Source organism: Eretmochelys imbricata, chromosome 4, assembly GCF_965152235.1.
Source record: "Eretmochelys imbricata isolate rEreImb1 chromosome 4, rEreImb1.hap1, whole genome shotgun sequence".
Classification (NCBI taxonomy): domain Eukaryota; kingdom Metazoa; phylum Chordata; order Testudines; family Cheloniidae; genus Eretmochelys; species Eretmochelys imbricata.
In genome coordinates, this window is record NC_135575.1 from 126,584,078 (window position 1) to 127,100,210 (window position 516,133).

General features: G+C 42.8%; 4 protein-coding genes and 1 long non-coding RNA gene across 10 annotated transcripts; 3 read left to right on the forward strand and 2 right to left on the reverse strand.

Annotated features, from left to right (window-relative positions):
* The first annotated feature begins 19,821 nt into the window (after positions 1-19,821).
* Positions 19,822-76,141, forward strand: MXD4 (MAX dimerization protein 4). Of its 3 annotated transcripts, none has more exons than XM_077815927.1 (6): positions 19,822-20,003; positions 20,544-20,640; positions 39,907-39,936; positions 62,848-62,962; positions 67,912-68,071; positions 70,629-76,141. In XM_077815927.1, the coding sequence occupies exons 1-6, from the start codon at positions 19,940-19,942 to the stop codon at positions 70,775-70,777; spliced, it is 615 nt and encodes a 204-aa protein (XP_077672053.1). In that variant the 5' UTR covers positions 19,822-19,939; the 3' UTR covers positions 70,778-76,141. The 3 variants fall into 3 exon arrangements, with proteins under 3 accessions (XP_077672053.1, XP_077672052.1, XP_077672055.1); XM_077815926.1 differs by having other exon boundaries at positions 19,823-20,003; positions 20,541-20,640; XM_077815929.1 differs by having other exon boundaries at positions 19,856-20,003; positions 20,474-20,640.
* LOC144264295 (uncharacterized) lies at positions 68,366-81,183 on the reverse strand. 2 transcript variants are annotated; one of them, XR_013346018.1, is made up of 4 exons: positions 81,150-81,183; positions 80,209-80,754; positions 73,236-73,354; positions 68,366-69,580 (listed from the first exon to the last, which is right to left on the reverse strand). It is a non-coding gene; the product is annotated as an uncharacterized LOC144264295 (long non-coding RNA). The 2 variants fall into 2 exon arrangements; XR_013346017.1 differs by lacking the exon at positions 81,150-81,183 and having other exon boundaries at positions 80,209-81,052.
* A 263-nt stretch (positions 81,184-81,446) lies between these two features.
* On the forward strand, positions 81,447-95,860 carry HAUS3 (HAUS augmin like complex subunit 3). 3 transcript variants are annotated; one of them, XM_077815930.1, is made up of 6 exons: positions 81,447-81,582; positions 83,479-83,585; positions 84,144-85,146; positions 88,549-88,991; positions 92,260-92,488; positions 94,100-95,860. In XM_077815930.1, the coding sequence occupies exons 3-6, from the start codon at positions 84,235-84,237 to the stop codon at positions 94,331-94,333; spliced, it is 1,818 nt and encodes a 605-aa protein (XP_077672056.1). In that variant the 5' UTR covers positions 81,447-81,582; positions 83,479-83,585; positions 84,144-84,234; the 3' UTR covers positions 94,334-95,860. The 3 variants fall into 3 exon arrangements, with proteins under 3 accessions (XP_077672056.1, XP_077672057.1, XP_077672058.1); XM_077815931.1 differs by having other exon boundaries at positions 84,147-85,146; XM_077815932.1 differs by having other exon boundaries at positions 81,461-81,596.
* A 1,487-nt stretch (positions 95,861-97,347) lies between these two features.
* On the forward strand, positions 97,348-290,309 carry POLN (DNA polymerase nu). Its single transcript, XM_077816181.1, has 21 exons — positions 97,348-97,480; positions 112,985-113,049; positions 117,052-117,567; positions 122,598-122,794; positions 131,870-131,976; positions 141,858-142,015; positions 148,462-148,530; positions 164,649-164,709; positions 165,261-165,325; positions 183,999-184,082; positions 185,004-185,093; positions 195,119-195,175; positions 196,002-196,055; positions 196,302-196,367; positions 237,180-237,237; positions 239,408-239,485; positions 240,359-240,473; positions 270,099-270,181; positions 275,218-275,349; positions 287,404-287,514; positions 290,137-290,309. Exons 1-21 carry the CDS (start codon positions 97,348-97,350, stop codon positions 290,307-290,309), a joined length of 2,472 nt encoding a protein of 823 aa, XP_077672307.1.
* A 79,714-nt stretch (positions 290,310-370,023) lies between these two features.
* NAT8L (N-acetyltransferase 8 like) lies at positions 370,024-420,071 on the reverse strand. The gene is made up of 3 exons (XM_077814671.1): positions 419,738-420,071; positions 417,058-417,222; positions 370,024-370,391 (listed from the first exon to the last, which is right to left on the reverse strand). The coding sequence occupies exons 1-3, from the start codon at positions 420,069-420,071 to the stop codon at positions 370,024-370,026; spliced, it is 867 nt and encodes a 288-aa protein (XP_077670797.1).
* Between the last annotated feature and the right edge of the window lie 96,062 nt (positions 420,072-516,133).

Genomic DNA, 516,133 nt, shown 5'->3' on the forward strand with positions numbered 1-516,133 from the left:
AAGTTCCCTTATCACTGCACAGAACTGAATAGAAATAGAGACACATCATTCTGAAGAGGTAAATCATGAAGGTACTGAAAAAGTTGCTAAAAAGTGTGGGAGCAAGGCAATAAGGAGTGATGTAGAGACCGAGAAAGGAGCAAATCCTGTGGTTGGCCTGGTGGTAAGGCCAGCCCTAGCACTGAGAAAAAAGCCAGCTCCAGTTCTAGACGAGCAATGTGGTTCAGTGGCCTGATGAGGCGCGGTGAGCCCTTGAGTTCCACTCCCATTCTCACACTTACTTTTGTGTTCTTGGACAAGTTACTTATGGTCAGATTTTCAGAAGCGGCCAGCATCCAGCAGCTTCCATTGATCTCAATAGGAGCTGTTGGGTGCTTAACTCTTTTAAAAGTCTGGCCCTTAATGTGTCTCAGTTTGCCCTTCTGTAAACTGGGGACAATTTACCTGGCTCAGGGGGTATAGAGAGGATTAATTAGTTAACATTTCCACACTATTTGGAAGCTGCTAAGTATTATTTTGTGTAGGTCACGAAAGTGCAAGCCATGCTTTCAATTCCTTTAATTTCTGTGAGTCCACCACTAGCTTTAGGAGGTGGGCCACCAGGAGTTCTATGTGGCTTATTGCTAGTCAGAAGAGAGTTCCTATGGCTTGCCAAATAGGCGTGCACTGTGATTTTTCTCCATTCAGTCACCTGTGTGTCAGGTCTCCATGGATCCTAGAAGCAGGATGGAAGTCAGAGCTTTCCAACAGGCTTTTTGGGGTATTTAACAGAACAGGCTTTCCCAGCTTGCAGGAGACTGTACAGCTGGACTCATGCTGCAGGTTCAAAGTTTATTTCCCACCACAGAGACGGAGTTAGCTTTTAAGGAAAACAGCTACAAGTTTTACAGCTTGTTTTTTAAACAGACAAAATGAATACATGGGGGTTGCAGATGGTGTAATTCCAGGCAGAATTTTTGGCTTTGTGTGCAGACAGGCCAAGTACTTGAAACATGGAATAGAATTGGAGGGGAATGCTAAATAAAGCAGTCGTGTCTCTGAGCCTAGCCCTGCCTGTGCTCTGCCTGTGGAGCTCTCAGTGACGTCTGTGGGAGGGCCGGAGTGTGGGCTGTTTGCAGGAGCAGGCCCTCCATTTAGAATTCTCTTACATCGCAAGCAGATTTTCAGAATGCTCTCCCAGGATGTGCTCTGTCTAGCAATATCATTGTTATTGTCACCTCCCATTTTCTTTTTTCTTTGTGCATCTGTTGACATTCATTGACACTGGATGGAAAGATGGCATGCTGAGCCAATGGGGGAGTACAAATTGTGACAGATAACTTTGATTTATAGCCACTCAATTCCATCGTACAGGAAAGTGAAAATACTGTGCCACAACACAACCACGTGCTTGCTTTCCTTGTTGTTTTACAGAACTGGAGCACCTCAGGGACTGGTATAGCTCTGTCCACCCCAGTGCACAGAAAATTCTACCAGTCCTTTATTTAGAATGATTTTGACAACGTACATAAAAGGTTTGTATACACCCAGAGGACATCAACAGCAAAATTATCTGCGACACAAGCTGAGGCAGATTGTTGAGAGGGCAGGGCAAAGGATTGGGATTCAAGAAATCAGAGTGCTGGCCCTGACTCTGCCACTGACTTCCTTTTTGATCGTGGCCAGATCCTTTCCCCTCTTGGTGCCTGGATTGCCCCAGGTTATAAGAAGGGTACTAATGCTAGCCTGCCCACCCACCTTTGCACAATACTTGGCAATCTCTGGATGAAATGTGGTGGTATTATTCACTGCCCTTTCATTCTGCAGAACGGTGATTTATTTCTTCAGTAAAAAACCCAACCCTGAATCCCATTGGCCCATCAGTCACTGGGTGATACAAGTGCTAAAGCAGGGCAGTTATAAACCTTTGTTTTCAAAGTGGTGCAGCGTAAGCTTTCTCCCCAGGACAGCACACAGTACTTCTCCCGCCCCTCACCCTAGGCCAGCTGCCAGTGCTGAGGGGCTGAAGCAGTGCTCCACAACCGCACCCCCTAGGGAGTGAAGGAGAGGCAGTAGAACAGAACCCTGCGCTTAGTGCTCAGAAGGCTCAGCTGCTGAGAGCCTGGCAATGGAGTCACCTGCTGCCCAAGCTCAGGCACAGAAGGGGAATCTGAACGATGTGGCTCCCCTGTGGGAATTCGGGAGCCGCCTGGAAAAACATTCAGAATCTAGGAATGCATGAAAAATTGTGTCTGTGGAGAGTTCTGCTTGGCTCACTCAGTTCCTGCACATGGTAGGGAGGTTCCTGTGCACTTGGGGTGATATTTGTCTCCATTAGAGAGGGCCCACTCAAGGCCTATGCACCATTTAAGTCCCAGTAAAGCCCACAAAATGGAGCTGAAGAGGATCTTAAGTGGTGCCTGGGTCTTCCGCACATGGGATGAGTCTCACCATTTGTAGTGAATGTGTGCACAAGGGAGTCCTGCTCTGAGACCGCTTAGACTCACCTAAGGTGCATTGTGATAATGTTCAGCCAAACAATCTAGCTGATGTCATTTATGGATGCTATGTCTCATTTTTTTTGTAAACTAGCAGATCTTCCAAGTCCTGACCCATGCAGCTTGTGTAGCAGGAACTCTGCCTTTTTGTGTGTATGGACTGCAGCATGAGGTCATTAAATACTGTCTCGTGCTGCACAAACACCAGGGGACAGAAAGAAGATTGCACAGACAACCTTAATTTTGTTGTTTGCTTACTTTTGAGTGTAAACTGTGTAACATCAGTGGCCATTGTGAAATCTGTTTTCATTGCACAATGCTTAGTTCACAGTCACAAATAAGATGCACTCAGGATATTTCACATAAAAACAGGAAAACACTTCAATTTTAGGGTATGAGAATGGCATGAGACCTAGTAAAGCTAATTTCCCATTAACTTTACTTCAGATTTCCTTTTTTTTTTAAATTTATTTACTGACAAAAGCTCAAATCAGATGCAGCCTCTAGATTTCAGTAATTGTTTACCCAATTTTACTGCAGGGCTAAGTCTAAACAGGGCTCGAGGGAGGCTGACAATTGAGAGAGCCAGTGCTAAGCTCAAAGGACAGCCTAGTGCTCTCCTTTGCTTTCATTACAACTGTTTCTTCCTTCCATTGCCTGGAAACATATCCAATGATACCTTAAACAGACCAGTGCTCCTTGGTTCACTGCCCCTTCTTCCTATGCCCCTGAATATTCATTTGAATAATTTGAATGGATCCAAATGAAAGTTGCAAATTAAATGATATTCCAAGTGCCATGTAATAACTGGAGCAGAAAGACTACAATTTCTGTTAAACAGGCGTGTGTGTGGTGTTGTGCTATGCATCATATGGATTCATTGAGCATCTATAATCAGGCTGAGTGTCAGTGCTGAAAGTTTTAATGATACAGAATCTTAACCAGAGAATTGCGAGTGCTTATAGATCTGCCATCAGAAAACTGTTATGGGCATGATTCCTTTATTATTATTGCTACTGTTGTTTTATAAATGGCACTGATTATCCTGCAAGGGAGATCAATGGAAAACCTGTTGGGAATTAGCCAAATCACAGGTTAAAGAGAACGCTCTACCTGTATAATTTTAAAAAGCAGACTCAGAGAACAGACATCATTGAAGAGAATGCTCAAACATAGACCAAACCTTGCAGTAGTATCCCCTGGCTTTGAACACCTCCACTGTTGAATGTTCACCTTAAGACACCCTGTGCCTGATTTTCAGAAGTGCCAAACACCCTCCTCTCCCATTGACTTTTGCCTGGAGTTGTGAGCGTCAGCACTTAAGGAAGATCAAGATGCTTATGCAGCTGCCTGCATGTAAATTTACGTAACTAATTGTAGACACTCAGGTGGGATTTCCCAAAGGACATAAGTGTCTTGGGAGCACAAGTTCCATTGAGTTAAGTGCTTTTGAAAATCCCATTCTCAAGTTTGAAATTTTTGGCCTGAGACGCTGAGAAGTTCAGACTGGGATTTTGATAGGACGTAGGTGTCCTTAGGCTCCTTTGAAAATTCCCGTCGAAGAGTCTAACTATGTAGGATCAGGGCCTAAATGATTTGTCCAAAGTCACAGAGCAGGTCAGGAACAGAACCTTGATTCCTATTAATGGGTGGCGGGTATAATAGGCCAGGGGAGGCTAAGCTTCTCCAAACCCAGGATGTGGCCCTGCCCATGCTTCACTCCAAGGCCCCGCCCTTACTCCGCCTCTCCCCCAAAGCCGGCGGGGGCTCAGCTCCGGGCTGCCTGGGGCCAGCTGGTGGCCCAGGGCAGCTCAGGCTGGCCTGGGTGGCTTGGCCCGCAGTGAGGGTCTCAGGACTACTCTGGCTCTGGCAGGCAAGGGGAGGGCGCGATGAGTCCTTGGACAGGGTAGGGGGCTAGCCTCCCTGAACAGGGTCTTCACCCACCCCCCATGCTCCTATTCCCCAGCTCCAAACATGGGGCTTCATTGTCAATGTGGGTTTACAGAACAAAACACCACTGCAATTGACATAATATTGGTGCTTTCAATACCCACCTACCAGCATAGCCTACTTATTCAGGATAAAGTGGAGGTGTTTATATGGTAAACTCTTATTAGCAAACTGGAAAAAAAATGGTTCTCAAACTGTCATTCTTGGAAAACAGGAAGGGAAACTGCATGCCACTCGACATCCAAAGTTTGGAGCAAAGCCCTTATCTAGTCTTAGAATCTAGCCTTAGAAAGCCTCTTTACAACAAGGATCATGTTTTCCTCCATGCTTAGTCTAGCACCAAGTAAACTGATAGTGCTCAATAAATAATCCTCAGACTCTGCTAGGCAGGAAGCAGTCCCTGACATATTCTCACTGCAGCTACTTTTAAAATGCCAGTGCAACTTGTTGCTTGTTTGTTTTGCCAGTGAGAGAGAACTGGCAGCACTGAGCCATGTACACGGACTGAGAAGAAGCTTCCAATTATTTCTCTACCCATCCCAGGCATCATCTGGAAAGGTGTGGCCCCCAACAACCTACAACGTTGGAAATCTCTTCCTGTCAGCATCCACGAGTGTCCAGCTGAGGTGTCCTTCTGGGAAAGACCTTTTGGTTCCCTGTGGATTGGCTGGTTTTTGCAGGTGGGCTGCTGAGGGTTTAGCTCAGGTGCCCCCCCCGTGGGATATTCTTTCCCCGGAGAATTATGTTAGCTGCAGCACTGTAAATTATGATTTTAGTTACTTCATGTTAAGATGCCTGAAGGCCTCCAGGCACGGTCACCTAAAACCGGAAATGTATTATTTTATTGTCCCAGTGGGCAAGTATATCCTCGCTGTCTTAATACATACCATTCTCATTTCGTCTCTTAAAATGGCCTTTATATCGGTCTCCACCTATGCTGCTAATAGCATAGAATATCTTTGTATATTTTAAGACTTTTTTATATTTTCTTTATTAATACAATACAGAGTTACATTTTTAAGCAATTTCCACCCCTTGGGAATTTCCTCTGAACTGAGGAAACATAAACTGACTGCTGGCATTCACTGATTTCCATACCCTACAACTTAAGTGCTCTTGGATGAAAGATGTGATTAATATTAAGACATCAAATACATATATAATGTTTCAGAATAGATAAAACCATACTGAGGAATGTGTAGTGTACTGGTCATCAAAGGTGCAAGATTGGAAATTCTGGAGAATTAAGTCCTGTTTATTGGCAGAACAGATGTTGCACAGAGAGTGGATCCAAAACTGCAATTCTTACTTCTTTGAGTAATCCTAATTCACACAGGAGTCAGTTTTGCCACCTTCACTCACACTGCGTGGTGCTTTGCCGTGCGAGCAGTTGCACTGACATGAGCAGAACTACTTGTGTAATAACTTATCATTCAGAATGACTAAGGATGACAGAATCTGGCCCAGAGGAAGTGCTCCTGGAGACAATGGAACGATCACCTGAGTAAGTCTTACTGACTGGAGTCATGAGTAGGATCATGCCTCATGGCAAAGCAAGCTTCCTTACACCATCCTCACCACAGAGCCTCTGCCCTGACCTGGTGGCTCCATCACTAGGAGTGAGAGGGGGCAGCCAAGGCTCCATTTAGTTATTGGCCTCTCAGCTGAAGTGGTTGGTTTGGAGCACTGCTGAATTTGTAATGAAAGAGGCGCCAGGGCTCAAGTAATTAGATGCTGGGGCTCAACAAATGTTTTTTACATTCATAACTCACGCAGCAAGCCCAGAGGTGCCAGGGGTATGAACTGCCAAGCCTAAAAGTGCTGGGATCAGCCCTGGCACAAATTAAGCACTGGTTTAGAGCTGCAGACGTCTGACCAGTAGTTAGGAACTGGACTGAAATCACTAAACTCACTTCACAGTGATGGCTACAGAATCTCTTCCCTGCTACCCAAGCTGCTTCCTCTCCTGTAGCTTGATGCCCATAGTGGCAAGGGGAAGTGAGGGAATAGAGGGGAAATGCTAGTGCAAACATCCCCAGAATGACACCCATTGGAGTTAGCCATACCATAGGACAGTGGCATTTTCACATCTTTCTGTCAGACTCTACCCCAGAACTGGAGACAATGCTCATTCTGTCCTTTAAGGGACCACTAATTATTCAAACCCTGATCTAGTAAAGCACTGCAGCATACGAGTAGCCGCACTGAGCAGTTCCATTCACTGCCCAAGTTGAGAGCATTGAAAATAAGTAAACAGTCTATCTGGAATTCTAAAATGCTTTTGTTATTACTAATCTATGGCCTGATCCAAAGTCCATTAGACTCAATGGAAAGCCGCCTTCAACAGGCTTTGGCTCAAGCCTCTAAAGCATTAATAATACAAGTTTTGAAAATATGGGGTCTGATTCACCACTCCAGTTTCATGCCAGTGTAACACCAATAAGTCCAGATTCCCAGCCCACTGCTCTAATCGCTAACTAGCCCACAACACCATCCATGAAAATAGCACAGTAATATTTAGGAAATGTGACCTACCTTTGTTAATTCAGGATTACAAAGTGTAAGGCAGATTCATTCAGGTTGTACGTAGAACAGATCTCAGAATCACTCTACAATCAGTAAGGTTTGATCTCGCTCTCCATGCAGTAGCCTACTACCAAAATAGCAGGGCTGCTGTCAGAACTGCAACGTATTTTCCACACAACTCAAGGGATGGCCGCACAACACCTTCTTGTGTTACATCATATCTCGTTAAAGTCTCTCATTTCCAGAACCTTTTTGTTAGGAGAGAAATATTTAAAAAAATAAACAGTTGATGGTATATATACTATTTGGGGGGCGGGGGGTCAGAGTCGGGAGGGGGCGGGACGACAAAGAGAAATAGGACACTTTAAATTTGAAGTGTGCACTGTTCAAATTTCTGCTAAAGAGAATACAATATACAGGCTACAAGTAAAAATAGGAAAATTCTGAAGAAGCCCAATGAATTACTGGTGTATTGGAGTGTCACTCTCAAAGAATAAACTCTGGAAGGTTAGCACTCCCCTTGCCCCCACAGACACACATACTAAAAATCTTTCATATTAGTCTAACATTGCAATTTATTTCTAGCTCTTACAATAATCCAGAACAAGCATGATGACTTCAGTCTATATGACATTTTGCATTAACTAAGATGACCTGTAATGGTTCCAGTTTTGCTATGTATGTGCCAGATGAGCGGAATGCAATGCTTCAATGTAACATCATCCAGTATGTTGGTTACTGATCATCCAAGTAGCAATAGTAGATTTTTTTAAAAATATACAACTGTAGCAAAGAAGTGTGGGTTCCCTCAGAGATGGACAGCGAGGCAGGGCCAGATGCTCCCTGGTGGGCAGACCCAGGAGGGCCTTGGCCACCATCCTGAGAGCAGAAGGGCAGGACAGGAACAGGAAGTATAAGAGGAGGGCCCTGTAGCTTAGTTGATCTGTCACCGAGGGAGACAGATGTTTCCAACCCCTGCTGACCCAAAGCCTGCAGAAAACTTCTGCTGTCCCAAGGACTTACTTGAGCTACCAGAACTGCTAGATACACCCAACACTGAGGAGCTGCTGGCAGTGTACTCCGGGAAGATGGAAGGAGACCCCAGGATTCAGGTACACCCCAAGGGGATGGAAGGAAGTAGCCCGGGGGCAGCCGCCTACTGTCCGGATACGTTGCTGGCAGACTCTAGGTCAGCGTGTTGTGGCTGGATCCCTGCTGACCCAGTGGCGGAACACTCCGCTACTGTTAGGGCCATGGGCTGGGACCTGGGGAGTCAGGTGGGCCCGGGTCCCCTTGCCACCTCACCCCAGGCCAGGAGGCCTGTGTTGGTCTACTGTCCGCTGAGCTAGGATGCTAGGCTGTTTGGTGCTCACCCTGTCTGAGTCCTAGACTGTTTGGTGCTCTACCCTGCCTGAGGGCTGGTGCCTTAGACTGCTCAGTGCCCAGCCCTGCCTGAGGGCCTGGGCCCCTGAACTATTTACTGCTCCACCCTGCCTGAGGGTTGGAGCCCTAAAGCTGCTAACTTCCCCTTTTCTAGACTGCTGTTCCAGGGGCATGCCTCCCTTGGAGATTGACAGCGAGGGAGGGCCACACACACCTACACTCTCACAACAACATACTTAGTATTTATATAGCACTCTCCTGCTATAGCTCTCAAATCAATGGATCAGCATTGATATTCCATTTTACGGATTGGGAAACAAAAATACACAGAGGTTATGTGATTTGGCCATGTTCCACACCAAACCATTGGAAGATCTGGGAACAGAACTCATGCCTTCTGACTCCTCAGTCTGTCCTCTGGATGGATATTTGAAATTACAATTTGGTTCAATGAGCCAAGTGTCATCTCTGGTGTAACACCTCAGTAGAGTTGCATCAGTGAGGGAGTGAGAGCACCTAGGTTCTAATGCTGGTTCTGGCGGGGACATGCTATGTAACTTTGGACACGTCATTTAACCTCAGTTTCTCCATCTTTAAAAGAGGGTCAATAACATTAACCTAGAGTACCTTTAGGTTTGCTCATTGGCTCAAAATGTAACAGCTCTCTTTCCTGTACAGCAACACGGGACCACTGAGGGTACATTCACATTGGGATAAAAGACCAGCAGCATTGCTGTGGCTGGCCCCAATCATCCGACTCGGGCTCACGGGGCTGAGGCTACCGGGCTAAAAATTGCAGTGGAGACATTTAGACTTGAGCTGGAGTTTGGTCTCTGAGGATCTCAGAGCCCATGCTCAGGCCTGAGCCCAAACACTGCAATTTTTAGCCCCGCAGCCAGAGCTCCACCAAGCCCAAGTCAGCTGACCCAGGCTCTGCGACTCGGTGCTGTGGGGTTTTTATCACAGTGTAGACATACCCTGAGAGAACATCATGCCAGTGCTCTGCTCCCAGCACTGGCTCCCATGGAACAAAAAATCAAAGCCAGGGTTTGGTCCTAGCATACAAAGCTTTCCACAGCTCTGGCCCACTTAACCCAATGAAACTCCCAGCTTCTGTGTGGCCTTGGCAGCCCACAAATGTTCAAGTGGATCTGTTAGCTAAATGGGTGAGACTTGTGAGTGTGGTTGACATAGGTTTCTTGGCAGCTTGCCCAAGGCTGTGGAACTCACTTCCAGAACACATCAGAATGACCACGAATCTTGCTGTCTTCACTATAAAATGCACAGCTCGTGTATTTGACTTAACTTTCCCACAATAAAGAAAAAAAGCCGATGGAGAAGGAGAGAAATCTAGGTTAACACACATGTAGGGCATGGTGAAAACCTAGAGGCATAATGTAAATAATGTTTTCAATGGGCTAAAGAAGTTCAAAGTTTAAGTAATGCCTGCTAACGACATAGGTAGGAATAGAACTCATATTAGGAGTTCCTGGCTCCCAGCCCTGAGCACAAGCCACTCGCCACATATTTCTTTCATTTTGTATAAACAATTTTTCAGTCTTCCACAAATTCCACAAAAAATTTAAATTCTGGTGGGGCTAAATCACATACAATGAATGAACTGAATGATTTGAATGAATTTTTCTTACACAAAAAAATTGCCATTAGTCCCCACCTATAACTGACTGGAGGCCACATACTCCCAATCTGTGGAAATGTGAAAAGAAGGAATAGAAAGACAAGGTGGGTCAGGTTGTATCTTTTATTGGACCAACTTCTGTTGCTGAAAGAGACAAGCTTTCGAGCTACACAGAGCTCATCTTCAGGTCTGGGAAAGGTATTCAGATTGTCACAGCTAAACACAAGGTGGAACACATTGTTTAGCATAAGTAGTTAGCAGTAGTTAGTGGTTAAAGGGACCATTCAAGGTGAAGTAGCTAGTTAATACCTCTCCACTCACAGAACAAAAAAGGGGGCAGAGGGTTAATGGGCTTTAGATTGTTGTAATAAGCCATATATTTTTATTAAGTCCATGATTTTTAGTGTCTAGCAAAGTTATGAATGTAAGCTTCCAGGCTCATGTTTTAACGGTGTTGTGCCGGTTTCTTTGAGACAAGGACTGATGGGTCAGATATAAAGTGATCGCTTTGTGAAAAGTGTTCACCCACAGGTGATGTGGTGTGTTTGTCTTTTACCATTTTTCTGCGTGAGTTCATTTGAGAGCGTGGTGATTGTCTGGTTTCACCCATACAGTTGTTATTGGGGGATTTAGTGCACTGGATGAGGTACACATGTTGTGATAGGTATGTGTAGTACCCATGCTTCTTGAAAGGTGTGTTGTGTGAGGTGTTGATCATCGTAGCAGTGGAGATATGTCTGCAAGTTTTGCATCTGTTGTTATGGCATGGTCTAGTGCCATTTTGAGTTGGTATGGCATGGTCTGTGGGGAGCTTGCTTCTGATGATGAGCTTGGTGAGGGCGGGTGGCTGTTTGAAAGTCAGAAGAGAGGGTTTGGGAAAGATTTATTTCAGGATGTGGTTCCCATTGGGAATGGGCTGTAATTGTTTAATGATCCTCCCCCCCCCTTATGGGTTCCATTGTGGGGTGATAGGTGATAACTCAGGTTGTGTGGTATTTGGGTGGCCCGTTCCATGATGTGATCTATTTCTCTGGTCGCATATCCTTGTTTGGTGAAAGTAGTTTTAAGTGTATTAAGATATGTATTCCAGACTTTCTCCTCAGAGCATATTCTCTGGTACCTGAGTGCCTGGCTATAGGTAGCAGATATCTTTGTGAGTTTGAGGTGGTTATTGGATCCGTGAAAGTAAGTATGGCGATTGGTGGATTTCTTGTATTTAGCTGTCTGTAGCATTCCATTGTTAAACCTGATTGTGGTATCTAGGATGTTGATGCTGGTGTGGGAATGTTCCAATCTAGAGAGAGTTTGATGGATGGTTGTTGAAGTTGTGGTAGTAATCTATGAGGGAGTTTAGGTCATCTGTCCACAGGAAGAAAATATCATTGATGAATTTCAGGTACATCATTGGTTTTGTGGTGCATTTTTCCAGAAATTCTTCATCGGGTTGGCGTCCCGAGGAGCCGTTTTAGTACGCATGGCTGTTTCCATGGTTTGGATAAAGTATTTGTTGTTGAATGTTATGTTGTTATGGTTGAGGATGAAATGGAGCTTGTTGATGTGTTTTGAGTGGCCATGTGAGTGTTATCCATTGTCTTTTAGATAATTGAGGCAGGCAGCAATGCTGTCATTGTGAGGGATATGGGTGTATAGGGACATGACAGCCATGGTGGCAAGGATGGTGTTCTGAGGGAGATAGTTAATGTTGTGGAGTTTCTGGAGGCAATCGGTGGTGTCCTGGAGGAAGCTGGCCTTCTGTATGGAGAGTGGTTTGAGGATGGTTTCTATGAGTCCTAATATTCCTCCAGTAAGAGTGTCAAGGCCAGATAGATTTGGGTCTGCCTGTGTTCCCTTATCTGTGTATCTTGGGAAGCATGTAGAAGGTCCCTTGGGATGGGTTCATGGGGGATGAGGTTGTAGAGTTTCTCTTGAAGTTGTTTGGGGAAGGATTTGATGATACCCTTACGTTCCTGGATGAATTGTGGTGTGGGGTTTTCTTTGAGTTCTTTATTGTGAGTGGTGTCAGAGAGAGTTGTCAATTGGCCTTATTAATGTAGTCATCATGGTTGAGGACTATGGTGGCACACCCTTTCTCTGCTGGTTTAATCACTATCTAGTGCTTGGATTTCAGGGACTGTATAGGTGTCCTCTAGGTGGTGGTGAGATTGTGGTGGATATGATGTATAAGGATTTCACAGTAATTTTTTTCCCTAAATCAAACAATGTAATGATTAAGTATGTGGTTTTATCCAGTGGGGTCTTCTGTCGAATGATTCTTTTTTCTTATAGCTGTTGGTGGGGATATGGTAACTGTGAGTAGCGTTGCCATTGTGAAAACTTTCCCACTCCACCTCAAAGAATTCTAAGACAAATAAGTGAATTGTGCATTTTATACTGAAAACAGCAAGTTTCGTGGTCATTCTGACATGGACTGGGAGTGACTTCCACAGCCTGGGGCCAGCTGCCAAGAAACCTATGTCAACCACAAATCTCAGCCATTTAGCTAGCCGTTCCACTAGACATAATCTCTCTACTAAAATGTGGACAACTTAAGGGACAGGTTTAATTGGTGTGCTAGTTCTCCCATCTATAGTAGAGTAATACTGACCTAACTCACAGGAGTCTTGTGCAGCTTAGGACTGATTCTGAGTCCCTCTGTCAGTTAAGCAGTGTCTTACTTGCTGACATGAAGGTAACGTGACGTGGGTAAAGGCAAATCTGACCTTTAACAAAAATTGGTCAAGCACTCTGAAATGCTTGAGGGAGAGCACTATTAGAGTGCATAGCACTGTAACTATTGTTATTTAATTTTTCAGGTTATAAGAGTATTCCATTGCATGTTTACTGGGCCAAATTCACTGCTGGCATAAGCAAGCAGGCACAGTTCTGTTGACTTCAATGGAGTTGCATCTGTCATAAATATTTACACTGGTCATAAAAATTCCACATTGGAGGGGGTAAGACTTGTAAGAGTACACTTACATTCTGCAGCCACACAGCTATGCCTGTAAATGTATTATAGATCTTTTTTTTTTGTTTTTTTGTTTTTGAGGAACAAAACTTGCTTATATATTAAATGTGGCTGTTGTCAGAAAAATTACTGTGTAAAAATGACATTGCAAGGTTCCACCTCTATTTTTTGCTCTCGCTGCGAGTTTACAAGCCAAAAGATGGTTGTCCAGATGGTCAGTGCTGAAAACTCCCTGTAAGATCTGTAAGTCAAGCTGTGTTCTCTTTGCCTCTTATTTCCTCATCAGTAATAAATATTCTGCAGTCTGATGTTTGTTGTTGATGTACGAGACATAATAGAATCAAGCTTGCTCTTCCATACCTATACTAACTTTTCAGTGCTGACAGTAATACAAAAATATTTTTCCAGTAAATGCAGAAGATATGACTCACAGCCACACAGGATGCAGATATAATGGGTAAGAAAATGGTTTTACGCTTTCTAACTACAACAGCACTTTACATCTTTTTATTACAGGTTGATCAAAAACCCCACACTCACCTCCCTTTTCTATTAAAATGGAACGTTCCATTTGCCAGTGCTGAACTGGATTCACCTCTGGGGTTTTTTATTTGTGCCCAGCCTGGCTAAGAATTGTTGGAATCTTTTATTTCACTAAGAAATGTCCCTAACTGCAACAGTTGTGTAACTGTAAAAGCAACTTATAACAACTGCTTGTTAGAAAATGTGCTTACTCCTCTAAAGGATGCTCTTTGTTGCAATCAGGGACATGCCTTAACAAAATTAAAGATAACCTAACAAGAAGGCCTGATCTCAGATGTGACTGATTAAGAGCTAAGTAATTGCTTCTAATTCTTCAGCTTGCTCAAACAGTAGTTATTACAGAAACACACACACACAGTTGGTCTTATTCTCAGTTACTCTAAGTCCAGGAGCATTACATTATACTTTTAGAGGGGCCTTAAAGTGGGTGTAAGTATGATTTAATGCTTAACTTTTAACTTAACTTAACTTAATGATTAACTTTTCAATGCTAGAGTAGTCTAAGGGGAAGGGGGGCATAGAGTAACAGAGAATCAGGCCCAGTCTGCCATAACACGCATTCCTGTAATAGTGTGCCTTAGTAGACAGAGCAGTGGTGGGGGCTCAGGAAGCTTGGGTTCTAGTCCTGGCTCTGCCACTGGCCTGCTGTGTGAACTTGGGCAAGTCTCTGTGCCTCAGTTCCCCATCTGTAAAATGGGAATAATGATACTGGCCTCTGGTGTAAAGTGCTTTCAGGTCTACTCCTGAAAAGCACTAAATAAGAGGTAGGTATTATTACTAGTAACAGTCCTAAGCCTTCTCTAAGACAGCAATGAGTGAAAACAGGGCTCTGGAACTCAAATATTTTAAGTACTAAAATTTTCAGGTTTAATTTTCAAGTGTAAAATTATCAAAAGCATTTTATAGACATTAACTATTTTATCCCCCCATCAGCCCTGTTAGAGAAGTAAATGTTGTCATTCCTATTATCATAGTATATCAGGGTTGGAAGGGACCTCAGGAGGTCATCTAGTCCAACCCTCTGCTCAAAGCAGGACCAATCCCCAATTTTTGCCCCAGATCCCTAAATGGCCCCCTCAAGGATTGAACTCACAACCCTGAGATATAGAGAGAGGGAGCACACAGACTAGAGAAGTGTGCATGACTTGAGCAGGCCAAGCATCAAGTCAGTGGAAGAGCAGCTCAAGTTCATGCAGTAAGCTAGCCTCACACTGTCAGTTGCACAGTCCATTGAAGGCAGTGGAAAGGTTCCCACAGACCCCAGTGTGTGTTGGCTCAGGCACATAGGACTAGATCCTGCATCATGAACATTAATAGGAGTTTTTCCATTGACTTGAATAAGAGCACCATAATGGGGATTAGAACTCGGGTCTTGACTCCAAATCCTGGGCCTGTCTGACTCACCAACAATGTCCCCCCTTACCCCGGCAAGCCATAGAGGCCTATGTTTTTGAAAGTGGCCACTAATTTGGGGTTGCCAAACCTGAGACACCTTGGGCCTGATTTTCTGAGGCAGTTAACTCACTGGGAGCTGTGGGTGCTCAGCACCACTGAAAATCAGACCAAGCATGTCTCAGATTTGACACTTAGAATCAATGGCCACTGCTGAAATTGTTGCCTTCCTTAATCTCTCTGTGTCTTGGTTTCCCCATCTGTAAAACTAAGGTAACAATTGTACCATAAGTGAAACATGAAATTAAACAGAGTTTAAGACATCCATGGCCACATACAGGGAGAAAACTGTCTTCTGTCCCTGTGTGTAGACCCCTCTTCCTATGTGGAAAGAGAACTGTACTGCTTCATTAGAGAATTAAGCCTCAGAACACCTTAAACCAAAAAACCAGAGGGACTGACCCAAAGTCAGAGTGAAGCTCAGGTGTTGACATAGTGAAATGCCAGGGAAGGAAAAAAACAAAAATAGATAAATAACAAATAGCTACAATGCAACAAATCCTGAAACTTGGGCAAGGACTGAGTATAAAAGGATGCAGATGGTGAATTGTGAATGGAAGAGTTCCAGAGTTAAAGACCTCACCTCTATGGTCCTTCAAAGGCTATAACTCAGGACTGTCAGTACTACTAACCATACTATCTCAAATGATATATCAGGACATAGGGCAACTGAAGTCCCCTTGAGAAGAATGGGGCTATGTTATTTAAGACTTTAAATACTACCAATAAGACGATGGATCATACTCGATAGAAAAGAGGCAGGCAGGGCACGTGGTGGAGTGTGGCTATCACCAGCTCTCGTGGGCATAAACTCTACTTTCTGCTTCTAAGTAAAAAGTTGTTTAAACCATACCATGAGGTAAACAAGATGGATCAGATTCTGCAACCCTCACTTATGCTGAATAGCTCTTATTCATAAGGGGTCTGGAACACATGACTTATGAGGAGAGGCTGAGGGAACTGGGATTGTTTAGTCTGCAGAAGAGAAGAATGGGGGGGGGGGGATTTGATAGCTGCTTTCAACTACCTGAGAGGTGATTCCAGAGAGGATGTTTCTAGACTATTCTCAGTGGTAGAATAGGACAGGACAAGGAGTAATGGTCTCAAGTTGCAGTGTGGGAGGTTTAGGTTGGATATTAGGAAAAACTTTTTCACTAGGAGGGTGGTGAAACACTGGAATGCGTTACCTAGGGAGGTGGTGGAATCTCCTTCCTTAGAAGTTTTTAAGGTCAGGCTTGACAAAGCCCTGGCTGGGATGATTTAATTGGGGATTGGTCCTGCTTTTGAGCAGGGGGTTGGACTAGATGACCTCCTGAGGTCCCTTCCAACCCTGATATTCTATGATTCTATGATATAGTTCCACTGAAGTCAATGAGACTACTCATGTAAGTGCTATTCAACAGATGCAGCATTTGGCCTTATTAGACTAAAGAAGCGAGCAAGTCAGGTGATGGCTTGATTTTTGTTACTATGTCCTGCTCTCGTTAAGGTGAATGGATCACCAGTCTTCAAGCAGCAGCAGCTGTGCAGCCGTCACCAGCATTCTGGGCTAAAAGCGCAAACTAAACTACAGTAGTGCAAAGAGTATGGACGTCAGAAGGGAGGTGCTGAGCACCTTCATAACCAGTCTAGATTGGTATGTAAGGTTGCTCCTGTGCACAGCATATCCAGATAAGAAAGGGAACTGGATATGCTGGTGGCATGCAGAGAGCTGTGACTACGTTCCTGGAGCCCTTCAGGTGTTTTTACAATTCAGGTTAGAGAAGATTTTGAGCTGTGCCTGTTTTGGTCTTTTTTTAAATGTTAGTGCATATTTGTGCACCACTGCAATTTTTTAAACCTCTGGTCACTGTATGGAATCACATTTTGCAAACTATAGGATCATAGGATCAAGTCTTTATACAGATCCTAGACAGCCAGGTGCATTATCTCTTTTTTTCCAGTTCATCTCATTGACATATTATCTACTGTGAGATCTTGTTATTGTTGGGTTTTTTACATATGATATTTCTGCATACAATTTTAAATTCTTCCTGGTCCATCTCACTGATGGTTAGCAGAAGATGTATAATACAATATTAAAATCTTGAAATGTAGGTATCACTAGGGCTCTAGCTGAAGGTAAACTGGAAGTTAGGGGAAATGATACATAGTATATTTGTTTATGGCCCCAATTCTGCACTGAGAGCTATGAAGGCAGACCCCTGCACCTGAGAGCCTAAATGACATTGAAGGGTCTCTGGACAGAGCCATTTCCCTATATGGAGTCCCACTAACATATGGGATTCTGCATGAGCCAACACCTGTCCCAGGGCAACCTGCAGCACAAGGCTGTGCCTACAGGGTTATCAGTGCAGGATCAGGGCCCACCTGAAGATAGGAAAGTTTCACTAATTAAATGTTTATTAATGAAGCATTTTTCCGCCTTGTGCTCCTTCATGTTAAGTAACAGGTAACAGTTCTAGGGAGATACCATTTTATCTCATGAACAGAAACAGTAGGTAACTATGCCCTAGTCTATCCATGGCAGGTTACTTTTCAGATGTGTATTCCTTAATTCCTTCAATAAAGAACTAGACTGAAAAAATCTGCTGCAATATTTAGATCTCAAGCCAAAATTATCTGGTTTTCTGTGCATCCTAAAATGCTCTTGGCTTAAGAAGAAATTTTCCATATGGGCAGGCTATTCTCCAACTGCCTTCTGCAGGGTTTCTTGCACCTTCCTCTGAAGCAGCTGGTACTGGCCACTGTCAGAGACAGAATACTGCACAAACTGGATCACTGGTCAAGTAGTGCAGTTCCTATCTTCCTCAAAGGATTAGGGGGAGGGAGCGAGAATACTTTTGTAGTCAGCCTGGGAAAGAAAATTTGTTAAAGTCTCCTGACCCACCTCAGCCTCCACAGGGAGCTGGCAGAGAGCAAGTAAACGAGTTGAGGGCATTTGCCTCCTGCTGTCCTACATACAGGAGGCCCATCTGGTTGCAATGCATAAAACATACATACATGCATAAACCACACACTGCAATACCTCCTATCATTCTAAGCAGAAGCAGGATGGAGCATCAGTTGCATAAATGAATTGCAAAGTCATGTTTTCCCGTAAACAGCTCCACAATATTGGTTTCTTTTTTGGTAAACTAGATATGTACAATATGCTATAAGCACAGCATAAAACTTCTGCATTTGCTGTTTCTAGTGCTCTGCTTTTGCTTGCTGCAGGATGTGTTTTTACTTTCCTTTTAGCAACACCCCTATGACAGCAACAGCCATCCAGTCAGGGGATGGCTACAAATATGTGTATTGTATATAACTGTAAAACAGAATTTTGAAAATATATTTGCTTATTATATTTATATCAATTATTATATACTGCTGAAACTGTTATTAAATCTATAAAGCCCGTTGGAATGAAAGATGCTATACGATAGTTTATTACCTGAAGAGTTTGGACAAAGCATAACCAACAAAACAAAGCCTGTTTGATTTAGTGGAATAAGCATCAGCTCTGAAAAACAATGGGCTCAGTTTTCACATATGGGTGCATTAAAAGGTTGTCATGTTTGAAATTGAGACTCCCTGGACTCATAAGTTCACATCCCATCAAGTCTGGTTCAGATCTTTCTGGGGCAGAGTGACTGTGTGGGTCTTTGGAGTAAGACTTTAAAAGCTGTTTGTGTGTTCTCTGTCAGAACTCTTAAAGTCAATATATTCAAAGCTCACTCATTTTGGGTTCTAAACTTTAGATAGCTTACGCCTGATTTTTCAGAGGTGCTAAAACCCCACAGCTCCCATTATTTTCAGCTGGAGTTGTGATATGGTGACCAGATAGCAAGTATGAAAAATTAGGACAGGAGAAAGGGTACTATGCCGGGGTGTGTGTGTGTGTGTGCGTGTGGGGGGGAAATAAGGTCCCATATAAAATGAATCCCCTAATATCGGGATGGTGCTGATGATATCAGGACATCTGGTGACCCTAAGTTCTGAGAATCCAGCACCTCGGAAAATCAAGTCCAACATATTTCAAGTTGGTCACTCACAAATCAAAGCACCAAAATTGGAACATTTTTGGCTTCAAGATCCCATGGCCCTTTGTTGTAAGAACAGAAAGTTTACCTTGGTATCTTAAAAGCAAAATCTCCTGTGCCGAATGTATTTGCCTTACTTGCTGCAGCCCTACCACCCAGAGGTGGCTGCATTTGGTGCTGCTGTATATCTATACTACATAGTTTCGGTACTTTACCATTCTTTGTCATGCAAGGCAGTCTCTATATAACATTCCCTGGATGGTGGATACATTTGTTTTATTTAGCAGTTTTATAGCTCATGCATCTGACTGCAGCGAGGGAAGGAGAGAACCATGGGGGCTGCTATTCTAACACCCTAGCATTTATCCCCAGTCCCTAACTGAGCTGCAGCCCAGACTTCTCTTCCTCACAGCAACAATAATTCCACCAGCACCATGGGTGGATGGGCCCCGCCTCCTTCACTTGCCTGAGCCCCTCCCCCTTCACTTGCTTGCAACAAGACACACCTCTCCAAAACTATTGGCTAGTTTTTCTCTGCTTATTTGCATAGCCTCCTCATCTCCAATCAGCAGCTGCTGACTGCTTAAAATGCATAAAGCCGGCCACTCAGTGAGGCTGGGGGCTGGGCCACCACGTGCTGTTGCTAAGCTTCGGCTTCTAAATTGTTACTGTAGTGGCTGACCTATCAGGGAGAAGATTCAGATCTGTCAACATTCTGTCTCCTAACCAGAGGGCGCTTGTCTGCCCTGATTGGCTCTACCTTCGGACTAAAGCCCGCCTCTGCCTAGAAATTCTGCCCATGATTGGCTATGCCAGTCGCCTGTGTGTCAAATGTAGGTTGAGAGAGGTGGTTTATATAGGGGACTTGGAAGTCCCCAGCCTGTGAACTCCGTGCAGTTTTAATGCTCATTGCCTTCCTCAGCTGTTTGAAAGGCAGACATAGAGTTTGGGGGTAACTCAAAGAACACACATAAAAATGGAGCTGAACTCTCTGTTAATTCTCCTGGAAGCAGCTGAGTATTTGGAAAGAAGAGACAGAGGTATTCAGAGAAATGACTAGCAGGCACTTCTAAACATTTCACTCTCTTTGTTGCGTGGGTATTCGGACGCCCTTTTCTGAATCCATATTTCCTTCACCTGCAAAGGTGCCATGGGATTTAAACATGTTTTTGTCAGATGCATTGCGGGGGGGGACGACAAATGCTATTTTCTTGCAAAATCTTTGAACAAACGAGCCGTGGCTCGAGTCTGTTTGGAGCGTATGTATGTTGCAGCATTCAGTGTAGCATTACATTGTTGTGCATGTTGCCGTTTGTGATTGCATTGCAGTTTCCCTTCCCCCTTGTCACAATGTTTCAAGATGTGCATGATCTAGCCAAATTTTTTTTTTTTTTTACTATTTACTCGGATGATCCTCCTATTTTGGCACTTTTTGTTTTGTTGTCTTTCTTTTAAAAATCCCGGAATGAAATCCAAACAAATCAACCAAAATTTTTGTTTTTTACCCTAGCGTTCCTGCAAAGGAGGAAAAAATGCATGGGAAAATATATTGCCACTAATGCTGACTTTGTCCCTAGAAGCAGAACATGGCTATGCATCAGTCTTACCCTTCGATAGTGACTATTCCAGAAAGAAAACAAAGGCAGGCACGCTGGCCAGAAAATCCCAGAATAACAGGTAATAGATGTACCGTCATTTTCCACAGTGAACTGGCAACCTTTCCTATATGTCTAGCTTTGTGTGTAGCGTATAGATGCATAAAAATAATAACTAATCCTGTGTCTCAGTTCCCAGTAGTCGCCATTTTCCCCCTGTATGGGCTTGGCTCTGTTTTGATCTCTCATATAAACACTGCCACGCGTACACCATCGCCTTAGCACTCACTGCCTTTCTAAACCATCTGCACTCACGCTTCTTCCCCCGGTTTGTTAATGGGTGTGGGCGCCTTGTTTTCCTATGTATTTTTAAAATAATAATCAAAATCCTGACTTCCCTTGCAAATTCCCTCCCAGTCCTTATTTACAATCTCTTTATTGCTGCAAGATCAAATGCAGCCTCCAGCTGCAGTGTAACGCCGGGATCTTGATGGCGGGGGAAGAGTGGAGGGGAAGGAGAATGGAGGGAACATTTATCTCCTAGTGAACTTGGATTTATGTATGTATTTTCAAGTGTTTGAGTGAACTTGACCTTTCCGGAGGGTCTGCTGCACCATTGCTCTGGTCTGTGCATCGCCTGCACGAGCGAGTCCCTCTGCATGCAGTTGAATTACAGTGCATGGTTACATTATTATCAGCTGCCTTGTTTGTTTGTTTGTTTGTTTTTTTTTTCTTGCAGCCACTACCTGTTCTGTGATCACCCTTAGCTCAAGCTTTTCTGCGCAGCCTCCCTGCAGCTTTGTTTGCCTGACCGGGCAGTGCTCAGAGTGCACTGTCTACGTGCAGAAGGCTGTCTTAAAGAGACAGCGCCTCCTCTTTACGTAGGAATTCCTTCTTTTCTTGCGCTTTATGTTCTTACACACACACACACACACACAATATGCCCAGATGGTTCCCTCCTTCTCCAAAGCATTGGTGCTCTCCTCTTTACAAAACGACTCCTTTAAAAAAATTGTTTGATTATGATGAGCCCTGCAGAATAGCCTAAAATGAACAAAACTTGCACATGACTTATTTTCCAAATGAGAGGAAAGTTAGTCTGATCGGGCCAGTTGTTTGAGTTCAGTTAGTCCAGCATAAATCCTGCACAACCCCAGTGTGGTCAATGGGATTACTGGCAAAATGGGAAAGCAGAAAACAGCCCAGTTACGGATATTAAATTTTGAAAATATGAGCTAAACAAAAATCCAACATCTCCCTTAGAAACATACAAGATCACAATGAGCTATGCTTGCAGTAACCGCTGCAGGGCAATGTGCTTGAACACAACTGAGGAAATACAGGGTGTAAATCCTTCTCTCCCCATCCCTTACTCCAAACAGTGCTGATGTTTCTGGGGCTATAAATTCGAGAGGAGGGGGTAATAGTTAAATTGGTGTACAAAGATACAAGATCCGTTCATTTTAAAGGGGTCTGATCAGGCATCACAGGGGTACCTAGATCTGGAGACATTTTTCATCTCTGTACATTTCTCCATATTGTACAAAGGCAGTTAATTTAAACAGAATTCTTAGGGTTTCTAGTTCTAGAGTTCATGGTCTTGTTCTGATCCTTGTTTCTTGTATACAAGAGACAGAAATCTGTATTACTTGTGGAAGCATTATTCCATCATTTCCTTTCTTGGGTTTCTCGCTGTCCACAGCAAAACAATCATTTATTTGAACTGTAAGCTGCTTTTAGGAATTTTTAGCAGAAGATATGTAATCTATCTATTTCAGCAGAATTGAAAAAACAATTGTTACAGGTTTGGTAGCATTATTTATTAAAGCCAGAACACACATCACTATTGACAGATACCATTGTCTGTCAGATATTTCTCACAGTTTTTTTTCTCACTCTGATTCTTGTCGTGCACACCCAAACACTTTTTAAAAAAATGCATAATGATATTTTTATCATTTTCGTGCCAGCTTTATCGTTTATAGATAGAAAGGGCTCATTCATACTGGGGTAAGGCAACACCTTTGGAGAAGTAGGGCCACAGATTCAGTCTTTGTGTTTAGTTCACCATGGATATTTGTTCACACCCTAAGGAAAACAACAACCACCTCTGCTGGGCATACCTGACAATCTTTCTATAACACACACCTCTGGCTGGAAATAGCAGGATCTTGTGATAAGGTACATTGGCAGTCCTGCGTTGTGCTTGCCTACAACATGCACTTGTGTTTCAAATTTAAGTAACAGGTCGAGATGCCTGTTTTTACCTATGAGCTTATGATCCCAAATTCAAATCACACCACTGCTGTTATTCGTATTGGGAGCACAGGTGCCGGAATTAGGGGTGTTGGGGGTCTGCTGCACCCCCGGGCTTGAAGTGGTTTTCATTAAATGCAGGCTTTATAGTTTGGTTCAATGGCTCGCAGCACTCCTACTATAAACATTGTTCCAGCACCCCTGATTGGGAGTTAATTTAATGGTTATTTAGATGTTGGGTCACAGCCTCAGAGTGCATAGGATTTGAATGTAGTGTTCAATTTGATCATGCAATCAAATCTTTATAAGCAATTCAGGAATTAAGAGGGGTAGACATCTGGCCAGAGTTCGGAGGATCCTGGGGTGGGGGCAATTGCATAGTGCAAAATTGCACCAATGTTATTTTTCAGTAATTTGGTTATTTCTAAATCCGATTTCTTCCAGCAGTCTCAGCAGGTATGAAAACTAACCTTTGCATATGTCATTTGAGCACAAATAAAAGCGCACAAACAATTGTTTTTAAAGCCTGAAAAGCATCTCTTTCGTGCACGGATAACTCAAAAATCGGGCTCAGAATTGTATCAAACTTAAAAAAATTAAATTAGCCTTTGGACTGAGAACAAGTATGAAAAATTTCCTCTCCCCAAACAAGTTACAGGCAACTGGACACACGTGCATATCGGGGAAAGTGTTTCTTCAGCCGTAGCTCTGGCCATTACCAGAAAGCTATAATTAGGCAGTCCATTGAAAGAGTTCATAATTTTTACATTTTTTTTGTTTGTTGATGTGTTTGTTTAAAATATTACTTGTCAATTTTTAATTTTATGTTGATAGAAGAAACATTTTCATGTTATTGTGCAGATGGTAGAAAATGCTGCTTGATGCCATTTTTTTGCCCCATCTTTGTATAATATATATTAAATTTATTTATGATGAATTGATCTATAAATTTCCTTTTATGATTTGTAGTTTCTTGCCCTTGAGTCAGGAGCACGCTCTCTCTCATATATATATATATATAAAATGTTCCCACTTTACACAAAACAGATTTGAAAGGTTTTTTTTATGTAAAACTTCTTTGTTTATATAGCGTTCTCTCCTGAGATTTGGAAGTGTTCCCCTCAGATGATTATGACGAAAATCCCCTAGTAGATGAAATTGGATTTTTGTTTTCCAATCTGAATGGATGATTTGAGAAAGGCGCAAGTTTGTAATTGATTTTCCAGGGTAGGGGAGGTAAACCCAGGTCAGCTCTTCTTGTAATGGTGATAACTAGACAGTATTTGGCTGTAGTGCAGAAAATGTCTCCTCTTGATAGAATAATAACTGTAGTTCCTAAAAGCAATACAGTGGAGCTCATTAACATGCTTGCTAATATGCTGTTGGAATAAAATCAGGCTAGAAAAAATGTCATATTTAGTAGAGTTGTGCCTTGGAGGTTGAAATGTTAAACTTTCAAATGTCTTTCCATTGAGTACAGTGGGTGTAATGAAATGGATGTATTGTAGATGTCTGCAATTTGTTCAGAGGGAATATTTCACAGAAGCAGAAAGTCAATGAAGTTCAGAAGCTTACTTGGTTGCAGAAAGTTATTTGTTAATAGGAATTCACTGTAGCTTTCAGATAATTGGAGCTTTCTTGTTTTGTTTCCTGTTTGTGATGCCGACTTAAGAGAGATAAGCCTATACATTTTTGTTTATATAAGGGGGAAAACTGGTAGCCTGAACTGACCCCCTTGTGGACAGTGGCCCACATCGCACCACCAGCACATGTAACAACTAGACAGGCCTGATTTTCCACTGCCTTGTACTTTGTGCAGTCTCTTATCACTGTGTATAGTGGGTAGCGTGACCAGAAAGCAAGTGTGAAAAATCAGGATGGTGATGGGGGTAATAAGCACTTATATAAGACAAAGCCACAAATATCGGGACTGTCCCTATAAAATCGGGACATCTGGTCACCCTAATAGTGGGTGTAAAATGCCCATTGTACCTTTATGTGAGTGTAAAAGACTGCACAGAGCAGCAGACCATCAGGCCCAATGTGTGTTCTGTGCCCATGAAAAGATCAGAAGTTAAATTAATATGCAGAGTAAAACCTTAGTGCTCAATGCCTGTCTATTGGGTCACAGTTAAATTTACTGCCAGAGCAGGAAATGGAAGTCTGTGAAGTAGCCTGCTTGGCCTGTTAATTTAGGAGCTGATAAAAAGGAGGGAAAATGAAAGCAAAACTTGGGCTTATAAATATCCCCACTGCATCTGTTGAAACTAATCAATATTTGATAATGTTTTTGTATCAATAAATAGAGTTGTGTACAATGTACTCTGCTCTGATGAAGGGATATATGTGCAAAAGAAGGTGTTGGGTCAAAACGGTCTGATATTTCAAATGAAAACATTATTTAATGTCTCCATTCTTTTGTTAATATTGCACGTCTGTCACTGCAAACCAGTCTCTGGCCCATATCTGGCAAGCTGCTCTTTGCAGACTAGAGGTGTGTGAAATTGTTCAGCCAAAACTTTCTTAGCCAAAAAATGCAGATTTGGGTCAACTGAAACATTTTGTGAATTCATGTTGACTTTGGTGAATTGTTTCGGTTGCAGTGGAAATAAGAAAAAACTCCAGAAATGTCAAAAGGAACTATTTTTGACATTTCTGAAATGTCTCATTTTGATTTTTTCCAGGCTAGATTCATATAGCAAAACTGGTGAATGTGCCCCTCTTATAACCATTAGCCCAATACTTAGGGCACTCACCTGGGTTGTGGGAGTCCCAAGTCTGAATCTCCACTCTGGAGCAGGGACTTGAATCCTAACCACTGGACTATCGAGTCACTCTGTCTCTGGCCCAATGACTATTAAAGTATTTCATTTAAAGTAGCACACCTTCAGCAGGAGAGGCTGAGAGATCCACTCCAGAATAGCCTGTGTGGTAGGGCACTCATCTGGGATGGGGAAGATCTGGTTCACGTCCCTGCTCCAAATCAGGCAGAGGAGGGATTTTGAACTTGAGTTTCCTACAGTCAAGGGTGGTGCCCTAACCACTGGGCTAAAGATTATAAGAAGAGCACCACTTCCCTCTCCTCTGGCTGTGAATCTAGCCCTTTCTTTCTTTTCATTTTATTAAAAATACCCAAAAAATTTAGTTCAACCCAAAACAACATTTTTCTAACTTTTTTGATTCACTGAAAATTCTGAAAGTTTGGATTTGGTTCAACCTGAACTGAAAGCTTATTTTGATTTCCTGCCCTCCCCCCTGAACTGTCAAGAGAACTGACAATTCAGTTATGTGCCAAGCTCCAATGCAGATAGACCTCTACATCCGAGGAAGCAGCTTAGGGATCAGCGCCTATTTTCCTTCATTTTTAAAATGAAAGGCAGAGAATAAAATACCATAACATCCAGACTGTGGAAACAAAACAATCTGCTTTGCACTCTCTAAACTCAGTGTATCCTTCTTGTTATTTTCCCCCCAGGAAAATGAGGCATGAAGGAAAATGGTCTATTACAGAATGCATTAAAAAAATTAAATAATGCTACTGGTACACTAATAAAATACATCTTGTAAATTGGTCTATTACCAGTGAGGAACTATAGTATATACCAGAGTAGCAGTCTTTATGTGGTTTTGTTTTTGTTTTTTTTAAGAAAGTTACCAAATGAGAAGCAATATCAGGCCTTGCTCTTACACCGAGATTTATCATACTCACTAGAGTCAAGGCTCTGCATAAGGAACTACACCGATGTATCTATTTGCAGAATCCCAGCCCTCATCCATAATACTGACAAAATTCTGCTGTGAGGTGGAACTAAAAGAGAAATATTTTTAAGAGATACTATGTGGTCAGTTTTTTTTTAAAAAAGGGTGGGGTTGGGAGTCAGAATAAATGAATGCAGAACTGAGTGAGGTGGTGCTCTAACCACTCAAATATCAGGTAGTTCCAAAGTTAGGCCCTGATCCTGCAATATACAGCCCCGCTGCAGATTGGTGTGCTGGCACCAAGTTCAAGTAAAGCCGATGGAAACCTTCAACTTGAAAATACAACCCTATCTCTGCCTCACGCATGTCTATTACATTGCAGACTCTTATTAGATGATCACATGCTGTGTCTTGAATAATGCATTGTCATGTTTATTTGTTTCAGAGTAGCAGCCATGTTAGTCTGTATCCACAAAAAGAAAAGGAGTACTTGTGGCACTTTAGAGACTAACAAATTTATTTAAATATGTTTATTTGTGTGTTTTTCCTCCAGCGTGGATATATGTACATAGCATCTTGTGGAACTTACCATTCTTTGTTCTTGTGTTTTGGTCTGGGCTAATATTTCTAATATATTTTCAATGCTGACAGTACACCAGTAATGCTAGATGTCGCTCACCATCATTTTAAGCACACTTTCTACAATGCTGCTCTAATAGACGTGGGGCTTAAAATAATGGTGGCAGCCAGTAACTTATCTATGGCTCCCAGTGTTTGAACTGCAGTAGTGCCTGGAGCGCACAGACTAGGTTTGACATGACAGAAGAGGAAGATGAGACAGATGGGTGGGGGAAGGGGAGAGGAAGATGAGTTAACAGGAAAGCAGTCAAACTATAGAACATTGTGCAGAGGTCTCTGCTCCCCACCTTCACAGCCAGTGTCAGCTGGTAGGCAGGGTCCTGGCCTTTTGACCTTAATTTTGATATTTCTGTACATCTGAGCATTTTAACATGTAGTCTTAACATTGCACTAACACGATATCTGAAAGGTAACTTCCTAAGGGTACCTTTTTTTAAAAAAAAAAATAGGAATAAAGATGAGGAGGAGAAAGAGAGCTTTTGTCTTCACTATTAAGAAACTGCTGGTTTGTAAAATATTGCAATTAGAGCATGTAAATGCCATAATCTGTAATTACTTGGCTAGAGACTCTTTAGGTGCTGCCATCCCTGACTCCAGCTACAGAAGAAAACATGCCCCTTAATCCTATTTGATAATTTGCATTTTAAAAGAATCAGAGCTTAGAATTTCACACCCTGGTTAATCACCATTTAACTCCTTGGTACTAGATAATGAATGCTAATGCTGTCTCACCTATATCCAGTTGGGATCCAGGAAGTGGGCAGACTGCTAAAGGACCTCCCCTCATCTAAGGGGCGGATCCACAGGTCCGGGATTCCAAATCATTGCAGGGGACAACTAAAGATATAACGGGAATGGGAGTGAGGTCACAGAGTTAAACGAAGGGAACAGGACAGGGACGCTGAGCAGAGAACCCCAGACAGCGCCCACTGCTTCTTGAAGGTGTCAAGGGAGCCAGCGGTCGCTGCCCTGAGGAACTCTGCCAAGATATGTGAATGAACTGAGAAGCAGAAATAGGCCTCACGGCCGTAGGAAACCCCATCAGCCAACCTCCTCTCCCTGGTTTTGTAGATGGCCATTTTGGCCAGGGCTAGGAGGAGGTTGACAAGGAGGTCCCGTGACTTTGTGGGGCCATGGATAGGGAGTGCATAGATGAGAAGGTGAGGGGAAAAGTGCAACCAAAAATGTAATAATATATCTAGGAGGAATCGGAATAGGGGCTGCAACCTGGCTGACTCCAGATATACGTGCGCCAGGGTCTCCCTCAAGCCGCAAAAGGGGCAGGTGTCTGGGAGGGGAGTGAACCATGCCAAGTACACGCCTATGCTCACGGCTCCGTGAAGGAGGTGATGTCCCCGGTGGGCCGTGGGACCAGGGTGGAATATAGGCTGGCCCACCGGGGTGCCTCACCCTCCAGAGGTGGCGGGGGGGTCCTGCCACTTTGTGTCGGGGCGGGATGCGAGGGTGAGGACATGAAGAGTGTGGAGCATGAGGATGTACAGATGTTTCCTTGGCATGGTCCGGAACTGAACCAGCTGCAATTCATGCAGCCAGCTCGCGGTAAAGGGGTGGGATAGCTGGGTAGGTCCACCGGGCAGGGACCCGATGAAAAGGTCCTGAGGGCCTGTGGTGTAGGGTGGGCAGGGCACGCCCTCTCTCAGGACCTGGTCGAGGAACCCCGAGCAGTGGGCGGTAAAGCGGCCCTCACCTCCTGAAGTATGCGCCGGGGAGTATGAGGCCTGGAGAGCCCCAGGCGTTGAGCGAGTGTCAGGGGATCCAGCCAGTCTCCCTGGTCGTAGTCCAGGAGGTCTCAGACTCTAGTGACTTCGGCCAGGACCAGCCTCTGGTGCACCAAGGGGGACTCTGCCACCTGCATATGGAGCTGGGGGTTGTGTAGCAGGGGCTCCTTGAGGAGATCCACCTCCTCGGTGGCTGCCACGGACCTGGTCGCCAAGAGCAGTTTCCAGGTCCGGAGGAGGTCCTGGTAGAAGACTGGCAGCCCAGAGAGGTCTTTTGGATGGAGCTAAAGGAGCTGCTGGTCGTATTGGAGCCCTCGAAAGCGGCGCAGGAAGGCATGTGCCAGTACACTCCACGCTGGGCCACCTGCACCATAAAGGAGCCTCTTCAGGGCCTGGAGGCGGAAGACATGGACCTGAGCGTGCAGGCACTTCAGGCCCTGTCCTCCCTCCTCCAGGGGCAGGTGGAGGACCCCTGCAGAGAACCAGTGCAGTCCTGGCCAGAAGAATTCCAGAACGCCTAGATAGTAGCCATTACTATTTGCAACAGCTGCTTTGCATCTTAAAGTAGGACAAAGTAGCCAGAGTTTCTGTGGATCTGGCCTCTCTTCTTTCTCCACAGGAAATGTTTGTGGCAAACATTCCCCTACCCAGTCCCTTCTATTCTTCCTCTGCTTCTGGCTCGCCAAACACAGTTTTGTGCTGAAATAACAAAAGATATGGATTAAAATCACTTATTTATTTTGGTGCAGGTATGTGTGTAAATCTGCCCTTAGATTTCTTCCCATCTGCCCTCTGGGTTGTGTGAAGAGCAGAGGATATAGGATGAGGGGTCGCAGAAATATTGGTTCTCCCTGGGGCAGTGCTCTGTGCTTCTCAGAACTGACTGGGTGAAAAATAGTAATTACTTATATCGAGCTTTATCCTCTCAAAGAACTATACAACCTTTCCTGATGAACCCTCATCGTGTGGGGAGGTAGATATTGTAGAACTATTAACTCCCATTTTACAACTGGGAAACTGGCAGGTTATGTCAGATCTCAGATTTTTTTCAACGCCTAAACCACTAGCAGGGGTGCTATAACAATTTTTGTAGTGGGGGTGCTGAAAGTAGAAGCCAAGTATTTGGTTGTTGTTACTACTTCAAGCCACAGGGTGCTGCAGGTCTCGGTTTGCTCCCTTCCACACCAGTCTCATGTTGGGGGTGTAACACATGGCTAGAAAGGGTTAAACATCCTGCAAAATAAATAACCCTCAAAAGAAATGTGGAGAGAGAATGTTTGTGTTTTTGTGAATTTACATCTGTATGAGTAGGGTCCACAATGTAATCAACAGTCCCTGTCTGTGCTGTATTCTGATAATTCAGAGATCAAAAGAACATTCTACCATTTAAATGAATTGTAAACACGGGATATCTCAGTATTCATCTCTTTGAAATGCATTGTGAATGGTGGAGGAACAAACAAATTGCCTTATGCTAAGTACCGGTGATGGACCTTCAAAGTCATGCTAATTACCTTTTGAACGCCAGCTTGTCAGAAGACAGGAAATTGTATAAAAGATCCTTGGGTCCTGATTCTGTTCTCTCAGATATGCTTAGGCTTCATCAGGGGAAGTTTGAGTCACAAGACTGAGGTCCTAGTTTTGCTGGTACATCCTGAGTATGATATTTGGATATTGGACTATAATCTGTGAACTATTTTGAAAGAACTCTTTGCAACTACAAAGCTCACCATCTATGCTATGAATCTGAACCTCAATGAATTGAACTCATATCTGTATGTATATTGATCTTTTAACCGTTCTCTCTCTCTTGCTCTCTTGTTTTTTAATAAATTTTAGTTTAGTTAATAAGAATTTGGGTAAGATCTGGAATATTCAATAACCTGGGAGGTAATGTGTCCGATCCTTTGGGACTGGTAGAACCTTTTCTTTTATATGATGAAATAAGATTTTCAGAAATCATCATATTTGACTTAGGCACCTGGATGGAGGCCTGAGGCTGGATCACTTTAAGGGAGCTGTGTTGTTTGGACTTCTGAGTAACCAGTGAGATAGTAAAGAAGCTGTTTTATGCTGGTTTGGTAAATCTAAGTATTGGAATATCCACCAGCTTTCTGGGGATTGTCTGCCCCATTCTTTGCAGTGCACCCTAATGGAGTGACCACACCTGGCTCCCCACTAGGCCCCGGTCACAGTGGTGTGGTCATGCTTGGATACACATTACCACAGGTTTTTGGATCAGAACCACACGCTTGTGAAAAATTAATTTTGATATTGGAGAGCTTAAGGGTTAAAAATCAGTTACAGTGAGTGACTCATGATCAAGATTCTGACAGAAAAAGCCTGGAAGAATTGTGCTTAAAGAGGGAGTTGTCATTTAAGAAAAAGGAACTGAAAAATCTGTTACTAGTTTACTAGTAATTACTAGTGATAAAGAAGCAGACCCAGTGAAGATGCTTGCAGTGAGAAACCAGCAGCTAGCACTTGAACAAAAGCAAAAAATAGCTGATCTGGAAGGAAAAGTTGCTGAAAGAAAACAACTGTGTTTTGACCGTGAACAAAGAACGGCACATATTTGATTGCAAGAACTCGAAGTTAAGGCAAAAGTGAAAAACTTAAGCTCCAACTCAACAGAATAAAGGAACAACAGGAACTGTATCATCCTGAAAAGCCAGCTCCTCTCAACAGCAAAGGTGGGGATAGAATCTATCCAGTTGGTAACAATGTTGATATGTTGTTTGACTCTAAGCAGTTGTCTGTGTGTAACCAAATATACCCCAACACTGTCACCTTCTATGTAAATGCTTTTACTGTGAGCGCAGGTGGAGGTAACCCCATAACTTGTGCAGAGAATGTAAAAGTCAATGGAAAATGCTGTTTAGGGCAAATTACAGCTTCTAACATCACTCTTGTTAAAGCAGATCTTGTCAAAGAGGAAGATTACTTACCAAATAGGAGTGTGAATGTTGTAATCCTCTGTGAGGTTTACTGTAAGTGTGCCTTTAGCCAGAATCCATCTTGAATGGAATGGTGTTAAACATGAAGTTATAGCTGGTGTAAGGAAGCTTATTGCCTAAGGATCTTTTGATTGGGGATGATATTAAAGCTTTGTTCGGTCAGGTTGACATAAATCAGTCACAGGAAAGAAATAATCCTGAACCTGTGTCTGCTAGGGGCAAGGATTTGCCTATGTAGGGTTTCTCTAAATGTTTGTCTGAGGAAAATAGCTGTTTGTGCAAAAAAGCAGTGCATCTGTGGAAGAAATTTCTGAGTGTCTGTCTGGTACCTCACAAGTGAACCTGGCATTAGATAAGGCTCAGGAAGATGTTTCTCTAGAGCAAATTAAAGTTGGTGACCAGGTTAAAGCCCTAACTGAGGAAGGAAGGGGTACATTCTTGGTGAGTGATTAAATTGTTGGCTGGTAAAGCTTGGGAAAGTAAGCCTGACCATGTAAAAGTGATGTGCTTAAAGAAGCTCAGTGTAATACGACACTATTTGTGGAAAACAGCAGTTAATCTGTTAAGGGAGGGAAAGGCAAAGAAAGTTTAGATGAGCGTAGGCAGCCTTCTGAGTTGATGGCTTTGTCTAATCAGCGGTTTGGGAAGGCAAGGTTAGTGGAACATGAGTATCCCCATATCTTACCTATTATCACTGTGGAGAATTGTGATGGTGAAGGAAATGTTCCTGTGTCTGTTAGGGGTAATGACTTGCCCATAAAGGGAGCTACACCAATCTCCAAGCAGTTGTCTATGAATAGCCATGTATGCTGGGACAAAGGAAAGGATAACCCAAGCTGTTTGTCTGTTAAAGGGGAATGTTTCTCCAGCTCTTTTCTGTCTGTAAAGCAGACAGAAGAAGCCTGTCAGCCTACGATGGTTGAAAATTTATCAGTTGACCCAAAGTTGATTCTGGATACAACTAAGCCCAAGAAGGAAGTGTTCCTAAGTTTGTAGCTGCTAGGGATGATGACACTGCAACTACGTTACCATCCAGTTGATGTCCTAAATAGCTCCCAGAGACCAAGCGATTCTTGTGCTTCTATTTTGCCTGTTGCTAGTGTGTTGCTGGGTAAAGATATGACAACCTTGTCTGATCAGGGTGATGTGATATACCCAGGGCACAAGGAAAGCATGAAGGTAATTTGACTGTTACCTACTGACAGTGTGGAAACATGGAACAAGGCAGAGAATACTTCTAATCTTGTGACTATGAAGTCCAGCAGGTTACCTGAAAGGGGGTTGTGTGAAAATCCTCCTGATGGGCCAGAGGTGATTCTGGATGTGAGTGAAATTCAGAAAAAGTTTGGTGATTTGTCTGTTGTGCCAAAGTTGGTTCTAGACATAAATAAAGCTCAGAAGAAATCTGTTGCAGTGCATGATATTGCAAAAGAAAAGGAATTTCGTAGTGAAGTCTTTGAAGTCTGTGAAAAGGAATTGTTTCCAGTGACTCTTAATGGGCCATTGTTGATAGTAAACAGTCTCTCTTCTGAGGAAAGTGTGATGGTGCCTAATGGCCAGAGTCTTTCAAATGTGTATGAATCCAATGGGCTTGCTTTAGAAAGACCCAGTGTGGATAGCTTTGAAAAGATTTCAGATGTAATAAAAAATGTTAGGGAGTTTAAACAGCCCTATAAGCTTAATCAGCTTGTTGGGGAGATGTTGTTGGAACATGAATGTCTCCATGTTGATTCTGTAAATAAGCATTCTGTGACTCAGGTACTGAGAAAAGATCGGGTTACTGGTTTTTCAGCGCATAACAGCCTTATAACTGAACCTATAAGGATGCAGAGGAGAGCAAGTAAACTCTCATCTCTAGACAATTTGAATATGATTTCTAATCTCTCAGTGGACTTGACATCTGTTTCCATGTGGAAGCAGAGGTTGGTAATGGAAGGACAAAAGAACCTTGTGTCTAACATGCTAGTGAAAATGGATGGTATCTCTTTTTAAGACCGAGTCCAGCCTTGGAATCAGTAAATCTTGAGGATCTGAAAACTAGTAAACAGGCTAGTGTCTGTGTTGATGCAAATTACCTGACTGACTAGGGGGAGAAAGACTTGCCCATAGCCCTTAGCAAAGAGGATGTACCCAGCCAGCCAATGGATTCTGTTATTCAAGAGTTCAGATTTTGACCCTACTGGATAGGGAGGAAGGGAAGGATTAAACATTGCAAATAAAAGCCACAGGTTAACCATAAAACACCAGAACCCCAAGGAAGTGGTTAAACTAAAAGCCTATGTTAAGGAAGACCCTGAGGGTCAAGAAAAAGCTACAAAGGTTCAAAAGGGATATTGAACAACCTGACCTAAAGAATGATTTGCCTAAACAAAAGACTTGGCATAACAAAAACTGATTGTAAATATACACTTGTAATAAATTTGATGTTAATGCTAATATTAATGTTTGTGGCTGTGGTGCTGATGCCGAGAACTGTAAAAATGTAGAATGTGCAGGGTCTATTGGGAAAAACCTTGAACATGTTGGGAGTAATACATAAGAACTCATGTTGTAAAAGCCTTCATGGTTATACTGTTTCATTGACAACACACTTTATGTTGAAAGGCCTGTTGATATTGATATTTTAGTTAGTGCCTGTATCTAATCTTGAAACTGTACACAGCAGAAAAACCACCACAAGCTTGAACTGCTGTGCAAAAGGGGAAACTGAGGTACAACTCCTAACAGCCTTCATGGCTGAATGCCAGAGTAAATGCTCTCTAAAGAACATTAATGGCTATGTTAAGTCAACGTATAAACCAAACCTTGGAATCACTGAAGTGTTTCACAGAGTGTGGACTAAGTTTTTAACTTGGGCCAAAGCGTGCCTCAGTCATTTGCCTTACAAAGAATTCAGTGTAAACACAAATGATATCAATGTTGGAAGGTCTTAAAGGTGTATCCAGGAGCTCTATTTGCTCCCTTCCACACATTGGGGGTATGACGCATGGCTAGAAAGGGTTAAACATCCTGCAAAATAAATAACTCTCAAAAGACATGTGGCGAGAGAATGTTTGTGTTTTCGTGTGTTTACATCTGTATGAGTAGGGTCCACAATGTAATCAACAGTCCCTGTCTGTGCTGTATTCTGATAATTCAGAGATCAAAAGAACATCCTAGCATTTAAATGAATTGTAAACACGGGATATCTCAGTATTCATCTCTCTTTGAAATGTATTGTGAATGGTGGAGGAACAAAACAAATTGCCTTATGCTAAGTACCGGTGATGGACCTTCAAAGTCATGCTAATTACCTTTTGAATGCCAACTTGTCAGAAGACAGGAAATTGTATAAAAGATCCTTGGGTCCTGATTCTGTTCTCTCAGATATGCTTAACTTTCATCAGGGGAAGTTTGAGTCGCAAGACTGAGGTCCCAGTTATGCTGGTACGTCCTGAGTATGATATTTGGATATTGGACTATAGTCTGTGAACTGTTTCTGAAAGAACTCCTTGCAACTACAAAGCTCACCATCTATGCTATGAATCTGAACCTCAATGAATTGAACTCATGTCTGTATGTATATTGATCTTTCAACCATACCCCCCCCTTGTGTTTTTTAATAAATTTTAGTTTAGTTAATAAGAATTGGCTGTAGCATGTATTTGGGTAAGATCTGGAATATTCAATAACCTGGGAGGTAACGTGTCCGATCCTTTGGGACTGGTAGAACCTTTTCTTTTATATGATGAAAAAAGATTTTCAGAAATCATCATATTTGACTTAGGCACCTGGATGGAGGCCTGAGGCTGGATTACTTTAAGGGAACTGTTTGGACTTCTGAGTAACCAATAAGGTAACAAAGAAGCTGTTTTATGCTGGTTTGGTAAATCTAAGTATTGGAATATCCACCAGATTTCTGGGGATTGTCTGCCCCATTCTTTGCAGTTCACCTTAATGGAGTGACCACAGCTGGTGCCCCACTAGGACCCTGGTTACAGGGGGGCCTAGGAATTTTACTACAGAGCTCACTTAGCTACATTCATATGTACAGTGCAGTCTGGAGTCACATCATAGCTTAGTGCAGCAACGTTGTAACTTCACTTGTACCCAGGCAGACTTTCAAACATGTGTAAGACTTATAACAATTTTTTCTTTAACTTAGCAAAGCAAACCTGCACATCAAGGATTCAGTCTATGCAAAAATTCTTGTTTAAGGATTCCGCTGCTTTTGCTGTTCTGCTACAGTATACGGGTTGTTACCTTTGTCTGCTCCAATAATCCAAGTGTGATGTACGCTGTACAGTCTGTCTTATAGCAGGCTGATTTCTGGAGCGACGTTGGAGCTGATTGGCTGTGTGTAACAGGTCAGATTCATCCTAGGTTCACCTCTAGTGACTTCCATAAAGTTACTGTGCAGTAGGGATAATTTAGCCCAACACCTGTTTCATCTGCTATGTAAAATGCTTTGTGAGCAATTTTCTCATAATTTAAGCGGGTATGCTCATGAGAGCTTTGGAAATCTTTTCCTGCTGAAAGATTATTTCCCTGTATGTGTGTCTTTACTGTACAGTTAACACGGGCTCTTACTGGGGTTTAGCCCAACCCCCCTACCATCCACACAAAAACTTTTTATCCAAGTTTGGAGGATGCTTTAAACACAGGCCAGTTTTGTGTAGAGTTTGCTTTAAGCTGTTCTAAGGCCAAAAATCACAGGCCAATGTCCTTCTCCTCTGCCAGTGCCACCTCCTCACCCTGCAGAGGGGCACCAACAACCTGCAGCTTCACCCTCCATCATGGCCTGGTGCGGAGGTGAGGCCCTGGATGGAAAGAGGGGGTTGGAGAGTGAGCCCGCCCCACACTCACCTCATAGTGGCAGCTCCTGTCTTCTCCGAGCCTGTCTCCCTGCTCTGAGCATTGCAACCTGGCACAAGGAGTTCCAATGCCACTCAGGTTGGCCCAGCCACCCCTCCTTCGTGATGGGGGGGGGGGGGGGGGGCGGGGACGAAAGGGAAGGGTGGCTGGGCCAAACTTGACTGAGCAGCTCTGTGACCTCGTGTGCTGGGTCACAACACCAGGAGCAGAGCTGGGCCCAGCCCCAGGAACAGAAACCACTACTATGGGATAAGCGTAGGGAGGGCTCCCTTTCCAATACCCTTCTTCTCCTCTGGGCCTCCTCTCCACACTGGGCCTGTGACTCACCTAGAACCTTTTCACAACCCTCCATTCAGGAAACACTGGGTTAGAATCCAGGCTCAGCTTTAACTTGGGTTGGAACCTGCCCACTTTGCTGCTAGGATGCCGGCAAAATCACTGGAGAACTAATAGTGCCTCAGTGCCCTTTCCACAGTTCTCCCTGAACAACCAATAGATTTTCCTGCAGTTGACTGGGAAAAAATCCTAGAGCATTTCAGCACAAAGAAGCATGGAATATGCCCACAGACACACAGGGGCAAGTTCAGAAATTATGCACACACAGTTATATGGAGAGGTTTTTCAGTAGGGATGCCACACTGGTTGGTTTGTTGCAGGGTTGCTTTTTTTTTCTGGGAGCTAAATTCTGTCTTTGTTTTGGGGGTCTGTGTATGTAACACAACTACATAATCTTAAGTGATAAACTGATAAAAAGGCAGATCACATTTTTGGTCTACCACTGTTGCTCTGATTATGTTTAAATAGTTTTCACGTGATTAATTTGAGCAGGAAATAATGTGTATATGTATTCCCATTGTTTCACTTTGTGATATGGTGCACTTAGTTTAAGATTTAAAATATAAAGACACTTTTTTTCCCCAAAAAGATACCAACTCGTATATGATCTGTTCAACTCTCACTAAAATCAATGGGGAGGTTTCCACAGAAGCCTGGATTGGGCTCAGAGGCCCTGATCCTTCAAAAATTTACACATTCCGACCCTTATGTGAGTAGTCCCATTTAAGTCAGTGCATAAATGTTTGCAGGATTCGGGCCATAGTGGGTAGACTTGGACGTGGAAAAAAACATTTCAGGGTCTGATCATGAGTGATTACTAGGACACTACCAAATTCACGGGCCATTTTGGTCATTTCACAGTCATAGGATTTTAAAAATAGTAAACTTCATGATTTCAGCAATTTAAATATGAAATGTCACGGTGTTGTAATTGTAGGGCTCCTGACCCAAAAAGGAGCTGTGTGTGTGTGTGTGGGGCGGCAGGCGGTCGCAAGGCTATTGTAGGGGCGGTTGAGGTACTGCTACCCTTACTTCTGCGCTGCTGGGCGGTGGCGCTGCCTTCAGAGCTGGGCGGCTGGAGAGCGGCGGCTGCTGGCCGGGAGCCCAGCTCTGAAGGCAGAGCCGCCGCCAGCAGCAGCACAGAAGTAAGGACGGCCTGGTATGGTACTGCCACCCTCACTTCTGCGCTGCTGCCTGCGGAACTGGGCCCTCAGTCAGCAGCCACCACTCTCCGGCCACTCAGCTCCGAAGGCAGCAGCAGCGCAGAAGTCAGGGTGGCATGATACGGTGTTATCACCCTGACTTCTGCGCTGCTGCTGGTGGGGCACCGCTGCTTTCCGACCACCCAGCTCTGAAGGCAGTGCAGAAGTCCAGGGTGGCAATACTGCGACCTCTCACCCCTGCAACTCCCTTGTGGGTAAGGTCCCCCAATTTGAAAAATGCTGGTTTCCCTGTGAAATCTTTATAGTAGGGTAAAAGCACAGAAGACCGGATTTCATGGGGGAAGACCAGATTTCACGGTCCGTGACGTGTTTTTCATGGTCATGAATTTGGTGATTACACGATCCTAGCTTTGCTTTCCCTGTGCAGCCAGATGGGTACATTGGTTGCAGTGTTCACATCAATAAGAAATTTCAAGTATGCTGCAACATCTATGTGGGCGGTTTGCTTAAGAGCCAGCCACATGCTTCTGTAAGAACGATCGATGACCCTGTGCTGCACCTGGTAACTACACATGTCTTAGAATGGACTGTGCTCTTTACACCTAAGGCATGAACAAAGCAACCTCTGTCAGCACACAGTGCACGGAAGCTGGTTCGGTTTCTAGCATACTGTTGGAAAACTGATTCAACAAAATCTGCTTGCATGGATCTTGATGCTGCAGTGTGTTGCACCCTAAAAGCTGCTGCTGCTGCCGCCTTCATATTCATGATCTTCACACACTGGAATAATAAACATCTATTTCCATTCTCAGAGAACTAGAACTACTAGTCCAGGAAATGACTGGTTTTGTAACAGTGACAATAATTTCATCGGAGAAATGTTTTTAATTTCAGTTGTATAAATAAATGTAATTAGTGTTTCTGTCTGAATCTGGTGGGTTTTTGTTTGTTTTTTTTTAAACGGAGTTTTCGATAGTAGATTCATGTTTTCTAGAATGGGAAATGGTCCTAATTTCTTGGAAGTTTTATTTTTTATTTTTTTTAAAGTTCTAGGTTTCTCATCCATACACAGGTTTAGCAAAAGAAAAGAGACATCTTTTCTGCATTAAGACTGATATTCACAATTACTCCAGCTATTAAATGGTGATTTTTTTTTTTTAAATGCTTCCCTCAGGGTCTCCCAGAAACTAAGTTTTGAGTCTGTTCTTTTGGGATTTCGTCCCTCTCATTCTTACAGTTCTTATCTTTTACCAATTAAATCTTGCAACTGTTTTGTTTGTTTGATCTTTTTTCCCTTTTCTCCATGGCTGAAAATGTTGTGTGGTTTGTTTCTCGTACCACTTGGGTCAGATTAAGAGGCAGAAGTGTGCTTAGTGCCTGAAGACCATTTAAGAAACTTTTCTGTACAAATTGTAGTCTGTGCAAAAAGATTTACCCATGCAAATGGAGTAGTTAGATATTCTAGGGAAACAACTAAAAAAATGTTGACACCTTGAAGTCTTTCGAAAGCTATGTTAAAAGCAACCAATTAAAAACATATATTGCATTAAAATCCATGTGAAGTCTAGGCTTTAGTTTAGTTTATAATCTGTTTTAAATTGCAGGCTTTTAACATCTCTTTTGAAAGCCATATAGGTGACATTTTTAGCTATTCTAAAATCCAGTACTCATCATTCTAAAATATTTTTTTTTCTATTTTTAATAGGTCATCACACAACGAACTAGAAAAACATAGGTAAGTCATGAAAAGAAAGTGAAATTATCTAGAAAAAGCATCATAGATGTTAGGACGACCATGTATAGACAGGGATATGGTGTTAGAATGGTGTCCTGAATGAACCATCTAAACTTATAGTTGATTAATACTGTACTTATAGAAGTATAACTTTAATATTAATGATGTTGTTAAAGAAATTGATTGATTCCCCTAGTTGTTTGCTAGCAAACCTTTAGAGTTATTAATACAATAGAAATTGAGTTATCATGATTAAGCTGCATGAATTTGGGGCTAGGGGAGAAGTATGAAATGCAGAATTACTTTACTGTTTAACAACACTTAAAGTAAACTTATGTGTCACAGAGGAAGGATTTAGTCTTGCAACTCCCACTCTATATAAACTGGTGCAAACAAATTTCCCATTAACTCAGCTTCCTTGTAGAGACAGCAGGGTCCATCCAGAGGATTATGTTCAGGGCTGGAAACCAGGGCTAGAAGTGTCTGCAACACTTTGAAAAACTATTACACCTCTACCCCGATATAATGCGGTCCTCGGGAGACAAAAAATCTCACTGCGTTATAGGTGAGACTGCGTTATATCGAACTTGCTTTGGCCCCCCCATTCCTTGTTCCCTGACTGCCCCCTCCAGAGACCCCCCCGTCCCTAATCACCACCAGGACCCCACCCCCTACCCTACCCCCCGCTACCTGTTCCTTGACTGCTCGGACCCCTATCCACACCCTCCGCCCCCTGACAGGCACTCACTGGCAGCAGCGGGAAGCGGAGCAACGTGCTCCACTATGCCACCTCCCAGCCGCAGCGCTCCGCTTCCCCCCGCTGGTGAGTGCGGGGAGGTTGGGGAAAGGATGCCCCCCGTACTCAGCTGTAGCTGGAAGCGGAGCAACACAGCTGGGAGCTGGCGGAGTGGAGTGGTCTGGGGCCGGGCTGCTCTGCTTCCACCGCTGCCGGTGAGTGCGGAGGGGATCCCTTCCCCCAAGCCCCCTCCCCCGAGCAGCGCGGCTGGGACTGGGCAAGGGGAGCGGGCTGCTCCCGGCCCCCCGCTAATCCCCCGGGCCACTCTGGGACTGCGGAGCCCCCCAAAGTGCCCCCCACACAGCTCCTGCCTCCCAGACCCTGCGGGGGGAGCCCCTGACCGCCCCTGAGACCCTCTGCCCCTTATCCAACCCCCGGCCCATACCCTTAACATGCTGCTCAGAGCAGCATGTTGGAGCTTTACTGCGTTGTATGCAAACCCGCGTTATATCTGATCGTGTTATATCGGGGTAGAGGTGTATTTATTAATTAAAGAAGTTCACAAAACCCTTTAGGCCCAGAATTTTAAATAGACTCTTCATAACTATAGTAACAACTACACAAGTGCGCAATTTTGGGGTTTGGACTCTATAGAAAAGAGGCCATAGATCCTAAGGCAGTTACTGGAGCTGAGGACAATGTATGCAAACAAACTATGGCAGTATAGAATAGGTGTCAAGTATGGCTCATGAAATTATGCACACAGATTTGATGCATTCTTCAGACTACGTGAAGGGTGATTGATAGTTACTCTTACTGTGTTGCATCCAAAGGGAAGGGTGATATTTGTAATGTTGACATTTTCTTCCTGTCCTATCCAAAAATAGGACAAAGTACCTTAATCACAATTTCTTTATTAAAGTTCCTGTCCCCGTGCTTTCACCTTGTTGTTTTTTTCCTCCTTCTTGTCTTTTGATCTTCCATTCAATCTCTTAGTACCCTTCCTTGCTCTATCACTACCAATCTGTCCATCTTTACTGAGTATCCGTTTTCCCCCATTCCTCTTTTATTATCTCAGCATGTAGTTTCCTATTTCTCCCTCTGTTCTAGTCCTGAGCACATTTAAGCAGCACGGGCTGGGGGAGGCATTAGCACTGCATGCAGGTGCAGGAAAGGAGTGATGGTTTTTTTTATATGTATATAATCACATTTCAGTTTCTCACTTTGAGTTCTGCAATGTGTCTTTTCACATGCATGTCAATAGTACTTGCCACTGTGGCATTTTCTCTCTGCAGTTTACTTATTTTCACATTGGAACTTGAAGATATAGCTTCTAATTGCATTCAGTTAAGAATATTTAATTGTAGTTACATACTGCAGGTTCTAAAGTTAAACTGTAGTTAAAGCCAAATTTTCAGATAGCCTTAATCCAGCCTGCAAACATGAATGTGTAAAATTAAGAACATAAGAATGGCCATACTGGGTCAGAATCAATAGTCCATCTAGCCCAGTAACTTGTCTTCTCACAGTGACCAATGCCAGATGCTTCTGGCAGTTGGAGATTTAGGGACACCCAGAACATGGGGTTGCACGCCTGACCATTTTGGCTATCTGCCATGAATTTATCTAATTTTTTTTTTAACCCAGTTATACTTTTGGCCTTTACATCATCTCCATGGTAACAGGTTCTGTGGGTTGACTCTGTGTTGTGTGAAGAAGTACCTACTTATGTTTGTTTTAAACCTACTGCCTGTTAATTTTGTCAGGTGACCCCTAGTTCTTGTGTTATGTGAAGGGATAAAATAATGTTTCCCTATTCACTTTTTTTACACCATTCATGATTTTATCCCCCAGTCATCTCTTTTTCTACAACGAACAGTTCCAATCTTGTTAATCTCTTTTTATGTGAAAGCTATTCCTTCCCCCTAATAATTTGTTGCCCTTCTCTAAACATTTTCCAATTCTAATATATATATATATTTTTAGATGTGGCAAAAGGCGTGGGCATCCCATGGATTTATATACTGGCCTTATGATATTTTCTGTCTTATTATCTATCCCTTTCCTAATGGTTCTTAACATTGTTAGCTTTTTTGACTGCCCCTGCATGTTGAGTGGATGTTTCCAAGGAACTAACCACGAAGACTCCAAGATCTCTTTCTTGAGTGGTAAATCTAATGATTAATGACCCAATAATTTTGTGTGTATATTTGGGATTTTATTTCCAGTGTACATTACTTTGCATTTATTAACAATGAATTTCATCTGCCGTTTTGTCACCAGTCACATAGTTTAGTGAGATCCCTTTGTAACTCTTCACAGTCAGTTTTGGAGTTAACTGTCTTGAGTAATTTTGTATCATGTGCAAACTTTGCCATCTCTAGGTACCTAAACTCACTCAGTGCTTACATTTTAGGGGAAATAAACGTTTACTCAATGCCTATGTTCCTGCTTCTGGACATGAGCACCGCTGCCTCGCTCTAGGTGACTGGGTGCCTATTTGCCGCCTAAGCCCCAGAGCGATTCATGAAAGGGGATAGACGTGCTCAGAGGCTGCCTACTGGATTGGGTCCCATTCAGAATCTGGCCGGAGGAGGAAGTGGCGGTGCTCACCTTAAAACTTCTAGTCCAGTGAGTAGAACATTCGCTGGGATGTGGGCGGCATCTCTTTTTGGCCCAGTGATTGTTTTTATCCACAGTAACTGGGCTGGAGAGAGCTAAAGAGGGAATGACTCTGTAGCCCAGTGGTTATGGCACCCACCTGGGAGGTGGGAGACCCAGGATCCCCTGCCCCAATCACGCTTTCATTGTTTATCCACAGTGGAACAGCTTCAACAGGAGAGACCTAGCAAAGCCCACATCAGAATATCCCATAACCCAGTGGTTAGAGCCCTGCTTCTGAGAGGTGTGGGAGACCCCTGTTCAAATTCCTTCTCACCCACCAGCAAAGAGGGGAACTGAGTCTCTAAAAGTTATAAGGTGGGCACCCCCCTCCTCCTCTGCCATTTCATCCTTCAAGAAATGTCTTCGGCACGTAAGCGTGTAGGCAGCAGGTTCCTGTTTGTAGAACACTAACAAGAGATAGGCGCCTCCCTGCAGCCCTGACTTAAGTTCTAGTCTCTGAGAGAGGGGCAGGGCTTTGCAACACCCTGACTGTAAGAATCTCCCATTGGCTAGCTTAGGCGGCTCCCGACCTTCTGTGCTGACTTCTGTTGATTGCATTCTAAGGTGCCCGTCTCTCTCCATTCATTGTATAGGGAGCCTGGGTGCCTGACTCGGCTTTGTGGATCACAGTGTTGTTCCTGTGTTTTTTCCACTTGCCTAAAAGTTCCGTGTTACAATGTCTAAGTCCCTTTGTGAATCCAGGCCCTAGAAATCTGGAGTAGAGTCTAGTCTTGTACATAATCAACAGAACTGTTTATTAAATTGCAGTCAGTTACAGCTTTGGAAACCTACAAAGAGCAACGGGTTTACCTAGGTGTCAGGTGTCATGCGGGGCATCATTTGAAGATCATGAGCGTTCACAAGTATAACAAAAGGTCTAATTTGGCCTGCGAATCCTTAATAGTGATAATGGCATGAGAAATCTAGAACCCAGGTTGAGTTTTCAGGGCTGACCATTAGAAATGCTTCTTTTTTTTAAATTGTATACTGAGCACAGAATCCATGATGGACAATAAACATGGAATTCCATAGTGCCTTTTCTTACAGTCTGCTTTCAGTTGTATCCAAAGGGATCAACATAAGTTTCAACCTTCAGTTTATTGTAGATTGAACTGGGGCCTCAATTGCAGGAGTAATAATCCTTTTCTGAACAGTGAGGCTTTACCTTCAAACTTTTTTTTGGTGTAGAAAGACTGGAAGGATGGCCTTCTTCCCAAATTAAGCTCTCTACTTACTAAGCATTGTACAGTGTATATGTCCCTGTTGCAGCTTGTGAAATATTACCCTTTTTCATTCTCGTTGGCTGGGACTTGTGCATAAAAATCTGTGTCTTAAATTTATTGCACAAAATTCTTTCGGGGTCAATTAATTTTTAATCTGCTTTTTCCCCCCCGAAGCAGATATGGTGGTTTAGCTTGTTGCAGACTGGTTATCCAAATCTGCTCTCAGTTTTAGGGAATTCAATGGGAGTTAGGTATGCCATCTGAGAGCAGAATTGGGCCTGCTGTGTTGTGAAATATGCAGTTCGGGTTCCAGAAATAGTGCTAAATGTGAACATTTAACCTAGCAGATAATAAACAATGCTAGTGAAAAGCATAATGCTATCTCTTCATAGCAGTCTAAATTGGATCAGTTCTTTCAATGCTTTTGATCCAGGTAAAGCATCATTTTTTGGCAAGTTGTATTTTTTTTCAAAAAGAAAAGGAGTACTTGTGGCACCTTAGAGACTAACCAATTTATTTGAGCATGAGCTTTCGTGAGCTACAGCTCACATTTTGTTTTGTTTTTTAATAGATTAAACTGAACTTTGTAGGTATATATATTTTATAGCTGGAGACCAAGCCCTATAGACAGCAATAGAAGGCTTCTAGGGAGTTCGTTGGTTTTTTTTTTAGTGTTAAATAGTTACTTTTCCCCTACGCTTACATACATATCACTGTAGCCCACAGCCTGCCGCTCTGGAGACCAAACAATGACAATTATATCATACACAGGAGTGCAACCCAGAAATATATCCTACAATCAATGGCCACAATTATTAAAAAGGGATGTGCAAGAGGGTACTGGCCCTTGGGATGCATATATATATATATGTCCTAGTTTGTCCGCTCTGGCCCTTGGACCTCTTAAAGCTGGGAGCTGAGTTGCAGATCACATGCTTGCTTTCCTAGATGGGATATAATTGCTCACTGTAAATTCCATTGGGAGGGTGGGGGTAAACACCAGGGAGGGAGAAGAGCTATTTAAATTAAAGGATGATGGTTGCACAAAAACAAATGGGTATAAAAGGCCCAGGAATAAATTTTAAGTTGGAAACTAGAAGGTTTCTAACCATCAGAGGGGTGGAATAACCCCCCCCCCCCCATAGGAATGATGGGGGCAAACAATCTTAACTAGTTTTAAAATGGAGCTTGATAAGTTTATGATCCAGATTATATGATGGGGGTGCCTGGGGATTTCAGGGGACTCAATGATCCAGGCGGTTCCTTTCAGTCCTTTGTCCCTATGTAGTCATGTGCTGCATAGGAAATCACATATTAAGCTTCCTGCCTCTTCGGCAGAGAAGGGAGATCCTAAGGTCAGGGAAACAACTGGGAGGGGGCTCTCTGAACCTGCTCGGCAAAAAGCCTAAGAGGGAGGCATGCAGGAAGCAGGAACTGGCTAGGGGGAAGCCTTGGCTGGGGATGGCTGTGAGTTCCTGGAAGGACTTTAAGAACTGTGAATAGTGATTGGGAAGAGCTACTACAGGGGAAGGGTGTGTCCTTTCCCATCCTAGATGGGGGAAACTAGGCTACCCTAAGGGGAAGGGTATGTTCTTTCCCCTCCTGGCTGGCCAAAGCCTCCGGGGGGTTAGTGCCCAGTGTGTTTCAGTTGCTTTTGTTTTGTGACCATTTTGTGGGTGGTCCAAGTTATGCTCTGTGACATACCCAGGGTACAGTCCAGACTAATGAGTAGCTGTGTCACCTCTGCCCTCTAACCTGGGGTGCCCTTTATGCTGCTTTGCTGCTATCGCCTCCCGTCTGGACAGCTCACAAACAGCCTCCAGCATGCAAGTCGCTCCCAGCGATGTCTGGATGCGTGCTGCAGCCAACCAGCCACACCTTGGCTCTTACTAGCCTTGGTTATATTGCATGGTGACTCCATGAACCCAGCATACTCCAGAAATGTATGTCCTTTACTGCCCAGGCCTCTGCTGGACAATACAAGTTTATACAAAATCGGTCATTTTATGAAAGAACAAGGAGCAATGGTCTCAAGTTGCAGTGTGGGAGATCTATGTTGGATATTAGGAAACACTATTTCCCTAGGAGAGTGGTGAAGGACTGGAATGGGTTACCTAGGGAGGTGGTGGAATCTCTATCCTTAGAGGTTTTTAAGCCCTGGCTGGGATGATTTAGTTAGTGTTGGTTCGGCCTTGAGCAGGGGGTTGGACTCGATGACCTCCTGAGGTCTCTTCCAACCCTAATCTTCTATGATTCTATGAATAGAAATGTGATATGCATAGCTAGTTACCCCAAATGGAGTTTCCCAAACACTTCAATTCAAACCCACCAGATTAGATATAACAATAAAACAAGTTTATTAACTACAAAGACAGATTTTGAGTTCAAGAAATGAGGCACAAAGGCCAGAAATGGTTACAGTAAAAATAAAGATAAACTGCAACTGTTAAATTCAAAGCAAAGTTTTTCTCACCACACACTCTAAGCAGTCTGACTAAACTTCTTAGGTCAGGACCCCTTCAATAGTTACTTCCTTTGTTCCTTCTGATGCAGTAAATCAATAGGTAGAGAGAGAGAGAGGAGGGTGTCCTTTGGGGTGTCTGCCACTTCTTTTTGTAGTCCTGCCCCCACTCTGAAAAGCATTTCCCCCTGGGAGCAACGAGACAGGCAGTTTGTATGGAAGGGAACTCCATGCTGTATCTTTGCTAAGATTACTCCTGGGGGAATTCTGCGCCACTGCACACATGCAGAATTCATGTCCCCCGTGGATTTCTTTGCTTCCCTGCAGAAAAATGACTCCTGACGGGGAAGTGAAGGGAAGCTGCAAAAGTGGTCATCCACCCCTCCCCAGCAGTGTAGTCATGTCATTTTGGGTACCCAGAGCAGCTGGTGGAGAGGTAAATCACTGGGGTAAGGGGGGGCTGGGGATGCCCTGATTAGTGGCTCCTACCCTGCGGTGGGCTCAGCTGCTAGTCCCAGTCCCATGTTGTGACTTCCTATTTCCCTGCAAGAAAGGGCTGGGTCCAGGGTCAGGGCCAACCCCACAAACCTCCCCTAGCTGCAGGGAGCTTCACCCCCCCCCCATTTCCTGCCCACATTGCTCCTCAGCCACAGGGGAAGGGATCACTGTATTAATTAATTGCGATTGGTTAATCTCACTGTTAAACAATAGAATACCAATTGAAATTTATTAAATATTTTGGATGTTTTTCTACATTTTCAAATGTATTGATTTCTGTTACAACACAGAATACAAAGTGTATACTGCTCACTTTTTATATTATTTTATTACAAATATTTGCAATCTAAAAATAAAAAATAGTATTTTTCAATTCACCTCATACAAGTACTGTAGTGCAATCTCGTTATTGTGAAAGTGTAATTTACAAAGGTAGATTTTTTTTTAAATAACTGCATTCAAAAACAAAACAATGTAAAACTTTAGAGCCTACAAGTCCACTCAGTTCTACTTCTTGTTCAGCCAATTGCTAAGATAAACAAGTTTGTTTTCATATACAGGAGATACTGCTGCCTGCTTCTTATTTACGTCACCTGAAATTGAGAACAGGCTTTCACATGGCACTTTTGTAGCAGTGTTGCAAGGTATTTACATGCCAGATATGCTAAACATTTGTTTGCCCCTTCATGTTTCCATGCTGATGATGCTCGTTAAAAAAACCCAACCCATTAATCTATGTCTCCTGTTCTGTTTACCCATATTCTGCCATATATTTCATGTTATAGCAGTCTTGGATGATGACCTAGCACATGTTTGTTTTAAGAACACTTTTTCACAGCAGATTTCACAAAATGCAAAGAAGGAACCAGTGTGAGATTTCTAAAAACAGCTACATCACTCGACCCAAGGTTTAAGAATCTGAAGTGCCATCTAAAATCTGAGAGGGACAAGGTGTGGAGCATGCTTTCAGAAGTCTTAAAAGAGAAAAACTCAGATGTGGAAACTATAGAACCCGAACCACCAAAAAAAATCAACCTTCTACTGGTGGCATCTGACTCAGATGATGAAAATGAACATGCGTTGGTCTGTTCTGCTTTGGATTGTTATCGAGCAGAACCCATCATCAGCATGTACCCATGTTGTCTGGAATGGTGGTTGAAGCATGAAGGCACATATGAATCTTTAGCACATCTGGCACGTAAATATCTTGCGACACCAGCTACAACAGTGCCATGCAAATGACTGTTCTCACTTTAAGGTGACATTGTAAACAAGAAGCTGGCAGCATTATCTCCTACAAATGTAAACAAACTTGTTTGTCTGAGCTATTGGCTGAGTGGACTTTGTTTTATTTTTGAATGCAGTTATTTTTTGTACATAATTGTACATTTGTAAGTTCAACTTGCATGATAAAGAGATTGCCCTGGCAGTACTTGTAAAAAACAAAAATAGTGTTTTTCAGTTCACTAATACAATGCAAATATTTGTAATCAAAAATATATATATAAAGTGAGCGCTGTACACTTTGTATTCTGTATTGTAATTGAAATCAATATGTTTGAAAATGTAGAAAACATCCAAAAATATTTAAATGGTATTCTATTGTTTAACAACACAATTAATAGTGATTAATTTTTTTAATTTTTTTAATCGCTTAACAACCCTACTTTTTATACATATTATTAATATTCCTAAATGTAAAGGTAACATAGTCTATCATAGCAGAACTCAAAAAGCTGATCTAATGCTACTGGAAGTGCTTTGGTGTTGGTCTCTTACACCAAGCAGCATAGATAGAGTAAGTCAAGCATGGTTTTAATCCATTTCTATTGGGAAATCTAAACTCAATATGTTTTATTTGTTGGCTGGAAGCAGGCAGTGGGTTAGCTTTTATTTTTTTTTATTTTTAATTTTTTTTTAATTTTTTGCATTTAGCAGTGAAACCAATATTCAATCTTAGGTGCTAATGTGTGACACTTAAAACAGACTTTCAGGTGCTTGGCTGTAGGTTTAGCTGCCTAACTTTCAGTGCTCAAGTTTAAAATTTGGACTCGTAACTAGTTCTGTCCTGCTATCACCAGATGTTTCTCAGGATATTTATGAAGCAAGACAATTTTTTTTTTGGCGGGGGGGCGAGAAAAGATTGTAAAAGCTGTTCCCTACCTTACCACTCCAGAATGATGACTCCAATCTTCTACCTGACCAAATCCTGTCTAGCACAAAGAAATACCAGTTTCATGCTGTTAAATGTAAAGGGCAATAGAATGGAACTGCCTTTATATCAAGGCCCTACACACTCTGTGGCAAGGTAAATCTAAATTCTGTCACAAAGCCCTTTTTAATTTGCCGTGCTCCAGGTTGGGAGACAGGGAATTCTGCAGCAGTTTGGGGGAAGTATTAAACAAATGAAAGTTTACAGTTTTTTATTTCATTACATTTGAAAATGAATAATAGAATCAGTAGAGTCCTTTGTGCTTATATATATATATAAAATGTTCACTTTATTTTACTCTTGCCCCCCTACATTTTCAGTTTTCTTTGTGCTGGGGATTGCTATATTAACACCTAATTATGTTGCAGAAGCTAAAGGTTTTGATAGATGGGGTTTAAGCAGTGTAGGAGAGGCTTGGGACATAGATATGTTCACATCACTGAGGAGGGTTTTTAGCTTCTCTGTTCTTGCTCAGGGCATTACTCAATCATTGCTTTGCAGAGAGATCTACCAAATGGTGTTCATTCCAGGGGAGCAACACAACTACCCTGTTCTGACATCAGCATTATAAATATTAACGACTTCCACAGCTCTAAACACAGGCAGAAAGCTAGAGCTGCTTTAGCATTCACTCTGCTTGTATACACTCAGGTTCCCGCTATTTAGGGTGACCATATAGAAAGTGAAAAATCAGGACAGAAGGTTGGGGGAGCGGGTAATAGGCGCCAATATAAGAAAAAGTCCCGAATATTGGGACTGTCCCTATAAACTCGGGACATCTGCTCACCCTACTGTCATTACATATGCACACCCTATGTGCTCAGACCCTGTGACGGCTAAAACTTCAGGGGCTGAGAAGGGATTATCACGAGCAGGATGGCTCCAGCAGAGAGAGAAGCTCATCTGGGCATATACAGAAATGTCGTTGAATAAAACTTCTGTTTTTTGATATTTAAAAACTTTTCCCCCAAATATGATTTGTTTCTAGTAACTAACATTTTAGTTATATAAACTGAGTCAGAGGCCTAATCTTCATGTGTGGGTACCTAGAAGCAGTCATCTGATTAAAAGTTACCTGATTTTCAGAGATGCTGGGCACATACACCTCCCACAAAAGCCAGGGAGAGTTAAAGGCACTTGTTACCTCACAAAATCAGATGTTTAGTTAGGTGCCTCACTATAGAATTAAATTTGGGTACCCAGCTTTGAAAACAAGGTTCTGAGCTACAATAGCAGCATAGGTGTATCCTGCCCTCGCTCCCTGGAGGAATTCCTGTTTGTCTGTGACATTTGCCTGGTATATGGATAGCTCTTAGAAGTCAATAGCTGGCACCTAAATATTTAACTTGCAATAATAAGGATATTCTACCTTGCCATGGTAACAGTAAAAACACACATGCATCTATCTTATCTATTCTCTAGTTAACTGTGGGTGGGAGAAGGGATTTAATGTGGATATATATTGCTTTCACCCACTGATCACTGTTTCTTCTGGGTGATTAGCAAAGCAGGGTGTGTACCTCCCACCAACTTTGTGTTTTGTCATAAAGCAAAGAGGATATTGTTTTCAGCATTTATGGATACTGTCCCTAATTAATCTCCATATCTAACTTGGCCTGTCTTGCCATCAACTCAGTACCACCTGCTAAGGGAAACTGAGTGTTTCAAAAATGCCTTTTCTTTTTAGTAAAAAAACCCCAAGAAATCCTCTATCATTCTTAGACTAAAGACTTGCTGAGAGCCCAGTACTGTGCATTGTTGATTTAGTCTGTGTTGCAGCTCAGATTTGCTAGCATTACACTTTTTTTTTCTAGATCCCTTCCTCTTGGCCACAGTCCAGAGACACAATGTCCTTGTTTAGCATTTTGATGTGGGGAAACACTGATAATTAAAGCAGGTTTCAAGCCATGAGCTGATTTGTAAGCAGCAACTTGCTCCAGGATGTGTGTTGTCAGTCGATAAATACCCAGTTGGTGTGTGCTGAGCGACAGTGTGTCTTGTGCCTGATTATGCACAGTGTGTGTGCGTACATGTTGATTGAACCCACACCCTAGGGGGAGTATTGTTTAAATTAATAAAGTAAATATATAGAAGACTGGCAATGCCATTCTCTCTTACGCTGGTATAAAACCAGTTTAACCACACACTGACTTTAGTGGAGTTTCTCCTTATTTACAGTTGTATAATTTAGGGCAGAATCAGGCCCTGGAATATTAAGACATATGTCCAGGATGGGTGTATATATAAAGTAATGGAATTAAACCTATAATGTACCAGCATCTGAATAAATAGGTCGTGCAATGGAAATCTCATTGCCCTCAAGGGTTTGTTGGACTGGGCCTTCAGTTTCCTTAGGCACCAGACTGACTTATGAAGATTTGGGATTTTCTATTTTGCAGAGTTAACAAATAAATAAAACCAAAATTAAAACAGATGGATTTGTGGAGCTGTGTTACATGGGGAAAAGAGTTCCAGCATGTTAGTGTGCAAAATGAGTGAGTGAAAGGCTATGATATGGCGGTAAGCCTTTTAAAAAAAAAACAACTTCGAAGACATGAACCCAGTAAAAGTCTTATTTTTGTAAATGCTGTTTCCAGCCCTCTGTACGCTTATGCATGTATATTTGTGTGTGTATTTCCAAGAGTTTGCATAGTTCTCCAAGAGTCGTTGCTGTTCATCTACCTAAATTATATAGGTGCCATGGGATGTAGGCATGCCATTGGATTTTTTAGTATACTGAAGAGGAAATAATCTAAGCAAATCCTGTATGAATTCACCTTTTTCATTCAGATGTATTTTTTCATTGTACAAGATGTCATTGGAGTTATTGCTCAATTTCTTATACTTAAGAGGTATATACGAGGATTGGCCTCTTTCCTACTTCTGTTCACCATTTCAGTAGAGCCACTCATAGCCATATCAAACAGTATGGGGGCGGAGGAGGAGTAAAAGGGATAAAAACAGGGAATATCTTTAAATAGAATTTCCTTTTATGCAGGTGATAAATTTAATATACCATCTCAAACCTTCAAAATTAATGTCAGTTATTCACAACAACAAAAGAATGGTGCTTTGTTTCCAGCTGTAAGATAAATGGACATGCAACAAAAGATCTAGGCCCACTTCACACTCTTCTGCAAAAAAAAAGTCACAAAGGGTGAAAACTTACTGGTTTGTACAACCAGCAACAGAACCAGCATTGTCAGACCTTGCAGATTCTCAACCAGGTATGTGCAGTTAACTATGTGAAAACAGATTTATACATATACATTTATATAAGTTGATTCTTAGCTGCTGCCCAGATGGGCAAAACCACAAATGGAATGAGTTGCCCTATAGTTCAAATTGGAGCCTAACATTCTGCGTATAATCAAGATGGTACCATGTACTAGTGTTAGTAGGATAAAGGTGCAGCGCTGAGATGGTGGGACAAAGATACCTTCAAGCCATTTTTATGCCTTCCATACTCTAGGTTGCTGTGAAAGTCATTGCAGTGCTCAGAGCCTGCTTTAATTTACCACAGTCTTAGCAACTGCCTCTAACTTATGGCAGTACTCGACATTCCTGCTTGTGTCTGACATGCCTCTATACCCCTAGTTTACACCTACTACCCCCCCTTTGAAACCCATACAGGGTGTCATCAAACAACTACAACCCATATAATCAGTGGGGACCCCATCCTGAAAGAAGTCTTTCCTGCATTCCCTCTTTTGGCTTCAAACAATCCCCCAGCCTCTCCAAGTTCATCATCAGAAGCAAGCTCCCTGCAGACCAGGACATACCAACTCAAAGCAGCACCAGACCCTGCCAAAACAGATGCAAAACCTGAAGACATATTTCTACTGCTACAATGATCAACACTGCCCACAACACACCTTTCGAGATTCATGGGTCCTACACATGCTTATCACAACATGTGGTGTATACCTCATCCAATGCATTAAATCCCCCAACACCAATTATGTGGATGAACCCAATCACTATTCTCTCAACAGGAAAATGATAAAAGATAAAAACACCAGATGACCTGTGGTGTGAACACTTTTCACAAAGCAGTCACTCTATATCTGACCTCTCAGTCCTCATCCTTAAAGGAAACCTGCACAACACTTTCAAAATACGAGTGTGTGAGCTTAAATTCATAACTCTGCTTGACAGTAAAAATTATGGTCTTAATAAAAACACTGGCTTTATGGCTTATTACAGCAATCTGTAAATGCACTAACCCCCTTTTTTTTGTCCTATGACTACAGGGGTTTTAACGAGCCACTTCACCTTGAATGGTCCCTTAGCACATATTCTAACTACTTATACTAAACCATCTGTTCATTCTTCTATTTAGCTGTGATACTCTGAATACCTTTCCCAGGCCTGAAGAAGAGCTCTGTGTAGCTCGAAAGCTTGTCTCTCTCACGAACAGAAGTTGGTCCAATAAAAGCTTATCTCTCTAATATGCCTCTATTCTGGCATATACAGTCAGGTGTTGTCCCTGTGCTAGGGAATTCTCTGGGGCTGCTCTGCCTCTTTTATCATATTGCTCCAATTCTTTTTCTCCTAGTTTGCTGATGTGTCAGCACTTCACTGTTATTTAGGAAACATGGTGGTGTGACTATCCCTTTTTGTCTCTAAAGGGCAGCCATCAGTGGTACTCATCTGTGAACTGATTGTGAGAAAAACGCTGTAGAGACTTTCTGCCAGGCACTCTCTTTCTAATGAGTCAAGTACATCCCTGACACAATGCAGTCTGTGTTCACCTGTCCCCAACTTGCTCCAAGCCCATCTTTCTGGATGCTGCTGCCAACTTGCAGAGCTGGGCAAGAATTTATACATTTGTGGTATTACAGATATTTCCCCGTATTTATGTTTGCTAAAAGATGTAGGAATAGTTTCTGGTGTGTCACAAATATTCTTCTATAGCATGGACAAGCTTCAGACTTCAAAGGAAAAAGGCCCAAGTCAAAGTTTTGAACCTGGGCTCAGGATAAGTAGTATTTAATGTAGTCCCATTTTTTAAGAGCTGAAGTATGCACTGAATACTATGGAATATAAATTTGTGTACAGTGATCTAAACCAGATATCACCATTCTTAAAAAGGATAAATACACAGGAGACTGAATGTAATAGGTAGTCAGTCTTTTCCTTGTCTTCTGCAGGAGGTTTTTGTAGTACAGGTCTAGGTTCCCAAGTCATCAATCTTCTTGTTTTACTTCATAGCCGGTAGGCAAACTTTGACAATAACGTAATTTAATTAGGTGGTTGGAGAATGAGGTTCCATTACAACCAACCAATCAACTGGATGATATATATGGTGGCTCTTGTTTATTCAGGGTCATGTTTTAGGGCTTGAAAAAAATACCAGTTGCCTACTTTTTAGAAAACTAAACCTATTAAAGCTAATAAAAATGACAGGGTTTCACCAATGTGGTCCCTGGTAAGAATTCAGAGAATGGATAAGGTTCTACACTGTCCCTTCCTATGGTTTCCATTTTTGAGTCATCCTCCTACATGGTTAGCTCCAGTGACCCATCTCTACTTTTGCTCTAAGCTTTCTTTCCACTGTATCCACCCCTTGCTGCAGAATTGTGCTCCAAGCAAAAAGCTTTTGTTTTTAAGAAAAACAAATTTCTAATTGTCTGGTTGTGAAGAAAAGCTTGAAAATGTGAACCAAGCATGAACTGATGTAGGGTTGTGTTCCTCAGTCTGTAGACAGCCTGAAACGTTAGCTCAAGAGACGTGAACAGCACCACTCATTTCAGTGGGGTCTATACACTGAAGCTAAAAGATCATTTTAATGTCAACATTGTTAAGTTTTTCATTGTTGATCGTTTTACAAGATTTATCCAGCCAATGTGCTTATGCCTCAAACCCAAGCCACCTCCTATACCTTTCCAAATAAAAAGCCCCAACTCATCCTTATCAAGCTGCAAAAAACGTTCACCTTCTTTCCAGATACCTTCAGCCATGCAGATGCATGGACAATATAGAAATCTGCTGTAGAACACTGAAAATGTAGGGAGAGAATGAAATTAATGCTACTATTAAAGTAAATAACACAGGGGCTACTGCACGGATTGTATGACTGACTTTCAGAGTTATTTCACTACAGTCCACCTCTTTAAATTAAATTAAGCAGCTACAGTTTTTCTTGTGTGCTGTGCCAGAGTAACACACACTCCACAGACCTTGCTGCAGAATTTAGGTCCAGGGGCCCACATGAGGTCTTGTGTGTGTATTTAAGGCCTGATCCGAAGTCCTTTGAAATCAATGGAAAGACCCCTTCTGATTTCCAGGGACTTCGACTTATACTCCATGCACACGGAACAACTTGCAGAATTGAGGCCTTAGTGAGCAAAAAGGTACATCTACCATAAAATGTGCTACATATATATATATCTTTTTGTTGTTGTTGTTGCTTGCACAATAGAAGCACGGAGATCTGCTATAGATAGAGAACACTACTGAATGTTCAGTTTTTAGCTCTAAGGCACGAGACTGTCAGCAACTATTTCACATATCTCATAGCTATCAGAACGTTCAAGTGCAGCACACTGGGTGCCTTGCCATGGTACAGTGCCTTAGTACTAAGAGTTTCTCTTCCCTCTTCATTAAAGCGAAATTGCTATATAGCTGAAGCATATTGTGAAATTTGAATTCGACTTGGGATTCACTGTAAAATATTTGTTGGAAATATTTATAGGGAAGGCAAAAAAAAATAAAAATAATCAGGACTCTTTCTGACTGGGGCCTGGACTCTTTGTGGCTGAATAAATATGGAAAAAGTAGAATGTCATGCTTTGAAAAGCAAAGTTCATACTGTCTTACATTGCAATTAAACTTTTTTTAAATTGTGTCTAGGCCACAACTGAGTTGGTTTCTCTAGAAACATTTCTTATTAGCATTGATTGATGCTTGGGTTTCTCTAGAAACATTTCTTATTAGCATTGATTGATGCTTTCCTTTTACTTACAGAATACTTTAAACAAAGATCATTTTATATTTTCATAGGTACAAAATAACTTTAATTTAATAAAAATTAGCCTGTAAAAATATTATTAGAACCATAAATAGGATATATTTGATACCTCTCCTTTAAGAAAAAGTCTTATAGAATTTAATAGGGATTAAGGCCCTCATTCATCAATGCCCTTGAGCACAAGCCTATCGTTGGGCAGATAGTAAAACACACACACAGAGAAAGAGTAAGGCAATTTACAGCGAAACCCTTAGCACAATACATACAGTGTGCCCAGGTGTAGAATATCAGTTGCTATACAGAACGATAACTGTATTGATTAAAAAGATGTTAACTGCAGGAGCAGGCACAGTGGTTCAGTGAAGAAAAGGCCTGATCCTGCAACATGTAAAACTCCTACTGACTTAACTCTTTAGGATTGGCCCGTAAGTCATTACAGGGTAAACATTCCATGAATGATTTCTAACGGTGACCTGTATTTTAAAAAAATTATATGAAGTTACATTTAACAAGGAATGAAAATACTACGTATTTTCAATGTGACCAAGTTCACATTGCTGTAACACTTCCAAACTCAGTCCCTCTTCGTGAATCTCATTTCATTATATATGTAAGCGGGGGAATAGTTCTGCTATTGTAGGGAACTTTCCTGGCTTCTGCACTACCCCGGTGAAGTGGGCTAGCGAAAGGATCTGAGTCCTTGCTCCCACTTCCTTTCCCAGTGGCCTCCCTGCCCTTGAGGACTCCCCTTCCACTCTCCTGTCTGGCAGAGTCTTTGTAACCCCAACAATGCTGGGCCCAGGATTCCTGGGGGGCTCAACCCCCAACTCTCCTGTGGTCACTCAGGACAGGGGCTAGGGTGTCCCCACTCCGGGGTATTCTCTCTGCACTGGGCACTTCTCTGACCCACTGACCATTACATACAATTTAAAGCAAATGCAAGTTATTTAATCAACAATTAATTTTAAAAAGAATAAGGGAAAATGAGAAAGGTTAAAGGAAACACTCAACCCGCTCTGTGGCAGGGAACATCCCAAACAGCGTCTCTGGAATGTCAGGGCAGTTCACAGTCTGTTCCTTGTAAGTCCCAGGCCGCCTTCTCAGGCCCTGGCTGCGCAGCAGGGATGCTGTGGGTTGGACACTTGCTGTGCCGGTGGCCACACGCTCTAGGTGGCATGGCCCTTCTTCCCAGTGTTGCCCCTGCCCTGTCAGGGTTACCAATCCCCCTTCGAGTCTGGCCTGCAGAGCCTCTTGGCTGAGGCGTCTCCCTGTGTTGGGCCCGCTGTCCAGGGTCCCCCCTTGCTCTCCCCAGCTGCTCATGACACCCAGCTCCACTCTGTCTTAGCTCCAGCTCCACTCTGCCTCAGCACGGCTGCTGCTCTGCCTCCAGCTCCCTGGGCTGCTTCTTTGGCCCCTCTGGCTCTGGTTGCTGCAGCTCTGCTCCCAGGGCAAGTCTGCTGTCTCTGGGCTGTGCCTCTGGCTTTGGGGCTGCAGCTCTGCTCCCCAGCTCAGCTTGGGCCCCTGCTTTCTCCTTAGCTCGGCCCCACCCGGTCTGACCCAGGCAATTCCAGCTCACACGGAGGATGGTACCTCCCCAGCCTCCTGACTCCCTGATTAGCCTGCCCGCCCTGTCATTCAGGCTGACCTGGGGCTTTGGCCTCTCCTCATTGTTCCGAGGGACTGTCAGTCTCAGGTTCCTGATTCCCCATCGACCCTTCCCCCTTTTAGTACTGGGAGCTAGCAACTACAACACCCCCACTGAATGTTAGCAAGGGGCAACCGTCCCCTTACATATAGCATTATGTAGGATTGCGGTAGGCTTTACGTGTGGAAAAAATAGTTTAATACCTAAGAGGTGGGACTGGAATTAGCTTGACAAATACAGTACTATTATCCAGAGTTCAATAGTTGTATAGTATTGTTTCCCAGAGCTACATTTTGAGTTCTTTGTTGATCCACATTCTATGCAGTAACTCCATCCTCTGTAAACCAAACTTTTCGATACCAAAAGATATGGGTGCTTAACATGCAAATAAGGGCAGAATTTGGTCCTTTGAATACACTCTAAGGCTCTGTCTGGACTAGAAAATTGAACCAGTTGGTTAGGACTGGTTTAAGCACAAAAGGTTCATTGTGTCCAATCTTTAATTTAAAACCCATTGCAAATTGGTGTCTCTTGCCCTCATTAGTGCTCCTCTAAACCATTTTGTTTGCAATGCATTCTGATTCCTCTGATTCAGTCCCACAGGTATCTCGCAGTTCCCAGAAGCTTTCCCAGAAGCAGTAGATTTTGGGACATTTCAAAGGTCCCTGTTGTATGTTGAGATAGTGGGAGGACTAGTTGAACCATTTCAGCTAGTCCACATCCACGCTGGCACTAAAATGGATGAGACTGAAACAGTTGGAACTACAGTAGTTCTTAAACCTGCTCAAGAATGCATGTAAACTAGTCAGAGTACTTTTGTGTGTGAACCTGAAGTGTTTTACCAGTATTCCAGTGATAAAAACAAGTTCTTGGAATCATAGATTTCTCTAACATACACAAGACTTTTCTGCTTAGTCTAATATCCCACTGCTTGATGTGCTAAAAAGATGTTTTTAAGATTTTGGGCCCATGTACACTGGGAGAATTTACTAAACACTTACAAAACTTGTTCAGTTAAACCAATTTTAAAATTGGTTAGAGTCAAGGTGTAGACCCAGCCTAAAGGGGCCTGGCCCATTTTGTCAGAACCAGTTTCAAGAGTTGAAGTGGTCTTGAAAGCAGTTTAGTAAAAACAGCTCAGGCCACCACAAACTACCTAAAACCACGTGTACACTGTTGCTCCAACCTGATTTTGAAGTTGATTTAGCTGAGCCAGTTTTTTAAAAGATTTGAAAATTTTCCCAGTAATGCTGTCACTCAGTGCATATAAATAACCAAATTGATGGCTGAATAGTGTTTGGAGTTCTTTGTGTTGTTTTTTTACAAAACCTGGGATTTAATTTAATAATTGTTTTTTCAGTTCTGACACTTTAAAAAGAATAATCTGTTTCATTACAATTATCTAAACCTACGTTTGCATGAACCTTGTTCACATGACAATATGTAGTTTATTTGTCCTTCGTCATATGCACACACAGTGTGTACTCAAATTTTGATGTGAAACATTTATGGCTGAATTACATGAAAAGCCATCCATAATATGGATTTACAGAATTCTTCAACTGATGTTCCTTGACCAGTAGATTGGAAAGGTACAGCTGTTCATAACATAGATATTGAAAAGCCATGTACACTTGGCCTTTTCAGATTTGGGGTCATTGCTTTACCTTTGTTTTATGTAAACATGTATGTACATTTGTCAGAATAGTTTAACCTTTTAGCATCAGGAATACGTATATATTGAATACATTAGAAAACAGTTTAAGGAGATCCCAACTTCCAGGCATTAAGTTGGTTTCCAACCAGTTAGAATCTCATTTATGTGGAGCTGGCTCTGAACGTATCCATGCTTTGGAATACTTAAATCAAGATTATTAAAAGTGAAGACATTTTAAAAATGTAATATACTTATCGCTGTTAAGGTCATTTGTCGTTTTATATTTTTCTCACTGATCAGTGAAAAGAGTCTAGTCAGTTTCTGTTAGTTTTTCTTTCTGGTTAGTATGCACAAATGCTGCAATCTCTGAGTTGCACATAATACAGAGGAATAGATGCTTTACAAATAAATAAATAGAAAAAACTATTTCCACTGGAATTAGTGTGTGTTCACTCAGAGAGCAAGTAAGCTTAGTAAAAAGGTTCCATTTTTATATGAGTTTTTCTGGATTAACAATACAAATCCCATTTATTAACAGTCCTGTATATTTCTACATAATTTAGCTACTCTTAATCTATTGATTGCTAAAGTACAGTTTATTTAACTTTTTACTGCACCACTTTGTATTCTAGTCTCATCTGCTTCATTGCTGCTTCTTCCTTAATCTCCACTTTCCTGATGTATGTGCAAAAATCCTGCTGGTGCATCTAAAGTCTGCTACTTGCACACACAAATGATTGTGTGCAAAGTTAGAAAATTTCCCTTTTGAAAATGTTTCCCCTAGTTTCACCCAAGAAGCAAATTGTTAATTCAAAAAAACAAAACAACCCCAGACACCTTTTAGAGGTTACAGATGTATAGACGATAAATCTCCCGGGTTGAAAGTGTCTGCATTTGTAGAAGTAGACTCTAATAATGTTATTTAACCTTTCTGATTGGTTTAAAGATCAGAATCCGGGCCCTGACTCTGCAAGCTGCTTAAGTATTCGTGTGCAATGGGCTGCTCATGTTTAGAGTTAGGCATGTGCTTGAGCAGGTTGTTGAATTTGGTCCTATTCATGGGATCTTTTCCCATTTTTAAAGTTTAGATTACGAAAGTAAAGCCTTGTGTTTAAACACAAGATCCCATGCACAGACAGGAAGTCTTGTGGTGATCTTTCTCCAAAGACATCACATTTTTCTACAGCGTTCTCCTTTCCTGATTGGCTGAAGGAGGAAAAATTATCTCACATTAGCACTTTTTACAGTTATGCCATTTTAATTCACACTTATTGTATTAATTATTCATATATGTTATATGTTAATCTTTGTGCAATCAATAAAAAGTAACTAATAAGTGTGTGTATCTAGTCAGACATGCAGTACTATAGACGTCATAAGTTTTGCAATTATCTGTATTTTAATAGTTCATCTGTCATAAAAAGTTAAAAAAATTTTTTTCTACGTTTGTCTTCTGTCTTTGTTCATGCAAATTACATGGCCTTTTATGCATTAATAAATTGTGTTAGACTCTGTTAAATGTTGATGTTGAATACTTATTCTAAATAGTAATAAAAAAAAAGCAAAGTGTAAGCAATTTTTGTTCAGAAGCATATAATTACCGTGCTAAGATGGTTGGATGTACTGCAGCATGTAGCAGAATTTAAATGAAAAGTTATATCTTTGCAGAAAATGATTATTTATGGCATATTTGTAATTTTCATTAGTAATTAATTATTATTATTATTATTACTGCTTCTGGTGGTCTTAGGCAGCTTTAGGATCATCAGTCTATTAAGACTTTAATCTTCTCTGATGTTAAAAAGGCCCATTCATGCTAACAGATGTGAAGAATGCTGATTTTAATTTCTCACTGAGATAAGATTGACAGAAAAGGGCACAAGATTACAAACATTGCTTAAGTAGTTACTTGGATATCCACGTCATTGTAAAGATACATGGGAACTTCATATTGCTTCTTGTTCAATTGTATGCACAAAAAAGTAGGAAGTATTTATTTTTTTAAATGCAGAAATATACTCTTGGAATGTTTTGTTTTATCACTTGCTTTGTTTTAGGGTTCTAAAGTAAAAATATTGAACAAACTGTTTTACTGCCAGCCAGTTGGTGAAAGAAAACACAGAATGCTTTAAAAACACACACAGAATACCAGCTTATAGATGTTTATCATCTTTCTTTTTACTGATGAACTGGGTGGTGTTTAATGTAGGAGGCAGATTGTTGTAGCTAGAAGTGTTACTTATGAAGGAATATTGTAGTAAACATGACAGAATATGCCATAGTTGTAACTCCTCATTTTCCCCTTTTGTTTTTAGTGCAAACACCATTCTTGATGTATGGTGAAAGATAGAACATATATATATATATTTGGAGGGGTATATTTTCCCAGGAGATAGGGCACAGGAATGGGAGTCAGGAGACATAGTGCTCGATCCAATTCCCGTTTAAGTCAATTGAAAAACTCACTCTGACATGAATAGCAGTTGGATTGAGCCTGTTTTCTCTTCCTGGCTCTGCCACTGATTCACTTTGTGGCCTTGGCCAAGTTAATCCACATCTCTGTTTTTGTTTCCCCCTCTCTAAAATGGGGATAATGATTCATACTCACACTTGCAAACTGCTTTGAGATCTAGATATGAAAAGCACTACAGAAGTGCCAGCTATTATTTCAAGTGACCTGAAGCTTTGGGGCCTGAAGCTTTGACAAAGGGAGAGAAAAGGAAGCCATTGTTGTTGAATCAACTTCTATACAGAAATCCAGGCAAGCAGATGGTGTTTGAAAACAGGATATGCTATCACAGAGTAACTTTTCTACAACATTCTTCATTTTTAATAATTTCAGACGGGCTAAACTCCGGCTATATTTGGAGCAGCTAAAACAGCTTGTGCCTCTTGGGCCAGATAGCACCAGACACACCACTCTAAGTCTGTTGAAAAGAGCCAAGATGCATATCAAGGTAAAAACAAAAATATCCATCCATACTTTGTTTTCTTTAAAATAGAACCTTCAGGAATACGTATTGGTTGAAAAGGAACTTTTTTTTTTTTTTAGTTTTTTACAATAAATCCACATGTAGTATTTCTGATCTTCCCTATGTCCATGTCTTTATTAAACACTGTGGTCAGATGTTTGGCTGTGTGTGTTCTTTCAGTATGCTGTCCCAGCTCTGCACAGATAGCGGAGACAGCAGACTTTGACTGAACTGCCCAATAACCACAGACTCAGTTCGTAGTGAAGGAACTCGGTCAGGTTTATTGTTGACGAAGCACGGGATTGGTGTCTTATACTTGCTACAAGTACACTCAATGCATGTATGCCTGTGACAATAGATGCAGCTCAGTTAATGATGGGACTTTCCGCTGTCCCCCTCGGCTGGCCAAAGACACTCCCTCTGAGATAACCTCTTTATACACCAATACAAACAAGTTATGTATTCCTTCTGTGGCGTATCTAGGTGTCACCCTCTGACATATTTGGGTACCACACATTGCCTTGTACCTATTGGTTTAATCAAAACATATTTATCCATCATGCTGTCATCCTGACCTCATCTTTAAGATGGGTCAGCGTGTTCCTGTTATCTTTGAGGAATGTACTAGTATCGCGTTTTCTGGTACCACCCTTTTGGAATGTGTTTGTGTGTATATTCTTGTACCTAGCACTACTTAGGAATATATGTTTCTGCAATATCAGTTCTGTTCTTGCCAGATTCTGTGAGCAGGGCCTGCCTCTTGTTCACAACTTAACTTTGCTTTATACCTATGGTTGCAAGGCATCTGGTTTAGACTGGAATGCCTGGTCAAAAAGGGTCCCTGGTGGCTCCAGTCAGCACTGCTGACCGGGCCATTAAAACCGGGTCGGTGGCGCAGCGGGGCTAAGGGAAACTCCCTGCCTGCCTTGCCTCTGCGCAGCTCCCAGAAGTGGCTGGCATGTCCCTGCAGCCCGTAGGTGCAGGGGTGGCCAGGGAGGCTCCACACGCTGCCCCTGCCTCAAGCGCCGGCTCTGCAGCTCCCATTGACCGGGCACTGCGGCCAGTGGGAGCTGCAGGGGCAGTGCTTGCAGGTGTGAGCAGCGCGTTCTGCACAGAACCACCTGGCCACACCTCCGCCTAGGGGCCGGACATGCTGGCCACTTCCAGGAGAAGCGCAGAGCCAGGGCAGGCAGGGAGCGTACCTTAGCCCCACTGCACTGCCAACCAGGAGCTGCCTGAGGTAAGCACCGCCTGGCAGGAGCCCACACCGTGAACTCCCTGCCCCAGGTCAGAACCCCCTCCTGCACCCTAACTCCTTCCCAGACCCCAACTCCCTGCCCCAGCCCTGAACCTCTTTCCAGACCCCACATCCCCTCCTGTAGCCCAACCCCTGACCCCAGCCCTGTGCCCCCTCCCACACCCAAACTCCCTCCTGGAGCCCGCACCCCAGGCCTGTGCCCCCTCCTGCACACATACTACTTCCCAGACCCTGCCCCAGCACCCCAGTCCCCTGCCCCAGCCCTGAGCCCCTTCCCTGACCCCAGCCCTGAGCTCCCTCCCACACCCAAACTCTCTCCCGGAGCCCGTACCCCAACCCCCTGCCCCAGCCCTGAGCCTCCTCCCACGCTCGAAACCCCTTGGTCCTGGTCCCAGTCCAGAACCAACACTCCCAGCTGGAGCCAGCACCTGCTCCCGCACTCCAACCCCCTGCTGCAGCCCAGAGCCCCCTCCCATACCCTGAACCCCTCATTTCTGGTCTCACCCCAGAGACCGCACCCCCCAGCCAGAGCACTCACCCCCTCGCATACCCTAACCCCCTTTCCGAGCCCAGTGAAGGTTGGGGAGAGTGAGCAATGGATGGAGGGTGACTGGAGTGAGTTGCAGGCGGGGCTTCAGCAAAGGGGCGGGGCAAGGGTGTTCGGTTTTGTGCAGTTGGAAAGTTGGCACCCCTATTTATAGCAGCAAAGCTTTTACTCCTACTTTAGCCCAGGCCTCGGACCAGGCCTTAGATGCAAGGCCTTATGTCTCAAGCCCTCTAGATCAAGTATTGTTTCATCTGAAGTAACATTTTAAAAATGATCTTGCAGTCCCAAGCATATAAAATGTTGATTTCTGCTCAGTCTCTGCTGGTTTATACTCTGCCTTATAACCATAATGCACAAGACAATAATGGCTGTTCTCTGATTTTTTGAAAGGCTGGGGGCAGGCAGGTATGCTACTGCACTGCTGTTAATGTAAAAGACAACCCTATTCACGGCTGAAATAACTGATGGAGTGGAAAAGCTTATTACTATTAGTAACATTATGTGCCCTGTACCTTGATGGTCATTAAGAAGAAACTGAAAGATGGCTCCTGCTTTCAAAATATTTTTTTATCTGCTGTACTAATTGAGTATAACAAAAGTTACTTAAAAAAAAATTCTGCTTTTATGTCCAGTATTGTAGTCATTCAGTTGGTTCATTCTAAAGTTACAGCAAAGTTCACTGTGTAATGAAAAGAGTGTTAAAGGGAATATAATACTTTTTCGTAAAAATGTTGAAATATGATGGAAGAAGCCTGCTGTCATACAGCATTGTATTAATTATGCAGCTAACAGGAGTGGAACATATAGTTCTTGTCAAATATTGTAGATGAAGTTAAGCAAAGCCATCCTTGTTAGTAATAAATATATTAGGGAGATCCTCAGCTGGTGTAAATCATTGTAACTCCCATTTCCTTCAACAAGGCTACACAAATTTATACCAGCTGAGAACCAGGCCTCTCATAGTTTAGATTAAAGTGAATGAAGGGCCGTGAATGCTCTTTTTGTTCTGGTCTGCAAGTGATACTACCTGTATTGAGCCTTTGTACTACAGAATTCAGAACTACAATTTGCTTTGAAAAGTGACAAGTTTGTGCGATTAACCAAAGAAACATCATTCAGATGCCAGTAAAGCTAGGAATAAATGCCCTTTGATTGCTTTGTTCCTTGACCACACTGAACATTATGATTAATCTCCAAATTTTTGGAAAGTGAATAGTTTTTCTTTTTAAAGAGTTAGACTGAACCTATTCCTCTTGAATGGCCACTGGATTGCTTCTCTCCAGCAGGTGTAGAGGCTTTTCAGATTGTCAGCACTACTTTTCTTAATACTGGCTGGAACTGTTCTTGTAGCTGTAATGACAGTCACACTAGTGCTTGTCTTCCTTCACTATTGCTAAAATGGCAGAATCACTTTAACAGATTTTGAACATTCCCTTCCCTTCCCCCAACAGACCTGTATTTTCACTGAAGTACTGGATAGAGTTTTCAGTCTGACTGTGAATCAAGAGTTAAAGTCAAAGTGTTCCTAAGAGCTCAAGTTTGTGGCAGATAAGTAGCAGCTGGAGAATAAGGAAATCTGATCAGCTGGGCTCAGGTAGTTTGATAAATCAACAAGTGTAGGTGGATTAATCTCTCTTCCAATTGGTATGTTGTGTGTATCTATGTATAATATATATATATATATATATATATACACAAATGGTACCTGGCCTTGGACAAGTCTTAATATGAGGCAAATGTCCAAGATCAACAGTGCACATTATTCCTTCCTTCAAAAGGTCAATACGTCTATTTTATGATGGCTACTCTGAAACAGCAGGATCTTTGAAATCATTCAGGATGGCAACCTGCTGTTTGCTCTACACTTTCACGAAGCACTCTCCTCTAGAAAATCAGGGATAAACAAATTCATATGGTGAGCGAAGAGTCCTTCCAGCACCCATGGTCCTTCGTAATAAGTCTCTTGAATTTTGGTAATCATGTGAAGGCATGTAAAGTGGGAGTTTTCTATACATACCCTTACTGCTAATTCCTGCATCATTCTGGACCAACTAGCAAAAAGAATGACATATTTTTGATTGTTAATGGAGTTGGTCTCTGAGGAAAATATATTACATGTACACGTGAAAGGTCTTGATTTGTGGATATTTTTTGCATATGATTCCAAATTTCTTTATATTTACTTCCATGTTAGTGTAGTATCTTCTTCTGTTGTTTCCTCCATAAATGACCTTATGTGACTAGGCAAAAAGGCTCAAGACAAAATCGCAGAAAATAATTGACATGAATAATGCAGCCATCTATATAAGCAACACGGTACAAAATGTTGGGGCTGTTTTTCTTTTGAGTATTAACTGATCAGTAACTTCTCTTATTAAAACTAGAAGGGAAATTTTGGGTAGACAATATAATTATATTATTGGCTTTTTGTCTACGACATTTGGCTTTACACCTCTATTTCATAACAAATGTATGAACAGTACATACCAAGGAGAAATTTGGGGGAAAGCAAATAGACGATACAAGTAGAAAATTCACCATTAACAAACCATTTCCAATGTAATGATATTGCAGTATTGCCTAACTAATGAGAACCTTAAATAGTAAAACTTCTCTGACCTGTGTTACGCAGGTCAGACAGTGATCAGAATGGTCCCTTCTGGCATTAAAGTCTATGATTAAAACCCCTTTTACACCTAAGCAACCATTACATTGTGACTGAAAACTGGTTCTTGCTTGTTATTTTATTCTGTATTAATCTAATATGGTCTGTTTTTCATTTCTTTTGTTAATGATTGGTACAGTGATTTAAGTATTTCCCAGCACTAATGTAACAATAATTGGGTCTTAGTCTGAGAAAGCCTTGACAGTTGCTCAGCTATTTCTAAGGGATATTTTCAAAGCATAGGTGTTCTATTATGGGCCAAACTCACTGCTGGCTTCTGCAGTTGAAACTACTGAAGTCAGTGGAACTAAAGAAAAGATTTTGGCCCACCATATATGTTTGTTTTTTTTAAAAAATATTACATGTATATGAGAAACATAGATTGAAATATTTTGAAACAAGTTACTTACATTTTAAAATTGGTGTATGTTAATGTTTTAATTATTTATTTTTCACCCCCAAAGAAATTGGAAGAACAGGACCGAAAAGCTCTAAATATTAAAGAACAATTACAGCGGGAGCACCGCTACCTCAAACGCAGATTGGAGCAGCTATCCGTGCAGGGCATGGAACGTATCCGCACTGACAGTATGGGATCAACAATATCCACTGATTCTGAACAAGGTAATCTAACAAGAGAGGTCTCCTGGTTCATTAAAACTTTGGACCAGCTTCTTCCACCCTTACTCAAATTTAGTAGTGTCTTATGCTGCGTGCTGTCCCATTGGAATCTGTTCTATTCTGAGTAAATTCTTATGTCATCAGTGGGACTAATTACATAGTAGGGTTACTACTTCACATGAGTAATGCAAAATCTAGCCGAGTGTATTTATGATAAATCAGTAATCAATGCAAGTATTAAAAATGAAATTTACTCCAATATAATGGATTATCGTTAAGAACTTTTATTGTCTTCTGTATTGCACATTATAATTTTGTATTAAAAATTAGATTGTAAATATGTTTATTCTAATATATATTGGTAACATATTAGAAAATGTATTACAGAGTGGATGTATTGTAGTTAATATAATCCATGACTACAGCACATTTTCCAAATGCTGTTGCCCATCATACTTGAGACTAAGGGCAAGATCCTCAGCTGCTGTAAATCTTTGTGAGTTTATTGAAGTCAATGGACCTATCCTGATTTTCACCAGTTGATGATCCAGCACATAATCTAGTAGCTCATTTATCAGTTTCTACAAGGGGATGTGAGCAGCACTGTAACAAGGCAGGATTGTAAAGGCAGTAAACCATATAGAAATGTAAGAGTTAGAGTATTGGCAACTATCTTACTGAGTGAATAACAACATAAATTCCTCTATGCCATGATTTTAATAATACATTATGGGGACTATTCTCTCCTGATTAGTGAGATGAGTTCCTACTAACATTAATGGGAATTTTACACCTGCATCAAGGATAATATTCTCTGGTAGATATTTATCTTCTCTGTTACTTCTTGTATTACATTTTTTATTTTGGCTTGAAGTTATAATGAAGGATATAGTGAGTGTTTATTTTCTTAAGAGGTAATTATGTCCTTTTTGAAGACAGGTCCCAGTCTTGCCAGCTGTGACTTAAGGGTGGCATGTCAAATTTAGCTTTTTTATTTCCTGGTTTTGATTACTTGCTGTCACAAGTTAAATTTATTACTTCAATAACAGTTTTTGTTTATAAGTAACTGCAGTGCAATTTTCTTTATGTCGTATGCATGTACCATACTGGTGCCTTGGACTTGATCCTGCACCTTTCTAAGTCACTGGTAGTATTGCCATTGACTTCACTGGGATTAGTGTTGAGCTCTTGGAATTAGATGTAGATATCCTCGGTCAGGATGATAAGACTTCAGTCCAAAAGTGGTCCCACTGGAATGAATGGGACTGTTTGTGAAACAAGGTGCTACTTGTTGTGAGCAAGAATGTCAGAATCTGACTCTTCATTAGGACATTTCTTCAGATGGCTGCTAAGTCTCTAGTACTGCTTGTCTCCTGGTTGTTTCATGTTCTTCCTTCTCTGGATAATAAGCAGAGCTAGTTGAGATTTTTCAAACAAAAATACTTTAACTGAAAAACAGCCTTTTCTAAATCAGAAATCATCAGAAAAATGTTTTCAGTTTTTCCACGGAAGCTGAAAGACAAAAAATTTAGTTCATTTTTTCATTCATCAGTTTATCGTCCCCTCCCATAACCCTTTTTTTCAGTGGCAAAATCAAAAAAGGAAAAAGGGAGAAGGAAAATCAAAAAAATGATTTTCTTTTAATAAAAAATTGAAACTTCAAATAAACAAAACATTGTTCCACTTTGAACCCCGTGGAATGAAAATTTCTGAAAATTACTAAAATTTTGGCAAAAATGTCTGGTTTTGACCAGCTGTAATAATACATTCAGAGTTTTGTACTGCCACTTAGCATTTGTATTGCATGCATTTTTGTCAGTTTTTTTAAAATTTAGCATTACATGGTTAGAGTTGTTTTTGTGAAGGATTGGTAAAATGGGCATATCTTCCCTTAAATTATATTGCTTAATAGACTGTTTTATTTCTGTGTAAAGCATTAGTCAGACCAGAAAATGCTTGAAAATTTTGTCCAGGATGATATTTACCACCAAAAGTTTGGGCTGTGTGATTCAAAGTATTAGTCATAAAATATGGATCTTTCAACTCTATGGTACCCTCCCTTGTTAGTTGTTATTACTTAAACTTGTTACCAAATGATGGATTTTCAGTGGCTTGTGTGAAATGAGTTGTTGGTATCAGTCCAATTCTAAGGGGACAGATATACCATAGCTGTCACTAGCTGTCACCTTTGTTGGTAGTGTCAGCAGAGACAGCTAGTATTAAATTGTCTTGGGAGCTAAACTATTATTTTTCAGCCCTAGAGATGATCTTTCCACATCGTGAGATGGTCTCTTCATACCAGGGTTCGGGACAGTATGAGAAAGCCTTTAGTGCTGATGTCATGTTGTATTTGTTATGTGGATAAATATGTAGAGGATTTAATTCCTAGGGCTGTCGGTCTGGTACTTTTCACTAAGACTGAATTTAAAAATATTATTTGGGAAAACTAAGTGTGGTTTGAGTTTCACATTAGGCTTTTAATAACATGTTCAATATCAGCCCATGGTAACTGACTGTATTCTCTACGTTTCTGAAAATCTGCCTTTTGTATTTCATTTAGAAGTAGACATTGAAGGAATGGAATTTACACCAGGTGAAATGGACAGTATTGGAAGTGCCAGTGATGTTGAAGACCACTACAGTTTGCAAAGCAGTTCAAGTGATGGTGGCTATACACATTCCCGCAGACTTAATGCCAGGCTCTCATAGTGCCTGAGTTACCAATTCAGCTCAGGACCATCTAACTGAAGCACTTATAGAAGAAAATTCCAGAGGTGTCAACTGCCACTCTTCCGGGAAACCCCAACCACAGCACTCTGAAATGGAAGTTTCGTACCCACGGTTCCCTGCACTGTAACCACAATATTCGATATTGTAAATCATGGTTTTGCTGCAGAGAACTGTGGTTAGGTACAGTTGTGACTTAAAGCTAGCTTGATGTAGCCATTCTGCAAATTTTAAAAAATCATATCATTCCATGCAAGAAGTATTAAATTCAAACTGTTGGAAGCATATGATGGCATAGTTTAATAAGAAAATCATTTTGATTTTGCAGAAACCATTTTCAAATATTGAAGAATAAATGGAATCTATGATGTGTTAGTGATTCAAATCTATAAAAATTCAACTACTTTTTTTTCTTTTTCTTCATGAAAAATTATTAATGCTTTATAGCAGGCTGTAGAGTATAAATTCTTTTACTAGTTGTGTTTGAGAGAGGCAGACAGAAAAAAATCTCCAAATCTCAGATGATCTTTAGAAAAAAGATCATATTAACAAGTCACTACTGTACTTCAAAATGGAGAGGAAAAAAGCCAGCTCTAATAATGACTTCATGTGGGATTATCTCAACTTTCTTTTGCTTTTTGCATTCAGCATCCAACCAGCAGCAAATCATTCTCACTGTGATAACAGAGCTAGCACAAAGCAACATTGCAGTGTTAACCTGTTATCATGGAAGAGATGACTTTTGAAACATTTCGGTATTTTTTGTAAAGAATACAGAGCTCAAATGAGCCAGATTTTGATAATTTAAACCTCTCCTTACAAGGAATGTTTGCTAATGTTTCTTTTTTCCTATTTATAGCTACCAATACATTTTTATGGAAGGCATGGCTTATAATTACAGTATTCAGCTAGAGGATAATTAATCATTTTTTCTTCTTTTGCACGCTATAATTGCATTTTCTTTTGTTACATAAAGTGCAAAAAAATAAAGTGTATGCTGTAAAACAGCAAAGTTTTATTTAGTACTCATCAAGCTGTTCAGAACATATTTACCCAAATTGTAGCAATACTACGAAGCTGTATTTTAATACAACTTTGGCTTAGTGAAGTCATTAGAGCTTGGCTTGCTGGGTAAGAAAAATGGACCAGTCTTTGCATTATCTGTATAAAGAAGGTCTTTTAAAAAAAAAAGAAAAAAAAAGAAAAGAAAAAAGAAAAAAAGCTACAAACACTTCTAGAGAAGTGATTTTAGCAAGTGTAGTCTATATTTCCTGTAAGAGATTTTGTATTATATTTTCCTAAATGTTCTCATTTACTTGTATAGGGAGGGGAATGGTACAGACCCAAACCAGAGTCTCAGGGACTCTTCACCCTTGTCATATTGTGCCTTGGTGACCATTTATGTATGTCTCTCCTTTTTCATTGTTTAAAGGCAACTAAGCTTTGTTTCTTTCAAGACCCTCTGTTTGAATGGTCAGTTGTCCATCTTATTACAAATGAAGCACGGAGAGCTATAAATTCTCTCACATCCAATCAGTGTGTCTTTTTAGTACAATTATAAAATTAGGTTTTGGTGAGAGGGTTAACCATTAATTACGTTATACTTCATAGAGGCCCTCCCTTTGATTCTTCAGCACACAGATCTACATTTTGTTAGCTTTTTGAACCAGGGTCTCTGTGAGACCAATATTAAATGGCTATGGAGACAAATGTATTGTATAATGCTATAGGATGTCTAACTGTGGTACCATTTTAATATTCAAATATAAAAAACTCATGACATACTGACCATAATGATCAAAACAAAGATTCAGTTGTTCTTTCAACATTAGACATATGTGCCCTCCCTTTGGCTTTTACAACAGAGAGTAGAAATATGAATACATTTTGTGGCAGCTTACAATCCTTGTTTGCACTCTCGCTTACTGCTTGGAACTTGCCAACAAGGAAAATGTATACTTTAAAGTTACATAACCTAATTTATGGCCATCCGTACTTTGGCTTTGGGGAGGGGGCCTAAGGTTATAAACTCTGGCAGCTGAATAATAAAAAACAACAATTAACCTTTTCTGTAATGCAGGTTTTGGTATTATGTTATACACCTTTGCATATTACTAAAATCCTCATTGTTGGGGAAAACACACAGCAATATACTCATTGTGTGTAGCTGACAAGCAGCAAAAATTACTAGCTCCTTTGGTGCATATGTAACTAATTTCCAAATCTGGAAAAATTAAGTGTTTACTTTAACACACGACTGTTAACAGGGGGGGAAAAGGCTAGTATATTGTTGCTGTTCATTTATTATATAATGAACACATTCATAAATTGTAAAGTGTTTCCTTTTGTGACAAGCAGCTCTTGCACAGAACCTCCTAATAAAAAGAGATTTGAAACTCACAGAAGGGGAGTAGAGATTTTAAATCCAACATTGTTGTACCTTATGTTGATCTGAAGTTCTCCTTTTAAAGATGAATGTGCTAATTTAATGAGTTCTTCCACGCTGGGTATCCATGGCTTTGTAGATCTTATATTTTCAATAAAAATTACTCCAATAATCTGAATGGAAATAAAAAGGGTTTTATTTGTTTTTACTCTTTTGCATATTATCATGGTAACCATTATCAAGACAAAGAAATATGGTATCATTTTCATGGAGTGTTTGTCTTAATTAAAGCCTGATGTAATATGACACTTTCAGACATGGGACCCATTCCTGCAAATCCTTCCTCATAGAAGTAGTTCTATTGAAGTCAATGGCACAACTGATGTACTATTTGCATGAGTAAGGGTGTGCAGGATCAGACCAATAGCCCAAACAGTGTCATTCCCATAGCAAAGTACTAACAGCTCTCTCCATCTCCCTTTGATTTCTGTGGCGATGGATGGATTCCTATGATTCTGTTCCAAAACATTATTCTCCATCCTATTCAACAGTGTTATGACATTACCTTATGGCATGGCAACTAGGGATGAATACAGTTTCCTGTTTTGCTTTGTTTTTTAAATAATTTTAAGGTGGATGTTTGTCATTCGTTTTGTGTGTAATTATTAGGGTTGTGATCAAAATAGTACAGCAAAAAAGGGAGGAGGGATGGGAGAGAGACATTTAATCATTTTCTTGGAGTAACTGCATCTAATCCAATCATCCTGCCATGCTGTGTTATATTGTTTTCAAAATTGAGAATATCACATTTCTAAGTTTCTTTCTTTTGCACTTTCTAAATGTGGAAAGTTGTGAGGTCTACAGGCGCATGGGGTTGGAGCTTCTCTCCCATGGAAGAAGGCCTGGAGGAAATTGCCATGAAATTTTCTTTGCAGAATTTTCTCAGATTGTTCCATAAGGAGATGAGGAGGTTTGACTGCTCTCCTACCCATGGAATAAGGAGGAAATTCTGCATTCAGAACCTACAGGTCCCAGGGTATCTGCAAGAGGCCAGGGCCCGGCCAGGATCTGTGCCTCTACACTTGTTCTGGTGCCTATTGTTCATCACCTCCTCAGCTCTACTTGGGTCACGTTGTGAGTATTTTCTGTACCACTGCCTGGGTGGGGCAATGAAAAAGTCAAAGCAGCTTAAGGCAGCATTTATTGTTTTCAGATTCCCCACAAGACTTAGGGGGACAATGGATGTCCCATCCTACCCTCCCCAGGTGTGTTTCCACAAATTAATGGATGGCTAACCAACCTACCCTCCCCTTTTTAGAAGAGTAAGATCTGTGCAAGAACTGGATACTGTATTTCCTTATGCAAAGCTCCTACTGACTTCAATGTGAGTTTTGCCAGAGTGAAGAATGCAGGAATGGGCCAAAAAAAATTAAATCTGTGATGTGCTCTCCCCGCCCCCCCCAGAAAAAAAAAAGAGTGATAGGGCTAAAGTTCATGTCTGGTATTTACAAAGATACTAAATGTTAATTTCTTATTGTAAAACTTTCTTCAGATTTGGAAGTATTGTCTGCTAGGGCCTGGTACAACTCACATTTAAATTAAAGAAAAGACTCTCACTGACTTGAATGGGTATTGGATCAGGCATATCAACTGCAACTTAATTTTTTTTGCAAGGAGGTAGTTTATAACAATCTGGAGAGTAATATGACAAATGGAGAATTTTTTGTTTGATAAATATTTACGTGGTTTTTGTTTTCTTTTTACCACAAGTTCTATCAAACCAATGTTATTTTAGTATTTTCACTTAAAATGATAAAGTAATTAATCACAATGTTTTAAAAAACAGTAAGATTGTGTACATGTGAGTTTGGTCTACAAGTGTGCTCTTGTCCACTACACCAATGCTTGCTCAACTGTGGAATACAGTCCCCAGTTCTTTTGCAGTTGTATAAAACAGTATATACGGATAGGACGAGTGATCATTTGACCCTTTTATCTATGTTAAATCAATTATTAATCCATTTAATTGTCACTGTTTTTTTCCTCAAAGGTCATTTCCATGTGCAAAATAAAATGGTTCTCAATTATGAACCCAGTCAGCACAATCGCTGAACAAAGGATATTAATTTTATATACTTGTTTTGTGAAGTCATTACCTTATTAATGTTTAAAAACCAAATTTCAGAATCCTTCTTAATTATATTTATTTACTGCTAGAGGCCAGCGCCTTGTGTTTAAAAAAAATTGTGACAAAACATTCAATCCATCAATAATGTCCTTTCCAAAATTGAATGAATGAGGTTTCACCAACAATGAATGTGTGTTAGTGTGGTTAGTGAATGAAAGGCAATATTCCTAACTGATAGCTACAAAAGAAATATCCAAGTTATGTGTACTATGTAACTGCTTAAAATGAAGGAAAAGTATAAGGTGGGACCTACTAGAAAGCATTTGGTCATTTGGGCCTGTCATTATCCTAAATTCTAGAAATGAATCCCAACGAAGATTCCTGGTGACCCAAGTACACCTATAGAAAACTTGGTAGTGAATCATAGTGAAGGCAGTCTAACTTCAGAACTTCAGCCTTCAACTTTGCGTAGGTAATGTGGGTATAAAATATGGTAACATTCAATTTATGTGGTTTAAAGGGTCTGTGCAATAAGTCTTAATGGGTGATATTTCACTACATGTGAAGTACAGGGTAGGCATTGAAAAAGAGCCTCCTGCTGTGGAGGTTTATGTTTCTGGTGAAATTCTAGAGGTGTACTGGGTGCGTTCTGTGCCAGAGCCATTGGAATATATATCTGAAAAGGAACGCTTCATAGCTTCTAAGATGTATTATATTGTAAAGATTCATTTGTACACACACACATGGTGCATGCTACGCTGTGTAGCACACACTGAAAGAATTGTGTTATATTATTCTTTCCTTGTAATATAAATACAATTTTTATACCTGAGATTTGTGGTGGTTTTCAGTTCTAATTTTTTCTTCTTTCATCATTTGTTTTGTGTGTGTACTTTTCCTGTTCCTTGCAATTCATTTCACACAGGGTTAACAAACATTTTATAAAAAGCTCATTGGTAAAAGACCCTTGCAAGTCTTCATGGTGGTGCTATAGCTAGTTTGGAGCTACCAGTCAAAAGTTCTCTGCTAAATATACTGGCCCAAATAAAAATGCTACCTAATTCCACTTTAGTCAACGGCATTACACCAGGAATTAATTAGGCCCATTATTTTAAAAGAGTTGGGTTTTTTTTTCTTAACATGTATGCCCAGAACTACCCTAGAACATGCATACCAATACTGTATTTGTGTGAAACCAAACCAAACTAAAAAAACGAGACGTTAATTTCTGCTCTAAATATGAAGAAAATATAACTTCACTTAAAATCATTCCATCTGTATACAAGGTATAACCAAAATGAGGTGTTAACACAGCATAGAAAGCTGTATGTTTGACTAAAATGTGTTTTACTCAACTGAGCATAGAGCTCACACCAAAAGTGGTAGATATCCTGATTAAAGACTGAGTTTTTGGCCTGCTAATGTGAGAATAAAAAATAAATACAGCAATTTAACATGCAAAAGCACATTGGTTATATCATTTCATATTGAATTGGTATTCAGCAATATGATCTCACTTGTCTTTGTTCCATAGTGAGTGCTTCTTCCCTGTATTTCTTGTGCAGGTTTAAGACAGATTTATTTCAATACATAATAATTTAGGTTTTAACTTGTAATGAATCACAAGAAATTTGTCAAATTGCAATTAGCCTTGATTCAGATCAGTTGTATATCAGACTTAGCGTCTTTGTTCTTCTGTAGAATCACTAAAGATTCTTGCACAAAACCTAACTGAACCTTCACAAACTATTCTTTCAGTAGAGCTTTCAAAATGCAGGTGGTGCAGAATGCGTACAAATGGCAATTTAGCAAATTACTAGATTATAAATAAATAAATATTTTTTAATAGAAAAAAGGATTTAATCATCTTAATTTGTTATTTTGACCTCTGCATATTTTGGGGCAGTACTAAGGTTAGGTGAGTAGTGCAGGACAGCTGCGGTAATAATGAGTAATGAAAGATAATGTGACAGTACTTTCATAAACAGCATGTAGTTTGTGGATTGTACAGGCCTAATCTTTTAATGTATTTATAATTTGTTTTCTTTACAGTTAGGGTACGTTTGATCTCCCAATTAATGGTGGGCTGTTTCGCTGGTTAAATATTAAAGTGCCTACAACTTTGAAGTATTTATTAATTGGGCAAACAAACATTTTATACCACTGTGCAACTCAATTTAAATTTGAGAAAGAGCCATAGCTGGTAGATTAGTCTCATGATGATGTAGCCAACAATTTCTTTTAGAATAACCAGTTTACAGGCGTTTTAGTGCAATGTTTCAACTGATTTGCTCCAAATTCTATGCTACCTATAGCTTTTGTAATAACCCTCTCAATTCCACAATTCTTTTCAGTTTCAAAGGATACTGGTCCAGGGACTCCTCTGCCCCCAGGTGATTATGGGTTGATGGGTGATCTAGGGATGGGGGCTGATACTAAGGTGGGTAAGCAGGCTGGGTCTGGGTCAATGGGGTAGGGGCTTCTTCCCTCTCATCCATGAAAGGCTCAGCTCCAAGGCAGAGTAAGTGGCACTGCAAGAGGCTAGAAAGCCATCTCCACAGCTTTTTGCAATGCCACTTCCCTCATCCCCCTCACTGTGAGGGTGGGGAACAGCTACTCTGCAATTTGATGCAAGCAGAGCCAAGGAAGCAGAAACCGAAGGGAAGGGGCAAGAGAGCAAGTTACTCTTCCCGTTCTTTGCCCTGGCTCCTAGTGTGTGTACAGAAAACATGTCAACTTGTAATGAACAAAAAGAAAAGGAGTACTTGTGGCACCTTAGAGACTAACCAATTTATTTGAGCATAAGCTTTCGTGAGCTACAGCTCACTTCATTGGATGCATAAAGCCACAAGTACTCCTTTTCTTTTTGCGAATACAGACTAACAGGGCTGCTACTCTGAAACCTGTAATGAACAAAGACCACTTAGTGATAATTAAAATGATTTTTTATTAGCCCAGCTAATAAAACAGGGTCCAAGAGAATAACCCTCCAAGCACGCCAACTTCGTGCATCATATATGGTAATTACACTAGCTAAACCAGTATCACTGGTGGTAGTAAGAGATAGACAGGGTAAATAGGGACCTGAAGAAGAAACAGAATAATGTAAATGATGCCATAACACCTCTCCCTTTTTCTATTTACTCGTTTTTAGAGCCAAATTTTGCTCTCTTACATACCAGTATAAATCAAGAAATTACCTCCAGATTTACACTAGAGTCTGGCTTTCTCAGTTTTTTTAGTTTCTCACTACCATTCTCAATGATATTGGTAAATATCTGTTACACAAAAAAAGTTTGTTTAATCCAACTGCACTAACATTTCAGGTTGGAAATCAGCAAACCCAATATAAAATATTGGCACATATATTCTGTATATGAAAATCTGTATCCAACAGCACGCAAGGAAAATAATAAGCACTGTGATTTTTTAGCATCACCAGAGTCTCAGCATTGAATCTCTATTGTTCCTATAGATTTTGCTTACGGTTTGGTTGCTAAACTGTTTTACATAGTAAATGTATCATTATAGAATTGTTAGAGACCTCTTAGAAATGCTACATTTATAATGAAAATGAATCCACATAACAATGACGTGTTCTGCACACCACATTACCAGATAATGGCTAATACAGCAAGGATCTGCTTCAAGAATTCCTTAACTACTGCTGTTTGCCTGAAGTTACAAGCTGATGTGGCTTTGAGCAAGAGTGATGACACTTCTGTTTGAAAAGGACTGCTGGGACAAATGCAAAAAAATAGGTTGCTAAATAGTTACAAATAAGTTCAAAATGTTTATTTCAATGCTTTCATTTCAGTTGGTATTAACCATTCGTTTGCATAGTAAACATTTGAAAGCAACAAAAAGCCAAAGCCTTCCATGAGACAATGTAAGAAACAGCAATTGCTCTCACCTAGCACTGAACAAAGCACTTTATTAGAATAAAGAAAAGTATTATTCCTAAACCTACTTTCTCTTTCCAATGCAGAGCATCTACCTTAGACTTTCCCCATCCCGTTGCCTGCTTAGTTTCCTTCTGCAAGTTAAATGAAAACAATACATGTGCCTTGCCTTCATATCTGCTACCCATTTTTATTTACTCACCCTTTTTTCAAAGGCAATAATGATTGACAATTTTTCTTTACAAACTTCGGTGAAGTTCATTTATGAGACTTGGAATGGAAATAAGGACACATAGTGGTTTTGCAATTGTATCCTATTAGTCTGGGAGTTTAATGAAGAAAAATCTCACTCCACATGCAAGTTAGTGACAGAACGGTAAGGAAGGTGTCATTTGGTTCATAAAAATCTACAGAACCATAATTTCAATGGTGTGGGAATTTGCCCAGCCCCCTCCTTCCAGCTCCAAGATCCTCTAGTTGGTGGAAATTCTGATAATACAATATCATTGGAAATGGGTCAAGGGGGGTATCAACTTTCTCACACAAACACAATGGTAACAAACATGGAAAACCTAGAACTATTATGTGGATATATATTTGAGAAAATGTTTAGAAGTCAATTGTTTTAAATTGTACTTTAACACATAGCTGCACCATATTTTATGTAGAGTTGCCGTTGCCATTCTAAGCACTGGTCTATGATGTTTTGTAGAGTGAAGATCTGGTCTCTGCATCCCCACCCTTTCCAAAAATCAGATTGCTCTTTTCTGAGAACGCTATCGATTGCCTCTGATATACACTGGACTATGATCTTACACAATACTTTGCTTGGCACAGATAAAAGTGTGATACCATGTCAGTTACTACAATCACTAAGAGTTCCTTTCATTGGTATCTTCACTATAACCCCATTGGTCCACTTATCTGGTACTTTTTCCCTTTCCCAGACTGATGTAAATAGAGAGTCCAGGATAGACGCTGCTAATTTAGGATTTACCTTGAACAATTCTGCATTCAAATTATCCTTGCCAGGAGCTTTCCCATTTTTTAAGGATATGATGGCTTGAATGATCTCTTCCTTAGTTGGGACGTCTGTGTTGATATGAGGATCTTCTTCTGCCTCCTGGATGTTTGCTTCCTCTTTAGGTGGCTCCCTGTTCAGCAATTCTTTGAAATACTCTGTCTAGTGCATTTCTCGTTCTTTCTCAGTTGTTAGTGGGTGGCTTTGTTTGTTCCTGATGAGAGTGTTTATTGGTGTCTGCCATTTACCACTGATAAGCCACATCATTTTGTAGATGGTTCCTTGTTCATGGGCTTTGGATGGAAACTAATTCCATCACCAGAGTAGCAATAAGATGTACAACTGAAGGCAAGAAAAACAAGGCCATCCAAAAACAACATGGCAAAGAGCTGTGGAAGCCAAGCTGAAAAATCTGGGGCACAGCTGGAGAACCACTGAAAGACTTGCCAGAAACAGACAGGAGCGGAGGAGCTTTGTATACCAGGGGCATAACAGGACCATGATGATGACACAGATGCACTCCTTACATAAAAATTAAAAAAAGACCTTAATCTCTGATAATCTTAGGGAATTTAGCCTTGACATTTAGGACTGAAAACCTTTAGTTGTGCCTACACGTCCCTCATGCCTTACAGCTATGGAACCAAGTGAGCTAGGATTAAAAGTTCAGGTTGCTGCTCTACTCTCCCCTCAGGTGTTCTCAGAACTAAGGGCATTGAGGTGTTTTGTTCCGATGGGAGTTAAGCACCGGCAGCCTCGGCTCCCTTCTAGCAAACTTCTCCCATTTCAACGTGGAACCTAAAAATGACCCCAGTGGATTCCTTATGCTTTGTCACCCCTCCCCCCCACCCGCCAGGCTCCTAAGGCGGAGAGCCCTAAATCAGTCAGCGGCCCCCCCTTCGCGAGACGGAACGCACCCTGGGAAACGCCGTTTCTCTGCCATATCAGGCTGACGGGGAAACCTTGCATGCTGGGTAGTTTAGTCGATGCAGGCCGAGGCGTTCTCCGGCGAGCGTTGCATTCTGGGTAGTGTAGTCTTCTCCCCCCCCCGCTCAGTGTGCCGGAGAAATTGTGGCGTACGGCGCTTGCGCCGGCCGGCTGCCAGAGGCCCCGAATAACTCCGCCCAGTGCTTCCCCCTCAGAGCGAATCCGAGGCGGGCATCGTGCTCCGCTCCGCCCCCCGTCCCTTCGGGGTGGGGCAGTTTTCACCGCGTGGCAGGAGTTTGAATCGCTCTCGCGGGTGCCGCGCTAACGGTTTCCCGTCGCCACAGCGCGGCCGTTGGCCCGGCCTTTCCCTCGGGCACGGCGAAGTCACGGTGCCCTTTTGGGCGGTCCTGTTTCCGAACCGGGGTGAGCCGTGTGGTGTGAGTACCTGGCAGAGGGGTGGCCGGGCTGGCGTCTGCGGCGGCCTCTCGACATCCAGGCCGGCAGGGACCTCCGGTCCCGCGCGGCGCGAGGGGGCGGTGGCTAGCCGGCCGCGAGTCCCTCCCCGGCTGCCGGCCAAGCAGGGAGCGCCCGCGCGCGGTAGCCGCGTCGCTCGCGGCCGGAGTGGGGGGCAGGTCGTACTCAGCGTCGCTGCCTTCGGGCCTGGCGCGGTTATGACTCCCACCCCCCTTTCCCCTCCTGCCCTGCCAGGCCTGCCCCGTCGGCTGAGCTGCCCGTGCCTGTGGTGGCGGCCGCTGCGGCTGTTGTCGGGGGTGGGTTGCTTGGCTGAGTGAAAGCGCCCTTTAGACTGACTAATAGGAGTGGGTTTGTCGCTTGTTCTTTTAGGTGGGTCATGAAGTCCTGAAGGAGTTTATAATCCCGGATTTTTTAAAGTGATTCCTTGCTTGTTTCAGAGTCAGTCTGTATTCGCAAAAAGAAAAGGAGTACTTGGGGCCCCTTAGAGACTAACAAATTTATTTGAGCATAAGCTTCCGTGAGCTACAGCTCACTTCATCGGATGCATACTGTGGAAAATACAGAAGATGTTTGTTTTTATACACACAAATCATGAAAAAATGGGTGTTTACCACTACAAAAGGCTTTCTCTCCCCCCCCCCACCCAACTCTCCTGTTGGTAATAGCTAATGTAAAGTGATCACTCTCCTTACAATGTGTATGATAATCAAGATGGGCCATTTCCAGCACAGATCCAGGTTTTCTCCCCCCCACGCCCCCCCCAAAGAAACCCACTCTCCTGTTGGTAATAGCTTATCTAAAGTGATCACTCTCCTCACAATCAGCAGGAGAGTGGGGTGGGGGGAGAGAAAACCTTTTGTAGTGATAAACACCCATTTTTTCATGATTTGTGTGTATAAAAACAAACATCTTCTGTATTTTCCACAGTATGCATCCGATGAAGTGAGCTGTAGCTCACGGAAGCTTATGCTCAATAAATTGGTTAGTCTCTAAGGGGCCACAAGTTCTCCATTTCTCCTTGCTTGTTCTTACCCCAGAATTTCTAATGGATCTGGAAGGTAGAAATAGGGTGATGACATCACAGTTAGTAACTATCCCTTCTCACCACCTTTCCCCCCCATGCTGTAGTTAATTAGGTGTTAAAAAGACGATTTCTGGGTGTTCAGCACCTTTCTCTCCCCCTGCCCCAAACAAGTAGTCCAGCAAAAGTAGTGAAGGCCCATATTTGACATTCTTGGTACTCTTAAGGTAATAAACAGAAAAAATAAAAACAGAACCGTTTTGGGCTTTATATGCCCTAAACAAGCAAAGGGGTACAATCCATAGTGGTGCAGCTTCAGGGCACCAGAGAAATTAGCAGTGTTTCTCATGGTGGAGTGTGCTCTCCTTAGTTGCTGCTGATTATTCAGGCCCCTTCTTTAATTTAAAAAAAAAAAAGGTTGGAGACTTTGTATTGTAATAGAGCTTGGCACACCAGAGTATATACACTGGATACAGTTAATTCATATTCCACATTTAACAATTAATAGGTTTTATTATAATATTTAGAGGTGTGTGTGTAACAGCAAGATCAAACCTGGGACATCTGGAGCTTAGTGCATGAGCCCCTACAGCATGAGCTAAAAGCCAACGGCCTGTTAGGTAAGGCTTTAGAGCAGACTCATTTTTTCTCTCTCTCTCTAAGTGGTCCCAGTGTCACTAGATGGAACAGAACACCATACCCAGGAGACGTGTGGGTTATACGTGCACCTACCCCCCTACCCCCACCACACAATTGACAGCTCTTGTTATTCTTAATCATTCAAAGTGGCTTTACTGAAATACTTCTTCCCTGTCCCCAAACAGGAAATAATTGATGAACATTGGAGTATTAAGAGAAAAATAAAAAGGTTTTAAAGGACACATTTCTAGGGGCTGAAGGAATAATCTTAAGTAATACTTCGAAGTGAAAGGTAACTGACTTTTTTGTGTTTTATCACTTTATATAATATTGGTAGATTTTACACTTTATTGGATATCTGTTCTTAAATACCATGTTTTAAAATGTTGCTGTGATTCTAGGATATCTAGTTGTAGGTCTGGATTGTAGGGAAAACTTTTAATGTAAATCAAGCAGTTTTGCATAAAAGTGCACTACTTTCTTAGGCTGTAATCCTGCAAATACTTACTTGCTTAACTTGACTAACACTGAGTAGTCCCACTAAAATCAGTGGGACTACTCACAGTAGTGAAGTTAAGCAAATGTTGGGACTTCACTTGGCATCAAAATTGCAAAGCAACTGAAAATATTTTTGTTAAATGGTTATATTTAGAAAGCAATTATAATTCAGGGATGGCTAGTTCAGTTTTGTAAATGTGGGAGAATTGATATACACTGTGCAAATCGTATTAGCATGGTATTTCCTTATTTGTGATCTGACACTTGCTTTTTTCTGTGCAGTGCCTTTCTTATTAAAATCACTGTATACATATTTTAAACAACTTCTTTTTTTTATTTATCATTGGGCTAGCAGACAGACTCCAGATTTTCCTTGTGTTTGGATATTTTTTTAAGACTGCTTGTAGATCTTTATATTCATAGCAAAAGTGTTGCTTATAATCATGAACAGTGGAAATCAATTTGTGGAAACTCTGAAGAAAGTTGGTTATCCAAAAGCTGCTCAACTTAATGGAGAAGACTTTGACTGGTTGTTTGAAACTGTGGAAGATAAATCATTTTTGGTGTGGTTTTGTGGAAATGTGAATGAGCAGCATGTGTTAGCTGAAAAAGAACTGCAAGCTTTTGATGCTCTTCTTAAATCTGGCAAGCCCATTTTAGAAGAAGAGGCTTTGGATGAAGTTCTTAAAACTTGCAAAACCTTTGATTCAAAATCAAGTAGCATGGAAGAAGGAGAACTTCAGAAGCTAGAGGAAGAGTTTCAAGCTCTTCAGAAAATTAAAAACCTAAAAATTCATCGTCGTAATAAGCTTCAAATGATGGCCTCAACAAACAGCCATATGTCACTGAAGTTAAATGATAAAGCAGAAGAAGCAGCTAAAATTCTGAAAGAGGGACAAGGAATTTTCACTGCTGTAAATACTAAGATAAATAATGAACTTCACTCTCTTACTGAAGGAGTTAAGAAGTTGACCTTTTTCTTCACCTTTTCTGACTCAGAACAAGGGTTAGGTCCTCATCCAGTATATTTATCCCAACTTGCCTTGGATAAATATTTGTGTCAGGAAGAGAAAAGCACTGCAGCACTTACTTCATACACAAAAAAACAGTTTTTTCAAGGTATATCAGAATTGGTTGAAAGCTCAAATGAAGAAAATTTCCAACTTGTAGATATAAGCAAACCATTAATTTGTGATGAGAACAATGAAGTCTGCAAGGAGAGACTTGAGATGGCTAGGCTGCAGATGGCATATATTTGTGCTCAACATCAGCTGATTCAACTGAAAGCTAAAGATATAAGCATAAACTCAGCTGTACAATGGGCAGAGAATAATCTTCAATCCTTAAAGAACAAGGTAAGCTGTTAAAGAGAATTATGTAATCTAGTGGAAGTCTAAAAACCTAGACTTGTTCTGGATTTAACAAAAGAATAACTGACGATTACTCACTTTTTAACTTGAATTGTATTTCTTTAGTAGTAATAACAAATTTTAATAGTTATGAAATAGCACCAGATTCTGGTGCATTTAGCAAAATATAATTTCTTAGGTATCCAATGGTGGTAATACCACATTTGCTAGCTTTCTATAAATGTAGTAATTCTAGAAATATTTTTAAATAGCTGGTTGGTCCTTTGATTATGTACTGTTGATTTCATTTGATCGATACTATATGACAGAATATACATGCAGAAGGCTCTCCATAATATATGAATACAAGTAGAGGTTGAGTTTAAAATTTTTGTTGCGTGTTGGGCAAAAATTAAAATAGGAAACATTTTCCTGCCCCTTTTTCTTGTTTAGCATAACTTTTTAATACTTGCCACACCCCATCTTCCTTTTGTGTGAAGAATTTTTAAAGTTACAAATTACTGTTTTGAATCTGGCTAATCACAAATAGGATTCCGTTTGACTAAAAAGATTTTATCTTCCTTTATTGATCAGACCATTCAGGATTTTCTGTTTGTTTACTTTTTGGAATGGTAGTTCTAGATGTCCCTTGACTTTCACAGAGGAGCCATCATTCCTTGGGAGAAAGAAGTCTGGTGGCTGGGAAAGTGGGGGGAAACAAGGATCAGAGGTGTCTGCAAAAGTTTGGCTGACTGAAGGAAACATTTTGTTTGGGAGGTTTGGCATGGGGAGCTAATTTGTAAGGCAAGAGTTGCGTGCAAGGGAGCTGGGTTGGCCTGAGGGAATCAGATTGGAGGCCATGTCACACTACTAATGGAAAACGCTACATACAGAACCAAGAGGAAAGGGTGGGTTAGATAAGACTGGTATCTCAAAAAATTTCCAAAATAAAACTCCAGTCATTTTGGAATCACCTTATAAAAGTGTGGTGGTGGTTTCCCTCCCCACCATACAACTTTAAAACCTTGGTTATTTATCTGGTACCATAAGAATTGTTTGCATATGGCATAATGGTTCAGGCTACGTTTTAGTCACGGGTATTTTTAGTAAAAGTCATGGACAGGTCATGGGCAGAAAACAAAAGTTCACAGGAACCTTAGTCAATGGGAGCTGTGGGGCCATGCCTGGCTGCCGGCACAGGCAGCATGTGGAGCTACAGGAGCTGAGGGAGAGGAGCCCCCACCCAGGTAGGCAGCGGCTCCAAGCCCTGAGCCCCCTCACACTCCAACTCCTGCTGCTGGAGTTGGGAGGTGGGACAGAGACTGCCCCAGCAGCAGTCAGTGCGACTGACCCCGGGGCTGCCCGAGCTGCTCAGGCAGCTCCTGGGCCAGCCACACGGTGCTCCTGCAGATGTCTTGGAGATCCTGGAAAGTTGCAGAATCTGTGACCTCTGTGACAAACACGGAGCCTTAGTAATGATTGATGAGTAGGACTGTGGTTCTGGTAAGAGAGACTGCAAAACATGTTTGTTAAAAGTTTTGTTCTCTTGGATAAGAACATGTCTGCCTGTTCCTACTCCTTTCCTCAGCAGCACAGAGATAGCTAGCATTGTTGTGAACGAGGTCATCAGGCACTACCTTCGGTGGTTGTGATTTTCATTGTCCTGAAAAACTTAGGTATTAAAGAAAAGTGTTTAACGTATATACATTGTGATTCACTTTTAATTGTATTTACTTCTCAGACATAAAAAGGCTCACATTGTCTAAGATGAAAAGCTGCCAATTCTAAGTAAAATACAAACACAATAACTGAGCTGACAAATGACCATTTTTAATCTAGCCTTAGAGACTGATATGCTAATGTTTTAGCTTCAGCACCTAGTTTATTATGAAATATTTAGAAAACCAATCTGAAAATGTGGTAAAATACGCTGCATGGTGTGCTGTCTGGACATCAGAGCAGGTATTAATTAACAAAACTCTGAACTCAACTGTTCTGTCCTCTGATTTTACTTCCATAATTTTCTACCACTTTGATTCAACAAATGGTGGCAGATTTAGGGTAGAAATCTGGATCTTCAATTTTATGCAGTTTATGGTGTAGGATTATGTTGCAGCCTATTCATGTTACAGAAGTCATAGGGTTTTGAACCTGAATTTGGAATCAGTCGTGTTAACTAAATAATGGAAAAGTTCTATAATTTCTTTGAATTATTTTTGATTCCAGTCTCGCTTGTTCCAAGTTTTTTTGTAATTATTAGATTATGCCAGATTTCCATGTGACCGTAGAGTCATCAGCCTGTAATCTTTCTGTGTAGTCTCCTCCACTTGATTTTGGAAGTTTAGTTTCTTTAGAGTTTCTTGTTGTGTAAAACATGAGCTATTGTTTTGATCAGTCCTTCTTGTGCTTACTGAAAACAGCATACTTTAAGATAGTTGTACGCAAATATAAAGACAAAGGTTTTCTTGACTGTTCCATCTAGTGTTACTGGAAAATAGAGGATCCAGTCCCCATACAACCAGCTGTGAGGCTGATGGTGGTTGCAGAAGAATTTCTGAATTTCCAGAACGTATTTTTGGCACCTCAGGTGTATTTTCAAAAGCTCAGACACTGCATCTCTTGAGATTAAATCATCATTATTTGTTTTATAATAGGATTGGGGCACTGTACAGACAAATAAGACATTTATTGTTCAGAGAATTATAATCTACATGTCACATTACTACAAGACACACAAACAAACTGGTTGGGGGCAAGTATAGATGGTGAGAGCCATAACATTAAAATTTAGCTGAAAAGAGAATCTCAAATCACCCACCATTTGCCCAGTCAATACCAGAGAGAAGTGACTTGTAGCCATCACGTTAATTCATGTACAGTATTTCTATTTATGGATGAGTAACTGAGATGAACCTGATAAGTCTTCATAAAAAGACAGAGCTTCTGCTATCAGCAGTGTTGTGAACCCATTGTAAACTAGCTTCCATCAGCTGAGCATGTTAGTTGTCGTATTTGTACATGAAGGATTTTCACTATGCAAAATTTAATATATATTTTGTTCAGCACACCTTTCTCATTAACTGCCAGCAGCAAATGGTTTAAATTATAACACTTTAATGTTCTAAGATGGAATCCATTAGTAGGTATTGAAATATTCATATTTGAATCTATTTTTTATCTCTGTAATAAAATATCTGATTACTTTCCACAGTCCTATGGAAATATTTCTTTGGGTCTTTCCTTAATCTTACATCTCCTCAGCTATTTTCCATTTGACTTGTTAATTGTATGATCCTTAATATGGAGTTAAAACTAAATTCTTTAGGGAAAATGGGAAATGCATGGAACATGAATAAAAATGTTAGTCGTCTTTGAATATGTTCTTACAAGTACTTTTGCTTTTTATAGACTTTTGGAAAAGAACACCACCTTGAGGCTAGAATCTGTAGCTTAAACAGTGAAATTTCAAAAACAAAAAAACAGCTAACTCAAATAAATAATGAAATACTGCCTTCCCTGGTGAAGGAGAATGCACAGCTATTGAACATGCCTGTGGTGAAAGGAGATTTTGATTTGCAGATTGCTAGACAGGACTACTATACATCAAGACAAGATCAAGTATGCAATCAGTTGCTAAAACAGAAAGCATCATTTGAACTTCTTCAGCTAGCTTATGAAATTGAATTGAGGAAACATCGGGATATCCATCGTCAACTCGAAAACATAATACAAGATCTGAAACAGAGCAGCAAGGCCCTAGAACAGAGACTGGAGGTGATGTCTGACCCACTTATATCTCAGCATGCAGTACCAAGGAACACTATTGATTCAAGGGATGATGTCTCTCATAGGTAAATGTTGTACAGTGGTTGTCAAACTTTTATATGAAGTATTATGTGGGAGCTAGTAGATCTCCGTATAAGTTGCCTACCATTTGCCATTATAATCTTCTTGCTATCTCTTACTGAGACGCTCTAATTAACTGCAAGAGGCCTTTAAAATTCCTACCAGGGACAAATCCGTGTGGCTAGAGACTTGCTTTTACTTGTCCTGTGAAATTCTGTTTGGATTTGGCTGAAATAGTTCAAATTGCCATTTCCCTCCTTTCCATGGTATTGCTCCGGAAAACTTTAGCAGCATGCCAGAATAACTGAGTGTGACTGTTCTAAGGCCAGGCCCATGCTACAGTTGGGGCAGTAGAACACACTGAACTGGGAATACCTAGTACCAGCTAGAGCAGGGTAAAGAGGGCGAGTACCAGGCTGGAATGAACTGCCCCTTGGATCAAGGATGAGGCCCCATCAGCCCAATCCCACCCTTTAGGTTACCATCGGGGGCAGGATCCTTTCCATCTCTGAAGGGAGTACAGAGCTGGGTTTGGCTCCCCCCCAAATACTCCCAGGCCCAACATAGCCCCAGAGACCACCGCCCTACATTGGAATAATAGGATTCTCCTGCTTTTAGCTAATATAGCTATCTAGTCCTGTAGCTCAAGTGGTCGGAATGTGGTGGGGTGCTGTAGGTTCAGGATTCAAACCCGGCTGATGAGACACATTGGGGGCTTTTGTTCCAATTGTATATTTATAGATTTATTTTTACCTTTAAAAAAAAACCTATTAAAATACATAGCAAAATAACTATATTAAAATAACACTTTGATTATGGTGAAGCTCTCAGAAGATAAGAAAAGTTGGATTTATGGTTCCCTGTACAATTTTAATTCTGCTCCCTTGGTAAAACTGCATGTATATTCATAACTTGAGTCTCATGGTATTTGGGTTTTACTTAAAGCCTCAACTTTTTGAATCCGAGTATTACATAAAAATCTCACTTTTCATTTAAAAACAACAATGAAGTCCTCATGGTTGTGCAGAAAAGCTTGAAAACAAGAATAGAGTGCACCCTAAAGGCTCAGAAACCAAAAGGCACATGAAAAGAACCTTTGGCTTAAAAATTAGACATATTTGTAAAACACATATCTTATGATTTTGGGGGGCACAACTCATGAGTTCTGAATGTTTGCAGTTAGCAGTAACTATGATACGGTAGAACAGTGATTCTCAACCTGAGGCCCAATCAGCACAGAGCTCTGGCCCATGTGACATCCTCAAGGGCCATACAAGTAGTATTGGATGCAGTCCACAATAGTAAATAAGTTGAGAAACCACTACAGTAGAACCTCAGAGTTACGAACTCACCAGTCAACCACATGTCTCATTTGGAACTAGAAGTATGCAATCAGGTAGCAGCAGAGATGAAAAACTAAAAAAAATTGTTTAACACAGTACTGAGCTGTACTTTTGAGTTTTTTTAAGTAATTTGACAGAGTAAGGGAACTGTTTCTGTGCTTGCTTCACTTAAATCAATGGTTCTCAAATTTTTCTACTCGTGACCCCTTTCACACAGAAAGCTGCTGAGTGTGACTCCCCCCTTTAAATATATAAAAACATTTTTATATGTTTAACACCATTATAAATGCTGGATGCAAAGCGGGGTTTGGGGAGAAGGCTGACACGTTGCGACCCCCCACGTAATAACCTCGTGACTCCCTGAGAGGCCCCGATCCCCAGTTTGAGAACCCCTGATTTAAATTAAGATGCTTAAAAGCAGCTTTTTTCTTCTGCATAGTAAACTTCCAAAGCTGTATTAAGTCAATGTTCACTTGTAAAACTTTTGAAGGAACAGCTATAATGTTTTGTTCAGAGTTAGTCTTCGTTCCTGAGGTGCTCATAACTCTCAGGGTCTACTGTACAATCTTTAATAACATGATTACATTTTTTTTCCCACCTAATGCTATAAGAATGCAACACAATATTATTTGCTGAGTAACTGCTATCCCCTCGATGCAGTCAATTAAAATATTACCTTTGGCCTAGTTCCCTCTTCATATTTAGTCATAAATGCCATGTTGAAAATTTAATGAAGATTAGTATGGATTCATGGCAGGTATGTCAAGGTCCAAAAGTAGATTGATTTACAGAGAAACTGAGAGTCTCCCATTTCCACTGAAGTGAGTGTGAACTACAGTTGCACAGCACTCTTGAAAAATTAAGTCGTATTTTATTTGGTGTCAAAATAGGGACTGAGATTTAGGCACCCCAATTTGAAAATGTAGGCCATAATGTACAAAACTGGCTTTGTTTTGATTCAGATTAGCAGGTACAGCAGTGTGAGTGGGTTGGGATGCTAGAGAAGTGCAAGGTAATGTTATTCTACAGATCTATAAACTACTAAGTGATAAAGATTTTCTTTTTAATACTGTTAATTATATTCAATTTTTGATTGTATTGCTAAAATAGTAGAATTTATGGCAACATAGAGCAGTAACAGTGTACTTTTGGGACACTGATGCGTCTGAATTTGGTAAAGAATACCATTTTAAATAGGTTAGCGGTTGAGTATCTAGAGTTCTACCATTTACAGGAAGGAACATATGTTACAAATTCACAAGTACTCTATATTTGTAGGGATACTTAAAAATTACTGCCATTAGAGAGTTATCTTAAAATTCACTCCTGTCAGAATCAGTTTTACCATCTATTAAACGAGTAATTCCTAAGATTACTGCAACTGAATAGAGGACAAACATTTTTCTGATTTTTTTTTTTTCAGTTTTTTTAATGTATTTGAAAGTACTTTGTGGCTAGTTTCACTGCTTACCTTTTTATACAGTCTTTTTTTCTTGTTTGTGTAGGTTTTTTTTCTCAGGGAGAATTATTTTTCAAATATAAGAAAATGCTTGCTGAAGCACAAAAATTGGCAGTGGGACTTGGGTAGGTGTATTGTCCTCAGACTACTTTTAAACTAATTGTTTTTAATAGACTAGATTTCAAGATGACAGTGTCCCTTTAATTGTAGCTTGAAATATTTCCGTCTCCTACCAACCAAGGCTTAAACCAAAAAATTAGGGTGGTCTTAGAAGTGACCAGGAGCAGCTCAGAAGTTAGCAACACGCATCACTCTGACATTGTTGGGCAGGACTGTACTTGCCTTTTCATCAGAATGACTTCCCAGAGATGAATGTGCAAAAGCTCTGCCTTACCTAATCAACTGATGGCATAAATATGTACTGAATTTTTTAAAAGATGAATGCTGCATCTCAAATTTTTGTCACTGTAGGCTATACCAGCTTTTGGAAGGAGAAAATCTGAAACAACAATTGTTCAGAACACATGAAGGCATTGAACAAATGGCTCAGAAATTAAAGCAAGACATTACTTCAGTGCAAGATCAGCTAGCAGTATCTTCTCAAGAACAATTTCTCTTTTTGTCTAAGCTGGATAGTGATTTAGATGCACTTTGTGACTCTCTGTATTGGGGAGGAAATCAGATCTTGCTTAGTAACCAGGTAAGTCCTTATTGTAGAATTACAGCTATTGCTACATTAGTAAGCATATTTTGCAAATGATTAGTTATACAGACAAAAGGGTCTGAACATGTAATGTAATATATTTTTATCTATTTCATGAATTAATACTTCCTTTTGTATTGAAGTAAAAGTAGCTTTTTTCCAAATGTGTAATGATTCATCATTAGCCATGGCAGTTTAACAACTGATGTATACCTCTTTGTAGGGTATATGTTTCATCAGAGTATATTATGTCATAAATTGCATCTATGAATTTCTAATAGAAAAACTTAAGATGTTTCTTTCCTGCTACTGTGGTATGGTTCGATAGAAATCTTTGGGCTGAAATATAATGTTACACTACCACTTTAACAATCTATAGTAATATTTTTTCCTGGTAGCAACTCTTTCTAAGAATGTCTTTGTTCTGTGGTTCATATAGTGCAGGGGAGGGCAAACTATGGCTCGCCGGCTGGATCCGGCCCATCATGGCTTTCAGTCCGGCCCACAGGATTGCCAGCCCTGTGGTGCAGAGAGGTTAAGGCAGGCTCCCTGCTTGCCCTGGCCCTGCGCCGCTCCCAGAAGCAGCAAGCACCATGTCCCTGCGGCCACTGGCGGGCTCGGGGTCAGAGGGCTCCGTGCGCTGTCCTCACCTGCAGGCACCGCCCCCACTGGCCAGGATCTGGGAACCGTGGTCAATGGGAGCTTCGGGGGTGGTACCCACAGGTGAGGGCAGCGTGCAGCGGAGCCTCCAGCCTCCGCTCTGCTGGAGCCGCTGCCAGACATGCTGACCGCTTCTGGGAGCGGCATGGGGCCAGGGCAGGCAGGGAGCCTGCCTGAGCCCTGCTGCGCGCTACTGCCGTTCCAGAGCCGCTTGAGGTAAGTGGTGCCAGGCCAGAGCCCGCACCCCTCAGACACCCCAATCCCCTGCCCTGAGCCCCTTGCCACACCCTGCACCCCAACCCCTTGCCATGAGCCCTCTCCTGCACAACACACCCCCTCCTAATGTAATGTGGTCCTGGCCAGTGACTAGGCTCCATGATAATACAAATAGTAATAACAAGACATTTGCATTGAGTGCTTATAACATAATAAAATGAATAGCCTACCTGCGCTGCAAAAAATGAAGATTAATTCAAGCTATGAAGCAGTGAAAGATGAAAAAATACAGGTGCCAATAATCTGGTTCCAGTTTAAATCTACAAAGTATTATTTTTGTCTAAGTGCGAGGAGTAGTTTGTAGAATTGTAACCACTTTTAATGTGAGTAAAATTGTTCTACCATCTTGATCCAATACAAAACAGATGCATAGATTCTGATACCCTTGTTCACATTAAGTACTAGCTGTCTCTCTTTGTAATCTCACTTAGTTGAGTGGGACTATTTGTAAAGTAAGATACTACTCAGTGTGAGTAAGGGTATTACAGTCTGGCCAGATGAGCTCTATAAATCAAATGAGATTCATTACCTTGTACTTTTGCTTCCTTTCATTAGGCATATCCTGTGTGCTGTGCAAACCTGCCTCCAAAACTTAATTTGTTTTATATTTTAGTTGAATTAATGTATCAGCAATGCAAATGTAATAAACTTTCCTTTTTTTCTTTCTGTTAGGAACTAACAGAGCAACTTTATCAACTAGAAGTGAACTTAAATAAACTAAATCAGCTTATTATGGATCTTCTTGCTGATGTAAAGGCCAAAAGAAAGGTTTTAGAGACACATACACTGCATCAGATGGAAAGAAAATTGTATGTGTATTTTTTCAAAGATGAGGACTATTTGAAAGCTATTGTGGAGAAGCTAGAGCATCAGTCTCAGGCTCAAACCATTGGACTAGAGGATTAAACATTAAATGCATCTTTGTTCTACTGTTAAGATGTGGAAATATTTAGTGTAGACTTTTTATGATTCAATGGGAAAACAAACTGTTTTGATAAGGCTAATAATGATATATTAGTTTATCAAGAACAGACTGTAAGCCCCTTTTTATAGCTTTTGGCATACAGAGACTTTGGGCTCATACTTCAGTTTTGAGGGTTTGCTTTACAAGAGAGAGGGAATGCATTAAGTATCTAGATACTGCTAGACTACATATTATCCTCTATTACTTAATGTGCAGAGTAAATGCAGATTCCTGCTTCCATGATGTGCTTTTCCTTTGTCTTCAGATGTTATGAAATCCTCTTCATGTGTGATCTGCAAAGTTAGTGCAGAGAGGGCATTTTAGGGGTTGGAACAGCTTTTAAATATAGTATGCTTCCTTCTGAAGCGGATGGTTTTCCTAATAGTAAAATTTTACAGTAATTTCTGTCCTGCGATCCTTTGAGAGGACGTAAGGTGCAGTTGTGCAAAAGTGACAGCATGTTTGGTTATAGACCAAGTGTGTCTGCATTTTTTTTCTACAAACTGTCCAAAAATCCTTTGGATTAATTGATTGCCCTTCTTTCCCCTTCATGCTACTCTTCCTAGAATCTTGAAGCTCTAAGAGCAAGAGTTTTGAACTTGCCTTTTTTAGCAGGGTGTCCCAAGGATGTTTGTGTTCAGCAGATAATTAATCTGCTATGGTCTGTTTCTTTTTTTGGCTCACTCTAGAATTTGTAGTAACACAAATTTCAGAATGTTTTAATAACTCTGCCAGAATTATTGAATTTTTAATAAGAAAGATTTTTTGGCTCATCAACTGCAACCCCAAGATATGTGTAGCAAACTATGTAGGAAACTTACTACAGATTAAAGAAAATTTAATGTGATTGCACACAATTATGATGCCTTTTCTCTACCGTGTCCATTGGATCTGGATCCTGATGGGAGCAGCAGTTCTTGCTTTCAGGTCATATACAGATATGTTTATAATATGTATTTGATAAAGGGAAGCAAATTAAGACTGACTATTTTTATAACTTCAGGTAAAATTATTTTTAGCGTATAAATAACATTTTAAATTTGTTTTTAACTGTAAAATTGTATTTGATTACCTTTCATGTTTAAATGAATAAGAGCATAACCTCTGTTAAAAGTATTAAGTACTTTAAAATATTTGACGTTTGTAAGTCTGCACTGTCTTTTTTGAACCCTGTTAAATGTTTAATCATCTTGACTATAAACATTAATAAATCATATCAAGGGTAAAAACACTACAAGTTAATGGAATGTGTCCTCCTACACCCTTTATTAAAAAGAAAAAACACAATATGTGCATTTATATCCTTAATATTAAGTGATTTAAATCCACAAACATAAGAATGTTTCAGATTAATGGTGGGATTTGGTTGTGAAATGCATAACATTTCTATATATTCTGATCCATGGTATATTGTACCTTTTTGCCTGCCAAATTCTAAATCTGATCTAGGTTTGCCACCTGAGGTAAGACTGACCCCTCCCACAAGAGAAAAAGGTTTTTTACATTTAAAAAACCTCTTCCTTTAGGGAGAAGCTACAGACCTAAGGAACAATCTCTTGGCTGTTTTTCTATCCAAGGTAGGAAAAGAGGCTTGGTCATGACTATATGACCATTCTTGACCTGAGACACATACTGGACAGAGATGACCATAGGCATTGCAAATGTTTCTCCTGAGCTAAGATGAGTGGTTCCCTTTAAAGAGGGAGAAAATACTGTCTGATAGAATTTGATTTGAAAATGTACTAGTCATGTGAAGGGAGTCAAGATTGGCCAGTGAATAGTCAAGACCTCTGTATGGGAATAAGTTATTTAACCACTACTGAACTGCCAGTTGTATCCACCAACACTATGGAGTTTGAACCCCAGTTGAGAACTTGACCCCCTAGAAATACTGTAAGGCATGCTATGTAAATATTTGTAATATGTTGTAAATGGTTCAAAATGTTATCCCTATTGTCTGAGTCTCCATGTTATAATTTACACTGATAGTCTTCTCTACTGACATGAACGATTTTGCTTCTCATGCTCCCCAGTGGCCCATGTGATTACATTCTGTACTTACGTTGCATCTAGATATTATAGAATGTGATTAAATGCAGGTCAATTGAAATATAAGATTCCAGACCAGTAGTAATATATGTGGAGGTTTAAACATCAGAGAACAATTGAAAATGCTGAACTTTGTGTCTAAATAATCAGCTCTTCTTTCCATCTTTTAATGATGTTTCAGCCTTCTGAGGTTTTTTTGCTTTTAGCCTTAAGACTTGAAAACTGTTTAGAAGTTTGTGCTTTGCTGTAAGGATAGAAAGTAATGAATATCTGCATGCATTAATTTTTAGATCTTCATTAGAAAACAATGTGGGAGACTTTTCAAAGACACATGACATTGATTTGGAGTTCTTGTCAGACTGATTCTTAAAGGCACTGTGTGTTGCTGAATACACCTCTTAAAGGCTGTGACTACCTCTTTTTGAAAATCTGTTGGTAGCGTGTATCAAACTGTTTCAATCATGCTTCAGTGCTTATTTCTCTCAAATTGGCAGCTGCCAGTACTCATAAGAAACTGTTTGACAAACCAATGTGGATACATGGTAGTAAGGGAAAAAAATCAGTTTGTATATATTAAAGTCTCTAGGTCAGTGGTTCTCAACCTATTAACCATTGTGGACCGCATATACAGTTCTCTGTTATGTGGGCCCTGTCCACACAACATATATATATATTACCTGTATGGCTCTGAGGATGTTACATGAGCCACAGCTGTGTGCTGATTCAGCTGCAAGCAGGTCACAGGTTGAGAACCGCTGCTCTAGGTAGAGGGTGGATATACTAGATATTATGTATGCATTATCCATTCCATCTTCAGCCTTATGTAATAGATGCTAATTATTTCATGATCTTAATGTCTCCTGTATAATACACATGTGATATTTTGTATTCAGGGTTGATGAGAAAAATGGAGAGTTACAAGGAGTACATAGGACATGACCTTTGTAAAGTGCCGCTATCAAATATTGCTCAAAGGATTATGTCAGCTATGCAGTCTGTTCCTTTAGAGGAAGCTCAGAATAGCAGAGAAGGTGAACAGAGTGAGTAACTTGTTCAGTTTTTAACTTTGTACTATATTATGTATTTTTGGAAATGGATCATGAAAATGGAAAGACTTAAGGAAAAATTATCTTTCTAAACACTCACTTTGGCATCTTGAGGGGTAAAAGTAGAGTTTCAATAGTTTTACATAGAAATATCTCCAACACTAAGGCCTTGTCTAAACTACACAGTTTTGTCAACAAAAGTCAACTTTCATCAACAAACCAGTGGAGGTGTGCACACTGAAATGCTCCTTCCACTGATGTAACTCCCCTGTTATGCCGACATAGTACAGCCACCTCAACGAGAGGCATAGAACTGTTTGGGATGTAGTTAGTGATACAGCATTAGTGTGGACACTGCGCTTGCTTATGTTGCCGTAATTGGCCTTCAGGGGTGTCCCACAATGCCCATTCTGACCGCTCTGGTTAGCGCTTTGGAGTCTGCTGCGCTGCAGGTACACAGACATGTACCCCATCTCTGTTTAAAGGCCTGGGAACTTTTGAAATTCCTCTTCCTCTTTGCTCAGTGTGTACTGTTCACACAGCATCTTCCCAGCTGACTATGCCGGCTTTCCACAACAGATGCACTCCTGCCTGGAGTATGCCAGAGCTGTTGGATCTGCTAGGTCTGTGGGGAGAGGAGGCTGAGCAGTCTTGGCTTCACTCAAGCTGTAGGAACTTTGATATCTACGAGCACAATGCTCGTGGCATGCAGGAGAACGGACTTGAAAGGGACATGCAGCAGTGCTGTGCTAAGATCAAGGAGCTGAGGCAGATGTACCAGAAGGCAAGGGAGGCCAACTGTTGCTCTGGTGCATTGCCGAAGACATGCCACTTCAAGGAGCTGCGCGCTATCCTCGGCTGTGACCCACTGCCAAGAGCCCTGTGCAACAGGGTTCTCCGGTGTGATGGCAAGTTAGCAGGGAGTTGGAGCAATCAAATTTTTGAATTGCTCTGCTCCGGCACAAATAGTGACTGCTCCAACTTCGCTCCGTACTCTGACTCAAATTAATTTTTAAGTAAATAAAAAAGTGCACACTGTAATTTTGAAAAAACATTATTTTTACTCACTTTTAAAACAATTTAAATGTCATCAACAATGATACAAACTAGAATAATTCATAATTCATTCTGTAAAAAAATTATTGCAGCAATCAAGTAGTCTTTCATAGCCTGCCGCAAATCATTTAAAAAACTTTAAAGCCGAAAACTGTTGCTCTACACAAGTTTGAGTTGTTGGCGTGCTCGAAGCAATTCTACAGGCAGCCTGAATGCGGTGTGGGTAGTCTCAAAAACAGACTTAACTTTTAGCTTACCAATAGACTCCATCGCCTCACAATCTTCCCGAAAGTTTCTCTTGAATAATGCTTCATTACCATTATGAATTGCAGAAACTCGCCGGTGTCTTTCTTGTTTATCCAATTAGTTTTTGAAGGCATCATCTTCTGAAGAATTGGTGCTTGAATTATCTCCGTTTTCCTGTAATGGTTGAAGACATCTCAGGGACTGATGCTTGAACAAGTTCAGAGTGGAGACAAAGTTTGAGAACAGCCTGCTATTTCTGAAGGATGTGAACTTTCCGAAACCGCAAATTCGATTGACTCCTTTTTGTTTTGTTTTCTTCATCCTCTTTTGCAGAGTTCAAATGTAGCAATAGATTTTGGGTTTTGAGTCATCGAGCAGTATCCAGGAGCCCTTCCTTTGCCTTTGGTATTTCCCTTGAGGTAAAAAGAATCCGATACTGTGGGTCAACATAAACCCCAGCAAGAAAATGAATATTGTTAAAAATATTGTTCACATTTCTGCATGGAGGATAGAATTCCTTCTGCAATTTGTTCACCATTTTCTTGCAAGAATTTTGACAGTTTTCACTATCCCTTCATTAAAACTCCTGGAATTACATCAACAGCTTGAAGATTCACGGTTGTTTGGTTTGGCTTTGCCAAGAGGTCTCGCAAGTTCTTCACTTCGTCCCATTCAGCTTTTGTTAACTTGAGTTCTCTTGTTCCAGCAGCAGCCACTTGTTCACAGTAAGATTGAAAAACGAAGCCGATCAATCATCGCAAATGTTGAACCCCAGCAAGTTACAGTATCCAATGATTGAGTTACCCCAGGTAGATCAAGCAGAACACTTTGAATACTTGGGGTTCGTAGTCTGACAACGACTTGTCGAATTTTTGCCAGTAATTTCTTCGCATTTTCTTTGTTCAGTCCATCCCAGATTCACAGCTGAAGAGTGTGAATACCACCCCTCATTAATTGGACTTTTGAGTCGTCCTCCTGAAGCCATGTTGGAAATATGAGGCTAGGGTCATTAACCCATTGCGCAGCAGCATCCATGTTGAGTTTAATTCATCCATTCCTTTAGTTCCTTCATCAGGCAAAATAGCTTCAGTTCTGTCCACATCCCTGTTCTCAGAGGTAGAAATGGTTTCATTGTCCTCGCTGAAATTTTTGATGGCACATATGTTTGCTGCATTGTCAATGCAGATGCTCAGCACTTGCGTTTGACCCCAGATTTTTCTAAAATAGCTTTTACTTGACTTTTCACATATGAAGAATTGTGACGTCCTTCTGTGTCGATTACTTCCAAGATTTTTACCACAGCTTTCTTTTCCTTCTTTGTAGTATTGAGCATTGATTGCAAGGAAATTTCTGTCTCCACAGATCGCCACATCCATTTTCAGGTAGCACAGTTTTTGCTCCGAAGCTTTCTTGAGCTCTTTGCAACCAGACTCAGCTGTGTTGACAACTAAATGACAAACCGCATTGTGCCCCATCGAAATACAAAGCTGCCGACCCATTTCACCTGCAGTTTTTTGGAATCCTTTGTTCCTTAGCCTGAATGTAGTGAGCAGTGTTGAACTCAAGCAAACGATTTCCATCAGCCCTTCATGGAAAGTACTGGCATCCATGGTGACTGTAACCTTTGAGGACTTCAAATATGAGTCAAGTTTTGTTTGCTCAGTTATGGGCTTCTTCTCGGATGAAGCTCCACGAAAAATCTTTTCTCCAGGAGTTTTCAAAGAGCCAGATGAATGTCATTTAGCCGTGTCAGCTTTCTGTTTTTGCTTCATCTTCCTGGTCCTTTTTTGTAACCAGAGTCGCATAAGTTTTCAGGATGGTTACGTGTTACATGCTGCCAAAAGTTGTAACTTTTTGCGCACTTGCTTCACTTGTCTTGAAGCTACATGGTTTGAGCTCGCCATTCACTTTTCCACTTTGCACGTTGCTGATTTCTTCTTTGCTTTTCCCAAAAGCTCAAATTTGGGCTTTTTTCAAATTCAAAAGTAAAGACGTTGTTTAGATCCTTTTTCCGTAAATCGGCTATAAGCCATGGCCAAATCTTCTTATACTGCTACTGCAGCCAAATGTTTCTTGTAATGCTTTTGTTCATTGCTTTTTGAAGATCATAACATTTTTTTTATAATGTACCTGCTTGTGATATCTTAACCACTGAGGTACTTCAAATTTATTTTGGATTTTCTGGGCAAAAATGATCACATTTCTTTTTACACAATTACTAAAGTATATTTTAATATTTTAACATGTTTCTTGCAGTTTACAATACAAGTATCTTTAATATACCTTTTTTTATAAATTGCAAGTTTTTAATATCTCAAACTCTTTAATATAGATATATCAATGAAATTTGGTATGCGCTGTAGCATTAGTACATGCTATCGCTGTTCTACAACATTAATTGTTGAAGTAACGAGGCTACACGTTACAAGGTTGAAAATAAACTTTAACGGGAAAGTGGATTCAAATTGCAAGCACAGTCCTTTTAGTAAAGAGAACAAATTTTCAGAAATATGTTTTTGCTTCATCAGCCTGATTAGATTATACAAGATAGAGCAAATAACAGGTTCTGTCTTGTATAATGTTTCCAGCCTGATGAAGGAAAAAGATTTCTGAAAATTTGCTCTCTTTACTAAAAGGACTGCTTGCAATTTGAATCTGCTTTCCCATTAAAGTTTATTTCGAACATTCTATCATACAACATCATTAAAAAATATATATATATTTAAACTACAGGCATCGTGAACTGTGGGGGGACTGGGCCAATTTTATTATTTTTTAAATCTTCGCCTGTTTAACAGGTACAACCATGGAATGTGGTTTAATGCTAAAACACGCATTAAAATGGTACTCTTAATTTATTTTGTATAATTAACCATTTCCGAGAACTGTTTAAAAATTTTAAACTGCTTAGATGCTTAGAATGATACAATTTTACTTATTTTTAAAATTTGTGGTTCCAAAGTTTAAATGTAGTATTAAATAACCAAAAATTATTAACTTATTATGGAACATATTACCGCTCGTAGCCAGGGGCAGTCAACGACAAGCCTTTCAAAGTGTTTTTGAGATATTAATCAGCAATTAACTTTTCATCATCTCCTTGAAGGGACTGTAGCTCCCTTAAGAAGAATTTTAGGACACGTGTTCACAAATGTTTTTTCTTAAAATGACCTAAAGATTCACCCCCAAAGTTGTGTTGGACATTTTCCAATCATTCTGGATATATCAGAAAAATCACTCCTAATTTATGCAAAAGTTTACTGTATATTTATATGCCTGCTGTACGTGACTTTTTCAGTAAATGTAAAATTACAAACAACGCTACCAAAAGACAGTTGAACAGATGACCTATAAAATAAGTCTGCCAGAGTGATATGGGAGCAGGTACAAATGAACAAATGTACTGGAAACGGAAGCCCGTGTGAGAAATGAGCTTAAGTGGTTAATATGTCTTGCAATATTTTAATATATCAGTAAACATATTTTTTTCAATATACCTGTTTGTGATATCTAAAATGTTGCATCTTGCGTCACACTTTTCCATAATTGCAGCGCTTATAGCGTGTCGTTGATCAACCCTTACAAAAGAAGTATCAACACATACTAATCTAACTATCTAATTAATCTACGCGAGTACGTACTCGCCTAACGTTGGCGCAAGGGTGGGAGCAGTCTGCAGTGTTGTCGGATGTCTGATAATTATCAGATTCTTTAATAAAACATATCTCCAAAAAACTTGGTAATTTTGTATCTGTACATTAAATCTTGATTTTGGCCAAAGTGAGAATAACTGTGACATATTATATAAAGTAGATGTTAATATCAATTGTTATACAAGCTGAAACTTTTGGGCACCTTTAGGACTTCCTTGCTAAATATCATTCATTTTGGATTGAAAATGGAGGGAAAAAAAAAAAAACTGGAACAGTCAAGATTTTCTGTGCTCCGGCTCCGCTCCAGGTCCGGGCAAAAACCTGCAGCTCCACTGCTCCGTGCTCCAGCTCCAGGCTCCGCTCCAAAGCCCTGCAAGCTAGGACCTATTTTTGACTCCAGAGGGGTCTATCCAGTCCCAGTACTCAGGCTCTGGCACACATGAAGCAGGATAGGCAAGCTCTGGTAAGCACCCATTTTGCTCTCATACTGCACGGTGACTGAGGTCTCATTTACTTATTTTCTATCCCTTATCCCTCTTCTACTATATAACAAACAATAAAGCCTATGCAGCTAGGTAGTGGGGGCTTGGTGAAAAAAGTTTGTTAATGTACACTGTCCAAGAGATCTCCATAGAGATCTCTAGGAAACTTTCATGTGGGTACTCTGAAATCCTGTGCTGAAGATTCCTTGGCAGAGCTGCCTTGTTTCTCCCCTTGGTGTAGGAAACTTTATCATGCCAACGGGCAATTGTTTCTGCAGGGACCACAGTGGCACATAGGTAAGTAGCATATGGACCTGGTCTGAAGGCATATGCATGCAGGAGATGGACCCTTGCAGCCGGGTTACCCTATGGAATGAGATATCAGGTTTGATTGTCCCAGCCTGTGGAAAAGGGTGCCAATATTCAGAATATCTCCCTAGGCATGTCTAGTGACCCTCTTTGCAAATCACCCATACCCTTTGTCTCTTCTTAGCCATTCCCTCTTCACAACCCGCCCTGCCTCACCGAACTCCCCATATTTGGGACTCTCACCAAGCTGTGTGTTAGCAAAGGGACAGTGAGAAAGAGGTGTATGTGGCTTTTGTGATTCATGTCTGAGAGTGCAGTCACAATGCTGTGTCTGTTCATTGTTTCTTTGGCTTCTGCAGATGTGCCCTTGAGGACCAATTCCAACACATCAGCAGAGTTCCTCCGTCAGATTAAGGAAGCAAACCAGGAGGAGTAAGAAGGATATGTTTCTCAAAGTACTGCAGTCAATAGATACAGCAGATAGCAAAAAGAGTGTGGAGGAAGACCGTTAATGAAAAACTCAGGCTGGATAGCCTGGAACAGAGACAGGGGCAGGAGGTGATGATAGATGGACAGGAATGGATGATAAAGCCACTGGAGGGCCAGACAGAGATGCTCAAGTCCCTCACAGAGCTGCAGTCTGAGCACATCCGTGCTCACAGAACGCTGTTCCATGACTTCCCCAAACTCCCTCAACACATTCCTCTCATGTTTCTGTTGTGTCGCAGTACTCCTTGCACTCCACCCCCAGAGACTGGTTTCATGATGAAAGTTGGAGTTACACACAGCTGTGAGAGCCTTGACCGTGAGACTATTCCTCATTGCCATTCCTCTGTTTGTGCAAAAAAAAAAAAAAATTATCCTTTTAATTAAAGTGTAGTTTTTGAAACAAAATGAGTATTTGTGTCATGCACACAGTAGTTGCTGCTAATATTCACAGTGGCTACAGGCAAGAACATTTGCTCATCACAGTTAATGTTGAGGAAGGAAGCATTACAGGGGTCATTCAAGGCAGTAAGTAAACATTGCCTAGCTGAATGCATCACATAAAGACACATTACTGGGGCACATTATCAAAATGCTCCTTCAAATAGCCTCCTGCTGAGCCCCTCTAATTGCCCTAGTATCTGGCTGCTCCAAATCAGCAGCCAGCTGATCCACATCAGCACTTGAACCCTGGGGAAACTTCTCCCTTCACTTTGCAAATGTTATGCAGAGCACAGCTGCCTGCCCTGACCATAGGAATATTTTCCTCATTGAGGTTTAACCTGCCAAAAAGGCAGTCCCAGCAACTTTTTAATCTGCCAAACAGGCACATTCAGTCTCATTTGGCACCTGCTGAGCCTGTTGTTGAAGTGTTCCTTGCTGCTGTCTAGGTTCCTGGTGTAAGGCTTCATGAGCCATGGGAGCAAGGGGTGGGTGGGTTCTTCCAGGATCACTATGGGCATTTGCACATCCCCCACTGGAATCTTCTGGTCTAGAAAGAAAGTCCAAACATGCAGTTTTCTGTACAACCCAGTGTTCCTAATGATGCATGCATTTTGAACCTTCCCGTGACCAGCCCTGCACTGATGTCAGTGAAACGGCCCTGGTAATTCACCAGTGTCTGCAAGACCATGGGGAAGTAGCCCTTTCAGTTGATGTATTCTGTCTCAAGATTGTCTGGGGCCAAAATTGAGGTATGCATGGTGTCTATCAAACCGCCACAGTTAGGGAATAGCGTTGTCACAAAGCCATCAAGTATTTCCTGCACATTACAAAGAGTCACAGTCCTTCATAGTAGGAAGCGATTAATGTCCCTGCACACTTGCATCACCATAATCCCCATGGTGGACTTTCTAACTCCAGACTGATTAGCAACTGACAGGTAGCAGTCTGGAGTTGCCAGCTTCCACACAGTGATCACCACTCACCTTTCCATTGTGAGCACAGCTCTCATTCTGGTGTCCTTATGCCCCGGGGCAGAGGCGAGCTTGTTGAAGAAACTTGTTGATGTTGAAGGTACCTAGTGCATGGCACAGCAATATAGAGTATTCCCATGTAATGTAATGTGGCTTCAGTCTTAACCAATTTAGTTTGAAAGCTCCATGGTAGGATCTATTGGACAAAGAAAGCAGTTGGTGTGGTGCCTTTCTGGTGTGCAAGTTCATGGTGACTTGAACAATATGGTCCAATTCTGTACACTTGTTCAACCTCAACAGTTTCACTGAGGAGTTGCATCAGTATTACAGAATAGAATTTGTACCCATATGTGCAAGTCATCTTGGAAGTCAGTGTACAAGTCAAACATGTTAAATTTGTGTAGTTCCATTGCTGCAAGTCAGAGTTGATAATGTGTGCACTGACCACTTTCACTAGCAAGACTGCACTTGTTTCAGGATATTTACAAATTTCATGGCATTACTGCAAGAGTTGTTGAGTAAATGACTCAGTTAACCATTTAAAATTGGATATCTTAATCCCATGTAAGAATATTGTTAAAGCATAGAATTATAGAATTGTTGGGCTGGAAGGGACCTTGAGAAATCAAGTCCAGCCCCATGTGCTGAGGCAGGACCAAGTAAACTTAGACCATTCCTGACAGGTGTTCGTTCAGTCTGTTCTTAAAAAACCTCTAATGATTGGGATTCCACAGCCTCTCTGGAAGCCTATTCCAGAGCTTGACTACCCTTGTAATTAGGTTCTCCTAATATCTATCATAATGACAGGTTTCAGAGTAGCAGCCGTGTTAGTCTGTATTCGCAAAAAGAAAAGGAGTACTAGTGGCACCTTAGAGACTAACCAATTTATCTGAACATAAGCTTTCGTGAGCTACAGCTCACTTCATCGGATGCATTCAGTGGAAAATACAGTGAGGAGATTTATATACACACAGAACATGAAAAAAATGGGTGTTATCATACACCTTGTAAGGAGAGTGATCGCTTAAGATGAGCTATTACAGCAGGAGAGCGGGAGGGGGGGAGAAAACCTTTTGTAGCGATAATCAAGGTGGGCCATTTCCAGCAGTCAACAGGAACGTCCGAGGAGCAGTGGGGGGTGTTCCTCGGACGTTCCTGTTGACTGCTGGAAAAGGCCCACCTTGATTATCGCTACAAAAGGTTTTCTCCCCCCCTCCCGCTCTCCTGCTGGTAATAGCTCATCTTAAGCGATCACTCTCCTTACAAGTTGTATGATAACACCCATTTTTTTCATGTTCTGTGTGTATATAAATCTCCTCACTGTATTTTCCACTGAATGCATCCGATGAAGTGAGCTGTAGCTCACGAAAGCTTATGTTCAGATAAGTTGGTTAGTCTCTAAGGTGCCACTAGTACTCCTTTTCTTTTTGCTAATATCTAGCCTAATATTTCCCTGGCAGCAGATTAAGCCTGTTATTTCTTGTTTTACCGTCGATGGACATGGAGAACAATTGGTCACCATTTTCTTTATATCAGCCCTTAACATACTTGAAGACTATTATTAGGTTCCCCCTCAGTCTTCTTTTCTCAAGACTAAACATACATAGGTTGTTTTTTTTAATAGGTCAGATTTTCTAAATCTTTTATAATTTTTGTTGCTCTCCTATGGACCATCTCCAATTTGTCCAGGTCTTTCCTAAAGCTTGGTGCTCAGAATTGGATACTCTATTCCAGCTGAGGCCTCACCAATGCTGAGTAGAGCGCAACAGTTACCGCCTTTGTCTTACATACATACAAAAGCAGTCAGGTATAGTATATACATGTACTCTTGCTTGTAGGTGGTTGGTCTTGAACTTTTTTTTAAAATGGAGTTAGTTGGGCACTGTTCTAAAGACCAACCAAACCAATAAAAAGTTCTTACTCAAAGGAACATAAAACATTAGGAACTATACCACAGTCAAATATACCTAAACATGACACAAACGTCATCTAAATGTTACATTGCCATGAGGTGGACTGACAGAGAACATATTACTTATTCCAGGCCAACAGCTGGTAGTGTAGATCTGCTTTTTGACCCCCACATTTCCAGTTTTTAACTTCTTTTTTTTTTTTTTAAAGTATCTTGCCTAAGTAGATTTTCCTTTCCGTAGTCCATTGAGGCAGTAACCCCTGTAATGTGTTCAGACATGCCATGCTTGAACCAAACTCTTCCATTTCTTTATTTGCTTCTTGGGTAGGTGACTGATCCATCTGAGAAAAAGAACAGCAATGCTTCAGGAATAATTAAAGCAATATGGAAACCTGTGTTTGGAAAAAAATTGTGATTTGTCAGCAGCAATATCTCTTGATCCATGCTTCAAAAACTTGATAAAAACCATTGGGCTACTTGCTAAATCGTATCTTATGTTTGACGCAGTAGTAGCTGGAAAGTTCATTTTTTATCTAGGACGTACTTTTTAATTCTAGAATGGTAGTGATTTGTCCCTAAGCATTACATCTCAACAAGAACCTAAACTGTCCTCAGTTAGGCTAATGAAGTCATGCTTTTCATGTTATTGCTCGTTATAACTTATATATACCTTTCAGTACTCTTAAACTGTCAGAACTATAAAAACATAATTAAGAAAAAGCTACAATAGTAGATTTAGTCATAGCTGTAAATTTATGTAATACAATTTACACAAACTAGATGACAATCTAAAGATTTCCAGTTTGAGAAACATTAACAAAAATAGTCCCTGGGCAAAGGTGGCAGTTCTGACTTGGTCTGTTATTACATCCTGACAACCCCAAACATACCTACCAAATAAAAGTATACAAATACATATGCAACAATATCCATAACACTTTTTAATCTGTCTTGCCCTCCAAGATCCCGGCCCTCCTCTCAAAGGGATAAGCTTGCTGCCTCTATTCTGTTCTCAAGCCCCTACTGCCTTGGAAACGAGGGACTGAGTTCTAGTGTAGGTCCATTTTTCTGTGTGATATTATGTTGCTCTGCTGCTAGATCTTTGTGATCTCCTCTTCATATTTAAAATGAGAAATTAAAGGTATTACTTTTATAAAAGAAAATGTAGACAATTCACAGAACTCTTTTGTAGGTGGAAAAGAGAAAGTAGATATAAAAACAGTAATTTGTAAACTTGAGGAAAAACAAAAAATAGAGTACTTACTTCTAAATAGAATTGTCCTACTTACCTAAAACTGGATACTTTTAAAAACAAACTTACAGAAAATACAACATTTTTGTGAAACCACTTTCAACCTAGTAAACAAGGTCTTGATTATTCCTATTCTATACTTTTAAAAATAAGTTTACAATTTGTGCTCTATTCTGAGAATTTCCTAGGTTTAAGCCTGTTAATTTGTATGATAGATGGAAAAAGAAGTCAATTCTCAAGAACAGGTAGACTCAAAATGGAGAGGAATCACAATTTTCTGTTTTAACTGTTTCTCTTGTAAGACACACACAATTCAACTTCTGAGATAAGCCTTTTAGAACCCCCTCTATGGAGACACTTTTAGACCGTATTTTATTGTAATACATGGAGAATTGAATGTGATTTTGCTAATCTCTTGGAAGTGCCTGTTGGAAAGTTTGTATGTCTCTATTTCATCCAAAAATTATGGGCTTTATGAAGGAATTTACTGAGTGAAACTCTATGGCCTCTGGTATGAGACTAGATGATCACAATTGTCTTTCTTCTAGCCTTTAAAATCTTTGAAAGCAAAGATAGGTTTATATTGCCATCTAGTGTAATTTTTTTCAGCCTGCAGGAAAAAATATACAAAACAGAACTAAGGTTAGTTGGATATTAAGATACAGGTGAGAGCCACTGAGCAGTGCATGGTGAGGAAGGTATAAGTGGGCATAACTAGAGATTCCCTTGGAATAAAATCTAGAACGTTAATGGATTATTTTTTTAATTGCATTAAATGAGGTCCTTAGCAGAATTAATAAAAAGAAAAGGAGTACTTGTGGCACCTTAGAGACTAACCAATTTATTTGAGCATAAGCTTTCGTGAGCTACAGCTCACTTCATTGGATGTGTAGCTCACGAAAGCTTATGCTCAAATAAATTGGTTAGTCTCTAAGGTGCCACAAGTACTCCTTTTCTTTTTGCGAATACAGACTAACACGGCTGTTACTCTGAAACCTAGCAGAATTAATGTTTTACAATTTTTTCTCATTTAATATTGTCCACTGATCTTCATCCTATAATGCAACAGTGTAGTATAATTTATTTGATGTTTATTAGCTTTATGTTTTTAGTGTCTGGCCTTACTGAAGGAAAGGTCCCACTTACTACAATAAGAGTTTTACCTGAATAAATACTTCAGAATTTGGCCAACTTGTTGCTTTTAAATAAATAATAGAACTTACCTATTGGTTGCCTGTTTCATTGTAATAGCAGTTTAATATTCAAGATATAAATAAATATAATTTGTTTTATAAATATACATACTCTGTATATATTATGGTTGAGCTGTAGTGATACCATAGTTAAGGTTGTGGCAACATTTATATTTTGACAAAACTGTGAAATGTAAAAGTATGTGTGGAGCAGGGAAATGCCATTGAAATTAAAATTCATTGTATTTGAATTTTTATGTTGGTTTGGTGCAGATCAATTTAATACATTTGGATACATTACATGTTGATGTAAAAATGATCAATCAATTTTTTTTAATAGGATAAGGACTATTTTGGGTGCCTTTTGTTAAAAACGTATAAGTTCCAAGGGGTCTGAGTTTTGCCTCGCACATTACATCTGCTAAGTAGGACAATATTAACTAGAAGTAGGTACTCCTATTTTTTGTTTTTTGTTTTTACGTTACTATTTTTTAATTTTGTCTGCATGAAGCAGACATATTAAGCACTCTCAACACTATCATCGGCATGTGACAAGTGTTGTCTGCATTGTAGGACTTTTCTGTAATATAATATATTATATAATATTGGTCTATGGGAAAGTTCCCTGAGCTGCAAAATAGGAGACCATGAGGTGAAATCTTCTCTACTGAGGGTGCTTTATATTTCCTTACATTCACCACCCTTATTACCAAACAAGGCTGTGATCCTAACCCTGGAAGGTAGGTAAGTATGAGCTGCTGCTTCTCTGCCGCCCCCCTGGCCCACATTGGTTCCAGTTTTACAAATATGTTAACAGCAAAATTACATAAGGTCATTCTGATATTTGGGAATATAGAACCCAGTTCTGTAATGTGGTAGATCCAAACCTTACCCACTTAATCCACTTTTATATGCTTTGGTTATCTCCTCAAAATCTATTATAGTGGGAATAGAATCCAGGATTCCTCATCTCTGGTTTTCTACAGTTGTCTAGCAAAGAGTGGTGTAATCCAATGGGAAATTGCCAAGTCTCCCCCCCTCCCCTCCCCGCCCCTTACTGTCTGGTCCACAGAAAGGCTAGCTCAAGTCTTAAGGGCATAAATCCTATGGCTCTAGCTCAGGGTCTCGGGATTCTACAGGGCCAGGTTTCAAACCCTTGCTGATGATCCACGTTGGGGGAGAGCAGGGGGAAGCTATTGTGAATGAATGTGATACTAGAGGGTTGCACGTTTCATTGTTTCTGTAGCCCAAGCTCATTGTGCAGACCAGGGATGTAAGTTACATACCTCCATGTGCCATCCCCACTGTGGCTCATGCAGGCTGAGGTATGTGTATTGTTTAACTCTTTAAGTGCAAATGGCTTTTGAGAGGAAAAAACATGCAGTGAGAATCCGTGGAATGTATGGCTAGATTAGAGCCTATAGCCATTTTACAGTGTACTGCCACAGAACTTAAATTCAATTGTCATTTAAGCTGCTCGTCTTTTTCTTATATATATATAAATGTTAGTTATTGAACCCAGGGTCAAACATAATTCCCTCAAATGTTTGGGCCCATGCTATGATAAATCATAACATTCAAAAACATAACATAATACACCTACATATGACATAAATATAAGTGGTGAATTTAAATTAAGTACCTCCAAACAGCCATAAGAAGGAGTGTTGAATAATCCAAATATCTAAAGCAGGAGTATTTTCAGTTCATCTTGCACTCACCCCACCTCATGCCAGGGGTTGTGCATCTCCCCTCCACCTCTCCACCCATGCCAGAGTCTCTATGTGTCTCCAAAGTAAATTTAGTCTCCCACTGGATTGGAAGGGATGGGCAGATAGCTGGTGCCCTCCCCCACATGGAATTGGCTTTGGGGAAGCAAAGTACTAAGAGGGAGGAAGGAATAAAACCTCTTTCATTCTCCTCTCCCTCTGGCTCCCCCTGATATTTCTTTTCTTTCTGTCTGGGAGATAAATCTTACAGGATATCAACATTTTAAACTCTATTGGGATATGGGCAGAGCTGAGATGGAGGTTGGGGTTAGGGGTTGGAAGGTCAGTTACTGAGCTGGTTAAAACAGCTAAGTGAGCTACGCAGATGCAAAGGGGCTCTGTGTGACCCTCATTTCCACTTTCCTGTTTGCTGATTCTCTCCGGTCCCAAAAAGTCAATAGGGTTCTGCCCAGAACTTTCCTTGAAATTTTGGAATCGATCAAATATGGTGCTCCAAAGTTATTGGGTTACTTACAGACAAACTGAGAAATTCCATCAAGTTGAGTAAAGGGCCTTGTTCACTCTGCCAATAATTTTTTGAAACAATTTAATTCAGCAAACTGGAAAAAAAATAATTCCATCATGTGGAATGGTGCTGATCCCCACATGGGTCATTAGCAGGGTTAGGATATTTAGATACACGGCACAGACCTCTATCACTTGAGCTAACTGGTAGCTGGTAACGGTAGTAAGTTGTTATCCTCTGGGCCATCAACTAAAAGGGGCTGGCGTGCACTTTGCCAGTGGGTTTTATGTCTATTTGCTAGACAGCAGAAAAATGCTGAGACTTTGGAATACCAGTTTCAATTCCAGGTTCTGGAGGGAGATGTTCTCTAGAAGTTATATACCCTTCTGTCCTTGTTCACCCTTCTGCTCCTGTTCTGTTGGCATCTATCCTTGTTCTCCTTGGTTCCTATCTTCCTATCAACTACCCTGGCTCCTGTCCCTGTTTCCCCTCTGTTTTAACCTCTCCCAGCCTACCCCTGCTTCTCATCCCTTTGCATTTGATGCAGATTGTTCTTGTTCCTCCATCTGTCTTGAGCTCTGGTAAGCTCAAGAGGAAAGTATTTCCTTGCTCTCAGTTCTTGTGCCTGGCACCAGAGTGCATCACCTGCTGCCAGAAGGGTCAGTTGTAAATAAAATCCTGCTCAGCCCTAGCAGTTCTTCTGGGATAAGGCATGCTCAGGCACTCTGTGGGGATGAAACATGCGCAGTCTGGTTGACACACAGGATTTGTGTGCACGAATGGAGCCTCTTGGTGAAGGAGGACTCTTTGGAGAATAAAGCTGCCAGCCTCTAAGGGTTAGAATTGTATATGAATTGCGATTTTTCAGATGCTTATAACTTGCCCAAATGTGAATGAATGGCTTTTTCACAGGAATGGGAAAACGCACATCCTTAACACCAGAGACTGACCTCTGCCAAATGTCAAGCCCTTGCAACAGCACACAGAGGTATTAATGCATCTCAGCGAAGTTGTGCAGGTTTTTTCAACATGGGAAAAATGTATTTTTCCTTATAATTATTCTAGAAAACAGCTGAATCACTTTAACACAATCTTTTTTAAAAAATTTCAGCCTGAAGCATATAAATGGCAGGGAAAATTTCAGTGCAAAAGCTTAAAGTTTGGTGAAGTTAAAAGCAACTGAAAATAGGGCCTTTTAAAGGAAAGGTTTTGGAGATCTTAGCCATAGGTATTGATGCCACTTTTTTTTTTTTTTTAAGGTAATAGTGAGAAGATGAATGAGTATAAATTCAGGGGAAAGAAAATCACTTTGGAAAATGAAGAGGCAAGTATATTGTAAAACTAAGGAAAAAGTTCAAAAAATGTACTTTTTATGTTGTTTTATTTTCCATCGTAAATTTTATAAACAAACTCTGTGTGTATGATTAGTCACCCATTCAGACAATATGCATCCTTCTTCTAGCTTTCTGTCTTACCTCTGTCATCCAGTTAGCAGCAGGAGTCTTGGTTCCAGTTCTGCCTTCTTTGTCAGCTCACTCTAATGACTGCCAAGTTGTCTCTAGCTGTTTCTCCAGGAAGAAGCTGGTATTACTTTTGAGGTGCCATTTCTTTCCACCACTAGTATAATATGGGGACTATGTTTACCTTGCTTCTTTGTGGCTCCTGGGGACATAGCTGTAATCAGCCATAGGAGGTGAGTGGAAAGGGTATATTGTGCATGCGGAGTCAACCCCGTCCCACCCCAAAAATAAACACACTCAGAGGCGTATATTGTAACTAGCAGAAAAAGAATTCTAGTGAGCAGAGGAGGAAAGAAGACATGCCCAAATTTCTGCTTCCTGTTTCCAGCAAGAACATTTTTTACCCTAGGAGCCATAGCCTGGAACAGTCAGGATTACAGTATTGCCAGCCCCAAGTGTTGAAAATTCATGAGTCAAACCTTTCCTTCCTCCCAAAATGACATTTTGAAATAGAGTAAATTAATCATTTTGTTTGTCTGCTCTGCCTTTGAGCCTTTACAGGAGAACTGTCACCCACAGTTTTATGTGTAATACTTCCAGTGTCATAATTCAATTTTACATGCACACAAAGTGAACACAAAAAATGTAGGTTTCAGAGTAACAGCCGTGTTAGTCTGTATTCGCAAAAAGAAAAGGAGTACTTGTGGCACCTTAGAGACTAACCAATTTATTTGAGCATGAGCTTTCGTGAGCTACAGCTCACTTCATTGGATGCATACCGTGGAAACTGCAGAAGACATTATATACACACAGAGACCATGAAACAATACCTCCTCCCACCCCACTGTCCTGCTGGTAATAGCTTATCTAAAGTGATCATCAAGTTGGGCCATTTCCAGCACAAATCCAGGTTTTCTCACCCTCCGCCCCCCCCCCCCAAACTCACTCTCCTGCTGGTAATAGCCCATCCAAAGTGACCACTCTCTTCACAATGTGTATGATAATCAAGGTGGGCCATTTCCGGCACAAATCCAGGTTCTCTCATTCCCTCACCCCCCTCCAAAAACGACACACACAAACTCACTCTCCTGCTGGTAATAGCTTATCCAAAGTGACCACTCTCCTTACAATGTGCATGATAATCAAGGTGGGCCATTTCCAGCACAAATCCAGGTTTTCTCACCCCCCCACCCCCATACACACAGAAACTCACTCTCATGCTGGTAATAGCTCATCCAAAGTGACCACTCTCCCTACAATGTGCATGGTAATCAAGGTGGGCCATTTCCAGCACAAATCCAGGCTTTCTCACCCCCCCCCCCGAAACACACACACACACACACACAAACTCACTCTCCTGCTGGCAATAGCTCATCCAAACTGACCACTCTCCAAGTTTAAATCCAAGTTTAACCAGAACGTCTGGGGGGGGGGGGGTAGGAAAAACCAAGGGGAAATAGGCTACCTTGCATAATGACTTAGCCACTCCCAGTCTCTATTTAAGCCTAAATTAATAGTATCCAATTTGCAAATGAATTCCAATTCAGCAGTTTCTCGCTGGAGTCTGGATTTGAAATTTTTTTGTTGTAAGATAGCGACCTTCATGTCTGTGATTGCGTGACCAGAGAGATTGAAGTGTTCTCCGACTGGTTTATGAATGTTATAATTCTTGACATCTGATTTGTGTCCATTTATTCTTTTACGTAGAGACTGTCCAGTCTGACCAATGTAAATGGCAGAAGGGCATTGCTGGCACATGATGGCATATATCACATTGGTGGATGTGCAGGTGAACGAGCCTCTAATAGTGTGGCTGATGTTATTAGGCCCTTTGATGGTGTCCCCTGAATAGATATGTGGGCACAGTTGGCAACGGGCTTTGTTGCAAGGATAAGTTCCTAGGTTAGTGGTTCTGTTGTGTGGTATGTGGTTGTTGGTGAGTATTTGCTTCAGGTTGCAGGGCTGTCTGTAGGCAAGGACTGGCCTGTCTCCCAAGATTTGTGAGAGTGTTGGGTTATCCTTCAGGATAGGTTGTAGATCCTTAATAATGCGTTGGAGGGGTTGTAGTTGGGGGCTGAAGGTGACGGCTAGTGGCGTTCTGTTAGTTTCTTTGTTAGGCCTGTCCTGTAGTAGGTGACTTCTGGGAACTCTTCTGGCTCTATCAATCTGTTTCTTCACTTCCGCAGGTGGGTATTATAGTTGTAAGAAAGCTTGACAGAGATCTTTAGGTGTTTGTCTCTGCCTGAGGGGTTAGAGCAAATGCGGTTGTATCGCAGAGCTTGGCTGTAGACGATGGATCGTGTGGTGTGGTCAGGGTGAAAGCTGGAGGCATGACCATTGTGAAGAGAGTGGTCACTTTGGATGGGCTATTACCAGCAGGAGAGTGAGTTTGGTGTCGGGGGGAGGGCGGAGGGTGAGAAAACCTGGATTTGTGCTGGAAATGGCCCAACTTGATGATCACTTTAGATAAGCTATTACCAGCAGGACAGTGGGGTGGGAGGAGGTATTGTTTCATGGTCTCTGTGTGTATATAATGTCTTCTGCAGTTTCCACGGTATGCATCCGATGAAGTGAGCTGTAGCTCACGAAAGCTCATGCTCAAATAAATTGGTTAGTCTCTAAGGTGCCACAAGTACTCCTTTTCTTTTTACAAAAAATGTAGAACTCGCTGCTTGCTATTTGGCAGTAGAATTCACTCCACTGCATCAGCTGATAGAATGTTTGGGTGTCATGCTAAGGATATTCCCTCTCTTTCAGCCTTAATGGTGTGCTATTGGGAACAGGGGCTCTGGAACAATTTTTATAGTGGGAGTGCTGAGAGCTATTGAACCAAACTGTAAAGCCTTCATATAATGGAAACCACTTCAAGCCAGGGGGGGTTCCAGCACATGTGATTGGGAATGCTGGTTGGGGCAAACTCTTTTTAGTGCCCCCCACTCTGTTCACTTCAGATTCATCCAGTTTGTCTTCTTCCCTAACCAGATACTATCAGTCTAGGGTGACTAGACAGCAAATGTGAAAAATCGGGACGGGGGTGGGGGGTAATAGGAGCCTATATAAGAAAAAGACCCAAAAATCGGGACTGTCCCTATAAAATCGGGATATCTGGTCACCCTATATCAGTCAGAACCATTAGCTACGTTGATGGCAGACAAGCCACGTACAAGAAGACAGATTTTTCTGTTAATTGTGTTTGGTTATCAACTTGTTCCCAGAGTGTGTAGTCTCAGGCTAGAGAATTGGTTTCATAACTTTGAAGCTAGGGAGCATGAGGAATAAGCTGAGGAAGGGGAAATTAATGTCACATTTTTGGTACCCTGCTTGATAAATGAGGCGAAAGAGTGAATGGGCATGGAAAATAAACTTCCATTTGGCCTCTGAAGACTGTCTTTCCAGGTCATGGATGAAGCACTTTAATATGAATGATAGAGAAGCTTGTACAGCAGCTGCTAATACCAGTTTTGCAGTCAGTTGGCTGTTAACTTTGCACTTTCCATGAGCCCTTTAATTCACTTAAATATGACCCCAACAGCGACAATTGAAAAATAATAGTAATTTTTATTACAAATAATATAAAGGAGTAGAGTGATTTTTTGAAAGGGATGCATATTTAGTCTTTATAGTGTTTTCTCTTTGTTATATAGTCTTGTTAAACTGAATCTTTCTATCTTAATAGAACTCATAAAATGCATCAGGCAGATTTATTTTAAAATGAAAGTAAGACAATATCAACATATTTGAGTTTTTTCTGCATAAACCATTTTGAAAAGCTTTTCAGGAAATGTTAAATTTATATTTGCTTAATTTTCTGACCTATAATATTAAGGTGAATAATGTATCCACTAAAAAGTTTTTGGTTCTTCCAGGAGATCCATGATTCTATGGCTGTATCATTAAATATGAATACCAACACTGCAAAAAGCAGTAGTCTGTTAGCTAGTACAGAACTTACGGACAAAATGTTCTGTAATCAAAACACTAAAATAGTGAGCTCAGTATTGCTCACTTCTAGTATGAGCACTTCTATAAATTACCAGGATGTAGACCTACCAAAATGGGACTATACAGAGAGAAACTCGTCAGCACAAAGAAAGAAAAATAAGAATAGTGAAAATAATAAAATCACCAGTCTTAAAAGGAAGCAGGATATATCTACTTATTGCTCATACAAGATGGAACAGTGGTTACCAATGAAAGAAGATGTTAATTCACATAAAACAAAGCATGATTGGGCTGCTGAACAAGCAGAAAAAACATTTTGTGACATCAGAAATTTAGGACATGAGGAAAAAAGCCAGTTAATCACAACTATAAAAGAGGCAGTAGCTCTGGTAGTTACTATGGTATTTCAAGATGGTTCTTCACAGCTGAGCTCAGATCAGGTTAGTGAATAACAATCTTTTTTGTTCTATGAATTTAAGAAAATGTTCATACTAGAGCTGTGAAAAATGTGTGAAACTTGCCTGATTTTGAGTTTTGTTAAGCTCTGACAAGGATCAATAAATGGTTTGAGAGAACTTGGCCAATTTGTGGAGTTTTGAAAAATATTGATGCAAAACCAGGTGAAACATAGAGGTTCCAGGTGAATTTTCTTTTTAGATTCAAAGCAAAACTCATGGAATGTAGAACCATATGGGTGAATGTGTTGATGGGTATACAGATCGACTCACTCAAGGAAAGAGGCTTTATTGGGGCTGATTGTACAGAGAAGCCTGGAGTCAACATGGAATGGTGTTTGAGGACTTCAGAAATCTGCATAGGTGATGATTCTTTTGGATTAATCAAGAATTTTATGATTGTCATGCCAACAATTGGTCTGTCTCAGGTGGTTATAGAGTCTTCTAAGGCTGGATACACACTAAATCTAATGTTTGGGTTGAGAGTGCAGTATGGAGGGTTGGATATTACCCGTGTCAGATACTTATGGTTTCCTTTGGTTTGAGGTTGGGGTACATGTATTCCAACTGGAGAGGGACTTGATCTGATGATCCTCCTTGAATGGTGGTTGGAACCAGGATGTTTTCAGGTATCCTTAAGGGACATGGTTGATTCCCAAATGACTACTCACAATGGTTAGGAGTTTTTTGTCTTCCACTACTGGTACAATAGCTCTTAATAGCCACCCCCCTTTGCTGGCTTTTCTCTCACAGATCAGTCATCTAGGTAGGGGTATACCTGCACCTGCCTCCTCTAGAGGAAGTCTGCTACAACCGACATGCATTTGGTGAATACTTGGGGGCTGTTGACAGATTGAATGCGAGGACCGTGAACTGATAGTGTTTGAGCGCAAACTGGAGAAAATGTCTGTGTGCAGGTCAAATGGTTATATGAAAGTATGCGTCTTTCATGTTGAGTGCGGCGTACCAGTCTCCCGGATCTAGGGAAGGTACAATAGTGCTCAGGGAGACCACGCGGAACGTCAACTTCACCATGAACTGGTTGAGTCCTCTCAGGTCTAAAAGGGGTCTGAGACCCCCTTTTGCCTGGGGGATTAGGAAATAATGGGAGTAGAAGCCCTTTCCCCTTAGCTCCTGAGGAATCTCCTCCACTCCCCCTATGGCGAGGAGCGATTGCACCTCCTGGATAAGGAGTTGCTCATGAGAGGGGTCCCTGAAAGGGGGTGGGGAGAGGAGGAAGGAACAGAATTGGAGAGAGTATCCCACTTCTACCATGCAAAGAACCCAGTGATCCTATGTTATTTGGGACCAAGCATGGTAGAAGTGGGATAGATGATTCAGAAAACATGGTAGCGTGGTGGGTGCGCCATCCTTGGGCACATCTTCAAAAGGCCTGTTTAGAGCCTGTTTAGACTGGCCATGACCTTGCCCGAAGGGGGGTTGGAAGGTTTCTGCCTGCCGTTCCTGCCCCTTCGTCTATAAAAATCCTGCCTCTGCCGAGGAGGATATAAGCACTGTTGTTGTGGTTGAGACTAAAGTGCTTGCATTGGGTTGCCGGCGTATGCATTCCCAACGACTTAATGGTCGCCCTGGAGTCTTTCAAGCTGTGCAGCTTGGAGTCTGTCTGCTCTGAAAAAATCCCCACGCCCTCGAAGGAAAGGTTCTGTAGGGTTTGCTGCACTTCCGGGTATAACAATTAAAACATGTTAATTCGCAACTACATATACTATAATATACATATATGCTAAATATTATACATAAATCTTTACTAAATTTGGTGGTTCTCTTTGCTAACCAGGAGGAAACACTATATCTGTAAATATTTTATTTAAGCATTTATATAGCTCAATCTAAATGTATTCAGATTTTAAATTTTTACATTTTTATTGTGTTAGAATATGAAAATTTATCATTGATTCTGAAGCCATAAGGGACCATTGTGATAATCTAATCCATGCGTTCTCAAACTTCATTGCACTGGAACCCCCCTTCTGACAATAATGTTACTACATGATCCGTGGAGGGGGGGAGGCGTGGAGCCCAAGCCCTGGGGAGTGGGAGAGAGGGCTTCAGCCCTGGGTCCAAACAAGTCTAATGCTGGCCCTGGCGACCCCATTAAAATGGGGTCCTGACTCACTTTGAGGTCCCGACCCACAGTTTGAGAACTCCTGATCTAATCTGATGTCCTGTATAGCACAGCCTATAGAATTTACTCAAAATAATTCCTAGAGTATAGCTTTTGGAAAAACAGCCAATCTTGATTTAGAAATTGTCACTGATTCATTTCTTATTGTACTAGATGCTTAATTTTGTATTCATGAGTTGTATCAAGCTGCATTTGAATTGAAATTGAAATTCAATTAAAAATACACAGAACTAGCACTTAATTTTTTTTTAATTAAACATGGCTACCTTAAATGTGTTGGATACATAAGGAAAAAAAAAGTAAATATATCAAAACATATTTTGCATTTAAAACTGATTTATTAAGCAAAGTATTAACTGTAGTTAATGAATTCACAGATTGTTTCTGGTTTCCATGGGCCAGATTATCAGAGGTATTTAGGTACCTAGTAGGATTTTCAAAAGTCCCTAAGCAGGTTAGGTGCCTAACTCCCATTGAAATCTGTATTTTTAGCTGTCTAGCTGCATCTTCTGGTGCCTAAATACCTTTGAAAATCTAGCCCCATGCCCTTCAAGTTTTTTAGAATTAGTAGAGCTCATTGTCTCTCATCTGGTTTTTGTTTTCCAATCTATAAATAATCTTTTCTGCTTTTTCATCTCCCGCTCTGTTTCTCAACTTTGAATGAAATATTCCCAATGAAGAAAATATTATCTCTGCACCTCTTAACTGAAACCAAAAATAACCAATGCAAAAGCTTTTCTGCACAACAGAAACTGAAAATACTTATATTTGGAAAAATGTAAATATCAGCATCCACTCTATTATGAAGACCACAAGTATTGTAGATACTTATTGTAGTACATGGTTTTGTGGCATATTTATAAAGCTTGTATTGATCTTAAAAAGTTAGTCCCCCTCTCCCATTTCTGTATATACTTTAAAAAACAGCATCCTCTAACTCACTAAAATTTGAGAAGGGTGCATTTTGATGCAGGGTGGTTTTTTTTTTTTTTTTTTTTGCTTATTTAAAAGATGTTAATACACTATAGTAATGTTAGGTCATACTGCAGTTGTGAACAGGTAAGGTGCTTGAGCAGAAGCTCCCTCAACACAAACTCAGAGAGTCACTGGCAGGTATTTATTGAGATTTCCCTAACTTTGAAATTCACTGCTCTACCTTGGTCCACCAGAAACTTCTGGACAATAAGGCAAAGACCATCTTTTTCCTCCAGGTTTTTGAGAAAGTGTGTGCCGAGAGTTGGAAGGGTTAATTTATTCTGCTATTCTCATATTAGTAGTTGGATGTGTATGTATTTATATGTCAGGATGTTATGACTAGTCTTTAATATTATATAGTATTTTATACTGTGTTTGTTTTTAAATGGGATGAGTATTCAGGGTTAATGACTTAAATTATAAACTCTTGGGTCAGGGACCATCTTTTTTATTTGTGTTTGTACAGCGCCTACGACAATGAGGTTTGGTGCATGACTGGGGCTTATAGGTGCTACCATAATAGAAATATGTAATAATATGTAAGACTGTCAAGCTATTAAAAATGAATTGTGATTAATCGTGTGATTAATAGCACTGTTAAACAATAATATAATGCCATTTATTTAAATATTTTTGGATGTTTTCTACATTTTCAGATATATTGATTTCAGTTACAACACAGAATACGAAGTGTACGGTGCTCACTTTCTATTTTTGAATACATTGCACTGTAAAAAAACAAAACAAATAGTATATTTCAATTCATCAAATACAAGTACTGTAGTGCAATAGTACTGTAGTCTCTTTATCATGAAAGTTGAACTTACAAGTGTCGAATTATGTACAGAAAAATAACTGCATTCAAAAATAAAACAATGTAAAACTTTAGAGCCTACAAGTCCACTCAGTCCTACTCCAGCCAATTGTTTAGACAAACAAGTTTGGTTACATTTGCCAGAGATAATCATGCCTGCTTCTTGTTTACAAGTGAGAACAGGTGTTCGCATGGCACTGTTGTAAGCAGTGTCGCAAGATATTTATGTGCCAGATGTGCTAAAGATTCTTATGTCCCTTCATGCTTCAACCACCATTCCTGAAGATATGCATCCATGCTGATGACTGTTTCTGCTTGATAACAGTCCAAAGCAGACTGGACCAGTGCATGTTCGTTTTCGTCATCTGAGTCAGATGCCACCAACAGAAGGTTGGTTTTCTTATAACGCCAGCTACAACAGTGCCATGTGAATGCCTGTTGTCACTTTCAGGTGACAATGTAAATAAGAAGTGGGCAGCATTATTTCCTGTAAGTGTAAAGAAACTTGTTTGTTTTAGCAATTGGCTGAACAAGAAGTAGGACTGAGTGGACTTGTAGGCTCTAAAGTTTTACATTGTTTTGTTTTTGTTACGTTAAAAAAAATCTACATTTGTAAGTTGCACTTTCACAATAAAGAGATTGCACTACAGTAATTGTATTAGGTGAATTGAAAAATACTATTTCTTTTATCTTTTTTACAGTGCAAATATTTCTAATAAAAATAATATAAAGCCCTGTGCACTTTGTATTGTGTGCTGTAATTGAAATCAATATATTTGAAAATGTCGAAAAACAGCCAAAAGTATTTATAATAAATGTAAATTGTTATTCTATTATTGTTTTACAGTTTGATTAAAACTACGATTAATCGGAACTAATTTTTTAAGCTAGTTAATTTGTTTTGCATTAATTGTTTCCATTAATTGCCATTAATTGACGGCCCTAAAATATGTTTGTTTTTTAAATAAATGTACTGTACGTAACACACTGCATCTAGGGAAATGTGGAAATTTCTATATAGAATTGCATAAAGGTGTTCAGTAGAAAAATATTACTCATCTTAATCAATTGTACTTATAGGGCGTAGTCTCATCAGTAAGAGGAATTGTTATGTTAATAAAGAGACAGACAGACCAACTTTGTCCTTCCAATGGCTCTTCAATTGTTAATCCAATTGTTTGGGATGCCTGTACCAGAAATGATAAGTTTATTTATTTAAAAATAGAGCACTCTTCTGTTTGGGAGCAACAGGAACAGACTCATAAGAAGTACATCAGGTGAGGGAACAGACAGTAATCTTTGTTCTGTATGTGTGTAAATAGTAGTGATGTTGATTGTCACTGTTGTCTAATACTACAACAAATGTCTAAGTAATTCTTCTTTGAGTGCTTATTTGCATGTGTTCCATTTCTGGTGGCGTGAATATGCCCCATGTGTAGGGTGACCATATTTCCCAAAGGGAAAACGGGACACTGTGTGGGGCCCGCTCATCCAAGCCATGCCCCCTCCCCCTCTGCACCTGGGGCTGTCTGTTCCCTACCCTCTTCCCCCCCTGCACATGGGGCTGGCCTGTGCTCTGCCTCCTCTCCCCACAAGCACAGGGCTGACCTGAGTTCCTGGCCCCAGCCCTGCCACCACCATGCACAGGGTTCTCACCTGAGCCCAGCCTGCTCCCCATGTGGGGCTGGTGTCATTCTTCGCCTGATCCCTGCTGCCTCCCACAAGGCTAGTGTCGCTGCTTGCCTGAACCCTGCCTCTCCTCATGCGGCTGGCATCACTGTTTGTCCATATCCTGCCTGCCCCCTCTCCCCTGGCTCGCATTGCTGCTCGCCGGAGCCCTATTCACCCCCCCTCCCTCGCCCACACACACACACACATTCCTCTCTGCCTCTCTGGGGGTGCACTCTGAACTTTTGCCAAAAAAGTCAGGACGGCTGGGACAGGGCTTAAAAAAGGGAGTCTCCTGGCCAAAACGGGACATATGGTCACCCTACCCACGTGCTAGAGATCAGAATGCTTTAGCCAGCAATGTTGTTTGGTTGCATCTGCTCCGCTGGTGGCCTCAAAGGTATAAAGCGGGGGGGGGGGGCAAAGTGCCCAACTGGCCCTCAGTTCCTTTCAGCTGCTCCTGGATGTGAGACTGAGCCAGCCAACAATGTCCACTCTTTTTCCAGTTGCATATTTTATTCTGACTTTGTAAATAGTTAATTATTTAGACTACATATTTAGTATAGTGATGAGTGTAGGTTTCAGCTTTCTCTAGGTTCATTTTTTACCCTGTACGGAAGGTGGGGATGGGTGGGTCTGGCATGATGTTGGGACAGAAAAACCCAGGCTTTAAAGTGAAGGATATGTAAAAGAAAAGTTTAAGAATTGTAAAATCCTTACAAGAGGACAACTAAATCTAGGGACATCAAGATGAAGTTCCTTTTAGAGAAAGCTATAAGGCTGGTCTCTGACTGGATGGGAGACAGGATCCGTCTAGTCTGGGATTGTCCTCAGGGAAAAGTGTCCCAGTAACTGCCTTTATTTCTGGGGCTCTGCCTGCTCCTACCTCTGTGGCTGCGAGCAGGGATAGGCATCACACCTCTCAGGAGCACAGAGGAAGATCTCTCAAGAATCCCTTAAAAGAAAGAGGATTGGGTCACTTCTTTATGTCTTCAGGAAGAAGAAAGCTCTGAAAGCAGCCCCTCCCTTCTCTTTCCAGCAGGAGGCATCCTGGAAGGCTTCTCTGGTGTCCATGTTATTGGACAATTGGTTGGTGAGAGGATCATCTCCAGAGCAGGTGATAAGCAGTGTTCAGTACATCATACTTCTGTTGTCCAGATTGGGACTGAGAATGAACATGGAAGTCTCATTTAATTCCAACACAAAAGATAGTTTATTGGGACTCTAATCGATACCATGATGGCTCGAGCGTACCTACTGCAGGGAAGATTCAACAGTAGGTCAGAGTTGATAAATGAACTGCAAAACAAATCTACTTCAAGGACATGTCTCTGGTTTTAAGGTCACATGGCTTCAGGTACTCTGGTGACCCCAATTATAGATTTTTTTTCTTTCACAGATTCATAGATTCCAACACTAGAAGGGACCATTGTGACAGTCTAGCCTATCTATATAACACAGGTCTACTAGTGCATATCTTTTAGAAAACCATCTAATCTTGATTTAAAATTTCCAGTGATGGAGAATCCACCATGACCCTTGGTAAATTGTTCCAGTGATTAATTATTCTCACTGTTTAAAAAAAATTACACTTTATTTCCAGTCTGAGTTTTTGTCTATGTTCAACTTCCAGTCATTGTATCGTGTTGTACCTTTCTCTGCTAGATTGAAGAGCTCATTATCAAATATTTGTTCCCTGTGTAGGTACTTATAAACTGTAATGAAGTCACCTCTTAACCTTATATTTTGCTCAGCTAAATAGATTGAGCACCTTGAATCTGTCACTGTAGGGTATGTCTTCCAATTCTTCCAATCGTCATGCTTGTGACTCTTCTCTGGACTTGTCCAGTTTATTAACATCCTTCTTGAATTGTGGACACTAGAACTGGACACAGTATTCTTGTAGAGCCAAATACAGAGGTTAAAATAACCACTCTACTCCTATTCGAGATTCCTCTGTTTATGCATCCAAGGATAGCATTATCCTATTTGGGCAGTGTCATTCTGGGAGATCATGTTCAGCTGCTGATACACTAGACCGTGTCTCTGTTGTCGTAAGGGGTGGTAATGGATGGCTTATCACCCTGATGGCCACAATGTAGATATGAGGGTACACATACCTCAAGAAGTTTTGAACTCCTTCAACTGGTGGAAAGATCCATATTAGGTCTGCAAGGGATTTCTGTTCTCCTCAGAATTTCCCACTAAGTCAGTAGTGACAGATGTGTCGTTGCTGGAGTGTACAGTACAGGGTCAATGGTCTCAAAGAGATGCTTGGGTTCATATCAGTGTCCTGGAGCTCAGAGCAATATGGCTTGCCTGCATGGCCTTTCTACCTCATTTCAAATATCAGAGTGTACAGATGAGAATCAACCATACCACCACAATGTTTTATGTAAACAAACGTGGGAACTAGATCAACAATGTTATGCAGGGAAGCAGTTGATCTATGGAATTGATGTATCCTGCACAACAACTGTATATCACCTTCCAGGACTATACGACAGGCTGGCAGACAATCTAAGCAGACCTATTGCTCCGAATCATAAATGGTCCTTAAAGGATTTGGTCATCAAGTCCATTTTCAATCAGTAGTGTCTGTTTGCAGCTGACCAGAACAAGAAATACAAAGTATTTTGTTCCAAGGGAGGACAAAGTCTGAGTTCTCAAGAAGATGCCTTCCTAATCCCCTGGGTTCAGGCCATATTGTATGTTTATTCCCCCAGTTCCTCTGACCCTACGTGTGTTAAGGAAGGTCAAACCGGACAAGCCTCAGTCATCCTAATAGCCCTAGACTGGCCCAGGCAATACTGGTTCAAGGAAATCAGAAATCTCTCTGACACCTCCAGTATCTACCAGACTTAATTACTCAGAACAATGGGACAACATTTCATCTAGATTTGTTGTTCCTAAACCTCACAGCATGGAAACTCTCTGGCTAACAATTCTGTTGATATATACAGCATATTGATTCAGAGCAGAAAGGAGTCTCTGAGGACTGAAAAATGGAAATGTTTTTCATCCATTCAGTAAATTCCTGCCCATGAGAGACATCAGTCCCTCATATCGAGTATCTATTATTCTTAAAAACCTTTGGTTTGTTGCTAAGCTCATTACGTGTGTGTTTGGCTGCTATCTCTGCACATCATCCACCAATTCACGACCATCTCATCCTTCAGTTAAAAAGTTTGTGAAAGGTCTTCTGAGAGTTTTTCCTTCAATAACTTATTTTACGATACTTACTTTTATCTTGGAATCTTAATGTGGTACTTATCTACTTGGAGGGACCTCCATTTGAGCTATTAGCCTTGTGCTCATTACTCCATTTGTCTATGAAGATGGCATTTTTTGTTGCAGTTATATTGGTAGGCCCTACCAGTTTTATGGCCATGAAAAACATGTCACAGGCTGTGAAATAAGCCTTTCCACGAGAAATGTGATCTCTCCCATGTTCTGGGGAGCACCCCAGCTGGGGGCTCCTAATTGCTAGTCCAGGCTTGGCTGGCAAGACACAGGACTTGTTCTTCCACAGCACAGCCACTCTCGGGGGGAGATCAGACCCACCTCTGCATACCTCCCGCTGCTGCAGGAAGTTCTGGGGCTGGGCAGCATCCCCGAAGCTTTCTGCAGCCAGAAGAGGCTTCTGGAGGTGGTGGTCCAATCTTCCATGTACTGTTGGGAGCACCTCAGCCAGGTGCTCCTAGCTGCTAACCTGGGTTGGGTGGGGAGATGAGATCTACCTCCAGTGGCAGCGCAGAAGTGAGGGAGCACAGGGAGATCAGTCTCACCTCCATCTGAAATCGTGATATTGACCAATTTTAAAATCCTGGGGCCTTGAAATCGACCAAAATGGACTGTGAATTTGGTAGGGCCCTATAGATCGGCATGCAGGGTCTGGGAATCATAGAATATTAGGGTTGGAAGGGACCTCAGGAGGTCATCTAGTCCAACCCCCTGCTCAAAGCAGGACCAATTCCCAATTTTTGCCCCAGATTCCTAAATGGCCCCCTCAAGGATTGAACTCACAACCCTGGGTTTAGCAGGCCGATGCTCAAACCACTGAGCTATCCCTCCCCCCAATCCATGTTTTCCACAGTCCAGGCTAGTGCTCTAACCACTGGACCATCCTTCCTCAGATAATTGCAAGCTCTATGGTGAAACCCCCCATATATAATTTTTCACAGGGTTAAAGTTACACTCTGGTCACAACCTAAATTTCTTCCCAAAGTAATCTCTGACACTTATTTAAATCAGTCCATTCACTTACCTATTTTTTCCCAAAGCCTCATTCAGCTAAGTGTGAGGCTGCATTACATACTCTGATGTTTTCCAAGCTCTGTCTTGTAGGGTTGCCAACTTTTTAATTGCAGAAAACTGGCAATTGGCCCCGCCCCCTGCCCGCCCCCCTTCTCCAAGGCCCCGCCGGCCGCTCACTCCATCCCTCCTCCCTCCATCGCTTACTTTCCCCCACTCTCGCTCACTTGCTCATTTTCACTGGGCTGGGGCAGGGAATGGGGTGTGAAAGGGGGTGAGAGCTCCAGCTGAGGTTGTGGGCTCTCAGGTGGGGCCGGGGATGAAGGGTTTGGGGGTAAAGGAGGGGGCTGCAGGCTGGGACCGAGAGGTTCAGAGTGCAGGAGGGAGCTCAGAGCTGGGGCAGAGGGTTGGGGTGCAGGAGGGGGTGCGGGCTCCAGGTGGCTCTGACTTCAGGTGGCCCCAGCATTTCTTGGGGACTGAGGAAGACCGCATGGCTCCCAGGAAGTGATGGCATGCGCCTCCGGCTTCTAGGCGGAGCGGCGGCCAGGTGGCTTCTGCAAGCTGCTCCTGCCCACAGGCACTGAACGCTGCCCAGAGGTGCTGTCCCAAGCGCTGGCTCCACAGCTCCCATTGGCTGCAGCCACGGCGTTCCCAGCCAGTGGGAGCTGTGGAGCTGGTGCTCTGGGCAGTGCCTGCACGCAGAGCCTCTATGGCTGCCCCTCTGCCTAGGAGCTGGAGGGACATGCCGCCATTTCCTGGGAGCCATACAGAGCTGCTGGGCACAGAGCCTGCCTGCCCACCTTAGGCCAACCAGACTTTTAGCGGTCCTGTCAGCTGTGCTGACTGGAGCTGCCAGGGTCCATTTTCAACTGGGTGTTCTAGTCAAAAACTGGATGCCTGGCAACCCTATCATTTTGTCTAGAACAAAACCATTCAGAGAGCCTCCTAGGCTAGGGAAGTAGAGCCTGAGCCCAGGCTGCCTCCCGATGAAGGATTAGCCGGGGGTGGGGAAGGAGAGCCCAGGCAGGAGGGGGTCTGGCAGTAAGCCCCAGGCAGTGGGAGGTCTGACTGTCCCCTTTATCCCCTCCATCCCACCTCCCGGGTGTGCCCAGCTCTTCTGCAAGAGCTTCAGCCACCAGGGGCTGACAGCTGGAGCTCTTCCAAAAAAAAAAGGGGGGGGGGAGCAGCAGCACAAAACTTGCGCCTCCCGTGACACATTCCCATGCCTTCCTTGGAAGGTGCGCCCCATAGTTTGAGAACCGCTGTACTAGAGCACAGGCCACTTCCGCAGCCTCTTAGAGGGATAACTGTAGCTGATATATAGGGCTACTACTTATAGTAGTATACATACTTTCACTAGCCAAAGCCATTATACTTTAGTTCAGGAATCTCATTCAGATGCCCAGTTTGGGAAGGCTGTGTTGCATTCTCTATTTAATTAGACTTGCAGTACTCTGCTCCATCTATTACTTACTGCATGGGAGCACATGTAAACAAGCATTCAAAATGGAAAGTAAAGTTACGTTTAGTAACTGGAGTTCTTAGAGATGAATTGTTTACATGTGTTGCATAACCCACTCTCCTTTTCCCCACTACTGTTCAGACCAATAGCCTGGAGTTGATAGTGGTGCTGGGACTGAGGATGGTTGGTCACCCTTTTATATCACATAGTGAGAAGGCCTCAAGGTCATCGGAGAGCAGGTGTGACTAACAGACACTGCTGGCTAAAGCCTTCCAATCTCCAGTGCATGGGGCATATGCATACAACTCGAAGTGGAATACATGTAAACAACACATCTTGAATAGCTCTAGTTACTAAAGGTAAATAACTTTCCTTTCCAATTTTATTTTTCTTTCTTGCCTATGGATGTTGTACTTCATTTCTGGGAGATTTTTGATGGGCGTTTGTAAAGAGACCATATGAACAGGATTACAGCACAGCTTTTTGAACTGTATTCATAATTTTTTAAAACTTTTGAATAGAGTAGATTTTTTAAAAATAGCATTTAACATTCCTGAGGATATTTCTTAGCAGCCAGTAGCAATTTGTATAACATTATAGATCAAAAGTTCAGTCTAAATTATAAGATAGTGTTGTTTAAAGTATAAATCTCTCTTTGCTATTGCCACTTAATTTTAAAGATTGCATTTATTTCTTTTAAATATCCATTTTTTTAAATTTAATCAAATTCCATTGTTAGTTTATTTAAAAATTTAATATATTATTATATGTCAGACTTTGGGAGACACAGGACTTAGAATTCTAAAGGGACCAGAATGTAATGTTAGTCAATTTTTTAAAATTTATTAGAATTTAGCTAATTTACCCTAATGACTGGGAGGTCTATTGTGAATTACTGAATTTTTTAAATGAGCAAAAAGTAAAAAACAAAACAACAACAACAAAATCAGATTATAAAGTATAATTAATTTTGACAAAGTATAAGATGGGGGACAGGGACTTCGGTTCTGTCACAGTTCTTGAGTTAACTATATCAAAGGGCAAGTCACTTTATTTTTTTATGTCTCTCTCTCTCTCCATCTATAAAATTGTAAATATAAAGGTGCTAGTTATTACTATTCATATTCTGCTAGTAATTTTAATGTAAATTATTATTGTTTAATACTTACACTGGGCACTGTGCTGTGCAATTCAGAAAAATAGAATAATCCCTTCCTTAAAGCACTTTTAAAAGTGAAGTTTCAGTAATATGAAATCCCAGCATTAGTTTTTCTTTCAGATTATAAATTGTGCAACTCATCAGTGTACTACTGTATACAATAGTTCACCTCTATAAAACCAGCATATCATTTTAATGTGGAATCATTAGCATTTAGACAAAACCTATATCTATTAGTCCACTGTTATTTAAAGCTTTGTTTACTATTAAACACAATCTTTTTTGTCCATGAGAACTCCTTTTAGTGACATCCTAGTTTTGATTCATAGCAAAGTCTACATAAATCTCTCTTCTTTTTATAACTGTGCATCATAAATTATTAAATACAGCACAGGCAAAGAAACTGTAACTAGTTTGAGAAGGACGAAAAGTAGTGTGATGTGCTTATGCTTTCCCAAGGGATCTTAGAGCAACAAGCAGGTTATATTTAAATATCACTTTGTACAGTGTTAAAATATTGACAATTTGTTTGTAGCTTTCAGTAACTGTTTAAATCATGGTTTCACTAATGTGCCTGCATAAACTGCTGATTGAATTTATTTTAGCACCATTAGCATGGTTAAGTTTGTTATGGAGATGCCAGTTGTGGCTTGATAAGAATATTGAGTTGAGTTTTGCACTTAAAGTAGGGATTTTTAACCCCTTTGCTATATAGGAAGAATACATCATATCCTTCCTAAAATTACACCTCTTTGAATATAGAATTTTTCTGAGAATTTATAAGTGAATCTGTTAATTAGTCTAGGAATGGTTAAGAAACAGGCCTTAAAATCTAACACCGGGTGCTATTTTTTTTTTTTTAATTTGGACTCAGATTCTCTTAATAACAGAAAAATGCACAGGTCTGCTCGAGCCGTGTCAACAACCTGTGGCATTCCTGCACAATGTATCCATTCCGGATATTTGCAAAGCCGCCACATGGGCCTCAGACCATACCTTTGCCAAGCACTATGCCAATACACACGACCCCAGGACGGATGCCATAGTAGGCTTTACTGTCCTTTCTGCTGCTACCATGCACATAACTCCAAAGTCCCCCCAACCATAGTGGGTACTGCTCTACTTTCACCTTGAGTGGAGCACCCACAGAGACAGCACTTGAAGAAGAAGAGAGGGTTACTCACCTTGTGCAGTAACTGAGGTTCTTCGAGATGTGTGTCCCTGTCTATGCTCCACTACCCCTCCCCTCTACTCTGGAAAAAAGAGGACTCTACAGTAGAGAAGGAACTGAGGGGGTCATGCTGTGTGCGCACTGAACAGACTCCAGCGATGCCACGAGACAGCAGCTGCGCATGCGTGGCCTGGCTAGGCACTGCTACTGAAGATGTCTAATCAATGGCGCTGGGACGCACCATCACCTAGAGTGCAGCACCCACAGGGACACACATCTCAAAGAACCTCAGTTACTGCACAAGGTGAGTAACCTTCTCTTATGAAAGCATATCAACTAAGTGGTTGTTATTTGAAAAACATAATTTAGGGGAAAAAAGTTAACTTAGTAAAATGAAAATACAATCCTGTTTTCCTATTCATTGCTCAGCAGAAGCAATGGGGAGGGAGAGGAAAACCACATTTATTTCTAATCCCCGATAGCCTATTTGTACAAGAAGTAAGAATCCTTATTTGTTTTAACTAAATAAGTGATATTAATTCATGTTCAACAGAAATGTACATAATGTAAATTTTGCATTCAGTAATATGAAAAAATGAAATGCTCAGTTAGTGAATTTATTTTTATATCTTATGTAGGGAAATACTATTTCAAATACTACACCGTACTGTTGTTTGCTTCAATGCAAAGGATTTTTTGAGAACACTGCTTCATGTTTATGGTGATGATATTAACTGGAAACAAGGTAAGATGTTTTGTGCCTAATTATGCCATCTTTGCATTGGCAAAACTTCCATTGAAATCAGTGTATAATTGATAATAAATATACTTTATTAAAACAATTATACAGTGACATTAATCGTTTTACATGTAATTTTAAAGACAGAATCATATCAGAACTGACCCTTACCCACTCTGTCTGGACCGGGGCTCAGAGACTTTTGCGTTGCTCTGCCCAGATCATGGGCCAGAACCTCTAACTGTTTGCTGCTCTGTTCTGACTATAGGCAGGAGTCAGAGACTGGTTGGTGCCTCGCTCTGCTTGAGGATCTGGGGCCCAGAGACTCATTTGCTGCTCTGCCTGGACTGCAGGCCAGAGCCATAGGCTGTGCAGTGATCTGCTAATTCCCTGACAGTGAGCAACGCACAGTGAGTGGCCTCCCACTGACCCCGAGAGGGAGGGACTACTGCTAACCCACTACGCAACCATAAATCTCTGACTGCCAGAGGCTGGGAGGGGAAAATACGGGTGGATCTCTCCAAAATTGTCCTGTTCTGTATATTCCCTTTGAAGTTCTGGTATCTGCCATTTTTAGAGACAGGATACTGGGCTATATGGACCATTGGTCTGACCCAGTATGGCAGTTCTTATCATTTTGGAAGTCTCCAGGATTCTTTGAGTAGTGTCCTGATGGGTGCTCCACTGTCGGTGTGTCTGCATCCCTGCACTGCTGATCGGAGAATTTTGGTAATAGTATCCATTCCGTTTGCACATGCGCTACTCCTCGCCTGGCACAAAATTAGCCAACGTGCCTGGGCGAGTCCTCCTCAGTGCCTTCTCAACCATCCCTGGTTAGAGATGGAGTTGGAGCTGTTCGTTTGCAGATTAACTCTTTTAGAATTGCTATTTTTTATCTTCCCTTGAAGCCTTTTTTCTTTCCCAACTTCGTTTGCATTTTATTTTGGCCTTGCTTTAAAAAACAAACAGTCTTCTGCCAACACCCTGGACAAGGGTATGCCCGGCTCCCCGGGCTTCAAAAAGTGCCTCAGTTGCAAGGAATCTATCCCAGCGACTGACAGACGCTCGCAGTGTGTTCACTGCCTGGGAGAGAAACACATTCCACAGAAAGAAAAGGAGTACTTGTGGCACCTTGGAGACTAACCAATTTATTTGAGCATAAGCTTTCGTGAGCTACAGCTCACTTCTGAAACCTGACATTCCACAGAAGTGTTTCTTGTGTCAGCGACTGAAGCCCATATCCAGGAAAGAGAACTGAGACTCAAACTTCTACTCATGGAGTCAGGCCTTCAACCTCTGGAGTCCTGGCAGGAGCCCTCACCGCAACCCTCTCCTTTGAAGGGAGGTGAGTCCAGGGAGACACCTGCGAACCACTCACATAAGGCCTCTAAGAAAAGGTTTGTGAGGCCGCATAGTGAGCCCCAATCAAGCCCAAAACAATCTCAGGCTCAATCAGTATCATTGGTACCAACGGCACCAAAGCCATCTATATCTGGTACCATGGGCATGGTGGTACCGAGTTGACAGAGCAATTTGGGCTGCCTAAAGACCCAATGGGCACAAGCAAAGAAGCACCGGTACTGCGGGGGCATGAAAAACATAGGCGTGCACAGCACAAAGGTGGATAGTCTCAGCCACAAATTCCCACATGACCACGAATGGGAAATAGATTCAGTGTTCCTCCATGACTTATTCCAACAATGGGGGACACTGACAGTAGACCTATTAGCTACTTACAAGAACAAGAAATGTCCACAGTACTGCTCTAGAGTGGGGATCGGACAACACTCCATGGGAGATGCTCTCCTCCTTTTCTGAGACAAGGGTCTTCTTTACACCTTTCTCCCATTCCTTCTAATACTGAAAGTCCTGTTGAAAGTGAAAAGAGAAAAAACAAACATCATATGAATTTCTCCCACCTGGACCAGACAGAAATGGTACCGTTACCTGACACAGTTGACACTGTGCACCTATGACTCTTCCAGTCCCTCCTTACCTGCTATCCATCCCAACCTGCGGATTCTTTGACTCAAAGCCTGCCTCCTTCATGGTTCCAGCACATAGAGACATCTTGCTCTGAGGAGGTACAGGAGGTGTTATTACACATTAGGAAAGGAGGTACTCATTGTACCTACCTACAAAAGGAAAAGATTTCAAATCTGGTGTCGGCCCAAAGGTGTCATCCCAAATGCAGCCACCCTACCAGTAGTCCTGTACTACCTGTTGACTCTCAAGAAATCGGGTCTCTCTCTATTAGCTCACTAAAGATTCACCTAGCAGCAATTGAAACCTTCCACCAGGAGGTAGAAGGGTACTCAGTCTTTTTCTATCCAATTACAAAGAGGTTTCTCAAAGGCATAGCAGACCTCTTTCTCTAACCCAGACTTCCCAGTCCTCAGTGGGTCTCAACCTAATGTTAAAAGGACTGACTAGACCTCCATTTGAACCCATGAACACTTGTTCATTAACTCACCTTTCAATGAAGACAGCATTCCTGATCACCATTACCTCAGCAAGAAGGATAGGGGAGATAGTGGCTCTAATGGCGCATCCCCGTTCACTGTGTTCTTCTCTGACAAAGTCACTCTTAGACCACATCCGAAGTTCATTCCCAAGGTGACTTCAACATTTCATATAAATCAGCTTATTCGGCTTCCAACCTTTTATCCCAGACCTCATCAGGATAATAGGGAAGGCATCCTCCATACACTAGATGTGAGGAGAGCCTTGGCCTTCTGTTTGGACAGAACAAGAGCTTTCAGAAAGTCTCTGAGACTCTTCCTCTCCATTGCAGATAGGTTAAAAGGTACAGCGATTTCACCTCAAAGACTCTTCAAATGGGTCTCGAACTATATTAAGCTCTGTTACCAGATGCGTAATGTAACACTCCTGTCTTCAATATGCATGCATTCTATGAGATCGGTTTCCTCTTCCATCACCTTCTCCAAGGATATTAGAAAATCTGTATCAGAAATCTGCAGAGCAGCTACCTGAACATCTTGCACATACCTTTGCAGAACATTATGCCATCCTGGGGGACTCGGCTGCAGATGCCAGATTTAGTGCCATGGAGCCAGCATCTATAACAGTCTCGACTCTGAAGCCCCAGTCACTAGTGGTGGGCACTTCTCGGGAGTCACCTACAGTGTAGAACCCATAGGGACACTACTCAAAGAAGAAGTTACTCACCTTTGTCCAGTAACGATGGTTCATCGAGATGTGTCTCTCTGTGGGTGGTCCACAACCCACCCTCTTCCCCTCTGCTTCAGAGTTCTTGTCATTAACTCCGTGGTAGAGAAGGAATCAAGGAGGGTTTTCCTGTGCATGCTGGCTAACCTCGTGGTAGGCGAGAAACAGCTCAGGCAGAATGTACAGTGATACCAAAGTTTTCCAATCAGCAGCACAAGGATGCAGACACATCTACAGTGGAGCATCCATAGGGGGACACACTTCAAAGAGCCATCATTACTGCACAAGGTGAGTGACTTCTTTCCCTAGGTTCTTTGTTCCCTTTTCCTTTGTTCTATGACTGGAAAATTTATGGATTCATGGAAAACTCTCCTCATATGTTTTAGTCTCTAAGCATAGGAATCCAGTTAATATGGCTTCTTTAGAGAAAGGCTAACCTGTAATTGTGCTTCTTGGAAGATATCTTCTGACCGGATTCTTACTCATCCACCTGTGTCCCCTCACTATTGAGGAGGAGGCAATAATTTTTCAAAAGCTGATTCTTTTTTTCTGATGGACTCCTCCTACCTTATAAATATTCGTTGACTGTTAGTTACACTTTGAATTTAGGGATAACTCCACTTCCTTCTCTTGAAGAAACTACAGTAGAATGATCCAGGGAGTACTGAGGCATTGGTAATTGGTCTCAGAATAGGGCTAAACTACCTGGGCTTCAAAAACCCCAACTCTTTGAGATTTAGGGGGTTCCGACTTTCTTTGCACTAGCGAGTGGAAGTAGAAAAGTAGGAATCTGGTAAAACAATACAGTCAGACAAGTAGTATTACAAGTAAATAATTATCCCTTCACTGTAGAAACTCAACTTTGAACTACTGGTATCACCCAGTTTATTCCTCAAATTTAAATTCTCTACCTTTTAAAAACATCTCTTCCCAGGCACTCAACAAAAGTATGAGTCATAGAGTATTGACTGTAATTTAGATCTTAGTTGTATTGTCATAGGAATGTGTCTTCAAAAAAGATGGGAAAGTGCTACTTTGCAAAACCTTTTTTTTTAGTCTTTTGCTATAATGTAAATAAATTTGAAATATTCTTCTTTGAGTGCTTTCTTATGTCCATTCCATGTTAGGTGTGTGCACTGTTGCCAGCGATTTTTCCCTCAGTGGTATCCATTGGGCTGGCTCTGGCACCCTCTGTTGCTGCGTGCTTATGCACCGGTAAAAGGGGCACCACCGGCCACAAACATTCTCAGTTCCTTCTTACCGCCCATGACAGTTGCTTGAATGACCCTTCTTGCTTTGGCAAGGCTTCTCCCCAGTAGTTTTTGGACTATAACTCTTAGTTTATCATTGTTTAGAGTATATAGTTATTGTGATTAATGTTAGTGTACATAGTTACTGTAAATAGTCCCTATCATCAAGGGACATGCCTCTGTGCCCGGGCTTCAAACCTTGTGCCTCCTGTGGCAAACCTATGCCCATGAGCAATCTGCACTCCAGCTGGTTGAAGTGCTTGGGGGAAACTCATGTGAAGGACAAATGCCAGATCTATTGGGACTTCAGACCCCATACTAAAAAAGACAGACACATCAGGTTGATGACTATCATCATGGAAGCTCCCCTCACACCTGCCTCAGAGGTGAGTTGCTCTGATTTGGCACCGAGCACTTCGGAGTCAGTGCAAAGTGCTCCTCCAGAACCAAGCTCTTCCTGGTACCGTTTGACATCTCTGGTGCTATGGAAAAAGCACAAAAAATAGAGCCCCATAGAGGGCGCTCACTGTTGCAGAAGAAGGACAAGCCGGGTTGGGGGGGGAGGAGGAGGGAAGGAATCACGGTGAGATCTGTGCCACACTTCCACTCCTGGCTCCGTGATGGCACCATCAACTATGCCCAGAGCATTGAGTCCTGTGTGGTATTCTCCGCTCACACCCGGAAGCCACCGTGGCACCAGCAATCTGACTGTCCCATCAACAGAGATTTACTATCTCTTCTGGTCCCCCTGCCCAATTCTGATGGGATATCTGCCAGCTCTGATTACTGGAAGGAGCAAGGAGCATCGAGCTCCTTCCCGGCACTGGGCCCTCCAGCACTCTCTAGAGGCAAGCTGTCCCTGACCCTGATGTCCCAACCATCTCTAGTTTGCCACAGGTCCCTGGACCCCTGGCACCACATGGAGGCAGAGGCAGGTACCACTGTGCCATGGTCTCTAAGAGAGGACTTCTCTTCCAAGTCTGAAAGGGAACCCTGTGTGCAACCTCAGGGTCACCACCAGTACCCAGTCAACATGCCACTGGACTTTGGTACTGGTCCCCCAGATGGCACCTGGCCAGCAGGTCGCTGACTGATACAGTGGCCTTACAGAACCCCTGGGGCTTTCCGCTCATACCGGGTCTTCCCTTCCATTGCCTCTCCTACTCAGATTTCCAAGAGGCAGGCTTCTGCTTCTTCCTGCCCGGCACCAGACCCCAACTTCTACAACCAAAAGTTCCTTTATTGAGCCCCTCTCTGCTTCCTCATCATACCCCACTCACAGTGGTTGTTGGTCAGTGAGGACCCAGGGTTCAGAGGTGCATCTGTGTGAGTTCACTTCCCACCTGGGGAAGAAGGCACCTTGTTCCGCCATCTGAGCACTTGGTCTGGCTGGCCGCCTCGCTGGCCGCCGCTTCTCTCCACTGGCCTCCTCACCAGCTGCTGTTCCTCTCACCAGTCACTGTCTGCTACCTGCCTCTCTGCTGTGACCTCTATAAGTCAGTCTCTTGAGAGTCCACCCAACCCTTAGTGACTTTCGGTTCTTAGTGAGCAATTAACATAACAAAAGACTCCTAATGGAGCCTATTTAGCTCTATCTTTGAACTGTGGGGAGGAACAGGTTAAACCAGACTGGCGACCCTTAGGGAGAGTCCACACCTCCTGGCTGGGACACCTGTCTCCACCCCTCTTACTTTCACAGGGGTCTGACGTTTGAGCCCTTGGCTTAGTGAGGTCCTTTCAGCTGAAGGTGACTCCCTCATTTAGGACAGTTAAGCACAGTTCTTCAAGTGCTGTCCCTGTGGGTGCTCCACTTCAGGTGTTGGTGCATCCCGGCACTGCTGATCAGAGATTTTTGGTAGCAGTGCCTGGTTGGGACGCACATGTGCAGTAGCTGTCTCGTGGTGTCATTGACGCTTCATCTAGCACTCGTGCGGCCCGACCCCCTCAGTTCCTTCTCAACTATCCTCGGCTGCAGACAGCGCTCCAATGGTAGTGTCAGAAAATAACTTACAAGGTGCGTTTACTTATCCCCTTTACTCATACAATAAAGAGAACAACATTGATAACAACATTTCACTGCCCCTGCTTTCAGTACTAAAGTGATTTGTAACCCAAAACCAGCTAAAGTTGATCACTTTGAGCAACACAGCTCTATCTGCTGGATATCTAGGCAGAATAGGTGTGTTCATGTAAATACAATTTGCTCCTGAAGTCTCTCCCCCTTTCCAACTAGCTGTTGGGAGAGTTCATTCAGACTTTGCTTATAATTATACCCCCCGATTGTGTCAGCAGCCAATGAGAGAGACAGGCAGGGCCAGCTGAGTGCTACCCCCAAACAAAAAGATGCCAAGAAACTGGGTCTTTTTGGAAGAAAGGGTTATTCGATGGGTAGCCTCCAACTACGTATCTCTGACCAGCAAGCTTTGCTGAGGAGATACAACTATTATCTGTGGGACTCCTTGGGTAAATTTAAGGACTCCCTGCCTCAAAATTAAAGGCAGAAGGTCATTGCCCTCTTGGAGGGTAAGAATGGGCTGGGACCTCTCTCCAGGCAGCTCTGGATGCAGCCAACTTGGCAGCCAGGATAATGGACTCCATGAGGTGGTGATCTTGGCTCCTGTCCTTGGGACTTCCTCACAAAGTCCAACCATCCACGGCCACTCCTCGTTATTCTTGGAGCAGATGGACACAAGACTTCACAGCCTGAAGGACTCAAGGGCCACCCTCCAGTCTTTAGGCCTTTACGCTCCGACGGCTTCCAGGAAGTTATTCAGGCCCCAGCAGCCTCCTCATTCTCAGCGTCAGAAGTTATCAACTGTGCCAACCGCTCCTGTCCACCTCAACCTCCCAGCCAGGGTCTCGGAGGTACTCTGAGGGGCCCAAGCGGACCTTTTGAAGGTGTGCTGTCACTGCTTCAGATCCAACTTCCCTTTTATGTTTGGACTGTCTGTCCCATTTCAGCCTAGTGTGGTCCCACACAACCACGGACCATTGGGTACAAAGTACAGTGACAGTCAGCTATACCCTTCAGTTTTTGTCTACCCTCCCTATCACCCACCATCCCCGTCCCTCTTCAGGGACCCTTCTCATGAGCAATACTTCGTCCAGGAGGTGCAATCCCCCTTAAGAATGGGGCCATGGAGGAGGTTCTGCAAGACTTGAGAGGGAAGGGGTTTTACTCCCAGTATTTCCTTATCCCAAAGGCCGGGAGGGGCCTCCAGCCCATTCTGGACCTGTATTGCCTCAACAGATATCCCAAGAAACTGAGCTTCTGCATGGTCTCCCTGGCCTCTATCATTCCCACTCTGGATCCAGGGGATTGGTATGGCATCCTCGACTTAAAGGACACATATTTTCACATTTGTATCTTCCATGGCCACAGAAGATTTCTCAGATTTATTGTGAATCAACACCACTACCAATTCACCACCCTACCGTTCAGCCTCTCTGCATCCCCTTGTGTTTTCATGAAGTATATGGCAGTAGTAGTGGCCTTACTTAGACGGCGAGGCATCCAGGTCTACCCATAACTCGACAACTGGCTGACCAAGGTTCGGTCAGAGGCTCAAGTACAGAACGGCATCAGCACTGTCCAAGCCACCTGCAGAGCACTGGGTCTGCTGATAAACAAAAGCCAACTCTTGTCCCAGTTCAGAGAATAGAATTTATTAGGGCAGTGCTTGACTTGACCTAAGCCATGGCCTTCCTGCCGGAGACCCGATTCCAGACCATATTGGACCTGATATCCGATGTCATGGTCCACCCAATTACGACAGCTCGGGTTTGCCTCAGGCTAGTGGGGCACATGGCTGCAAATACTTACATGGTTCAACACGCAAGATTGTGCCTCAGACCCCTCCAGATGTGGCTAGCTTCAGTGTTCTCCCCGAGGAGACAACACTTGGACTCAGTGCTAACAATTCCTCCCCTGGTCCTTGCCTCCCTAGACTGGTGGAAAGAGTCAAGATCAGAAATGATGGGGGTGCCCTTTGTTCCCCCACAACCGTCAGTGTCTTTGGTCTCAGATGTGTCAGACCTAGAGTGCGGGCCCACCTCAACAACTTCAGGACTCGGCCTTTGGTCCCAAGAACTCTCCCTGCACATAAATGTAAGGGAGTTCAGGGCGATTCACTTAGTATGCCAAATGTTCCTTCCCCAGATCTCAGGCGAGGTGGTGCTAGTCCTGACAAACAATACTGCAGCCATGTTCTATATCAACAAGCAGGGAGGGGCTCAGTCCTTGACCCTGTGTGGACATGAGCCAGCACCCACGCAGAAAAATTAGCAGGTGCTTAGCACCCTCTGGCAGCCAAGCTACCCTCCCACCTCCCCACTCCTGCCCATTGGCAGCCCTCACCGATCAGCTCCTTCCCCTTCCTCCCAGTGTCTCCTGAACACTGTAGAACAACTGTTCAGTGGCATGCAGGAGGTGCTGGAAGGGAGGGGGAGGAGTGAGGACGGGGCACACTCAGGGGAGTGGGTGGGAAGAGGCCGGACAGGGGTGGAGCAGGGGCAGGGTCTGGAGCTGAGTTGGGGTAATGAGCACCATGGGGTAAATTAGAAGCTGGCGCCTGTGGTCTGAAATCAAGGCCCTTATGTTGGAACTACTTTACACAGTGTTCTTCAAGGACAAGGTCCAACTGTACTCCCACCCGGCCTTCCTGCAAAAGGTGGTGTCACAATTCCATAGCAACCAGGCCAACTCTTCGTAGCGATAGAAGAAAGGAGGAGAGGGCTACCTGTGTCAGCCCAGAGGATCTCGTCCTGGATAACTGCCTGTATTCAGGCTTGCTACAAGCAGGCAAATGTCCTGCCTTCAGCCATCTTAACTGCTCACTCCACAAAAGCTCGGACTTTGTCAGCAGCATTCCTTGCACAGGTCCCAGTCCAGGACATGAGCAAGGCCACAACCTGGTCATCAGTACATACCTTCACATCTCACTTTGACATCACTCATCAGGCCAGAGACAATGCCAGATTAAAGAGAGTGATGTTGCAGTCAACATGTCCATGAACTCTGAGCCTATCTCCTGGGGTACTACTTGTGAGTCACCTAACGTGGAATGGACATGAGCAAGCACTTGAAGAAGAAGAAAAGGTTACTAACCTTTTGTAACTGTTGTTCTTTGAAATGTGTTGCTCATGTCCATTCCATGACTCTCCCTCCCACCCCCCTGTTGGAGTAAACCGGCAAGAAAGAACTGAGAGGTTGTGTGGCTGGCGGGGTATCTTATATCAGCGCATAAGCGCGTGGCTGCAAAGGGCACTAGTTGGCCCGACAGATACCACTGAGGGAAAAATCTCTGGCAATGGTGCATGCTGTGTGCACACATCTAATGTGGAATGGATGTGAGCAACACATCTCGAAGAACAACAGTTATTAAAGGTCAGTAACCGTTTTTTATTAAATCAGCAATGAATGATTAAAATAGTTTTTTATTTTTGTAGTGGCTGATTGTGTTGTGTTAGATCCAAGGATTGCTGCATGGCTGATAAACCCCAGTGACACTGTCCCCTCTTTTGAATATTTGATACATAAGCATTTTGAAAAGCCTGTCTCAGAGAGAACAGTGAATATGAATGCAGATTCCTTGAGAAATACATTGGTAAGTAGTTTTTAGAGACTCATAGTCAGATAAACCAAACGGTGAAATAGTAAAGATATTTAGATACTTTGTAAGGTACAATAGAGAAAAATATACCGGAAAAATACATGCAGGATTTTCTTCTGAGAGCAAAGGGTTATCTTGGTTAGCAATATATGCTAGATAATTGGTATAGATTAATCAGGGCTTGTTGTATTCTGTGGGCCAGTGGAACCAAATTCCCTATGAGTAGCTCCTAAATCCTGCAGAACAAACCCTAAATTCCATGGCAATATTAATTAGTGTTATCAACATGAAATCTCCTTTGTTCTCTTCCTCCCACTCCCTGGCTGCAAGCTGGATTGCAACTCTCATTCCCAGCATCTCCAATGCCCTGCTGCCTCGTTGCATGGAATAGTACAGGGTGCATGCATCATAATCTAATTAATTCTCCTTTGTGAGGTAAATTTGAAAAGAGAGATGCATTTGCAGGCAGAGTGCTGGTAGGGTGACAAAATACAAAATGTTGAGCACTTGGCTGCAGCAAAATGGTGAATTCCATGCCAGAAATGCTGAATTTCATGGCATCTTGGGAAAATGTCAAATTACATAGCCATGGAATCATGGGGAACTTTATGTACAACTACACAACATGCACACAGAAAATCTGTGAATTTGTCACAGTCAGTATGATAGAAATTTTGTTTAGTTGCTGCTCTGATGACTAGAAGATTGCTGAGCAATGTTTGGTTGCCGAGTTGATGGCATTTGTTGTGAATTCTCACTTAACAGAGTGAGAAGGCTGTCATCTTACACTCTGGAAGAAATATATGGCATGAGGCAATGGTAATTGCCATTCCAAAGCGTGAAAAGCCCCCTGATGAAGCTGGAAGCTATAGGCCAATTTCTCTACTATGTATGACCTATAAACTTCTTGAACATATCCCCCTTTTTTATATATACATAAATGGGATACCTCCAACTAAATCACGAAAATTTGGATATACAGATGATCTTGCCATGACAATCCAAGGTAACTGCAAAGATAAAAATGAGAGCCAACATAATCCTGAAACTAGCAGGTACAACCTGGAGTGCATCAGCATCAGTGTTGCGAATATCTGCAGTAGCACTTGTATATTCAGTAACTGAATATTGTGCACCAGTATGGAGCAGATGCAGCCGCACATGACTTGTGGATACACAGCTAAATACAGTGCATCACGGGAACCCTTAAGTCAACTCCAACACCGTGGCTACCTGTTCTGTCTAACATTGCTCCCTCCTGGCTTGGAAAGTAGATTGGGCTAAACAAGACTTAAAAAATAAGCACCATGTGCCAGATCCCACGCAGAAGGTTCCTGGTTTGACCTTCCACGCTCATCTTGGTCAATTCTGAACTGAATTTGAACCAACCATGGTAGATGCAGATATCTAATGCACAAATGGAAAATCAAGGACTCCCCAGTGCGTGAGTGTGGCTCCCCACGACAGACCATCAAACATATCACTACCTACTACCCAATTTATAAATATGAAGGAGGCATTACTGCAATAAATTCTGCTATTACTGATGTAGTCATTTGACTCGATCAACTTCAGGTGAAATTGTAGTTGCTGTTCTACACTAGTCATATGAAAGAAGAAGAATAGAAATGTTTTGTCTATTTAATGAAGCTTTTTAAAAAAATAGAATTCTTAATTGTTAGCCCTGCTGCAATAGAAATGTTCCACAGAAATCACCATTCTGCTGGCAAAACTTTTTCATGAACAATGTTATGTAGCCAAGGGTTTGGGGTCATATTTTTGGCCACAACAGTGTAGTCTGAGCAAAAATTTGAGACCCAGTTTGGAGAGACAAGGCTTCACAGGATGTGTTATTTATTCTGGGAGTTTAGAGAGTTAGGGAGAACTATTCAGATCTCAATCTGTGTCCAGTAGTCTAAATGAAGTGTTACTTTTGATATCACTAAAACAGTCTTGTCTCTTGTATACCCTATAAGAATGCTTTAAAAAATTCCAAAACATCTAGCTTATCTGAGGAATTTTATTGACTGATGCTGTAGAAATCCTTCACTGAAATTACGTTTCAGAGTAGCAGCCGTGTTAGTCTGTATTCACAAAAAGAAAAGGAGTACTTGTGGCACCTTAGAGACTAACAAATTTATTTGAGCATAAGCTTTCGTGAGCTACAGCTCACTTCATCGGATGCATTCAGTGGAAAATACAGTGGGGAGATTTATATACACAGAGAACATGAAACGATGGGTGTTACCATACACACTGTAAGGAGAGTGATCACTTTCTCCTTACAGTGTGTATAACAACACCCATTGTTTCATGTTCTCTGTGTATATAAATCTCCCCACTGTATTTTCCACTGAATGCATCTGATGAAGTGAGCTGTAGCTTACGAAAGCTAATGCTCAAATAAATTCGTTAGTCTCTAAGGTGCCACAAGTACTCCTTTTCTTTTCACTGAAATTAGAAGAACATTTAGATTGAATGTGCAGTAATAGACATGTCTTGAAGTTCTTATTAGGTATCCTAAAACACTTATGTTTAAAAAGTATATTTTTGTATTGCAAGGTGCATGCAATACTCAGACATAATGGGAGTTTTCCTCTACTTCCTCCCATTTATTTTGTAGCTGTCTTGTTGCCTTCTGAGGGTTTCCACCTTCTGGCTACTACATTACTTACTCTTCTTTGTCTTCTGTGCCAATCCCCTCCCTTGCTTGTGACTGCTTCTGTACTACATCATTCTATGTGAACCACAGCTGCATTTCACTCTCCATCCCATGGCGCACACAGAAGGGAATGAAGCGGTGTAGCGTAAGCAAAGGGAGGAATGAAATAATCAAGTAGTGTGTCATAGGAGGAAAAAGTGGGCAGGTTAGTAAAAGATAGAGGAATCCAGCAAGTAGACGAGAGAACATCCAGGAAGAAGAAGGGCAATAAGAAATTGGGGGAGTATGGTGAGTTAATAATATGGAGAGAACACTGGGCATGGGAATGGGATGTACAGAATGAGAATATCATTTAAGAAAGAGAGCGGAGTATAAGAAAAGAGGAGAGATAATTGAAAATGGAAAATACTCCCAGGAAGCAGGAAAGAGAAATGGGCAAGGGATTCTACTCTTTTCACAAAAAGAAGAAAAATGTTAAAATTTTAGTGAAAAATATAGAGAGATAGAGAGAGAGAAGACAGAGTAGAGCCAAGCAAGAGAAGGAAATAAGAAATTAAAAAAATTAAAAAGGTAAATGAGATAAGTACATCTTGTTGCATTTCCCACACCTCTCTTATTTTGGTGGTTAGGAGTAGGAAGTGATAATAGATTGTTAATTTTACCCTACCCTACCTAATTTTATTTAACCTTAAGTTTAGTCTAGTCAAGCAGTCAACAGAAGGGAAACATTTTACAACCAACTAGATTAACTGAGAAGCGTTTTCATAAATTCCATGCCAGAGTGGCAAGTAATTTTCTCCTCTTCACCCAAGACCACTCACACAGCCTCTCAAAATTTAAAGCTCTGCAATGTAATCTGATGATCAGCACTATTGGGTTTAATGGAAATGAACTGTATAGATTGCCTAATTAAAAATATTGGACACTTCTGCAAGAGATGAGGTGACATCAGTTACCTTGAACTACTTTTCATGGTTAAAAATTTTTTGTTTGTGAAGGCTCATTCACAGAATGAAGATCTTCATTTTAAGGAGGAAAGATCAGTCTAGTTAAAAAAAAAAAAATAAAGGATGATGCTGTAGAAGAGATGAAAGACACTAAGTCTGTCTGTACACTTGGAGCTAGGAGTGTGATTCCCAGCTCATGTAAACATACTCATGCTAGCTCTGCCTCAAGCTAATGTGCTAAAAATAATAGTGTAGATACAGTAGCATGAGCAGTGTTGAGTGGTTGCATGGACTAGCCTCCTTGAATATATACCAACTGGTTCCAAGTATATTTGTACTCGGGGAGGCTAGCCAATGCAGAAACTACGGAACCCAAACCACCAAAAAAGAAAAACAACCTTCTATTGGTGGCCTCTGACTCAGATGATGAAAATGAACGTGCATCAGTCTGCACTGCTTTGGATTGTTATCGAGCAGAACCCATCATCAGCATGGAAGCATGTCCTCTGGAATAATGGCCGAAGCATGAAGGGCATATGAATGCTTAGCATACCTGGCACATAAATACCTTGCAATGCTGGCTACAACAGTGCCATGTGAACACCTGTTCTCACTTTCAGGTGACATTGTAAATAAGAAGCAGGTAGCATTATCTCCCATAAATGTAAACAAACTTGTTTGTTTTAGCGATTGGCTGAACAGGAAGTAGGACTGAGTGGATTGCTAGGTTCTAAGGTTTTACATTGCTTTATTTTTGAGTGCAGTTATGTAAAAAAGATTCTACGTTTGTAGGTGGCACTTGCATGATAGAGATTGCACTACAGTACTTGTATGAGGTAAACTGAAAAATACTATTTTATCTTCTTTACAGTTCAAATATTTGTAATAATAATAATATAAAGTGAGCACTGTACATTTCATATTCGGAGTTGTAATGGAAATCAATATGATTGCATGGCTATTGAGAGGGAAGCATAAGCAGTCATTTTATTCTCCAAGATGGTCAGCACTCTGCTGGTCTCCAGACAGACTTTAGCACTAAAGGCCTACTCCTCCATATGGGCATGGTTAAACTCCTGGAGACAAACGGAAATCCCAAATACCCTGGAATTCCAGCTATTCTGGATTTTCTTCAGGACAGTATAGACAAGGGACTACAGTTATGCCTTTGTTTTTTATCTATCAAAACATGCTTCTTGGTCACTATTATGTTAGCTTGACAAGTCTGAGTTGGCAGCTCTATCCATGCAGCAACACGCTGTTCCATGATGACAAGTTGGTTCTAAGGACTCCAGAATCTTTCTTACCAAAGGTGAGATTTCTCTTTCCATACCACACAGGAAGAGATCCTTCCATTATTCTGTCCAAAGACCCAGCATCCTACAGAAAAGCTGTGGCATATTCTGGATGTATGTAAAGCACTTAAGAACTACTTCAAGTGCAATGAATTGATGAGAAGATCAAGCTCCTTGTTTGTATTCTTTCACCCAAAGTGCCAAAGCCTTTTGGCATTCTACCAATCACTGGCCAGATGGATGAAGTTATGTGTAATGGAGACACATGGCATCAAGTTCACCTATTCCTGAAGACCTCTGAGATCTCTACCAATATCATCTAGCAGAAAGGATGTATGCCTCAACTGAGGAAATCTGAAGGTCTCCAACCTGGTCTTCTGTCAACAGCTTTATCAAACATTGTAAGATGGATTTTCTATCCCCTGCAGAGGCCTCTTTTGGAATGAAGGTTCTGCATGTGGTGATACAAAAATAACTTGCCATGTACTTTCAAACAGAGAGTTCTCTATTTCAGTCTGTTTTTTTGGTCCTTTCTTTCTTATAATTCATTGCTCGTTACTTCCCAAGCATCGTATAATTGAGACGCTGGGTTACAGAATGTCGTGCCTTACCTGGTGATCTCCTTTTTGCTAGCAGCATCTCCCACAATTCTACCAGTCCCTGATGAGATTCCAGTAGCCAAAGGACAACATTTATTTTATGTCTACAATTTGTGGGCCAGATAGCCTACTGTACGTAGTTCACTGACTGGCACTATTGTTACTAATCATATTGTAAGAGTTTCTACACAGCTTTGGAATGACTCTTCTGGCGTGCAGCTGGAGAAGGGAACATAGCCAGCATGAGCTATGCTGCAACTTTGAACTGCCTTCATTTTTTCAGAGAGGAGGGGAACAGCCCAAAGTCACAGAATTGTGGCAGATACTGCTAGCAGAATGGAAATGATCAGGTAAGAAACTTTCCATTGTGTAGACATGATGGTAGAACTTTTGAAAAGGGACTGCTCAGTGCAACAAAGATAAGTCTATTCGCAGGACTTCAGGCTGGGGACTTGCTGTATATCTAACTGCATCGCAACAGAGTGGGGAGAACACTCCCATGGACTAAAACAGGAAGTAAGGCATGGGAGAGGAGCATGGCTCCATCCCATAATGCTCTCGATAACCCAGTTAACCCTATCATGATCACTTTACTACAAGAACTTTAACTCTAGTATCAAAAGCCCAATGTTACAATATTATCTCTTAAAAGTAAGTACACCTCTTCAATCTTCATGCTCCGATTGTGTTCCCAGGTGCGGTATGTAAAATAAGGAATACATTAAGTTCTAAATATTCCAGATCATTACTTCCCCAGGAGCTCTTGAAATGTGATTATCAGTGGCCTAAGAATATTACTAGATATGCAAGAGTTAGCATCAGTAGATGCACAAGGAAAAATGCTTTCATGTTGGTTAATCACTTAGTATTGAAGTAATAATCTTACCAGTTTTATATTAGTAATTGAGTATTCTTGATTTATTTATTTTTAAATCAGCACCAGAACTTGGTTCTAAACTTGAAGATACTTTACAGCATAATGATGGATCTGGCTGATGAATTACAGGTAAGATTTTCATAGCAAAATATACCAAAAAATTGTACCTACATAGTGATATGGTGAATGAAAAAAAACATTTGTGATTTACCTTTAATTAAAAGTAAAGTCAGAGTCTATATATGGAAAAAGACAAGAAGGCCTCATATGTTAAATATTATTAGACACTGAATCCACCAGTGGTGCTGTTTTCAGTAATAGAGGCACTCCCATGATTTAGGGCCATGTGTGCTAAGTGGGGTTCACACAGATTTTGAAGAAGTGAGAGCTAATGAAGGCTGTTTCCAAATCATAGTGTATATTTACACTGCAGTTGCCTCCCACCTGGTTAAACAGACTAGCATTAGTTCTGTTTGAGATAGCGCTCTTAAAATAGCAGTGAGGAAGTTGTGGCATGGGTGGTGACTCAGGCTAGCTATCTGAGCCCAAACCCGCCTGACCTTGTGTCTGAGCTCAGATGGCTAGTCCAAGCTGCTGCTAGTGCTATAACATCCTCACTGCTATTTTTAGCTCTGTGGCTAGGGTGAGTCTCTCCATCTCTGCTGGGAGGGATGCTCCCAGCTGCTGTGTAGACATAACCATAGAATTTAAGGCCAGAAGGGATCACCAGATCATATAGTCTGACTTCCTGTATATCACAGGCCATCAACACCATCCAGCCACCAGCACACCCCAAGCCCAAGAACTGAAATTAGACCAAATTATCAGGAATCTAAACTACTATGTGCCAGAGGCAGAGAATAGGAGGGACCAAGGTGCACCAATGCCTGAGGCCCCTGTAATGGCCTGTGGTTGGCATCAGAAGATTATGCCAAAAGTGTTCTCAAGATGATTTTGTTTAATTTATAAGACCACAAGAGGCACCTATTTCATCTCTCAGTGCCACTAACATTTAAGTACATGCACAGTCAATATAAATCAAAGGGAAATAAATAAATAAACCTCTAGCCAAATAAAATGAAAAGAAATATTACACACTCCTTAAATGTAACCTCCTTAAGCAAGCTTTCTCTCCCCAAAAGGTATCTTAAAAAGATGAGCCTTGCAGTATATGTCTTGAATATCAATAAATACAGACTATTTTGGTCCAAGGAGGAAAAATTCCAAAAGAACGGAGCTCTCACAGAAATGGCCTGCCAGAAGCCCTCTCTCTCATACTTAGGAATGTAGGAATTGCCATACTAGAACAGACCCATTTTATATTTAGTTCAGTATCCTATCTCTGACAGTGTCAAGCACTAGATGCATAAGAGTAAGATGCAAAAAACACTAGTAGTACACAGTTTTGGGATAATCTGTGCCCTGTGAAAATAATAGTTGTTAGAGATTGGTTTAAACCCAGAGTCATGAGGTTTTATATCCCTTCCAATATTCTTTGTTAGTCTTTATTATTATAACTGAATATTCTAATTATGCACATAAATGTCAAAACTTTCTTTAAATCTTTCGGAGTTGTAGGCCTTGTGGCAATGAGTTCCATGGTCTAATTTTACAAGATGAAATTCAATAAAGACAAGTATAAAGTACTACACTTAGGAAGGAAAAAACAAATCCCCAAATAGAAAATGGGAAATAAGTGACTAGTCCGTGATACTGCTAAAGTGGATCTGGAGGTTGTAGTGGATCACAAATTGAATATGAATCAGCAGTGTGGAGCTGACAAATATACTGGGTATACTAACAGGAGTGTCATGTGGAAGACATGGGATGTTCTGCTCTACATTGTGCTGGTGAGGCCTCAGCTGGCGTATTGTCCAATTTTAGATGCCACACTTAAAGATGTGGACGAATTGGAGAGAGTCCGGAGGATAGCTACAAAAATGATACAAGGTTTAGAAAACCTAAGCTATGAGTAAAGATTTAAAAAAAAGTGTATATTTAGTCTTGAGAAAAGAATACTGAGGGTGGGGGTAACGTGATGGCAGTCTTCAATTACGCTGAGGGCTGTTTTGAAAAGGATGGTGATCAATTGTTCTGTATGTTCTGTATGAAGCACAGGACAAGAAGTAATGGGCTTAATCTGCAGCAAGGGAGATTTAGATTAGATATTAGGAAAAACTTTCTAATTATGGCTACATCTATACTTGCACGCATGCTCAGGTACGCTTCCACGTGTACCCCATACCTGTACTGAGTGTCCATGTATGCTGTACATGTGTATACCACCATCCACACTGCCGGTGTTTGGTACGTGATGTTAGCACTACCATTTCAGGGGCATATCCCAGGTTTCTGTGCATCAAAGGAGAAGCTCTAGGAACTGCCTTGCTATTTGGTATTGGTGCTGTCCTCCACCTTCATATATTTGCCGATGGCAGTTCCTGTTCACCTCTCCCTTCTGCCAAACTAGGTGGAAGATGTGGAGCAAGTGAATGATGATGTGGTTCTGCTCCTGCTCCGTCTTGGGGACATAGTTTTCTCCAGTGCAATAGGCAATGTGACGGGGCAAGGCCAGATGGCTATAGAAAAGTAGTGGGAGACAGCTATATTAGCTCCAGGCTAAACAAATCTCTGGTACCAGGATAAGTGAAATGGCAGCTGCTCCAGGTCAATTAAGACACCTGGGGCCAATTAAGAACTTTCCAGAAGGCAGGGAGAACGCTAGGTTGATTGGGACACCTGAAGCCAATCAGGGGCTGGCTGAAACTAGTTAAAAGCCTCCCAGTTAGTCAGGTGAGTGTGCATGTCAGGAAGGAAGTTGTGCTGTTGGAGAGACTGAGCAGTACACACCATATCAGGCATAAGGAAGGAGGCCCTGAGGTAAGGGTGAAGTGGAGCTTGAGGAAGTGAGGGCTGCTGTGGGGGAAGTAGCCCAGGGAATTGTACATGTCATGTTTCTAAAAGGTCAGATACCATAGCTGATACTATTAGAGTCCCTCAGCTGGAGCCCGGAGTAGAGGGTGGGCCCGGGCTCCCCCCCCGCTTTTGCCCCCTGATTAATCACTGAGACTGGGAGACAACAGAGACTGTGCAATGAAGGATAACTTCTCCTCCTTTCCCTCGCTGGCTTATGATGAAAATGGCTCAGTAGACTGTGACCCTTCTCTCTAGAGAGAGAAGGGTTATGTGGAGGGTCACAGTGAGCCTCTGAGGCTACCGAAATCTGCCAGGAAATGCAGGACCCACGGAGGCAAGGACAGAGCTTTGTCACAGCAGTCAGTGAGAGATACCGGATGGAATTGTGCTAGAACTTTTTGAAAAGCCAAAGACAGCTGACCAAGCAGGTGACTGACAATCCACTATGGTCCCATGGAACAGATATGGTGTCTGCTGCTATTGCCATGGTATGCCCATGAGTAGACTGCCGCTACTGGTCCAGGAGAATGAGCACGATGTGGTAAGATCACGTGGTTTTGGAAACCTGGGATTAGGAGCAGTGGGTTCAGAACTTCCGAACGAGGAAGCAGACCTTGATGGAGATGTGAGAGAGCTTGCTCCAACCCTTCAGTGCCAGAGCACTTGATTTTGGAAAGCCATACCAATACAGAAGTACATGGCTTTTGCCTTGTGGAACCTGGTAACACCAGCTGGCTTCTGGTCAGTTGCAAACCAGTATGGATTTGGGAAGTCTACTGTCAGGGTCATGGTTGTACAGATTTGTGAGACAAATAGTACTGTCACCTACCCACGAGTGGTTGCCATAATCCGAGTACTGGACATTATAGCTGGATTTCAGAGAATAGGGTTTCCGAACTCTGCATGGGCCACTGATGGCATCCATTTCCCAATACTTTGCCCACCAAAAGGAGCGAGTGAGTATGTGAGCCGAAAAGGTTACTACTCAATCATTCTTCAGGGCTTAGTGGACCACAGAGTTCATGAACACTGTTGGAAACACAGTAAAGATTCATGACACCAGGGTGCTGAGGAGATTGGGATTGTACTTTGGGGGAAGAAGGGACTTCATTCCCTAGAAACTAAGCAGTACTCTACAGTGGGTTTGTGCCAACAGTTATTTTGGAAGACCCTGCATACCCACTCTTAGCTTCGCTCATGAAACCATACCCCTGACATCAATGACCCTGGAAAAAGGGAACTCAACTACAAATTGCATAGATAGCGAATGGTCATGAAGTTCAAGTCTGGGTGGCTGAAAGTTCGATGATGCTTACATACCAGTCTGGATGCCAGTGTGGCCAATGCTGTTCTCATAATTGTGGCCTGCTGTGCCCTTCACAGCGTATGTGAGGGTAAAGGCGGGTACTTCCATATAGTGTGGGCACAAGAGAGGACTTGTTTGCAAAGCGTTTAGACAGCCAGATCCTGCCTGCTTGCATGGTGGTCTGGTTCTTGGAGGGCAAGAAAAATCTGGGATACCTGATGTGCATGCATTCTGGAACAGTGGGATGCAGTGGGTGACTTCTGCATTTTTGAGGGACAATATCACACCCTATGGAGCTGCTGGAGTTGCACAGGAGTGACCATAGGCACATATTTGGGTGTGAGTGTACCTTTGTGGAGGATAGGTCCATCAATGGCTATTGTCCAAGATGGTCAGGGATGCAACCGCATGCTCTGGGTGTCCCTAAACCTCTGACTGCCAGAAGCTGGGACTGGATGACGGGATGGAAGATTTGATAAATTGCTCTGTTTATTTCCTCTGAAGCACCTGGCACCAGCCACTTTCACAAGACAGGATACTGAGCTTGATGGACCAGTGGTCTGACTCAGTATGGCTGTTCTTATGTTTGTGAGGGTTTAGTTCCCTGTAACTGTGTAATTAGCCATTCATTTCTGTAACTATTGACTCTCTATGGACAGTTGTGGCAGGGCACAGCATTAACACTATGGGGCTTGAGTTTTTGCTGTGGAGTGTGTTTACTCAGTTCTGTTGCCATCATTATAAAATGCTTTGGTGTTAATGTTAACATCTGTTTTGAAGACTATACTAAGGGGAGCACTCAGTCAGTTTCAATGACCTTCAAAACAATTCTTTAAGGGTTTGGGAGGGGCTTCAGAAATTCTTTTAGCATTTGACTGAGTGCAGAGATAACAGCACTTGTCAGCTATTATGCATGAGTACACCCAAGGTTGAAAACTGGCCTTGATTTCCTGAGAGTGGGGGAAGAGGGTCATTTCATCACTGTTCAGCATCTGTTGGCTTTACTGTCACTTTAATTGTGTTTCCTCCTTGTTCTATGTATGAACCAAGCAATAAAGAAGTTTACTTAACCTGTTTTGTGTCTTCTGTTAAAACTATTAGTGTGTTCTGGGCATAACTTTAGCTATCCCTCTGGTGTATTCTTTGGAATTCTTATATTTATGGAACTGAGGTGGCGGTGGTGAAGGGGCATGGGAGGGACAAAGAATTCTTTGCAGTCTGATGGCACCACTGAGTTACACAAATCAAAAATGTACTATGTATCATGGGGCCCTAACTTGAACCTGAATAAAAAGTTCCCGTTTGTCAGGAAGGAGGATCCACACATAAGAACATAAGAATGGCCATACTGGGTCAGACCAAAGGTCCATCAAGCCCAGTATCCTGTCTACCGAAAGTGGCCAATGCCAGGTGCCCCAGAGGAAGTGAACCTAACAGGTAATGATCTAGTGATCTCTCTCCTGCCATCCATCTCCACCCTCTGACAAACAGAGGCTAGGGACACCATTCCTTACCCATCCTGGCTAATAGCCATTAATGGACTTAACTTCCATGAATTTAGCCAGTTCTCTTTTAAACCCTGTTATAGTCCAGGCCTTCACAGCCTCCTCAGGCAAGGAGTTCCACAGGTTGACTGTGCGCTGAGTGAAGAAGAATTTCCTTTTATTTGTTTAAAACCTGCTGCCCATTAATTTCATTTGGTGGCCCCTAGTTCTTATATTATGGGAACAAGTAAATAACTTTTCCTTATTCACTTTCTCCACACCACTCATGATTTTATATACCTCTATCATATCCCCCCTTAGTCTCCTCTTGTCCAAGCTGAAAAGTCCTAGCCTCTTTAATCTCTCCTCATATGGGACCCGTTCCATACCCCTAATCATTTTAGTCGCCCTTTTCTGAACCTTTTCTAATGCCAGTATATCTTTTTTGAGATGAGGGGACCACATCTGTACGCAGTATTCAAGATGTGGGCGTACCATGGATTTATATAAGGGCAATAAGATATTCTCTGTCTTATTCTCTATCCCTTTTTTAATGATTCCTAACATCCAGTTTGCTTTTTTGACTGCCGCTGCACACTGCCTGGACGTCTTCAGAGAACTATCCACGATGACTCCAAGATCTTTTTCCTGATTAGTTGTAGGTAAATTAGCCCCCATCATATTGTATATATAGTTGGGGTTATTTTTTCCAGTGTGCATTAGTTTACATTTATCCACATTAAATTTCATTTGCCATTTTTGTTGCCCAATCACTTAGTTTTGTGAGATCTTTTTGAAGTTCTTCACAGTATGCTTTGGTCTTAACTATCCTGGGCAGTTTAGTATCATCTGCAAACTTTGCCACCTTACTGTTTACCCCTTTCTCCAGATCATTGGGTTGATTAAATTGGGGTCCACTAAGGAAGCATGGATAGCTGACACTTGTGCTCCGGTGTCCCTCCACGCGGTGACCTTCTTCCCGCCCACACTCACAGTTTCCCTCCGCTCCAAGGGTATCTGGGAGGTATCTGGGCCTGCGGACCTCTGGTGCGATTCCGGTGCAATGAACTGTAATCTGTTGGGGTTCTTGGGGCAGCTGGCCTTTACATGCCCCAGCTCGTTACATTTAAAACATTGTCCAGCTGACGGCTCACTGGGGTGAGGAGGGTTGCTGGAGAATGGGTTGGTGGGACGATAAGGGGTCTGGAGGGTTCTTTGGGAGGTAGGTGGGGCTTTGGGAGGCCCCCGGTAATAGGGTGTGGTCTGGGGTTGTCCCTTCTGGTCTCCGCTCTAACTGCGACCAGTTTTCTTCTTCTCTGCCACCTCCACCCATCTGGCTCCAATCTCTCCTGCCTCGATTACAGTTTTGGGCTTCCCATCTAGGATGTATCTTTCTATTTCCTCAGGAACACCCTCTAAGAATTGTTCCATTTGCATTAGGAAGGGCAAATTTACTGGAGATTCAACACTTGCTCCTGATATCCAGGCATCCCAATGTTTCACAGTGTGGTAGGCATGTCGGGTAAATGACACGTCTGGTTTCCACCTTAGGGCTCTGAACCTCCGACGAGACTGCTCGGGTGTTATCCCCATTCTGACTCTCGCCTTGGATTTAAACAGTTCATACTTGTTCATGTGTTCTTTAGGCATTTCAGCTGCCACCTCAGCTAAGGGTCCACTGAGCTGCAGCCTCAGCTCTACCATGTATTGGTCAGTAGAGATGTTGTACCCAAGGCAGGCCCTTTCAAAGTTTTCTAGGAAGGCCTCAGTATCATCGCTTGCCTTGTAGGTGGGGAACTTTCTGGGATGGGGAGTGGTACTTGGAGAAGGATTGCTAGGGTTTGTTGGTATATTCTGCTGAGCCTTTACCTTCTCCATCTCCAGTGCATGCTTCCTCTCTTTTTCCCTCTCCTCCTCCTTCAGTCGCATGAGTTCTATCTGTCTTTCATGTTCCCTTTGTTTTTCCTCAGCTGAAATCTGGCTAATTCCAGCTTTCGTCGAGCCGTGGATTTTGTCATCCTAACCTCTCTGTTTTTAACTAACTTTACACCCAAGGTTTAGAAATAAACAAACAAAACTTGGCTGTAAAATTTTGCTGTGCTGGAATAGAATACCTATTCTCTGATAGTGAGCAGTTTCAGCTGCTTTCTGGACCTCCTTTCCAGCAACCCCAAAGGAAAAAAAAATTCCTTTTTAAAATCTGTATTTCTGGTTCAAAAAATCTCAAATTGATCTCAAAATGATTTCAGGTTAATCCCACCACTCTGCCACCATGTCAAGGTTCCTCCCCCACTCTGAACTCTAGGGTACAGATGTGGGGACCTGCATGAAAACCTCCTAAGCTTACTTTTACCAGCTTAGGTTAAAACTTCCCCAAGGTACAAATTAATTTTATCCTTTGTCCTTGGAATATCCACTGCCACCACCAAACTCTAACTGGGTTTACTGGGAAATGCAGTTTGGATACGTCTTTCCCCCCAAAATCCTCCCAACCCTTGCACCCCACTTCCTGGGAAAGGTTTGGTAAAAATCCTCACCAATTTGCATAGGTGACCACAGACCCAAACCCTTGGATCTGAGAACAATGAAAAAGCATTCAGTTTTCTTACAAGAAGACTTTTAATAGAAATAGAAGTAAGTAGAAGTAAAGGAACCACCTCTGTAAAATCAGGATGGTAGATACCTTACAGGGTAATTAGATTCAAAACATAGAGAATCCCTCTAGGCAAAACCTTAAGTTACAAAAAAGACACACAGACAGAAATAGTCATTCTATTCAGCACAATTCTTTTCTCAGCCATTTAAAGAAATCATAATCTAACACATACCTAGCTAGATTACTTACTAAAAGTTCTAAAAAGAAAAGGAGTACTTGAGGCACCTTAGAGACTAACCAATTTATTTGAGCATAAGCTTCCGATGAAGTGAGCTGTAGCTCACAAAAGCTTATGCTCAAATAAATTGGTTAGTCTCTAAGGTGCCACAAGTACTCCTTTTCTTTTTGCGAATACAGACTAACACGGCTGTTACTCTGAAACCTGTAAAAGTTCTAAGACTCCATTCCTGGTCTATCCCCGGCAAAAGAAGCATATAGACAGACCCAGACCCTTTGTTTCTCTCCCTCCTCCCAGCTTTTGAAAGTATCTTGTCTCCTCATTGGTCATTTTGGTCAGGTGCCAGCGAGGTTACCTTTAGCTTTTTAACCCTTTACAGGTGAGAGGATTTTTCCTCTGGCCAGGAGGGATTTTAAAGGGGTTTACCCTTCCCTTTATATTTATGACATGACCCCTCTACATATTGCTGCTTGGAGGGGTTTGGTCAGCTATGAAGTTGGACCAAGTACATTTGTGCTGCTGTTGAACTTCAAAACAAGCTGGTATTTCTGCTAAACCAGACATTTGCTGAAATGAGCTTACAGGCAGGGCCGGCTCCAGGCACCAGTGAAGGAAGCAGGTGCCTGGGGCAGCCAATAGAAAGGAGCAGCACACCATCAGTTATTGGGGAGGCACGTCTGGGTCTTCGGCGGCGAGTCCTTCATTCCCTCCCTTCCACCTCAGCAGCAGCTCAATTGGGATTTTTTTTTTCCCCGCCGCTTGGGGCAGCAAAAAAGCTGGAGCCGGCCCTGCTTACAGGATTGGGAAGGCAATTTGACAGGAAACTGATGATATTCTAAGCCTGCAGATGGAGCTTCCATGGAACAGGAGAAGCAAACCCCTCCCCCCGCAATTCCCGCCCCCCGCAGCATCAGAATATCCAATCCCGGTGTCCCCTGAACAGTGGTGAAAGGCTCAGGGAAAGAAAGACACACACCACAACTTCTTTTTGTTCCTTGAAGCTTCCAATCAACACTGCAAGCCACTCACCTGTCCATTGCAAAAGGACATGGCATTGTGTTAGTGCTACCTCCAGAGTGCATCTCTCATCCACCCACATTTCTCATGGCTTCTGCATCATTGGAACAGTTTAAAAAAAAAAAAGTAATCTTCAAAGAGAGTGAGGACTGCTGTGATGTTCCTCAGACAACCAAAGGATTCCCTTTCCCTTCCTGTACCTAACACACGTGCACCTTTGTGCCGCGTGGCTCCCAGTTGTAAGGTGACAGGAAGACTGAGGTGGGGCAGGGTTAACTCAGGTAAATCACTTAAACTCTTTTGTAATCTTCAAAGGAGCCAAAGACCGCTGTAACTTTGGACAACAATCAGGTTTCTACAACTGTCCTATCCTCAACTGGGCTCTTTCCAAACCTGCCCTCTCCCTTTTCCCTGGTCCACAGGGCCCCAGGACTATCACTGACAGCATGCTGGCTGAGAAATGTACAGGCACAAGGGTAGTTTAAAAGTCTTTTTTATAGCCTCTGCCAATATGTAATAGTGGTTCATACAAATTCTATAAAATCATTGCTTTATAGCTGCCTTTGCTTGGGGACCATTTTGGGGTGATGCAGAGCCAGGCGCTGGGCTTAAAATCAGGTATATCGCATTAGAGCAAGAGGGGATACTGGCAGGGAAGGTGCGGGGGGAGGGGGGTCTACTGTAATTTACCAGTCTTGGGTGCTCATTCCTGCCATGCCTCAGGGTCCTCCTCAGGCTAATTGTGGGGCTTGCTCAACTGGCTTCTCTGGGTAGAGGTGCAAAATGACACGCTCCTCTTCATCTGGGTCTTTCAGGTATTCCTCTATGGTCCCTTCCTTCCTCCTTGCCTTGCCCTGGCCCTCATCAGCATCCTGTCAGATGATGAGGTTGGCAGGGTTGAGGAGGGGGTTGACCCACTTCAGGCTCTGTACTGTGAGCCCTGGAGAGCACCTTGTCCAGTTCATCATAGAAAAGGCACGTATGACGATCCCATCTGGAGTGAATGTTGGAGTCTTTTTGCTCTACGGTACAGAGCCTCAGGTGCTTCATGTGTTCCTAGCATTGGGCTGGAGTCCAGAGAATGACCACTTTCTCCAGCCTCTGTAACATTTCCTGGTACAGGAGAAGACGTAGAGGATGGTATTCTCTGACCACACATGTATCAAGACTGCTGTGTGCTTGGCAGAGCAAGTGGCTGCTCTCCAAACATTATCCATGGTCACCTGTACTGATCAAAGGAGTGCAGTGAAAAATCATTCTCAAGTGGTCAGCACAACTTGCTACTAGTGGTGACAGCAGGGCAACAGGGACCTTTTATAGATGTGGGTAAAGGTTAGGCAGAAAAGGGTTCACTGCATTGTGGGAATGGGGCTGGAGGACCACCGACAATTTTTCTTCTTCTAGTGCTTGTTCATGTCCATTGCATTGTAGGTGTGTGTGCTCGCCACATGCACTGGTACCAGAAGTTTTTCCCTCAGTGGTATCCATAGGGGACCGGCTCAGGTGCTCTCTGGAGTGGCGCACGTATGCACCGGTATAAGGGACGCCAGCGGCTCCCCCTCCCTCAGTTCCTTCTTACCACCAGTAATGGTGCTGGAATGTCTCCTTGCCTTGGCAAGCTTACTCCTCTCAACTGTGCCTAGTTGTGAACTTTTTGTATATTGTTGTTAAAAACTTTGTTGTTAAAGTTTTATAGTTCCCTTAGTGTAGAGTTAGTGATAGTTTGTTAGTTCCAAATGGGACTTAGCCTAGGGACGGGCATACCCCAGTGACTGTTGCAAGAAGCCCATGCTAGTCAGTGATCACCATAGAAGCTGTCTGAAGTGTTTAGGGGAAATCCAAGTTAGCGACAAGTGTTGCATCTGCAAGAGCATCTTCCACGGACCAAAAAGGAGTGGGACATTAGTCTCTGAGCACTACTTATGGAGTCGGCCCTTGCACCGGCCTCAGAGCCGACTGGATCAGATAATGCTCCTAGCACCAATGCTCAGTGTGGAGTGCGCTGCTGACACCACCCTGGCATGGCCTTGCCAGCATTGGTTTGGCACGCTCATGGACCTGGCAGTGGCAGCCCCATGGCCACTTCCCAGCCGCCCAGACCTACTCTTGCGGGATTACGGTCAGCTCCTGCATCCAAACCTTGCCTCTCTCCACCTCACAGCTTGGACGCTGGGTGGCTGAATCCAGAGGAACAGGCTTGCTCTAGTCAGGTATAGCAGGTTCTCTTGGAAAGCAGAAAGCCCTCCACTAGAGTGATTTACCTGGCAAAGTGGAAGCATTTCTCCTGCTGAGTGTCAGAGTGCAACATCTCCCTGACCCAGTCATCTCTGCAGTCCGTCCTGGATTACCTGTTCTACATAAAGCACCAGGGCCTCGCCTTCTCTTCGATCAAGGAGCACCTGGTAGCCATACCGGCCTTCCATCCTCACATCCAGGGTAAATCGGTATTCTCGCATGAGATGCCGATCAGGTTCCTGAAGGGCCTTGAAAGGCTCTTTCCGCCAATCTGGGACCAGGTTCCCCAATAGGACCTTAACCTTGTCCTCTCCAGGCTCACGGGGTCCGCCATGGCTTCTTGTTCCCTTTCCGACCTGTTATGGAAGGTCACATTCCTTGTAGCGCTTACCTCGGCAAGGCGTGTCTCCAAGATTAAAACCCTCACTTCAGAGTCCCCGTACATGGTATTTTACAAAGACGAGGTCCAGCTGCGGCCCCATCCAGCTTTTCTGCGTAAGGTAGTGTCTCACTTTCATGTCAACCAGGATATCTTCCTCCCAGTGTTCTGCCTGAAGCCTCATTCGACCAAAGAGGAGAGGTGGTTGCACACTCTGGATGTCAAGCATGTCCTGGCATTCTACCTGGAGCACACCAAGCCCTTCTGCAGATCGACCCAGCTCTTTATCGTGATAGCTGACAGGATGAAGGGCCTTCCGGTGTCCTCTCAGAGAATTTCGAATTGGATTATCATAGAATCATAGAATATCAGGGTTGGGAGGGACCTCAGGAGGTCATCTAGTCCAACCCCTTGCTCAAAGCAGGACCAATCCCCAATTAAATCATCCCAGCCGGGGCTTTGTCAAGCCTGACCTTAAAAACTTCTAAGGAAGGAGATTCTACCACCTCCCTAGGTAACGCATTCCAGTGTTTCACCACCCTCTTAGTGAAAAAGTTTTTCCTAATATCCAACCTAAACCTCCCCCACTGCAACTTGAGACCATTACTCCTTGTCCTGTCCTCTTCTACCACTGAGAATAGTCTAGAACCATCCCCTCTGGAACCACCTCTCAGGTAGTTGAAAGCAGCTATCAAATCCCCCCTCATTCTTCTCTTCTGCAGACTAAACAATCCCAGTTCCCTCAGTCTCTCCTCATAACTCATGTGTTCCAGACCCCTAATCATTTTTGTTGCTCTTCGCTGGACTCTCTCCAATTTATCCACATCCTTCTTGTAGTGTGGGGCCCAAAACTGGACACAGTACTCCAGATGAGGCCTCACCAATGTCGAATAGAGGGGGACGATCACATCCCTCGATCTGCTGGCAATGCCCCTCCTTATACACCCCAAAATGCCATTGGCCTTCTTGGCAACAAGGGCACACTGCTGACTCATATCCAGCTTCTTGTCCACTGTCACCCCTAGGTCCTTTTCTGCAGAACTGCTGCCTAGCCATTCGGTCCCTAGTCTGTAGCGGTGCATTGGGTTCTTCCGTCCTAAGTGCAGGACCCTGCACTTATCCTTATTGAACCTCATCAGATTTCTTTTGGCCCAATCCTCCAATTTGTCTAGGTCCCTCTGTATCCTATCCCTGCCCTCCAGCATATCTACCACTCCTCCTAGTTTAGTATCATCCGCAAATTTGCTGAGAGTGCAATCCACACCATCCTCCAGATCATTTATGAAGATATTGAACAAAACCGGCCCCAGGACCGACCCCTGGGGCACTCCACTTGACACCGGCTGCCAACTAGACATGGAGCTATTGATCACTACCCGTTGAGCCCGACAATCTAGCCAACTTTCTACCCACCTTATAATGCATTCATCCAGCCCATACTTCTTTAACTTGCTGACAAGAATACTGTGGGAGACCGTGTCAAAAGTTTTGCTAAAGTCAAGAAACAATACATCCACTGCTTTTCCTTCATCCACAAAACCAGTAATCTCATCATAGAAGGCGATTAGATTAGTCAGGCATGACCTTCCCTTGGTGAATCCATGCTGACTGTTCCTGATCACTTTCCTCCCATGTAAGTGCTTCAGGATTGATTCTTTGAGGACCTGCTCCATGATTTTTCCGGGGACTGAGGTGAGGTTGACTGGCCTGTAGTTCCCAGGATCCTCCTCCTTCCCTTTTTTAAAGATTGGCACTACATTAGCCTTTTTCCAGTCATCTGGGACTTCCCCCGTTCGCCACGAGTTTTCAAAGATAATGGCCAATGGCTCTGCAATCACAGCCGCCAATTCCTTTAGCACTCTCGGATGCAACTCGTCCGGCCCCATGGACTTGTGCACGTCCAGCTTTTCTAAATAGTCCCTAACCACCTCTTTCTCCACAGAGGGCTGGCCATCTACTCCCCATGCTGTGATGCCCAGCGCAGCAGTCTGGGAGCTGACCTTGTTAGTGAAGATAGAGGCAAAAAAAAAACATTGAGTACATTAGCTTTTTCCACATCCTCTGTCACTAGGTTGCCTCCCTCATTCACTAAGGGATCCACACTTTCCTTGGCTTTCTTCTTGTTGCCAACATATCTGAAGAAACCCTTCTTGTTACTCTTGACATCTCTTGCTAGCTGCAGCTCCAGGTGCGATTTGGCCCTCCTGATTTCATTCCTACATGCCCGAGCAATATTTTTATACTCTTCCCTGGTCATCTGTCCAATCTTCCACTTCTTGTAAGCTTCTTTTTTATGTTTAAGATCCGCTAGGATTTCACCGTTAAGCCAAGCTGGTCGCCTGCCATATTTACTATTCTTTCGACACATCGGGATGGTTTGTCCCTGTAACCTCAACAGGGATTCCTTGGATTACCACCTGCATCCATACTTGTTACGAGTTGGCTCAGGCTGTGCCTCCACTGATTGTGAATGCCCATTTGACTAGGGTGCAGGCATCTTCGGCTGTCTTCCTGGTGCATGTCTCTATCCAGGATATATGCCGGGCCATGACGTGGTCTTCACTACACACATTCACGATGCATTATGAAAAGGCGTCCTTGTGGCACCTTAGAGACTAACCAATTTATTTGAGCATGAGCTTTCGTGAGCTACAGCTCACTTCATTAGATGCATTATGCCATCACTCAGCAGGCCAGAGATTATGCTGGCTTCAGCAGAGCTGCTTGCAATCAACACATCCATGAACTCCTACCCGCTTCCAGTGGTACTGCTTGGGAATCACCTACAATGGAATGGTCATGAGCAAGCACTTGAAGAAGAAAAGAGTTACCTTTTCGTAACCGTTGTTCTTCGAGATGTGGTGTTCATGTCCATTCCATGACCCACCCTCCTTCCCCACTATCAGAGTTTCTGGCAAGAAAGAACTGAGGGGGCGGGGAGCTGGCGGCGTCCCTTATACTGGTGCATACATGCACCACTCCAGTGGGCACTAGAGCTCATCCTCATCCACTGCAGGAAAACTTCTGGCACCAGTGCATGTGACGAGCACACTCACCTACAATGGAATGGACATAAGCAACACATCTAGAAGAGCAACAGTTACAAAAAGGTAACTCTCTTTTCTCCCTCCTCCTTCTAACAACCTTTTATGTACTTGAAAACAGTTACCATATCCCCTCTCACTCTTCTCTTCTCCAGACTAAACAAATCAAGTTTTTTCAATCTTCCCTCAAAGGTACTGTTTTCTAGACCTTTAATAATTGTGTAGCTCTTCTTTGGACTTTCTCCAATTTGTCCACATCTTTCCTGAAATGTGGCACCCAGAACTGGACACAATACTCCAGTTGAGGCTTAATCAGCGTGGAATAGAGTAGAAAAATTACTTTTTGTGTCTTGCTTACAACACTCCTGCTAATACATCCCAAAATGATGTTTTCTCCCCCCGCCCGCCCCCCGTGTTGTACTATTGACTCATATTTAGCTTGTTATCCAGTATGACCCCCAGATCCCTTTCTGCAGCACTCCTTCCTAGGCAGTCATTTCCCATTTTGTATGTGTGCAACTGATTGATTGTTCCTTCCTAAGTGGAGTACTTTGCATTTGTCCTTATTGAATTTCATCCTATATACTTCAGACCATTTCTCCAGTTTGTCCAGATCATTTTGAATTTTAATGCTATCCTCCAAAGCGTTTGCAACTCCTCCCAGTTTGGTATCATCCACAAACTTTCAGTGTACTCTCTATGCTATTATCTGTGCATATAAATGTCTCAGCATGCCTATGAATTTACATTACAATGAGTATTTCTCTTTATATATCACTTCGAAGAATGAGACACATGTGCTCATCATTAGCATAATTGTACCTCTTCCAGGAAGACTACATGTTTATGGGCCAGATTGTGATCCTGTTATTCACACAGAGTAGTAGTTCACTCCACATTCGGTCCCATTTACTTAATAGTACTACTTGTGGATTCACGTAGTACTCATGGTGAATAACAGTATCTCACCCTGGCCCAATTTCATAATTAAAATAAGCTTATATTGGAAAGATTTTGTGTTCTGCCTTACAGGTTCAAGGCTTGTGGAAACTCTTTTGCACTTTGGAGCTTCCCTTGATAAAAATTTTGGCAGGTAAGAAAATGTGAGTAAAATATAAGATTGTTCAACAATTTTTTCAGACAGCATTTTCTAGTATGATTTATAATGCTTAATAGTTAAATAGAACATTGCACCTTTAAAGTGCTATATAATCATCATATCATCCTCACAACACTTCTCTAATGCTATTTTCCTCATTTTACAGATGGAGAAACAGAGCTTCAGACCAAAACTGTCAAATTTGGGTGCCTAAAGATAGGCACTCAAATCCATATTTAGGTATCTAGAAAAGCATACCTCTGAAAATCAAGCCATTTTTCTAGGTACTTAAATATGGACATATGTGCCTAATTCTGAACTTTGCACCCAAGTTTAAAAAATTTGTCCTTTGTGACTTACTCAGGGTCACATTGCAAGTCAGTGGCAAAACTGGGAGTAGAACCCAGGAATTCCTGGTTCCCAAGGTGGTGCTTAGTTCATTATACAACACTATTCTTTAATATTATGGCTTGAATATAGAATTGATGCCTCTAAGGTTTTTTCAAAATTGTATTTTGTTCTCAGTTATATACTTGTATTTACAGTGATGGAAACCCATAAAATACATGTGAATAAAGAAGAACTAAAAAGAACATCAGAGATTCTAGGGGTAAACTATTGTATTTCCTTTTTTGAAATTGTGCTACATATAGTGTGAGGACCACTCCCCCATTGACTGGGAGAGGACAAGATTATAGTTAGAAAATTATTTTAACATTCGTTTCCATTTTGACTTTGTAATATGTTCTCCAGTTAACAGTCTTGTAACCCGTAGGCTTTTGTTGTATGAAAGTTCAAATATAGGTGTGGGTCCTCTAATGTATTGTAGCTAATGATGAGTTAACTTAAAGTTGAGATAACTTTAAATTTATTTATAAAAGCAAGACATAGATCTATTTGCCAAAACCCCTTATACGGCAGACAGTTTATTGTTTTATGGGTAAATTGGTTTTCTGATTTGAGTGTCCATTCACCAAACCTCTTTGTTCCTATCTTTGTTCTTATCTGTTAGTATTCCTGCTTTTGGAGTAATACTTTGGGAAGAAGGTATAACAAAGCCTTCTAGGGTCAGATTTGACGACCAAAACAAGTATTTTCATAGGTTTGCCTCCACATAGGAATTGCCATGCTGCAGTATTGCCATCTCCAAAATTAAAAAAAAAAATCGTGAGTCAACCCCCCTGCCTTCCAACATCATGAGATTTAAAAGTAAATATTGTGTTTTAGTCTTTGATTTTTTGAATTCCCCTTGCCTAACCTTACTGTATGTGTGTGACAATTAGTGTTGGCAACTCTCCCAAATTTATGAATTACAGTGATTTTAGCTCCTGTTGCCTGAGGGTGCGGAGTTTCCGCTTCTCCCTAAAACCACAAAATTCTGATCTATTAAATCTCCCACCCTCACATCTGCTCATCCCCTGCAGATGAGCAATTAATTCTGCCCCTCATTCCCCACTATCAGTTCTGCTCCCTGACCTCCCCTCGGGTTTTTCAGCACCCTCTCTCAAGGCTGGAGTGTGTGTGTCTACTGGGGCTTTTCCACCCTCTTATTCCCCTCTTACTAGGCTTGGTGTTGCAAGGAAGGTGAGGATGGGGGAATATTAGGAAGTAGACTGACCCAGAGTTCGCAGAAGGGGCAAGGGGAAGAGGGAGCAGAACCATCCTGAGCTGCCAGGATGTTTCTCCTGTTCCTCCCCACTGCCTCTCCTATGAGAATGGTCTCAGCTGCTCCCTCTCCTCTACCCCTCCATTCTTCTGGCACCTGAGAGAAGGGGAAAGAGAGATATGGCTAACTCTTGCAATAGCTCTGATTGGAGGATGGGGAAGTTGGGGATGGCAGCCAGTCAGAGGGTGTTTTCCTCCCAGTAAGGAATTAAATTTGCTAAAGGGGTGGCACATCTTGCATCATAGTGAGACTGACTCCAGTCTCAGCCAAAAGCAGGTTACTTGTGAGAAAATCGCAAGAGTTGGTAGACCTTATACTAGATCAGACCTGAGATCCAGCTGGTCCAGTATCCTGTCTGACAGTGGCCAGTACCAGATATTTCAGAGAAAGGTGTAAAATCCCTGCAATGGGCAGATGTGTGATATTCTGTCATATAGCTTCTCTTCACATTCATCACAAATGGGTAATGCCTCTCACCTGTGGAATCCGGAGGTGGTTCAACATTGATGCTGCAGGTTCCAGGACTAAGCCCTACCCTTCAACTCAAGCCACAAGAGTTTCTGCCTTTGGCAGTGGAACAAGTTGGCGGTTCAATTTCTCATCACCACTTTGTTGTATAATTGTAATTTTTACTTGTTTTAATGCAGTGGTTACTACCTTTCAATTTCTGCCTTTGCTTTCTCTCTCAAGAATTGAGGAATCACTAGGGTTTTGAGTTTCTAGCCCTCTAGTTTCTCCAGTACAACCACCTCTCTTGTGGGTTCCCTCTGCCTCCCACCATAGCAGCAGTAAAGCCCTGCAAGCATCAGGCTAAGTCTAAGAGTTTCTATAGGCAGCTTTGAGGAGCCTCAGAGATCAAGTTATGTCTTCCTGCTGCAAGCTCCTGACCCTTCCTTTGCCAGCACAATGGGCTCTGAGTCATTTAGGCATGCAGAGGCCTAGACCACCACCCAAAGCAATGACTCCACTGTAGGAAAGCTTGCTGAGTTGTATGAGGATCCCCAAGGAGAGGAAAACTCCTCACAGCTTTCTGGAGTGTGCAAAACTTGCCCACAAGAGACCAAGTTCCAAAAAGCAAGTATCCCCTTCATAAGGCAGCAACGCATATTGTTAACAAGCAAGTGATGTAAAAAAAAGGGTATAAAGTCTTCCTCTTTTGCCTTCCCACCCTGAAGGAGTGTTTGCTGGGGCGTTTCTCATACACAGAAGCTCTCACTGTGCTCTCTATCAGGCTCACTGCTCCCAGCTCCCCCTGTCCCACCGCCCAATATCTGGGTATACAGAGAAGTCTGTTACATTGTAGTCTGATGCAGAACTTCACAGGAGTAACAGGAATTATGTCTGTCTGGTTTTCAGCCCATGTAAGCTGATAGACTCTGAGCCCTTTTCCCTACCTATGAGGTGAACATAAGAATGGCCTCACTGGGTCAGACCAAAGGTCCATCTAACCCAGTATCCTGTCTTCTGACAGTGGCCAATGCCAGGTGCCCCAGAGGGAATGAACGAAACAGGTAATCATCAAGTGATCCATCCTCTCACCCATTCCTAGCTTCTGACAAACAGAGGCTAGAGATGCCATCCCTGTCCACTGGCTAATAGCCATTGATGGACCTATCCTCAATGAATTTATCTAGTTTTTTTTGGAACCCTGTTATAGTCTTGGCCTTCACAACATCCTCTGGCAAAGAGTTCCACATGTTGACTGTGTGTTGAATGAAGAAATACTTCCTTTTGTTTGTTTTAAATCTGCTGCCTATTAATTTCATTTGGTGACACCTAGTTCTTGTGTTATGAGAAGGAGTAAATAACACCACCTTATTTACTTTCTCCACACCAGTCATGATTTTATAGACCTCAGTCATATCCCCCCTTAGCTGTCTCTTTTCCAAGCTGAAAAGTCCCAGTCTTATTTATCTCTCCTCATATGGAAGCCGTTCCATGCCCATAATCATTTTTGTTGCCCTTTTCTGAACCTTTCCAATATATCTTTTTTGAGATGGGATGACCATATCTGCACGCAGTATTCAAGGTGTGGGCATACCATGGATTTGTATAGAGGCAATATGATATTTTCTGTCTTATTATCTATCCCTTTCTTAGTGATTCCTAACATTCTGTTAGCTTTTTTGAGTGGATGTTTTCAGAGAACAATCCACAATGACTCCAAGATCTCTTTCTTGAGTGGTAACAGCTAATTTAGACCCCATCATTGTATATGTATTGTTGGGATTATGTTTTCCAATCCTCATTACTTTGCATTTATCAACATTGAATTTCATCTGCCATTTTGTTGCCCAGTCACCCAGTTTTGAGAGATCCTTTTGTAGCTCTTTGCAGTCTGCCTGGGACTTAACTATCTTGAATATTTTTGTATCATCTGCCAATTTTGCCACCTCACTTTTTACCCCTTTTTCCAGATCATTTATGAATATATTGAATAGGACCGGTCCCAGTACAGTCCCCTGGGGGACACCATTAATTACCTCTCTCCATTCTGAAAACTGACCATTTATTCCTATCCTCTGTATCCTATTTTTTAACCAGTTACCAATCCATGAGAGGACCTTCACTCTTATCCCAGGACAGCTTACTTTGCTTAAGAGCCTTTGGTGAGGGACCTTGTCAAAGGCTTTCTGAAAATCTAAGTACACTATAGCCACTGGATCCCCCTTGTCCACATGCTTGTTGACCCCCTCAAAGAATTGTAGTCGGTGGGAGGGGGTCTTTCTCATCCCTCCTTCTCAACATATACTGTCTCCACATTAAAGCATACGGAGTACTTCAAGCAGTCTGTGCCCAGAACAGAGTCATATAATGTATCATGCAGCTGCACTACTGCAAGATAACAAAGAGGTAAGAGAGAAATCCCTTCCCATATTCAAAATATCTCCTGATTACTGAGTAAAGCCCCAAATGGTAGAAGGTTTCTCAAATGGTTGCTAGGGAGTCTAATAGTCTTCAGAGTTCTGGGTGGCCTAGTGGGTAGTGTACCCAGTTTCCAGTCTCACCAGGCTTTTATTCCAGTTCTTAACCCTTGTATATGGCTTAGCTTCATCTCAGGGATTTCAACATCCTTACCTTCTCCTTACTAGAAGGGGAGTGGGGTGGAAATGAGGCTTATGCCCCTCCTGCAACAAGGGAAGTTGGTAGGGGAGCCCAGGCCCTCCTAGTCCACTGGGCTCTGACCCAGGGCCCTATAACAGAGTTGCCTCCTGGCTCACTTTCTGTCATTTGCCTACCTCTCATCTCCAAATCTAATATAGGATAGCAAAAGAAAAGCACTAAACCTTCATTTCCAACCTGGCTCAGCAGGCAGTCTTCTTCCTCACAGGGAGTCTTCTTTGGCACCTTTATTCAGGAGCCCTTAGGATAGGTCTGTCTTACTCTCCAACCTTCCTTTTTGGAGCTGATTTACTCCCTTTTAAGCTTCCTCTCCAGTTGGAACATGCTCTTCAGGTCTGGAGGGCATGTGGGGCCTACCACGGACCAGTACTGTCATATTGTCAGGGGCACCAATTAGGGAGGGCCGGGGGACTCCTGCCACCCCCGAGTTTCATACATGAGGTGTACTACCAGGCAGAGCTCTTAACTGCACAAAATTAGTGTGGAATGTGAGTTCTGCAGAAAGGTGCTTCTCCCAGCTTGTGCCCCGGGGCAGGGAGTCAGTGTTTTGTTTACAAGCAGAGGGAGGGTGTTTAAGATAAGAAAGAGCTGGTAATTAAATTAAGGCTCTGGAAGTGAAGTGGTTAGATGAATCCCTGCAGGGGTAATTGAAGAGAGAACGCAGGGGACTCAGAAGAAATACAGCTAAGCCCTCTGAGCCAAGTTTACATTCAGAAAAGAGGGAGATGTGAGGGAAGTAGACGAAAAGAAGGGGCCAAAACTCAGGGAAGGGATAGCAGTGGTACAGAGAAGTTCCCACTCTACTGTGGTACTTATGTGGCCCCATCACCATAGTATCTGAGCGCCTCACATCACAGCCACTCGGTGAGGTAGAGCAGTGCTGTTATTCCCATTGCACTGAGAGACACAGACTAAAGACCAGATTTTCAAAGGTATTGAGGCACCTAGTGGGGTTTTCAAAAGTGCCTAGAAGGTTAGGTGCTTTGTAAATCCCACTAGATGCCTAGCTGTATCTTTGGGTATCTAAAAACCTTTGAAACTCTGTCCCTAAGGCACTGACCTGTGATCATACAGGAAGTCCATGGGGGTCGGGAAGTAGAACCCTGGTCTCACTGGACCAGCCTTTCTCTCTGCTGCAAGCTGCAAAAAAGAAGACTCAGATGGGAGCAAAACCAAGAAGTCCAGTTCTCAGACTCCAGCAATTGGTCCCAGGCGATTGGGAAGGATGTCATGGTTGACGGTATGAAAAGCAGCACAGAGGTCAGGAATGATGAAGAGAGAAAGAAACAGAAAGAAAGAATCAGAGTCAGATGAGAGGAGAGAACTAAACCTCCAATGGGTAGCATGTTCTGCCCCGGGCTGAGTTGTACAGCAATGGCTGCTGTGCAATTTTAGATTTTAACTGAAAACCATTTTGTTTTGTCATTTTTTGTTCTGAGTTTAAGAAAAGAAAGGAATGAGAAAGTTTCATATGAGTATCAAATGTAATTCTACCTCAAATTCTTAGGGTTTCAGCTGTATTCAGGCCAATTCCAGAACAAAGAACAGAAATTGCATCCACAGAGTCCATAAAGTCGATGATTATTGTCATGGTTTGTATTATTCACTGGGCACCATCTGTGTGCTCACCACAGTTCAGAATATGCCAGAAACTGTAGTCCCTGAGCCAATGCACATAAAATGTGTAACTCTGGATAAGATGACTCAGATATTTAAGTACAAAGTATATAGTTATTGAGCACATGTTAATATCTATGAATGGAGATGCTGACAGCAATAGAAGTTTTACTGGATTAAGGACTAGAAGATTTGACCCTTCAACTTTCTTTCAAGAGGAAGAGCTACGCAGAGCTTCTGTGCCTGTTTATTTTCCTTTCCTTTCCTTCCTGCTGTGGCCCTGATATACCTCAGAAATCTTAATTTTTTTCCTCAACTTTAAAACATGGAATTTTCTTGGTGTTTCGTTTAAAACATTCTCCTGTGAAAACTGCAACTCAATCACTGTAGTGTTGTGTTTAAGACACTTCCAGAAAGTAACTAGCCTTTAAACAGAAGTGAAAGCAGCGTTGCCAACTCTCATGGTTTTGTAATGAGTCTCATGACAATTATTGTTTTCCTTAAAGTCCCAGCTCCTGGAGTCAAGTGATATGTGATGATTTCAGCCTTCATTCTTAAAGAAAAATGAAGTTTCTAGCCTTTGTGGCTGTGGAGAAAGCTTCAAAATATGTCCCCAGTGCACCCTAAAGTCTCAGAAAGCAGAATGTAAATAAAAAGGACATCAAATCTATTATTTTTACATAATCTCATTATTTTAAAGCCAATCTCATATTGTTTGGTGAGCCTGATTCATGATTTTTGAACATTTGGGGTTGGCAATACTATGAAAGTGACTTGGAAATGTCAGTTTCACTCCTATTTTAAGTCAGTTTCTAGTCTATTATTTGTAGTGGGGTAACACCCCTAGAGTCCCAGGCAGGTTCAGAATAATCTCAAGGGGCCTTGTCCTAATAGGATGTTTCCGAAAGTTAAAGGATCTGTTCTAAGCTTAATGAACTGCAAAAACTACAGAGACACTCCTGGAAAAAGAAAGGGTTACTTACCTTGTGCATTAACTTAGGTTCTTCCAGATGGGTGTCCCTGTGGGTGTGTCGCTACCAGCTCTCCTTCCCTCTACTTCGGAGTTCATATATACACTCTGTGGTGGAGAAGGAACTGAGGACGGTTTGATAGCACCGCAGTATGTAGCTCCCAGGAGTGGCACAAGTCTGGGAGAACACGTGTGACCCAAGCAGGCACTGCTACTGAAATTCTCTGATCACAGGCAAAGGAACACACATTCACCTAAAGTTGGGCATCCACAGGGACACCCATCCTGAAGAACCTCAATTACTACACAAAGTGAGTAACTCTCTCTTAATAAAGAAAACCTAGTTGTTGACCAGCAAGTGGCTCATCATCTAGAGATCTGATTTGAGTGTAATAAGTCTTGGGTTCATATTCTGGTCAAATCCTTAATGTGATTTGTGACAAGAACAATGGCTCTAACTCTGTAGCTATAACAAAGGCATGTTACACCCATGAATAGCAGTCAATCATCGTAAGCAGATACCCTGTGTATCCAAATTAACAGGTATGCAGTTGTTTGGGAATGTTAGAAAAATTGCTAGCTGAGAATGCAGAGGGGCCTTGTCCCTTACTGGCAAAGCCAGCACAGCAGTTCGTAAGTCACTGCCAAAACCAGTGGTGTTGAAGAAGGGACTGTTAGCCAAGCAGAGGGGAAAATCTGGAGCAGAGGCTCCCAAGGAAACCTATAAACATTATTTTTTCCAAACCAAGAGAATTCTCAACATGACTAAGACAAAATGTTTGCAGTGTTGTAGCCATGTTGGTCCCAGGATATAGAAGAGACAAGGTGGGTGTTGTAGTAAAACACAACTTTGTCTTCCAAACCACCATCGAAATGGCCAGAAGGGCGTGGAGGCAGTGCATGGTAGTGTGGCTCGACCTGGCTAACGCCTTTGGGTCCATGTCCCACCACCACATCTTTGCCACACTCCAGGAGTTTGGGATGCCAGAGAACTTCCTTCGTGTGATCCGAGAGGTGTACGAGGGATGCAGCACCACCATTCGCTCGGTCGAAGGGGAGACCGCCGAGATCCCAATCCGGAGCAGAGTTAAGCAGGGCTGTCCCCTCAGCCCCATCATCTTTAACCTTGCCATGGAGCCGTTGCTGCGAGCAATCTCCAATGGCACAGATGGCTTCAACCTCCACGGTGAGAGGGTGAGCGTCCTGGCTTATGCGGATGACCCAGAGAACCTCCAACGTATGCTAGATGCCACCAGTCGAGCTGCCGATTGGATAGGGCTCTGCTTCAATGCAAAGAAGTACGCAACTCTCCACATCGACAGCAGCAAAAGGGACTCGGTGCAGACAACAGGGTTCCAGATCCAGGGCAAGCCCATCATCCCCCTGGCAGAGGGGCAGGCGTACCAGCACCTCGGCACGCTGACGGGTTTCCGTGTCCGGCAGACACTCAAGGACACCATCCAGAAGATCTTGCAGGATGCCGCCAAGATGGATGCCTCCCTGCTAGCACCGTGGCAGAAGATAAATGCCCTGAACACCTTCCTGATCCCCCGCATCTCATTCATCCTAAGGGGATCCACCATGGCGAAGGTACCCCTCAACAAGGCAGACAAGATCGTCCGGCAGCTGGCGAAGAAGTGGCTGTTCCTTCCCCAGAGAGCCAGCAACGAGCTGGTCTGCATCGCCCACAGGCATGGCAGTGCCAATGTCCTCCACATGGGCGACCTGTGTGATATCACGGTAATCACCCAAGCCTTCCGTCTGCTGCCGTGTCCTGACTCCATGGTAAGAAACATCGCAGCAAACGCCCTCCATGACGCAACAAAGAAGCGGATTGGCAGAGCCCCCTCCAACCAAGACACCACCACCTTCCTGAGCGGTTCCCTGGATGGCGAATTCGGACGGGACGGGCGTGACATCGCTTCACTGTGGTCCCGGGCTCGCAATGCCACGCGTCGCCTGGGGAAGCACATCGGCTGCCGCTGGGAGTGGTGCGAGGAGCGCCAGGAGCTGGGAGTCCTGGTGCTGCAGATCAGGTCCGACGACAACACCATCGTCACCCCGAGCGCCCAGGGCATGCTGGAGAGGACCCTGAAGGCAGCCATCCACTCACTGTACATGGAAACCCTGAAGCGTAAACTGGACCAGGGTAGAGCCTTCGAACTGACCAGCAAGTGGGACACCAGCAACCACTTCCTCGCTGGGGGCAGCTTCACCCGTTTCGCCGACTGGCAGTTCATCCACCGTGCCCGGCTCAACTGTGTCCCTCTCAACGGAGCCGTCCGCCACGGGAACTGAGACAAGCGTTGCAGGAAGTGCGGCTACGCCAACGAGACCCTGCCCCATGTCTTGTGCAGCTGCAAGCCCCACTCCAGAGCCTGGCAGCTGCGCCACAACGCCATCCAGAACCGCCTGGTGAAAGCCATCGCACCGTGCCTGGGGGAGGTCGCCGTGAACTGCGCCATCCCTGGTACTGACAGCCAGTTGTTCTCTTTGAGAACAGGACCCCGGCCTTCCGTGAAGCCCAGGCTCGTAAGCTGGAAAAATATGCCCCCCTGGCCGACACCCTGAGAGCAAAGGGCTACGAGGTGCAGATGGATGCCCTGATCATCGGAGCCCTGGGCGCTTGGGACCCCTGCAATGAGCGTGTGCCGCAGACCTGTGGGATCGGTCGACGCTACGCATGGCTCATGCGGCGCCTCATGGTCTCGTACTCCATCCGATGGTCCAGGGACATCTACATCGAACACATCACTGGCCACTGACAGTACCAGGAAGTGTGAGCCTGTATGACATCGTGCATCAACTATGGGAAAGGGACTGAGAGACTTTTTCCATTGGACCATATGAACTGGAACCATAAACTCACCAAACATTTAAATTGGAAAAAATTTTGAAGGAGAAGGTAGTTAAGGTAGTTAAGGACATTGAAGTCAATAGTAAATGGGACAAAATACAACATGGTTTTACAAAAGGTAGATTGTGCCAAACCAACCTGATCTCCTTCTTTGAGAAAGTAATAGATTTTTTAGACAAAGGAAACGCAGTGGATCTAATTTACCTAGATTTTAGTAAGGCATTTGATACTGTGCTATATGGGGAATTATTAGTTAAATTGGATAAGATGGGGATCAATAAGAAAATTGAAAGGTGGATAAGTAATTGGTTAAAGGGGAGACTACAACGGATCCTACTGAAAGGTGAACTGTCAGGCTGGAGGGAGGTTACCCGTGGAGTTCCTCAAGGATCGGTTTTGGGACCAATCTTATTTAATCTTTTTATTACTGACCTTGGCACAAAATGTGGGAGTGTGCTAGTAAAGTTTGCGGATGATACAAAGCTGGGAGGTATTGCCAATTTAGAGAAGGACAGGGATATCCTACAGGAGGATCTGGATGACCTTTTAAACTGGAGTAATAGTAATAGGATGAAATTTAATAGTGAGAAGTGTATGGTCATGCATTTAGGGATTAATAACAAGAATTTTAGTTATAAGCTAGGGACGCATCAATTAGAAGTAACGGAGGAGGAAGAGGACCTTGGAGTGTTGGTTGATCATAGGATGACTATGAGCTGCCAATGTGATATGGCCGTGAAAAAAGCTAATGTGGTCTTGGGAGGCATCAGGAGAGGTATTTCCAGTAGGGATAAGGAGGTTTTAGTACCGTTATACAAGGCACTGGTGAGACCTCACCTGGAATACTGTGTGCAGTTCTGGTCTCCCATGTTTAAGAAGGATGAATTCAAACTGGAACAGGTACAGAGAAGGGCTACTAGGATGATCCGAGGAATGGAAAATTTGTCTTATGAAAGGAGACTCAAGGAGCTTGGCTTGTTTAGCCTAACTAAAAGAAGGTTGAGGGGAGATATGATTGCTCTCTATAAATATATAAGAGGGATAAATACCGGAGAGGGAGAGGAATTATTTAAGCTCAGTACCAATGTGGACACAAGAACAAATGGATATAAACTGGCCACCAGGAAATTTAGACTAGAAAATAGACAAAGGTTTCTAACCTTCAGAGGAGTGAAGTTTTGGAATAGCCTTCCAAGGGAAGCAGTGGGGGCAAAAGATCTATCTGGCTTTAAGATTAAACTCGATAAGTTTATGGAGGAGATGGTATGATGGGATAACATGGTTTTGGTAATTAAATATTCATGGTAAATAGGCCCAATGGCCTGTGATGGAATATTAGATGGGGTGGGATCTGAGTTACCCAGGAAAGAATTTTCTGTAGTATCTGGCTGATGAATCTTGCCCATATGATCAGGGTTTAGCTGATTGCCATATTTGGGGTCGGGAAGGAATTTTCCTCCAGGGCAGATTGGAAGAGGCCCTGGAGGTTTTTCGCCTTCCTCTGTAGCATGGGGCACGGGTCACTTGCTGGAGGATTCTCTGCTCCTTGAAGTCTTTAAACTATGATTTGAGGACTTCAGTAGCACAGATATAGGTGTGAGGTTTTTTGCAGGAGTGGTGGGTGAAATTCTGTGGCCTGCGTTGTGCAGGAGGTCAGACTAGATGATCATAATGGTCCCTTCTGACCTAAATATCTATGAAAAACATACCCCCATATCTCAAATGTGTACTTTGACCCCTTAAACTTTTACCCCCAATCGGGGAGATTGCAGATTATGTATTCCTTACGCCATCCATTCCTAAACCGAATTTTGCACCCCTTGATAATCTGTACCTTATTCCCTGATAACCAGAAACTTCTATGCTTAAACTCTGTACCATTTTCTTTTTACTTCAACATCATCTTAATAAAATTATTAAATCTTTTATTGGACCAACTTCTGTTGGTTTTGAATCTGAAGAAGAGCTCTGTGTAGCTCAAAAGCTAGTCTCTTCCACCAACAGAAGTTGGTTCAATAAAAGATATTACCTCATCCACCTTATCTCTCTCAAAGACAAAGTGAACATTTGTGCATGAGTTATTACAATTCCTGTACAGTCTTGATCTTCTTTTTGATCTACCCTTTGCACCTAGAGTCTTACATGGCTGGTAGTAGCCATAGCATGGCTCATGTCGCAAGCTACACATCTATTTCCATTCATGGACAACTTACCTGTCAGTGCCCTGTCCAGAAAAACATACCCACTCGTAATTCACCAGCTGCTGAAAAGGATTCAAACCCACGAGGTGTTTAAAATCAAGAAGAATTTTTTAAATCCATTACAGAGAACTGATCATGCAGGGGTAAAAACAGGCATGACTCTGGCCATAATTTTATCACCACAGTAAAGATTTGCAAAGAGCCAAAACTTTATTGTATCAGTCATTTCCTGTCGGTGGTCATTCATAGACAGTTATTGCCAGTGGCTAGGATTGTTGGTGCCATGCATGAAATTTGACAAAATGTGCCTCCAGAAATTCCTTCTGAGGATATGGAATCACTCGCATGATGCAATGCAAAATTAGGCATCTGTAACAGGGTCAGTCGTCTCCTGAGCCCCGCTCATGGCTGAGGATGCCTCAGTGGTTCCCTGCATCAGTTTTTGCTCTCAAGTAGTGCAGTAACTTCATATGCAATCTCTTCTCTATCAAGAATACCGCTCCTTGGGGCTAATTTATTATAAAAAGAACCTTCATGAAAACCGGTCCATAGCAAAAGTCCTAACACAAAATCAATTTCTCACTTCCAGTGCAAATAGTCATTAAGTTCATCTGACATCTCAGCCTTTTATGCCCCACATCCATACACCAGTACCTTTGGCCATATCTGGACTGTCAGCCTTCTTCTGTCCCTCTGGCCTTGGGCAGCCCCCCCCAGCCTCTAAGCTAGACTGCAACCCTGCTCTTCCCCACAGGAACCCCCACAGCCTCCCTGCTGGGACACTTCCACAGCCCTCTCACTGTTCCTCTAGGTTCAGCTGTCTGGCCCTGGAGATGTCAGCGGGTAAACCCTTCTGCTGCTCCCCTGCCTTCAGCCTTCTCTGGCCCTTGGCTCCAGCTTAGAGCGAGTGGGCAGCTCCTTGTGCTGCTCCCTGGCCCTTCAGCCCAGGCTCTCTGGGATGGAGACACCAGACAGCAAACTCCTCTTGCTGCTCTTCTGCATTCAGTCTCCACCCAGTAACAACATACAGTCTCTACCAGTGCTCATTTCCTACTCAGTCTCCTCCTTCCAGGCAGCTCTGACTCACTAGGTCTTCTTTTCTAGAGCCCTATTTTAAGTCCAATTGGCCAAACTGGAGCGTGCAGGTAAGGCATGAGGCCCTGTTCCCTTTTAAAGGGTCAATATCACCCCATGACAGCATAATTCCCAGGTCATATCCAAATGTCCCTTTGTGAGCAGTAGTTACAAACATGATGAAAGACCATCGGTTTTCACTCTAGACTCTTGCAGGGACAAGCCTTGCAGGCTGGGCAGCACGCCTGCAAGACAAACTTCCAAAATCTTAGAGTACACATCCTTTTAATTCACGTAATTCTATCAGTGTTGTGTCTGATCAAAAACGTACGAATGGCCATACAGGATTGGACCAATGATCCATTGAGTCCGGTATCCTGCCTATGACACTGGTCAGTACCAGATGCAAGAAACCCTACAGAAGGAAGTTAGAGAATATCCCAGAGGGGAAATTTAGTCCAATAAGAGGTTTGCTTATGATCTGAAGCATGAGTATTTATATTCCTTCCAAAACCAGGGAATAATCAGGAGTCAAAGCTTCTCTGTATGGAAATAATGTTCTGGGCAGAAAAAAATCTGCTTTTCCCTCTTTTCGGTATCTGTGTCTTTAAAAAAGAGAGAGCTGAAGTCGTTCTCCTAGTTCTACATTGGCTCACAAGGCACTTGTTTGGACTTGATAGCCCAGGAACCTCCATTGCATCCGCAGAGGTCAGACGTCTTAAAGCAGACTCCTTCATCTGGATCTGGGCCACCTACTGTTACAGCCTGGACATTGGAAGAGAAGTGTTGTTCAATGGGGATTCTCCATTATCCTCATTGCCACATTTTGGTATCCAGTCAACTCAACCAAGAAATTTCATTCATCTGCTCAGATTACATTTCTGATGTGAAGGGAAAATATCTGGGGGCAAGAACTGTGTTTTGTACAGTTCCCAGCACAATGCTGCCCAGCCCTGACCTCTAGGTGCTGTTGGGGGCTTATTCCTTCACCCACTTACTTCCCTGATCCTTCTCGCATGAACAGAGAGCAACAATACCCGAAGTCCAAAGGTGCAAACAATTCGATGTTTATTGGGGTGAACTTCCAGCAAGCATGATTTCAGTTTCCTTCCTTAGTATCCTCCTTCCCAGCTCTGACACCACAGAGCCTGACACCTGTGTCCCTGTTCCCATTCCTACCCTTAGCCAAACATGATTCCAACTTCCTTACTCCCATTCCCTGTTCCCATTTCCCCCTTTAGCAAAACATGATTCCAATTTTCTTACCCCCATTCCCTGTTCCCATCTCCCCCACCCACCCACTTCCTGATTGACTGCAGACTATATAGTAAAACTTCAGTTCTGCTTAGCTATACTTTCACCAATCATTTTCCTGAAATTTAACTAACCAATCCTAACATATTGTAACATGATTATTTAACCAATTATGTCCACCACCTTAATTAGTTTACACCCAGCAAAATTCATTATACAGCAGACACGAACAATCACAGAACCAGACAGAGATTATACAGACAAACAATAGCAAAGTGGGAACTATAATGACAAAACAATACAGAAGTGAGGATTTCACATCCCAGCTATTGATAAGTGAGTTCTTGCCAGACAGGATGCTATCAAACTAAGTTTTCTTTTACATCTTTTAGGCACTTCCCTTTCTCTGGAGGTGATGGGCGCTATCAGGACAGGATTGTATTCCTAACAGCCCAATAGCACCTTATTTCAATGTGACTAGTTTGGAATGTGAGGAGGTGACTGGTCGCTTCCCAGCTTATGGCTGCCTCTGTTGCTTAGCCAAAGGCCTTAGCCTAAGAACAGGGCCTCAGACTGTCACAGTAAGAGAAAGACCTTACACCGGCAGACAGTGATTTTGATTCTCTCTTTTATATCTCTCTAACTAGCCAAGTGATAAGAATACACCTAAATTCTTAGCGTACAGGCCTTTACAGACAGGCCTGAATATCTGTATCCTAACAGATGCTATCATAATAGAAAGAAATAATAACAATAAAGTTCTGGAAATCTTATCTACAGTAGAGTTGCTCCAAGATGATTGCTTGGAGTCCTAAAACCAAGTATCACAGAAAAGTGGGTAACAGCCTTAGGAGCATTCTTTAGTTAGGCATTGAATTGAGTATAATTAAATGTCAAGATTAATCAGAATGACAAATTAAATAAAACTGTGGCTGATTTCTCTAGTTACCATTGCCTTCAAAAGACAGGTTTTGGCATTAGTTCTGCTGTCTATAAAAGAAATACATTGCTGCTGTTGTGAGGAAAAAGTTGTTATAGCTCCAGAAATCATTCTGCCCATGGTAAATTCTTTTTCTGCAATTTCTGGGAAATAGTTCTTCCACCATTTTGCTCTAATTCCCAAACTTAATTTGTTCACTTACAACCTTCTTAAAATATGGTTGTGAAGTGATTTGATGGAACATCAAACCCATGTTTCACCAGAGATAATTGTATCAGTTTAGGGAACTGTTTTCTTTTCCTTGGCCTTCCTTTGGAAGGCTGTGGCATAAATGGACATTCCGAGACCTCTAAAGATACATCTCATGCATACAGAGTACACATACCAATTGTATCCTGTTTGTCTCATTCACTCCAAAGTAGAAAGGTGTTAAGACCTCAAGGTTGCTGCAGGCAAGATGTTAAAAGATATGTGAAACCATATACCAAGGGACTCAGGATGACTTCTTCAAGGCTCCTGGTATCACTGTCAGAAGAAAGAGGCTAAGCCACATCTGAGGAAGATTGGCAAAGTAGATTTCCATTCCTCTGCAGCAGCATCCTTTGGTAGGAAGGTGCTGCTGGCTTGGTTCTCAAATAATTATTTAAATTATGAAGCATTTACTATATGGGAGGGGGAACTTTTATTCCTATTGTTCTACTGTTTAATAATAATTAAAATTCTGCTTTATCCTTTCCTCTCCTACTTCTGTGAATCACTGCTCTTTACTTTCCATATGTGATGAACTAGTAGCTGAAGGCCCGTGCTGTCACACAGGTGTAATTCGTAAGTTGTATGTGTGGGGGAAAAAAGCCAAAAGTGGCTGAAAACTTAAAAGATGGACACCGAATCACAGTGATGATTGAACCTGGTGATATTCTAAACAAAAGAAACTTGCCATGCTTGCAGCTGTTTCCAACAGAAATTCTAGGCTTCAGAGTGATGTTTGGGGTTACTGTATGTGCTGGTTGTATATGGATAGTTATGTTGATTTGGCTGAGTAACAGTTGGGCACGTGGATGAGGCAGTTGGCCAAGTAATCCACTATCTGTGCAGTCTCCCTCATACAATGAAATTGTTGCATGCTAATTGGCTGTAGAGTTAGAATGGTGATTGGTTGAGTTACCTGTATATCACAATGGTTTGGGACTCTTGGAATGGCATAGATACATCCCTTACTATAGCTGTACACTGCACAAGTGTAATATGTAAAGTCAAAATGGCTGAGAACTTAAAAATTGCTTGGTAACAGACTGTGAAACCCAGTGATGATTGAACCTGGTGATATCTGAACAAAAAGTGCCCTCAACGATGCTTGACAAACAGTGACAATCCTAGAATCTTGTTATATGGATAAGGACAGAAGCTGTGCAGCAGAAACAAAAAATTCTTTTCTGATAATTGTCTTTCTGTTTGCAGCTTTTCTCCTCATTCAACCCACCTGGATAGTCTAAATGACTGGAATACAAATTAGAATTTTTCTCCAAAGGGGGACTGTGATGGGGTGATCCACTCACTGTCAAGAAGGCAGCGTCTCCTGATTGTTCTGGGGAATAGCTCACCAAGTCAATGTCCCTTCCTGCAATTGCATGCCATCTCTCCACGGGTCTGCAGCCCCTCTCTAATCCCACTAGCTGCTGCAGCATCTTTGTGATTCAGCCTTCTGGCCAGGTCACTAAGTTGGTTCCCCTTGCAGGGTATCAAAGTCTTTCCCTGCTAGCAGTGCTAGGCAGTCTTCCCATTCACTACCTCGGTGCCACTTCCTCAGTGGCTAGCAGGGAAACCCCAGGCCCGCCCTCTACTCTGGTTTCCGGCTCAGTGACCCTCTAGCCAGCAGTCAAGGCCTGTTCCCTTCTAGACTTTATGGCATTTCCCTGAGCCCTGTCCTACCTTCCTGGTTTCCCTCCTCTGGGTTTGCCAGCCCAAATGCACCTCCCTTCTCCCAGGGAGTGACTGTAGACATTCCCAGCAGTGCCCCTCTGCTGCCAATTTCCTGTCTTTATTATCCCTGCCCAGCTCGTTTCCCCTCAGCTGGGCTTCCTCATTGGGTCAGGGGATTGCTTAGCCACCTGATTTCTCCTAGCTATGGCCTGTTGGGTTAAATAGCTCCCTTCTCAGTCTGCATTAACCCTTTCAAGGCAAATGTGGGGTGAACACCTCATCACAGAGACTTAAACATTTTTTTTTTTTTGGCCTTAAGGTTAGGCAATATAATTTAAAGTTGTTGTTTTAATGCTAGTAATTGGTGGTTGAAGAGTTTTTACAGCTTTGTAAGAACTTTCTGTGGCCTGAGTTGAAGGGTGGAGATTAGTCCTGAAGCCTTCAGAAACAACATAAAATCACCTCCAAAGTCCACAGGCATTACTCCCTTGTGATGAATCAGAAGAGAAAGTGATAATTTTGTTTCTGTTACCAGGTAAACTATTTTTCAGTTTGCTTCCATATTAGGGTTCATCCTGTTCTATAGAGATTAGCTTAAGACCTGCAGCATGAGATTCAATATCACTTACAATTTTTCATCAGTAATTATATCTCTGGATATTCTTATTATCCATATAAATATCCAGTCCCTTTTTGAATGTTGCTAATTTTTTGACATCAGCAATGTCCTGTGGCAATGAGTTCCACAGTCTTATTGCATAAAGTATGAAAAAAGTATTTTTATCAATTTTGAATTTTCTGCACTTTTAATTTAATACAATGTCCCTTGTTCTTGTGTTGTGAGACAGAGAAGAGAAGTTCCTGATCTACCTTCTTTATACTATTCATTATTTCATATACTTTTGTCTCATCCCCTCCCATTTGTCTTCTTTTTAGGTAAACAATTGCAGGTTTTTTTCAGTTTCTTCATATGAGAGTTTTTGCACGCCATTTATCATTCTTATTGCCCTTCTGTGAGCATGTTCCAATTCTGTAATATCTTTTTTGAGATGAGGTGGTAAGTGCTGCAACAGAGTATTGTGGATTCGGCCACACCATTGATTCATATAATGGAATTGTAATATTTTCTGTATTATTCTCCATCTTATTTCTTATGCATCCAAAAATCTTATTTGCTTTTTTGACTGCAACTGCTCATTCAGCAGAGGTCTTCACTGAGCAGTCCACATAATAATGCCTAGGTCCCTTTCCTGAGCTGATACAATTAATTTAGAAATTTGTAAAGTGCATGAGTAGTTTTAATTTTGCCCTCCAATTTGCATTCCTTTGCATTTATCAACACTGAACTTAACTTGCTATCATGTTGCCCATTCACCTAGATGGTGTAGATCTCTAACGTTCTTCACAGTCCTTTCTGGTCCTGACTAACCTAAATAACTTGGTCCACTGCAAAGTTTTCTAGTCACTACTTATTACTCAGCCCCTTTCCAAATCATTAATAAATTACGTTCTCAAACTAAACATAGCCAAAAATGGTGACACATACAGTGATCAAATTGCAAGTAAGTAAAAATAGTCCTGAATGCTTGTTAAATTAGACTGTAACTCTAAATAGAACAAAGTAGTGCAAGTGGAATAATTATGATGTACCAATTTTATAGTTGCGATTGAAAGAGCTTGAGCAGGAAGCCCATCGAGCTGCTGGACAACAATTCCTATTGACCAGCAGTAGTCAGCTGAGAGAGGTACTGTTTAGATTGCTACCTTTCTTTAAATTATTAACGCTATAAAATATTCATGGAGAGGGATTATAAAGCAGTAATGCTCACAACTTTGGAAATCTTGTCCTTATTATACTAGTTATGTCATTTTATGATGATGATGGAGGATATGTCATCAGCTTTCTCACAAACATAGCGTTGCCCCTTTTTGACTTGAGCAAAGTTTGGGGTCCTGGGGATGTTCCAACTGGAAGAAGAAATTGATGGAGACTGGTATTTTCTTTGATGAAGTCTTGTTTATTTCTTAAAAGGAATGTACAAAGTCCTGTGACTCTGAATGCAGAAGGAACCAAGAACAAAAGGAGCAATTTCTTAGCTTAAGTCCCTAAGCCTCATTAGCCAACACCAGATCAAAAGCTTTTTCACTAGCTTTTTCCAGCGTCACACCATGCTTCCAACCTCCAAACTGGCTTTTTTGTCTGTCCCTCTCTCTCTGTTCTTGTCTGTTCTCTGTTTCTGTGTGATCTGCCCTTCACACACAACCACACATCCCAAAAAAATATTTAGCTGAAAGTTCCTATGCAGGGTCACCACACACCATTTGTCTTAGATGGGTCATGTTAATTGAAGGGTGAGTTCATATCTGTCAATCTCAATGGGGTTTTAACTCAATCCATAAAAGGTTTCACCCAAGTCATAGCAATAGCAATGTATTTGACTCATCTGTTTTAGGCATTTTTAAAATTAAAGATCTGTTTGATGTTGATAAATACAACAATTTTACAAATATCTAACAATTTTTACCCATTTTGTTCCCTCTTTGCTACAGAATGCTTTTTGTTTTCTATAGAGTTTAAGGCCAGATGCACAACAGTAACGCTCCATTATGTTTCAATTTTCAAACATTTTCATCACCTTGAAATATATATATTTTTGTTAATATAGGTATTGTTCGAAAAACTAAAGCTCCATATGCTGTGTGAGAAAGTTCCCAGAACTGAGATGCAGCATCTTCAATCCACTTCTGAAGTTGTGGTGAGAACTGAAAGGTTTTTTAAACATATACCTAGTTTAGAATTTGCTAGCATAACAAAACTCATAAATATTTATTTGTTGTTTTTTAAGTTTTAAACTTGATTCAAATTTACGGTCCAGTTTACTTAGTTCAGAAATTGTCAAACTTTTTCATATGATGGAGAGAGATGTCTTATGGATGAACTTACTGCTATTCATGATCACATTACATCCCTGTGGCTTCTACAGCAATAATGTAAGGAAAATAATATTAAGAAAGTGTTTAGTGTATTTCTAGCTGTCTTTTGATGCAATTTAACATCTGGAAACCAGGAGGAGAGCTGGCATCCAGCTTTCCAGGCAGCTTTCTGCTGACCAGCAGTAAGTATTCTTGGGAGTTGCCTCTGGACATTGGGGTCCTTTGTCTTAGTTTAGTTCTATGGCTCTCATGTGCCTGGAACATTTGACTAACTGTATGCATGAAAGGCTGGGAAGGTGAGAAAAATTGATTGCATAACTTGGAAAAATGACATAGTAGAAAGACATTTAATGGAATGAAGTTGGAAAGGCAAAAATATAGACAGGCTTGGAAGGATTAGATTTTAATCAGTAAATGTTGGTAAACATCAATTTTACCAACCACACACAAACGAAAAAATATTTCCATTGATAATAGAAATTTACATCTAGGCAAAGTAAGAAAAATGCCTCTTGTGAACTTAGAGTTTGATATAAGGATATTTACTTTGTATATTTTGACATCTGATATTAACAATTTGTGTTGTAATAGTTATGAAGCTTTAACTTTTTGAATCTCAAAGTCTATTGTTATTAAACAATCCTGATCTTCCCTTTTCTGATCTCTCCATAATTTCCTGCAACTGTGAAAATTTATGTTGATAAAAGAAAAATGCTTAAAATAACCATAGATATTATCCGTTGAAACTATTAAAAAAAAATCAAATGATGGAGGCTCAGATAGAGCACACAGTGAGTGCAGTGCAAGAAAGAGAAAGTAAGAAAAGAAGAAACACAACTGTAAACTATGCAGGAAAAATTACATCAAAATCTATTGTAGGAAGGATAAGAAAAAGTGAACTCAGGAACAGAAAAAAGGCATAGCAAAAGTGAGAAACACAGTAAATTACATTTTACAATTATTAAGTAGAAAATTGATTGACAGTTTATTACAAATAAATATTGTACTTAAGAAACCATGCATACCTGTTTAATGATCTCATTTTACAGGAGTATAACCTTGGGGGTCTGTTATTACATTCGTGGTTTTCATCCTTGTTATTTTCAGTAATAATAGTGAGAGTTTATAGGAATACAATTTATTTATTATTGCATCAGTAGACTTGTCATTTGCTTAAAAATTTTCCTTCACTTTCTGAATTGTCATAATCTCATTTTAGTTTTCTTGTGCCAAAAATTGAAAAGAATTTTTGTCCAACGTAGGTACTGTTTATCAATAATAAAAAGGCTAGTGAAGAACTCAGTTGCTCCTGATATTTGCAGGCTTAATATAGAAAAGATTCTGATTATAATTCTATTTAGCTACTACAAGGCTTTTCAGGGATAATGGAGTACTCTCTAGCTTTTTGGCTATAAAGTTCTTAAAATTCCCCAGAACCTTACCTTGGTATTGCCGGGAAGATACACCTAATGGCAGGTATTTTTTCGCCTGTAGAAGGGACTCTCTTGAACTTGGCAGTGGGCTGCCTAGGTATATTTTAACTTTCAGGATTCCTTCCTTGGTTTTTAAAAATATTTATTCACAGGCACAGGCACTGGAACAGACTACTAGGTAACAATACTCACAGGCACTCATGGAGGCAGTTCACTGGAGAGATTTTGGCACCAAAGTGCTCCCTATAGATCGATAGCTTGGAACTCTGCCAAAAGTCCAATGTTTTGCCTCCATTTGGTAGAAGCACCTCACTCTGCTGTCTCTGCCTGGTTTGTTGAGAGAACCATCAGACTCAGATCTTGGAGACAGTCTATTTCCTGCTTTTTCTGTCATCTCTCTTCACCCTTCCACCTCGGAGGACACAGACTGATCTACCTCAATGGTGGACCAGTTAGGAGTAGGTAAATGCAACTTGTCTGCCAGTGTCTTCCTCCAGCTGCAAGATATACCGGCTGAACTATTAGCATGGGCTATCTCATTAGTGGGTGCAGCAGCTTTTGTTGGTCCCTCTCTGGAGATGGCACAAACGTTCAGCCCTGCTAAGTGAACAGCTCTGTGGGATGACATTTGATGCCTGTGGCTGGAATAGGAATCACCCTTTTTTTTTATGTACAGCCTTCTTTACATGAGGCCTTTTCACTAGGGCTGTCAATTAATCACAGTTAACTCACACGATTAACTAAAAAAAATTAATTGTGATTTAAAAAAAATTAATCACGATTAATCAGTTTTAATCGCAGTGTTAAACAATAGAATATCAATAGAAATTTAATAAATATTTTTGATGTTTTTCTACATTTTCAAATATATTGATTTCAATTACAACAGAATACAAAGAGTACAGTACTCACTTTGTATTTTTTTATTACAGATATTTGCACTGTAAAAATGATAAACGAGAAATTGTATTTTTCAGTTCATGTCGTACAAGTACTGTACTGCAATCTCTTTATCATGAAAGTGTAACTTACAAATATAGATTTTTTGTTTCTTACATAACTGCACTCAAAAACAAAACAATGTAAAACTTGAGCCAGAAGTCCACTCAGTCCGACGTCTTGTTCAGCCAATTGCTAAGACAAACAAGTTTGTTTACATTTACGGGAGATAATGCTGCCCCGCTTCTTATTTACAATGTCGCCTGAAAGTGAGAACAGGCATCCACATGGCACTTTTGTAGCCAGTGTTGCAAGGTATTTACATGCCAGATATGCTAAACATTCGTATGCCCCTTCATACTTTGACCACCATTCCAGAGGACATGCTTCCATACTGATGATGCTCATTAAAAAAAATGCATTAATTAAATTTGTGACTGACTGAACTCCTTCGGGGAGAACTGTATGTCTCCTGCTCTTTTACCCGCATTCTGCCATATATTTCATGTTATAGCAGTCTCAAATGATGACTCAGCATATGTTGTTCATTTTAAGAACACTTTCACTGCAGATTTGACAAAATGCAAAGAAGGTACCAATGTGAGATTTCTAAAGATAGCTACAGCACTCAACCCAAGGTTTAAGAATCTGAAGTACCTTCCAAAATCTGAGAGGGATGAGGTGTGGACCATGCTTTCAGAAGTCTTAAAAGAGCAACACTTCAGTGTGGAAACTACAGAACCCAAACCACCAAAAAAGAAAATCCTCCTTCTACTGGTGGCATCTGACTCAGATGGTGAAAATGAATGTCTGTCAGTCCGCAGTGTTTTGGATTATTATCGAGCAGAACCCATCATCAGCACATCCTCTGAAATGGTAGTTGAAACATGAAGGGACATATGAATCTTTAGCGCTTCTTGCAACGCCAGCTACAACAGTTACATGTGAATGCCTATTCTCACTTTCAGGTGACGTTGTAAACAAGACACGGATAGCATTATCTCCTGCAAATGTGTAAACAAACTTGTTTGTCTTAGCAATTGGCTGAACAAGAAGTTGGACTGAGTGGACTTGTAGGTCTAAAGTTTTACATTGTTTTATTTTTTGTTGCAGTTTTTATATACATAATTCTACATTTGTAAGTTCAACTTTAATGATAAAGAGATTTCACTAGAGTACTTGTATTAGGTGAATTGAAAAATACTATTTATTTTGTTTTTTACAATGCAAATATTTGTAATAAAAAATAAATATAAAGAGAACACTGTACACTTTGTATTCTGTGTGGTAATTGAAATCAATATATTTGAAAATGTAGAAAGCATCCAAACATCTTTAAATGGTATTCTATTATTATTTCACAGTGCGATTAATTGTGATTAATTTTTTTAATCTTTTGACAGCCCTACTTTTCACCTGTTTCTTTGGCCTTTCATCAGCTCCAAGAATCTTCTTCAACCTTTTTGTGGTATGATTATTGCCTCCTTCAAAGATGAGGTATCTGCATTTTTCACTACTTGTATGATCTCTCCATCGGATTTCAGTGCAGACAGAAGATGATTTTGGGCTCACAGAGAGAGAGGTTCTTAAACAACATGAGTTTGTGAACAATTAGGACAAGATTCTTTTATCCCATTCACAAGATTTGACACCTTGTGCCAGGCTCTGTTCACTCTCAGAGTGTCTTACTTCTCTTAGAGCAACAAACATCAAGCAGCTACTTCAGACCCTACTGAGATCCAACTACAACAATTTGGTAGGCCCTTGGTCTCCTAGGATTCAGATACAGTTTGACTCCTGTTTAGATATAGTTAAGTGAGTGATTATTTAAATGAGGCCTTTTCACCTGTTTCTTTTATCAGTGTGAGTTCACTTGACCTATTCAGTCCTTCAGTTCATGATATGGAGCAGATATAGAAACCTGACCAAAGGGAAATCTTTGTCTGAAATTCCTGAATTCAGGATCACTATGAAAGCCTGCCTGGCCAATTTGTGGGTGCACATGGGTACACTTTCCTGTTGGGAAAAATGGTTCCTCTCTAGAATACAAGAGGAGCACTGTGGATAACGGATAAGACATAAGATGCCTCGTGACCCCCGCAACTGCCCCTGCCACTCTGAGTTAGTTTCTCAGACCTGAAGAAGAGCTCTGTGTAAGCACAAAAGCTTGTCCTTCACCAAAAGAAGTTGGTCCAATGAAAGATACTACCTTATCCACTTTGTCTCTCCGCTCTGAGTGACAGTTGCATGGCTGTAGCTTATGTAACAAAGTAGCACCCTCAACTGTCAGTTGAGAATGGAAGTCTTTTGGACTGACTTAATTGAGTGAAAAGTTGGAGTGCGGTACTTTCAGCTTTTCAATATATTCATGCGGAAACTCGACATTCAGAACTGTCTCCAAGGAAATGAGAACTGAACAACAATTTGCAGCAGTCTATATTCCAAGATAGGGGATACCACAGACAGAGTTTTCTGTATCAGTCAACAACAAAAATGTGGACTACTTCTGATTCAGTGGCTGGGAGACAAAGTCATGGAAAAACCTGTCTTCTGTGTCATAGGAACATAGGAATTATCATACTGGATTAGATGCATGGTTCATCTAGTCCAGTATTCTGCCTCCAACAGTTGCCAGCACAGGATACGTAAGAGGAATGTGTGATAAACCTCACAATATGCAAGTATGAGGCAATCAGCCCCCCTGCAGGTGTAATCTAATCCATAATAGTTAGAAATGTGCGTAAACCCTAAAACATGAAGTTTCATCTCCTTTACTAACATACTCTTTTAGTTAGCATTAACTATAATAAATCTGGATGTTCTTGTCTGTATAAATGTCCCAGTTCCTCTTTGAATCTTGTTTAGTTCTTGCCCTCAGCAACAAGTCCTTGGTAATGAGTTCCACGGTCTACTTAAGTGTTGTGTGAGATACTATTTCCTTTGATTAATTTTGGATTTGCCACCTTTCAATTTCATTGGATATTTCTTTAGTCATATATTATGAGACATGGAGAACAGATTCTTCTTTGAGTGGTTGCACATGTGAATTCTGCTCTTGGTGTCTCTGTGCCCAGCGCACGGTCATAGGAAACTTTTTCCCTCATCAGTATCTCTTGGGTAGCTCAAGCACCCTCTGCTGCCGCACACCACTACATGCAGGTATAAAGAGCAGAACCACCTCTGGTCCCCGATAGTTTTTTTTCTTACCACCCGTAACAGTCATTGGAATGCCTGTCAATTGCTAGTGCAGTTTTCTCTCAGCCTTTATGTACATAGTCTAGTTATCGTTAGTTGTTACTGTCGTTAGTAAGTTTTAGTAGTTTAAACGTTTTGCTTTTATTGTTTTTCCCCATTTTGGGGTTCTGTTGCCAGTACCGAGTCGTGCCCTGATCACTAGGCTTCAAACCATGTGCTTTCTGTCAAAGCCTATGCCTGTGAGGAACCTGCACAACAGTTGTTTCAAGTGCTTGGGCAAGGCATATATGAAGGACTGATGCCAGATTTGACCAGAGGAAGATCTCCACCCCCACAAACTCTGTAAAGCAGGGGGAAAGGGAGTCGACTAGAGTGCAAGAGAGAACCAAGCATTCCTCCTCCAAATTAGTGCCTAAGACAGCACCACTAATTGACCGTAGTGCAAGAATGGGCACCGTTGAGTCCCGTTCCAGAAACTACACTGTCAACTTCAGCATCATCGCATCAACCAAATATGATCTCAGTGCCAACTATGCCAGAGTGTGATGTTCCCCTAAGGTATTATCTGGACCAGTGATCTCCTAGGTCACTCCAATCTTTGACTTTGGGAGCCAGCCTTACCCTGCTCTGAGAACCCCCACTCCTGGGCTGTTCACACAGAGCCTCTAGCATGTAAGCTGCTCCTTGGATTCTGCAACTGTATGACACTAGCCAATATCTCCGGTCCCAGACACAACCCTGGGAATCTCCGCCTTGCAGTGTCAAGTTATGCCTGTTGGATGCTGCAAGCTTATATGAGTTTGTCAGTTTAACAAAGAAATTGATATGGACCAGGCTTGTTATCCCAAGGGGAGTCTCTGACACACTTCAAACCAAACACACTGCTTCACGTAGAATAAACAAACAGATTTATTAACTACAAAGATAGATTTTAAGTGATAAGTCAAAACATAACAAGTAAGATTTGGTCAAATGAAATAAAAGCAAAACGCATTCTAAGCTGATCTTAACACTTTCAGTACTCTTACAAACTTAGATGCTTCTCACCAGAGACTGGCTGGTTGCCCTTCAGCCAGGCTCTCCCCTTTGATCCACTAGCGCTTCAATCACTTGCTGTTGGTTGTGTCTGTAGATGTAGGTGGAAGAGGGAGGAAGAGCATGGCAAACATCTCTCCCTTTTATCACGTTCTTTCTTCCCTCTTGGCTTTGCCCCCTCCCCGTCAGAGTCAGGTGATCATTACCTCATCGCAGTCCCAAACTGACCAAAGGAAGGGGGGTGACTCACTTGAGTCCAACAAATCCTTTTGTTGCTGCTGAGGCCAGCGTCCTTTGTTTCTGTGAGGTTGGGCTGAGTTTGTCCAATACATGCCTAGATGAGGTGCTGTTAGAGAGTTTTTGCCTGGACTTATTTTAAGCCATGAAGACACATTTTCAACCTCATAACTATATACATGAAATTACAACCTATAACATTACTGTAACAACAATTACTATAACATCACTATAACAACAATGTTCAGTGCATCAGGAGCCTTCTGAAGACACCTGACATGACAAACTTTTGCAAGGGATACCACACAATCATTTAAGAAGAATGAACATGGGGGTATGCTGGGTGTTTCCCCGAGGTACAGAGCGTCATACACAGGCATTCACAGCAGTGAAGAATTTACTCTGCTTCTTGGTGCCAGACAATCCAGGAAGTTTTTGGAAAGTGTAGGGGACAATTTCCTGGTGCAAATGCTGGAGGAACCAACTAGGGGCAGAGCTGCTCTTGACCTGCTGCTCACAAACAGGGAAGAATTAGTAGGAGAAGCAAAAGTGGATGGGAACCTGGGGGGCAGTGACCATGAGATGGTCAAGTTTAGGATCCTGACACAAGGAAGAAAGGAGAGCAGCAGAATATGGACCCTGGACTTCAGAAAAGCAGACTTTGACAAACTCAGGGAACTGATGGGCAGGATCCCTTGGGAGAATAACATGAGGGGGGAAAGGAGTCCAGGAGAGCTGGCTGTATTTTAAAGAATCCTTGAGGTTACAGGGACAAACCATCCCGATGTGTAGAAAGAATAGTAAATATGGCAGGCGACCAGCTTGGTTTAACAGTGAAATCCTTGCTGATCTTAAACACAAAAAAGAAGCTTACAAGAAGTGAAGATTGGACAAATGATCAGGGAAGAGTATAAAAATATTGCTCGGGCATGCAGGAGTGAAATCAGGAAGGCCAAATCACACCTAGATGTTGCAGCTAGCAAGAGATGTTAAGAGTAACAAGAAAGGTTTCTTCAGGTATATTAGCAACAAGAAGAAAGTCAAGGAAAGTGTGGGCCCCTTACTGAATGAGGGAGGCAACCTAGTGACAGAGGATGTGGAAAAAGCTAATGTACTCAATGCTTTTTTTGCCTCTGTCTTCACGAACAAGGTCAGCTCCCAGACTACTGCACTGGGCAGCACAGCATGGGGAGGAGGCGACCAGCCCTCTGTGGAGAAAGAAGTGGTTCGGGACTTTTTAGAAAAGCTGGACGAGCACAAGTCCATGGGGCCGGATGTGCTGCATCCTGGAGTGCTAAAGGAGTTGGCGGATGTGATTGCAGAGCTATTGGCCATTATCTTTGAAAACTCATGGCGATCGGGAGAGGTCCTGGACCATTGGAAAAAGGCTAATGTGGTGCCCATCTTTAAAAAAGGGAAGAGGGAGGATCCGGGGAACTACAGGCCAGTCAGCCTCCCCTAAGTCCCTGGAAAAATCATGGAGCAGGTCCTCAAGGAATCAATTCTGAAGCACTTAGAGGAGAGGAAAGTGATCAGGAACAGTCAGCATGGATTCACCAAAGGCAAGTCATGCCTGACTAATCTAATTGCCTTCTATGATGAGATAACTGGCTCTGTGGATGAGGGGAAAGCGGTGGACGTGTTATACCTTGACTTTAGCAAAGCTTTTGACACGGTCTCCCACAGTATTCTTGCCAGAAAGTTAAAGAAGTATGGGCTGGATGAATGGACTATAAGGTGGATAGAAAGCTGGCTAGAGTGTCGGGCTCAACGGGTAGTGATCAATGGCTCCATGTCTAGTTGGCAGCCAGTATCAAGTGGAGTGCCCCAATGGTTGGTCCTGGGGCCGGTTTTGTTCAATATCTTCATAAATGATCTGGAGGATGGTGTGGATTGCTCCCTCAGCAAGTTTGCAGATGACACTAAACTGGGAGGAGAGGTAGATATGCTGGAGGGTAGGGATATGATACAGAGGGCCCTAGACAAATTAGAGGATTGGGCCAAAATAAATCTGATGAGGTTCAACAAGGACAAGTGCAGAGTCCTGCACTTACGACGGAAGAATCCCATGAACCGCTACAGACTAGGGACCGAATGGCTTGGCAGCAGTTCTGCAGAAAAGGACCTAGGGGTTACAGTGGATGAGAAGCTGGATATGTGTCAGCAGTGTGCCCTTGTTGCCAAGAAGGCCAATGGCATTTTGGGATGTATAAGTACGGGCATTGCCAGCAGATCAAAGGACGTGATCGTTCCCCTCTATTCGACATTGGTGAGGCCTCATCTGGAGCACTGTGTCCAGTTTTGGACCCCACACTACAAGAAGGATGTGGAAAAATTGGAAAACATCCAGTTGAGGGCAACAAAAATGATTAGGGGACTGGAATACATGACTTATGGGAAGAGGCTGAGGGAACTGGGATTGTTTAGTCTGTGGAAGAGAAGAATGAGGGGGGATTTGATAGCTACTTTCAACTACCTCAAAGGGGGTTCCAAAGAGGATGGATCTAGACTGTTCTCAGTGGTAGCAGATGGCAGAACAAGGAGTACTGGTCTGAAGTTGCAGTGGGGGAGGTTTAGGTTGGATATTAGGAAAAACTTTTTCACTGGGAGGGTGGTGAAGCACTGGAATGCTTTACCTAGGGAGCTGGTGGTATCTCCTTCCTTTGAAGTTTTTAAGGTCAGGCTTGACAAAGTCCTGGCTGGGATGATTTAGCTGGGAATTGGCCCTGCTTTGAGCAGGGGGTTGGACTAGATGACCTCCTGAGGTCCCTTCCAACCCTGATATTCTATGAAAAGTCCCCTCCTGTCCCACTTCTCAGCTTCTAGAAATTCTGCTTGACCTTTAACACTACTGATGCTGCTCCTAACTACTAAAAGAGGTAGTATTCAGGTTTCAGCCATCTAGAAATCAGTCAGTATTCTAAATGCTAAATTAAGCTTGTTAACATAACAAAATTTAATTAAATAACTAGCACACTACTAAGTCAAATTCTTTATTTATTCTCCAGTTACATAAACTGCAAGATCTTCATCCATTGCCTAAGATAATTTTAGAATACCGACAGGTGAGTTCATTTTTCATAAAGAACATATTTGCATTGAAAGCAAGAATTAACTGAACAAAAATATAGCTTTACTACACCACTTGTCTGAGAATCTTTTGGCTAGCATATGATTTCACGTATTTCTTTAAATAATCTTCATATTTCTAGAGCAGTAGGTAAATTCTTAGTATGAGTTCAAAAATAGGTTTGGTTTGCATGACATTTTTTGCAGTTAACAGCTGAAGCCACATTTTTTGCTAAATGTTTGTTGCACAAACAATTTTAGAAAACTTCACTAACAAAATTGGTTTGGTGATACAGTGCACTGCCAATGAGAAAATCTGGAACAAGAACAGAGCTCGAGATTGTAAGGGGCTACATCAGTGGACTTTTTGATATGTTGCTATTTCTTATTTTTACAATAGTCTGCTGACAATCCATCACAACATTAGGTTAGTATGCCCATTTCATTTAACAGTTGGGTTTTCAATGGATGTGTTTCCAGAGTAAAACTAAAAAATCAGTCTTTGGCTTTCTTGTGTCATCCTTTGTTTCTGCATCTCTGAGCGACAAACTCTAAAACTTTCACACTGCAACACCTGCATAGCCAAATATTTAGACTAGAGCCAAATATTCAGCACCATTAAAGTCAGTGTATTGAACCATTATTGAATATGTCTGTCATCCTCTCTATTGAAAATGTTTTGCAGTATCTACACATTTTCTATAGTTGTCAATGGGTTGAAGAGTATGAGTTTCCACTTGAAAACCTCTTACAATTTACATAACTATATATATAGAGAGAGAGAGAGAGAGAGAGAGGTACTAAACTCTTTTTCTAATTTAGGTTCACAAGATAAAGTCAACCTATGTGGATGGACTACTTTCATGCATGAAAAAGGTAAGAATGTAAAAAAGCTCCCCCTGTAAATTTGAGTATTCTAAATAAGATGCTTTGAAATAATTCTGATGTTTTTTAAAATTATAACATTTTTATTAAAAATATAATCCTTGTTTCTACTTATATGGAAATATTGATAACATAGTATATATAAGCTTTAGAGTAAAATTTCATTTTCACATATTGACTTCTGCAACAATTTACAACATGCTTTTATATTTGGATTTTTTTTTTACTTGACTAAAGGGATTTATTTCATCTACATGGAATCAGACAGGAACTGTGACTGGCAGACTTTCAGCCAAGCATCCTGTAAGTGAGTGTTTTAGAAGCCTTCTTCATTCAAAGAAAGTGTGGTGAAAATGCATTTCATTGTCAGCCATGTCCAAGAGAGGGCTCCAGGTTAGCTAAATGGAAATATACACTCCCTTTACATAATTTTTCTTCATGCTCTTTAATATGCATGAAAAATTCCAAACTAGTATTCCTTTGGCTATCAGAGGGATCAAAGAACTAGTAATTTCAATATTGTATGTAGATGGGAGAGAGGAACAAAATATATAGTTAAGTGGGTATTGCACTTTAGACAGAGATTACATTAAATAATATTGACAACTATTTTTAGAACAGAGTATAATATTCATTGCTTAGCATTTAGGTTACCTAAAAGAGACAGGGATATTACAAATCCTCAGTTCTGAGCCATGTAGCCTCTGGTTCCTGATATTGTTAGAGCAATTAGTGAAAACTTTTGACCTGAGGTACAACCATTGTGCTCTGCAAGGACAGCAAATCACACCCACACTTTGTAACATAACCCTTCATGCCTTTAAACCCAATACATAAGATGATACTTTTTCTTTGAATTTCTGTCTCATTACCTTTGTTTCATTTCAGTGTCTGTATATTTATTCTATTTATTTTTTCTTTTCTTTTTAATTTTCTACCTTAATTCTTTACTCCTTGTAGCTAGAGCTGTAATGAGTGCCAGATCACACCCATTATTTAAACTCCTGTTTTCAGTTGCTCCTAATTTTCCAAAACTTTCATCTTTTTGGATTGAAATTCTGAGGCCTGGTCTCTGCTTCAAGGTGACTTTTTTATTTAAAAGGCTTAAGTAAAACTCATGTGCCATTTGTTTAGATTGCAGAGAGTGACTGGATTTGACTTTTGAGTCTGACATGTATTTAGTTTGTGACATTGGTCAAGTTACATAATTTCCCTTTTCCATTTGTGAAATGGCAGTATTAAGGGGAGTTGGGATCTTTCTACTGAATAGGTCAGCCTGCCATTGAGCTAGTATCTGCATCCTTCTGGGGCTTGCACGTCTTAGGTCATGTCAACTTCACTGGGTCAAAAAATGATAAACCAAAAAATAAATATGTATCAGATCTTATCAGTATGAATGTTTAAAATTAATGACATTTTGCTATTTCTGACATTGTAGTGTACATGTACAGTAAAAAGGAGAAAAGGCTAAACCTGGTTAAATGTATTTAAAATAATGTGCCACAATTATTGCTAATAGTTTTGGGGAATGTAAAGATTAAAGAATGAGGGAACTAAAGCAGAAACCTAAAGAGAGATCAGTGCTTAACACATATATTTAAGATGTGCTAATTGTTCTTACCTTTCTTATGTTAATGCAAGTGGGTCTATATTTCATTTTACATTGAAACCTAACTGGTTTGCTAACCTAATTCTGGATATCTTGAATTACTAAATCATATTAAATGTGATTACTTCTTATGACATTGATGGGACCCCATAACTACCTAGATAGACAGAAACTTTCAAGAGGCATTTATACAAAACAAATACCTTAGTTCTAATAGTACTGACATGTCTTTTAATAAATAAAACTAATTTGATTTCTGTTCATGCCTTTTTTGAGGCAGGGGAACATGTTTGCTTATAAGTGCACTGTGTATATGAAGTTTTTAAAATGTTTCAGTATGACTTCTCTGACATCACAAAGTATCTTGTGCATGTTTCTTGCACAAGATTGTATTTTTAGACATTTTCATTGTCAGCATTAGGTAACATGCCATATAAATTGGCTGTGGGTATGTGGAAACAGAAGAAGGTTATGCATTTTTAACCTGAGCTCTTCAAAGTGTATAAATGGAGGGACAGGAGGAGAAAATAGTGTTTTTACACTCCAGCATTCAAAATTATCGTCATTTTACGTTATTTACATTATACTTTTCATGATTTTGGTTTATAAATGTTTGTGAAAAAGCACTTATGTCTGACATACTACAGTCCGACAAATGAACTAGCAGAATGCTAAAAGGTTGATGATTATTCTGTCTGTAACGCAGTATAGTTCAACTAAACATAACATTTTTCTTTTGTATTTCACAGTAAACTGATACTTGCATCGTAGTATGTATTAACACTATGACCAGAATTTCCAGAAGTGGGGCCAGAATTTAAAAAACACTCTGCTGCCCTTTAGGCACCTAAATAACAGTCAGCACTCTTCAACTCTTATTGAAAATATTGAAATTATGGTCCCAGTTGTTGGTGCTGAGCACTTTTGAAAATCTAGCCAATATCTTCCCTCCTGTTTCAAATAAACAAAACAAATTTTTTCTTATAGTTTTCATAAATATACAACTAAATATTTTTGCAAGGATCGTCAGCTTCTGTTTTCACTATTATGCAAAAATATTGAAGGGACGACTATACAGGGTCTAATTTTGACCAGGATCTCACAATGTGCTCCCTTCTGTGAGGTTAGTCTTACTGCACTACCACCATGTTCTTATCAGCTGCGCAAATTGCACCATTACTTATACTGGCAAACTGTGCATTTAAAGAAGGTTGAGTTTTAAAAATCTGATCCATTTGTGTTTTCTGTGTGAAGAGTATAAGGCATAAAAGAAACTGATGGGCATTTTGTGTCTCATGTTCACATCTCCCATCATGAGCATGCTTGAGATCATCACAAGACATTAGTCAGGACTTCATGGCAGCTTTAATACTTCAACAAGGAACAGAGATATACTCCTTTGTTTTTCAGGCCAAGTCTAGCAGTCCCCCAAAAAAATCCCCAAACCCCAACACCCCACTAAAAAAGTAAGGAGTAACAATTTAATGAAGAATTTACTTGCCTGCATTGTCTCTTCCTATGGTTTGTGGTTGGTCAGACACACTACCAGTTCGTGGTGGTCCCATTTGGCCTAGTGACAGCACCAAGAGTGTTTACAAAGTTCATGGCAGTAGTCGCAACCTCCCTCAGATGTCAAGGTATCCAGATCTATCCCTGACTCAACGACTGGCTCATCAAGGGCCGCTTCAAAGAGCAGGTGCAGCTCAGTGTCACAATGTTGCGAGTCACTTGTCAAGCTCTGGGCCTGCTGATGAACAAAAATCAACATTGGTCCCTGTTCAGAGGATAGAGTTCATAAGAGCTGTCCTTGACTCCACACAGGCCAGAGCATTTTTACCACAGGCCAGGGTCAGGGCAATATCAGATCTGATCCAAGTCACCGCACACTTGCTCACCACAGCTCAGGTCTGCCTCAGATTCCTAGGACTCATGGCTGCATGCACCTATGTCGTCCAGCATGCAAGGCTGCAGCTAAGGCCCCTTCAAATGTGGCTGTCATCGATCTATTCCCCATCCAGACACCCTTTGGACAGGCTCTTCACGATCCTGCCCCAGGTACTCACCTCCCTTCAATGGTGGTCCAAACCAGATCCAGTGTTGGAAGATGTTCCATTTGCAACTCCTCGACCCACAGTTTCTCTGGTGTCAGATGAGTCTGACCTCAGTTGGGGTGTGCACCTCGGAGCTCCCAAGATTTAGGGCCTACGGTTGCAAGAGTTGTCGCTTCACAGAAATGTCAGAGAGCTCAAGGCCATCCACCTGGCTTGCGAGGTATTCCTTCCCTATCTGTCTGGTCGCGTGATTCAGGTGCTGACAGACAACATGGCCTCCATGTTCTATGTCAGCAGACGGGGGAACCCACCCATCAGCCCTTTGTCAGGAAGCCCTTTGCCTGTGGGACTTCTGCATCCAGTATGCGATCTACCTGGAAACCTCCCGCCTCCCCGGTGTTTGGAAGACACTGGCGGATTACCTCAGCATGTCCTTCTTTCACCACAAGTGGTCATCAGGATGCTCTTCTAGAGGTGGGGAGCTCCCCAAGTGGGCCTGTTCGCTACCAGGCAGAACAGAAAATGCCACCAGTTTCACTCTCTGCAAGGCCTTGACAGTGGCCCACTATCCAATGCCTTTCTCCTGTCGTGGTCGGGCACTCTGATGTATGCCTTCCCGCCAATCCCTTTGATCAGCAGGGTCCTTTCCAAGATCAAGAAGGATAAAGCTCGGGTCATTAGGATCGCCCCGGCCTGACCTCATCAGCATTGGTTCAGCACGCTCGTGGACTTGACCGTAGCAACACTATGGCCTCTTCTCAACCGTCCAGACTTGCTCTCTCAGGATCACGGGCAGTTGCTGCACCCGAATCTCACCCCTCTCCATTTCACGGCATGGATGCTGGGCAGCTGAACTCTGAGAAGCAGGCCTGCTCCAGTCAAGTCCAGCAGGTTCTTCTGGAAAGCAGCAAGCCCTCCACTAGGGCTACCTACCTCGTAAAGTGGACGCGCTTCTCCTGCTGGGCGTCAGAGCGGAACATCTTTCCGTCAGCATGTCTCTGCAGTCCATCCTGGATTACCTCCTGCATTTAAAGCATCAAGACCTTACCTTTTCATTGATCAAAGTGCACTTGACGGCCATATTGGCCTTCCACCCTGACGTCCACGGTAGATTGGTATTCTCACATAAGAGGATGATCAGGCTCCTGAAGGGCCTCGAGAGACTGTTTCCTCCAGTCCAGGATCCAGTTCCCCAATGGGATCTCTACCTGGTCCTTTCCAGGCTCACCGGTCCTCCTTTTGAGCCTTGGGCCTCTTGCGCCCTCTCTCGCACCTGTTATGGAAGGTCGCATTCCTTGTAGCGATTACCTCGGTGAGGCAAGACTCTGAGATTAAGGCTCTTACATTGGAGCCCCTGTACACGGTGTTCTACAAGGATAAAGTCCAACGGCGTCCCCATCTTGCTTTCCTGCCAAAGGTGGTGTTGCACTTCCATGTCAACCAGGACATCTTCCTCCCAATTTTCTGTCCAAAGCCCCATGCGTCCAACAAGGAAAGGCGTCTACACACCCTAGGCATCCAGCGTGCCCTGGCTTTCTACCTTGCGCGTACTAAGCCCTTCTGCAGATTGACTCAACACTTTGTTGCAATGGCTGACAGAATGAAGGGCCTCCCAGTGTTGGCTCAGAGGATTTCATCCTGGATCATTACCTGCATCCGTACCTATTATGAATTGGCATGGCTGGTGCCTCCACCATTAATAACTGCTCACTCCATGAGGGCTTATGCATCATTGGCCTCATTTCTGGCCCATATCCCCATTCAGGACATCTGTAGAGCTGCAACATCGTCGTCGGTGCACACCTTCACAACGCATTATGCTATCATCCAGCAAGCCAGGGATGATGCTGGATTTGGTAGAGCTGTGTTGCGATCGACTTGTCTGTGAACTCCTACCTGCCTCTGAAGGTACTGCTTGGAAGTCACCTAAAATGGAATGGACATGAGCAAGCATTCATAACTGTTGTTCTTTGAGATGTTGCTTATATCCATTCCATGACCCACCTTCCTTCCCCTCTGTTGGAGTTCCAGAAGAAGGAACTGAGGGAAGGAGGGGGCCGGCAGCACCTCTTATACCAGCGCATATACGCACCACTCCAGAGAGCACCAGAGGCAGTCCCCTATGGATACAACTGAGGGAAACACTTCAGGCGAGCACACACCCCTACAATGGAATGGACATGAGCAACACATCTCGAAGAACAATAGTCATGAAAGGTGAGAAACTGTTTTTTCTTTTGTGTTACAGTAAGCTGAGCTGCTCTATGATTCTTGCCCAGTGAATTGTGAGATAACTTGTCTGTCCCTCTGGACACATGGGATGGAATTTTGGGAAGGCATTGGAAGACTATCAGCACTCAGATGATTTAGTCTGCATCCTGAGTGCATGGCAGGTTACTCTCCAGAGTGAAAGTGGAAACAATGCTAATCCACACCCCACCTGTGCCAGCTAACCCATTTAAAAATCACCACTTAACTTGGGTGAGAGGCTTTTGTGTGTGGATGGGAGAAGGAGTTAGGGACAGCACCCAAGTAAGAGCCAGAAATATCCCCTGTGTAATATGGTTGATATTCAGGCAGTTAAGAAATTTTAATGGGGCCATTGAGCCCAAAGATGGCATTTGCATGGCTAAACTCTGTCACTGAATTCACTCAGAGAGTAGAGATGTAATCCATCATGCTGACAATTATTTCCTTCCAAACGTCCACAAACACTGGTCTGGGAAATCAGAAGGAGAGATCTGTCCTTCTGTGGGGAAGGATCACAGACTTTAAAGCATAATATTAGTGAGTATCCATAATTCCTCATATAGTGCTAATACATACATTTCACAATGATATTAATCACCAATGTGTCACCAGTTCACATATGATACCTTATGTGACCCATTTTAGATACAGATTATGACAATAATGAGTTAGCATACACTGGGCTGGTCAAGCCAGCTGAAACTCACAGCTACATACTAGGAAGTCCCTTGCCATCTGGCAGTGAGATACTCTTAAGGTTACACCTCCCCTCTTACAAAACTGGAGGAGGGTTAGCCACTGGCTGACCTGGAGGCAGCAGGTCAGAATCATCTTTCCTAGACAGGGCATCGGCCACCATGTTTTCTTTCCCTTTTATATGGCAAATCCCGTTTTGTCCCCTTGTCTGCTCATAGTATCCAAGACATCATATAAGAATAGCCATACTGGGTCAGACCAATGGTCCATGTAGCCCAGTGCCAGATGACAGACATAATATCAGTGTCCCCGTAATTTCACCTACAGTGTTGTTCCAAACATTTCACAGTGAAATCAATGAGCAAACTATATATTACATGCCACCTTCTAAATAAATACGACACCAGGATGTGAGGTGTAGTGAGTATGTCAGTATTGATAAGAGTGGCCAAATACAGTGTTGTTGTAGGCATGTTCCAGGATATTAGAGAGACAAGGTGGGCAAGGTAACATCTTTTATTCGACCAGCTTCAGTTGGTGAGAGAGACAAACTTTGGAGCTACACAGAGCTCTTCCTTAGGTTTGGGAAAGGTACTCAGAGTATCAAAGCTAAATACAAGGTAGAGCAGATAGTTTAGCATAAGTAGTAGTTAACACACATTCTGAGGGACCATTCAAGGTGATGTGGCCCATTAACATTCTTGTAGGGTTACAGATTGTTGTAATAAGCCATAAATCCAGTGTCTTTATTAAGACCATGATTTTTAGTGTCTAGCAAGGTTATGAATTCAAGCTCCAGGCTCATCCTTTGAAAGTGTTGTGCAGGTTTCCTTTGAGGATGAGGACTGATAGGTCAGATATAGAGTGATCGCTTTGTGAAAAGTGTTCACCCACAGGTGATATGGTGTTTTTGTCTTTTATCATTTTCCTGTGTGAGTTCATTTGAGAGCATAGTGGTTTTCTGGTTTCACCCTTATAGTTGTTTGTTGGGGCATTTAGTCACTGAGTGAGGTACACCACGTGTTATGATAAGCAAGTGTAGGACCCATGAATCTTAAAAGATGTGTTGGGGGGGGGCATTGATCGTTGTAGCCAGGGCCAGAGTTACACCTTATGAACCCCAAGGCACAGCATCTGCAGCACCGCTGCTTCCCGCCTATGGCTGACCTTCGTGTTGCACACAGTTTTAGAGAGGTAAGGTACCCCTAGAATGCCGGCGCCCCAACACACATGCCTACTGTGCCTAATTGGAAATCTAGCCCTTGTTGTGGAAGTTTTGTGTTTGTTGTTTCTAGCAGGATCTGGTGCTGCTTTGAGTTGGTGTGTCCTGGTCTGTGGGGAACTTGCTTCTGATGATGAGGTAGGAGTAGTTGGGTAGTTTGAAGGCCAGAAGAGGGGGTTCAGGAAAGATTTTTTTTTCAGGATGGGGTCCCCATCGAGTATGGGTTGTAGCTGTTTGATGATACACTGTATGGGTTCAAGTGTGGGGTGGTAGGTGACAATTAAGGGTGTGTGGTTGGAGTGGGTTTTATTTCTATATTGAAGCAGGTTCTCTTGGGGTATTTGGGTGGTCCGTTCCATGATGCAATCTACTTCTCTGGTGGAGTGTCCTTGTTTGGTGATGGTGCTTTCGAGTGTGTTAAGGTGTATATCCCAGACTTTCTCCTCAGGGCATATTCTGTGGTATCTGAGTGCCTGGCTAAAGATAACAGATTTCTTTGTTTTGGGGTAGTTACTAGCTCTATGAAGGTAGATGTGGTTATCCGTGGGTTTCTTGTACATAGTTGTCTGTAGGATTCCATAGTGAAGTAAGAGCAAAGAGCAAAAAGAATGATAAAAGGTTTAGAGAACATGGCCCCTGAGGACAGGTTAAAAACCTGGGCATGTTTAGTCTTGAGAAGAGTGAAGTGGGGACCTGATCAGTCTTCAAATATGTTTAGGACCATTATAAAGAGAACAGTGATTAGTTGTTCTTTGTGTCCATTGAAGATAGGACAAGAAGTAATTGGCTTGATCTTCAGCAAGAGAGATTTTTCTGTCTATAAGAAATAAGGCTATCAAGGGCAAACACTCATCGGGGATGGTCTAGGTATACTTGGCCCTGTTTCACTGTGAGGCGGGAGATGGACTAGATGATCTCTCAAGGTCCCTTTTCAAGCCCTACATTTCTGTGATTTTGTGACTTATAGTAACTTTCCACTAGCCTGTCCCCCAGCAGCTCCACAACTCTCAAATATTTCTTTTTGGCTTTCAGTGAACTAGACTTTACCCTGAATAGATCAGCATGCTCGACAGTCAGTGCATGTGACTTTTTGATGTTGTTTTTTGTTTTGTTTTTTTGTTGTTTCATGCAGTAGTGTTCACATTATCTCCCCCTCCCCCCATGACCCAGTTTAGTTTAACTTTGTTTCTTCTATTTTTCCTCAACGCTGGTGTGTCTGGAGTTTGATTTCTTCACCTGCATTATAAATATACAGTGCATAGCTGATTCATTTCTCACTAGCAACAGAAAGCGATGTATAGTAATATAGCACATCCTTAAACAAGAGTGCATTTTGGAACTGTGATCTTTCTGTAGGCATTATAAATGTTTATTTACCACTAGATGACTGAATACATTTTGTATTTGTGAAAAGCTAAAAATAAAACACTTTAACTCTTCAGTTAAATTCCTTTATTACAGTACCATACCATTCCTAGTTATCCTCTTTTCATTCTGATGCAGATAATCTGTGTTTATTATAAATAGAGCTAATGGGGGTCCCTTTTCTGAGTATATTTTTATAACTAAATAAATTCTTTTCTTGAATGAATACATATGTTAGAATCTTACCTTCCATTTCTTCATGCTGCTGTTTTTAGTTATTTTGCTGCTAATCTTATTAAATGTACTGACTACATTCCTCAATTAACAGTGAAATAAAAATTCACTTGCTATTTTCTCCATCTATCATAAGATGTGACTTTCAGCCTAAGAACATTTATAGCAAAAGAAAGTCATAACAGATGTTAGGAAGATTTCAGTATGGAATGGTATATTAATTGAAAAAGGGATATACAAGTACCTTGCCTTTTATTAAGATGATAGATGCTATTCTATCATATATCACTATTGCAGTGATTCTGTAAAACAGATGCAGCTTTGATAACTACTCATGAAAGGTTGTATGATTAGTTTTTCTATGTTCCCTTGTTTTTTTTCTTTTTCTCGTGTCTTCTCTCATGTTCAGGATGGAGAACATGGCAATGTTCTGAAAATCTACAAATATATTTCAAATTGTTTACTGTTTTTAATAAAATCACATCTCCAAACAATATTTCAGAACTAATGTAAATGAGTGAACAAGCTGAAATTTAGCCAAGCATACATACTGTTCGACAAGTGCATACTCTATGATTAAAAGATCCTGTGGTCCTTGCTATGGAAGATACCTGCTACAGGTTGCATCTGCCCTGGGTACGTATGCAATGAAAGACCTGATAATAGCATAAAAGAGTGTAGAAAATATTTGCCTTATGGTAGTGGTGTTATGTGCATTTAGAATTTTTGTAAATTTATAGCCAGTTGATTTGCTGATTTTCATTTAGTGAAAGGAGAATTCTCACTTCCTTTTTCTCCCTCTTTTCGTATTGTCTTTTATCCTGTATACTTGGGCTAGTCATGTGGCTCCACTGAGCATAGAAAATAAGATTTCCCTAATCACTGGGAATCCAAGTACAAACCCTGTTCAATCCAGATTAATGTGGCTGTCTTAGACTCAGGAGCCACAGAGGGGGTGAATTTTGCCTAGTGAATTTTGGAAGGGCTGATCTATTGGAATTTGATAAAGAGTTTATTAAAGATGCCAATGTAAATGGCAAGATATGCCAAGGGTGCAGGGATACTAATGCCCAGATTTCTCTGGTCAGAAAATATATGGTTTTGGAAGCTGATTTCCACCTAGGGGAAAATGTAATACTTCTTGAATTAGGAAAATTTGAAGCCACTGTGCCTTTAGCCTAAATAGAATTGGAGTGGGAAAGTTTAAAAGGTACTTCAAATATTAGTATAAAGGATACCATTCTGGTGGATATGTTAAAGGGTAATAATAAAGGTCTTTGCGTAAAGCTGCTAAAATTATAACTCTCAGTAAGAAAGAGTATAATTGTGACTCCCCAAACACTGACCTTGTAGAAGGAGGAGAAACCTCTGTAACCTTAGTGGCAGGAAGTAGCAGCTGGTCTTCAGAGCAGGGAGTTGAGAAATCAGCCTCTTTGTGTAAGACAGCTTTGGGTATAAACAAAAACACAGCAAAGTTTGCCACAGAGCAAGATGCTGATCTTCTCTAGAAAGTATAAGGGAGGCTATCTGCACTGATGCCCCAACAGAGAGAACAGGGGTAGGCTCTTTTTGTAGGAGGGCAGAGTTTACACAGAAGCCACAGTCGGGAAGAATTGATGTCCTGGGGAGCCCTTGAGTCAATTTATAGTTCCCCAAAGGCATCATGCAGAGCTGCTACAATTAATGCACAATTGCCCATTTGCAGGTCACTTGGGAATACAGAGAACTTATGAGGCTTAAGAAAAATTTCTGTTGGCCCCATATTCAGGAGTTAAGAAGTATTGTAAAACTTGTGACCGAGAAGTGGAAGAAACCAACAGCTTGCCACAAAGCTCTGTTGCAGCCTTTATCTGTGATTAAAGAATTACACTTTACAGGGTCATCATGGATATCATTTCCTAGGCCATCCAAAACTGGGAAAAGATACATATTAGTTGTCAATTTTGCTGCCAGAGATCCAGAGGGCAGTCACCTGGCAAATGTGGAAGTTGAGACAGTTGCAGATATACTGTTCTCTATATTCTGCAGGGTGGGCTTTCCAAAGGGAATCCTATCAGATAGAGGGTCAAATTTTATGTCCCTGAATATTGAGTGAATTGTGGAAGAACTGCGGGATAAAACAGTTAGTCTGCCCCTTACTACCCAGAAACAAAGAGGTTCAATGGAATTCTTAAGTCCATGCTAAGAATGTATGTGGACAAAAAAGTTGGAGATTTCAGAAAGTGAAATTGGAGGTTCTTATGGCTGACCCTGCTATAGTACCTTTCATAAGGGATTAAATGTGTTTTAAATCTCATCTGAAATTTTTGCTAAGGATGGTAACAGATTTTTTTTACGATAATTAAAACAGTATAACTCTCCCTATATTTTTTCCTAGGCCTCACAGTCTTTAGGGGAAATGAGATTGCACAGACTAGATATTAAAAGGATATAATTAGTATTTGGAAAGAACTAAGCCATACTGTAACTTTGTTGTTTAACTGTTGCTTATGGAGAGAAGTCCAAAGGCCAAAGCCCTCTTAGTTCATTGTCTCTATGTCTGTTATGAGCAGGGGGTGAAACAGAAAGATTAAGAAATCATTCTGAGAGGAATGCCTACATCAGCTGCTTGTCTGCATAATATTTCTATTCTTAAAATTTTATCAAGTGGGCATCTAGACATTTTTTCATTTTAGAACTGAATTATAGTCGTTGTTTGGGAGGGCAGTGGCTCTATCCTTGTTTGAGTTCTTCAGTCCTGCTGAATCATGATACTGCTGACTTAGTTTAATTCAGTATTGATCTAAAGAGGCAGTTCACGAAGGAGGAAAGAAGGTTACTTACTCTGCAGATCCACATGACTCTTCATTCTCTCTTCTGTAGAGACTTTTTTGGGATGCCTTGAGCCAGAAAGGAACTGAATAGGGATACAGGGGGAACATTTTATAGATTGAGGCCATAAATTATCTAGATACTTGCATGTGGAGAAGTGCCCCCTACTGGCTTCATTGTTATCAATGATTCTGTAGCTTATGAGCATGGTGTATGACTCCAACAGTGTGACTCTGAAGAAGCAATATATAAGAACTAACTGGTAAGTACTTTTTCTTGCCTTTAGGAAACACAGTAATCCATATATTTAAAATATCTTGCCAAGAAAGTCTCATTGAAAGGAAACATATCCTTTTTAATACTGCTTCTTTTGGAGCAGAAAAGAGAGGGGTAGAAATACACATCCATAGCATCACAACAGTTGTACAGTTAAAAGACTGTAGCACATTTTAGAAACTCCTCATATAATAAAAGTTTTAGTTAGGAACAGATGCATGATTTCTATGCACAGTTGGAAAGAATTCTAGAACACTCAAGCGCAATAGTTAGTATTTACTTAAATTTAGGCATAGACATTCATCAAACAGTGATCAATGGTTGATCTAAAGGTATTAAATTTTTCTGTTGTTTCAGCTACAGGAACCAGTAGGCTATGACTCTCTCTTCTTTTAAATTCTAAAAGTTCAAAGATACATTGTACATTTGCACAATTATCTGAAAGAAAGAATACACTTTGTATGAAGATAAGAGTACTGTTATGCAAGGCCTTCATGTAGTTAGACACACACGTTGCTTATCCAATATTGACATTGTGAAATGGGCAAGTAATGTTACAGTATAGCCATTAAACTTTGTGCTGTACCTGTTTTAGTATGTCTTGATTAATAAAGAAAAAAATGGGGTCTTTATTGAAAAACACCATGGAAATTGGCACGTAAGTGACACTTCTACCATGTTCATTTGAGGCATCTAGTTGAAAGGCTTCTTTTAACATTATCTAGAGTTAGCAACAAGCATTTTTCAGATAAGTATGCTGTGACATCAGCTTCACTAAAATAATGGTAGATTGTCTTAACAGGGATGAGAAATTGGACTGACTTTGTCTAGGCATATTCTTAGACCTTTGGATCAAAGCATTTCAGTGTCATATTTTTTAGCTGATACAAAACAATGCATCACTCAGATGTGCTGACATGTTGATAGAGAAAGTCAGGACACACATGCCATTTATTATAGTAGATCTCTGTTCTTTGAGTATTCCTTGCATTCAAAGCATATTTTAATTTTGGATCATGTTCCTTTTTATTTATTTGTCCCAATACTATGTAGTCACAAGATGACTATGACTGCATTAGTACTGCCAAAAGAGTCTTGGAGTTTTTTATGTACATGTTGTCAAGTTCTAATGTGTTTACAGTTCTTTTTGCTGTTTTAAACTTTAAAAGTATTTGAATTAAGGTTTTAGTGCTTGTGAAAGGAGCTGGATTTACATTCTTGGAGACTAAAATGCTCTATCCACCTTCTTTTGTTATTGTTGGTGTTTGTTTTAAAGTGAATCATAGAATCATAGAAATTTAGGGCTGTCAGGGACCTCAAGAGGTCATCTAGTCCAGCTCCCATCTGCTGAGGCAGGACCAGATAAACCTTGACCATCCCTGACAGGTGTTAGCGTAACCCAGGGGTCAGCAACCTTTCAAAGAAGAAGAGCCATTTTTTTGTTTTTGTCTTTGACCAAAGTATTTTGAGAGCCGCATCACACACAAAGCTACTTGTAGAGTTAGAATTTATCAACTAATAATAATTGAACATATTAAAGTTATTACTACTCACCAATAGTTTCAATGCGACTAGAATCTAGGTGCTTCAACAAGGACTGTACCAGTCTGTCCACAGCCTGGGTATGTAGCCACAGTGTTAGACCATGGTGGGTCCATGCCGCCGCATCTGCCACTGCTATCTTTAGCCAGGGTAGCTGGATTAAAGCTAGCAGAGCTGCAGTCATGCTTCTGATGGCAATGTAGGCACACCCCCTGTGTGTGTACAGCACCTAGCACAATGGAGACCTGATCTCAGTTGGGTCTACTGAAAAGTTACTGACATACAAATAAGTTTGGACCTCTCTCTCCTGCAAATACTTGCATTCAGATTTGGGTATGTTAAAATGCATTTGCTACAGGGTGTGCAGTGATGTGACAATCCCTCAAATGAGGCTCTGAATTAGGCCAGTATCCTGGCAGGGGGTCACAGTAAAATGTGATGTGACTGTACAATGTGTGTGCTCCCTGGGGGCTGAGTGGTCTCTGCCCTTCTGAATCACGGGGTGCCAGGAGCATTGTGTACCTGAGATGACACAATAACTACGCCCATGCTGCAGTGGATTATATGCTTATGAGAACCTCACCCTGGCTTTGTATCGGACTCTGAAACCCCTGCATGCAAACCTCCCACCTCTTCTGCTGGGTGCCAGTCTTCCTTGATTAAAAAGCAGGGGATTGGGGTGCAGGAGGGGGTGCGGGGTCTTAGTTTGGGTGCAGGAGGGGGTTCTGACCTGGGGCAGGGCATTGGGGTGCGGGAGAGTGTGTGAGGTGCAGGCTCTGGCTGGGAGGTGCTTATTGCAGGCGGCTTCCAGCCGGAGGCGCAGCAGGGCTCAGCAGGCTGCCTGCCTGCCGTGGCCCCAGGCCGCTCCCAGAAGTGGCTGGCTGCTGTCATGGCTCTGTGTGCCTCTGGCGGGGGGGAGGTGGCTCCACGCACTGCTCCCACCCCCAACACCGTGCTTATAGCTCCCATTGGCTGGGAACTGGACAATGGGAGCTGCGGGGGCGGTGCTTGCAGGCATGGGAAGCACAAGGGGACCCGCTGCTCCCCTTCTCCCAAGGGGGATGTAGAGACATGCCAGCAGCCAGCCACTTCTGGGAGTGGCGTGGGGCCAGGGCCGGCAGGCAGCCTGCTGAGCCCTGCTGTGCCGCTGGCTGGAAGCCGCCTGTGGTAAGCACCTCCCTGCCAGAGCCTCCACCTCGCATCCCTTCAAAAAATGGCTGCCCACAAGGGGACAGCCAAAGAGCCGCATGTGGCTCCGGAGCTGCAGGTTGCCAACCCCTGGTCTAACCTGTTCATAAAGAAACCCAATGACAGGGATTCTACAACCTCCTTAGGTAACTTGTTCCAATGCTTAACTATTCTTTATAGTTAGAAAGTTTTTCCTAATATCTAACTTGAATCTCCCTTGCTACAAACTAAACCAACTATTTCTTATCCTATCCTTGGTGAATATGAAGAACAATTGATCACCATTTTCTTTAGAACAGCCTTTAACATATTTGAAGACTGTAATTGGGTCCCCCCCACAGTCGTCTTTTCTCAAGACTAAATATGCCCAGTTTTTTTAACCTTTCCTCATAAGTTAGGTTTTCTAAACCTTTTATCATTTTTGTTGCTCTCCTCTGTGCTCTCTTCAATTTGTCCACATCTTTCTTAAAGTGTAGCACCCAGAATTGGACTCACTCCTCCACAGTGAATGAGCATACTGACAAGAATGTAATGAGAATTTACATAATTAAAGCAATTGAACAAATGAAGCATTGAGAATTCTATGGTAATTATAACCAAATTATTAAAGGTTGTTATTTATTATTACCACCATAGCACCTAGGAGCCCTAGTCAAAGACGAGGACCCCATTGTGCTAGGCACTGAACGAACAACAAAGCAAAAAGACAGCCCCTGCCTCAGAGCTTAATTATGTGAGAATTGCCTTTATGGATACCCACTGTAAGTTCTGTGCATACCCTTGGCAATTTTGGAAAGCAGTGTGCATAATTAAGGCTAAGATTATATCACGGAGGTCATGGAATCCATTATTTCCAGAGACCTCCATGACATTTTCTGCTTCAGGCCCTGCAGTTTCCAGCTGCCACGGGGAGGAAGCGCGGGGGGACAGGACTCCAGGACTCTCAGCTGCTGCGAGTGGCAGGAGGACCCCAGAGGCACAGCTAGGGTGACCAAATAGCAAATGTGAAAAATCGGGACAGGGGGTGGGGGGTAATAGGTGCCTGTATAAGGAAAAAGTCCCAAATAAAGGAATGTCCCTGTAAAATCAGGACATCTGGTCACCCTAGCCACAGCAGTGGTGGATGCTGGACTCCCCCTCCCCATTTTGTCAGTCATTTTTAGTAAAAGTCAGGGGCAGTCATGGGCTTCTGTGAATTTTTGTTTATTGCCTGTGACCTGTCTGTGACTTTTACTAAAAATAACTGACAAAAATCTTAACCTTATGCATAATCTATGTAACATAGCAAACTGCATAATTAATATAGCGGTGTGGTCTGTGTGGAAACTACAAATCCTTGCATACTTTGTTGCATCTTGAGCTCAAAAGCTTGGAGCATCATGTGATGGGATCTGTAACACTGAAATAATAAGATCAGGGCAGAAACACAGTTAAAACCTATTTATGTATTTGGGATGATCTTTTATATATAGTTACGTAGTTTGGGGTTGTAGTTGGAGATAAATAGTGCAAAGCTTACAAAACCTACTGTCATACAGAAATCAGTACAGAGGAAAACATTTTTATTTGTAAAAAAACAGACTGGTAGGCCCCATCACAAATTTTGGAAGCACAATACGTTTTAATCAGTCTTCTAGCCAACAGCCCAAAACTTCAACCGAAAAGAAAAATGTAATGTTTAAATAGCTCATTCATACTTGGCAAAATTTTCCAAGGGCACCAATCTTACCTCTAAAATTAAGGAAGTCATTTTTCTGCTACAGAATTTTTGAGTGTACACAAACTGAATAAGTGTGCATATAAAATGTATATGCATAATTTTAGGGGCTATTTTTAAAAAAAAATTCATACTCCATTTATTTTGCTACTATTTCTTCTTAACATACTACAAGGATAACATATGAACAATAGTTTAGAACAATTAAAATTAGTAGCTCAGAAATGATTTTTCACACAATCCAAGATAATATGAACTAAAATATATTTTTAGAACATAATAAAATATTTACTTGTGGCCAAATTCACCGGTGGCCTTTTGCTAATGCACATCCTGACAGATAGCTCCTCAGGGAAGTTTAGCCTTTTGAAGGGAGATTTATACTATTGTAAAGTACCTGTAAACCTTTTCTGTTCAGAGAGAGACAGGTGACCAGCACAGTCGCAAATGTGAGCTATTTTGACTGCTGTGTAGGTTTTGTTAAGCTAGCTGGGGATGTGCTGCTTCACTTTGTTTCCTAGACCAATGGTTTTCAACCATTGTTCCATGAACCCCTGAGGGTCCGCAGACTAAGATTTCCATAGGGGTCCATATCTCCATTTGAAATTTTTTGGGGGTCCGCAAATGAAAAAAGGTTGAAAACCACTGTCTTAGACATCCTCTGCTGGTGGTGCTACTTTGGAGCTCTGGTGCAAACTAAAACTGCCCACTCAGTCCCTTATGGAAATCCTACTTGGTGGTACAACCACTTGCCCTCTCCCAAGTGAATGCCCCTGGAGCACAGCAGCAAAGGTTGATATAAGCAAGTGTAGTTTGCATCTTCGTGTCAACAGGATGAATCTGGATTTGTAAATGCCTTTGAAATTATATTGCACACATCTATAATGTGGCATAATAGAATTTCATTAATATCTTCCCTTTGAGGGCGCTAGATCTTTTCAGTGTGAAAACTGATGAGATACTTCACTCATTGAAAGATTCCTGGGCCATACGCTCACTTGCTTCAAATAGAGACCATCACCTGATTCCTTTTTCCATCAAAGAATCTTGGAGCCCCCAGGAAAGAGGCAGTGCGTGCAGAAATGGAGACCTCCTGCCTGTGCTACTATTTTATCCCATTTTATCCCATATTTTATCTGCTTCCAAACAACCATTTTGATGGGTTGGTCAGGAGTTGCACAATGACCAGAGGTTAATAGATTTGTAACCCTTCTGCCAGTCAGAGTTGGCAGCAAAAAGGGCCGGGTTCAGTATCTAGGGGTTCCTTTTCAACAATACGACACAAAACCAGCTCGAGCTTCCACCCTGTGACCTGGGACAATGACACACCACCGCCTTGGTGCCTCTAACAAGCTTCCCTCTTACAAGCTCAGAGTCTGAGAGTAGCAAAAAAACTTTTAATAAAACGAGGGAAGTAACTGGGCATTAATTTGGGAAAACACCGCACAAAGGGTTCATAAACATAAACCGTTAGCAAAAGGCCCATCCCCAAGTAAGTTGTGCAGTGCCTTTTCCCTCAGATTCTTAAATCCAGCAACCAAAAGTCCCTTTAATATGCCCGTCCTTTCTCTGCACCCCACTCACAGTTGTTCTCCTTGGCCAGTGCAGACCCAGAGTTCAGAGGTACATTTGCAGAGTTCACTCCCACCGTGAGTGGAGGAGGGATAAGAAGCACCTTACTCGATCCACTGCCTTGGCACTTGCTCGCTGCTCCTCTTCATTGGCTGCCCTGCTGGCCAATCACCATGCCTCTCTGCCGGGCTCCGCTCCTCTCCGCCAGCCGCCCTGCTGGCTGATTGCCACGGCGCTCTGTGGGGCTCTGTTCCTCTCTGCTGGCTGCCTTGCCAGCTGATTGCCGCACCTCTCCACTGGCTGCCCTGCCAGCTGATTGCTGATCCACCAGGATGTCTTCAGGTCCCACCACTTAACACAGCTCTCAGTGATTTCAGCTGTTAGTGGGGGAGCCTCACTGCTGGTGCACACTGGACAGTCTCTTGTACCAGAGAGACTGTACCAAAGCAGGTCTAATGCTTAGACCTAAGTATCAGTGATTTCAGCTCTGGGATGTGTAACAAGATTCTCAATTGAGTCTAAATTAACTCTTGTATTACACAGTGAAGAGCAAAAGGGTCAAACAGTGTCTAAGACCCTTAAGCAGGGCTTACATCACCATGTACAAAATGGTCCCCACCTCCGCTCAACTCACTGGGCTTTGGAACCCATGTCCCCTGCCCAGTGAGTGCCATTTAGTTGAGGGAGAGTCCCTCAGTCAGGGTATGCCAAGTACAGTTCTGGTGCCCTTGATTCACACAACAAGGATGTGAACTCTTGAAGGCTAGACAGGTTTTTCCACCCCATTATGGTTAAACTTCTTAAGGACCTAATTTGTGTTTTGCCACTAGTAAGGGAACTACCTTCCCCATGGGAACTTAATGTGGTTTTGGCAGGTTTAATGAAATCGCTCCCGCCCCCCCACCATTTGAACCCATGGGAAGCTGCTCCTTATTGCACTTATCTATAAAAACACTTTTTTGGTAGCAATTATATCTTCTAGAAAAATTGGAGAGGTATGGTAAGAGACCACCCTGGCTTAACCAGAAGATCTTCGATGATCTAAAATTCAATAAAAAAGAGTCTTACAAAAAGTGGAAACTCGGTCAAATTACAAAGGATGAATATAAACAAGCAACAAGTATGTAGGGACAAAATAAGAAAAGCCAAGGCATAAAATGAGATCAAACTAGCTAGGGACATAAAAGGAAACAAGAAAACATTCTACAAATACATTAGAAGCAAGAGGAAGACCAAGGACAGAGTAAGCCCTTTACTCAATGAGGGGGGAAAGACAATAACAGAAAATGTGAAAATGGCAGAGGTGCTTAATGACTTTGTTTCAGTTTTCACCAAGAAGGTTGGTGGCAATTGGACGTCTAACATAGTGAATGTTAGTGAAAATGAGGTAGGATCAGAGTCTAAACTGGGGAAAGAATAAGTCAAAAATTACTTAGACAAGTTAAATGTCTTCAAATCACCAGGGCCTGAGGATATGCATACTAGCATACTCAAGGAGCTGACTGAGGAGATATGAGACATTAGCAATTATCTTTGAAAAGTCGTGGAAGACGGGAGAGATTCCAGAAGTCTGGAAAAGGGAAAATATAGTGCCCATCTTAAAAAGGGAAATAAGGACAACCTGGGGAATTACAGACCAGTCAGCTTAACTTCTGTACCTGGAAAGATAATGGAGCAAATAATTAAGCAATAAATTTGCAAACACCTAAAAGGTGTTATTTATCACCTATAATAAGGTGATAAATAACAGTCAGCATGGATTTGTCAAGAACAAATCGTGTCAAACCAACCTGATAGCTTTCTTTGACAGGGTAACAAGCCTTGTGGATGGGGGGAAATCGATAGATGTGGTATATCTTGACTTTAGTAAGGCTTTTGTTATGGTCTCACATGACCTTCTCATAATCAAACTAGGGAAATACAACCTAGATGGAGCAACTATATAGTGGGTGCATAACTGGTTGGAAAATCGTTCCCAGAGAGTAGTTACCAGTGATTCACAGTCATGCTGGAAGGGCATAACGAGTAGGGTCCTGCAGGGATCGGTTCTGGGTCCGGTTCTGTTCAATATCTTTATCAATGATTTAGATATAGGCATATAGAGTACACTTATTATGTTCGCAGACAATACAAGCTGCAAGTTCTTTGGAGGATAGGATTAAAATTCAAAATGATCTGGACAAACTGGAGAAATGGTCTGAAGTAAACAGGATGAAATTCAGTAAGGATAAATGCAAAGTACTCCACTTAGGAAGGAACAATCAGTTGCACACTGTAATACAGGAGGGCCAGGGAGCAGTGGGAGAGTGCTAGAGGGGAAATATATAAACTCAAGGCTAATTAAGGTGGGATTCCCCGTAGACTAGGGAAGGTGGCTGCAGGTTAATTGGAGCACCTGCAGTCAATTAAGGCCCTGTTAAGAACCTAATAAAACCCCCTGCTTCAGGCAGACCGAGGAGGAGGAAGGAGAGAGGACTGGAGCTTGGAGGTGTGCTGTGAGACTTGGAAAATCAGAGAACCGAAGTAAGGGGACCCTGCCCCAGTAGCGGAGGGAGACTCCCTTCCCCAGCATCTAAGGACTGCAGGTACCCCACCCAAGGGGGAAGAGGGTAAGAACCCACAGGAGTTGACAGGGGCTGGGGCTCAGAGTGAGGAGCAAACCCAGACCCCTCCCCCACTTCCCTCCTTTACCACCTTCCTAGGACTCTAGTGGGGCCATCGATGCCCCAAGGACAGGGGCAAGTAGTGGCATCTTAGCTCCCCACCAAGAAAAGTGCAGGACTCACCAGACTAACATTGGCCATCTTGTCACACACACATACAAAATGGGAAATGACTGCCTCTGAAGAAGTACTGCAGAAAGGGATCTGGGGGTCATAGTGGATCACAAGCTAAATATGAGTCAACAGTGTAACGTTGCTGCAAAAAAAGCAAACATCATTCTGGGATGTATTAGCAGGAGTGTTGTAAGCAAGACATGAGATGAAATTCTTCTGCTGATTAGGCCTCAACTGGAGTATTGTGCCCAGTTCTGGGTGCCACATTTCAAGAAGGATGTGAACAAATTGGAGAAAGTCCAGAGAAGAGCAACAAAAATGATTAAAGGTCTAGAAAACATGACCTATGAGGGAAGATCGAAAAAACTGGTTTTGTTTAGTCTGGAAAAGAGAAGACTGAGAAGGGACATAACAGTTTAAGTATGAAAAACGTTGTTTCACGTAGGAGGGAGAAAAATTGTTTTTCTTAACCTCTGAGGATAGGACAAGAAGCAATGGTGGTTTTAAATTGCAGCAAGGGTGGTTTAGGTTGGACATTAGGAAAAATTTCCTAACTGTCAGAGTGGTTAAGCACTGGAATAAATTGCCTAAGGAGGTTGTGGAATCTCCATCGCTGGGGATTTTTAAGAGCAGATTGGACAAACAGCTGTCAGGGATGAAATAGATAATATTTAGTCCTGCCTTGAATGCAGGGCACTCGACAAGAGGACCTCTCGAGGTCCCTTCCCAGTTCTGTGATTCTATGTACAGCCCTGGCAAACACTGCTGGCCAAATGACTCTGATTTTGAGCATATGAAGTATGTGTGTACCATAAGTGGAATACATATTTACAATACAATTCAAAGAACTCCCATTACTGAAAGATTAGTAACTTTTTTCTTTTTTATTGTAAAATAGGAAAAGGTGAACTAAATAGTTTTAAAATTTGTTTTAATAAATTAACATACAGAGTCTGTAAACAAGACAAAAGATGTATTTGTAGACTTATAAATAAATGTGCATAGCTATTAAAATAAGAATTGAAAATCAATTGCTGCATATCTGTGAAGACCTGAGGTTAGGATTCTGTGTTTCTCACCTGTTGACATCACAGTGAAGGCCCCAATTCAGTAAGGCACTTAAGCACATTTTAGATTCAAATGTGTGATTAGTTCCATTGACTTCAATGGAAGTCATGGACGTGGAAGTTACATAAGTAAAATTTATAACTTAGTGTTATTTAATCTGTAGGGACAATACTTACAGATTACTGGAAAGCAAACTAGCCATATTTTGATGGGATTGGAATGTTATTTTTTCAACTTTTTAAACAGAATTCATAAATAATTCAGCAACGCTTAAAGCTGTAAAAATTATATTTATGTTTCAAAAATAGAAAGGTTTTGGCATATGTGGCCAACAATCATTGACACTGCAAATAAATGTCCAGGGATTTTTGATCAGGAAAAAAAAAACCCAATCAAAACTCCACTAAATTATGTACTGGCTAATACATGTTGTTTTCTTATGAACTTAGTAAAATTAAACAGACTAAGAAAGTAGCTGTGGGAGGGTTACTAAAAAAATCTGATTTATAATAGCAATTGAACTTCAAGGTTATATGGAATCAAACTATAGAATACTGAAGCTTCCAGTCAGTGAACACAGATTAATGTGGTCTGCTCTTTATGGTGAAAACCTATTAACAAAAGTGATTTTTCTCTAGATTATATAAATCTAATGCAGTCTGATACCATAGGGTAATATCATGTAAGACAGCTTCACCACAAGTCATGCCAAGGGAGCCAAAATCTCTCCAATAATGATAATTTAAACACATACGATATAAACACGTTGGGATTGTGAATTTAAACAAACTGTTCAGCACAAAAAGAAACATCACAAATAAAATTCCAGAAGTAGAAAGTATTCTTACATATAAATACCTCTTACTCTTTTCCCTATGATTTCCCACATGGCTTTGTTCCTAGAATTATAAGATAGAAATAGTGCCTAATAAATAGAGCACTTCTTGGTTATGATACATCATTGTGGAGTATAGTACTATTCTAAAGTACCACCAGATATTCTAAAGCACCAGGTAATCTGTAAGTAAATTAACCAGGAGCTGTGAGGTAAGCATCTTTTTAAGGCTGACTGAAGGCATGTAGCAAGTGTTTCAGCCCCGCTCTCTTGCCATACTGGGAAGATCCTTTGGGTTAGAGGAACTCAAATGTGTTCTGACAGCTGTTTTTAACATCTGCATGATCAGTTCAGAAGTCAAGTAGGATTAGCCTTCTTTGCAACCCAATGATTTTAGTACCAGAGACTTTTTTTTTTGTTCATTCCCTGTGCTGTTTATTTGTGACCTTTATAGAGAGTTCACAAGAGAGAAAAGCTCCTTGAGCCCTCCTTCGCTACAATGCACACCCATAAAAGCGCTATGGACAGTCTGCCCCTTTATTAGAGGGTTCTGAATAAGTGGAAAGAACTGGAATGTTTGGTGATACAAGAGAGCATATGAGTAGTCCCTACAGTTACTATCTTCCAGAACATTCAGACTTCACTGAAGGTACTTGCATACCTCAGAAGTGTAAATATGTACAGACATTCAGTTCAAATAACCATAGTTAGTGGTAAGTAACCTTTATTCACTTTCTCAGTGAAATACCTATAATCACCTCTGAGTATCTGACCTCATTTACCCAAAATGTTTATGGCTATGTGAACTTTCTTGCGTATATTTGTATTCTTCTAGTACTGGAAAAGATAATACAGGGTTGATCTAAGCTATTTCCTTTTAAATCTGGAGAAATATTACTTAGAAGAAATGAAGATGAGTTTTCTTTACCTGTGAACCTATTGCCTGTAAATCTTACCTCCTGATTCTTGCATGCTTGTAGTAGTGTCATGGTACTCTGCATGAGAAGTACGAACTTAATATACTACAAGTAGGATTTAAATAGTTTTTATAGCTTTAGAGGGATATTTTTATTGTCTGTTATGTTGATTGACAACCCTTTCATACTGCAATAAATTTAAAGGCTTGATCATCTATATTTGAAAGCAAGGACAAGCTAGAAAATCAGAAATTTTGAAATCAGAATTTTGTAAATGCTGCACATAGCACATGCATGAGAAACAAAAATCTAATCTCTACTATCAAAGTGCGGATTGCTACCTTTATTGTAATGAATCTAGAAAAGAGAAGAAGGATGTAGTGAGAATTCTTTTTCAGGAACTATCGGAAGATTTTATACTCATTCCAGTTTATTCTGTCTGCAAAACACATCTACAGCCTTCTGATTTTCAGTGTGATAAGTATCGTTATATAATCATCTATTAGAGAAGAAACATTGTATCTTGAAGTCGGGACCTATTAATGGATTAGTAATCAGTGTTTCAACTCGAACAAAGTGATGATGTGTTTACTGTTCTAAACACTAAGACTGGGACTGGTTGAAAGGTTCTCTTCCTCTATCCCTCAGGGATGCAATTACCCCATCTAAATGTTTAAAATTATTTTTTTCTATTTTTCATTTTTCTAATACTTTTCAATTGTCCAATATTTTTTCCATTTTTCAAAATTTAAAAGCATTTTCTCAGCATTAGTCTTTCTTGCAGCTTTTAGGCAAGTTGTTTCTCTGTATAACCACCGTGATATGTGTAACATTACTATTTACTATTAACCCCATATTTTATGGTCATAGTGATCACAAGTACTTTGCTTCTAAAAAGACAGCAACGTTTCCCAGATACTTCTCCAGGCACTTTGTCCCTAGAACTCTGTGAATAGAAGCATTCTCTCAGGATTGGAGCACAGAAGTGAATTATTGCTTACCATGGTGTTACTGAAGATAGACAGAATAGGGCAGAGGTCATTCTGCTGGCTTGCGTGAGACCTTGTCGTTGGCTCTCCAAAATGATGAGTCTGATCACTTACTGTCTGCGGAAGCTGACTTAGACAAGATCTCAGTGTAGGCCCTATTCAGTTTTCCAGTCCAGAAAATCCAACTCAAACAGACTGGAGATTGAATACCTCTAGTATCTAGGGAAGGATTTTTGTTGTGTGACAGGCACTCAACGAGCTCCACAATCTCTGAAATACTCCCTGTTTCAGGAGTACCATCTCTCACTGGGAGGAAGAGAAGCATATTGACATTTATTCTGGATTTCTTCATTCATCCTCATGTCTGCAGGCTTTTCTTGACAGGGTTTTTATTGGCCTGATGGTGAATTCCCTGCCAATGCATGCTGTCACTCTTGCTGAGTTAATTGTACCTCTGCCCCCCTTGTGGCCTCCTCGAAGGCACCTTACTTAGGTCTCAGGCCTACAGCTGTCACCTTCCTTGGCGCGGGATCCCACAATCCTCTCCCTGCAGGCTAGGGTCTTACACTGCAGGCTCCTGATGTTCACCGTGATCACCTCAGGAGATCTGACTTCAGTTCAGCACCTGAAGTTCTGTTGTCTCTGGGCAATGAAAAGTTTATCCAGTGGCACAGACAGCTTTCATAAAGTAAAGTTCTGTTTATTCAGAACAAAAGGCATTTCAGAGAAAATGCCTCTCAAAAACAATAAGCAGCTTATATGCATGCTTTGCTTACCAGATGGTCAACTATCTTTCACATGGAGACCCTGGCAGGGTTTAAGTACTTAAGAGCCAAGCTGCATGCAAGACTTCCATTGTCTGTTGGTAAAGGACTGTAACCTATCAGTGTGTTGTAAGCCAGTATGCTGTAGTCTTCTTTCAGCCAAGTCTCGTGGCGTGTTACTTAGCGTGGGTTCTTCTTCACTTATTCTACTTTTTCTCATTCTTTCATGCTTTTACAAGCTTTTCAAACCGAGGGAAAGGAACTTAAATACCACAGTTCATTGATAGATCTTGCTCCCTTCTTCTTGATAGGTGGAGCCATAATCCTGATAGTTACAGCTCTTTTGAATAAGATGGGTGAACAGGGTTATGACCAACTGCATTACTTGTGAGTAATCTTTCCTTTTTGAAAACCAGTGTCTGTGGCTTTGTCCTCAATGAAAATGTATGCCTTTAATTTGTTAGTAGCCACTAGGTGGCAACTACACACAAGTCAAACCAGCTACTTGGTACTGCATATGCGCACTAGTTCCAAGTCTGATGTTGTTACCATGGTGACTTTGATCACTGCCATACTTCCCCTATTTTTTGTACTGCATACTCTATCTCTCTAAACCTTACAGACATGACCTTGGGAAATGTATCTTTTTTACTGTAACCATTTGTCTCACAAAGTTCCTGTAGAAATGTTAATAGCCACGTACTATTTTTATTCTTCTACACTGAGAAAGCTACCATGACCAATATTCAAACAATAGAATTTTTCAAATGGTAAGTCTTATAGTACATATTTTTCATCTTTCTGTAGTATAATCTCTCTAGAATAGCATTTCCCAACATAGGAGGTGCTAGTCTGGTTTAGGATGGCCCGGTTGGGGAAGTCTTCATTGTCTCCCCGCTGCAAATGTACTGCTGTAAGTGGAGTGCAATTTCCCTCCCTACTTCGGCAGCAGCCATGATCCGTAGTAAAGGAGCAGTTCACAAGTACAGGTCTTCGGAATCAGGAAGCAGCTCACCGGACCAAACTTTACATCTCTTCTCTCATGACACTTCGCTGAGTGGTGAGAGCATGTCTTGGCTCCACAGAGCAACCAATAGGTGCCCCTCTGTGATGGAGTATACAAACCCCTAGGGTTGCCAACTTTTTGACTGAACAAAACCGAACACCCTTGTCCCACCACTTCTCCGAGGCCCTGTCCCGCTCACTCCATCCCCCCTCCCTCCGTCGTTTGCTCTCCCCCACCCTCACTCACTCATTTTCACCAGGCTGCAGGGAGGATCCCTTTTCGACCAGTTGTTTGGTTGAAAACTGGACATCTGGCAACCCTAACCCCACACTGGACAACAAGGGGTTAAGGAGCTGTTCTGGGCTTAGGCAGCTCTGCCATGGCATAACTGCAAGGCATGCACAGGCTGGAGGAGGAACTTAAAAAGGAGACAGAGCAACTTTTGTTACTTGTTGGCAAACCAAGGAAGAAAACAGACCTTCAGCCCTCAGCTCCCGAGGAAATGACTGACTGAAGGCAGGATCTTCCCAGACCACCACTGGCCAAACACCCCTTCCTGAGGGAAGGGAGGGCCAAATTCAGATGCACCTTGAGAATAAATCCTTTCCCTCTATTTCCTATTAACTCAGTTTATTTGTGTTAATTCCCCTTACTTATTTTGTTCATGGAGGACCTTAGAAGGGGAGAGATTCTCAAGTGACCTGGCTGGAGGGTCATGTCACAGGAAGAGGCAGACTGCCACAAAGACAGATCGGCTGTTGGCAGAGACACCCAGCTGGGAGAGAGCTACTACATCACTCCTGGCCACAATGAAGTGCCAGCAATGAGTCAGTCCTTTCGCATCCCCACTTTGAAGATGTATGTAGGCTTTAGGTAAGGAGAGCCCGCCAAAAAAGGGGGAAGAAGAGAGAGCAAAACTTCATTTAAAAAAGACAGACAAAAGAGGAATAAAGACAAAAAATGAAAGATATAGAAACTCTGCTGGGAACATGGTATGCAAAGTTCTGGACAGTGTCCGTCCACCAGTCTGTCACAAGGATCTCCAACACAAAAGTGCTGGGCAACACTGCTTCAGAAGGACAAAAGTACTAAGCATCAAAATGTGTTCTCATATGTTCCCTTGTAGGGTTTGGGTTCTTATTGGAGAGTTCTCTGCATGAATTTTACCAGACCTCTGAGAGAGTAAAATACCCTGAAAGGGATAGGAAACAAGGGCAATATCAATATGTAATTATGTTCTGACAGTGGAACTAGCAGACCTATCACTAGTGCTAGCATTGAAAATGTGACTCCAATCCAGGAGAACAAGATATTCAGAGAATACGGTAGAAGATGTGACAAAGTTCCTCCTCTATCTTGGTGGGTCTTGCGCTTATTGGCAGATTTGCTCTCCTTGGAGCTTCACGGTAGCCCTCAGTTTGGCTGTTTTCATGAACCCACAGTCCAGATCAACTCCTCCCATGTCTGACCAGGAGTTGGAAGGTTTGGGGGGAACCTGGGCCCGCCCTCTACTCTGGGTTCCAGCCCAGGGCCCTGTGGAATGCAGCTGTCTAGAGTGCCTCCTGGAATAGCTGGGCGACAGCTACAACTCCCTGGGCTACTTCCCCATGGCCTCCTCCCAACATCTTCTTTATCCTCACCATAGGACCTTCCTCCTGGTGTCTGATAATGCTTGTACTTAGCCTTCCAGTAGTACGCCTTCTCACTCTCAGCTCCTAGCGCCTCTTGCTCCCAGCTCCCTACACTTGCACCACAAACTGAAGTGAGCTCCTTTTTAAACCCAGGGTGCCCTGATTAGCCTGCCTTAATTGATTCTAGCAGCTTCTTGATTGGCTGCAGGTGTTCTAATCAGCCTGTCTTAATTGTCTCCAGAAGGTTCCTGATTGTTCTGGAACCTTACCTGTTACCTTACCCAGGGAAAAGGGACCTACTTAACCTGGGACTAATATATCTGCCTTCTGTTACTCTCCTATAGCCAACTGGCCCGACCCTGTCACAAAAGTCAGTCACATTTTGGATATACTCTGCTTAACAACTTCTCTCTTTTTAAAGTCAAATGTGAAATTATTAAGAAACAACAAAATTAAGTAAATAAATGCACTAATCATGAGAAAAAAAAAAACAAAAAAACCTTACCTGTTACCTTACCCAGGGAAAAGGGACCTACTTAACCTGGGACTAATATATCTGCCTTCTATTACTCTCCTGTAGCCATCTGGCCCGACCCTGTCACAAAGACTTCACAAATATGTTTTGATGCTGGTAAACTAATTTATTTTTGCTGAAATATTCAAATCATGGGTTAATAAAATGGAACTTTGCTGGAAGTATAGGGAAATTTTGGCTTTCCTTGAACATTAGGGAATGTGGTTGAATTTCTGGGGCAAGGTTTCTGAAAGTAATTGAACCTGGCAAGATTAAAGCAGTGGTGAATATTTTCCTTTGCTTGCTTATAAAAAATTGATTTTATTAACACTTGTGTGTTAGTACAGATCAAAGTGTTAAATGTATAAGTGTGTATTCAGATGTTTAAACTTCATGAAAACTAGTGGAATGTTACTTGTATTGTTTTCACTTATCTGTTTCTGTTATAATGTGACAGCAAACATTTACATTGTATGCACCGTGTAACTAAATAACCCCTCAAAGAAATCTTGTGGAATGCCAATGAAGGACCTAAGACCTTTAACAGAAAAAGCTAATTTCAAAGAAATGGCCATTATGTATCATGGTTGGAAGTCAAAAGACTAAGTGCATTCCTCACATACCATCAAAGGAAAAGCTCAGGTGTATAGAGACACTGTCAGCTTGCTTCATGTGTGAAGATACTATAAATATGGATTCAAAGAATACCTTCTTTCAGGGAAGTATAACAGATGCAAAGTGGAGATCCCCAGAGACAATCTGGTTACCCTGAAAGACTTTTGGGAAACTAACAGTTTATTACATCACTGCCACCATTTGGAGTTACAAACTGTGATTACCAGCATTGTCTTTGGTATAAGATCTGGAGTACCAATTGATCTGGGGTAAGTGACTGGTCTCTTGGGATTGGGAGAAACCTGATGGTGTGATTTTTTTTTTTTTGTTTTAATAGCATTTTATCACAAAGTTGTTTGTCTGCGTGGCAAGATAGACTGGAGAGGCTAAGGGGACTGACTGTGATTCCATGGTAAGACTGTCTTGCCCTGAGATAGGCACTCACAGTTCTGAGCCACTCCAGGCAACGTGACACTAGGACCAGAGAATATTTCCTAGCAGTGTCTAGGAAGTTACTGTTAGTGGTGTCAACTCACTTACACCAGCAGGGGGTGGCAGTGTACCCCTGCTTTGAGGATTGGTTCTGTCATGGGGCAGGTGCGCCCCGTCCCCTTTCTGGGATGGGGTAAGAGTTGTTATAGACCTGCTGCTAAGTCTGCATGATCACTGGGTTTCGGGGTAGTGTGGCCTAATGTCCAAAGTCAAAATGGCTGCCCTCTCCTTCCAGACTGTGTGGCCCAATGGCCGAAGTCTAGATGGCTGCCCTCAGGTGTGGGCCATGTAGCCTACTGACCAGGGTCTATATATCTGCATAGTCTATCGGCCAAGGTCAATATGGCTGCCTTTCTGCTGGGGTGGCCTGGCAGCCAAAGTCAGTATTGCTGCCCTCTTCAGCAGGGCTGATTGGCCTAGTGGCCAGTCAGGGAAGTGGGCCACCACTTAGGGGTGGGAGGCAGCCAGGTCAAGGGACCCAGGCCCTCCCTGCTCCACTGGGGCCCAGGCTGGGGCCCTGGAAGTAGCAAGTGTGCTCGCCACTAAGTCAGTGGAGAATCTGACCAAAACACACTGATGCCACCAGCACAATGACTAGTCCCTGTGAGCTACTTCCTACCCTGTCCTGGTGCATTGGCCCAGATGTCTCTGGGCTCCTCGGCCTGGGCAGCTTTCAGCCACTCCAACACTCTTTGAGTGTTCATAGATGCTTGGGCATCTACCTGGGTTTCGGCACCTCTTGGTTCTGCCAGCTGGGGCCTCTGCAGTTCCCAGGCTGGAGCCTGCAACGTGCATCCTCCCTCCTCAGTAGTCAGCCCTGAATGAGCTGGGCTGCTCCCTTTTATGCCTGGTCTCTAGCCAGAGTTTGCCGAAAGGGAGGAGTTAACCCCTGCAGTACCAGTGTGGGTCAGGCGCACCCTGTCACAGGCTCCTACAGGTAATATTTTACCAGGTAACTCAGGAAGTGACCACAGTGTATCTGGACTTGTTCAAGAGGCTAGGTCTCAGGGTGATCCTTGAAAAGTCTACCCTGGAACCAATGTAAACTATAGAGTTTATCAGGGCAATGCTAGATACAGTATTGGCCAGGACATACTTATCAAGAAAGAGATTGTCTGGTATGAGCAGACTCTCATAGTAAATTCAGATGAACCCCAGGACATCCGTGTCGTCTTACCTGGTCCTGTTGAGTCATTTGGCTGCAAAAACATACATGGCCCCATTTGCAAGACTTCACTTCAGATGCCTGCAAGGATGGCTACAGACAGCGTACGCCTCAGGCAGACACAGTCTTGACTTTCTAGTCATGGTTCCTTGAAAAGTCCTGGACTTCTTTATCTGGTGGAAAGATAGGGGTGTATGGATGTGTGTGGGGGCTTCCTGTTTAGTTCCCCACTGCTAACAAAGATGATAACAATGAGTACATCCCTCATAGGGTGAGGGGCACACATGGAGGGGCAGGTAGTGCAAGGGACATGGTCTCCTCAAGAATCTATGCTCCACATCATCATATTGAAGTTTAGAGCAATCAGGCTGTCCTGCAAACAATTTCTCCTTCACATTCACAAAGCTGGTTAGAAAATCATTCCCAGAGAGTAATTATCAGTGGTTCACAGTCATGCTGGAAGGGCAGAACGAGTGGGGTCCCACAGGGATCAGTTCTGGGTTTGGTTCTGTTCAATATCTTCATCAGTGATTTAGATAATGGCACAGAGAGTACACTTATAAATTTTGCTGCCGGCACCAAGCTGGGAGGGGTTACAAGAGCTTTGGAGGATAGGATTAAAATTCAAAATGATCTGGACAAACTGGAGAAATGGTCTGAAGTAAATAGGATGAAATTTAATAAGGACAAATGCAAAGTACTCCACTTAGGAAGGAACAATCAGTTGCACACATACAAAATGGAAAATGACTGCCTAGGAAGGAGTACTGCAGAAAGGGATCTGGGGGTCATAGTGAACCACAAGCTAAATATGAGTCAATAGTGTAAAGCTGTTGCAAAAAAAGCAAACATAATTCTGGGATGTGTTAGCAGGAGTATTGTAATCAAGACACAAGAAGTAATTCTTCCGCTCTACTCTGCGCTGATTAGGCCTCAACTGGAGTATTGTGTCCGGTTCTGTGTGCCACATTTCAGGAAGGATGTGGACAAATTGGAGAGAGTCTAGAGGAGAGCGACAAAAATGATTAAAGGTCTAGAAAACATGACCTATGAGGGAAGATTGAAAAAACTGGGTTTGTTTAGTCTGGAAAAGAGAAGACTGAGAGAGGACATAACAGTTTTCAAGTATGTAAAAGGTTGTTACAAGGAGGAGGGAGAAAAATTGTTTTTCTTAACCTCTGAGGATAGGACAAGAAGCAATGGGCTTAAATTGCAGCAAGGGAGGTTTAGGTTGGACATTAGGAAAAATTTCCTAACTGTCAGAGTGGTTAAGCACTGGAATAAATTGCCTAAGGAGGTTGTGAAATCTCCATCACTGGAGGTTTTTAAGAGCAGGTTGGACAGACACCTGTCAGGAATGGTCTAGATAATACTTAGTCCTGCCATGAGTGTAGGGGAGTGGACTAGATGACCTCTCAAGGTCCCTTCCAGTCCTATGATTCCATGATTCGTAGCCAGTCAGTCTAGATGTTTTGAACAATATGATGATAGTCTGTTCCATCAACAGGCATGGAGGGGCATGCTGCTCACAGCTATATGTGGAGGCCATTGTCCTGGTGCATACCTCTGTAAGTTGCCCTATGATCCATCTGCCAGGACTTCAAAGCATCCTGGTGGATCCCACGATCTGAGAAGATGGTGGAGGTGGCAGCCATGATGGTGAAGCTTACTCCTTTCCCTTCTTTCAGTTAACAATTGTCCCCCCAAAAGTCTAATTTCTGATACTCTAATTCATTTCTGGTCCCCCACTTTTCTTGTTCACCAGTCATCATCTTAACATAATCCTTGAGTTATATTAGTGGGCCTTTTTGATTTTTTTCTTTTTGCACATTTCCCCATCAACATTTGTTGTTACAGGTTATTTTGAAACTTTTTGAATTTTCACTCACTTCTACTTTTTTACAGTTGAGCTCACAATTAGGGTAAATTTGTAGGCCCAGTTATTACAACATAATCCTCTTGCGTGTCCTTTCACAAGGACAAAGTATCCATGAGGCTATACTTGAAGTTCATCCCTAAGGTAGTGTCAGACTTTCACATCAACCAATGTATCCAGTTACCCGTGTCCTACTGTAAACCACACACCAGTAAGAAGAAGTGAAGTGGCATCTGGCATCTTGCTGTCTACAAGACCTTTCCATAAAGGTGGCAATTTTGTACCTGATCACATTGGCTAGAGGGTAGAGGAGTTAGGGGCACTCATGGTAAACCTATTGCATTAATTTAGGCTGTCAAAATGGATCTCAGGATGCATAATATTTTGCTATGAGCAGTACAATGATTTACTGGGGGAATTCTGTGCCTCTGCACAATGCAGAATTTTGAAGAAATTCATGTTGGGCACGCAGAATTTCCTTTTCTCCCCACAGAAATGGGCTGCAGAGATGTTGACCACCACTAGGGTCTGCTGGACTCGGCAGAGCTCAGCTTGCAAATAGAAGACAAGGCTAGGGGGAGAGGGAGGGAACTGGAGGGTTCCCAGCAGCTGCAATTCCCAACACACCCTGGAGGAAGATCTGTGCAAGGAAAAGTCTGGAAAGTCTGAAAAGCAGGAAAGTCTGTGCAAGCCCAGAACCCAGCATCAAGCCATTTCTCCCTCTGGATCCCTGGGATCTAGGAGGGTAGGATCGGTAAGTGTCTTGGCGGAGGTGGGGGATGCAGCTTGCTCTGGGGAGGAGGGGGCATGGCTGGCCTCTGGAGGGAAGGGGGTGTGAGTGTCTGAGATGCTGGGGGTGAGGGGATATGTGTGTCCGGATTTGGGGGGGGGCCCTGTGGCTGGCCTCTGGGGAGGAGGGGTGTGAGTGTCTGGGCTGGGGGCGGCCCATGGCTGGGCTCTGAGGGGAAGGAGGTGAGAGTGTCTGGGCTGGGGTGGGGGCATGGCTGGGCTCAGCTCTGGGGAAAAGGGGTTGTGAGTGGCTGGGCTCTGGGAGGGAAGGGGCAGAGACGCAGGAACTGGGTTTCATAGGGGTTTCTTTAACTCTCTTCTCCTGGGGGAATTTTTGTATGTGTCTGTAGTGTTACAGACATACTTGCTGACAGATTGCTGAAACAAATTACCAAAATAATTGAAACTAGTGTGATTATAAAGTGTTATTTTGACAAATAAAATTTGCAGAATTTTAAAATATTGTGCACAGAATTTTTAATATTTTGGTGCAGAATTTCCCCAGGAGTAGTAATGTCCTCCTTGAGGGCAGCATGAGAGCACATTCAATAAGAGTCCAAGCAGCCTTGGTAGCTTCCCCCCAGGATGTCCCTGTTATTGACATCTGTAGAGCAACGACTTGGAGTTCTGTATACACTATTAGCTGCCTTGGATGCTTTCCTGGGCAGGTCAGTTCTACATTTCATTGTGGCATAGGACTCCGGGTACCTGCCTCCTTGAGAAGGACACTGAATCACCTGAAGCACTCAAAGAAGGTGTCAAGGTTCCTTCCCCACTCTGAACTCTAGGGTACAGATGTGGGGACCTGCATGAAAACCTCCTAAGCTTACTTTTATCAGCTTAGGTTAAAACTTCCCCAAGGTACAAACTATTTTACCCTTTGCCCTTGGACTTCCACTGCCACCACCAAACTTTATCTGGGTTCCTGAGAAAACGTTGTTTGGAAATGTCTTTCCCCCCAAAATCCTCCCAACCCTTCACCCACTTCCTGGGGAATGTTTGGTAAAAATCCTCACCAATTTGCATAGGTGACCACAGACCCAAACCCTTGGATCTTAGAACAATGACAAAGCATTCAGTTTCCTTACAAGAAGACTTTTAATAGAAGTAAAAAAGAATCACCTCTGTAAAATCAGGATGGTAAATACCTTACAGGGTAATTAGATTCAAAACATAGAGAATCCCTCTGGGCAAAACCTTAAGTTACAAAAAAGACACACAGATAGGAATATTCATTCTATTCAGCACAGCTATTTTCTCAGCCATTTAAAGAAATCATAATCTAACACATACCTAGCTAGATTGCTTACTAAGTTCTAAGACTCCATTCCTGTTCTGTCCCTGGCAAAAGCATCACACAGACAGACATAGACCCTTTGTTTTTCTCCCTCCTCCCAGCTTTTGAAAGTATCTTGTCTCCTCATTGGTCATTTTGGTCAGGTGCCAGCGAGGTTACCTTTAGCTTCTTAACCCTTTACAGGTGAGAGGATTTTTCCTCTGGCCAGGAGGGATTTTAAAGGTGTTTACCCTTCCCTTTATATTTATGACAGAAGGAAACTTGCCTTGTAGTAACTGGAGTTCCATGAGATGTGTTGTCCCTATGTGCAGTAGATTATCCATCTTCCTGCCCCTCTGCCTCAGGTCCTACTGGTGGAGAAGGAACTAAAATGGCAATGGAGAAGCAGCCCTCTTTATACCATCGGTGGAGCACACAAAGGAGAGTGGGGGTACACGTGCAGACCAAACACACACTGATAGGAAAAATTCTCTGGTCCCAGGTTATGGAGTGCATATACAACCTGAAGTGTACTACACATAGGGAACCACACTTGTTCTTATATATAAAATATATATTTCTCTAGAAAGATGATTGAGCAGTCTACTGAAATTTGTAGGCTCTTTTTTAAAATTTTATTTTTACACACGGCTATCACTATTCTTTATCTGGCATTTCCATGTACAACTACTGACATTTTAAACTAATTCCAGAGTTCTCTTGTTAATCATACAGTAGAATGGCTTGCTTTTTTGATTCATAGATATTAAGGTCAGAAGGGACCATTATGATCATCTAGTCTGACCTCCTGCACAACGCAGGCCACAGAATTTCACCCACCGCTCCTGCGAAAAACTTCTCACCTATGTCTGAGCTATAGAAAGTCGTCAAATCATGGTTTAAAGACTTCAGGGAGCAGAGAATCCTCCAGCAAGTGACCCGTGCCCCATGCTACAGAGGAAGCGAAAAACCTCCAGGGCCTTCGATCATCTAGAAACAATGAGGAAGTGCCAATGGTGGATTCTTTCATGACTTGCTTTTTCTTCCCTGTTTAGAGCCTCAATTCAGAGTAACATAACAATATTATAACTTGGGAGAGAATGGTTCTGTTTCTGTGTTACTTCTTACAATCCTGTGGATGTCTCCATCTAACATCATAGGACCATAATCACATGTCAAGATAGCACTTATGACATGGTTACAGTATTGTACTCGATACATAAATTAATAGGCTGTGCAAAGTGCTACTAGAGAAGTTATAGCCATATTCCTAAGGCACATCAACCATCCACCTCTGAAATAATAAATAATACTTTTAGAGAACTGTCAGACTCAAGTAGTGAGAAGATTTTTATGAAGAGGCTTCTTTTAAGTTCCTTGTCTTTGTTTCTCTACCTTCTTAAATCTCTAAATGCTCTTAAAAATCAGCATTAACTTGCACACATTTTCCAAATTCTCTTCTGAAGAGTTATTTAAATTGTAATTTGCTGACTATTTTCCATGAGAAAATAGGTGCAGTATACATTTTTCTTGCCTTGGGATTGCATGAATGGAATTTTAAGAGACATTAGTAAAACTTCTGAAAACACTAAAATTAGCATGATGAACACTGTACATGCATTTGGTTTTCAGTGAGAATAGGATTGTAATACAGCATTCTTTTACCTTGGTAAAGTAATTTTTAAAGGAAATTTGTATCATTTTCACTTTGTGCAGGAATTTGGAAATTCACAAGTTCAGGCTCTCCAATCAGCAGGAATAACTGAAAGTTATTGTTTTTAAAGTTTTTGTTTACAAGTGGCATTCCTTAACATAGAGCTGGACTCACACATCTTGGTGAGCAGTGTCACTCGCCTTGTGAAAGCTCAATGAAAAAGAATATAAAATAATATTCAATATTGAATTGTCAGAAGAAAAACTTTTAAGACAAATTTTTCAAAAATGGGTAGGTAGACTCTTAAATCTATACCTAGAAATATTGGAATCAGTGATCTGATTTCAATCAGTGATCTGATTTTCAAAAATGCTGAGCATCCAGCAGCTCGCACACCCACTTAGACTGTCCACATTATTCACATTAACAAGCACATAGACACCCATTTACTATACTTGTTTTGTGCACATAAATGTGGATTATGTGCACACAATTTATGTAGCTGTCATTTTGAAAATTTATCCCTGGTATCACAAACCCCACATTATTTTACATCAGAATGGCTATCAACACAAATGTTTAGAACTGCTACTTTCAAATCAAGAATTAAAAAACAAATTTCAAAACATTTATTCGTGATAATAAGTGTTTCTTTCCTTGTCAGTCTGCACATTAGTGGGCTGAGAAAAATGTTCTTAGTTTTCCTGTAATGTGAAAAAATAATGGACTTAATTTAGTAATGCACTATATATTTGTGTGTGTTGTTTAGGCAGAGGCCCATCTTATACACATTGACAGATTGACAGAGCCAGAAGAGTACCTAGAAGTCACCTACTACAGGACAGGCCCAACAAAGAAAATAACAGAACGCCACTAGCCGTCACCTTCAGCCCCCAACTAAAACCTCTCCAACGCATCATCAAAGATCTACAACCTATCCTGAAGGACGACCCATCACTCTCACAGATCTTGGGAGACAGGCCAGTCCTTGCTTACAGACAGCCCCCCAACCTGAAGCAAATACTCACCAGCAACCACACACCACACAACAGAACCACTAACCCAGGAACCTATCCTTGCAACAAAGCCCGTTGCCAACTGTGTCCACATATCTATTCAGGGGACACCATCATAGGCCTAATCACATCAGCCACACGATCAGAGGCTCGTTCACCTGCACATCTACCAATGTGATATATGCTGTCATGTGCCAGCAATGCCCCTCTGCCATGTACATTGGTCAAACTGGACAGTCTCTACATAAAAGAATAAATGGACACAAATCAGACGTCAAGAATTATAACATTCAAAAACTAGTTGGAGAACACTTCAATCTCTCTGGTCACTCGATTACAGACCTAAAAGTGGCAATTCTTCAACAAAAAAAACTTCAAAAACAGACTCCAACGAGAGACTGCTGAATTGGAATTAATTTGCAAACTGGATACAATTAACTTAGGCTTGAATAGAGACTGGGAGTGGATGGGTCATTACACAAAGTAAAACTATTTCCCCATGTTTATCCCCCCCCCCACTCCCCACTGTTCCTCAGACGTTCTTGTCAACTGCTGGAAATGGCCCACCTTGGTTATTACTACAAAAGGTCCACCACCACCACCACCCCCGCTCTCCTGCTGGTAATAGCTCCCCTTACCTGATCACTCTCATTACAGTGTATATGGTAACACCCATTGTTTCATGTTCTGTGTGTATATAAATCTCCCCACTGTATTTTCCACTGAATGCATCCGATGAAGTGAGCTGTAGCTCACGAAAGCTTATGCTCAAATAAATTGGTTAGTCTCTAAGGTGCCACAAGTACTCCTTTTCTTTTTGCGAATACAGACTAACACGGCTGCTACTCTGAAACATTTAATTGTGAATACCCTCATAGTGGTACTGGGGGAAATCATTTTTACTTTTTTCTATTTTATTCCATTATAGGTGTACATGGATTGCTAAAATTTTAACTTAATTTACTTTTTAATTTGATTGCATACCTTTTAGCTTTAAAAAAAATGGTTCTGAGTTCAAAACTGCATAGGGAGTGACTTTTCTTATTTTGAAATTGTACATCCCTGCTCCCAACATTCTTGAATCCTCCAACATATAACTTTGGCACTTTCATCTAACCACTGAGTTATGTACAGATGTATTATATGAACTGATAACAATTGGGTTGACACACATTATCATATGCTAGATGTTACGTGTCATGTATTGTCAGATGCTGCCTGTCCAGGTGATGGGGAATAGTGTTACAAAGTAACAGGAGGAAGTTATCACGGATGTCATGTTTCACACTTCACTGATAGTCCTTACTGATTCCAGTGATACCTTTCATTGGTAACTCTTACAGGCTGTGAATCCAGGTCTCTAAAAGTGAAGGCTAAATTATTATCCCTTTGACACCTAGCCCTGCATTGTCTTCTTTACTGATAAGCTAGACAGTTCTCAGCTTTTATACTTGTACATTTGCTGTACTTAATAAACAACCCCTTCCATAATTTATTATAAATTTAAAAATGCAACAATAGTAGGCAGTGTAAGCTCATGAGGCTATAGTATCTGAAAATAATATTTGAGATAAAACAGGTTAAAATTTAAAAAAAGCTTTTTGTCTGAATTATTATGTTTGGTGGTTCATCCACAAATCAGGATCAACATGTAAGAGTCTTTCAAGGATAAACAATTCCTGTAGAATTCAATTTTATTCCCGAAAGTGAAGACAACTGTGTTAGAACATCTTATAACTTTGGAAAATCTTAGATTTTTACTTGAATCCTATCCTTACATAAAGCATGATTCATCTAGATATCCATTCTCATTGTTCAAAGTTTCACAGTACGCCAGAAATATTACAGTAAAGAAGGGCAAAGATCCACAGGTGTCTTTCTTGTTCAGTCACAGAAAAATTGACAGCAATGTATGCCCACTTGCTTTTACCAGGTGATGGTTCCAAAGAAAAGGGTGAAGAAAAATGTGGAATAGCAAATAAAATGCTAAATATAGGGCAAAACTTTGTCCTGTGTTGCAGAGGTGTGCTAGTAGAGGAAAAGAGTGTTCAGAACCTTTAATTTTCCCAGGGCTTAAATTCTCATTGAGTATTTCCCAGAGCTACAGGGCTCAGGGCTTCAGCCCTGCAAGGCACACCGGGGCTCCTGAGGGTTTGAAAATATTTACTAGAGCTCTGCTCTGGACATCTCTGGCTGAATTTAAGCCTGGCCCAGGCCCTTCCCATCGGTGTATCAGCAGAGAGGGATTTTGCTCTAGATTTAGGGTAACGTTCTGGCTGACTGCCCTGGCTGGTGCATCACAGTGCTGGGAGAAGTGATCTGCTAGCTTGGGGGTTTGATCAGCCTTTCAGTGTGTAAGCCGTAGCCTGCAGCTAGGATGAATATTGTTTCTCTAAAGGAGCAGAAAAGTGTACCCAGCCATGTGTTTCCCCCACTATTCCAAGTTGCCCTGAAGCATCCTGTCATGCGCTGACAGATTGGCTCCAAGTATATACAGTACACAGAATGGCTACTTGGGTTAACTAAAAACATATTTTTTAGATAAGCAAAATAACAATTCTATGTATTATGATATGAAAGAGTCCAGATTTAACCTCGTACCCTAATTTAATGATTCTTAAGCCAACATGAGTAACCTGCATATATGGCAATCACTCCACCCAAAACTTACTTCAAATCTCTCTTATCATAATAATGCCTTCTCTTCTCTTAAGCTTTTTAGACTTTCTCAATTCTCCATCATGTAAGTCTTTATAGCCTTCTCTTCTACTTAATATGGCTTTCCAGACCACACTCAATTTTCATAGTTTTGCTGTGCTTGCTTCTCTTTCTCATCTGTTGATACAATAATTTAGTTACCCATCTTAACCCCACTAGACTCTCTAACACCCCAATTCCATACTTGAAATTTTAGTGTACATTTCATGACATACATGTGAGTGTATGCCATACATAATTATCATTTCCATTAGTTGGGTTTTTATGTCATATAATTCAAAATCTTAATTTTACATTATGTACTGAAAAATTAAGTATATGTATATTGTCAAAATATAGTTCAAATATTGTTTAATATAAAACAAACAAAATATGTTAACATTATATAATCAAATTAATATTTGATGTTCTGCTAAATTATACTTTTAAAATACATTTTCAATTCCTGTAAATTTTTACTTCCTGTTATTTTATTTACAGAATATCCAAGGTATCTCCAAGTATCCAGTTCAAATTATTAAGAAGCAATATGTAAAAGGTAAAGGTAAAAGCTTTTGTTTATATAGTTTTATAAAAGGACATGCATTTATCTAAGTAAGTGTTTGAATAAAAATATGTGATCAAGTACTATTAAGGCATACCAACATCTCAAAAATGAAGAAAGACTACATTCAAACTGTGTAGTTATAATACAACATTATCTTTTAAATTATCTTTCTGCTGCTTCTTGCAGGTACAGAATGTGGGTTTGCTGCCTCTTCCTTGATTTAAGGAAGCAAGTTCATCAATTTAAATGTTCTCTGCTCTCCTGGCCAGTCCCCCTACCTTCAGTTTGTGTTCTTTTCCCACAGTTTGGAGCTTGCATAGTTGTAATGGAACCAAGTTATCCTGCCTTATCTTACTAAGAAGTTTTCCTGTGCTTTCATCTCAGAAAGCTTCTCCTAGGGAGTTGCCAATGCTAGATTGACTAGGCCATGTAAATCAAACTAATGGCTAAGGACCAAAATATCCTTTGATTGCTTGTCAGATGGATGCTATAAACTGGATTCAAGGAAGATAGTACAGAGAGGGCTGTAAGTCCTAGGGAATCATGACCCAAGTGATAGAGAAAGGACTGGACCCTCAACAGTGAACTGTAGCGTAAGAGAGACTTGCTTACATAACCTTTTCTTCCCGCAGGTAGCTGCACAGGACCACGGTGTAGAACTGCTGCTGTTGCTTTGTTGCGCTTTGTTTTTGGAGGGAGTAGTGGTTGGCTTTGCACTGGAGGCTTTGGAATAGGATACAGTTCAATATAATGAAGCAAAAGGGTTTATACAAGTGCAAGTGAAAGGAGGAGCGGAGTTTGGAATAACAATAAAAACCTTAAAATGATAAGAGTCTATCTGAGATGAGAAAAAAATCTAAATTTCTAAAGCTGGCAATTTGTTTGTAATTTCCCATGTCATTTTTAGCTATGTCATCTGTACAAACAGTGGATACATATGCATGCTACCCAATGTGTACTACAACACATAGGCAGACCTAGACTGAGTCTGCCAAAATTCATTAATGATGCTCCTGGATCATATGTAAGGCGACAATTTAATCATGAGTATTTTTGGTAAAAGCCATGGACAGGTCATGGGCAAGAAACAAAAAATCACGGCCCGTGACCTATCCATGACTTATACCATAAATACTCCTGAATGAATCTTAGGGGAAGGGGCACTGCTTGTGGGGGGAGACCCAGGGGCCAGCAACTGCTCTGGCCACCGCCGTGGAAGGGGGAGTCCCAGGGGACCAGTGGCTGCTCCAGACACGACATGGGAGGAGTCCTGGGGGGCCAGTGGCTTCTCCGACTGCCACTGGGGGGAGGCCCTGCGGGGGCCAGCAACTGCTCCAGTCACTGCCAGGGAGTGAGGAGCCCTGGGGCCAGCTGCTGCTCCGGCTGCCCTGGGACAGCTGCTGGGAGCCGCCAAGCTGTGGGAGCTCCAGCCGCTCCTGAAACTGCTGCTCAGGTGGTCCCAGGGCCAGCTGCAGCGGCTGGCTGTGGGGCCGCCCAAGCGACTGGATGCAGAGGCACTTGAGTAGGGACCGGTGTGGCTGTCTGCAGGACCGCCTGAGCAGCTGGCTCTGGGGCCAGCTGATTGGGCGGCCCTGCAGTCAGCCACACTGGCTGCTGCAGAAGTCACGGAGGTCACAAGAAGTCACAGAATCTGTAACTTCTGTGACGTCCGTGACAAACACTGAGCCCTAATCATATGTACTTTGCAAAACTACATTTTTTTCAGGTTTTCCTTCCCTTTGCAAACTACTCCAGACATTCTCATTTCCTCCTTTGCAACTTTTACAGTCAGTTGGTAACAATCAGTAGTAGAGGAAATATACTATGCTTCAAGCATTGTTGCCTTTCCTACACCAAGTGGAACAGGATTCCAGTAATGCATTCACTTTACTTGTCATCCTGTCCTTTCTTCTGTAAAGACTCAGTACACATGGAAATAATTTCCTAGGAAATTGTGTCTGCAGTAGGAAATTAATTCATTATTTATTTGTAGAGTACAGGGTAAGTGCTGTTAGATGGCTTAACTTTTCAATTCCTTGCATTTGTGGTGGTCTGTCAGAGGTCCTGTGCTTAGCAACCTTGCCTGTTTTACAACAAAGTTTTATTGTTGTTTTGTTTTGTTTCTGTGATGTAATATATGTTTCTCCCATCTCCTCTCTAGGAAAAGAAAATGAAATAGTAACTATTTCTCCAAGAACATTGTTTGTTTCAGCTAAAGGATATATGTTCTTAGCAGCAGGTAAGAAAATTTCCATTATAATTGTTTATTATTAACAAATGTCCTGTGATATCTGCTGCCAGTCCTCTTTTGGATGCCACTATATCTTCATTGACCTTGTGAAGGAAAAGCATTGATGTTAAGTGTAGTTATCTTCAAGTGTGGCCCATTCCTCACAAGCAGAGTCTGAATGTCTGTATTATAGGCAGTGCTGGTAGCAACATCTATCTGTAAAGCTACCTAATACTTTTCAGCATAAACACCTATAACTTTGCCAAACTTTAATCATTCATGCAGAAAGTTTTCATGCCTTGGGCAAGGTTAATTCTCACTAGAGCTGTCAATTAATCACAGTTAATGCATGTGATTATTTCAAAGCAAATTAACTAGATTAAAAAGTAGTCAGTTAATTGCAGGTTTAATCACACTGTTAATAGTAGAATACCAATTTAAATGTATTATAAATATTTTGGATGTTTTTCTATTCACCTCATAGAAGTCCACTCAGTCCTACTTCTTGTTCAGTCAATTGCTAAAACAAACAAGTTTGTTTACATTTATGGGAGATAATGCTGGTTGCTTTTAATTTACAATGTCACTTGAAAGTAAGAACAGGTATTGTAGCTGATGATGCAAAGTATTTACATGCCAGATATGCTAAACATTTGTATGTCCCTTCATGCTTCGACTTGTAGGCGCTAAAGTTTTACATTGTTTTGTTTTTGAGTTTTTTTCACAAAAGTATAACCTTTTGTGAAAAAACATGAATTCTATAAAATTCTGTTGCCCTGTAACTGAAAAATATAAGAATGGAAATAAATATGGAAAGGATGTTAAAAAGTATAATAATAGAAAAGTTGCAAGGGTACTAATTGAGAGAGTTTTATTTGCTAGATTTTTCCCATATTGAATTAAGAATCCTTGCACACCTATCCTGTGATCCAGAACTTCTGAAACTATTCCAAGAACCTGAAACCACTGATGTGTTTACTACACTGGCTTCTCAATGGTAAGAAGAAAAGGAGTACTTGTGGCACCTTAGAGACTAACCAATTTATTTGAGCAGGAGCTTTCGTGAGCTACAGCTCACCTCATCTGATGTAAACTAGGCCAGTGGTTTTCAACCTGTCATCTGCAGACCCCTGGGTGTCTGCAGATTATGTCTAAGATTTTCAAAGAGATCCATACCTCCATCTGAAATGTTTTAGGGGTCCACAAAAGAAAAATGGTTGAAAACCAATGAACTAGACCAACAAAATGACAAAAGTACCTTCAACTCTTGTATTACTGTATATTCATAGTGAAATCTTGTATTTAGAAACAATACTTATTTCCTTGAAAATTTGTTACTTTTTCAAAAGATTGGGAGCTGACAAGCACACCAAAAGGATTTCAGAATTATGAAAGGGTATTAGAGTTCCTCACCCATGTCCTCCAAAGCAATGCAGGGGTTCTATTCACCCCCTTCTCCTCCACAGCTCTCATTACCATTGAATATATGAATAATCTCTCTCAAGGCTCAAATAATACTGACCTAGATGAGCCTGACGACTAGAACTGGTCAAATAACTCATTGCAAATAACATGTTATAAATCTTGACAATTTTTTATTGCATAGTTATTCACAAATACATTTTAAAAGGATCGGCTCAGCTGTTGACATAAATTAGCTTCCTGAAGGATTACAAAACATCTTTTCTCTCTGTCAAGTCTCCTGATGATAATATTCTCTCTAATTACATCACAAGTATTTTGAAAACCTTAGACATCTGCTAAAGGCGTTGGAAAACAAAGTTCTGCCTGTACAGAAAACAGAGAGGACAGCACTCATGGGATTCTTGTGGCTCCAATCAGGGCTTATCTACTTGTTGATACTTCAGTCTCCTGGCAGACCCTCAGAGAAAGAGCAGTGTTTCACTCCTTATTTAATTAAGTCCTTCTCAGCCCTGTTCTTGGGATTATTACTCTTTGTTGATCTCCAGAGAATGAAGAAAAAATGGTGTATTTCTAGTAACTGCATTATTTAAAGTGTATACTTATTAGTAAGGCTATGTTTTAGTCACAGGTATTTTTAGTAAAAGTCATGGATAGGTCACGGGCAGTAAACAAAAATTCATGGCTTGCGACCTGTTCATGACTTGTACTATATACTCCTGACTAAATCTTGGGCTAGGGGTAGCCTGGGGGTGCCACGGGTGTTCGGGGATGGGCGCTCGGGTGGGAGGCGGACAGCGCGTGGCCTGGGACCCCCACTGGTGCTGGGGAGGGGTGGCGGGGCTGGCAGGTTCCCTACGTGGCTCCATGCCTCCCTGGAACCAGTGACATACCCCTTCCTCAGCTCCTAGGCAGAGACGAGGCCAGGCAGCTCTGCACACTGCCTCCACCCCGAGCACCGGCTCCGCAGCTCCCATTGGCCAGGAACCATGGTCAATGGGAGCTGCAGATGTGGCACCTGCAGGTGGAGGCAGCGCACAGAGTCCCCTGGCCATGGCTCCACCTAGGAGCCAAGGGATGTTGCCACTTCCAGGGAGCACCTCCCGAGATAAGCACCACCCTAAGCCCTCACCCCCTCCTGAGCCCCAACCCTGAGCCTCCTCCCACATCCAAACTCCTGCTGCTGCTGTGGGGGGACAGCGGCCCGAAACTGCCCCAGCAGTGGCCGATGCACGTGGCCAGGCACACCGGCCACTGCAGAAGTTATGGAGGTAACAGAAAGTCACAGAATCCATGACCTCCATGACAAACTCGCAGCCTTACTTATTAGTTTGTATATGGTAGTACCTAGAGACACCAACTGAGATTGGGACTCCATTGTGCTAGGCACTTTACAAACATGCAGTAAGAGACAGTCCATGCCCCAAAGAGTTTACAGTCTCAATAGACAAGATAGACAAATGATTGGAGAGAGAGGGCGTAGCGTACAAGCAGAGTGAACAAAGTGATGGTCTGCAAGCCTTATGTAAATTACCCTTTTTTTGTTTTTCTTTTTTTTATTTGTTTGTATGGAATTTTGTTGGGAGCAAAGTGGGGAGAAAGGCCATCCACAGTAAAGGGTGTAAAAACCAGTCAGGCACCGATAACATCATCAGAGTCCATCAGTCCCAGCATCTGCTGATTTTCTCTGCTACTGAGTTTCTACTAAAAGAAAAGGAGGACTTGTGGCACCTTAGAGACTAACAAATTTATTTAAGCATAAGCTTTCGTGAGCTACAGCTCACTTCATTGAGCTACAGCTCACTTCATCGAGCTACAGCTCACTTCATCGGATGCATCCACCTTACGATTCTTCAATCAATGCAGGTGGGATGGGTAGCCTGATGGTACAAGACTCACGGATGCACAGATCCCCAGGAGTGGAGCTCTAGAAAGACAATCGACTGATAAGAGCACACTTATTAGAAAATAATTGTTAGATTCGATTTTGAGCATCTCCTGATATAATTAAGTGTGACATATTATCATGTCATTGGAACCTCTTGGAATTAAATCCTTATTCCATTTTGGAGGTATATTGTAAGTGTATGCATGAATATGAATCAAATTTTGTCTCAGTTCTGGGCAGGGCTCCAGATATGTTATTCTCGTCAGTAATCTCACAGCTCTTGGCAGCTTCCAGCCTCGTATAGTTGCTACACAGGAACTTCAACTTCAATGAAATGTTACAGTCAAATATTTTTATCAGATATGAGTGAGATGATGTGTCTACAAAACTATTACATAATGATTCTTCAAACAGTGGCTGCCTTCTCTTTTCAACTTCAAGAAAACTTTCTGTTTGGAAGCAACTTTATAATATACATATTATTATGATCATTATTAATTACAGAAACACCCAGTGACTTTAACCAGGATCGGGGATCTAGTGTACTAGGTTCTGTATGAGCACACAGACTTTCTGTAGTTTTCTCTCCTTCTTGCTGCTTAAGAAGTCTTCTATTAAAAACAAGAACTTTTAGAATATTTTGTCATTCCTAATTCTTATTCAGCTCTTGTAGTCAGAATCCTTAATTTATGACATATGTTTAGCTGCTGTGGAAACGATTATGATATTGCAAAGAGACTTATGGTTTCAGATGGGTTATAAGCTGTATGGATCCAAACTAACACTTAAGGACATATTTTAAAATTCATGCCCTACATTCTGCCTGGAAAACATTGAGTATCTGAATGTGTGCAAATATCTAATTTCCATACACTAGGGTACAGTTTGTGTATGTGGTGGTTCTATGTAAATACATGGCAAATAAAACATAACAATCTAAAAAACAGTGAACAAAATAGCAAAGACAAAAACACTGAGTACACTGTGTTTAAACATAGCCAGTACAAACACTGGTAAAACAAAAACATCTAGTAGATAAAACATTTTTCCAATTATTAAAACCTAACGAAGGTTAGAAGACACAGTGTTTGCTTATTGCATATTAAGTGCAGTAATCGAAGAAATAAGCAAATAAATAGTTTTTATATAAAACTAAAATTAATTAAAATGTAAAGATCTTGTAGAAGGAAGTTGAGTGCAGGTTAGTTGTGATTTGTAGTTACACACTCAAAGACACTGTTTTGCCCTTTGATGGCTCTTAAGCAATGATTAACTGCTAACACTACCTACATGAGAAAGCACCATGATCTACTAGAAAGAGATACCTGCACTTGGGCCAGGAACTCCTCCTATATTTCAAGTCTTGCTCTGCCTCTGGCTCTGTTTGGTTCTGGAAATAACTTGATATAAATATTTTCTCTGATTTTTCCCCCTCTGTAAAATAGGGATGATAATACTTAGCTCACAGCAGTGTTATGAGAGTTAATTCATGTTTATACAGTGTTTTACCTTTTTAAAGTGCTATATAAGTTCTCAATTTTATAATTATATATGTCAACGTATCACAATAATCTTAAAACAATAAATGAGTTATTTGAATTTTCCCTTTAAGATGATTGTGATTCAAACAGAATAATTTCAATGCTAATAAATTAAGACTTAATTATAGATCCTATGAGGTTGACTTGAGAGGCAAATGAGAGGCAATAGGAGGCACACTCATCCTCCCTGCCTTCCCCACAGGCCCACTGTATCTCCCCAGCAGTGTGCCTGAAAAGCTCTTGTCAATTTTGCATTTTCCCTGATGGCTGAAAGTGAAATTGACAAGATCCTTCCAGGCAGGCAGCAAGGAGCCCAATTTTCAAAGGTTTATAACTTTCAAGGCCAGAAGGGACCATTGTGATCATGTCTGACCTCCTGTATAACACAGACCATAAAATTTCCCCAATATAACTCCTGTTTGAACTAGAGCATATATTTTTATTTAAAAAAAAATCCAATCTAGATTTTAAAATTGCCAGCAATATTCTGGATGGAAAATGAAAATTTTTTAGCAAATTGAAATTTACCTGTATCAAATTTTGATTTTATGAAAAGGGCATTTTCTGTTGAAAAATAGTTCCAGTGGAAAATTTCCAACCAGCCCTTTTATCTCTAACATAGACAACCACAAATACATTGCCCTAGTGCACCACTCATCATCAAATACAGTGAAGTTCAAGATTTTGGTCCTAATCTTCAAAATGCTTTATATAATTGGTCCAAGCAACCTGCAAGATCACCTCGCTCTCCATAATCATGATTCCCCATGACAGTTTCATTTCTCTGGAAGAATAGAACTGTCACCACAAGACTGAGACTCATAAGAGGGAAAATGAAAGCTTTCTTGGCAGCTGTCCAAGCACTGTGGCGTTTACTGCCACAAGAGATCCAAATGACAACCAACTCAGAGTAAAGTATAAATCTGACTTCTCTGACCTAGCCTTCCCACAATAAATGAATAATAAGCAATTTTGTTTAAAAATTCCACTTAGAAGAAGGAAAGAGAGAGTATGACTTAAATCTGGGAGGCACTCAAATACTAAGGTAAAGTGCTGTATCGTTCCTAGCTAGGCAGAGGGATCAATAGTTTATGAATTCTCTGTCAAAGATAGACTGGGATTAAAGAATAAATGAAGTTAAAAGTCAATGAGTCCTTTTGGTGTCCTGTGGCAAAATGTTTTTCCTGACTGCATTGTGGCTGTAGATCTCTGATATAAAATGGAGGTTTGTTATGCTTTTCAGCTGGGGAGCAGTTCACCACCACAGGATGTGCTAGTCCTGGTCTTGGCATACCTATTTATGAAAGCACTTAAGCACAGACTTAACTTTAAGCATGTGCTTAAGTGCTTCCCTGAACGGGGCCATCAGTACGTGGCTGATATGTTCCCCTGAGTCAAACCACTGGAATTCACCTTTCTGCTTTGGTTATTTCCTTTTAACTTGTCCAGAACTACTGAACAAAGTTCTTTCTGCTGCTTCTTTCTCTGGTGTCTGACTAGGTCTCCACAGTTCTTTCAAGAATTGCCCATATAGATTTGTGGAAAATGAACTACTAATAATCTTCAAAGGCAGTGTGTTTGAGCATAACTGGTTAAATAATGATTGAAGCCCTTCTCTGCTAAATCAGACATCAGGCTAGAGGCCAAGTCAATAATATTGCATAAATGTGTGAACTGAGCTTCAGGTATCAGCCTTAAGTATTTTGTTATGCAGCAGAAACGCTGCTTTCGGACCTCATGCTCTAAGACATTCATGTGCAGAAACCAGCAAGGTCATAACAGATTTGAATTCACTGAGACAATCTCTACTCAGACTTGTCTACGTATACCACAAACACCCTAAGAGATTTATGAAGAACCTTTGTCCTGTCTAAACAGTAACTAAGAGACCATTTAATATATAGCCTATATAACCTAGCCTCGCCTGTAAATCATAAGGTTTAGAGAAAAACTCTACCAAATAGTAGTTTTACAGATGTATTAAGGTGAAACTCCAACACTACCTTAAGTCAGAAATTTAGAATGAGAATGCAGAGCCACCTTATACTTATGCAAAAAGAAAAGGAGTACTTGTGGCACCTTAGAGACCAACAAATTTATTTGAGCATAAGCTTTCGTGAGTTACAGCTCACTTCATTGGATGCATTCAGTGGAAAATACAATGGTGAGATTTATATACACACAGAACATGAAACAATGAGTGTTACCATACACACTGTAATGAGAGTGATCACTTAAGGTGAGCTATTACCAGCAGGAGAGCATGGGGGAGGCGGGAGGGGGGCTTTTTGTAGTGATAATCAAGGTGGGCTATTTCCAGCAGTTGACAAGAATATCTGAGGAACAGTGGGGTGTGTGTTGGAGGGAATAAACATGGGGAAATAGTTTTACTTTGTGTAATGACCCACCCACTCCCATTCTCTATTCAAGCCTAAGTTAATTGTATCCAGTTTGCAAATTAATTCCAATTCAGCAGTCTCTCGTTGGAGTCTGTTTTTGAAGTCTTTTTGTTGAAGAATTGCCACTTTTAGGTCTGTAATTGAGTGACCAAAGAGATTGAAGTGTTCTCCAACTGGTTTATGAATGTTATAATTCTTGACGTCTGATTTGTGTCCATTTATTCTTTTACGTAGAGACTGTCCAGTTTGACCAATGTACATGGAAGAGGGGTATTGCTGGCACATTGGTAGATGTACAGGTGAATGAGCCTCTGATGGTGTGGCTGATGTGATTAGGTCCTATGATGGTGTCCCCTGAATAGCTATGTGGACACAGTTGGCAATGGGCTTTGTTGCAAGGATAGGTTCCTGGGTTAGTGATTCTGTTGTGTGGTGTGTGGTTCCTGGTGAGTATTTGCTTCAGGTTGGGGGCTGTCTGTAAGCAAGGACTGGCCTGTCTCCCGAGATCTGTGAGAGTGATGGGTCATCCTTCAGGATAGGTTGTAGATCCTTGATGATGCGTTGGAGAGGTTTTAGTTGGGGGCTGAAGGTGATGGGTAGTAGCGTTCTGTTATTTTCTTTGTTGGGCCTGTCCTGTAGTCGGTGACTTCTGGGTACTCTTCTGGCTCTGTCGATCTGTTTCTTCACTTCAGCAGGTGGGTATTGTAGTTGTAAGAACACTTGATAGAGATCTTGTAGGTGTTTGTCTCTGTCTGAGGGGTTGGAGCAAATGTGGTTGTATCGTAGAGCTTGGCTGTAGACAATGGATTGTGTGGTGTGGTCTGGCTGAAACCTGGATGCATGTAGGTAGGCATAGCGGTCAGTAGGTTTCCGGTATAGGGTGGTGTTTATGTGACCATCGCTTATTAGCACTGTAGTGTCCAGGAAGTGGATCTCTTGTGTGGACTGGTCCAGGCTGAGATTGATGGTGGGATGGAAATTGTTGAAATCATGGTGGAATTCCTCAAGGGCTTCTTTTCCATGGGTCCAGATGATGAAGATGTCATCAATATAGCGCAAGTAGAGTAGGGGCATTAGGGGACGAGAGCTGAGGAATCGCTGTTCTAAGTCAGCCATAAAAATGTTGGCATAGTGTGGGGCCATGCGGTTACCCATAGCAGTGCCGCTGATTTGAAGGTATACTTTGTCCCCAAATGTGAAATAGTTATGGCTGAGGACAAAGTCACAAAGTTCAGCCACCAGGTTTGCCGTAACATTATCGGGGATAGTGTTCCTGATGGCTTATAGTCCATCTTTGTGTGGAATGTTGGTGTAGAGGGCTTCAACATCCATAGTGGCCAGGATGGTGTTTTCAGGAAGATCACCGATGGATTGTAGTTTCCTCAGGAAGTCAGTGGTGTCTCGAAGATAGCTGGGAGTGCTGGTAGTGTAGGGCCTAAGGAGGGAGTCTACATAGCCAGACAATCCTGCTGTCAGGGTGCCAATGCCTGAGATGATGGGGCATCCAGGATTTCCAGGTTTGTGGATCTTGGGTAGCAGATAGAATACCCCTGGTCGGGGTTCAAGGAGTGTGTGTGTGCAGATTTGTTCTTGTGCTTTTTCAGGGAGTTTCTTGAGCAAATGCTGTAGTTTATTTTGGTAACCCTCAGTGGGATCAGAGGGTAATAGCTTGTAGAAAGTGGTGTTGGAAGCTGCCTAGCAACCTCTTGTTCATATTCCGACCTATTCATGATGACGACAGCACCTCCTTTGTCAGCCTTTTTGATTATGATGTCAGAGTTGTTTCTGAGGCTGTGGATGTCATTGTGCTCTGCACAGCTGAGGTTATGGGGAGAGTGATTCTGCTTTTCCACAATTTCAGCCAGTGCACATCTGCGGAAGCACTCTATGTAGAAGTCCAGTCTGTTTTAACCTTCAGGAGGAGCCCACCCAGAATCCTTCTTTTTGTAGTCTTGGTAGGAAGGTCTTTGTGGGTTAGTATGTTGTTCAGAGGTGTGTTGGAAATATTCCTTGAGTCGGAGACTTCAAAAATAGGATTCTTGGTCACCACAGAACTGTATCATGTTCGTGGCGGTGGAGGGGCAGAAGGAGAGGCCCCAAGATAGGACAGATTCTTTTGCTGGGCTAAGATTGTAGTTGGATAGATTAACAATATTGCTGGGTGGGTTAAGGGAACTCCTTGTGGCATGTAGTAGTTTAGATAGTTTAGTGTCCTTTTTCTTTTGTAGAGAAGCAAAGTGTGTGTTGTAAATGGCTTGTCTAGTTTTTGTAAAGTCCAGCCACAAGGAAGTTTGTGTGGAAGGTTGGTTTTTTATGAGAGTATCCAGTTTTGAGAGCTCATTCTTAATCTTTCTCTGTTTCCTATAGAGGATGTTGATCAGGTGGTTCCGCAGTTTCTTTGAGAGCGTGTGGCACAAGCTGTCAGCATAGTCTGTGTGGTATGTAGATTGTAATGGATTTTTTACCTTCAGTCCTTTTGGTATGATGTCCATCTGTTTGCATTTGGAAAGGAAGATGATGCCTGTCTGTATCTGTACCAGTTTTTTCATGAAGTTGATAGATTTCCACTCCATACGGCTAAATTCAGTGCCTTGCATAATGACAGGTTTCAGAGTAGCAGCCGTGTTAGTCTGTATTCGCAAAAAGAAAGGAGGACTTGTGGCACCTTAGAGACTAACAAATTTATTTGAGCATAAGCTTTCGTGAGCTACAGCTCACTTCATCGGATGCATTCAGTGGAAAATTACACAAAGGGTCATTACACAAAGTAAAACTATTTCCCCATGTTTATCCCCCCCCCCACTCCCCACTGTTCCTCGGACATTCTTGTCAACTGCTGGAAATGGCCCACCTTGATTATCACTACAATAGGTCCCCTCCGCCCCTGCTCTCCTGCTGGTAATAGCTCACCTTACCTGATCACTCTCGTTACAGTGTGTATGGTAACACCCATTGTTTCATGTTCTCTATGTATATAAATCTCCCCACTGTATTTTCCACTGAATGCATCTGATGAAGTGAGCTGCAGCTCACGAAAGCTTATGCTCAAATAAATTTGTTAGTCTCTAAGGTGCCACAAGTACTCCTTTTCTTTTTGCACACACAGACTAACACAGCTGCTACTCTGAAACCTTATACTTATGGAACACTGTGTAGAAAGGCTTAGATATCAGAACGTGGATTATAGTTACTATCCTTGCTGATTGAGCCACTAGGAATGCTATCTTAATGTGTGAAACCAGGAAAATTCCTTTAATCACAATACCATGCTTCCTTCCTGGATAAAATGGTGACATAAGCCTAGGAATCTCAGTAAATATTACTTTTTCAGGGCCTTCTCCAAATTATACAAGCTATTTGAGGATAACAGCAATTACTGAAGCTCCTTAAACAAACGTATATAGTGTAATATAACTGCAAAAATAAATCTTCTATTACCCTGAAATGCATATTTCCATTTCAGACCCTGGTGTCAGAAAGATAATTATCTCTGTAGGTAATCATTTTCAGGAAGTGACTAAAGATCTAGTCATGTCCCCATATATATGCTGTTCCATATGAAGTTCGTTGGTCTACTCTAAAGAAATCCCTATGAAACTGTAGCCTCGGAAGCACCTCCTGGCAACTAAAGAAGATAGATTGTTGGAAAAGTGTGGTGTTTACTAGTCAAGTTCAAGTACTTTTCAGCTCTTCCAAGTTCACTTTCATTTCAGAGTTTTATCATCTGAATATGGGAGCAAAGAGAACATTTTTGGAGTTCTTGTGTGTGCAATAAATTCTTTCTTATCTTCTACAGATTAAAAATAGGATGAGAATACAAAGTTTAACCATTTCTATTATAAACCACTTAGTACCATGAAGACAGAAGGACATATTAATGAAATTCCAGACCTATATGTGGTATGCATTGAAAGAGAATTACCTGAATGATGTAGCTAACTGACAGTATTCGAATATTAAAATAGATTATCCCCAGTAAATAGTATATAATTTAACTTACACACATTATGATGATAACAATCTCTCTCCAGATGTACAATGATGCATTTGTCCTTCACTGCTATTTATCTTTGATGCTACAAAAACAATGTTATAAAATATTAAGACTGAAAGTTTAATGACTTAACCAGATTCTGGATAGGACTGATTAGTCTGTGGTAGAAAAGGCTTAGGTCAGGATTCAGTCTTGAATTTCTTTTAGTGTGATTGATGTGACTGGTTTCTCCTTTCTCAAAAACTAACAATAACAAGAAAATTGGTGTATGATTCTGAATGGTGAAATTGAAGTTGTTTATAAAAATGAAAGAAGATATAATTTTGTGGTAATATAAAGTGCTCAAGACTTAGGGTAGTCCAGGACTGAGAGAACTCTGAAGGGATTGACAGTGACCCAACTTTTACTGTTCCACTTTATGGTTTGCATTTTATAAAAGCCAAACCCACATGAAACCCCTTCAATGTACCCCTTTCCTCCCAATCTGTTTCTTCCTATTCAGACCCTGAGCCGCCTCTCTTTGCCATTCCTTGCTCCATTGATGGGTAAGTTATAGATTTCCTGCTTTCTGGGTAATTAGGCTTCCTGCACCATGTCTCTTCAGGTAGGGCCACTGCTCACTTAAATCCACTGGGTCTTCAGAGAGGTCAGGAAAAGGTTTGTCCCCTTCAAAGGCATCCAGAAAGAAGGGGACGCACCCTTTCCCTGTATTCCACTGCTAGATGAAATAGCAGAGGAAACAAGTGTCCCATATTAGGACAGTGCATGTAAGCAAAGGAATCCAAGTGGATCTATAAAACTCCTCTTTAAAGTTAGTTACTTTGAAGAGTGTTTCTTTACATCTTGTCACAGGATGAGCTTGGTTGGCTCCTTAAAAGGACGAAGTTCACCTCACTTCTCTGGACATCGCCTCTGCCAAAACCAGAGGAATCTGAGAACTTGGAAGTCATGGGAACTGTAGGCTGCCGACAGAGTATGTTGGGTATAAAAGGCTTGCTTTTCTCTGTCTGAGGGAGGTCAGGGCAATGGTCAGACATGCAGTGAATCTCTCTGGCAAGGAGGAGACAAGAGACAAGTGTGCTGATGTTGCTGAAAGGAAAGGGCTTAAGGAAGAAGCCTGCAAAAGTAGCCTGGAGAGGAGCTGAAGAAAGATCTATTGAGGAACCTTTCATGAAGGGGAGAAAACTGTTGAAAAAGGGACGAGATGTTCACCCAGACCCTGTTGAGTGGACTGTAATGCAGAGATGTAATGTCTTTTCCTTTTGGACTGCTATATTGTACTCTGGGAGAGGGAGGATTTTCGTTCAGCTGAAGGGTTAAACCACCCAACTAATAAGATAAATTGAGGCACTGGCCATATCTGATAATGGGAAGATTGCCATTTAGTCTAGCAGGAGCCACAGTGAGACACGGTGACTGTGTACCTTCTCCCTGCTGGTTCAGGCTACTTCCTGATCCCCCAGAAAAGCAGTGGATTGTGGTGGACAGTAGTTCTACCTAAGGCAGCCCAAAAAATATAATATAGAAGAGGAATTGCCTTGCACTTCCTGAAGACCTCTGGAAAGTCAGCAGCAGCAAGCAGAAGGGACACAGAAATGAGGGAGAAGCTGTGAGGGGGTAGAGGGATATGAAAGGGCAGGGTGCCAGGGCTCTTCAAGTCTGGAGCTAGGCTCATTGTATCTATATTTAGGTAGATTTTGGCCTACCCTTATTTCAGGTGAATTAAGGGTTTTTCAGAACCTTTTGCACAATCCTAGTTGTTGCCCTGATTCCTCTATATAAATTTACAGTAGCATATATTAATGGCAGTCCTTAGGCTGATTTCCACCTACTGTTACTTATAAGTATAAACATCAGTCACAAGGGGAAAGAAATTAAGACTAGTCCTAAATCTAATACTTAAAAATTGGAAGCTAAATTTTAATAACAGTAGATAATAAAACAGGAATGGAATATATACATTTTACAAAGGAAAAATTGCTTTTACATACAGGAAAATGTTAGATAATAGCTACAAAGCCAACAACGATTACTTGTGCTTACCTACATATTTTTATAAATATATTACCAACAGTGTCTCACATTACTCAGGAGATGCCTGGGCTTCTGTTCAGGTAGTCTAGGGAATCAAGCAATCAGACTTTTCTTCACTGTCTTATGGATGAGACATATCAGCCTAGGGCTCCATCTTTGTCGACAGGCTTTTCAGACAGTCACAGACTATTCCATGTGCTGCTTATACATAAGTTAGAGCACGCTGTTTTCTGAATGTGGTTGCCCAACTTCTCACTGTTCTCAGTGTTGAGCTCCAAACTACATTTATTCTGTATAGGTTTTAACAATTTGCTCATTACCATTGTATCTGAGCACCGGCTTCCAGTAATGCATTAGGGCAATGTGACTACACTTCTGTCACATGTTGCTTGCTCTCTCATCCTCTTCCCATAGAGAGAGGAGTGACATGTCTTATTTTAGTAGATTTGTTTTTTGTTTTTTTGATAATTATACCTGTTGTTGTGGGTTCATGTTAGATAAGTGAAGGTCACAGAATTGCTCTTTGCACTGGGAGCAGAAAGTGGTGAGGTTTGTGATAGTCCTTAGTTCTAGTTCATTCCACAGTCTCAGACCTCCCCCAGAGAAGGTTCAGTTCCCACACAGATGAGCTTTATCTTACCATTGAGAGTTCCATTACACCAGCAAAGTGAAGTTGTCAACCACAGTATTTATCACAGAGTTTTAAATGGTCTTTAGGTATCCTGGGCCCCGGCCATGGGGAGCTTTGAAGATAAGGACTCAGACCTCATTTGAAATTCTATGGGAAGCCAGTGTAGAGAGTGGAGGACACGGGTAGTATGCTCACTGTAGCCTCTGTGACTGAGGAGACCTGCTACAGTATTAGTTAGAGTTTCCTAAGTGCTAAGATTTGATGTCCAGTTACATTACGCTGTTGTAGTCCAGTTGTGAGGTGACGAAGGCATGAATAACTCAGGCCAGAATGGGACAGTCTCCTAGCCAACTGGAGAGGGTAGAAAACTTTACTCCTGGCCATTGCAATGTGAGAGCTCAGTGAGGAATCTAAGACTACTCCTAGACTATGGACTGAATTGATCAATTGTGGATATGAACATTGTCAAAAGAGACTGCACTCAAACTACTTTCCTCTGCCCACCAGTATCAGTATCACCTCTCTTTTGCTCTAGTTCAGCTTCAGCCAGATGGTCTTTATCCATGAAATGATCTCATCCAAGCACTGGGCCATCTTGGTGGTGGTCATGATGTCATATGTGCTGGGGGATAGGAAGAGGCAGAACTGTGTGTCATCTGCATATTGCTGCCACTTAACTCCTTGTCATCTGACCAGTTCACGTAGTGGATGAATGTAGATGTTGAAAAGGACCAGAGAGAAACTTGATCCTGGTGGAACCCCATAAGTTAGGGGTGGAGAGATGTAGTTTCCCATCATTGCTCATTGGATGCATCACTCCAGGAAGGACTCAAAACGTTTTAGTGCATTACCCGGGATTCCTGCCATCTCCATCAGGCAAAAGAGCAGTATCTCATGGTCAACAATATTGAATGCTGCAGAGAGGTCCAGGAGGATGAGAATGGATTCTGCCCTCTATCTATTAATAGGAGATCATCAGTTCCATTAAAGTAGTTTCAACTCTGTGTCCTGGCCTAAATCCAGATTGTGCCGGGTCTGGGATGCTGGCTTCAATTAAATGAGCTTGTGGTTTAATTTTTGGTAGCTTCTCCATGAGTTTGTTCAGGAAAGACAAGTTTGACACTGGTTGGCTAGGACTGAAGTATCCAGGGTGGGTTTCTTCAGTGTTGGTCAAGGAGGAAGGGACGATTCCTACTCTGAATGAGGCATTGGTTATTTCAGTTAGGAGTGGCACCAGCTGTTCATGACTCTCTTTCGCTTGCTAGGGTGAGTTCCTTCATTTCCAAAAGATGGAAAGAACCCATATCTCTGTTTTCTTGGAGCTGCAGTGAAGTTGTCTTTCAAGCCACTGGGCATAAATAGGGCTTGAAATCTAAACTTCACACTAGTAAAACAATATGCCAATATATATCTCTTCCCTGCGCCTCTGTACATTGCAATATTGCAGTGGTTTCTAGGATCCTTCCTCTGAAGAAATAGGAGAGAAGTTGGCTTATGTATCATATATGTAACCCATAGAGCTTGTGTGATTGGCACAACTTGTACAAATTGGCTGGCCAGGCCTGATGTTATTGGTTTGAAATTGGAGTTTTCCTTCTCCTGGGTGTGCTGCCTGCCACCGCAGACAAGCTGCACCTACCTGATAGAGGCATAGAGAGGTGATGTGACCTGCCCAAGATCACCCAGCAGGTCAGTGGCAGAGCAAGGAATGGAACCTAGGTCTCCAGAGGCCCAGTCCAGCACCCTGTCCATTGTATCATGCTGCCTCCCACTCGAACACCCACTAACAGTGTGGCTCTGAATTCCCCTTCCAGTGGTTAGCCCATGTATAGAATTTGATGAGTCTGCTGTAGCCTTTGAGCTATGAACCCTGGGGTTTTTTTAGCTCAGGCAGTAGAGGTTCATTTTAAATTCAAAGGTCTATGGTTTGATCCTAGCTGCTGCAAGGTCCATCGAGGGGCATCACATTACATATACTCTAACCTTTTCTTTTACGAACACTAGAAAAACTGATTATGTGGTAGTAATTTAATCATTTTTAAATTAGTTGAATACCCTCTAGTCATTTTCTTCTGTTGAGACAGATTTGAAGAAATAATTCCTACTGTATTTTTTTAACCTAAGAATGATTTCTACTTGCCCATTGTCTCTATTGTTTTATAAGCTAAGTTTAATTTCTGTTCTAGTTTTTATTTCCAAAATATCTTTAATTCTATATCTTGTGTTATTTCTATTTTGTTTATATCAGACTCTTCCATTCAGCACTGCTGTTAATGAAATGAGAAATGGGGTACAGGTGAGGTGCTGCTCAAATATACTACTGAGGGGTACAGCTCATGGCTCTTAGAAGAGGTGGTTTGAAAACTGTTGTGACTATCTGTTAGTAGGATTTTGTGCATGGTCCAGATTCCTCTCCCATTTTGTTACCAGCAGCACTGATTGGGCAAGCCCTTCCATGTTTAGACAGAGATTAAAGACAAATTACTCTTGTTATTTGTGCAGAAGACGAGAATGGTGGCTGGAATAAGCAATTGAAAAATACAATTTAATTGCGATGCAATTTATTATTTATTCACTTATGATCCCTTCCTTCCTCAGGGGCAAGGATGAGTGGGGAGACATAATGAGTCTAGGACAGATGGAGTGAGAGGTTAGGAAATAAGGTGGCCACGTTTCACATGGGTGTATGGATGGGAAGTTCTGAGGACAGTACAATCAGGGATAAGAAATTTTTAGTAGCCAATAGAAGAGAAGCAGACTCACTCAGCAGACATGTTGTGATTGACCACGAGTGGGAACTTCACGATTCGATAGTACATGACATCTTTGCTCAATGAGGGACCCTGACCAGAGACCTATTCACTTCACAGGTGAACAGCAATCGCGTGACATATTGCTTCAGGGGAGCCCTTGGCCACAGCTCCCAGGGTGATGCCCTCTTACTCCCCTGGTTGAACCAACTCAGCTACGCCTTTCCTCCACGACCACTCTTTCTTTGAGTACTACACAAGATTCAACAAGACAGAGCCATGATAATTCTGATCACCCCACAGTGGCCCAGACAGTTCTGGTTCCCCAGTCTTCTCTATTGATCACAGTAGCAGAGAGACTCAAGGGACAGGCCATCTCCACCCAGAGAATCTCTAAATGGATTTTGGGGTGTATTAAATTCTGCAACCAACTATCCGGTCTGTGTCCCCCTGCAGGAGTACAAGCTCACGCCATGAGGGCTCAGGCTTCGACCTTGGCCTCCCTTCAGAATGTGCCACTCATTGACATATGTAGAGAGGCCACGTGGAGTTCTTTACATACCTTCACTGTGCACTACGCATTAGTACAGGACTCAGCCATGGATGCCTCCTTCAGCACAACAGTCCTCCACACTACTATACCATCCTCATCCTTACACCCTCATTCAATTTAGGTACTGCTTGTTAATCGCCCTCAGTGGAATACAAGAGGGACTACCACTCAAAAAAAGAAGAGGATGTTACTTACCTGTAATTGGAGGTTCTTTGAGATGTGTAGTCCCTATCTGTATTCCACTTCCTACCCTCTTTCCCCTCTACTACTGATCTGCTGGATTTGTAGTGGAGAAGGAACTGAAGACACGGTTGGTCTGCCCCATCCTTTATCATCTTGGACAGAAGCACAAGGTGAACCAGGGCGCAGGCGTGGACCAATGGACACTACTTTCAAATTCTCCTAATCTGGAGGCATAGAGAGCATGCATAACTCCTCAGTGGAATACAACTACACTTCAAAAGACTTCCAGTTACAGGCAAGCAACCTCCTCTTTCAACTATATTTATACTGAACTGGAGTGGCCTCAGCCAAAAAGAGTGCAGAAATGCTGTGCAGTTACTGACTAGGTAGAGCATGTGCAACGCTTTGCACTCTGGTTTATTATGGCATTTAAATAATCCACGTTCTCAAGTTTTTGTTTCACCCAGCTGACCAAAGAAAAACATAACCTAATTATGTTTCCAAAACATTTAAGGGCAGATACTGCCACCCTTACTCATGTGGAGTAGTTCCTTACTCCAAAATTAGCTTAATTGATATCAATAGGTCTTCTTGTGAACTGTAGTACTACTCATTGTGAGCAATAGTGCTAGGTTCTCTGGCTCTTAATAATTAGATATTTTGATTATATAATTGTGGGCTAGGTTTTGGCAGAGCCCTACAGTTGTAACAGTGCAGAACTGTGTGGCTCCAAAAGAAGGCCAGGAAGCATTCTTCTGGAAAGATTTCATAGGATTGTATTTGAGAGAGAAGATTTTATTCTGAATGTTCCATAACAGAAACGTTAATTCTTGTGGGGGATAGCTATAGCTTACTGTAATAATGAAAAATGTTAACGGAGTTACTACAGCTATTAATAAAGACATGGGTATGTTTTCAGAAGTGAAGCTCTGGAAGAAAAGAATGGAAGATATCATACTCTGCAAGTTAATGCTGTGCCTGATCCAAGCAGGCCTGATCTTAAGTAATCAAATTTCTCCGAAAAACAGTTATTCAGTCTGTTATCCTCATTATTGTTCCTTAGATTCTGTGAAGTAGAATTCTTCCTGGAGCTCCCCAGCTCACAGGGAGTGCAATACCCTTAAGAGGTACAACATACTTTCCCTCACACACAGCTGGAGGGGACAAGATGGAGCCCTGATGCCACCTATACTTTGCTCCTCTGCACCTATTGCAGCAGAAAGCACCAATGGGAGAATGATAGAAAGCAGCAGTTGTGTATTCCTCTGGACTGCAATTCTATTTTCCGTTCTCCCTACTCCTGTTATATACTCACTTATCGGGTAGGCAGAATCTGGTCCTATTTGAAGGTGCTGCTCCTTAAATCTGTTGTATCCATGTCCTCAGCTAATAATTCTGGTTTATGAGTTTATTTAAACCAGTATATGATTTGTAATCATGCACATAAATTTGAAGCATCTCAGGCTGGTTATCTAAATAACTGTAATGATAACAGATTGAATCATTGTTCTGGGAAAGTGTGATTATTTAAGACGTTGCATACTTGGATCAGGCACAAAGCACTAACCCTCAGAGTATCAGATCCTGCATTCCTTTCTTATGTAGCATCACTTCTGAAAACATACCTGTTTCTTAATTAGTAGTTACAGTAACTGTTGGAATTTTTATATTAGTGTAATAAGCTATATGTACTCTTCACAGGAATGTAAGTTTCTGCTATGGAAGATTTTGAAATCTCTCAGCTACAAGCCTAAAGGGATTAGTGGGACTATTGTAAATATTATATTTAATGGTTTTTGAAATAGTTATTTCACCTTTGAAATGCCTACTTTTCATATGAGGCAACTTTGGCACCAAAATGTGCTATGCTCTTTCTTTCTTTCTTTCTTTCTTTCGAAAAGGTCAGATTTTAATCTATAATATACTGTAGTCATTACCACTGAACTTGGAAAATCCAATATTACAATTGCAGATCTAACAGATTTTTCCACATACGTATTATCAAAAATACAGTGTGAGAATAGAACATGGATATAGGTACTGTACAAAGACTGGATTCTCACATCATTCTGAAGTGTTCAAAAGTTGTGATCTTAGAATTCTGAAATCATGTTACTGAAATCTTGTAATAGACTTACAGTGGCTGTGATTAATTGTATTTTTAAGAAACATATTTAAGGCTGTTTTCAAGACACTACTCATGGTGTTTAAGGTACTTAATTAAATTGTTAATGTGTTGTATACAGTGTACACAATAAAAACTATAAATTATAGGGCAGTGAGGTAAAGCATAATGATCTTTTGATGGAAGAGATCTGGAATTTGCACATTAATGAGCTATAAACCCAAAATTCACAATGACTTGATTTGCATACTTATAATATATCTAACATACCCCTTTATTATTATTTATTGTCTTGCTTCAGGGAGTGAAAGAATATTTTTCTAGTAGCAAAATGGCCTTTCATCAATACATGTATGACATATTTGCAAAAGAGAGAAATAAGCAGTCTCCTGGCTTTGAGGGTGAACTGGCAAAGTTCTCATATGTCCTAATGAGTGATTGATTATGATGAAGTTTAGCAGACATAACAACACCTGCCCTATACTGTCTTAAGTACTCCAAAAAGATGAGAGTGTCGTCTTAGTAGTTTTTGTGAAGTAGAGGCATTAAAACACTCAAGCATGGATGGCCTCACTCTATTCAGTCAGCTGTAGCAGTTAGGAATGAGTTCTCTTCAGCTCCTGATAAATTGCACAATTAGTTAGGGACATTATGGTTAGAGATGAGCCTGAACCAAAAGTGGGAGTTCAGATTAGAGGTCATTGCTCACACATCTCTCTATAGTGGACAGAATCTGAACACCCTTAAATTTGGGAAGGTTCAAATCTAGATTTTGAACCCTCAACTCCAGGAGTGTTCAAATTCTGGATTTTTAGTTCAGATTCTTATAGAAACATAAGGTTTAGATCTTGGGTTCTGGTTCAACCACATCTTTAATTACAGCATGAGTTTTTCAATTAGTTTTCCTCCAATATTTTCATTGGATATTGCATCCCAAAAGTAACTGGTAAATACTAAAATATATTCTTTCTTTGACCTTCTCAGAATCAGAGTTTTAAAGATATTTTTAAGCCCTAATGATTTCAAAACATCCAAGACTGTTGAGCTGGAATATTTTAACAGCTTTGCTTTTGCAGCAAAGCAATTTCTATCTATTTTAAAAACTCTCTTGCAAGAAGCAGTAGTTGATATTAATGAAATGTAACAGTTGTCTTGCTTTGCATTCTGACAGACTGTCTGGATGGCAGCTTACAGCAATTTCACCATGTTGCTCACAATTCCCTTGAAGATATGCAGCTGTGACATTTGTTTAGACTAGCAGATAAGGCACAGGGGGAAAGTCTTTGAGAAGAATACTTGCTTCTGTTTTTAGATGAGTTAAACAATAGCATGAGTGAAACCATTTTTTTTAACCAGAAGTTTAACAAGATAGCTTAATTTGATGTCAGGACTGGAGGATTATTGTTGTTGTACAATACTTAGTTTCCTATAATTGATCTAAAACTGCTGAAAAAGAAGCTATAATTTTAATAATTTTCTCCATTATGCATGCAACAAAATAAGTGGGCTTTGCGATAGAATAGGACAATTCCATCCTAACAGTCCTTTGTCCCAGCATCAGTGTATGACTCTACTAATTCCACAGACAGCTATGTATAAAAGAGGCCATTTTACTATATTCTTATTCTGTTGCTTCTTTTGCTTTAAGAAAATAGCATGTGTTGTATGGGAACAGAATATAGTTTGACATGCTGACTTGACTGTAGTTCATTTTATTTCATTATTCTCAGTTAACCCTTTTTTCTTCACCTTTTAATGCTAAGGTCAAGCTGTATCTTGCTAAAATTGAGAATGAATAGGTCTGGTTGGGCATATATTATTGGTCCATGTCTTTTTGAAAATGGTCTGAAGTGTTAAAGCACAGCTGGACAAAATTTATAAACAGCTGCATCTCAGGACTGCACACATCAAATTGAGATTTACATTCTTGGATTTTTTGGTAAATGGAAGCTGATGAGCTAATGCGTGTATGCTGTATACTAATACTCTGAATTAAGTAGAGTAGATGTCAAATAAATTAAATACAACATTTAGAAAACACAGGTGTAGCATGTGTAATTTCTAATCTTAAGAGCTAGAAAGCCTTTACTGCTTGATCTGGAAGTAATGGAATGTTTCTCAGTCATCTCTTCACACAGATAGATGAGCTACTCTGCTACTGAAGTTCTGACTCCAAACCCAATCCCTTTCCAGAACATCCCATTCCAAACACTCCAGTTTTCCTTCTGCCTGTAGTTCAACAGAATGTGGGCTTCTTTGGTGTCTCATTCCCAAAATAGGAAGCAGGGAGAAAGCAGATGTATTATGCCATCCATCTGAGGCAGGGTTGTTCTTTCATTCCTGCCTTCAGCCTCAACCATGCTCTGGGTTTGGAGATTCAGCCAAGATCATCTTTGCCCATGGCACAGGCAGCCTCCTTTGTCTCTGTGGGAAGGCCTCTGCAGAGTTCCTGTATGAGTTGCCTCCTTGTATCAAGACCAAGACCAGAAATGATTTGATATAGCCCTTTCCGAAGTTGCTGTATTATCTCCCAGAATGGCTTCCATTCCTCCTTCAATGGCTGAAGCCTCCACAACAAAGCTAGTTAATTAGGTGTGGCAGGCAAAGAAAATGGTCCAGTAGTATTGATCTGTTTACAGTGTCAGAGATGCAATCTCTGAGAGATGCTACCTCACCCAATTCATGGAACCACTCTTTGTTCTTTGACATGATGTTTCACTATTCTTTCAGGTCCATTGCCCACCCCAATGGTGTTTACACTGGGACCTGAGCTAGTGTTTCCCACTTCCTTTCATTCTGTATTCACAGCCACAAAGAGTGAGGCAGAATAATTCCCTAGTTAGTTAATTCATCCAAGGACCTGGAAATAGATCTTTCCTACTCAGATCAGTTGGCAGACCTGAGACAGCTATAGTGGTGAGAAGACAGCCACATTCCCACTCCTGCAGCAGTGAAGAGGGGGAGACGAGCACTCTCAAATTTCTCAGTTAATGTCAGAGAACCTAAAGTTCTTAACTGGAAAAAGTCCAGAACTCTTGACCTCCCATCAGAGGTCTCTGAGTTCTTGTTTGTCTCAACGTGGAGAATAACTATTTCCTAATGCACCCTGATCTCCTAGATGTCAAATGTCCTTGGGTTTAGCTTGATGGTGAAAACCTCATTCTCAAGGTGGTTCACAAGTTTTACTGACTCCCCGAGGCATGCTTCAGTAATTTATACTGGCAATAGACATAATATAGGACATAGCCTTGGATCTAGTCTCATTATCTGCATCTCTCTTGACCCACAATTTGGTAAGAAGAGAGCTGGGCAGTACAGGAGGAGATGAAGCTGTAGTGAAATATTGAAAGCTAGACTTTATGCCCATTTTAGAGATGATTTAAGAATAAAGAAATCAATCCTGATACAATACAGGCCAAGGAAAACATTTGAACCCTCTGCTAAAGTAGATAGATTAGGAAGGACAGGGGACAGGCAGATGGGTGAAGATCAGGAATAGTTAAGTAGTGTACAGGAAGGAAGTTCGTAGATAGATAACAGGCTGGATTGGGAAGAGGAAAAGAGGGATTGAGGGAGGAGATACAGAACCACCTCTACCACAGAAAGGATTACAAGAAGCTGGGAGCACTGCAGCCTTTTGATCAGAAAAGCTGTATTCGATACATCACTGTAGCAGAAGGTTGAATAAAAGGGCTAAATTAAATTGAATTAAATTGAATCCAAATTTAAACAGTTTCCTAGGGAGACTATGGTTATACTGGAATATGTGCAATCTTGGTTCCTTTATCTCCCAGATACCATGGTTAAATTGTCTAATGGAAGACATTTTTCATCTGTGCTACATTAGTATCTTGCTTTAACCATGAAACTGTATATCGACTTTCAGAAAATGGACTTTTTGGCATGACCCTTACACTAGCAGCAGGTTTCAGAGTAACAGCCGTGTTAGTCTGTCTTCGCAAAAAGAAAAGGAGTACTTGTGACACCTTAGAAACTAACCAATTTATTTGAGTATGAGCTTTCGTGAGCTACAGCTCACTTCATCGGATGCATACCGTGGAAACTGCAGAAGACATTATATACACACAGAGACCATGAAACAATACCTCCTCCCACCCCACTGTCCTGCTGGTAATAGCTTATCTAAAGTGATCATCAAGTTGGGCCATTTCCAGCACAAATCCAGGTTTTCTCACCCTCCGCCCTCCGACACACAACCTCACTCTCCTGCTGATAATAGCCCATCCAAAGTGACCACTCTCTTCACAATGCGTATGATAATCAAGGTGGGCCATTTCCAGCACAAATCCAGTTTCTCTCACTCCCTTACCCCCCTCCAAAAACCACACACACAAACTCACTCTCCTGCTGGTAATAGCTTATCCAAAGTGACCAGCAGGATGGACTAGATGATGATGTAACATTTTTTCCATCTCTGTCTTCTGTCATTCCAAGGCATATAGTGGCTCATATATTTTACCCACTGTAAATGTAATCCTATCTACATCATTTAAGGAATAAATTTACAGTATTTATCTTATGCAATCAACATAACAGTATCCACATAAAACTGGAAGTATTTCTAAGCCTTACAGCTGTCACCAATTATTTAGAATTCCAGCCAAAACACAATCTCATGTGCCAACATTCCAGACATACACATACAATATGACCAACCTTTAACCCATAGTAAACAGCAACAGCTGTTTAAAAATCCCACACATATAGTATACATTTCACTCTTATTAAATAATAGAAATATATTTCTTAGAGAACTGATATGCAGTCATTACAGTCATACGTACATTTGTGCTAGAGTAGTTCAGAGCAATGCTCTGAGTCTGGCAATTTATATAACCTCCAGTCAAGTGACATCATGTGCAAGCAGGAAGGCGGCTGGAATAGCATGTGGTTGCGACACCGTGCTTTTATTAGTGATAATCCAGAAGTAATGTGAAGAGTCAGCATTCGATCTGGGTGTGATGAGACCTCCAATAAAAACACCCTTCTGAAATAATGAGTTATTTTCAGTTTAAAAAAAGTATTAATGTCAAGAGCCCAATATTGTCTCCCTGTATACTCTAACAAGAGGGCAGGTAGTTTGAGGATGTGTGTGCTGTTCCTTTAATTCGGTAGCAAGAAGCCAGGCATCATGGGGCTGTTTCCCCTTCTGGAGGCTGCTCCACAAGGCTGATGACAGCCTTCTTTTATAACAGTTTGCTCCTTTAGCTCAAGTGAAAGAGTTCTTTCAGTGCTATGTATGTGAAGATTCAAACACTGCTGATGACTGGTGTGTGTGTGTGTATGGGGAGAAATAATATATAAGATATGTAATTAAACACTGTATCATAATACACACATGCAGGGAGGCACAATTAAGGTTTCACAGGTAACTATTATCCTTTCGGTCATTCCCCAAAGTTCATGACCATAGGATGAGGATGGGGATGTAGATCGACCTGTAAACTGAGAGCTTCGTCTGAGAACTCGGCTGCTGCTTCACCACCATGGATCAGTACAGTGCCCGCATCACTGCCGCCCCCACACCAATCTGCCGGTTGATCTCATGCTCCCACAGAGATCTTAGGTACAAGCGGCGGAAATGAGATTTCTTCACAGGGTGGCTGGGCTTATTCTCTGAGACAGGATGAGGAGCTCGGCGATTTGAGAGAGCCTTGGAGTAGAGCCGCTAGCTCAGGCACCTGATAAGGATGCCCCCTGGGAGACTTTGTTTCAAACTCTAATGGGCACATCCCACTGGGAAGAGGCCCCAAGGCCAATCTAGGACATGCTGGAGGCATTATATCTCCCGGTTGGCCTGGGAGTGCTGAGGAATCCCTTAGGAGGAGCTGGAACCTGTTGTGGAGGAAAGAGAGGTGTGGTCCTCCCTACTCTCAGTGCTGCCACTGTGACGCTCACCAGGAAAAGCAGCATAAAGAAAAAGAAGGAGAATGTACCTATTATTCTTGCATTTCCTAACTTTTGAGTGCTTAATTTTGCAATCTTAATGTTTTAAGATAGGGGTTTTTTGTATGTAATATATAATATGAATCCTTAAGTTATTGTGAGGACCTTAGAATAGATGTAATTGTTGAACTGATTTTATACCGCAAAATTGTATTTAGCAGTGATGTTACATGTTATGTTAATATTTATTTCCATGTTATTTTTTTAATTGTTTGTATCTTGCTTAATGGGAGTTGTTCCTTTAAACACAGAGTGGTACACTTAATTGCAGAGTATTTTCAGGGACTGTCTCTTTGTTCAGTGTTTCTACAATGCCTAGCACAGTGGTGTTCTGGTTCATGACTAGGGGGCCTAGGACTATGGTAATACAATAAATAAATAAATAAATATAAATATGAGACTGAGAGCAGTGTGGAAGGTTTTGCCTGTTTCCAGAAAGTGGAATAATTTTTCTTGTGTAAGCTCCAAAAAGAAAATAATTTAATTTAGTCAACTTATCTTTCAGGAAAGCAAGCCTCATTCTTGAAAGTGTAACATTTGGGGGGATTGGCTGTCTGAGGGCTTTGCTAGTGAGCTACAGTCTTTCTCCTGTAGGTTACCAGTCTCAATCTAGCCCAGCTCACCAGGTATTAAAGCCTGTTCCCATTTGGTGACCCATATAGGAGAGCAGTTTGGTGACACTCCATCCCTGTTCCCACACCACCAAGCTTTGCCTTAATTGGCAGACTTAGCAGAGAGGCCAAGAACTGCATGAGTGGGCCATGGAAACTGATCTATCCCAGTTTTCCATAGAGGTGGAGTGCTTCAGATCAGGGCTGAGGCATACTAGCATGTTGCTGTGTGTTGGAAGTTTGTCCTGCTACTTTCCTGTATGTACGACATTCACCAAAGCTGTCACACCAGTCCCTTTCACCGGCATACATTTTTTTTAAGTTGAAGTGTATATACAGTTCAGTTAGTTATAAAATGCAAATAGCCCATTACGAGACATCACACATAGAGCTCTACAAATCTTGGCAGCTACACATAATCACACAGGGGCAGCTCTGTAACCTTTTCTGTTGTGATTCTTTTTCAGCATGTATCAATCACAGCTCCTTTGACAAGGTCTACATAATGCTGTCAATATCCTTTTTTATTATATTTATTGCAGTCAGCTTCTCAGTTGGAGAACCTTGACCAGGAATGCTGAAGTGTCTTAGCACATCTTTCAAAGGTTGATTTCCATTCATTGTCACATGTTCCCAACATCTTCTCTCAGAGTTGTTCAGGTTTTTTTGTTTTGTGGGTATTTTTGAGCTTTTTTGTTGAACCACAGTGCATTGAAATATGCATCTTCAGATTCCCTTTTTATATTTTGTGAGGGATGTTCGGGTTTTCCAAGGAAATGTACGTCAGAATTTCTTCATTGTTTTGTTCATACTTTTCTGATCTAGAGTTAGGTCTCATATCATCATCAGTATGTTGTCTGCCTCATTGCCCATGGTCTATATAAGAAAAAATGGTATTCCTCATTATAAGTCCTGATGCACTAGAAACTGTTTGAGATGGCCTATCCATTCTGACTACACTAATGAATCAACAACGTTAAAGCTTTTGGGGGAATATTATTGTCACTGACCTTGAAAAGTAACAAATTATATATGCTTGGTTTTAATTCTTCTTTCTGACATTAATGTACTTTTAAGGCAGCTTGTTCTTCCCCTCCCTCATTGCTACTATAGAACTGCCCCCTCCGTGTCTATTTCTGTTGGATTTAGGCATCTTTGCTGAAGCTGCTCTGTTTTTGGCCTGCAGCCCATGTCTCAGAAGAGCCACTTCTTTAAGGAGTTTATATTTCCTGGCCCTGCCTGCTATTCTCCTTAACTGTATTCTGCACTGGGGATTTTGCTGACCTCAGAGCCGTCTTAGAGTGCTTAGCTCTTCTAGTGAGAGCTGTAAAACATTAACTCTGTAAGTGCCTTCTAGTACAAGGACTCCATTCTTTTTTCTAATAGGTGTGTATCAGGTAACATAGGAAGCAGTATCAAGCAAAGGAAGGTACTCCACAAGCAAACTGTTGTTGTGGAAAGATATGCAGGCAAGGATGGACATCCTGAGGATGAGAAATCAGATGGGGAAATGTTGTACGTGTTGGAGATGGACAGTTGAGAGAAGAAGTGGGGGTGGGGAAGGATGTGGATGATGAACATGAATTTGACAATGGAAGAGGGATAAAAGGAAAGACAAGGTAGAAGAGGGAAAGAAGAGGAAGAAAACCAGGAGACTGAAAAAAAGAGGTAGAAGAAGGAAAAAAATGGAAAATCCAAACTTTTGGACAATGCAAAGTTGAAAATTGAGGGGAAGAAACAAAAGAAGGCTAAGTATAGAAGGCTTCATGTCAAAAGTAATTACAATTTGTGTTTTCAGGGAAGGACCCCTGAATCTCCTTGCTAGAGTTAAGAATCAAAGCCTCCAATGAATTCTTTTGAGTTCTCCTCTGCACTGATCTCTACTCCCTTGACATGTACTCATCCCACCTGCCTTCTCCAGATACAGACAATTCTGATTTAACTGCAGTCTGTCTTCATCTGAATGTCTAGGGTTAACAGCTGAACCCCATTTGGGCCTAATCAGCATCTTCCCTCAGGCTCAAGTTTATTTAAAAAAATGCATCTAGACCACACTGCTGATTACTGTGTGGGCCAAATTCAGAACTGGTGTATGAAGATGCAACTCCATTGGCTCTGTCTGTTTTGCATTATACCACAATTCAATTATATAATGAAGTTTTCATGCTATTTGCATATATCATTTTCTTAGAGCCTATAGTTATGGTATCATTATCCCAGTTGGAAACAGCACTAGCTTACCCTGGATACCATGATATTGCATAACGTGAAAGATGAAACTCAAATTAAAATAAGATTCTTATCTAGAAATAGATTTGTACAATACCTCCTACAACAAATCATATTTGTTAATGTAAAAATAAACACATTGCCAATAGAAAGGAGGTTAAGGGGGAAAGTCCATTAGGGATTTCTCACCTGACAGCTGCATTTAGGAGAAGCTGACCCACCAGTGTCATTTCATTCTTCAAAGGAATAACATCCCCCTGCCAACCTCACGCCTCAGGAGTGCTACTCTGAATTACAGAAGGAATCAAATATGCTATTAATAAAACCAAAAATTGTGAGGATAGGCAGGGAGACAAGTTATTTTCATTTTTAGGCATGACAAACAGTATTTAATTGACTCATGACTTGCCATTTGCTCAAACATTTGTGAATTATGCTGTCTCTTGCTTTATTATACCCCGTTTCGATGTGTGATACACACACATTTAAACTTGCATAGAGTGCTAGACTTAATCCCTTACTGCCAAATACTGGAATTCCCCAGTCTGACACACAAATACAAGTGTTGACTCACCATATTATTTTTAGCACTATATTAAAAGGAATGACATCAAGTACTAAGATTTTAATCACTTTGGGGACAGCATATCCATATCTCCTGAATAATAAAAGATGAGAAAATGTTAAATTTAACAGTGTGTGACTGGCATGAGTGCAGACTGCATGGACTGTTTGAGATAAGGCAGCCAACAGAAGTGATATTGATGAGTCTTACTAATAGGAGACCTCATTTCAGCCAACCGCTACAAAATCTTAACTGGGCTGTCATGAGTGAGCACCATTATTTGAGTGAGAATTGCAGGTTGTGTGGATTAGTTAAGTCTGACTGTGTGTGTATGGATGGATATATGTGTATAATTACTGGTAAATTAAGAGGTATTTGTAAGATGTCATAAATCTAGGTTAGGACTGTCAAAAGTACCCTAGTGACTTAGGAGCCTTGGTCCCATTGACTCTCAAAGAGATGACTTCTAAGTACCACATCACTTTGAAAATGAGGTTGAGGCTCCTAAATCCCTTAAGCACTACTAAAATTGTACTTCTAGTTTAGTGTCTCATAAATAACATGAAATAGGGAAATGCAAGACGTGGTTCCTCCATAAAGGACCTACCTTTTCCTTGCTGCATAAATCATGAGATCAAAGAAGGCAAAATAACTTTTAGGACTGAAGGCTTCTATGATAGTTTTCAGTTTGGAGTACCTGTTTTTCCCTTTTAAAACTGTGAATAACCCTAAACAGTGGGAGACTTACGTATTTTCAAGAATACCCGAAAAGCAATCCATTCCCAGGAGAAATAAATAAATATTGGGGGGGGGGGCAGGAGGAGAAAAATATCACAGCTAAAATGGCTTCTCATTAACTCACATAGAGCATTTTATCTACAATCTCTCCCAGAAGAAAATGAGTCAAAGCAGTTTCCTCAGACTTCAGTGGCAGACTTAGACAATTTTGAACCAGAAGTACAGGTCCCGATCTTGCAAACACGTAAGCACGTTCTTAACTTTACTATCATGAGTAGTCCTGTTGAGTTCAGTTGGACTACTCATGGCAGTAAAGTGAAGCACACATATAAGTGTTTGCAGGTTTGGGACCTTAATATGTTACTTAATTCAGGTGACTAATATCAACCAACTCAACTTGAAAATGCAGTGCAAAACCTTTCTGTGAATTTTTATCTAACTATCCAAACAATGTAGAAATCTGCATTCCAGATCTTCAACATTTTCACTTGTAAGGAAAATCCATGCAAATTACTAAATTTTCACAGAATCTCAGTGGAATCAAAATAGGCACAAATATTTTTCACAGTTCTAGTCCTCAGTCAAACTTTTCCAAACTTCAAATATTTGGGTTTGATTTTTGTTCAGTGCAAGGAATATCAAAGGGTTGGGTCAGTTCTTATTTGATCTGAACCAGTTCATCCATCTCTAATAATAAATTAATCTTTTAAGAGCAGATGTTTTTACAACCGAACCATTGGTGGAAAAGGGAGATAAAAGGCCAAGATTAGCCTGGTTCACTAGAGACAACATCCCCCACCAAATTATATGACAAAAAAGCTGTGGATTCAAAGGCCAAGATTAAAGCCTCCTTGAGCTTCTGTTTATATGCTACATGTCTGCACTTACTTATTAAATTATTGACTTTAAAATGTATTTTCAATTATGTTTGGAATATATATTTGCCTTTAACTAGAAATAGAAGATGAAAACCATATTATATTTGTGCATAGGAGGGGTATTCCAAGTGAACAAGTGAAGCATGCAGATAGAGAACAGGCAAAGCGTGTTGTCTACTCAGTAGTTTATGGAGCAGGTAGGGATCTGTACAGAACTAGAGACAAGTTTATTCTCACTACTGTTTACGTTTTTAGACGATTAACTAGAGCTGCAATGGATTTGAGTTAATTTAAATTTTTTAACACTAGCCATGCACTGAATTTCTGAAAGTGAATAAAGTGATCTCAGAATATTGCATCTTGATTTTTTTGACTATCATAAAATAGTCTACTTAAAAATCATTCAGAATAATATAGCAGCATTAACATAACATGAAAGTTATTCCCTGGCTAAGTTGATGCATTGACTTATTTTGCATTTTGACTTCTAAGTACATCTGAGCTACTATAAGGAGACTCATGAGTCAATGTAATTCAAACATCTGTCTTTACCTACCTAAAATTAGTATAATTCAGTGTGGAATATCCTCTGCATACCACCGGTGGATGCACACATAGAAGATGAAAGAAGTTGTTATTGAATCAAGGTCAGAATTTGGCCTTGAATGTTGTATTTTTATTAAACTCTCTGTACTGTACCATAAGTATAAATACTATTTCCAAAATATTGTAGGAAAAATAAGGTCCCTGCTCTTTGGAGCTCAGAATCTAAGTCAGACAAAAATATACATACCACAATTCCTCTAATATTGGTAAAGTTTCTGTTTTAATAAAATGGGCTTCTCCTGTATACTTGACTATCATGATCTCATATCACTATGTGAAGGATTTCCCATTATTATCATCCCATTTATTTAATTATTTAATATATCTTTAGATGTGCTGATTTTTTCTTAATCTACTATAAACTACTTCAATTTATATAACCTTCCTAAAGGTGACCTGCAAAAGGAAAAATAGAGTTTGTTTCCATGTTACTTCTATACAATGTAAAAGGAAGGTCTCCCCCCTCAAAAGATTTTGGTTGAAACAAGTGAAGATTCTGAATAAAAATCACTTCCCCTCTCACTTTCTTGGAATTTGTCTTATTAATAAATATATTATTCCAAAGTTTAGATTTCTAATGTAAAGAATAAATAGAAATAGCTTTCAGGCATTTCTACATCATGAAAAAAAATAAAGGACCCAAACCCAATTTTTATTCCTTTGCATGTACCTTTAATATTTATTTGGCTGTTAGACTGACAAATGCTAGTGCTCTTAAAGGCAAATTTACTAACACAACTCATTGATTTAACTGTTTAATAAAGCATTGAAATAAGAAATCTGGTAGCAGTATAGACCATAAAACATTAAAAACTAGAGCCGTACAGTAATATACACTTGTATGTGACTTAGAATCATAGGGTTAAGGGACTGCAAAGGTTATGTTGTCTAACCCGCTGCCAAGGTGTGGGATTTGTTGGGTCTAAACCATCCAAGACAAATGGCTATCCAGCCTCCTTTTGAAAACCTCCATAGGAAGTCTGTTCTATTGTCCTACTGTTTTTACAGTTAGGAAGCTTTTCCTGAGATTTAATCTAAATCTGCTATGCTGTCATTTGAGCACACTGCCTGTTGTCCTGCCCTCTGTGGCAAGAGAGAACAACTTTTCTGCGTCTTTTTAATGGCAACCTTTCAAGTATTTGAAGACCACTATCTTGTCCCCACTCAATCTCTTCTTTTCCAAACTAAACATACCCGGTTCCTTCAACCTTTGCTCTTATGGCTTGCATTCCATCCCTTTGATCATCTTTGTCACTCACCTCTGGATCCTTTCCAGTTTCTCCACATCCCTTTCTATACATTGGTGACCAAAACTGGACAGTCCTTCAGCTGAGGCCTAACCAGTGCTGAGTAGAGCGGAACTATCCTCTCCCATGACTTGAATGCTATGCCTCAGTTAAAGCAACCTAAAATTGCATTTGCCTTTTTTGCAAGAGCATCACATTGCTGACTCATGTTGAGGTTGTGATCCGCCACAACTCCCAGATCTTTCTCAGGAGTGCTGCTCCCAAGCCAGTTATCCCCCATTCTGTATTTCTGCATTTGGTTTTTCTTCCTGAAGTGTAGTACTGTACCTTAAATTTGTCTATGATGAATTTCATTTTGTTGTCTATACCCTAGTTCTCCAATTTATCTGGATCCCTCTGAATTTTAGCTCTATCCTCCAAAGTGTTGGCAACCCTTGAAGCTTTTTGTCATCTGCAAATTTGATCAGTATGCTACATCCAGGTCATTAATAAAGATGTTAAACAACACCAGACCCAGAACAGATCCCTGTGGTACCCCACTTGAGACCTCCCTCCAATCTGATATCATTCCATTACTAATTACTCTTTGTTGGCAGTTGTTTAACCAATTACGTATCCACTTAATGGTGGTTCCATCAAGCCTGCATTTCTCCAGCTTACTTATCAGAGTGTCATGTAGGACTATGTCAAAAGCCTTGCTGAAGTCCAAGTATATTATGTCCACCGCATTCCCCCTATCCACCAAACCAGTTGCCCTGTTGAAGAAGGAAATCAAGCTGGTTTGGCATGATTTGTTCTTGGTAAATCCATGCTGGCTGCTAATGATTGCCCTTTCATCCTCCAGGTATTATCAAATTGAATGTTTTATACATTACTCTAGTAGCTTCCCACATATTGAATCAGACTGTCTGATCTATAGTTTCCCGGCTCCTCCTTTCCCCCCTTTTCAAAGATGCAGTCACATGTTATTTTTTATGAGAAGACTGACGCAAAGTAGGCATTGAGGAGCTTTGTCTCTCTATCATCTTCTGTTACCAGCTCACCTTCTCCACTGAGCAGCGGACTCGCACCGTCCTTGATCTTTCTTTTTTGTCTCACACTTCGTAGTCTTCAGGAATTCTTCCACCATTTCAGAGAGCTCTACATATTTACAAATTTAGGTATGTCTGAAGTGCAACATCGCAAATGAAGAAAACAAAATGGTGATCATATCATATATAGTTCTTTTCTGGTTGTTGAGCCTTTAGATTACACTTGGATCACATTTCCAAGGTCTTCCATGAGAACTAGATATGTACTTAAAAAACAAAAACAAAACCCTTGAGACATTCACCTAATCACTTGCCTCCAGAAGCTAGTACTTTAACACACAAACTGAACAGCATGAGAAGTGACAACACTACAGACTTCCTGTCTACTTTGAAGCAATTCAGTTCACCTGTCTGTGCCTTGTTCATCTGTAAAAAATATAATGAGGGGCACCAACTTATCTGTTAGTTAATTAATTCATTAAATCCTAAATTAGGCCATGCCTGTATGTACAGCACTGCAGCGTACAGCTGTACGGATACAGCTGCACTGCTACAGCGTGTCTGGTGAAAACACTCTATGCTGACAGGAGAGAGCTCTCCTGTTGGCATAATAACACCATCTCCATGAGTGGCATAAGCTATGTTGGCAGGAGAAGCTCTCTCATTGACATAGTGCTGTGCACATGAGTGCTTACGTTAGTGTAACTTATGTTGCTTAAGGGGGTGGAATATTCACACCCCTGAGCCACATAAGTTTTGCCAACATAGGTTGTAGTGTGGACATAGCCTTTGTTTGATATCCCTCTGTGCAGTATCTGAGTGTTTGGGTGGACGAAGGGGAGACAAAAAAACGAAAGAATTTGTATTTTCAGTCTTCTAAGATGATTTTTTTTAAAGTGTAAAGCTGTTGTTGACACTTTCTGTCCTTTTCAGTTTTTCATTGCTATTGCTGATTAATTTGCATGTTTTCATATGTGATATTTTAACCTATTTATTAAATGTTCTTTGGATGGGAAATGTGGCCAGCTTAGACATTTGTTACAGTTCTCTTGTGAAGCCACAAGCAGATTCCTAACTGGTATAGAGAGACTGGTAATTCTGAACAATGTTTTCTGAACAATGAATGAGAAATTTTGGGGAAGTGGGGGAGAGTTAAATTAATTGGTCGTCAAACAATAATACAACACTGGAATAATTCCATTAGGAGTCATCCCAGATGTCTTGCAAATTTCTGATTCTTGCACTTTGGCTAGATTTGTTCTTCTAGGCATCAGTGCAGCTCCTGACATAGCTGAGTACAAAATACTAGAGAATTATTATGAAATGCATATCAGACTGACAGTGATGGCATTTGGGTGGCTGAAATCTTACTTCTCTCAGAAACACCATCTAGTTTCTCTTGACATTATTACTGTGACGACTAATATTTTATATCTCTGGTGCTTCAAGACATTGCCTTTCAGCAAATGTTATTTGCAGACACAATGCTGTCAGTAATGTTGATGTATGGTTTTATTTGCACTTGAACTACTTGGTTCAAATTTCTTTAAATTGTACTTCTTACCTTTTAATCTCATAGCATGGAAAACTTTGATCTCATTTTTCTCTCATACTCCTTTGCTTTATCTTGTTATAGATTCACTTTGATATAGTTTTACTTATAACGCATATCTAGATGCTGGGTAAGTCTTGTTGCGACTTTCTCTATGCTTCCTTTAAAATCTATCCTTTCTTTTCCATCGCTCCTGCTAAAACCTTGGTCCATGCCTTGGTCATCTCTTGTTTCAATTACTGAATTCTTCTCTTTTGCTTCCCTGCATTGCACTTCTCCAGCTTGTCCAAAACACCCTACCTAAAATCATTCAGCCCCATCACCACCATCCTCACATCTCTGCATTCACTTCCCTGCTTATTCAGCATTAAATTCAATCTTCTAATCCTCGTATCAAGGCTCTGCATAAATCTACCCCTGACTAGTTTATGAATAAAAGTGAACAAAACTAAGAACCCTACAGGATACATGTTATGAATCTAAAATACAGATATTATCCTAAAATTTGTATTTAAACTATTAAGATGTAATATGCAGGGGGGAAAACCTCTGCTGAGTTACACCCAAATTCAGTAAGGTATTTCAACGACGAGTTTAGTCCTTTCTTAATCAGTTAAAACACTTAAGCTTAAAATGAAACATATACTTAAGTAGTTTGCTGAATCAGGACCTTAGTATATGTGACCATCCAAATTACTACACTGGTCATATTTCACTAGTCAATGTACAGTTCAGTACTAATATTTATAATGAAGCAATATTTAAATGATTTTCTGTTCTACATTATTGTGCACAAGGTAAAGAACGTCTTGCTGGATGTCTGGGAATTACTCCTCTTCAAGCTGGTCAATTTATAGAGAGTTTTCTGGTGAAATACAAGAAAATTCATGACTTTACAAAGAAAACCATTGAGCAATGCCACAATGAAGGTAATAAAACCTATAAAATACGTTCTTGTTTACCGTTCAGCTGCTATGCTACATTTTACAATGACGACAGAGACTCAACTCAGATAATGCTTGTAGGATAAGAGAAAAAGTTGAAAGAAATGATGAAAATATCCACCCCGATGAATGTGGTCTGCCCTGTGTTATGCTGGCAAACTGGGAGGATCTGGTTGGATCCACCACAGCTGCTGCTTCCCAGATATTGTTATTTACCAGGAATGCTCTTTATCATTTGTGAATGGCAAGAAGTTCCTTTCTTTTTTAATATGGCTCTCAAAGTCCAGTTATCCATATTTATATTTCGAGATTAGTTTATTGCAATGCAATGTACATACCACCATATTGTCAAACTAGTAAGAAGTTGCTGCTAGGGCATAACACAACCTGCTTAGTAAGCACTGTTTCACAAAGAGAACATGTTACACCTATGGCCTGTGATCTGCACTGGCTACCCCATGATTTCTTGGTGAGCTTTTGGGTATCCAAGGCTATAAAGCCCTAAAAGATATGAACTCAAAACACCATCTGTCTATCCCATGTCATGTCACAGTAGATGTGATCATCTGAAGAGTATAAGCTAATGTAAGCGGGGGAATAGTCCCGCTGTTGTGGGGAACTTTCCTGGCTTCTGCACTACCCTGGTGAAGTGGGCTAGCGAAAGGATCTGAGTCCTTGCTCCCACTTTCTTTACTCAGTGGCCTCCCTGCCCTTGAGGACTCCCCTTCCACTCTCCTGTCTGGCAGAGTCTTCGTAACCCCAACAAGGCTGGGCCCAGGATTCCTGAGGGGCTCAACCCCCAACCCTGCTGTGGTCACCTAGGATAGGGGCTAGGGTGTCCCCACTCCGGGGTACTCTCTCTGCACTGGGCACTTCTCTGACCCACTGACCATTACATACAATTTAAAGCAAATGCAAGTGTCATAAATATAAAGGGAAGGGTAAACACCTTTAAAATCCCTCCTGGCCAGAGGAAAAACCCTTTCACCTGTAAAGGGTTAAGAAGCTAGGATAACCTCGCTGGCACCTGACCAAAATGACCAATGAGGAGAAAAGATACTTTCAAAAGCTGGGAGGAGGGAGAAAAACAAAGGGTCTTTGTCTGTCTGTGTGATGCTTTTGCCAGGGACAGAACAGGAAAGGAGTTTTAGAATTTAGTAAGTAATCTAGCTAGATATGCATTAGATTATGATTTCTTTAAATCCTGGGAAATTAAGCTGTGCTGAATATAATGGATATTCCTGTATGTGTGTCTTTTTGTAACTTAAGGTTTTGCCTAGAGGGATTCTCTATGTTTTGAATCTAATTACCCTGTAAAGTATTTACCATCCTGATTTTACAGAGGTGATTCTTTTTTACTTCTATTAAAAGTCTTCTTGTAAGGAAACTGAATGTTTTTTCATTGTTCTAAGATCGAAGGGTTTGGGTCTGTGGTCACCTATGCAAATTGGTGAGGATTTTTACCAAACCTTCCCCAGGAAGTGGGGTGCAATGGTTGGGAGGATTTTGGGGGGAAAGATGTTTCCAAACAACGCTTTCCTAATAAATAAACCCAGATAAACGTTTTGTGATGGCAGTGGAAGTCCAAGGGCAAAGGGTAAAATAGTTTGTACCTTGGAGAAGTTTTAACCTAAGCTGGTAAAAGTAAGCTTAGGAGGTTTTCATGCAGGTCCTCACATCTGTACCCTAGAATTCAGAGTGCGGAAGGAACCTTGACAGCAAGTTATTTAATCAACAATTAATTTTAAAAAGAATAAGGAAAAATGGGAAAGGTTAAAGAAAACACATCAACCCACTCTGTGGCAGGGAACATTACAAACAGTGTCTCTGGAATGTCAGAGCAGTTCACAGTCTGTTCCTTGTAAGTCCCAGGCCTTCTTCTCAGGCCCTGGCTGTGCTTCAGGGATGCTGTGGGTTGGACACTTGCTCTGGTGGTGGCCACACGCTCTCAGGCTCTAAGTGGTAGGACCCTTCTTCCCAGTGTCGCCCCCGCCCTGTCGGGGTTACAATCCAAGCCTGGCCTGCAGAGCCTCTTGGCTGAGGCGTCTCCCTGTGCTGGGCCCACTGCCCAGGGTCCCCATCGCTCTCCCCAGCTGCTCACCGCACCCAGCTCCAGACTGCTCCAGCCCGAGCTCCACCACTCTGTCTCAGCACTGCTGCTGCTCTGCCTCCAGCTCCCTGGGCTGCTTCTTTGGCCCCTCTGCCTCTGTTTGCTACAGCTCTGCTCCCAGGACAGGTCTGCTGTGCCGGCTGCTTCTGTGACTCTGCTCCCAGCACTGACCTGCTTTGTGGGCCGCTTTTCTGGCCCCTCTGGCTCTGGTTGCTGCAGCTCTGCTCCCAGGGCAAGTCTGCTCTCTCTGGGCTGTGTCTCTGGCTTTGGGGCTGCAGCTCTGCTCCCAGGACAGGGTCTGCTCTCTCTGGGCTGCTTTTCTGGTCCCTCTGGATCTGGCTCTGCTCTCCAGCTTAGCTTGGGCCCCTGCTTTCTCCTTAGCTCGGCCCCACTCTGTCTGACCCAGGCAAATCCAGCTCACACGTAGGACGGGACCTCCCTGGCCTCCTGACTCCCTGATTAGCCTGCTCGCCCTGTCATTCAGGCTGACCTGGAGCATTGGCCTCTCCCCATTGTTCCTGGGGACTATTAGTCTCAGGGTCCTGATTTCACATAGACCCTTTCCCTTTTAGTACTGGGAGCTAGCCAACCAACACACCCCCACTGAATGTTAGTAAGGGGGCAACAGTCCCCTTACACTAACAATTTAGTGGCTGTCTACACTTAAAGCATTGCCGTAGCGCAGCTGCACCGGGAAAATGTTACTTATGCCGATGTGAGAGCTTAGATACTCCACCCCCCAAGAGGTGGTGGTTATGTCAATGGAAGAAGCCCCCTGTCAACATAGCACTGTCTATGCTTGGGGTTAGGTCGGTATAACTGCATTGCCCAAGGGGGTGGATTCTCCACTCCCTTGAGCGATATAGTTATATCAACATAAGTTGGTAGTGTAGACCAAGCCTTAGATTTGGGTTGGTGGCAGGATGTCCTTAGTGAGAGGGTTTTCACTTTAGAATTAACTTTTTGCTTTTGGTCCATCAGAGCACTAGACTCAACTGTTCTTTTCGCAAACTTTCTCAGAGGAGAAAGTTGGTTGCAGGATGATAGGATAGCGTAAAGGTCTGTCTTTTCAAAGGTTGATCTGGTCTGTTTAATGTCTGTGTTGCTACTTTTGGTAGTGCATCTAGAGTGTGTGATAGGCATAACTGAAAAATCTAAATATATAACAATAAACATTTAGTGCTCGATGTAGGCAAAGTTATTGACATGTTGACTTTCTATGCTTGGTTTTGAATTTGTCTTCATATGCACATGCATGAAGGCATGTAGAGCTGTTCAGGAAAAAAAGTAATTAGCAACAAGACAAGGCTGTTCCTAGGAGCATTGGTACCCTTTGGTGCAAATGGCGTTAGATGCCTCCCCAACAAGTTGCTTAGTCATTTACTTGGTGCTTCCTTCCTCACACCAACCTACCTGATCTCTTTAGATGTGTCACTTCATCCTAAAGTTTCTCTAAGTTCTTCTTAGAGTACTTGCCCATATATATTATTACTCCTGGGGGAATGCTGCATCACTGCTTGCATGCAGAATTCATGTCCCGCACAAATTTCTTTGCTTCCCCGCATAAAAATGACTGTCTGATGGGGAAACAAAGGGAAGCTGCATGAGCGATCATGTGCCACTCCCCAACAGCATGGGTGCCTCGTTTTGGGCACTTGGAACAGCCAACGGAGAGGTAAATCACTGTGGGGAGGGGCAGGCCTGGGAACTCCCCAGCTGGTGCTGGGTCAGACCCACCCCGCATCTGCCCAGTCCCTGTGCATCTGGGACCCCATACTCAGACTCCGCCCTGCTGAGATTCACCCCCACACACACCCAGAACCCCCCCCCCGAGCCTCCCATATCCTAGACCCCACCCCGCCTAGCCTCACCCCCTGCACCCAGAGCCCCCATCACCCCCACACCCGGCCCTTCCCGGCCAGTTGCTCCTACCCTGCGCTGGGCTCAGCTGCTAGTCCCTGCTGGATTGGGGGCGGGGTAGGAATGCATTTCCCCTGCACAGAGCAGCTGGGGCTGGACCAGGGACAGAGCTGGATCAGACCCACCTCCAGAAGCTCCCCCAGATTTGCACTCCTTCTGCTTCCTGCCCTTATCATTTCTCAGCCATGCAGGGAGGGGTCACTGTACAGGGAGCTGCTCCGCCATCTGCCTACTCCCCATGAATCTGGACCCCTGCCATTCCCCTCACATCTGCATCCAGACCCTCATCCCTGCATCCAGACCCTCACCCCTGCACCCAGACCACCCTCTGTTGAGCCCCCCTCACTTGAATCCCAACCCTGACAAGTCCCATCCCCTATGCACCTGGATCATCCCACAAGCCAGTCCCACCCAGACCCCCATCCTGCTTAGCCCGAACCAGCTGCACTTGTACCCCCCCGCCAAGCCCCAGTCTCCCAGCACCCAGTCTCCCCACAACCAGAACCCCACCTACTGAGCCGCAGCCACATTCACCTGGACCCCCCTGCAGAATCACATTGCCCCTGCACCTGAACCCCCCTGCACTCGAACCCGCCCCCCCCACAAGCCCTTGTTCATCCAGATCCTCCCCACACCCGGACCCACCCACTGAGCTGCTCGCACCCAGATGTCCCGCACAGAACCCTCTCACCCTACACCTGGATCCCCCCACATACACTAAGCCCCTCCACACTTGGATCCTGTCAGATTGAACCTACCTGCCCACACCTTGTACACCTGACACGGGGTTGCTAACCCTGGTGAGTTGCTTCACCTGCTACTCCTGAGGGAATTCTGAACCAGAACATTAAATATTCTGTACCAAAAAAATAAAAATTCTGTGGACAGTATTTTAAAATTCTGCAAAATTTATTTGTCAATAAATAAATGTGGAGGCTCCAGCATGGCAGTGGGGAGCACAGGCCACTGGCTGCATTGAGATGGGAGACCACACTGCAGCCTTCCCCCCCACCAAGACACAGACTTCTGGAGTGGGCCCAGACCTTGCGCTATGTCAGGGTCAGGTGCAGCCTCACTGCTGAGTCTGTATCCCAGAGGGGAATGGGCTGCAGGGTGATCTCCCACCTCTGTGCAGCCAGTCGCCTGTGCTCCCCACTACCATGCTGGAGCCTCCACATTTATTTATTGACATAAAATCTGCAGAATTTTGCAGAATTTTAAAATATTGTGTGCAGCATTTTAAATTTTTTGGTGCAGAATTCCCTCAAGAGTAATATTATATTTCACTTTTGGTCACATGCGGCCCATGCGGTTAAGATTGGAGTCTTTTGGCCAGCAGTGTCTGCTGGGGCCATTCATGCATCCTGAATGTCCTTGCACTCCCATACTACAAGCATAAAAGGCAGTGCAGGACCAACCACTATTCACCACCTGGGGCTCCAGTCAGGGAGCAGGTTGGGGCGCAGGGGCTTGCCCCACTTTGGCATCCACCCACCCGCAACCCCACTCCCTGGCAGGAGCACCAGGTGGAGTGAGGCAAGCCCCTGCGCCCAACCTCGCTCCCCGGCAGGAGCGCTGGGCAGGTGGAGCAGATTGGGCCATGGGGGCACCTATTTTTCCAGGAGTTCCCAGTTGGCCAGGGCCCCTGGGCACAGCTCCATGGGCCCAGTGGTTATGTCACTGCTTCGCCTCTCTCATTACTTCACTCCTAGGGTATGGATACTCACTAAAGACAAATGGGGATGTGTAGAGGGCACATGATTTAATACAAGGAGAGTCTGCAGCTGTTGGCCCAAAAAAACCCATTCTCCATGGCCCTGCAGCCACAGATACTAAATACAGTTCAAGAGCACACATGCTGGCTGACTGCATCGAAGAAATATGTAAAATTTTTGGCTCCTGAATTAGATTATGGCTTTGTAACTCTGAGGCTGAATTTTTGTGGGCCCAAAGCCACCAAGTCTGTTTATTTAAGAATAGGTTCCTTAGGCTGTTTTCTGCTGGAGCACATCATATATCAATAAAATGTAGTATAATTTGACATGAGCAGGGTTCATTCTGGGAACAGAGGTCTTGTTCAGCAAGTATCTCAAAGAAAAAAAAAGAGGACAGGTTTTACAATTTTACAGTAATTTGCAATGAATCAGAAGATGATGAACCAATTCCTTCGCTACCCCAAACAATGACTTACGAAAATTTAAGTTTAATGAAATAGATATTATACAATTTGTAAAAGTGCACTGGCCTGTTGGGTGCATGCAGACATCCTAGCTCCCATGCCATACTCCTCAGCCCTGTCAGAAAGGGACATTCTGGGACCTGCAGTTTCCCCCCGCTGGAGCACATGACCAGGAAGGAGTTATGGGGCTGGAGGAGCATGTGACTGCTTTCGGAAGGGGACTATATAAGAAGAAGCCTGATCTCGCTCTGAGAAAGTCAGGGTAGAGACATGACCTGGAGGGAGACTCTCCAAAGTGTAGGACTTGAGAAAACTGTGACTGTAATACAAGAATCACTGTAGTCACTCACCAGAAGGCCAGTCCTGAGCGGCTCTTGTTCAACAACGAAGTTTCAGATGCCCATCCCTGCCAAAAGACATCCCTATTTCCATTCAGTTATGTGTATAAGAGACCAGGTAGATAAGAGAGAGATCTGCTTTGAAGCTTCATTGCAATTAATAGAATAGATTTTGAGGCACTTAAGGCATTACCCACTGCAGATAATCAAGCAAAAAGAAAGTTATTTGCCTGTCTGGTAAGTGGACATGATGTAATTTGGTGGGTGCTTGGAGTCTATCTAAAAATGGATTGCAATACAGTCCTGCCATAAGAAACGCCTGCTCTGGAAGCTTCCATTAATGAATAGTATTTGGTAAATTGGAGAGAGTCCAGAGGAGAGCAACAAAAATGATAAAAAGTTTAGAAAACCTGACCTCTGAGGAAAGGTTAAAGAAACTGGGCATGTTTGACCTTGAGAAAAGAAGACCAAAGGGAGGCATGATAATAGTCTTCAAATATGTTAAGGGATTTTATAAAGAGGACAATAATCAAATGTTCTCCATGGCCACCAAGGGTAGGACAAGAAGTAACTGGCTTAATACAGTTTCATGACTGGCCAGGCTATGGTGTAACAGTTGTGTGTGTTTCTCTTTGATGCAAACCCGCCCCCTTTGTTGATTTTAATTCCCTGTAAGCCAACCACCCTCCCACCTTCGATCACAGCTGGCAAAGGAAATAAAGTCACTATTGTTTTGAAACCATGCATTATTTCTTTATTAATTAAAAAAAAAAGGGGAGATAAGTGATAAGGTGGGTGGGGTGGGGTGGGGGAGGAGGAAAGGACAAGGGCGCATTGCTTATTGTAGCCACACTACAAATCAAAACTGTTTGAATGACAGCCTCTGTTGCTTGGGCCATCCTCTGGAGTGGAGTGGCTGGGTGCCCGGAGCCTCCCTGTCCATCCCTCCCCCCCACCCCCGCGTTCTTGGGCATCTGGGTGAGGAGGATATGGAACGTGGGGAGGAGGGCAGGCGGTTGTACAGTGGATGCAGCGGGGATCTGTGCACTTGTTGGCTTTCCTGCAGCTCCACCAGACGCCTGAGCATGTCTGTTTGCTCCCCCATTAGCCTCAGCATTACATCCTGCCTCTCTCATCGCGTTCACTTAATGCTTTCCTGGACTCTGCCACTGAATGCCTCCATGCATTCAGCTGTGCCCTATCAGTGCGGGAGGACTGCATGATCTCGGAAAACATGTCATTGCGAGTGACATCACACATGGCTGGGCAATAGAATTCGTTTTCCAGGCAGCCATGGTAAGGCAAAGGGTACGCGGGTTTGGCTTCAAACTCCTTCATAACATGTGGGAATGTTTTCAAACTGCAGCATCTTCCTTTCCCATAGCAAGCAATGCCAGTTGGGTTTGCCATTTAAAAGGAGGGGCTGCGGTTTTTGGGTGGATGTGCCCCTACCCCTCCGCATGGCTATTTGGGATGATCCCTTTTAGCCAAGCGCAAACAGTCCAGCATGAACGGGATCCTTTTACTGTTCCCTTACAAAAATTCCCCTATTTCAACCAGGTGACCATGAATGATATCACTCTCCTGAGGCTAACACAGAAAGATAAAGACTGAATGTTGCTTGAATGCGACAAAAACCCGGGACCATTCGCCGCTATGCTTTGTGCTGCAGTGATTCCAGACTACTTGTTACTGGCTTGGCGAGGTAAAGTGTCCTACCATGGAGGACGAAATAAGGCAGCCCTCCCCAGAAACCTTCTGCAAAGGCTTTCAGAGTATCTCCAGGAGAGCTTCATGGAGATGTCCCTGGAGGATTCCCGCACCATCCCCAGACACGTTAACAAACTATTCCAGTAGCTGTACTGCCTGCGAATGCATCCCAAGTCTTCAGGGCAAATCAAACATTAAACACTATTGCTTTTAAACCCTGTACTGTAATTACAAATGTGCACTCACCAGAGGTGCCTTCTCTGCCTTCAGGGTCGGGGATCCCACCTTGGGAGGGTATTGGCTCCAGGGTGATGAAAAGGTCCTGGCTGCCAGGGAGAATTGATTCACTGCTTGCCTGCTGTGCATTCTCCTCCTTCTCCTCTTCCTCATCCACAAAATCCTCCTCTGTGTTATGTGAGACTCCCCCTTGCAGGTGTCCACAGACAGTGGTGGGGTAGTGGTAGGGTCCCCCCTAGCATGCCATGCAGCTGATCATAGAAGCGGCATGTATGGGACTCTGACCCAGAGCGACCGTTTGCCTCCTTTGTCTTTGGTAGGCTTGCCTGAGCTCCTTGACTTTCATGTGGCACTGCTGTATGTCCCTGTAGTAGCCTCTGTCCATCATGCCATGTGTGATTTTGGCATGTATATTAGCATTTCTGTTTTTTGATCGGAGTTCTGTCTGCACAGATTCTTCTCCCCATACAGCAATCAGATCCAGTGTCTCCCATTCTCTCCATGCTGAAGCTCGTTTGCGATTCTGGGGGGACTGCATGGTCACCTGTGCTGCTGAGCGCGCCATGCTGACCAAAGAGGAAATGAAATTCAAAAGTCCCCGGCGGTTTTCCTGCGTACCTGGCTAGTGCATCGGAGTTGAAAGTGCTGTCCAGAGCAGTCACATTGAAGCATTCTGGGATAGCTCCTGGAGGCCAATACCGTCGATTTGCATCCACACTACCCCAAATTTGACACAGCAAGGTTGATTTTAGTGCTACTCTCCTCACCAGCAGGGAGTACAGAAGTCAATTTTAAGAGCCCTTTAGGTTGACGGAACGGGGTTGCTTGTGTAGACGCATTCATTATAAAATCGACCTAATGCGGCTAAATTCGACCTAACCCTGTAGTGGAGACCAGGGCTCAGAGACTTCTACAGGCTGAAAATGATTTGGGAATGTCTGAGGTTGCACAGTTCTTTCTCTATGAGGTGGAGCTTGGGGGAATGCCCATGATAAGGACTGCACAGTTTCCAGTATGGCTGTGCAAGGATATTATATGGATAAGACATAAAGGCCCAAGGAAAACACTATGGTGTTTAGGTTTGTAGGAGACCCAAGACTCCATTTCTGACCCATAGAATTCAGAAGAAGAGGCTTTAGGGGAATAGATAGATGATCCCTTCCCACTGTGCTGTGAGTCAGATGAGGAATAAGAGAATTCTACCTCTAAAGGAGGGGCTGCTGAGGCAGGAGTACTGGGTGTAACATTGGAGCGGATGTTGTGCGGGGGAAGAGGTCAGTATTGATGTAACAATGGACATGCATACCAGAGGAATGTTAAGTTGAACCCAAAGTAAACAACACTCCAGCTCCTCCAGAACTTCTAGATCCTTTGGAACCACACATTTTCCTGGCACTGATTTAGGTGGTATGGTGAATTGGGCTCAGGTATAGCCGAATGGGGTACCCAGTGTCAATGTACTCCATGTGTCATAATAGTAATCAGGGCCAGGGAAGAGGTTGCCACTGGTTCCCAAGCACTTGGTGCCAAGTGCTGGGGCCAGAGCAGAGCCATGGCCCACCCAGGCCTACCTGTGGCTACGCCCCTGGGGCGAAGTTGTAGATATTTGACATTTTCTTTTTCAGTGTATTATCCGAATTGTCAAAGAATATATATACTCACCCCAAAATTCATAACATACTTTTCAATACAAACATTTCATAGAAAAAATCAACAGATTTGCCATCTGTTGTTACCAATCACAATGAAGAAGAGTGCATTGTCATCAAATGTGTTACTTTAATAACTGCAACTGTAATGCTGTGTCAGGAAAATCACTTTTCTCAGAACAAGGTGGGTGAGGTAATATCTTTTATTGGACCAACTTCTACTGGTCAGAAAGACATGCTTTTGAGCTTACACAGAGCTCTTCTTCAGGTCTGGGACACTTACTCAGCTAAATATAAATGGAACAGATTGTTCAGCATAAATAGTTAAGACATATTTCAAGGGACCATTCAAGGTGAAGTGGCCTATTAACACCCATCCAATCATAAGGAGGAAACAAAGGGCGGGAGAAACAGCTGGTGGGGAAGGTTGTTAGTGTGTGCGATATTTTTGTAATAAGCCATAAATTCAGTCTTTATTTAGTCCATGATTTTTAGTGTCTAGCAAAGTTATGAATTTAAGCTCCCTTGCTCAACTTTTGAAAGTGTTGTGTAGGTTTCCTTTGAGGATGAGGACTGATAGGTAAGATATAGAGTGATTGCCTTGTGAAAAGTGTTCACCCACAGGTGATATGGTGGTTTTGTGTTTTATCATTTTCCTGTATCATTTTCTCAGAATAGCATTTTCAACCTCTTTTTATAACAGCATATAATTGATTCAGACTTTTACTCACAGAAGACATGCTGTTCCTTGTTTATTCTTTGCAATGCTTAAAAAATTACTATCACCATAGATTTTTAGAGACAAGGTGGTTGAGGTAATATCTTTTACTGAACCCCAATTTCTGTGGTGAAAAAGACAAGCTTTCAAGCTACACAGAGCGCTTTTTCAGGTCATCACATCCTCCACCAATAGAAATTGGTCCAATAAAAGATATTACCTCACCCACCTTGTCTCTCGAAAATCCTGGGACCAATACAGCCACAACACTGCACATAACCATAAGCTGTCATTTCATATCATAACTGCATTAATAAGTTAGTTCTACTAAAGAGTAGTGGATTACTGCAGATATTTAAAGCCATAAATAACTCCTAAACATCCTGTTTGATGAAGTGCTACTCAAGCAATATATTTTTGATTAGATCTACTTAAAATAATATAGCTTTCTTTTCTTGAAAGATGTGTCAAAAAACATTCCCATTTCTGTGATAATGAATCCATGTATATAACCAGGAAAAGTCCCATAGCTAAAATCCTTGGCTGCGAGCCAATGCAGAGATGGAAGACACCTGTCTCTACTTGAGTCCATTATGAGCTGTCAGCTATGATATAACCAGTATAGCTATACCAGCAAACCCTCCTAGAGGAGGTGCAATTTTTACTGGGAAGGGTTGTTTTGCTGAAATTGCTTATACCAGTTTCCTGAATAAAAGAAGCTATACCAGCAGAAGGACTTTTTGGCATCTCAGTCTACACTAGGGCTTTTGCTGGCATTGGCATGTTGGTTAGGGGTATAATTTTTTTTCCCCACACCGTCCTATCCGACATAGCTATACCAGCAAAACTTTTAAGTGTAGACCAGGCCTGAGCAACTTCAACCTCTAATGATTTGAACTGGAATTGAGTGTGCTTAATGCCTTGCAGGGTTAGAGTAATGGAGATATCAGTGATACGCGGTTACATCCACATTTCACTCTACCAGTCAGACTACTTTTGAATAGCTGGGAAACAAATGTTGTGCATCAAGTGACTTAGACTATTTTCAGTATTCTGTAATATTGGCCAAAAGCATCAGGCAATTGCTGACAAATGTATGTATGACAAATGGAAGATTTGTTTCAAATCTCATATTTAACCACTCCATTAACGCTGTTTTCTATTTTACATATCAAAAGGATATGTGGTTTCCATCATGGGACGTAAAAGACACTTGCCTAATATCAATGCTCGAGACTACAGACTACGTGCTCAAGCAGAGAGGCAGGCTGTCAACTTTGTTGTCCAAGGTATTTAAAAAAAAAGTTTAATTTCCTCTGGCTGGGTGGAGGTTGAGAATTGAAGTCAACAAACAAGAAATAATAAATGGGTGGCATGAATTAATTTTGTATTTTACAGCTTTAAGTGACAGAAGTATGAAACACTCACTAGCCTGTAGAGAACAAGAACACAATGGTATACTACAATACAGTATGGTAGCTAGCTGTATGAGGTGGAAGATTTTCAGATGCAGTTTTCCTAAGGCTGTCTCTTTTTGGTTTCTTTGTCAGTTTGTGACTGAGGGCCTGTCTACACTTACAGCCCTGCAGTGGTACAGCTGCAGCAGTTAGTGAAGACACTACCTATGCCAACGGGAGAAGCTCGTATTCCACCTAACAAAGAGGTGGTAGCTATGTCGACAGGAGAAGCCCTCCTGTTGACATAGCGCTGTCTGTCCTGGGAGTTCAGTCTGTATAATTGCATTGCTCAGGGGGGTGGATTTTCCACACATCCGAGAGATGTAGTCATACAGACATAAATTTGGCATGTAGACCATGGCACAGAAACAAGGGTTTCAATGGTTTTACTACTAAGAGATTCAAATTTTTATTTTTTGAGATTTCTGTTTTTTGGGAAATACCTATTATAAGGGACTTTGTATTGTTTTATTATTATTTCTGTTGAAACCAGGGCTCATTCTTCATGTGTAATGTGCAGGAAGAAAGCATTAAAGAGTTAAACAGGTGTTATCTTCGCAATATAAATTAGCAAACTTGCCAAACAAAATGCAATAAATCCACATAATTTACTTATGTCAGTCTGCTGAGTTCAAACCTCATTTGAAGTAATGTGGTGTCTTTAAATGACCCTTTCTGCTGCTTTAAGAGGTTGCATTAAAAATCTACAGGTTTTTACTTATTTAAAGAGCTGATGTTGGTATGATTTGCATAATGTTTGCAAGTTAGAGTGGAGCTGTGAACCCTATCATGCAAATGAAAAATGCTTTTTAGACATGTTTATGAAGGTGCTTCTCATGAAAGTGGCTTGAATTTTCCTTTAGGAAGGAAGAATGAGTTGTTGGGTTTTTTTGCCCTCAAACTTACTTTCTTTTAATGTTTTGTTTTCAAAATAGGCAAATTAATTATGTAATATTCTGGACTATTGTCCATTGGCAGCTGCATCTTACAAGGAGGTATAGAGCATCTGTAACTGAAGTCAGTGGGAACTGAGGACACTCAGCACCTCGCAGAAGACATTTGGTGTCTTGCAGGACTGAACCCCAAATTTCAGACAACAAATTTGGGTTTTTCATTATTGAAACACCAGAAGAGAATTTTGCAGAATTGGTTGAAACTTGGAATTTCCATTCCACAGGACATTTCAAAATTTTCTTTTCTTCTAAATTGAAATGAAATTTGAAATGACTTTATTGTAGCTTTTTATCGACTTTATCATTTTGACTAAATATATTATATTTATATTTATTTATTAATATTCAAAACACTAAAGTAAAAATGAAGCACTTAGACCTCATCAAAATGAAATGTTTCAGTAATTTATTGTCAAAAATTTCAATGAAATTGGTATGTTCCCACAAAACGTTTCATTTAGTTGAATCAGCATTTTCCAGTTGAAAAATGTTCGACTGGAAAGCTTTCAGCTATTTACAGAATTATGATAGGTATTTCAGAAGGGTGTTAAAATGGGTTTATAATTTAAAAATATTCAATTATTTTTTAATAGTAACAAAAAATTCCTTCTACATTGAGATTTTAATTTCAGAATTTCATCTTAAATAATTTTTAAAAACCATATTAAACTCCTCTATTTATACTGACTATAGTTACTGTGGTAAAAGATACAGTACTGATTTCATATAGTAAGGTAGCATCTCATCTTGGTGACAACTTATGCTTAAAAAACTATATTTGTTATGGCACAAATAGTGAAAGGAATGTATGGTGTACCAATTTGAAATGGCTGTCATTGACTTTGACATGATTATTTTTTGAAGATATTTTGTCTTATTAGCCATTCCCTAGCTCAACTTTCTTAACTGAGCTTCTGTCGTCTTTTCTAACTCTATTCCATAGATTTATTTAGCTTTAACTCATGAAACATTGCCTTACCATAGCTAAAATCTAGGTTATTTAGGCTATTAATCGCTTTGATTTTTCTCGTGGATAAGTTAAGAAACTCCTTTTCTCTCTCTCCCATGCACACGGTATGTATATTTGGGATGATTCATGTTTCAGGGTGTAAGCCAACCTTTAATGGTAATTCAGAAAAGAATTTCTTGGGTGGGGGTAGGCTATTCCATAACTTCCTACTAGAGGCTTTCTTGCATCTTCCTCTTTTGAAGCAGTTGGTACTAGCCACTATCAGAGACAGAATACTGTGTTTCACTTGACCATTGGTCTGGTCCAGTCTGGCAATTCCTATGTTCCCATATCAATATTAAAGATGAATTCATACCTACATTAATAGTATTAATAAGCATTTTTTATTCTTTTGTAATACTGAATCTTTGTTAACTTTATGGAGTCAGTTTCAGACCTCCTGTCATTTTGCATAGTTCAGAGGACTAAAGAGCTCTTCCTCCCCGCCCACCCCCATATTTTATATTTAAAACAGATCACTTTCTTTTGTAGGATCTGCAGCTGACCTTTGTAAAATGGCTATGGTTGAGATTTTTACCTCTGTTGCCATTTCTCCAACTTTAACAGCCAGGTTAGTAAGCGACGTTCTTTTTCATTTTATGACAGAAGTAGCTGAGATAAAGGCATTTCTGGGATTTTATTCTTTATTGTTCCATGTAATATGACATATTGTACCTATACTTTAACTATGACTTTTCTTTCTTGTTACTGTATTCAGCTAGATGAATGTTTAGTATGCATCTGAATCGTTTAACAAGCAAGGGCTGATGCTATTACTTTATATATTTACTGGAAGATTTTTGTTTATATTTTTGTGCTCAAGTAGATTTCTGTGTAATTCTATCCACATATACTGTGCCTAGTCATCAGATATAATGGGGACCCCCAACTTCATTTGAAATCATTGGTGTTCAGCTTTTTTAAAAATTAAGCCCACTGGTCACGTCTTTACTTGTTCTGAATTTATTCTATCAAGTTGATTGAATGTGATGTAAATTACTAACACATTCAATGGATTAGAGAAAAAAACATAGTAGCCAGGACACCAGAACTGAAGCGAACTGTATGAACAAATTGTGCTTCTCGGCAGGCAACTTTTATTTATTTATTTATTTATTTATTTATGTGTATTTTGTGTCATAAAGGGAAATATCTTATAGAATGTAAGGGAAAGCTAATGCATCACAATTTCCTTTTGTTAGTATAGCTATGCACAGTTGGGCAATAGATCACAGGACAGCCTCCAGATTCTTATATATGACTCGCAAGAAGAATAGAACCTAATGTTCAGTCATAAAAGACAGAACTATTGGTGCAAAAAGTCACTAAGCGTTATTATTATTATTATTAGCTCTAATAGAAAAAAGCTGTCAAGGTTCCTTCCCCTCTCTGAACTCTAGGGTACAGATGTGGGGACCTGCATGAAAACCTCCTAAGCTTACTTTTACCAGCTTAGGTTAAAACTTCCCCAAGGTACAAACTATTTTACCTTTTGCCCTTGTACTTTATCGCTGCCACCACCAAACGTCTAACCGGTATATTACTGGGAAAGAGTCCGTTCGGAAACGTCTTTCCCCCCAAAATCCTCCCAACTCTTACACCCCCTTTCCTGGGGAAGGCTTGATAAAAATCCTCACCAATTTGCATAGGTGACCACAGACCCAAACCCTTGGATCTTAAGAACAATGAAAAAGTAATCAGATTCTTAAAAGAAGAATTTTAATAGAAGAAAAAGTAAAAAGAACCACCTCTGTAAAATCAGGATGGTAAATACCTTACAGGGTAATTAGATTCAAAACATAGAGAATCCCTCTAGGCAAAACTTTAAGCTACAAAAAGACACAAAAACAGGAATCTACATTCCATTCAGCGCAGCTTATTTTCTCAGCCATTTAAAGGAATCAGAAGCTAACGCATATCTAGCTAGATTACTTACTAAGTTCTAAGACTCCATTCCTGTTCTGTCCCCGGCAAAAGTATCACACAGACAGAGAGAGCCTTTGTTTCTCCCCCCACCCCGCCTCCAGCTTTTGAAAGTATCTTGTCTCCTCATTGGTCATTTTGGTCAGGTGCCAGCGAGATTATCCTAGCTTCTTAACCCTTTACAGGTGAAAGGGTTTTTCCTCTGGCCAGGAGGGATTTTAAAGGTGTTTACCCTTCCCTTTATATTTATGACAAAAGCCTTGAAGGCAAACATGGGGGAAAAAGAAATGAATCCTGGTCTTTCATAGTGCTGTGGTATGTGGTCAAATAGAACTTGAGGAATCTGAAGTAGAATTTCTGATAAAAGCAGAGAACAAAGGTTTGCAAAATGTCAAAGTTTTTATTGGAATATTTTTATGTGATATTGGGATTTTTGTAAAAAATCTCAATTGTCATAATAACATATCAAATCATTCAACAGGACTTTTCATTTAATCAAAAAAATCCAGGATTTGGCCCCATAAATATACTTTACAATAATATAATACTTAGATTGTGAGCTCTTTGGGACCAAGACTGTCTTTTTTGTTTTGTATTTGTACAGCACCTATAACCATGACTAGGGCTCCTAGTTCTATGGTAATGCATATAGTAATATTAAATAATAATATAGCTCTTTACATGGTAAATATATTTGTTATTCCTTAAATATTTACCCATACATACATCTCACAATGATTATGAGCATGAATATTAATAAGTTACAAGTTTCAGTAGAGACCTCACATGCTACCCTTCATGGGTAAATACTATGAAAGTGAGATATTTGGTGTAGTGTGTTTGTCAGGTCTGAGACATGAGCTGCTTATAAAGAACAATGAACCCTTTGCCTCTTGGCACCAATAGGCCTCTGTATCACACCTCCTATCTGACATTAACACAGTAGGGCTAGCTGCTGGCTATTTTGCAGGTGTCAGTTCTGAGTGCTCTTTCCTGGACAGGGTGTCTGCTACCACATTTTCTTTCTTTCTTGTGTGCACAATCTCCATCTCATATTCCTATAGTGCTAGACTCCATTGCCATAGCCTAGAGTTGGTACCTTTTGGTTATGTGTAACCACACCATACCAAGAGAGTGTGGTGGATCAACCTCAGCCTGGACCAGTCCACACAAGAGATCCACTTCCTGGACACTACAGTGCAAATAAGTGATGGTCACATAAACACCACCCTATACCGGTGTACTTACCTACATGCCTCCAGCTTCCATCCAGGACACATCAGATGATCCATTGTCTACAGCCAAGCCCTAAGATACAACCAAATTTGCTCCAATCCTTCAGACAGAGACAAACACCTACAAGATCTCTATCAAGCATTCTTAAAACTACAATACCCACCTGGGGAAGTGAGGAAACAGATTGACAGGGTGAGACGGGTACGCAGAAATCACCTACTACAGGACAGGCCCAACAAGGAAAATAACAGAACATCACTGGCCATCACATACAGCACCCAGCTAACATGTCTCAGCACGTTATCAACGATCTACAACCTATCCTGGAAAATGATCCCTCAGTCTCACAGACCTTGGGAGGCAGGCCAGTCCTCACTTACAGATAGCAAATACTCACCAGCAACTACACACCACACCACAGAAACACTAACCCAGGAACCAATCCCTGTAGCAAACCTCCTTGCCTACTCTGTCCCCATATCTACTCTAGTGACACCATCAGAGGACCCAATCACATCAGCCACAGCATCAGAGGCTCATTCACCTACACGTCTACTAATGTTATAATGCCATCATGTGCCAGCAATGCCTCTCTGCCATGTACATTGGCCAAACTGGACAGTCCCTATGGAAAAGAATAAATGGACACAAATCGGACATCAGGAATGGTAACATACAAAAGCCAGTAGGAGAACACTTCAACCTCTCTGGCCACTCAGTAACAGATTTAAAGGTGGCAATTTTGCAACAGAAAAACTTCAAAAACAGACTCCAATGAGAAACTGCTGAGCTTGAATTAATATGCAAACTAGATACCATTAACTTGGGTTTGAATAGAGACTGCGAGTGGCTGGGTCATTACACATATTGAATCTATTTCCCCATGTTAAGTATCCTCACGCTTTCTTGTCAACTGTCTAAATGGGCCATCTTGATTATCACTACAAAAGTTTTTTTCATCTGCTGATAATAGCTTATCTTAATTAATTAGCCTCTCACTCCACCTTTTCATGTTCTCTGTATGTATGTATATATTTATCTTCTTATTATATGTTCCATTCTATGCATCTGATGACGTGGGCTGTAGCCCATGAAAGCTTATGCTCTAATAAATTTGTTAGTCTCTAAGGTGCCACAAGTACTCCTGTTCTTTTTGCAGATACAGACTAACACAGCTGCTACTATGGAACAAAAAGAGTTAGGCACCTAACTCTCTGTTTTAGGATCCAAGTCCTAGCTTTGGCTCCACCGTGATGCACAAAACTTCTGTTGAGCCCTGTAGGCACCTAAACTCACTCGACCCCTAAGTTTTTTGCAGTAGTTCCCTATGCGCCTCTGTTTCTGCCTCTGGGCATGTGCACTGCTGTCTCCCGGTAATGGTGTCTTTTCCGTGTGCTGCCAGTTGTAACTCTGCCACTTGCTTTTCCACCACTGGTTTTTCATTTGTTGAAGTCTGGTCTGGACCATTTCTTTTGTTCGATGATATGCAGCCTTTCTAGCTGCCAAATCCTTATTTGCTATGTAGTCTCTATGGGTAGTATGTAGTGAGTTCAAGAGATCTTTGATTGCCTGCAAACTTGAGTCACTGCTGAAGAGCATTAATGACAGATTTATGCTGCTCAACACTGGCCTTGTTAAAGGTCATTATGCTTCTGTCATCAGCGCATTTGCCCCAACAATGATCCATCCAGATGAGGTTAAGGAGGACTTCTATCAAACCCTTGATAGCATCCTCAGTTCAGTCCCAGTTAATGGTAAACTGATCATTTTAGGTGATTCCATCGTCACAAAACTAACATTTGTACTTTCTGTGACCTCCTATGTGTCTCCCCTTTCAAGATGTGAATTACTGCATACGTTTTCCTTAGAATACGTTATAAAAAAATCTCTTGACAGAAGGTTTAATCTGTTTTGGCATGCATGGAATCTATTATATAATGATATTCTGGTGATGATCACTGATTGCATCTGTTGAGGCACTGGGAAATGAATAGGTACTTAAATTGTTTGTTTGCTTAATACACATCAGGTTTTGGTGTGAATTCAGGCTTGCGTGCATAGGATCCTTTGTTATCATCCAACTCCGGCTCCAATCCTAGTGCAATTTCACAGAAGGTGGGAAGAATGATGATGTAGCACCACAAGCACTAGATGAGGGATCATGGTAATTTTCCTGTTAAATCTCCATAGCACATAGGACATTTGGTCAGTTTTGAAAGGGTGTTGTGGGCAAGCCTTGTACCTCCAAAAGAAGCACTACTGTGGTAAAGGGTATAATAGAGCATACTGCTGGGAGCACAGGAATGAAAATCTAAGGTCAGCTCAGGAACTGTGAAGGCAAGCCTGAGTCAGCCCTGTTGTTGCTCCTGCACAACAGCTAGTATGGACCACCTGCCTCTGGTCTCTTCTCTGACAAGTGGCCCTTCGATCTAGTGCCAGCAAAGAATTTCCTGTCAGAGGATTTATCTGGGGTGAGAGAGAGACTCTCTGTGTTACAGATTTGTAGCGGGAGCAAGAAAACCTCATTTATCAGACATCTTCTTAGCTGCAGTTTAAAGGGCTGCTGAAAGGAAAAGAGATCAGGTGTGGGCAGGCCAGACCACTAGCTCTGCAGGGATAGGTCAAAGGCAGTTCATTGCTAGGGCCAGCATTACTGACTTCTGACCATTTCTTTGCAGTGCTCCCTTTATATCCTAACCACAGCACCCATCGGTGCCCCTCAGGATCCCATCCACCCTATAAATGCTCCCAAATAAAGCTAGCCTGGGCTAGTGGGTGTGTTGGAAGTGTGTCTCTCTCTTCTTCCCCCCAACAAAACCACCCCGTTGCCAGATTGCTTGTGTGGTGGATAGGAAGAGAGGGATAAGCAGCTTGCTTTTCCCCTTGGGCAGAAATAGGTCTTTCTGGCGCCCAGGTTCTCTGAGAGGGTTCACAAGTGCTGTTTGAAACAGCTGTCTTGTGTCTTCTTTCTGCAGGCAGTGCTGTTCTTCCAGGTGCCCTCTTGGTCACACTCTGCTGTTGACATAGAAAGCAGTTTTTCACGCATTGCAGGGCTTCTAGGACAAAAAGGGAGCAGTGCTCTCAAAACCCTAAAACAAATACCTTCTAATGAACAAGATTAGTGATTTACTGTTTCCTGAAATTTGATCTTTGTGATTTCAATAGCTTTTTAAGGAAAAGTTAATACCATATTTAATGTTTCAAAAAGCAATTGTTTTGTTTTAGTATTAAAAATACGCCTTCAAAATGTTACACTGGTCTAGCTGCAGAGCATGCTGCACTTAATCATTCTTTCGCAGTATAGCCAAAGAATTAATTAAGCAAATGTAAGCCTTTAAATCAAAATCTTAGGGAGCATTTAATATCGCCTGCAGAAAAGGAAACACAGTTAATTGGTGCCTAACTTGTAGTACTGAAACTATCCCATCACTGATTCTGGCAAAAGAGTGATTCCAGTCACTCCTGTTCCAAGATTGTACTGGAGAAGATAGGCTGATTAGCCTACTGGTTGGTTATTTAAACTGTCGAAGCTCGAATCCCAAATTATTCTCTCAAAATATCTCACACACAGCTACTGTGATTACACTCACCAAGCCTGCAAAATGCATATGCGCACTGACTAGAACTGAGATATTTCACAGCTAATCACTTGTGTCTTTTTGGTACTGTATCAAACACACTGAATCTATAAACAGCTGTGATGATTTTCTCTTTGAATTATACTCATGTAGAATTTAATGCCCCATGCTATATGGAGTACAGTGCATTATATAAAAAGGTTTGTACATTGACAACTCCACAAACAAAGACCTGTACTACATAGCTTCAAGAATACAATGTGCAATTTTGAGCTTATAAAAAGACAGAGGGATGAGAGTAGAAGGAATATCATATTAGTTCATAAATTACAGAAGGATTAGCAGAGACAGTTGAAACCAGGAAAATGGTGTATAGTCTTCCACCTCTACACAGTACCAAACTAGGAAATTGTGTAATGTATTAATAGCGCTACCTAGCATCTATGCAGACCCTTTCATCTGAGGGTCAAAGGGTTTTACAAATGTTAATGTATCAAACCTCACACATGAGATAAGTGAGTACTGTCCCAGTTTTAACAACTGAGTATACTGAGGCTCATGCATCATTTAGCAAGAGACTCACAAAAGAGACTAGGAAGAGAACTAAGATCCTAACTTTTAGCTCTGTGCTGCAGCTGACATAGGGTATGTCCGCACAACAATGTAAGCCTCGGGTTAATGGGATGTGAGTCAGCTGAACCCTGTCAGGGAACACTGGGCTTGAGCATCTATACTGCATTTTAACTCTAGGTTAAAGATTTTCTTCTCAAACCTAGGGCTCTGGCATCCACTCTGCAGTGCATAGACTCGAGTCAAAGTAATCCTGTCCCATATGTTGGGGTATCAGAGGCCAGGGGAGGTTAAGCCTCCCCTAACCCAGGCCGTGGCCTCGCCCATGCTCCGCCCCAAGGCCCCGCTCTTGCTCCCTGTCTTCCCCAAAGCCAGCAGGGGCTCAGCTCAGGCTAGCGGTCTGGAGCTGGGGGCTTGGGCTGGCTGGTGGCCCAGGATGGCCGACAACCTGTGGCAACTCGGGCTAGCCAGCGGACCTGGGGTCAGGCGGGCTCTCAGGGCTAGCCAGACAGGTGGCATGGACCAGCCGACCACCTGGGGGTCGGGCTAGCTGGCAGCCTGACAGTGTTTTCCCCAGGAATTGAAATTAGGGGGGGTGTTCTAATTTACAGGAGGGTGGGAATCAGGGCCGATGAGGGGTGAGACCATGAGGGTGAAAGTGGGCTGTATTGCACCATAGTAAAAACTGAAAAATGTTTCATTACCATTTTATTAGATTTAACTCATGTTTTAAAATCATCACACAAATTAAAGTTGGCTACTCAAGCCTTCTATGAAGCACTATGTCTTCATCCTTCTTGGTTTCTTGTTATAATTTTGCACAACTCTATTAATGAACTTCTTGAATGCAATGCGTTCATCTTTGGTGGCTTCTCGTGTGTCCGGAACTGCCATTCCTTCAACTGATATGCTCATTAGTTCATTCACATGATCAGGCAGAAGGCGACTTCTTTCAGAAGACAAAATTTTATTCAATGATGAAAAAGAAAGCTCAATTGTAGCTGTTGTGACTGGGAGTAGCAAGAGATGAATTCCTACTTCTTTCATCCCAGGAAACAGCATAAAAATTGGGTAGAGCCACTAGTGATGTTAAAAAAGAAGTTGAAGTCAAATCTTCATTCATTCGTCGTATGATATTCCACTCTGTGTTCAGATTCTCTATTCTGTCCTGAGCACATGGCAGCCCCATTGCTGGTAGTGCCTCACTCCACTCAACTGTCTGTGTTTTATAAGACAGGGATCTGTAAAAGCTACATAGAGGTTGAGTAGAATCTAGAAGTCGCTGTTAGATTTTTAAGAAGCAAGTCTGTGTACTTTTTCACTTGTCTTAACAAACATTTCTTGTCCCCTTCACTTAAGGATTCAATATAAATGCCTTCATTAGTCAACTTCTGGACTGAAGTCTTTGCTTAGGGTTCTTCCAGTACTTTTTCAATGGATAGATCTCTGAGTGATCCAAATGTAGCTTCTAGACAAAAATCTACTACTGTTGTAGCAGATGCCCGGATGGCATTGTTCAATGACCCAAGTGGTTTCAACAGTAGACTTACAAGAGAGAGAATGGCAAAAGTAATCCACCAGCCTCACTACTTAGTTCCATCTCATCTTGGTAGATACTTTCCAAAGCCAGTAATAAAGGCTGGAGTAATTTTAAGACAACAGCCAAGGATTGTTCATGAGAAAGCCAGAGGGTTTTCCCAGGTTGGACTAATTTGAACTTCAGTCCCAGTGTATCTTCTATATTTTCCAAGATATTCAGTCTTTTTGGACTCTTGCTGAAAAAAGAACATAATGAACACATTAAATTTATAGCTTTTTTAATGTCTTTTGAAGAGTCTGCAGCTCGTACTAGCGCTAGTTGGAGTAGATGGCCTCTGCAGTGTGTATTGGAGAGATTAGGGTTACACTTTTCTCTGAACAAAGCTTGTACTCCACCATGTCTTCCAGAGAAATTTGCAGCTCCATCAAATGCAAAAGCAGCCATCTGTTTGGCGTCCAATTGACAAGCATTTAACTCTTCTAAGATGTGGGTTGTCACAGATGCACCCAATTTGTCTTCTATAATTGAACATCTAGAAATGCATCCACTGGCCTACCACTGACATCAAAATAACATACACAATGACTTAATACTTGATGTCCATTTGCATTGGTGCATTCATCAGCCATGTGTGCAAATTTGAATGTGGTGAGAGCGTTCTTCACTTTCAACTGTTGAGTCTTTCACTGTTGCATCACATGCTTCTAGCCAGTCAGTTGAGTTTCTTGCAGAAAGATAGTGAGCATTTGCTGGTCTTGTTCGGAACCAGTGTTCAGCTTCAGGATGAACAAGCAACAATGCACTTAACATTGGCCTCCAGTTTGTAGTGTGTGGTATCTCTTGCTTAAATAGAAAGTATGGTGCCACAGTCATGTTTGTTTGCATGAACTGTGTTGTGTCTTGAGCATTCTTAACAGCCTCATTAACACTCACCAGTGTTGTCCTTGGTCAGTGGATACTCAGAGTTCAGAGGTACTTTCACGAGTTCACCTCCCGGGTGGAGGGCAAGAAGGCACCTTGCTCGTTCCTCCAGCTGCTCACTATTCGCTCTGGCCCTGTTGTTCGTTGTGCCACTGTTCACTCCATTGCTCTGTTGCCAATGGCCCTGCACCATCACCTTCTGCTGCTACCTGCCACTGTGACCTCTGCGAGTTGGTCTCTTGAGGTTCCACCCAGCTCTCAGTGATTTCAGCTGAGCTCTCAGTGGGGGAACCTTGCTGCAAGTGCAGATTGGGCCATCTCTTCCACATAAACACTGTCCCACAGCAGGTCTAAGCACTGAGACCTGATTATCAGTGATTTCAGCTGTAGTGGTCACTTAACAAAACAAGAGACTATCTATGGAGCCTAATCAGTTCCGTCTTTAAACAGTGGAGAGGGGCAGGTCAAATAGTACTTGTGACTCAGGCAGACCATCAAGCAAAACACCTGTCCCCACCCTCTTTTCTGATGCCCTCAATCAGCACAGGCTAAGTACAGTTCTACTGCCCTTTACTCATATAGTAAGAATAACAACATTTCATTAAAACCCCCCTTCCCCCGCATTCAAGTGATTTGTAACCCAACCCCAGCCAAAATCTATCACTTGACAGCTCTGTTTGCTGGATACCTAGGTAGATTAGGTGTGAAAGTAAATACAATCTGGTCCTGAAGCCTTTCCCCCCAGCTGCCAGCTCATCACTAGCTGTCAGGGAGAGCTCATTTAGACTTTGCTTACAAATCATAATTTGAAATTATTAGGTTGGCCAACATCACCAAAATGAATGCACTGACATTGGCATAAAAACAACAGCTGTATAAGGAAGCTAGTCTATGTTCATACTTTTCAAATCTATTATACTTTTTCAGATACACATATTTTATCATACACTTTATATGCTTTTAAAGTGTGTATTAATGTTTCAATTTCAATTCAAATGTCCAAACAATCACTAAATTGACAACACTGCATGTAACTAGTTTACAGAACTAGTTGTAACTGGGAGGGGGGGTTGGGGAAATTCGGGGGGGGGGTAGGGAAATCCCTGCTTGGGGAGGTTTGGCTGGGGCTCCTCTGGCCACAGTGTGTGGGGGAGCTTGGGGCTGTGGCGGGTGAGGGGACGGAAGGGTGAGGTAGGGGCAGCGCCTCAGGTGGAAGGGGTGAGGCCAGGGGCTAGCCTTCCCAAAGGGGGAGTTCACGCGCCACCCATGCCCTATCCCAAAGTGCCTAGCACCCTCCCCCGCCCCATGTCAACACTCTAGCCCTATGAATGAGTTGCACTATGGGAAAACTTTACTGCCCATCCTGTTTCCTAGCCGTGGTGATGTTATTGGTGGGACTCAGGTGCTCAGAAGGAGCATCTGAGTACATAACCTGCAGAATTAGCGCCTTTGGTGGCTGTCCCAGTAGCATGAGTGCAGTCTGAGAAGGCTTTATACTGAATTACCATCTAATCTGAGAATTGGGCTCTCCACCTTTTGGCTGAGTCCCATTAGCAGGAAAATGCCCCCATGCACCTGTTCTGAGGACAGCTAGGCCATCAATCTCCAGGGCTGTCAAACTATTAAAATTAACCCTTGCAATTCTTAATTTTTAAAATGGGATGTTCAGTGAAGGTGTTTTTGTTTGATTGATTTTATTTATTTATTTTTGTCTCTTTGTTTTGAAGTTTGACGTAAAATGTAGGTTTCAGAGAAAAAACACATGCATGCCCCAGCCTGGCTGCTGCCAGTTGAAGAGCAGTGAAGTATATCCCCAGGACTGGGGTGCAGTGTGCTCCAGCACTGCACAGGAATCCTTATTCCTGCCCCCACCACATCCCAGAAGGCAGGGATAAGGGATCCCTGAAAGGCTGTGGGGAAGTTTTGGGGCTGACTCCCACTCACTGCCCTCATGGTGTATGCTGTCCAGGAGCCTCTGCACATGCAGCCCCGGGGGAGCCCAGGAGTAAGGGACAGAGAATAGAGGGGGACCAGAAGCTGCCTCCCACCTGTCAACTTTGCTCCCTGCTTTGGGCAAGCTCTGCACAGCAGCCAGGAGGAGCCAGAGCCGCAGGGAGGTTTTGGGGCTGGCTCCCACTCATCTCCCTCACAGTGCATGCTGTCCGGGCACCCCTGTGTACACAGCCCCAGGGCAGGCAGGGAGAGCCAAAGAGTGGAGGGGGACCGTGCAACTGCTCTGCAGGGAGGGAGAGAAGCAGGGATGGGGATCATCCCTCCCCCGGCCATACTGAGCTGGAAACTGGGCCCTTCCCCTCCCTGCAGGGCAATAGATTGCGCCACAGATTGTCAGCATAGAGAGGACCAAGGAAGTTGCCCCAGGGAACTCTGGAATACATCTGGAGGACTTGTGGGACCCGAGTCAAGCTAGGGCCACATGCAGACAGGAAAGCCATAGGGCTTGGACCCTCCAACCCTGCAGGGTTTTGGGACCCTAGGTTCGAGCCCTAGGTTAACCTAGTTGGTGTGTGAATGCAAGGCGGGGGTTGGCTTGAGCTCAGGCTTACATTGCTGTGTGGATGGTCATGTGGCTTACAGAAAGCATTAGGTTGCGACGTGAGAAATATGGGTTGAATTCCCAGTGCTTCCTAGATCTTTTGAATTTTGTTCCTTTGAAATCAGTTTGAAAGTAGTTTTACTGCTGATCAAAGTCTGAGTGTTTTAAAAAATCACCACCTTATCGCTCTGTGCTTCATATCCCCGTTGGTAACATGGGGATAATGCTATCTTTCCCTTTAGATTGTAAGTTTTTCTGTGAAGGCACTGTTTCTTATAATGTATAGGTACAATGTGCTGAAGACAATAGGGTTCCAATCTTGGTTGGAGCTCTAGGCACTACGGTAATAATAATTATAATAATTAATAATTACCAGTATAACACATACTTTCTGTATTTATTTAATCAATAAAGTTAATAGTTTTCATTTATTGTATTACTTTTCAATATAACCAGAAGATTTACAAACAAAATTTTTACAATTCTTTGTGATTTGTGACCTTTAATATTTCATTTGAATGGTAGAGAGGAAGTTAATATAATGATTTATCTATTTATTGGAAATTATAACATTTCATCTGGCTGTGTTCTCTTGCCACAGACTATATTGCCCTCATTCATTTCTTTCAGTATTCTGTGCCCCAGTTTTCTTAGAAATATGTTAATCTGTTTCACTCAGCCTCTGATCATGGTGTGTAAGTGACTAATAATTTAAGATCTATTATTAGCTCTCCCCACACTGTTAGTCAATGTCATATTATTATTTAAAGCAGTTTGAAACTATTGATGGCTATTTTATCTAAAGCTGTAAAAAGTTAAACCTAGTAACCATTCTGATGTTTCAGCCATTTCTAAGAAAAAAGTCACTTGACAAACTGTTAGGTCTTAATCAAACTGTGCAATAAGCATTGAATTTAAATGTAATATGTGGATTGCACAGCAATTCAGAAATAGCTGGTACTATTTTACGGTCCTTTTTAAAGAGAGACATAATTAAAATAGATAATAAAGTAAATTGAGCAGGATTAAAATATGATCACATATAACATTACCTTCTACGTTTGGCTTATGAGTGGGAATTTGGCTCAAGGAAAATCTATGCCAGATTCCATGCACTCTACAATGGAAATGATTCAGTAGAATTTATTAATTATTGCTATTGCGATTGTATCCTTGTACAAGGATTAGGGCCCCATTGTACTGAGCGCTGCACAAACAAATAATACAAAAACAGTCCCTGCCCTTGAGAGCTCACAATTTAAGATTTAGACAATATGTAACAAGTAAATAAACAGAAAAATTGGAGGGATGGAGGTGGGAGAGAAAGTAAGAGTAGAGATGGATATATTGCCTAAGTTAGTAAGTACAGTAGTCACAGGTGGTTGCCAGATGGTAGTGATTGTTACTGTGATGCGTACAACATATACTATGTAAGTTTTTTAGTCCTCTGTGATGGATAGTGTTCTGCAGAATTCATACCTACTGACTTTCTCAGGGTGCTCTTTGATGGGGTGTATAGATGTTATACACTGTGAAGATAAAGAAGGGGTTCATGCAGGATCAAAGAGACACAGGAAGTGGTTCAGTTAAGCACACCTGCAGCTACTATAAAGACTTCTGCTTTAAGGCAAAGTGAGCTTGGAAGATGGGGTACTAAGGAAGAGAAGAAAGCTCCCCCCAGGAGCCTTGAGGAAAAGGCTCAAGAAGCTGTAAGCCAACAGATCCTGGCAATGGCTGAATCTGTGGAAGATAAATGCAGTGTTATTATAGCAGCGTCAGTCCCAGGATATTAGAGAGACAAGGTGGGTGACGTAATATATTTTATTGGACCCACTTCTGTAGGTGAGAGAGACAAGCTTTTGAGCTACACAGAGCTTTTCAGATCTGGGACAGGTACTCAGAGTGTCACAGCTAACTACAAGATCAAACATATAGTTTAGCATAAGTAGTTAGAACATATTCTAAGGGACCATTCAAGGTGAAGTGGCCTGTTAACACCCCTGTAGCCATAGGACAAAAACGGGGATTAGTGGGTTACAGATTGTTGTAATAAAACATAAATCCAGTGTCTTTATTAAGACCATGATTTTTAGTGTCTAGCAAAAATATGAATTTAAACTCCCAGACTTGTCTTTTGAATATATTGTGCAGGTTTCCTTTGAGGATGAGGACTGATAGGTCAGATATAGAGTGACTGCTTTGTGAAAAGTGTTCACCAACAGGTGTTTACTCTTGGGGGAATTCTGCACCACTGCATGCCTGCAGAATTAATGTTCTGTGCAGATTTCTTTGCTTCCTCACAGAAAAATGACTTTCTGATGGGGAAACAAAGGGAAGCTGCATGAACAGTCACATGCCCTCCGCAACAGCATGGGCATGGGTGGAGCCCCACTCTGGGAAGGCTAGCTCCAAACTCCGCCCCTTCTACCCACGCCAGAGCCATAAGACCCCCTGCAGCCAAAGCCACAATCCCCCTGCCCAGAGTAGCCCCGTGCTGGCTGAAGCCCTGAGCCCCCGACCTTCCACCTGCCCGGAGGAGCCCCAGGCCAGTCACAGCCCGGAAACGCCCCCCCTGACTTGGCTTGAGGAGGCCCGGGCCAGCCGCAGCCCGGAGTGGCCCCTGACCCTGCACAGACGAGCCCCAGCTGGGCTGGCCAAAGTCTTGAGCTGAGTCTCCCCTGCCCAGAGGAGTCCCAGCCAGACTGGCCGAAGCCCTGAGCCAAGCCTCCCGCTGCCTGGAGGAGCCCGGGGCTGGCCGCAGCCATGCCAAGCTTTCCATCCCCGGAGCCAACCCACCCACCGCCCAGGGGAAAAGCGTCTGTAGAACACACTTTTTGATATGACCCATGCAGGTTTTGGGAGTGGCTGAGGAGGCAGTATGTGCCTCCTCCGCTTCACCGGAACCTGCACGGGGCATAATAAAGCAAAAACTTCACTGCCAAACCCCGCCACTGGGGGTCTGGTGACCACAGCAGCACTGGAGGAGGTAGAGCCTTCCCTGGCCTATTATACGCGCTGCCCATGAGCATGGGCATGTCATTTTTGGCACCCAGAGCACCCGGCAGAGAGGTAAATCACTGGGGTGGGGTGGGGTTGGTATGCCCCAGGTGGTCCTGGGTCTGACCCACCCCCAATCTGTCTAATGCCCATGGATCCAGATTCCCCAGACCCAGACCCCTCTGCCGAGCCTCATCCCCCACACCCAGAACCCTCCTACAAAGGCCCCCGCACTGAAACCTCCATCCCGCCAAGCCTCATCCCCTACATCCAGAGCCCCCCCTGCACCCAGAACCCCCACCAAGCCCTATCACCCCCACACCTGGTCCTTCCCAGCCCTACCCTGATCAGTGACTCCTACCCTGCGTTGGTCTCAGCTGCTAGGGGCAGAGTAGGAGCCCACTTCCCTGCACAGAGCAGCCAGGGTGGCTCAGGTCTGGAGCTGGGTCAGACCGACTTCCAGAAACCTCCCCCAGCTTTGCAACCCTCTCCGCCGCTTGCACTGTATCAGGGTTGGGTGCAGCCTCATCCCCGAGTCTGCATCCTGGAAGGGAACAGGGGCTGCAGGGCAATCTCCCACCTCTGTGCAGCCAGTCACCTGTGTTCCCCATTTCCATGCTGGAGCCTGCACATTTATTTACTGACAAATACAATTTTCAGAATTTTGCCGAATTTTTAAAATTTGCGCAGAATCTTTTTTTTGGTGCAGAATTTATTTTTGATTCAGAATTCCCTCAAGAGTAGGTGTTTTTATCTTTTATTATTTTCCTGTGTAAATTAATTTGAGAACAGAGTGACTCCCTCCCAGGGGGGAGGGATAGCTCAGTGATTTGAGCATTGGCCTGCTAAACCCAGAGTTGCAAGTTCAATCCTTGAGAGAGCCATTTAGGGATCTGGGCCAAATATTGGGGATTGGTCCTGCTTTGAGCAGGGGGTTGGACTAGATGACCTCCTGAGGTCCCTTCCAACCCTGATATTCTATGAGTCTATGACTGGTTTTATCCATACAGTTGTTATTGTGGCATTTAGTGCACTGGATGAGAACCCACATGTTGTGGTAGGCTTGTGTGTATCTGGAAAGGTGTGTTGTGGGGGGTGTTGATCATTGTAGCAGTGGAGATATGTCTGCAGGTTTTGCATCTGTTGTTCTGGCAGGATCTGGTGCTGCTTTGAGTTGGTGAGTCCTGCTCTGCAGGGAGTCTTGGCAGACAACTGGTATCTCTGTACACCGATTAGTGGTTTTCACTACAATTAGTTGAAATACACCATCCTCTTATCTTTCTTTTGGAGTGAGGTACAATAAGCACTTGCAGAACTTTTTGTTCTGACTTTTAAAATGGAAGAAAACTGGACAGAAGGATGAACCATTCAAGAACCACCTTCCATACTGTTTTCACCCACAAGAAAAAAACATTAAGAAATCCACTCTGTGAACCTGAATAAAGACCTGCTGGGACTCCTTAAACAGCTGGGGCCAGCTGAGGACTGAGAGAGAGAGAGACAAATACACACACTCTAGATAAGATCCAATCATAGCCCCTTCCTTGGATTTGATTTATTAATAATTTAAATCCCAACAAATGTAAACTTCTTGCCTGAGCTTACTCCTGAATGTGGCTATATCTATGGTTGTTCCCTGTAGGCCTTCTTTGTCCCTGGCTCCTTCTGATTTAGCAGGACATTCAGAGTTTCCAGGGTTAGAGTTAACAGGCCTCAGTTGGTCTGGCTGTCAATAAGGCTAGATATTTTCCCTGTTTCTTAGATGAAGGAACTGAAAGTAAGCCGCTTGCATAATGCCACACAAAGTCAATGGCAGAACTAGGATTAGGACATGGGAGTTTCAAATCTCAATTCTACGTTCAATCAACTAGACCACAATGCCCCCCATTCTACTAGTGTGTCAGCATGTAGATACTTGCCTTGCACTTATATGTCAAAGGTTTCTTTCCTGAAGAAGATTCCAGTGTCTATGGGCTGATCTACATTGGGAACACTTTGCCAATGTAGCTCTACTGGTATATTATACTGGCAAAGTGTCCCATTATGGATGCACCTGATACCCACAAAACTGTTCTTTTGCTGAGATAGCTTATTCAAGCCGCTCTGGCTCTTCTGAGCAAAATAATCTATATTAAACACACAATTTTGGCAGTATAACTGTTTTTAGACTAGGAGGTTTTGCTGGCACAGCTATGTGGATCATAGATCATATCTTGGCCTGATCTACACTACAACGTTAGGTGGATGTAAGTTACCTTGCATTGACCTCATTGGGTCAACCCTCAAATTTGTCTTCTTCTGATGTAAGCACCCATTTTGGTGACACATAAGACCACCTCCCCAAATGGCATTGAATCAGGGTCAACGTAGTGTGGTCGATGCAATGTGAGTGTTGAAACCGTGTGACACATGTCAATGTTCATAGTCCTCCAGCAGCTGTTTCAGAATGCCTAACACTTACCAGTCTGGTTACAATTGTGAACTCGACTGCCCAGGGGTTACAGAGGCTGAAAGTTGTTCCTCCTCCCCTGCTTTAACGCCCCCCCGGCCCCCACACACACACTTTTCTCTGACTGTCCAGTTTAGCAAGCACATCCAGCAGCTCTCCTTTTTTATGCAACTGACTATGGTGGCTACAGGCTCCACATGTGCTCTTGTCTGGAGTAGATATGAGGTATTGGATCTCTTGGGCCTGTGGGGAAAAGAGACTGTGCAGACACAGCCATGGAGCAGTCATAGAAGCATGGATATCTATGAGCTGATTGCATGGTGAATGCAGGTAAAGTGGTACAACAGGGATCAACAGAAGTGCTGTGTGTAAGCAAAGGAATTGTAGCAGGCATACCAGAAGGTCTCATCACATTACAGTGACTGACTATTAAAGTGCACCTTAAGGCCTCCCTCAGCTGCATATCTCCATGTTGAGCTCTTCACATAGGCCCTGTGTCTCGCTGTGCAAACTCTGCAGACAGCTGCTCCACCTCTGCTCTCCACTCCAGCGACAGCTTTTCCCCCTTGTGTCCTGCATATTATCTGTGAGGCAAACAGACAGCTATAACCATTGGGATATTTTTCTTACTGAGATCCAATCTTGTGTAAACAATGCCAGCATCCCTTCAGTCTACTAAAAGGACATTCAACAGTCATTCTGCCCCTGCTGAACCAGTAGTTAAATCTTTCCTTGGTGCTGTCGAAGTGGACGGTGTATGGCTTCATGAGCCAGGATCACTATTGGCATTTCAGCATTGCTATTGGTAATCTGCTGGTTGGGAGAGAATGTCTCTGTTTGCAGCTTTCTGAACAGTCTGTGTTCTTAAAGATGCAAACATCAAGCACCTTCCCTGCCCAGCCAATACTGATGTCAGTGAAACATTCCCTGTGATCCACCAATGTTTGCATATCCATAGAGAAGTAGCCATTTCTATTGATGATACTCTGTGGCGAGGTGGGCAGGGATATGGCACCATCTTTCTCCCCATCACACTTCGGGAATCCCATTGCTGCAAATCCATCCACTATGTCCTGCACATTGCTGAGGGTCACAATCCTACAGAGCAGGAGACAATTAATGGCTGTACACACTTGCATGACAACAGCCCCCACTGTGGATTTTTGAACTCCAAAATCATTTCCCATTGACCAATAGCAATTTGACATTGCAAGTTTCCACAGTGTGATCGCCACTCGCTTCTCCATTGTCAGTGGAACTCTCATTTTGGTCCCTGGGCTGGGGTGAGGTTCACACACAGATCCAGGAATGTGGCCTTTCACATCCAGATGTTCTTCAGCCACTGCATTATGATGTGATCCCACCAGTCAAAGCACATTTCTCAGACCCAGAAGTGGTGCTCCCCTATCTGCACTGCTCCATGAATGCCACCAACAACCTTGAACTGGTTTTCACTATGTCCCACAGCAATCTGTCCTCCATGAAATCATCATGCTGTATGGGTTTGTGGGATTTAAAAAAAAGACAAGAAGATTATGGGATTGAGAAAGTTGCAGACGGAAACTTGAGGCCTTGCTCCCAGTTACTGCTGCATGACTCATTTCTGCCCCATCATGCATGGCCACTATTTCCCAGAAGATAGTGTGCTGGACTATTGTGAGTTGCATACTGGGATACCTACTCATGACACAGACGCTCCTGGTGAATACAGCAGTGCCAAAGCAAGGAACCATGTGTGCACGCACATAAGTGATATACTAACAGTGGCAGTTTCATGCCAATGCAACTAGTATTGAGCAAAATTTGTTCTGTAGACGTGGCCCTTGTCACACCACTGACCAACATAGTTATGCTGGCAAAAATGTGTTGTGTGGACCTGGCCCATATATTTCAGAAAAGTAACTAAAGAAACAAAACAAAAAACTGCCTTCTTCATTTAGTAAAGAATACATTTATTTTCTAGGAATGATTGCATTCAATTTAATGTTGGCATCTAGCATATGGCAACAGTTATATGACAATGTGAATTGAATTATTTTGTGCTAAGACAGGAGCATAATATTAATGAAATCTAAAGGCTCCGTGACTAACATTAAATTGTTTTTTTTTTAGGTTTATTGCCCAAATTCATGATGAATTATTGTTTGAAGTGGAAGATTCTCAAATTCAGGAGTTTTCAGGTTAGTACAATCTAAAACTTTTTCATTTCTTTTCTTATCAGAATACTTTCAATTTGTGAGTATAAAAAGTTGGCACGAGAGCAGGAACCATATTTCTCTTCATGATTTACAAAACATGTACAGTGCAGACTTTTCTGAGGTTTTCCTAAAACCTATGTGATATACAAAATCTTATATACTGCAGCTTATCCAGAATTAATCAAAACACCATTGATTTGAATGAACGAACCCTGAGAAGAAAAATAAAAACAGTGTGGAGCCTAAAAACAGTAAAATAGTAATCGTTTCTATAATGGTTCAGAAGACCTGAAAAGAAAATGGAGAAAATAAGTCTAAAAGCAGTGATTTAAATAGAAGAAATGAACAAAAGTGGTTGAAATTTCCAACAAATATAAGGTTAAATAGTAAGGTTGACCCAATGCAAAAGAAATACTGAAATCCTTAATGTAGTTAGTGCCTATTAGTTTCCTGATTTTTTTCTGCTTTTTTTACTCTGAGAACTTTGATGGATCTTCCAGGCTAAGGATCAGTTGAGTTCATGCCTAAATTTGTATCCTGTAACCTGGCATACTTCCAAGCATTGTTTCCTAATCTAGAGATTGATTCTGCATCTGGTTCAGATTTAGCTAGCCAAGAAGGGCACTCATGAGGCTGCAGAGTCTCTTCTCCAATGAGGAGTGGTGAAATTATTTTTGTGAGGCACTAAATGTTTGTTCACAATCTTCAATCTAGTTCGAAGCTGAACAATATCCTCAGCTAAGATAATCGGTATAAGGTCATGAATCGTTTCTACTAATTGGCACAATAAATATTTTCCACTGTAACCTAAGCCTCCCAAATAAAAATGACTTTAACCTTTCTCTGTTGTGTTAATTTAAACAAGGTAATTTGCTTTATGAGTCTCACTTCATCATGATTCCCCTTATGAGTATTAGTTCATAAGGAGAACAGAGACTGTCCACCTAATCAAAACAAAGAACTTGAGAAATATTTAAGCCCACTTTATGGGGGCAATGTAATGAATTAGGTTAATGTATTAGTGTTTGACCTCTGAATACAGGAGTTCAAATCTGGTTTGAATTATAAAACCACTATATCATTCAGCACAGATTACAGAAGAGGACAGTGGCTGAGATACCAGAGTTTCAGAGTTGCACACAGTAGTGCAGCCATTGGCCGGGATCTGTGGGGAAACGTACAGACCTTTCTTACTCTATTTTAGGCCTGTTTTCATTAGCAGTAAAATTATTCCAATAAGATAAAAAGTATATCTATCACCCAGAGATTCTGTTTTTATTGGGTCAAATTGTGATCTTTGTTACAATAGTGTGAATCTGTAACAACACCAGTATGATCAACGGAGTTATATCAGGTATGACTGAGAGAAGAATTTGGCCCATTGTGTAGAGAATAGTCTTAAATTATCTCAGTATAACTAATAAGAATATAATTTTTTCACTAAAAACAGGCAGAAAACTATTAAATTGTTAAATATTTTCTAAAATGTGAAATGAACTCAATGATCATAAAAGTGAAGGACTAATGGCGCTAAATCTTAGCAGCTGCAGCGACTAATGCTTTTAAGATTGTGCAAGCTTCTTCCACAGTCTACCTCTCTGCTGATTATCAATCCCCATGTCATCCCAGTCCTGAATCTCTACTGTTCAAAGGTTGATGATTGTGTGATATTGTACAGTATTTTTAATATCATGATGTTGACAGACATATATTGAGGATTTAGATAAGGCCACCAGACTCATTTTCAGATGTGACCTCATTCATGTCTTCACATGTGAGAGACTAAAGTATTAATATTCTTTGTCACTGAAGCCAGAGGTGGTTTCCTAAACCTAGATTGTGCTGGAGTCTCAAACAGCTCCTGGTTCATGGTATGGCTGGACCCTGCCTCGCCCACAACATCTCCCCCCTCCATCTTCTCACTGTTCATGGCAGGGGTGTCTGTCAGGGCTTCTCCAAGGTATCCAGGATGGTCTGCAACGTGCTGGTGATGTCTCCACCAAGTTTGGCATGCAGCTTGTGGTAAAAATGGGAGGTCTGCAGTGCGGCACTAGACCAGGGCTTTCGCTTGATCTAAGGTAAAGAAAAAGAAGCAACTTCGTGTGCAACCATTGTGGAATAATAATGTCCTCCTTATCTCCACTGGCCTCTGTATTTCCTCTAAGACCAAATGGAGAATGAGCAGATAGTTATAATTCCTCAGACCTCACTAAGGAAGAAAGGGCCATGTCAGATTCAACAGATATCTCTCAACTTCTCAGAAGCCAAAGTTTTTTATACAATTACATCAAAACATTCAGCTAACTCTCTGAACTTGTCTAACTATAAAGGATGGTTGGGAAAGAAAGCAATGTTTTAAAACAGGAAATAATGAAAAGTACTTCTTATCAGTGAGAATATACCAAGGTAATAAAATTGGTTGCTAACCATGTTATGTCTGTTAGACTTTCTAAATCAGAATCATATCTTGGAGATTGGTGCCTAAAATTGATCCTCCATCAGCTTTCTGTAAAAAAACAAAACAAAAAAAACCTCCCCTGTCCCTCATTTCTCATAAAGGATTCACTGACCTTGCAGGAACTACTGTCCACAGCTCTGACATGAAGTGTGGCACCTCTTCTAAACTCCTAACTGCTGCCATATACTCCTCCTGTGCTTCTAGAGAGATTATGATTAGGTTTATTGATTAAAAGTCTCCAGGCACAAGAATTTAAGGAGGATTTAAAAAGTACAAGATTTAATTTCTTTTGCAACAGAGTTGGGGGTTTTTGTTTGTTTTTAAGATGCATCAATTGATATACTGTCTTTTCTATCTCAGAATTTGGATTACAGGGTACTAATGGAAAGAACCCTTTATATTTAGTGGCGCCGCTTTAAATTCCTATCTTTCTTCTTTTCCCTCTAATTTCAAAAATTACTTGGCACTCTAACATAATTATGAGGTATAATCTTTATCAGATAGCAATAAAATATATAGAGCCTTGCAAATCCATAGATATCCACTTTATATTCACAGATATCTGCACCCGCGGATGCAGATGCGGTTGTATTGTTTGCCATCTTTGCAGATTGCAGATCGGACATGGATATAATTATTCAGATTCAGCTAATGCCAGTGAAAGTTTAATTTGCTTCTATATCGCATTGTCAGTTCATCAGCGAAAACTGAAATCATCACAGTGTCACCCCTCTGCACTTCCTTGCAGTTGCCTCCAGAAAAGATCCCAAACTCTGTATTTGAAAAGCCAATGAAGAAAGAAATTCAAAAGAAATTAAGTGCTGCTGCATACAGTTTGAAGGGAAAGGAGAAAGGCAAATCACCAGTTTGGAATACATTCAGATTTCTTATTCATGAAAACTGAGATACTATGCCTGGATGTGTCACATGTGTTGTGTGCAAAAAAGTCTGTGCTTTTACTAGCCATAAAACTGGTACTTCAAACTCACTTAAACATAAATGTAGTCCGGAATTGGGATCCAGTTTGCTGAAGATATTCCCCAAGAAATGTCAGTTTTCAGAGTAGCAGCCGTGCTAGTCTGTATTCGCAAAAAGAAAAAGATTTTTGAATGCATCCGATGAAGTGAGCTGTAGCTCACGAAAGCTTATGCTCAAATAAATTGGTTAGTCTCTAAGGTGCCACAAGTACTCCTTTTCTTTTTCCCAAGAAATGTGTCACTATCAGACAGGACATGAAGAGAACCATGACTCAGGAATTGCTGAAGTTTGTAGCAACAGACATAAGACTTTTCAAGGTAGTCAGCGGCGAGGGATTCCTTGCATATTCTCAATCTTTGATTGACATGGGTGCCAAATGGATACACATGCGCTAATACAACATTCCACAACATTACCCTCAATCTGTGGACAGTTGATTACAGAAAGATTGCCTATTTGGGAGTAACTGTTCATTACACAGACCCGCAACAGTTGGGAATGGTGGAACAGGTGCTTTGTGTGACTCAGTTTGACAGCAGGAAATCAAACAATGCAGAGAACCTTTTATTCTTTTATGCTGTTATTCAAGCACTCAGAAGATTTGATATACACAGCATTACCAACCAGATGGTTTTTGTTATGGACCAGGGAGAAAATGTAGTGGCAGCCCTGAAGTCCTATGTGTGAATAAGCTGCTCAGCGCACATTATAAATACTGTACTTGAGCACACTACCAAACCGGCAAACCAGAAAGAGGAAGCAGTAACCGAACTGATCCACGCAAGCCAAAATCTCGTTAATTATTTCAGGAGATCTGGACTTCAAAGCAGACAGCCAAAAGTCTCTGAAAGGAGATGTAGAAACATGATGGAACAGCAAACTACTCATGTTTAAGATAATCGAGGAGCAGTGGGACAGAATATATGAAATTTTGACAGAAGAGGGGTATACTCAGCTCACTGATAGCATTGACCACAACACCTCGAGCATCTTAATAGAGTTCCTGCAGCCTTTCAAGGAAGCATCATATGCGCGAGAGCAACCATCACAGCTTAGTCTCCACTTGGTGCCAATTTTGTACAAAAGGCTGAAAAAGGATCCCCATTCTTCTGTCACTGATGAAAATAGTCTAAGTCAACTCAAATCCAAAGCCTTGCAAAATCTCATTGAAAAGTTTGAAATCAAGCCTATGCACAGAGTAGCGGTTTTCCTGCACCCACAAATGAAGAGGATGAAAGTTTTCACTGAAGAGGAGAGAGAGGAAGTTCATCACATGCTTGTCTGATTGCAGGAGAAAAATATTCCTGCAATGAATCTTATCCTTCTTTCGTCAGCTACACAAACACCATCACCAAGAGAGACAAAATGGTTACATACAGAGTTTGAGGATTTGGATAGCGAGATAGACGATGATGAAGTATCAAGGTATATCACCCTGAAGCTGATGAAGAATGAAGATGAGCAACTGCTGGAGTGGTGGAGACAACACAAGCACAATTTCCCCCTTCTTAGTTGAGTTGCATGGTTTGTGCATTCCATCCCTGTATCAAGCACACCCTCCAAGAGAGCCTTCTCAGTCTCTGCTTACACAATTAATGAGAATCATACTTCATGTAAGCCAGAAACTGTGGCTGATTTAATGTTTTTACCAGTAATATTTCAAAGAAAATCAATTCTCCCAGGGAAGACATTTGAGAGGAAGTCCCTCAATTCAGGGCTGCTATACATCACAAGCTAAATAGGCGTCCAACTTTTTTATTTTATAGTTCAGTTTGTAATTTTGAGCATTATTGACTTGAGATGTTTATTTTATTATTTTTTATGTAAAAGGCTATTTGTTCTGATGCATGTTATATAATAAGATTGATGTTTAAAATAGTAGTAATAACAATAATAGTGTGCCCATTTATTAAGCCATATAGCTTTCTTATATAGTACACATTCATTCACACAGATGCTCCTCCTAAGAGGCACAGTGAGATAGGGTGCTGATGCGGGTACAGGTGCCGATGCGGATACATATAAAGGTGGAGTGCAGATCATGGTCCACATACAAGTCAATTATTGAGGATGCAGATCCAAATTTTTGTATCTATGCAGGGCTCTAAAAATATAATCCAAGTTTTTTAATGGTTTTGGAACTGATTGTTCTTCACAATCCAGATATCAGTAGATTTAGATTCATATCAACTCCTTCAATTTTTTGTACTAATACTCAGGCAACCATGTCTTCTACAAGCACAGAAAGCAGTAAATGACAGATTCATTATTTTCAAGATCTGGGATGCATAGTAAGTATGGAGAAATGTCTTTGATACCAGTTCCAAATCTGTCTCATTTAGGGGTTGATTTTGATACCTGTAAAATAGTTATTGGCCCTACCTCAGAGAGTAAAAGTACATAACATCAATGCACAAAATGTTATATTTGCATCTCAGCAAGAGATGTAGTAAAAGTGTTAGGTCTGATAATCTCTTGTATAAATTTAGGCTGAAATCCTGGCCCCACTGTAACATTCAGTGATTTCAGTGGGGTAGGATTTTACCGATAGTTTCTCAGTGCCATCTCCACTTAAATTCCTTAAAGTCATATTAAACCTCTTTATGGTAACAGAGCAGGAACAGCTAGTCCTTAAGTGTCACTGTTCCAACAGCAGTCAAAGCATCCTTGGTAAAATGAGCTGTCCCAGAAAATCTGGGGAAAGGAACCTTTCAAGGCAAAGCAGACTGGCTCATTATAACAGGTACTTCCATAAAAGTCTGGAAGCCATTAGTATTCAGCCTGTGGTTTAGATAGAAAAACAGGAGTAATATAAACTTTCTCAAATTTATGGTAGTCAATGTCATTGCACTTGTAGCCATGAAACATTGTCCTCGTCACATACTAATTCTGATAATGTCACAGTACATTAATAGTAGCTTGTTTGAACAACAATAATAAAGTTCACCTTCACCTTGTAGCTGATCATGAAAGAAGAATAGGCATGGTCAAGATTTCATTATCCCAGAGAATGAGCACTGAATTCCTAAATGTTTATCTTCTGTGTTAAATACTAAGGAAACCACCACTGACTTGTTTGCACCAGTGAGAATCCATCTCCTAATATTTTCCAGTCATTTTAAGGCAGTGGTTCCCAACCTTTTCCCTGCTGCAGCACACCTTGATATCTTTAATTATTTTGAGACCCACTACCATATTGTCTCCAAATGGATTCACCCTCTTATCGCCTGGGTTTAAGCTGTTTACCACCCTTTCCATTCACAGTCTGTACAATACAGTTACTGATGTTGGAGCAGGGGCAGGCAAACATTTTGGCCCAAGGGCCACAGCTGGGTGGGAAAATTGCATGCAGGGGCATGAATGTAGGGCTGGGGCAGGAGGTTGGGGTGTGGGAGGGAGTGCAGTGTGCAGGAAGGGGCTCAGGGCAAGGGGTTGGGGTGAGGAGGGGGTGTGGATTTCAGGAGGGGGCTCAGGGCAGGGGGCTGGGGTTCAGGGGTACAGCAGGGGGTTGAGGTGCAGAAGGGATGAGGCAGGGGGCTCAGGGCAGGGAGTTGGGGTGCGGGGTGCAGGAGGGGTTTGGGGTGCGGGCTTCGGCCCGGCGCCGCTTACCTGGAGCGTCTCCGGGGTGGCAGCAGGGCTAAGATAGGCTCCCTGCCTACCCTGGCCCCGCGCTGCTCCCGGAAGCGGCCAGCGTCATGTCCCTGTGGCCCCTGGGAGAGGGGGGGCAGAGGGCTGCCCTTGCTTGCGGGTACCTCTCCTGAAGCTCCCATTGGCTGTGGGTCCCCGTTCCTGGCCAATGGGAGCTACGGGGAGCTGTGTCTGCAGGCAAGGACAGCACATGGAGCCCTCTCCCCCTCCCCCCCCCATCCCCCAGGGGCCGTAGGGACGTGTTGCTGGCTGCTTCCAGGAGTGGTGCGAGGCCCGCGGCACCATGGGGTGGAAATCCTGCAGGCCAGATCCAAAGTCCTGACGGGCTGGATCCAGCCCACGGGCCATAGTTTGCCCAGCCCTGTATTAGACTCTAACATCATTAACTTTATTCTGCGGATTGTGACAAGTATTTTCAGTCAATTCACTCATTCACACCAACAAGTCCCCAGTTCTGCCTCTCAGCTTTCAGACCCCCACCAGTTCTGCCCCCCAGCTCCTCCATCTCACACCCGGTCCTCACCCCTGAGTTCAGCCCCTCCTGGGGTTCTTCCTCACTCCCAACCCTGGGGGGCTGCAGCAAGATCCCTGCTCCCCTTCCAGGCTTGGGGCAGTGGCTCCATGGGCTCTTCCCTCCAACCCCCAACCAGCAGCTGCAGGAGGGAAGGGCAGGGGTAGAGAAGCTGACTGGTTGCTCACAGGAGGGGAGAGGAGAGGTAGATTGAGCTCTGATTGGTTGCTCTACCCCTGGAGGAAGTGGGGCAGATGGCTAATCAGAAGGCAGCCTTCCCCCGTTCCTTCTCTCTCGCCAGCCCCCACTCTGCAGGACTCAAATTTGTTATCTTAAACTCTTTTGGAGAATGGAATGTGATGCGTGCATAATACTTGAAAGGGGCCTTGTCCCAGAGAGCAAAAGTACAGAATGTGATCCAGATCTGACACTGATTAAAACACAAGGGAAGGGTTTTTTGTTCTCGCATGTAGTTTTTAAAAAAAATTCTGCAGCACACCTGTTCAGGTCTGGTGGCACATTGGTTGGGAAACACGGGTTTAAGGGCCTACTAGCCAAAGAAGCCGATGAAAGGTGGGAGTTTCTGAAAATCAGTGAAAGTCAACAGCACTTGTGCTCCGAACTCATTCAAATGCTTCTGAAAATCCCTCCACTGGTCTTCATCCCAGATGAGTCCATGATATACAGGATTATGAATATTTGTCAAAATAACCGCAAGACTTGCTGTTTAAAAATAATACTGTGGTGCAAAGAGCCGTGAGTTCTTGCATCCCCGACATTTGTGTTCGGGGGCGTGTGGCTGCTGTTTTTCATTACATGTAAGTCTCGTTCGTCATCCTGGCCACAGAAATTACATTTTAAGATATGGAAAAATGCAGCAGAACATGTGGCACTTTTGACATGCCAGCATAAAAGGGGAATTGTAACTGCTTGCCGTAAATGGGTCAGATGGGTCCCCATGTTTAAAAAAATGGTTGTTGGTCTAGATAGTAACAGTGTTAAATGACAGTTTGTAACAGGATCAAAGATGAATGTCACTGGATGATGTCCCTTTACTCATTGATGCTCAGTGCTTTGAGAAGCATTGGGGATTGCTAGATGTTCATTACACCCTGTGGAATCATAGAATAACAGAGTTGGAAGGGACCTCTGGAGGCCGTCTAGTCCAACCCCCTGTCCAGAGCAGGACCAATCACAACTAAATCATCCCAGCCAGGGCTTTATCAAGCCTGACCTTAAAAACTTCTAAGGAAGGGGATTCCACCACCTCCCTAGGTAACGCATTCCAGTGTTTCACCACCCTCCTAGTGAAAAAGCTTTTCCTAATATCCAACCTAAACCTCCCCCACTGCAACTTGAGACCATTACTCCTTGTCCTGTCATCTTCTACCACTGAGAATAGTCTAGATCCATCCTCTTTGGATCCACCTTTCAGGTAGTTAAAACCAGCTATCAAATCCCCCCTCATTCTTCTCTTCTGTAGACTAAAAAATCCCAGTTCCCTCAGCCTCTCCTCATAAGTCATGTGTTCCAGTCCCCTAATCATTTTTGTTGTCCTTCGCTGGACTCTCTCCAATTTCTCCACATCCTTCTTGTAGTGCGGGCCCAAAACTGGACACAGTACTCCAGATGAGGTCTCACCAATGTCGAATAGAGGGGAATGATCACGTCCCTCGATCTGCTGGCAATGCCCCTACTTATACACCCCAAAATGCCATTGGCCTTCTTAGCAACAAGGGCACACTGTTGACTCATATCCAGTTTCTTGTCCACTGTCACCCCTAGATCCTTCTCTGCAGAACTGCTGCCTAGCCATTTGGTCCCTAGTCTGTAGCGGTGCATTGGATTCTTCCATCCTAAGTGCAGGACTCTGCACTTGTCCTTGTTGAACCTCATCAGATTTCTTTTGGCCCAATCCTCCAATTTGTCTAGGTCCCTCTGTATCCTATCCCTACCCTCCAGCGTATCTACCACTCCTCCCAGTTTAGTGTCATCCGCAAACTTGCTGAGGGTGCAATCCACACCATCCTCCAGATCTTTAATGAAGATATTGAACAAAACCGGCCCCAGGACCGACCCTTGGGGTACTCCACTAGATATCGGCTGCCAACTAGATATGGAGCCATTGATCACTACCTGTTGAACCCGACAATCTAGCCAACTTTCTACCCACCTTGTAGTGCATCCATCCAGCCCATACTTCTTTAACTTGCTGACAAGAATACTGTGGGAGACCGTGTCAAAAGCTTTGCTAAAGTCGAGGAATAACACGTCCACTGCTTTCCCTTCATCCACAGAACCAGTTATCTCATCATAGAAGGCAATTAGATTAGTCAGGCATGACTTTCCCTTGGTGAATGGAGGGATGGTCCAGAAGTTAGGACATTAGCCTAGCATTTGGGAGATGGCTTCAATTTCCTGCTCCCCTACAGATGACGTTGGGCAAGTCATTTAGCCTCTCTGGCACGGATTTCTAAAGGTATTTAGGTGTTGCTGTGCTATGCCTGACTATTTTAGGTGCCTAAATCTCATTTCCAAAAGGGTTTTAGGCACTTAGGAGCCAAAGTCTCATTGATAATTGATGGGATTTAGACTCTTAAAAGTCGAAATCCCTTTTGGAAATGAGATTTAGGCTCCTAAATCTGTTAAATGCTGATACTGAATGCAGCAATGCCTCAATACTTTTAAAAATCTGGGCCTCTGGGCCTTGTGTAAAATGGAGATAATAGCATTTCCTTCTCTCACAGGGGTTTTGGGAGGATAAATACATTAAAGATTGTGATTCCCTTTGGGGTCTACTGATGAAATAGGTATAAAAATAAAAACTTGGTATTATTACTTATTATTATTATTATTATTGTCTTCACTCACCATATGCGTACGTTCCCGACATAATGTCATCAACAGTGCAAGGAATTTTATTGGGGATTTATGGGCTGTAGGAGGTGAGGATAGTACACCTCATAAGTTTTGGCCAGCAGATGATTTTGAGTCTTTTGAACTTCGTGTGCTGTAAAGGTTATATAGTAAGTTGATTTTCCTATAGTTTGGACAGAGACACATGGTGTGTGATGTCACATACAGGACAATTGCTGTATTTGGGTATGGGGGGCACATATTCTCCAGACATTGCCCAACATTCACAGATCCTTCTGTGTGTATATATGCAGTATATTTCTCCATTCAGGGGCCTAGCTAAGCCTTAATTTCAGGATCCAAACAAGAGGTTGTTTTGCCATTCATTAAAATATCCAAACTTGGCTAGGTCATGTTCCTCCTTGATAATTCATGTAATCAACAGGGATGTGGTGTACATTTGGCACTAATTCTTATTTGCCCAAATAGAGGAAATGGCAGTAGAGTTGTTTGGAAACTATCAGACAGATTTTCCCATTAGATAATGCCAATTCGTCAAAATCAAAATGTTCTACGAAGACAGTTCGATTTTGATGAATATGCTGACTGAAATCAAGCATATTACTAACCTGTCTTTCTTCCTGCCAGCTTGCACCCTGGCTCCTCAGCAGTCTTCCTGGCATGGTGTGGGTGTGGGGGGGTGGGGGGACAGGGGTGCTATCAGACTTCTAGCTCTTCGACAGCCCACCTTGCTGCCTGATGGGGAGCCAAGAGCCTGGAAGCCCTGCAAGCGCTGGTGTCTCCCAAGCTGCTAGATTTGCAGCTCAGCCCAGAGTCCCAAGGCTTGCTGGGGCTGTAGCTCTGGGGCTTGGGACCCCAGTGCTTTCCCTTTCCTAGAGAATTTTGAAATTTTGGGGTTTGTTTCAAACTGGAACTAAACCACATTTCAAAATATCGAAAACTTCCATGAAACGGAATTACTTTTCTCCCCACAGCTGTCAGTGGCAACATACTTACACATTTCAGCAAATAAGCAGTGGTCACCTTGAATGTGTTAATGCCTATAGTGGGAGTGTGCCTGTTTTGGAGGAATACAAAGTAATCTCCTTACAGTATAGGGATAGTCAGGTGGCTATGACTGTAAGGTCTGATTTTCTGCTGCATATTCCATATCTGCCCAGCAGATCTGAGAGGTGAGCTTTATCTTTAATAATTACTAAGGAGTGTTCCCTCTATAGAATCATAGAGTTTAAGGCCAGAAGGGACCACCAGATCATCTAGTCTAATCTCCTGTGTATCATGGGCCACCAGCACTCCCCAGCACCCGCACACTAAACCCAACAACTGAAATTAGACCAAAATATTATAGCCCACAGGCAAAGAATAAGGAGGACTGAGGTGCACTAGTGCACAAGGTCTCTGCAATAGCAGGGAATTCATTAAGTGACATATGTATACAAATAATCCTGGGAAGTGACCTGCACCCACACTCTGTAGAGGAAGGCAAAAACCCCCCAAAGTCACAACCAATTTGGCCTGGGGGGAGAATTCCTTCTGAACCAGGCAATCAGTTAGAATCTGAGCATGTGAGCAAGAACCAGCCACCTACATACCTGAGAGAATGCTTGGTGCCACCTCAGAGCCCTGGTCCACCATGCCCAATGTCCCATCTCCAGCCATGGCCATCTCATATGCTTCAGAGGAAGGAGATTGAAAAAAAAACAACCCAGAATACATTGGGGGGGGGGGAGGAAATCCCTTCCTGACTCCTGCCAGTGGATAGCTGAAACCCTGAAGCTTATAGGAACCCCATAAGATATAAACGGGAAGTGAGCCCCAGGACTTCTGAGCTCTGCCTCCTCCCATCACAAACAACCCCATCACATACAATTGCACTCATAAATTTGGTCAGTTCTCTTAAAATTAGTTAAGTTGCTTGCCCCCACAACTCCTATTCATACCTCATTACACCCATTACTGAGCAGTGCAATTAATCTGAAGGGCATTTACCACCAAAAATACCTTCTGTGCATTTTTGTGTAAATGTCTCTGTTTTACTTCCTTATCTGTGGTGTGCTATAGCACAAGTTAATATAATTTTATGGCAATTTTTAGAATTAGGTTCTGTCTGTGCATTTTTGGTAGAAGGACTGAATCTAGGAATTCCTTGTCCTTGTATTTATTTTTATCTGGCAAATACAATACATGTAGATTTGGGTAATATTTCATACATTTCAAAAGGTAAAACATTTTCAACAGAAATAATTGCTTTAAGTGTAAAACAAACAAACCAACACATACCAGAAAAATCAGACTGAACATAGCCATCTCCTTTTAAAGCGCAGTTGGTTTGATGACTCAAGACTTTGTCTTTAGTTATCACAAGTCCAGTGTCTTGGATTTATTTAATCTGAATAAAAATAGTAGGCTTATGGCCAAATTCTATAAATCATTATTTACTTAGCTATAATTTGATGCACTTCTTGGGAAACTTGCCAACTACATAAGGAAGGGCACATGTTCAAAAGAGGGCTACGATAATTGGAAGGAGAAAAGGAGGAACTGGCCATCACAAGAAAGTTACAGTTTCCCTTCTCTAAGAATTTTATTTTTCATACTCTCTCATGGATGAAAGATTTTTGAACAGATTCTTCAATGGAATTTGTTCAAACAAGCTTTTGTTCCACCTACAGCATTCATTCCTTCTCTTCGCACCTATTTATAACTTCTTCAGTAAGTATATTTATTCTGGTCATTACCAAGAGAATGCCACTAGTTGTTAATATTTCACTTCCTCTGATTTTCTCCACCTCATCTCATCCCCAACAATGCTTTTGGGTAGTGACAGAGTACAGAGCATAGTAAACATGACATTACCGGCATTTGTGAAGTGAGCGGGAATAAAAATAATCTGTGGGATACTGTAATTCCTGACTGTAAACTATACTGTATGAAACAATATGTCGAATTGCAGAGGTTGGAGTTGAATTCTACAGACAGAATTGAAATGATGGGATATGTCTGCCTGCACAATAACTTTTTATTGTTATTATTTATAATGCCCAAAGGTGTATTCGGTGCTTCACATCAATGAGCAAAAGAGAGTCCTTGCCCCAAAAGTTTTACAATCTAAATGTTAGATATGACACAGTGAGGGAAGTAATGAGCAATAGGAAGAGGAGGAGGCAAGGAATTGCAAAGAAATACAGTAATATGATTACATGGTTATTTAGTGTAGGCATTTAAACATTGTGGTTCACTTATGTTGCCTTGTAATGTATAAACAGATAAGGAAGATAAAGCTAAGAATGGATATTTATTATGGGTATGGGGAGGTGACTTTTCAGAGGAATTTTAAAGAGGAGAGATGGTGATTTGGAGAACCAGAGAAAGAAGGGGGTGGTATGAAAAAGGGAACAGAGATGTCTGAGAGAAAAATAGATGAAGGGGATCATTGAGGCTGGCATCACTGGTAGAGCTAAATAGAGGTCAAATAAGTGTGAAGGGACAGAGTTATACAGGAACTTGAAGGCGAGAATGAGAAGCTTAAATCTGAAGTGATTGAAGTAGAGGAACCAGTGGAAACATTCAAAAGTTGTGGGGCAGCTCGAAGGGCTAGGAGGATAAGTGTAGTGATTGTGGTCAAGTGGACAAATTAATCAAGACACAGCGATGGATGTCTCTTGCAGTTCTTCATGTCTGTCAGACAAAGAGTGAGTCTAAATTCAATCCTCCAGTACATTCTAACCAGGTAGAAGAATAAACTCATGGAACTTGGTTCCTTCAGGAGTCCAAGCAATAAATCAGCACCCAGAGATAAGAACACCATGCAATCCAGCACAGTTTTGTATAGTGTACCCCAAAATGGTTTACGGATTTACATAATAAATAACAGTAGAAGAAAAAAGTTGAAGTATGATAGGCAAGGGAATGTTTTTTCAGATCATATTTTTAAGAGTCTGATTTTATAAGACAGTGATATACTTCAAACTTCAGGGTCTTTGGCTGGACTCTGTAGAGCAGGGATTGGCAGAGAGGAGGCCAGTGCTAGATGAGAAAAGGGAATGAGAAGCAGAGCTGAGAGAAGAAAAGCTGTGAGGTAGACTGAGCAAGTCCACAGAGGCTTGTTTTAAATAGATTGTAGAAGTGAATGAGGACACAGTGAAATTGTTCATGGTGTGGGCATTCTGGACTCCTAATTTTGTAAATAAACAGACAGCAGCATTCTGGGCATATGAGAGGTTTCAGAACTCAAACTAGGGAAGACAATAGAGAAGGGTATTACAACAGTAAGGTCTTGTCTACACTACAAAATTAGGTCAACCTACAGCCACCACAGTAATTCAATTGGCTGTTGGTGTCCACACTACCCTCCTTCTGGCGGTGGAGCGCATCCTCTTGCACTGACTAAAGTGGGGCACTAACAGCCATGCAGGGCTCACAGCTGAAGCCCCACATCCACCCTGGGGTGATAGTCCCAGCTGTGAGCCCCACACAAGCTCAGTTTCACAGCACAGAGCCTACCAGTGGTGAAATTGACATTCTTGTCAATTTCACGCAGCTATTGTCTCTGCTCAGAGATGCTGCACTCTTGGCAGCTCTGGGAGCTCTGTGGAGGGCTGGGAATCCAGGCTCTCAGTGCCCAGCAGTCTGGCTGGGAGCAGGGAGCCTGGGCAGCAGCCCACTGGGATTCGGGAGCCTGGGGGGGGGGGGGCACCAGGGCTCTCAGCAGACAGAGGGGAGCCCAGGCAGCAGTCCACTGGGAGCAGGGAGCCAGGAACTGGGGGAAAGCAGGGCTCCCAGCAGAGAGCCCAAGGAGCAGCCCACTAGGAGCCAAGAGCCCGGCGGGAGAGAGGAGCCTGAGCAGCAGCCCACTGGGAGCGGGTAGTCGAAAGCCCAGGGGCAGCCGGGCTCTAGCTGGAGCCCCTCACCTGCCCTAGGGTGACAGCCCAAGCTGTGAGCCAGGCACAGGGTTCCTAGCAGGGAACCTACCAGCCTTGCTTGTCAATTTCATGGCTCCAGAAGGGAGCCATGAAATTAACAAGAATTTTAGCCAATAGACAATATAGGTAACACAATGTCTACACGGATATCGCATCGCCCTAACTACACCAACTTTAGCCCTGTGCCTCTCCTTAAGGTGGATTTATTATGTTGGTGTAGTAGGGCACTTACATTGGTGGGAGCAAAGCTGTAGTGTAGACACTGACATAGTTAGGTCGACATAAACTGCCTTATGTCGACCTAACTCTGTAGTGTACACCAAGCCTCTGAGAGAGAGAAGATTAAGCATGGATTAGGATTTCACTGGACATAGACTAAAGACAGTGTTGTGCACAGACAGTGTTGTGGCAGTGGTAACAGCAACAGCCCAGGTATCTCACATGGAGGATTGTTTAACTGGCATTGGTCTCTTTGGTTCATAGAATAAGAGAGCTCCAGTCTTTAGTGACACAGCCTGTCTAAAATGTATTATTGTTTTTGTTAGTTTTGTTTTAGACCCAGTTTCACATATTTAAAATTTAACCATACTTTATTAGGAAAGAAATGCCAAGCCATACAACTTTGAACCACAGCAATCAGACATTCTCTACATACTTATGTCTCTTTGAAGTGCTGTGCTTTGGTATTTCTTGAGTTTCAAACTTCAAAAATTATGTTTAATTGAAAATATTATAGATATTAGAAGATATTTTTAAAATTGTCTCTAAAATTGCTAATTTCATTTAAATTGAATGTGAGTTTTATTTAAAAGTTACTGGTCTCTTCCACAACAGAAAAGGATTTCCATTTTATTTCTTTGTTTGATATACAAGAACAATTTGAGTAATTTTTGAATAGTCAAATGTGTATTCAATCTAGGAGTAAAGACTGTATTCAGCATGACACAAATAAAGTATTTTCTTTCTATATAATAGTTCTAAATTAGAAATTAAAGATGAATATATTCAAACTTTTATGTTTTTATTATAGCACTTGTAAAAAGAACAATGGAATCCCTGCAGCAAATCAAAGCCTTAGAAATGCCCCTAAAGGTATGGACAATTCTGGATTGAATTACATTTACCCTGAAGACTCTATCATATTGGCTTTTACAGGTTACTGTTAATTATTTCAAGAACCTATAGATAGTTACTTTGGAATTCACTTCACGAGTTTCTTTTTCATATCTGCAAGTACTATAGACTTAAAATCACAGTAGAAGCTCTAAACACAACTGACTGAAAGAAACCCTTCTCTAAATTTCTAAGGCCATGTCCAGATTCTGACATTTATGTCAACATTGTACTGTGATCACTCTAACATCTGTTTCATTCATTGCTGTGGAATTCCTGTTTAGAGTGGAAGAATGAAAAATATGAGAAATCATTTATATCCTGCAAAGGCTTTCTAAAATGTGTCTCAGACATCCTGTATTGAAAATCTATTCCAAAACACCTCTCCTCAGTCAGTTTCAGTTAGATCCAAACCACAAAAAGTATTCAGTAATTCAGTGCTGCTTGGTATATTTAACAGTTTCTTCACAGCAAAAGTCCAGGTTTTGTTTTATGAGTTAAGCTACCGACTCAAGTACTGGACATCTGACTGCTTCAGAAGGCATGTTTTCCAAGCCATGATTCATGTAAATGGCAAATACAATGTACAGAAAGTTTAAATAACTGCTTACATTGTATCTGGCTTTCCTGTAAACTGAGAACTGTGGCTGGTGCCAGATGCTTCAGACGGAATGAACAGGGCAATTTTTGAGTGATCCATCCCCTAACATTCAGTGCCAGTTTCCAGCAGTCATAGGTTTAGGAACACCCAGACCATGGGGTTGCATCCCTGACCAACTTGGTTAATATCCATTGATGGACCTATCCTCCATTAACTTATCTAATTCTTTTGTGAACCCAGTTATACTTTTGGCCTTTACAACACCCCTTGGCAACAAGTTCCACAGGTTGACTGTGTGTTGTGTGAAGTCATACTTCTTTCTGTTAGTTTTAAACCTTTGCAAATTAATGTAATTGGTTCTTGTTGTTATGTGAAGGGGATAAATAACGTTTCCTATTCACTTTCTCCACACCATTTGTGATTTTATAGACCTCAATCATATCTTCACTAAGCCAAAAACTCATTCAACAAAGTTATCTTCCTTGTTGAATTATGTAAGAAGATATGGATTTTAGTCAGTCACAGCCCAAAAAATTGAATCTGTTCCCCTCACAGATTATGCTGAAATCTTAGTGTGGGTTGGCCAAGATTTTTAAAAGTGAATAGTGATTTTGGGTGCCTTAGTTTTTGTTTAAAGAAAAGGAGTACTTGTGGCACCTTAGAGACTAACAAATTTATTTGAGCATAAGCTTTCGTGAGCTACAGCTCACTTCGTCGGAAGCATTCAGTGTAAAATACAGTGGGGAGATTTATATACACAGAGAACATGAAACAATGGTTGTTACCATACACACTGTAACGAGAGTTATCAGGTAAGGTGAGCTATTACCAGCAGGAGAGCGGGGCGGGGAACCTTTGTAGTGATAATCAAGGTGGGCCATTTCCAGCAGTTGACAAGAACCTCTGAGGAACGGGGCGGTGGGGGGGGAATAAACATGGGGAAATAGTTTTACTTTGTGTAATGACCCATCCGCTCCCAGTCTTTATTCAAGCCTAAGTTAATTGTATCCAGTTCGCAAAAATTACCACTTTTAGGTCTGTAATCGAGTGAATAAAGAGATCGAAGTGTTCTCCGACTGGTTTTTGAATGTTATAATTCTTGCCATCTGATTTGTGTCCATTTATTCTTTTATGTAGAGACTGTCCAGTCTGGCCAATGTACATGGCAGAGGGGCATTGCTGGCATATGATGGCATATATCACATTGGTAGATGTGCAGGTGAACGAGCCTCTGATAGCGTGGCTGGTGTGATTAGGCCCTATGATGGTGTCCCCTGAATAGATATGTGGACACAGCTGGCAAGGGGCTTTGTTGCAAGGATAGGTTTCTGGGTTAGTGTTTCTGTTGAGTGGTGTGTGGTTGCTGGTGAGTATTTGCTTCAGGTTGGGGGGCTGTCTGTAAGCAAGGACTGGTCTGTCTCCCAAGATCTGTGAGAGTGATGGGTCATCCTTCAGGGTAGGTTGTAGATCCTTGATGATGAGTTGGAGAGGTTTTAGTTGGGGGCTGAAGGTGATGGCTAGTGGTGTTCTGTTATTTTCTTTGTTGGGCCTGTCCTGTAGTAGGTAACTTCTGGGTACTCTTCTGGCTCTGTCAATCTGTTTCTTCACTTCAGCAGGTGGGCATTGTAGTTGTAAGAATGCTTGATGGAGATCTTGTAGGTGTTTCTCTGTCTGAGGGGTTGGAACAAATGTGGTTGTATCACAGAGCTTGGCTGTAGACAATGGATCGTGTTGTGTGGTCAGGGTGAAAGCTGGAGGCATGTAGGTAGGAATAGCGGTCAGTAGGTTTCCGGTATAGGGTGGTGTTTATGTGACCATTGCTTATTAGCACCGTAGTGTCCAGAAAGTGGATCTTTTGTGTGGACTGGTCCAGGCTGAGGTTGATGGTGGGATGGAAATTATTGAAATCATGGTGGAATTCCTCAAGGACTTCTTTTCCATGGGTCCAGATGATGAAGGTGTCATCAATGTAGCGCAAGTAGAGTAGGGGCATTAGGGGACGAGAGCTGAGGAAGTGTTGTTCTAAGTCAGCCATAAAAATGTTGGCATAGTGTGGGGCCATGCGGGTACCCATAGCAGTGTCGCTGATTTGAAGGTATACATTGTCCCCAAATGTGAAATAGTTATGGGTGAGGACAAAGTCACAAAGTTCAGCCACCTGGTTTGCCGCGACGTTATCGGGAATACTGTTCCTGATGGCTTGTAGTCCATCTTTGTGTGGAATGGTGGTGTAGAGGGCTTCTACATCCATAGTGGCTAGGATGGTGTTTTCAGGAAGATCACCGATGGACTGTAGTTTCCTCAGAAAGTCAGTGGTATCTCAAAGATAGCTGGGAGTGCTGGTAGCGTAGGGCCTAAGGAGGGAGCCTACATAGCCAGACAATCCTGCTGTCAGGGTGCCAATGCCTGAGATGATGCGGCATCCAGGATTTCCAGGTTTATGGATCTTGGGTAGCAGATAGAATACCCCTGGTCGGGGTTCCAGGGGTGTGTCTCTGCGGATTTGTTCTTGTGCTTTTTCAGGGAGTTTCTTGAGCAAATGCTGTAGTTTCTTTTGGTAACCCTCAGTGGGATCAGAGGGTAATGGCTTGTAGAAAATGGTGTTGGAGAGCTGCCTAGCAGCCTCTTGTTCATATTCTGATCTATTCATGATGACGACAGCACCTCCTTTGTCAGCCTTTTTGATTATGATGTCAGAGTTGTTTCTGAGGCTGTGGATGGCATTGTGTTCTGCACAGCTGAGGTTATGGGGCAAGTGATGCTGCTTTTCCACAATTTCAGCCCATGCACGTCGGCAGAAGCACTCTATTTAGAAGTCCAGTCTGTTGTTTCGACCTTCAGAAGGAGTCCACCCACTTTTTGTAGTCTTGGTAGGAAGGTCTCTGTGGGTTAGTATGTTGTTCACAGGTGTGTTGGAAACCAGTCGGAGAACACTTCAATCTCTTTGGTCACTCGATTACAGACTTAAAAGTGGCAATTCTTCAACAAAAAAACTTCAAAAACAGACTCCAACGAGAGACTGCTGAATTGGAATTAATTTGCAAACTGGATACAATTAACTTAGACTTGAATAAAGACTGGGAGTGGATGGGTCATTACACAAAGTAAAACTATTTCCCCATGTTTATTCCTCCCTCCCCACCCTTCCTCAGATGTTCTTGTCAACTGCTGGAAATGGCCCACCTTGATTATCAGTACAAAAGGTTCCCCCCTTCCCCGCCCACAGCTCTCCTGCTAGTAATAGCTCACTTTACTTGATCACTCTCGTTACAGTGTGTATGGTAACACCCATAGTTTCATGTTCTCTGTGTACATAAATCTCCCCAGTGTATTTTCCACTGAATGCATCTGCTGAAGTGAGCTGTAGCTCACGAAAGCTCATGCTCAAATAAATTTGTTAGTCTCTAAGGTGCCACAAGTCCTCCTTTTCTTTCTGCGGATACAGACTGACATGGCTGCTACTCTGAAACCTTAGTTTTTGTTTGTTTAACCTGAGACACCTTAAAGGTACTTGATTTTCAGAAAGTGCTGAGCCCTCTCAAATGTCAGCCTCGCTAAAATGTTTGAAATGGAGTACCCCAAAATGGAGGCACCCCAAGTCCCTAGTCACTTTTAAAAACTTGGCCATACCCCCTGTTTGCAAAAATTGAGTATGTAACAACAATTATTCACTGTTTGAATATTCCTCGGGGCAAGTATTCACAAGCCACAACCTCAATATATAGAAATGACACGAAGCTGAGGGGAGGGGTAGATATGCTGGAGGGTAGGGATAGGGTCCAGAGTCACCTAAACAAATTGGGGGATTAGTCTAAAAGAAATCTGATGAGGTTCAACAAGGACAAGTGCAGAGTCCTGCACTTAGGATGGAAGAATCCCATGCATTGCTACAGGCTGGGGACCGACTGGCTAAGCGGCAGTTCTGCTGAAAAGGACCTGGAGATTACAGTGGACAAGAAGCTGGATATGAGTCAACAGGGTGCCAAGAAGGCTAGGGTGACCAGATAGCAAGTGTGAAAAATCGGGACAGAGGGTGGGGGGTATTAGAAGCCTATATAAGAAAAAGCCCCAAATATCGGGACTGTCCCTATAAAATCAGGACTTCTGGTCACCCTAAAGAAGGCTAACAGCATATTGGGCTGCATTTGTAGCAGCATTGCCAGCAGATCGAGGGAAGTGATTATTCCCCTCTGTTCGGCACTGGTGAGGCCACATCTGGAGTATTGCGTCCAGATTTGGGCCCCTCACTACAGAAAGGATGTGGACAAATTGGAGAGAGTCCAGCGGAGGGCAACGAAAATAATTAGAGGGTTGGGGCACATGACTTATGAGGAGAGGCTGAGGGAACTGGGCTTATTTAGTCTGCAGAAAAGAAGAGTAAAGGGGGATTTGATAGCAGCCTTCAACTACCTGAAGGAGGGTTCTAAAGGGGATGGAGCTCGGTTGTTCTCAGTGGTGACAGATGACAGAACAAGGAGCAATCATCTCAAGTTGCAGTGGGGGAAGTCTAGGCTGGATATTAGGAAACACTATTTCACTAGGAGGGTAGTGAAGTACTGGAATAGGTTACTTGGGGAGGTGGTAGAATCTCCGTTCTTAGAGGTTTTTAAGGCCTGGCTTGACAAAGCCCTGGCTGGGATGATTTAGTTGGGGTTCGTCCTGCTTTGAGCAGGGGGTTGGACTAGATGACCTCCTGAGGTCTCTTCCAACCCTAATATTCTACGATTCTATGATTAAATTACATACAAAAATGTGTTAAAAGAACATTAAGGTTGCAAAGTCAATCACTGAAAAGTTAGGAAATGCCAAGATTAAAATTGCCCAGGCACTCTTATTTACCCCTCCTTCAAATACAAAGATGAGCGGGTAGGAGGTGGAACATTCAATGACACTGAAAGGGAATGAGTTTGTAACTGGTACATGGAAATACTTGGTTTACACAACACATAATTAATCCTTGGAAGTCATTGCCATGAGGTGGTATTGATGTAAGAACTTAGGAGGGTTCTAAAAAGGGATCATGGATGATGCAAACATCTCAAGTTACATAAGAGGATATAAATCTTCATGTTTCAGGGCATAAACAACTACTAACTGGCAGGGGTTGGTAAGAAAAAGTTCCTATGGGCAAAATGTTACACATCTGCCTACAGGCACTGACTCCGTGGGTGCTCTGGGGCTCAAGCACCCATGTGAAAAAATAGGGGGTGCTCAGCACCCACCAGCCGCAGTGGTTCCAGGGCCGGGCTGGCTGCTGATCAGCTGTATGGCGGGTTCTGCGGTGGAGCAGCAAGCATCTGGTGGGAGGTGCTCTGGGGAGGCAGAGAGGAGTGAGTGGTGGGCATGCAGGCAGGGCTTTGGGAGAGGGGCAGAGCAGGTGCAGGAAGAGGCAGAGTGAGGGCAGGGCCTTGGAGGAGGGGGCCTGAAGGGTTTCTTATACCTCCCTCTAAAGTATCTAGTTCCAGACACTGTCAGATATCGGACTAACTGAACTACTGCTCTGATCAAATATGGCCACTCCCACAATAGTTTGGCATTTCCCAAGTAAATGACAAGTACATCTAGAACAGGTGAAAGGAAATCCATGCTCAGACAATATGTAGTCAGGAGTTGGGTTTCACTGAAATTGCTGAGCGGAGTTTATTGAAAAGTTAGGAGTATTTTTATGACCAAAAATATATGTAACTAAATCTGGTTAAAATAAGAGTAATCAACATCTCCTGCTTCAGGGCATCACTGTGGGATTCAGAAAGACCTTCTCCCTCTAATGCACAATAGGCTAGGAGCATTATGAAGGTATTTCACCTTCCTCTGAAGTATCAGGTTTGGATCAGTGCCAGATATCGGATTTAATGGACTAATAGTTTGAGCTGGTAGGGTAGATCCTGTGCTCACTAAAGCAAAAATCTGTTTTTGTTGTTGTCATATTTTATTTTGTATAATGAGAATAATGCTTCTGAGATGTGAATGATGAAGACGATAAGCTTTTATAAAATGCCTCAGCATATACCTAGCGTCTATTTCATATATATTTGTATGCTCTGTTAATCTGAATATTGCCCCTTTAATATGGAGAAGGAAGTGTCACAAAGTAGAGCACACACAATTTTAGTGGAGAAAGGTTTTTTTGTTTGTTTTAGAAGGACAAGATACTCTGTATCTTTTAAGTGGCTTCTTCTCCAAAATGTACAGTTCCTGTTAATGAGGATTAACCAGTACCAGTGATCACAAATTAACTGAAGTAAACAAAACTGAAGGCCAGAAAAGTAAATGGTAAAGAATGGTATCTTTATGATATTCCTGACAATGATGTAGCTCCTAACCTCCCCCCACATTTTGGGATTTCCTTTTGAATTTAGTGAGATGTGTGGGCACATTTAAAGACAAACTGTGGTCCTAAATGTTATAGCTTTTTAATTAGGAATTGTAGTTAATGATAATTAAATAAAAATAGACATTAATTAAAGATATTTCAAATTAGTGAAGCTCATAGCCTAGATCAAGAACTCCAAAAGGAGAAGCAAAAATAAGAATATTTTCACTGTATGCTTTTTATTTATTTGTTTAAATCTTATTGACAGGTCCCCTTGAAAGTGATTCTTACCACTGGAAAGTCATGGGGTTGCATGACAGAATTACGGGAGATGTAAAACAACAGTCATCAGGGATGTTATTCAGTATCAGTACACATCATTGGCCTATACTGATTCTTTACTGAATCACTAGGCAACAGCTCTGCTGGATCTTTCATAAGCACCTAATACTCTGCATGTGAATTTTTTTACTTCATTTTGTCTGTAGCCCTAGGCAACAGCAGTAAGATAAAACTGGTTTTTACCAGTTCATTGTGTTTCCTTTAGCCAAGGTAACCAGCAGGGAGCTGCTTTTGTTCAGAGCTAAAGTACCACATGTAAGAAATGAAGCAAGACAACATTAACCCTTCGGGAACATAATATATATTTAGTTCATACACATATGGCATGTTCACATTAAATATTTTGTCAGATGCCTTTATGAATGCAGTATAGTTGAAATAACTCAACTACACAATTTTAAATTTACCAACAGTTTTATTCAACATGTTATTGCATAATTTGTGAATGATGTGTCTGTTTGGCTTTTATGAGGCACTGTATTAGCTTTCTTCAGACAAAAATGGTTATTCAACCTTAAATCATCGTGAGGTTTTTTAAGCAAAACAGGTAGACAGATCCTGGACGCCTAAATGCTTTTCAAAGAGCCAGGCCAACAGTGCAGGTAATTGCTGCTTGAGTTGTTTTTTTTCAAACTCAGGGTATATGAATTTACCCAGTATACAATATGTGCTAGAGTGAATGAGGAATGTTGTAGGAAAATTCACCTAATTTATTTAAAATACAGAAATATTACTAGATAATTGTTTATGATAAAAGTTTAGGTCCAAAATTGGGCTCACCTTTCTGGCTTAATGCTTAGATTTATGGTTGATAGCTTAGTCTTGTTTAGTATTGCTTGTTCTGTAAATCTGTTGTTTTATGAAGCATTACTAAAGACCCAATCCTGTCTGGTCCTCCTGAGAAGTGCAGACACCATCAAGTCCCACTGACCTAATTAGAAGTTAAGGACACACACAGAGCCTTCCAAGAGATGCTCAATACCTCACAGGATTGGGCCCCAAATGCTTAACGCTTCAGTAGTGTCATTTCAGCTTTAGATTCCGTGCAGTGAAACAGTTTATCGTAGTTTTAATTTGTATAATTAAAATTGAACAATCTTTTTATTGTGTTAAAAGGCATTAAACTTTGAAAACAATCAGTTTCATAGCCATCATTTTATTTCTCATGTTACATATTAATCATGCTTAACCTGTCAGCCAAAGTGAGTCAGCAAGTTGTTTCTAAAAACTGATTCTGTTTTAAAATTAGCAGCTGGCTTCTAAACAAGTTAGAACCTTCTACCTTTTAATTATAAGCCGGATCTGTGGCGGGGGTAAATCCGCATAGCTCCACTGACTTTGATGGAGCCATGCCAGTTTACATGAGCTGAGAATTTGGCTATATTTTCAATAACAGCAAAGAAGTTGGGACAATTTTATTCTCCTTTATGCTGCTTTACATATTGGTGTAAGTATATTTGATCTACAACACTAATTCTACATTACACATTATGAACACATTTAATATAACAGCAAGGTAAGTTTCAATTAAAGAAGAGAAAGGCACTTTCATGCCTGCTTCTATGCTGCTTTTATATCTGGAATGCCCTCCGAATCAGTGTGTCGTGCCCCACCAGCTTCTCATTCAAATTTCTTTGGAAGACCTACGCCTTCCATGAGCCTGCAGTCCCTAATGCTGCCTTCTTAAGCCCAGCATTATATGACAGAAGGAACAGGAGAAAAAGAAACTCGAAGTCAACATCTTCCTCTAGCTCACCAGCGATGATGATGATAATTCTTAATAGATTAAGTTGCTTATTCCTAAATTAACAATTAAAATTGTGGAGCAAGTGTGAGAGAGACATTGAATGAGGGCTGGACACACAGAGAGAGATGGTTTCAACTCCTAGGGCACAGGCTACCAAAGCAGCTAACTTGGCTTAGTTCCCTGACTCCAGGAGAGGATTGGCAGAAGAGAATCCTAAGAAGAGGGAGGGACCTATCTCTGGCCCATCAGCTAGGTGCACCAAGTCAGTGGCTTACGTGCCTCAGTTCTGCTCCTCTCCTCAGCAATTCAGTCATTTCACTCCTGGCTAGTTCAGGACTACTGCAATTCTACTGCAGGTTGCCTAGGGGTTAAGTGTTGCAATGCTGAATGGAGCAATGCCTAACCAGTACCTTTGAGAATCTGGGCATTAGAGCCCTTCCGCACTTAGGAAGGATATAGACCAAGTGTATGGTGGCAGTATTATTTGACACAGTATCTAATTATCTAAGATTGTGCTGCATGCCTATGCATGAGGAAGTAGAGTAAAGGCTGTGTGTGCAACCTTATAATTGGCATTTTGTGACATCTGAATGCTCGATTGTGCAACGTTAGCAGTCTCTTGATATGGGATTTTTAAATACTGTAGAATTCCCAAGGCTTTTTAAAAGAAAAAGAGAAGAAAAAATACATATATTCTGGAATTATTTGGCTAGACACTACTGGGAGCTTCCTGCCCAGTACAAAGTGTACGCTCAGTGAGTCAAGGGTTTCTGTGGATTAAATGCATACATTAGGAGATTGTATTGTATGAAGCACCGCTCCAGAGGAGACCTTCCTTCTAAATGTTGCTGAGATCATGCTCTTCTTAAGCACTGGGCATAAAGGAAAGTGCAATTTTCAAAGTCTTTTAACTTGGTCAGATTAAGGCCAGCTATCACTGTAACACTCAAAGGCACTGGGCAGCAAGTGGTATTGCGCTGCCAAATTTCAGATTTCCACTCTCACTCATTTCAGCTGCAGTGCTGTTCCAAAGAAGTCAGAAGAATTTATTTATAATGAGGGAAGTATATTTTCCCCACTGTCCTTGTCTTTGAAAATGACCGAATAATGCTCGAAAGTGACCAAAAAAATTCACTTTTGGGCAGAGACTAGATAGGGAAAACTTCAGCTTGTTATGTGAAAGTTTTAGAAAGCTTTTGGAATGGGCTTAGAATGGAAACACATAGGCAACTTCAGTAGTATATGTCATTAGTGCTCTAGCTATAATAATAATAATAATAATCTATTATGTATTAGTATGTGATCTATTCCTGAGTTAACAATAAAGGACTAAAAGCAATTAATTCTGTGCATATTATTGATAATTCTGCATTTATATTGCCCCTTTCATCCCAAAGAATTCCAAAGTTCTTTTCAAATTTAGCAAACCAATATCCATATTATAGAGGTATCATTTCACTTAATTGGAATGCACCTCTGGGGTGAAATATAGTAGCTATTTAACAGCTTACAGCAGCTGAACACAATAAGTTTAGAGCAGGAAGTTAAGGATACCAAAATATATTGAAACTTCAAGGAAATTTAAGATGAGCAGAACATCAGCAAAGTGGAATTTATCCACATTATTAGGGTCAACTTGCCTGTTCTTATTAAAAGTGCCATGGGATTTTCAGTTATCACAAGTGGGCAGAGTCTCACTTTACATCTCCACTGAAAATGGCACCATTAACATCACAATATCCCACTCACAGGACATTGGTGCAATTGTCCTATACTGAGTCATAGGAAAGATTACCATCTACCTTTGCCGACGCTAACTGAAGTACCTAGTCGTTTGGAGATCTCCTATTCAGGTACTCACCCAGCCCATTTGTGAGATCTTACTAGATCATAGCACAAGATGGTATAGATTCACCTTAAAGGACAGACTCAACTGGGATTTTTTAAAATTGACTGAATTTTAAAAATTCAGTTTTCTGATTGAGCACCGTTTAATAGCATGTCCTGATTTTATATTTCTTTTAAAAAAATTGTTAAGGAACAACAATAACAACGAAAAAACATTAAGGTTAGAGCACAAGCCAACAAAAGTCACATTATGCTATTTTCAAGGTTCACACTCAACATCTTCAGTTTAGTCTGTGAATTGGCTGAGGCTCTAAGGTTGCAATCCTCAGCCTCCAATTAGCATTTGCAGGCTATTTTCAGTTCGGGTCAAACCCTTACATTATTTAAATATAGTTTTTAATTATTTGAATACTTGTAAGTCATTTAATTATATTATCATTTATTAATTACTATTAATAGTAATTATTATTATAATATTTGTGGGGGGGTTCAAGAAAATTGTTTGTTTTAATTTCTAAAATTGTGCCTAAGTCCCATTTTCAGAATTCATGTAGGAGCTGGAGTTTCACTGAAAGTAAGTGGAACTTAGACTCCTAAATGCCTAAGAGCTTGTCTACATGGTAAAAAGAAAAGGAGTACTTGTGGCACCTTAGAGACTAACCAATTTATTTGAGCATGAGCTTTCGTGAGCTACAGCTCACTTCATCAGATGCTCACTTCATCATCATGCTCAAATAAATTGGTTAGTCTCTAAGGTGCCACAAGTACTCCTTTTCTTTTTGCGAATACAGACTAACACGGCTGTTACTCTGAAACCTGTCTACATGGTGTTTTAGTCTGCACTAGAGGGGTATAAATTCTAGTGTGCACAAGTGTGTTGCAGACTAACTAGCCATGTGGACCCTGATGGCTTGCACTAGAAGTTCCCTAGTATGTGATAATGTCCTCCTGTTGCAAATAGTGCTATGTTAATGAGCACTAGATAACTTTTAGTTTGTGCTAGCAGGGTCCACATGGGCCAGTTAGTGCATGAAGTGCTAGTGCGCACTAGAATTTACTGCCCTCTAGGGCAGATTAACACACCATGTAGACAAGCCCTCAGTGACTTTCGAAAATGGGACCTGGGCTTCTATTGAGAATCAGGTGCCTAAAAACCTTTGAGGATCTGGGGCCTAAGCACTTTTTGAAATTTTGTTCCAGTCTCATGCACAAGCAATTTAAAAAAATCCAGTCAGCTCAAGTAGAATCAGTGCCTATACTAGACCTCACCTTAACACACCAGCTGACGTATTGTCCCCATTGTTGTAGTCAGTGTTGTAGCCATGTCGGTCCCAGGATAGCAGAGAGACAAGGTGGGTGAGGTAATATCTTTTATTGGACCAACTTCTGTTGGTGAGAGAGACAAGCTTTCGAGCTACACAGAGCTCTTCTTCAGGCCTCGGAAAGGTATTCAGAATGTCACTGCTAAATACAAGATCAAACAGGTGGTTTAGCATAAGTAGTTAGCACATATTCTAAGGGACCATTCAAGGTGAAGAGACCAGAGCCCTGCAAATCCAGGGATATCTGCTTTTTAGCCGCACCAGATATCTGCAGACCATTTTTGAGGATCGCAGCTCAGATGCAGATAAAAATTTTATATCCTCACAGGGCTCTGCAGCACACACTCACCCAAACGGAGCGGCTGTCACCCAGCCCTCAGGCTCTAGGTCACCTCTCTGGATCACGCAGCGGTAGGCCAGGCATTCTGGGGCTTGTAGTCCCCAACTTGCTGGGATGGAGGAGGTAAACTACAACTCCCAGAAGGGAGTGAGCCAAGCGCCATTTTGAAAGAGGTGTGGTTGTTCTTTAAACTAGCTGGGTGGCAATGGCTGCATGCATTAGAGCTGCCACAACTGCGTAGGGTGTCCGAACCCACCACTGGGAGGGCGGTACTGAATAGAAGGGTCCAGGATTGCAGCCTCCCTGCCTGAAGTGGGGAAGGAGGTATGGTGGGGGCAGAGCCGGCAGCAGGGCAGGAGGTCTCTGGGGAGCAGTGGGGCTGGAGGGGGGGATGGTGGTTGGGGGTTTGGCATACCCTGTGTCACTGCTACGGAGTGACCTGTGTAGCTGTTTAGATCCCTGAAAATCCCTGGATATCTGGAGATGTGGATCTCCACAGACAATTTTTGCCGATCGGATGCTGTTACACATTGTATCCACGCAGGGCTCTAGAAGTGACCCATTAACACCACTGTCATCATAGGCCAAAAAGGGGGCTTAGTGGGTTACAGATTGTTGTAATAAGCCATAAATCCAGTGTCTTTATTAAGACCATGATTTTTAGTGTCTCTGAAAGTTATGAATGTAAGCTCCCAGGCTCGTTTCTTGAAAGTGTTATTCAGGTTTCCTTTGAGGATGAGGATGATAGGTCAGCTAGAGCGTGATCACCCATAGGTGATAGGGTGTTTTTGCCTTTTATCATTTCCCTGTGTGAGTTCGTTTGAGACTGTAGAGATTATCTGGTTTCATCCACATAATTGTTATTGGGGCATTTAGTACACAGGACGAGATACACGACATCTTGAGATAGGCATGTGTAGAACCCATGGTTTTGAAAGATGTGTTGTGGTGGGTGTTGATCATAATATTTTCTCTTTTATCTATCATTTTCCTAATGGTTCCTAACATTCTGTTAGCTTTTTTGATTGCTGCTGCACATTGAGCAGATGTTTTCAAAGAACTATCCTCAGTGACGCCAATATCTTTCTGGAGTGGTAACAGCTAATTTAGTTCCCATCATTTTGTATGTATAATTGGGATTATTTTTTCCAATGTGCACTGTTTTTGCACTTATCAACATTGAATTTCATCTGCCATTTTGTTACCTAGTCACACACTTTAGTGAGATCCCTTTGTAACTCTTTGTAGTCATCTTTGGACTTAACTATTTTGAGTAATTTTGTGTTGTCTGTAAAGTTTGTCACCTCACTGTTTACCCCTTTTTCCAGATCATTCATGAACATGTTGAACAGCACGTGTCCCAGTACAGATCTTTGGGGGACCCCACTGTTTACCTTTCTCCTTTGTGAAAACTGATCATTTATCCCTACCCTTTTTTCCCTATCTTTTAAGCAGTCACTGATCCGTGAGAGGCCCTTCCGTCTGATCACATGATTGTTTACTTTGCTTAAGAGTCTTTGGTGAGGGACTGTGTCAAAGGCTTTCTGAAAGTCCAAGCTTGATCACCCTTGTCCAAATGCTTGTTGACGCCCTCAAAGAATTCTAACAGATTGGTGAGGCACATTTCCCTTTACAAATGCTGTGTTGACTTCCCCAACGTATCTATGCTCATATGATAATTGTGTTCTTTATTATAGTTTCAATGAATTTGCCTGGTACTGAAGTTTGGCTTACCCCAGCCTGTAATTTCCAGGATCACCTCTAGAGCCTTTTTCAGAAATAGACATTAGATTAGCAACCTTTCAGTCATCTGGTACAGAGGCTGATGTAAGCAATGGGTTACATACCACAGTTAGTAGTTCCGCAATTTCATATTTGAGGTCCTTCAGAGCTCATGGGTGAATACTATCTGGTCCTGGTGACTTCTTATTGTTTACTTTATCAATTTGTTGCAAAAACTCATCTTTTGACACCTCAGTCTGGGACAGCTCCTCAGATTTGTCACCTAAAAAGAACAGTTCGGGTATGGGGATCTCTACCATATCCTCTGCATTGAAAACAGATGCAAAAAAAATCATTTAGCTTCTCTGCAATGGCCTTCTCTTTCCTGAGTACTCCTTTATCTCCAGGGAGATAACATAAGTTATTTATTGGTTGATAGAGCTCTGTTGATACCATACTTAATAATTTCAAACATAAGTTAACCAAGATGTCTAGGGTTTTTTCCACCTTGAATGCTTCGTTTAATTTATCTTATTATAGATGTTAAAGGACTGTCTAAATAAACCTTGATTATATATATTCTAGACCAATGAAGTCCATTAATATTGCTACTCAGTAAGATGCAATCAATGAGACCCATATTAGGTAGAAGACACATCAGTAAAAGTTACATTTGAATAAAATGCTGCTTGTGTTAACTGAACTGCATATTTTTGTAGAATAAAATAACTAACTAATCTTTATTCATAATTAATTATGGCATCTGGAACACTAGATACTCAGTCAAAATGTCTCTCATGCAGCAGCATTCCAAGTTTGAGACACTGTCTTTGTGGAATCAGTGTTCTTTTGGAACAGTATGCAGTTATATTCCAACTTCCTTTCACCACCTTATTTGTATTAACTCGAGGGGGATGGAGAGCATGAATTACCGGCCAGATCTGTAGATTTCACCCTACATGGTAAAAGGTACTGTAAATATTTGAGTATTGGCCTGTATGAAATACTATCGTTAACTATTTCCCTATTAGCATGTGTGCACTATGTTAAATTAACAGTACATTCTTCCTCATCTCAACAGAGATTTTTCCATACTTGAAAGGAAGATTAAGCTCATGTCCTGTTTTCCCTTCAGACTTCTTTATACATGCACAAGATATAGAAAAATCTGTGTAGAGGCTTTGGTGACATAATGAAATCCTTTGACACAAGGACCTGATGGAGGAAGAAACTAGCTCCATGAATATTTTTGTAGGGTATTAGCATATTGAAGTGCTTTGATTAACTTTCTTTAAATGAAAACCAGACACAGGAATTACCATGCTCATTTCATAGAAACACATCTTTATTTTTTTTATTACCCAGATATGGGACCATTTTTCTGTTGGCCCAGATTTTCCTTGATGCTATAATATTCATTAGCAAGATGTTAGACTATACTACTGTGGAGTTGTGCTTCCTGCAGAATCTATGAAGACAAACATCCGTAAAGAAGATAGAGAATTTGTGAAACTATGAAAACTGCAACTGGTCAATCTTTGAACAGAGGTTGGACATACCTTCTCAGAAACAATGACCATCAGCATGTACAGGTTTCAGAGTAGCAGCCGTGTTAGTCTGTATTCGCAAAAAGAAAAGGAGGACTTATGGCACCTTAGAGACTAACAAATTTATTTGAGCATAAGCTTTCATGAGCTACAGCTCACTTCATCGGATGCATTCTGCTCAAATAAATTTGTTTGTCTCTAAGGTGCATCAGCATGTAGTACACCCAAATAGTTCGGTTTCAGAGTTAGGTGGAAGAGTGACAGCAACATAGCTTGCTTCTGCTGCTTAAAAGCTAGTATACCAGTCAGCATGTGTTTGATATAGAGTACAACTATTGTAATTGTATCAAAATTAGAAAAAAAAAATCAGGCCCATCTCTAGTGGATGGAATTCTTTGTGTACGTCACTGAGCATCAGTATCAGTTGTTCAACCATGGAGTCTTACAGGTGATCCAAAATCTCCAACATTGCTTTAGAACAATGCATAAGAGGAACTGAAACAAGACTAGATGGTGGGATAGGGCCTAAAGGAAATGTGTTTGCTCTAGAAAAATGTAGAGAGAAGCTGACATTTCTGAGACTAATATGAAAAGGATAAAATGTTCAGATCTAGCAAATGCAAGAAACACTTCATCCTTGTGAAAATTTAACACAAATTCATTTTTCACTTTTTTCAACATACATCCTTCCAAAAGCAAGGGACAAGAATTGCCATTTCATGTTTACCAGTGCACGTACTGAAAAATACCCATTTCATATCTGTCATAAGAAAGCCTGACTGAGAAACCCTCTTCACATGTGTAACTTTTACTCAGGTCAGTGGGAGTGAAAGGATTGCAGGGATCAGGCGTTAGATAATGTGTAATTTTTCCCTTGTGTCACACACACTCTAGAAGAAAAGGAGTACTTGTGGCACCTTAGAGACTAACAAATTTGTTTGAGCATAAGCTTTTGTGAGCTACAGCAATGAGCTGTAGCTCACGAAAGCTTATGCTCAAATAAATTTGTTAGTCGCTAAGGTGCCACAAGTACTCCTTTTCTTTTTGCGGATACAGACTAACACGGCTGCTACTCTGACACACTCTAGACTAAGCAATGTGAAAGGAATGCTTGCATTTATGTATAGATTCATTCTTTCAATGAACGCAGTGGGAGAAGTGTGTGTATGACCATATGCAAGAGTAGGCAAGTAGGAGTAGGCAAGAAGAAGTTACCCACCTTGTGCAGTAATGATGGTTCTTTAAGATGTGTGTCCCTGTAGGTGTGTGTATGTCCCTGTGCTGCTGATCTGGAGAACTTTGGTAGCAGCGTCTGTTAGGCCCACACATGCGCTGTCTCTCCTTGTGCTGTGCTACAAGGCTAGTCAGCGCACGCAGGCTAAGCCCCTTGAGTTCCTTCTCTACCGCAGAGTCATTGACAAGAATTCCAATGTAGAGGGGTGGAGAGTGCGTTGTGGAGCACCCATAGGGACACACATCTTGAAGAGCCATCATTACTGCACATGGTGAGTAACTTCTTTTTCTTCTTTGAGTAGTGTCCCTATGGGTGCTCCATTGTAGGTGACTCCCGAGCAGTATCTCTCCTGGAGGGCTGGGGCTTTGGCGTCGAGTTGGTAGTTACAGTTGACAGTACTGTGGAACCAAAGATGACATTGGAGACAGAGTCCCCAGTAATCGTAGTGTTCTGTGAAGGTATGGACTGATACCCACATCGCCGCTCTACAGATTTCTGAGAGGGATATTCTTGAAGAAGGTGACAGATGAAGAGATTGACCTTGTGGAATGCGTGCAAATAGCATCTGGAGGGGTCACGTTGCAAATCTGATAACATTGTCTAATGGAGTCCGAGACCCACTTAGAGAGTCTCTGGGCTGATATCACTGAGCCCTTGGATCTTTCCGCCATAGAGAGGAACAGCTTCAGAGACTTCCTGAAAGCCTTCATCCTATCCAGGTAAAAGACTAGTGCCCTCCTGACATCTAATGTGTATAATACAGCCTCCCTGTTGTCATGGTGAGGCTTGGAGTAAAAAGTCAGGAGGTGAATCGCTTGGTTCATATGGAACAGAGAGGTTACCTTAGGGATGAATTTTGGGTTTGGCCTGAGCATAACCTCTTCCCAAAAGAATACTGTGTAGGGGGGATGTGCCATCAGAGCCACTATTTCTCCCATCCTCCTAGCTGAAGTGATTGCTATCAGGAAGGCCATTCTCATTGACAGGTATGTAAGTGAGCAGGTGGCTGTAAATTTGAAGGGAGGCCTAGTCAGACCTTTCGATGGCAGGTTTAGGTCCCATGTAGGTGTGGGATGTCAGGATTGTGAGAAAAGGTTTACTTTACCCCTGAGGAATTGTTTAGTGATTGGGTGTGATAGCACTGAGTACCCTTCTACTTGTTGGTGGAAGGCTGCTATAGCTGCTAGATGGACCCTAAGCAAATTGAGAGATAGTCCCAGTTTTGTTAGAGTCAGTACATAATCTCAGATCTTTGGAAGGGTCGCAGATGCCAGGGAAATTTGTTGGGAGTTGCACCAAATCTGAAACCTGGACCACTTTTGCAGGTAAGTACAGCGTGTTGAGGACTTTCTACTTGTAGTAATACCTCTTTTACCTCTTTTGAGCAGGAGTTCTCTGTGCATTGGAACCATGAAGGAGCCGAACCATGAGGCAAAGAATGCCCAGGTTGGGATGTAGAGCATGTCTTTCATTCTGCAAGAGGAGGTATGGAGTGGATCAGAGAGAGATTGGTAGACACGTCATGAGTTGTGACAGGTAAGGATACCAAGTCTATCTTGGCCAAGTGGGAGCAATCAATATGATGTGCACTCCTTCCCTTCTTATTTATAACAGAACTTTTGACAGTAAGTGGACTGAAGGAAAGGCATAAAGAAGGCCCCTGTCCCAGGGAGGAAGGAGAGCATCGCCTAGAGCGTGTTCTCCTATCTCTGTTCTGGAGCAGTAGCGTGGACATTTCTTGTGCAGATGAGTAGTGAACAGGTCTGTAGTTGGTGTCCCCCAGCATCTGAATAGGTTGTGAAGTACTGCTGGATTTATTTCCCATTCATGGTCATGAGGTAACTTGCCGTGACAGGTTCAGTCACAGAGACCCCCTTGGGACTGTCACCTGATGTGATGAGATTACCTCTGAGCCCGTTTTCCCTGCCAACTTGGGACTCCAGAACCCTGTCTTGTTGAGCCAGACACGCTAGTCTGCTGGAACCCAGACTCAGGGTCTGAACCATGCCCCCAAAGTTGCAGGCTTTAACTGAAAACCACTCAGCAAGTTACCTATCTCCAACATCCAGACAGCCAGTTCCCAATGGGATCCAAACCCCAAATAAATCCATTTTACTCTATATAAAGCTTATACAGGGTAACCTCATAAATTGTCTGCCCTCTATAACACTGGAAGGGAGCTGTTTGCTCCCCCAGGCATTAATCACTAATTCTGGGTTTATCAATAAACAAACATGATTTTATTAAGTATAAAAAGTAGGATTTAAGTGGTTCCAAGTAATAACAGACAGAACAAAGTAAGTTACCAAGCAAAATAAAACAAAACATGCAAATCTAAGCCTAATACATTAAGAAACTGATTACATATAAATCTCATCCTCAGAGATGTTCCAATAAGCTTCTTTCACAGACTAGACACCTTCCTAGTCTGGGCCCAATCCTTTCCCGTGGTACAGTCCTTGTCATTTCCAGCAGACATCTTAGGTGGATACTAGGGGTTTTCTCATGACTGGAATCTCCTTTGTTCTGTTCCACCCCTTTTATAGCTTTGGCACAAAGTGGGAATCCTTTGTCTCTCTGGGTCCCAACCCTCCTTCTAAATGGAAAAACACCAGGTTTAAGATGGATTCCAGTGTCCGGTGACATGATCACATGTCCTGTGAGACCCCTAGTCTCCATTCTTCCAGGGCTGGCCCGCACATACCCCAAAAGGTTTGCAGGTAAACAGAGCCATTCACAGGTCATTGATTCTGAAGCACCCTTAATGGCTTCCACTTAATATGTTTACATCAGTAATACGAGTTTATATCTTATTCTCCTAACTCCAGACATAGAAATAATACATGCATACAAATGGGATGGACATACTCAGTAGATCATAAGCTTTGTAATGATACCTTACAAGAGACCTTTTGCATAGAGCATATTCCAGTTACATCATATTTACACTCATAAGCATATTTCCATAAAACATTATGGAGTGCAACGTCACTGTTGGTGTCCCCCAGCATCTGAAGAGGTTGTGAAGTATTGCTTGATTTATTTCCCATTCATGGTCGTGAGGGAACTTGCGACTTAGGCTGTCCATTATCGAGTTCTGTGTGCCCGGAAGGTAAGCTTCTGATAGTGTAATGTTGTGGGAGATGCACCAGTTCAATAGCCTTATCACTTCTGCGCAGAGGGAGGGTGTCCTGGCTCCTCCTTGTCAATTTATGTAATAAGAACATAAGAACGGCCATACTGGGTCAGACCAAAGGTCCATCTAGGCCAGTATCCTGTCTTCCAACAGTGGCCAATGCTGGCTGCCCCAGGGGGAATGAACAGAACAGGTAATCATCAAAAAGAAAAGGAATACTTTTGGCACCTTAGAGACTAACCAATTTATTTGAGCATAAGTTTTCGTGAGCTGCAGCTCACTTCATCGGACGCATACAGATGAAGTGAGCTGTAGCTCACAAAAGCTTATGCTCAAATAAATTGGTTAGTCTCTAAGGTGCCACAAGTACTCCTTTTCTTTTTGCGAATACAGACTAACACGGCTGTTACTCTGAAACCTGTCATGAAGGTAATCATCAAATGATTCATCCCCTGTCACACATTCCCAGCTTCTGGCAAACAGAGGCTAGGGACACTAGCTAATAGCCATTGATGGACCATGCATGCTCTGGTGTGTGTTCCCTTGATCAGTGGGAGGAAATGGGCACAGGTGTTTCTGACTGCCCTGAACTTGAGGAGGTTGATGTGAAGGGATAATTCCATGGGCAACCACTTGCCTTCTGTTGTAAGGCTGTTTAGATGTGCACCCATCTTATAAGGGATCCATAGGGGTAAGACGGGGGAACTTGCACAAAAGGGATCCCTTTGCAAACATTTTCTGGGCATTTCCACCAGTCCAGAGATATCTTGACTTTGATAGGCAGTGACACTGGTTTGACTAGTCTGTCTCTGTTTGGACTGTACACCAAGCTGAACCACATCGGATGACATTGCATGTGAAGCCTGGCATGTGGTACTACTGCTGTGCCCACTGCCATATGCCCCAAGAGTTGGAGGCAATGCCTGGCTAATATTTGGGGGCTGATTTGTATGAGGAACCTGTGCTGAGGTATGATCACATTGACCTGTAGGGGTTGAGGTCGGCCTCTATGAATTCCAGCCACGGCATCTTCTTACTGGAGTGCCCTTCAATCCTATCTTTGGCAGTCGGTACCATTGATTCGGTGCCTGTCCCCATCAGGTTCTTAGGTGCATCAACGATACCTGCCGCTCTGGATCTTCGTGAGCTGGGGATATCAGGCTGGGATTGTCTTTGGTGCTGATGGTACCGATGATTCCGAGCATGCCAGAGATCTTTTGTGGGAAGCTCGGGGCTCACTCTGGGGACTTCCCACTCTCTTTTTCAATGACTTATGTAAGGGGTTGGTGTCTGATTTCTTTGACCACAGTCCTTAGATTTTGAGGTCTCTGAGGACAACTCATGTTTCCCAGGTGATTCTCAGCACATCTCAAGGGAGGGTTGGAGGGATGCCTCCATGAAGATGATCTTCTGTCTTAACTTCCTGTCCTTTCGAGACCTGCGTCTAAGTTGTTGGCATTGAGCACAGTTCTGTGGGATGTGGCATTGCCCGAGGCAGCGTATGCAGCGAGAGTGCTTGTCTACCACAAAGATGGCCTCTTTGCAGCAGGGGCACTCCTTGAAGCCCGGTGAACTGGACGTACCCCATTGGGGGAAGGGGACCCCAAAGAAAAAAGGGAGGAAATAAAGTCTCTTTTTTTGTGTGTGTTTGTTGTTTTTTTGATTGGGGTAGAGAACATAAAAAGAAAGATTACAGCTAAGATTAAGTTTCAGGGTAACAGCTGTGTTAGTCTGTATTCGCAAAAAGAAAAGGAGTCCTTGTGGCACCTTAGAGACTAACCAATTTATTTGAGCATGAGCTTTCGTGAGCTACAGCTCACTTCATCAGATGCATCGTGAGCTGTAGCTCACGAAAGCTCATGCTCAAATAAATTGGTTAGTCTCTAAGGTGCCACAAGGACTCCTTTTCTTTTAGCTAAGATTAAGGACACTAACTAACTACTAGGAATGCTAAAAAAGTTAACGATTGCAAATGGACTGCAAGTAGCTCCTTCACTAGCCAGGGGCTGTTGAGAAGGAACTGAGGGTTGGGGGGGAGGGTTAGCCCACACTCACTGGCTAGCCTCCTGGCAGGGCAAAAGGAGAGACAGCACATGTGTGGACTTAATGGACACTGCTACCAAAGGTTTCAGAGTAGCAGCCGTGTTAGTCTGTATCCGCAAAAAGAAAAGGAGTACTTGTGGCACCTTAGAGACTGCTACCAAAGTTCTCCGATCAGCAGTGCAGGGGCACAAACACATCTACAGTGGAGCACAACTGAAGAAGAAGCAGTGGTGTACTATGATAGGTGGATGTACATGTGCTTTTATGTGCTGTTAGACAAGGCACTGAAGCATATACATGCTTCTAATAATCAAAAAATGCTTATAATGAGCCCAATGCTTTCTGTGTTTAAGAATGTTTGCTCTGAACAGAATGCTAACCTTTGCACTATCTGTGCAGTAAAGATCCATGAAGAATGCTATGTTCTCACCTTCAAGATTTAGATGATGCCTACTGATTAAGTTATATTGAGATGAAAAGAATAATTTCATATCTGCATTGATATAGTCTCTAGATTTGCGTAGCTACAGGACAAACCAGGTGGCAATCCAGTGATGGATATAGAGAAGTTTTTCTTCAGGACCAACAGGGCTAGAAGTTTTTTTTATGGAAAGTTTAGATATTGCAAAATACAGCAAATGCTGTAGAAACCTAAATCTGCCCCCAGCTTCATATTGTTTCTAGTGAGGAGTCAGAAACAACCGCTAAACAGTGGGGATGACTTTCAGGGAAAGCTCTTTCATAAGATTACTTCTACAAGTACTTTTGAACTTTGAAAATTGAAAACAAATCTTACTAGATTCAAAACCTCACCTGCCGAAACATTTTTATAATTGGCAGGGAGTGTTTGTTTTAGATTTATTTATTTTTTTTAACTGTTTGGTGTGTTTAAACAAAATCCACAGTTCTCCTAAGGAAAATGACCTCACTGAAGGAGTTTAAAAATGCACTCTTCCGAGCAATTAACTACCGAAGTGCTCTTCAGAAGCGCTTTGTTTTGGCCTACCCCTGCTCCTGTTAAAGCCAATGGGTGTTTAACTTGAATTCAATGGGAGCAGTGATAGGCCAGTGCTTAGTCTTTTGGAAAATTCCATGCTGAATACACTGCAGTCTCCTTGTTGCCGTGTTGTTAAATTTTTGTGTAGGCCAGGCTGGCTCCAAACATATTTGTGGGCTCCCATGAGGAATGATTGTAAAAGACAGGAGATGACACAGAAGTTGTCTGTGACACAGCTGCACAGGTTTCATATACAATATTTACAAGTTTAAGTTGCAGATGGAGGTGACTGCCGTTATACGGTTGCCAGGTGTCTGGTTTTCGACTGGAAAGCTGAGTCAAAAAGGGACCTTGGCGGCTCCAGTCAGCACTGCTGACCGGGCTGTAAAATTTCAGTTGGCGAGGCTGGCAGGCTCCTACCTGGCTCCGCGTGGCTCCCTGGAAGTGGAACATGTCTCTCGGCTCCTAGGCAGAGGCACAGCCAGTAGGCACCATGCAGTGCCCCCGCCCTGAGTGCTGGCTCCGCAGCTCGCATTGGCTGGGAATCGCAGCCAATGGGAGTTGCAGTGGTGGTGCATGTGGGCAGAGGCAGTGTGCAGAGCTGTCTGGCTGCGCCTCTGAATAGGAGCCGAGGGTCATGTCACAGCTTCTGGGGAGCTCCCAAGGTAAGTGCCACCTAGAGCCCGCACTCCTCACCTCCTCCTGCACCCCAACCCCTGCACTCCTTCCTGAACCCCCTCCCACACCCAAACACTCTCCCAGAACTCACATCCTGCATCCCAACCCCCTGCCCCAGTCTGGAGTCCCCTACCACACCATGGACCCACCCCGGAGCCTGCACCCCCACCCCAGAGCCTGTACCTCTCCCATACCCCAATCCTCTATCTCAGCCCTGAGCCACCTACCACACTCTGAATCCCTCAGTTCCACCCCCCCACCAGCCTGGAGCCCCCTCCCATATCCTAAACCCCCTCATTTCGGGCCCCACCCTGGAGCCTGCACCCCAGCCAGAACCCTTACCCCCTCCCGCACCCCAACCCTCGGCCCTAGCCCAGTGAAAATGAGCCAGTGTGGGTGGGGCAGAGGGAGTGGGGATGGAATGTGCAGGGGACAGGGCCTTGGAGAGGGGGCAGGTCGGGGCAAGGCCTAGGGGAAGGGGCAGGGCAGGGGCAGGACAAGGGTGTTTAGGTTTGTGTGATTAGAAAGTTGGCAATCCTATGCCATTAGGGTACCCACAATGGTAGCCCTAGGGCAAAAAGAATACACACAAGTGCACATAAAATAAATTCTAAAGGAAAAAAAAACACAAAGTAAAACACAGTGGGTAAAAACAACTAACAAAAGCCAAAACCAGCCAAGTGCTACTCCCACTAAAAGGGAACTGTCACTCTAGCTCTCTGTTCACATTGCTGTCTTGAACTACCAGGGCTTGAATTAAATTTTTGTATGAATTTGGGGCAAATATAAAAAACTGTTTTTAAAGTTTTAAAAATAAAAAATATGAAAAACTTTAATACTTTTTCTTTACGGGGTCATTATTCATACTAGTCTTGCTAGTCCTTCCCTCCAGGCAGAGAGGCACAGAGACTAGGATCAGGACCAGCTGTGCCCCCAAAAGACCGGGACAACCTTCCAAATTGAACCACACGCACATCTCTCCCTAGACTAAACTGGACCAGACTGGACCAGACCCACATTCCTCCCCAGACCAAAACCACCAAACTGGACTAGATCCCCTTCCAGCCTCAACTGGATCAGATCCCTCTATGAACAGACCCCTCTCGACCTGAACCACCCCACTGCCTACCAGAACAGGGCTCCTCCCGAACCTTTATTCACGAACCAGACCACCCCCGAATCCGCAGCTAGACCCTCTCAGGCCCCCAACTCCAGAATCACCCCTTGCTGTTGATTTGCCCCTGTTCTCCTCAGAACCGTACTGAACCGAGCCAAGCCACACGTGGCTGCAGCTTTCCTGAGTGCAGCTCCGCGCTGGGCCTCGAGCATAGGTGAGCCGGGGAGCTCAGGTCTCCCCAGGGGCAGTGGTAGGGGGATGTGGCGGGGCGGGCTGTGGGAGGTCCAGTCTTGCCCGGGGTGCTGATGAGTCTGAGGAGGCTTACCTGGAGCAAGGAGCACCCACTGGTCAGGGTGCCCATCTGCTGGGTGCCCCTGCTGCCTCCTGCCCAGCATAGTCTGGGATCCCCAACTCTCCCCGGCCTCCGCGTTCAAATAATGGCAGAGCTGGGGCAGGCGCACGGGGTGGGGCAGCTGCGTGTGCAGCATCCTCCTGCCAGCGCTGCCCCCCTGGCCTGGCAGGGGGCCCAAGCGCCCAGGGAGGAGGCGGTGATTGTGCGATCTGCACACAGGTGCCACGGGGGAGCCCAGCTGACTACACGGCAGCCAGAACCCCTGACCCAGGCCTGCCAAACCCCCTTCCCCCAGCTATGAAATGGTATTAGCTGCTGGAGTGAGGCAGGGCTGGGCACCCCATGCTGCTGCCCCCTCGCGACCTCTGACTGCTCTGTTCAGGGCAGAAGCTGCTGCTCTCACCCTACAAACCTGCTCTGGGGTGATGGGCCCAGTGTAGGGTTGCCAGGCATCCAGTTTTCAACCGGAACGCCCCGTCAAAAAGGGACCATGGCGGCTCCAGTCAGCACCACCAAGCAGGCGTTAAAAGTCCGGTTGGTGGCGCAGTGGGGGCCCAGGGCTAAGGCAGGCTCCCTACCTGCCCTGGCTCTGTGCTGCCCCCAGAAGCGGCCCCTAGGCACTGGAGTGGCCAGGGACTGGGAGGCTCTGCGGGCTGGCCTGGCCCCAGTGCCAGCTCTGCAGCTCCCATTGGCCAGGAGCTGCGACCAATGGGAGCTGTGGGGGGGGGGGGCGCGAAGGCACCGCACAGAGCTACCTGGGTGTCCGTGTGCCTAGTGGTCGCAGGGACCTGGCGGCTGCTTCCTTGGAGCTGCAGTAAGTGCTGCCGGGACCCTGCACCCGCTCCCACATCCCTGCCCCAGCTAGACCAGAGTCCTCTCCTGCCCCTCATCCCTGGCCCCATCCCAGAGCCCGCATCCCCAGCCAGAGCCCATACGCCCTCCTGCACCCCACTCCCCTGTCCCAGTGAGTGCAGATGGGAAAGAGTGAGTGACAGAGGAAAGGGGGGGGATGGCGCAAGTGGAGGGGTGGGGCCTTAGAGAAGGGGAAGTGGGCCGGGTTGGGGTGTTTGATTTTGTGTGATCAGAAAGTTGGCAACCCTAGCCCGGTGCCATGGACCCACTGGCGCCATAAAAAACCCTGGTACTGCTTGTTGCTCTACAACATGGGGGTCATATGTCCACCCCCAAAGCCGTGCACATTCCTGGGTAGCGCATCCACGATGCTGATGTATAGAAACAATTTTTTTAGGGCACCATATTTCTACTACATCAGGAGCAGCAACTTCAACCATTTTGCTGTTCTCTGTTTAGCAAAATGGTTGAAGTCAGCTGTTCTGCTCAAGCTTCTTCGGATCAAATCCAGCTGGTCTTATAGGCTTATGAATAGGCTTAGTGAGTAAATTGAGCAGGATTTGACCTTTAAGGACTACCAACAAGGGAGCAGTTAAAAAAAATTGACTTGCTCTAGCCATCATTTTTAATTAAAAGTAATATTTGATCATATATTATTTGGCAGTTCAGCTGTCCCACTTCAATTGAGCCAGGGATGGCAGGTTCTAAATTTGGATGGCAAGAGCCAGTGTAGATATATATGCTCCTGGGTTTCTACTGCTGCTACTCAAGGCTGTGGCCAGATAAAATGGGACATAGGACAAGTGACGATGACTCAGAGGCAATCCAGTATGTTGTGGTCTTCTCTTCTCCGCTCCTACATCCCTTGTGCTTCTCCGCAGGATGTGTTATTTGAAGAAGGCTAATTCATCTCTTCTCACTCGTTCCTGTTTCTTAAAAGCCAGCTGAGCGAAAGGAGCCGGACTGGGGGTCTAAGTAGTGCAGTTGGTTGTTCAGATCTCCCCTTCCTTGCTTTGGCACGTGGAACCCTAATGCTGACAGTGAGGCATTATGGGATTTGACCGGACGTATTCTTCCCTTATTGCCCATCAAACCTCTGCAACACTAGCCCCCATTTCTGAGAGGTTGCAGGAGCACAGTCCACTGTTGGGACTCTGGCTTTAGGTGGCTGCTGCAGACACTGCAGCTTCATTGGAAGCAGCAGTTGAAAGGGAAATGCTTGCTGCTTAAGCAGAGGTTGATTGCCCTTTTGCATCCAATGTGCTTGGAAAATACTGAACTGTCCCCATTCAGCATTTTGAATCTACAGCTACTTTGCTGCAGTTCCAAACAGAATCAAGCACAGAAGAGATCAGAGCTGAGCCTTAAAGGAATGAATGACCTAATTTCTTTACTAAGGAAAAATCAAATAGTACAGGAAACTCAAGTCGACTTCTTCCCGCCCACCACACCCCAACCTCCTATTGCAGGCTTCAAACCAGCACCCCAGTCATTACAGGCCCATATTAGCTACAGAATTGATGTTCACAAGATTTACTGGGGCCCTGAGCACAAAGAACATTTGGGCTCCCCACAGCCCTCCCTGCCATGGGGCCCCACCCCTGCTCCTCCCCATCCTGGGGCTGTGGTAAGAGCTGCCCTTGGAGTCCAGGCCATTGTGGGATGCCCTGGACCCTCCACCTGCACTGGGCGGTGTGCCCTGCGGGGGGCAAGGGCAGGGCTAGGGTCTGTTCTTGGGCTTCCCGGTCCCCTCCCAGGGCTCCCCACAGCTGCTTGAGCTTCCTGGGTGGCTCTTATTGCAACCTAGGATAGTGGTCCCCAAACTGCCCCCCCCCGGGGGGGCATGGAGGAACGTTCGGGGGAGGTGCTGGGGGTTGGGGCTGGGTCAGCCTCCACGGGCAAGTGGGAGGAGCGAGCCACCCAGCCCTGCTCTTCCCCCAGCTCTGCTCGAGCCCCACCCCACCCCTGCAGACCAAATAAGGGGGGGGGGGCACAATCAAAAAAATTTGGGGACCCCCCCGGCCTAAGGTTACCATACATTCTGTTTTGGCCCCAGGTGGACCAACTTTTATGGCAACACTGGGCAAGAGCAAACTGTATAAATGCCCAGTGTTGCCAAAAAGGGGCTTGCAGCCGGGGGGGGGGGGACGGGGGGGCGGTGAATGGCAGGGCTCGGGACAGCCCTCTGTAGGGGAGGAGGGGGCTTGGGCAAGTGGCTCGGGTTGGCTCCGTGGGGAAGGGAAGGGGGGCAGGGAGAGGGGGCTTGGTCCAGGTTTACAATAATGGTGCCAGGCCCACACCAGGAAGGGGCCCATCATGGCCCCATCTAAGCCATCCACACAGCTGGGTCTGGCCCACTCCAGCGCCCAGGACTTGCTGTGTGAGTGGCTCCCAGCCAGCAGGTCCCGCTCGCCTTTAGGCGGCTCGCTGCCCAACAGCCGGGCTGGGCGAGGTCTCAAGGGTCATTTCCTAGGGGTCTGCCCCTCTCCCCAGTGTGGCTCCGGCTCCGAGTGGTCTCTGTTGCCCACCACCTGTGGCGTCCTGGCTGCCTCCCTGGGGCCAAGCCGCTTGGGACTGGTGCAGAGGCCAGGCTGGTCTTGGCCGGGGGCAGGGGTGTGGGGAGGGTTAGATTGGAGAGCTTGGCCGGACCCCGCCAGGCAAATGGGTCCTGAGGGAGCCTAGTTGGGGCAGGCCCCACTCCAATTCCGGCCCGACTGATCACGTCACTCCGAAGGGGCCGGAGCGATCCTCGCCCCGGGACCAGGGGACATAGAGGGGTGCTGGGTTTGGGGTTGTGGGGGGGGCAAAGTGGCACAGCATGGGCCCTCCCCAGAGGGGAAGAGGCACACTGGCAGCCCAGGACCGGGTGGGCCAGTGTGTGTGTGTGGGTGGGTGGCTGCCAGTTTGTAGACAGTGCCCTCACGCTGGGCTGGGCAGAGCGGGGGGGGGGCCGCCCCAGTGCACTGTGCCCCATTGCCGTGGCTGGCCCCTTGCTCTGGGGACTGACCCCTTCTGTCCCCCTGTGCCATGCCCCATTGCACCCATGGGGGGGGTATGTTTGGCGCCAGGTATGTTTGGCGCCAGGCCCACAAAAGGTTAATCTGGCCTGGATGGTTGGGGGCAGGGAGGAGGGGGGGGGGTCTCAGGCCAGCTCTGCCCGGGGGAGGGAAAGGGACAAGGGCTTTGGCCAGCACCACATGGGGCTCGGGCAAGTGGCTCAGCCAGCTCACGTGGTGTCAGGGCGGCAGGGGTGGGGGGGTGTATGTGTGTGAAATATACTCACTCTGCACCAGCTTCATCTTACAGCCTGGCTGTGGGAGGGGGAGGGGGGCGCTCAGGGGGGAGAGGAGCAGGGCTGAGGAGTGGGGGGCCGGGGGGGGTGCGGCGGGGGAGCGCGGAACGAGCAGCAGGGAAAGGGGCCAGAGTGCTGGTGTTCTTGCAGGGTCACCAAATGAGCCGCTGCAGTAATCTGCCACTGGATGGCCAATCCGATCAGCAAACTAGAAGGTTGAAAGTTGGCTGCCTGAATGGGCAGGCTCCCTAATGGTTCAATTTCCTACCTGTACAAGTTCAATATGGAAAAACTAAAGAAAAGCAGCTGGCTCCTATGTGTGTCTAGACTATCTATAAGTTATAAAACCTGCTTGGAGGGGCCAGTCAGGGTTTCAGCAGTAAACATCCAGTAGCCTCCTTTGTGAGAAATCTGTTTCAACAAGCAAGTCATTCAAGGGCCTTTGCATCCAGAAGGGTAGGGCTACAGCTTGAACTAAAAGACGTGGTGTCGTTTTGGTGTGGCAGTAGTGGTGTATTTTTTCTGGATGAGGCCAGTACACAATGGTCTGAGGCAAAGGACAAATTCACCTTTACCGAACATTAGCCTCTTCCTTCTACTAAAAGGGAAGGGTGCCAAAGTTTAACAGCAGCACCGGGGAAAAAGGGGCAATCCTCTAGAGAATGTAGCTGGGGACGCTGGGGAATATGCCCAGCTGGGTGCCAATACTCTGGGAAGGACTGCAAGGAACCAGTGACCATTTCTGCCTACGTATATTCTCTCAGCAGTGCTCCAAACAGGGTCCATAGGTCACCTGCTGTTAGATTTATCAATGGCCCACTTGGCCAAGGCGTCCATGGTCCAACCCTTTCTGCATGGTTGTAGTTTTCTATCTGGCCCCCTTAGTGTACACCTCATGGTGTAGTAGAAGGGCTCTATGACCGTGTGTGTGTGTGAGAGAGCCCTGCCCTCCTCCCCCAAGTCATGCTGGCACATAGAATGCATTAGTTGCGATGGAAGTGCCTGGCTGCCATGGACAGGAACAAGCCAAAGGCAATTGCTTCTCCTTTATGAGGAAACATGTCTGTAATATTACTATTAATGATGCGGTTGTGAAACAGGCCCTACTGAGCAACTCCACGCTAGTTTGTTGCCAGGCTTTCGTTTCAGTTACGTTTACTTGCTCTGAGGGGCTTAACGCCGACCCTGTTTTAGTTCCGTTTAGCTTTGTTTCCAAGGAAGAGTGGGTGGTTAAAAAAACTAATGCAGCTGGCAGACGGCCTGCTGCTTAGGGCTGACCAGCTTAATGACTCCCTTGCTGTTTAGCCAGTGTTTGTGCACTGGTCTTCATTTGAATGTTCATTGCCAGCATCCTGCACTGTGCACCGCAGTGCGGTCCTGAAGTCCCGCTGTGCTGAAAGACTGTAGAGATGGCAGTGCATTTCATGGACATCAGTCAAACATTCTGCCGTCATTGCCCTACATGCTATGAAGCGGCACCATGCCAAGGATGCCACTTGACACTAACAGTATCCATTTACGGTTCAGTGAGAAAGGATGGTCCAGTAGTTAAGGCAGTCAGCTGGGACCCGGGTTCAAGGGCCTGTTCTGCCATAGACTTCCTGAGTAATGTTGGGCAAGTATTAGTTTCAATGGGCATTAGGTGCCTATGTACACTGAAGCTATGGGCCTGTTTACTCCATCTGTAAACGGGGGCTAGCAGTGCTCTTGTACCACAGAGGGGTGTTGTGAGACTAAATCAAAAGTGTTTGGCTATTAAGGTAACAAGGGGTTGTACACTGTCTATAATACTTGGAGCCAGAACTAGGCATTTTAGTGCCTGGGGAGAGCAGGCATATTTGTGCCCCCTACCCTTCTTTTTTGCATCATTTTTCCACCCTGGGTGGCTGCCCCGCTCTGACCATACTTATTTCTGCAACACTCAACATGTGGCACACGCCCCTGCCGAGTGACTGCAAGCTGTGGAGGGGCAACATGGTTATTTTAAAACCCCTCCTCTTTGGCTAGTAATGGGGCAAAGGGAGCTGGCACAAGGGCTACGAGGCCTTCACAAATTTGGATGTTGAGCCACCTGTGCACCTGCCTCCTGCCTGACCTGCGCTGTGGCTCAGGTCGGGCCTCAACAGCAGCTGAGCGGCAGCTGCTCAGGCAAGGAGGGATTTCCCTCCCTCACCCCCCCCCCCCCCCCCCCGTTACAAATGTGTATTTTATGTTTTGGTCAAAAACCCACAAGGTGAAAATCTTTCACTTTTCAAAAACCAACCAGAACTTTTATTTGAATTTTCAATAAGCCCATGAACAATTCTTTGATGTGTAATTTTTTTTCACAAAAATAAGTATGTTCTTTTAGTTATGCCTACCAAAGAGAGAGAGTGCAAGTGAGTGAGCCAGAACATGCGTTTCTGTTCAAGGTTAGATGAACCTTTGGGATAGCTTTTAATCCTGTTCTGAACTTGCCTGTCCACCCCCAACCTATGTTAATGGATTTCTTTTTACATATAAAGGCTTAGAACCCAGTTATAGGTTAACCACCACATTTAATTTTTCAAAGCATTTTTTACAGCCTATGTCAGAGGAAAGATACTGCTCCAGAAACTGAAAAAACATGAGTCCCCTCCTCCACAACTAAGTCAAAGGCCTTTTAGGGTTTGTTTTTGAGGTTGTTTTTTTAGCACAGGTACAAAAAAAAAAAAAAGTCTTGCCCTGCGGGCACAGCTGATAATTGCCCCGGGGAGGGAATTTGCACAGCTGGAATCAGGCTAAACGCTAAATGGCCATACGGAGACCTCAGACACAGCAGTGCAATCGCCCTCCCCCGTGGTTGTACACTTGTATAATACAGACACAGACCAGGGGGCAGCTTTTTATATCACATACTCAATACACTTCATTGCATGGCTCCAACCAGCTGCTTGTATGCAAGCTCAGCAACAAGTCACGTGAGTGATGCAGTGATTTAAGTGGGAGCATTTAGACAAGGATTTCATCTAGGCACAGCACTGGGGGGGGGGGGGGGGGGGGGGAATCTACAGCTCATTTTACCAAGGCAGCAGGAGCACTAAGGCAAGTAACTGCAGAACCCACTAAGTTGGAATCACCTCTTAGGGTTATGGTTACACTGCAGCTAAGAGCATGCCCCCGGCCCAAACACACAGACTCTTAATACTACCTCCACTCGAGCTAGTGTGTTAAAAATAGTCTAGACCCTGCAGCACCAGCAGAAACTTCAGCCCCAGGGGCGGGGGGGTGGCCTAATTTGGGCAGCTAGCCTGAGCCTCCACGTCCACAAAGCTAGTTTTAACACCATTAACCAGGCTGGGTGGCATACTCCCCACTGCAGTACCCGTACCGACATGTCCCTGTGGTAGGAGACACTTGGACCAACCCCACTGACAGGGCAGTGTGCTGTTGAGTTTCTCCTGGCATTGTAAATCGGCTTTTAGGAGAAGCTTTCTGTCACCTCAGTGGGGCTTAGTTTAGCTTATTTGTATTATACGGTGCATTGAGCTCTGCCCGTGTGACTAAGGGGTAGAGGCTGTGTAGTTTTCCCCCCCTAATTCACATTTCCCTACAGGCAAGGGGTGTTAGGAGGATAAATACATTGCAGCTTGTGTGGGACTCAGGTAATAGGGACAGAGGGTCAGGTAAGTATCTAAGGTAGAAGGAGATAAAACAGCTTTTTAACCAACTACACCAACCTAAAAATGTGAGGATTTGTAATGGGTATGTTGTCTGTGCTAGTTTAACTACATTAAAAAATAAATAAAAGGAAAAGAGACATTGAAGGGAACAAGAGGGAGGGTGGTCTTGGGGGTAATACTAGCCTGGAATGCAGGTGATATAGAGTCTATCCACACGTGTCCTTGGGCAACCGGTTTTAACCCCAGGTTCTCAGAGTATATAGGTGCCTAACTCCCATTGAAATAATGGAATTTAAAACCTAAATACTTCTGAGGATATGGGTCAAACTCTCTGTGCCTCATAGCCCTGTCTCCAGAATGAGGATAACACCTCTTTTTTCCCTCTGTCCTTTGTTCAGAATGTAAACTGTTCAGAGCAGGAACTATCTCACGCCCTGGGTATAAACAGCACCTTGCACCATTAGGCTCTGATCTCAGCTGGGGCTTTAGCTACATCTGTCACTAGTTCTAGTATTGAGCACAAATTCTCAAGCAGTTTCCACAGGCATCTGCAAGAGCCTCAAGAAGCAACTCCTCTTAATTACCGTACTGTATGCGATTCCAAGCCAATAGTCTGTCAAATGCAAAGCTTGTCTTGGCAGACTAATGTGTGTGAACACAAGGCCTAGTTGTGACTGTCTATTTACCAAATACATATCTTCAGAAGAACACATTTCTAACTATGATGGGATTAGTCAGTGAACCACGAGTGCCTGGGGATGGTAAAACGGAGGCATGTATGACCCATGTATTTCCTATCTGCCAGTGGGGGGGGGTGAAGAGAGAGAGAGAGAGAGAGAACTGGTATTTTTACTGCAGTATTTCCACCACTGACAAAAGCTTACGAATTTTCTGAAACTTCATGTACTCTAAGAACAGAGTCAGTAATTTCACTGCAATGCAGTTTAGAAATAACTTATGTAAGTTTTAGATTTTATTCATTCACACATTTACAGCAGTTGCTTTCATATTACAATTCTTTCATCTTTTCAGTTTTCACTTATAAAAAATTAACCGAATAAACCTTATTTATCCAAATTTATCACAGCAGGTCTGGTTAATTTTCACAGTTACAACGGCCATCAGAAACAGAACTTAAGTACCTACAAGTCATTCATTTACAATATCGAACTTGGTTCTTCTTAAAGACACGCTGCATTCATTTCAGAGCTGAGTGGATATAGTGTGTCCGTACTCTGCTAAAGGAAGATTGAGTAGAGAGATCACTATATTGAGTAGCAGTTTATAGGCAAGGACTCCAATGCCTAAAGATGTACTGAGGAGTAACTTGCATGTACAACATTTCTTGACACATGCTGTAGTAACTGGTTTGTTTTGATATGGACAGTATGCGAACGTTTACCAGCAGCACTGATTATCCTCATTGTGTGCTGGGACAGAAAAGTACATTCCTTTAGTCTATCTTCTGCTATTGTTGAGTCAGAGTTGTAGCGTAAAACTGGATTAGGAGACTGCAGAAACAGACACACTGCTCTATGCTACTTTTGACAGTGCTCTCATCTATCTGCTGAAAGGACAACCCTCTCCAGCTAGGAATGGTGGATTACTTTAACTTACTTTTAAGATTCTACCAAGAAGATACTGCATTGTATAAAGACTTGGGGTGTTTCTATTGTCTTCAAGTTGGATGATCGTGTATCAACAAGTTCATTTCCAATCTGACCTCAAGTCTCAAAGACCAATGGCCCATGATAGTACTTAACTCTGATCCCCAGTTACAATAGCAGCACTTGATTGCCAACGTGTTCATTACTATGTCTTCATTTACTACTTTCCCGTTCTCCTCCCCCCGTCTTTGCAAACACACTCATTTTCTTTACGGTGGTAATTATTGCTGTTTTAAAGTATGTTCGTAGGAGAATACGTCTTTAAGGTTTTGCAGCCGCTTCCTGTTACAAAGTACAGCATTTACCATGCTGAACATAGAAAACACAAGACTTATTTCACATTGGTCTTGTAGAGGTATGAAGAGATGCAGAACAGGAGACTGTTGAGGGGAGTCTGAGTTTCCATTGAGGAGCATGTTAAATCTGATAACCCATGATTTTTACTAGGCGAGCACTCACTTGGACACTAACAATTCTGCTAATCTAGCCCCAATTTTTTTCAGTTGACATTGAATGGATATTTCTGCAAATGCATACTACACAATCTGTTTAACACTACAAAGAAGTGATTTTACCTTAACTGCATTAGTTTCAAGAAGATTTTTTAGCCTTAATAAAATAACGCAAGCACACAAACTGCTTAAAGATAACAGCCCAGTCATAAGAACAACCAAAACGCAGTGGATGCTTTTGTTATTAAAAAAGAAAAGAAAAGAAAAAAATACATACAAGGCAAATGTCTAAACTTAGCTTTGGCTAAAGGATATTGAAAACAAAATTAGTATATAGTCATCATGCTTACAGCTGCTGATTTCACATTCAAACATGTGTTACTTATAAAGAAGTTTACAACTGCATTATGTATCTGTTACACTGTTGATTTAATTAACTTCCACCTTTTACTATTTAAACTTTAACAGTAAACTCTTTCCTTTTCAAAAAACTATCCATGTTGCAAAACAAAGCAAGCATTGATTTGTACACTCCAAATGTTGACTTCTAGCTTATTGTTGACTTCAAGTTATTGTCTTTTAACTACACTCTCAGTTGTTTACATTGCATGCTAGCTTATTTTAATTTCAGCTAAAGATGCTTAGAAAGATAATTCAGGTAAGTCTTTTAGTGGCAGAGAGGGAAAATACAACATCTATACATATCCCGCTCACTGAGGAGAGGTAAAAACCTCTGGCTACAAACACAAGGGTGTGAGATTTCTTGATCAAGGTTTGGTGTGAGTATGGTTTGAGAAGAAGGAAACTGATCCTTTTGCATTTTCAAACTGATTTAATAATTGCACATCCATTAATTTTTCTTTATGTGGCATAGTGTATGCAACCCCAGGACTCCAGATGGCTTGGAATCAAAACACCTTTATTAGACTTTAAATAGAATGCATATCAATAGCATTAAACCAGGCTCTAATGAAATGCAGGCTTAGCGCAAATTTAAAATTAGACTGTTAATTCAAAGGTAACAGGAGCTGGCTCTTGCCTTTGTTTGTCTAGCAATTCTGAACACCTTGCAGAAAGGATTAGTTATCCAGTCATCTGCATCTCAGTCATAAACTCTGGAAAAATTTAAAGGCAGAAGATACAGATCATGAACTGATACGGTTCAACGCTACAAAGGACAATAATAAGGACAGTGACAGCCTTCTCTAAACATCTAAGCAACTGACTTTCATTGATCAGATTTTTTTATCCGATTGCCTGATTCTGCTCCCAATGAAATCCGTGGGAATTCTGCCACCCACTGCAGTGGGAGCACAAGGATCTAAGGGCCTGATTCTGCAAGATGCCGAGCACCCTCCATTCCAACTGAAGTCACAGGGACTTGAGAGTGCTCCTCACTGCATGGGTTTGCACCCTACAAGTGTGCACTTCAGAATAGCAGCCAGCCAAGGCCTAATCCTGCATCTCATGTGAGTAATAAGAATACTTGGGTCTCAAGGAGTTTTGCAAAAGTGACCTGCCTCAGGTCACCCAGCAGGTCATTGGCAGAGGCAAGAACACAGCCCAGGTTTCCTGACTTCCAGTCATTTGCACGGTCCATTCTCTGTCACTGATGTGCATAAGGGCTGCAGGATTGGGCCTCTGGACGTTAATATGTTACTCATGCCACTTGATCCTTTACAAGGAAGTTGCACTAATTTTTACATTGATAAGCTATTGTACTCTACTTTCATATGGCGTTTCAGTGACCATTCAAATAAATAATTTGTTGTTGTGACATTGCAAGATCACATATGCATAGAACATTGTTACGGTATTTTACATTTTAGTTAAAATTCTTGTTTTCATTTCAGATAAGCACTTTTAAGAACCAAGCTTCATCCTGCAACCGTACAATCAACTAATCAAAAACTGTTCAACCCTTGACAAGATTTAACTACATAAAATGCCAGGCTGTTACACAAATACTCATTTTAAAATCATACAGGCAAAGTAATGAACTAATGTAGATATTTGCTAATTAGCAATTTTAAAATCAACTTAGTTCTACAAATTAATCACAAACACAGTTCTTGGAATTAAGTTTCATTCCCACAAGTTATGCCCAATAATTTTGTTCCATGGATGCACTAGGAAGGAGAAACTTATTCTACTGACACACGTAGGACTCTGTGCATGAAAACAGTATCTGGAGCCCACAGCCCTGTGTGCGAATAGAGACTGCAATACAATTATGGAGAGGGGAACCTAGGAAGCATTAAAGTGGTATTGAAAAATAATATTGTACATACCCTGTAGCAGTAGCAACCTAGGGGAAAGCCTGGCGTCATCCCTCTCAGTGCAGAATTCTGAAAGCTCCCACGGCAAGAAGCACTGTGAAGTGCCTGTCAAAGCGGAGATTAAAGCGGCCATTTCTAAACCTTCTGCAGGTGCTGACCATTTCGCTAGAGGGGGAATGGCATGAGTTTGTGACAATATCAGTTGAGGAGGCCTGGAGAAGATTAGAACCCACTTTCCATACTGCTTTAACCACTTAGCATCACTGAATGGAGCTGAGCAGAGTCAGGGGCCTAGATTCCTGCTGCTCAGGGTTAGATGTCAATGAGACACATGGTTTATAGGTGGCACTGCTCAGAGCAGGCGCCAAGGGGCCGGTTCTGCCCCCCAGATTAGCATGGACACACAACTCCTGTTGTTTCAGCGAGAACTGCCCAGGTGTCTCCCAAGGAGGGCTCACGTGCTAATGAAGTTAATATTAGACACATGTGACTCAAATATTTATTTTTCCCTTTAGTGATTTACAATTTTAAGAGGACTATGCAATATATTAGACCCTGATCTTGCAAGGAGGGTTTAGCCAGGAGGATCCTGGTCCTGACCCCGACCCCAGTCGGGTCTCCTGCAGGAATCCACACACATGGAGCTCATGGTAGGATCAAGGCTGCAGGCAGGAAATCTATGTTTGGCCGCCAAACAAATCACCAAAACAGAATCCTGACACTAAAATAAAAATTAACTAGAAAGCTGCAACTGTGACGCTGACAGTGCAGAATGGGGCAGAGAGCAGGGATAATCCATTTGCATGCATGGGAAAAGCAGACAGTGGCAAAGCTGTTGTAAAATACTAAGTTCTAGTACTTCTTAAAAACATTCTCCAGCTGAACTCAAGGTGGTTATAAACTCCAACCCTTATGATGAGAGAGAGAGACACACACACACACAGAATCTGTGATTGTTCCACCACACTGTGCATCAGTCTGGAGGGCTTGCATGGAAATACTAAAATGGCAGCCCCTTTTCTCCCATTGACAGCCTGTTCATAGACAGGGAATAGTAACAGGTGTCTAAACACTGTTAAAAATTCAATGTTAATGTAGTCTCTTATTTAGTACATAAATTAACTCTCTACAAGGTTAGAATAACCCCCCTGGAAAGATCCTGTAAAGGTTCTTTCAATTGCAGACTTAGATTGAGAGTTTCTCAGGGCAGGGACGGTGTCTTTGTATAGCCCCTTACACACTTACTGCTGTATACCAGTGTTAAATAACAACAGCCAGTAAGAGGAGGTTACTTACCTGCAACTGGAGGTTCTTCAAGATCAGTATTCCACTGTGGGTTACGCACACACACTGTGTGTCCGGAGCTGGAGAATTTGAAAGTAGCGTCTGTTGGTCAGCGCATGCGCCCTGGCTCACTTCATGCCTCTGACCCAGGGAATAAAAGGCAGGATGGACCAAATCGCCTCTCCAGTTCCTTCTCCACCCCAGATCAGGAAAGATCTGAAGCAGAGGGGAAGGAGGGCGGGATGTGGAATACAGATAGGGACCACACATCTCAAAGAACCTCCAGTTACAGGTAAGTAACCTCCTCCTTTTCTTCGAGCGATGGGCCCTCTAGTATTCCACTGAGGGTGATTAACAAGCAGTGTCTCAGCAGGAGGAGGGTGCGAGGAGGCAGACACTAGGGCTGAGTGAAGGACAGACATTCCAAAGGAGGCATTAGGAGAGGAGCCCTGGACTAGGGCATAATGTCCCGTAAAGGTGTGAATGGAGCTCCACATGGCTGCTTTACCCCATCAAGGTGGGGCCCTTCCTGACGCGATGCCATAGTCGCTGCTTGTGCTCTTGTGGAATGAGCTTACCCCATGGGGCGGGGTGGGAAGGTTCGACAGTTGATAGCAGAATAGGATGTAGTTAGAAATCCATTCGGAAACCCCCTAGGTGCAGAACACTTGTCCCCCGATTCTTTCCATTGTAGCGACGAATAGTCCTGGGGATTTCCTGATTGGTCTTGTTCTGTGTAGGTAAAAGGCCAAGGCTCGCTGCACATCGAGGGTATGGAGTCTCTGTTCCTCTGAGGAAGCGTGTAGTTTAGGGAAGAACACAGGTAAGCAGATCGACTAGTTCAAGCAAAACTCTGCAAGAACCTTGGGGGAAATCTGTACAAAATGCTAGAACTATTTACAAAACTAAATCCTATTTTAAAGGCCAAAGCTGAAGCTACAGACAGAGAGGTTCTGATCTGGACCATGAGGTGACAAGAAGGAACTGGAGAGGTGCTTGGTCTGCCCTGCCATTTATCCCCTTGGTTGGAGGCACGAGGTGAGCCAGGGAGCATGTGCAGACCAACGGACACTACTTTCAAATTCTCCAGTTCCGGACGCATTGGGCACATATATAACCCACAGTGGAATACAATAGGGACCATCACTCGAAGAAATGTTCAAGCAGAATGAAGGAGGACTGGTATTGTCACAAGAAGTCCACCCAGCAATATGGCTTCCAGCAGCAGTAGGTTAAGAGCAAGCTGCATTTTAATACATAATGCAAAGCTGGGAGTTTTCGTGGTGAGAAGTGTCACCTCACATGTGCTCTGGGGTTCTTGCAATGAGAAAAATGGATGTAACTAATCTTTTATGATGCCATTTAAATATATAAAATCTGAGACTATGGATGGATAAAAACACAAACAAGTCTTTGATCTTGCGGTCTCTATGCAGAGTGGGAGACTTGCCTGGGAAGGGACTGCAGGAGTTGGCCTTTCGGCCCAAACTGGGCCCTCTGATGGGAAGGGATAAGCATCGGTAGTCTGTAGCCTGAAGTCCACAGAGATTCTACAGGAAATAGAGGGGATTATCGGGCTCCAAGGCTGGGTCCATATTAACATGCTTGGGGAAAGTTTCCCCAGAGATGCAGGTCCAACAACTAAGACTGCACTGACGGGTCCAGTGTTTTCAACCTCTGAGTTGTCTAACCATACTCAAAGGAGATCTAGCAAACAGCAATAAAGATACCCACGCCTTGTCTACACTAGCACTCTCACTCCTGCTACCAGAGGTGAAGCTACTGTAGCAGCTGGAGAGTTCCCAGCGAATGTCAGCACAGACAGGGCTTAGATTACTAGGAGTTCTACCAATCACTCTGGTGTCATGGTTTGGCAAAACGAAAGCAAGACATTCAGCAAGAACTACTTCCGTTTGGAGATAAAGCTAGTGAACAGGACAGACAGCAATGGCTCCTGGTGTTCTCACCAAACAAAATATTCCAAAATGCATTTCTGACAAAGCAGGGGTGACTTCACACAGGCATTAAGAGAAATAAATTTGCACAACAATAAATCTCTGAGAGGCAGCATCTTGATTCCAGTCATTACAACTTCGGTGCCCTGCCCGCCTGTTCAGAAGTACCGAGTTCCCATAGCGCCTTCCAAGTTGCATATTGTAAAAGCATTATCTCGCTTATGCAAATCAAAGGTGTTATGGTAAGAGATACAATAATAATGTTACATTTTAACTGTTTTGTTTTTTTTTAAAGAAAGTTGGTGACTTAACTGTGTTTCTGTCTCTGTGGGAGTTTAGGGCATTTGAACCAGTTTTGGCTTATGACAGATATGAATGAGGCATATTACAAAGGCACAGGTATCAAATAAAACCAAGAACATTCTTTTAATTAGACACCCCAATAAAAAAACAACAATTAAATTTATGTATTTTCCCCTTCATTAAGAGACTAGCTATTTTCATTATCTAGAAAGGTTTTAGTGCGGTGACTCTACAGCAACTGAAAAAAAATTAAAAAAGGCACAAACTTTTTTTTCTTTCATGTTTGCTAACACTTTATAATGGTCTATTTTTACCCAGGTTAATAAATCACTGAAAGCAGCAAGAAAATATTATGCCAATTTCTGTACACTATACAAAAACCCCTACCCTCCACTTCAGGAGAAATGTACAGCATTAAAAGACTTTTAAAAATATATAGTAGCCCGCAAAGAAATTGTGTTAATTAAGCTCTTGGTCTCCTGACATAGTGCCCTCCATTATCTACTTTCTCCCTCCCTTTATTACCGGGACAATATACCTTAGGGCACTGCCATTTTATGTATGGTATAGATTGAGGCAGCCAGAAATCCAGGGCTGAGAGTGTGAATTGCTTAACAGAGTAATAGGACAAAATCTTCTGACCCGGATATGCCTGCACCTACCCCTTTGTACCCCCCACCCTGCTCGCCCCTTGACCTGGCATTGCGTATGGAGGCTGGAATCTGTTCTCCCACCCTGCTAGCTAGAAGCAAGAGCAGACAATGAATGAAAAGGGTGGGCTCAGGAGACTAACCTCACACCCTCTCATTAGGCTCCAGTTTCTCTACTGTGAAAGCTGCCTTTCTCCTTAACACTTGCTAAGTATGTGCAGGCTTCTTCCCGATTGAAAGAAGCACCCACGGAGATGCTCCCACCCTTGGTAAGCAGGAATCGCACAGACAGTCCTGAGTTTGGCTCTCCAGTCTAACTGGCCAGTACCATAGGCTACCAGCCAGTTAGGAACTAATGAACTCTGGACCCAATTCCTACCTTTACATTGATGAATCTCAGTGCAGGAAAGACCCTGGACTGGAAGTGAAAGGCTAGCATTTTGGTTTCCACCTCACAATATAATTCACATGTGTGTTCTGTCCCAAGCCTTCTGTCTGGTCTTCCTTTCATTCTTTCTAGTTCCCTTCTTACTTGTCTCCACTATTTGATTTGACAAGGATAAATTTGTTTCCTCCTCTCTGAAACTCTCCTACCTAGTTGCTTCTACTATAGTTACAAGTGTTAGTAACATACGTTCAGTCCCTTATCAATTTCATCATGGTTTTTTTTCCCACACCGCACACACATAATACTTCATAGAATAGTAACTTTTTTTTTCAGGAATTTAACTTAAAGGGGGTTTCCCTTTAAAGGTTATAAGATAGCTGAATCCCATCACCCACCCCAAATTAAGTGCAACCAGAAATGTTTTTAATATTTCTGATACCACATTTTAAAAATTAAAACCTACTGATCTTCCCCGACATAATTCATGCAAAGTTGTTATTTGTTTAAATAAGTTATAAAAATTGGTATTTCAGGCTAGAAGAAGCTGTAGTCTTGGTTATTCTTTTGTTGGCAGGCACTGTACATACATATTAGGTACAGACACATGCCGAATCTGCTTTGCATTGCTTTTTGCATTGTACAATTCACAAATCTGACATCATTAAAGCAGTTAGTTACCTTTTATGGAAGGCTGCAGTGAGGCCATCTATAATTATTAAACAGCAGCTGGTTAAGATAATATGTATGCTCCCCCCCCCACACACTCCCAAAATGCAATTATCTGTCACACATTGCTTGTCTGAAGTGTTTAGATTTGGTGCTCACATTAATGTGCAAATGTGTTGCCATAGGAACTGCAGCCTCCATTATGCTTCAATGACACCATTCAGCAAAAGCCAAAACAAATATAAAATTTAAAAAAATTAAAAAAAAACCCCAAACAAACAAAAAAACAAACAAACCCAGAAGGCAGCAAAGAGAAACTCCAATGCACATGCAGAAGTCTGGCCCAGGACTGCAGGTTATGCATGGATATAGAACAGCGCAGGAGATATTTAAGTTTGATCTTACTTTACAATATGTTACAATGGGGCTCAGAGTTCAAATGGTTCAAGTCTGTTTGCTGGCTTAGGAAGGAAAATGAGAATGGAGAAAAAGTCATGGTTACTGGATGCACCAAGGTTCTTTCAGATATTTGGCAGAATGAGGCACATCCAAAAAAAGTGCAACACCAGTGCCTGGATGGCAGTGCTGTGTGTTTGAGTGCGTGCACACACTTCCTCTTCATGCATTGTAGCAAGCGTTTTTTCACATTTTCTTTGAAAACTATTAACCAGTAATTTATAGTAAGATGAATGCATATTTTAGTTACTGGTGCATGAAATACTGAGAAATGCATTCAAGTAATATTTCTGCACTTACTGTATTATGAATGTCATCACTACATTATCTTACATTTGGAAAAAAAAAATACTATGTACACCAGACCAGTGGTACTATTATGTTTGTAAGTTTCTGTGCTTTATGTAGGTACCTGGGTAAGATTGGAACAACGGGCTGTAGGTCCACTCTGACCTGCCAGGTCATTAACACTGTATGCATTAGGAGAGCAGTACTTCCAGCCTCAGCACCACCACCTACCGCATGCGAGGAAGGATCCTTATTCTGTACAATCAAGCTGTACAAAGCAAATTAAAAATGAAATGAGGGAACGAAACAAACAATTGAAAACAAAAACAATGAAAAACAAAATAAGGGCAATTTGGGGGGGATGGGAGAAAAAACTTTTTTTTTGCTTTTGTTTTTATTCTTCGCGCAGCTGCAGACGGTAGCGGTGGTAGCGAAGCTGGAAAAACATTCTCTCAAGTATGGAATGCGTCATCCCAGGGAGGGTGTAGTGTTCAGTGATGCCCACATGTTTAAACCCTAAGGATTCATACAGCTTGTGGGCTGCCATCTTGACAGCTGTGGTTCCCAGTACAATGGAAGAGTAGTTGTTGAGCATGGCAAACTCCAGCACTTTGCGGCCCAGGGCCTTGGCAATCCCTTTACCCCGGAAGTTGGAATCTACGGACATGCGGCGCAGCTCCAGGGTGTTGTCTTCCTCGTTGCCTCTCGCAGCCACGATTCCCACCACATTTCCGTCCAACACAGCTACCCAGAAGCAGGAGCCTACAGAAGATAAAGCAGAATCTGAAGCTGAAGAATGCAACTGCCCTTCTGCATAAGCCTACCTGGGCTTAATACATCACCTTAGGCCGACACAGAGCCAGATTATAAAGGTACTGAAATCAGTGGGAGTTGGGCACCCAACCTACTTAAGTGCTGTTGACAATCCTACTGGGCACCTATCTGCATATTTAGGTGCCTAAATACCTTTGTGCATCTGGCCCAAAATTGCTTTCTTAAGACTGATAAGAGATTGTTATTGCCCAAGAGGGAGACGAGTAAAAAAAATCTCCTCCAATTTGAAATATAAGACTTCCTATTTGAGACCAAAATTGTAAAGGACATTAGACAATACACCAGTGTAAGGTGACCAGGGGAATTTGTCCTCAACCTGCACCAAGATTTAATTCTCAGGTGAAAGCCTGAAAATGTGTCAGACTCAGGAGCTCACTTCTCCTAAATCATATGGGAAAGGTGAAGTGGAACCATCCCATACGCCACCCTGCCCTATTAGAAGGTTATCCATTATAAGGGTGTTTCACTTATCTCAATAAAGCACACAAAGGGAATTTATTAACTCTCCCTAACACAACAACATTACATATCTTTGGTTTCTTGGAACGGCCTTAGTTAGAGGGAGCTCTGTGTCAAAAGCAGCTGCAAAATGAGCTTCTTTATTGTAGGTTTTACTGCAAAATTCCTTCTTTGATATAGCCAGCATTGTCAAAGGACTCTATTTCCATGGGACATGTGAATAGCTTGTGTACAGTACAAGTCAGATAAATCCAACATAACGAGAAACTTCAGCCTAATGCAGTAACTGAGTAGCCCTGCAGCCAACCGCCTTCAGCTGTGGTCTCAAAGCTAAGCAGGGCTAGGTGCACGGAGTACTTGGACAGGAGATCAACAAAAAAAACCCAGTAGCTGGAGGAAGTTATATTAGTGATTCAGTAGGCAGCATTCTTCCCCTCTGAATCAGTATTGAACCAGAGCCCGTCACAGTGTTAAGGAGTTACTGGGCATATTGTTGCCTTTCAGGTGAAATGTAAAACCAGTCATGTCATTTAGTGTCCTACAATGCTTTCCTCCCAGAGCATGGATGTTGATCCTAAATGGATGTCAGAATTCCCATTGAGTACTTGCAGTCTGTCTACTTAAAATTTCCATGGCATTGTCAACTGGAAAAAAAAAATTACCTACCTTTCTGTAACTGTTCTTCGAGATGTGTTGCTCATGTCCCTTCCATTCTAGGTATGTGCACGCCCATGTGTGCAGTTGTCTGAGATTTTTGCCTTAGAGGTATCCATAGGGTCGGCTGAGGCACCCCCTTGAGTACCGCACTCATGTGCTGGTATATTAGGCGCCAACGACTACGTCCTCTCAGTTCCTTCTTGCCAGAAACTTTGACAGAGCGGTAGGAGGGTGGGTAATGGAATGGACATGAGCAACACATCTTGAAGGACAACAGCTACAAAAAGGTAGGTAACCGTTTTTTCTTCTTTGAGTGCTTGCTCATGTTGATTCCATTCTAGGTGACTCACAAGCAGTAAACCTGGAGGTGGGCTTGGAGTTCACAGTCTAGTGGCTTGCAGCATACCTCTACTGAAGCCAGCATTGTCCCGGGCCTGCTGGGTACGTGCGTAATGGGATGTAAACGTGTGGATGGATGACCAGGTGGCCACCCTATAGATGTCCTGGATAGGCACCTGGGCTAGGAAAGCTGCTGTAGAGGCTTGCGCCTTGGTTGAGTGGGCGGTGACAATCGCTGGAGGGGACACCTTTGCCTGATCGTAGCAGTAGCAAATGCAGGCAGTGATCCAAGAAGAAATTCTCTGAGTGGACACTAGATGACCTTTCATCCTGTCGGCCACTGCAACGAACAATTGCATTGACTTGCGGAATGGCTTGGACCTTTCAATGCAGAAGGCTAGTGCCCTCCAGACATCTAGGGAATGCAATTTTTAATTTGCTTGGTACAGCTTTAACCATGTACAAAATAGCTGTCAGATGAAGCACCGCCAGGTTCGGATGCAGAAGACTGCGTGGTTTTGGGACAGCACTTCCGGCAGGAGCGGTAGCTGTAACAGAGCAGCAACTGAGAGGTCCAGCAATATGCCGAACCAGTGCTGGTGCAGCCTAGCTGACACTATGAGGATTACCCCACCTTGTTTGATCTTCATGAGGACTCTGTGAATTAAACGGCATTGGGGGGAAGGCATATAACAGAGCCCATGATCATGGGAGCAGAAAAGCATCCGGCAGGGAGCCTCTGTCAATCTCCTGAAAGGAGCAGAAAACATGGCATTTCCTGTTCTGCTTGGACGCGAACAGGTCCACCTGGGGAGTCCCTCACCTCTGGAAGATGATGCTGATCACTTCTGGATGGAGGGACCACTCGTGTCGAGACAAGAAGATCATGCTGAGGCGATCTCCCAAAGCATTCCTGGCCCCAGGGAGGTGTGCGGCTACGAGAAGGATGTTGTGTTGTATACAAAAGTTCCAGAGCCTGAGGACTTCTTGGCAAAGGGCAGATGATTTGGCTCTGCCTTGCTCATTGATATAGAACATAGCCGCTGTATTGTCTGTCAGCGCCTGGACCACCCTGCTTTTTATGTGAGGTAGGAAGGCTTGGCAGGCCAGGCAAGCCACTCTGAGCTCCCTGACGTTGATGTGTAAGGAGTGATTGTGACTCGACCAATGACCTTGCATGTTGAGATTGCCCAGGTGGGCTCCGCATCCCAGGTCCGAGCCATCGGAGACAAAGGTTACTGACGGGGAAGAAGCTGTGAGGGGAACTCCCTCCAACACCGAAGCAGGATTCTGTCATTATGTGAGTGATGACAGCACGTGGTCTGGGACCCTGACCACACAGTCCACGCTGTCTCTCTTGGGGATGCAGACCAATGCCAGCCACGCCTGCATAGGCCTGAGATGGAGATGCGCGTCCCGGACCACAAGTGCAGGCCGCCACATGGCCTAACGATTGCAGGCATGTGTGACCGGTGGTGGGAGGGTGGGCTTGCATACATGAGATCAGGTCTGCCATGGCTTGGAACTTAGCCTCAGGGAGCAAGGCTCTGGTCTCAGTAGAGTCGAGGACCCCTCCAATGAACTCTACACACTGCACTGGAATTAAAGTTGACTTTTTCTCATTTATTAACAGCCCCAGGTCGCAACAGATGGAGCAAACCAGGTTGAGATGATGCCGCACCTGATCCCGGGAAAGGCCATTAATTAACCAGTCATCGAGGTACGAATAAATTTGCACCCCTTGGCACCTCAGCGGCCACTGGTGATATGCACTTTGTAAACACTCTCAGGGCTGACAAGAGACTGAAGGGCAGCACCGTGAATTGAAAATGGCAGTGACCCAACGTAGAACGGAAAAAACGCCTGTGCCCCAGGAAAATGGAAATATACATTCTTTAAGTCAAGGGTGGTGTACCAGTCTCCTGGATCCAAGGAGGGAATAATGGAGGCCAGAGAGACCATGCAAAACTTCAGCTTCTTGAGAGACTTGTTGAGGCAGCGCAGGTCCAGAATGGGTGTGAGGCCCCCTTTTGCGATTAGGAAACAGTGGGAGTAGAACCCTTTCCCCTTCATGTCTGAAGGGACCTCCTCTACCGCCCCCAGGCTTAAGAGGTTCTCGACCACTTGAACGATTAGTTGCTCGTGAGAAGGGTCCCTGAAGAGGGACCTGGAAGGGGGAGTAGGACAGAGGGCTGGCCATGAACTGCAGGGTGTAGCTTGAAGATATTATGTCGAGCACCCAACCGTCTGAGGTCAGCTGCGACCAGGCCAATCGGAAGGGGCGCAGGCGGTTGAGGAAAGAGCAGGGGGGTGGATCCTGGGAAGTGACTGGGTCACTATCCTCGGGCGCATCCTCAAAATGCCTGCTTCTGGCTTTCGGAAGAACCAGGCTGAGCAGAGGAACAGGTCCTTTGTCTCTGTCCTTCTTTCTGTAGGAGCTGGACCGAGGGATACCTCATGACCTGGACGGAGGTGGAGGGGGACAGAATGGCTTTCTAGCCTGCTGAGGGGTGTGTAGGCCTGAGGAATGGAGGGTGGCATGGGAGTATTTAAGGCCATGGAGCCGTGCATCAGTCAGCTCTGAAAAGAACCCTGCTCCCTCTAACAGGAAACTGAAGGATAGTCTGCATCTCCTGGGACAACCCAGAGGACTGTAACTAGGAGCTGCACCTCATGACCACTGCAAAAGCGACTACCCTGGCTGCCGAGTCCGTAGCGTCCTAGGCCATCTGGAAGGTGCCCCTCATCACCACTTTTCCCTCTTCCACCAAGGTGGCGAACTCCTGGGTTCAGTCCTGTGGGAGGCCCTCCTTGAACTTGCTGATGGAGTCCCACAGGCTGAAGTTGTATGTGCCTAGTAGGGCCTGATGGTTAAACACCCAAAATTGCAGGATGGCTGTCAAATAAATTTTCCTGTCAAACAAGTCCAGCCTCTTGGCATCTTTATTTTTCGGTGTGCTGTTCACCTGGCCCTGTCTGGGCCTTTTGTTGACAGCAGACATGACCAGGGACCCCCACTGGAGGGGGATGCAGAGGTACTCAAATCCCTTTGCTGGGACATAGTACTTCTTTTCCTCCTTCTTGGAAGTAGGCGGAAATGGAAGAGAGGGTTTAATCAAACAGACTTAGCAAGTTTTAGGACCCCTGGGTGGACAGGTAATGTGACCTGGGCTGGGGTGGAGAAGGGCATGACATTAAAGAGGTTGGACTCCTCCAATAGCTCTTTGACCTCCAAGTTTAGGTTGGCAGCCACCCTTTTGAGCAGGGCTTGGTGCTCCTTGAAGTCATCAGGGGGCTGCTTGTTTGCGAGGGGCCTGCCACCGCTTCATCTGGAGACGATGAAGACAACTGTGCCGCAGTGGGAGGGGCAGTTTCCCTTGGGGATGGCTCTTTGGGCATCGGGCCCCACTGTCATCCCTGTGTAGGATTCTGCACCGTGCTCCGACTCCGGTGCTGGCTGTGCCAGGGGCAGCTTGTCCGATGCAGCCCGGGAGGAATGGTGGGAGTATGGGACGGGCATGAAAGGTACATGCCACGGGTTCCAGTACAGCCACTGGGCGGGCCACTGCCCCTGCCTCCACCGCAGGAGCCATGCCAGTCTCGCAGCCTGGTGGTGATTCACCTTTGTTGGTGAGGGGTTGAACTGTCCTTCAGATTTGGACCATTGCCCTTCCAGTGATCAGGGCGGAATTGTAGATGCCGCAGTCTGCCGACTTACTCTTGTCGGCGACTGGCAAGGAGAGGGTGAAGAACTGTCCCTGCCCAAAGAGCAGTACCGGGGAGCCGAAGGTCGGTGCCGCCTCTGAGAACGATCCGGCACTGGGGGGGGTTGGAGAGGATTGACGCCTGGGAGACTGCCTAGGTGATGGTGATCTGCGCCGTGGCAATCTCTGGTGGGAGGCCCGATGGTACTGTGTGTACGAGGATCAGCGTTGTGACTCACGTATCCTGTGCCTCATAGGTGGACATCTTGGTGTCAGGGACCTGGGTCTTCTGACAGGGGACCGAGGCTGCGGTGATGGGGATTGACGCCTGTGGTATGGGGACCGGGGATGCTCCGCTGCTTTAGGGGACAGTCCCATAACTGGCTTGCCCATAGATGCCATGGCCTTAGCCAGGTCCATCGCCTGGCTTGGAGTCTGCGGTGCCGGACGGCCTACTTGCTTTGGCAGCCAGGCCAGCTTCGGGCACAGATGGCCTTATGAGGGGCTGGGACCCCTTGCTACTCCCTGGAGTCGGAGGTGGGTCCCTGGCTGGGCTAGGGGGTCTGACCACACTGGTGCCCCCAAATAGCTCCGGGGCATGCACGTGGCCTAACACAGGTCCTTTGCCCAAAGCCCCCTTTTTCTGCAGTGCCAGGGGGCCCGTTGACTTTGACCGCTTCTTAGGCACCAGTGAGAGGGAATGGTGCTGGGCGCATTCCGGTGTCGGTGGAATGCCAAAGTGCGCACAAATGCCAAAGTGCCGGGTATGGAGTCTGATCGAGAGGGCTCCGAGGCAGGACAAAGCACAGCCTCCATGAGGAGGGCCCTTAAGCGAATATCCTGTTCCGTTTGAGTTTGAGGGCAAAAGTTTTTGCAGATCCTGCACTTGTCCTTTCTGTGGGATTCCCCAAACAGCTATCGTGAGGGTGACTAATGGGTATTGGCTGGCTGCACAATGAGCATGGCTTAAAGCCTGGGGGATGGGGCATGCCCTGCTCCGAGGCAGAGTCCCAGCTGGGACTCTAACTCTTAAACTACTACTGTACCACTTGACGTAATGGTCTAACTAAGTACCTAAAAACCAAAAAACAAAGGAGACAGAACCATGGACTGTAAGAACCACTAACGCTCTTGTGATGCAAGACCAAGTGCTCAGACCAACTCTCAGGGGCATTAAGAAAGAACTGAGAGGGCGTAGGATCGGCGGAGCCTAATATACCAGCACATGAGCGTGGCACTCAAGGGGGCACCACAACTGACCCTACAGATACCGCTAAGGCAAAAATCTCCAACTGTACACGTGGGTGCCCACACACCTAGAATGGAATAGACATGAGCAAGCACTGGAAGAAGAATATTATTTCTCACTCTTGTGCACTGCTGAGCTGTGTTTTACTCTACAGGTGACTTCACATGAATGGTGAGTGAAATAATCCCTAAGAACAGTAAACAGTAGCATCTATGTGGATGAAATATGCTGTGCAAGGGAAAATCATCATAAAAAGGAAGTGCTAACCTAATAAGCAAGCAGGGAATATCCTTCTTCACCTAGTAATTGCTTTCCTAGAAACAGCAAGCAAAGCATGTCTACAGCTATCGTCCTTGGGTGCTGCTCTTATGGTAAGAACACTACCTGTTGCCGTACATCAATACACTGCCAGAAATGCAGAGAAGCACGATAAACTTGACCATTGACGATAGTGGGCACTTGCTCTGAGCATGCCCACAGAAGACCCCTGGCAACAATGCAGCAAGGTCTAAGCCTTCCATAAGCATTGTCCCCCTAAGTAAATGTTTCCACCAATAACAACTCTACTTAAATAAAAGACAACACAAACAAGGACTCCAACTTAACTTTGACCTCTCCTCACACAGTTGTACTGGTTTAAATATAACTCCTCTTCTCTGACTGCAGGCTCACTACAGGGCTTACATAAAAACACACTTTTTAATAAAGCCAAAAGATGGAGCACATACGTGAGCATGCTCAGTACCTAGATAGACAGGCACCCATACATCTTAAAAATGAAAAACACTTCCCAAGCCCAAAAAACATTAACCAACCCATCCCCTCAGTCACATCTTTTCCTTGGAAAGCAAGCAGGGCTTGTGGGGTGAGCCAAGCATCACCAAACCCTGGCGCTGGAGGACCAAGGAGGGAAGCGTGTTTCAAAGCCAAGGACTCACCACTGACAATGCTCTAGCACTGTTCCTGACTATTATTATCAAGTTTCTTAGGATAGTGCCTAAGGACCAACTAAGAACAGGGCCCCATTCTGACAGGCATTGCACAAAACACAGAGTAGTAGATAATCCCTGCCCCGAAGAGCTTGCCATGTGACTAGACCAGACAGACAGGGTGGGAAAGGAGTAGAACAACACTGTCATGTTAGCGCTACAAAATAAATAAATAAATATAATTGGGGGTGGGCCACAGACGGAAAGAAAAGTGGAGAGGAAAGGAGGTAAAGGGGCTCAGGAAGGGAAGATTTGGAATGAAGCTGAGGTGCAGAGACTGGTCCAACCCTGCCCCTCAAAGAGCCAATCAGTATAGGGCAGAGAAAGTTGAGTCAGAACTGTAGCAAGTTCTCTGAATGTCTGATGGTCCCTGCTTGGGTGGCACCTGCAGCTGCTCCTATTGGCCAGGGTCTTTGCCTGGTTCCACTCTGAAGTTTGTCCCTCCCCCCAGCCAATGCCACATGGCTGAGGGGAGGGGATCCTCCCCTGCACAGTTCTGGGTCCCAAAGGGTGCTCCCAGCTGGGCCCCATTTTACCCCTTCCTAGCCCAGTGCAGTGGTCCCTGCTTTGGCTGCTTCTGTTTCTCTCAAGTGCCTCATACGAAATCAGGGGTTGCAGTAACACACGACTGGAAGTGCATCTCTCAGGTAGCCTGGATCAAAAGTATTTAGGGCTTTAATAATCAAACTCACCACAAGCTTCACTCAGAAACCTGTCAGTAGCCAGTGCAGATCCCAGAGCAAAGACATAATGTGCTCTCAGGGAGGAACAGGGAAACTGAAAAGGATGCCCAAGCTGCAATTTCTGAATGGTTCAAAGATGTTGCCCAATGGAGAAAACACTGCAACAATCTAAACTTGGAGTGGCAAGAGTATGGATTAGTCTGGGGAGGTCTGCATCCAAAAGGAAGAGGTGGAATCTGCTTGTTAGATGTTGATGATATGATGAAATGCACATGACCACTGTTGCAATCTGAGAACCCAGTAGCACCATGAGATCCACCAAGAATCCCAGGTTACAAAAAACTTAGAAACAAAGGATAGATGTGCCTTGCTAATCAGAGGTACTGAAATAATTTCCTCCAATGACCGGAATGCTTATTGGGTGGGAGAAGCCAATGGAGATACTCCAGATTTACACTGATTCACATTAAAGTAGTATTTGGCCCCAAGAGCAAAACATGTTAAATTTTGTATTAATAAGTTTGATCAAGGAATTAATTAGGCAAGGCTGAAGTGGATAAATTCTCCAAATGATGTTTCAGTGATGGCAAAAAATTCTCAAACCTAGCTGAAGAGCTCACTGTATTCTATATGAAGTAATTCCTACTTTAGCATTTAGGGCCTAATCCTGCAAAACATCCTTATCCGTATGAGCAACCCCACCCCCACCCCCCCATGGCTTGAATAAGGCTAATCAAGCAATAAGGACAATTCACAAGAAGCGGGGGAGGTGAGAGACTAGGTCCCAGGTTGACTTCCCTGAATCTTGGCAACACATCAGGTCAATTCTGGGAGTCGACACGAGAAATATGATTCACTGGGAAGTACTAAGATGTCCTCTGCTCCCCCAGCAATTCAGATTGCTGCCTGCCCAGCAAACTGACACTTGCCAGCCCTGGAACCAGAATGGCAGTAAATGATGGTGCCACTAAACCAGACTACAAGGCTAGTTCCAGATCAAATGTAGTTTTTTGTTCTATCAACACAACGCACCCCCTTTCCCTCCACTCCACTAAACTCAGAATGGAAACTGGGCGGGAAATGGTTTTCCATCCTGCTAAAGTGTTCAGATATTTTTTTAAAGTTTCCTATTTCAGATCAAGAGATGGGCAGGGTGCAAAAAAAGTGTTCAGATTAGCCAATAATCCAGTGGTTAGGGCAGTCACCTGGGATGTAGGAGACCCAGGTTCAAGGCCCTACTCTGCCAAATTCAGCAATTCCATCCTAAACCTGAGAAGTTATTCTCCACTGAAACATGCACACATTCCCATTAAGTATCAATTTTGACAAATCAGCATTTTCCAACAAAAAAAATATTTGGTTGAAAAATTCCCGACCGGCTCTACTCTCAACACAATGACGTATGGCACAGTTAGGTTTACAGAAAGACTAGGATGAGGGATGGCGCCTATGTCCACGACACAAATGCCCCTTTAAGATTTAGAGACACGTAAATCAAGTATCCTCTGAGATTCCTGCTTTGTTTTTAGCAAATTACTGTAACAATTTTAAACAGGAAAAGAAAATCTATTTTTAAACCTGGGTTATGAAATTGCTTCCCATTACTTTTTCCAATGCAGGTCTGTTGCTGAGCATAATCTGAAGGGGAGCAAACTGGTGGTAAACTGCTGACCTGAGATCCACCCCCCAAATAAGACACTGGCTCGGAGAGTGAACCATCACATTTCAGAACAACAGGAAAACTCTACCTTTTCAGCCTGTCTCTTAACGGTCAGTTTAGCCTGTGCTGATTCACAGGCCTATCACTAATTCTTCTTGGTGACTGGTCCTTCCGTCTTGCTGAATTAGTTCTAGAAGCACTGCCACTAAACAGAATCACTACCCTCAGAAGTTCAAATCTGAACATTCTTGAATGAGGACTGGCAAAGGCATTCAGGGGGAAAAGCCTCCTATTCCTTCCCTGGTGACATTTTTCGTCCATGGGGTGGAAAATGTCTATCTCCTTCCTCCGGTTATTCTGAAATTACAGGTATGAGTCATAGGCCTGCAGCCTTTCTGCTTTTCATACATTTTTGTCTGGACTGAAATAAAATAGCTAACAGATCTTGCTTGGCAGAAGTAGGCAACAGAATTAATAGGGTGCTATTAATACCAGGAGTTCACATTTTATTCTCGCATAAATTGGTTTTTGCTGTTTGAAAATAATCATGACTGGAGAGATGAATAAACACCTTGTCAGTGACAAGCCTCCATTGCGATACCTGTTCCTTTTTAATTTTCCTCAACTTCACCCTCATCTACCTTCATAGACTTAGAGAGACAAGGTGGGTGAGGTGACCTTTTATTGGATCCACTTCTGTTGGCGAAAGAGACAACAGAAGTTTGTCCAATAAAAGATACTAACTCACCCATCTTGTCTCTCTAATATGCCTGGACCAACAAAACTACAGAAACAAACATCCACAGGCTTAGCTCCTTTCCATCATCCACCACTTCCACCCAGCTTCAAATACCCTCAAAATTCTTGATCTTGCCCACTTATTGCAAGAAAATCTCCTTAAACTAGCCCTTCTTTACAAACATCTCTAATTGTGTTCTTTAACCACCTTCCTCTACACATACCATTGCTTTCTTCTTCTCTTCACTGTTTCCCTGATATAATGGCCATTCTGGGGCGATCATATGGTCAGTGCCTTGAAAAACAGCAGGGATTCCCAGGTGTCCATTACACAACAAAGGGCATGTCTAGAGTGCAATCACAAGGTGTGATTCAAGCTAGTTCGGGTATGTCTTCTCAAGCTGCAATCTAGCTAGCTTGGGTCTTGGAGCAGTGAAGCCGTGGCAATGCATTCTTCAGCACGGGCAGTACAAGCCAATCTGGGACCCAGAGTAATTACTTGAGGACTAGCCCAGGCTGAAGCCCACAGTGCCCCAGGTTTGCTGCTCAGGGACCCAAGCTAGCTAGATTAAAGCTATTTCCGGTATAGCTACGGGAACTGCAAACACATCCCATGATGGCAGTACAGACATTAGTAAAGGAGGAGGATGGATGGCCCAGGAGTTGAGGGCGCTCATGTAGGACTTGGGAGATCTGGGTTCAATTCCCTCTTCTGCCACAAAACTTCCAGTGTGACCCTGGGCAAGTCAGTTAGGATCTCCTCTGTAACATGGGGGTAATGACACTACCCTGTCTCACAGGGGTGTTGTGTGGTTCACTTCATTAAAGATGGTCAGGCACTCAGATACTGGGGGCCAGATAAGTTCCTAAGTTAGATAAAAAGCTCAGGTTTTAGATAAGACCCTTCTAGAGCAGGGGTTCTCAAACTTCATTGCACTGCGACCCCTCTGAGAACAAAAATTGCTACACAACCCGAGGAGGGGGAACTGAAGCCTGAGCCCACTTGAGCTCTGCTGCCTTGGGGGTGCAAAGCTGAAGACCAAGGGCTTCAGCCCCAGGCAAGGGGCCTATAACCTGAGCCCTGCTGCCCATGGCTAAAGCCCTGAGGCTTGGGCTTTGGCCCTGGGCCCCAGAAAGTCTAAGCCAGCCCTGGCAACCTCATTAAAATGGAGTCGCAACCCACTTTGGGGTCCCAACCCACAATCTGAGAACTGCTGTTCTAGCAAATGCTAACTATCATTGGCCAAATTTTTATTGGTGTAAGCTGGTCTAGTTCCCTTGACTTCACTGGAGCAGAGCCAATTTACACCAACAGAGTATTTGGCCTGACCATAATTCTGACCATAATTCCAAGGACTCCAAGAAATTTGCTACCTCTAACATAATAAGCTTTGTCCTCTACCCCTGTGATCAAAGAACTCAATGGACCAGAATCACTGATATGCTCCAGCTGCTTTGCGCCACTCTGGGTTTACTGCTGCTTCGCATCGCTAATTTAACTGGCCACTTAATCCATGTTTATGGCTCCTTTCAGCTGCCAGAGAAGCACGAAGCAGGCCCAGAGTGTACTGGTGAATCTAGAGCCTTATTTCTTCCATTAATGTCAGCTACATCACTTCAGGTAACTACTACCCACAATCTTTCTGTCCTTCCAATATCTCTGTGCCACGAGGCCCTGTCAGACAATAAAAGCACCTCATGCCTTCATCCTATTCTCCTTCAAACCTCACCTCCCGTATCCCAGGATAATTAACCACCTGCCCACTCGTACATTCCCAAATACCTTCAGTGTGCCACACCTCTCTCAAAAGTCCCTTCAGACTCCTTTGAGAGGTCTTCCCTTTCTGACTACAAGCCTGGTGCAAGTTCTCCCCACACAGCCTTCTTCAATATTCTCAGCATGGCTCACTCTCCTGTCACTACTGACTCATGATTATTTCTGCTCAAACATGGCTTTCCTGCCTTTACTTCCTTGTATCCAACGTGGAATTGAGATCAAAGGATCACCACCTCCAGCTCAGCACAATTCCCTGAAACTCTAACCTTCTCACCCTCCTGGTTTCAACTCCAGGTGCTACAACAACCTTTCTGTAGCCCACAGTACAGCCTCCCCTATCGCCCTGCCACTAAGCTATTTGAATATACCTGCTCCTGTTTATTCTAAAATGCAACACACTTTTAATTCTAATCTCTCCCCACCCCAAGAAAAAAAAACTATTATACCCAACATATGAGTGAATTAACCATAACACAGCCCTTTTCAGCCCATCCCACCCGAAGAATTATTTACTTTGTCATAATATCCTTCATTCAGTAGATCCAAGATAGGCAATTCCCTGATTGTTAAGGTGTGACGTTTTGGGGTCCACCCAGACCACTAAAAGATTCTGTCTCTGCCCACCCTTTAACTTCAGGGGTCTTTATGATGGGCAGCTTTGGTTCAATTCCCTGACATCAACAACCTGCCCACAAGCATAAGGTTTCACCCTGTCTCACCAGCCTAATTACATCTTAGGGTGACACCAAGAGCTCTTCCAGTCCTGGGTTTCCCCAAACACATCTCTCCTATGTTCTTAATTACCAGACACACAGAATGATCCTCTCTGGTTTGTCACCCCTGAAGGTGAAACCAGCCCCCCAGTTATCACATCATTTTGGCACACACACTCCACACGGTTTGCACATCAGAGATCTGCTTGGGATAAAAACAAAGTTTATTTAAAAGAAAAAAACACATATTCCAAGATGAAATAGTAACAGAAAGCAAACACAAGTTACACAGAAAACAAAACCAAGAGACAACTTCAGCCTTTACACTTTCATATTAGATAAAATCCCTTTTCTAATAAGTTACCAATTGTCTTAGAACAGTTTCCGAGGATACCCCCCAGCTATGGGAGGGATCCCGTGCTCACAGACATCATCCTACCTCGAGCTATCCCCCAAGTTCTGGATAAAAAAAACAACAAAAACCGCTCAGTTCCAAGCCAGTTTTTAAAAAGCTTTTTCCTCCCCTCACATTTGTCCATGGTGACTCTTGGTTAGTCAGAGAGGGGAAACTGCTTCCCAACTTGATGTTGGACAGTCAGGATGTTCTTTTCCATTTTGAGTTGTCTCAATGTCATTTCACCATCTCTAATGGTCCACCAATCTCTTCTCCTGGGCTGGGCAATGGATAGTTACTCAAAGTCAGTTTCATGTAGATAACTAGTTTAGGGGGTGCCCTTCCCTGTTTGACATGGAACTGAAGCTGCACCAGTTTTCTACACACAAATACATACACTCCACAATCAAGCCTGTATACGTATCCATATAACAATTACTCCACTTAGAACATTACAAGCTTTCAAAAGACACCTTATTGTACTATAAAAACCTATCCAGTTACACAGTATGCAATCAGTTGGTTGTACTGGTTATTTGGGGGGGGTTTGGCCTTCTGTTCGCCCCTTGGGGTGTCTGGACCCTAACTGTCACATAGGGGCATCACTGAGCTCAACTTCACTGTCCTTCCATAAGGAATACAGAGGTTAGTTTCTACTCTCATTTTCTGGACAGTCACGTGTCTGTAAATCCTATTACAGTCACACCCAAAACATCCCCACATGTGAACTTTGCCAAAAAAAAGGGGTTACTAAGATCTTCACCCTCTTTTGTCTTTACTGCAACTCCCAGGCTTCTCAAGAAAGAATTTTCTGTAGCATCTGGCTGATGAATCTTGCCCATATGCTCAGGGTTTAGCTGATCGCCATATTTGGGGCCGGGAAGGAATTTTCCTCCAGGGCAGATTGGAAGAGGCCCTGGAGGTTTTTCGCCTTCCTCTGTAGCATGGGGCACGGGTCACTTGCTGGAGGATTCTCTGCTCCTTGAAGTCTTTAAACTACGATTTGAGGACTTCAATAGCACAGATATTGGTGTGAGGTTTTTTTGTAGGAGTGGTGGGTGAAATTCTGTGGCCTGCATCGTGCAGGAGGTCAGACTAGATGATCATAATGGTCCTTCTGACCTAAATATCTATGAATCTATAAGTCCACATATTCAGCCTCTCTAAAAATGTACTAGCTCACCTTCTCATTCATACTCAAAAACACAAACACCCATCCAACCCCAACTCTTCATTGATCCCCAGCTTGGGTATTCTGTAGTGATTCTCCGCACTGCGAGAAGGTTCATGTTTCCTTCACTTAGGGGGGAAAAAAATCAAATGCACAGATACAAAATGGGGAATAACTGGCTTGCAATATTGCAGAAAAAGAGCTGGTGTTATAGGGGATCAAAAATTGAACATAAATCAATAGTGTGATGCTGTGGCAAAAAACCAAATGCTATTCTGGGATGTATTAGCATGCGTGCCGTGCATAAAACATGGAAGGTAATTGTCCTGCTCTATTTGACACTGGTGTGGTCTCAGCTGAAGTACCACACTTAAAACAGATGGGATCGAACTGGAGAGAGTCGAGAGGAGAGCAACAAGAGTGACACAAGGTTTAGAAAACCTGACCTACGAGGAAAGGTTAAAAACCCATGTTCTGTCTTAAGAAAGGAAGCCTGAGAGGTGACCTGATAACAGTCTTCAAATGAGTTAAGGCCTGTTATAAAGAGGACATGATCACGTGTTCTCCATGTCCACCCAGGGAAGAACAAGAAGTATTTGGCTTAGTTTGAGGCAAGAGAGATTTAGGTTAGATATTAAGAAACAAAAAAACTTTCTAAGAATAAGAATAGTTAAGCATGGGAATGGGTATTCCACAACCTCCCTTGGTGACTAGTCATTGGAGGTTTCTAAGAACAGGTTAGAAGCCAGGGATGGTCTAGGTATATTTGGTCCTGCCTCAGCATGGGTGGATGGATTAGACCACCCCTGGATAAAGCACCTCTATGACTATGATAAAGCAAATGAACATTCTCGAACAGTAGGTAGCATGCTGTACCGCCACGGAGGATGCACAAGTTACAGCAGTATAACAATGTGTCTCTACCTATTTTGTACTGCTATTCAGATGCCTCTCCATTCAAATCAAAGAGCTTTGAATTCAGCAGAAACTAACAGCTAAAAGCTACGTTAAAAGCACATATGGATAGTGATTTATCTCGCAACTAAAAAAAAATCTGAGTTAAGGCTATGCAACATCCTTAAAAAGAAGATCGTGGACAGTCCTGTTTCAAATATTTATTGCTAACATGTTTATACATCTTCCTCCATTTGGACATCTTTTGAGGTTGACGGTCAGCCAGAGGTCACTGGAATTACAGTGCATACCAGTGGTAGGTAGAGAGGCAGGTTTAATCATGTACGGCTGGCAGTTTATTTAGCAGTCAAGACAACCTCCAAAAAGCAGCCACCCCCTCTCTTAAAAGGCCACATTAAGGTATCTCCAAGGTTCACCACAGTACAATTTTGCTTGAGCTGTATTTAAGTCCATGGGTCACAGGTCAATTTAGAGAGCATGTAAATATTAATATATGTTATGCATCAGGAAGTTGGGGTTGCTCAACAGGCCAAGACGGGGGTCATAACAGGATAAGGAAAGAAAGATAAAGCAGAGAGATGGCTCCTTTTATCTTATGCCTTCTTATAGTTATTTTCACTATCTTTGGTGTGCTAGAGACCACTTGTTTTATTTTAACTTTTTACACTCTCTTGTTGGTTGTTTTTCCTTTTTACAACCACACCTTACTGTATCCTTGGCAATAATTTACGCCACCCTACTAGCATGTAACAAACATCTACATCAACTGAATCAAGTCCCAGTTCTATTAAGCATCTGAACTTTTGCTGGTTCTCTGGATGGTCACGAGACAGGCTGTATTGTAAGGAGTGGAACAAGGCAGTCATAAAACCAGAGCATGAACAAGGGCAATTTCAGCGGTGTAGAAACCACACCAACCAAATGACAGAAAGACTAATGTTCTAAACATTTTATATTTGGTTTCTTAGCTTTTGAAAGGCTAGTATTACACTAAGACATGACCAGCACATGCCATGGCAGTCTTTCTAGTCTACTGCTTAGATTTAAGAGTGATTTTCTGCTTCTGGGAATTTTTTACTTTCCCAACAGATTGTGGTTCATCTAACCCTGCCTTGACCCCCATCCCTCATTGCTGATTCCCCTCTCAGATTACTCCAGTTCCCCCTTCCAGAACATAGTGTAATTTGTGAAACACCTTTCATTTCTACTCCTCACCCTGGCTGCACAAATCCACCCACCGTGTGCTGCACAGCGACAGCTCTCTCCCACAAGCCACCAGGGGCGGTGGATGAAACCAAAATTATTTATTTTTATTGCAATTTCTTCTGCCTCTTTAGATGAATGAAAGAGCACTGGACGGATGGGTGGGAAGATTGGAACCAGCAGTGGAAGCAAAGAGAAGTAAGAGGGAGAAGTGTAAGAGGAGAGAAAAGTGAGACACCACACAGGAAAAGTACTACAGAATGTAATAAACTTAAAATCAATTTCTTAAGGTTTCTTGGGACATTTAATAGGAGTTTACAGAAACTACCCTAAAAACTAGTAAAATTTAATAACAAATTATGTCTTTCCTATATAGGATGATTGGGAAAAAAAACTATAGGAAAGTTATTTTCTTTTACATTTTACCTGAGGGTGTATATATATGTGTTTTAGATAAGGGCAGGGAGAACCTTCTGTAGTATTTTTGGTGGGACATGGTCCAGTGGAAACATGAGAAATTCCCAGGGGTTGGAAATCCTTCATTCCCAGAAGTGGACAAATTAAGCTCTGAAAGTCAGGGGTAATGTTAGTATTTCACATTCCCATTTTATTTAAAGGAATCAAGCTAATATTTTACAAAATTTCTCCTTTGTATTTCACTTATTCTCTTTCTGGAAACCCCATTGATTCCTACAGAAGTAGCTGCTGAGACACTGGAATAATCTAACCTGTGAGGAAACCTTATTAATTTTAAGCAGGGGAACCAACAGCAGCTCCCTGTGAAATATTGTTAGCTTGGAAGTCAAGTCATGTCCAAAAAGAAAAAAAAAAGGAAAAAAAAGACAGACTGACAAATATTTTCAGATGCTGTACCTGAGCCTGACAGCTGCTGCCAAGTTTTGCCCATTCAAGAATGGAATTTTCAAAAATACTCACTACTGGACTAACCTTTCTCTTACAGGTAAAGCTGCCATCAACATCAATGGGAACAGATTTAGACCAAAACGGAGCACTTCTGAAAATCCCACCCTAAAACCAGATTTTTCTTAAGGGCCAGATTGGCAGCCCCTGACTGACACTGCTGATCAGTTACTCACACAATCAGACCTGACGATTGCAGTATCGCGACTTGCGTAAGTAAACTGCTTGCCAATGCAAGTCAGATGTTCACAACCTGACCCCAAATGCTTTTCTCTTCCCTGTTGTTGTGTGAAAGCTCCACATGGATAGGAGAAACTGATTATACAGGGAATAAATGCTGCCAAACGTACAGAGTATTCAAACAGAAAAGAGAAATCAAGTCTCTTTCAGTTTGGTAACCTTAGCTACTACTTGTAGTACATAAAAAGAACAGGAGGACTTGTGGCACCTTAGAAACTAACAAATTTATTAGAGCATAAGCTTTCGTGGGCTACAGCTCACTTCATCAGATGCATACAATGGAACATATAGTAAGAAGATTATACACACACACACAGATAAGTTGAAAGTTGCCATACAAACTGCGAGAGGCTAATTAGTTAAGATGAAATATTATCAGCAGGAGAAAGAAAAACTTTCTCCTGCTGATAATAGGTCATCTTAACTAATTATATATCTTCTTACTATATTTTCCATGCTATGCATCCGATGAAGTGGGCTGTAGCCCACGAAAGCTTATGCTATAATAAATTTTTTCGTTTCTAAGGTGCCACAAGTCCTCCTTTTCTTTTTGCGGATACAGACTAACACGGCTGCTACTCTGAAACTTGTAGTACATGAAGTATTTTCAGACAGAAATATGACTTAAGTGGACAATGTTCCTTTAATGGTGTCTGTAAATTAACAATTATGTTCCATTCTGTTTTAGCAGGTCTCAGTAGCATAAACAATCAGCAGATGTCCACCTACAACTCAAAACCAGTTGGCCAAGCTACTGCAGCACACTGTACAATATGATATACTATAAATATAATTTACCTGAGACAGCCAATGGGGAGGGCTGCAAGGGAATTACCATGAGGGAAACATGGAAAGCAAAGTGAACACTGTGTGTTCATTGGAACCAGGGAGAGCACACAATGACTGGGAAACAGCATCTGTTGGAGTTCGAGATGGAAGTTAACGCCAGCCTATAAGGTCCCCTGCCTCCCTCTGCTGCCACGTTCCACTCAGGGAAGGTCCCATCCAGGCACAGAATTTCATGCAGAAAGGGAGGTCTCAAGCTCCTGTATGGCATTATCCCCCTTCCTGTCTTCTGTCAAAGGTGACCTCTGGGTTTGAACAAAGGGAAGGGGTGGGGGAGTGGCTAGGGCCTAGGGAAATGCATGCCATTCCTGCCCTCTAGCTCTGCAGATTCACTGCAAGAGATAACACAGCCAAGGAGTTCTATAACAATCTTTTCCATAGAGCAATCTCCACCCAGTAATCTTCCTCCTACACTCTATAGGGAGAAAATATCACCCTCTGGGCTCCCCAAAGGACAGGGCCTGTAATGTTGATAAGCCCTTGTGCAGTGTGTGTCGGGGGGGTGGGGAGGGTCTCTCTCTGCACCCCAAGTCTCCTGCATGTCCACCCACAGACCTGTCACAATCTGGTCCCTAGTTAGCAAGATGAATTAGCATGTCTCAAAATCCCTTCTCCAAAGGCCCACATGCTGATCCAATACAATGATGTTGCATTGCTAGGTCGTGACATTTCAGTGCAACAAGTTGCAACATGATGGAGCCTTAATTATATCCCCTTGGGCAAATACTAACTTAGAATTTTTGAATTCCAATTCCATCTCTGCATGAGATTCTGGGCAAGTCACCTGGCCTCTCAGCTGCCCTATCTGCAAAGCAGGTGTAGGAACAATCACCTACCACACAGTGGTATTTGAGGATTAGATATATAACGTTTGTAAGGCACTATATAAAAGTGCTGTGGTGAGTATAATTGTCTTGTTTCTCAAGTATCTGTTATTGACAATCACAAATTGTCCTTCACAGCCTGGGAGTTTGTCAATATTTAGAAATGACCTGGTGGCAAAGGAGGTGCATCTCATCTTTCCACCAGATCCTTTATAGATAGCTTTAAGGTGAGAAAGAGACAGATACCACTGCAGGAAGTGAGCACAGAGGAGATCCCTAGGCCAAAGCGTTCTGTGCAGAGCCATGGACGTTTGTGGTGCTATTTAAATCATTTTGACCTTTTATCTTGCAGATACGCTTAAAAAAGAATAGAGCAACTTACCAGTCCAGGCAAATTTCTCCATTTCTCTATGATTAAAGGGACATGCCAGGCAGATTAAACATATGCCAACCAAGAAAGCAGAGACTTCTTGGGGAAAGCATTGTTTGTTGCAAAATAAATGAATGCTGCTGATTTTACAAGTTTCAGGCATATATACAGGACATCTACCTTCTGTCTGGTCACAAAATCTAGATGCTCTTGTATGAAGAGAGCCACCAAGGCTAGATGGCATTTGTACCAGTTGTAGATTATTGCAATTGTGTAACTAATCAGCATGAAGGCTGACATACATTTTTACAGGGCATCTCTTTCTTTCTCTCTTTCTGATATTCAAGTTTCTCCATTCTCTGGGCCTGCCCTTGTGTTTTTCCTCTTGATTTCAGTAGGGCCAGCATTTCTTTCACTCTTAGTCACAAGTCCATACTGGACCTAGGCTGAAAGACATTATTGTGGAACTTTCTGTCAACTAAAGAACTTTACAATAGTTTGTAGCTGCCTAGCATTGTTGCTCAAAACGTGCTACATTTCAGAGATCCTGGATACCCAATAGGACTTGCTAGTTCCAACACCTGTTAGCATCCCTCTCAATCTGACCAGGCCTAAATGGGGAAACACAAATACCTAAACTGAAGGGGACACAAAAATTATTCAACATGAAATTAAGAATGTCGTGGGATCCCTTCCTTTATGTAAATAACTCCGTATAACCTCACTTTCATGATTCCTTATTTCTGATATAAATAACTCTCAGCAGTAAGAATGAAGGGCACTAAATTGGTCACATCCCTTGAATCAGGCAACATTTGAAAGACATGCTTTGGAGAGCTGCTGTCTAGATGAAGGAGATAGATGTAGAACAGAAGGATCAGCCTCCAGCCAGAAATGGAGCTCAGCTAGCTATCGTTGTTCCTTCTTTCTTTTTCCTTTCCCTGTCTCTTTGTCTGTCTTCATCTCAGGATGAACTGTCTGGTGGTAAACAGTTTTTACTAATTTAATTAAACTGTAAAAAGATCACATGCTCATTTGTCTCCCCCCTACCAGGCAAAACATCTGAAATTTTACCATCAAAATGAGCAGTGCTCAGAGCACACAGAACTCCTGTAAGAACTCCCTTCTCATCTAGAAAAAGACAGGCATTTAACACCTCATCCTCCAATGATCTTCCCCCATAATCTCTGCTCCTATGCATTCCACTTCCAATCAGTCCTGGACAGGTCACTTCATGTGCATTTTTAAAACAGAGATCAGAATTTTAATGCAATCAGAGTGAGATTTCATAAAAACCTCATACACTGAAAACAGATTTACTATACATCACACGTAGCCAGGGAGTTGGGACTTGAACTCTTGTCCTTGCTCCTCAAACACAGGCCTCTGTCACTTGAGCAAAAGGAAAACTGTTAACATACTCTGGGCCAATATCCTCTATGGGACAGTTGCCAGTGTTCACCATCACTCACCTCAGTCATACACAACATCCCTTATATTACAAGTATTACAGCCAGTGCATTGCAAGATTCAAGCATCTCCCTGCATATCAGAAAACTGCCCCAAGAGAGTCCAATCCAGAGGCAGAACACTAGTGCTGCTCTCATGATTATATTTTGTCTGAACCTTTCTTTTCCATGTCAGCATCTGAGCCCAGGCCTCCTGTGAAAACTCACCACATAGTGTCATAGAGTTTGTTGCAGATCCAACTCAGGTGTGAGTAGCTTGCACAATACCTGGCTGTGCTATTTATGGCTTCAGCCAGTCACGCTAAATCAATCACTTTCTTCACCTAGAAGTTCATTCACAAGCACTTTAAATATGAGAAAGGAGATTAACAGCAGAGGTTCCCAGGCATTGCAAGACAACCACTCTAACCTAAGTCTTTAAGAAATGGAATAAAAATTAGCCAGAAATATGTATCTATCATTCATATTTAATCTTCAACTAAGCATTGAGAAAATATTAAGTGAATGACTCTTTAAAAGAAAAAAAAAAACAGAGAGAGGGGGTGGGGAATGTTATCCTTCAGGGACCCCTACGAAACTTGGAACTGTTGCACTTGGGTCATCCTTATGAATTCTACATATTTTTTCATACTGTGATGATGCATTTATTTAACCTGGCTTTTCCTTTGGCTTGCTATTTGGGAGAGGATTTATTATCAGTGCGGTTGAGCAGAAACTGAGGGTGGGTTGGATTTATTGCAGTTGTCAGAGAATCAACCGAACAATACTCGCTCCTCTTCTCAAACTGCCCCCGAAGTAATTAGCATACTTCAAGAACATCTTGCCATTTTATCTAATTTGTTTTGTCCCAGGAGTCAGTCTCACTCTCACACACAGACAGAGAGCTAATTTCTCAAGATTTCAGATTGTGTGTTAATCTGTAAATTATAGTTATTAAATACTTATTTGCCCAGAAAAGACCCCACACATCACAGCTGAAGCTACACGTGTCAAGGCTCATTCTGTAACTCTTTGAAGCGGCAAAGGCCAAATCCTACCCACAAACATCTTCCAGCTGAAGACAATGGGAAGAAGGCAGAATTGGGAGATTTATAGCAGAAGACACTAACCACTAGGTTAAGTAGCCCTAAAATAATGGAAATGCTGGACACAATTCTCATCTATGCTTCATACTCTTATATGTCCACTGACTACAGCTGAGTTACTGTAGTAAGTGAAAGGAAAAGTGGGCCCAAAGACATTACTTAGACTAGACCCTTGAATCATAGAATCATAGAATATCAGAGTTGGAAGGGACCTCTGGAGGTCATCTAGTCCAACCCCCACCCAGAGCAGGACCAATCCCCAACTAAATCATCCTAGCCAGCCAGCAATCAATGCAATCAGCCCAGTGCCAGCATATCATTTCTGCATCTTACTGTTTAGTTGTTTGATGAGGGCCCAGCCCTGCATGATGCTGAGTGTCCTCATCTCACACTGATAACAATGGGAGGGAATGGTGCTTAGCAACTTTCAGGAACTGCTCAGCACATACCAGAATCAGGCCCCTAACAAGACAGCTGGAAACATTTTTCAATTGAAAAGATGTAACCAGCAGAGTGGAGATAAGGCTCTGATGAAGCACTGATTATGTGAAATCTAGAATTGCAAATAGTAGGAATTTTAAAACGTGCATTTTGGCCTTTTTGTTGGTCATGGTATGTCAGATTATGCCTTTAAAGGCCTGGGCTGTAGGAAAGGGAGTGCAAAGCCACACCATCTCAAGGGAAGCACCAAGAGGCAGCCAAATGGCCCAGGTACCTTTCTGTAGAGGACAGCGTATTCTGCAACACCCCGTTAAAAGGTACAGCATACTCTCCACACCATAGCAGACCAGCTGCGCTGGCCAGAACATAAGGGAATGCACATAAGTTACTCCTGGAGAAATTCTGCGAACAATATGTTAAAATTCAGCAAAATTCTGCATATTTTATTTGTCAAAATAACATTATATAATCATGCGAGTTTCATTTTGGTAATTTATTTCAGTATACCTGTAAGCAACTGTGACTGTAACAATATAGACAACAAAATAGATTCCCCCAAGAGTAGAAAGTTAAAAAAAAACACTCTACCTAGTTCCTGTTTTACTGCCCCCTCCCCCTCCAGAGCCTAGCTATGCGGCCCCTTGCAGCCCACACACCCGTACCCCCTCTCACCCAGAGTTCAGCCACAGGGCCAGACACCCACACAGAGTCCAGAGATGGGGCACCGCCCAGCCCAGACACCACACCCTTCCCACAGAGCCTAGCTGTGGGACCTCTTCCGGCCCACACACCCATACTCCCTCCCCCCCAGACCCCAGCCACGGGGCACCTCCAGCTCAGACACCCTCATCCCCTCCTCCCCAGAGCCCAGGCGCGGGGCGCCTCCGAGTCCAGACACCTGCATCCCCTCCCTTCCAGAGCCTAGCCACGGGGCGCCCCCCAACCCAGACACCCACATTCACTACCCCCAGAGCCCAGCCACGGTGTGCCCCCGAACCCAGACACCCACACCTCCCACCCCCAGAGTCCAGGGATGCTGGGTCCTGGGCTTATATGTACTTTCCTGCACATCACCTCTTCCTTCAGGACGACCCGGAAACTGCAGCTGTCTGGAGCCCTCCAACTCCCCCTCTCCTTCCTCCCCCATACAGTGTCCTGTATTTTTTGTAAGCTGGGCTCTGCCGGGTCCAGCAGCCCCTAGTGGCAGCCAGCAGCTCTTCAGCACCAATTCTGCAGAGGAAAAGGAAATTCTGTGCAGAACATTAATTCTGTGCAAATTCTGCACTGTGCAGTGGTGCTGAAAGAATTTAATGGAAAACCAGAAGAAATCAGCAATGTAGTCCACCAAAAAAAGGTACCACCTATCAGCCAGCCAGAAATAAATAACTGCAGCCTGTCTGCTGAGAAATGATTAGAAAACCCTCAGGGGCTGGTTCACACTACAGACCTATGTCGGTGTAACTGTGTCACTTAGGGGTGTGAAAAATCCACCCCCTATCGTGCCCTTGTCCCATGTAGACAGCACCATGTGAACGGGAAGACTTCTCCCATTGACATAGCTATTGCCTCTCAGGGAAGTGGATTAACTACACCGACAGGAGAAGCTCTCCCGTTGGCGTAGTAGTGTCTTCACTAAAGCCCTGCAGCATTGCAGCTGCCCTGATGAAGCTGTGTCGCTTTAGCGTTGTGTGTAAAGACAATCCCTCATTCTAACAGTTACAGGAGGGAAAGCAGGGCTCCCCAAGCTGTGGCAGAGAGTGGAGCTTGATGTTCCACCCATTCACAATTTAAGACGATGGCACATGAACCATAACGTTTGGGAGCCGTGGACTGGCAGAGCTTCCCTCCACCCCTTCAATGAGCAATTGAAGTTAACCAGTAAACTGAAGATGCTTTAAATGTAGGCATAAAAGCCTGCTGAAGCATTTGATAAAGCATGGAATTCCAAAATGTACAATATTGGCCAAATGCTGTCATCAGTACCAACTATATAAACCCAGTGAAATCAACGGGTCTGCATCAGCAGGAGGGAAGGCAGGCTTCATCTCCAAAAGTCTACCAAAAGGGGGTGGGGGGAATTCAAGATTTTAATCATGAAAGGTATAAATAGAAGGGTCAAATAAGGTAGCCACCTGATTTATTATAACTTAGTTTTGCAGAAAAGATTTGACAGTTTAGAGATTTGATTCTGTATTCCTTACACATCCAAAATTCTCAGTGAAGCTAATGAAGTGCAGGGTCAGACCCTCTGTAAATTAATAATTTGTAGATAGATGCTTAAAAAAATCTAAATCTAGCCACACTTCATATGTTACATTCCAGATATAAAACTAATTCCTAGTACCAATTCTGGAAGGCAGCTGCTAAACATTGGATTCTCATGCTATTAGTTTACAAAATAAATTTTATGTTGCTGTTTTGGGTTTTTTAAGTGAGCTATATAAAATGAACATTGTTAATGTCTGGTTTCTACTATCCTGTATAAATCTACTACTGTGACTTTATTGCTTTCTGGATCTATTAAACATAGATGAGCATCATTCAGTTTCCACAGATTGAAAGAACTAGGAGAGAATTAGAGAACATCTAGATTTATTTGTAAACTGATGGGTTTTTATTACAATGTGTACTTTTACTGTTATAAAGACAATAAACAATAATCAAATGAACTAGTCTTAGTTTAGAAGATGGCTTAATCATCAACAAAGAAAAACCTTGGACAAAATATATCAGTCCAAATCCTGTTCACCTTATTCACATAACTTATTCTGGTAACACTAGGACTGGCCAGAAAGCAAGAATTCCAGTTCGTGAAAAACTGGGGTTTCAGAATTTGTTTCCATTCCACATCAGGGTGAAACCAAGACCTTTTTAATTCTTTTTTTTTTTTTTGAGGAGAGAAAGACAAAAATCATACAAGAGACCCAGCTCCCAGTGCTTTAGGAACTCACCTTGGATGTGGGAGACCCACGTTCAAGTCCCTGCTCTCAATGTCAGGCAAAGAAGGGACATGAACGTGGGTTTCTCATATCCCAGGTCAGTGCTCTAACTATATGGTCAGTCTCACTCTACCCCAATGAATATTTATTTATATGAAGTGGAACAGCTCTAACATGAGACTCAGAAAGAAAATGACTTGATAGCCCAGTGGGACTTGAAAGCTCAGTAGGACTTGAACCTGGGTCTTCCACATCACTGATGAATACCTTAAGAACTAGGCTACCCTCTCTCTCCCACCTAAAAACCTATCCTGGATCTGAGAAACCCTCTTGACAAAAAAGTTTCATCAACACTAATACGTTTCTGCAAAAAAAACGTTCCATTGAAAAATTCCTGACCAGCTCTGGTGGACACCAATGGGACTTGCCCAATGAGCAGGACGCAGTCCAAGATACTTTAGCGGTACGGTCTAGATTACACACATCTAATATGAGGCATAAATGATGCTTTACGACAGAATAACCAATCACTAATTCCAGCCAGTTAGAAACAAACTAAATATTTTGCGTATTAAAATAAGTTAGAACTTTAACATTTTTGCTGTTGTTCATTATGGGCCTTACTCCTGTTCCCACCAGCATCAGTAAGAGTTCTGCCATTAACTTCAGTGAATGCAGGGAGGGGCCCCTCTATATTTTTTTGTTAATTAAATGGTCTCATTTTTATTGGGTGTAAATTCTCTCAACTTTGACAAGACTCATACATTTTATTGCACTCACTGATCAGCCCTCCAAACAAATATGTGCAAACAAGTACCACTAACCGAAAGAATCATGTATTTACCTGTAAAGTGTTTGAATGACCTGGACATGATTATTTTTTCCCCCTCCCAATGTGGTAACTGGAAAAACACCCATTGACTTGAACTGGTTTCAGATCAGGACCCTAGTTACTACAGTAACAGGTGCTAGTTAATAAATAAATGACACTTTAATGGTATACAGCAAACACCAGGGCCCTGAAAAATCTTTGACATCAACATTTATCTTTATTAGTTTATCAGCTTTACTTTCTTGAGTGTTCTGAAGTTTTTTGGCTGCTTCACTGCAGAGGGAGAACCTACTGTTGCATTTTCTTTAATCTAAAAATGAAAAGCTCATGCTGCATTGTATGCCAGCTTGTATTTCTTCCTGCAGTTAAACCAAATTAAAACAGGATGACATCTTTCAGCTAATACAAAACATAAGACTGCCCCCAGCCTCTATTCTCTATTAATAATCCATTGGAGTGAACAACCATCAGTGATGTGGAGTTATAGCAGCTTTAAAAACCACCTTGAAGGATGTGTTACTCAAATGCCTCTAACTGCCAGTAGCTGGGAGGGGATGACAGGGCATAGATCACTAGATAATTGCCCTGTTCTGTTCATTCCCTCTGAAGCATCTGGCATTGGCCACTGTCGGAAGACAGAATTCTGGGCTAGATGGACCTTTGGTCTCACCCAGGAGGCTGTTCTTATGATAACAGTGAGAAAAGAAAAGGCTCAAGCCACAGATTCAGTACAAACTACAAACTAAAAATACACAGCTGGTTTCCTAGAACCTGTCTTGGGCAAGGATTTTTTTTCCCCCTATTTCTGGCACTGTAGCTCAGAACTGCAACCTGTGTGTGTGGACACATACATACACCCTCCATGAAATACAAGCAAGTATTAAATAGGCTGACAGTTAAAAATCAACCACACCCAACACTCAGATCACACATTTCATACCATGGAGTTATACCAATATGTGCAGCATCGCATATCAAAATATGGAGTCTGCCACAATACACTGTAGAAAGGAGAAACCTAGCTGGATTTGTATAGTGCAGCACTATGATGCTTTGTTGCATTCCTCTCAGATACAACCCCAAGACAACTGCTTCACATCCTTGAGGGCCCTCATCTGTGTGTTTATTGCACAGATCAGTACTGTCCCCACTCTGCTTCGATATCGATATGAACCCCCTTTGGAGACACAGACAGGACTACAGGCTTCATTGGCTACTACTTACTGATGACACCCAGCTCCACATCGCCTCATCTGCAGACACAAACACATTAACACAAGAACACCTGGATAAAGAGTAGATGGCTCAAAGTAAGTCCAGGAAAGACTGAAATGATGCTGTCAGAAAGGGGAAAGCACTTCGATGAGCTAACCAAGACAACAGCCCCTCCCTCCTTTGAAGGACCCACCTTCTGTTCAGAAAAGTACTACATAGTCTTGAGGCTAATCAGGCTCTTTACTAATCCTGGTCCCCCAGGTAGGAAGAGTGATGAGAACTGCAGTATTCTGACTACAGCTTGCAGGGAAAATATGCCCTTCCCCTTTGTGGGGAGGAGCTAGCCAGAATGTGCTATGCTAGTCACCTCTGCAACTGGGAGGTAGAAGCCGTGCAGAAACACCAGTTTATGCAATTTTGCCCACCTCCTGAGCAAGACAATCCACTGCACCTTCCAATGGCTCCCAGTTTGCTTCCTGTGCCATTTCAACGCCATGGACTTTAAGGTCTTCAAATACTTAAACACAGCCCACAACAGTGACTCTCCATTCTCAACCCACCAGCGCACACGTACTCTTCCAGAACAACGGAGCTGACAATGAAGCAATCAGCCACATACACAGCCTTGTACATTAGAGGTGCTTCCTCGTGGAACAACCTACCAAGATAAGGCTGCAATTCTTAGTAACATTATATGGCGCTCAGTTATCATGATGATGAATACAAATAAAATAAAATGGATAACATAAGGCAATGCCGCCAACAAGCCCTGAGTATGTCAATACAATTCTTTCTTCTGGCCTGACTTTTCAAGGTGCTGAGCACTTGCAGTTCCTGTTGACTTCAGTGGTACCTGGGAGTGCTCAGCACTTCTGAAAATCAGGCCACTAATGTCCATTAATAAGCTCAGTAACATTGCAGGAAATAGTAACATTGGTTTCTTATGGAGAATAAATCCAAGGTCTCTTTCATTGAAGCTGAAAACACCCTATGAATTCAATTCATTAATTGTAGCATCCTTCCTTGGTTATCTCCCAACTTCTTTGATCTCTCTCACTCCATGCTGTAATCTAACACCCTCCTGACTGCAGTCTGCCTGCTTTTCTGGATCCATTGTAAACAGTGAGGCCCTGGGGGATTGTTATATTCATACCTACCACATACAGCCAATTCCATCCATGGTGTAAGATTATTTTGGTGGAGTTGCATCTGCTTATGCCAGGGCTGAATTTAGCCCATTTATTCAACAACTTGCTGATAGGAGCATTACAACAGTGGTATGATTTAACAATGCAGCAAATCACTCAAAGCTTCACCTTGTTCTGTCGTTTGTGAATTATGTGACTCGTGAACACAAAGCCTCCTGCACTCCCAAGTACTTCTATCTCCGCCTATCTGAAATAGCACCACAAAAAGTAAAGAACCCATCGAGCAGTTTCTCTGGAAAGCATGGGCCCGATTTATCCCTGCAATACTCCAATCTAACTCCCATGAAACCAATGGAGTTACACTAGTGTAAATCTGGAGTAACACAAAAAGTGAATCAGGCCTACGTGCATATTACTGCTGGCTGTTTTTGAGAATGATGTGCCACCCTTCTTTGGGCAGATCAGGCCGAATTCATCCCTGCTGTAACTCCACTGACCCCTCTTACACCACGGATGACACTAGCTCATTTATTTTAAGCGTGATGTCATTCAGGAGAGAATTCTGCATCCATAAATACATGAACATCTCTCAGGCTAGGCACAGGCTACACATCTGCTCTGTATGACGCACTAACATTAAATAAAAATCTGGGTTGTCGATTAATCGCAGTTAACTTGTGGTTAACTCAAAAAATTAATTGATTAATCAGTTTTACTCATACTGTTAAACAACAGAATACCAATTGAAATGTATTAGATATTTTTGGATGTTTTTCTACATTTTCAAATATATTGATTTCAATTACAACACAGAATACAAAGTATACAGTGCTCACATTATTTTTATGACAAATATTTGCACTGTAAAAATGATAAAGAAATAGTATTTTTCAACTGAACTCATACAAGTACTGTAGTGCAATGTCTTTATCGTGAAAGTGCAACTTACAAATGTAGATTTTTTTTGTTACATAACTGCACTCAAAAACAAAACAATGTAAAACTTTAGAGCCTACAAGGTCCACCCAGTCCTATTTCTTCAGCCAATCGCTCAGATAAACAAGTTTGTTTACATTTACGAGAGATAATACTGCCGGCTTCTTATTTACAATGTCACCTGAAAGTGAGAACAGGCATTCGCATGGCACTTTTGTAACCGGCATTGCAAGGTATTTACATGCCAGATATGCTAAACATTCGTATGCCCCTTCATGCTTCGTATACACCATTCCAGAGGACATGCTTCCATGCTGATGATGTTCATTTAAAAAAGTGTGTTAATTAAATTTTGACTGAACTCCTTGGAGGAGAATAGTACGCCTGTTTTACCAACATTCTGCCATATATTTCATGTTATAGCAATCTCAGATGATGACCCAACACATGCTTCAACCAGATGCAGGTTTGACAAAATGCAAAGAAGGTACCAATGTGAAATTTCTAAAGATAGCTACAGAACTCAATCTAAGATTTAGATCTAAGGACTCAATCAAATCTGAAGTGCCTTCCAAAATCTGAGAGGAACGAGGTGTGGAGCATGCTTTCAGAAGTTTTTAAAAAGCATCACTCCAGTGTGGAAACTGCAGTACCTGAACCACCAAAAAAAGAAAAATCAACCTTCTGTTGGTGGCATCTGACTCAAGAGGATGAAAGTGAACATACATCGGTGTGCACTGCTTTGGACAGTTATTGAGCAGAACCCATCATCAGCATGGACGCATGTCTTTTGGAATGGTGGTTGAAGCATGAAGGGACATATGAATCTTTAGCGCATCTTGCACATAAATATCTTGTGACGGTGGCTACAACAGTGCCATTTGAAACCCTGTTCTCACTTTCAGGTGACACTGTAAACAAGAAGCGGGCAGCATTATCTACTGCAAATATAAACAAACTTGTTTGTCTGAGTGACTGGCTGAACAAGAAGTAGGACTGAGTGGATTTATAGGCTCTAAAGTTTTACATTGCTTTATTTTTGAATGCAGGTTCTTTTGTACATAATTCTACATTTGTAAGTTCAACTTTCCTGATAGAGAGGTTGCATTACAGTACTTGTATGAGGTAAATTGAAAAATACTATCTCTTGTTTTTTACAGCACAAATATTTGTAATAAAAAATAAATATAAAGTGAGCACTGTACTCTTTTGTGTTCTGTGTTGTAATTGAAATCAATATATTTGAAAATGTAGAAAACATCCAAAATATTTAAATGGTATTCTATTATTGTTTAACAGCGCGATTAATCATGTGGTTAGTTTTTTTAATTGCTTGACAGCCCTAATAAAAATTACACATGGAAATCCCTGATCAAAAGTGAGATCAACCCTTTCTTTTGTTATATGATCAGACCACACCATTATGGCCAAAAGGTTGTCCTATAAATCTAGTCCAATTATTCACAACTTTGTAATGTTAATATAGCATTTATAATCAAGTTACATGTTGACAGGATTTCATTAGCAGTAGCTTCAGATTAAAGATCAACCAAGATATGTGAGGACTTGAGAGAAGTATGTAAAACAAGTCAATGTGGGATAGCAAATACCCAGGTGTATCCACGCCTCTCCACTATACCTAATTATGTGAGTGAGGGGAACACAGAATGCAATTAGAAGCAGCAGGGCTGCTGAAAGGAAACACTTTTCTATGCGGAGTATACTCAATCCGTGGAATGCCCTTCCCTGGGATATTTGCGGCTGGCAGCTGAGTAAGCATTGAAAGAGGACCAGACTCACGAATGAGATTAGCATCAGCTGTTACACTAGCTAGGTTTATGAGAAATAATGATCTTAATGAATCAGAGCATAAATTTAACAGCATTTAGGATCAGGAAGACTTCCCCAGTCCCATGCACTATGATGGATTTTTGCCTTCCTCTAAAAAATTAGGCTTAGACATTATGGTGTCTCATGCTTAGGCATGGTAGAATGAACATTCACTCTCAGTCACTGTCAAAGATAGGATACTGAATTAGTTGGACCAACTGTCTCTTCTTGTGTGCCAGGACCTGGGCTCTCCTGAAGGAGAGAATAAACACATTGCAGGGGCACTGATAAGAATCCAAAGCAGTCCCATGAAGATATGTTTATTCCAGCATTGCAGTAAAATGCTGTATGGTAATGCTGAAACAAGATTTCTATATAAATCCCCCATCTGTCACTTACAGGCCTGGTCTACACTACAAACTTATGTCAACCTAAGCAGTGTTAAGTTGACCTAATAATGTATGTGTCTACACTACCGAGTCCCTTCCGCTGACCTAAGTGGCCTGTAAAGTCGACTTCTGTACTCTACCTCTGTGAGAGGAGTAGCGCTTGATTCAACATCCATGGAGATAGTGTAGACACCGCGTTGTGTAATTCGAATGAATTATCCTCCAGGAGGTGTCCCACAGTGCTCCGCTGCGACTGCTCTGGAGAGCGGTTTCAACTCCACTGCACGTCAGCCAGGTACACAGGAAGCAGTTGCTTCCCTGTTAAAGCCCCTGCAAGTGTACCAGAAGACAAGGGAGGCGAACAGTCATTTTGGTTCTGCTCCACAGAAATGCTGCTTTTATGAGGAGTAGCATGCAATTCTCGGCGGCGATCCCACCACTACCCCAAAACGCTCTGTGGATACCTTCCAGGAGCCCCGCGTGATCTCGAGCAACAATGAGGAGGACACTGTTGACAAGGAAGAAGAGGAGGAGGAGGAGAATGTGAGGCAGGCAAGCGGAGCATCCATTCTCCCCGATCACCAAGAACTGTTTTTAACCCTGGAGCCCATCCCTTCACAGGATCAGTTGGCGGCAGAGCAAGAGGCCGGGGAACGCACCCCTGGTGAGTACACATTTCCAATCAAACTCTAGGGGTTACATGCTGTTATTTTTTATGTTTAATGTGAACATAAAAGTATGTGTAGTGGAGGTCTCTCCAGCTATGCAGAGGGCGCTCTCCGAAAAAGACTGTTTATGTGCACGGGGACAGCCCAGGAATCCTCCATGGAGATCTCTAGGAAGCGTTGATGGAGGTACTCTGCAATCCATTGCAGAAGGTTTCTGAGGAGGGCTGCCTTATTTCGTCCACCACGGTAGGACACTTTCCCGCGCCACTCCAGTATTAACTCTGCTGGTATCATTGCAGCACACAGCATTGCAGCATCAGGACCAGATCTGTACCCAGATGCTTGCAGCATCTGGTCCCTTGCCGCCTCTGTTACCCTGAGGAGAGTTACATTGCATAGGGTCACCTAGGGGAAACGGGAAGTTTTGAATGCTATCCCTTAAATCACAAACAATTCAACAAATAATCTACCCCGTTTGGTGAAATCTGGGTCACACAACTACTTTTCCCCAAAGCTGCCGTGGTCGTGGTTGGAAGGGATCACCGTATATTGCAAGCAAAGGGGGGGGGGGGGGAAGGGAAGGGGGGTGGTGGCTTCCTGTTTTTCTCCCTTCCCTCTGCCCAGACTAGTGCCGCTTTTGTAAAAAACAAACTATTTGGAGTTTACAGGGGATAAAATGCACTGGAGGGGACAGTTTGGTAAGGAACATCACAGATTACTCTGTCACATTACTCTGGACCATTGCTGAAACTGGTTTTTAAAGCCTCACGGAGACAAAGCCCCTTGATGTGCTCTTCTTTTTGCCCTGGTATCTGGCAGCTCAAAATTGGCTGCCAGACGATCTCAGCATCACCAATAGTTATCGTGCAGTCTGGAAAGAAAGTCCCTGCTTGCAGCTTTCTGAACAGACCTATGTTCCTAAAGATGCGTGCATCATGCACCTTTCCCGACCATCCCCTTTTGATGTCAGTGAAATGGCCCCTGTGATCCCGCACCGCTTGCAACACCATTGAGAAGTACCCCTTTCGGTTTATGTACTCTGATAAGGTGGTCTGGTGTCAAGATAGGGTTAGGCGTTCCATCTATCGCCCCACTGCAGTTAGGGAACCCCATCGTGGCAAAACCATCCACTATGTCCTCCATGTTGCCCAGAGTCACTACCCTTCTTAGCAGAACTCTGTTGATGGCCCTGCAAACTTGGATCACAACAGATCCCACAGTAGATTTACCCACTCCAGATTGATGCCCCACTGACCAGTAGCAGTCTGGCGTTGCAAGCTTCCACAGAGCTATCACCACTCGCTTCTCCACTGTCAGAGCAGCTCTCACTTTAGTATTGCTGCACTTCAGCGCTGGGGAAAGCTCTTCACACAGTTCCGTGAAAGTGGCCTTACACATTCAAAAGTACTGCGGCCACTGCTCGTCATCCCATAGCTGCATAACGATGCGTTCCCACCAGTCAGTGCTTGTTTCCCGGGCCCAGAAATGACGCTCAACCGTGTCAAGGTGAGGTGTGACTGTTGCCAGCAACTGCGAATTGCTCTGCTCTAGGTCTTCCAGCAGGACTCCTTGCATGGCAACACATTGTTCCGTGTGGCGGCTCCTAGATCGGCTGTGTAAATACTGCAGGATAAGGAGTGAGGTATTTGTAATGCTCACAACAACAGTGTACAGCTGAGCAGGGTCCATGCTTATTGTGCTATGGTGTCCGCATGGGTAACCCTAGCTTACAAAAAAGGCTTGGCTTGTTTGCTGTTGATTTCAGGGAGGAAGGGAGGTAAGTGCATCGTGGGAAGCTAACGCAATGTTCCCATCACCACCAATGTTTTGGTCCCATAAGTCATTGCAAGGCCAACCCAGAATTCCACCTGGCTACGTGCACTGTGAGATAGCTACCCACAGTGGAGTGCTCCGTGCGTCAATGAAAGCCCTGCTAGTGAGGATGCACTCCACTGACACAATGAGCCTAGTGTGGACATGCAAGATTGACTGGCTTAAATCGGAGGCTTGATGTCGACTTCCATGAAGTCGATTTAACTTTATAGTATAGACATGGCCACAAAAACATGAAAAGAACAAAAGAAGAAAACCTCCACAAAATGTTGGCCCCGATTCAGCAATGCCCTACCCTAAAGTAAACAAGTAATCCCATCTCTATTCAGAGGAGCACGAAGCACGAGCTTGATTCTCACGGACAACAACTGGATTTAAGCACTTTGCTGAATTAGGCCTTTAATCTGAACTTTCTCCTACTTCAATCTCAGCCCAGAAGTGAAGTTTTTGGATAAACATTTTCAGAGCCTTTCTCCTGAATGAAAACCAGGGCCTTTGAGATGCTGAAAGACACAGCTTGATGTGACCCTCAGAACACCTGCAGGTTCTGAACCAAAACCAGATTTTTCTTCCAGACCCGTTAAGTAAATCTAGTTGACTTCAGAGGCAGGAGAAGTTTGAAATGACACTTTAAAGAATACATCTTTTAAACAGTTTGGACTTTTTAATTCCACCTGACAACTGTTAAATTGCCCTTTTCTTACATCACTAACATTCCCTGGTTTTCAGCCTTACAGCATTTTATAAAAGTGTTATACCACTAGCTTTACAAACTCAGATAGTCCCACAATGGCTTACTCTTTAGCTAAGCCCGTTTAAGCCTGGTTAGTGCTTGGACGGATTAGTGCCTGAAAATGGCAGGTGCTCTACTTTTGTTTTTTGTCTCGCTGGTATCAAAAGCTGCACAGAACTATTTTATTATTGACATTATTTTCTTTTGGAAGACTAGATAGTCAGGGGCTTCTCCAGGGCTCCACTCGTAGTGTTATGCAGTGTTTCTGATGCTGTTACCTTGTTCTCTGGGGGAAACATTGAAAAGAACAAAATATCCACTAGCCCACAGCTCTACTGCAATGGACTGTGATTTTTCTACATTTCATAAGCTAAGCAAGGTTTGGCATGGTAAGTACCTGTTAACCTCATGAAACCAACAACCATCCCATGAGACATGTCGCTTATGCAGTCTTGATTTCAGTGGTTATTTTACATGTCCTATAGAACCACTTCTTATAGTTCTGGTTGCACTGATCCTTCTCATAGGAACTGCCATGCTCTATTGGACTAGTGGTCCATCTTGTTCAGTGTTCTCTATCTGACAGTAACCAGCACCAGACACTTTAGAGGAAGGGGCAAGAAACTGTGGCTGTTTGCAGTTAAACTGTCTCCAAGAAAAGTGTCCTCCTAACCTCCATGTGTTAGAAGCTGCTTTATGCTCTGCATCATGAGGATTTATATCCCTTCTAGACCTCTTGATTGTCTATTGTTGGGGTGGGTTTTTTTTAAATATTTATTATAACTCTGGATGTTCTCATTTTCCACATAAATGAAGAGGCACTATAATAAGCATCCTCAAGTATCTGAACATTGTAAACTCCAAGGAAAGGAAGACCTTTGGTGGGAGAGGTGGGGGGAGGGGAAAGCAGGGAGAAACTTCCTGGGCTCTGGAACAGTCACCCTAACAAAATGTGGGAAACCTCCACAGTTACAAAAATTTCAGAACAAGTCCAAATTCACTGGAGAATATGACATGGAGATGGACAAAATGGCCTAACGGAATTATAGAAATTAGAGATGCAAGTGGCCTACAGTATGACACAGCTGTAGTGTAGTCTATGTTAGCTGACTAGTAGGACATAACTTGCTGATCATACACTGAAAGCACTGGGGGATGGGGAGGGAAGAAAAAGAAGGACAGGTAGAAGATAATCCAAAGACTTAGTAAAGAGTCACCAATAATTCAACACTACTACCAAGTTATTACATAATAGCTGTTCAGATCTCTATTATATGAGATGCGTGGTGGTGGTCATTTTCTAGTGGACAGCTGTTCCATCACAAAACCACCACCAGGACAACTAGCAGTGAGACCTACAACTGCATATGCAGAAAGGTAAGTACTCACACCTCTGGAGGTGGCTTCCAAGTCAGATTCAAAAGTACATTGATGGGACAGAGCCAGAGAAGCTTCATACTTGCAACTTGTGATTCTGGTTCTCTCTCTTTGTCTCTCTGAGAGAGAGAGAGAAAACTCTGTTTCCACTGATATAAGTTAGGTACCTCACACAAGCCACAGTCACTTTAACAGAAAAGAAAAAAAGAAAAAAACCTGCCTGATGGTTGTTTGCTTTATATTTCAGGAACTTTTATAGTGTTTTAAATCCATATTTTCCAATAGTAAGGTCCTGTTCAGTTGATTTTTTAAAATACACAAAGCTAAATGAATCTTTTCTGAGATGCATTTTTTAAAAATTCATATTTTTCTACTTGCCGAATTAGGCTTAAAAAAATATCAAACCCTAACTTGCTGTTAAATTGTAGGAGCTCTCACACCCGTAAAAAGGCAGAATTGTCATTTCCTGCCAGGTATTTCTACACTTTCCATTCTTAAAAGAGATGTTGGTCACATTTTATATTGATGATACATTGAAAAATTGCTTATAAAAAGATTAAATGATTAGCAGATGTTTTAATAAATGGCTAATCAACTTATTGTGAGAGTCCAACAGGTCAACAGGCTGCTTATAAACATGTCTTATAATCATCTAACAGAGTATGTCTACACAGCAAAGGCTATGCATGGACTAGCCTGCCCAAGCTAACTTGAATCCAGCTAGTGCAGGTAACAGCAGCAGTGAAGACAGGGCAGTGCAGTCTTCAGCATCGGCAGTACATGCCTGGCACAGCTCCTGGACAGATATGCCGCTTGCTAGCACGTTCTGAAACCCATGTTGTGCTACTGGTACCCACACGAGCTGGATGCAAGGGACTTCAAGTAGGCTAGCCTGCACACAGCTTTTGCTGTTTAGACATACCCTTATAGCCCTGGTCTACTCTTAAAATTTAGATCAAACTAGCTATGTTGCTCCGGGGAGTAAAACATCCACACCTCAGAGCACCACAGTTAAACCAACCTTCCCCCAGTGTAGATGCAGCTATGTCAATGGTCAATGCAGATTACCTACACGGACACAAAAATCCCTTCTGTCAGCATAGGAGGAGTCTACACTACAGAGCCACAGTGGCAGAGCAGCAGCTGTAACACTGCAGTGCCTGTCGTATAGATACGCCCTAAGCCGAAGAATCACACGCTTGTAACCACTCATGTCTGTATCGTTTATTAGAGCATTATTAACTGTTGCATAAGTGTTAAATTATTCATATAAAGCATAACTCAGGCTTTTTAGTGATTTTATTTTGCCATTAGCAAAAGTTGTATCATGATTGGCACCGAATAGGAATAACAGATGCGGGGGGGGAGGGGGGGAGACACACTGTTTGCTGGTTTTAGATCAGAAGATTAAAGAATGATCTCACGAAGCACTTGTCAGAACAAGTTTCCTGAGTAATTCCTTGCTTCTTGCAAGAAAAAACTAAAACTATGCTATGAACCACTGGTGAACTTTCCACTTTATTCCTTAGGTCTTTTAAAAAAAAAAAAAAAAAAAAAAAAAAGCACAACAAAAGGTTTTACAGTGCTCTCCTAACTACTACAGAACCAGGTATTGACAAAATGTTCGGCTATGTTGCTCTCCCCTGCAGCAGTCTGGGGTTACATCTGATGATGTAGCAGTACACAGCTTTGTTATGATTTTTAAAAAAAATCTTCAGTAATACTGCAATACAAAAAGAAATCCTGTGTTAGAGACAGCCATGGACAGTACAACCAGGGTAACAGTACAGCCAAGATTTTAAAAAAATAAGTGTCTAAACTTAGGTTCCTAAATCTTTATTTAGGCATCTTATATGTAAATGGCGCTGAGTACCCACTCATTACCTCTCACTGAGGTCAATGGGAACAAATAGCGTTTGGCACTTTGAAAATCAGAACTCTTATTTAAGTACCAAATAAGGATGTAGGGCCAGATTTTCAAAGGTATTCAGTCGCCTAAAGAAGCAGATAAGCACCCACTGGGACTTTCAAAAGCACTGAGATGCCTAACACTCATTGATTTTGCCTATCTGGCTCTTAAGGGTGCAGATTTTCAAAAACAGGCGCTAAAAGTCAGACTCCTAAATCCAAAGTTGTGTCTCAATGGATGTCAGCACTTCTGAAAATTTTGCCACTTATTTAGGTACCCAAGCATGGCGCCACATTTTAAGACCCTCTTTGAAAACCTTAGGCTAGGAACCTAACTTTAGGCACCCATTTTGGCAATTATTCCTAGGCAAGGGGATGAGAGGAGGGAGAAGAGGACATAAACATGCAACTGGGAAAAAAGAGCCAGCCACTGGTTGCAGCCATTGATGCCAATGCTTCACTTTCAAACTGGGGATTATATTTCCACATGGCCCCTTAGGATGTACATTAATACACACAAGAGAAGCTGGCTAGTAGAATGCAGTCAGAAAAAATTTTGAGAAATCAAAGTGTTTTTAAAAGCTACTCTAAGATGTAGAGCAAACAGAAATGAATGATGCTACTGTAATTTTACTTTTAAAATGTCCTTGCATTGCTTCTGTTTGAAAGTCTTGAAAAAATAATTACCTCTGCATAACTGCTGATGTCTACTTTACTCCACTCGCAACTTCCAGCATGACAGTTTAATTAATGGCACTTTTATATATGGGGGGCCTATTAAAAACCTTATAATACTGATACACATGGCTTGTTATTGGATTCAAAAAATCACAACCCACCAATCCCATTATTAATTTAATATATTCTTGCATAATATATATATATATATATATATATATATATATGTATGTACAATTATGGGCTATATATATATTTTAATCCAGGTTTTCTAGTAACACAAAAATAATTTGTTATTGCATATTGCAAAATGTACCATGAGGAATCTAATGTTAATACAGGAAACTATCAAAGATGGTACATCTCAAGTGAGATCTGCTTTTAGTTTATGGATATACATATTCAAGAGCAGAATTCTGCACATTAATACCCTTCCTGTTAGCAAAAATGGAACAGACAGACAAAGCTGAGGGATGGAGCTTGATAATGCACTTCTATCCCATTTGCACATATGCAATCAGGCTCTTGAAGAAACCCAACATCCTAGTTAGGTAAAACGAACAGATGACATCAAATTTTGCAGTATTTCAACCTTTACTTTGAGGACTTTATTTTTTCAAGCTCAGGTGGGCAATTAAAAGGAAATAACACTTTAACGGTGGTAGCCATGAGAGTTTCTGTATCTAACACACCAATGAAGTTATACAACAATCTAGGAGGAAATCCTTACAACCAATTTGTTAACGTGGGCAAAAACATTTTTTTCCTCAGCTGACCCATTTTTGTTAATTTTTTTTCAAAGAAAAATACAATACATAAATCCTGTCAACCTGAGGCAGACACCCACACAGCATGGAAAATTTCAGCCCAAACAGTTTAAACTGGGCAAAGTTATAAGCAACTGAAAACAGAGCCTTATAATGGAAAATATCAGGCAATTTTAACTCCAAGTGTTCCTACCTTCATCCTCTTTAATAAAGCAATTGTGTGAGGGTTTCAAAATAGTTTTAAGGATCTGACTTCTCAACAGAAAAGACCCTCTAGGGTCCTCTAGGACCCGGTGGGGTGGGAGGGTCCCAAAGCCCAGGCTCCAGCCCACACCCATAAGTCTATACAGCATTAAAACAGCCCCACAACCCAAGTCAGCTGGCACAGGCCAGTTGTGGGTTTTTCTTTGCTGTGTAGACATACCCAGCATAACTCTACTGTATGCAACAGGGCTACTTACACGTGCAAATGTTTTCAGGATGGGGCCCTTCATTTAATATCAAGGGGCCAGGTTCTGAACTCTCTAAACTGGTAAGGAGGTAAATGGTGTTCCAGTGGCATAAACCCATTGTAGGATGAGAGGAAGCAGGCCCAAGAACTACAGCATAAAGCACAGAATTCTCTGATCTCTAGCTAGACAAGAGGCCACCAAAAAGAAAATTCCGAGATAAAATAAGTTACCAATACTCCTCTGTGTAACTGACCCACTCCTTAGTTAACGGACAAATAAACTCACTGGACAAATTTCTGATCTCAGCTAGACTAGAATAAAGTCACAATACTGGCAAAACTTCTATCAAATTCTCTGAAGTAGGACAGGGGCCTACCTCTCTGGGGCTCTGCCCTGTGTAGCTGTGCCACTCAAGGAAGAGCCCTAGAAGAAACTGTACTGGAGTCACCACTTCTCCCTTGCTCCTTTTTCTTGCATACAGGGTGCAACTTACCTTCCCCCTTGTGCCAGCCTAACTCTACCCACTGGTGCATCGAGGGCAGCGGTACATGCTCTGCCCATTTCCTTGGGAGGGAAAAGGGTGAAGGGGACAGGGAATGCAGGGGCTGTGCTCAGCACCAGACCTGGATTCAGGAGGGTGGGGTCTTATGTCCTCTTACTCTCCTGCCTGGACACGTAAGACAAGATCAGAATCTAGCCCACTGACTGAGCTGGTCACTCTGAAAGCCTGCACCAGTTTCGTTAAATAAATTCAGTTAAAATGGTTGAGATAAACCAGTATAAACTCCTGTCATTTCAATCTAAGAGTAGCTTACTTCACTTTAGATTAAACCTGTTCCTGGTCAATTTAAACTAAACTGCAATAGGAGTCAGAATAGCAGCTGTGTTAGTCTGTATTCGCAAAAAGAAAAGGAGTACTTTTGGCACCTTAGAGACTAACAAATTTATTTGAGCACAAGCTTTCGTAAGCTACAGCTCACTTCATCGGATGCATTCAGTGGAAAATACAGTGGGGAGATTTATATACATAGAGAACATGAAACAATGGGTGTTACCATACACACTGTAAGGAGGGGGGGGACGAGGAGGAGGACACCAACACCTTTTGTAGTGATAATCAAGGTGGGCCATTTCCAGCAATTGACAAGAATGTCTGAGGAACAGTGGGGGGTGGGGGGAATAAACATGGAGAAATAGTTTTACTTTGTGTAATGATCCATCCACTCCCAGTCTTTATTCAAGCCTAAGTTAATTGTATCCAGTTTGCAAATTAATTCCAATTCAGCAGTCTCTCGTTGGAGTCTGTTTTTGAAGTTTATTTTCCACTGTATTTTCCACTGAATGCATCCGATGAAGTGAGCTGTAGCTTACGAAAGCTTATGCTCAAATAAATTTGTTAGTCTCTCAGGTGCCACAAGTCCTCCTTTTGTTTTTGCAATAGGAGTGTGTTCACAGCCTTTTACACCAGTCCGAATCAGTTAATAAGACACCATATGTTAAGTTGCAGCCACTCAGAATACAGAAAAATCCTAAATACCCAGGCTATTGTCAGATTTTAACACATTTAACCAGAATTCAAATGATAAAAAGGCTAGATTTACTTGGCTTAAAAGTGATCATCCTTTTTAGTGGCAACTACTTAATTTTCCATTGGTTTTCCAGTCTAGATCCCAATCTTTGAAGAATCCTGAGCCACTGCAAAAATATACAAAACATCAAAACTGTGAAAGAATGTTACAGTTAAAACTTAAGAAGACACTGTGAAATTGATTGGGCAATAAAACTGTCATACCACAAAAGTACTGTACACAAAAATCCAGCTGTGCACATCTTATTTATGTTAAGAACTACTAGAGGCAGGGTTCAATTTCAAATTAACTTCTCACTGTTGCAACTACTGATTTAAAAACTTAATTACATCTTAGAGCCCACACACGACAACATTAGACTCAGAAATTTTCTAAAGACAGATAAGTGAATCTATCATTAAATGTAAGGCTAGTCACTTCCAAAAATTCAGCTCATCCATTTCCCTGACAGGCAATAAAGATTAATTTCTTTACACTAAAATTCAAGTCACTCACAATTAACAATGATGCCCCGTCATCTGTAATGTTTTCCCCACTACTCTTTCTTAGTATCTGGGAAGAATGTGTCAATGCTATCATTTCAAACATGAAATGTTAGTCTTTTCACATTTTTAAAATTAGAAAGACAAGATTACTTACAGCATCAGGGTGTTTTAATAATCTGCTCTTATGCACTAAATCCCCAATCCAGGAGAGTACTAAACATATGAGTATCCTATTAAAGTCAGTTGCAGTCAATTGTATTACTTGTGTGCTTACAGTTAAGTGTGTGCATAAGTGCTTTGCTGGATCAGTCCCTAAATAATGGGGCAAGTAAGAGAGAAAACTGAAAAACTGAGTTTTGTCAAATCTAATTCTGCAAAACTCCAGTCAGCATTATGTATTTATCTGTATATACAGAGCCCATCTCTAAGTATCTGAGCACTAGAGAAAACTTAAAAACCAGCAATAACTAAAATACATTTGGGACCAGTGGATCAGAAAGAAACAGCTATTCTACAAAACATGTAGAAAGAAAAAATAACTCAACACACCAATAATGCAAAGAATTGCTGAACATTGGGTCTTCAAGCCTGATGAGTAAGTAATGCATCTATACCAAAGGTCATGAAATAGCAACAGAGGCAATTCACTTCAAAGCTTCCATTAGTAATTACTCTGGCTGGAATTTCAAAACACATTGGAAGCTGTGTCCTTTCTGGTTAATGTCTGTAAAAGTGACCCGATATACTGCCTACTGAGTCCCTATAGATCAGATCTTTTGGGTCATTTTTAAACAGTGTTTTTTCATATTTGTTCACTGTGGGCTATTGCTATATCTGGCCTACAACTGCCATATATACCACGTCTGTACGTCTCACTGTACAACCGAGCTCTGCTCCTCATTAGGGCCTCCAGTTGCTAGTGCATTACAAATAAATAATCCTGATCCCATCAAAGATAATAGCAAAACTTCTTCAATGGCAGCATGATCAGACATTATGGTTCTAGCAGTTTCAAGACTGGCCATCTGTCCTTTTTCTGATGTACCAGTGTATGAAACAACACTGTTCCCATATCCTCCACGTTCAAATTCAAAAATAGCAAGCACTTACATAGGGATTATCCAAGGAGCCAAAGGGAGTTAGGCATCCAACTAATTGAATTTAATGGGAGTTGGGAACCAAGTATTTGAAAATCCCAGCCTTAACGTTTATCTGTCTTGATGTTTATGTTCCACTCAAATATTAGGATTCCATTTTTTTGTGTTTTTTCACTCAGTCCTGAGGACAGCATGTATTCCCCTCCATACCTGCAGAGAAAGGTTTGCAAGTCTGGAGATGATACAGGAATATTTTCATGGAAAAATAAAGGGATTTAAATCCAGTTTTAAGCAAAATAATGGAGAACACAGAAGACTCTGGTGAGCTTGTGAAACTTATGGGAGTTCACTCACACCTTGGTTTCAGAAAAGGTGTTAGCAAATTATCTATGTAGTTGCTGTCAGTACTGTACAAGTTGTAACAGGGAGCCAGCACTTTTCATTTGAGAGCACTGTAATAATTTGTGGCTTGTGTCCTAACAGCAGATTATGAGGAATAAAATACTTGTGGTTGGAATTTGTATATCATCACATCTGCATGTTGTGCAAACTGATAGAATTTAATTGGCTTAGCATACTACTGACTTACTCATCCACACTCCAAGCCACCTCCAGGATGTAAGCAAACTTTACAATCTCAAAAGCCTACCACATTCAAGGCAGTGCTGGAAAAGTGACAGTTTGTCTTGATATCTTAAATCAAAGGGAGGGAATGTGAAACTGAAAGCTGTATATGTTTTGGGAATAGGAGGGAAGGGTGAATTTGATGCTCATGAAAACGGAGGCCAGCTAGCATTACATAGGGTTCCACATTGAATAGGTAGGTGCATTGGAAGCTTCCCCACACATATAATAAAGCTTGCACCTAGTAGCTTCACCACTAAGCCTCAACCCTGACCTGCAGTTTCAGTCCCGTTCTGGCCCTGAAGCTCTCCTCAGCAGAGGCTATGAATTGTGCCAAGTTGTTCAACACTTCTGACATGAGCAACCCTTTAATAAGCAGTACTGATACTATAAATCTGGCGTAAACCTGCCATTTAAGGCACATTTGAACCCTGCCTACTCGTGTTTAAATTCTGACAGATTAAACCAAGAGGAAAGTCCATGAGTTTATTCCAAAACTGAATGACCCATGATGTCAGTAAATAAAGGCAGAGTTTAACACTGTAAAAATCAGATGCATCTCATTCATAGCGAGAATGTGATTGCACTGATTACTTGTTCTCTGCAGTAACGTAAAGCAAATAACTACTGAAGTTTCTCATTCTTCATCTGAGTACATTTTCTAACTTAATTTTCTATACATACTAATGCTGTAAATATATTCATTGAGATTCATAACTTGAGCACTAGCCATACAACTCACAAGCGTTAATGAAAGATGCATGTCTAAAAACACTTTTCAAATTCAGATTATACCCTTTGTCAAGAATTCCAGATCACTTGTCAAAAAAGCTGCACAAGAGCCCACACTTTCTTTCATTAATAACCACTGCAGAGGTTAAACATTTTTCAGTTTTAACCCTTATTTTTAAGGTAGCACCTCCTTTAATGAAGTTTGACATTTTAATTACATGCACACTATACATCACCCCAAATCAGTCAATTGCTATAAAACACTGATCTTCCCAATTTAAATTAGACACTGTAGAATCAGACATAATATTTGTGAGAACCAGTTAATGTATTTAGATGAGAAACAAGATCCGAAAGAAATTGTTCAAAGGCGTATTAATATTTTTATTACAGAATGAACAATTTTTTTAAAGAATACTGAATGTTGGAAATGAAGAGAAAAAACGTACTTGGTTGTTGTACTATAATATGTTAATCCTCTAGAAATGGCCAGTAGGAGGATCTTACACTTGCAGAACAGAAATGTTGCCGGGGGAAAATGAAAACACATTAAAAAAAAAAGTCTACAGTAGCAATAATAACCTGGCTTCAGAAAGTTACTGGCCATTAGCTTTGCACTCCTAACCAGTCACTAATGAAATATATTTGTAGCCTCAAATATTAATCACCCATATTAGGTATCAAGGGGAACTCAAATATCCCCATATATTGGTGTCTATCATAAATTAAAACAAAAAATATATATAATTTAAAAACAAGGTTTTCCCTTTCCTCTGTTTCTTTGACAGATTCCTGTGACAATTCACCTTCTATTAGTGAGCATTTAGGAGACTCTAACAACATATTTACATAACAAAAAATAAGAATTGTATAACACACAGTACACACACATTATGAATATATAGATGCGTACATCACATGTGCAGATAGACAGTACCTCTTTACCTACCTGCTTCATACCTCTTCCAAAACACTTGTTTATGGGAAGTTCTTCTTGAATGATACATGAAAATATACAGACTAACTAAAATGTGTGGCCCCAAATCTGAAGTGGTGGTATGCAAGTGGGTCCTTCTAAGCAGTTTTGCTAAAAATCCTTCCATCTCCCTGTCCCACCCTGTGCTGGATGCTGTCAGCTGGAGGATGCATGGGCAACTTATAGAGTCCAATGGATATAATTCTCATTAAATAGAACAGACTGGCGCAACTACCTTTAACACAAAAGTGCATCCCAAGGAAACTATAGGTCCAGCATGCAGTGCTTCCCCAGGATCCCAGCTACTATGCCAGAATGCTGAAATTGAGCGAGCACTGCATTCTGGAACCTGTAGGCTCCCTGGGCTGTATATCCGTATTAAAGATTAGGGTGGTTCCTCATATTTTGTGCAGCCAGCAGGTTGCATTCTGGCCATTTGTAAGATTTCTCAGTGCTGTTGACATGAGAAAAGCTATTAAAAGGCCATTTTTCCATGAGCAGGATTTGGTGAATGTTCCCTCCATGGAATTAATACTCACCTGGTGGTTTCATGTAATAATTCTCAATATCAGACATGTCCGTATGCAGCGCGCACTCGAGATAGCTGAGGATAACTTTTCTACTGAAGTAGTACCTCATACCCATCAGAAAGATGGGCAAACAGCAGGTCAGCAGCAAGGACTTGGTCACAACAAAGCATATTACTATGGAGATAAGGAAGAGAAATAAACGATACCTGTCAGAAAAGAGAATTTAGTGTTGATTTCGGAATAGAAACCCATTTAAAAAAAAATCAGACATAACATACATTTGTACAATATAAACAAAAGCTAATCAATTTACATTTTCACAATAACGTATTTTAGATTAATAGCACATTTTTCATTTAAGAACAGCCTGTAAAAAGTTTTATTTAAGACTCACAATTCACAAGTTACTTTAAAAAATTCAACTATAATAATTATAACACATTTGATGAAGGATTTTGCAATGTGTTTCTGTAAAAGCTCCCATCCAACTTGCCACAGTTGAAAAATCCTGCAAATATCATTGCGTCACACAAATATCAAAGACAGATGGTGTCTCTATTAAGATATGTCTGCGATTGCTGCTCAGACAAGATTTGACTGCATCACCAGTCCCTGCAGAGAAATCAAAGCACTAAAACCAAGATGTCCACATGTGACTTTCCATTTCTACAGCACTACAGGGGACAAAGCACAACTGTGACTAAGGAAGATATTTTGTGCACACCACCCAGTAGCTGTGTGCTTATTAATTAATTATTTTGGTCACTGGAAGTTATACAGGTTTTCCAGAAGGTCCCTAAGGGCCAGTCATCCCAAAACCTTACACTAGCCTGCTTCAGTATCAGGAAGCAACGTAATGCAGGCCTACCGAAAATAAAACAGCAGACAGCACTGAGATGGCTGCTGGCCCCATCATCACTTACCACTTTGAAAGCTGTGAATCTTAAGCAAGGATGTTTTTAGATCAATCACATAGGCACACAGAGAGAGGCGGGCATAGACTTCATTGTTCTCAGGTGCATTTAGTATCTTACCAATAATTACAAAGTTACCTGACATTCTTTATCATTCCCTTCTCTCTCCCTGGCCCAAAAGGTGAAGGAACCAGCCGTCTTGCCGCATGCAAAGGGCAAGGGCATGAGAGAGAAAAAGGGTCCACAAGGTGTTTTCTTTGGGGGGGCTTTTGCATTGACGGCAACTGACATTATCTTGCAGAGGTAATTTTTTTCCAGCTATTAAACCCTATCAAGGAGCAAGTAAATATCGGAACAATCTAGTTTCCTCTCGGCTGCCAGCTGGCCAAGGCAGGGATCCCGCCTTAGATTACGTTTTATGGAGCTTTGTAACTTGCATCAACCCCGAAGATGCAATGTTTAATAAACTCATAAGGCACGCGGCTTTGAATTAATACTAAACCGGCAGCTCTCTGCAATACGCGCTGGTTACAAACAACGTCTCGCCCCTCGACCCCGCTGAGGTCAGGGCCCCGCGCGGCTGCATGCCGCAGGGCGACCCCAGCCGCCGCCTCTGCAGCCAGGAGGTGGCGCGAGACCTCCCGGGTCCAACGTCCCGCAGCGGCGGCGTCTCGCGCCCGAGCCCGGCGGTCTCTAGGTAACGCTGGAACCCGGTTGCAGCCGCTGCCCCGCCCAGGTGCCGAGAGAGAGCGGGGAAAGCTGCGGGCGGAGAGCGGCGGCGGCGGCGCCGCTCCCATTCATCGCTTCACCTCCCCCCTCCCCAGCGGAGCGCAGCATCCCGGCCTGGAATAACTGGAAAGGCGAGTCTGTCTGCGCCGCGCAGGGACTCGCCGCCGCCGCCGCCGCCTCCCGCACAGGCGGCAGCAGCTCCCAGCCCCGCTCCGGCCAGGCTGCGCCGGGCGCACCGGCCCCGGGCAGCAAACCCCCGCAGGCTTGCAGAGAGGAGCACCCGCCGCCCCGGCCCACACTTCTCCTCCGCCCGCCAGTGCAGGGAGACGCACACAATACACACCCCTGCACCCCCTTCCCCAACGAGCTGCAGGGACCCCCCCCCCTTGCGCGCGCACACACAGGCAGAAGCGGAGCTCGCAAGTCCCTGCCCCCGACACCCAGTCCGGGGATACCTCTCCTAGACACCCAGAGCCACCGGAGCCGGCCGCGCGCCCCGCTCCCTCTAGAGGGAAGCCCCTTGGACACGCAGCCCCTCAGACCTGCAGAGAACATCCGCCCCCAACTTATCTCCCCGGAGGACGCTCCCCACCCCTAGCCAGTAGCCACGCGCACCCCATGTGCAAGCAGGGAACCCCCACCCACACGTTGCTCGCAGGCTGGCTGCTGCCCGCATGCGGAGTGCAGGCTGAGTGCATCGATCGGTGTTGCACACTCCGCTCTGCAGTGATCTCCAAAGCGGGGCTCACGGTCCAGTGCTTCGTTCCTGCTCCTCGCAGTCGCCCGAGGTAGAGATCCGCTGTTTGCAATATTGCGACTTTTTAACTGGCCTGACTTTTGCACCATGACAGGATAAGATGCTGAGGCTGCGGCTGTTCTTTCCCTCCAGCACCAGCAGCTCTGAGACAGCAATTCTGCACCAAATATTAATAGGATCGATGCAGGGATGGGTTCTCCATCCTTCAACACAGATCTTATTACCATTCTTCCTTTTTATTACAATTGCTGAACAAGTGTGCCCCCTAAAAAAAAGTGAATATACTTACTAGCGAGTATCCCATAGAGCAACTGAATGAGGGGCTGGTGTTTTAACCCTCTAAATGCGGTGTTAGGAATCCTTTCCATGATTCCTTCATAAAATATACGGCGCACCACCTCTTGCTCGGAAGGATGAAATTCTCGTATATAAACGTTGTCTTTCTTGAAATCCTCTTCCACACCACTCAGAGAAGCTGCGGAGGAGGAAGGTGAGCCAGATAAGGAGGGCCACATCTGGGAGGAAGACACAATGATCGCATCTTTTTTGGATCCTGAAATTGATTCATGATCTTCCGCCACAATCTTAGTCTCACAAACCATTTTGGGAGACGAACAATGCATGCAAACTGGCCGAGAAACAAAAAGGAGCCCGGCTTTAAATAAGAAACAAAACACGCCAAGCAGTAACTGAGAGGAGCAGCTTTTATGAGTGCGAAACAAACGGAGCTGCGTGGAAAGCGAGAAAGGAGGGCCAGTGCATTTTGGAGAAGTATTTATAATGCAGCAGAGCCGGTGCAATTCGGAATCAGGGGGTCCCTCAGGGTCCTAGCGTCCTTTGTATTGGCTGGCAGGGGTCACCATGTGATCTCCAGGGGTGGGGAGGAGAAACACCTCCTTTGCCTTGCGTTTTATTGCTCATTACTACAGCATGCATTTCATTTCCTCTTCTTTTAACTATCCAAGCCCTGCTGGGGTATACAGATACTACGCAAATCTGTCAGAGGTGGGCCTGTCTCCTTGGAGAGGAGGGGAGTATGATTGACTTTGTTTAGCAAGGGCTCTGACTGAGGTTCAGGTTGACACGTTGCAGAGTTCGCAGCATAAAATGTCTGGCATTTAGGTAATCTAGAATTCTTCTTGAAAACTACCTGCTCCTTAAAAGACTACCAATTCCTCTTTGTTTCAGTAAAATCTATGTAGGAAAAACATGCACAGATTGTTCTAGAAATAGTGACTATCTAAAATCTATCTCTCTGTATATACATGCTTGCATACATTTACATGGCTGTATGTATATAGATTCTTGTGTATACATGCGCATATATAGCCAGTTATCTAGAACATCTGTCTAAAAATCCACTGATATATACCTATATAGTCATTATTCTGCAGCATGGAATCTCATTAATGGTCTCAAGAAAGTGGAAAACTTGAGGTTGATTTGGCACCTAATCCTAGTGATTCGAATTTGGTCTCAAAGTATGTATAGTTTATAATGCACGAAGTGCGGCATGTATTTATTAATAAGGCCTTATATCAAAAGCGATAGGGGTGACAAACTAATGACAACTTTGAATTTTCGTTAGGGAACATTCTGGTTTCAAAATGCATTTGCTTACTTTTTAAAAATGTAACTAACACCTGGCTAAGTTCCTGCTGGAGGCCACATTCAGCTGGGGGGGAGTTCGCTTTTCTTGAGTGGGAGAGCAAGTCACTCACCACTGCGGATAGTTTCCGGGGATTAATTCTGTCTTCCCTCCCTTCGTGCATATAAAAGCAGCACTCTCCACCCCCAGTCCCTATTTCTAAAAATACACCGCTCAGCTCCACAGAAGTAAACAGCGATCTCGAACCCACGTGAACAACATTCAAAGGGATTTTGGTGTGGCAAACATTAGGGGATTGCTTTCCTCGCGCGATTCTTCCCCCCCTTACAAGAAAACAATCAAAAGAAACATTTTCAGTTGTCATCAAATAACACACAGACACACACAAGCTTAGGTCGCGCTGAACTTTTTCTCCAGCAGGAATCCCATGCCCAGCACTACGGAGCTGCATTGTTTTCCGCCGGGCGCCAATAAAGGTGAGTAACGTGCCCCAGCCCCCGGGGCGCACTCCGCCAGCAGGCTCTGGCGCGCCACTCCCACGGTGAAGCGCCCTCGCGCCTCGGACTGCCAGGGCAGCGCGTTTTGCTCCTCGGGCGGCTACACGCAGGGTGTGTGTGTGGGGGGTCTCCCTGCCCGGGACAACCCTGCGCCCGTTACTCGGGCTGTGCATTGGCCGGAGCCTCCCCTAGAGGCTTCCTGGAGAATTAGGGCTCGGCAAAGCCATTCAAACGGGCGGACCCGCCAACTCCAGCAACCCACAAGGAGCTGGGGCTGGAGGAGGGGCGCGGACCCGCAGGAGGAGGAGGAGGACTCTCGTCTCCGCAGCGCCCAACAGCTCAGTCTATCCCGGTTTCAACCGGCCGGGACAGCATCGCTGCTCTCCCCCCACTCCTCCAGCTCCCTCCTCCGCTTGAAGCATGCGCCTTGCAGCTTCAGTGCAGGTAGCGGCTTAGCCACTGGCTTGCGCGCAGCGCGGCTTGGCGAGGAGGCGCGTGGGGAAAGGGCTGGCGACAGCGCTTCCCAGCTTCATTAATGCGGGCGGCGAAGAAAGGAGCAATCGCCCGCCTCTCCCACTGGAGCCCAGGCTGCTGGCATGAGCTGCCTTCTCCCCAGGCTGCCGGTTCCCGCTGGGTTTTACTGCAAGAGGCTGGAGCACCAGGCGCTGGCTACAGTGGTGCAGGGGTTGGACCCAGAGAGATTTGAAATTTAAGTGCCTGCGAGTGGAGCTGCTCTTCCGTTAACAGCCATGAGATCAAACAATAGGAATAATGCCTGGCAATAAAGGAAATGTTTGTGGTTTGATAACTCTTGAATTATAATCGCCCTGTGTTTATACTGCTGAGAATTTACTAGGCAACAAGACAAGCACAGCGGCTGTTCAGTGTATTGATGAGATCAGTAACTGGTGAAAAGCTAGGAAACAAAGGTAGGAATAAAATGGTCAGTTTTCACAGTGGGGCCAGGTAAATAGCATGGTCACCCAGGGAACTGTACAGGGGCCAGTGCAGTTCAACATATTTATAACTAAGCTGGAAAATGGGGTCAACAGTGAGGTGGTGAAGTTGGTAGATGATACAGAATTACCCCATGGTAGTTAAGTGCAAAGCTGACTGCAAAGAGTTGCAAAGGGATCTCACAAAACTGGGTGACTGAGCAACAAAATGATTGATGAAATTCAGTGTAGATTAGTGCAAAGTAATGGACACTGGAAAACATAATCCCAACTATACATATAAAATGATGAGGACTAAGTTAGCTGAGTTTCTCATTCAAGAAAGAGATCTTGGAGTCATCGTGGATAGCTCTCTGTGAAAACCTCTGGTTAATGTGCAGCAGCAGTCTAAAAAGCTAGCAGAACATTAGGAACGGGCTAGATAATAAAACATAAAATATGGTAAAGTCACTATTTAAATCAATGGTACGCCCACACCTGGAATACTGTGTACAGTTCTGGTTGTCCCATCTCAAAAAAGATATATTAGAATTGGCAAAAATGATGAAGGGGATGGAACAACTTCCAGATGAGGAGAGATTAAAAAGACTGGGACTTTTTCAGGTTGGAAAAGAGACGGCTAAGGTGGGCTATGAGGGAGGTCTGTAGAATCAAGAATGATGTGGAGAAAGTGAGTAAGGAAGTGTTATTTACCCCTCGACCTAACACAAGAACCACAGGTCACCAAATAAAATTAAGAGGCAGCAGGTTTAAAACAAACATAAGGAAGTACTTCTTCACACAACGCACAGTCCACCTGGAGAACTCATTGCTAGGGATTGTTGTGAAGGTCAAAATTGTTACTGGGTTCAAAAAAAGAGCTAGATAAGTTCATGGAGGATAGGTCCACGAATAGCTGTTAGCCAGGTTGGTCAGGGACACAACCCCATGTTCTAGGTGTCCCTATACTTCTGACTGCCGGAAACTGGGACTGGATGATGGGGTGGAGCACTCGATAATTACCCTGCTCTGTTCATTGTCTCTGAATTATCTGGCACTTGCCACTGTCAGAGGACAGGATGCTGGGCTAGATGGACCACTGGTCTGACCCACTATTGCCATTCTTATTTTCTAAAATCTAAAGGCAAACACTGAGCTGAAGTATTCTTCTTTTTAATTTACAGCCCTTTAGGTCTTGTCCAGACAGGAAGGTTAATCTACAGCTTTTTGCTGCATCAGGTAATACACTTTATGCAAGCCGCAGTAATAAGGTGCACACAGGATGGTGTGCCCTGTCAATGTGCATCTTTGTGTACGCATGGCAATTGTTTGCTGCTGACTATGGGCATGGTATTCTTGGAGAGTATCCTGTTCCTAATGTTCTGTTAATTTTTTTGACTGCCTGCTGCTGCATGTTAAGCGGATGTCTTCAGAGAACTATCCACGATAACTCCAAGATCTCTTTCTTGAGTGGTAACAGCTAATATAGACCCTGAAAACTACAGACCTCAGGCAAGATCTTTATGTCTTTGAAGTATATTTTAAACAATATTTAATTTTCATCTAGCTAGGCTATGTAGAAGTCAGAGGTCCATATATTTTTGTTTGACCTCTTCTAGTCAGACATTTCACTTTCCTGAGACAACTAGCAGTGTGCACTTGTTGTTTAATAATTAGCCAAGATACATAAAAATCAGTAGTAAGAACCCATCCCGTTCCTTTTTAAGAAGAATAATGTCCTGGATGTATTGTAATCACTGAAGCTTCTTCCCTCCCATCCAGCCCAGGACTCCCCTATTTTACCTGTCTGAGGGCTTGTGTACATATAGAATTATTCCTGATTAACTCTATGTGTGGACATCCTTATTCCAGAATAGGAGTTAATAGAGTGAATCAGGAATAATTCCATGTGTATGCAAGCCTTTAGCACTTACCCAGATACTACAGTGATGAGACCCATGTATCTCACAAACACTGATTAATGTATTCTCTCAACACTCCTGCAAGTACTACTACCCTCATTTTACAGACAGGGAACAGGGGCACAGAGATATTAAATGACTTGCCCACGGTCACACAATGAGTCTGTGACAAAAGCAGGCATTGAACCAGATCTCTTGAATCTTGGTACTGGCGTAACCACTGGCATAACCACAAAACTGTTCTTTCTCCTTTATTTTAAACCTAGATTTTCAGATTTCACTAGAAACTGGAGGACACTAGAAGCTCTAACTCTGTTGCTGAGCTGTGGAAAATAAAGGGAGGAATTAGTGAAAGAGCAGTCAACCGTGACTGACTGAAGCAAATGTCAATGAAAAGTCAGGGCCCAATCCTGCTCTCATCGTGCAAAACTCCAATTGACTTTAAAGGGAGCCAATTTGGGCCCTAAGAAAAGAAGGGAAATTGTTAAATGTTTGGCAAGCCAACTGCTTTGCCAGGGGCGTTGAGTATTTTAGAATGCAGTTGTCATCCCAAGTCACTAAGCATTTTCCTCTTCATTTACTTCTGCTTCTCCAGAACCTAAGGGTGTATCTAACCAGATGGCATGACCTTCCCATGAACCTGATGGATCTAGCTAATTTAATTAAGATGGACATTCTTTTTAGAGTCCTGAATTTTATTCAGCTGCTGTCAGCCCTTCTCCCTGTTTGGTATAAGAAGACAATTTTTATGGATGTTTGATGCATTCCTGCGGAAAGGCAAAATCCCCAGAATCAGTTTGAGTAAACTACACATGGTTGAGAACTGGAGAGATCTGAATATTCTACACAAGAAACTTTGCAGTTGGGTGGCCCTATTTGTGACTGACTCCACTTAGAAGAATTAGAGACTAAACATATCAAGCTGGTAAGCACTGGAAGTGCTTCAGATTTGATCTGTGGTAATGGGGAGTCACTTGCCATAACACTTTGCAGAGCATAAGAATAAAAGAATGACCATACTGGGTCGGACCAAAGGTCCATCTAGCCCAGTCCATTTAGCCAAGCTACCAACAGTGGCCAATGCCAGATGCTTCAGAGGGAATGAACAAAAGAGGTAATCATCAAGTGAACCATGCCCTGTCGCCCATTCCCAGCTTCTGGCAAACAAGGTAGGGACACCATCCCTGCAACCCAATCATAAGAGAAACTCCAAAGGCATGGTACTTGATCACAAAATCTTTCTATCCCATCCCAGAGAAATGCACTGCATGCATACTCTGTGAAACTTTTAGGTGTCAAAGATGGGAGTCAAAGGGACTGAGCCAGATCAGATCTTTTCTTCTAACCCAGACTACTGCAACCTTTAAACAAATGAAACTTCCTCTGCTAGAAAAAAGAAAAGGAGTCCTTGTGGCACCTTAGAGACTAACCAATTTATTTGAGCATGAGCTTTCGTGAGCTACAGCTCACTTCATCAGATGCATACCATGGAAACTGCAGCAGACTTTATATATACACAGAGAATATGAAACAATACCTTCTCCCACCCCACTGTCCTGCTGGTAATAGCTTATCTAAAGTGAGCATCAGGTTAGGCCATTTCCAGCACAAATCCAGGTTTTCTCACCCTCCACCCCCCCACACAAATTCACTCTCCTGCTGGTGATAGCCCATCCAAAGTGACAACTCTTTACACAATGTGCATGATAATGAAGTTAGGCCATTTCCTGCACAAATCCAGGTTCTCTCACTCCCTCACCCCCCTCCAAAAACCCACCCCCATACACACACAGACTCACTCTCCTGCTGGTAATAGCTCATCCAAACTGACCACTCTCCAAGTTTAAAACCAAGTTAAACCAGAACATCTGGGGGGGGGGGGTAGGAAAAAACAAGAGGAAATAGGCTACCTTGCATAATGACTTAGCCACTCCCAGTCTCTATTTAAGCCTAAATTAATAGTATCCAATTTGCAAATGAATTCCAATTCAGCAGTTTCTCACTGGAGTCTGGATTTGAAGTTTCTTTGTTTTAAGATAGCGACCTTCATGTCTGTGATTGCGTGACCAGAGAGATTGAAGTGTTCTCCGACTGGTTTATGAATGTTATAATTCTTAACATCTGATTTGTGTCCATTTATTCTTTTACGTAGAGACTGTCCAGTTTGACCAATGTACATGGCAGAGGGGCATTGCTGGAACACTATCCCCGATAATGTCACGGCTAACCTGGTGGCTGAACTTTGTGACTTTGTCCTTACCCATAACTATTTCACATTTGGGGACAATGTATACCTTCAGATCAGCGGCACTGCTATGGGTACCCGCATGGCCCCACAGTATGCCAACATTTTTATGGCTGATTTAGAACAACGCTTCCTCAGCTCTCGTCCCCTAAAGCCCCTACTCTACTTGCGCTATATTGATGACATCTTCATCATCTGGACCCATGGAAAAGAAGCCCTTGAAGAATTCCACCATGATTTCAACAATTTCCATCCCACCACCAACCTCAGCCTGGTCCAGTCCACACAAGAGATCCACTTCCTGGACACTACAGTGCTAATAAACAATGGTCACATAAACACCACCCTATACCAGAAACCTACTGACCGCTATTCCTACCTGCATGCCTCCAGCTTTCACCCTGGCCACACCACACGATCCATCGTCTACAGCCAAGCTCTGCGATACAACCGCATTTGCTTCAACCCCTCAGACAGAGACAAACACCTACAAGATCTCTGTCAAGCTTTCTTACAACTACTATACCCACCTGCGGAAGTAAAGAAACAGATTGATAGAGCCAGAAGAGTTCCCCAGAAGTTACCTACTACAGGACAGGCCTAACAAAGAAAATAACAGAACTCCACTAGCCGTCACCTTCAGCCCCCAACTAAAACCCCTCCAACGCATTATTAAGGATCTACAACCTATCCTAAAGGATGACCCAACACTCTCACAAATCTTGGGAGACAGGCCAGTCCTTGCCTACAGACAGCCCCGCAACCTGAAGCAAATACTCACCAACAACCACATACCACACAACAGAACCACTAACCCAGGAACTTATCCTTGCAACAAAGCCCGTTGCCAATTGTGCCCACATATCTATTCAGGGGACACCATCACAGGGCCTAATCACATCAGCCACACTATCAGAGGCTCGTTCACCTGCACATCCACCAATGTGATTTATGCCATCATGTGCCAGCAATGCCCCTCTGCCATGTACATTGGTCAAACTGGACAGTCTCTACGTAAAAGAATAAATGGACACAAATCAGATGTCAAGAATTATAACATTCATAAACCAGTCGGAGAACACTTCAATCTCTCTGGTCACGCAATCACAGACATGAAGGTCGCTATCTTAAAACAAAGAAACTTCAAATCCAGACTCCAGCGAGAAACTGCTGAATTGGAATTCATTTGCAAATTGGATACTATTAATTTAGGCTTAAATAGAGACTGGGAGTGGCTAAGTCATTATGCAAGGTAGCCTATTTCCTCTTGTTTTTTCCTACCCCCCCCCCCAGATGTTCTGGTTTAACTTGGTTTTAAACTTGGAGAGTGGTCAGTTTGGATGAGCTATTACCAGCAGGAGAGTGAGTCTGTGTGTGTATGGGGGTGGGTTTTTGGAGGGGGGTGAGGGAGTGAGAGAACCTGGATTTGTGCAGGAAATGGCCTAACTTCATTATCATGCACATTGTGTAAAGAGTTGTCACTTTGGATGGGCTATCACCAGCAGGAGAGTGAATTTGTGTGGGGGGGTGGAGGGTGAGAAAACCTGGATTTGTGCTGGAAATGGCCTAACCTGATGCTCACTTTAGATAAGCTATTACCAGCAGGACAGTGGGGTGGGAGGAGGTATTGTTTCATATTCTCTGTGTATATATAAAGTCTGCTGCAGTTTCCACGGTATGCATCTGATGAAGTGAGCTGTAGCTCACGAAAGCTCATGCTCAAATAAATTGGTTAGTCTCTAAGGTGCCACAAGGACTCCTTTTCTTTTTGCGAATACAGACTAACACGGCTGTTACTCTGAAATCTGCTAGAAAAGGGCTTTTATATGTTCTTCCTTAAGGAGAGGTATACTCCAGGGTAGGTCCCCTTTCAACCAGATCTTTAGTGAGACAAGGTGGGTGAAGAAATATCTTTTATTGGACCAACATGGTCTCTCTCTCACCATCAGAAGTTGGTCCAATAAAAGATATTACCTCAACCCTCCTTGTCTCTCTAATATCCTGGGAGTGACACTGCTACAACTACACTGCATAGAAGGGGTGCTGGCACAATTTGTTTAGTGGGGGGGTGCTGAGAGCTACTGAACCCTGTATATGATGGAAACCACCTCAAGCCAGAGCGTGCTGCTGCACCCCCAATACCAGCACCTATGCTGCACAGAACCAAATTTTTGTAAGCCATTGCTCGCAGGCCTGCAGACATCCAGTGGACTTGAGGAGAGAGGCTCTGGTGTGCCCTGCAGTGTAGAACCTTGGGCTGAAACCCCTGGTACGATGGCTAGGTCTCAGTAATACAAGCCACTACAATAATTTTACCATTCAGATTTGGTGATTAATCAATTTAAAGCAGAAAGAGCACAAAGTTCTGTGAAATGCAGAAAATCTACAGCCTCCTTCTTTCATTACCTGGAACTTCTCCTGGGAGGCAGTTTTGTGTTGTACCCTTAATATCTCCATCATCAGAAAATCAAGGAACATATCAAGATTTACAAACCTTTGTTCTTAATTAGAAAGAGTTATATCTCTCCAGAATTCCTCAGATCCATGACTTGGCTCACAGATCTGAGAATCTTCTCATACGTCCACTAAAAACTTCTTCAAGATACTGAGCACACACTAGCATTTGGCTGGAGAACCTGGGCATGGACACTCTGATAACCCACTTGTCAAGAGTTCTTATCTGTTGTGTCTCTTCTGGAACCTCTGGAGGCCGTATACGCTGAATTTCATCTGCGTAGGGTTGGGAAGGAAGAAAAATGTAAATTGATCTCTGACTTTGTTAATTTGTAAGATGGGCATATGAATACAAGACAATTTTCTGTGTCTCTGGGGCATAAAAATTTCTTGCTTAATCCTAAAAAGGGATTATTTAGGATATGTCTATACAACAAAGAAAAATCTGTGGCTGGCCTGTGTCAGCCGACCTGGGCTCGGGCTATCAGGTTGTTTCATTGCTGTGTAGACTTCCGGGCTCTGGCTGGAGCCTGTAATAACTTGCACAACATTTCCTGGTACTAAACCATTAAAAATTTTAATATCGGTGAAAGGCCAAAGCAAATCTGAAATTTTAGTTCAATGGTTCAGTGTACTTCATTGAGAACATTGTGTTGCTTTTAATGATTGATCATTAAATCATCTAGGGAGCTCTAGAAAAGGATGTGTTGGGTTTTCATAGTTTATTCCTTATATTCACTTAGTGTATGGCAGTGGTTTTCTACGTTTTTGCATTTGCGGACCCCTAATAAATTTGGAATAGAGGTGTGAAATCCTTTGGAAATCTTAGACACAGTCTGCGGACCCCCAGAGGACTACACTAGATGACCCTTGCGTTCCTTTTTAACCCTATTGTTCTATGACCACAGATTGAAAACCACTGTTCTATAGTTATGACAACCTTTCATGGACCCCGTAAACATAGTCCACGGCCCACAGGTTGAAAACCACCGGTAAAAAGCATTCTGCAACGCTGCTGAGTACGCCCAAGAGCTCTTGTCACATCACTGCACATTTTGTCTCAATTGATATAGAGAAGTTTCATTTTAACCCTTTATAACCCCCTTATTTACTGCTATTTTCTCCACAGGCATTTAAACTGTTCTTTGGGCATTTGGGAGCATGGTAAATAGGATAAGTTCAGCCTAGTGCCCCCAATGTCTAAAAATCAATGTCTAATTACAATCACAGTGTATAAAAACCCTATTCTAACCAATTCTGAAATGCTGTTTTCACTCCCAGTGTACACAGCTTTGCTTATGCAATTATAAGACAGTATTTGCAGTGCCACGTTTTTTCTAAGAGTACTGGCATGGAACAAACAGCATTTTGGAGGTTCAGAAAGGGTTAAAATCATATCTAATGAAGGATGAATTCTCTCTGAAGGGTACGCCCCATGCCATTCTGGTTTTGGATTACACCCATGGCTATACCTATGGTTTGCCCAGTCTCCTCCCATTCAAATAGTAAAGTGTGTGGTTGCAGCTTTGCCTCCGGCAGTGATTTAAATGCCCACATATTTGTCAGCATGGAATGTCAATATGGCCATGGGGAAAGCACCTATTTTTAACCCTATATGGTCAAGTCTGATTTTTCACAGGTTTTTCTGTCATTCACTTAAAATGATCACTGCTGTGACTGTTCTTTGTATTTACAGAGCACCTTTCAGGTAAGGATCTGAATGAATTTTACCGATTGACTGAATGAGTTAGGGAGGGAAGCTTTACAGTACCCGTTTTACAGATGACTAAACAAAGAGGTTAAGTGACAACATGTCTATGCAGAAGTGATTCCAAGTCCCTCAATCTAGACTAAATTTGATATGCAATGTTATGATGAAGCTAAATGAAGCATTTTGTTCCAGGTCAAACTCATGTTTTGTTCAACTCCAGACAATTTTTTTTTTACTTTTCAATTAGCTAAATACTTTGAAAAATTTCGTTTCTGGCTTGATTCAAAATGATTTCCCCTTCCACCCACCCCCCCCACCAGTTTTTCAGAATTGTCAGCAAACTGAAAACCCCATTATTCACACAGCTCTAATAAGAACCCCACAGTAGGGAAATAGGGTCAATCTCCCATCCCGCTACCCCCTGATTTCTAATAGAGATCCCTGAAGAATAAGTTTTAATATCCCTTCTGAAATGTTTGGTTTCATTAATTATAACAACTCTGGATATTCTTTATAGCCACATAAATGCCCAATCCCTTTTTTGAATCTTAAATTCTTGACCTCAACAACTTTCTGTTGCAATGAATTTCCCACATTTTGATGTCATTGAATAGCCTCTTGGTCTTGTGTTACTGGGTGCAAGCAAGGTAAAGTGGATTTCTAAACCATACTTAAGTTAACACATTCTCACTGGGTGTGTGATGTGCAAGGGAGACTCAGTGAACAGAAAGTTGGGAAGAAGTTGTTGGGATTATGGTAAAATCAATCACGGGTTAAGGTGAAATAAAGCAACTTTAATTTATGCCCCTTGTTTTCACCATACAGGGAAGAACAGGAATAACTTGCTTGCAGGGACATACTACACTTATGTATCTACTGTCTCTGTTATTGATCAAGATCACTGCAGGGATCCGGAAGAATTTCTTCCCCTCCCCTTCCCTCCCCATATACAGCACTGCACAGCTGGCTAGATGCATTATGGGGACGCAAAATACCAGAATAGGTGGATCAGAAAAGTGTGCTTTTTGAGTATAGCGACTTTTATGTCTCATACGCAAGTCCTTGCTGAAGAATTAGGATTCCTAGTTTTCCTTGTGCAGGCAAGGCCTTAGAAGTCTAAAACTGACATCTCCTGTGAAATAGCTTAATTTAGCTGCACATGTACCGTTGTTTTGCTTACAACAGGGAAAGTGGAGGTTGGCTGCTGACATTCAGGTGCTACTTCTTTTTCACAGTGTTGTAATTGTAGGGATCCTGACCCAAAAGTGTGGGGGGGGGGGCGCAAGGTTATTATAGGGTGGAGGTTGAAGTACTGCTACCCTTCTGCGTTGCTGCTGGCAGCGGCAGTAATGGGCAGCTGGAGAGCGGTGGCTGCTGGCTGGGAGCCCAGCTCTGAAGGCAGAGCCGCTGCCAGCAGCAGCGCAGAAGTAAGGACGGCCTGGTATGGTACTGCCACCCTCACTTCTGCACTGTTGCCTGCGGAGTTGGGCCCTCTGTCAGCAGCTGCCACTCTCCAGCCACCCAGCTCTGTCATGGTATGGTATTGCCACCCTTACTTCTGCGCTGCTGCTGGCAGGTTACCCCCTTCAGAGCTGGGTGCCTGGCCAAGAGCTGCTGCTCTCCAGCCACCTAGCTCTAAAGGCAGTGCAGAAGTAAGGGTGCCAATACCGCGATCCCCTATTTGCAACTCCCCTGCAGCTTCCTTTTTGGTCAGGACCCCCAATTTGAGAAATGCTGGTCTCCCCCCATGAAATCTGGTCTTCTGTGTGCTTTTACCCTATACTATACAGATTTAATGGGGGGAGACCATATTTCACGGTCCGTGATGCATTTTTCATGGCCGTGAATTTAGTAGGGTCACATTAATAACATCTCTGCTCCTCCTTTAGCTCTCTTGGCTTGGCCTGAGGCCCTGTCCTGGCTGCTCCTTTTGTATTAATCTACCTCTCTTGACTTTGGACCTTCTTCCACCCAGCATGGAATCACCTCCCTTGTGTATGCCAAGCAAACTTCCTTCAGATCCCTTCTCAAATCTTCTGCAAAGCCTTTGCTGCAGTCTTACTCTACCTCCCTCTCATATTGGCATGCCACGTGCTATTTCAATCAGATTTGTCTTGTCTGTGTCCAGACTAGACTGTAAGCTCCTGGGAGCAGGGTCTGTGTTTTGTGTATTTGTAAAGAGTCAAGCATTGCAAGGTTCAATAAATAATACCCTAAATATATTAGGGGTTTCCTCTAGCACCTATCACAATAGTAGTTAAACACTTGTACTATGGGTGCTCCTAACAATGCCTAGCCTTTATCTAGTGCTCCGCATCAACAGATTCCAACGTGCTTTACAAGGGAGGTCAGTATCATTATCCCCATTTGACAGGTGGGGAAACTGAGGCACAAAGAGGTGGAGTGACTTCCCAAGGTCAGCCAGCAGGACAATGGCAGAACCAGAAATATAGCTTGGGTGTCCTGAGTCCAGTGCTCTATTTGGTGTTATATGTACAGGTGTATTATAATTGTATATAATGTTAAGCATATTATGTGGCTGTCAGTAAAGGTAGTGTTAAAAGTCTATTTTTATGCTACACTATGACACAAATTTTGCAATTATTTCCTTTCCAAGCACCCAGAGTATGGCCTAAATTCTCCCCTACCAAGGAGCAAGGTTCTTGCCCAGCCTGTAACCTGGGCTGGTCCTAGAGGCCTGCGAGCAGGGCAGCCACCCTGGGCACCAGCTTCTAGGGGGACTGGACTGCTGTTCCACTCGGCTTTTTTTCCCCACAGCTCTGATGGGCCAGCCATTTTTGCTCTGCTGATTGACTATTTTCCCCCACCTCTCTCCACTTATTGGCTAGTGGGTTTTTTTGGTTTTGTTGCATGGCCACTAGGGTGAGGGTGGAGGGGTGGCTGAAATTGTTTTCTGCCCTGGCTGGTTGGGCAGCTCCTGTCCATCTTCTGGCACACATCAGCTAAAATCCTTTTTTTCCCCCATTGCTACCACCACCATCTTGCTGAGCAATCAGCAAAATCCTGAAGTCACTTAGGGTATGTCTACACTATGAAATTAGGTCAATCTTATAGAAGTCGATTTTTAGAAATCGATTTTATACAGTCAATTGCGTATGTCCACACTAAGCGCATTAAGTTGGCAGAGTGCGTCCTCACTACCGTGGCTAGCATCGACGTGCACTGTGGGTAACTATCCCACAGTTCCTGTAGTCTCCACTGCCCATTGGAATTCTGGGTTAAGCTACCAATGCCTGATAGGGCAAAAACATTGTTGCAGGTGGTTTTGGGTACATGTCATCAGTCGCCCCTCCCTCTGTGAAAGCAATGTCAGACAATCGTTTCGTGCCTTTTTTCCATGCAGACTCCATACCACAGCAAGTATGGAGCCCACTCAGCTCAGCTCACCATCACCACTGCTGTTGTGTCCTGGGTGTTGCTGTCAGCAGACGGTGCAGTAGGACTGCTAACCGTCATCATCCACTGCTTCTGCTGCAACTCTGCTCTCCTGCAGATACCATACCATGGCAAGCATGGAGCCCGCTCAGCTCACCGTCACTGCTGCTGTTGTGAGCATTGTAAACACCTCGCACATTATCCTAGAGTATATGCAGAACCGGGCTAAGAGACGCCAACACGAGGAGGATTTTGATGAGGACATGGACACCAACGTTCCTGAAAGCATGGGATGTGGCAATTGGGACATCATGGCAGCAGTGGGGCTGGTTGATACAGTGGAACGCCGATTCCTGGCCCAACAAACAAGCACAGACTGGTGGGACCGCACTGTTGCAGGTATGGGATGATTCCCAGTGGCTGCAAAACTTTTGTATGCGTAAGGCCACTTTCCTGGAACTCTGTGAGTTGCTTTCCCCCACCCTGAAGCGCAGGAATACCAAGATGAGAGCTGCCGTGACAATTGAGAAGCAAGTGGCGATTGCCCTGTGGAAGCTTGCAATGCCTGACTGCTACAGGTCAGTCAGGAATCAATTTGGAGTTGGCAAGTCTACTGTGGGGGCTGCTGTGATCCAAGTAGCCAATGCAATCATTGATGTTCTGTTATCCAGGGTAGTGACTCTGGGAAATGTGCAGGTCATACTGGCTGGCTTTGCTGCAATAGGGTTCCCTATCTGTGGTGGGGTGATAGACAGAACGCATATCCCCATCTTGGCACCGGACCACCTTGCCAACCAGTACATAAACCACAAGGGGTACTTCTCAATGGTGCTGCAAGCACTGGTGGATCACAAGGGACGTTTCACTGACATCAACGTGGGATGGCCGGGAAAGGTGCATGACGCTCGCATATTTAGGAACTCCGGGCTGTTTGAGCAGCTGCAAGAAGGGACTTACTTCCCAGACCAGAAAATTACCATTGGGGATGTTGAAATGCCAATAGTTATCCTTGGGGACCTAGCCTAGCCCTTGCTCCCATGGCTTATGAAGCCGTACACAGGCAGCCTGGACAGTAGTAAGGAGCTGTTCAACTATAGGCTGAGCAAGTGCTGAATGGTGGTAGAATGTGCCTTTGGACGTTTAAAAGCTTGCTGGTGCTGTTTGCTGACTAGGTAAGACCTCAGCACAACCAACATTCCCATTGTATTGTTGCTTGCTGTGTGCTCCATAATATCTGTGAGAGTAAGGGGGAGACGTTTATGGCAGGGTGGGAGCTTGAGGCAAATTGCCTGGCATCCGATTTTGAGCAGCCAGACACCAGGGCGATTAGAAAAGCACAGGTAGGCGCGCTGCACATCAGAGAGGCTTTGAAAACCAGTTTCATGACTGGCCAGGCTTTGGTGTGACAGTTGTGTGTGTTTCTCCTCTATGCAAACCCGCCCCCTTTGTTGATTTTAATTCCCTGTAAGCGATTCCCTCGTTTGCGATTCTGAGACTGCATGGTCACCTGTGCTGCTGAGTTCGCCACGCTGACCAAACAGGAAATGAAATTCAAAAGTTCCCGGGGGTTTTCCTGCGTACCTGGCTAGTGCATCGGAATTGAAAGTTCTGTCCAGAGCAGTCATAATGGAGCACTCTGGGATAGCTCCTGGAGGCCAATACCGTCGATTTGTGTCCGCACTACCCCAAATTTGACCCAGCAAGGTCGATTTTAGCACTGCTCCCCTCGTCAGGGAGGAGTACAGAAGTCAATTTTAAGAGCCCTTTAGGTTGACGGAATGGGGTTCGTTGTGTGGACACGGTCATTTTTAAATCGACCTAACGCGGCTAAATTTGACCTAACCCCATAGTGTAGACCAGGCCTTAGGGTATGGCTACACAGCAACTTGGAGTGTGCTTCCCAGCATGGGTAGACAGATGCACTAACTCAAGTATAGTCCCATCCAACCTCCTGCGTACATACTCTGGCATCTAGCACACAGAAGCACCCTCCCAGCTGTGTGTAGACATACCCCGAGCTGCGGACGTTAAGGCTGCTTTTGCAAATGCACTTTTGCAAATGCATTGCGAACTCTTGCAATTTTATCACAAGTTTCATGATCTTGAGGATTTTGTCAAAGCTCTAGCTCCCAGAGTCATGAGATTGGGAAAGAATCTCATCTTCCATTAAAAAAAAAAAGACAGAGAGTAACTCTCTGCCCCTCATAGTTTCTGAGAAAAGCTTAAAAATGTGACCCAGGTGCACCTAAAGGCTCAGAAACTAGAAAGCAAATAAAACGAACCACAAAATTACAGTACCATTTCAAAATCTCATGATTTTTAAGCTAAGCTCATCATATTTTCAGGCTTGATTCATGATTTTTGAATGCTTGCGACCAGCAGTACTGCTTAGCAGAGTGGGTGGACCCTTCCCCCATGCCCAGACTACAAACACTGGTGGCCCAACCATAGCCTGAAGGCGGGATCCAGCCCATGGGATGATTCCGAATGATTTTCAGCTGCCTGCAGCCCGGCTTCCTAAGGCAACTGTGAGGCCTCTGCCAGAGTCTCCTCCCTGAGTTGGGAGGTTAGCTGTTTTCGAGTTTCTGCTGTGAGCATATCTGTGTATTGTGTTTGTCAGAAATATAAAGGGAATATAAAGGGAATAAACTTTTTGTATACCGTGCTATAAAATCCCTCCTGGCCAGAGGCAAAAGCTTCTACCTGTAAAGGGTTAAGAAGCTAAGGTAACCTCGCTGGCATCTGACCCAAAATGACCAATGAGGGGACAAGATACTTTCAAATCTGGAGGGGACGGGGGAAAGGCTTTTATCTGTCTGTCTGTGTGATACCTTTGCAGGGAACAGATCAAGGATACAAGCCCTCCAACTCCTGTAAAGTTAGTAAATAATCTAGCTAAAAAATGCTTTAGGTTTTCTTTGTTTTGGCTTGTAAATTTGCTGTGCTGGAGGAAATGTGTGTTCCTGTTTTTGTGTCTTTTTGTAACTTAAGGTCTTGCCTAGAGAGATTCTCTATGTTTTGAATCTGACTGCCTGAAAGATTATCTTCCATTCTGATCTTACAGAGTTGTTCTCTTATCTTTTTTGTGTTCTTCTAATAAAGTTCTGATTTTTAAGAATCTGATTGGGTTTTTTGGGTCTTAAAAATCCAAGGGGTTTGTGCTCATCTTGTTTATTCTCAAGCCTCCCCAGGAAAGGGGGTATAAGGGCTTGGGGGAATATTTTGGGGAAATAGGAATTCCAAGTGGTCCTTTCCCTGTTCTTTGTCTAAAACACTTGGTAGTGGCAGCGTTTTACCTAATCCAAGGGCAAAGACTTTGTGCCTTGGGGAAGTTTTAACCTAAGCTGGTAGAAATAAGTTTAGGGGGGTCTTTCATGCGGGTCCCCACATCTGTAATCTAGAGTTCAGAGTTGGGAAGGAATCTTGACAGTGTTTATGGTGGCATGTGCTTTGTGAATTTTAAATAAAACATGGTGCAACACTGATCCATGTGCAAGGGTACAAGTCACTGCAGAGAACTGCAGGCAAGAAAAGAAAAACTGATGCAGAGAATAGGGCATTTCAAACTAAGTTGTCAACATCATCCATCGAGGAAACAGCACAGAGGCAAAGAAAATGTATCCATTTCCTTCAGGAGTTAAATGCAGAATATGAAGGTTTTCTTTTCTGTTCTCAATTTCAGTGGCTGGGTGCAGGAAAGTGCCTTCTACATTTTTTTCAACTTAGAAAGCAGATCCTTGCATTTCTGAAAGAAGAGAAAATAAGCAAAACCATCCCGTGTAAGAGCACTTGAAAGACCCAGCATTTCTTTGCTCACTGTCCCCTTCTTAACAGATATAACAACTCATCTCAATATGCTCAGTCTCAGGCTGCAAGATAGAGATCAGAATATTTCTGCTGTTCGGGGCCATGTTGACACCTTCCACAGAAAACGTGGAATTTTCAATGCATCCCTTCAGAAGAACAGCATCATTCATTTTCCATCATGCAAGGAATTCTCAGCTGAGATTGATTAAGCTGATTTTTGCAGCTTCCTGGAAATTATATCAGTCGAGTTCAGTATCAGTTATGCAGATTTTGAGAGTTTGAGATCCAGCATTCAACTGCAGTACAACAATCTGATGGAGGCACCACCTATTGCCTGCCCGCATCTGAAGGCCCCTCCCACAGCCTAAGAGGAGGGGCTACTGAACCCAGGGCTCAAATAATGACAGGGGACAACAAATGAAAAACAGGGACAGGAGTGAGGGTCACAGGTTCAAAATCAGGGATCCAGAAGGGGACACTGAGCAGAGGACCCCGGACAGTGCCCACTGCTCCTCCTCTAGGGAGCCAGCAGACACAGCCCAGAGGAACTCTGCCCAGGTATGTGAACCAAGGGAGGAGCAGTAATAGGCCACACAGTCGCAGAGCACCTCCCCGTCCAGCATCCTCCTCCTGATGGAATAGATGGCTGTTGGAGGTACCCCTTGAGCAGCAACAAGATCTTCAGCTACAGCTGTTTGAACTGCAGACTGATCCTTTTTTTCTTTCCGTGAAGAATGAATTGCATGGAAATGTCTGGAAACATGTTCCTCAGGATTGGTTTCCCAATTTAAGACTACGCACTGAAGCTGTGTTCAGTGTTCAGAAGCACATACATCTGCAATAGTGCAGTCTTAGTAAGGAAACATATGAAGTCAAAACATGGCAACCAGCTGGAGAGTGAAACCCTTGGCTGCTATCTCCAATTTACCACTATGAATATTGATGTCAACCCTGGGACTCTGGTGCGAAAAAATCCTTTTCCTCAAGGTTCTCACTGTGAGGTGAGCTATTCTCTTCTTTAATGTAATTTTATTACAGTACTTCTTAACCCCATTATTGCCTTCGTGGCTAAATCCTCCTAACTCGAGGGAAAAAACAATCTGATTCTAGAATCTGGAATTATATTTCTGTACCTGGCCCGCAGTGGTGCCCCAAAGCTAGCATCCAGCGCACAGCACTGAAAAGATTGGACCAAGTCTGCAAAATTTAAAATGGATGAAAGTAAATTTTTGAAGCTGAAAGGAACAGAAAACAAGATGAAAGATAGAGCCCTAATAATACAAAGTCAGTCTGAGAGTTTCAAGGTTAATTAGAGAAATCAGTTCTCTCCAAACAGCTGGAATGCCTAAAACAAGTGTAAAGAGAAGTATAGCTTTCACAAACAAATCATCGGCGACGGTGTAGAGAGCATCATAAACATAGGAAGGAGAGATCAGGGACTCTCAACACCAAATTCATTGATCATGTAAGTAGATGCAACTTCATTCAAGTCAAGGGAGTTATGTCTGCTTATTTCAGCTGTGAATTTGTCCTTTTGACATCAAATGATCACCAGTGGAGCAAAGTGATTTCCTGCAAACAGTACATGATGCTCTCTGTAACTGAGTTTATATTAAATTATATTCTAGAAATGCAGTCATTCCTGTTTAAATAGTGTTGTAATTCACTCATGAGTAACGAGTACAAGATATGGAGGAAGGTGGATGACATAGTGGATCTGCAGTCATGTCATCTCATGCAAGGATTCTTGTCAGTTCTGACAGCTAAACAGGGAAGGAATGGGGCAATACTTTAGTACTGCCAACCCTACGTGTTCTAACATCATGTGTCAGGACACAAGAAATCATGAGACTGGCTTAAATAAATAAATGGTGGGTTCTTTTTATCTGCCTTCTGAGCCTTTGAGATTCACTCACTTCCTGTTTTCAAGCTTTTCTCCACAATCAGGAGAACTAGAAACTTCCCTTACAGAGAAAAAAAAAAAAAAAAAAAGAAAGACAAGAAAGACGAGAGACTCATGCAATCTCTTGATTCCAGCAGATGGGGCTTTAAGAAAAACACCAGCTGTCATGATAAAATTGTGGGAACTGGCAGCACAGATATTTGGGTGGAGAGTCTTTTACATGCTGCAGGATATAGTGTAGGGGATTTGGTATGTGACACTTTTTTATTATTATACATTGGGTGCTAACAGGCTGCTCCTCACTGTACAAGACACATAAATACAGACATTTCCTGCCCAAAGGACGTTACAATCTAAAGACTAGAGGCACTGGGAAACCTAGAGGAGGAGTTTTACTCTTTCCTTTGAGTCAGCACTGACCAACGCCACAGCATGGTGCTAGGGGGCAGTGTGGGGCTGGATGTGCCATCTTTCAGATAAAACTGAGGTCTTCATCATTTGTGACCATTAACAATCCCCTGGCACTTTTACGAGAGTGAAGGTGTTAGCACGAGTGCCCTGGACAAGTTCCAACAGGTGTAATTATAGCTGTCGACAGTGATGAGCATAGTGTAAGAACCAACACAGGAGAGTATATAGAACAGAATAAATTATCCCTGCAGTTTCAGCTGGATACAGTGGGACCGCTTCTTATCTGTGGTAAATTGTCCTGGAGTTATGATCATTTACACCAGCTGAGGATCTGCCCTGGTATTCCTGGCTTCCAGTTCAAAACAAGTGTGTCCTGTGGTTGTTCACTGTCAAACAGTTGCTGTGTTTATGCCTATCAGTTTGCTGAGTTTGTAAAGTAGGTTTGCCTTCTTTTAGGATGAGAATTGCAATATAAACATACACGGCTATAATTATTTTGATAGCATTTGGCAGTATACAAGCTTATTTGAAAAAGCAATCACTTGATTGAAAATCTACTCAAGGAAGCTGTGACAGAAGAGCTTGTCACAACCAAAAAAGGGTCTCTGATGGTGTTCAGAAATGTCATGCACCAGAGAAGCAAGGAAGGCGATAGTACAGGCCTGAGAAAGCAGGATGCATCCCAGCTAGAGCTGTTGATAGCTGTTATATAGGTTACCCTGAAAGAAGGGAGAAGAGGGGGTGAGGACAAGATGTTCTCCTGGGTTGCCTGGATGAAGACATACTCTGTCAAGCCTAAAACCCCCAGCCCTTATCACCAGCACATCCCTCTGAATCCTCACCCAAGGAAATAGATGAGATCCCATCCTGAAGGTCAACAGATTCAGGCTCTTTTGAGCCACGGGGAAATTAATTCTAAACTTGAGGGCCCCTGGTAGAGGACATCCTGCAAGCAGCTCCCTGAATGTCAAACTGAGGGGGCTCGGAACTGAAGACTTCTGCTGATCTCTCTGCAGCAGCACTGCAATTATACAAGATGCCCATTGATATCTTTTGGACCCAATCCAGGTGAGCCTCTCACTTCTCTTTTCATCTTGGATTGTATCTAATTTTCTCTACCACAAAGGCTGGAGTGTCTTGGTACCCAGACGGGAAAACTGGGGTGGAAACAGCGAAAAGGCAAAGTCATCTAGCGGCAACACCTAGTATTGAGTTGGTTAATTCCACTGAATTTAAGAGAGAGGTTTTTTCCTATGGGTAAACACCACAAAATTTGGGTGGCTGAGGAAGGGTTGTAATTACAAAGGGTCACTCCACCCAGTTCCCTTGAGAAAGCTCAGAGGGCCAAGATGTTGAGGAGCCTGCTCTTACAAGGATGCATACTTCACTCGAAGATGCTAAAATTAAATCTCGTGTCTTTATCTCAAGTGCCCTGAGCTTCTCTTCAATATTGTGCAGGGCTGCTGGGTTTTTGACATTATATATAAAATCATTTCCCCTCTCTAGCTAACATACAGCTCTAGATATTCTTTTTCCTTTTCTTCCTGCAACAAGATTGCTTCAAGACCCACTGACTCAGTGGCAAAAATATGCATCTTTAGCAGAGATGGCTTCAAGCTTCACAATTCTAATACTGAATTTGAATTATACAGCTTTCTGGTCCTGGCGATTGGTATTTGGAGCTAGGCTCCGCTCTGCTTCTTAGTGTTAATGGTGCATAGCAACACTGGAGTTTGAGACAGTCACGGTGTAATTTTATTACTAGAAATTACTGTAGCTGCTGAGAAAATAATAGCATTTAAATTATTTTTGTCTCCCTGAATTTAGGACTATAAGTATAGTGACCTCACGTCTTATGACTGTGGATTAATCCTCATGTTAGGAATTCTCAGTGCAAATGTAGCAAATAGTCTCAATAAAGGAATGGCTTCAAGGGTATTAACATGCATTTTGCCTTCAGGACATAGACTGCTTGTCACTCACAGCACATGAGAAACAAAACATCTACAGGGAAGAACAACAGTATGCATCTATCTTATTTCTAGCCACAAGATTCTCTTAATGGCCAGTAGGGTTCTAGCTTTTAACACCTGGGTATTAAATGGAACCCCAGTATCAGATATGATGATTTGTTTGCTGGGTTGTACTCTGAGTGCTGCAGCTACCAAAATAAATCCTATCTTGCTTTCTTTGATGGCTTCCCTGGGTAACAAATGAAAACAAACAGCTGTATTCAAGGGTTTAGTTACCCTGGACAAGAATTCAGACGAATTTTCTTTCACTGGCAGGACTCTTTCCGCTACAATATGAAACGCTTTACCTGTTGAATGACTTTCTATTCAGCCTTGGTTTTTCAATACAATTTCATAGGTTTCTTCCCCTATCCTTTGCTGTACACAGATTGTGCAATCTGTAACAAGGGCAAATTTATTTGAAAATTAAAAGCAGGTATCAAATTGACTCTAACTGCCTCTTTCTTGTGATCTTGTTACCAGATCTTATGTTCAGAGACCATATCAACTGAAATAAAATCCTTTTTCGTCTTAGCTCCACGTAGCTTTACATTGAGACATCGTATATTGAAAGCAACACTCGGTGAGGGGATCGGGGAGGGGAGGTCGGTTGTCCATCTGTTTGTTAATATATATGAATTTAGCCCTTATGAAATGGGTTTGATTCTTTGGGCTCTTGAAGTCCTCTCTGAAAAACAAAGGTCCTGGTAGTAAAAACGACAGCACAACAGCTATAGCTTTGAATCTGGAGCTGGAAGGATAGTTAGCAGTGAGAAGGTAGTTGTCTTCTTGCTCCATGGCCTACCAGCTGAGACTGTCAACAAGGGTGACAGTTGTGGGGGGGGGTATTTTACTTTTTGATGCACACTGGTTCATCAGGATTGAGCTCCCCATTGTGATACAAACAAGAAGGAAGACCCGGTGCCTGCCCTAGAGAGCCCATAATAATAATCTGGGCTGGAGGCAAAGTTCTAGTGTAAAGGTGAAGGGTTCCCATGTCACATGTCCATTCCCCGAGGTATCCAGTCCCCAGTTTAAAGGATAACTATCCAAGGCCACGATTTGATTGATTTTGATCTCACATCTGTTTTTTCCCCAGTATGCTGAATTCTTTATATTGGGCTTTTTTTTTTTTTTTTGAAATAGAGCTTCAAATTCTTGCTCTTGAAAAACAAATATTAACATGGCAGGCAGCAGCCCAGCTGCCACCAGTAACCCTACAATAACAAACCTACTCTGCAATAACAACCCAGTCTGGGTGCACGATGGAGGCAGGGGTAAATCAGCTAGGAAACAGATTTCAGTATAGGGTGACCATATTTCCCTACGCTGAATACGGGACACCTGGTAAAATTACTCATAGTCAAGCAAGTTCAATGGCAATCAATCAGAACTATGCTGTACAAACTTTCAAATTAACGTCAAATTGCTTGAGCCCCTGTTAAAAAGAAACACTGTGTAGCTGGATTCTTTTTATTTACTTTCTTATCTTTAAGGCTTTAGGGTTCATACGGGGAGAGGTGACACACACACACACACACACTCCCGTACACCTTTCAGGACAGACCCGACCCTCCCTGTCCGGTGCTCTCCGCCCTCCATGTCTGGCTGGGCCCCTGGGACAGACTCGGCTCTCCTGGTACCTGGCGCCGTGTTTTCCCAAGGCAATACATGCGGGGGTGGGCTTGCAGGGTCACATGCCCCCCCTCCCCAGAATTTTGCCAGGGTTCACACCAGAATTTGGCCAACAGTAGCTTTCCTGCACTGTGAGAGAGGGAAGGGACTGAAGCTGCTTCCAGCCGCAGGGCAGAAGGGGGAAGGGATGACCTGGCCCCTGTCTTTGCAGAACTCATTTCTCCCTGCCCGCCCCCTGTCTGGAAGCAGCTTGTCCCTTCCTGCCCACGCAGTGTCAAAAGCTGCTGCTGGTCACCAACATAACCCAGCCACCTCCTATCCCCTGGCCTGGCTCCAAGGTGAGCAGGAAGGGTTAAGCCCTGAGGATGCATTGTGCACCAGGGCCCTGGAAACCTGACAGCAGGGACTTCAGTGAACCCGGCCAGAAAGGTGGCTCAGCAGAGGAGGAGTGATGGAGCAGCCCCAGGCTCCTTAGGGGCAAGACCCAGGATGTTTGGGGGGGGGCGCAACGAGGGTGCTAAGCCCCTGCCCGGGGGACTGCTTTGGAGCCTGCAGGGCCAGGATGCGAACAGGCTGGAAATTGCTTCCCCTCCGCCGCTCCAGAACTTAGCTGAGGGGCGGAGAGGCTTCCCCATGCTAGCGCTGTGCAGGGTTTTTGCACATGCAGGACTCGGCTACTGTCCAACGCCCCGGGCCGGAGAGTCTTGGGCTTTCCTGGGGGCCAGCCCGGCCAGAGGCAATGGGGGAAGGAAGGAGCCTGCTGGTCAGGCTGTTGATGAGCTGAGCATTCCGAGCAGGGGCTGGTTCTCTGCACAGCACAAGGAGTGGGGTGAGCCCCGCCGGGGGGATATGGAGGAGCTGCCAGGGATGAAGGGGCAAAGCAGGGAGAGGAGAGAGAAAGGGGGAGGACGTAAAGGGCTGATGAATGTCCAGCAGAGGTGACACGTAACTGGCCACCGCCTGGCACCTGCCCGCACTCACCAGCCACCGCAGCGCGCAGCCAGTGCCGTCCAGAAATGGGATGGGCCCTGCTGGCCGAGAGCCAGCACGCAGTGGGGGCTGCACTGATGGACCAGCAGAGGAAGTGGCTGGCCCTGTGTGCTGCAGCTTTGCCCCGCCACCAGCCTGATGAGCCCCAGCATGAGCCACTGGTCCCCCGCCAGTCACTGCTGGTGGGCGGCTGGCTAGCAGGGATCCACCCAGCAGCAGGACCCGCCAGTACTGATGTGATGGGGGAGACAGAAAATACGGGACAATTTGCCCATTTTTAAGAAAAAGTCAGGACACCTGCAGGAGGGCTTAAATATGGGACTGTCCCTTTAAAAACAGGACATCTGGTCACCTTATTTCAGTACCAATCTTCTAAAGAGTTAGTTTAAATAGAGAAGGGGAAATGATTTTATATATAAGACCAAAAACCAAGCAGCACTGTGCAGTACTGAAGAGAAGCTCAGAGCACTCGAGATAAACACCCAAGGTTTAATTTTAGCATCTTCAAGTGAAGTATGCATCCTTGGAAAAGCAAGCTCCTCAACACTTTGGCCCTCTCAGCTTTCCCAAGAGAGCAGCTAGCATCTGCTTCTAAATACAATTTCTGTATTGGTAGCTGCATTCTGTTGCTGGTCAGTAATTGGTTTGCCAGTTGATCAGTTGCTCATCATTGCCTGACTGTTCTGAGGCTGAGAAGCACAGATCAGTTCATTACAGCAGAAGGAACGTATGCAATATTTTGAAAATACCCACAAATAGAGTTCTTCCCCTCCCCCCCCAAGACGTTCCAGCAGGAGAGTGGGGTGGGGGGAGAGAAAACCTTTTGTAGTGGTAAACACCCATTTTTTCATGGTTTGTGTATATAAAAAGATCTTCTGTACTTTCCACAGTATGCATCCGATGAAGTGAGCTGTAGCTCATGAAAGCTTATGCTCAAATAAATTGGTTAGTCTCTAAGGTGCCTCCTTTTCTTTTTGCGAATACAGACTAACACGGCTGTTACTCTGAAACATGTATAAGCAGTATAATTCCAGAGACCTTGGAGGTCATTCTTTGGACAAATGAGTTTGATTGATTGGGGGAACTGCTGGAAACTTTTGAAAGTACTTAACTCCAGGTTCTCCAAGTATTGAGTGCAGTGAATGTATGAGCTGTCCAGCTAGCTTATATAGAGAAACACTGCACTCCACATTCCAAAAGCCTAGAGCACAGGAAGGAGAATGCCAGCAGCCACTAATTGGATTGCTGCTTCTTTAAAGCCAGCTGGTATTTATTTAACAGTGCACCAGGCTTGGGGAAACCAACTCCAGACTTTAAAGCCATTCATCCAAACAAAATGTCACATCTTCGCAGCACACTTGGCGGGTAGGGGATCCAGAGCATGGCGAAGAGCCTGGTATAATCAACCTTCATTTAACCAAAGTTCAGCAGATGAGCACTGAAGAGTTCAAAACATTCTGCAAACACCTCATGTGAAACAGATGCCCACATAGCACTCAGCACCTAGTTCAGTGATAGGTGCTGTTCAGTGATAGGTGCTTTATGAATTCTGGTATAGACAGAAATATGGAAGAGTTATATGAAAAGTACTACATGCATTTCCCAGTTAGATAAACTGAGATGGGGAGAGGTGAAGTGACTTGCCTCAGGTCACATAACAAGGAAGTGACAGAACCAGGAACAGAACCTGAAGTCTTGATTCAGACACCTGGGCCCAGTTCTTTTCTCAGCTGGAGGAACTCTGAATGTAGTGGTCAAACTGAAAACACATTTGATCCTTTTGATTTTTATTTCTGTTATACCTTTAACCTTGGGCTACAACCCTGTAACTCCATTGATTTCAGTGGAATTTCTCCTGATTTCATAGAATCAGGGAAATGTAGAGATGGAAGAGACCTTGAGAGGTCATCTAGTCCAAGTATACCTAAACCATCCCGGATAGGTGTTGGTCTAACCTGTTCTTAAAACCCTCCAATGATGGGGATTCACAACCTCCCTTGGAAGCCTGTTCCAGTACCTACAGTTAGAAAGGTTTTCCTAATATCTAACCTAAATCTCCCTTGCTGCAGATTAAGCCCATTACTTCTTGTCCTACCTTCAGTGAACATGAAGAACAATTGGTCACCATCCTTTCTGTAACAGCCCATAATGTATTTGAATTCTGTTATCAGGGCCCTTTTCTCAAGACTGTAACATGCCCAGTTTTTTCAGAGGTCAGGTTTTCTAAACCTTTTAGCATTTTTGTTGCCCTCCTCTGGACTCTCTCCAATATGTCCACATCTTTCTGAAAGTGTGGTGCCCAGAACTAGACATAATACTCCAGCTAAGGCCTCACCAGTGCTGAGTAGAGCAGAACAATTGAAACTATTGTTAATTACATGAGTTTGTTGCTCTGCATTTTTTTTGGATCTTAGAAACTAACCTTGGTGTGGATGCTGCATACAATTAAGCTGTGATCTCCCACACAAGTTGCTCCTGCCCCAAAGAACTTGTGATGTAAATAGATAAAAGGCAGGAAGGGAAGTGACTCATCCAACGGTCAGTTGTTGTGAACTAGGAATAAAATTTAGGGCTTCTGTAACCTAAGCCAGTGCCTTATCCACAAGCTCATGCTGTCTCTAGAGGCAGAGCTAGGGTCTATAGTCTACCAGCACAGTATTACGTCCCTTGGCCCACGCCACTTCCCGCAGCCCCCATTGGCCTGCAGCGGCGAACCACGGCCAGTGGAAGCCGCGATTGGTCGAACCTGCGGATGCGGCAGGTAAACAAACCGGCTTGGCCCTCCAGGGGCTCTCCCTGAACAAGCAGTGTCCCAAGTTTGGGAAACACTGATCTAGCAGATAATTCTGTTTACTGCTTGCCCCATGTTATTTTCAGCAAGTCTCCTGAAAATAGTTCACTCCCCATAACTTGATTGGCTATGCACAGCAGGGAGTGTACTCAGCAATTTACCAGTGGGATTTTAGTTCTTGTTTTGTACAGTAGAACCTCAGAGTTATGAATACCAGAGTTATGAACTGACCAGTCAACCACACACCTCACTTCAAACCAGAAGTATGCAGTCAGGCAGCAGCCGAAACAACAAAAAAGCAAACAGTATGGTACTGTGTTAAACATAAACTACTAAAAAAAATAAAGGGAAAGTTTTCTGACCACTGGGGGAAGGGAGGGGGAGCTCATTGTGCCTACCAAGACCATTCCATGTGCCCTGCCCCAACCTAGAATGTCTCACTGTACATTAGCAACCAGGAGATGCTATAAGCAATGCAGATACTATTCTCACCTGGAATCATCATTGTCATCATCTCCTTACTAAGGTCAGGAACTCAAATTGACAAGAGTGCATCCAATCTGGATGTCCTGCACATTTGCGCAAGGATGCTACTACAGACATTGCTGAGCCTGTTTGACTAGAGGGAGGCTTTAAAGATTAATACACAGGGATTCCAACGCCAATCAGATCTGCAAATTATATCAGTTAACTCGCAATCTGCTCTTGGACCACATTCCTCACTACAACTCCCACTAGATAAAACCATCTTTTGCCTTGAGATTTTCTTTCTATCCATCTCTCTGGGAACTGGGCATCAAAAATCTGTATATTAACATCTGTTGTAAACCCAAATTCTTGTCATCTCAATTTCAGTGTACAGACAAAGAATGACTCTCCATGGTTATGTGAGTCTCTTTTCAGTTGCCTCAGTACATCAACAAGCTGCTACAACCAACCCAGTGTCCATCTGTTATTCATACAATGCCAGCTATGTATCATCCTGAGTCACTTTATATTAGATCCAGCTGTTCTGGGTGATACGCTATTTGACTGTTCAGCACTTATCTATTAAGAGTTCATCAGATGCAAGTTTGACGCTGTCTAATAACTTAAATGCTGTATTTTCTTGCGTAGGGGGATTTAATCCACCTGTTTTAAGCACCAGCACCTGAAGGACCAGTTGGTTCCTGCTCAATAGCATGAGGTCACCGTAATGTCTCCAGACTTCCAGCAGCATCAATCAATCTGTCCCTGAAGATTTAGTGAGTTGGTTACTTGGAAGGTGTAGTTCACTGGCTTAAGTATCAAGTTTAGGCTGCCTGGAGCCCTAGGAACCATGGGTTTAAATCCTAGGAGGATCCGCTAATGCTTTCCACTTTCAGTCTAAGGTGATATCAGTGAGATGCGTCTAGAGAGAAAAACTGGGTATTGTGCAGCAATCCTGCTCCTAGAGGAAGGATGCAAAATGCCCGAGAGAGTGCCAAAAGGGCAGGGGCTGTAACTGACCACTGCACACATTAATTAAAAAAAGAAACAGCTACCTAAGGAGACAATGAAATACAGGGACATGCACGTGTAACCCAAAAACCTTCTGGGTGGGGTGTTCTGTCCCATCTAGTGGGACTGAGACCACTTAGAGAGAGAGAGAGAGAAACTGAGTCTGCTCTACAGCCTTAACAAACAGCCAGTTGGTTTTGGACTTGTGCACTAAGCTCCTGAGATCCCAGGTTCAAACCCACCTGCCGATAACCAGGGTTACACACAAACCTAAGGCTGGGTCAACCCTGAAGATTTTGGTACTTATCACAGTCAGGGGCGTGATTTGTACTGACATAGCTGTGCTCCTCCTGGGCTTCCTGCTGCTCCCCTCTCTGGGGGGCAGAGGTGGTTTTTTCCCACCTTCCCAGCAATGGCTTTCTGGGGTAACTTCCTCTAGTTCATGTGCTTGACTCTTCTGTCTGCTCAGGTGGCCTGGTGGAAGAAGCAATGACTGGTTCCCTCTGCTCTGGAGAGTGGTTGGCCTGCTGGCACAGGCCATGGCCTGCTGCTGGTGCAGAAGATATGAATGAGGGCAGAATCAGACCTGCAAACTCTGGTGTTGTCTTTACCCAAATCCAAAGAGTGGGTAATGCCAGCTCAGGGTAAACACACAGCTTCTGTCTTATGCTTCATCCCCCTGATTGCTTTGTGTTCGAGCTGGTCTCAGGATAGTGCCAATGTTACCTATCTCTTGCCTTCTAGCACAGCGCCTGGGGCTGGTATTCTTACATAGCTACCTGGGGTCTTTCCCACATGTTCTTCTGTAGAAGCTACAGACAGGCATAGAGCTGAATACTCAAAGGGCCTCTTTTGGGAAGACTGCAGAAGATAGGGGTACCCAGTTTGGGGGCCTGAGACAACAAGGGAAATTGTCAGAACAGAATGTGGGTACTAATGCTTCAAAAACCTGCTCTCAGCATTCACTGCTGACAACGTTGTTTGATGCCTCAGCTCAGCTGGGTACCCAGCTCCTGGGATTTCCAAACCCTCCCTACGGTGTGAGGCTGTACTGCTGTTTCTTCCTGTTTCTAAATAGCTTGCTGCTGTCTTCCACCCCTCTTCCAACGGTATATGACAAACACAGGGTGGGTCTCTTGTGGTGTGCTATGACAGTACAAGAAACTCATCGGCTCCCCCAGTGCTAGAAAAGCCTTGGTAATAGATTGTGGGGGAGGGGAGGGATAACTAAAGTTGCCTTAAAGCAGCTTTTCACGTTGTGTGCCTGAATGTGGAGCTTTATGTATGTCAACAAAGATAGCTCTGACAGAACCACTGTGGCAAAAACTCCAGTAACAGTCTTGTGAAGATTTCCATACCTGCCCCCTCCTCACCACCCCACACAATTTTTTCTGCAGGACAGGGGAAACAGGGCCCTGTGTGAACAGTGACTGTGTCTGGAGGACATAAGATTGATTTTAGTCTGGGGACATTCATAAGAATGGCATGTTTAGATGAATCTACTATCTTAGTGAAACTGATTGTGGAGGAACAGCTGGTCCTGCTAGAAAAGGAAGTCAGATAGTGAGATGCCAGCTGACAGACTAAACAGAGTGGGCCTGGCTTTCCTCCCACTTACAGCGGCATAAATTATGAGTAATCCTAATTAAGTCACCATTTGTCTGGGTGCTAGTAAATCCATTTTAAAAAAGAGGCTGGCCCAACCTAGAAGAAAGATTCAGAGGAGTAATGCCCTGGCTACTTTGGGCCCAATCCTGAGACATGGCTGCAGGGGTCAGCACCTCTCAGGAGTTGGCCCTTCTCTCCTAAAACAAGTTATGTGTGTAGTTTAGCAGATGAAAACACTCATCAAGAACTAGAGAATCCTGGGAACCCAGCTGATAAAGAATCATGCCACAAATAGCGATAAGGCTCATGAACAACATTTTCCACAGCAAGGACGCCTCATCGTGCCTGATGAATCCTTCTGGAGGGGATGCAGCAGATAACATCGGGTAAGGCAAATCTCTCCGTGCCACGCTAAAGGCCTTTCACAGCAAATGCAGGAGTGCACCGAGCCCAGCAGCAGCCCTAGGTAAAGTGTCTGATGATGTGCTGGCCTGCGTGGGGTGTGAGAGACGCCAGAAGTGACATAAGGAACAACAGCCAGGTCCTTGTTGCTGAGGCCAGTGGAAGCTTTCTATGAGAAAACATACCCCTGTGACAAAGTTACACACATCCTTCGTAAAAGACAAAGGTCTTCAAAATAAAATCCAACCCCTGGATTTCCAGAATCAAATGAACATTTGCTATTTGTATTAGAGTCGTGCCTAGATCATGGTTAGGGCCTCGGGCTAGTCACTGTATAAACACAGAGTAAGAAGAGACAGACACGTGCCACCAAGACTGTCTAAATCTAAATCTAAATCACAATCTAAATCAAGAAGGCAGACAAAGGGCAGGAGAAAGGAAGTATTAGTGCTATCCCCATTTTACAGGGGAACCTGAGGCAGAGAGAGATTATTTGATTTGCCCAGGATTACACAGGAAATCTGTGACGGAGCTGGAGATTGACCCCTTCCCCCGAGCCCAGTCTCTGAACCATCAAATCATCTTTAAAATCCTCATCTGCTCAACCTACCAGCACAAAATACCCCCCAGTGTTCCCAGTGATATGGATCCCCCAGGACCTAAAGCTAGATATTGCAGGAACCGAATCTGTACTGAGTGGGCATACAGCATCAAAAGAACTACAGCAATAAATAAGGAGCTGGTGGCCAGCAGAACCATTATTGCCTGTTCCCAGACATTCAACATAAGTGGAGAATTCAGGTCTGGTGGGAAACTTCATTGACTTCAAGTTGTACCTCTCACACCAGGTTTCAATCTAGTCCATGGAGTATTTGCCAGTTGGGACCAGAAAACTAAAAGATTTTTCAGACTAAAACTGTGTAATGTTATTTACCACACATCTCAGTCCTGACACCCAAAAACCGGAGCCGCCTCGCTGCCTAGTGGTTAGGATATGAAAATGGCGATCAGGAGGTCTAATTTCTTGCTGGGGTTTGCAAAGGTATCCAAGGAAGTCATCTATCCAACTGTAATAGGCTCTTAGTTGGAGCTGGATGCTTATCTCTCATAGGCACCTTTGAAAATGCCAGTCTCTGTTCTAGACTGTGCCTTTGGCTTGCTGTGTGACCTAGGGCAAGTCACTGAACCTCCCTGTGTCTAAGGTCATTGCTCCTATACTATGACGAAAGGTGCCAGAGTATTGGTGCCAATTCAGACATAAGGGACTCTCATCCAGAACAAGAGTCAGATGGGTGAAAGCTTGCCCCTTAGACAGATGGTGGCTCAGCTTTAATACACTGTCAGCATTCAGTGCCAGGCTGTGCCAGTGCAGATATGCATGAGAGGGAAAGGGTGCAAGGAAACTCTCAGCCCCTTGCAGGGGCAGAGCACAATGGTGTCCTTGCATCCATGGGGGGCAAGAACTCCCTACGGCTAGTGCGGCTGCCTATGCTAGCATCTCCAAAGGGTTCTGGGAAGGGGTGGGGCCAGGGCTCCTCCCTGCACTGGAAAGTGGAGCTACCCAGGTACTGAGACGCAAGGATATCACACATGGAGCTCCGGGAGTCAGTTACAGTGCCTCCCAGAGCCCCCAGTGGAACGGAGCATCTCTTCTCTGCCCCCAAATGGGTGAGTATATGCCAGAGGCAAGACCATGGGGTGTAGTGCTAGGACCAGCATTGTCAAAATTGTTCTGATGTGTTCACTGCTAATATTATTGTTTGGGGTAACTAGCGCATTGCACAACTGCCCTTTGGATAATGCTAGTTGCAAGTATACACACTGCAGCACTCCATGCAAAACAATGTCTGAGTGTAATCTGCCCTAACTGTGCTCCGGAGTTGGGTGGGAAACCAGCTTCCTGTCCCATGAAAATTTGAGATATTGAAAAAAGTCCCCAATTGGCACAAAAAGTGAAAATCTTGAAAATGTTCAGAAGCTGGAAAAACACACCAGTTTTGTGTTAATCAAAATACTGCATTTTGATCATTTTGAAACATTTCATTTTGATTTCAACCATTTTTATGTATTTTTTTTATTATAGGTTAAATTTCAAAATGACACGTTGTTTCAAATGGAAGAACTGGAATTTTTCCACTTAGAAAATATCACAACAAAATGATGACAATTGCAAAAGAAAAATTTCAGTTGAAAAATTAATTGAAACCAGCTTTCTCAGGAAAAATTTCAGTTTCAATGAATCAACATTTCCAATGAATATTGTTTTGTTGAAAAATTCCTGACCAGCTGTACTGGCAAGCTTATTCAAACAGCTGCCATCCAATAAGATCAAGACTAGGCACCTCTTGTCAGACTCTGTCACCCTTGCAAGCATGGGAGGGACAGCTGCAGCATAAGGAATGAACTATGCAAGTTCTCTTATGTTTCCCAGATTTGGTTGCAGTCCACCATGCTCCTGACTTCCTCAAGGAATCGTCTTGGTTTTTGCCCTATGGCTGTGCTTCCAAATGGACTATCTTCATTTGTGCTGCTGTTTCCCAGCCTGCCCACCCTCTGTGAACCTGTCACTAGGATGAGCACAGGAAATTGAGAGCGGTGAGTGGAACTAAGGAGTGTGCATCAGCCCACTTGCATGCCCAGCTGCCTCAGGTCAATGCCCCATCAGCCAGTGACGACTACAATATCCAGGGGAAGCGAAGTCACAGATGAGGCTGCCAGGACTGTGGTCAGTGGTGTGGGGAGATGTAGCAAAGTTGTCACTCTCCAGGACACCTGCTTGTGGCCAGATTTAGTGCTGCAGCAACTTTGCCTCAGTTTCCCCAGTGTTTGACCTACTCCAGCTGCAGGAATGACCTGGCCCTCTGGTCAAACCACTTTATGGAGTCCAACCCCTTCTGGAGGCCTTTTACCAAAATGCAACAAAAATATGAAGACAACCAACCCTTGGGCTCAGCTTGCTGTCTCTACCTCACAGGCAAGCCTTGGCCCCTACAGTCTGTCACTACACTCCTGTGCCTCAAACAAAACCTCACCGTCCAGGGGCTGGCACATTCCTTCCCTTACTCAGGGGGTCAGGCAGGCTGCAGCTCATCAGGGATCCTAACTCCAGTCAGGCTCCTGACCATTCACAGGACAGCCTGTCTGCTTTACTTCCCCCACCAGCCTCCATAGGCTGGAGTTTCCCCTTTTCCTTCTCTCAAGCTTAACAGCCAAGCCAGACGTAACAGGAGGTGGCTAATTCAGCCTCAGACGGCTGGTTATCCCTTTCCCGTGAGGGACAGGGTTTACACACTTCATCACAGGAGGCGTTCAGGGGGATGGTAGCACTTGCAGATTTATTTCTGAAAGACAGCTGCAGGAGAAGGTTTAGTTAGTGCCTGAGGAAAGTTAACTACTCAGTGGGAAGAGGTTACCTTTAACTAAGTCATATATTATCACTATGCAAGTTTTACATGACACTAATCTTTTAATGAGCTCCAAGACAAAGCAGATATTTCAATGTTAATGATAAGAAGAAATCAATTCCCCGTACAAGGTATGATTGTGCCTTGCTGGGGAAAAGTTGTATTTTCTAGGCATATTTGGGCCCTCTGTGGTCATAGAATGCCAGAATTGAGTCCAGTAAGATTATAGACTTGCTCCAAACAATGACCACAAGCAACCTGGAGAGCAGGGATCCCAACCACATCACAAAGCAGAGGAGAAGCAAACCCCACCTAAAATGTCAAAGAAATTAGAAACGGAAAAGAACTGGAGACGATTTAAATCCATCCCCCGCGAAGTGCAGGATTGCACCACATGCTGTTGCTCCCTAAATTCGCCAGTACTTTGTCGGGGGCAGGTTAAATGGCTTGAGCCCTATTGCAGGCCCAGAAGTAGCTCTCCCAACTCTTGTTCCAGAGGACTAGTACTACCTGAAAAAGTCGGCACATGGAGCAGTGATCCCAAGAAGTGCAACAAGAGACAGTAATTAGATTTGATCATTTTTTTAACCTCCACTGGCTTGGAATTAGTTACTGAACTGATTCATGGGACACTCCAACTATATGCTTTATTATCGGGTACATATGTTCTTTTAGTCTCTCCTACAGCTGGTCCTTTGCCTCAACTCTGCCTCCCAGGTTTCCTCGATAACACAGTTCCTTTAGGGGCTGCCAGACTGTCAGGGACTGTCCTGACCATGACTGTCCTCAGGGTTTTCCTCTGGTTTTCAGTATTCAAGAGGGGATCAGATAACAGGCATCAGGGTTAACTGCCTGAACCTTTAACTAGCTAGGTCGGCTAAGGCAGAAATAGGGAGGGCCTGGGCACCTAATGAGGGATTACCGCACTTTGGGCACTGTTGCCAAAAATTTCACCTAATTTTTTGCGTCCCGCTTGAGACACCTATAGTAACATTCCTGTCCCAGAAGCAAGATCTTCTCTTGGGCTAAAAAGAGGAGGACAATTAATATAGGCCAACATGTTCAGAAATGGCCACTAATTGTAGGTGCCTATATTTTTGAAAGCCCAGTTTAGGACACTCTTACTTCTATAGAATGTTCCCTCCAAAGATCTCAAAGTGCTTTACAGACATTAATGAAGTAAGCTTCACAATGCCAAAATGAGGTAATGAAGTATTATTAGCCCCATTTTAGAACTAAGAAAACTGAAACTCAGAAGTATTAGGGTCTTGCCTAAGTCAAAGAGACAGTATTTGGCAAAACTGGGAAGAGAATACAAATCTTCTGGCTTCCAATCCTGTGTGATAGGCATAAGATAATTCCTTCCTCCAAAAGCTAAATGTAAACATAGCTTTTTCCCCTCAAGCTAATCAGGTGGTTCAGGCAAATATTTGGAAAGACAAGCAGATGCTGCAAACCTGCAGCAGAAGGGAATGAGTGACAACTTGTCCGTTAAGTATCACATGAAAGGTTTAGGTGTGGGTTACCCATCAGATGAACAAGGCTTTGCTTATGTCTTGGACCTTACATGCTAATGGTAGAATGTTCAGTTGGGCTCCTGCACATGAGACTTGTGTGTCAAAGTATGACCATCCATTTTGTGTGCTGTCATTTTGTGTTCCATGTTGGGGAAAAACTGTCTTGGCCTGACAAGATCAGGCTGCTTTAGACACTGCATGTTCATGTCCGCAGGGGGCTCAGAGACAGCTAACAATGAAAGAGCCAGCAAGGGCATCAATATTTGATGACTCCTCCCTTCTGGAACAATGGCTTTTCTACCAGCAAAGCTAGTGACTTTGAATGGACTCTACAGAGAAGCCTGTCTGGGAGCGCGGGGCTGGAACTCCCCAGTCTAAGCTCTTAGCTGGGAGAGCTGCAGTTTCTCCACCTGGCTAATGAGGGGAGATTTTATTTAAGGAGGGGTCCTCTCTGGCTGGGTGTTGTCTCCTTGGGGTTCAGGATAGTTATTTTAGGATAGTCCCTAAACATGTATTCTGGGATGGGGAGTTTTGCCTGGACCCTGGGGGCCTTTTTGTAAGTTAATAAAGAAGCAATTGTTGAGACCTGATGTGTGTTGTGCTCCTGCCACGCCCTGAGCAGCTGTAACATATTGGCGACGAGGTGCCCTGACTGACACGTGCAAAGCACTGTACATGGATGCAGTGCTGTGGTGCTCCTGAGGAGCTGCTTCCCAGGACTGCCTGTTTTCCTGAGAGGGTAGAAGGGGTCTTGCCTCCCTGACAAGCCGGGGAAGTGCGGAGGTGCAGACTCTGGGTTCTTCAGCCACATAAGGGAATGGCGAGTTATGGCAGGGTGGATGAATTTGACCCTCAGAAGGAAACCTGGACACACTACATAGAATGTGTCCGCTGTTACCTATTGGCTGATGGTGTCACGGATGAGGCAAAAGGGAAGTTTATCCCCCGGAGCGTTGAGGGTTGTGAGACCCTTGGACTCATTCATAATCTCCTGGAGCCCAGGAAACAGTGACATTTGATAGTTAAAAGTAGCAACAGATCATTACAAACCAAAACCGTCTGTTAGTGTCCTGCGGTTCAAGTTTCACTCCTGTGTCAGGGCACCTAATGTATCCGTCTCGCAGTTCGTGGCAGATCTATGCCAGCTGGCAGCCCAATGTGAATTTGGAAATGGTTTGGAGGATATGTTGTGCAACTGCACTGTTTGTGGCATCAGGAATGAAGCTATGCAGTGGGGGAGTCTTGCAGAGCCTACTCTAACACTCCAAAAGTCCATGACTATTGCTCTGGCACTGGAGACGGGTGCCAGAGGCACCCATGAACTTTCACAAATCCCTGCAAAGTGGATCAGCAAGTTGGGAGATAGGAAAGGGACAGACAAGACATGTCAGGGAGGTCCAACCTCCAGATCGGCTATGCTAGAGGGAATAGGGAGTTCTACTGATGTGACAGGATCATTCTCACATGGAGTGCAGGCATAAAGATTCAGAGTGTCATTGTAAAATGAAGGGATATTTGGCTAAGTGCTGCAGAACTAGAGGCAGGGAATGTGGGGATACCTGGTAGAAGAGGGAATAGGACATACCATGTGCAAGAAGCATCAGCTGGGACCCTGAACCGGAAGAGGAGGAGCCAGATGAGGTGTATGCTCTCTTGAATCAGACAGACTCTTGTAAGTAACCAATCCTGGTCAAGCTACAGTTGAATAAGCAGAAAGCTTGACACAGGGGCAGCAGCTCTGGTGCTGGGGCAAGAGACCTATAAAGTTGTTGCTGATGTGTGACCCAGCTTGACTTTGTCCCCTACCCAAGCTATACTCAAATCCTTCACCAGGGAGAAAATTCCTAAACTGGGGAGGGTCGAAATCAAGGTGAGGTATGGGGCCCAAGAGGGCTCATCTCCCTCTCTTTGTAGTAGCTGGACCAGGGCCAAAGCTTTTTGGATGGAATTGCTCTCCACTTTGAATCTGGACTGGAAAAGACTCCTGGGACCTTTGTATCACAAAAGTGCAGAAGTGATCAGTGACCTTTTGGAAAAAACATGAGCAAGTAGTTAGAGAAGAGCTGGGAGAACTCTGGAATCTGAAGGTAAAAATAAATATAGATTCCATTCCATGCCCTTGGTTTTGTAAGGCCCACTCTGTTCCTTATGCTCTACAAGCCAGAGTAGAAGAGGAACTGTGACGTTTAGAAACTTCAGGGATTATACGGAGTGAAATTCTCTGAATTGGCTGTACCTATAGTAAAAGCTGATGGTTCCATGCGTTTATGCTGCAATTACAAACAAACTGCAAACCAGGCTACCCACTTGGAGCACTATCCCATTCCTTGACTAGAAAAGCTTTACTACAAGCTGGCGGGTGGAGTCTCATTTTCTAAGCTAGATATGTTGCATGCTTACCAACAGTTAGTCCTGGATGAAGACTTGCAGGCTGTGGTCACTATCAATACACATAAGAGACACTATAGGCACTCACACCCACTTATCATTCAGGATTTCCTCTGCTTGAGCTATCTTCCAGCGGGTCATGGAAGGATTATTGGCTGGATTGTGCCATGTCATGGTATACCTCAACAATGTTTTTGTGACAAGGGAGACATAAGTGGAGCATCTAGAGAGTCTAGAAAAAGTCTTGCAGAGGTTAAGGGAAGCTGGATTGTTACTCATGCACTAAAGGTGTGTTTTCATGGCCAAGGAGGTGGTTTATTTAGGCCATGGTGTTTTGGGGAAAGGACTGTAACCATTAGAAGAGAAGGCGAAAGCCATCAAAGAAGCTCCAGCTCCGAAAAATGTGAGTGAGCTCAAGGCGTACCTTGTCCTTTTAAACTGTAATGAACGATTCATAGCAAATCTGCAAGTGTGGCCTGCCCCTTTCATGCATTGCTCAAAAAAGGGTCAGAGTGGCACTGGGGTAAGGATCAGAAGATCACCTTCAAAGAAACCAAAGAGTTTCTGAAGTCAGCCAAACTCCTGGTGCATTTTGACTCCAAGCATGCCCTGTTACTTACTTGCAATGCTTCACCCTATGGTGTGGATACAGTACTTTTACATTGAATGGAAGATGGGATTGACAGGCCCATCTGCAATGCCTCATGCTCCTTATTGTTAGCAGAGCAATGGTATTCCCAGTTCGATAAGAAAGCTAGCTATTGTCTTTGCTGTCAGGAAGTTCCATCAGTATCTCTATGGGCAACAAACTATAACAACTGACCATACACCACTTTTAGGATTTCTGGAGGAGGCCAAAGCTGCTTTCCCTTTGGCTTCTGCACACCTGCAATGTTGAGCTTTATTGCTAACAGCCTACCAATATCAGCTGATCTATAAGCCTGGACTTGCAACTACTAATGCAGTTGGCCTCAGTTGGCTGCTGGTGGGTAGAGCACCAGAAGACATTCCTCTACCTCAAGTGGTGCTCGCGTTAGCCAGAGAGAAGAAGCTCTACAAACAACTAAGCAGATCACTCAGTGGACTAAATGAGATCCTGTTCTGTCTCAGGTCTCATTTTGTACAAAACGGATGGCTTGAGTTGATGGGCTCTTCGGACATACATAGAATCATAGAATCATAGAATATCAGGGTTGGAAGGGACCCCTGAAGGTCATCTAGTCCAACCCCCTGCTCGAAGCAGGACCAATTCCCAGTTAAATCATCCCAGCCAGGGCTTTGTCAAGCCTGACCTTAAAAACTTCCAAGGAAGGAGATTCCACCACCTCCCTAGGCAACGCATTCCAGTGTTTCACCACCCTCTTAGTGAAAAAGTTTTTCCTAATATCCAATCTAAACCTCCCCCACTGCAACTTGAGGCCATTACTCCTCGTTCTGTCATCTGCTACCATTGAGAACAGTCTAGAGCCATCCTCTTTGGAACCCCCTTTCAGGTAGTTGAAAGCAGCTATCAAATCCCCCCTCATTCTTCTCTTCTGGAGGCTAAACAATCCCAGCTCCCTCAGCCTCTCCTCATAAGTCATGTGTTCTAGACCCCTAATCATTTTTGTTGCCCTTCGCTGGACTCTCTCCAATTTATCCACATCCTTCTTGTAGTGTGGGGCCCAAAACTTGTAGTGTGGGGCCCAAAACATCCTTATTTTCACAGGCCTTGGGAACAAAGTTTCCAAAACGGGGTTCTCCTCTGGGCATCACGACTCTTAATGCAAGGCAAGAAAGTTAATACTGGAAGAAGAGCACAGAACTTGCCATGGGAAGACCCGAATGACGCTCTGGTCAGAAGTTACATCTGGTGGTCAAGCCCAGAGAGAAAGAGAGTGAACAAACAGTACTGGGCTGTGCCACATAACAACAGTTAAGAATATTGCCTCTGGTAGCAGACCTATGGCAATGTCCATGGAAGGCCTTGGATGAGACTATACATAGACTATGCTGATCTCTTCCTTGGGTCAATGTTCCTTGTTGTGGTGGATGCACATTCTAAGTGGATGGAAGTAATTTTGGTCAGAGTAGCTACCTAATTTATAACTATTGAGGAGTTTTGTTTCTTATTTAGAACACATGGACTCCCTGAGTCTGTGGTCTCTGACAATGCTAGTGTCTTTACCAGTGAGGAATTTCAGGCCTTCTTGAGGGCTAATGTGATCAAACATATCACATCTGCTCCCTACTACCCATCCACAAATAGGCTGTTCAGTCCTTTAAGAATGGACTTAGAAGGGTTACTAGACCAGAGTTGCAGACCAGGCTGTCTCAGTTTTTGAGTAATTAGAGAACAACCCCTCATGCCATAATGGGGATATCGCCTGCGGAAGTACTTATGAGGAAGCCAGTATGGACCAGCTGGAGTTTCTTGAAACCTTGCTTGGAGAAACAAGTGCATCAACATCAAGAAAATATGAAATACAATCATGACCGTCAACAGGGCACATACTTTTTGACTCTTGGAGTACTCATTCAGGGTCACAATTTTGTGGAAATGCCCAAATGGCTGCCTGGCACAGTCATAAAAGCTACAGGAAGCAAAGAACTTGAGTCAGGCTCAAAGGACTCCAGCCAGAGGATCAGCATATGCTACTTTTCCTGTGATTCACCCAAGTTCAGAGTTGGGGAGATAGAGTCTACTCCTGTTGGAGCATGTACTGGAGTGGACCTCTCGAGGGACTCTCAGTCTCTTAGAACTACGGTGTCTGTAGCATTTTCTCCTCTCCTGGGTATGCCAGGAATATCTACTCCAGTCTGCCACCACTCCATGAGACAACACAAACCCCTAAACTCTTGAATCTGTAGATAGTGGGTGACTTGGGCAGAATAATCACCTTTTTCCTTTTTTGCCACACAAGATCAGGCAGTCTGCCCAGCACCTCTAGTTAGAGTTCCAGTTACTATATTGAGCTGTTGATTTTCCTATCAAGAAACTTATGTTGAACTTTAAGGGGGAGGGATGTTGTATGTTCAGGACAGTTATTTTAGGATAGTCCCTAAACATGCATTCGAGGGTGAGGAGTTTTGCCAGGTTGCTGCAGGCCAATTGGTAAGTTATAAAGAAGCAGTTGTTGAAACCAGACTTCATGTGTTTTGCTCCCTACATACCCTGAGTGGCTGTAACAATGGGGAGGCTGACCAATGCCAGAAATAAAACAACCAAGCCCAGAAGACAGGAAGGGCTGCCTGGCTATGGACTCTGGCCAAGCTTAGGGCTCAGAGGAGTGGGGAGTTCTGACCAGGGGACTAGCGTTCAGAGGTTTGTTGTTTTCCAAAGGTCTCTAACACTCTACTGCTCTTCAAGAGGAAAAGTCTCTGTGGTTAAGAAATTCCTCGGCTAAGGCTGCAGTATCTGCCTTACTGTCACATTATCCCTGAGAGGGTTAATTGAGAAACTAGTGCTCCCAGAGCTAGATGGACTCTGGAGGAACATGTCTAAGCAACTGGGGGCTGAGAAGGGATGTGGCGCTGATTTCAGAGCCTATGGTGATGGAATAGCAGGGTCCCTCTGCCCAAGGAGGGTGTCAGACATGGAGGGCCTGATCCTGGGAATTTGCCCGAGAGACACAGAGCGAGAAACAGTGACCAGTCAGTACACAGATCCAGGGGATCTTAGAAGCACCTGGGCCAGGGCTGGGGTCCATTCAATGAGGAGGATTGCGCCAGGTTATAACAGTATGGCCAAGGTCTTCCATCCAGGTTCCCCAGCCACTGTAGTAACAATGATCAGGGCTGCCTAATGGTACAAGAGAAAGTTTGGAAGTGTGAGTCCATTCACTTTCTCTCAGCTATATGGCATGGTGTTATTCTTGGCTGCCTAGCTGCCCGGAGAAAGTGATATCCAACAGTTCAAAAGGGCAAAATCTCTCTCTGGGAAGGGTTTAGGGAGAGTCTAAAACCTGACTAAGAGTGCATTCATTTCATTGCCTTTACTCTCCCTATTAAGGAAATGAGCAGGCACTTCCTTATGGCCAGGTTCTGTAACAGTGGTATAATAGTCAGCTTGTAGCTCTTGAAAGACTAATCTGCATGTATCTGAAAGCACAATCCTTCCAGCTGGAGCCCTGAAAGTCCCTGAAGAAAGGCTAGATAAACTTTAGCTGTGATGTATTTTGTAGGCTGAGGTCAGTGATATTGATAAAAAGTTAATTCATACTAAACAAAATTTATTCCTGCCCCATAACAATCTTCCCCCTTTGTTAGTCCCATAAGTAAGTACGGTAAAAGCTAGGGTTTTGAAGAACGGAACACCAGGTGTTTGTTTTGATTTTTATGCTCTAGGGCTCAACCCTGATTTACCCATTTGGATTTAGGCCTAGGTGATATATTTCCTGCAGGAATCCAAAGGCACTATTCCATTTTTTCAGGTGCAGCAAAACTCTTTTCCATTTTATGCAATCAGTCAGTCCACTGACATGTAAGGAAATGATGTACTGCCTTCCCATTGTGTGTAACTCCTTTCCTTTTCCAGCAAATATTATCTACTTTTTTCCTAATCCCTCCTCCGGCCAGGGTAGCACTGTATTGTATCTTATTTCATACCCTGTTGGTCAATCTCTCTTGACTGTAAGAAGGTATGAAACATGACTGAGTTTCCCACCTCTGTAATTTTCTCCATCAGATCAACTCTTTTGGTCCCATTAGAGAAGTCCAAACGTAATACGTTCAACAGCATAAACACGACAACTTGTTTTTACAACTGTCAAAAGACTTCCTCGAAAATACACCTAAGAGCACCGATATTCTGAGAATTTAGTAGTCTGTGGGTCCCTGGGGGGTCAGGAGCAATATTTTTAAAAAGGCCAGAGCAGCTGAAACATTAATGTAACTTGCCAGGATTTGATGAAAAGATGTCAAGTATTTGCAGAGATGAAGAAACAAGGTTCACTCTATGAAGATTACTTTTCTAATTTCTGGAAGCAGAATAAGACTCTGATTTCTGTACCTGAGGTAACAGTGACTTAGTTTGTTTGAATGTTTCTTCTTTAAATAAACAGTTATACTAAATTCTTTACTCTTCTCAGGTTTGCTCTTTTGGCAGCTCTCTACATGTGTAGCCAGCTTTCTGGTTGCTTTTACATGAAAGTATGATCCAAAGCCTGTTGCAGTTAATGGGAGTCTTTCCATTGTTTTTAATGACCTTTGGCTCACGCCCCAAGACATCTTTAAGAAAAGTTCAGTTTGTTTCCAAAGGAGGCATGTGGCTTAAATACTATGATTTGCTGACATATATGGGGTGCATGACCACTCACCCCGGATTTGGCAGATTTAAAGCTCTTGGAATCTTGCTGTCCCAGGAGATGCAGTTGTATATGCTGCTTGCACATAAGAGAGGGCACAGTCAGACCTTCAGGTAAAGTTTTTTCTCCTTTCAGTTATTCTGCTAATTAGTTGTCTATATGATCTGGGAATTAATTCCTTGGCAACTGTAATGCTCAAACTCTGTACCCTTTATCAGCACTCAGACATCTGCACAGTTTCTGACACTCCTGAGGATTATAGCTGTACACTAACTCCTTTTGCCTTACCTTTTTCCACAGTCCTGGGAATTCTGCGGCTCCTTGTGAGAGCCATGACTTCTGTACTTCTGCTCTGTGGCCCTGTGGAGAGAGTCACATTATATTAGTGGATGTCTAAGGAGTATGCTACACAGTATTTCGCTGAATATGTATCCTACTTCCATGCTGACAATGCTCTGAATTACTATTTTTTTAAAAAAAATCATTGATGTATGTGTCATTTTTTAAAGAAAGAAAATGTGGGAGTGAAGATGACCTGGAGAGAAATCCTGGCCCCATGGAAGCCAATGGCAAAACTCCCATTGACTTCAGAGGGGCCAGGATTTCACCCTTGGAGAACTCCTGTGCAGGGACATAAGAACATAAGAATGGCCATACTGGGTCAGACCAAAGGTCCATCCAGACCAGTATCCTGTCTACTGACGGTGGCCAATGCCAGGTGCCCCAGAGGGAGTGAACCTAACAGGTAATGATCTAGTGATCTCTCTCCTGCCATCCATCTCCACCCTCTGACAAACAGAGGCTAGGGACACCATTCCTTACCCATCCTGGCTAATAGCCATTAATGGACTTAACCTCCATGACTTTAGCCAGTTCTCTTTTAAACCCTATTATAGTCCTAGCCTTCGCAGGTTGACTGTCTACTGAGTGAAGAAGTTCCTTTTATTTGTTTTAAACCTGCTATCCATTCATTTCATTTGGTGGCCCCTAGTTCTTATATTATGGGAACAAGTAAATAACTTTTCCTTATTCACTTTCTTCACACCACTCATGATTTTATATACCTCTATCATATCCCCCCTTAGTCTCCTCTTTTCCAAGATGAAAAGTTCCAGCCTCTTTAATCTCTCCTCATATGGGACCCGTTCCAAACCCCTAATCATTTTAGTTGCCCTTTTCTGAACCTTTTCTAATGCTAGTAGATCTTTTTTGAGATGAGGGGACCACATCGGTATGCAGTATTCAAGATGTGGGCATACCATGGATTTATATAAGGGCAATAAGATATTCTCTGTCTTATTCTCTATCCCTTTTTTAATGATTTCTAACATCCCATTTGCTTTTTTGACTGCTGCTGCACACTGCGTGGACGTCTTCAGAGAACTATCCAAGATGACTCTAAGATCTTTCTCCTGACTCTTACCTTAACCAAAATTAAAAGCTATGCTTGCTTTTCAGAGTAGATGGGAGTTTTGCCATTGACTTCAGTGGGGCCAGAACTGCACCCAGAATTCCCAAGGGATGACTTGATGCAATTAGACACGTATTGGGCCAAACTGAAAAGCAGCTGGTGCCAGGAAAGGTAAAGTACACTCGCCTCCATGAGCTAAACTGACTTTGTGACAGCAACTGCTCATGCCTGTAGAAGGCTGTGCTGAAGTTCCTATCCCAGTAGCAGCTTTAATTCTCTCTAGGAATTCCACGGATAGAAGCCCCTGTGGGAAGCAGTTGAATTGGTGCTCTGCTAGTTATGCCTCCCTTTTGTCCAGCACCACCCACTTTTGGGGCTGCACTTGCCCTTTATCCATTCTCACACATCCTCTGCATGAGGTTGCGGCACTTTCTGCCAGTACTACCTGGTCCCCTGGCAGAGTTTCCACCACCAGGGTCCTCAGCCAGAGTTTATGCCTGTATAAACTGGGGATTGAGGAGGTGAATTCAATCCACTGGGCCTACTTTCATACTGCATCACTCCAGCGTTTACATCAATATAATTCCATTTAAATCACTGGTGGAGGACAGGAACAGTGAACAGTCAGGCCCACTGTATGAAAAGTATTTTCAGCTGTACCTAAATGCAGTGTAACAAGAACATCCTTTATTCATTCACTGTATTTTTGATGTTTCTTATCAGTTTCATTGTTAGAGCAAAAGGATGTGAAAATGGAAGTCCAACCACATAGATGTTAATACAAACCAGGTGAAATGGCTGGTAAAATGGAGGTGAAAGGGCTCAATCTGTGCAGTGCTGAGCATCTCCTAAGAGATGCTGAACCCACTCAACTCCCAGTGAAGAGGATGCTCAGTAGGATTTAAGGGTGCTCAGAATTTCTGAAGAGACACTTGGCCCCTTGCAGGATGGTGTCTTAAAAGGGTGAAGAAGCAATCAGCAGAACAAATATAGATAAAGACGAACACGTTTAGGGCACGTCTAGCTTAGGAAGAGATGCTGGGGTTAGCTAACTGACATTTTCCCTAGTGTAGATGGACAGTAATTCTTTTAAACTGTTTGATCAAGGTCAGAAAAAGGTTGTGGTTAGGACAAGTTTATAAAATATGTTTGTTAACACAGACTGCTTTTTCTGGCCTAGGTAAATCCTTAACAGAGATAGCTGTTTTATTGGGACAGCTACCAGGGAGCTGAATTAATTTAAAATAGTGAATGACAATGATTGCTGCTAGAATGGGACATTATTTGCAAAAAAAAAAAAAAATCATGCCATGAAGATTCGTGAGACAAAGGAGTTAGATGTGATTTAATATGATGCTAAATAAGTGTGAAATTTTTAAACATCAGTCTCTTAAGTCCAGAAGTTTCCAAATCAAAATTACAGGTCTAAAGGAGTAGGACTTTATGTTGTGAGCAGCCAACTAAACTCCCTGAGACTATTTGCTGAGTAAGGTACTACAGAGCATGAGAGAATCTGGCCCTTAGCTCTTTATATTTTTTGAAAGCCATGTACAAAGTGCTAAATATGACTAATTCTATATTTGAGTGCATCCAAAGTAGGAAACTCACAAGGAAGTCAATGAGTTTGCTAAGAAATAAAAGGGGATAATAAAAGGGGTGAAGGAGGTTTGCAGAGAAGATGATGCGTGATTTCTTTGCCTCCCTCTTCACCCCAAAGGACGATTAAGGAGCAGTTGATCTCGGGTTACCCTTCCCAGATTTTGATGGTAAGGCACTGCCAGATGCAGAGGTGTTTAAAACAAACAAACAAACTGATAATTGGATGACTTGAGGGACTCAATGTCAATGTATCACCAAGATTGGGTGGCAGGCACCTAAGAGTTCTGAAGGAAAGAACTAAAGACCAAAGTAGATGACCTACTAAAATTATGCAGTTTATCACTAAAAACACCCACTATCTTGAGAACTGGAGGCTGGCCCAGGTTGTACACATTTAATTTTTTAAAAAGTAAGTACTAAGTGTGATTCCTGGAATTAAACTGTTCAACCTTACTTCAAGGAAATACATTATAGAAAAATATTATAAATGTTAGTACCAACCAGCAGAATTTCTATAAGTGGAAATCACATCTCTCTCTTTTGCTAGAATTCTTTCAAAGAGTTAACAAAATAGTGGATAAATGAGAACCCAGTGGGCTTTCAAAAGGCTTTTGATAAAGTCCAACACAAGAAGCTATTGAGGAAACTTGGCAAGCATGAGGTGAAAGGTAAAGTCCTGTCATGGATTAAAAACTGGTAAGAGATAAGAAGCAAAGAGTAGGAACAAATGGTCAATTCTAAGCAACGGAAAGAGATTAATAATAGGTTGCTTCAGGGATTAGAACTAAGGCTGGTGTTGTGTGTATTTATTAATAGCTATCCAGGAGGCAAAGACATACCGATGATACAAAATTATTCAGGACAGTCAAGACCACGAAGAAGTACTAGAAACTCAGGAAAAAACTAATTCATGGTCCAATTTTGCAAGGGAATTGAGAGCACTCTGGATGCCTTAGGAGATATTCTGCAGCATGGGGCCCTAAACTAGGTAATTGGGCAACATGATGGCAAATGAAAGTCACAGTAGACAAATGCAAGGTAACGGCTTCAATGGAGATATGAAAATTTACACCAACTGAGAATCTGCCTCTAGGAGTCACTGCTGGCAGCTCAGTGAAGATGGCTCGTCAGTATGCAGAAATTAGTGAAAAAAGCAGTTATACTAAGATAAAGTTAGGTAATAAAGCTCTCTTCTAGGATAGAGATGAAGTGAATATAGAAAATAATACAGGCCATTCTATAACATGGTAGTATAGTCCCACCTACAATATTGCGTCCAATCCGAGCAGAAGTTCCACAGTGGAGTTGCCTCTGTTTACACCAGGGCTGAAATAGGTCCCTGATCTCAAAGAAGACGTAGCAGAAATTGAGACAGTACAGAGAAGGTCAAGGCACGTGACTAATGGAAGAGGAGGAAAGTTGACAATTTTTTTTATGAGGAGAGTAAAGAGACAATTTATAATTTATTTAATAGAGACAGAGTATATCAAATACAGGATGGGACAGAGAAGGCAAAATGGACACTCCTATCTACCCTTTCCCATGGTACAAGACCTTGAGGGCACTCTAAATTAAAAGACAACAAACCAAACAAGAATACAAGGAAGCACTTATTTACACCACATATAATTAACTTGTGATTAACCATATAATTAACCTGCATAACCTGTTCATAGACTGTAAGGCCAGAAGGGACCATCAGGATAATCTAGTCTGACCTTCTGCACATTGCAGGCAACAGGACCTCACACACCCACCTCTGTAATAGACCGCTCACCTCCAGCTGAGTTACTGAAGTCCTCAAATCTTGATTTAAAAGACTTCCGTTTACAAAGAATCGACCATTTACACAAGTTTAAATCAGCAAGTGACCAGTATCCCATGCTACAGAGGAAGGCAACTGCCCCCTCCTCCCAGGGTCTCTGCCAATTGACCTGGGGGAAAATTCCTTCCCAACCCCAAATATGGTGATCAGTTAGATTCTGAGCCTATGGGCGAGAGACACCAGCCAGACACCTGGAAAGAATTCTTGTCAGAGCTCAGAGCCCTCACTATCTAACGCTCCATCTGTGGCCATTGGAGATATTTGCTAATAGCAGTCATGGATGGTGCATATGCCTTTGTAGGCAGTCTCATCATACCATCCCCTCCACAAACTTATCAAGTTCAGTCTTGAAACAACTAAGGTTTTTTGCCTGCACTGCTGCCCTTGTCCTGTTTCAGAACTTCACTCCTCTGATGGTTAGAAACCTTCATCTAATTTCAAGCCTAAACTTATTGATAACCAGTTTATATCCATTTGTTCTTGTGCCAACATAGGCCCTTAATGTAAATAACTCCTCTCCCTCCAATGTGTTTATTCCTCTTCTGTATTTATAGACAGCAATCAAATCTCCCCTCAGCCTTTGTTTGGTTAGGCTAAACAACCCAAGATCCTTAAATCTCCTCTTGTAAGGTAGGGTCTCCATTCTGCTGATAATCCTAGTAGCCCTTCTCTGTACCTGTTGCAGTTTGAATCATCTTTCTTAAACATGGGAGACCAGAACTGCACACAGTATTCCAGATGAGGTCTCACCACTGCCTTACATAATGGTAATAACTCTTCCCTATCTCCACTGGAAATACCTTGCCTGATGCAAGGCCTTGGATTGCATTAGCCGTTTTCATGGCTGCATCACATTGGCAGCTCATAGTCTTCCTATGATCAACTGGTACACCCAGGTCATTCTCCTCCTCTGTTATTTCCAACTGATACACCCCCAGTTTATAGCAAAAATTCATGTTGTTAGTCCCTAAGTGCATGACCACTGCATTACTGCTGCAGGCCAACAGCTTAGTAAGACTCCAGTAAGGATTAGATCTTTACCTGGAAAATGTAGCATATGTAATTGCAGGATGAAATGACAAAGGGTATTCTCATTCCTTAAGCCACAAGCCAATCACTATTTGGGGTAGGAAGAGATTTACTCCTGAGGTGCATAATGTTGGAATTAAGTCCAGAGTGGGGTATGCTTTCTTCTGAGGTATCCTTCACTGGAGAAATTATAAAGGATAAAATGGACCATATTTGATATAATAAAATAAATAATAAATAACTAATAACAATCCCTTGATCTTCTTTGTCCCTCCCATCTAGGGATCTCAAAACACTTGACAAACATTGATAAATTAAGCCTCACAACATGCCTCTGAAGTAAGTCTTATTATTCCCATTTTACCGATGGGGAAACTGTGGCACAGAAATGTTACTACACGACTTGTCCAAGGTCACTTAATAAGTTAATGGTAGAGCCAGAATTAGGCGCTACAACTCCTGACTTCCAGTCCAGTGCTCAGGTGTAAAAATTCCTGTGTTCCTATGAAAGTGCAAGGCGTTGTTTGTCCTTTATGCAAGGGAAACTGAGGCAATTCTTGAACTTTACATGGGGCAAGTTAAAGTAGTGACTGTAGAGGTGCTGCTGGCCAGATGGAAAGAGAATGTGACTAGGTTAGACCTATGAAAGATAAGCAGGGACAGATTTTTTTTCTAAATGAAAATTAAATGGTCAGAAATTGATTTCCTAAATGAAAGGGTAGGGGATTTCCATGTGCCTGTCAATTGCACTGGGTTTTGCCGTTGCATGTGGGAGCCCCACTCCCTCTGATCAGCACTCTTCTTTACTTGCAAAAAGAAAAGGAGGACTTGTGGCACCTTAGAGACTAACAAATTTATCTGAGCATAAGCTTTTGTGAGCTACAGCTCACTGCATCAGATGCATTCAGTGGAAAATACAGTGGGGAGATTTATATACATAGAGAACATGAAACAATGGGTGTTACCATACAGACTGTAACAAGAGTGATCAGGAAAGGTGAGCTATTACCAGCAGGAGAGCGGGGTTGGGGGGATGGGAACCTTTTGTAGTGATAATCAAGGTGGGCCATTTCCAGCAGTTTACAAGGACAGTAGGAGGGGAAATAAACAAGGGGAAATAGTTTTACTTTGTGTAATGACACATCCACTCCCAGTCGTTATTCAAGCCTAAGTTAATTGTATCCAGTTTGCAAATTAATTCTAATTCAGCAGTCCCTCATTGGAGTCTGTTTTTGAAGTTTTTTTGTTGAAGAATTGCCACTTTTAGATCAATAATCAAGTGACCAGAGAGATTGACGTGTTCTCCGACTGATTTTTGAATGTTATAATTCTTGCCGTCTGATTTGTGTCCATTTATTCTTTTACGTAGAGACTGTCTGGTTTGGCCAATGTACATGGCAGAGGGGCATTGCTGGCACATGATGGCATATGTCACATTGGTAGATGCGCAGGTGAACGAGCCTCTAATAGTGTGGCTGATGTGATTAGGCCCTATGATGGTGTCCCCTGAATAGATATGTGGACATAGTTGGCAACGGGTTTTGTTGCAAGGATAGGTTCCTGGGTTAGTGTTTTTGTTGTGTGGTGTGTGGTTGCTGGTGAGTATTTGCTTCAGGTTGGGGGGCTGTCTGTAAGCAAGGACTGGCCTGTCTCCCAAGATCTGTGAGAGTGATGGGTCATCAGTCACTAAGGTGCCACAAGTACTCCTTTTCTTTTTACGGATACAGACTAACACGACTGCTACTCTGAAACCCTTCTTTACTTGCCACTCTGAAGTGTGTGCTGGAAGAAAAATGGAACAGAGTGCTGGTCAGGCCCAAGGGTCTATAACAAACTGATTCTTTTCTTGAGGGGATTAATCTCTGGAAACTAGAGGATTATTTGGAAAGACCTTGGATTCTCCCATGATAGTATTAGAAATTAATTAGGTGCATGCAGTCAGGTAATTAGGCACATGCAATTAGGTAAGACCCAAGTGCCCAATGGTTGTTCTCTTGAGTTATATAAGAATTGCCAGACAAATTGGTTCCCTTTTTGATCATGTGGTTCCCATTTTGACAAAGGCCTTATTCTGCACAATGCAGGAACTTACCAAATAATAATAATTATTATTTCTTTAGCACCATTGATATGCAAGGCACTTGGCAGGCAGGTAGGAAGACATGGAATCTAATTTCTGGCACATCTTCAGTCCTTTTGTGTCATTACCGGCATCACAAAAAGACCATAAAAGGGGTTCCAAACACATAGTTGAATACTCCTCTTGAAACGGGACATTTAATTGCTTAGGTAGAGCACAGTTCTCCACTAAAGGAAAGACCGTCTCTAGGGGTTGTGGGGCCCAGGGCAGAAATGACAAATCCATCCCTTTGGGGACCGACCTATCACTTCCGGGACTGACTACGCCGGCCAATCGTGCCGGCCCACAGGGTCCCCCAAAGAGCACAACCCGGAGCAGTTACCCCAATTCACCATACCCAAGGGATAGTTCTGACTAAAGGTATCACTATTTTATCACCAACATTAGGTAGGATTTTCAAAATCACTGAGTTTACCAATGCCTTGTGCTTCTGAAAATCGCACCCAACAACCATGTAATACAGCTGAAAACCTGTACAAAACCTGCAAGGGTATTTTGGTGAGTAGGATCAAAATGCATAAAAACACACTGATAAGTTAGCACACATTCAAAGGTGCAGCTTGCAAGCTCAAACATGAATCAAATATAAATGGCCGTCAGATGCCATTTGTCTCATTCTTATCAGTTGTAGTTCAAGAGACAGATTAAATAATTCAGTATTTAATGGGCTGAGGTAATGATACTTATAACTTCCCTTTTCCTGCATCTCAGTTCCAGCACAGGACAGAGTTCTATCTTTTCAGAACTCTTCAGGGGAAAAAAAGTATTATACAGAGGGCTTCCAAAAGTGAAGTAAGCTAAACCGAATTAAGGCCACTTCAATTCTGAATGAGAGTGTCCCTATACAGGTATAAAGCAATTGAATTAATCCACTTTAAATTCACACCTTTAATGAATTCAGATTAATTTTCCTGAGTGTCCTGTGTAGACAACCCCAGAATTGAACCTCTGAGCGAAGATATGCAAAGCCCTGAATGTGGGTGGAAATAACAGCTGCCAGTCAGCCTCAGAAGGAGAGTACCATACAGATTCTTAGTGAACAAAACACTTAATAAAAACACATTTCCAAAAAATATTAGAAATATGTTGATTAATGTTCTTAAACTAAACTATTAGGTAGTAAATTTATTTGTGTTCTTTATGCTGCTCTTACATGTATTTCAATGAGAGATTCTGATAAAACAATTATGCTTTTGAACTTTGGCAACCACATACAGTCACATTCCATTCTGCTCTCGCAGGGATAGTTTCTCTCAGTCTTTACAGGGGGCCTCAAAATGCATGTGTGTCCATCACCTGGATTCTCCAGAGCCTGAGGAGAATGGCAGTGTCTCAGCAGAATCTCCTCAACAAACAACAGGCGGAAAATCCATAAAGCCTGCCTGTATCCAGACTGATACAGGTATTGGAATGCATGCGAATCAGACACATCTCTTGGTCCTGTGTTGATCAGCTGCTGAGTACACAGGGCTGTCTCCACCGCCTATATTTATAACTTTTCCCCTGACGAGCTCTGATTGGCTCAGTTCTCAGATGTGGAACCTGTAAGATTGCTTGCCTTCAGTGGAAACCCTCTGTGCAGCTTCAGAAACAGCTTCCTGAATATGTCCGGTAACAACCACCCACCTACTCCAGATGTCTTTAAGCCCTTCTAACTAAGATGACCTGCCCTGCTCTCTGTATGCATGGAGAGACAGACAAGATTCAGCCAAAATCCTTGTCTCCTCTGCACTGCATCTTTCCTTTTATTTGGACATAAAATAATCAAATGCTGGTGTATAAGCACATGGTTTGTAAGTGCACTTCAGAACTGCCAAGAGATGGCCAGCCATGCCCATCAGATGTTTATCGGCAGTCTACCAATTAAAAGACTGACCAAATTTCTCCTCCAGTGAAGATTCTGAATCCAAACAACACCCATAGCAGACTGTATTTACGAACCATTGCAAAGACTTTCTATCATAAGTGGCACTCAGAATTCAAACACCCCTTTGATTCCCAAACTCCTTGCAATGCCTCCCCCTCCCCCCAAACATCTATGCCAGGCAGAGTTCTGACCCCAGAGTACTAGAGAGTGTGTGAAGTTAACTAGGGACTTCACTATTGCTATTGATTTTATGTGGAAGATACTCAAACACTGTGGTGATAGGCAGCATTATAAAATTCTAAGTTAGTCAGGCCTGGTCTACACTACATGGTTAGGTTGATGCAAGGCAGCTTACATCAACCTAGCCGTGGATGTGTCTACACTTAAATTTTGCTCCTGCCAACATAACTGCCCTGCTACGCCGACTTAATAACACCAACTCCCCAAGAATCAAGGTCCATGTAGTTAGGTTGAGGGAGTGTCAGTGTAGACATTCCATTACTTATATCAACAGTTACTGGCTTCCAGAAGCTGTCCCACAATGCCCCACGCTGACTGCTCTGGTCACTGTTGTGAACTCCACTGCCCAGGGGCCAGGTGGACAGGAAGCTGCTCCTCCCCTTTAAAGTCCTGTGAATTTTTTAAATTCCTTTTCCTGGTTGCCCGGCTTGGCAAGCACACCTAGCAACTCTCCATTGTTGTGTGTAACTGCCCAGCTGACCATGGTGGCTACCCTCTGCAGACGTGTTCCTTCCAGGTGTTGGATCTCCTGGGCTTGTGGGGAGAAGAGGCCATGCAGGCACAGCTCTGACCCAGCCATAGAAATGTTGACATCTACGAACAGATTGGACGGGACATGCGGGAGAAGGGCTACAACAGGGACCAGCAGCAGTGATGTATGAAAGCCAAGGAGCTGCAGTAGGCATACCAGTAGACAAGGGAGGCCAACAATAGATCTGGTGCAGAACTGCAGACCTGCTGCTTTTACAAATTGCTGCATGTCATAGAATCATAGAATCATAGAATATCAGGGTTGGAAGGGACCTCAGGAGGTCATCTAGTCCAACCCCCTGCTCAAAGCAGGACCAATCTCCAATTAAATCATCCCAGCCAGGGCTTTGTCAAGCCTGACCTTAAAAACTTCTAAGGAAGGAGATTCTACCACCTCCCTAGGTAACGCATTCCAGTGTTTCACCACCCTCCTAGTGAAAAAGTTTTTCCTAATATCCAACCTAAACCTCCCCCACTGCAACTTCAGACCATTATTCCTTGTCCTGTCATCTTCTACCACTGAGAATAGTCTAGAACCATCCTCTTTGGAACCACCTCTCAGGTAGTAGAAAGCAGCTATCAAATCCCCCCTCATTCTTCTCTTCTGCAGACTAAACAATCCCAGTTCCCTCAGGCTCTCCTCATAAGTCATGGGGTGGGGACAGCGCACAGAGCCCTCGTGACCGTCCCTCTCCCTAGGAACCAGAGGGAGATGCTGCCAGCTTCCTGGGAGCCATGCGGAGCCTGGCAGAGAGCCTGCCTACACCACCAACTGGACTTTTAATGACCTGGTCAGCAGTGCTGACCAGAGCTGCCAGGGTCCCTTTTCGACTGGGCGTTCCAGTCGACTCAGGATGACGTGTTCCAGGAGATCCTGCAAGCCTGTGCTGTATCAGAGAATGAGACCAGGGCCTGGAGGATGAACCCTGCAGACAGCATGGAGAAGGAAAGAGTGGAGAGGAGAAAGGCCTGGCAGTCCAAGCAGGAAAAAGGAGCGGGAGATGCACCAGGACATAATGGGGCTTCTCAAGCAGCAAACAAATGCTGCTGACTCTGGTGGACCTGCAGATCCAAGATTCCTGTGCTTGCCTCCTTATGCAACTGATACACAACTAAATATCAGGACCTCCCTACACCTCCCCCCTACATTCAATGTGACATCAGGGGCTGCTGCACTTTCCCTACCACTCCACCCTGGGGGACATTAAAGGCAAACACATCTAGTCATACACTGAAGTGTGAAATACATGGTTGATGTATGTGTACCTGAAGTGGACATGACTGTTCTTTCCCCTTCATAAGTTGTGTTTCCTTAATTTATTAAGTTTAGGAAGTTCTAACTATTTTTTATTTGCCTGGTTCATGTTACAGAACAAAATTCTATTTTTGGAACATAATTTATCTTTATTAGTTCACAACATAAGTTGCCTGGTCTGAGCAGGTCTGACACCCAACAATTTCCTGTTATTTCATTTTGTCACAGAACCCATAACATCATTCTCAGACAATATTAATATTCTGGCTCACTGTTAAAGTAGTCTTTCAAAGCCTCCATGAGCCCATATAGCACCACATTGAGCTCTTCTTATAGCCCCTGTATCAGGCTGTTCAAATTCAGCAGTGAGCTCCTCGACCATGACAGAGACTTTTCCCTCTTGTTTCACGGATATTATACAGGACACAGCAGGCAGCTATAACCACTGAGATCTTTTTTTCACTGAGATCCATTCTTGTAAGTAGACAATGCTGGCAACTCTTCAAATGACCAAGGGCACATTCAACTGTCATTCTGCACCTTTTGAGCCTGTTTTTGAAATGCTTCTTGGTGCTGTCAAGGTGGGCGGTGTACAGCTTCATGAGCCATAGGAGCAAGGTGTAGGCTGGGTCGTCCAACATCACTACTGGCATTTCAACATTCCCAATGGTAATCTGCTGGTTGGGGGAGAAAGTCCCCGGTTGTAGCTCTCCTGTGTTCTTAAAGATGCGTGCATCATGTACTTTCCCTGACCAGCCCATATTGATGTCGGTAAAGCATCTCCGGTGATCCTTCAGTGCTTGCACAACCATAGAAAAGTAGCTCTTTCTGGTGCTAAAATAGGGATGTGTATGCCATCTATTGCTCCACCTCAGTTTGGGAACCCCATTGCTTCAAAACCATCCATTACATGTTGCATGTTGCTCAGAGTCACAGAGCTGCAATTGCTCAGAGTCACAGGAGGCGATTAATGGCTCTGCACAATTGCATGACAACTGCCTCTGTGATGGATTACCTGACTCCAAATTGATTCCCGACTCACCGGTAGCAATCTGGCATTGCAAGTTTTCACGGTACAATCGCCGCTCACTTCTCAGCTGTCAGCGTGACTCTCATTCTGGTGTCCCTGTGCTGGAGGGCTGGGGCAAGTTTGGCACACAGAGCCTGGAATGTGGCCTTGCACATCCAAAAGTTCTGCAGCCACTGCTTGTCATCCCAAACCACCCCTCAGTGCTTGTTTCTTGGGCCCAGACCTGGAGCTCCATTGTCTCCAGCTGCTCCTTGAATGCTGCCAGGAACCTTGAATGATCTCTTTCTACGTCCCACAGCAATCTAGCCTCTGCATCAATATAAGTAGATATGGACTATAAGGTGGACAGAAAGCTGGCTAGATTGTCGGGCTCAATGGATAGTGATCAACAGCTCGATGTCTAGTTGGCAGCCGGGACCAAGCGGAGTGCCCCAGGGGTCGGTCCTGGGGCCAGTTTTGATCAACATCTTTATTAATGATCTGGATGATGGGATTAATTGGAGGATTGGGCCAAAAGAAATCTGATGAGGTTCAACAAGGACAAGTGCAGAGTTCTGCACTTAGGAAGGAAGAATCCCATTAACTGCTACAGGCTGGGGACCAACTGGCTAAGCAGCAGTTCTGCAGAAAAGGACCTGGGGATTACAGTGGACAAGAAGCTGGATATGAGTCAGCAGTGTGCCCTTGTTGCCAAGAAGGCCAATGGCATATTGGTCTGTATTAGTAGGCACATTACCGCAGAACAAGGGAAGTGATTATTCCCCTCTGTTCGGTACAGGTGAGGTGACACCTGGAGCATTGCATCCAGTTTTGGTCCCCCCACTACAGAAGGGATGTGGACAAATTGGACAAAGTCCAGCAGAAGGCAACGAAAATCATTAGGGGGCTAGGGTACATGACTTATGAGGAGAGGCTCAGGGAACTGGGGTTATGTAGTCTGCAGAAGAGAAGAGTGAGGGGGGATTTGATAGCAGCCTTCAATTACCTGAAGGGGGGTTCCAAAGAGGATGGAGCTAGGCTGTTCTCAGTGGTGGCAGATGACAGAACAAGAAGCAATGGTCTCAAGTTTCAGTGGGGGAGGCCTAGGTTGGATATTAGGAAACACTATTTCACTAGGAGGGTGGTGAAGCACTGGAATGGGTTACCTAGAGAGGTGGTGAATCTCCATCCTTAGAGGTTTTTAAGGTCCAGCTTAACAAAGCCCTGGCTGGGATGATTTAGTTGGGGATTGGTCCTGCTTTGCGCAGGGGATTGGACTAGATGACCTCCTGAGGTCTCTTCCAACCCTGATATTCTATGATTCTATGATAAGCTCTCCTGGGGAGGATGCACACTGCCAACACAAGGAACATAGTGTGCACATGCACAAGTGATGTAATAACTGTGGCGGCTGAATGCTGATGTAACTTAGGTCGACATCATTTTGTAGTGTACAGATGGCCTCAGACTTAGGGTCCTACCTTACTTAGGCATTTTTGAAAATGTACCCTGAATATTTGTATTAGCAGCTCGTTCACTTTATTTTTCAGTTTCTTCAGAACTCCTATGTGTATCCCAGGCAGTCTTGTGGACTTGTTGTTCTTTAACTATTTTTATTCCAATACTTTATCTTTCAACAGTTTAGTCTTTGACAGTGCATTTTTAGTAACTGAAAAGAGTAGATATGCCTCCAACATCCAATTATCTTTTCTAATTTCTATTTTACATTGAACCTACCAAAGTTTTATGCTTCTTTCTGTTGGTCTCACTTGGGCTGGATTTCCATTTCCTGATGGATGACTGCTTTGGCTCAGCCAACTTTGCCATTTAACCATCCTGAATTTTTCTATTGTCTTTGTAAAGGGGTTCACTCACTGCAGAAGCACCATCACAGTCTTCCTGTTTTCTTTTTTGTTTAGGAGTCTGGCCACCCTTCTATGACTCAGTTATGGCTACTTAAGTTATCTATATGCTGAGTCTGAGGATGAATTACTGGCCCTATTAAAGTCAATGGGGTGTTACCATGGATTTCAATAGAGACAGGATTTTACATTAATGTTTTTAATTTCCTCACTTTAGATTTAGTGTCTTTTTAACTAGCTTCTTTTTTTTAATCCATCTTTCTGAAGTTTAGTGTCACAATGTTAACTCTTGATATTGTCCATTCTCTAAAGATGAACTTAATTATACCATAGTGATCATCACGTAGGGCTAGGTTTTCAAAGATGCAGATAGACACAGTGGATCTGCAAAAGCACCCAGGCAAGCACCTATGGCCTATAGAGTCAGGCACTTTATTTACATAGGTGCTTTTCAAAATCCCACTAGGCACCTATCTGTATATTTGGGCACCTAAATATCTTTGAAAATCTGGCACTGACTGGCTAGTTACTCTTTCAACCAACTCCTGTGTGTTGTATTTAGGACTCAGTCAAGAATAGCCTCGCTTTTTGTGTGTTCTAGAACTAGCTGTTCCAAGACATGATCATTTAACATATCAAGAAATTGCTTCTCTAAAACTTGTCCCAATGTGACATTTGACTTGTTTGTATGTGAGTAGCTGAGATCACCCGTCATTGCCTTTTTTAAGAGACTTAGTTGGCTCTCTGCTATCCCTAAAAACTGTTCAGTAAATATGCTTTTCCTCCTCAAGGGACTATAGTACAACCCTTCTAGAATATTTTTATTCTTACGACTTAGTGTTGCCAATTCTTATGATTTTATCATGAGTCTCATAACGTCTGGGTTTTATCTTTAAGCCCCAGCTCTGGGGAGCAACCGATTAAAGGAGAATCTCAGATTTAATTTTTTTAAAGTAAGTTTCTAGTCCTCAAAGTTAATGGCGGGAAACTTGAAAATATGAACCAAGAGTAAACTAAAGGCTCACAAATCGGGAGTTGTTGTTTTGTAAAATTTGTAACTTTGGTTAAAAGTATCACTCTTCTATTTACTGTGTCACACATTTTTGCCTAACTGGAGCAGAGATATTAATAGAAAATAATGATAATCTCTGCAAAGTACAAATACTGTAAGATTTCGGTGCCAATTTTCCTTGGAGACTGAAACCACAGTCTCTCACATAGCATTTGTCTAAATGAACTCTTTGTACGCAGCATGAAGCTACGCTGTAAGCCTATAAGCCTTCCCGGGGAAGAGCCAGTACTATAACTATTTGGGAATGCAGGGCTGTGGCAGAATGAGGCCATGTTTCCAGAGCTGGTGTTTATGTATGTGGAGTGTAGCGATGTTCGTGTCCTAAAAGTATTTTAGAACAATGTGGAACTTTGTGTTTTGGTGGAAGAGAAAGTTAAAACAAATCCTCGTGAGGAACTCTCCATTTGGAGCTTCCAGACAACAACATGCCAACAGCAGCACTCCGGGTAGAAAACGTGATTGGGCACAGGAAAAGCTGACTTGGGAAGAAAAGAGGAAGTGAGATCCAGGAGGTCTGGAGACACAAATGGGCCATTCAGCATGACCAGTGGACTCTTATCCTTTACTGAGTAAACTGTTGCAGAGCCCAGCCCAAAGGGATTTATGGGCCAATCAGGAAAGTTCACTAGCAATAGAAGTTACTGGAAGTGACTGTTTGCAGTAAAGCTCTGCACAGCTCCTACGCTAGTGTTTCTACACCTCTGTGTCAGACCCTTCCCAAGAGAGTGCAAAAGGAACACAGAAGTGAAAAATTTAGTAGGGAGCTGCAATGTAATACAAGGGATATTCAGGTCACAACGTCTATGTGTGAAGGAGAGCAAATCAGTAAAATAATAAGTATGTTGAATATAATAAACAATCAGTGAACCATCATGACAGCCTGGTGATGTAGGGTAAGAGATGTAGGGCTTAATTAGACTCTAATGCAAATGGAGGCAACACCAGAGATGTTAACTAAGTTGCCCCCACTTATGCTAGCACTGAATTTGGCCCCAGAAACATAACTCAGCACTGAATAGATCAAAAGAGACAGCATCCAGCTCAATTAGACTCTGATCCTGACTGGGGCTTCGGGGTGCTATTGGAATCAAAATAATTAATAATAAGTAGGCAAAGCTGTTGTAAGATAAATTCTATTATCATGTCTGATCAATATAAAAAATATGAGAAATGACAATATCTGACAACATCTTTGAAATCCCCTGCTTTGTCATGCTCTGAAATGAGCTCATTTCCTGCGTCCCAACACAGGGTGAAATTCCCACTGAGTTTGCTGGGAGCAAGATCTGGCCCAGACGATCAGCAAAATGGCAGCATTCTCCAAAAGGGACTCTATCTAGCTTCATTTTCAGGGACTGGGTTCTGAAGTGGATGCTAGTATTTCCAGACATGGCTGAACATTCATTTTTAATATGTGCACCATATTTTTATTCCATCAGCATTTACGTGCAGCTATAGTTCTCCTTTAGTACATGAGCCTAAGCATGTTCCATTCATCCTGGTTTTCAGAGGACAATCCCTTAAAAAATAGAAAAATAAACAAGCCCAGTCCCAGTTGACTGTAAGGGAAGTGGGGGAGAGAGTAAGAGAGAGAGAAATATATTTTAATGTGTACACTGTAGTTTTGGGATGTGCTCTAATTCCATTATGATGGATACTATAAAAGAAGATAGAGGGATTGTCATAAATATAAAGGGAACGGTAATCACCTTTCTGTATACAGTGCTATAAAATCCCTCCTGGCCAGAGGGAAAATCCTTTCACCTGTAAAGGGTTAAGAAGTTAAGGTAACCCCACTGGCACCTGACCCAAAATAGCCAATGAGGGGACAAGATTCTTTCAAATCTGGAGGGGGGGAACAAAGGGTTTGGTCTGTCTGTGTGATGCTTTTGCCAGGAACAGATCAGGAATGCAGCCTTACAACTCCTGTAAAGTTAGTAAGTAATCTACCTAGAAAATGTGTTAGATTTTCTTTTGTTTAATGGCTGGTAAAATAAGCTGTGCTGGAGGGAATGTATATTCCTGTTTTTGTGTCTGTTTGTAACTTAAGGTTTTGCTTAGAGGGATTCTCTTTGTTTTGAATCTGATTACCCTGTAAGGTATTTACCATCCTGATTTTACAGAGGTGATTCTTTTACCTTTTCTTTAATTAAAATTCTTCTTTTAAGAACCTGATTGATTTTTCATTGTTCTTAAGATGCAAGGGTTGGGGTCTGTGTTCACCTGTACCAATTGGTGAGGATTATTATCAAGCCTTCCCCAGGAAAGGGGGTGTAGGGCTTGGGGGGGGGATATTTTTGGGGAAGACATCTCCAAGTGGTCTCTTTCCCTGTTCTTTGTTTAACACTCTTGGTGGTGGCAGCATACAGTTCAAGGACAAGGCAAAGTTTGTACCTTGGGGAAGTTTTTAACCTAAGCTGGTAAGAATAAGCTTAGGAGGTCTTTCGTGCAGGTCCCCACATCTGTACCCTAGAGTTCAGAGTGGGGAAGGAACCTTGACAGGGATCTATGAGTGTAAATATATTAATATTAAGGGCCAAGTTTAGCAAGGTACTTAAACACATGGCTAGTCCCACTGAAGTCAACAGGAATACTCATATGGTTAAAGTTAGGCATTTGTGCGAGTACCTTGCAGAATCCGGGTTTGGGAGCAATTTGTATTTTAAAATATAAAAATTGGTCTTTGTCCATCAGATGAGTAAATAATTTGGATTTTGCATGAAATGTTATATGCAGCCTAAAGGCTTAGATACTAGAGTGATTGGTGTTATAGAAAACCCTCTAGAAAGAATGAGTTCAGGGAGTGTTAGGAATTCCACGTCCTCGTTGATAAACTGACACTTCTTTGCTTAAAAGATTTTCTGGTAGAATGTCTGATTTTTAATATAATGTCTTAAAATTAAAAAACACCTGAAAATTTGCCAACATTTAATTTCACGGTTATTGCTACTAAAATCAAATACTTTGTGCAAACAGAACATTGCAAGGCCTGCACTCAGCATTCTATAAATATTGTTATTACCAGGACAACAAAATGCTCATTCCTAAATTGGATGGAGTAAACTCTCATATTTAAAGTATGCTCTCCTCTTCTTGCCTGCTCCCTCTCTCCCTACTCTCACTCGACTCTCAGATTGAATCTCACCATTCCTTATCTTCTATTATAGTTGATTATTTTTAGACCCTTCGTCACACTGAAAGCATGTTGATAATAATTATATAGCCTAAATGTGTCCATATTGGTTTATAATCAGTGATGAACTGAATATCCCATCTTCTATTGATGTTTAAAACTGACTTGGGAAGCCCCTTTAAAGAAGCAATATATGTCATTCATCTCAAACAATAAAGAGTAACTAATCTGGTTGCAAACGGTAGTGATCTTCCATTGTATAGTGCCTTTTAGCTAGAAAGATCACAACAGCGCTTTACAACTGCGCACACTCACCCCCTCCACTGAAGTGCTTTGGAATGGAAGACAGCAGTTGTTTAACAGCAACACAAGAGTTTAGGATAAAAGGTGAAGAAAAACATCATGTTTAGTGAAACTTCAGATGGAATTTTTAAGTACACTCATCATCCTTAAATATTGCTACCCCCTTTGAGCCTAGTTCCCTCTGCATTCCGTATACCAGCTGCTGAGAAGATGAAAGAATACAATAAATGCTAGGTAACATTCTCTAACTACCTAAGGCACTATGGGAATGTTTTTTAAGAGTGACTGCTATAAGCAGAATGCAAGTGACGGAAGAGGGAGATTGTAGGAGAGGGAAAGGAGAACTGAGGAGGAGAAGGAGTCTGAAAATACAGGCCTTCCCTTTGCTAATTACAAGGGTAGAAGGCAGTACAGTGTCAGAAGCCATTTTGCTGCAAGATGTGCCAAGCTGTACCTCAGCACAATCTTTCCCATCAAGAGGTAAGACCATGGCTATGTGAAAATAGCTTGAAAAAAATGTAGGGATTGGAATTTAGTCTCAATGCCAGACTATGACAGATCAGCTCTAAACCTGCTAACTTGATCACATTGGCCCAGGCACATGATCAACCCAGAGCTCGCTCATTTTCTGCCTATAAATGATAAAAATGCACCTGTATTGAATTTATGCTACGTTGAAGAGAGTTAACTAGCTGCAGCAAAGTATTCTGAGGACAAAGCCACTGCAGGTGTGAAGCTTAATAGGATCTCAATTTAGTGGGTAGTGGGTGAACATAAACTGGAAGGACAAAGGGTGAACATGGAGTGAGAGGGTTGTTGAAGGAAAATGCAAAGGCTGAGCCCTCTAATCCAGGAAAAAGGCAAATTTAACTCTCTCTCTCTCTCTCTCTGTGGCAGTCTTTGTTACAATGGAACTCAACCCACAGAGCTATGTATAATCAACGATCCCTTGTCAGATCACTCGTTTCCAACCCATATGTTGGACAGCAATAAGATATTGCAGAGCTAATTCCAGTCTCACCCTGGTGTAAATTAAGATTAAGTCCACTAAGGTCAATGAAGGTACATCTGTGCAAAACCCATGTAAGAACTGACTCAGATCCTGATGTTCTGTTCAGCTAGGGCTGCAACTTAATGTGATTATTAGATCAAACCACCGCTTGTGCTCCAACCCAGAACACAGCTATTCTCAAACTAACAACCTGAAGTTCTGGGCAGCAGTAAATACATTTACATAACCAGTGGGCAGAAAGTAGTGCAACCACAACAAGCTTCTGCATTATTTCAAGTAAGAATAAGTGAACCTTGTGAAGGTTGTGGGGTTTTTTGCAAACTAGATCACAAAGCTAGTTTGAGTTTGCAAAAGTTTTTTCTTGTAATTATGATAATGGAGTCTTTTCCCAAGGGTAATCTATTTCAAAAAACAATCACCTAGCTAAAGGGAATATATATCTGGATAGAAATGCACCCCTTCCCTCCTACAAAGCTAGGCTGGCACAAGTAAATATTCTGTATTGTGGATACAGAGGCAGTAGCTTCTCCATAGCTAAGATTACAACCAGCTTCCATATTAAAGCCCTATTTTAACATTTCCTGTAGCTTTGGTTTCGAAATTGGCATATTTCCTCTCAAGACTACAGAGAATATTTCTGGAAAGTCTCAAAAATATATTAAGCCATTTTTGAGTTTACACTCAAAACCTGGAATTTTGTCTAATATCCTTTTGTCTCCCTCTAATTCAAAAAGAATTGTTACTGCTCCTTCAAACTGCCCATGGAATTAAAGCTCTGTGAAAAGTCCTGGGTTTGCTATAAATAGATTATAATTAAGCATGTGGTTTTTGTTGTGGGTAATTTGGATCCCAATTCTGTTCCCATTGATTTTAGTGGGAGGTTTGCACCATTAACTCCATTGGAGCAGGGTCGTTCACTATTGTCCACATTTTAAAAAGTGGGCACCCAAAATTAATGGCCAATGTGAGTCTGAGTTTGTGAGGTTCTGGATGCAGTTTTTGTGCCATATGTGCATTCCATTTCAAGAGGGTAGGAAAGATCAATTTCAAGGACATCTGTTAGCAGCATGGTCACAAGCATGATGTGACCCAGGCCCTCACCAGCCCCCACACCCCCCCGGTATGCCAACAAGATGCAAATGAAATGCCCTGGAGCAACTTTTCAAATCCTTAGTTTTTCCTGTAAGCTAGAGGATTTTCTTTTGACTCTCTAGCGGACTGGGTTTCATTAAATCCACAGTCCATTCTTTAAAAACTTCTATTTCTTTAATCAAGACTTCAAGTCTGCATTTTATAGATTCATTTTATTAGTTTTATTAATTCATTTAGTTGCACATTTCTGCTGTGAAGTACTTTCACACATCAGAAAGCCTAGTGTATACCATACACTTGGAAATAAAGATCTCTCAGGGTTTTTGGAGGCAGGCAACGTTGGGAATGTCATAATTAAAAAACCCGTTGTTCCACCTTTACCAGACACCTGCTCTGTTATTGCATCATGATATATTGTACCCATTTTTTTTTAAGATGGTGAGAGGAAAATGGTAAAAGGAAACTACAGCTTGCTATTGGTTTGAAAAGCTTCTGAGATAAGCTTTCCTCAGGTCTCATTCAAAATGTCTCTTCTGCTGACAGCTCTCTAGTGCCCCCTCATGATTACTGGTGTTTGATAGCATGATAACAGCTTGACCTCAGTGCTGTTACTCACGTGAGGAGTGTTACTTACATGCATACATGTGTTCAAGAGGGGGCCTTAAGAAACAAAAACCACCGCAACCTTGTAAGTGGTCCTTTATACTGTGCTTTCTAAAAAAAAAGTATGTTTTCAAGAAGTACAGTCTCCGTTATAATCAAAGGAAATCAAACAGTGTAATACAACTGATGCATTGGAAGGTGGTTCAGTTTTTATTTAACATTTATATTGCAGTCGGGCCTAGAGACCAACCAGGTGGGGGCCCTGTTGTATTAGGTGCTGTACAAACATCTAGTAAATGACAGTCCCTGCTTTAAAGGGCTAGTCATAGTAATTATTGTTTTTATTACCCAAAGAGACTCTAGCTGTTCACAGAAGACTTGGAAAGACGTGGGGTAAAATCCTGGCTCTCCTGAAGTCAATGAAAAAGCTCCCATTGACTTCAATAAGACCAGGATTTCACCAATGGTCCCTGCCCTCAAAAGAGCTTATCAAGTAAATTGTAGCTACAATACAACCAGTAGGGAACAGATGGGAAAGGAAAATTACAAGAACTGGCCCCAAGGTTATTCAGTTTAGGCATGTGCACAGCTTGGTGGTTTAGTCAAGCTTATGTGTGCGTGAAACAAAAAATAAATTCAAATCCCTCCTTGAGACCCACTTCACTGATGATGTCTGCGAGAAATCAGCCAGTTAACGATGGCTAGGGGAGCTGGTTTCAAATTTTCAACATTGTTTCTCAAAGTCTCAATAATAACAAAAAGGGATGACATTTTTGTGAAACTTTTTGAAAGAATTAAGTCTCTTTTTTTCAACCAGCTGTGATAGTTAGGCTGAGGGGCTGCTGGATATACCCGACCTGTATCCCTTAAAAAAAACTGGTAATGTATGTAAAATATGTTATGTATAACAAATTGTAAATACTTTTTTTGTTCCCTTGCCACCCCAACCCTTCACATATTGCAGCAACCAGCAAAATAAACAACATGGAACTACCAGCATCCCAAACACTTTGCTTGTACATTGTATCCTACTCCTATTTCTTTTGTCTGTTGCTTGTCCCTTTAGAGTGGAAGCACTTCAGGGCAGAGGCCATCCTTTGCTATGTATTGAGTATGACCATGACACAAATCATCATTGTGTAAGACAATATTATTCGCAAAAAGAAAAGGAGTACTTGTGGCACCTTAGAGACTAACCAATTTATTTGAGCATGAGCTTTCGTGAGCTACAGCTCACTTCATCAGATGCATACCGTGGAAACTGCAGCAGACTTTATATATACACAGAGAATATGAAACAATACCTCCTCCCACCCCACTGTCCTGCTGGTAATAGCTTATCTAAAGTAATCGTCAGGTTAGGCCATTTCCAGCACAAATCCAGGTTTTCTCACCCTCCACCCCCCCACACAAATTCACTCTCCTGCTGGTGATAGCCCATCCAAAGTGACAACTCTTTACACAATGTGCATGATAATGAAGTTAGGCCATTTCCTGCACAAATCCAGGTTCTCTCACTCCCTCACCCCCCTCCAAAAACCCACCCCCATACACACACAGACTCACTCTCCTGCTGGTAATAGCTCGTCCAAACTGACCACTCTCCAAGTTTAAATCCAAGTTAAACCAGAACATCCCGTTGCCAATTATGCCCACATATCTATTCAGGGGACACCATCACAGGGCCTAATAACATCAGCCACACTATCAGAGGCTCGTTCACCTGCACATCCACCAATGTGATTTATGCCATCATGTGCCAGCAATGCCCCTCTGCCATGTACATTGGTCAAACTGGACAGTCTCTACGTAAAAGAATAAATGGACACAAATCAGATGTCAAGAATTATAACATTCATAAACCAGTCGGAGAACACTTCAATCTCTCTGGTCACGCAATCACAGACATGAAGGTCGCTATCTTAAAACAAAAAAACTTCAAATCCAGACTCCAGCGAGAAACTGCTGAATTGGAATTCATTTGCAAATTGGATACTATTAATTTAGGCTTAAATAGAGACTGGGAGTGGCTAAGTCATTATGCAAGGTAGCCTATTTCCTCTTGTTTTTTCCTACACCCCCCCCCCCCCAGATGTTCTGGTTTAACTTGGATTTAAACTTGGAGAGTGGTCAGTTTGGACGAGCTATTACCAGCAGGAGAGTGAGTCTGTGTGTGTATGGGGGTGGTTTTTGGAGGGGGGTGAGGGAGTGAGAGAACCTGGATTTGTGCAGGAAATGGCCTAACTTCATTATCATGCACATTGTGTAAAGAGTTGTCACTTTGGATGGGCTATCACCAGCAGGAGAGTGAATTTGTGTGGGGGGGTGGAGGGTGAGAAAACCTGGATTTGTGCTGGAAATGGCCTAACCTGACGATTACTTTAGATAAGCTATTACCAGCAGGACAGTGGGGTGGGAGGAGGTATTGTTTCATATTCTCTGTGTATATATAAAGTCTGCTGCAGTTTCCACGGTATGCATCTGATGAAGTGAGCTGTAGCTCACGAAAGCTCATGCTCAAATAAATTGGTTAGTCTCTAAGGTGCCACAAGTACTCCTTTTCTTTTTGCGAATACAGACTAACACGGCTGTTACTCTGAAACCTGACAATATTATTGACTCACTTATTGTGGGCATTGCAGAACAAGAGAGTCTTTAGGAGGGATTTCATTTAGGGACGAGCAGTTTGATAGGCCAGAGTTGGGAAGATGTTCTGTGCCTAAGAGGGGACAGGGAAAAGGTACAGAGACTGTGAGCAAAGTGAATGAAAGGGTTATCAAGGCTAGAGATGATTCAGACCCTATCCCTAAGAATGGTGATACTGTGATCAAAGGAGGGTGTTATGTGTGGGGAAAAAATAAATTAGGGACAGATTACAGGTGTATTCCATAATACCATGTCCGGATTACAATGACAAATAAATCAAGCCATGGAAAAGAGAGCAAGGCTATCCTGAGTGATAGGACTTAATGTCATTGTAATCCAGACCTACCCAACTAAGAAAACTAAAACCCTGCTGTTATATATGCTGATGAACTAACAACTGGTGACATTTTCATGTCCGACATATAGCAGGGTCGTTTTGAATGAATCATCCCAACTTTAAATTATCGCTAATGCTTTGTAAGATTTGGAATAATATCAGTGATGATAACTGTTATCTTTATCTGACGTTAAGGGTGTTTCACTAATAACTAACTCTTGTTAACCTGCAGAGAGCAGTGTGTGTCTGAATACATTGTTCTTCAATGGAGTCATGTGCTTGAGATGTGAAACACGCCTTTTGTCCTTGTGGACCATGATGACTCCAGTGTTATAAGAATCTGTGCTTTTTGCACCAGGAATGCAGACATACCTACTCAGGTTTGCTTCTAAAGATATTTTGGGAAATTGACAGCTTGCTCACATAGAAGTGATTTGTGTTGTGTTTGCTTAATGGGCCGAGACACTGAAATTGCTTTTGCAGTGGAAGTTTACAGAACAGTGCAGTGGCTGTGCTAAATGTGTGTATAACCATGGCAGAAATAATCCCCTGGCTCACTCGATGAGCTTTTCTGTCTTTGTTGGGTTTGCCAGTGAGTCCAGAGAAGGAAGAACAGATAACACAATGGGAATAATTAGGTAGGCCTGAACTGTAGGAAGCTAGAAGGAAAGCACTGGCAAACTTAGCGGATAACAGAAGCAATAGCTGAAAACCGTTTGCTGCAGCTGCTGCTGTAGTATAGAGCAGACAGCTTCCTGGGGAAATTCCTTTAAACAGACAACGCAGTAAAGGAGAGAGGCACTGAAGGTAGACCACAAAGAATTCCACAAACTTCTTTTAGAAAGATCAATAGTGATGTATATATACAGCAAGATTATGAAGTGAGAGATTTAGAAGGCAGAAAAGGGGAAGTACACATTGGGTATAGGGTTCTCCTGTCTTTTTATCCTGCAGACCATCTTAGGTCATCTCATAGACTCATCTGTCCTCCCAACAGACCAACCCCCCTGCTTGGCTCTCAAGATATTTCAGAGTAAGAATATGCAAAAATGTTGTAAAAGAAGAATCACTGCAGCAGGCCAGTCATGGGAAACCAGGTGATGACTTGCAGAAACCAATAAGCTTGAGAAAATGTTACACTCTCTATATCACAAGCTAGTTGAGAGAAAGAAATAAGAGCTGAATATAGGCCTGGGCCTGCAGCCCTTACTCATGGGAGTTGCCCCCACTGGGCCAAATTTCCCCAGGATGTAATTCCATATACTTCAGTGGAATTATAAGAGAGATTAATTTGGGCCACTGGTTTCCGTGGGGCTACAAGAGTGGTTCCTAGAAAGCAGATTGAAAGGGAGCATTTAAACAGCAGGTAAAAACAAGGAACATAAACATTCCTTTATTGGATCTAGTCCATTATCCTACTTCTGCACCAGATGCTTCACGTGAAAATGTAAGAAACCCCATGGGGTACAGCTATGGAATAACCTGTCTGTAACAGCGTGGCCTGCCCCTAATTAGCTCTGCCCTGCTACGTGTGGGCAGAGTTGTATCTAAGAAGGAGGCTCAGCAGCAAGGTGCTGACTGTGGAAGAGAGTGGCTGAGCTGGGTTGTGGCTGGAGCGGGAACCACAGGAGTAGCACTAAATATAGTGGCGGACCATGGAACCAGGACCAGGGTCCAGGGGAGTCTTGGGGCCAATGTTCCAGAAAAGGACTGGGGAGCTGAAGAGGAGCCCAAGAAAGACAAGAGGCTGAAGCCCAGTGAGGGGTGGAAAATGTTTCAGTAGTGCTTAATTTTGTTTCTAGTTTTGAGTTCTACTGAGGGGCTTAGGCAGAAGCCCTGGTTACTCTGCAAAGGAAGTTTGCAGTAGCTGGCCGTGTTACTCCTGTAAACCTTGCAAGTGAAATATGATCCCTTTTCAAGTCTTTCACCTCCATTTTGTTTGCCAGGCAAACCTCTTGTGGAAAAGTCTTATAGAAAATAACAAACTTTCTCCAGGGTTCTTAAACCATCTTGTAGAATTAATAGAGAATTATATCCTGGCTACAGAATGCTATAGGCTGGTTTACAAGTTCTATAGACAGGACAGTATTCTCTGTCTGAAATGACCCAGGTTTTCAGAGTAATATCTGTTCATTCTCATTGTTTAATTCCTATTGAATTCAATAGCACCTTTCCAGAAGTGACTGACAGGTTACTGTCAGGCTGCTCAGGAATGGAGGGGCTTCTACTTTTTTTCCTTAATGAAACAATTAGCTTTGAAACATTTATTATCATAATTACATACCTATAAATTACGTACAAAGTGAGATATGGGGAAGAACCCCAAGATTCGCTTTGGGCTACAAGCAGTGTCCGAATTGCTAAACATTTTGGCAAAACTGGAGGATGAGGCGTTCTAAGCACAACACCCGCAGGGCTGTAAACTTCAGTCTCTTAATGGTTGCTTGCCACGGTGGACTAATTTGGGGAAATAGGTTCTCTGGAGAAGACACTTCCTTTGAACTGATAACATTCAGCCAACACTCCTTTTTGAAGTGGACTTGAAATCAATAGTGCATTCTTCTGCAGGGTGGTATCAGGTACAGCTGAAAGGGAAGCAAGGCTGAGCTCCTGGAAGGAGGTAAAGCCAATATAGCCTTTTATTGTCTATGAGGAGGGAGCCCTGCCTCCCACATAACCTCTAGTTTTTCACCTGTGCAAATGAAAGTGCAAGGAAACTATTCTCGCCAGCTTGTGAATGTACTCTACTCTAGCACACTTTGTCATGCACATGAGTTTCTCTGTCTGGGTGCACATTATAGGAGGACAGAACAAGCTGGATAAAACTACCTTTATACTGACCAAATGAGTCACATACGGAATATCACAGGATAAAGACTTTACCCCAGAGCAAGGCCCGGAAACTAAGATCACTCTAGGTCTCACATTCATAATGACTGAATTTGTCCATCCTCAGGGAATCCCAGATGCAAGAGTCAGAGAAGCACAGAAGGATTTATGAAGAAGCTGTGCCCCTGCCATAAAGACTCATACTAGATTGTTTCTTAAGGCTTTGTGTTATAGACACCTCTACGTAAGGGCAAAATTCTGTGTTCAGGAACATAAATATTAATCCAGAGTAATTCCACTGAAGTCAGTAGAGTACACTGGATCTATGCTGGAGTGAGTGAGTGAGGGCGTGCATGCCCACATGATATAGCTTGAATGTCTACACAACACCCAAGTACCTCAATTGTACAGTCTCCCCAGCTTTTCTAGGCATGAGACAACAGTTTCCGTAGTCTCTTTTCTAACCAGTTACTACATTCAGGACAACTCCATTCCTCATTGAACGGTTCTCCCTTTGTGTCATCACCTCAGGAGCACCTCTGCTGGTGTCTCACACACCCATAAATAATGCAATCAGAGAGGATTATTGTAACATTTAACAACACCCTTTACAAGGCCAAAATCCTACAGAATATGAAACAAGATAAAAATGGGTGTGGAGAAAAAATATTTGGCTGCAAATCTGTTGAAGTGCATTGCTCTGGGTTGGCTTTTGCCGCATCTTTGTCATAGACTCAGACTTTAAGGCCAGAAGGGACCATCATGATCATCTAGTTTGACCTCCTGCACATGGCAGGCCATAGAACCTCACCCACTCACTCCTGAAATAGACCCCTAACCTCAGGCTGAGTTACTGAGGTCCTCAAATCATGATTTAAAGACTTCAAGTTAAAGACTGTGGCCAATGAGAACTGCAGGGGTGGCACCTGCAGACGGGGCAGTGCGCAGAGCCGCCTGGCCGCACCTCCGCATAGGAGCTGGAGTGGGGACATGCCACTGCTTCCGGGAGCTGCTTGAGATAAGTGCCGCCAGAGCCTGCGCCCCTGAGCCCCTCCCGCGCCCAACCCCTGCCCCAGCCCTGATCCCCCTCCTGCCCTCTGAACCCACTGAACCTAGCCTGGAGCACCCTCCTGCACTCTAAACCCCTCATCCCCAGTCCCACCCCAGAGCATGCACCCCCAGCCGGAGCCATACAATTTCCATACCCAGATATGGCCCTCGGGCCAAAAAGTTTGCCCACCCCTGCTCCAGTAACTACATTTTTACTACTGGCCATTTCTAAACATTAGGCTTTTACCCATATTGCTCTCACATGGGAGAATTGTTTTAATAATTTTGATAACAAGATTGTTCAAGACAGTTAAGATGACACTGTTGTTATTGTGCACCTTCATGTTCATCAAGTACTCCTGGTACACTGACTGGGGGGAGGGGGCCTCAAATCACAAATCAAGGCAAGTGAGGGTCTTTCTAATGGCTGGATATTGGTAGGTAGCATTCCAGAGAGATTCATTCAGAACAAAGCTCCAATATGTGCATAATTTATGGCATGAGAATACAATGAGATAAATTACCATGGTGTTATCTGAATCCCAACATTTGCCATGCTGCATTACACAGGCTTTAAATAATCTTTCAGGATCCACGAGACCATACTTAAAACCTTATTTTGAAAGAACTGGGACAGCAAACGAATTCTCTGGTTTGAGTCTTTTTTTTTAAATGAATGGTTTCAATTCAAATTAAATCTTTAAAAACTCATTTCTCTAGTTGCTCTTTTTAAACTTTATCTCACGTTTTTTGTGAAGCACATTGGTGCTTGCAAAGAGTGATTTAAAAGACATTTTACAGGGGGACAAGCAGTCAAACCACAGATCTGAATACCACCCCAAACCTACAATTAACTCCTCAGCCAAAAACACCCCCAAAGTCAGAAGATTTGATGAATAGATTTGAATGGGAAAGATGCAGCTCAGGCCCATCTCTATTAAATTTGCCAGACTGAAGAGTCTCACTCACTCCACTCAATTACAAAGTCATTTGTGATGCAATTAGCTGCCTGATTGCCAGCGCTGACCTTCAAAGATACACAAGGCTCAACCTGAATTGCCCAGATAATGAGCAGGAGAATAATAAAACAAAATAAACATTTAAAAATAATCTCTTCTCTTTATCTACTGAATTTCCCAACACTACCTGCATCACGAAGCTTCTAAAGGCAATTTAAGTGTGTCTCTAAACTATCCTTTTCACTTAACTCAGGTTAGTAGGAATGCTTGGCGTACACCAGGAGTAATTCCATCATCAATCGAGCTACAGGGCATAAAACCTCTGATCAGTCAGAATCAGTCCCTGTTTACCAGGGGGTTAAACATTTTCAGCACTTGAGGGACATAGTCATATGGATTGCCATATGTTTCTTATGTAAACCCTATGGCTAGAAGTAGAACTGACTTACCTGGGATTTCTCATTGCAGGCAAATTTCAATATTTTGAAATTTCTAGAAAACTGGAAATTCCAAAATAATTGGAAACACCACCATGAAATGTACTCCACAACAGCACCCTGGCAGCTGTTGATTGAAATCACTATAATAGCAGTGGAGTACTTGTGGCACCTTAGAGACTAACCAATTTATTTAGTCTCTAAGGTGCCACAAGTACTCCTTTTCCTTTTGGGAATACAGATTAACACAACTGCTACTCTGAAACCTATAATAGCGGTGAAACTGACAAGAATGTCAATTTCAGTCAGCAGCTCCCAGGGTGTATGGCTCTGGGGCAGGCCCCCCGGCCCATACTCCCTGGGCAAAAGACCCCAGGGTCTTCAGACTCCAGACTTGCAGCCAGACTTTTCCCCAGGGTGCCTGCTCAGGATTCAGGTAGCACAGGGAGCTAGCTTGCCTGACAGTCTGGAAGGATTCCTGGGATCCTAGGGCAGTCTGCATGACAGGGCTCCCTTGGAGCCATAGATCCTGGAAGCCCATTCCAGGACTTCCAGGTTCCTGGCTTTATGGCAAGGAGACTTGGCTTGAGCTGGGGCTCTGCAGGGTTCCAGGCTCCCTGCCTGATCTGGGAATAGACTGCCAGCTGCAGCCAGGGCTCACAAGGCTGTCAGTCTCCCAGTTCCAGAGCAGGGAGCCCGAAACCCAGGCTGCAACGCAACAAAAAATAATGGACCCCAGGCAGTGATAAGCTGCCAAAAGCTGAAGAACCGGTTCCTTCAGTTGCTCTGGGTCTTCGGCGGCACTTCGGCAGCACTTCGGCAGCAGGTCCTTCAGTCGCTCAGGGTCTTCGGCGGCCCTGAATGACCTGCCGCCAAAGTGCCGCCGAAGACACGGAGTGAGCGACGGACCCGCCGCTGAAGACCCGGAGCACTGCCAGGTGAGTAAAAATTACAAAGGGATTTTCAGGGGAGCCTCCCCAGCCGACAGCTCAGGTGGGCCGGGCAGAATGGGCCCCTGGACTGGATGTGGTCTGCGGGCCGGAGTTTGTCCACCCCTTTAACAATCGGTTCTAAACCGGCTTCAAAATTTATCAACCGGTTCACATGAACCGGTGCGAACTGGCTCCAGCTCACCACTGACCCCAGACCATTTTCACAAGCCATTTTGGGGTTGACTAATTGGCTTTTCTGATGAAGCTTTTGTCAAAAAATTTCTGCCCAGCTTTAGCGAGAAGCAGAAGGAAAAGAGCTCTCTACTTCCTCCAGTCATGACAAGGTGACAGTGTTGCCATAATCAGCTTCATTTGCATAGGCTGCCTATCCCACAATTCCTCCAGTGACGCTTGGGAGGTCCCCATAAATATACATGAATTTGGATTTGGGCAGGGGGTGGGTGGGTAGTAGGCTCCCAAAGAAGCTCAGAGAGGGAAAGAGCTCCTATCTCTTGTTGAAGAGCTCATTACCAAGCAGCTAAGACTCTACTTGAGAGTCTGAAGTGCTCCCCACCCATAGTGACTTTGTTGTGAGAGAAGATGCAGAGGACTCGTAGCAAGAGATGGCATCAGTGGACTCAGGTGAGGCCCTATCTACTGAGCACTATAATAAAGGTGAATTACTAAGCTGGTTAGGTGATGATGCTACCAGGTCGGACCAGGCAAGTGACTCCTTTGGGACTAGAGACAGACCTAACAAGAGACACCTGGACTATTTCTACTTGCTGATCCAAACCATGAATGGAGTTTAATGGGGAAAGTGTGTGGCCAAGAGTATGACCTGCAGGACATTCTCGCCAGCAGGTTGGAAGGGAGATAGACAGACTGCTGCCAAGGAAGGTGGGGTTTTTTACTCTTTATTTCCATATCTTTTCTGTTGCTGCTTTTTGCTGAGTTTATAACTGTGTTCCCTGTCCCCTAATAAAGATTCCTTTGTTCGTAAATAGTCCCAGAGTGTTTGTGAGTGGGGAAGTTCTGCCTGTTAAGGACACCATGGGAGGGAGTGTTTAGTTTTCCCCAGTTCTGGGTGGGGACTCAACCAGTTTAGTTATTAAGAGAAACCCTAGATACAGTGAAAGCTGTGTTATCTGGCACTTTACCAACCGCAAAGCTCTATAAACCGGCATTTCTGATCTTCATTGAAAGTCTGGTTTATAGGCTGGTTGGCACAGGCCCGGCAGGCTCCATACCTGGCTTTGGTGGCTCCCCAGAAGCAGTGACATGTCCCTGCTACTCCTAGATGGAGGAACGGCGATGAGGGGTTCAGAGTTTGGGGTGTGGGCTCTGGGAGGGCTTGGGGCAGGGAGATGGGGCACAGCAGGGGTTTCGGGGTGCTGGATCTGGGTGGTGCTCACCTTGGGAGGCTTCTCGCAAACAGAGACATGTCCCTGCTGCTCCTCAGCAGAGGCACGGCTAGGCAGCTTGGTGCACTGCCCCCACCCCACTCCAAGTGCTGGCTCTGCAGCTCCCATTGGCCGGGAACCGTGGCCAATGGGAGCTGTGGGGGCCACACCTGCGCATGGAGATATCCGGACATGAAAAACAATTGATCACCATCATCTTTATAGATATTTCCCTTGGAGTTTTAAATAAGGTTTTGTCCTTATCTGTCTTGTCATATTGTTTGTTAATGGAAGAGAGCAATTCATGTGTGTGTGGAGGGTGCCCTAAGAGCTTTTCCTGTGTTGCTTTGATTTCTAATAGTCAACCAGCCAGCTCCGGTTGCAGCCTGCAGGCTCCAGTTCTCCCATAATTACTTCTGAGTAGGGATGATCAAAGTTTTGGAGAATTTTTTTTTTTTTTTGGCAAAAAGATTGATGATTGGTTTGTTTTATGAAAGATTGTGGTGGCAATACTATAGAAATTTTTCATTTCCAGAAAAATCCGTGATCAATAAACAAAAAAATGTGTATATCAGAAACCAGATTTTCAGTTAATTAACAATTTCAATATTTTTGATAAAAGTTTCCACACAAACATTTTAATGTCTCTTTTGAAAAAATGGTCCAATTCTGAACCTTTCAAAATGAAAAAACACTTAACAATTTTCCATTTCTCCCCCCCAAAAAGTACCTTTTCATTTTCCAATCAGCTTTATCCCTGTGATAGTTCCTCTCTTGTGCCTTTGGCCAGTCTCTTCCACAGAGGCCAGTGCAGAGATCTTTAATCATTTTCCTGTCCCCAACTAATCATTTGGAAAATGAGGCTGTATAAACATGGGTTGAGCCAACAGGAGGGATTTTAGTCTGGGAGCGTGTGTAATTCCCTGAGTAAATTAATGATAGAAAGGGAGATGTCATTTGATTAGTAAAAATCCACAGAATCATAATTTCAATAGTATTGTCAAGCTGTCTGCCAGTGTCACGGGTATCACTCCCTGCAGTGTTGAGGGGGGACTTGCTGCCCCCCCATGACCCTAGTTCTCAGCTCCTCAGGTTCTTCGGTTGGTGGAAAGTTTATAATACGTATTGTTGGAAATGAGTTAAGTCGGATATCCCTCAAAAGTCCTTTCTCCCACAAACACAATGGGATCAAACACGTCAAACCTAGAACAATCATGTAGATATATATTCGAGAAAACATTTAAAAATCAACATTTTGTAATTATACTTTAACACAGGCATGTCAAACTTGCAGCCCTCACAAGGTTAACCTGTGACCTCCACTGACAGTACGGTGCTATCAGTTAATGCTCAGAACAGGATACCTGATTCATTTTTTTAGTGTTGCAGACTGCTAGAAATGGAAGGAGTACTTCAAGTTGATTTGCAGCAAAAAGAAGTGGTTCAGTGATATTAATTATCAGGTTTTTTTTGTTATGCCAAAAGAGTTGTAATAAGGTACTGGTTAAGACATCAGCATCAAGCCAGAAATTACTAGGAGTCCTTGTGGCACCTTAGAGACTAACAAATTTATTTGGGCATAAGCTTTTGAGGGCTAGAACCCACTTCATCAGATGCATGGAGTGGAAAATACAGGAGCAGGTATAAATATATGAAAAGATTGGATTTCTCACACTTGGTAAGGCAACTCCCACCACAAATGGTATGGACAGAGTTACATAACAGAACATAATGAATTGCAATCCCCAAATTTATCACAAAATCCTTTTTTATTTATAACTTTGGTCTTGATCATTTTTCACCATCAATGGGGAGCTGAAGAGAATTGACTCGTAGCTGAATCTTCGGAGAATACTGCCGCGGAGGACTGGGTTAAACACAATGCTCTGTGCCATCTTAAATGCTATAAGAAGCGCACACCAAATCCAGTTTATGGAAGGTAGGAGAGGAAGTACATCGAGTATCAGGAAAAAATGGAAAACGTCATGACAAGTGCCAGCTGTGAGCTAAACCTGCCTTATAGTAGGTCCCAAGGGCTACCTATCGAGAAGAACACCTGCATCTTCTGCAAAAAGCCAGAAACCTGAAGGAATCCATTAAGCACAGTTTCAACAGGTGAGAAACTATATGAAGCAGTCACTCCCAGCAAGAATGTTGCATGGAAAGTAGAGTTAAGAGGATGCATTGACCCAAGAGACACACATGCATACAATATTGCATAGCACATCAAGTGGTACACCAAGAATGTCTGTAATGTGTTGGGTGAAAAAGTAAAAGCAACAGAAACAAATACTAATTTTACTACTGAAAACCATGTGACTCAGTTCATAAATTGCCTTGCAGAGGCTTTAATGAATGGAAAAGTGGTGGTGATGGCCAATATAGAGGCTAAGTACAGAGAAATATGTGCTTTTAGGGATCAAAGAGGAACAAATGCTGAGCAGAAAGGCTCTTAAAGCACTTATTGAAGATGAACTGTGAGATATGGACGTAGTTTTTAGCTATCGTATCCATAGACATGAATCACAGCGAATATCCTTAAAAGCTGCAAAAGACCTACCACTATGAAAAGCAGAAGAAAGTGCTGATGTCAACAGTGCTGATGTCCAGCTGCTAAATTTTTAGAGAACAGCATTCTATCCTGTAGTACGTGGGAGTTTCAGGGATCTACAGCTGATGCCCCAAACCTGACAAAATAACACTGTGTGACCTGTGCTGCTACTTTAAGTGGTGCATCGGTGGTCGCAGTGTCCTCAATACCAGCAGGTTTGCTATTTTATTTCAAATCATCTTCTACGAGTGTAGTGGCCTTTCAGAGTAGCAATCATAGATGGTCAGGCTGAGGTACAAGCTCTTGACAAACCAGAAACTGTTAATATCTGCTGAGATTTTGTTGAACCCTGAAGTATGAGGCTACAGAGAAAATACTAGACTATGACTAAGTCCACCTTGTGTTTGACATGTATGCAGAGGAATCAATTAAAAATATTACCAGAAAGAAGACTCCATGGTATTGCCACCTGACCAATACAAACTCATTGACTCCTCACACATCTCTCGTGTCACAATTAAGAAGCTACTGCCTCATACTTGCACGAAGGATGAGTTAACTGCACTCCAGAATGTGAAGAACTGCTCAAAGAATTTTGTCTCTGGAGATGGTCTACAGCCATTGCATGCTGGAAGGAATCCACAGCTCTGTGGAGGCAAACCCTGAATGAGGGCTCAGAGTTGACAGTAAGAGCCCCAAAGAGCACTGTCAGGGTCCCTAGGGAAGGCAGGCAGTGGGGAGCTCCAGGGAAGAAAGCTGACATAAGCCTCCAGACCAGAACATCTTACAGTTGAAGACTGCTCCTGGGAAGGAAGTAGGAAGGGGAAGAGTATTCTGCGAAAGAGGAGACCCAGGAAAGAGGAACGAAGAGGGTTCCCCCTTAGGAAGGGCCTGGGAGAACCTGGCTGGTAGTCCCCAGGGAGTGGAACAGAGTAGTCTCCTGTGTGGGTATCCCTGAGTTAGGACCTACAATGGGTAGAAGAAACCCACAGAGAGCAGGTTAGGCTCCTGTGGGCGAAGTCCTGAGATAGCGGCTTATAAGAGGGAATAGGGAGACCCCAGAGGTAAACTGCCCAAATCCTTGGGGAAGGATGGCAGTGGGAGAGTCCTGCTGAGGAAGAAGCAGCATCTCAGAAGCTTTGCAGTGGCCCAGAAGCAGAAGATTTCAATAGCCCAGGAGGCAAAGCAGAATAATGTATTAGCTTAGACTCTAGAGATTTACTTTGGACTTTCACTTGCAACTGTCTGTTACCCCGGAAGGGACTGAAGTTTTATGTGACTTGGCCAGACCCTGGAAGATCTCATGAGAGGCAGACAGCCTGCAGGAGGCACTGAAAATGAGAATATTGGTGATCATAAACCCTGATGCAAGGGGACGCTCTAATCTAAGGGTAAATGTGCCCCCATCACAAGGCCCTGGTATGCAATCTATGATTTTATCAGAGGGCCTGGGATCAAGGAGGAATACTGTATGCTAGCATCTACAGTGTCCATAGGCTGTCCTTCCACATTAAAGATGATGGTGGCTGCAGGGTGCATGGTAGACCTCTGTGGACTGCCTCTGGCCCAGGAGTGAAACTTTGGCCCACCCCAGTCTATTGCTCAAATTCACACGATGGATAGTTCTGAGTTTGTGGGTGGCCTCCCCTGAACTGCCAAAGAGCCCAGCCCACTGCAAAACAAAACCAGCACAAAACAAGGTTACAGGTTTCCCCCCTTTTTGTTTTTGCACTCGACCTTCAGCTCTGCTGGGCTGGAAGCAAACTGCAGATATATTTAGTGCTTTCTTATGCCACTGACATGTCTCCAACGAGGAGGAACTTCCCTAACTTTGTGTGTCAAGGAGCAAGGACAAAGGAGGATCAAGATTTCTGTAAACTCTTGATAAAAATTCCTTGCTCCAGCTACATGTTTAGTGTTTGGGGGCAATTTGCTCTGTCTATAGATTATAACACAGACTTCTAACGCCCTAAAAGAAAACAGCAACAGTTCTACCCTCTCACCTGCTTCAAGCCAGTTCAGCACCCAAGTATAGAGGAGAGCTGAAATACAGCACCAGTGCAGTGGAAGGGGAGTTAATCTATACACAAGAATGGTTTCCCCAGTGCTAATAGGTGCCATATAATACTGGCCGAGTAGGAGGATGAATCTTGCTTGGGCTTTAGTCCAGTTGGTTTCACATATAACAACTGTCCCTTTTTAAGAGGGACCATTTTATACTCCTTTCCCAGCAGAAAGCTCCTGTTTTTCTTAGACATTCTTTTTAAGTTTGAAGCACTGGTGGCTGTGGGCACTATTTTAGCTCCCAAAGTGGTCTCAGCCAACTGGCAAATGTAGGGTAATGTTTGTCATAAACATTATCAGCCACAGCTACTTGAGAAGCAATTAAGGGGAAAAGTCAGTCAACAATCCATTATGGGATACTTGACTAAACAAGTGATTATGGACTCTGGTAATTTTGACTGCATAGGGAAGATGGTACCCAGATGGAGACCTTGAACATTCAGACATACAAACCACAGTGCTGAACTGACAGATAATTCTAGCTGTGGTTAATCAAGGTAACTATGAGGATTCAATAGGATGCTTAGATTTCTTTACCTAGAGCTCACAGCTCAGATATTCAAGCACAAAATTATGTTTTTTCTACCCAGTATGGGCAAACAGAGGATACTCCTAACAAGTTTATAGATACTTGTTGGTCCAAAAGGCCTAATTTCACAAAGCTGAGAATGAGTGGAAATGATCAGGAAGAAAATTAGACAGAAAAATATGAATGAAAATCAGAGGTTCCTTAAGATGAGTTTATTAGATAGCCATGACTATACAATCAAGAAGGAGGACTTGGGCCAAAAGCCCATCCTGGTTAAGTGGCAAGGTAAAGGCCACAAGTCGAAATTAGAAAAACCCAATGTATAACAAATTGGAGAGAGGAAGTAGATAGAAATTGATATAAACTAAAAGTTATGAAGTATAGAAAATTGATAAGGGAAGCTAAAGACATCAAGGAAAAATCCATGGTTTGCAGTGTTAAGGACAATAAGGAGTTGAAGTATATCCTAACAATGGTATTGGTCCTTACCTAGTGCAGATGGTAAAATTGTTAACAATTATGCAGAAAAAGTAGTGTTCAGTAAATATTTCTCTTCTGTTTTTGGAAAAAAGTATGATGATATACTCATCACAGGAGGATGATGAACTGCTCCCCATTCCATTAGCGACTGAGGAGGAAGCTAAATAGCATTTACTAAGGATAAAACTCTTAAATCAACAGTTGTGGATAACTTGCACCCAAGAATCCTAAAGTTGGCTCCAGATCTCTCTGGCCCACTGATGTTAATTTTTAATAAATCTCAGAATACCAGGGAAATTCTAGAAGACTGGAAGAGTGCTAATGTGCCAATTTTCAACGTGAGCAAGCAGGATGACTCAGTAACTATAGACTAGTTAGCCTGACATCAAGCTTTGGATTTTTTGACCATGGGAGGGTGTTCCAAGAAGGAGGAGTGCTAGGCAGAGACGGGCTCCACCTAACGAAGAGAGGGAAGAGCATCTTCGCAAGCAGGCTGGCTAACCTAGTGAGGAGGGCTTTAAACTAGGTTCACCAGGAGAAGGAGACCAAAGCCCTGAGGTAAGTGGGGACGTGAGATACTGGGAGAAAGCATGAGCAAGAGAGCACAAGAGTGAGGGCTCCTGCCTCGTACTGAGAAAGCGGGATGATCAGCAAGTTATCTTAAGTGTCTATACACAAAGGCAAGAAGCCTGGGAAACAAGCAGGGAGAACTGGAAGTCCTGGCACAGTCAAGGAATTATGATGTGATGGGAATAACAGAGACTTGGTGGCATAACTCACATGACTTGAGTACTGTCATGGATGGATATAAACTGCTCAGGAAGGACAGGCAGGGCAGAAAAGGTGGGGGAATTGCACTGTATGTAAGGGAGTAATATGACTGCTCAGCACTCCGGTAGGAAACAGCAGAAAAACCTGAGAGTCTTTGGATTAAGTTCAGAAGTGTGAGCAACACGGGTGATGTTGTGGTGGGAGTCTGCTATAGACCACCAGACCAAGGGGATGAGGTAGATGAGGCTTTCTTCCGGCAACTAACGGAAGTTACTAGATCACAGGCCCTGGTTCTCATGGGAGACTTCAATCACCCTGATATCTGCTGGGAGAGCAATATAGAGGTGCACAGACAATCCAAGAAGTTTTTGGAAAGTGTAGGGGACAATTTCCTGATGCAGGTGCTGGAGGAACCAACTAGGGGCAGAGCTCTTCTTGACCTGCTGCTCACAAACCGGGAAGAATTAGTAGGGGAAGCAAAAGTGGAGGGGAACCTGGGAGGCAGTGATCATGAGATGGTCAAGTTCAGGATCCTGACACACGGAAGAAAGGAGAGCAGCAGAATACGGACCCTGGACTTCAGAAAAGCAGACTTTGACTCCCTCAGGGAACTGATGGGCAGGATCCTGTGGGAGAATAACATGAGGGGGAAAGGAGTCCAGGAGAGCTGGTTGTATTTTAAAGAATCCTTATTGAGGTTACAGGTACAAACAATCACGATATGCAGAAAGAATAGTAAATATGGCAGGTGACCAGCTTGGCTTAATAGTGAAATCCTTGCTGATCTTAAACACAAAAAAGAAGCTTACAAGAAGTGGAAGATTGGATAAATGACCGGGGAGGAGTATAAAAATATTGATTAGGCATGCAGGAGTGAAATCAGAAAGGCCAATCACACCTGGAGTTGCAGCTAGCAAGAGATATTAAGAGAAACAAGAAGGGTTTCTTTAGGTATATTAGCAACAAGAAGAAAGTCAAGGAAAGTGTGGGCCCCTTACTGAATGAGGGAGGCAACCTAGTGACAGAGGATGTGGAAAAAGCTAATGTACTCAGTACTTTTTTTGCCTCTGTCTTCGCAAACAAGGTCAGCTCCCAGACTACTGCACTCGGCAGCACAGCATGGGGAGGAGGTGGCCAGCCCTCTGTGGAGAAAGAAGTGGTTCGGGACTTTTTAGAAAAGCTGGACGAGCACAAGTCCATGGGGCCGGATGTGCTGCATCTGAGAGTGCTAAAGGAATTGGCGGATGTGATTGCAGAGCCATTGGCCATTATCTTTGAAAACTCATGGCGATTGGGTGAGATCCCGGAAGACTGGAAAAAGGCTAATATAGTGCCCATCTTTAAAAAAGGGAAGAAGGAGGATCCTGGGAACTACAGGCCAATCAGCCTCACCTCAGTCCCTGGAAAAATCATGGAGCAGGTCCTCAAGGAATCAATTCTGAAGCACTTCGAGGAGAGGAAAGCAATCAGGAACAGTCAGCATGGATTCACCAAGGGCAAGTCATGCCTGACTAATCTAATTGCCTTCTATGAAGAGATAACCGGCTCTCTCGATGAGCAGAAAGCAGTGGACATGTTATTCCTTGACTTTAGCAAAGCTTTTGACACGGTCTCCCACAGTATTCTTGCCAGCAAGTTAAAGAAGTATGGGCTGGATGAATGGACTATAAGGTGGATAGAAAGCTGGCTAGATTATCAGGCTTAACGGGTAGCAATCAATGGCTTTATGTCTAGTTGGCAGCTGGTATCAAGCGGAGCGCCCCAAGGGTCAGTCCTGGGGCCGGTTTTGTTCAGTATCTTCATTAATGATCTGGAGGATGGTGTGGATTGCACCCTCAACAAGTTTGCAGGTGATACTAAACTGGGAGGAGAGGTAGATACACTGGAGGGTAGGGATAGGATACAGAGGGACCTAGACAAATTAGAGAACTGGGCCAAAAGAAATCTGATGAGGTTCAACAAAGACAAGTGCAGAGTCCTGCACTTAGGACGGAAGAATCCCATGCACTGCTACAGACTAGGGACCGAATGGCTCGGCAGCAGTTCTGCAGAAAAGGACCTAGGGGTTACAGTGGACGAGAAGCTGGATATAGGTCAAAAGCGTGCCCTTGTTGCCAAGAAAGCTAATGGCATTTTGGGCTGTATAAGTAGCGGCATTGCCAGCAGATCAAGGGACGTAATCATTCCCCTCTATTCGACATTGGTGAGGCCTCATCTGGAGTACTGTGTCCAGTTTTGGGCCCCACACTACAAGAAGGATATGGAAAAACTGGAAAGTGTCCAGCAGAGGGCAACAAAAATGATTAGGGGACTGGAACACATGACTTATGAGGAGAGGCTGAGGGAACTGGGATTGTTTAGTCTGCAGAAGAGAAGAATGAGGGGGGATTTGATAGCTGCTTTCAACTACCTGAAAGGGGGTTCCAAAGAGGATGGATCTAGACTGTTCTCAGTGGTAGCAGATGACACAACAAGGAGTAATGGTCTCAAGTTGCAGTGGAGGAAGTTTAGGTTGGATATTAGGAAAAACTTTTTCACTAGGAGGGTGGTGAAGCACTGGAATGCGTTACCTAGGGAAGTGGTGGAATCTCCTTCCTTGAGGTTTTTAAGGTCAGGCTTGACAAAGCCCTGGCTGGGATGATTTAGTTGGGGATTGGTCCTGCTTTGAGCAGGGGGTTGGACTAGATGACCTCCTCAGGTCCCTTCCAATCCTGATATTCTATGATTCTATTATTCTAATCCTGGGCAAAATAATGGAAAAGCTGATATGGGACTTTAATCAATAGAGAATTAAATGATGAGAATATAATTGATGCTAGTCAGTGTGGTTTTATGGAAAATACATATTGTTAAATCTGATTTTTTGTATGTAAATATAAGTTTGGTTGATAATGGTGACTTCATAGATATAACATGCTTAGACTTTTATAAGGCTTTTGGCTTAGTATTGCACAACCTTCTTATTAAAAAATTTAGCACTCTACAATATCAACTGAGCACGTTACATGGATTAAGCATTGGCTGACATAGAATCATAAAAGTGTAGGACTGGAAGGGACCACAATAGGTCAGCTAGTCCAGTCCCCTGCACTCAAGGCAGGACTAAGTAATAACAACTAGACCATTCTGGACAGGTGTGTGTCTGATCCTTTCTTTGTTTCTTGCCCTATCCTCAGAGGTTAAGGAGGTTAACAATTTTTCACCCTCATCCTTGTAACAAGCTTTTATGTACTTAAACTGTTGTGTCCCTCCTCGGTCTTCTCTTCTCCAGACTAAACAAACTCAACATTTTTCAAATCTTCCCTTATAGGTCATGTTTTGTAGATCTTTAATCATTTTTGTTGCTCTCCTCTGGACTTTCTCCAATTTCTCCACATCTTTCCTGAAATATGGCGGCCAGAATTGGGCATAATACTCTAGTTGAGGCCTCATCAGTGTGGAGTAGAGTGGAAGAATTACTTCTTATGTCTTGCTTACAACACTCTTGCTGATGCAAAAAAAGTGAACATCATTCTGGGTTGTAACAGTGTTACACTTTTGACTTATATTTAACTTGTGATCCACTATGACCCCTAGTACTCCGCAGTACTCCTTCCTCAACAGTCATTTCCCATTTTGCGTGTGTGCAACTGATTGTTCCTTCCCAAGTGGTGTACTTTGAATTTCATCCTATTTACTTCAGACCGTTTCTCCATGTTGTCCAGATCATTTTGAATTTTAATCCTATCCTCCAAAATACTTTCAACCCCTCCCATCTTAGTATCATCCACACACTTTATAAATGTACTCTCTATGCCATTATCTAAATCATTGATGAAGATATTGAACAGAACCAGACCCAGGATTGATCTCTGCAAGACCCCACTCAATATGCCCTTCCTGTGAACTACTGCTAACTACTCTCTGGGTATGGTTTTCCAACCAGTTATGCACCCACCTTATAGTAGGCTATATTTCCCTAGTTTGTTTATGAGAAGGTCATATGTTACAGAATCAAAAGCCTTACTAATGCCGGATATACCACATCCGCCGCTTCCCCCCATCCACAAGGCTTGTTACCCTGTCAAAGAAAGCCATTAGATAGGTTTGACACTCTTTGTTCTTGACAAATCCATGTTGACTGTTACTTATCACTTTATTATCTTCTAGGTGTCGGCAAATTGATTGCTTGATTATTTGCTGCATTATCTTTCCAGGTACTTAAATTAAGCTGACTGGTCTAATTCCCCAAAATGTCCTTATTCCCCTTATTCCGCTATATTTGCCCTTATCCACTGGAATCTCTCCCATCTTCAATAGGTTTTGAAGATAATTGCTAATGGCTCAGATACCTCCTCAATCAGCTCCTTGAGTATTCTAGGATGTATTTCATCAGTTCCTGCCAACTCTATAATAGTAGTCAATGTGAAATCTCTGAATTGGGGTGTTTCTGGTGGGGTTCTGCAGGAATCAGTACTAGGCCCAACACTGTTCAATATTTTTATCAATGATCTGGAAATAAATATCAAATCACTGCTGATTAAAATATGCAGATGACACAAAGATTGGCAGAGTGGTAAATAACGAGGACAGAGCAATCATATAGAACCATCTGGATCGCTTGGTAAGCTGTGCCCATTCAAACAAAATGCATTGTAATACAACAATGGGGGAGAGGGGGAAGGATAGCTCAGTGATTTGAGCATTGGAATGCTAAACCCAGGGTTGTGAGTTCAATCCTTGAGGGGGCCATTTAGGGATCTGGGGCAAAAATTGGGGATTGGTCCTGCTTTGAGCAGGGGATTGGACTAGATGACCTCCTGAGGTCCCTTCCAACCCTGATATTCTATGATTCTAACCAAATGTAGTCATAGCTAGGAAAAAAAGAATGCAGTCCATACTTACAGGATGAGGAAAGCAGTGACTTTGTCCACTATACCCCTAAATCCTTTTCAATCAACTCAGCCTGCACTCACAGTGCAATGTTGTGGGGGGAAATAGCTAGTGCATTTCTTGGATTTGTAAGAGGGAAGTAGTGAGTAAGAGAAGAGAGGTAATTTTTACATGGGTATAAGGCAATTGGTGAAATGGTCCTGGAATATTGTGTCCATTTCTGGTGTTCACATTTTAAAAAGATTTTGGAAAAACTGGAGTGTGGAGAAGAGCCACAAAAATGATTTGAGGCCTGGACAAAAGGCCTGGTCTACACTACAAACTTAGGTCAACAGAAACCACCTTACGTCAGCCTAATAACATATGCGTCTACACTACCAGGTCCTTTCCGCCGACTAAACTCGTCTGTTATGGCAAACAAATTACCTCACCTCCATGAGAGGCATAGTACTTAATTCAGTGTTGATGGGTCAACAGAGAGGCAGCATAGATGCAGTATTGTGTAAGTCGACTGAATTGGCCTCCAGAAGGTGTCCCACAATGCTCCTCAGTGACCGCTCTGGTGATCATTTTCAACTCTGCTGCCCAGCAGTCAGGTACACAGGAAACAGCCCCTCCTCACTTAAAGCCCCAGGAACTTTTGAATCCCTATATCCTGTTTCATCAGCGTGGAGAGCTCACCAGCCCAGCTGATCAAGGCAACTCAATGCCCCAAACGTGCTCCACATTGTGGTACACAGGAGGTGGTGGATCTTATTGGTCTGTGGGAAGAAGAGTCTGTGCAGGCACAGCTACAATCCAGCTAAAGAAACGCAGACATCTACGAAAAGTTCGCATGAGGCATGGGGAAGAAGGGCTACACCCAGGGCGCGCAGCAGTGCTGCATGACAATTAAAGAATTGCGGCAGGCACAGCAGAAGACTAGGGACGTGAACAGTCATTCTGGTTCTGCACCTCAGCCATGCTGCTTCTACAATGAGCTGCATGTGATTCTCAGCAACCATCCCACCATTACTCCCAAATGCAGCATAGATACCTCTAGAACTCTGAGGCCACGTCTACCCTACTCGCCAGATCGGCGGGTAGTGATCGGTCTATCGGGGATCGATTTATCGTGTCTAGTGTAGACGCGATAAATCGATCCCTGATCGCTCTGCCGTCAACTCTGGAACTCCACCAGGGCAAGAGGCAGAAGCGGAGTCGACGGGGGAGCGGCCGCCGTCAATCCCGCGCCGCGAGGACGTGAAGTAAGTGATTCTAAGTCGGTCTAAAATATGTCAACTTCAGCTATGCTGAAGATACTAATTATGCTATTCTCGTAGCTGAAGTTGCATATCTTAGATCGATCCTCCCCGCCAGTGTAGACCAGGCCTGAGTCCCGGGCCACCTCAGGCAACAACAAGGAAGAGATTTTGGATGAGGAGGAGGAGAATGCGAGATAGGCAAGAGCGGGATCCATTCTCCCAGAGAGCCAGGTGCTATTTTTAACCTTGGAAGCAGTCCAGCTAGTCACAGGGGAAGGCACCTCTGGTGAGTATGCAATTCCATTCAAACTGTAGGAGTTACATGCTCTTATATTTTATGTTTAATCTGAAGAAAAAGTGAGGGGCAGTGGGTGTCTGATTCCCAGTGGCCACTCCAGCTGCGAAGAGGTTGACCCCCAGAAAAGACTGTTTATGTGCACAGGGATGGCCTGGGAATCTTCCGTGGAGATCTCCAGGAAACTTTCATGGAGGTTCTCTGCAATCCCTTGCAAAAGGTTTCTGGGGAGGGCTGCCTTATTTCTTCTAGCATGGTAAGATGCTTTCCCACGCCACTGCAGTATTAATTCCACTGGCATCATTGTGATACACAGCATTGCAACATAAGGATCAGGTCTGCACCGAGACGCTTGCAGCATCTGCTCCCTTGCCACCTCTGTTACCCTCAGGAGATTGATATCACCTAGGGAAGAGAGTGGCAGTTTTTATTACTAGTGCTCACACCACAACCAATAGAGCATGTGATCTCCCACCCATGGTGATTTCTGGGTCCCTCAACCGCAGTTTCCCGAACATGCTGGTGGTTTGGGTGGCAGGGATTGGCATTGACCTAAGCATCTGCGAACACAGGATGACTGCTACCAGCAGCATGAAGGGAAGGGTGGGGGTGGGGGTGGAGGGCTTCCTATGTTCTCTTGTAGCTGCAATCCTCCTGCCCCCTACACTACTAGGGCCCGCCTTGGACAAAGAACACACTTTGGGAGGCTCAATACTGGTCCCTGGTGTCTGCACATAGTCCATGTTGCTAAGGGGAGGGGGCACTGTTCACCTGTGCTCCCGACACAGCTTGCCCACAAGTTGCAAAGCAAAGGCCCATCACCCATGCCCCTGGGCCATACTCACCATGGCTGGAACAGCAAATCAGTTCATTGAATAGCTAGGGATACTAATTATGTTCTGGCTTGCACTTCAGTGGAATAAGGGGAATGATTTTTAACTAGCAATTTTTTACTAAACCCTAGGTATGCACTGACAGTGGTTGCCTTGTGTTTTGCATGCCTTACAATGGAAAGCTTGGCTTTCAACTGATCCTCCACACCAGCACAGAGCCTTTCCCAGATTAGAATACAAAAAAAAGAATGCGTGATGACATGTTCAACGAGATAATGAACACCTCTGGGACAGCCGACACAGCTGACACAAAGCTAAGAGCCTGGAGGATTTCACTGTCTGAAAAACTGGACATGGAGAGCATGAGAGCAGCCCAGGATCTCAAGCGTGGCATGCAGGATGAGATGCTGCAGATCATGAAGGACCTATCAGACATGTTGAGGCATCTGGTTGCACTTCAAGAGAAACCGCTTGAGGAGGCCATATTCCTAATCCCCCTCCCTGAAACATTCCATGAAGTGGGGCAGGGGACTTCTATTCAATACTGGATGGATGGATGCCTTGCTGAAATATATACTTTAAACAGAAGTTATTGGGCTCAAAACAAGGTGAAATTCTATTGATAGACAGGAGGTCAAACAAGATGATGGGTCCCTCCTGGCCTTAAAACCTATATTCAAACAAAGGCTATGCCTAGCCTTAGTGCTGGTGTGCGTTTGGGGGAAGGGTGCAAGGAATACTTTTCCCTTTCAGCCCTCATGCAAAGCCAGAGACAGTAGTGGTCCCAGAACTTGGAAGAGCACATAGCTCCCCTGCAAACCACCCACAAGGGGGAGGGCTAGCAGCAGGACCATTATGAATTATTTGTTTTGCAGTCATGCCTAGAAGCTCTAGTCAGCGACCAGGACTGCATTGTGCTAGGTGCTGTACAAACAGAATGGCACTGCCCCTCCCTCTGCACCAGCCTGCAGAACTGGTCAGACACCAGGGGCAGACTATACCATCCAGAGGGGAGATCCAGCCAGTGCAAACTCTGTGCTCCAGGGAGAACCAGAAAGACTTGTGCCAGCTGAGGGCCAGTATCTGATATAATCTGGCCCTAAGAAGTTATCCAAATACATGACTACTCTAACACCTTTATCGATTTCCCCAGAATCCCCTAATGAAGTTTGTGTGTTCTTTAACCAGGCTGAATAATCAATCCCCTCTGGTGTTAATGGTCTTGTATTTCTTTGGAGTCCATCTAATCAAGCCTGCTGATTTGGCCCTACCAGTCCAGCTTTGGAGGACACATTTGCACCCCAGAGAGGACGACTCAGCTCCTCCACCCAAAGGCAGGGATGGAACACTGATGTTGATGTCACTTTACATTCCCTGCCCCGCACCTTGTCCTTTCTGTCCAACAGGCTCACTGAGTTCCTTATTCATCCTGTTTATAGGGACAGTTACTATTCTCTAGTCTAACAAACCCGTTGTCCACAGACTGTTAAGACAAACAGCAGGGAACAACACTTGTAAATCGCAGGTGGCACGGAGAGGTTCACCTGCGTGGCTGCCTTTATATTATACAGCCTACCCAGTTTCTCATTAAATACTTACAGATCCAGATCCAGAGTTTGGATGTGTCCAAAACGGACTAGTAACTTGTCTAATAAACTGGATTTGCTTCCAGTTTGCTCCTTCTGTCAAACTATTGCTTGGCCTATCCCTCAAACAGGCATGGCCTCTTCATTATATGCTTTTAGTATTACAGTGAGGGGAAGGGGCTCTGTCATTTTCATTGGTTTCACATTAGCTGTACATTACTAAAAAACAGGCACCGCAAGCGTACAGGTAATTGTGTGTAAAGAAAAAGCCCACACTCATTACACAAAACACACAAAAACAAGTATTTCCAAAGCACACAGCTCCCGGATTATGCACTACCCCAACTACCAAGATTTCAGAAAATTCTTCCCCATTCGGTTTCTCTGAAGGTACTGGAAGGCCTGCACCTGTAGGAATCAACATCTCCACCTCCCCTCCTTACAGGGACAATAGAGGGGTTCGATAGAAATGGTATTTTTCCTAATTAAGGGCTTGATGCAGGAATTACTGGGTGAGGTTTTACGGCCTGTGTTATTAGGCAGATCAGCCTAGATGATCATTATGGTCCCTGGTGGCCTTAAAATCTGTGACTCTAACATATTGGCTATTCCTCCCTTTATTCAACGTCAGTATATCTGTGACCAGACTGAGCCCTTCCCCTTCTTGCGAGCCTGTTCAGGAACCAGAATTCCCAAGGCCTCACATTGCCCTACTTACACATTCACTAGCCGCTAGAACATGGTACTTGGCAAGGAAACTCATCCTGCACCCTATCATAGGTGTAGGAGGTGTCACTTCTATCCTCTGCAAACACAAGGTCTGCAACATCTGGTGTTGGTGTATGGCATAACCTCTATTGCCATGATGTATGGGGTAACCCCTACTGTGAACATGGCTATAAAAGCCATCAGTTAATTTGCTTTGGAGCTTGAATTAATTGATCTTTCACATATATAGCATTATCCTCTTTGAAATGACAGTTATTGGAGGCGGGGAGAGGGGCTTGGATTGTATTTTGTTCACTGTCCCTGTTGCGAAACGTATTTTGTGTGACAGAGTACCTGTTAGTGGCTTTCATGCCTAAAGAAATCTCAAAAGCCTTGCTTATTGTTTGTTTGTTTCATGTGCATAACACCAATTGTGCACTGGGCCTTGGGAGATTGGATCGGCTTCTGATTACTTCCTCTGAATAGATTTTTCTATGGGTATTCATATGAAATGCTCTTGAGGTACCTCATCTAATGTATACCAATCTCACAGTGCAGTGAGCTCAGCTGTGCTATGTACCAGCTGACACAGTTTAGAAAATAACCAGGGAGCCTGAAAGTTCCCCACAACAAGTAATGGCTTTGGCTGGAAAGACGTCTGAAGAACAGAGAAAGGTAATGCCTATCAGTCAGAGACACACTAATAGCCCTATCAAACTCCCAGTGAAGTCAAGGAAAAAAGACTCCCATTGATTTAAAGAAAGGCTAGATTGGATCCTTCACAAGCACATTACGCAATGAAAGATTTATTGTTTTGCCTTAAATCTGAAAAGATTACATACAGTGAAAGGGCGAGCAATGCTATAAAATATGGCAAGATGTCCTGGGTACTGGAATTTTACCACTAATAATTAAATATGGTACATGCAAGTCATGTAAATAAGAAAATTTGCACTCCTGTGCTTTCAAAGAAGTTTGTATTTGTGCAGTGTAATGTTGCTATCTTATATTCATAATTAAAGGATAATCTGTTCTGATTTTCTTAAAAGATAATAGTAAAAAATAGAAAAATGCTCAGTGAGTCAACTTGAAGAGTACTCCATTCACCCTGCAGACATGTAGATACTACTTGTAACTCCAATAAAATCCTCAATGGAACTCTTCCTGAGTAGAATTAGGGCCATAGCAGACAGATTTACTGCTGTAAATCAAGCTGGAGTAGCCTCAGTTTTAGGTTCTGTGTTCTCCAGTGGAGTTTGTACAGCAAATATTTCCTTATTAATCAATCATTCCAATCAAGATGACTGAAGCCAAATATGAAAGAGAAAATCTTTATAATGAAAAGGCAAAAGGCAGCTGCTCTGGGACCCGATAAATAAAATATTTCTTTGAGGAGAGAAAATGTGTGGACAGCAGACAAAGGCATATTAAAATAACCAGTTATGTACAGATATGGCAGTCCTGCAGAGACAGGCTTTGAACAGAAATGGATTCTGATAGGAAAAGCTGCACATTCAAAGCTTTCACACCTAGCCAGTGCTTTTCTCCCCAGTGACTTCTTGGACAATGCTCTGTATCCTCTTCCTCGCGAGGACAAACAAACATACAACACATCCTCTGACTCTCCCTTTAGGCCCCATCTACGCCAAGAAAAAGGAGTAATAACTTGAAAACAGTAATAACTAAGGGTATGTATCTAGGCTTGCTCAACTATGGGCAGAGGTTTAGTGATGAGCCCACCTAACTACCCCACTGTAAAAACTACAGAGCCTTGTCTCAACTAGGATTTTACAGTAGAGCATCCTAGTAACACACACTTTTTGGGAGGGTGGAGGGCAGTGAAGACAAAGCCTGGGAATGCTTTGCAAGCCACAGGGGATGGTTTCTATTATATGCAAAGTGACAATTAGAAACAATAGAACTGCTAATCTGTTAATTGCCATCTTCTCAAACATATTATTTTCCAGTTGGGACTAGCTCTGTAATTACTTTAATCACTTTCCCAGCTAGGAGGCTCATCACGAAGAAGTTTTATACCCTGGCTTTGCCTACATTAGGAATTTGCCAGAATTCTAGCCTTCAGTGACCAGCCACCACTGTAGACCTTGTGGACAAGGAGAGCTGTGATTTGTACTAGAGCAGCTTACTCCTGCTTGACACTGAAATAAGCTGAATCAGTCACAGCGTTGTTTGTCAGAGAGCCAACGTGTACATATTATTTTCTTCAAAACGTTAAGAAAAGCAAAAAAAAAAAATCACTTTTATGTAAAGTTTTGGATACGTTTTGAGGGTTTTTCCACAGGAAAAATGAAAACTGAGATTTTTTTCAAATGCCAGCTACTAAAACATTCCAGCTTTCATTTTTTCAGCAGCCTTCTTTCCCCCCACCCCACCCCACCAATCTATGAAATGGATCTTCTTGTAAAAGATTCCATCTGGTCTAAAAGCCACTTATCATAGAAGTCCGTTTCAATTAAACTGGCTCCAGCTTGCACTGGGTCCAGCTGCGCCTGGGGGTGGCCATTCATGGCTGATTTCAGGGCAGCTCCCAGCAGACACAAGATCTGCGGCAAATATCAGTAGTGAATTTGCTCTCCACCAGAATTGACAACTACAGTTTACGAGAGAGATGAAAGATCAGGATTCCTGGGTGCACAATCCACTCTAATGTCCCGAGTTGGGCAGGAAATCCCACTATATGGCCATTTTTCAGACCTTTTGCCACTATCCCTCCCAGCCAGTTTGCTGCTTTGCAATTTGGTGGCCACAGTGACATCTTCTCTAGCCTCCTGAGCTCCAGGGTATGTAGAGTTACTGTCTGTCTGTGGCATTGTGATTCCCTAAGATAGGGCTTGATTCTCAACAGTGGCAGTCTGTGTAAGTGCCAGGAAATCCATCACCTTTGTGCTCTGAGGAACTGCTCCCTGCTTACACTCTAGTGGCTCCCAAAGTGGATGGGAAGTGGCAAGGCAATGACCCGACACCTATGCCCTGGCCAGCCACAAGGGGCAAATAAATTGCATCACACGCATCCTTTGCACACACAAGGGGTGTGGCCTTTCAGGGCTCCTGTGGGGCAATGCAGCTCTGCATCACCCCGTCTGATGCACTGCATTTCAGTGGCACGACCTAGCCATTTAGCTGTGGGTTCCTTAGGCTGAGAGGGAGAAAACCAAAGCTGGCAGCTAACAGACTGAACACAGATTTGGGAACAAAAGGACTTTACTACCAGAGGATTATTTAACAGCTTTTGACCAACAGTGTGTGTCAATCATGCCCCCGAGATGCAGCGCAGGATAATTGCTCTGTTCAACACAACTAACCTTTAACAGAGAAGGGAAACGGTAGAACTCTGCCTGAGAGAGAGAGAACTTGGCCTGACACACGCCACAAATGTGATAAAATTATCCTGATTAAACAACTAGACCTATCTAAGCACAAGGACCTTGTTAAGATAAAGGAAAGCATTACTGCGCACTAGAGAGGAGAGAGCATTTTGTTCTGAACAACTCCAACCCATGTCTCGTCCTTCCCTAGAAGTATTTATTTCAGTCCAGATATATTTACACTTTGTCCAGACCTCCAGAATCAAACTGCATCGCCAGACTAATGCTACCAGAGAAATCCTGAGAGCACCAGTGCAGAACTGGAAATGGACCAAAAGCCTGTGCCATCGCTTCTGCATTCATGAGATCTGAAAAGTTAAACCACGGAGCAGACCCGCTGGAGACAAGACACGGAAATCCTTGAAGCACCAGAGGAGCTGTGAAGGGAC

Excerpts from the sequence above, each read along its gene's own strand:
- MXD4 (XM_077815926.1), top strand. The coding sequence starts at position 19,940 with ATGGAGCTGAACTCTCTGTTAATTCTCCTGGAAGCAGCTGAGTATTTG. Across the intron at positions 20,004-20,540 it reads TTTGGAAAGAAGAGACAGAG|AAGCAGAACATGGCTATGCA; the intron begins GTATTCAGAGAA and ends CTTTGTCCCTAG. Across the intron at positions 68,072-70,628 it reads ATCCACTGATTCTGAACAAG|AAGTAGACATTGAAGGAATG; the intron begins GTAATCTAACAA and ends TATTTCATTTAG.
- HAUS3 (XM_077815930.1), top strand. The coding sequence starts at position 84,235 with ATGAACAGTGGAAATCAATTTGTGGAAACTCTGAAGAAAGTTGGTTAT. Across the intron at positions 85,147-88,548 it reads TTCAATCCTTAAAGAACAAG|ACTTTTGGAAAAGAACACCA; the intron begins GTAAGCTGTTAA and ends TGCTTTTTATAG. Across the intron at positions 88,992-92,259 it reads AGGGATGATGTCTCTCATAG|GCTATACCAGCTTTTGGAAG; the intron begins GTAAATGTTGTA and ends TTGTCACTGTAG.
- POLN (XM_077816181.1), top strand. The coding sequence starts at position 97,348 with ATGGAGAGTTACAAGGAGTACATAGGACATGACCTTTGTAAAGTGCCG. Across the intron at positions 239,486-240,358 it reads ATATATGTTCTTAGCAGCAG|ATTTTTCCCATATTGAATTA; the intron begins GTAAGAAAATTT and ends TTTATTTGCTAG. Across the intron at positions 275,350-287,403 it reads TGAGCAATGCCACAATGAAG|GATATGTGGTTTCCATCATG; the intron begins GTAATAAAACCT and ends ACATATCAAAAG.
- NAT8L (XM_077814671.1), bottom strand. The coding sequence starts at position 420,071 with ATGCATTGTTCGTCTCCCAAAATGGTTTGTGAGACTAAGATTGTGGCG. Across the intron at positions 417,223-419,737 it reads GCTCTATGGGATACTCGCTA|TAATATGCTTTGTTGTGACC; the intron begins GTAAGTATATTC and ends TTATCTCCATAG. Across the intron at positions 370,392-417,057 it reads TTATTACATGAAACCACCAG|GCTCCTGCTTCTGGGTAGCT; the intron begins GTGAGTATTAAT and ends TATCTTCTGTAG.